Source organism: Diorhabda carinulata, chromosome 6 (assembly GCF_026250575.1).
Source record: "Diorhabda carinulata isolate Delta chromosome 6, icDioCari1.1, whole genome shotgun sequence".
NCBI classification, from domain to species: domain Eukaryota; kingdom Metazoa; phylum Arthropoda; class Insecta; order Coleoptera; family Chrysomelidae; genus Diorhabda; species Diorhabda carinulata.
The window spans coordinates 27343855-27920570 of NC_079465.1; the positions used below are offsets into that span (position 1 = coordinate 27343855).

Below are 576716 nucleotides of genomic sequence, written 5' to 3' on the forward strand. Positions count from 1 at the left end.
CACCACGAGGTGTCTGTCCGCGAGTGACCATTAACGATATGCCGATCTCAGTGGAAACTGAAGTCAAATACCTCGAACTACACTTGGACCAAAAATTAACTTGGTAGAAACACATACAAGCTAAAAAACACACAACTAAAGCTAAAACTTCAAAATATGAACTGGTTAATCCGCAAACGATCGTAATTAACAATGAAAAATAAGATACTTATGTACAAAATAATCCTAAAACCAATATGGTCATATGGCATAGAGCAATGGGGTTGCAGTAAACCATCAAACACCAAGATACTGTAAACTTTTCAATATAAAATAATTCGCATAATAGCTAATGCTCCGTGGTTTATAAGGAATCACACATTAGACACAGACCTCGGTATTCCAACCATCAATGAAGTTATTCAGACACCAGCGATGAGAAGCAAAAACCGCAACGAAAACCAACAAAATCTACTAATATCCAAGTTTCACAATAATGCAATGGAACAGAGAAGATTGAAAAGACGCTGGCCAGAAGACCTCATAGATTGATCTACGGAGACCCATCAGTGGATGGTGCCCGCTTTAAGTCTTTTAGCAAGAAACCATATCATTCACTTATTACTCTGTATGTTTTGAGTAGGTTGTAAATTTGCAATCGAATTAAAAAAAATTGTTTTAATTATCTATTTTTAATTGAAACTAAGTCATTCAAGCGTCATTTTTCATCTTAAAGTCGCTGGAGCTCTGCGGAAACTGGCGCTTTGTTAAATATTACTGCTCATGGTTCTATAGCTTCCACGTTACTTTATCGTAGTATATTTTATTGATATTGGAACATATTTGTGATACAAAACAAATTAATGAAAGAAAACTTTACTGAGACTTTGATGCGTTTTTTTCTGTTGGTCAGAATGCTTCTTCTCTGTTGTTTGGTTTCCGTCATCATCACCAGTAATAATATATTTAGTTTTGAACAAATATACCTTTTGATTCTTACTGTAACAAAATGCAACGAATTAGAAAGGTACTACTATAAACAAAAATTTATTGATGAAGACTTACTGGTGATGCCGTACTTTAAAGGGATTGCTTGAAAACTATGTGGAGATATGAAGGTAGGTTCCATACTTTTGGGACGAACCAGTTATTTTACAAATAAATACACAATGATGAGAATTGATATTTCCTTCAAAATAAATAATTTTAAAGGATTTCAACTATTCATCGTTTTTAAAGTCGGGACACACATTATCATACATCTTTCCGATCCGACTACGATCATTTTTTTACTAAATTGGCAATAATATCCGGTATAAAACCGGAAGACGTTATTGAAGAAGTGAGAAAGTAACCAGTACTGTATGACAAAGACATGATCGGGAAAAAAGTTGCGAAGGAATTCAATATCAAAGGTACACTACAGATTAGAATATTATCCCTATTTATTACATACAAAGTAAAGACATAAACATAATTTATTGAAAAAAGGGATAAATAATTTTATTGAGTAGAAAGTACATTGTATATCTGTAATAAATCAGGACGATAATAAGAAAATAAGAATGTAACTATAATCGGCATTTGTCCTCTGTTCTCCAAGAAATGTCTCTGTCTCTGTCATTTTGCGCACCGAAACATTCGCGATTTTAATTGAAACCAGAATGGCGGATACATCGACCTCGAGCTGGAAATCGGAAGTAACTCGGAAGCGTATAGTGCTTACTGAGTGTGCTTACCCGTTCCGATTCTGCACCGATCCGTTCTTTACAGCAAAATCGGATCGGAGTAGTGTGTCCCGGCAAAAATAGTAGTACTCTGTTTTAATTATTTTCATTCTATATGACGATTTGATCTTCCTCAAACCTATATTGACATACTTTTTTCATTTCAATCCATATCATTATTTTGGCTTCGTTGGATAATCACAGATTATTCAAAGATCTATTAAGGGCCGATATCTTCAGAATACTCTGTAACTGACTACCACGTAGAGATCAACTGTCAATAGGAACAGCTGTACTCTTTTTTCATTCTAAACCAACGCAGTAAGTTCGAGGTGAGTTTTCTAAACAGAAAAGTTATTCTTATCTGGTATTTCTTTTTCAATTCAAATTCTAATGAATTCAATATTATTGAATAAACATATTCTTATCATTGTAGATTTATTGCGAAAAACATGTCATGATGATGAAATTTTTCCTATTGGATTGTGAGATTGAAATTTGAGCCCCATCCAAATATTTAAAGAAGAATTACGAAGCTACTGGATATTTTAAATAACAAAATCGTCTATTTGTACCATGAAAGCAGTCATATCCAATGTTAACATTCGCTCAATCAGCAAACTTGAGGCTAGTTTTCATTTTTACTAGAGTTCAATTATTAGTATTAGGGTGATTCCGTTCTAACTGTGATATTCAATGTCCTGTATTGTTTTTTTGTACTAGTCATTAATTAATAATCAATTAATAAAAATTTTGTGTTAATTGAATAATTCTTAAGATATTTAAACATTATTTTTATACAATATAACTTGCCACTTAAAAAAAACTTATACTACATCACTTGAATGTCAGTACCGTGTCATGTCCATTCCTAGAATTTACCGATAAATTATTAATTTTTTTTGTCGTAACAAATGATTTAAACTAATTACCTTATAAATTCTAATGTTTATGATCAAACTGAGGAAAATTGATGCACTTGTTGTTTAATATCTTAAGTTACCATGTCAGTACCGTGGATAAATGAGTCAGTACCGTGGAACTCAAAATCCGACATTTGTGTCTTGCTCGTGATACTTTGAAGTTGTAGTAAATTCCTCTTAGAGTTTTATTTTTACAGTAAAATAGATGAATAATATGCATAAAAAAGTTAGAAAAGTTAAATTTTAAAATCTTGAAATTTTGAATACAAAAAATCACAGTTAGAACGGAATCACCCATTAGCATATGACTTCATTTTGAATGACCTAAGGTTTCTGCAATATCGTCTCAAACTCCAAGTTATCATATTTGAATTAAACTGAAATTTCAATAATTTTGAGGTCGAATCAGCTTCAGTAGATTCATTATTTACCGAGATTTTGAATTTTCAGAATTTCATATATCTTCCTACTCGATATGAGAAAAAATATTCAATTTTAACGTAAAATTGCTATAAAATATACTGTACTAAATCTAATGAGGTTTAATTTAAACATAAAACGATATTCGTGAGCTGTGTAATCTACTCAGAAATGTTTGAAATCTGGAAATGAATATAAACTTTTGAGCAAAAAAATCAACGATATCCCAGTAATCGCAAGTCGCTGACAAAAAAACACGAAATTGTATTTGTCTTGATAAAATATTTAATGTAATAACATTGGAAAAACGATATACAATATTGTGATGTTTCTTGTACTCAACTCCATCAATTGTTAACCACTCTTTTTATAATAGTTTACAATAGTGCTAATTAGGGTTGACTGACCCTTTTGAGAGGCCTACCACTATCAACTAGCCATCAAGCGTCAACCAACAATCATCTACCTGAAAATTAATACAAGTGATAAAGCAGCAGCTCAAGCAGTCACTTTATTCTGAGGCAAGAGTCAGTGACAAGTAGCCAGCGCGCTGGACATGAGTCAGTCTGCTGATTCAAGAGTTCACCGTCGTTACCAAGAGATTGATAGTTTTCACCGAAAACGGAGTTCCCAAAAGAAAAGATACACATCCAAAAGAAATGACCGATTCATTGTTAGCACATCGCTAGATCAAGCATTCACTGGTGTTCAAGTCCAACAAGAACTCAGAGAATGCGAGAAGTAGCCTGTCTACGCTTTACCAGAGAACACGTCAATTGGACTGACCATTAATAGGACTTCTTTTCAGACAAAAGTAGGGTGTGCCTGCATGGTAGCGACAGAAAAGGACGAGTCTACAGAAGACTTGGACAAAGATTTGCGCAGTGTTGTATAAGAGAAAACGCTTTTGAAAGAGGTTCCTGGATAATTTAGATGTGCATTTTAATAGAAGCAAAAATCGAGTTGGTTTTCATAGAAAATAGCAGTGGGGCTAGGGGAAAACGGCGGACTGATACATAAAAGAAATTTTAAGAGATCACATCGTTCCTTACACCAGTTTCATCGGTGAAAACTTCATCCCAATACAGGTCAATCCAGATTCCAATGGATTGGCTACCATTCGCGTAACCAGGACTTAAGTTCATCAAGAATGAGCTTAAGACAAAAGTTCTGTCTAAAAACCCTTCGCCAGCGATGAAAATAGATCTCAAAATGGCGCTCACTGAAGAATGGTATAGCATCTAGTGAAGAAACTCATTCGATCCATGTAAATTATTATTTTGTGGAATTTAAGTTTGTATTAATGTTTGTATTTTTCATTCTTTAAGATTCTTTTTCAATTGAATTTTTTTCTTTATGAAAAAAATAACTCCAAAATAACATAGATCATTTATTATAAAGCTGAGACTGGTGGCTTGAAGATGCCATAATTAGAAAAAAAAAAATAAAAGCTATAGATTTTTCTCTAGAGATTTTTATACGAGAGCGTGGAGCTTGAGTCCATTTTTCTGCTCACTAGTATATTTGGACGCTCACTGTTTTATTTCTAATATTATTAATAAAAAAAATTATTACTATCTAAAAATTATAAGGGATACTACTAATTGTGATAAGATATCATTAGGAATATTTTTTATCGATAGAAATCATGTTATTTCGATTACAAAGTCTGAAAATTGATAAAAAAAATTAGTTTTAGGTATTACGACAAATGGTTATGATATTCCTGACCCAAGGTGACCGAATCAAAATCCTAGAAATGAGATTTTGATTGCACTATATACTTAAATTTTAATGAATGAAACTTACTTAAAAACATCATTTTATCATACTTAGAATAATGTTATGTATTCTCTAAAATCTTTTTCCATCAGATCATATAATATGTATAGATAGATTCATAACAAATTCGAAATACACTAATTATTGTTTCACCACATTCAACATCAAGAGAATTTCTTATAATAAATACACTGAGACCCAAAATTTCTTCAAATAAAACAATTCAAAATAATTGGAATAGAGAGTTTTGATTCGCTAGACATTTTTTAAAAGTACGTTTATTTCACGTTCATCATATTTTTGTGAAATATGGCTCTCAGAGTTTTAATGATTTATATATGTGTGAAATTCTAAAAGTGATTCAAATAGATTATTTCACTCACACTCACAAATGAAATTATCGCTTGTCTATGCCTTACATAGAGATATATCACTGTTCTAACCGAAATGAAAGAACTACATAAATATATTCTAGATAATCAAATAATCAAAATTATAAATATAAAGTGATTGTTCAGCAGTGCCACAAAACCGATACTCCTGATATTCATATGAAGGATAAATCATATACATTGTCACATGTCCTCTGCTAAGAGTATTTCAAACTTTGATTAAGTACAAATGTTTGTCTTTGATACGTTCCATTGTTAAAAATAATATAATGGATATACTGTTAAAGTTGGAAACCTTAGATATCAGTTACAGTAAATGAAATTATAAAATTAAAAGTTCACTTATTAAAATTGTGGGCTCTATAAACACTATACGATCTCATATTAGACTCTAGAACATTCTTTTATACTTTTAACATGCTATTTTGCAGTGTAGGCCACTTATTCTCGACATTCAGAAGCAGCTTCACAAACCTATGTGCAGATACATTCCTATAAATGATTTGGGGTTTCTGATTTATATTTATCACCCAATTTTTCTTTCAATCCTTGTTAGATGTATAAGATCTATGATAAAGTTTCTCTTTTTTTTTCAGGTCTTTTCACCTCGTGTAGTTTCTTCCCTCTATTTCTCTCAATCTATTTTTTTTTAATAAGTAACATAAATTTTGGAAAAAATTCGTTCCCTTCAATTTTATTCTAAATAACAAGTTGTCATAAAAAACATACATGTTTCAATTTACTTTTCAATTTTTGTCAAATTTCACTTTAGCTATGGCGTACAAGTTGAATATCCGAAAAAGTACAGTACAGTTTAGTGGGGCGGTTATCAAAAATTGATATTGTGAATATATTTATAGAGCAGAATATTGTACTTTCGACCATTTATAAAACAAGTGAAAACAAGGAATAACATGTTTAAACCTTCCAAAAAGTGGGCGGTCTAAAGCTTTCACTTCGGCCAATCCAAATAGATTGGTAAAATATGCGAAAAACAGTCTAGAACTAAAGAGAAAGGAAGAAATATTCAAAATATACTGAAGATCAGTTACGAAGAATTTCGATATGCTGTCATGCATTAAGAAGACGTCATTTTACAGAGAATGTGAATTTAAAGGAAATAATGACTTTTACACAGATGACATGAAAAATTGTCCCAATGAGGTGGAATACAAATCCAAAATTTGAAAAGTTTTGGTCTGGTGTACCATGTCGGAAACAGGTATTTAACATCATTATTTCGATGCATTGGGTGAGACGTTGGATGCACAGCACATATTTATATAGGAAGATGTCTCTCAAAATTGGTTGATTTCACTTTATTAATACATATGAGAGAATAACCCCCCAAATCTTTCCAAGGCTTGCTCTATTAAAGAGATTTGGGCGATATTGAGTAGAAAAAAGTATGATAAACGTTGAGAAGCTGGAAGTAAGCAACAGCTTCGATGTGGAATACTTCCAAAAATTCACGAAATTTAAAATCCCATTTTCAGCACATGATGCAGCGCAATGAAAAAAATTCCGCGCAATTGAAGAAAAAAGCCAGGAATAAGTAAATTGTTTCGCAATTGCAATCGAAATTTTTTCCAAAATCTTCTGTTATTTCTGGTTCTTATTGTTGGGACTCCTCCACTTATTGTTTTCACATTTCCGAACCATCTTTCACTACAATTCATTCAAATCTGTTATAAATAATTTGTATGATCTTAAACTGATGTGTGAACAGTCCAAGACTGAAATGAAATTTCAAAAATGTTTGAAACTTCAGATAGAGCAGTTGGATTTCTTACATTTTTTTTTTTAGTTTATTATTGTGTCCATAGATTAGTGGAAGTTTTATATCATTTGCTGGATACGTGGAAGATGCTATGAGATGGTCACTTGTTTATTTTTGTATCCAGCATCAAATATAAAACTCCATTGTTAAAATTTAATTGGAACATTATTAATAAGGCACATTTATACAGTTTGTTAAATTTCACACCAGGTTTTTTGACTTCTATCTAAAAGAGGACATGATATACATAACTTGTGTACTGGTTTGGAACGTATCAATAAATATCTTGTGCTGAAAAGGCGCATTAACACCCAAACCGTTTAATGAGTTATGGATTCCAACCCTAAAGAACTGATGGAAAATCTTATATCTCATATATCCACATATTTTTCCTTAACAGTGGTCAAGTTATGTTGTTATATTTTTCTCAATAAATAGAAGTTGTGGCCTACTAAAAACGATTGATGAGTTTGTTGTAACTATAATTTTTTTCTCTAGTTTCTAATAAAAAAATTGTATATTAGAAATTACTTATAATAAATATTACTCTCGTTATGCATCAGGAATATTTCTTTCATTTCGGCTCGTACATTGAGACATTTTTTTTTTCGAATTAATTTACATTCCAAAAAACTTGCACAAAGTTTTTTGAACAATATACGACGAGTTCGATGTGGACATTATAAAATATGATTCCAAAATTAATACTTTTTCCAAATAATGTGCGCCTTATATCCAATTAACTTTATTGATATGTATAGAGTGATATGTTTAGATAATTCAGACTAACAAGATTAATTGAAAATTTGAAAACAATTCCATTCAAGTTACTTCATTAAATATAGTCACCAAAAGTTTATTCTACCCTGCAACATTTTTTTTGTTCATAAATTTCCGGTTGTAGAAAATTTCTATCCATTTTTCACTCACCTTTTGGGGCCATCCATAAATGACAACACACGTAAACGAAGGGGGTGGAGTATCCTTAATTTCGTGACGCTACATTTCAAAATCTATTATAATCTAAATGTTAAAACACTAACTTTAAACTATTACTTTTCAAAAACTTCAAAAACATATACAACTGTGTGAATCGTTAGCTTCAATTTTTAGTCCAGATCAGGTTTTTTATTATTTCATAGTCGCAGAAAAATATTCCCTTTGTCTATGCAGGTATTGTAATAGAGAAATATGGTGAAGGAAAACCTGAAACCATGACACACTCTGGGTGTAAATACATAACAATTCGTAGTGAAAAACATTCTTCATTTAATACAAATACTCATGCAATAGACACTCATAGACTTTCTAAAATGCCTGCTTTTGAAAACTTTATGAGAACTCGAGAAGTTTTTGTAAAACCCGTATTTATTTTCAATTGCAATGGCGGTCTAGACGAAAATCCACGATGCGATAATTATAGTTTCTGCTATACAACATTTTAAAGATTTTGATTTGGATGCTATATACATTGCTTTAAATAATCCGGAAAGAAATGCTTTCAACAGAGTGGAACGACGGATGGCGCCTCTAAGTCGCGAACTGAAAGGAGTTGTATTCAAACATGACAATTTGGGTTCACACCTAGATTCCAGTAAGTTAGGAAAACGAAACTTTAAAAAAGCAAGCATTGTACTAGCTGATATTTGAAGCTAATAGATCGTGTGCCATCAGATACTAGACTAAATGTTGAATAGGCTAAAGAATTAAAAAGTGATGACTTAGTACGCAAATCATGTGCGGGAGTCTCAATATTTATTCTTCTTCTTCTCAAGCAGTCTTCTCATTGAGGGTTAACAACCACGTTTTTAAATACGCCAAGATTTCTTCTTCTTGACGATGCCTTTCTTTCCCTCTACTCTGCCCTGCATTATGTTCTGTAGCAATAGGTATTTGTATGTAAAATGTTTTTCTTATCTTAATAATCATTGTCAACAGCTTTTTTGCAACCAATACGTCTTAATACTTCGTCGTTGGTGATTCTGCCACTCCAGAGGATCTTCAGGATACGTCTATAGGGCCACACCTCAAATGTCTCAAGTTTTTTAATCATTTGAGCTTTCAATGTCCAAGTTTCCACTCCGTACAGCAGTTTTGACCATACATAACATTCCATGAATCCTATTCTGGTATGGAGGTTTGGATTTCTGTTTGCAAACATTGAGTACAAATGCCTTCCAATTCTAATCTTGATTTCTTCGTCTGGATCTTTCTGAGAAGCTGAACTCCAGCTCTCGTACAACCTCTTTGCTGGTCTGCCTACAGGTCTGCGTGTGTTCGGTTTCTGAGTTTTAGCCCATTTTGCCCGCCTCTCTTCTGACATTCTTTCTACGTGATCCCTCCAGAATCTTTTTCGTACCCTGGCCCATCTCACCACATCCTGTACGCCCAATTCTTCTCTTATGTCTTCACTCCTTATTCTGTCCCTGAGGGTGACTCCCTTGATGGTTCGTAGTATTTTCATCTCTGTGTTTCTCATTATTCTTTTTGTTGTTGATGTCTCGGCTCTGGTTTCTGAGGCATATGTGAGAATAGATATATTCACTCCCAGGTAATTGAATTTTGATACCTGCTGTACTATTCCGCTATCGACTCCCAATTTGCATCAAACTGATCATCCGGTATTCGTCACAGGATAATATTTATTACAAATAGTATAAGATTCTCCCATGTTGTGGTGTACGACGATCAAATCTTTGGCGACCATTACGAGAGGGGTTCTTACTACCCCCTGTTTTAAGTAGTCAGACGTAACTACATTTGAATCAAGTTCCGTATGATAGCTACTGTCCTAATGTCGAAGCATACTTGCTTAAGCCATAATCTAGTATCTATGGTATATATTTTGCATCATACAAAGTTATGAATCAACACAATCAATTACATAAGAGCAACAAGAAGTTTTACCTATCGCGAAGTTTTGTCCTCAAAGAATTGCTACAAGACGTGCCAGAGAACTTCTTTGTGTGAATGATGAAGATGATGCTGAATGATCGAATGAAGCAGATGTTGACACAACTAATTTTTCTATCATTAATTTATAGGAAAGGATTCGAAGATCATGGACTCGAGATTATTTATATTTAGAAGATTAATTGTTATATTTCTCTCAATACTTTGTATTTTTTTTATTTCTTCAATTAATATAAATGTTTTGTTAATTAAAAAACTAATTTTAAAACTGCTGTTTTCATTAAATAATTTCTAAATTTAAATTTGCAAAATATATGACGTCACAATAGGGAGGGAGGTGTCTCACAAATAATGTGACCAGCTGTGAAAGGACGGGGGGTGAAAAAATCATAAAATTCGTATGACGTAATTTATGGATGACCCCTTTCCCTAAAACATTCTATATGTCAACTATATAATATGATGTCCTAAAAATATAAATATATTATTAAAAAAATATTCATCGATACCTCAGGGAAGTTTCAAATGAAATTCACCACCATATTTAGTTGACTCCTGATATTTACAATAGAATTGGTAAATATCAACAATGTTCACATTACAAAAAGGATCGGAATTATAAAAGTTTCATAATGCAGGATACGTTCATCCTACAAAGTAAGTTTTAAGAATAGAATAAACATCTCAATTTTCTGCGAAACTACATTATTTCAACAAATATTCCTTTTTATGGAAAGATTTTGTTGTAGTCGCCTTTAATCTACGAGATGTGCCTATTAAATAAATAGACTGTTATATATAAAACATTACCATTATCACCTTCAATATACAGAGCGTTTTTTCTAAATTTATGCGACAAAATTCAGGACGTGATTGCTCGTATTAAATTAAGACTATAATGAAATTTCCTTATCCTTTTCCTTTCCGAGATATCACCCTTGAAAGATGGTCAATAAAATTTAGGTTCATTTTTTTTCTAAAATTTCAGTGATGTTAAAAACTAGAAATTCTGTTATTTTCGTGAACTTGCAGAAAGCTAACACGTGTATTTCAATATTCCTATTCAAGAGTATCTATCATGAATCCCCATGAGATTATAGACCACCTTTTTCAAAATATTTTTCCAGTGATCGTTTGGATTGGTGTTGTAGAGGACAATTTTATTGGGCATGATTTCCTGCCTCGGCCGTTAAATGGAATTTCTCACAGCAGCTTTCTCGAAAATGATTTCCCTGCACTACTTGAAGACATCGCATTCAATATCAGGCAAAACAAGTGATTCATGCACGATGGTGGTCCAGTGTACTTCAGGTCGAGGAAGGATCCAACATTGGCCTCATCCTCGTAGTCACGACACGTAGGCTATTTTATATATTTTGGCCAGAGGTAGTTATTTCCAGCATTCTTTTTGAATCGTATTACATTTTACATCTTTACTGTTGCCGTTTAATTTATTAAAAAAATTTTAAATGAAAAATATTTTTAAATAAAACAAAGATTTTGTTGTAATTTTCTTTCATAAATCTTCATTTCGAAAGAAAGTTTGATATAAAATGAAGTAAGGTATACCCATGTTTAGTGGGTGCACGAAAATCACTGAATTTCAAGTTCCTAGCTTGACTGAAATTTTGGGAAAAAAATAAAAACTCATTTTTAGTCTCCACAAGATAAGGGTCATGTCCCGAAGACAGTTTTTCGTCTTTAGTACATTTAAACAGTCCGTAGAACTATCGAAATTCAACTATTCTATTTTCTCTCAGTTAATGTATAATTTTAACTTCAGAATCGAAAAACTTGTCGATCCGATTGAAAAAAAGTTCATTATATTACCAGAAAGACGGGATATCTAAAAATAACGTAGATATAGTCTAAAAATTGTTTTTTATATGATTGAAATATTCTATATTCTATAGACAGAGGGCAGATCTGGATATCTAGTACCCCGTCATAATTAATTTCGTTTTTCTAGAAATATTTATTTGTATACCTTTTACGGATAATGGTAATAATATAAATTGATTTTGTTATATAATCCTGCATTATATCACCTTTAAAAACGAATAATCACAGATGCTTTGACTGTGTAGTAAAAATACAATCTTATTAATCTGAAAGATGATATGTTGATAGATTTTTAAAGTATAGTTACTAAAATTTCTACAGATAATGTCACATATTTTGTTAAAATCGATAGTTAAATGTTTGAGAATACCATTTTTATGAGTAATGGTAGTATGAAACTGAGAATTCAATCAATTAGTACCTGAGCGGTGAAGCAAATCATGTTAAATAGTCCATAAAATTTGATTTTGTAGATTTGAGAGTGAATAGAGAAGGACGACTACCCTAGTCGTGTTCTTTGAAAACAAACAAACTAAAATTAAGAAATTAGAAAACGAGAAAAACAATTTTTGTATTGTATAATATTATAGTGGAAAATAGCCGATTTCTTCTAAATATAATTTCAAGTTTTCCAATTTTGTCTAGATTGTACCTATTAAAGCCAAATTCTGATAATTTGAACTTGAAACAACCAAAATAACAACATACTTTTTTCTAAAAGAACTCAATATGTATTTGTATCAAAATAAAATCTATCGAAAACCAGTTTGAACGAATAGCATATTACAAAAAACCATGTTTGATTCTCTTATTTCCTATTCAAACAATTTCTGTTCTACATGATGTTATGATTCTTATTTTCACTTAAGTATAAATAACAAAATATGTGACTCTATAATATACGATAGGTCTATGTGTAGATATATTAATATTTTTTAACAATTATATAAACTTCTGAACTTAAAAACAAGCCTTAACTGCACAGCAGTATTTCATCAAGATATTAACAGCATCTACACATTATACTAAATCTGGGGAAGGTTGGCAGGGATCTAATCGTTGTCTAAAAAATAGAGATAGATTTGTTAAGAACATTATAATATGCTTATCATTATATGAATTCGATACAGTAGTTAATTTTTAAAAATCATTTCCCATGGAATATATGTTTTACTAAAAAAGAATAATTTGTTAGTTCGATAGCTTTTTATATACTCATAATACTACAGACTTTTTGTACAAAAAAGCTGATGAGGTTATTGAAAAAAATATCATTTTATCATAATTTTTGAAATACCTGCATGCCACAACATAATTAGATTCTTAGTTAATTTGAAACCGTAGTTTCTTTCTGCCCTTCTTAACAACTTTTTTCTCTAGAGATATATATTTTCGTGATACAATCTCAATAGAAGATTTGAATCTCAGAAAATAGAAATTTCAATGGCTTTTTTTTCGTAATTGACATGTTCATACTAACTTCATAAAAAAATAATTCCTCTGTATTTTTTTCATTATTGTCCATCTCTTCCTTTGTGCATTGGCTGAATTCCAATTATTTTCCTTTCTCCATTTATTTCTTATCAATTATATTATAGTCGTTCAAGATGCACATTTCTTTCATTTTCTTTCATACTTAATTAACTCCATATTTCAAGGGAAACTCACATTCTCAATATTTCTACTGATTCCTTCAACTTTTCTTTTTTGGTTTCTTATATACATATCCGCAATTCCTCTTTAATCTTCACGTTGTATCAATGTTAATATGAAATTATTTAGTTTATCTTTTCCTTCATTTCTGAATTTGTCAACAATTTCTTTTTGTTTTTTTACCTTTTCGTTTTTTCTCTATTTTTAAATCCTGTTGGTATTTTTCATTATAACACTCTTTTGTTGATTTTCTTACTCCCTTCCCTAATTGTTTTCACGTTGCCTTCAGTAGACCTTACTCAATTTTTTTTTCTATTTTTTTTTCTCATTTCAATTTTCTTTTCATATATCCTCTGCCCTTGTTGTTTGCCCTCCCATAAACTTATTTTTTGTTTTATATTTATTATTATCAAGTTGTAATACTTGCTAAAGTAAAATCGTTGCTTCTATTCTATATCTAGTTAAAATATCCGGAACCTTCGGTGATATTCATGATGAACACACTATCTACCAAAATCATCACATGAAGAGCGTTTCTAGTGTGTTCACAATGACGCATATATTTAAATTATACAGTGCAAACTCGATAATCCGAACATTCGATAATACGATTTCTTCAGTAGTCCGAACAAGCATTTTCAATAAATTGGATACTCTCTAATCCGAATTTCATAGTACTCGATAATAAAAACTTGTACTTTTACGCCTATTTCCTATAGAAATATAGTTCAGGGATTCCCCATTTTGTTTATATCTGGGACTCACATTAAACAGGTGTGCAGCATTTTCACTGATTTTGTACGCTTTTGAGCAGTGATATTTACATACTTTTCTGAGATGTTTGTAATGAAATTATTGAAAGATTTAACAAGGGAGAAAGTGTTGACCGCTGAGTATGGGATTGGAAGATCTACAATCTGTGACATAAAACAGAAAATGTCTAAAATCGACAGGTAGGATTAATTTTAAAACAATTTTAGAGCTTTTCTTTGTACAGCTGGTTCCTAAAAATTCGCATACAGTCTATATTTATGAATATGAATTTTATTTTTCACATCATAAATTTGACGTGAAGACTTTTGCCATATATTTTGCAAATTTAAATAATTTTTATGTCAGATTGACAAGAATAATGATTGTTATAACACTCTATGGCCACTAAATCAACATCTGACCAATATTTTAATATAAAATATAATACTAAAATATTAGTGGCCCTAAAATACACTGCTCAAAGATGTGTAAATCAAGCGAAAATTACAAATTACTACAAAGAAATTAATACATACCATATTCTTACTTTTTCATACATATATTTTTTAGTGTTATTTCGTTCGTAATTACTGTTTTATTTTGCGTTTCATAATAAAGATTGATAAAAAACAACTGCTTCGGAAATCCGAATTATTTGTTAATCCGAATCGACTTGGTTTTTATTAGTTCGGATTATCGAGTCTGCACAGTACCTAGTTTCATTTTTTGAACTAATTCAGAAGTGAGTAACTGTTTGTCAAATGTACAACAGTCTTGCAAGTACTCATATTCTCATTCTAACCTAACATCTGGTGTACTTCCGATCCAGAACGTTTTCTATTTGCTCTAATTCTATTTCTTGAATTTTCGTTATTTATACCACGCTTATATTATTTGAAACAAGCCATTTAGAAAGTGAAAATATTCAGTCAGTTGACACAACGGTAGTTTTTTTATATGCCAGTACAGTTCGAAATTCAGTTGTAATGTTCACAATGAAGAGATGAATTGACACGCATTCTGACCAACGAACTGGTCGTTCCATACAATGTGCGGTTTCGCAGGAATGGAGCTTTTGCTTTCCACAAGTCTTTGTTGTTGGAAGCAAGGAATCGCAAGCTACAGAGACCAATAAAGGTACAAAAAAAATTATCATTTTAATTTCAAGTTATATCACTTTGTCATGCTAAAATAGTGGATCTATTGTTCATAGAATCGTTTGTGTCACTTTTTACATGGTGATAGTCTAAGAAATAACGTTCCCATATGATTTTATGGAATAAACGTTGAAAAGATGCGCTTTTTCTATCAATTATCTATCAACAATTGAAAAAACATCATTATATAAGCTTATGTATTGGTTTCAGAGTATTTTTTATTATAATAAGGTTCCTTCCTGCTAAAATTCTTCCATAATCATTTCTTAGGTCAGCTAGCCAATTATTATTCAGTTTTCTTGTGTTTTGGAGCTCTAGGAACGCATAAAGTAATGCATTCACTCAATTTTTAAGTCTTTTGTTGTGTTATACGTGGGTATATATACGAAACTAGATCAGTGTTTCAGAAAATATGTGATCATAAAAATGGGTATACTAAAGTTAGAGTAATAATATTTATAATTATTTACATGTTTATCACCATAAGTTATCAAAACGTTAGTAAATTTAGTAACTAAAATTAATTTTCAAAAATAATTTGAAGATCAAACGACTTGTTTGAGATAATGGAAATCGATAACTACCCAAAGAATCTTCTTTTGGGATATTTTGTGAGTCTTGGCTTGAGCTTTTCTTTTTATTTAACTTCATATTTTCATTCGAATCCAGGGAAATTAATAGTTATACTAAAATAAGGGATTATTTTCAATTTCATTGAATATATTACAATTTCTACAGGGTGTTACTCTTAAACTTGTACTATATACATATTTACACTTAGAATATTATATATGAGTCTTCGAATAAAGTTACAAAGTCTGGAAAAAGCAACTTTCTCTAAAGGCTTTGATATAATATTTATATCACCCTGTAACATTTTATTTTTATATCTTTTAATTCGAAAAATCAACTTATTACCACTAATCTTCTGTTAGATATTATTCAAAATCTGATCTGAAGCATTACTTTTCGTTTACAGTACGAAATATGCGCTACTGAAGCCTTAAATTGGTTTTTTTTCTATTAAAAGCATTATAAAGTTCCTGTTACTTTCCATAAAATCTGAATAATAATAGATTTGTTTTTTAAAATGAAAAAAAATCCTCACAGAATGCTCATCAAAAAATTTAGTAAGGTCTAAAACAGCAAAACACCAAAATTACTAATTTTGACTTAACTAATGTAAATATGTTGAATGTATTTCTTAATTTCAATGTTAATGTTCATTAGATAATTATGTATAATGAAGAAACAAAATTTCATATAATGATATATTTCGGATAAATGCTGTTGCGACGAGCCCAAGCCTGCGAAAGATTTCAAGGCGATGTACCAGCAGTCTTTCCTAATTAAAAAATTCATAACTAAAATTGTGCATAATTCTAATGAGTCACCGGGTTCTACCAGCAGTCTTTCCAAATTCAAGGATTCATAATTGAAATTTTGCATAATTCTGTAATACAGATTTCAAAACAGAGATTAAAGCTGCCCTAAAGCACCTGCTGTACAGGATGAAGACAATATAATATTAGGTATTCAACTAAAAATTATTCACTATAGCTAACAAAGAACGACAAACAACAAAAATAGTAACGAGGACGACTGGAATTAGAACACTTAAGCAATCAGAAGCAGAATTAGAGCTTTGAAAAGAAACATTTTTCCTAACGAATAGCCAACCCTAATATATGGATTGGAAAACGTGAACGAGACCATATCAAAAGGAGGTTAGGAAAAAATGATAACAGTGGGCAAACAAAGAAGCTCAGCGTCTGAAGAAGGTTTAACACAGGTTCCTATTGAAAGAAAAAGATATTCCAAAACAAAACGCATTAATACTATAATTCCCGCATCTTGAGGAATTTCCCAGCATTTTAACCGTGGTTTATATTTCGTTTTAGATTTCACGCTAAATTTAATATTTTCCAACAACCTCTGACGCTCCCGAACGTGGTTTTCTTTTTATAGTATTATTTTCATCATCATATTTATTATCTATTAATATTCTCTATAATGCGAAAATTCTCTCATTATCCTATTATTTGAAGGTGCTGCTTATTCTTCAAAAGTTGTCCTTACAAATCTTTTGTACATCTGAGTTATTTTTGAAGTAAATTTTTCATTATATTGTTAGTACTCGTATTCGTAATATTGATAATCGAGATAAAACTTCAAGATTATGATAAATTGATATAATTTTACATCATCTTTATTCCACAATATATTACATCTGGAAAAGCAAACTATGTCTTTAATAATTTCCGTTATTTCTAAATAGTTTCGAGAAGTCAAATAATATCTATTTCAAATTGTTGCAAAGGTTTGCTAAAAATCTAGTATGACCCATATTGAGGAAATGTACATAATAATTCAAACGAAACTAGTTTTTAAGCAATTACATCTACACTATAGTAAATATTCCTCAACCTAGTGCTATTAGTTTCCTTCTTTCACAAAATACACTCACATCGGATCATCTTATAACTTTATTCAAGATCGAAGTTCAATTTGCCGAGTTTTATTAACATTACCTGACAATCTTTTTCTCTCAACAATCCCAAACTATCTATATTTTTTAAATTGACGTGTCATATTTTGTCTTTGTTTATATACATCATTATAAAATCATCTATCTCTATTTAATGACTGATTACACCTAATATATTCTAGGAATTACCTTCTTTATTTCATAGCGTTGTTTGGGAGTTATCTATGGGGTTGATGGATATAGCTCTTGCACCTCCCCCACTGCTTATTGAGCCCTTTAGTTTGTTCAATTCAGATGACGGGATATCGTCGTCATCTGTTTCTAACGCGGGGTTGATTCTGCCGTTTCTTTCGTCTTTACCCACCATAGTTGCTGCTCCATAAAGTTTTCCCATTGCACCTTCAACAATAAAAAAGCAATAGACAATAATTTGCTCAAGAATCATCGTATGAGAAAATAACAAGAAGAAATTATTGATGATGAAGCATAAATTTCACACAATTTCATAAACAATTTAAAGTTTTTCGACTTTGAAGGGCACTCAAATGGGGTGGTAGCAGTTCAGCAATTTTGGAATCGTAATTATATCTATTAAAATATGCTCTCTATTACTGTTTTTACGCACTTTTGGTATAGATCTAATCCCTAAGTATTCCCAAATCATAAAAATCTACTTACCTGAAGCCATCATCGACATCTGTTCACCTTCTTCACTTGGCTCTCCAACCCTCTGGATATCTTCTGGTATATTAACCACACAATGGAAGAAATCGTATCCGGGTGCTAGTCTACCAGTTTCGAATACCCATTTGGTCCACCAGGATACGCCTATCAACGTCACTAAGGACATTAACATAGCTAACGTTCGAAATGGAAATAACTGTCTCCGATTTTCTTCATCCCACCCTTGAAAATGTAAAAGAAAATATGTCACATTATTTTGCACATATATGATAAGTATAATCAATCATCCATTTTGAAATAACACTTGCAGGGTCTGTACCGGGTGGGTAACTATATATCAGAAACGGATTATATCACAGCTTTAAGGATAAAAAATTATAAGAAAAGTGCGCCCAGGTGACAAGGCTAAGCAGAACTGTTAGAGTTAGATGCATTTTTTCATAACAAGTTTCCCACTCCTTCCTCTTTTTATTTGAATTGATGGACCAAAATTTGCAAATTGAAAAATACACACAATTTATTCAAGAATTCGATTATTGTTATTGTTTTAGTTTTTTGGGTCTATATTTTCAAATACGACCTTTAGTGGCAGACCAAAAATATTTTCGTGTTTATCGGAGTCACTTTTGTTATAATTATAATCACAGATAAACATCGTAGTTACGCACAGTTGTAACTGTATTTGAGAAAAGTAAGGAATGTTTTTTTTTAATTTAATTTCGCCATTTTCAAGCATTGCGGCACTACCAGTTGATCTTTGCCCTTCGTCGGATATTTAATCTCAAGGATTTTTATCACAAAACAATCTTCAGTAATAACGCTATCAAGACTGTCACAATTACCATAGCAATTTTTATTGGAATGGAAAAAAATCTTTTTGATATTTATAAAGATAATCATATAAAAATGGATTGTTTTGTGATAAAAATCCTTGAAATTAAATATCCGACGAAGTGCAAAGATCAACTGGTAGTGCTGCAATGCTTGAAAATGGCGAAATTAAATTAAAAAAAAAAGTAATAATCACTTTTTTAACCCAAAAAACATGAACAGTTTTTTGTAATGCATATAACTTTTAAATTATTCATTTAATGTCATCTACCATCAGCTTTAAGGTACCATTATACTAGGATGCTAGCATCCGGGATGCTGGCATCTGGGATGCAGCCATCTGGGATGCTAGTCAAAGACCAGTCCATTTGCAGGCAAGATCATGGCGTTGGTTTGCTGAGAAGCGCGTGAGATGATTTTCATTGACTATCTTGGAAAAGGAAAAAATATCAACGGCAAGTATAATGCGAGCTTATTGCAACGTTTATCAAGACAATGCACATTGCACCAGTTCACACATCTGCTATTGCAATGGCTAAAATCAATGAATTAAAGTTTGAATTGCTACCTCATGCACTCTATGCACTAATTTAGCTCTCTAGGATTATTTTTTGTTGCCAGACTTGAATAAATGGCAATAAGTGGCTATTTGGAGGATCTTGACGATTCTTATTATAACTAAGCTGAAATTTCTATAACCATTGGTGATATTCATACTGAACACACTATTTACTCTACCACTACACCAACACTCACAATTAAACTGTCTGACGCGGGTTTCGATAACCAAGTTATCGTCTTCAAAGAATGAAGGTAAACTAAAGTCTCAGTCTCAGAAAACGATAACTTGGTTATCGAAACCCGCGTCAGACAGTTTAATTGTGAGTGTTGGTGTAGTGGTAGTAGTAAACAGTGTGTTCAGTAAAATTCTCATTATAAAAAGCATATTGAATTTATTGAACATCGCTGGGAAAATTACGATGAAAAATAAATATATTTTTTCCCAGGATTCTACTGTTTTTTCTGTTAGGCCAGGAACTTCTGGGACCATCCTCGTGTATTTGATTTTTACTTTTTACTTCGTTTCAGATCTTTCCTTGTTATTTTGGTGGTTTACCTATTCCCTGTTTTAGTTTCAGCGTAAGTTCTCAATCATTAGTTTAAGGAAAGTTTCTATAAGATGAAATTACAAATTTGTTTACAATATAGAAATGAATTCTTAAGGTTTTAAAGCTGCTTGTCTTGTTCAGTGTCTTCTTCATTGAAAAATATGTCTTCGCCAAACAAGTTTTGAAGTTTCTCCAATAATACAATTTAGTAGGCTTTAAAAATAATATATATAAACTTCTAGTATATCACACCGGATATTTCAGAGAAACTATCTGCTTATTCTTCGAAGAAAGCCTTCTCTACCTATAATTTGAACAGCATGGAGGATAGGATACATCTTCAGCGAACTCGTTCATCAGAATTTTTGCTCTTCAAACTATAATCTTCCGCATCTAATATCAAATATCTGAGATATATTATGAAAATATGAAATGGATAAAATTTATTTATATTTGATTTCCTATAGAATTCAATCTATTAAAAATTTTACCTGGGTATTTTATAAGGGGATCTAAATGCATAAGCTCTTCTCCACCTGACACCCTCACCAAAAATGCTACAATATAAGCTGCTAGGCTACCGTATGTGTTGCAATATTCCTTGAAATGAACCACCATGAGAAGCTGAGGAAAAAGGATAACATACACCAGATCTGAACACATAGACCTGAAAAATATTAGATACAAAACTTTTTTACAAATAATTTCACATTTAATTCTAGCTCCGTCTCGTTTCAATTGGCACAAATTGCAAATTTCACTCATAATATGTTAAATTCATACTCAAAATAAGTTATTTAAGGACTTCAATTCAGAAAAAAATGGGTATATGACCTCAGAAATCAGGACTTTGGACAAAATGTGTATATTAGTAAAAAGATAAATTTCCCTCAAATTTCATATTTTGGGCTCTACTAAACTCTTCTGCTCTATGTCTGTCGCTTCTAATGCAAAACTTGTGTATAATAATAATTGAAAAATTTTTTTTTAGAATGTTGTAAGCTAGTTTGTACTTGTTCTGCAGAATTCTTGATGAAAAATGAAAAGAAAAAACTTTTGGAGTCTTACTCTCAAAAAATTCTGAAAATGTACCAATTGAAATAAGGCAGGACTCATATTTGAATGTTCAATTTGAGTGATCAATTAATAGAGCACCTCTTCACAATAAAGATATATTTGTATTTGATAATCATATACTTACCATAAACCATATATTGATGGGATCGTCAAAGCCATTACTGTCGCCAAGAACCCAACGATCAGTATCGATACCCTCATCACCCAAATGATTTCCATTTCCGACGCCTTTTGTCTGAAGATAAGCTTATACACATTTCTAGCAAACATCGAGCTGGCGGATAGAACACTTGAATCCGCCGAAGACATAACAGCTGCCGATACAGCACCCAAACCGAAAAAAGATACGAAACTTGGGGTGAGATATTGTAGTACCATCGGAAGAATCATGCTGGTTTCATCTACTGTTAGCGGGTATGGGCCTTTGTAACCAGTTTCGTTCCAAGCTGTAAAAAGTATACATACGTTTTTTACTGGTGTTACAATAAAACTTGAATTGACTGAATAATTGGGCTATGGAAGATTATCAGTAATACCAGATAAAAAGATGAACAGGAAACATATGCTAATATCAAAAACGTAGCAGTAAAATAACGTCGGAAAACCTGTAATTTTCTAGAATTATCTTATCTCGTGGGACACTTCCTTAACACCCTAGTAGAAATAACTCCGGTAGCACTAAAAGTTGTGAAGACCTGGTGCCAGCAGATTGGGCTATCATTAGTTTCGAAGATTCCTGAGAAAATAGTAGAAGATTCTACAAGTAGGATAAAAATTATGGAAAAAAAGCTACTGTATTGCAACAAATCGAAATTTCTGGGAGTCATCTTGAAGGGCGAAGACTCCTGAAACTCCCACTTGAAAAAGAGGTACAGGGCCCTCGCGGCAATTATTTAACTACTAATCTCGGTCCTTCTATTATCATGTGAATACTCAAAGTCATTCTCAACCTAGACTAATTAACGTTTCTTTGGTCAAAGATAAAAGAATTGATAAAAAAGGTGATAGCGGAGTTAAAAGAACATAGAAGACTGTTTCTAGGAAAACAACTCAACTCCGATGGCTGCCGTAGGAACTCTCGTGGGACCTTACGGATTACCATAAGCGTACAGGCTCTTTCTTTTCAATTTTTTCTTTATAACTGCATCAAAAAATGTCATAAAATCATCATTTTAGGGATTAATAGTCCTACGCTCACAAAATCTGAGCTCTTGGTTGGTTAAAAATCCTTAAATAGGACGAATGAGTCCTAGTATTTTATTCTCGTGAGTTCTCCTCGGTTTCTTGAATCTTTTTTTCAAAGATTGAATATATAATCAATACTTCATATTCTTTTTACTCTATTTTGCCAGATTCATTCAGAAGCATGGTGAAAACTAACAAAAATTCTATGATCCTATGAAGAGACGAAACAGGCGTTGAAGAAAATACTATCAATTTTCCTACTAGATAATTAATTTAAAATGAGTCAACAAGTTTTTTATTAGAGTTCCCACAAATTATTTGATTAGTAGGACTTCAAGCTTCTCTTACCTGTAGCTTTGGCAATTGCACCAATCAGAACAGGTGGTATCGCCATCAGGACACACCCAAATGCAGCGACAAACGATAAAACCTGCGCTCTACCTGCTGATTTACTACTCAGTACCCGCTGGAAATACACTTGCCAAGGTATTCCTCCGAATATCAACAATAATCCGTAATCCATATAGTAAAATAATTCCTCTCTTTTCACTTCTCCTATCCAGTCAACTTCCATCGAGGAAAGAGGAGCGACGTGTTCATTTTTCCAAGCGAATGGTATGCACATCCACAACCCAATGAAGATACAGAATAGTTGTATAACATCTGTGTAAGCTACTGCGTAAAGTCCTCCGAATAGAGTATAGAAAACAGCTACACAGGCGCTGAAAATGACACTCGTCCGATGATCCATGTCTATTATAACGCTAAGAGTTGCTCCGAGGGCTGCTAGAATACCAGCTGCCCAAAATACCTACCAATAGAAAGACTTTTTAATAACAATAGTTGTTCATGGATTAAACCATTAGATGCCTTCGATACTATACAAAAGGAATGAAATTATACCTTACCTCTCCGCAGAGCGCTGGTAAGAAAAGGAGTCCTCCCATTCTCTCTCCAAATGAATCTTGTAATGGATCCAGCATAGTGATGTAGCCTTGTTGACGCATTTTATTTGCAAAAAATATGCCTCCAAATACTAGACTTAGAGAATATCCGAAAGGAGCTTGGCACCAAACTAATCCTGACGTATAGATGGCTTCTGCTGTCCCGTTGATGTAACCACCACCGACCCATGTTGCTGAAAAGTAGCAAATGACTTTAATAAAGAATTTTATTTCATATAATTACACGTTTGAAAGAATGAAAAAATGGACAAATAAACCTAACTCCAGAGCCGCTATTCTTATAATAGTTTAGGCTGGATGTAAAACAAGTTTCTTACCTTGGTCACAATCAATCAACGAAAGATTACTTAAAGTTTAACTAACTGAGTTACATTAAGAGAAATCAACAACCTTAACAACGCACCAGAAAAAGTACGTGGCAAAAAAATGACCTTAAGATATTAACAAAACTATAATTCATCTATAATAATGATGATACTCTATTGGAGGAATTTTTTCCTGGTAATAAATATTCTCTATTACCTGATGCATTTTTTAATATTCTCAATTCTTGGTATTTTATTTCTAATCCACTTTGTACATAGCTATAATTTCAAAAGGAAATATATATTCTGTCAATTGAAGTGAAATAATTTTTAAAATAACATTTGAACTATCAAATGAATTTGGCTTGTTTTCAAAGCAACTATTTTCGCGGGCTTTGGACGACATCAATTGCCATGTGCAGTATTGGTTTACTTCATTCACTTTATACAAATTTTAGGTTATAATATCGATAAAAGTCATGGTAAAAAAAAGTCTCCTCGAGTTTGCTAATAATAGTGATCTCTAAGAACTGAGTAAAACCCACAAACAAGTAATAATCCGGTATCCTGGTGAAAATTCGGTTAATCATTTCCTTTTGAAAGTTAATCGGTGAGATACATCAGAGAGTTATGTAATAAAACCTAGTGAACGTCAGCTGCGACTCGATAAGTAGGATAAGCGGCAGTAGCCTCCCACACTCGACAAAAACTTCCTTCCAGATGAAAATTTTAAAGCTGATTGTTAATATACTGCTGTGATATATAAAAAAATCTCAGCTAGCAGTGAGTCGAGGAAAACCACGTAAGCTGATGCAATAGATGCTTCCGCTTAACTCCTATGTAATACCTAACCAAAGTATCAGCTAACGATTTTTTCACAGAGAAATAGCCAGCTGACTTATATGTTTATTCACATCTATATATAAGCTGTCATCGAGAGGAAATCACTGAAAATATATTTCTTTTTCTATTTTCGAGGCGCCAACTGATGTATAATACACAGTATAGTCAGCTGATTATTCTGTTTCCTTTGTATACAGTTTCTCAAATGTTTAGTTGGGAGGAAATGACTAAATTCCTTTTTTTTTCATCCCACCTACCGAGCCGCAGCTGACGTTCACTAAGCTTTATTATACAACTATTATTACAAGTGCAGTACTTCTAACGTTGTTATTTGTAATGATTACAAAATGGACACCAGCTCTTCACAAATTGAAACCTTTGGTATTGAAGATAAAATAAACTTTGACGAAGCTGTACAAATGATTATAGCAGCATGTTGTTTGATGAATTTGCAGGATTTTTTAATAAAAAATTAATTTAATTAATGATGTATACCTAGAACAAATTTTCATACATTTGTTTGTCTTAAATCACCTCTATTATAGTAACTTCTTTATTTGTTTCACAATATCTATTAGCAACACAAAAGAAAATCTTTTCATCTGTCGTTGCACCTTTGCTATATATTTGCTAGCAACTATATTTTGCATTCTATTGATGTATTGATTCATGGCTTTGTGTGTTGCAGGACATTCTATTTCAATAGAATCTACGGTGTTTTCACCATCTGAGAAATCACCCTTGATAATATAAGCAGAATTTAACTTCAATCCAGATTGATCTGTATTTATTTTCTATACTTTCTTCAGTACTTGTAATCTTATAATGTGCAGCCTCATATACTTTCGACGCTGTGATTCTTCCATCAGCTTTTACCACAATGGACGGTCATTTTGTTTTAATGTCTTCATCACATGCATCTGTGATCATTGCAAGTTAACCATATTCAATAGAAACATAAGGATTACTGGCTTTCCTTGGAAGCGTTGAATGATGTATTGACAATTTTACTTTACTAGATGCACTGTAAAATTTCATCGTTATTATATGTGTTGCCAATCTCCTTATTATAATTTTTTATCACCGATAGGAGACTATGAGTATTCAAAGTTTTTGGAATAAGATTTCGCTTAGGTACACTACAAATATCCTTCGCTTTTATTAATTTCAAGATAGTACCAATCGATGATAACTTGGATTTTTTTCAATAACATTTAACGCTTGTTGCCTTGCAGCTTTTACTCCTTTGACTTTAGCCAATGTAAAATATTTCGCTGCTTTCATAAAACCTCTTTCAGATGTCAGTTATTAGGATATAAAAGCACTTCAAGAACACAAAAATAAACAGGATTTTTCGTTCAATCAACACTCGATAATGATTATTTTAAACAATTTAAAACAAATGAAATAGGAAAATAATGATTTTATTATAATATTGCGACTATAATGTTTCTGAGAAAAACTAATCATGCGAATTTAAACTACGTGCATATTACCTATTGACCTGAACTGAAGCAAAAAGATTCATTTCATATTACCTGTCATTGTAAATATTCCAACGAATAATCCGATATTTCGACCAGCGAGCATAACCTCTTCTTCAGAATCATTTCCTTCTTCTTTTTTTCTTCCGGCCCATATTCCCACGCCCAAAATTAAAACGTAAAATATTATTATTGATATTATCCCAGCTATGTTAATCATTTTCTATATCTGTAACAAAAAATTTGTCTGTATCGATTCTGCCAACAAAAATTCTTGAAACGATATTATAATCACCAAATTACCAAACAAATATGGGTGAATAAATTTACTGTACAGGACAATTTTTACGTGAGAAGTGACATCATGTGAATATTTTAGTTGTAAGATATGATTTAGTAGGAAAATTATTTCTAATATACGACAAATGAAATTTCCACCAATTCTCGGTTATTTGTTATCAATGATAGAGCAAAACATGTCCCGTTTCTCTATTTTTTTTTTTTTTTCAATTTTATATTTAATTGGTACTACTGACAATGAAGTTAGAGATTAATAAATGGAGATTAAAAATTCATTCGTGTTTTATGGACCTGAGGAAAATCTTAGAACAAATAAAAAAAGAAAATATATTTAGAATAGTTATAATTTATTACTACACTTCTATTTTGTTCCGTTTTCTATCTTATTTTTTTCTTTCTGTAACTTGTTGAAACGATTCATCGGCCAAATGACCGAGGATAGGAAATAAACAACCGCAGCTATACCGTCCAACCAATCAACCCGCACACTAAATAAACAAAACAAGCAAAAAAACTATCACCAATATCTGCAAGAGCCAGTTTTTTGTTCTATCGAACGTTTATTTCTATTTCTCTTCTGTTTTTTCATCATATACTTTTTTTCAGTCTATTGAACTACTCAACACTCTACCATCCACGACGACTTTAGCCGTGCAGAGGAGTATTTCTTATATCAAGACCACATCCAATAAATATCTACCAAACATGAATAGTTTCTTCAACCTATCCAACCAAAAAATCCAACAAACTTCTCTCACGAGTTACAGGTCAGTTTTAGTTGAGTCGGTGTACCCAATTTTGTTTATCTGTACTAAATTTTCGTATAAGATTTCCACGCGCATTTTCCGACAATAAATTTATATAGAAGTCTGCATAGATTTTCAACTGGACTCATCATTGGTTATCTACGGGAAACAGAAAGTTTTATTTATTTATATATTACAAAGGCTATGTTTGGAGATGATTTTGCCCATCAATTACAACCGACACCTCTTTCAAATGACACTGTTTTATTTTTATAGCGCAAGAAGCATAATTCGAAAAGTCCTGGAGTGGTCAAAAATAAAACAGTGGTATTTTCACTTATTTTGAGCCACTGAATTCAAATATGCTCGGTGTTTTTGCAAATTTTTAAATCGCAAAACAAATTATGAACAAATTGTTTTTTCGAATCGGACAATTTTTTCATGCAAATATGACTCTTCTTAAGAAGATTAGGTCTTCATTTTTCCGTATAATGCATATTTGAAAATTTATAAATCTTTGAAAGCCGAAAAATCGACGATTTTTACTAATTTTCGATGTTAATAAAATTTGACCAACTTAACATTTTTCTAAATTGAAAAATCGGACTTTTTATTTGAATTTTACTTTACAAATTGGTATACTTGCGTCATGCATTATGAGGAAAAATTACAAGAGATCTTATCTTCTTAAAATGGGCCATATTATCATGAAAAAACCGAACCGAGAAATCAATTTGGTCATAATTTGTTTAAACAATTGCAATTTAAACAAAACGTATCAGTTTTTGGCCAAAACGCCGAGCATGTTTGGATTCAGCGGCTCAAAATAAGTGAAAATATCACTGTTGGACTCCTGGACTCTATGATTACACACAACAAGATAAGATCTCTTATCATTTTTCCTTTTAACGCCTAAACCACACGCTGCAACGATCCAATATTACCTCTTGAAATTGGATTTTCTAAACTATATATTAATAAAGGTAACTCATATTCCTGGAAGATTTGATTGAAAGGTCTCTTAACGTCACTTGAGTTGAACTGGGAAAACCAAAAGCAGAACATAAAATTGAAACAAAATGCAATGGTCAAAGCACGATTCTATGAAATTGGATAATTTCGCGACAATTTATATACAGAACTGTTTTGTATCGATAAAAAACTATTAGTCCTTAGAATAGATATCTCAATATGTTTATAAAAGGTATAATGTTCAATGTATTTTTTAATATAATGAATAAAATGCACTCAGTACCGTTCAAATAGAAACATCGGATATTTAAGGATTTGTTTACAAATATATCTTTGCTTTTTGCGTTTCTATAATGATGTTATGAAACCAGGTTATTAGAATATTACATTGAGATGCCTTAATTTGTATGTCTACCAAATATCTGATATCAGGCATCAAAATCAATTCACTAGTTAGTTCGAACGTTTTTGTAAGATTATGATATAAGATAAATTTTTTCAATGGTACTCAAAGCTTCGGATTAAGAAGTGGAAGGGATGAAGCTTAAATCGACCCGAAGCCCACTTAACGAAATCAAAATCAGCTCGAACTCTTTAAAATGTAATATATTAGTTTCAAATTAAATATAAATTAAAACTAAAAAGAAATTCTAATCTTATTTCTCAAACTATATAAAATTTTTGTATAATAAACTTCTTTCTCGATTTAGTTGAGGTGAAATTTTCAATTATCTCAGGAAAATTCATATTCTGTAACAACTCATTTTCAATGCTTAGCCTTGTTAATGACGCTCATCTAATGTACATTTTTCCATCAATTTAGAAACCTGAAAACGAATTTTCTGCTTCACAATTTGTTATAGGTATCGTCATAGTCCTGGGGCTAGGTGAAAATTTGATTATTTCTTTCCAAGAGATAATTGGTGAGACGCATCATAAAACCTTATGACTCTCAGTTGCCGTTCAGTGGTTTCCTCTCAGCTAAAAATTTGTCAAATTGTAGCTAATATCTCAAGGAAATAAAAAAATCCTCTCACATAAAAATTGAACTGATGATAGCTTATATGCAACTATGGACAAATATATATGTCAGCTGGCTGTATCTTGGTGGAAAAACCGTCAGCTGATACTTTGAAAGTTATTACGTACGACTTAGGCAGAAGCATCAGCTGACTAGGTTTCCTTCGAGTTACTGCTAGCTGATTTTTTTTATTTACCACAGTATATTAACAATTAGCTCACAAATTTTCGTCTGGGAGGAAATAACGCATCTTTAATTATCCTTGTTATTTCTAAATATTCAAGAAACAAACGCTAGTATAGCATAGACAGGAATAAGGTACGCTTGGAGGGGATCAGTTGTAGAGAGTTAGAAAAGAAAGGGACTAAAGTGCTATTAGAACAGACAAGCAACCATAGTCATAGGGGCGTATCAATGATACGGGGCCCCCGGTTTACAGAGCTCCCTAAAGTATTACAACCGGAGAAACTCCTATCTCCTCTAAACGAAGTGATAAAATATGCTTTCGAAAAACTGTCGGCTAAATATAGTAAAGACATCTCAGTTGTTCTTTATGAACAATTTATTAATTGCTCTGAACGCATGCTTAAAATCTGAAATTCAAAAAATTCATTCCATTAAGGAACTCATGGAATTATTGCTGATAAAATTCAATAGCCTTGCATCAAGTTTTCCAGAGGTAATAACAGTATGCTTTCTAGGCTTTCATAGGCCATGCGAAGTAATCCAATGGATATGCTTCATAATGCCCCTCTAGAGGACATTTCTAGCTTATTTTAGATGTTGTGAGGAGTTACGCATTATGATAATTAGTCCGACGATAATCATTGTACTTAATTGCATTAATTTAAGAACTGAACTGAACAGTTATATGGTATAATAAACAATGGCTATAACGATTTTGATAACCATTGATACAATAAGATTATCTGGTAGCTCTAAACATCTTTCAAGCAGCTAATTAATTCCTGAGGGGATGAGTGATTACAATATAATAAACCCCGGTTCGTATAACCCCATAGGAGAGAATTGACGCGAGAGGTGCACGAGTTAAATAAGAATTCTATTGATTCAAACATGTGCGCAGGTAACGGCTGCCACTGACATTTCGATTAAGCGAACTGACCTTTTCTTTTAACGGGAATAACGTGAATAGATGAATGAATTTCTGTAGGCTAGAGTCACGGCGTTTCTGGCATGAACAGGAGACTAGACGGTGGAAAATGTCTACTTCTCTAAATTACATAAACTGTTGTTTAAAAAAAGTTCAACAATATCGTAGCTATGATTCCGAGGCGACTGTACAATAAACTTTTAGAAATATGAAGCCTTGGAGTTTAAAATTTTCTTCGCTAGATAACAGTAGCTATGAACTACCAACTCAGTAATTACGACTGTTCATCAAAAATCATTCTGTGTTATATACTTTGCTAGGTGCTAGTCTGTGAATTAGATGCAACGTAAATTTCATATCAAATAAGGGGGGATTCTTCTGCAGACCAGAGCATAAGGAAGTTGTATTAGCAATTTAAGAATCTCCGTAAAATACTAAATACACTGTTTTCACTACCACTACCACCAACAGTCATAATTACACTGTCTGACGCGCGTTTCGATAACCAAGCTATCGTCTTCAGAGATTGAAGGTAAACCAGTTCAAGTATAAAGAACCATCTAAAAAATGGTTCTATATACTTGAAAGCCGATGCAAATGATTTGAAAAATTGTACAAAACATAGTGTAAACTCCTGAATCTTTCGGATCTATTTGGTGAATTTTTTCGTTGATATCTCCGGTTGCTGCTGATATTGAAGTAGAAAACTTATCGGACAACTATCGTAATTTGGTGAAACTGCATGTTTTCAGTCATAAGAGAAACGTAAACAATGCAGGTTAATTTGTATAATAACAAACTTTTGATTCTTTTTCCGTGGTGGCTTTGTATATTCTCGATTTGGTTTCTATTCCAATATGTTTATTTCGCCATATGGTTTCGTTCAAACATTCTGCTATTCTTGAGGTTTTAGTTGTTTGTTATCTTACTTTGTACTCAACGTCTCCAAATCCTGAAATATCATTTCATAGGTATTTGAATTTCATTACTTGGTGAATTATCTGGTCGTCTACGACTAGCTTACATCTTATCGGAGTTTTAGATGTCGTACACTTTGTTGTGGACGCAGATATTAACATATTGAAAGATTTAGCTGTGCAGTTAAACACATGAAGATCATCCTCATTTTTTGCGACTAGAACAGCATCATCAGCGTAACATAATATTGTAATATTTCGGTCCCCCATCTGGTAGCCCCTTGGCTTTCTTACTTTCTTGATTATTTCATCCATAATGATATTGAAAAGCAAGGGACTTAAGGAGTGTCCCTGGCGAATCCCTTTGTGTACTGCTATTTGCTCCGTTAGCACTCCAATCATTTCGGCTTGGATTTTGTTGTACATGTATATGTTTTCAATGGTTTTTATCAAGTCATAAGGAATTTGTTTGTCGTATAGTATAACTTTTGATTGAAGATCTTTATTCTACGAAAGTGATTAAATTACATTTTTGCGTGTGTCGAAGGTAGATAGAGTTAGATAAAAAATAATTTATTGGGTCAAACCCATTGATGTATATATATAGTGTATAAATATGTATATTGGACTTTGTTGTCAATCGCAATTTGATTGATCATGAATTGGTAATACCGTAACAAATGACAGACCCCATTATATTAAGTTTTTTCTTGTTTATCCTTTTCTGCAATCAATAATTCATGGTATCACAAGGTTATAAGTAGAATACAAGTTTACACGAACATTTTAAAAATGGATTTGTGTACTGTTGAACTCGGCACAATAGGTAATACAAAATTTTCTGAAATATTATGGAACGAAAACTAGTAAATGAATTCATCACTGTATCATAGATACAAAGTCCAGCTGGAAAATTTAAGAATTAATAAAAAAGAATACGTAGTGTGATAAAAAATATACTATGTCTCAATCCCTATGATTTAGCATACTGTACTGGATTTTAAGAGCATGTCTGCCTGCTTTTTAAAGTTTTTACGTGATGTTAAAGTCGAGAATTTATTTAAGCAGGCTGAAATTATAGTGCTCATATAAATAAAATATTGGGAGCAAACATTTCTCTATTTTAAGCAAGTTTTTCAAAATTGTGTCGAAAGATTGCGAAACACACAAATAAACAAACTGAAGAAAAGAATGTGAAAAGTTGATTCGCCCATATTTGCAACAGTGGCGGTTATCTGAAAACATCGTTTAAATCAGGAAATCTCATTTCCTTTTCATGACAACAAACATTGAATACCATGTTTTAATTGTCTGTAAAACATGCATCGACATAGGAAAGAGAGAGATAATATGTTTACGCCCCCGATTTTAAGAGATATCGCCTCTTTTGTAACTGATTCAAGTCTTATCAAGCACTAAATATGATAAATATGAGAGTACAAATTCTTGATTGCTCACTAACAAGCTTCTGAACGAAATACCAAAAAGTTCTTGGAATCTATCGATCAGGCGACACCACTGAAATCGGCACTGGAAGTCATTGACAAAAAAACTGAACACGAAATCAGAAAAATATTATAATGTATCTTGCTCTCATAGCTCAACTCCAAAATATGTACCTCTCTTTGACCTTATCACATTATTTGCCTTTTTCTCGTTCTTGAATCGGATGTATTCCCATAATGGTCCTTGTTGAGAAAGCATTCTTGGAGATTCTGCATAAAAATCTACTTAATCCACCACTATCAGCTAGTCAGAAAACATCAACCGCTATACATCTCTGTTAACAACAAACAAGAACCTGAAAATGTGGACAAAACAAGTAAAAAGCTGCTAGAGCGGTCACCCTATTGAGACAAGACCAGGGTCAATGAGAAGTGACCAGTGCGCTGAACATGAGTCAGTCCGCTGCTTCCAGAGTTTACCATCGTTATCAAGAAACTGGTAACTTTCATCGAAGATGCAGTTTCGGAAGAAGAAGGTGCACATCTGCTCGAGATTACCGATTCATTGTTAGCAATGACTGTTGTTCAAGTCCAATCACGAGGAGTGGCTGTGAGTGGAACGTCAGAAAAAGACATATAATAGTTGGTCTTGAGCCAAAAAGTCTAGCTACTAGCCCTAAATTCACCCCAGTCCACCGAGCAGTCCGTCTACGATATGCCAGAGAAAACTATATTGTACTGACGAATAAATAGGCTCCGACAAAAGACCTAGAGAAGGATTAGCGACGTGTCGCATAAAAGGAAACGTGACCTTTGGAGATTCCTGGATGATGGAAGCAAAAACCGAGCTAGATTTTCTTGAAAGGGAGCAGTGGAGCGGGTAGATTAATGGCTAGCTACATAAAATAAATTTTATGGAATCACGTCGTTCTCTACTATAGTTTCATCAGTGAAAACTGCATCCTCATCCGTATAGCAGTAAGATGTTGTAAGATTGGACATCAAAACGGAGCTCACTGAATAATTAGATAGCATCGAACAAGATCGAAACTTATTCGATCTATAAAAATGCGATTGGAAGCTGTTATTAGGGCCAGAGAAGATGGAACACTAAATATTAATAGGGTAATTTTAAATAAATTCGTATTTTGACGAATTTAAGCTTGTATTTTCAATACTGTTAATTATAATCTTTTTTAATTGTTCAGGATTCCTTTTCGTTTGATATTTTTTCTTTACAATATTTGATAGTCAAATTGGATTATCAATCTATATTTTTTTCGGTTACTTTCAAAAATAAATAACGTAGCATTGTTATCATGATAACTTCCTAAATGTACCAACAGGAAGAACAGCAACCGTAGAAGCTCTCGAGATCATTGGAGATTTGCAGGAGCTTCAATAACATTTAACAGACATTGATAGGCAGTAGCATTACAGGTGAGTATTTTTTGGAATCTGTAATGGACATTGAACCACTCTGTAGAAAGAATACAAAATTGTTGTTTTCATTACAAAGTCTTAAATGTATCAAAAGAAAATAAGGACAGCAACTTTGGTAAAGTTTAGTTAGCATTTTCCTGGCATTAAGAGACAATACAGATTTATTCGAGTTTCTTGAGGAAAGTCTAGTGACTACTAAAAAATACAAAAAAAAATCGACCGAGAAACCGAATGAAATAAATATTCATCATCATTTTCCATAATCTCGTCAATCAAGTTTGCTATCATGGAAGCTGATTACGTAGGAGAGTGATTTAGATAATTTAAAAATTGACCCACGATTTCACACACATTGTTTGATAAATTACTTAACTTCATTTGCTTTAAGAAGTGATGTACATCAATGTTTGAATGAGAATTGATATTAAAAAATATTTTTCAATAATATAATAATAGGTCAATCTAAATTTGATTTGAAAAAAAATTACCTGTACAAGTGTCTGGTAGAAGCACTAAAAATTTATTGCAACCGTTATTTTATCTTAAAGATTATTTAACAAAATAATAATGTTTTTTATACAAAAATGACTAGAACGTTCGAAAATAAACAACAATCACCCCAACGAAGGGAAGTTTTTTGAGAGGGACTATTCCTGGTTCTAAAAGCTAGCCCACACATGGGCGATGGTAAAATTCATCAACACGTCACGCTCAGACCTCCTTCGGACATACAATTTTGACGACAGTAACGAAAGGACTGCTCCAGGTTTCATCCAGATATTGATCCTGAGTGACGTCAAACGACGGAATGGGCAGGGCTTGCAACGATGGAACGGAGGCGGCGCAAATTTTGGCCCATTGGAGGATGGGAGATGGGCGAAATGTGTGCTTGTTCCTCTTTACGCCCACGCTAGGTTTTCGGTGGAGGTCGATCAATATTTTTGTCTACAAAGATGGTCCTTAAGAATATCGATATTCATTTTTTTTTGGGATTACAATGAGGGCGGTAGGCGATTCACAAAATATTTCCAGATACGTGTGTGTAGCACTTGTTAATGAGAAAATTCATTATTCACGAGGATATATATAGAAAAAGATTGTTTTGTTTTTTACATATTGATTCCCTACTGATATACGTTTCGAATATTGTTTTTTTTTTAAAAGACACGATTGAATTTAAAAAACAATATTTATTGATGAGGAACTATTGAAATATATTATATTGAAGCCTCTTTGCGATTTCTTTTTGTTTTGTGAATTATTGATAGAAAAAACGAGATCAAAATGTTACTTTTTAATTTTATTCACTTAGACCTGGGGATAGAGGAAAGTTATATGCAGTTACAGTCAATTTTAACACTGGAAATACAATTTTTCCATCAAGATAAGAGATAACATCGTCTCATTCATTAATTGACATTGAAACTTCTCATCTCGATCTCGATACATGTTCTATTTTGTTCTTTGATCCTTCAATTCCATAATATACCAAAAAGATAATTATTTTAACCATCCACATACTTCGAAACACATCTCTGAATCTAGTAGCTCTTTCAATTCTGATTCTTCAGTAATGCCTTCTTCAGCCATGTTATGCCTTTCACGGTGACTATGGAGGAACGTGGTATTATTATGCAAGATAATGCGAGACCACATACATCCAAAATTGTCAGGGAATATCTGGATGAGGTAGAAATTAGGCGGTTTGACTGACCAGCCCGCAGCCCAGACATGAATCCCATAGAACATTGACCAAAATGTTGCTTTTTCAGAATAAATCATTAAATCCAAGAAAAAAATGCATTTTTCTTACATTTACAGTTTACGAATACTATCTGAAAACATAAAATTTTAAAAAAACATGAAAATTTTAAGTTGACCTGAGTTTTTTCCTTGCCATTTAGTTTGAATTCACATGTTTTTGACTTGAAAAATGGTTCATAACGGATGTGGCAGCTTTATTGAACACGTAAGTACTATTGGTAAAATACTAAAGATTTATTTGACTATTTTTAGAAGAAATGTCTAAAAATTTACAATTAAATAACAGTGTTCTGTCGTGTGACATTCTTTATCTCTCAACGTTTCTTTATAATGATTTATTCGTATGCAATTTTTATGATATTATTCTACGATACAGGAAGCGGTGTTATTAAATTCACGGTCAAGTAAACTTTAAGATTTGCATTGAAGAATAGGTCAAATAGTGTTCCAGAACAAGATCAATACTCAACTTGAGGTTAGCTAGCATTCAAAATTAAATATTGATACATATAAGTAAATTAATACAATGATAATTTGTGCATAATTCTATTCAATATTATTTTTCAGCAAATAGAATCATAGAAGAAGAAAATGCTGTACATTATATGCATAGAGATAACAACTATGACGAGGCGGCATTATTAAAATATTTATACTTTGGTTTCCTAGATTACTCCCAATTACCCAAAAATACTCCATGAGCTGACATAGCTAGAATGAAGGGGACTCTGTTCAGTCTTAAATCGAAAAACTAAGGAAAAGTTTAAAATCTCGACCTAAATATAGCGGCAACCACTTTAAAAATACCACTATACTAGAAAGTGTCGATTTGGGCTCTGGTTTCTTCAGTGCAGAAATTTCTGCTCTGGGCATATCTTGAAATGCTTGGCTATTGACAAAATTTTTTAGCCGGCTCTTTTTTTATTGTTCCGATATAGCTATCTGCAGCGGTAGAAGATTTCCATCTTCCATGTCGTTCAACTGCTAATATATCTAGGTAGTACACAATCTATACAACATATGTTTCAAGCTTGAAGACGCTACGTTATTCAGTATTTGTTGGGCAGCCATCAATAGTGAACGTTTTCAGTGAATTTGTAAACATAGAAAAAATTGGTCATCGTTGTGTGAAAGGCGTTAGCCCAATCAATATGAGAGGCGAACTAGATTCTACTCTGGGTGAGACTGGTCCTCCAGAAATGTTGCAGAAAACCCATGAAGCGGTACTGGATGATCGAGGACTTAAAGTGCACGAGCTAATAGACATAAAAGGCGAAGGAATCAAGCAAAAATGTCCGCATTTGATTAAGAAAAAAAATTATAATGAAAATTACAATTCCACATTTTCAATAATGGTACCTGCTTATTATAATTCATTTTGTCCTCATTTATTCAAGATTAAGATTTGTTTTAATTATAGTACTTTATGATACACGATATTTTTTGTTTTTTGACGCGTAAACAAACAGAGCAGATGGTTTTATAACACGGCGAGCAACATACAATTGACCATGCGAGAAACATGGGTTTTCTAGATTAATACCACCAACACTTAACGACTACCCCTGGGATTTGTTTATAGTCATAGCGACAGCAAGCCGTAGTGGAAACTGAAGTCGTTTAAACTCAAATGGTAGGTCAGTTAGAATCATTGAGAAGGTATCAAAATTTCTCCTTTGAACTTTCTTTCCAATATAAAACTTCTATCGAATCCACGCCACCTGTTTAGTTTATATTATTATCAAAATGAAAACATCATATTTTGGAAAATCATTTGTTAAAATATTTGTCTTTGGTTGAACAACAAAATCCTGCTTTTAAAATAACTTGGATAATGATTTTGATATTTGATACAATAACCAAACGAAAGAGCTTAACGTAGACTTTAATTTCAGAATAAATGTTTATTAAACCATTGTTTGTTTTTTATTTGCAAAATTGCCTTTTTTATCCTTGTATAGGCATAGATATTTTGAAATTGGTTTGTGGGTTGTTCAAACAAATTATGAATATGTTTCTAGTAAGAAAATTTTTTTACAAAGGGCTATTATACATCGATGGAATCGGTATCGGGAACCGAGAATCGATTTTTTAAGTATCGGTATCGAGAATCGAAAAATTCTTCACATCTCTACTCATTATGGTTTCCTTCTATATAAGGTAATTTTACCTTTATTTAGTTATTCTTATGTTTGTTTTTTGTTGTTCAACAAATTGTAATGATTTCTGTAAAGAAACATTTATGTGGTCGACGTTTTACGATCGAGGATGAGATACAAAAGTTCAATGATGTTAGGTGATGATTACTTTGAACATAAATAAAATCATTTTTTTAGAAAGTCTTTGTACTTAGTACTCTCATTCATTAATTAGAAGAAAATGATAAGCAACGAAAACTATTGATGGTAATTATTTTTTATAAACCAAACCAAACGTATTCTCAAATATTTTTGTCAACAATGTATTTATAAAAAGTATACTATAGATCATTCTAGTGTCATCTATAGTATAATATAAAAACTATTCTGTGGTAAACGGCAGCAAACTGTAATAATTGGAACAAAGATGTATTAGCAGCGACATCTTCACTCCAACATTATTCTATTGCTATGTAGAGAGCTTCAGTTTTTAAACGTTAATATTTTCAATATTCAATAGAGGGCTCTTGATAAATATAATCAGCAACGACAAACATTTCAGAATATCGAATGTGGAAAATATATTAGTCGTTTTATCAATACTTAAAATAGACGTTTTTCCTGATATTTTGATTAGAAAAGAACAAAAATCAATAACTATTACTTCCACGTGAAAAAAAATTGTTTTTTGCAAAAATACGAAATTTTGAGGCTTCATATTGATCCTTTTACTTTGAACACTTGATACGATTCGTTTTCAGTGAATTTAATTGATTTTCCCTTGACTTGAAAAAATATTTTATGATAAAGAAAAATATCATTAAATGAAAGTTTTTCGTGTTTGATTGTCAAAAATGATGTCATTTTACGTTGTCAAAATCATTGATGGTACTGATGTTTTCGAAGTACTTTTGATAGATGCTTCAGCAGGCGTCAATAACTAAGTAGTCTGATATTTTTCATATATAATTCGCTATTAAATCGTATGTTCTTGCATACTTACTACTTGATATTTTAGCTAGGATAGGAAATTTATCCCTCGAGCAGTATTTCTCTTTACTAACAGAGAATTAATCAATAAATTCTTGTAACAACAAAAAACGCGGATTCAATTCATTTATCGGACGTATTGAAAGACGCGAATTTAAGACATTGCAACATATACCCAGAATTCTGTTTTTTATTTTTCATATTGATTCAGATTTTGGTCAAGTCCATTAGGGACACTACAAGAACTTAGAACTTCTATTTTATTTGTTTTTCGTGTGACCAAATTAGTTAAACGATACAGTATGGGACACGGGAATCAAAGACCTAAAATTGAGACTAATATTAAAGTTGCTGAAGGAGAATATTGTTTTTAAAGGAAGTTAGAAAGGAATATTGATAAAGTTGATGCTTTGTTAGCTCATGAAGGCTAAAGATAATTATGCATTCGGTACGATACCCAGAATTTTCATTGTATTTTAAGCAATTCCATGACATATCATACTAGAGTCATCTATGATATAGTATTCAAACTATATAGAGGTGAAAGAAGAATTTTTACAGCGATCTGTAAAAGTTAGAAAAGTGTTTTAGTCCTGTTTATATACGTATAAGTACAGATCACCTACATTTAGGTGGATCACGACTAGACTTGTCGTTGGAAAATCCGGAATTTTGCGTTTTGTCCCTTGTCCAGTAAAATTAGACCTTCTTGTCCGAATTCTGAAAACTTACTAGTTTTGTAACAAAATTAGTGTTCCCAACTCTCAAAAGTTTATCTCCCTAATCAAACACCCCTAAAATCTTCACAATTACTGGAGATTCCCCCTAAACAACTTTATAATTCATAAAATAACCGATAATTTTGCAAGAATATGTTTTGCTAGGTACAACTTTTTATTTCTTTACAGCTGCTTGCAGACTCAAAATGGATACTAAAAATATCCTTGCGTTTCACAACGTACAAGACCTATAGTAAGCCTGGCGTTGTCTGTGGGTTATCAGGACGAAGAGACTGACTCTGAAATAGATTCATATGATTCGTGTGTTCCTAAAAATATGGATATCATTTCTCCAAGAATGGAGCATAGAGCATTAGAGGATGAAGTTCATTCAGAGCTGGAAGATGATGGAATTCTTTTGGAAAAAAAGCTCAGATCGATGTTCATGAACACACTTCAAATCTGTCAACTTCTTTTCAAGATGTGAATTATTCATCAAACGATGAAGAGACCCTTTTCGGCGGAGAGGACGTCGTATTCCACATCGAATCACAGGAAATGACGATGAAAATGGAGAACATGGTTATGAAGCAGATAGTGAAGAACCTCAACTTACTTTGGGAAAAAAATTGTTTCTCCTGGTTAACCTTGCTTGTGAGTCAAGGCTCACAAACTGCAAAACATAATGTGATAAATGTACGGCTGAAAAAAATGATTGGTCCTGCGCTGGCTTAAGATACAAGACCTACTCCTCATCAAGTATGGCGCTTACCCATTACACAAGAAATGGTCAACAAAAACGTGGCTAAACCAATGCAAAATTGGGACTAAAATACAGAACTCCGGCGATGTCTTTTATAAAGACACAACCCTAGACAAAATAGATGCTTTTTTTGGAGTAATAGTTTTTTGTTCTATTTTCAAATCATCACGTCAACCACAGGCTTCCTTATTTTTAGTCACTATTGCTGGATGCTCAATATTTTGTACCATAATGACTGAAAAGCGATAGCCATAATCCAAAGGATTGAAAGGCTTGATAATGATAACGACAGATTGAAAATTATATTTCTCATTGCCTTGCCAAATGAAGGTATAGAATTATAACGTCGCGGTCTCAACCATTCAATCAATAGTTCTTATTTGCATTTTTTTTCAATTTTTGAATCATTCAAAGAAAGTTTTCGTGGATAACTGGTCTTTAGAACACTTCGTCGACGTACTCAAGAAAATAGGGTTACTATCTTCATCGCCTATTGATCTCTCGTACATTTCAAATCGATCAATATTCATTTGTGGGTTACCGTTAGCATCGCTCATTGATATCTGTACAAACTAAATAGAAAAGTCTTTTTCTCCATACTTTGGCCTTTCTCTATAGATTTTTCCATCAGTTCTTCTAAATACATGTTGCAATATATAGGCCAAGAGCCGGGTTTTTTGTAAAAAACGTAAGGGATCGGTTTTTTTTAATATATTCAGGGATGTCCCCTGAATATATGTCAATTTTCAAATTGACATATCAAAGGACAAAAGAGGCACTTTATCACACTAATCAATCACCGCATATACATATTCTGTGTATTTTTTGTTTTTTTCATGAAGCTTTTTCTTAAACAAAACCAAGGGGGGTCCAAGACTTTTGCCTAGGCTAAAAAATACTTTCTAAAAGTCTATTTTCTATCAAACTTATTCCCAAAATGGTAAAAATAACATCAGAATATCCTGTTCAATCGATCCAAACATAACAAAATTGATATCTTGGTTTAATCTATCGCTTATTATGCTCTCGTTTCCTCAATATTTACGTATGGTATGTACAGGGTCCTTCACGACGAGCTGAATCGATATGCATATAGAAAAGTACTGAGACTAGTGCTCGGAAAATTTCATGTTTCTACAAGAACCGTTTGTTTGAGATATATTAATTTACCAACGAAGTACCCTCAATTTGAAGCGTAAAGTGAAAAATGGAGGTTGCTGTTTGAAAAAATCTTCGAAGTTTTTAGATAGCGAAATTCGGCACCATTTTCCGAACACCGTATATAAATTTGTGTCAAGGTTTTCACAAATTTTGAAAGCTGTAAGTGTTATTTGTTCAAGTCTCAAAAATATTAGACCTGACTCACTTAAACTTAGAAATATAATTTGTTTAGTGGAGGGCTGAATGTGTTTGGAAATTTCGAAAATGTGAAATAATTAAAAAATGGTGGACTTTAAGTTAACGATACCTCATATAAAGTTGTATTGAAATTTCGCGTAGATTCTAAAAATTTAATATAAACCATAGCATTATGTTTAAAATAACGAAGTTTGTGTATAACCGGAAGTTTCAGAAAACTGAAATTATTTTAGCTGAAACGAATATTTTGGAAAATCCATGCACGCATATTTTCAGAACACTAGTCGCAGTACTTTCCCATATACATATCGATTCAGCACATCGTCAAGGACCCTGTATATTAAATTTATCCTAGCATGACCCGATAAAGAGGAAACGTATCCTCGTCACAGCAGGAAAGGATACTAAGCTCCTAAACTGTCCACATCCGACGCACTGTATAATTCAAATATCATGTGTAGCAGAAATGGCGATTGAGAAAACCACTGTTGCCAGATGACAATATATTTACTCATAAATATACTACATAATATCCAGACTGACAACGAGATTCTGTACTAGGTTATTATTTGGTCATAAAAAATAAAAAAATAATATTTTTCACATAAGGTTAGGCTAGGATTTCCTTTCTTCATGCTTCATGTTTTTTTTGTAATGTTGCTTGAGTTTCACAATGATTTGATAAGTGTAGAAAAACTCATATCTTGTTAAAAAAAAGTAATAATGCGATTAATTCTTTGAAATTGGAGTTATATTGCCAAAGAACTAAACTTCTCTCTTCGATATGCTCTTCCTTTTTGGGGTACGTGTAGTACGACTCAATTTGAGCGAATCTTCAAACTACAAAAGAGAGCTGTTAGATATTTACTCGAAGTAGACAGCAGGGCTCACTGTCAAGACTTTGAAAAATTCGAAATATTAACTCTTATTAATCTTTGAATCCGTTTGCCTAATTCGTAAGCACGTTTCTTCAATTTTAGAAAGACATTGTACAGCTATTTACTTAGAAACGCTTAGCGCGACCTTTACCTACCTACTCCACGTTCAGAATTAGTTACGGGCTCAAAATTTTACAATGCAAAAAAATGCACAATCAGTTGCCAATTTAAATCAAATCGATATCATCTTTTTCCGGATTCCGCCATAGTTTGAGGGCGTATTTACTGGAAAGTGGCTTCTACTTTGTAATAATATTCAATTCGGAGAATTCCACGCACTGGTTTAATGTTCCTTGTAAATTAATAAACACTATCTCTTACGTTCTTAATTTATTTACACACTATACAATATACTTAACTTGTAATAAGTTTTTTACGTATCAACCACGCAGGGTTATTAGCAGTAATTGAGGTTTGATACATTCAATCGTTAAATCTAGATTTAACTACTTAGTTTGCAGTCTTTCAGGTTGCTCGTAAGTGTCTTTGGGTCTTCTTGCAGTAGCTTCTCCAGTGAATATGGTAGTTGATTCATTTTTTTTTCGTTGTCATATTTTAAACAGTCGATTAAGAGGTGTTTGATTGTTAATTCACTATTGCACATCTGGCACGTTGGTTTGTGTTGGTTTCCCGCTATTAGGTAGTCACGTTGTGATACGATTCTTATACAGGAGAGGTTCACTTGATCCCTACTACTTATGTTGTTGGAGTTTCGTAAGGTTGGTGTTGGTTCTGATTTGCTTTTCCTTGCCATTTTTCTTGGATCTTCTTAAAAATTGCTTTGAAATCGGTATGTGGGTTATTCCGTTCTAACTGTGATATTCAATGTCCTGTATTGTTTTTTTGTACTAGTCATTAATTAATAATCAATTAATAAAAATTTTATGTTAATTGAATAATTCTTAAGATATTTAAACATTATTTTTATACAATATAACTTGCCACTTAAAGAAAACTTATACTACATCACTTGAATGTCAGTACCGTGTCATGTCCATTCCTAGAATTTACCGATAAATTATTAATTTTTTTTGTCGTAACAAATGATTTAAACTAATTACCTTATAAATTCTAATGTTTATGATCAAACTGAGGAAAATTGATGCACTTGTTGTTTAATATCTTAAGTTACCATGTCAGTACCGTGGATAAATGAGTCAGTACCGTGGAACTCAAAATCCGACATTTGTGTCTTGCTCGTGATACTTTGAAGTTGTAGTAAATTCCTCTTAGAGTTTTATTTTTACAGTAAAATAGATGAATAATATGCATAAAAAAGTTAGAAAAGTTAAATTTTAAAATCTTGAAATTTTGAATACAAAAAATCACAGTTAGAACGGAATCACCCATGTACTCTTTACTGATTGCTCGTTGTTGTATGCATTTTTGGTTAGTCCATGTACTCTTTTATTCTCTTTCATTTCTTAATATGATTGGCAAGGGGATGGTTGGAATATTGTTGGCAGATTACGGTTAATGAACTTTGAGAATTTGGATATTCTTGGATCCAAATTTCTGAAATTCCTTAAGAGCTTCTAGAATAGCAAAAAGTTGAGCAGAGTGTATAGATGAAATAGAAGGGCGTACAAAGTATTTCGATAGATTTTCTGACTAGAAAGCGGCTCCAGTTTCATTTTGGATTTTCGAAGCATCTGTGTATATACCTTATAAAAGTTGTCGAATTTACTTAAGGTTATTAGAAATCCTTATATTATTACATTTGTTGGTGTTTCTGATTTTATGAAATGGGCAAATTCTAGCTCTGTAGCAGGGAGGGGAATTGTCCATGGGAGGGATAGCATCTATTGAAGATAGAAAGGAGGAGTAGTTGAGTTGGTTGAGAATTTCTTTTTAAAGCGTTCAGATACGACGTTACGGATCACAGGATTTCTTGTAATTGATAATACAGAAACCACTTACGAGATGCTCAGATATTGTCTTCGGTAAGAAAGTGGTAGCTCCCCAATTTCTTTAAATAAGCATTGTATGGGAGTTGTACGATGGCACCCAAACAAATGCGGAGTGCTGTGTTCCTAATAACTTCCAGTGACTGTAGAATAGTTTTTCTAGCAGAGATGTAAAATCATTTACTTATAAAGATCACTTAAACAATTTCTGCGATTACTCACTGCGCTACATAAACTTATTTATATACTACAAATTGAATTTTACAAAGTTTTAGAACAAAAAAAAAGAAATGAATTAATATATTTTCCTAGAAATTATTTAGAAACAATACTGTAAATAATTCGCTCACCATGATAAAAGTTCTAAAAGAAGAAGACATCAAAGGCGCTTCCGAAATTTATTAAAAATGTTAAGACGCGTGCGAATTCGCCGAATTTTTAAAATTCTATTGTAGCTAGACAGGTCCAGCATAAGGACCCATTTCGCGAGCTTGTTTGTAACAATATGTTTGTGTCTTTTTTTCCAAGCTTTTGTCTACAAATTTTGAAAAAAATTTTTGACCCTGACGCATTTCTCTCTCTCTATATATATAATATGATCCTTAATGTTTTTAACAACTAAAAAAGTTTTGAAATGTTGGTTTTTAAACGCAGGACACATTGTGTTTGAATGTATCAAAAAAAAAATATACAAAATGGGAGAAGAGTTATTGAAAATGTGAGTTTTTCAATTTTCTGTTAATTAAAAGAGAATGAGAAAAATTCTTCGAAAAAAAATTTCTAAGTACAATGTTTAGAGACTAATCGGGTTTTCGGATTTTTTATTTGGGAAAAAACGTGTTGAAATTTTGATTTTCAAACCAAGGTCTTATTTTTATGCGTGGAGAAAATAATCAAAATAGAAGAATGATTATTGAAAATATTAATTTTGTGACATTTTATAACCAAAAATGTAGTGAATATCACTTTCAAACATTTATCTTAAAAACGTGCTAAAACAAATTTCTTATTCAATATAAGAATTCAAAAGGAATAAAATTTCAAGAAGATCCACGCGATTTTGCTGAAATTTTCGCCAAAGCTTGTCAATGGTTAGGAAAGATAATTCATGAAAGAATTTCCATCGACAAAAATTCGTTTGCTCCCAGCCCCTCTTCAAATTTATAAAAATTTTAGTAAATATCCCCGAAAATACTGATTCCAGAAAAAAATTTCAAATGAAGTTCATAAAAAGCTCTACAAAAAAGTTTATTGACATTTTTTACGTAAACCTCTTTTTTTGTGTATAAGCGAGCGGGGGCGATGTAAAGAATGTATTTAGCATTTTCTGTAGAGCTTTTTATGAGCTTCACATTTTGTTTTTTCTATGAAATCTATATTTCTATTTGTGTGTGAAAAGTCATGATGATTGAAGCATGCGCAGAAGAGTACAGTAGCCTAACCCAATCTAACCTAACCTAACCTAACCTAACCTAACCCAATCTAACTTAACCTAACCTAACCTCACCCAACTTAACCTATTTCTAGATTCCTACTAAAACTCTTTAATTGACACTTGTGATTGCCTAATAAATTATTTGGCAAATAACTCGATTTATTCGGAAGTTTAATTTATTATAAAGTGAAGAAACCGAATTTTTAAGTTATTCGGTAAATAGTAGTTAGCAGGGACATTAGGAAGTAGAGAAACCCGGCCTAATGGTACTGAAAGAATCGTTTTTAATGACTCGAATCATAATTTGAATTTACTGTAGTGTATTTATGATCATCTTCTAAAAATAATCATTATTCAGTAAAGAAAATGCCAAAGGAAAATATCTTCTTCCTTGTAGCTAAGAAAATTCCGGTGATCCGGCACATCCGCTAATATGAACCAGCAGCGCAAGGACAAACAATCGCTAAACCTCGTGCACCTCCGCTAGTTTGGCACGCTATCCGTCTAATGCCGAAGAGAAACGTGAACAGTGTGTGTCGATGTACGTAGGTAGAAAGAAAAAGAATTTTTTTACGTAGTAATCGGTCCCGCGTGTAACTCGCAATACCAAAAACATCAGACAATAATAAAATGATACAATTAGCTGCCAAAGAAATTAGCTGTGATTATTTGTGTTTTTGTGATAGAAAGTTACAATGTTTATAAAAGTATTATGTAGTGTTATCGTGACTAGTTTCATTGGAAATTTGTTAAATGCATCGCCAATAGATCCTGTTCCTCACCCAAAAGGTAACAATTTATTATATCTAGTTACTAATATATATATCAGCAGATTGATACAATAATAATTATCAGTTCTCTTTAGGAGGTTGAGTATTTTATTACGTAAACATAAAAAAAATTGTATTTAGTAACAGTTTTGCTCCGTCTAAATAGTAAGGAGTGTTGTTTACAGGTGTTGCCAGGTTTATTTAATATTCTTGTTATTTTCATAGTTTCAATTGCATTATTCATGTTGAAGTGGATACAGTTATAATAACCAAAGCTAATCTTTGACTTTTATGCTTTCAAAAATGATTGTAGACTTAAAATTATTTGTATAAATTTTTTTAAATGATGGTATCCAAGACAGTGACTGATCTAAGTTTGGCACCAGTACGATTTCCGTGGCACCTGGATTTGACTATGTTATTTTGTAAATCGAATAATAAAAAATAAGTCGTAAATAAAGAATAAAATTAAAAATGTTTTTAATTTCTTTTGTGGGAAGGATCCAACCCCATATTGAAGTTTTCTTTTCTAATATCTTACTAAAATGACGCATCAAACTTCTGACGAGATATATAACGATACTGATGACGAGGATGATGCATTTCATTGTGCGGCAGGAGCAGCCGAGTTTGATAATTCTCAGTAAGATGTAGATGATGAGAGAAATTTTGAGCTAGGTAAAGATTTGGAAATAATATGGACCAACAAACCCATCCATTCAAAATTTTATAGGACATCAGCGTCGAATATTATTACTCTTCTCTCTGGTCCACGTGGGGAAGCAAGGAGGTCAATAGTGAATTGGAAATATTTTTATCGAGGAATATTGGCAAAAGTACAATACGGTCCAGTGGTTTCTTTCACCAACAAAGAGCCGTGAAATCAAAGAGTTGATGGGCCTTCTCTTCATGAGTGGGGTCAGTTTAGAGATGAGATGTTCTCAGCAACCTATTTTATACAATTAGAAACAAATTTCTAAAGGACTCAAGTTCCTGGTTGAAGACTGAATCTATTGATTTTTACTATGTTTTAAATAATTTCATAGAGAATATGTCTATTAAGGTATTTTTCGTAATTGAGTGTCAATTTTTTCGCAAAGTACTTTATATTCTTTCTTATTACTTTTTCCCATTATTATTTTTTTATTTTACCCCGAAAAATCGATATTTGGAGGGTGGGATCTGATCCAACCCCTCCTTACCATTTATGTCAAGAAAATTCACCTTAATGTTAGAGGGTTAAAGTAAGCTAATGGCGATTCAAGAGTTTACTAAAGAACTTTAACATTCATTATATTTTAAATTGCACGGATATAAAAAATTCATGTATTCATGTGAATACTGACTTCATTGTCATAATTGTTACGTTAGAGTGTAGATAAAAGTTGTTTCTATGGCTTTTTTCATGAGATGAAATGTATATTGAGATCATTGTTTTGTTTCATTTTGAGGAGATTGTTTATTTAAATGTTATGTTACCTTTTTACTTTGTTTTTACGAAAATTCACCTTATTTTGTGACCTTACCTCGTATAAATAAACTATTTCAACCGAAAATAAAGAGAGCTATTAATTAATTCCGCTTCGTGAGTATAAATAATTTTTTTTATTTACGTACAATAAACTGATTGACATTATTACGTTGAAATACATTTTTTGTTATCTGGTAACGTGCAAATAAAAACATGAAATTAACTGTAAACAGTTTTTTATTATAAATCTGTTCAGAAACCTGTTATATTCCAGGAGCCGTCGACTAAGAAAGCCCCTCGATACGCGTGCATGTAATTTTTAACACACTTTTATTACTTTAGCCTGTACGATCTATCGATATATGTATAGTTACTTCAATATAAATTGCAGATTATAAAAACCCTTCCCGACAATTTTGTTTGATCTCCTATAGGCGTAGATACCTCCTTTTATACGTTTATTATTTTTATAAATTGAATGATTTTGAAGTGGAAGTATCCGTTACAAAGCAATAAAACGTAAATAGACGAGTAAAATGGACCTGCCTGTAAGGGAGTTAGGTTAAAACAGGATACCAGACGTGAACTGAGCCCTTTTTGTACCCCATTCGATTTTTTTTCTGAGAAACGAAATATCAAAGCAAAAAACACGAAGGAAAATAAATTCTTAGCAAATAAACAAAAAAAAACATTTCAATCCCAAAGTATCTTTGTAAATAATAATGGTATTCAGAATCGTCTGAACTAGAGTCATAATTTGATTGAATTATGAAGGGTTGTAAAGAGGGTGGTACCACATACTCATCTTCTTCTTTGATAACATGTTCAACACAGTTTTCTTTATTATTAAATTCATACCTGTCTTTAATCCCACTACACTGTGTAATTTCATAGTCTTCATTGTCTAAAGAACGCCATATTTTCATTTATGTAAAGAACTTTATGAATAAAATTAATCTCACCAAGTGACGCCAACGCTTATCGCAGACTGTCTGGTAGGAATGTTTTGAAGAAATTGTGTACACACGCCTTCCACGCATTTATGTTTACGATTCGATGTTTTCATTAGTAAACATTGGAGATGATGAGTCCACGTGGACTGACGGTTTGTTTACCGAATTTTATACGGGGAGTAAACATTATTTTTCATTCCTTAATTTGGTATGAGTGCTGTGCGTATTTCTGAAATATTGATTGTTCCTCGCATAACTGTCTTCTGCAATTGATATTGGAAGAACTATAAATATTTGAACTCGATATCACGCCAGTTATACAATGTACAACTAATTTAAAATTTCGTGTACTCATCAAGGACCACTGGCAATACAATAATTTCATAAATTCGCAGCATTATGATTATCCGGTTCATCAGGTACGGTTCTTAGAAAGTATACGAATAAAAGATTGAATTGAATCGATTCCCATATAACGGTGAAGCTTTGGATGAAATGAATGTCTGTAAAGTGAAAATTCCGGGATCACAGAAAAATAGTAACCATCAATGTGCTGTAGTTTCAGTACAAATTTATCTTTCTCCATAAACTCCTTCAAACTTTTCCTCTTTAAAGCAGGTTGTTGAAAATGATTTTTAAAGCTTTTTCCCCAAACTCCGGTCAATTAGTATGTATCCCAGGGGCAGATGAGGCGGGACACGGGACAAGAGAATGGAAATCGGCATTGTCTCGGGAAATCTGGGACGGTTGGCAACCGTGGTTATCAATTACCTTTAGTGATAATTGATTCCAAACATAAAACAAAAGGCACATTACACATAAATGTTGGGGGATTAGCAGCATTCTACTTGAAAAATACAGAGCACTTCTTTCTAAAGTCGGAGGTCGCTTTGGTGATGAAGTTTTTGGAGATTATGTAGGATAATTGGCTAGAATTTCAATAAAAATGATTTGCTAACAACTTTTGTAGGAAATAAAGAATTCAAATTATTAGTTATTTTTATGTTTTTTTTTATAATTTTTACAATTTTTTGTCTACAAAATGTAACAATTTTTTGACAATAAACTCTTTCTATATTCGTCCTCACATTCTATTTGACACAAGCGTTAAAACAAAATTTATTTTTCACGATATTCACTCAACATTCTTTGAATGTTGCCAATTTTGTAAATTCTTTTCCAACCACTTGGTTGCTTGCGTATTTTCTAAAAATCTCGAGTGATAACATGCATTATTACTATGTCAAAGTTCTGAGGAAGAATATGAACCATTTGTTCTAACCATTCTTTAAAAACATCAGCATTCATGTCCTCTTGGTAGTCACCGGAACGAGTCACAAGTCGATAAACCACCTTTAACAAAACCATTTGAACTACTGATGTGTACTATTATCAGTCTGTACACCCCTTTCCTGTTAGTGGATTTAAATCAGTAGATTAATTAAATGAAGAAGTCTGTCTTCGACTTTTCAGTTTCATCTAACCAAAATTCATTACGTGTATGTCCATATTTCATCTAAATAAAATATACTTCTTGTTTGGTTTCTTATTTCTTTTAGATTTCTTAGGTAATTTGTTCTCCATACTACAATATTTTCGTTTAACAAAGACTTTTTGGAATGCTTTTGCCAGCGAAAATAAAAACTTTGCATACTGTCTGAAATTTTCTTCTAAAAAATAGCGCATGTACTTTCCTTCGAATTCTTCCTTTTAAATGAATTTCGATTCAAAATTCTGGTTTTCCTGGAGCTTTACGTGTTGTTTGATACTTGCCACATCTCATCAATACATCTGTAAATCGTAGATTTGGCGACAACAAACGTACTACTCACTGATTTTATCGTGTCATCAACACTTTAACATAAATGGTTGATTGTAAATGACAATTAAATATTGATGTTTTTTCAATGACTGTTAAAGGAACGACTTTTCGGCGTTTACGCGGCCCAAATTTCAAATAATCTGACTGACTGAAATCTTGCAAGTTGCAACTAAACTGTTGAGAATACACAACTTGTACTTACTTACTGCATGGAAAAACCTAAAATTGTATTTTCCGCGAAACTTGTGAAGAAAAGATTCTTGGAACTAAAATGAAATAAAATTTCAAACTTTTATTGTTAAATAGTTCTCATATATCTTATGATACGACTATGAAATCTTTAATACACAGGGTTTTTCACCACTCCAAACCTTTTATTATTAAGAGACCAATAGAAGTTTGAAAACTTGTATTAGCTCTGGTACATTCATAAAAATTTGACGAAACATTTAGTGTAATATTTCAAATGAACGTACTAAGTTTTGGATTAGTTTGTGCATGAGTCCATGCAAAAACTATCCTTAATATACCTGTTTTCCAAATTATAACTGTTTATAATTTAAAGTAACGTCTTTTTTTTGTAGGTATCTTTGTAGCGATATTCATATAGGTACTTAATTTTTTCACAATTGATGTTTCAAATAAAACCGCCATTGACGTCGTCGAATCTGTAAAACTCTTAGAGCTTGTTGTGGAAAATTCCTTGAAATGCGAGTTAAATATTGTCGCCTTATCTAATAAATTAAGTTCCTCCTGTTTTGTGCTAAAATCAGTTTCCAAAAAACTGAACTTATTCAACTCTTCAACAGTTTATTATACCATTATTGAGTCGCATCTCCTATATGCCCTTCCCTTCTGGTGCGACTTAATTTGAGCGAATCTTCAAACTTCAAAAGAGAGCTGTTAGATATTTACTCGGACTAAACAGCAGACTGACTCTTACTTACAATCCTTCAAGAAAGAATAGATTAGAACAATTACTATTTTGCACCTCACGCTTTTCTTGTCAGTCATTTTATTCTTATATTTAGAAGTATTCAATTTGACTAATTGTTTCCTGTTTTTTTAAATGAAGTGCTAACCTTGTAAGATCATCTTGCCACTTCGTATAGAGTGGGATGAGATTATTCGGTTTCATTTGATCGGACGAATCTTTACCTTACTTCTTAAAGAAACTCTCGATATAACTCCCATTCCAATCCTTCTAAACAACCTCTTTGATTCGCACCAACAAACTATTTCGAAAAAATCTACTTTGCTTTCCTCCACCCTCTTAGTTTTAGTTGAATCTTCACATACTCCATACCATTCCTCGACGTTGCAAGTTTTCTGCGATGTGCCTCCAACCTAGTAAAATCATTCATCAGTTAAACGGTTAAATGGTCAATTCATATACCTTCGAAATGATTGCATTTACGAATCGAGGGGCCTTTTGAATCAACTCCTCGATTATTGGTTGTTTAAAAGGAAAATATTATCTGTATTCTATATCTTTGAAATTTTATGACGTTTTCTAGTGTTGCTGACAATTTTTTTCTTTATAAAAAAATTCAGTGGGCGCTTAGTCATGAAACCTTGGTTTTAAAACGCTTGAATACGAAATAATAGATTGTTCTTCTTCATTTACATTAGTACTAATCGTGAATCTTTCAAGGTTAAAACTTAATTTCCTCATTGATTATTATGATCAAAAAACTATTGCAAAAAATTAACTATATACGGGTTGCAATCAGCCTTCAATTTAATTGAAGGATGAATAAATGATAGTGAAATATAATAATAGAAATAACGAGCCCAGTCTAACCAGAACTTCACAGAATGGATGAGGAGTTGGAAACTTTTGCGTAGAATAGAGTTTCGAATAATTAACATTTAGCAACTAATATCATGCTAACTATATTTTTTGAAACTGTGTAATTTTTCCAAGTTAGCTGGCCAACTAATCAAAAATATCGAAATAGAAAATTGTATATTTTGATGGTAAACTACAAATATTTTATCAGTTCAAAAGTTGCTCTTTTTATGCCACTCTTTTGCTGTCATAGCCTCTAACTTGAGTATTGATATTAATCAATTTCTGGAATATGGCTTTCCTTTGTACGAAAATTCAAATTAATTCCGCTTCAATTGCCGTCTAAGAAAATACCAACTCCGATATCGAGACATGTTAATGTTTAAGAAGAAAAACAGGAAAAAAGATTGCGAAGGTATTAAACATGATTATCAACTTGGTGCGTGATTTCCTGCCATGCTGATGTTTTTTACACGGATCTAGATTTCCAATATCATAATAATTGCTGATGGTTTTAACAATAAATATGTATTTAATCAAAACAATGTCCCAGTATGAAACTACTCGAATCAAACTATCTGCCTGCTAATTATAATCTTATTTGGGGAAGATCACTCGGGTTCAAAGAATTAAGAAACACCTGTGGGTAATGGAAGGCATCTTCTTGATCCAATATATTACCAATAGATATAGTTGGTAACTATATATCGCCTGGACGTTTAGTTAAAATCCTCGGTAATCTCATCCATGATTTTATCACAACTTCTAATATCTCTAAGAGTTCTATCTAGAGCTTCTGCATGACCTCTATGGATAATGGTACATTCGTCCCAGATTTTTAAAAGATGTCTTGCAAAGCTTTTCCCAAAGGGCCATTTTTACGAATGAAGCACGCGCTATCTTTCTGTAAAGAAACAGTTAGAGATAGTTTGGAAGTATTACGATGTATGCGTCTATCTGTGAGAGCTGCAACGATTCCTGACAACGTTATTGCCAAAGCTAGTTTTACTTTTTCTTTTGTTGATATCAGATTTGTAATGGAAATTTTGCCAGCTCTATCTGGAGCACCATTGTGGATGACTCGAACATGACAGCATCTGACATTTTACTAATGTTCAGTTCCCTACAGTAAACCAAATTCATTACAGCTGCCTTACTAAGTTTGGTAAATAAAACAATTACCAATCATTTGCCAATTAAAATCAAATCGATATCATATTTTATATATTTGTTATCATATTTTTATTTAAGAATTGATGATCGGGGATAGCTTTAGAAGGGCTGTTTCCTAAAGTTCACGTCCTTGTGTTGTTGATTTGCATCTGTTAACAATTGTAAATAGTATTTTTGGAATTTATCATTTTTTTTTTTTGCTGGTCGATCCAAAAAGCTCATAGATAACCAGATCACCAGATTTCAGGGCACTTGGTGTTTGTTATTTGAATACTTATCCGTCGCGCAATAAATCCGCAAGTACAGGGTATGTGGACCCGAGCACCTCACATTTTCCAGGCCAGCCAATGATATTTTTGTGAACAGCAAGAAAGGCGGCAATTATTTGGATATTGAAGATGTATGACCGCACGAAAAATTGCAGCTAGGCAGAAAGTAGTCCGCCTAATGCTTTCAAAATAACCCCAATATATTCCAGCGTGCCCCGACATCGGGGTATTTTCTTGAATGGTAAATGAAACGGTAATTATCTATGATTTCAGTTTGAATACACATCAAAGGGAAGCTAACCTAATTATCAATGTAGCGAACCATCCCCTGGAATATTAGTTCCCTTTAAACAATAAGTTAACAAAGCACATGGATAATTGCCGCTTGATTGCCGTTCACGAAAATATCATTGCCGACTTCGGTGTTCGTTGGCATCTGGGGTAAAACGTGAAAAAGCCATTCCTTACCATTAAATCATTCCGGGCTTCTTAATTGACGGTAAATTCTGGGAATTTCACGGTAAAAAACGGCCATTTTTTGAGCCTGACAGAATTTATTTTTTTATAAGTTGGCCCGTTAACTTGACAGACTCTCGAACTATTATCATCAGGTCATGTAAAAATAATGATTATAATCTAATACACAAATAACCTGGTTTTTTTTCCTCTCCCTTTTTTTATAAATAACGGAACTCGGTACTAAAAACTAACGGTAAAATATTATTTTATGTTTGTAATATAATACAAAATTTCGGGCCTCTTATTCATCGATTGTTTTTGTTTTTATTATGATACCTTTTGTCTGGTGTGTGGGAAGATGGTGGGTTTAAATATTACAGATCAATGTCCGGATTACCACAGTAAACTTTGGTTTTTATGGTTCTTATTTTCTACTGAGATTCTCACTATAATTTGTTTGACCCCCTCTAATTTTTTGACTAATACAATTTCAAAAAAAAACTGATTACAATGAATCAATGATGAATATTTTGATAAATGAAATTTCACAACAATGAATATACAGGGTAGACAAACTTAATAGATATAAATTCATTTTTCCAAAATAAACAATCCTATAATATTACGTAGCTCCGTGACTCATGTGACAAAATTCAATATTATGATGGGTTTTTCCTATAACAATTTTTTTTCAAACTACCCTCGAAGAATATACCTCCCTACAAGATAATTAGTGAAGTTTTTTTGACTTAGATTTAAACAGAAATTGAAACTATAATAATTTTCTCTCAGCCCACCCTACTCGTATATATCTTTGACGAAATTCGGGGTAGGATTTTCATATATATTTATATACAGGGTGATTGATTAGTGTGATAAAGTTCCTTCGCTCTTCAACTTGAAAATTTGACGGATTTGACTATCATTATTCTTGAAATTTTGAAATTATTTACATTCTTGTCTACAGTATCATACCAAAGTTACATTCTTCTGAACGAAACAACCTCTATTTTATAGCATATTTGGAATCAGCTTGACTTCCCTATTATATTAATGGAGGATTGTAATGTTTTGTACAGAGTATATGAAAATTTATAACCAATTTATCATAAAAATCGTAACAAGTTAAATACCCTGTACAATGTAAGGGAAATTAAAAAATGAAGATCCGTTTCGGGCAAAGCGTTCGAATAGTAATAAATATTCTGGAAAATTATTAATTTCGTTAATATTCATTGAATCTGATACAGGGTGAATCAAAATACTAATACATTTTTTGCTCGGTTTTTTTCAACCGAATCACCCTGTATTTTATGCTAGTATATTTTAATATAAAGCTTTTTTTATACCTAAAAGTATTAGTTATTGAGATATTTTGATTTTTCTGTTATTTGATGTTTCTTCATTTAGCGGTTTAAATAGTACATTTTTTGGAGTTTTGACAAATTTGAACTAGGGAAAAGATTAATTTTTCTAGTGATGAAATGATTGATATGATCCGGATTTTGGAAGAATCCAATAAACCCGCCTTACTATCAGCCAGAGTAACCATGAAAGTTTTCTTGAGATTGATGTAGCAGCTCATTGAACGGTTAAAAACTTCTGTGAAGAAGAAGAAACTGAAATTAATGTTTTACTGGTAGTTACTAAAAACCCACATACATATGTAAGAAGTATTTCCAGCGAGCAAGAACTAAGCTACTTCGGTGTGCAAAAAACAAAATGCACTCTTATTATATTTACTTTCAAGAGGAATCAATTGAAGTTAATTTTGAAAAAAAAGGCTAGCATGTAAAAAATTATCTTTCTTTTCCTAATAGGTGGATTGGTCGGTGAGGTCCATTTGCATGGCCACCACGTTCCCCTGAATTAAATACAATGGATTCATTTTTCGGGGATATCTTAAAAACTTAGTATATTCTTCAACCGTAAACACAAGCAACGAAATGATCGATAGAATAAACTTCCATTGTGACGCTTTAAGGCAGAATTTTTGAATGCTCTTCCAAGTTTAAAGAAATATCCTCGGTAGACTCCAGAAGTTTGTAGAAATGAACTTGTGTATGTGTTTTCTTAATGTAACAACAAATTTCACGTGTTACAGTGATTTTCTGGCTATTATCGTATTTATATAGGTTTTTTTTCTACTATAATATTCCATTCAGCTTTATATTACAGCTAGAATTGTTTTTGTTCCCAGATATTATTCTTATCGCGTTAATTTAAACGTGGCGGACGGACGAAATTTTTTGCTTATTGTGTCAACTGTCTAACGGCCTAATTACCCAAAAGGGATTATTCTGTCAAAACTAAATCATAACACAAAAAATTTCAATATTAAACTTCCGTTCTGTCGTTTTTTTCCACTTTCTGTAATAATGGTAAATGTGGAAATCCGGGAGATTCCTATTATATATAACATAATGATACATCCCCCGTTGATACAAAGGGCTATTCTACTTTGTATCAGTTACATCCAACAATCCCTTTATTCTATTCTCACTGTTTTATTAAAACTTCCATCTTGTCCAAAAAAATTCGTACAAATTCTAATAATGCACCATTCTCTCGTATTGTTTGATATTTCGAGAAGCGATTTTTTTCATCATTTAAATTAAAATATTTGACTACTTATATCAACAAAAAATACAAAGTGTAAGTGCCTGTATCTCAGAAATTATCGTAGAGTTAGTAGACTTAATGATGGTCCTCAAATTACTTAAAAGCAAATAAAACACAACAAAAATTTCAATATAATAACACTGAAATTAGGAAAAAAGATAAAACGATTATTGAAATCACTGTGATAATGTAAACAAATAAAAAAAAAACAGGGAAAATAGCAAATAATAGCAAGAATAGGTTAGAATATAAAGGGATGGAAGGTGAAACCTGGAACTTGGCAACGCTAAATATGCGAGGAAGAAAGCAAATTACATGTCCTCGCGATAACCGAAACGAAAAAGAAACTGGAAGGATAACTGGAAAGAGATCATCTGATGATATATAGTGGGGTTGATAATATGTAAAGGGCAAATGCAGGAGTGGCGTGCGTTATCAATAACCATAACAAAAATAAAATTATAAACTGGAGAGGAGTTTCAGAAAGACTAATTGAAAGAGAGAATCAAATATAGTATACTATAATTCTGGGAAGTTGTATAAAGAGAAACGGAACATAGTGTTGGGACTTAATAATAATAGGGGATATGAACTGCAACTTTCGCGCAATAAAAATTTCACCAAACCGATAACGTTGCAAGTTTTCTGGTTTTCTCGAGAATGTCATTTCACGTTAAGAAATGTTTGTTTCTCTGTAAGGAACCACGCGATTAGGAAACCTCATCCGATATTCACTCAGGCTTATTCTACAGTTTCCTTCACAAAAAATTAACACCAATAACTCCACTAGATTGCTAAATTAGACTTTTCCATATTTAAAAAACCATTAACTCAATTTATTCACTAGAAAAACAGAATTTCAATTTGTTAATTTTGATGTATCAATTCCTAGCCAATTGTTAACATTTTTGTAATTTTTTATATAACATTATTCAAAATATGTTTCTAGTTATTCGACTGTTTCTTGAAAATAACCAAATTTCATGGAAAATCACAAGAAGTTTTAAAATTAAATGATCCATGGTATGATTTTTGGCCAAACTTTGATGCCCTGTAACCTTTCAGGAGTGCGTCTTGGTATATAGGTCATATTTTGGCCTCTGCTCTGTGTCGGTTTTTATAAAAAAACACCCAGTATTCCATAATAATAGTATCCATTACCATAATAACATGCAAAATGTGAATAATTTACAAACTACGTTGAATGAAATGGTGTATGGAGATAGATCCTTGCAAAACCTTCGGTTGAGTTTGTGTATACTTTCTTTTAAATGTGGCAACGCAGCTCTTCAACCGAGGTGAACGGCAATATAAAACGAACAGCAAAGTCATCCAACTGATGACTAATAAGAAGTTTACATCAAAATTTTAATTAAGTAATGCATTTAATGACGTTAAGAACTGGAGATCCATATCTGGTTTTTGTTTTGTGTATAGCGTTTTGTTTGGAATAGAATAGAAGATAATTTAATCGACTACAGCGGTTCAATCATAATGTTTCGATAGGTTGAAACTCCTCTTTTCTGGTAAACGATATGACGTTAATACTCAGAAGTTTATTTTTCTTGAGTGTAATTTAAACTTTTGAGAATTGAGCATGTTCATCTGTCTAAACTTTTTACTTTTCTCATTGTTTTTGAAATATGTTTCCATTCGAGATTCATTGTTTGTTCTATAGTTCAGATAATTGCGAAGTCATTAGGTACCTAATTGAATTAATAATAGGAACAGTTAGGGAATTGTTTTCAATCTCGATCATATTCTCAATTGTTTTGCTGTGATTTGATAACGGACGATCGTTAATTGATGGACATTCAACCTGATTGGAACGGTTCATCAACACATAATTAGTGTATTTTGCAAAACAGTATCATCTCGTTTTTTAACAAAAGTATTATTTTACTAGTTACAAGAAAATATACGAGGTCTGGCTGTTAAATAACGAGACTGGTTGCGAAAAGGGGTTTTATTTTAAAAATTAATCTACATTCGAACGTTTCCCTTCATTATACTTTCTTCCCCTCGCCACACATCTTTCCATTGATCAAAGCAATGCTGGAAGTTTTCTTTGGTGAGTGCCTTCAGGAGCTCTGCCGTTTTTTGCTTTACCGCTTCCATCGACTCAAATCGGGTCAGTTTCAAAGCAGATCTTTTTCTAACCTTTCTAAACTTCCTACGAAATATGAGCAGAACCGTCAACGCAAGAGCTTTTGGTCAAGAGTCAGATTTTTTGGCACCAACCTAACCAAAGTTTTTCTAACCGCTTCTTTACCGACGTATAGCCTCGGCAATCATCCAGATGCTCATTCGACGAAGTGCACGCATCATTTGGTTGATTTTGGTCACTGTTTCCGAAGTTGAAACAGTCAGAAGGCGACCTGGACGCTGGTCATCTTCAATGCTCTCTCGGCCTTCACTAAAGCGCTTACGCCACTCAAAAACACGCGCGCGAGATAGAGAATTGTCCCCATAGGTCAATTGAAACAATTAATAGCACTCTTGTTATTTAACAACCTATGGTAGATCAAACAAAATTGTTTTCAAGGGTTTTTATAATCTGCAATTATTGATATTGGAAGAATTATAAACGCAATCGTTATACAGTCGCCTAAATTAAGTTATTCAAACAAAACCATGTAAATGAGGAAAGAAAACAATATGTAGGTGTCATTGGAACAAAATAATATTTTTTTTCAGTGTTTTTTGTAAACATTCTGAATTCGGTGGCGTGTATATTCTTTATTTACAATTTGTTTATAATTATCGAATAAAAAAATGTTTCAGTCCTATTTTATCAGATGCCGTCATCAATTTTTCAATATTTCTATTTCTTTCATAAAGCATATTAATAAAAAAATTATCTGGTACCTCTGCTTCTACTTTATATAATGGCAAACAAACCCACTTCTAACTGCTACTTATTTATGCAATAAATAGAACCGGTTTTATTTCAAGTAGATCGAATGATGAAATATACAGGGTCATTATTGGTAAGCTTCGAATATCGTTATTGAGTTACAGTGATCTTACGAGGTAGTCACAAGCTGGTAGATATCACTAGATACGAGGATTGCTTATTAACATTTAATCCGAAAAAGAAACACTACATCTTTTTTCCACAATAATTTTAAACCTTCTTCAAACAGTGGTTGCCGTCTTTCTCTTCAAAATACGTGTTTACGTATGCTATATCATCCTCGTCTGATGAAAATCCCTCCCTTGCAAGTGAAACTATAAGGTAACTGAAACAAGAAAAAGTTACTAGGACTAATACGGATGGTAGTCAACCAATTTGAATTTCAATTCATGAATTTTCACGTGCACGAAATATGAGAAGGTGCGTTGTTCTGATGGATGGATTTTTGCAATTTATTTCTTGATCTTATGAACAGGATCACAATCCAAAATACGGTCGCTATAACTTTTCCCGCTTCTAAAGTTTTCCTTTTTTCGCAGTAGGTCCTACTTCTGCAATCCACTGTCTTGACTATTTTTCCGTTTCAAGTAGTGGTTGATCCAAACTTCATCTATAACTATGAATCTACACGAAAAATTCAATTCATTTTGCTCAAACTGCGTTAATAATACTTGGTAAATATTCATAGCAATGCGTTTTTGGTTCAAACTGAGCAAACGCAACACCCAACTCGCAGATAGCATCAGTGTTTAGTCAGTATAAGGCAAACGCTTCTTCTATTTCTTAAATCTTGATCCGAAGGTCGTCTAACACCATTTGGTGACCTTTTCTGATTATGTAGCTGATTTACGCAATTTGTGAGTATCCCGAACGCTCATTATCAGAGAGGGCGGTTAGGTTACGTTTAAATTCAGTTGCCCCAAATTTTAAGGTTTAAAATGATGCTCAGTACACAGTAGGGTGGCAGTTAAAAATGAAATTTTTTGCGTCGCCCTCTGAAAAACTTGATGCCATCAAGGTTTTCTAATCGTACATCCTATTGGATAAGCTTTTCTGGAAGTAGACAACCGAAACCCTAGATATACAACCCCTAACGTTTAATTAACTTGGATCGTGTACAGACACGTCTAGTTTTGAATTAAAAAAAGAATAAAAACAAATTATGTACCAGTATTTTTTTAACAAACAGAAGCTTTTTAGAGGGTGTCGCAAAAAAATTAATTTTTCACAACGACGTTAGTACACTGTGTCTAACTTCTTTTTTTCTTTCATCTTCAGGTCTATTGAGAATCTTTCAGTAAATTCTAAAATAGACATCCCAGTTTATTTAGACTGCTGACTCTAAGTTTGAGATTGAAAACTTTTAAGATAATCATCGTATATGTAAATTTTGTTTTAACAAAAATCAGATTGGGAAGCATTACCCTGTTTTGATTATTGCGTTTAAATATGTATGTAAAGTAGAAATATGTGAATATTTCTACTACTATATACTTACATGGTTTCTATATGAAGGACGTTCCAGTGAACGCTTTTCATTTGTCGTTATTCGCTTCTCATTTAAAAAATTATTTACTTATTATGTGAAAATTACAAACAGACGTCTCAATAATATAATAATTAAAAATATAAAACTATAAAATAGTATTTAATCTAATCAACCCGTTAAGTTTGAATTCGTTTTGTAATATTGTAAAATCAAGAAAAATTACATATTTCTCCCGAATGTAGAAGTTATTTTATTTTCCCACGTGTCGTGTAGTATACTTTTTCTACAAATGCTCTGTTTTTGTGTGTCCAAAAGAATGTTTCCAATGTATAAAACGTATATTTCACTCACAATTTTAATTAACAGTTATATATGAAGAATTTTGGAAAGTAATTCCCGGTAGATCGTTTCGCTTCAATACATTTTCGGTAACTAAAATATTAGGTTGATGGGAAATTTAGCTACCAGAGCATTATTGTATTCAGGGATGCTTGAGGCTAAATCAATCATATTACACTTTTTGATATTCTCATTTTAGCTTTAGAGTTATCGATATAGGATTCAGCAATATTTCCAATTTCCAAGAGTTTCGAAAGGGGTTTTAAAGCTCAAAGATCTGCTACTGCATCACCGAAATAGTCGCAAATAACTTTCGGAAAAAGTATGTAATTCCGGGTTCGGTAATTGCAAAAATTTCGCTCTCAATGAAGTAAAATTTGTTCATTTCTACGGGATTGGCTTGATTACCATACAGCTTTTATTAATTATGGTACTCTTCAGCATCAAGTAGGAACTATAATGTTGATAGTTTGAATTTTCATTATAACTCTTCAAAATAACTTGACAAATTATTTTCAGAAAAAAATTCCACCGTGTCCACCGCATTCTCTACTTTACATAATTACATAATTTCATATTTACTTTGTAGGAAATAACTACAAATATCTCTTGATTTTTTAACAAAATCTGGAAGCGTATCTTTAATTATAATCAAGATTTTACAAATCTGATTTGTTTTAGCTTAAAAAGCAAAAATAAAACTATTTCCATATATATATTTCGATAGTTGACAGCAACAATAATTGTACAATGTTTTGGAAACGAATGCATAAGGTTTTTTGGCATAAGTAGCTATAGTCCAATAATCATGGGTATTGCTTCATCAACATGAAAATCGTGTAGTTTTCAACAACTAACAATTCATGGTTGACTTGGATTATCATAATAACAGTGAGACATTATTTCTAACTATTATACCTCCTGACAAATCCTCGTTTTTGAACTGCATAAACGAGAAGTCACCAGTTAGTGCAGGCATTCAAGCTCAAAATGGTGTCAAACTTCCGAATTATTCAATGCAGCTCCGATTTTCTTGAAAATTTAGAATCAAGCTCATCTTACCCTCCATATCAAGTTCTACATGGTCGTAAGGTGTGCAAATTGTGGCGAAAACCACCCCTTATCGAAAAATACCAATATTATAGTTTTCCCTACTTTATTTCAATTCAAAAGTTTTTCTATTTAAAACATTGCAATTTCATTTTGACTGTAAAAAATTCATAGCATTTTAATAAAATTCAATTGGTCATCAATTTTTATTATTTAACCCTTAAAAACTACCCCTATGCAGAGAATGAAATAAAAATAAATCTAATAACTGCCAACTTTTAGATTTAGCATTCTTTTTGGTTAGGTTTCTTATTCCTACTTGAAGTAATTTTTGATTGTCTATACCCTGTCAACCCTTAAGAATCATCCCTTTACCAAGAATACAATAAAAAAGTAGTGTCCAATGACATTTCAATGATTTGATTATACATTTTTCATGAATGAAAATTCATTAATTAATTAACTCCATTAATTTTGAAACTTTCATATTCTACAAAAATACATTTTAAAGGTAATTCTCAGAGCTACAAGCCTATGTATGTTAGAAGGGCTTGAGACCCTCCACATTTTATTAATAAAGGGTCAAAGGACTGTTGGTAAGCAATCCTCCCAATATAGTGGCAGATTAATTTGGTTATAACTCCATAAATTTTTATGCTACAAAAAAAGAATAAAAAAAACTCAATAATCCTTATAAAAAATGCTTTAATTTGACTGTTTATTTGGTTTTGTATCTCTTATAGTTATGGAGAAAAAATGAGCAAAAACATTTTTTTCAAAAATAAAAAAAGTATTATTTAATGCTAATTTTTTTTCAAAATTATGCATTTTTATCAGCCAAACTTCCAGATGTCGTAGATCCAAATGAAGTATTTGGTACAAGAAATAAGTTTAATTTTTATTTTCAATGAAATGGCATTAGTTTTAGTGCATTTTTTATAGCTATCACTGTTCTACATCATAACTCACTGAAATTTCAGTCGAAACGACTTTTATCAGTGTTCATTTGAAAGGTCTTTTTAAGCTCTTTAAAAAGTATGCCATGACTTTTTGTTGAAAAATGTACCCTTTTCCCGTTATTTAAGGTTAAATGCTCAATTACGTAAAATAAGAGCTATTCAAGTATCTATAACTTGCTTTAGGGAGAACATTAAGATCTTAAAATATAGCTTAATTTCTTTGTTTTTTAATAAGCTTAATTTTTGTTTATTCCACTTTTTTCGATAAAATGCATCATTACAGAGTTATCCGTAAAAAACTATTGAAAAATGCAGTTTTTTTTGACAAAAAATCGTATTTTTCAATTGCCAATAACTCAAAAACTATTGATGTGGCGAAAAAAGTTTAAATGACATTTTCTTAAATTTGCGTATCTTTCGATTTCTGGGGTTATTTTGAGTGAAAAATTTTCCTGAAAATGGGTGGGGGTTGCAAACTTCGGCACTATGTAGATCTCGCTTTTTGGATACACACCTATCATCTGTCAAAATTTCAAATAAATCGGCGCTGCATTAAAGAAATCAGACGGGAAACGCTTGAATACCTGGCCTAAGTTTGATAGTAAGTAGAATGGCCAGCTAGATCTCCCGAATCAATCCATAGACATTTTTGCTGTGCTTCTTCTTCAAATTGCATACTAGACCACGTTGACAAAGAATTGAAAAGGAATGCCGTTCAGCTCGAGAAGTAATGGAAAATTGAAAAAACATCTCACAACAGAGTTTACGATTGCTTGGAAACAATGGTGGATGTGGACCTTTTGCACATTGTGATTAAATATCTATTATACATAATGACTGGTTATTCCAAATTATAACAAAATTGTTTAGACAATGAGATAAAATAATCATTTTTTTCTGGACATTCTTCATAATAGCTGACTAAAGTTGGTCAAGGCAATGCACCAGCTCACACATCCTTTATTGCAACGGACAAAGTTTGAACTGCATTCTATCCGCCAGATTCAGTGTACTCGGATTATTTTCTGTCTTCAGACTCGGTGGTCAAAGATTTTCAAACAATAAAGAGGTGATGTCGGCAGCAGTTAACTACTATTTCGAGGATTTTAACGATTCATATTATAAAAAGTGTATCGAACTTATTAAATATCGCCGGGAAAAGTCTATGGAGCTAAAAGGAGATTACATTGACAAATAAATAGATTTTTTTCCAAATTTTTTGTATTTTCTTTGTTGGGCAAGGCACTTGTTGGGCCATCATCGTGTGAGTGATATCCAGTAATGTGTGAGTTGACATTTAAAGTTTCAGATACTATAGAGATAAAACAATTTGAAAAATGTAAACATCAACCTGTTTTGGTATTTTGCCCAAATATATGTGGTTGCAAACTCTACTTGGAATACTCTAAATTATCATTCATTACAGTTTCCCTTTAATTACTTTAATGTTATCAATTTAGTGAACTTGGGAATTTACACGTTATGGGAAATCTGAAATTTGTATGGAATGCTAAATGGTATCTCAAATATTCGAACATCTGCCGGTCAATAATTCCTAATGAAGAGCATTATTGACCCGCTTTGCAAGGAAACTAATCCATTTGTACAATCCGTTGATTCGTCATACATACAGTACATATATGAAAAGTTTTCTGATATAAAGTTGAGGTGGCAGTTCCATAATTAACAGTGTTATGATAATAGTCTTTATATAGAAATTGTTCCGTAAGTTCACTTTATTGCTATGTCCTTCCTTATACCACACTTTATACGTGGGAACGCGAGTACGAGAGTGGGGTTAATGAGCTCATCTTCACTTGACTTGAACTAGAACTCGACTAGAACTCCTTTTGATTCCGCTCGCCAACACTCGTTTCGAGATTCTCTAGGAGGTGCCTTGCGAGAGTCTGGTTCGGACGTTAGAAGTATAACTTGGATCCTCGCTTCTTTTTCCTCTTCTAAAAATTAACTCTCTTTGGGACACACGGAATAATTTGATCTGCAATAACACAGGCCGACAAGATTTTCGTAATACAGGCGAGACGTTTTTAAAATGGAAATACCCTTCCAATAATAGAAAAAATATTTATTAAGCCCTAACACGTACCACTTTTCAATAGTTTAATTATCTCTATTTACATTAGCAGGTAGAAAATTTATTAAAGGGGTGGTTAATATCTGTATTATTCACAATAATAAACATAAAAATAACATTAAAAATTGGTATTCTGTTGAGTTTCATAGTAACTGGTTCTCTATTCATAGCGCAAAAGGTGATTTAGAGTTAAAAATGTCGAGTCAAACGCGCCACAGTTGCAAAACTTCTCCTGACTCCTGATTCCTGACCCCATCAGAAAACTCCTTCGAAATCCTCCCAAAAAATCCTATTAGATGCAAATTGGCAGTCGATAGCGGAATCATACAGCAGGTATCAAGATTCAATTACCTGGGAGTGAATATATCTGGTCTCACATATGCCTTAGAAACCAGAGCCGAGACATCAACAACAAAAAGAATAATGAGAACCACAGAGATGAAAATACGGGGGAAGTCACCCTCAGTGACCGAATAAGGAGTGATGACATAAGAGAAGAATTGGGCGTACAGGATGTGGTGAGATGGGCCAGGGCACGAAAAAATTTCTGGAGGGATTACGTAGAAAGAATACCAGAAGACAGACGGGCAAAATGGACTAAAACTCAGAGACCGAACACACGTAGACCTGTAGGCAACGAAGAGGTGGTACGAGAGCTGGAGTTCAGCTTCTCAGGAAGATCTAGGAAGAGAGGCAAACAGGATTGAACAGGACCTGGTCCTATTGAAAGAGGAAGGAGAAGAAGACATATATATTAATTAGAAAAAAATAAAAATACAAGATAGATCTGAGGAACAACAGATCCCCCTACTGAAGAGAATATTGGGGAGCGTAGATGATAGGAAGAAGAAACCCCAAACGATTTTACACACATTAAGACGGCGGATATTCATGGTGTCACTTGTGGAGAGCACTATGGAGTGGGCGAGACAATGAGGAAAGTAAGGGAAAGATTCTATTGGTTTCGATACACTACAACGTAGTAGATTGATGTTGTAGATAAAATCGTAGAATTATAGCAAGAACTCCCTGCAGAGAAGTTGAATAATGAAAATACGCCGCAAACAATATATATAGTAAATCCGGATGGGAAAGAAATTATATGTATCTTAATGCTGCAGCGTTAGTTATTTCAATGTTTGCAGTGTTGTTAATTAGTGGAATAAATCGTGTAATAAATTTTAAAGTGTGAAATTATCTTGCACTTCTTTATCACCGAATCCTTGAATATGTTTCTTGATACTTTAAAAGGTCCTGTTTCGAGTGAACTATGGAAATCTGATAAGTAGGATTTCAAGCAATGAAATAATTTTATGAAAAGTTATTTTCAATTCTCGATTCTAGAAAATTGAAAAAAGCCAATTAGTGCCACATTACAAACATTTCTAGCCTAAAGATGCCGCTTGGTAGGAATCCAATACGGCGTTTCAACCCTCTGGGTACGTTGTCATGGTGACGATGCATGTTCGCGTTTTCGGTTGTGTGGCCGTGGGAAATCAGAAGCAATCAGCAGTTCGATAGATGAAAGAAAATGACAAAATTCGGATTCAAAATAAAATATACGAGGTGTTAAGAAAATCATGATATAAATTATTTTCTTTTGGTATTATTTATTCATTATCTCTTTCAATATATACTCCTCTTCTATCTCTACATCGCTCCATGCGAATCTTATATTGTTCGAAACAGAGCAGGAATTATTTTTTGTGTCAGTTTCTTCAGGACGCGCGGCCCTTTTTTCCAACTTCAAAACACTCAAATCTTGTTCTTCTTGATGCAGATTTGACATTATGGAAAAGGTCAAAGTCACAAGGTGCAAGATCCAGTGGCTAGAAACATCTTTAAGGACTGTGCGAAGTGAGGCATAAGTTTTTTACACATTTTTCGGATTTTGTAATTTTTCATGTAAAATTTTCTGTGCACATTATTCGTTAACTTCTATAGCCGACGGTCAGATCGAACAAAATCGAACCGAAATCTTCGATGTTTTCATACTTTTTGACGTAGACGGGTGACCCGAACGTGAATTTTCTTCAACATCTTCTCGACTATCTTAAAAACGTTTATACCACTCAAAAGCACGTGGATGCGACAAACATTACTTGCCATGACATGTTTTACAAAGTAGGTATTTTCAATAAATAATTAAAATTTATATTAATTTTCTTAAGAATGTCTCTTTATGGCAAACGGTTTCCTTGGTTTGTACAAAATCTAAAAATCTACACATCTAAACTATAAATTTTATCCAGTATATTAGAAAATTTATTTCTGCAGTCTTTGGATTGTACAAGTTGTCCCTGTAAAAGTTACCATTGGCCTTGAGATAGTAATGAGAATTATTCTATCCGTCAAACATACTACATGAACTTACGTAATCATCCATTGAAAATTCATAATGTTATTTTCAAATATTATTTAGGAAATATACTTAAATATAAATTCTGATTTCGCAACTTTCAATGCCTATAACTCAGAAATGAAGGGTCGTAGGAGAAAATTACTTTTATATCATAGCATTACTTTCACGTCATCTTCTCTCTCCCAAATTTTTTGCATCAAGTTCCGGAGCACAGTATTTTTAAATCATTCGCTTCAAAGATTGGTTATTGAATTTTAGCAACTTTTATGGACTTATTTTTATATACTTCGACATAAAATATTTCAAAAAATCATAATAACGTCCATTGAAAGTGATTCCAGATGAAAATGGCGCTCCCTCTTCGTTCCTTCACACTCCATTCTCCCGTTTGGATCCCTTCCTCGTAGAAAAACGACTCGTAAAAAGTTTTCGGGTTTTAAAAAAGTTTGTTATCAGTTGAATTGAGTTAGCTATTGTTCATGTTGTTCGCTTTAAAAGTGTACTACGCGATTATAATGGAGATTTATTGACGAAATTTTGGCCTTGGTTAATTGATGTAGCTTGTAAATATTCGTTTTAAAGTTTTTTATCAGGAGATATGGATCGGAACGTGGCAACATGATGGAATGAGAAAAATTACGTTCGTTGGTGTACACTGAACGAAGCTATATGATAAGATCTTTTTTTATTCGATCATTCCAATCAACAAAGTTGTTTAAAATTAAATTTTCTACAACTTTGATTGTATCAATTTTTTGTAGGATCCATATTTTTCCAACAAATTCAAATTTGCGACGTTTCAACCTAGCTCGGCAGCAATGGAACAACATATCTATAGGACGTACCTGCAGGAACAAATGTGGATGGAGTATGAGTAAGTCAACGCTGCGGAATGGGGGGGAAATAAAACTAATCCTGGACTGGAACCTATCGCTACAATCGCCGATCTAGCACCAGAATTTTTACTGAAAACTTTATCATGTAAATGTAAAACGACCTTGGTAGTGACGAAAACAGCTCAGAAAAAATCACCCCCGACCCTCCTGATCTACCGGACGAATTTTTCCACAATTACGAGGAAGAATCGAACGATAAAATTTGCCATCGGCGATACGTTCCAAGCAGACGTAATTGAAATTTCGAAAGACTTTTAAAAGTGTACTGAAAAGAAAATAAAATTCAATTGTAAAAATTATATTGTGCGATGAACTAATTATTTAAACCCCTCTTTTCCTTTACCCCGAACGTGTGTCCCAAAAATATAAAAATCGGAATCATAATTGTAGCAAAAAACATTTTTTAAATTACACAGGTCTGCAAGTGAAAAACTGCATAGGCTTTTTATTCATATTCTTATGGATTTTGATGTCCTAAAATGCACCTTCTTCGTTAGATTTAGCTCCCTTGGATTATTTTTTGTGCCCAGACTTGAAAAATTGGCTCGGTGGTCAAAGAGTTTCCAACAATGAAGAGGTAATGTCGACAGTTTATGGTTATTTCAAGGAGCTTGGCGATTGATCGCTGGGAAAAGTTTATGGAGCTAAAAAGAGATCACTTTTAAAAATGAGTATATTTTTTCCCAAAATTTTCGTGTTTTCTCTGTTGGGTCAGTTACTGGACCATTCTCATTTGTGTTATGACTCTGTAATTTCTCCGGACAGCTCCTGATACATCTGTAGTGACTATTCAGTGAAAAGCCAACAAGAAATATGAGTGACTTTGTCAAGAAGACTTATTTTGCTCACTTCAAGTTTTTACTTAGTTGTCATGACAAAGCATGGGTTCCTCATAAGGTTTACAGAAAATGCCAGGGGATCTGCGCTTGTGCTTCGTTTTGGCATTCCTATGTTATGTCTTGAATAGAAAAATCACACATCACACTGTTATTTCTGTTTGGTAGGCGTAAAAGGATTTAATACGAAAAAAATAACTTATCCCATCCATGATTTCGCTATTCATCTAGTGTCTCATAACTCTGATATATCAGCTCCGCAAACACATCTCAAGATGACATTCTAAAAGATGCAGAGGACTCAGAAACATTTATACCCCAGAATCAATCTAGCTAAGATTCTTCGGTTGACAAGAAACATCAACTTTTTTTTCAGATTAAGCTCAATGACCTAGTGTCCTAGTCAGAGACTTAGTCTTTCAAAAGATTCATCCGAATTGCTAGGTTCAAGGATGAAAAAGAAAAAGGAAAAGAAAGCAGTCGAGTTTATTCTAATTATTTTTTTTCGGGCTTACGAAATACTTTTGGAATAGAATATGATTCATCAGAATTCATTAATTTATTCAAAACTAGCCTCAAAGTAGTCTTGTTACATAATGTAAATGTATTTGCATCTCTTCCAATGGGACACTCGATTCATATGGACATTGACATTGACACAGCTACAATTCTTGAGAAAATCAAATATTAAGAACATCAAAGGATAGTTTATGGTGGGTCAGCCAATTTTATAGGGGTTACTACACGTTAAAATTTCCGCTATTGATCTAATCCTCACCGGATGATAGAAGAACATACGCAGTATCTTGAAAAAGTTTATTTTTGGGTAAGAATTATTGGAAATCTGGAAATCATATCTAATATCCTTTTTCTATTGATGACAACTTGAATAATGATTGATTGTTCCATAATAATGTCTTGCCAACTTTCACAAACTTGGAACTAACGTTTTTTGTTCATCGCGTTGATTCACCTGGTATATTGAATTTACAATACTTGTGGAGCAAAGATGTGAAGAATTAATTGCCCAGCTTTGACATTGGAATATTCAATGTCATCATTGCGTGACATAGGTCTCGGTTGAATATGTCTTGTTCGTTTACCTTTTTGGGACATTGACTGGAAACATTGCGTTAATGTGGGTTGTGACACGTCTCCAGATTTTATCTCACCCAACTTAGCAATATGAAGTTTTCACGTGTTGGTCTATCAGATATTAACACATAGCGACCGATTTCGTACCATCCTTTTGCTATATTTGTATAGATAGGTTGGCAGTAGACAGAAAACGCTCTCGAAAAATCAGCAAAAGTCCAGCAAAGCTCATAGGTCTGTCGAAAATATTAAAACGAAGCATCTTCATGCTTCAGACAGTTGTGCCTGTGTTATAGTAACACGTGCTCGTCGAGTAGACGTGTTTTCAGAATGAATAACCGATACATCATCGTATCTGCGTAGCAACGCGGATTATGAAACTATGTTTAACGAATTTCCGAATTCGCCGCTACCAAATCGTTCAATAGAATGGAAAACGTACCCGAAATTCTTATAAACGGGCTCTGTTGCCGACGCGCCACGTTATGCGCGGCTTATTTCTGTAACAATTAAAGAAAATAGGGAAATAGCTTGACATGCTTCGCCGGACCTGCCTCTGTTTGTTACCCTTAAGACTTTGAACTTAGGGGAAGATTCTATAATCCAGCAAGACGTGGCTGCGTGTTATATATCAAAACCATATCCCATCCACCAGGGGCTTAGAAAAATTACCATTCTTTTGAAATAAGTTTGACTTGAATTTCAAACATTGAATTATTCATTATTCTATTTTGAAAAATAACTCCGGATAAAGTTTTTACTATACACAAATATTTCGATCAGACACCTAAAGTAAAACTTTGAAACAAAAAAGTTCTGAAAGTATGTTTGAATGAATTCTAGTTGTAAATCCAAATCATGTTCTCGATAAAATAAAAAACTCCTTTACAAGTTTTTTCACCAAGTTTATATTGAACGAAATTCAAATAACTTTTAATAACATTTTATATTCAATTCTACTCTCCTTTGAAACTTATTTTCCAACTCGTTTTGGAACGATATTATTGTGAATAAAACTAAGTTTTACAACATTAGAATCTTTGGAGTTGATGAAATTGACATTTACCAGTTTTTTAATCAAAACTCCACTTAATTTAGATTAAATGGTGACCTATCTGTCTCAAAGTATACCTACGCGAATACGTAAAGAGAGAAATGGGTTAATTATACTCATGAGATGAACTGGAGTTGAAGCAGTATCTCATCTGATTACATCTCATTCAGTTTGAAGTCTTAGTATTCACTGTAACGTGAAATTTGTTTTACTTTGTTAACAATTATTGAAATATAGTTCGTTGGTATATACTAATTAACAAATATAGTTGAGGAAACACTCAAATTAATTAATATATGTCACTCAAGACAAAACAAATGATCGTACTTTGGATGAAAAAACTACTTTTCTGGTTATATACCAATGTGGTAATTGGAGGGTCGCCATGTGTGGTAGAAGGGCGAGGGCCTCCAATCAGTGGGAACTTGATAAAACCATTTCTTCATATCACTAGTAGCTATATTTTCAACTTACACATTTAATAATTGACGATACGTCGATGAACTCACATCTCAAACGCTTTCTAACAGATTTTCTGTGAAGGGGTCTATATTTCTATATCGTTCAATCTAGAGAGGAATTATCGTTAACACCAGATCATGATCCCTTCTGATAGTCAAGCAATCATTAGAGTTCTAAGCTCCAATGTAATAGAATCTAAACTCGTTTAGGAATAGCCTTAAAAGCTAATCCAGCTAGTCAAAAATAAATAAATTTACCCTGCAAAGCATTCTCGGACACACTGGTTAGGAGGGAAAAGAAATATCAGATAGACGTGCAGACAAACTCTCTTTAGAACCAGAATAGTAGAAAAAGCACTGACAAAGAAGATCGGCAAAGACACTACTAGGAAGCTATAACCAGAGACGAGCTGTTTTTCTGTATCGAACTAGGCAAGAGCAACGTATATTAGCAGGAGTCCTATCGGGTGATTGTCGCCTCTACACCTGAAGGCGCTAGAGTTGCTAAAGAATGCAGCGTACAGATTCTGTTGCTAGAAGATGAAAACTCTTTCAACCTTATCTTGAAAAGTGAGATACTACGGAATTTCAAAACACTACACTTGGGAGCGTAGGAAATAGAAGACGAAGATATCTGACAGCTTGAACTATCCCACATTCGGATATTTTTAAGGGGAGTAATATCAAAATAAGAAATAGATCCTTTGGGTCGTGGGGTACATGGTACCCTAATGATTATAGCTTCAAAGGATTCTTTGAAGTTTTATAAAATTTGTTCTCGGTTTGGCTCCACTCTAGGGTTCCATTTATTGTTAGAGATGGTTCTCTCGTACGTTCATTTTTCTACTTGACCTATTTGTACGTTATTAACCGTGATTTCTTTTCCTAGTACGTGTTGTTGTTCTACGAGCATCTGTAGTTCTTCAAACGAGTTGGTTATTGTCATTAATCAAGACACCTCCATCAGCTTTCTCGTAAATTTCATTTATATCTTTTGAGAGTACAAATTGAAGAAAAATGGAGGTAGAGTGGACCCTTCTCCTCAGGGAAACTTTACTGCTCTTCGCCATAAGTTCCCAAACTTTTTTCCTCTTAAACTGCTTTCAAAATACTTATCACTAGTTTTAGTTGATACATTCACACTATATTATGAAAAAATCAGATATAACTATGAAGTATATTCCAGCTTACCGTGGATCCCTGGGGGTGCACCTGGACCACATTGGAAATCACTGATCTACGCGACCGACAGCGGTTTTATGCTAGATTAGCAAAAATGTTTATATGTTTATTTTATATGACTTTTTTAGAATTTCTTCATCCTATCACGTTGTAGAAGGCGTATCTATTGGTGTTTTAATTCGTAATAATAATAAAATTCTAAAAATGGGCAATACATTTAAAATATTTAAAAAACAATGAGTAATGCGATAATTTTTGTGGGGTGTATATTATGAATTTTTTTGACGTTGTAAAGAATACTTACATCACAATTTGTGATTATTTGCTTTCTAATTAGGTGAACTTGTAATAGTTGAAAAATTTTTTTTCATTTTTTGGTTCCTTGGTGCAGAATCGTGAAATATGTACAAGACCACGTGTTCAATTTTTAGTGGTGAAATTATCTAGCCCATTATAACGTCAATAATTATCTCCCCTATCAACATTTTCTAGCCAAAGTTCAGTTTTTTTTGTAAAAAAATATCTAGAAATCCGGGGATAACTTAGATAACACGGGACTTCTCTGTGTTCGAAGGTCTAAAATAAAATTTTGTTGAAATACGTGACGCTTGGAATATTTCGTTACCATTTCATAAATATACGATTGTTCTGAAGAGTACCAGTAGGTCTAAATCGGTTATAACATTATACATCTTTTCTTGTAGTATTTATATAAAAAATACGTTAAATAATTAATTTTTAATTGAAAATTCTTGAAGTCTTTCCCCGTAATTCCCGTATTCTTATTGAATACAAATTTTTAAAAATCCTTTATTATGAGTAACGAAATGGAGGAAAAAATAAGCTATTTGTCTTCTGATACATCATTTTTGGTTTTAAAAATATTCTTATAAAACCAGAAGAAAAAGCCCAGCAGAATTAAAACATATTTTAATCCTCGAGTTAAAAACTCGTTACACAGATTTATTACTTCTCCGTCGTTAAAGGATAATTGTGGAAACTTTGAGGATAAAACAGTGGTGTGGAATTTTTAAGTATTCAATTAAACCTAATCATTTATGGAAATTGGAATTTCAGGTAAATTCCTTATTACTTTTCTCAGCCATAATGACTTACTTAATTTATACCATATTCTTTTTTAAATTCTGTTTCTAAGATACTGTTTAGGAATAATCAGATCTGAGTATCCGAGGAAACTATTCTACAGAGCGCGGCTAGATAATCTTTATTTTGCCAACAATAATTTCGAATGCTGATTTTTCCAATAGTCTCCGATAATAATTTTACAAGAAACCGTCTGAAATATTGAATAGTACGATTCTTTATATTTTTCATTTCGTTAAAATAATTCACTAACACATTTAGTGAGCATTACAAATGATCAAACATTTTGGAAAAGGAATATAATATAACAAATATGAAAGGAAACATAATTTAAGGACGATCTAAGGTCGGAAAGTGGAAGAGAATGACTTTTGTATACACACTTTTCAGATAACTTTAAAATTAGAATATTAAATTACACCTCTGAAGAGCGTGATGTCAATAAACCTTTTTGAAGATATTAACATTCCCAATGGCTCGCAATTTTCAATTTCCAATTTTTCTATTTCTTCAAATTTCTATCCAAAATGTCCCTTTTTTTAATTGCTTTGCATTGCTTGTAAAGTATGAATATTTTTCAATTTTTAAAAGAAATTTTTAGAGAAGAGGAAATCTACTAAAAATGATTCTAATTCCCATAATTTCATTTGTTTTTGCTATGACATTTTCAAAAAGTTACACGTATTTATTTGTTACTAAACATGACGATGTTATTTTTTTTCCACAATCGTGAATCTGTTGACCCGTACTTTTTGATTCCGTCCACATACGTTTTACATGAGAAAATTTCTATACTAAAGGTATGACATTGTCCGTCATAGCATGCTTCACTTCAATTATTCGAATATTTGACCTGAAATTGTAGTCCGGTCAATAGTGATGGGAAAATAGAGTGGAGCAATATGCAATACCTACTAAACAAATCTATAAATGGAAGCAAACACCATCGTAGTAAGTTGGAATTTCTGAAATCGTTGGTAATATTCATACTGAACACATTGTTTTACACACTCACAATTCCACTGATTGAAGTGCGTTTCGTCAACCAAGGTATCGTCTTCAGAGATTAGAGGTAAATAGTTTAGTGTAAACAAAGTGAGTTCATGAGAATTGAAGAAAACTGATGATCAAAGAAAATATTCCACCTTACCGACAGAAAAGGGGCGAAACGATCACGCCATGATCATTATTTGACACATTTTTGGTGTAATTCAAAAGAAAACAATCCGAGAGGCGCTGGTTTGGATACACACTCCACCTCAATGGATTCTTTAGAAACTGTGGAAATTTAAACCAATTAGAATTCATGAATGATATTTGAAAATCCGATGTATCCGCAAAAAGTAGCGTTTAGTTCGGGCATGGGCCATCAACATCATCTGGTCGTACTTCTTCAAAAATGTATTTACCGTTTTACTCCAACGGTGTATCTCTGTTAAGAGTTATAATGTATTTAGTTGGCGTTTGAATGAATCTCAAAGATAGTAAATGGGCTTTAACGATTAATGACATACCTACATGACATACAAACTAATTGAGGAAGATGTTTTTGATAGAGGTTTTGCGAGGGTACATGGAAAGTCGGCGACAGCTGTAGTTTGTTAATATATTTCCAGATAATTGAAATTAATGTTCATCCATGATATTTGAGTCTGATGGTATTGAGGGTTTTAGCAATGTTTCTAAAAAAATATAATATGAGAATTATGGGATTCTTGGATAAAAATAAGAAGGCTTGAATTCCCAATTGTACTTGTAAATAATGTAATGGAACATTTAAGATTATAGAAAAGTGCTGAAAGTGAGACACCGACTATTTGGCGAAAACCACTAAATAATCTCAAAGTCTGCTATGTTTGTGACGTGAAGGTGAATAGTTTAAAAAATAAGAGTTGATGGCAATATCCATCAACTTGACTCTTCAGTGCTTAAACATATATCTGAATCCTTAGACTTTGAAGGACCAAGCTAATCACAAGATGACGTTCATTTTGAAAGTACGTCAAATGAGACAAAATTCTTTCACCAATATGAATAAGATGAAAAAAAAAATAAAAAATTTGCTTTCCTCAGACATTACACTAAATTTTTTTATCGTGGAAGGTAGAGAACTACGTCGTTTTTTTGTGTCTTTTGTTCAGGTATCAAAAACCATTTGATAAAAATGGGCTTGAAGCAATAAAAACTAAACAACTGGAGTTTAGTCATTGACAGCTCACAACATGGTCTTGATAATATTCTATTACATAATGGAAGTACATACGCTGAGGTACCTTTTGCCCATAGTTTAAAATTGAAGATATCATATTGTCTTGAACAACAATAAATTAAATATAGTGACCATAATTAGCGAATTTGTGTTGATATAAAAATGTTAAACATTCTTCTCGGTCAATAAAGGGGTCACACTGAGCTTCCCTGTTTTATATGTCTGTGGGACACAAGATCTAAACAAGAGCATAGGGTAAGAAGAACCTGGAGAAAAAAGTAGTTCAGAATTTATTAGTAGCTCTTGACAAAATTGTCCTCCTAACATTACAAATAAAACTGGACATCATGGAATTGTTTGTTAAACCTCTAGATAAAGAAGGGAACATTCGACAGAAATTTCCTCGGCTGAAATAGAACTAAAGGTTTCGACTCCGTGATGCAGAATTTTCATGGAAATAAAAATCTGAAAATATTATTCTTCTTCCTCCGTAGTCACTTGGAAAGGTATCCGGAAAATTTAGAAGATATGACCGGAGATCCGGGAGAGCATATGAATATCTGGACTCACGCATCAAGGAAGAGCACTAAAAGGGTTTCTGGGATACGAATATGATGTATGACTCTTGTTGGTATCTGAGACGTCATTTTCCAAAGTCTACACGTCAGAGAGAAGCATAAAAACGGAGTTTACTTCAACTAAGTAACTAGTAAAGTTTTCTTAGTAAATACATGGTTTTTTGTTGTATACCTACATCAAAACTCAAAAACTAGAGCTGATAAAAAATAAAAAATTATATTTATGTAAATAGCATACCATATATAGTCAGCAATAAAACTAAAATGTACTGTAAACTAGCGTGATTCATGTTCTTTGCTTAAAAGTAGTCGAATAACTAATTTATGAATTGATAGAAGTAAATGAAACAACCATTTTTATTATTAATTAATTAAAGTTTAACTGAAGATATTCCTTTCGATTATTTCCTAAAGTTTGATCTAATTTTATTTCTTTCTTTTTCGGGTACAATTTTTCTACCCAAAATCAATTGACTGGCCTATACTGGTAAACTACACTTCGTGTGTAGGATGTAATATGTTATGCATTGGCAGTTACTCACTGAGCTAAGTTGACCTTCAAACAAGTCACTGACCAAGTAAAGTGCGTATGTTCACCGGGACTAAGATATTTTTTTTTTGTAATTTTGTACGCTAAATTATTTTGATCAAATTAAATTTTTTCATTCGATTATAAACTAATCCGTGTAATCGATTTATAGATTGATAGATCGAATGTGCTGACGTTAAATTTAATAAGTGGATAAGTGGATTTCTATTATTTCTTAGCTCTGTCCCATGTTTTTTTCCATTCACGTGGAGTCTGGCATTCGAATACGTCGACGACATAGATATACACTCTGCGACATAGTTTTAAGAGAAATCGACTATACAAAGGGTAGTAGATCAATGGGTCTTAATGCCAACGCAAACAAAATCCACCTAGAAATAAAAGATACTACTCTCTGGGACATCCAATATTCTACTTCAGATCGGTGTAAATTCGTAACATTATCTGCGAAAAGTCAATCATCCCATCAAAAATCTCAAAAGTTATAAATAATTAAGCACCTTAAAACAACAATGTATGCTTTCACGTTTTTAGTTCGTAGAGTATGAATATTTTAGAATTTTTAATAGAAATTCTTAGATAAGAGGAAATTTACTAAAAATTATTCTGATTCCCATAAATTCCCACAAAAAAATATGGTTGTAAACACTTTAGAGAATTTATTCTCTATTCTATTATTTCTTCATTTAAGTTAATTTTTGAATCAACTAGACAATTGTGTCAGAGGCTGAGGGTAAACTTACCTTCAGTTTTTGGCAATGACACAGCTTGCGAAACACGTGGTATGCTTTGAATCAGATTTTGGATCACATTCTACGAATGACTGCCCCATTTCTGCACCAGTATGTCGCGAAGCTCTCAAAGATATCTGAGAGCAAGCAAATGTCTCCGTAAACGTCTCCTTATCTCACCTATGCGCAGTCAACGTCCTATTCTCGACTAACTTCGTGCGAGCGTCGAAATATATGCCTCCCCATACCATAACTGATCCTCCACCAAGCCGTTCGCCATTACACGCTTGAGCATATCTCTCGTCTTGTCTTGCAACACTCTTACATGTCTATCTGAGCCCGCTTTTGTCCAAGCAAATTCAACCTGTTAACGGGTAACGGCGGTCCAGTATCTCTAGTTCGTGAAGATAATTCAGTAGCATGAAGTCGCCTCCCAACTGTCCCCTCACTCATGTTCTTGCAGGTGACTTCGACGGAAAACTGCCTTCGGATTTCTCAAAGCACTAGAAACGAGAAAGCGGTCATCATTACAGTTTTCTTGAATTCTTTTGGAGAATTTATAACTCGAATTAATTTAATAAGAAAATTATAGTATTACTAACGATTTCATGTCAGTTTTCAAACGAAACGGATCTCTATTTGTCTTCGGTTCAAATTTTATTCCAGTGAAGTTTAAAAATAGACAGACAAGCACGCAAAAACTCGAAAAGCTCGAATGGCTCAAGTCTCCTATATGCGACGTCCCGTTGTGCTATAAAGTGTTCTCCGTTTTTTTCTGTTCTGTGAACAGATATCTGTTTCCCAAGGAAAAAGATTTATGTATTACCTGTCTGAGAAAACTTTTTTTTCTAAATTAAATATTTTACTGCAATGCAGCAGCTCGAATTGGAGATAAAAGAAACCATCATCCATAGTTTGAATAAAAATATATGGTAGCACGTTTTATTGTGGTACATTTCTATATACAGGATTGTTAAAAAGAGGAAAGTGGACATTGATAGCTTCGTATCAAAATACACACAATACACACACAGACACACCAAATTAAGAAATGAAAAATAATGTTTATTCCCCGTATAAAATTCGGTTAACATCTAACAAACTGTCAGTCCACGTGGACTCATCATCTCCATTGTTTACCAATGAAAACATCGAATCGTAAACATAAATGTATTCAAAAATCATTCAAAATCTAAGATTTTATGCATTATTTGGGTAAAATGGAGTTTAAATGTATTATTCGTAGATCCATGACATTCTCAAACACATTTATGATCAATCAGATTCCTGCAACCCCTCCTAAGTTGGTTTTTCGACAATAACTCGCTCAATTTTCAAGCTAGAAACTTTTTCAAAGAAGCAGTTCGTAAGGGATCTCAAGTACTTCATCACCATATCAGTTGAAATTTTTTTTACCCCTGGTTTCTAAAAGGATGCGGCTAAAAGGGGTAAGGGCATAAGCCACATTTGGTACGCGAATGCCATTGAATTTTTGTGATATATAAATTAAAAAAGCTTAAAATTGTTGGTGATAAGTAGAACCCTACAAATAATATTTGAAAAATTTTTTCATAACATGAATAGTTTTTAGTTTATTTAAAAAAAAATAAGCATATAAAACCGGTTAAATCACATGGGTCATATCAATAATACATGAATAAAGTTAATGGGAAGTGAATGACGATTAATTTCAATTAGGGTGGTAATGGCGAGGGTATAATTATTACATTTTTCTAAAAAAGAAAAGAGAAGCGACCTTATTTTTGTTATAAATCAGTCAACTCTTATGCAAAAGACTTTTGACATTGATTTGGGCACCTTTAGGACAATTTTCTAAATAATTTAACAATACAAACGTTGTTCTTGTTGTTTTATATTAAAAAATAGCTTTCAGTATACAATCTTTAACCACCCCGTCAAGTCTTGCTGAATACAGGATTATATTTAACTCGATATGTTACAGAACCAATATAAAAATAGTCAATCAAGAAAGCAGTAGCTTCCCCACGTTGCCAATCGAATTCTACCGTGGCTATGTGATAGAATTTCAGTTGCAACTCTTCAGGGGTATTTTCATTCCATCAATTTATCGTTTCGTTATTTCTACGGAACTTGATGCTGTCAATCTTTGTTTCCTTTTACAGGGATCTGATTGCAGTTTTTGTAGTATAAAATTTCGGAAAGTTCGCCCTTGTTGGAATACAACATTTTGAATGGGTCGATAATAACTGTTTCTTCATAATATTTTTTTTGTAACAGCTTACTTGTTAGGGTTTAAATGGCTTTGACCATCTTTTCTTCTCATATTCAAAGCTCAATCTTTGAAAAACAACGCCAATTCTTCCACCAATTTATTGATACTGTCTATCATTACAAATGCTTTCCATATCAATGTTTTACTGTGAACGGTATTTTTTGGTTTGATTTTTTAAGTTATTATGTACCATGTGAAAAAACCTGAAACAGGTCGATTTTTATTCTTAAATTGACAATTTACCGTATGAAAATATACTCCTCAAGCACTCCCTTTGAATTATAAGCATCCCCTCGAAAGTTTTAAATAAGAAATGTCGTGTGGCACCTTGTTGGAAAAGGATTTTAGTCCTCTATTCAGCAATACAAAATTTTCTTAAAGTTTGGTGCAAACGTAATTGAGAAAATTCATTATTAAGATGTAAAATTTTGATAATGTCTCCATCACAAAACTTTACGTAGAATGAGGATAATAATATTTAGAATGTATTTTTCTATGTACTTGAATTTTCAAAATGACCACCATTCACTTCTTAACAATAACCGAGTTCTCGTACAATATTTTGTTTGACCTCAGGGGATATTTTGTTAATTTCTTACTTTATTCCAACTTTAAAATCAGAAATATCGTCTGATCTCTAAAATTTACTTCAGATTTTTAATAACCCCGTAAGAAGTAATCGAGAAGAGTCAAATCAGGGGATATAGCATGGCATTCGATCGTTCCACGTCTTCAAATCCACCTATTGGGAAAAACCTAGTTTAAATAATTTCTAAATGTATGTGCGGAATGCGGTAAAGCTCCTTCTTGTTAGTAGTGAATAGATCTCATTTGGATGATTAACATCAGGAAAAACTTTTTGTAATGTAGGCACAAACAAAAAATCTAGACAAACCTCACCTTAACTGTGCCCTCAAAAAAATAAAGGTCAATAATTTCATTGTTAATGATACCAGTTTTATGATAGAAACTTCCTCAACATTTCAATTCTTGAACATCAATTTTCTGAGTTGGATTGCACCAAATTTAAAAACCTTTATATTGCTGAACAAAGGACTAAAATCCCTTTCCGACGCGAGCCCCTTTCTTATTAACGATTTTCAAGGAGGTGCTTATAATTCAGAGGGTACTTTAGGGAGATTATATTTTCATACTGTAATTTGTCAATTTATGATTAAAAACCGATCTATCTTTACCACATTGTATGTAAATCTGCAATTGTTCGGTATAACGTCAAATATTATAAACTTCTAGAATAAGAGGACGAGTTCCTTATCAAGTTTCTCTCCTCCAAACTCAAAAAGTCCATCGATCATATTATCAATATTAGGTGCTTTCTACTTTTCCAATTTTGCTCTCATTGCTTCAGATTTTTTTAATATTTTTTCTGGTTTTACTGATATCTCTATCGGTGTATTGTCATCATCATTAATTGTACTTTAATATTATTATCAAAATACCTATTCCATTTTTTTAACCTAATAATTTGTTGTGGTGACCATTTCTAATTTATTTACATCACGTCTCACAGTGAATTTAAGGATTGTTTTTGCTAGTCTCAAACTGATTTCAATTCCCATCAAAATCGCATTGCACACAATTTACTTTATTCGCAAACCAGCTTATATTTAAAAAAAAATTAATCCTGAGTTTTAAAAGTCTGCTACGCATTCTGTTAAAACTAAATGTTCCGTGTATCTCCACATCCTCGGTACGGTAACGATTTTCTGTCACACTAATTTGAATAAATACTTTTTTATCTCTTCCATACAACCAGCCACTCATCAATTTCGAAAAGACACACAAACACGCGAGAAAAAGTTAAAGCTTCCTGTTGTATATGGAACGCGGTGGTTATCTTGGAAAAAACGGGATTAAATGGATATAAATGGAATGAAAAATAAATTAGCCACAAAAAACCTTATAGACTTTTTTAAAGAAGATTACGATTTTATCTGATTTACGTATTTATGATGATTTTACAATACCTTGATGGAATTAATCCATCAATTTGTTTAAAGGATGATAGTATATTATTCAGTTAGCTAGTAATGATGACTATTACTCATGAAGATAAGTTTCCATTCGATTAAGTAATAGCCATTACTCGCGAATGGAATACTATTCTTTATATACAACTACCAGGAGAAAAACACACAATATACGAGTGTGGTTGAAATATACATGAGAACTTTGTTATCAAAAAGTTTTACGGATTTTCTCCAGTCTCCATCACACTCTGCACACTTTTCTCGACTCTGCGGAAGCTTTCGAATGCCTTATTCGTAAAAATATCTCGCTTTGTAAAGTAACCATTCGCGCATGAAGGATTCTACCACCAAGTGCTTTTCTATAGACCAAATGGTTGAAAGCTGTCTACGAGCAGACGTCTGAAGTTGTGGTTTTCCCCGCTTCGAAAGATGGCAGTCCTGTGAGAGGACCAATGCTATAGAATAAGGCGATGGAATTTAACAAAAACTTTAAGAATGGAAGAAGAGGTATGGACTAAGGCAGCTAAATATTAGTGGTGAGAAGCTATCAAGAGACTCATATGAAATCACGGAATTTCAAAAGAAAATGGAAGGAATTGTGTTCAAGGAAAGATTAACTTCTGATAAAATTTTTAATTCAGACGAAACCGGCTTTAATTTTCGAATGCTATCTTCTAAAACCTTGGTAACAAAATCCGAGAGGACTGCTCCCACAGCTAATGCTTCATTAAATGGCGCTGCTTATTGGAAAGGCGAAAAATCCTAGAGCCTTTAAAAATATAAAAGTCGACTCTCTGCTAACAAGGTACCACAACAAAAAGAGTGCGTGGATAATCACTAAACCACCAACTAAATATCTACCGGCGAAGTCTTCTACAGATGTTAATTTTGAAGTTAGACGAAGGAATGTCTGTTAAGGATGCCTTAAAACAAGTCACATTAAAAGATATGTCGTAGTGAATTGCGTCAGCGTGGGATGAGGTAAAAACAACCACCGTTCGAAAGTCGTGGAAAAATTTATTTGGCATAGGCGAACCATGCAGAAAATCGCCAGAATCCAAGAACGTTTGTGAACTAGTCGAACTAGCCAATGAGTTACCCGTTGAAGATCAAATCAACAGCGAAGACATTCGTGGTTGGTGCAATCGAGATGTTCAGATGGAGATTACCGACGAGGAAATCATCGATATGGTAACCGGTGCTAAGGACAGTGAAGACAATATGGACGAGATAACTCCCCTAAATATCATACATCGACGGGCTGAAGGCAATCAACGCTGTTCTTGCTTTCATAGAGCAACAAGAAGAATGTAGACCACACGGCCGGCATCCTGTCTCTACAGCGTTGATGTAACATTGCATCTTCCAAGCGAGGGGAAAGGTTATCTCAGAAGACAATCAAAGACTTTTTTAAGAAATAATCTATATTTCCACTTTCTTACAGGTCTGTAATTGTGATTATTGTATGTTTTTGGGTCCAATAAACCAGTTTTGTAACCTGTCACGGGGTTTTTTTCCGTATCCGAGGTGGTTCCAGTCCCAATCGTTTTGATCTGTAATCAGGTTTCATCTTGTTTTTAGGATGTTACTATAATAATGAACATTCAAAGTTCGTTGTTCAGTGAGAAAATTAACCTTAAGGTGTCGTGTCACACAACACCTTTCCTGTTGACACTATAAACTCGCTTTAACTGGCGCACCTTCATCATTCTTCTTATACTCCAGACACGTGATTACTCTCCTTCTTCGTCATACCGCTGCAAGAAGATGTGGGGAAACTTCTCAGGCTATGAGTTTCTGGTCGAAAGTCGGAAGTCTTGGCATCCATTCCGGTAACCGAGCCATTCATGGAGTATTTGCACAATACTACTTAAGCTAGTGCCCAATTCGTCAGGCACTGCATCGAGTTGCCTTAATGGGAATGTCGCAAGTTTGACAAAACTTCTCGGCCTTTTTGGAAAGCGCAACACAATTCATACATCTTGGAGACTTGGAGTAGCACTCATCATCGAATTGCTTCTGTAGTTTCCGATAAAATCCCGCGGATTTTAAATGAATAATGATGCGCTGCGCAAGTAAGTTAGGTTACACGGTCCCAGCTGTTCTCTAAGCTTTGTAACAAACCAGTCTAACATTCAGTGCAGCCACTTTCTCGACACTAAACTTTTCTCGCGTTTATTTAAAAATTCCGTATATAGTCACGATACGGGCTAATTATTCTTAATAAATTCCTTTACAATTTTTATTTTCCGTTGTAACTTTCGTTGTTTCCCATAAATTGTCACTGATAATCGACGAAATGAATTAACTGTGTAAGGTCAGGATCTTACAGTTTTAGAAACATAGCAGCCAACTTATTATGCGACGATGTATTGATATCTAATTAGCCTAGGCAGTTCCATGCATAAACAAAATATTGCGTATTACCTCCAAGAGAAATGAATCTATTTATATTCTATCTATAGCTTAAACAATAATCAAGGAAACGAAACAAAAATCTAAAACTAAAGTCCATCATTACAAAACAATCAATGGAATTAGAACTATAATCTTTTTAATTATTTGAAATGGGAGTCGAATTTCAATTGTGACATGTCGTAAAGGCCTCGTATTTTTTTATATAAAAATGTAGCTTCTTTACATCGAAGTTTTTTTTACTTTGTCTCGTAAAAAGGCAGCTTGAACAAAGAAATTGAGCATAAAAACACCATCGCACCATCACCCGGTTAAATTTTATTATTCACCTCAAGAAGGCGCAAAATTTAAATCCACGAGAAATGACAGATTGTCGACATGAAAATCTCCAATATGTGATAAAATATCTCCCTTTATTGTCTCCAAATTTGCAACTTTGTCTTTTCGATAAAGTGTTTCAAGTAAATTTCGGATAATTTGCGTCTTTCAGGTGACATAATTACAAAAAAAAACTTCTTAGAACTGAAGAATAAAAGAGAATTTTGAGGTATTTTATTACAAACTTAAACACTTACAATGGACACATAGAAAGAAAAGTTATAAATAAAAAACATTGTGCTTTTTAATATATTCTCCCTTCGTTTCCCCATTTTTTATATATTCTCGTTTCGTTTCCCTATTTTTTAAAACGTCTCCTATGCCTTTATAACAAAAGGTGCATCTTCAGAGTCAAAATGTTCCGATATGAATAATCCAGAGCAATCGCACTGGATATATCGAAGACTTTTGACAGAGTTTGGCATGACAACCTTCTACATAAATGAAGATCGTACGGTATATCGTTTTTACTTATAGAGTGACTTTTAGTAGCTTTCTCAAAACCTATCCACACAGGTCACCACAGGACACATCTCAGAAAGGTTTGAGGTCAATGGGGATGCTCCCCATGGATGCATCTTGTCACCTACCTTTCTCATTTACATCAGTGATCTACTCGACAAAACTGTAAACCCGATCCATCTTCGCCGACGATAGCACACTGTTGTCATTTAAATTGGTTAACAACCAAATCCATAGGCAGTAACAGATCAAATACTGTGGAATGGGATGAAAGATATCTGATTGAGTTTAATCCAGCAAAGGCCCTGGCTGCTTTTTTCACCAGGCGAACACTGCAGCTCAGGATTTGGTCCTGTTGGGTGTTGATGTTGGAAGCAATAGTTACGTGGCCGATTTAGCCAAGGCTTCTTCACAAAAACAACTTGGAGTACTGTTTAAGATCAAAAAGCTATATACTCTGCAACAGCTTCTAATCCTCTACAAGGCCCTAACTCGTAATATTTGGAATATAGCTCGCACATTTGGAGCTCGACTCCCTGAACATGCTCAACTCAATACAGAAGGGAGTAGTTGGTCTAATAGGCGATCCAGAAATTTGGACAGCTTAGAGCATAGAAGAAAGGTCGCTGATCTGACTCTGTTTTACCGATACTACCACGACAAATGCCCTCCCGAGCTTTCTAACATAATACCGCCTAGAGCAATTTTTGAAAGACCTACTCGACAGGTAGACTTGGCCCATGAACACATATTTCGCCTACAAACGCCAATAACTAACCCAAGCACGTTTTTCTCGAGCACTACAACCTACAGAAGTTCAAGATCAATATCCACAGGCATCTCCACACGGTAGGAATTACTCGAGTGTAAGAGTGTATCCTCTTGTGCTTGCCTGTATAAAGAGCATATTTTCTTTATTGATTCATAATTTGAAAAACAATTTTGCGAAATTTCAGAAAACTTTTACTTTTAATCTTTTAATAGTGAGTTGAAGTGAAGACAAATAATTTTCTCCATTGAATGCTCAACACTCGTAATAATTGCAGCCTTTTTTTATTATTCTCAATCTCGCTCAACTTCCAGTTATACTAATAGCCACTGTAAAACTCCCGTTACAAACTTTTGAAATTGTTGTCGATTCTAATTAATTCCCAACACATTTTCGTTATTCGATTTATGCAGGAAATCTTTTTAGATGAGCTGATTCTAATTAATACTCCCCTAACAGGAATTATAATGAAATATTTAATCTCTCGTTATAATCGATTGATTTCTGTAGGGACGGACTCGTCAACACTTGAAAACAAATATTTCTCTGAATTCGAGAGTAAACAATAAGTTTTCTCATTTCACACTCACACAATCCTCTAAGGAAAATTTTGTTCTGGAATACTATAAAGGTTTCTCATGTTTGTTTAAGTCGAAAAAAATATCACGGGTTGACAAGGTTGTTGTTACAAATAAGTACCATTAATTTTCCGTTGTGGTTCTATATACTATCAGTCCCTCTTTTCTTAAACCCTCTATGCTCTTATGAGCGTTGAGGTTTTAGTTTCAACTCGTCTTTTAACTGATGCTACTGTACTCATTCATCGCATTGATTTTCTTCCTTTCTGTGCTACTCGTTCTATCTAAGTTTCCCGAATTTTTCTATTTTCTCTTTTTGCTTCTGATATTCTTCTTATTAGGCTCTGTCATGTTCTTCTTGTATCATCATTTAGAAAACTTTTTTTTAATCATGAGTTCCTGTTTGAGCTTTTTTCACTTACTTTTCTTTTTTTTTTCGTTGATTACTCAGGTACCATTTCCATATACAGAGGTCGACATAAGTCCGACAACGCTCATAAGACTGGTAACGCTGTCGAAAAAGATTAAAACGAAAAGCATGTTCACTGTCCGCGTCTCCTCCACGAGGATGATTTCGATCACAGATTGGAATTTTGCGAGTGGTTCCTCGGATGCATGAGTACTGTGATTTTTGCCTCCTCTGTGTGAGGTCCACACCTCGTAGGGTATGTGCTCCAGACACCGAGAGCAAGGGCCCACACATCTTTCGGTATTAGGCCAAGAACTACCACGCCATCTCGTCGGAACCACTGTCGAGAGAACCCATCCCAAAAATTAGCTAAGGAAAATTTTCTTTATTGTATTTACATCATTTACAGGTTAATGTCAAGTCGATTTTACTTTTATTTATGTCATTATGTCGATGTCTAGTCGTCGTTGTCGTCCATTATCATAGTTTCCCCCCATTCATTTATCCAGCTGATCATTTGTGTGTCTGTAATGTCAATGTCTGAGGGTGTGTATGTTTTTGTCTTAGTCTGTCTGTTAAAGTTCTTCTAGCGTCCTTATTATATTTTGTTGGTCTTCTTTTGTAAGAGATCCACGTACCCTCCCGGACCTCCGAACTGCAATTGAAGAGTTTAAAACTCTTCGCGGATAGCTTGACATACTTCACTGCAGAGCTGCTTCTTCGTTGAGAAACGTTGCCGTGAATGCATTGATCAAATTGAACAATTACAGTGACCCTCTGTATTAAAAGTACTGCAAAGGATTTGTATACCTTAATTTCTTTGTTTTCGTCTATATCTTTTTCCCAGATCATTATCTCATTTAGAGCATAGTATATTCGTCCTAAACACACTACACCAGTACTCACACTATCTGCCGTGCGTTTCTAAAACTGAGTTATCGTCTTCAGAGACTGAAGGTGAACCGTTTGCTTATTCTCAAATAACTACCCTAGTACTGGATTTAGATTACATCATTTCCTCTTAGGGAAATATAATTATTGTTGTTATTTCTCCAACGTTCAAACACAATTTCACTAAAAGGTACTAATATTGAAATCTAATGAACTAATTTCAGGTTAAGCTTATTTAACTATGACTCTAAACAGTAATTAGTGGAAATTTAATAGTCAGTATGCACTCGTGTTTTGAGAGTTTGAAATTATGTAATCAAACTTTTAATAACACATAGTTTTATTTACTAACGGATATATCTATATTCCATTTTCCCTGTCTGTCTTCGAATGTATAAATTGGGAAGTATGAAAAGGAAAACTTCACAATACATCAGCTTTTCTACATAACATAACAAAAGAAAATAGGAAATTGTTAGTTTTCTTCTACGTCGGTTCGTATTGATCTATTTCCTCTCGTTGCTTTCATAATTTAGTGCGGATCGGAACAAAACCGATTGGAACTATTGCGTTAAACAGGAAGTAAGGGAACAGGGACGTAGAAAATGTCGTAGATAACATCCCCCTATGATAATCAATTGTATTTCAAATATATCGTTTGTTAAATGATGTGTAAATCAGATTTTATCGGACGTCTGATAAAAGTTTATAAATATGCTCTACAGTCTTTTCATTTATCAATCAAATAAGTGACTTATGTTTATAGTCTTGTTGATCTAACTTTAAAAAAGAATCAAACTCGAAATGTGACTTAGTAAACTATAAATTTCAATCAGTAGCTTTAAAAATGTTCGCACAATCTCCAATCTATAATAATTGAAATATCGATTGTTGTAGTTGATGTCGAAAACTCTCATTTATAGTTTAATTATTGAATTCTATTCCTTAAGTGAGATTATGGAATATGTTTCCACGGCAGCTTATAGTCCCTCATTCGTTGAAAATCGTTTTCCACAACTCAATTTTCAAATGTGAGAACAGCTACAAGTCAAAGGGAGCGTAGTCTAACCAATAGTGCGGAAACACATCATGGTAGAAGGACTGAGGTCTTAGATTTTTTTAATAGCCGGTCGTAACAGCCATATTTATCGTTAGACCCCTGCATATTTTCCCAGATGGTACTTTTGAGAGAGTTTGCTGTCCAAGATGACTCCTAGATATTTCACTCCTTACTATACTGCAGGTTTACTCCGTTTAGAGTCTCGTTGCAGTTGTATTCCTTTTGTATCGTGTTGTATATTTTTTACTCGTTTGGTATCGTTAATGATATGTAGTTGTTCGTGTCGATCTGGATCAATGGGATACGAGTACATATTAGTGCAACTGGAAACTAACTAGACGTTGATTCAAATTTTAAATTGAATCCTGAAAAACTATGGAACCGGAAGCTTAACCACCATATACGAAATTCCATTGTGCATCATGTACCAAAAGACTGTTATAGTTTCAATATGGTCGGTTTTGAATCAACTTTATTGTGAAATAGTCGATAATCGAATTAATTTGGAAATTCAGTCTGGACTGAATGAACACGTCAAACATTTTCCAGTTTGAAATAAATTAAAAAACGCAACCAATATTGATATATAATTCCATGTTTCCAAACGCAGTGTAAAGAAATGTAAACATATATGAAAAAGCAATTCTGAAACAAGGAAATGAATGCTTTTTTTATAGAAATAATGTATTTATCAATTTTCGATCCATAAAATTGGCCTACACGATGTTTAAAACACAGTTCAAACAATTATTTTTATAATGCTAATACTTTCCAAATAATAGGAAAAATACTCATAAACCCTATCACCCCAACACTATTCAATATCTTCTTTAGATTCTATTTTGTAAGCAAATAAGAGAGAGAGACATGCTTTCTTGTCAAACAATTATTTACAGTCCAATAAAATTTTCTAGTAAATATTATCTCAAATTATTGTCAAACGCGATAAAAGACGCTAGATTTCATTTCAATTGACAAATGATTGTGCATTTTTTGCATTGTAAAATATCGAGCCCTCTCAACTTGGGGTCGTGAAGATTCATTGCGCAGAAAGTTTTTATAGTGTGGGCTATTACCTTATTTAGTTTGAACTTGAAATGTAGAGTAAATGATTCTGTTTAGTAGGACAAGTTTTTGATTGACAAAAATGTCAGATCATACGCTTTGCAGTGAAATTTATGGTCAATATTCAGACCATTTTCTGAAAATATGAGAGTATCTTGACAATCCGAGATTTATACAAACAGTGGGCTTCTAATGTGTGCTTTGTCAGCTGCAGCGATTCGTTGATTCAGTAGATGAAAGAGAAGAGTAGAAGCATGCCTTTTGCAATGGTATGAGGAGAATCCATCATCTATTTTGATGATTGTTATTTATGTGTGACAGGAAAGTGTAAAATCGAATATCCAATGCAAATTTACCGGACATTGGACGTTTTTGAATTGGCAAGATATTATTCTCTTCGAAGAACACTGTACCAACCCCCCAAATCAAGCTTTGTGTCAGTTTTGGCCTCCTACTTATGAATGTTCAATTATTTAGAACGTGATTTATGATGATAACGTGATAACATCAGTCAGAACTTCTTGGTTCTCGACTTAAGTAGTAGAACTTACTTGTCAAGGAAATAAGATTACAACTTTTTACAAATTTGAGATAAAAGAAGCCGCAACCTGTGGCAGACTTGTGGTGTCGCAATTTTGGTACTATTTTACAGGTTTACGGAATATAGTTTTTCTATTTATACATATGTGAAACAGTCGTTCGGTGAATGAACATTATGGTAGCTAAATTTCATCAGAAAGGTTCTAATTTTAACCAAGATATCAAACTATTGAGTATGCAACTGCAATAAATGAAAATATTCGTGAAGGAATTGAATAGCCTAGACAAATATTTTTCATTGTTTATTAGCTATTAATTAAGATCCATCTACTTCTTGCACCTTGAATCATCAGTATTTTCATTCCATCTCATATATATCTTTTCTTGAACTCGGCAGAAGTTTTCTCATTTAGCAACGTAGACTGCATATCAGCAACAAAGATGTGGTTAAATATAGTCCTGATGCAGTTTGACGACTTCTCACTAAAGGAAATTACTGACCAAAACCACAATACAAACAAAAGGAAAGCACCGGCAGTTGATAATATTCAAAACTTTTGCGAAACAATTTACCAACCCCTACACTATCCAGAAGACATCTCAACGTTTCTTACTTCTACTTACATCTTGTATAACTGAAAGCATTTATGGACACGTGGAGGAAAGATTACAGATCACTATAAGTGACTGAACGTAAACTAAAATCTAATGACTTGATTTACCTGTTTTATACTAAATTTTCCCACCAATAAACCTTCTCCCACGAAAATTAATTCCAGCGGGTTCTTCACATTCATTTCTTGACTACTAAACTATTAATTGGGCTGTAAGGAATTGGCCCTTTGTCCCTATTTAAGCTACTCTTACATCTAGCAATGTGAAAGTTTCCGCCAAGGAGTTTTGTTTTTTCTCGCTGGAGAAGGTTTATTGGTGGGAATTTAATATAAAACAGGAAAGTCAAGTCATTAGATTTCAGTTTACCTTCAGTCTCTGAAGATGATAACTTCAGTATAGACTTGTAATTGATTTAAACGACAGTGATTCTGAGAAAGATGAATGTGATGCTAGTGATTTGAAATAGTTACAAATAAAACTTTGAAACAACACATTCAACTTTGTATTTAATTTTACTGTAATTTCACTTCGCTTGTTATATTAAGTACAACTCTGTACAATACTTAATGATGGTTTTCTTATCTACATGTGTAGCTGAAGATGGTTTTACAAAATTCGAACATCTTCGCTACTTGATGATCGGAATTTTTTTATGTAGACTACAGTTTTTGAATGCGACTAATTCAATTAAAGCAAGAGCAGGTCTTTTGACTTGAAAACGCCGTAAGGCTTGGAAATCCTATAATATTGCTGAATTATATATCGAAAACTGTATGACTAACAGAGTGAAAATATCAAAGTGTAGTGGAATCGAAAATGTATTGAAATTAAACAACGTACCCAAAAGTTACGTTCCAAAATTATTCATATATAATTAAAATATGAAAATTAATTAATGTAATATGCTTTACGCATTTTAATTCTGAACAAATAAAAACAACATTCGTAGAAAAAGTACAGAGTTCACGTGATCAAATAACCTTTTTGTACCATATACAATTTTTTTTCTAGCCTTCAACTTAATCTGGTCCCTGAATTACATAATTTAATATCCTACTTCAACCTATATTTCAGTAATGAATATTTTTATTATAATTGTCATAAAAACTACTATTCCACAAAGAAACGAAAGTTATTACACTTTTGGAGCTCCCTTAGCGGATTTTGTTTTCATAGCTGTTTGTTCCGTTTCGTTCGCGAACTAGGTCACATATTTCTTCCGGATTCGGGTAAAATATTTTTTGCGGTAATTACAAGAGCTTTTCTGCTTTTTCCCAGGTTGATAAAATACGTTCTGATTCAGAGTTTGCTTAAACAAGTACAATAAACTCTACTGGAAAATAAATTCTTATTTGGTTAACAAACTTTGATTCGAGTTAATACCAAATTCGGATCCTCATGTTTGATTTGATTCTCTCGAATAGTATATTGTCGAACGTTGACAGAAAATATTCCGTTATTAGTACCACTTAACACTTGGAATTGATTTAAAAACTTGAGCTGCTTTTTAACCCCCAGTTAGTGCTGATTTGAAATCTGCTTTTTGCCTTGTTGTATCTGAAACAAAAAAATACCCAAAATATAGGAAAATCTAGATGATGATCACGTTATAAATATTAGAAATCTCCAAAAAATTTCTCTTAACAATAATTTAAACGTAAATACTTCATGGCCTTTCTCAAAGTATGGGGATAATATCAATTATATAGATTCATTTCTTATGATTTCTGTCACATGGGTTCGATTCCCGGTTTTAAATCATCTTTAAATGCAGTTTTTTATTGTACACTTTGTATTTATGTAGATTAATAATAGAATCTTCAGCAGAACCATAGAAAGTTTTCATTTTTAGGCAACGACTACCTGTAAACCTACAGAAAAAACACAAATTATACAGCCAGCTCCAAATATTGGAAAACAAGAAGCAGATAAAATCAAGCCCGGTAAAGAATCACAACAGCAATGCGAAAATAATGAGAATGCAGATAAACAGAGAGCAAAACCTTCTCAAGAATGGAAAAATAAGATTGCTCTACTCGAAAAAAATTTGAATGCTTTGTATTCTGCCAAAGATACTATGCCAAGCCGTGCTGAAGTTGATGAACGGATCATTAAGTTTCGTGTGGAAATAAAAACAGAAAAACAGGAAGTTGCAAAACGCAGTTGCCCAGAAGAAACACATGGATGATATGAAAAGAAATCTAAAAGATATTTGTCATGACAATCTCCAGAAATAAAAAAAATTTGCAGGAATTTGCAGCAACATGATGTTGAATGGTTCGATGAGAACGACGTAGACATTCCAAAATCGAATGAAAATTAGCAAACTCACAACACTGAGCAGCAAACATCCAATATCATCGAATCGAATATCATGGATTCGTCTTTCATGGACCCAAGACTGTTAATTTGTTTACTTTTGCTGATAGGGAGAATGGGGGTAAATAATAGTAATATATCTGCTTACGTAAAACTTGAACAGTCCCAAAACCACCATTTATATCTTTTATAAACTAATTTTATGTTATATAAAGGAAAATATTCGAAATTTCCATACACAAAACTATTCATTAATTCTTTACACTGGATGTTGCTTTATATATTGTTAATTTTTTTGTCTCTTTGGTCAATTGCGGTAAAAAGGCAAAATATTACTTTGAAAGGATAATAGCACAGTTCAAAAAACGGTAAATATTTTTAATTTAGAAGTAATACATTTTTATTATCCCATTCAGAAAGATGCCTGGAATTGTGGAGTGTATAAAGTATATTACGCTGAAATTATTATCAAAAATATTACTGTAAATACGGATTTTAGCCCGCCAATAATGGAAATACATCATTTAATCGAGCACAAATGTTATATTAAAAAAATGTTTATACTGTGGTGAACAAAACAAAGAAATGAAATGTATTTCATGTAACAGATATAATCAATATGTGCAAATATTAACGATGTGACATTGCGTACATGTGAATTATGTAATAATTAAACTGAAATAAAAATACTTATATCACAATTTTTTATTAATAAGTTCCTTATTAAGCGTCCTTTGCAATAGTTGAAAAACTTCAATATCAAAACGTACGATATATCAGCGCTTTAACGTAAACCTCAAAAATACAAGGTTGGCAAAATTAGGATTTAAAATCTATATAACAAAAAAAATTACAGAACATATGCATTTTTATTTTCAATCAATATAAGGTAGACAACTTCGGGTTTAATTTTCTAAAAATTACTTTGTCCAAATGTTGGCCGTTACGTCGGACGTAATACCCTATCAGAAAAAGTCCATGGGGGTAAGATCAGAGGACCTGGGTGGCCAACGGCTTATCAATTTGCTAGGGTAGAAACCATAAAGCAGCGCCATGGTCTCCCTAGAAGTGTGAAACCATGTCTTTGAAGTGAAGACATGATGTTCTTTCAATGTCGGAAATGAACAATCGTTAAGCATTCGCCTATAAGCAACAACGTCTACGTCTATTCCCCTACTATACAACGCGCACCAAACTTGCACTTGGGGACTTTGAAGTAGCTGTAGATTTTTCAAGAGCGGGGGTTTTTTCTTTTAGCGGACCAATGACGACAATTTTGCTTGATTACATTCAAATCAAATGAAAATGAGGTCCATCACTCCAAAAGATAGTGTGCACTGTGCGAAATCGCAATTTTTACGCATATTGTGGCTCAAGCACTTCCACAATTTAAATTTTAAATGGATGAAATTTAAGAACCTTCTTCAATATTTCGTGCACTATAGTTTTTGAAAGCCAGAAGGCATCTGCTCGCTTGAGAACGGACGTTCTGCTGGGTCCCGGTCGTGGGTTATTTTCTGCTGAACTTGTTGCTCGGAACCTTCGCAACCATAATCGAATCAAATTTTTAACCGTAACCGTCGAATATTTTAATGTGAACAAAATCTTCGACGAGCAATTACACACGAATCTTTGATTAGGTAAGGTTTGAAATACGCTTCGATTGCAGAGAAAATTCAAATCCTAATTCTGCCGCCGGACACCCGTTACTCACATCACAATTTTTTGTTTATTAGACTTCTTATTAAGCGTTCTTTGCAATAGTTAAAGTAAGTTTGAAAAAAATTTATGGCTTCGATATCAAAATAAACGTTACTCAGCAGCGCTCAAACATAGACTCATAAATTTTCATTTAGTGCTAGAACTGAGAAAAATTGATATAATTTCCAGAAAAATCTTAATGAGAGAAAGCGTTACTTTCCAATATATATTGGATTGACATTTTCCAAAAAAATAAATCACAGTTTGATAGTTGTGTCCATCTTATATATCAAATTATTTAGAAATGAATTTATTTCACCATGACTCGATAATATCTTGAATAATCCCCAATCTAATCGTAAAACATGAAAATACGTGATACATAGATATAAGTTTAAAAGCTGTCTTGTGTGTACGTCTTGTATATCTTACTAATTCTGATCGCTATTCAAAGCGAACCGTAATGTAATAAATAACATCGGAATTAGATTAAGAGATAGTAAATTTAAACATGCAACCTTTTACACGCCATCAACTTTTTATTTGGAATAGTCACTTTTATAAGCGAGACATTTTTCATATTAAAATCAAAATGTATATCAAGATACAATTGTAATTGAGAAACATTCTTCAATATACAGGGTGTCAATTTGAAAATTACCACCGGCCTATCGTTAAAAGTCTAAAATCCAGAAACCAGAAACATCCGACAAGTCAAAATTCTCTTTTGAGTGACATTGAAGGTACTGAGTGACCGTCATTTATCTCAAATAAAATCAGCTTAGGCTAATCATTGAGTTGATCACTGGTCACTGGTATATATGAAAAAGATGATGCGGATCACGCAACTTGCTCGATATCCAAGATGCAAACTCATTTTCACATATTGTTCAACCTCACCGGGGAGTTCAAAATTAAATTCTGTAGATGAGAACACATCGAAATCAAGAAGACATATACAATGCGGTCCATATGTACGTAATAAATTCAACAAAACCTGAAACAGGTCGATTTTTATTCTTAATATCATCTTAATGATATCTTTCATTCTGATAACCCCGTGAGAAGTAATCGAGAGGAGTCAATTCGGGAGATCTAACGGGCCATTCGATCGTTCCACTTCTTCATATCCACCTATTGGGGAAAAGCTCGTTCAAATAATTTCTAATTGTACGTGAAAAATGCGGTGGAGCTCCGTCTTGTTGGTAGTAAATAAATCGAGAAAAAAGTCTTTGTAATGTAGGCTCTAAGAAGGGAACCAAAAAATCTAGATGAACCTTATCATTAACTGTGCCTTCAAAAAAATAAGACCAATAATTTTATTGTTAATGTCACATATCCAGTGAGGATTTTCTCTGTTCCAATATCTATAGTTCTGTTTGTTAACTGTTCCGTTTGATTCAAAAATCGATGTAGATTGCGAAACGTGTTGACCAGGATATTAATTATTAAAAATTTCACAAACCCTCTTTGGAGTTGTGATAAAAACATTATGATATTTTTATAACTAATTTTCTCAGTTATGCTTGCACCAAATTCAAAAAATTTATTTAATGTGTGGAATAGAAGACTAAAATCCCTTCCGATAGGTTGCCTTATTTAAAATTTTCGAGGGGCTGCTAATAATTCAGAGGAGGAGCTGGAGGGGGATAATCTTTGGATAGTGTAAATTTTTTTCACATAGTACATAATAACGCTAAAACTGAATTTATTCCATACATATGGACTGCATTGTATGTAGATTTGTTCGCTCAGTAGACGAAGTGGGTCTCCATAATCTGTATTTCAACTTTATAGCACCAAAAAAGTGGGAGGACATTATCTGTAGTCTATAATCTGCTTGTAACCATAAGGAATCCAATGTTGCCTGATTTAGGCGGGTTTCTCTGCTATATTTTTAGCAGCTTTGGATTCAAAAAGGTACAAACTTGGAAATTTCTGTCGCTGTCAAATTCCTTCTTTATCTAATTTATTTTCTAATAAAAGAACTACAAGTGTTTTGAAACTCATGGTTCAAGCCAACATATTTTATTGAATCAAGGGTTTTTCAGAGGAAGGCGTTGAAATACTTTTTTTAAAAATAGCGAATACTTGATATTTATGTGGTTTTCTAGAAATCTAAGGAAACGGCGAATGTATTTCACGTACCTTATATCATCCAATCAAACGTGAAAAATTCATGAATCGTAGCTTATTCTATCAAATTTTCTAGGCTTATACTTTTTCTAATACCTCTCCAATATTTCGAAAAACTTGTGCTTGAAGCTCTATTATCGTGACAGTTATATAATTTACTCATTGTCTAAATCAATAAAAGAATAGTGAAGCTTCATCTTCCTGCAGAATCAAGTTACTAATCGGAGTATTATGATTTTCCAAACTTGTTATTAAACGGTTCATTAAGTGTGGAACAAATCTAATAAAATCTCAACATAATTTTCTCAACGAATAGAAATCTTTGGTTATAGTTTCCCAAAAGTATCTTTTGTCTCTGTATATTGTTCCGGCTTGTGTTTTTTGCTATCTATTCCCTTTTTTGTATTTTCTTCATAGTGTTGTAGCCGATTCAACAAAAAGTTTTAGGTCTTGTGAAGAATTTATCTTGATAATGATAATTTCTTTCTAAGTTGGTACATTCTGCAATTCCATATATTGCTGCTCTGGTGTATTCTCCAAGTTTCCAGAGTGTTTGTCAGTGAGCAAACACGACACCCATCACGCGCAAAGCTTTCTCATGTTCAAATTTGTAGTGAATATGAAATGTACCGCACTTTTGAAATGTCTACTATGTCTGCTAGCTCGCACATCGACTATCATCCAGTACCGCTTTTTTAGACGTTTCTGGAGTCGTCACTACAATTGGTCGACCACTGCGATGCTGGTCTTCGCAAGTCGTCGTATGGCCTCGTTTCAACTTTGCTACAAAATATTTTACTGTTGATAACGAAGGAGTGGAATCTAGTTCAGCTTTTATATTGGTTGGACTAATTCCTTTTAAGTAAAAGTATTATATCATATAACGGTATCATTATTGACGTGGTGTCTAAAAATTTGAAAGTTATGATGTATAGATTGTGTATTTTCTAATACAGTGGAATTTTTCAAGCAACTACCGCCTACTCTTGGTCGGGCCAGGTATTTCTAGGACGATCGTCTGTTTCTCTACTCGCCGATTTCGGAGTAGATATATTAGCAGTTAAATGACATGGTGGGTGGACATCTTCTACTGTTGCAGAAGGCTACACCGGAAATTTTCTCAACCATATAAAAGAGACGACTTTTAATGTCGAAAGCATGAGCAAAAATCTCTGGATTGTTGGAGCCAGTGCCCAAATCCACACTTCTCGATTTTCTTGATCCTGGGCCTTGAAAGAAAGAAATTACCAAATGTTCTAATCAATAATATAAAAAATCATCCTAATTTCTCTGTAAATATTAATTTGAGTAATTAAAATTAGTTTTCGTGTTGGATTATCAGATTATGTAACTTAAGTTGTTAAATTTTGTCATAAATATATGTTTATAATTTTGTTTTCAATAAATTACTTCGTACTTTTACCGTTCAACTGTTGAATTAACATAAGTCCTATTCAGAATCATTTTTTAGCTCTTCTGTAAAATTTTGTGGGTTGCGAAATGCTAGAATTAAGCCTACGATATGTAATATGTGAGTAAAGAAAAGTATTTTTTCTCATTTGATCGTAGAAAAAATTTGTATCACACTCGTCGCGAAAAAATATCACTTCACGCTCTTGTTTCATAAATAACTATTATCGCAGTAAATTATCCTTTATTCATACGAATCTAGACGACGCCTGTGGTATATTCTCCTCTCAACTCATTTTATTTACTGCTACTTTCGTTCTTGCGACCTTAAAACACGTTAAAAAAATTCTGAGTATGCTTTTGAATTATTAAAGAACACATCAGTCACAAGCAGAGACATCGTATAAAATTGGGATAGGCAGAAAATGGCTAATATGTCAGGTAAATTTCGCTTCAACGTTTTTCTTTTGCGGAAAAATTGGTATAGACAGTTGAGGTCGACCACTGTTAGTTGATTAGCCTTATATACTTTGAAACGTTTGGTGAAGCAGAAGGAATTATTAATCTATTTATACCATCCAACATCCCAAGAACCTATTAATAGACAGGAATAACATTAATAAAAGTTAACAATTGAACGAAATTGGTTAGAACAAATACAGTCAGATGATGTATTATTAATGATGTAATGTACAAAAAAATGAAAATAATTGATGAGTTTGTGTAGCTCTTTCGCAACAATACATCCTCTGTAGTCAGCTCGATGATTGTTTCATAGTTAGCAAATTCTGACGTCTCATCTTTGGCCTTCCTATCTGCCTGTTTTTTCTTAAGGTAGATATGAAAATCTGTACTTTATTATTCATCTTTTATTAATCAACTTTGGTTTTACAGACTTTGATGATGATTTATCAATTGACAGTTTATTAATTAACTTTTTTTATACTAATTAAGTGGCCATCTTATCCAACCTATCCGTGTCTGATGGCCATATTATTTCTTGGACCGTTTCTCTTTTATTCTCCACTTGTTTTGATTTTCTTTGTCTTCAGTCTTTTCTTTAACACAAGCATTTGTCGTCTTAATCTTTTTCTTTGAAAATCTTCAATAATATCATCTTTCTCACACGTATGATGGAGTTTGTCAACAACAGCTACTGTTGGATCATTTTCAAATGAATCATCCTAATGCAGGACACTGCTCGTTCACATACTGCAGCTTCCGTACGGGAATATTTACAGAACATCGAAATCGCTGGTATGGATTTGCTTATGGATTTAAATTCTATCGAGGATTCATGAGATAAACTTGAGAGAACAGTTCGGGATAAAAATCCTGCGCCAGTATCGAATTCTGACCTCACAACGGCGCTGACTGAAGAATGGGATAGCATCGAATAAGATAAAGTAGAAGAACTCATTCGATCCATGAAAAAGCGATCAGGAACTGTTATTGGGGTTAGTGAAGGAGATACTGAATATTGATAGGCTAGTTTCAAATAAACTATCTCGCTTCACTGTTAATTATAACCCTTTTTCATTGTTTAAGATTTAAGATTAATTTTATATGAGCCACTGCATTTTTTAGTTGACTGTAAATAAAACTGAAATTACAAAATGTTTGAGATGTTCAATAATGCAAAGCTCACGCCAGATATGTCAGTATAACTAAGTCCAAAAGTAAATAATAGCAACCCTCGTATTATTTACCTATTTCACCGTAAAGTTGCTAGTATCTTGCGTTAGTCATTTACTTTATCTAGTTGCCCTTCTGCAAAGTTTTCCAATGTCTGGTGTTTTCGTGAATGAAATTCGAGACCCCACGTTTTAGAATATTCAGGAAGTAACTTGATTTATGGATTTCAGAATATCTCCTCGACTTAAAGGGGGATGAAATGTTTTGGTTGGTAAGTTTACTGCAGTGGTGTTCAGAAACAAAGGAAATTGGTTTGGGAAAAGTTTACAGGTGAATGAATATTTAATCAGTACTGAATAATCAGTGATAGTTGGGTAAAGTTGTGAGAATTAGAAGATTTATGGATATCATACTTGGCGATACATCAATTCATTTGAAGATTTATAATAAAAGTTTTGTTTTTTATTATATTTTGTCATATATCTTGGAAGCCGTTGTATATACTGAACAATTTGGTTCCGAAAATAATGATTCTAAATAACGGTATGACGGTTTGTCCTTTGGAGGAGAAAACAAATAATTTCCTGGCTATATCCCGCGACGAATATTAAATTAAATCTCATACGAAAACTGTAACGCTCATAAACTCTTTTGTAGCTATCGACTTTCCTGATGGCTCGTAATTACAATGAGAAAAGTATAATTCTTGACCGGTTTCGATTTATTTATATCTCATCAGGATAATGTAATGCTCTTATTTTGGAATTAAAAGAACCACGGTGCTAGAGTGAATATTAAGTGATGACTATTGAATATGAAGCGTTGGTACATTTAAACTTAAATTTCGCAGATCGCACTCACTTCTAGTGTATGAAAAGATACTCAGATACTCAGAATCCGCAATAAAAAAAACGTTTTAAATTAGAAGAGGTATCAGATAACTTTATTATAAATAATAAACTCATAAAAAGACTTGAAGAAAAGTCGAAACGTCAAAATAGACTAAGAACTCATGTATGAATATAAAAAAGGTCTATAGCATACGAGTCTGAAGTATTGTATAATGAAGTAGGCAAATAAACAGTAGAAATATACCCCACGATACTTTTAAATTGTCTTTATACGAATATATTGTCAATCTTTAACAAGAAAATTTTTTTTTCAATACTTAATATAAAATATTTATTATTTACGACTTGGATCCTTGAAAGTAAGGCTTTAGAATAGTGAAGATACACCCAAAAGATGCCGGACTATATGTGATCAAAGTGATAGTTTAAGTTACAATAAAAACATGCATAGAAGAAAACCCAAGAATAATAGAGAGATTTTAGTTAATACCATAATCAAGTTTCTAGCATATACATAACGACTAAAACTGTGTGCTCTAGGATTTTGCTTGAGTTCAAGAAAGTCCTACAAGAACTGACGAGTAATGACTGCAAGGTTGAGTTTGATTGGGTATCCGGTCGCTAGAGAAATAAGGGTTGATTTGCTCCTTAGACTCTGATCAGCAGAACCACCTGTAGTTAAAATAGTCTATCTATCCCGCAAACTGCGGGATAGATAGAAACTCGCGAAATTAGACCAGCTACTCGCTTTCTAACCAGGCAAGGTTATGTTAGACGCCATCTCCATGCTATAGGAATCCCGGACGATTAGAAATGCCACCGGTACCTGGAGGAGTATCTAATACCTAGTACTCACAACGAATAATTCCAAGCATTTTCTATTTCTACTACGATTCTCGTATTTTTCGAAACTGGCATTTCAAAGCACAATTTAATATTTTTACGTTTACACCAAATGGAGAAAGTAGAAGCGATTATTCAAATACGTCAAGGGTATGTAGGGAAAATAGTGTTATAGCTTCTGGCACTTTATAATGTGAGATGTTATTCGAGCTCACAAATAATACAACTAAATTTTCAGGGGTAACTTGAACATTTTCAGTAATTTGGGAACAATCAGTAAAGTACAAAAACAAAAAAAAACAGAGAGAATAAAGAAAAAACTCAAGTAACCAACCCACTTTCCCGCAGCAAAGTCTTTTAAAGTCGAATCGTAATGTTCCCCTGAAAAGTATCAGTTAGAAAAGTTTTGGAAGAAGAACTCAAATACGTTGAACAATTGTTCTGGCAGTAGATAAAGTACGTGAACTGAATGAATAAAATCGAAACTTATACCGGGGAGATACGTTCAAATTCTTTGTGAAATAATACTTCCGTTGATGCTTGGAATGTTTTTTGAGTAACGCATTTGAAAACATTAAATATTTGTTTATTTACAATACAGGAGCAATTTGAGGTATAAGTAACTCTGCAAAAGTTGACAGATAGATTGCTTTTTGAGCCACTAAGGTTATTTAGAAAAAAGAGAAATAATGGCTAACCAATATTATGCCATTTACTAACAATATTGGATGCTTAACTTAAATAACAACAATTGCATTATCACCAAGATCAAATGATCCATAGAAGTCATTGTCGAATAAGGTGTGAAGTTCAAGAAACACGTCGACTATCTAGTGGACAAGACGAGAAAGGCGAAATGACGACTAGTAGGATTCATCGTAAGGAAATCCATGCTGGAAAAAAATCCATTTCTAGGGTCATCATACACTACTAGGAATCATCGCAAGAAGCTCCAAGGCCAGCAGACAATCAGCAGGAGAAAATCGAGGAAGAAGATTGTAGGAAATTAAACAAAATATAGGATAGGAAAGAATAGAACTGCCGTAGAAAAGGGCGTCCACGTCATGATTTAACTCCAGAAAGGAGAGTTACAAAAATAACAAGCTCACAAACCCACATACAGATGAAGCTATACGGGTGTTGAAAAAAGAGATAAAGTGACCAGTTAGAAGGGTCAATCGAACATTCTACGCTCTAAATAAGACAATATTCGAGAAACTACAATTACGCAAAGACATAAAAAAGAAGGTATACAACTACATTAATATATGGAAGTGAAACCAAGGTGATGAACATGAAGACACTGAGTAGAAGTGGAGATGATATTGGTCAGATCATTATAAAATAGTTTTTTTGATCTATTTTAACTTTTTTCCTTTTAATTCGTTAAATTTCCTACTTATATACAAGAAATCCAAGTAACCATATTGGATCACCGTATAAATATTTGCTAACGTTATAAACTACAACGAATCGAGCGAAAGCAAAAAGAAAAAAAACCAACCGTAGATTATACTAGTTCGAGTGTAATTTTGTAAAAACGTCTCACGACCGAACGTCGCCATAATTTCACATCGAGAAGCTTAGTGCCATTAGTTTTGTCATTTTAAAATCGAGTTTGACGTAGCAGATAATCTGTATCGTAAGAAAGAAACAGACGTGAAAGGACTCAACGATTTTAAAGTCGAACATTTCCAAAGATTGATGTATGTTGTTTTGTTCTACAACAATCCAACTTCAATAAGAGATTTCTTGATCAACTGAGCACTATTTCATTTTAAAAATATGCTGGATTAAATTTTCATACCAGCCAGTGGAACAGAAGGTTTATTTATGATATGAACTAAATTTGGTGTGATTTATTGCTATGTTACGAACTTATTGACATGGAACTGGTCTCTTACTAATACCTAAAACAAACCGATTAAGAGATGAGAAAACAAAACGAAGGATAGGGAAGCAAACACAAAAGAAAACGTCAATAAAACAATCAAAATGTATATATAACTTTTGATGATGTAATATGTCGATTTGTAGCATGTAATGTTAGTTTTTATTTTCGTTATTTCAGAGAATTGAGATTCAATTTTTGACATAGGGGTTAGGGTGATAAGTCTCATTTTTAAAAATAAAATGAAGAGTCGGCAAATAAGACAAAGTACAAAGTACATTTATTAGAAACTTTGGCTAAAAAACGGCATTTTTTTCTATTTTCTAGTGGAAAATTCTCAATTTCGTCATCTAATTACACCACTAGAACCACAACAAAAATATATTGAAAATTTAAGAAAATTTTCAATTGAAATTTTTGTAAAAATTCACATTTTAACAAGGATCGAAACGCCAAAACGATAAAAGTCAATTTACAAATTTTTACGCTAATGTGTCTTCGGGTTCAATATAAATTATAACAGATTACGGAGTGTGATTTATGAATACGAAATGCCCGCGCTCCCGGTAAAAACTTTTCGAAGCTTGCCTTCCAGCGTCTAGCCAATGAAAACAGATATCCAGGTCATATGGTTACGCTTGCGCAGCAGCAATAACTGAATTCAACCATTTTCTTTTTATTTCCTGGTGTTATTTGCGTTATTTCGTTAATCAAAACCGAAAAGATATTGGTATGTAGGGATGGTCTGTGTTGGAAAGTATATGGTGTGAGAAGAGCCCTGAAGACTATGTTGGTTTGCTCGTGGAAATCATCCAAGATGTGATATGATATTGGTCCAAATAGGGCCAAAAAAGTTAAAAATTTTATGATTTCCAACTCTAACGGAACGCGAGCGAGAGCGTCAGTGCGAGCGTTTGTAGTCTATCAAAATCGTCATCTGAAAACTCTTGAAACAACGTTACTTTGTATGGATGGAATTTATTATCACGCAAAATTTTCATTACGGATGTTTGCGAAATATCAAGTTTCCTGGATATTTCTCTAGTACTCAAGTGTGGATCGTCCTCTAACAGGACAAAAACATTTAAAGATTTGTTTTCAGTTGATGCAGTTTTTCTGTACCCTGATTTGGATAAAATTACTACTAAACTAGTTTCGTTAAACTTTTTTTACTAATTTACTGACTTTTTATGGGATTTCGGTTAGGATATAAATCATTAAATATATTACACTTTTCTTGTTGACTTCTACGCCTATCACCATATCCTAATATTAATAAAATATCACTTCGTTCTTTTTGAAGACACTTGGGCATAGGTAACATTAGATTTCCGAAAAGCGAAAAATATACAGTGCGATTCCTTTGAAATAACGAAGTATAATTACCACCATAATACCTGCCGTATCACAAGATCCTTGTACACAAAAATTTATAAAAATCGTACTGTTTCTGAGATAATTAAGGCGTTCCATACATAAAACTCACTCTGTATAATCAAGAATAATATAAAAGCTTCGCAAATTGAGTCGTTCTAATCAATAATATTCGATCTTTAGAACAGTATTATATAATTAATATGATAAATTTCTGCACTTAACAGAGAGCCGAAAACTTCCTCTAAACGCATTTCTGTGTATTTAGAGGCATTATATATCAAATTGCTTCGAATATTCGTAAACTTGAAGCTATTTTGAAGCAATTCATTGCGGCTGATAGGAAACTTGAGTGGTTACTATCTCAACGCACATTAGATCCACCAAAACACCGAAGAGATCAATCCACGTAGCAAAGCGTTTGATTGCTTATCTATATGCCGTAACTATGATCAACTCCTAATTTTTATTTACTCATTTTATCATTTATTATATAAAAATTATCGATATTTAATGGCCTAAGAGAGTTACTACTTGTGTTTTGAAATAGGCAAATAAAAACAAATGTTTCAAATTGGATATGGCTTTATTGTTTTTAAGATTAATCTCTATTAAGATCTATATTCTTTTGCATGCGTTTGTACCAATTGTCGGAGCATTTTTCCAAAACTTATGATCTGAACGCATCAACCGTTTTTTCATATGTACGTTCAGAGAAACGTTGATATCTTAATTTATTTTCTATCTGCGGGATTAAGTGAAAAACCATGTTGAACAATTACTTTACAACGGATGACTCATCAATTCGATGTTTTGACTATTCAAAAACGTTTTTACCTCGCATTGTCGTTGTGGAGAATGATTCGTCTCTTGCGATTGGTTTCCTGGATTTTTTCAAACACGATTTACAGTTCTACGTTGCTCTAATGAAACGGTGGAGACATGTCCAGTTATTCCCAAAATTATGCGACCATTTGTTTCGTGCGCAAACCACTGTTGTTGATTTGGGGTCTTGAAAGACCCAAAAAGTCGATTGGTGATGATTTTTTCTAGCTTTTTTCGCACACGAGCTTTTTTTAAGCTATTATCAAATGATGCGGTATCTAACTCGAACAAATATTCTTGACAGCCAAATGTTAATGCGATTTTGAATGTATCTGAATGAAACTAAGTATGTCTAAATCTCACAGTATATCACATGACGATCTTGTAATCCATATTTTTTAGCACATCATCTGCCTAGCGAAACCGGTGGCTCAAGATGGTGCTTCATCACCAAAAGTATCTTTCAACAACTCAAATTGCACTCGTATGACAACATGTCCACCATTAAAAATGTCAAACATTATGATGACAGTGTCAGATTTGACATAATCACATCAGTGTTGCCATATCTCAAAATCAATTCAATTACTAGTTGAAATTTTGCAGTCTTGAAATTTGAATTTCATTTTAGTCATTTTCATGACGTTTTTATTGAATTAAATTACGCAGCCGATGACGCATCTCATCACAAACACCTATTGGAATTTGATCCAAATATATCACAAAACAATTTTTTTCCGTTACCATTGAAATTTATAAAAGAAAAATATAAATGTGGCTCCATTTACTTATGTCTTTGGATTGACATATTTCTCATTTTTATATGCGTAAATGATTTGCAAAAATTCCCTTTTTTTATATTTCTTTCTGTAATCATTCCTCAAAATGAGGGTTGACAACAAATCAATATTATAACTTTAGAAATTTAAATTATTTCCCATCCCCATTTATTTTGCTATTCCGGCAAAATACTACGAAGTTTCACATCAATGAATGCTTTTTGTCGATTTCCCCAAGTGTCGACGCTACCCTACAACTAATTAGTTCTTGAGCAAAACGTGTTGTTGACACTTTTCCGAGGGTAACCGAAAAGAATTTCGACATTGCATCGGTTTAGTCCAGGAGCCAAGCAATTTAATTCGTGTATCCAATCAAATTTGTTATTAAAATGATTAATTCACCGCTGTATCAGTAACCGTTACAGATCAGAAGCTATCCCGTGTTTGCTTAAATCAATATTCTGTGAAGCATGTAGTAAAAGAAAAAAAACAATGACTTGTGACGGTTGTTAAACCAGAAGGTTGTTAAAAAATAATAAAGTTAATTGTGGGCCACGATAAATCAATAAACCTGTATTTCTTAAGGGACGGCCCTACTCGTATGATTTTTTTATACAGCATCATTTTGATGAGGATATACATGATTCAAAATAAAGGCATACAATTATTAAAATATTTATCGCTAGATGGAGTTGTTGAACCTCTCAAAAAATAACGCTGGAGTTAGATACAAGTAAATACATCGGAGCCTATAAAATCTCTTCTCTCTTTAATGTGTATTGTGGTGTATGATTACGTTGAGGTATGAAGCTTACGTCTCATGCCCATTCCGATGATTGATATAAATGAAGACTTACCCCAATCGGGAGTACAGGGTGAAAATTGAACGGCATTTTCTAGATCACATAATCACACACTACATAACAATTTACCATCAAGTTCAATACTTGTAATACAATTATTCTACATGCAATGATATACCTTACCTTTATTTTTGATTATCTATAACTAGTAGAAAACAATTCACGGTTTGTTTAAATGTACAGATTGTTTGCTTACATAAATTCCTAGACGTGCAATAACTAACTTTTAAATGTTTGACAATATTAAGAACATCTTTTTGATTTCTATCAACCTTGTCCTTGCGTGGGTTCAACTTAGTTCATATTGGCTTTTTTTGACCTAACCTAACCACATACTAGTATTTGCTATCTTGCAAGCTTTCAAACATGTGCAACAGCAAACAAATACATGCATACCAATCCGCACAGATTATTCTTCATTAATAAATTGCGTCAACTATGCATTTATTGGATATTCGAGATATACACACCACAAGTATAAACTTCCGAGAAATCAAAATACTCCGGTCTCCATTGTATGGGTTCCTTCTCACGTCGAAATTGATGAAGTAAAAGTCATTGGAATCACGTTACTTCGGGTCTACGTGACATTCAACAAATTACATTGACCAGGTTTGGTATATCCAGGCGGAGTATAAATGGTTTATCTATGGTCAGCTCTACGACATAAAACGTATAAAACCAGATATTTTAAATTTTGTACGTCAAGTAAATATAATGAGCCACAAGCACGTTAACTATAATATAAAAAAGTAATTGGAGAAACCATCAAATAATCACTGTTTTCTTTTCAGTTTCAGATTTTAACTTGAACTCTTGGATTCGATACTATGAGCCTGCGCATTACGATCCAAGTTCATTAGTGTCGCAACATAAACGCGTTCGGAGAAGTTCGGGTAGTGATTCTCGTTATTTTTTACGTTTTGACGTAAGAGGACACCACAGGTAAGATTTCAAAATTTGTTTCAATTATCCGATGATTTGATAGAATGCAGGAAATATGGATAAACCAACCATTCACGTTCATTGTTTTATTAAGAAGGTTTTTCCTTTTATTATACATATTACTTGAAACAAGTGCAGTTACAACTATGGTTCAATTGAAAAATGTTGATGGTTACTTTCAATGTCTTGAGCGTTACTAAATTATTGATGGCTTGGAATTCAGAAACCTCTGGAGAAGTTCGTTCAGTGATATTTTTTGATTATACCTCGTAATTTGAATGAAACTGGAAGATCTTATTGTGTCAGAATCATAGTGACAAGTATTTTTTATTGTGTCAAACACCGAACGGCACCTCTTCATTTGGCAGGATTGGGTTGTGGTTCAATTGAAAAATGTTGATGGTTACATTCAATGTCTTGAGTGTCACAATTTTTGAAGGCATGGAATTCAGAAACCTCTGGAGAAGTTCGTTAAGTGTATTTTTTGAGTATACCTCGTAATTTGAATGAAGCTGGAAGATCTTATTGTGTCAGAATCATAGTGACAAGTATTTTTTATTGTGTCAAACACCGAACGGCACCTCTTCATTTGGCAGGATTGGGTCGTGGTTCAATTGAAAAATTTTGATAGCTACATTCAATATCTTGAGCGCCACTCAATTTTTGATGGCGTGGAATTCAGAAACCTGAATTATTTGAGACAGAGTGTTATGAAATAATAGTCAAAAATCCCCAATCATATTGTTCATAAGTTCATTTTCTGGAATGGTATCCAGATTGATTAACAAAAAAGTAAATAAAATCAGTTTAGAAAAAAAATTGCTAGATAATGTCACTTATAGGTACTGAGACTTATTGTTGGATGAATATTGTATCGAATAAATAATCATACTGATCACCATGCGAATCAAAAAAATATTGTGCCATTGTTATAAGTTCTATTTTCCCTAGCAACGCCTATGGCGAGTATCCTTTTTTTTCACAGTATATTTCCCTTGTCTTTGTCATAACTTTTCATGTCTTCATTTTCTTTATAATGAAGTTTTAACCAAACATTTTTTCAACCAGAATTCAAAAAGTCCATTTTGTGAACTCATATTTTCTAATATGCACCACAGGACTATTATTCATTATTTAAGCTGTAATGGAAAAGAGAACTTTCTTGAAAACTGACTTTCTAAAGCTTATTTCGGAAAGAAAAAAGGCTTGTGTTTGTTTAGAACAGCTGAAATTATACTGCTTTAAAATTATGTGCCTTTTCTTCGGAAAGATCCAGAGTAGGATGATTGTTTTTTCGGTATTCAACAAATTTCTAATATTTAACCAACAACATTCATTGTTATGGCGTTTTGGGGCTCCAATTTCAAAACGATCGCTCAGCGTTCAGCGCTCAAACGTAAATTTCATGACTTTTTTTGCCGTTTGTATAAAAAAAAAATCTTTTCGGTTCAGAATTGTGATGAATATGCACGCGCGTATCGATAACCAATTTACTGTCTTCAGAGACTAAAGGTAAACTAAATGTGTGAGTGTTGGTAAAGTGGTAGTGTTAATAGTTTGTTGGCAATGTTTTTCTCAACTATTCTTATATCTTAAAAAGATATACTACGTCAACTGTTTAAGGTATATGTTACTTTCTTTGTATAAAAATGTGACTCTTGCTAATAACCATGTCGAATAAGGTATGTAGAGAGTTTATTCTTATTTTTCTTCTCCGCAATATTCTTTTATGAATTCGCCGTTCTGTTCTCGACAGTTCCCTTTCATTCTAGTCCCCTACTCTCAGATCTCTATTTATAATCTTCAAATGTAAATTTCTTATTTTGGAATTGATCTTTTTTTACGTGTTCTTCCTGGATGCTTCCATTTCAGAATGAGTTTTGACCACTTCTGGAATACTTTGGACGTGATCTCTAAAACTCTGATTTTCCTAGCGAATTGCATGGAAGGACTTTGCATTCACCTGAAGTCAAAGTGGGCTGGGCAATTTTCTCGGCTGTAATTATTAGTCGGAGTCTCAGTGGATTCCAGCCGGTACTTGAACATGAATTTTTAACGGTTAAATTATTTGTATATTTGCTTCCCGATTGAGTTGAGACAGCAATTCTCAGAACGCCTCATCTCAATCGGAAGCAATTTGTTGTGGGCGTGCCAATCTCCCGATTTGTGCTGTTTCAATTTTTATATATGAGTTTTTTTTAAAGACCCTTCAAAATTTGAGGAAATTGCCGATATATCGCCCGGAAACCGGTATACTCAATGTCACATACATCATTTGTTTTTTAGAACTGTGTGAAACATAACTTTACGTAGATGTTAACAAACTAGTTTGATTTAATATGGACTAGCTCGCTTTTCTTTGACCTGCTGAATTTCTCTACTAATGTATGTAAAATGAAAGTGATACATAGCATGGCATGGACGCAGGTTGTTTCGCCATTAAGTACGAAGGTTACTTTTGAGTTTTTATATATGGCAACACATGATGTGAATTTGTCAAATCTGACATTGTCATCATTTTCAATGGTGAACGTACTCAGAACGTGTGCTATTAGAGTTGTTTATAGATACTTGAAACATTCATTTTGGTCAAAAAATGGAATCAAATCGCGGACATTTTCATACGATGATTTTCCATGACTTTCAACGTGGATTCAACCAACAGCAGTGTCGATCAAATCGCTTCGACTTTTGGTGATCTCTATCCACCGTATTTCGCTAGTTTTCCATATTCAATCGTGATCGCACTTTGCTACAGGATGAAGTTTGAGAAGGTCATCCAAAATCAGGAAAACCAATCGCAGAGGAAGACTGATTCTTTATTACCACAATGCGAGCTTTCACACATCAATTCGAACAAAAACGTTTTTTCTTAATCACCAAGATGGAAAATAGTTGCGAGGTCAACGTTTTTCCACACGGGACGAAGCGTTTAATGCGTTCAAATCACATATTTTGAAATGGAGAATTGGCTTCAAGCTATATTCAGCTATAAATATTTGTTTTTATTTGTCCAACTTAAGTAGCAACCCTCTTCTAAATTTTCATTACCCTCATGACCCAGATGACTTGAGTACGGTCACTCAACGTGCAAACTTGAATCAAAACCTTCTGATTCATACAATGCGTTTTAGAAAAATAAAGTGATGCTACCGCAGTCTTATCAAACAAAAAATAAAATATTACAATCAATAAATGCAAATATATTTTGATGATAAATAAATACGTTATGGATAACCTGCGTGTATCAAAAACGTTTAGTCTTTATAAAATAGATACAACATCGTTTATTTTTATAGCAAATTCAGCAAAATATTTCAACTTTACTGTTTTATCTCACAAAACAAGACAGTAATAATCTCACTTCCTTCATCTGGAAATTGAGCTTATCAAAAATAGACCAGGAATTTCACGGAATACTTATACAATTTTCTCTTTCTCTCATTCAATTTTACTCTAATAATTTTAAGATATGAAGCTTGATCACAAACAACAAATGATTTAAAAATGAGACACTTGAACGAGTGGAAAATCATGTTTCGAATTGCAGAAAATGGAAGATCGTATTATTACAGATCCTGATTTCATTGTGGGATAACTCTGAGACAAAAAATGAGAAATATAAAAAGACGTATAGAGGTCATGGTTAGGGTTTTCTTCAATTGCGATTAACTCCGAATACTGAATATACGTAGAAAGATACCGAAAAGGTAGGATCTAGAAACTTTTTTATAACATTTCTGTAAGAAACAGAAATGCTTCTAGAACGGAGATCAATGTTAGCATAAGTACATTGTCTATAATGAGGAAGGACCAAAAATGTGCATTTATCTGATGGATTATATTTACTCTACTTCTACATATTTGAGTCACTCAGAATTATTTCTTCTCCGCTACTTTCGCGTTTTTTATTCAGAATGAGTCCTTAATTTATATTTCATTAGTCGATACCGCTAGTTCTTGTTATGTACCGTTCTCACGTTTTATTCAAGATTGAAAATTTTGTTTCTCAACTGGTCTAACATATCCGTTATCCTATACGGATATACTATGGATTCGGCTCCAAATCCTTTTCGGAAAATGTGCTTACTCGCCTCAAATTTTGATCCGCAAAATAAAATCAAATAAATTGACCGATCCCAAATAGGTTTTCTTTAGATAACTCTAGATCGATAGTTTATATAAAGAACACTGCTACGAAATTTTAGGTCGTGACCGAAATAAACTTCTCTGTTTATTAGCGGCACACGCTGGAATAAAGATCATATACAATAACTTTTCGTGAAAAGAAAATAAAAGTATGCAGACCTTCTGGAAAGTTCAGGATATGAGTAATAAACTTAATTATAATGTAAAATTATCGCTTGTTGAGTTCGGAATTGAGCAGAAAAAAACCATAAATTATATATAATTTATTATACAAACGAAGTATTCGAAAATTGTAGTGGAGGCGATAAAAAATATGTTGTATCTTTATAAAAACCCTTTGTTTAAATGACTTATGCGACTTTTTGAGTACACATGTAAAACTAGATTGCTTAGAGTGTCATACAATATCCAAATTATTTATTTTTACGTTATATTATACAGTGTAACTTGGAACAAATTCACATCATATCTTCTTTCTAAATTTCTTTAATTCCTTATTTCTTAGACCTTAGATTAATCTTAGATTAATATAAATACGAGTCAGTGTCAATATCATATTTTGATAAAGACTAATTTTAGAACAGAAGAGACCTAAAACCAAGAACATTTAGGTACATTAATATCTTTATATATAATCACAAATCCACAAATCAGTTGGCGCTGCAGTCGGTATCTAGGATATTCATCTATACTGCAACCAAACGGGTGGATCGACTTGATTGAATTTTTCTGAATGCATTCAAGCAGGGGCCTAGATAATTTAAATTAAAAGATTGATGAGAAGTGAGAAGATAATGAAAAATCTTGAACATATGGGGTTTTTAATGGTTTGCTCCGCCATGTTCAAACGGCGACAATATGAAAGTATCGGGCACTTTTTCTGAATATGGCCAGGCAACAAGTTGTATCACCTTTGTCACCAATAAAATTAAATGAAAAATTAATTATGGTGCATCTTTAGTGCATCCAACGGTAGAAGCTCATCTTCTTCTTTTCTTCTTTTATCAGCCATCTTCCATCCACTGCTGGATATAGGCCTCCTCTAGTTTAAACCATCTATCTCTATCTTGAGCTGTATGTATCCAATTTCCTACAATTTTCTTCACATCGTCACTCCATCTTGTTGGCGGCCTGCCTCTACTTCTCTTATTCATTCTTGGCCTCCACTCCAATAGTAAAAGCTCATAATTGTATTCAATTAAGACTATGGTTAAAATGTCATGGACGTCCTCAAGGTGGAAATAAGGCAGAATTAGTTGAGAGGTTAGAATCACAATTTAATGACAAGGAAAACTGCATTTTCTGTTAATATTTGAAAAAAATTTTGACCACTAAAATTAATTGCAAATTTTTTAGGGTAAAGAACGTAATTCGCAACCGTGACTATCTGATTTCATCTTTCATAGTAGAAAAAAAAATTATAATTCTTGTGATGACGATGAAGAAAATGAGTCAAACATTTTAGAGTACAGTACAGCAAAACTTATAAAAAGAGGGAAGGTATAAATTGACAGTAATCATGTTACAGATATTTTTGATTCCATCGCGTCTCTTATTGTTTGAAAAGTCAAATAAAAGCATCATATCACACAAAAACTAGCTACTCTGTCCAGGTTATGATAAATTCTGAAAGTGGTAAAATTTTACGTGGGACTTGTGAATGTAAAGGATCAAGTTGTGCACATGTTGCTGTTCTTTTGCATATTTTATTGGTGCAATGTAAAGAAACTGCTAAACAAAATGTACCATGTACAAGTAAACTTTGTATTTGGAATCAAGGATCCAAGAAAAAAAGGCCAATCAATATAATCAAGACAACGATCATAATAATATCGATATAAATAACTCCAAGAAAAATAATATTGATGACACACGAAATGTAAAACAGGAAAAACAAAAAACATTATACTTTGAACGCTTAAAACACAAATCACAATCACTACACTTGGAACAAGTGTTTAAATGATTTTTCACTGTTGTTTTAATACATTTTTGACGGTATTCCAAACAAGGTTAACTTAACCTAACCAGAGAAAGATTAGCAAAGATCGCACGAGACGGTAAACCAGGGACACGACGACCTTCAGAAAAACCTCCAAAAAGATGGATAGATTCATGGGCATCAACATCTCAAGGATGACAAGTTGGAAACTACAGGCCTAACGTCTACAATACGTTGAAGAAGGAGAAGAAGAACGGGATTGGAATCAAGAGATCTCGAAGGTCAGGAAATAGGGCGTGCAATTCTTTCTCGAGCTGCTGCCATGATAATCAATCAATATTGAATCACTGCCAAAAAAAAATGAATACAAGTAGAACTATCCTTTTTAAGAACTATCAAAAATTGAGTAATTAGTCATTTGTAATACTAATCCACACGTGGTTTACCTTTCCATTCTATGAAAATATGCAATTTCTCATTTAGACTGCAAACTATGCACTGACTATCAACTTCACGTTTTTGTGACATTATATCAAAATCGTAATAATGTGTCGAGTTCCAGACACAACAATTATGGATATCGTAGGGCCCGATACATAAAAATAGCTTCAAAATCACGGGACTTCTCGAATATTACTTCGCAGTACAACTTTCCGATCGTACCGCTTCGACTACTCGACTCAACTGATTCACGTCGTGTAGACGATAATCTGCTTGTTGCTAAGGAATAGAAGTACTGTCTATCTTTCTCGTTTGTCTAGGCATGCACTGCACTTAAAATTACTCATAAATGTAATGTGCGGATTTCAAAATATAATAGCTCTGAAAAATGTGAGTATTTTTTCTTTTACACAGTGCGATCACGGGCCGTATCTTTGACATAACTATTTTACATTTTTTTTTCTATTAATACAAGTTGAAATAGACTGTGAGACATTGTACCCTATTTCGTTTTGCAGCAAAATAATGATGATCGCATACTTTCCAGGCATGTATAGAAAAACTAATCGTATCTTTCCATTTTTCATTGTTGAATTTGAACAATTAATTATTGTTTTCTATCTAACAAGCGTCCCATTCAAAATTAATCCTTTTCACTTTTATCGCCATTATTCAAAAAGAATATCATTTTGAAATAGTATTTTACTGATGTCATGAAAAACTGGACTAAAGCGCAACTAGTAACAATGGAAATTTAATGAAATACGAAGATAATAAAAAAGTTGAAACTCTTTTAGATGCACCAAAAAACAAAGCGTGGAAATATTATATCCGATTGTATTCATTATGGCGCCTCCACTTGTAGCCTGTTGAAATATATCAGCACATTTTACGAGTTATAAACAGAAAAATTTACAAGGTATTTTCAATATTCATTTTCTCAAACCCAAATAAATTATTCAACAAACGGATAAAAACATATCATTAGAAAGAAAAGTATATTTAACTTCTGTATTGAAACTTTCAATTACTAAACGTGAAAGCCTACTACCTAAATTTAACTCTGGCAGGGAAAAAATCTAATTGGCAATGAAAAGTTGTTGAATGGACACCAATGCAAACGATCAAGAATACAAATAAAACTTAACATCCAGTCAAAACAAAAATATTAAGATGTTGGAAATTCAAAGCAACACCTTGATAAACTCCAAAAACTTATTAACTGGTTTTAGAGATATCAAGTCATGGACCTCCTGGGTTTATAGTGCTAGACTATGCATAGTGTCAATAAACGTTTCACCCTCTATTTTCAGCTCTTCATGGAATTTGGGTAACCCATACGCAAAGTCCAATTTTGGCACACTCTCTCCAACATTTCGGTCGCTATTTCACGAATAAATGCTTCAATATTGGCTTCCAGTATGTAAATCAATGCTGGTTTATCCCTGTAGACATTAGCCTTCACATGGCCCCACAAGAAATAGTCCAAAAGCGTTAAATCACACGATCTAGCCGGCCAATTGATGAGCCCCAAACGTAAAAGTACACCGAAGGCGGCTTTCAATTTGGCCATTGTTTCGTATGCCGTGTGGCATGTGGCACCGCCTTGTTGAAACTATATGACAGACATATCCAAGTCTTCCATTTTGGGCAAAAAAAATCGTCAATCATCAGACTCTCGCCATTCACAGTAATGTTCCGGCCATCGTCGCATTCGAAGAAGTACGGCCGGATGATGCCACCGGCCCATAATCCACACCAAACAGTGATTTTTTCGGGAAGCATTGCATGCTTCTGGCTGATCTTCACGCCAGATGCGGCAATTTTGCTTTTTGACGTATCCATTTGACCAGAAATGAGCTTCACCAAATAATAGATGTTGTGGGAGATCGTGTGGCTTCAATTCTTGCACCAAAGGTATTTTATAAGGTTTTAGAGCCAAATCCTCTCGCAAAATTTTCCACGTAGTGCAGTAACAGAGGCGAATGGCGGCGAATCGGACATTTCGCAGTCATCAGTAACACAGCCGCAATATTTTCTTCGGACCTCACTGTACGTTTACCTGTTAGTGGTTTAATGTCCAATAGTGCAAACTGAGTTCAAAAGTTATTCACAAGAACGAATAGTTTCCTCAGTAGGCCGACCAAACGGCCCATATATTGGAAGAAGAGAGCGATGCACTCTCTTAACCTAGCATAAATTTTGATAGTAAAATTCAATAATTTGCAAGCGTTGTTCGTTCGTAAGTCAATTCATGATTAAATTATAAACCAAACTGAAAAAGTTTGACAATGATACAAGACACGAATCACGCGTTATCTGTCAAAAATAGTGTTGCCAAAAAGATACCAGCAAAAAATCACTCGTTATAAGATAAAAGAAGCGATTACTGCACATATTTCTTAAAATGTGTTTGAAAAAACATATGATTTGTATATATCTGATTGCTACCAACACGTAACAGAATATTTTGGTTTTTGTGTATGTAATCCACATTAAGAATGAAGAAGATATATAACACACAATATTCGTGGGTATATTGCAAGCAATGAAACGGATTTCTATCGTAATAATAGCCAATAAATTTTGAAATGGGGCAATTTACGAAATATCTCTTGAAATAAAACATTTGTGCCATATGGGTCTATGATACCTTTATATTCCGAAACCAAACGATTCAAAGAGAACGTTTGATATAGTCAAAGCATTATTTTTCTTTGAACAACTCTTATCTACCTGCATTTTGAGTATGAATTTAATACTAAATACAATCCGTATGCTGGCTAATCGTTAGAATACAGTATAAAGCCTCTATGTTTAAAAATGTTACAGTTCATTATAACAGTTATCATAACATACATGATTATCATCTTATTTTTCAAAAATATAATTCTTTCTTCGTTCTGTATACGACATTTTAACTCTATTCACCTCCTTTTAACTATGTAATGTGTATTTCCGTTGGGGCACAATGCTATTAAATGTATTTAATCACCACGCGTTACTCGATTTGAACAAATTTGATATTGAGACTCTTGAGTTTCTAGCGTAATCTATACAAAATGTTACATTTTGACTTGATAAGTATTTTGATTTAAGAATGGGTTAGAGGCGAAATTTATTTTCAAATATTACAATTGCTAAATTGTTTTCTTCTATCTCTCTTCATCAGCTTTGTCTATGAGCAATTACTTCTTCGCGAACGTCTGTTTAAAATGATCTCTCAGTCTACATAAGTTTTTGTATGTTTTCCACATTTCTACAAAAAATATTCCGTAATACAAATTTTTTTATTTGTTTTTTATCTCTTGATAACTTTTTCATCGTTGTTTCGACATCAGTTAAACTGAGATATTGGGATGATGTGAACTTCTTCATCAGCCGTTATGCATCCCCTTTGGGATATTGGCTTTCATAATATTTTCCAAATTATTCCATCAAGCCAGCGTTTTTAGGGGTTTCCTGCTTTTCTTCTAGTTTTTCTTGGTGATCTTTCATGAATTATAATTATATTGGCTGCTTGTTAACAAAACAAATTCCTATACTTAAAGAAATTGGCCTAGACCTACAAGAGGTTACAAAATATTGTTTTTCTTGATTTAGGTTTTATCTTAGGTAACGCAAATGGTCTCGTATGGTGAACTGGTTGGAAATCGCTTCATAGTCAATAGACTGAGCCAAAGCATCGCTTTAGTGAAGAACCCATGAATTGTATTTTCACTGTTCGCATGCTTTCTTTTACATAGTTTCGGAAGAACGTAGGTAATAATATATATTTTGACCCTCAGAACCCCAGAGATTTTTTGGCTCTCGATGAAGATTGGATTTTTGAAGATATATATGACAAGTTACAGATAAACACACAATTCATGATAAAATCAATAACAATGACGTTTATGCAAATTTGAAGCAAAAATTAACGTGATCATATGTAGTAGAGTTCACAAAACAACCTTGACCTCACTGTTTCAAAAAAATACTATTCTAATCCTGATAAACTAGCGAAAACAATCACTGATAAGAGAAGTAAGAATATTACGAGTAGTCAAAGCTGATTCCGATCACTATATGATAATAGCAACGATTAAACAAAAAATATTGTATTCGAATACAAAATGGAACACGGAAAATTGATTGAATAGAAAAAAGAGATAAGAATACATGGAAAAAATAGAGAATTTTTCAAATCAAAACGAAAAAGATGAAAACGTGGATAAAGGATGTAAAAATATTTGAAAATATCTACTGAAATCAGTGAAAAAATAAGGAAAAGAAGAGAGAGGACCAAAAAAAGAGTAATATAATGAGGAAGGCCAATAAAATGTGAAGATAAAGGATGTAGCGGCGGCGACAGGACAGCTGGAAACACCTTATGAATTAAATTAAAATAAAAATTAAACAATCTAAAACTATTCCTGGACACGATTATCCAAATTAATATTTATTGCTAAGAACAATGAAAAAAGTTTCAGCAACAAATAAATTTATTGATAAAATAATAAATGCACGTAAAATGCGTATCCAAAAGAGTACAACGAACAAAAGTATAAATTAAAAACAACTCAGATGTGTCTACAAATTAAAGATAAGGATGGAGCTTATCTATGGAAATCCGGGATGGTTGCAGCTCTCAACCGGATTCCCAGATGTTGTTGAGGTTGGGTTTGTAGTCTGGTGGTTCTTATGGAAACTCCCAAACCACAATAAATTTACTAATATTAATCGATTCGAAGTGTAGATAGGTAGAGGGAGAATTCGAATCAATTTCGAGGCTTTATTGAATTCCTCGGATGGAGTGGGAGGTCGATAATAAATTAATTTCTTCAAAAACTCAAAAAGTTGGAATAATTAAATCCGAAGTGACTACTGTGACTAAGTGAACAAAGAAATATTCAAAATGTTTGAAGAAAAACGTAGTCGAATGGCATGTTTTTTTGGTTATCTGAAATATTGGAATTTTACGTTAATTTTATTAGATTATTCGAGACAAATCTAAGTAAAAAATGAAAACTGCTGTTGTCTCTCGATTATTTTCAAATACATGCATAAAATCAAAAAATGTGTCACGTCACATCAGGAGGGAGGATTATAAAAATGTGACAATCTGGGACAAGGACGGTGGGAGCGATTCAAAAGTCCTGAAATTCTTGTGACGTATATTACGGATAGCCCTAACAACCTTGAAACAAATATTGTTTTGGAAAATTGACCAATACATTTTTTTAAATTCGAAAATAACTATGCGAGAAATTGATTATTGAACCACAATAATTGCACATACATTTGCGTGTTTTTATTTGTTATTTTCTTCATTTCAATCAGATTCTTGGACTATTTTATTTTGTTTGTTATTTTGATTTATTTCTATCCCTTCCTACTCCCATCTCAATTCTCATTTTCAATCATTGATAGCAACTGAAATATTAGTTTCAGAGGTTTCCTTATAATTACTTCAATTAATTCTAATTAATTCTATATTTCGAGTTTCCTCCATGTATAGATCGAAACTAGAATATCTTTGGATATTTGAGTTCCCTATTTAATAGTAATTTGGATGATGGATGATGAAATTTACAAGTTTTATAGACGATTTATAGGATATTTCACACGCAATCGGTTCTCAATTCAATTTAATTCGATAGGCTAAAAACTTTTTGGAATTATAGTCGTAAACATAAAATTTCTTATTAAAAATGGCTTTGAATCAAGACTTTTTTCTCATTAAAAATAATCACAATCTCTACTGACAAAGGCTTGAATTTGATTGGACTATTCAGGGAATTTAATATTTTTTAATTGGACTCGCCACTTCTTTTTCAATTACCATAATTTCGTTTTTACTCAAATTTGTAAGGGTCGAGTTACTTTTTAAATGACGAATTATTTTTTATCTTTCAAATTACGAGGAAAAAAAGATTTAGTTTTTTGTAGATCAAAGAGGACGCTTATAAATTTGAAATTTCACTTTATCCACGTAAAAAAGTTTCTACATATGTGCTACATGCTAGAAGTGTCATTCTTCATTGGAAATTAAAGAAAAAGAATCATCATTCCGTACAGGTTTTCACAGCAAGACCCGAACAGAATTTGGAAATAATGTGATGAAAAGAAAAGACTAAGAACTGATCCACACGGAGAATAATTAGAGAAAGATGGAATAAAGAGACAATGAGGATTCGGGAGTCATCCCGTGTCTAGAATACCTTGCGCGGTCCAATCCCACAAGGGATATACAGTCATACGTATACATTCCACAACTTGAACATGGCATGTAAAATGACATTAAATTCTTTTCCAGTTAAGTAGTTAGAAGTGTCATTTTTAAACTAAAATTAAGAAAAAAAATCATCATTCCGTGCAGGATTTTACTGAAAAACTCTAAAAGAATAGGGGACCACGCGAGGAAAAGAAAAGACTAAAGTCTGGACCGCCTAGACAATAATTAGAGAAATGTGGAAAAAAGAGACAATGAGGAATGTATAGCCATGCAAAAACATGTAAAATTACATCAAATTTTTTATCAGTAAAGTAGATATTAGAAGTCTCATGCTCTAAGATTCTTGAGTGAGGATATTCGTCTTTTTCCTGGGCCTCTTCTTCCAATAGTTTGTCCTGCGGGATTGTTTGGACATAACTGCAATTTCGCATTCTCTCACAGCACTCTAGTTTGCGAGTTATTTTTTCATTCTGCTGGGGACTTCTTCATTTGTTACCTTTGTGTTACAGAGAAGATAATCTTAAGTATGCGTCTATATAGCCACATTTCGAATACTTCTAATTTGTTGCTCATATCTTGACAAACATGGATAAAAATCTTGACAAAATTGGTGTGAGAAAAACAGTGATTACCAGCTAAAAACTTCGAACAACTTATTAACATTAATATCCAATAAAAGGCTTTTCTTCGCATTGGGCTTATTTTAACTACTTTTTATGATAGATATATTTTGCAAACGTCCAAAAAAGTGTTTCGATAACCTACAACTCCATTATTATTTGTTAGTTGAATGTATTAAATGTATCCAAAATATTTTCTCATCGTCTCCAGTTAGTTTCGAAGTATACTTGGTCTCTTACAATGTATGAAACTTTAATATACATCTTCTTGCTTAAACCAACATGTAAACCACAGTAAATTATGTACTGCGGAGTGCATACAATTTAAATTATGTTGATACAGCTCTGGTGGAAAGTTACATATTAGTCACATATGGAGAACTGTGTATTAACATGTAGCATTGGATTTAAGTTGATAATGAGATACTGTATTCTGTGCAACATTTACAATAATTATTTACGGTAAAATACGATAATTATCTGCGGAATAACGTTGACAAACATTCTATAATTGATATTGATAATGACAAAGATAAATATCTAGGAACCAATAAACCAACTAGAAGGGATAAGAAATGTATTGTGGCTTTCTTAAATTAAGTTCAAACAATTAATTCAATATTCGACAAGTGCTTTTTTTCCCTTTAAACAACTTTTTCTATTTAGTATACAAGTTTTCAAGACAGGACTAATAAAAATCAAATTGTTTTAAGTGAAATATATCGAGATGGCATTTTTTCCATAATATCCTAGGGAATTAATGGAAATCCAAGGGTGCCTTATCGTCCAAGCATGATGTTCTTTAACTTATGAAGATGTACATCAAAGGTTTGTCCAGATTTCAGCACATCAAAATGAACAATTTCGCGTATATTCCACCAATCACACAGAAGCGCCTTTTTCAGGTTTAAACTCCGCACGGCATTCGATCATTTGAGTGCGACGGTCCCTTTTCATTTGGACAATTAACAAAATCGTAAAAAGTATCGTTGGGAGCTTTTTCAAGATTAGCGTGGCACGAAAATTACGAGGAAAAAATATACATCTAAATGTCTTATCAAAATTTGTAAACCACTGCACATTATTTAGAGGACATAGTTTATTTGTGCATTATAGAATTTATGTTGAGTTCTTGGAAAAAAGTTTGTAACAGACAAAGACTCTTCTGGAAAAGTAGAACCAGAGTAAATCTGCTGAATGTATCAACCTAAGTAAGAACAATCTACGAATACTAAAAGGGGTTCTATCGGCGCGCTGTCGGTTCAACAACCACCTGAAGATTATGGGACGTATAGATTTTGTTGCACAGAGGACGAAACCTCTATCCACATTCTCTCGAAGTGTGACAATGAATTAGAAGACGCAGATCTCTGGCAATTGAAGTCATCTCACATTCTAGATTTTTTAAAAAGAGTGGGATTGATGGATGAGCTGTAAGCACTGGGTTCAGTATCGTAGCAAAAAGGGAGACACAATAGATCCTTTGGGTCGCAGTTTATAGGAGACCCCAATCCATACATACATATAATAACTACAAGGTTTGTGAATATAGGAAAACATTGAGATTAACTGGTCTAGAAAAGGAACTTGCAGAGCTTCAATTTTTGTGGACAAATTAATGCAAAATCTGTTGTTTAATCGCTTGTTGAAGGGGAAGTAAGATTGACTTTGTGTTAGTTTTGACCGTATTGTCATTTTCTTTATTATAGTTAATTTAAAATAGATTAAATCTAAAGGCAACGGACGACCTATGACCATTATTAATTGCGGACTTGCCACAATCAAAACAAGAAGTGCATGCTGCTCTTAATGAATTCCAATATACGAGTACAACTACCAGAAAGAATTTATTTTTAATAGTCAACATTCAATATTATAATTTTTTTTTGTAAACAGTTTCTATTTACAAAACAACTAAACTCTTGATCAGAATATCTTCGAACAAATATTAGTTTTTGTCAAAACACTAAAACTGTGTAAGTATCTGTCACTAGAACAAACTCGACATAAAAATACTCGACAATATTCGAAAAAACCAAAATTTTTTGGGTTTCTCAATTCGTATCATACTTCTGTTGCCACTGGTGGCTTTTGATCAAACCTCTGGAATTTTTGAGTTCGTAACAATCGACTTTTCTTTTTAAAAATGAAAATCTTCCAAGAAATCTTCTGAGTATGTTACACATTGTTATTAAAGCTTATGGTTGTTATTTGGATCCATTATTATAACATAAATATTCAATATAAATCACGAAATTCATCATTCCAGCCAGAAATTTATAAATTTTCATAGAAAAATGTCATTTTTGAATTATGAGAGTTCTCACCCTGAGATCGTGGGGTATTAAATTAATCAAAAACATATATTAATTAACTACACAAACTGCCGAAAGAGTAAAATGTATCAACTTTTGTATCTAGTTGTTCAATCGCTACTCAGTCTTCCCCTCTCTAGGACTACCAAAACGGACAGGTCCGGCATGGCCCTAAATGATAAGTATGTTGTAAAATACTTTTTTAACTATGAAATGTACGAGATACTTTGTTAAACTTGTTTTGGATAAATCTCCTGTGCATATCTTCAATTTTTTATTCTAATGATTGTTATTTGCCTATGACAAACTTTTTTTAAAGATAACATAGACTGCAATAGTTTTATATTTTCAACTCATAAAACTCTATCAAACTAGATATTCTCATGCAAGTAACAAATAACTTTTTTTCACTGAATTGTTTTATAAATATCATATAACTTATGTTTGAGGAATATTATTGGTTTTTAAGGTTGATTTGGAGTACGTATTAGCTCATTATAAGTATCAGTGATCGATGTATGTTTCATAAACGTTTATTCTAATTAATTTCCAAGCTTAGCATTATTGTTTTTAAGAAGCTTAAAAAACGTTAAAGACATATAATAGGTCCACAAGTATCGTTGTTGGCATCGTTTTTGCATAGAAGCTGCTTTCTTTTTAAGAGATCTATGAGATGTTTTATATTGAATATCCAACTATTCTTATAACCTTCAAAAGATTCGATGGGAATAGATGAATTATAAAATTTTATCCTAACCATTATAGAGAAGTTTTTAAATACAATTTCCTTCATACTAAGAATGAATTTGCAGAAAATTCTTCCAGTTTCTCTAGGTACGATAAACTATAATTTATTATTCTACGGAACAAATAAAATTTAATTCAGTTGTACCTGTTATCTCGTAAAAGTAGGTTAATACTATTAAACTTGTATGGCTTCTTGTTATTTATTTATTAGGTTATTGTGGCTATTTAATTACGTATGTGAACCATATATTAATAGTATTAGATCGCTTGCTAGGATATATCAGCACAAATTATAATTTATACTTCATCTATTCTTATTGAAAAGAATGAAAAAAGTATCTACGAATTGTGTATTGAACACTTCTTGTTCAAGAAACGCTTAATTAATCTTTATGCTGGAAGTGAAGACGGCTTTGTACCAAACGTATTGAATTGCCCATTACTTTCCATTCATTAATGCTATTAATTGGATATGGTATACTTCTAGTAAAACTACCAAACATCATCTTTGAATCCTTTTGCCTAAGTCGTAAGCACGCCGAGCACGACCTTCACCTACCTACTCCACGTTCAGAATTAGTTAAGGGCTCAGTATTTTACAAAGCATAAAAAATGCACAATCATTTGACAATCGAAATCAAGACAAAATCTTTTTTCCCGCATTCTGCAATAATTTGAGGGCATATTTATTGGAAAGTGCTTTCTACTCTGTAAACGACTTCTATTCTAATAATATTTAATTATTTATACTTATACTAATTATCACCTATTACTATTACCTATAATTTTTTTTTCTTCTGTATATTGAAATTTTATTTTATTTGTATCCTTATTTAGTTATTTCTATGTTTGTTTTTCAGTTTTTACAAGCTTCTGTTTACAAATTATAACGATTTTTTGCCAATAAACCATTTTTCACTGTTTCATAACTTTCATAACGCGAAAACAAACACATGGTTAAAATTTTTCGGCTCACACTTTATGTGAAAGTTCTACTGTTTTCAACTAATTTCGTCTACATCGACCGATTAAAAACAAATCAGTTGATTGAGAGACTCACGTACTTTCGATGAAAACGTAATAAATTTCAAATGGTAATTTACTTTTTCCATTCCGGCAAAGTTTGAAAAGTTGTAGTAAACACCGGAAGTTCATTTGGAGAAAACGACAAAAACTATAGATACGAATGATTTATGTTCCCACAAAATGCATTTGGACCATTATGTTGACTGGTTCTAGAGAGACTGTATAGGCATGATATATTACAATAGTTGAAGTGAAGTTTCATGAGGTGCAGGTGTTTACAATAATATTGACATGTTTAAACAATGATGATAAGAAAATGAAATATGTACATATTTGTTAGCTTTGTCATAATATCTTTGTAACATCATCTATGCAAAACAAACATGATAATCTAGTTTTTCAATACTATTTTGCAGTGTGATATTTCTTATATAGTTTGGATGAACACAAAATTTACCATCTCTACTAAAAAAACCTCATCTATCTCTGGCGGTGGAACCAGAGTTCAGGCGTTCGCAGGATCTAACTAAACAGCTTTCGTTTCAATTTCTTCATCTCTTTCGATTCACCTCCAGCATTCGCGAACCTACGCTGTCGCTCAATCCATCCCAGATAAAAGCATATTTTCAGGAGTCAATTCTTAGGCTGCGGCTTTCCAGGTACGGCGAAGCATCCAGAAGTGATAGTATATATAGAAAATATTTGCTTTGCTTTATCGTTTACTTCTATGTAGGTTGTCAAGTCCGTGAAATTTGCTTGTTCAAAACTCTGAAGCAATTTATTGAAGTATCCATGTCCCAACAGTATCTGGATCACATAGTGGAGGAGACTCGTCTAGGTATCTACCCGCGGGATAAGAAAATGAGACTATATTCTAGCATCAGCTATACCTTGAATCCATGAACAAATTATGTGTCGAAAACTGATGTGGTACTTTGAACAAAAGTAACAAAAGCTCCACGAAAGCTAACATGGTACGTAATATGACACATAAATAACGATTGATAATGACAATGGCTAGTCTTGATTTTAAAACTTTTCATAGCTGCTCGTTATTCTTATTTAGTACAGTTGATACAATATATTATTATATGACATAAAATTGTCGATTCAATTAGTTATTTATATAGTTTCAAAATCAATTCAATAAGAGATTCATCTTATTTTTCTACACCCGGTCCTGGTAAAAAATCAAATGAGCTTTGTAAACAATATAGTAAATTAAAATTTATAGCAAATTTCACAATCTCGATGTATATTAATGTAGAAGATTTGCTTAGTGATATCCTTACTCAGGAACTCTACATATGTAGAGAAAAAGTATGTGAAGTTCCTCATGACTCAACCTGTATACAAAAAGAAATGTATTTTACATGAAGAAAGCGTACTTCATCTGTTGTCAGTAAAGATTCAATGCCTCTACTTAATCTTATGACAATTATAATTTTCATCAAACAAATAACAAATTCACGACTTGCCAAATAAAATTTTATCTAAAACTGCGCCAACGAAAGAAGTCTCTTGGTGGATTAACCCCATGGAAAAGAGACAACGTCGGTTTTACCCATTGCGTTTATTTATAAAATTTTCGCCACCATAAATCGTTTTCTGTATTTTTTCACATCAAATCAATCTGATATTTTAATATTTCCTCAGCTTAAATCTCATGAATTTTCTATGATTACTGGAAAGAAAGACATAACTTTTGAATGAATTATTTATCGCTTCATTATTTCCGTTATTTAATTTAAGACAGAAATAACGATTTTCTTTCTATGAATTTGCTTTTCGCACGTTTTTGTTACAATCAATTTCAATTTATTTAAAAAATCATCTCATTATTCGTCCGAGATGAATAATTTCGAATGTTTTATTCATACCTTTCCAAACGGCGTTCTATGTTTTATATGCAAATCTTTTGTTTTTTATGTCATCATCGCCAAGGAAAATATGGAGAAAAAAATGTTGATTGAACGAGTTTTTTTTACGTCGACTCAATTCGTTAAAAGCTCTTATTAGAACAGGGTCGATAATTGTTTAAACCAAACTAAATCTAAGGGCGGGAAGGGAAAGGGGGTGAGTTTTAAAGGGTAAAAATTGAAATTCCTATGGAAAAAAGTCGAATAGCAGAGTTGTAGGTGTTAAGAAGATCTATAACTTTTGTTTTCTGTGAACAATTAAAAAAAATCAAGCTTTTCGTGTTTTTCTTTTTTATTTTTTTCTTTTACAAAAAACACCGTTTTTTCAAGAAATTTTGTGGAAAGTTATTTTTTTATGTCCCATATCTACTGTGGTTTATTTGATTTGAAATATTCAATTTTTCACGTTATTTTAACATAATATCGAAAATGCATCTCCATTTTCAAACAAAAATCCTCTTTTTATATACAGTGACGATTTGTTAATATTGTTTCTATGGAATCAATTTCTTTTTATTTGTTCGTTTACTTTCTAGAATCGAACTGTCTAGAAATATTCTTTTTGTATAAATAGTCGCTTCTTTATGAGCGAGCAAGTTTGTAATCAATTGAATATCATAACGAACGGATCCAAATATTAAAAGTAACCGGTGATTTTGAATAAATTATATAAGTTAGTGAATAGTTAAGTATTAGTGGGTGATTATTATGAAGAAAGGTGTGTATAAACTTACCCCACCGTTAGAAACAGTCTAAATAAATTACAAGTAAACATTCTACTTTCGTAGGTCCCTGTTTTATTGAAGATAACTTGAATGGAGATAAATATTAAGAATTGCTCCAAAATAATATCGTGCCAACTTTGACAAACACATATCCTGATTCAGCAAACTCACAAGCTCCTGCGAATTCATATGATATCAGCGACATGTAGAATCGTGTCATTACCTTCTAAGGTTCGATGACATCGAATTACTAATCAACGCTAATCACTTAAAACTTTTGGGCTCGTGGCATACTCGTATTTGTAGAAGCTACTAATACTGATTGTATTAGTAGCTTCTGAGTATTTCCTGAGTAATTCCTTGGGAATCCTCCTAGTTCCCGTAACCACAGACCATGGGGGTTCTCCGAACTTCACTGTTTTTGAAGCAAAACTCTTCCAGGTTCAATTCCTAAGATTTTCCTTCGTATGTTAATGAAAGCTTGACATTTGCTGATTAAGTGTATCGTAAGCTTAATATGTTCCTTGAACCTGGAGAAAAGGTTTCTCATTGCAGGTTCAGTCAACTTGAAGCTTGGCTAGGCCGTGGGAAATTTCATTACCCATGAATATCCGATTACTAGAGATTCAGAACACTCCTGGAACACTCAGAGAAACACTATAGTAGGTCGATTTAGAGCAGATGAAGGTCCATCATAGTAATGTTGAATATTTCACATATATGAGGTTAAACACTTTTTCCTTTTTTGTTTTGAGCGGGTCCTGGATATAACACTCTTAGCCAGACAACGCAAAATTCATCAACAGTCATGAGAACGTACAGTGACTGTTGAGGCATCCACTTACTTGTGAAATATGTTTGATACTGTTTACCTGATGTTTTATCATGGTCTACAAGAAGGAGTTTGGATTAACCGCTTCTTTTACAAGCATAAGTTATGAATTCAACGTCTTGAAATCATAAGAATATAAAAGTACTACATACTTGTGACTGGTGGTTACATTGAACATGTTACTTTGAAAATAAATCAGCATAACTTCCCTTATTATCTGTCAAATTACGAATGAATTGAGTACAGAGTTGGGACAAGATATGAATGAATTCGTCCTGGCTGGAAACCCGCTTTTTCTACCTAATTAAAATGAAAGATGGCCTGGGAATGATTCATAACGCGAGGCTTTCAACAAACCGCATTTTTTGTCGGCATTAGGGTGGATTCGAAAATTAATTGGGTCGGATATTGGAGTTTTCGATATAAAAAATGATGAATGCTCAATAAGATTTTGAAATATTGACAGAAAACTGAAAGTTTTTTATGCAAACGAGAATGATCCAACAAAAAAATCCTTCCAGTAAATAATTTTATGTCTTAATATTGTTATAGTGTCTTTCTTTGAATCGAAACACCCATAAAATCTTATTGTAAACCTATAAAGGTTTTTCATTTCTGCCGTGAGCTACTACTGTATACTAATTATTTTGCTTGTGTCCCCTTTTTTGCTGTGGTACTGGGGTGCTCAGTAGTTATAAATGATCTATTATTATGATTGATTTCAGAAAATTCAAGATGTGGGATGGCTCCCGCTATCACAGATGCTTTGTAGATCCATAGGTTTTGTCTTCTACATAGCAGAATATGCATGCTGCATCCTCTGCTAAATCTGGCACATCTAAGTATCCATTGAGGCAGCAACGTCTCGACGAAACTCTTCTTCGTGATACTTTATTTCTACTAAGGTTAATACTGTCAAAAGATCCTCTTTGGTCAAAGGTCCTCAGGAATATCTTTTTCTGTCTAAACCCCTGTAACTAATTCCAGTAAATGATTTTTTACCTTTATACATCTTCTTCTAGTACCTTATAGCCGATTCTTCAGTTTTTCTACTAACTAAATAGTTTAAATAATTTATCTGAACCATTAACATATATCAATATTCATATAAAGAATCAAGAAGTAAGATTTAAAAAAAAATGGAAGAATGCTATAACTTTTATATCCTTTTTGGTTCATTCATCCTCATCATCATGTATTTATGTCAATAAAAATAGTAATAATGTAACAGTAATCAAAATAAGCATTAAGTTGCACTTACATTGGATCAGTGAGGGCCTCCCATCTAGTTGTCAAGATGGTTATTAGAAAAAAACTTCCTCCTGAAGAGACGTAGGCTTGGATGTATGATTTTAATTTGGTTATATCTGGCGGAGAGTTTTTCACAAGAAGCCAACCATTGCGGAATCACTATCATTAATTAGAACAATGTCACCGAATAAAGAATCTTTGAATTGGCAGACCAAGTCTCATTTCCTGTGTGGATTAGCTAGTTACGTAATAACTTAAGATACAAGGTCCCTTAAGTAGGGTCTGAATAAATCAATCCATTTGGTATTAGATGAATCTCACAACTCACAACTCAAAAGAAAGGAGTTGCGAGACTTGGTTTTATTTTTGATGGCATCTGTTTACAGACACACTCAGTTTGTTGAGAGAATAATATGTGATTTCCACCAAAAGGGTTCTTCAATCCAGTGGACAGGTCATTTGAAATGGCTTGTCTCGAAGAATTTATGGATTCATACTCTCGTTTACATAATACTAGTTCTGGTGTCTCGAGCTATAAATTATTGTTTCTTTAGTTTAAAACTGTTTTCAAAAAATTGCGGAATGTCGACTTTTTAAAATTTCGTAGGTCAGCATCATCATTCACATCTTTTAAAACTGAATATATTTGTGACTACCACTCCATGTACCTTCTTTAGGGAATTTTAGGTCATATTTCATTTATAACCTCCTTAATGTCCTAATAGCATACAATTAAGTCAATCTATTGGTTTGGTTTTAGAAATAACCAACATACTTACACGAACCCAGGCGAGACGTTTTGAATCGAAGCGTAGCCTACTTTGTCTCGGGACAGCGAAACGAGCAGATCTCTAACGCTCAGATTTCAGCGGAGCTACGCTGCTCTTAGAGATTCTGCACGCGCGACTTAGTTTAGTTTTTTGTTCTGCTTATATTGTTTTGTTTGGTATTTATGTATATCGCACTTCTCGATCCTAAGATCCTAAGGAAAATGACTTTCCTTCTAATAGCGTTTAAGACACAAACGTCTAGCAAGTCAATAGTATTTTTAGGGGTGTAGTTTCGGAGTAGAAAAAGAATTCCTTTGTTTAGATTCTCTAGTTACTGCATAAACACTTGAGGAGGCTACTCCAGCAATGTTTTCTACTTTTCACGTTCCATCGACAATAAAGGGCTTCAACTTCATTTTTGTGAATGTTCAAAATTACATTCTGTTGCATCAATGCAGTTTTTTTTTGGCCTTTTTTTAGGTGGATCGTGGTAACACCAATCAGCAGTTTCCTTAGCCGTATCAGTATCTGACATTTTAAAAATATTAAACTAAAATATTAAATATTAAAATCTAATTGACCAGCATGAGGAGGCATGTTTATTATAGCCAATAGATGCAGAGGCGCGTGGTGATCATGCTTAGATCACGCATCGACTGTTGTTTGGGTCGCTCTGTTTGTTAAGTGTATTTAGTATAAGTATCACTTTGAGGAAACTAAAACAATGATCCTAATAGAAATTGATCTCAATTCAGAAAAATAAATTAGTTTGAAATCCTAATTTATGTGATACCTTGATTCTTGATGTTGTTTTTACAGGTGGAATTAGTGTCATATGGTTTTGTTATTCAACCTTTTAAGTTAATTCCAAACAACCAATTGTTCAAAACATTTTATATGAAAGTTAGTTAAATGATTTCAGCTTAGTCGGCGAGTTATTCCATAAAATTTTAAAATTCTTCAAATGATATCAATCGAATGGAATACTGTTCAGCCAAAACAATTTTTTAATATGAAAATTAAATCCGAAATAATCAGATTGGTTAGTCGGATAAACTCTTATTGACAATGTGACGATTCGTTTTCATTAATTTCAAATTTTACACTGAGTTTTATACCAAATTCGATTATTGATTTATTTTAACGAGGGAACTCAATCCGGTTTTCCAATCTTTTGCTATTTTGTATGTAAATACACTGTTAAAAATACAATAGGAATAATATCTTGACAATATTACTCAAATAGTTTTAAAGTTTTGAAAATATTTAGTTAATATTGTTAATAATAATCATAATAAGAATTACAGAATCAATGAAAATTGATGATGAAGCTTTTGTGGATCGTAGTGAATATAGAGAAAAAAATAAACAAAAACTTGTCACCACATCGCAAGATTTTATACGTAGAGCTATTCATAATTCATATGAGAAGAATACACTTGATACGAAAAACTGAAAAAAGATCGAAAGCCAAAATAGCATCAGAATCAGAGTTTTTTTCTATCAATTCATTTAGCTTCAATTCAATTTGATTCAACAGGAAGAATAGCTACGAATATATCTGTAACGAGTTGAAACCTGCGAGCTCTAGTTGGGTTCTAGAATTTAAACAAACAAAAACGGCCAATATACTGTGAATAAGTTATAAAAACAATATAAAGAAGTTGCCGCCGTGTTTTTGCAACTCGTCTTTCAGGGTACTGCCCATCGCATTCGCCAAACTTTAGATTCTATATACATGATAAAACAGGATAGATTTCACAAGTTCAAACGAGGTGAAATGAGTACCGAGGATGATGCGAGCAGTGGTCGCCCCAAAGATGCTGCCACCGAAATCATCAGAAAAATCCAAAAAATAAATGTAAATAACTATAGAATGAAAGTAATTGAGGTAGTTAAGACCCTAAAGATATCAAAGAAACGTTCTGGACGTATGTGGGAATGCGGAAGCTCTGGGTACCGCGCGAGCTTAGAATTAACCAAAAACCATAACAAATTGCTGATACGAAAGCTCTGTTCAAAGTGGTTGATGCTCTCAATCGACTAAAAAGAACTTATTGATGATTCCGAGCGTTGCTTTGAGCTGTATAATCCGAATTATTGCTTCGAAGTGTGACAATGGCTCTATCATTTCACACCAGACAAAAGTCATACGAAATGACTGCACGTGATAAACCGATTTCAAAAAGTTGAAAACGCAAAAGTCGGCTGGCAGGGTTATGGCCTCAATATTTTAGAATACGCATGGTATAATATTGATCCACACTCTTAAAAACAGGAAAACCCTTAAAAAGCAACTATTATGTAGCTTTACTGAAGCGAAATCACAGAAAAACAGCTTCATTTAAAAGTAGAAAGCTGTTTCATCAAGCCAATGCACAAATCAATAAAAGCGATGTCTAAATTGTACGATTTGGGTTCTGAGTTGCTTACGTATCCACCGTATTTTCCAGATCCGCCCTTCGGTGAATTTTTTCTATTTTGAGACCTCGAGAGAAGGTCTGGATAACAATTTTGTCCCGATGCAGAAGTTATCGTCGAAACTGAAGCATATTCTGAGGCTAATGATAAATCCTTGTATAAAAATTATATTGAAAAATAATATGGTCGCTATAATCGTTGAATTAATTTGTTAAAAATTTTGTATAAATTAACTTTAATTATATATAATCATTTTGGTTTGTTTGATCATATATTTAATTTAGTTTAAAAAACAATTAATGTTTATGTAAAAGTTTGTAGCTGTAACAGGGGAAATGTCGATTCAAGACAACTAAAAGCATAAATATTTTATCAAGAAATTGGAAAATTTCATTCAGAATGGCTTTAGAACGATTCGTTTGATTTCGGAATTTTTCAATACTTGATATAACTTGTTTGAAAATGTCAGCGTTTACTCAAGTAATGAAATGAAATCAAATTTTGTTTCCAGGTTATTCAAACTGATGCTATATCCTGACAACGAAGTGTTTGCTGACGATATTTCGTTCGAATCAACGAACGGTATTATCGATTTCGACCCAAGGATTGTTTACACTGGAAATTTAGAAGGTAAGCTTTTACTATAGCTACTTTATAAAAGAGTCGGTCAAGATTTTTATTGTTGTTTCATACTGTAACGAGATAGGTTGTTAACTTGGGTCATTCTTCTTCATCCTTTATTTATATCATTATGTTTTTATCGAATATTCTAGGAGTGTCCTTAAAGATTTCAATAATGTTTGGACTAGATGTCGGCAACCTATGGCACGCGTGCTAGATCTGGCACGCCTGGAATTTTAAAACGACACGCATAACTTTATACAGTTTGTTGTATAATATTTCAAAATAAACCAATTAAACGGAGGTTTGATATTGAGGATACGTTTTGTAAATACAAAATAATGTACCATATGTTAGAAAGGGATTACGTACAGCGATTTTCAGAGAGAAATTTCCTAAAATATATCGAATTAGGTGGTAGAATCGAATTCTTCATCAAATTCTTCGCACAACATTTAGTGTACATTGTGGAATAAATTGAATTTCAACTTTATTATGTAATATGTGATAAAAACCATAAACAGGTGCGATTTTTTTTCTTAAATTCACAGTATGAACAACCCTTTTGGATTATAAGCACCCCTTGGCAAATTTTAAGTAAGAAAGAGGGTCGTATGGCACTTTGTTAGAAAGGGATTTTAGTCCTCTGCTCAGCAATTTTGAATTTGTTGGTATCATAACTCAGATTTAAGATGTAAAATTTTGATAAATGTTCAAAATGACCACCATTCACTTCTTGACAATAACCGAGGCGATTTTAGAATTCTTGTAAATGTTGTATGACCTCCAAATCAGCAATATTGTCTGGTCTATTAAAATATACTTTGGAAATAATCAGGTATTTTCATGTATGTACATCAGGAAAAACTCTTTGAAGATATTAAAATATGAATCAAAAAACCAAATAAACAATTGATAGGAATCTAGTCTGGTCTGCTTTCATTTAGATATTTAAAGTTTGATTGTAGTAATAAAACAAAAACACAAAAGGAAATTTTTAATAATAAATACCATGGTCAACAAGTTTCGCAGTCTACAGTTAGCAAAATTGAAAAACCAGGTAGAAATGTTCAATTTACTGATAAATAAAAGTTAGATGTAGTTCTAGAGATTGAGGAAAATCCGCATAAGACAACTTATTACATAACTTATTTTGAGAGTTTTGATAAAGAATCCTTCCCCTATCAATATTTTCTGTTATCCTAGACGTTTTTGAAAGACCTTTTGCTGGTGCTTTGAACGTGGAACTGGTCTCTTCAAAACACTAAAACCATATTTTAATTAAATTTGTATTCGGAGCTTTATTAATGTGTCTTAATACATATTCTGAACAATAAAGTCGCCTCGTCAAGACGTATGAACGACCGTTTTCGTAAAATGTGCGCATATAAAAAGCGCGATGCTTTCCGTCGAAGTTCCTAATAGCCATTAAAATTCCACGTGTGCAACCATCCAACCACGGGCTTCCCCCGCCCACGCACCGCTTACCTTGCGAAAAAAGATGATGCAATATGCACGTATCGCTAAACATATTATCAGTTGTCATCCGAATACAACGTGTTCCGTTACTTAATGCAAAAAATTCACGTGTAAGTAGATGACGTGAAAATAAAAAATATTTTTCCTACAAATCCTCGTTAGGAAATATGTAGATTCTCAGAAAACCGTCGCCATGGAGAAAATTATCATAATTATTTATTCAAAATACTCACAGGAGGTTTTGACACACAATCAAACATTGAACTGCATACGGAAAAAAATGAAATGTAGAAATGGACCTCCCTGACCAATCCATGTCTTTGCGAATGTTTAGTATATCACATAACATGGATGGAAAATCATTTTGGAAAAATTCTAAGTATCGCTGAGTATTACCTACTATTCCTGCTCACACATTAATACAAAATCGATGTTGATTCTTGGTTCAATTGTATCGTGAGGATTTTCATCTGCCCATAAATCTAATTTGTGTCAATTGATAAAACCGTTTCGTGTGGAACCAGCTAGATCAGTAAACAGTACTTTTCCAACAAATGTAATATCAACTCGTTGTTTATCTAAAAAACCAACGAGATAAGGCCAGTCTTGCTGGATAATCCTCTACATCCATGGCCTAGAGTATCCTATGAATAGTTGTCGTTGATACGTCAAATTGTGGTTAAATTTTACGTACGCTTGTTTTAAGATTAACATGAGATTGTGTTTTAATACCTTCCGTATTTCAATAAATAATTACAATTTATGGCAATATTTTCAGAATATCTCATTATTTTCACGTCATCAACTCAATCCCAAATTTTTGAAATTGAGTACAGCTTCTAAAACATATTTTGAGTAAAATGTGGGATGTAGTTCACTTTCTCATCAACTATTTTTTTCTTTTAAGGAATAGAGCTCCAAGTTAATCGCTTGTAATGAATAAAAATGAGACGCTCTGGCTTTTTTATGACGCGTACATCAAATTGTGATAATGCACTCTGACTATGAATAATAAAAAAAGATAATATCATAATGTGGCTTTGATTGTAACGATCTTCACGTTAATGAAAGGCCATTTGTCTTCATTATAATACACGACTGCTTTGATGCAGTCTTTACATTATACTCCCCTTTTTCATGGAAATACGCGCAACGGATGAGAACTCATCAACTTGAATATAAACCATGAAAGCCAATTAGCATGAGAGAAATTGCAGGAAAAATGAAAATGAGAATTTTTGAAAACACGATGCAACGCGGCTGTACTACAAGGTTTAATTGATAGAGAGTTAATTAATTTTTCAACACTGAATATTGCATTACGTACGAATGACGCTACGGGAATTGATTAGGTGCTTCAGATGTTCCTAGAAAAAAAGCATACGGACTGCACAGAATCTAAGATCACTTGAATATAATGGCTATGCAAATTTTAAAGTACGGGAACTTTTGAAATAAAATGAATGAATGTCTTGTTCAAAAAAAGTAACAATTTCAGAAATAAATCGAACGAAAAATTAATTTTCATTGAGAGGTCTTTTTTGGTCACCATTTGAAATGCTTACTACAGTGTCTAATAGTAAGCAAAGCACATTCTTATGAACAGTTTTTAGACCTTATAAACGTGGTTTAAGCAGAATGAGTCGAATTTTTTTATCTACTCATAACATTAGATGAAACTTCATCCATCATAACAATCCTGAAACGAAAAAACAGTAAAGGCAGTGGACTGTAAAAAGACTTTAATCCCTTAAAAGGTGAAAAATAACAGGTAGAGTATTAAACATCATTAGTTGATATGAAAAAAGGAGAAATCGCTAAAAAGCGACCTACTTTTTAAATAGGACAACCACACCTTCTCACACTCCGTTTTTCGCAATGGATAAAATTCAAGCACATCGAATTTGTTGATCTGGCCCACAGCAACTTTCACCTGTATACTAACCTTGAGATTTCACTTGCAGATAAGAAATTTTGTTTGGACGAGAATGCATGCTTAAACGACTGTTTTGAAAAGTTAAAATAGAATAGTAGAATTTTTTGGAGGGACCCGATAAGGACTTTTTCAGGTGATTTCGCAATCTGGTAAGGTATAGGTCATGATAAAGACCTGACAAAGACCTGATGAGGATGTAACGCAATCAGTAATGAAGTCCCGATCAGGTTACTGATCAGGATTGCCTTATAGATCCTTATTAGGATTAACTTATATGGTTCTGATTTCCTATACTCTCTTCTCTCATCTTTTTGCCAAAGTTTCTCCAGACCTAACCAAATTTTCTCAAAAATAAAACTTGCATTCTAAACAATAATGTTCCTTTTTGAAAACGCTAGTAGCGTGTATTTCTGTCTCTGGATGTAATTGCTGCTAACATTCTCCTGGGCATGCTTTCAATTAGGTGCTGTATCACTTCTTGGGATATATTCTCCCATTGCTCTAATGCCGCTCACTCAAGCTCAATTAAATTTTGATGAGATGGATTTCGACGATGAATGCGGCGTTTTAAAATGTCCCAGATATGCTCGATAGGATTCATATCTGGACTTCTTGGTGGTCAGTCAGAGTATGAATTCCTACTTCGTTTAGTTTATTCAGAACATTTTCCACAACGTGTGGTCTAGCATTATCACGCATTAAACGAAAATCATCACCAATAAATGGCCCAAACGGAACGACGTGATTTTCAAGAATGTCAGTTATGTATCTTGCTGCGTTAAGGGCGGGTCTAGGAAAAGACACTAATTCTGTGCCGACATCAAAACAAATTCGTCCCCAAAACATGATAGACCCTCCTTGGAACGGCTCCCTGGGAATGATACAAGACTGTGCAAATCTTTCTTCTCGCTGTCTTCGAATTTGATTACGTCCATCTGGACCTATTAGACTGATTCTTGTCTCGTCAGTAAACACCAATTTCCAAATTCCAATATAAATGTTGCCTTGCAAATCTTAGTTTAGCAACACGATGCTGCTCTTCAAAGGTTTCTGGAGAACTCTTCTGCTGTGTAGACCAGCATTCTGAAGATGTCGTATTATTGATTTATCAGAGATTTAAGACTTCTCGTAAAAGGCTGTTGAGCTCGATACTTGTCATTGACAGAGTTCTTAATGAATTTAATTGCAAAAAACGGTCATCTCGAGGAGTTAAAACTGAAGGACGTCTTTGTCCAGGCATCCTAGAATATGAACCAGTCTGCTGATAAGAAATTTTGCTACATTTTATCGCTAACATTTAAGATACTTCAACTTTTTGTGACATAAAAAAAAAGAAACCCGAAAGATTAACGTTTTAGGTTTTCATATTGAAATAAAGGGTGATGCGTTGTTTATGGTCACGAGTTTATTTTTTGATTATCGTATTCTTCAGTCTTTCAACATTGTTCCACCATCTTGTTATTGTTTTGTTGCCATTAGTTCTGGTAATGACACATACTTTCATTATTGTCTTTAGTATAATGTACTTAAATTAACTCTCCTCTACATCTCAATTGATTCAATTTGTATTTAATCTTGTCATATTTCCATTTCTTTTTTGATTGATTCTTTCGAATCTTCCGACTATCTTCTTCTTCATTAACTGATATAATTAAATTTTAAATTTTAAATTTTCTCTATTTTTGTTCCTTCTAACGTGGTATCTATCTGCCTTCCAATTTCTATTTTGATATTAAATGTCCCGCATGTGAAGATGATTAATGATGAATTTTCATTTTTTCTACTGATTTCTGATATTGATTGTTTTCAGTATCTTCTATTGTCTCACTACTCAATTATATTTCCAAATAAACATTACGAGGGTTGCTACTTTTGAGTTTTGAGATATGACAAATCTGACATGTCTGTCATCATAAAGTTATAATTAAGTAGCAACCCTCGTAATGGTATAGATACGTAAAACTCACCATTATTTTTGAATAAAATATTAATGTACATAATTATGTATTATCTTGTATGAGAAAGCAATATTTTAGAAACTGAATATTCCCTTTCATCCTCTAAAAAAAATATCGAGTTAGAAACCACGCTAGATTTTTTATCTTGTGATATTCGCACTAATTTCAAATTACGATGGGTCGAGTGTAGGTAATTGGCATAAGTTGGAATTCTCCAAGGGAATGAAATTGCATTTGTATGGCCTCCCTCACTCTTATCGATTTCATTTAAATTCATACGATCCAAATCGCCTCCTATAAATCCAAGGCATTGCTTGGAAAAATTGGAATAGGATTTTCATCTTGTTTTAGAAACTTCAAGTTGAATGGGTTTTCTCTCCATTTATTTTATTTGTGTATGAAGAGCATATTTCCATAAGGTTATTCAAAAATACACAGTTTATAAATCATTTAAATTAGTATACAGAAATTAATTTTAAATCAATTCATTTCGTTATCGAATAGTATTTCCAATCGAGATTTTCAATAGAAACATCAATAATGTAAATATGTTCAATTAAATTTTTCACTTCTTAGACCTTTTTTATATGTTTTTTTTTTGATAAATTTGGTTCATATTGGGTCTTTTTTAATTGAAATTTTGTTTTAAAACAAATAAAAATATTGACGATGTGACCTATCAGCTTTCAAAGAACCGTTTCACATGTCTCCTATATTCCAAGACCCAAGTCTAAGTGAAAATAATCTGATTCGAATTTTCCATGGAAGCGCTTTTCAATTGTGGTGGTATCTTGATGAAAGCAGTCTCCTTGTTTGTCTAGCGCCCAAAACTTATCATTCAGCATTTATTTGATGATATCAGAATATTGAGAAGATTTGTATTTACCCAACAAGTTTTCAGTAACTCTGACAAACGCCATCCAAGCTCCTCTTTTTTTTTCATTTAAGGTGGTAATGGATTTTTTGACTCCTTCTTTATTTTAGTGTCACTCAAAGAAGGAAATTTTTGTTATAAAAATTAAAGACCGGTTCCATCATCGTCCATGGCTTTTTCTCAATATTTTATTACCCTAATTTGATGAGCAAAGTTGGTAATATTATTTTTCGTTAAAAAAGTTACATTTCTCAAAGTTCTTAGCGGTCATATTGCTCTTACATAATGTTCCTTTCTCTTTCGGCTGTTCCACTCGCATAAAAAGCAGCAGTATACAATGTAGCCCGTTTGTAATCCTAAAACCAAAGCAACAACTTTTAAATCTTTAAATCTAATAAAGAGTGTTTGTGCAGTATTTCAATTTCTGAGAATCCTTACAAAAACATTCACTTTTCCTGAATGTTGATTTGGCTTTTACAAAAAAATTAATTGATTCTACATTAACCGGCTAATGATATAGTTGTTCATTTTTGAATATTTCTTGAGACACTGAAAAGATATCCGAGGAAGAATTTGTAAAACGAAAAATACTTTTTTCATTTATTCTGCATAGAATTAAGTTTTGTACTCCAACTTTAGGTTTGAAAGTGGAAATTTGATACATTTCTAAATTCATTGAAACGATGCAAAATATGAAACTTACAACTCATCCATTCTAGTACCTGGTTATTAGGAACAATAAAGTTTAAAACTAATTTGAATATTGGATAATAATCTTCTCGAAACATATGAAACAATAGAAAATTACGTAATTATTGGATTCGTAAAAATGACGAATGCGCTGCGGTTAAAAATATCAAAACCGTCATGAGAAACATGAAATTATATATAATTTTTAATCAAAAAATCAGAAGATACAATTAGTGATATGAACAACTGAAGGTTCTAATTGTGCTTGCGCGATTATTTATCAATATTTATAGAAGAAAAACCATTCTTGGGCGAACGTACTTTACTGATCATAATAAGCACGATTAAAGAAAATACAGCAGGTTTTAGAGCACAATTTCGATCAATGAAATCACAATACAGATAGGGATAATTATTTTTCCTCTGCACGTCTGCATAAGAGGTGATTTTTGAGATGATTTCTCTCGAAGTACTGTGATTATAATTTTGTGGATCTCACTCCAAATGCACCGAAAAATAATCAGTTCCTTCAGTTTTCATGTAATTAAAAAAGGAAATGGACAAAATATCTGTTCATGCAAATACCACTGTATCAGACAGTACACAATCTATATATCATATATTTCAAGTTTGAAGACTCCACGTTGTTTAGTATTTGTTTGACAGCCATCAATAGTGAACGTTTTCAGTGAATTTGTAAACATGGTAAAAATTGGTCATCGTTATGTGGTTCAATACTTTAATTTGTAAGGCTTTAGTCCAACCAATATAAAGGTGAACTAGATTGTACTCTGGGTGAGATTGGTCCTTCATTATCAACAGTGAAACATTGAGTAGCAAAGTTTAAACGAAGCCGTACGACCTGCGAAGAGCTGCATCGCAGTGGTCGATCAAATGAGGTGATGACTTCAGAAATGTTGAAGAATATCCACAATGCGGTACTAGATGATCGTCGACCGAAAATGCGTGAGCTAGCAAACATAGTAGGCATTTCAAAAAGTGCGTTACATTGCATATTATTTGAAAATTTCGACAAGTTGGTAACAATGGAACTAAAACAGCGTCGTGAAGATGTTACCGTCAAGTGTTTGACAATGTTTCATATAAATAAGACCGAATCTTGCACTGTTTCATAACCAACCATAACGGCAAAGACCGTTCCACCTGCAAGCAACGTCTAGGCGTCGGTTTTTCAAATAAAACCAGTATGCAGCATGTCCTGAATTAAATATCATTATGAGAATAGGAGTCGTTTACAGAGTAGAAAGCACTTTCCAGTAGATATACCCTCAAAAACTATTGCCGAATGCGGGAAAAGATATCGATTTGATTACAATTGGCAAATGATTGTGCATTTTTTTGCACTGTAAAATATTGAGCCCTTTACTAATTCTAAATGTGGAGTAGATAGGTGAAGGTCGTAGACCGCGTTTCTAAGTGGATAGTCATGCATCGATCTTCTGAAATTGTAGAAGCGTGCTTACGAATTAGGCAAACGGATTCAAAGATTGAAAAGAAAGGAAGAGTCAGAGTTTTTAGTCTTTTGAAGAAATCCGAGAAAATATCTAACTGCTCTCTTTTGTAGTTTGAAGATTCGCTCAAAATGAGTCGTACTCCAGAAGGGAATAGCATATCGGAGATGCGACATAAGGGCATAATAGACTGTTAAGGAGGTGGATAAGTTCATTTCTTTGAAAACTGATCTCAGCGCAAAGCAGGAGGAACTTCATTTTTTAGATAAGGCGGCAATATGTAACTCCCATTTCAAGGAATTTTCCATAACAAGCTCTAAGAATTTCACAGAGTCAATGACTTCATAGGTGGCTTATATGATAGTTTTAGAAATGTTAAAACAGACAATATTAGAATCGCACCATGATTTAAAGGTGATTAGATCACTAGATATGGTCCTATGATGTGCCGTGAGATCAGGGTTCCTCCAAGAGAAACTAGGAAATATGATGTCGGCAGTTAATGACTATTTTCAGGAACTTTTCTCTGTTACGCAAAGTACTTCTGGGACCATTATTTCTGTGAAGCATGTATAAATTTCCAGAATTTTATATTGAGCAGTTTTAGCATTTCTAAAATGCAGAAATTTCGTAATTTGATTAAGAATCGTTATATTCAAAATATACGACTACTTGAACAAGTATTGTTCTAAGGATATACGAGTGGTCAAAAATTCTCGTTTATTTTCTGTTTATGCTCTAAAAAGAACGTGTGCGATAATTTAGACTAATTTAGAGTAATAATAATAATTATATAACATAAAATTTTGTATTTGTAGCGTAGACCATTGTGAAAATTTACATTTGAGTGCTTATAATTTTGTTGTATGCCAGGCGAAATACGGTTTTTATAGTGAAATGCACATTTTTCTTCATGAAAATACTAATATACAATGTTAAATTCATATAACTGTATAAAAAAATAAAAATGTCATAAGCATTCACATCCTGTGTGCTACGAGGGTTGTCTGAAAATTTACAACCTAACAATGAAACAAGACAGTTTTTTTCGTAATCATTGTTATTTTTCAAAATAATCTCTTTTTGAGACCACACACTTTTTCCAGCGATGCAATAATCTTTCTAACCCTTCCAAATTATAGTTTCTCTTCTCTTCTTTTCAAAATAGTTGTTTACGTATGCTGCATATCAAAACAACGCATTTGCCATATACTAATCGTCCGTTATGACCCTTGTTTGCTCAATTGGGACCAAAAACTCATTTGAAGGAATATTCTTCAGTCCTCATTGACAGGTTCTACGCAAAATGAATCGAATTTTTTGCGACTATTTGTACGTACGAAAAATCTGCATTCACCGTTCACCGCTAAACTGTTGAAACGAATAAACAGTCATGATAGTGGATTGCAAACAGTGACCGTTAGGTTAATCCATAACAGCAAAATATTACGCATAATTGCTCGTACAATAAAGGAAGAAATTGCAAAAAAGCGACCCCATTTGAAGCAAAAAAAGTGCTTTTCCATCAGGACATGCACCTTCACATTTCGAATCAGTTGATCAACCACCGTATTCAACAGTTCTGGTTCTTAGCAACTTTTCCCTGTTTCTTAATCTGGAAGGGATGTATTCGAGTTGCGTCCCGCAGTCAAATTTTAATACGGGTTACTTTAAGGGTGGTAGTAATACTTCTGTAAGATAATTATACTCCTCAGGATCATGGATATCTAAACATTAAATTCTGATTAACCATTTTCTTATCTGGATCTTAAAAAAAATATATATTACCAACTTTTTAATCATAACACCCCCTCTCATTTTATGTTGTTGGGATAACTTCCTTGAATGGGGATAAATTTAAAGTAATTAATATCTAAATTTTCAATTTTCTTTTTTTGGATTTTGGATATTCTTCCTAATTTTTTTTTCGTGACGGTTCTTACTGCTTGTTCAGTTTTTTTCAACAGTTAGTGTGTGGCTTTCTTCTCGGCTGTTTAAATATTCTTCACTGTTTATAGTGACTTTCCAGGTCGTATAGAATCTGCTCAATACTTTATTTTTTTCCTCCATTTTTTTATCCATATTTTACACTACTTTCAAATGAACGTCGCATTTTGATTCTAAACAACGCATCTGTGGAAAAAGTACAATGTACAACACGTGAGAAAGTGATATATTATTCCAATCATTTGCAGAAAACTGCTATAATTCCTCTCACTTGTTGTACCATAAACTATTTGTACTTCTATACAAAAACTGGTCCTCTTTATTATATTTTAATAAAAATCTAATAGCACTTCGCAATCATTCTATTATTCGCACTGATGTTTGGGTTTTGCGAATAAAGATTTATAAAATACTGAACGGTTTCTATATTGTTGGATCTCTTCAGAGCATTTTCGATCGGAAGCTCTAATCCGACTTGAGGACAAATCCAGTCGGTTTAACCAACCAACCTAACATAACCAACCAATTCTAGTCTTGTACAATAGTTACAGTTAGAATTTATTTCAAAATGTCAAAAAATTTTAATTTGTTTAAAGAATATAAGAGTAATTTTAAAATCACTCAATTTTCAATAAAATGGTAGGCGAATATATAAAATGTCTCTCTTATGAAAAATAAAATATAATAAAAGATTCAATTATAACAAAAGAAACTAACAAAGTGAAATTGATATACCTGAATATAAAATAAAAGGGACAAAGATGTCGTAAAAGATGATATTCGTACTAAAACCAGAACGTGGCTTACTACGTTTTCCTGCTATCTCCTTTTATGGTTTATATTATTGGATTTCTGCCTTTATCAGTTCCTGTACGCTATAATGTTGTATGAGTTACAAAAAAGCAGAACGTGTGTTACAAATGTTTACGTGCCACTAAGACAGGGTCTCCCTGAATGCAGTCGTTGTTGCTTCAACAATATAACGTCGTAATGGGGCTTATATTGATAATAAAAATAAAACCTCGACCTGAATTTTACTGAAATTATGTTGTTACTTATATCAAATAACAATTTCTGAATGTAAAAATCACTCCCTATTAACATAACTAACAATGTTTATAATTGAAATCTTTTGGATCTTCCAGTCATTTTTTTTTTTTTCAAAAATAATTCGCTTCCTTATTGGGAATAAAATGATTGTCTCTGAGTGTCCACTTAAGGATCTAGACGTGAACTATTAAGTAATAAACTGGTGATTCTGAAAAGCAGAATAATCAATTCTAAAATAGAAGTACAAAAGATTAGGAAAAGGACTACTAGAGGAATAGTACCACACCTATATTATGACTAATAGCCTTCTTCTTCTTTCTTCCATGATAGATTTTACACCTTCTTCGATGTTTTTCCTCTTCCTGACTCTGAATTATTGTTTCTCAACATCTTTTTTGTGTTATGGTCCACCTTAGCCCTTCTGAAATTCATTTGCCTTCCTTATGTAACATACATAACTTTAAATATTGAAAAATTTAATAATGAATGATAAAAACTTAAATTATGGGTGGAAACAGTGGCAAAAATATTCTTACACATTTTGACTGATTTGGGTATGTGATTTCTAATTCTTTACAAAGCCGTGCCACCTCTCTTTTCATATTAAATACAATTCTAACTTCTTTGTACTGTATTATTGATATATCAAAGAAAATTCACTAACATTAGATATATCATTCATGTTGCGAAGTCATTTTGTTTTCAAATTAGTGAATTTTTGAATCAGCAGATAGAATATTCAGATGATGGATAATAGTGAGTGGTATCTGTGACTTGACATTTTTGGAACCAATGAAACTGCGTATTATAAAAATATAGAGTATACCTTAGCTCAATTTATCAAACCGAGATGCCCATCACTACTGTCTAACCTAATATTGAAAAGAAGTTCACATAGACTCGTTCTCCATCATTATAGATACGATTTTCAGTTCATATTACACTTGATACTTCAATGAAAATATTTTATTAATTATATGATGTAATTGTCACATTCATTTTACGAAATTACCAAGAGAATAACAAAGTTAGTTACTCTCCAACATATGCAGTTGTTGGGGTTCGAAATTTATTCAACAGAGCAGAATATCCTGAATAGCGCAACAATTGCGAAACTGATGCTCGAACCACAATTATAACTTAAGAGAAAGGGAGGTATAATAATTACAGCAGGAAGAACAGACGTCGTGAATTCTTGGAAACAAGAAAAATATATTAAGGATATTAAGTTTTATTAAAAATAAGATAATAAAAGAATGATATTAATAAAACGGTGACTGAGAAAGCAACTAAACAGATTCTGGTTGTTATAGAAAAAATTACCCTACAGAATATTATAATTACATCTAGAAAAAATTTGGAATATTAAGAATAATAAGTTGTTTTCTAAACTTTAATTATAAATATGAAAATATTAATCTAAATTGTAAGGGTATTAGGCTGGTTCAAATATAAACGGGCATTTTCCTTTAAAAGAATGTATTATTAAGTTACAGAGCTGAAAATTCTCGCCAGTCTCCGTTGCACTCTATCTACAACCTTTTTCCAGCTCTCCGGAAGCTTTCGGATACTCGCAGTCCGCCCAGTGCCTCTGTCAATGTACCAAATAAATAATAGTCGCATGGTGACAAATCGGAACTATAAGGAAGATGTTCAGTGTTTTCTAACCCAATTCAATCAACGTTTCTATCGTGAGCCGAGTTATATTCGGCCTTGGGGTTGTCTTGCAGCACTATAGATTAGGATATCACGTCGTTTTGATCTGTAGATAGGTATATACAATATACAACTTCCTTGAACCTTCGCTTCAACTGGCGCGCATTCGTCTGTCTTAGTCCACTTCGTAGACGCGCGTTTATTCTCCAGAATATAGTGGTGAAACCAAGTTTCGTCTTGTATTTTATATTTTTTCCCATACTTTACATGAAACATTTTCAGAAAATATTCCCTCCTTAACTATGATAATTTTGGCAAAATAGCTCCAAAATCGATATTCTCTTATAAGCATATTTATGAGGAAAAATTGAAAAGTAAATTCCCCGAAAATTTTTTCCCGAATTTCAAGTCGTCTTCCATGTCATACCTCTTTTTAGCAGTTGGGATATGAATCTGAATAAAACTGGTATTGAATTCTTTGTTGGTACAAAATCCTTGACATAATTTGTGTATTCTGATAAAACCAAGATGTCAACGCCGAGCCGCCTCGTTGATTTAGGTTGTTGTCGCACTTATGTTGACATAATCCGCAGTCTGGCCAACGGTATTCAATTATACCCATTATGTGCATGTCCAGTCTCTTCATTTCCTGAGCGAAATTATCGAGGTTCCCAGGTGAAAACAGGGCTCAAACGTTCTACAGATGCGCAACTTTAATTTCACTTTTTGGAACCAGGGATTCTTAGCACCTCTTTCAGATCATCTATTTCGATCTGTCGACATAGTTATTACTAGTTATGACTACTTTGATTGATGATTTTTTTCCATTTATTTTCTATGAATTATATCGGCTAAATACAATATTTATCAGTAACTAACATCATTTATACAGATTGAGTTTTATGTATGGAGGGCGAGTTTTTTTTAATTTAATTGCAAATACTTACTTGTATATGGAAATATCGGAGCCAACTCTGGTATAAACTATTTTCCAGCAAATCTAAATACGCTGAACCATTTAAGTTACTTTCAATGAAAAAGGGACCAATTAATTTGTCGCCTATTATTCCAGTCCATACATTCAGTTTTTTGGGTATATTGGGTGTGGGATTCACGCATCCAACAAGGATTATTACGTGAGCAGTATCTACAATCATGAAGATTTACGTTTATATTAATACAAAAAGTGGCCTCATCGCAAAACAACATTGCAAACGTTTATCAAAATCGTCATCTGACAACTCTTGAACTAACGTTATTTTGCATGGATGGAATTTATTATCATGTAAAATTTTCATTACGGATGATTGCGAGTTCCCTGGATATTTTCCTAGTACTCAAATGTGGATCGTCTTCTAAGAGGAAACAAACAACTAAAAATTTGTTTTCAGTTGATGCAGTTTTTCTACGCCCTGATTTGGATAAATTTTTCACTGGCCAGTTTCATTAAACTTTGTTCAGTAGATCTTGTTATTGGATTTCGGTTAAGATATAAATTATTAAGGATATTACACGTTTCTTCTTGACTTCTACGCCTATCACTATATCCTAATATCATTAAAATATCAATTCGTTCTTTTTCAGATAAACGATTCATTATGACTTTCAATAAACTTCAGCAATAATATTTTACTGAAACGTCAAATTTGTTATTGTAGCAGCTATAGCCACATAAATGTTTTTAATATTTCAACTTCAGCGGAGATAACGTTTATTTTTATTTTGTATGAAGAATTCCATTGCATCCAATATATAAACCCAAGTCACAATTTTTATACATAGTTGTTTATGATTCCCCTCAGGAAAAGTCCGAAATCTTGATTCTTTTAGATCCCCATATTCAATCCTTCTAATATTATCCTTGAGACGAATTTTTTCTTGAAAGTTATCAAGCGACGCCACTGTCTGGCAGGAATATTTCGAAGAAATTGTGTACATAAGCCTTCCGACAGTTTCGGCCAATAGAAATGCATTTATGTTTACGATTCGATGTTTTCATTGGTGAACAGTGGAGATGATGAGTCCACGTGGATTGACGGTTTGTTAGATGTTTACCGATTTTTATACGGGGTATAGACATTATTTTTCACTTATTAATAGAGTGCCATGCGTATTATGTTATTATTCCGTTTCTAATGTAAGGCAACCACATTACCTCAATAGAGGTTGATAAATTATTCTTCTAATGTCACTTAGTGTATTAAAATAGAATATATACTATCGATATCGAAGCTATTAAAGTCGGCACTTTATATATCTTTCAAAGTCAAACCTCTTTTGACTTGAACTAACTTCACTTAATTCTCAAAATGTTCTTCGATGAAAATTTCAGCCCTCTGAAAACAATTTTGTCGAACGCGGAAAGTAACTTGGTGCTTTTTTCAACGATTAATGATTTGAGACCGGCTTTTAGGAAATCTAGTATTTGTAGACAAACTTTCAGGTTTGTACTCAAGTTTTTATTCATAGATTATGTATAGTAGACAGTAAGAAAATTTTAAATTATTAGAAAAAATGTATTATTCTAAATATTATATATGTTATAATATGAAAAAAGTGACATTAAAATCCAATTGTGTCCATATCTGTCCATGTCTCAATACTATTTTGAAAAATCCACTGGGTGATCTTCTTTTTTACATTTTATTTTTCAATATTGTCATTGAGGAGAATGCAACGGTTCCAGCGGTCATACAATTCTTTGGTACCATTTTCATAATAACATTTTTCTTTGGCCTTAAAATATGCTTGAGTCTCTGCAATAACCTCTTCATCGGTGCAAAAATTCTGTCCAGCTGTCATTCTTTTGAGATCTGTGAACAGAAAATAGTCGCTAGTGGTCAGATCTGGTAAATATGGTAGATGCGGAATAAATTCGAAGCCCATTTCATTTTGTCATCGTTTTCATTGATCCATGACATTGTGTTGAATACCACTTCTTTCTTCTTCAAACGGAACCGTTCTATCGTGATTTTTTCCATTAAACTAGCCAATAACTATACATAATAGTCGCTGTTTATAGTCTTGCCCCTTTAAAGATAGTCGATGAATATTGACGAATGATGACTTTTGCGTCTTCAGTGTTGGTTTATCACGTACAGTCCATTAGGGTGATTATCGATTGCACCCCAGTTGGAATGATAGAGTCATCTTTCATCCATTGTCATTTATCAATGCAAAAAATGGGATGAACAGCTCCAAATACAACAAATATTCATCAATTCGTTGTTTTTATGATCGATACTAAACTAGCGCGGCCGTCACTTTCAACAAAGCCCAACATAATCCTTTGTTATCTTTAGGGTCATAGATATGTCGGTAAGATTTACATTACGGTGATCCAAAATTCTTTTGAGGACGATGTTCTCATCTCAATACTTTTGGAACATCCAGTGCGTGCATCGTCCTCGTCGCTCATTTTTCCTCGTTTAAACTTTACAAACCACTCCTCAATGGCTGATTCTTCTAAAGGAATAGAGGATGAAACCATATAATCATTTTCCTTGTAAATAATATTTTCTTTCTGTTTTATATTGTCATAACATTCTTACAATCTTTGTACTCAGCTTTTAAGTTTGATCACATTCTCCATTTGTCTCCTTGTCTCTTTGTGCAACAAATTTCAATGTATTTTCAAATGCTTGGATGTATTAGCAAGATGAAAAATGTACGATAATTCAAATTCCGATTCATATCACCCTTCATTCAAGTGATTTGTTAAAAATCTTCGTTTTTCATAAAAAAATTCTTTGCATTATATTAATATTTTATTATGTATCACACTGTATATGTTTCGTTCTTATATTATTTCAATCTCTCTCTCTCAATAATCAAATTCTTTATTATTGTGTTCACATTTCTGAACAAAAAGATGTAATTTTTCAGTTTTAATATGGTTTCTGTATCTACTTTTATTGTATACGACTGTTGAAATTATTAGACAAGCTATAACAGTTACAACTTGAAATGTTTCCTTTTTCATGCACAAAATTGCATGTAAATTCGAGTAAAATTCAATTACTGCAGTTTCACAAACATCGAATGAACAAGATATAAAATTGTTTAATTTCAACCGTAAATCCAAACTTATAGGTGTCTCATAAAAACAGACAACGATTTTTTTATTGAATTTTCATAAGTTTATTATTAAAACATGAAAAATCCATACTGATGGAACATCAACTCACGAGATATGGTAATTAACTTTCGGGAATTTGGTTAAAACTCGGGATTTGGCAACATTGCGTCAATCTGCTCAGTTAAGAAGCTGGCTCTGTCTTTCAGTTTCACTTAAAGCTATAAGTTAATAGCACGTTCGGTTTCTGTTTCAGCTCTAATGTTGTCGTGAAAATCCTTCGCAAAATAAAATTGGTTCATAAAAACAAGTATATTGAGCGTGTGTGAATGAACGAAGCAGTTCAAAAATAAGATTGAGTGAGAGAAGAAGTCGATTCACGTGAGTAAACTCCCGTTACCACTGGTACTAACGCGATTGCAAAAGCTAAATGTGATTAGATATGGTGATGACCTCAAAATAACTAAAAGAGTCACCAGTGGTGTGAATTCATGGAGAGAGTCCGATTAGCGACTGAAGACAAATTGATTTTGTTTTCAATATCTACGATATCTTTCGTCGAGAATGCTGTTAGCATTGTTAATGTTAATATGTCAACGTTCCGGTGCGGCTGAGGGCACTCAAATTTGACGAAACAGTTTTATCTTGTACCGCGACAACGCATCGTTCCATACCTCAATAAATACACAGGGTTTTTTGACGGATTCGGTCGGTTCCCAATAACTACCTTCCCATTGCCTTAGTCCCAGCGATTGTTATGGTTATGGAGAAAATCGTTACTAGCAAACCTTGAGTTTCTTGAATACACTAAAATCAGCAGAGACCATAATTAACATATGGACTAAAGCTATAGATAAATAAAGGAAATGCATTTTATAGGTTGTGTCATACCAACCTCCTAAATAAATAAAGATCATACGGTTTATCTTCTTAACTTATCGACTACCTTAGTACCTCCCTTAACTATGTTTCCCAGGGATACATCTTTGCAACTATCCTCTATGCTATGCCGACAATAGTTCACTTATGTCGTCGTTTAAATAGCCAATCCCATGGACAATGTAATGGAAGCAATCTGATTGAGTTTAATGCAGTAAAATTGGTGCTGCGGTTCCTGATTTGGACATGTTTGGACACAAAATACCACCATCACCGCAAATTAGCCTATTGGATGTTGAGGTTGAAAGCAATATGTACATGTGGCCGAAATTGCCGAAGCAACTGTACAAAAACTTTGAACTCCCTTAAAACCTAAAAGCTATGTAATCTGAAACGGATTTTAATCAGCTACAAAGACTGAATTCGTTAATTCTGGGAATTTTGTACACATATACTCGACTCAATACAGAAAAAAAAACAATTCAAATTATATCTAGAACTGAACATCTTAAAGCATAGAAGGGATCTACTCGATAAACGGACGTGGCCCATGATCCGCGAGCTTTATCATCTATCAAGGCACGTCTTTTTCGAGCTCTACAACCTAAAGAAGTTCAAGACCAATATCCATAGACATCTCCACATTGCAGGAACTCTTCATGCTGGTTTTATCCATAAATAAAGATCACCAAAGAGCTCCGCTGGGATCGTTGTTTGGATTTGAAGAAGACTTCCCAGAGAGTTTGATCGCCTTACATGGTTTAGTAGTTATATAATATCGAATTGGAGCGACTGGAAAACCGTAATAAAGTAGAAAATCATGTGTCGAGTTCTTCTAATAAAAATTTTGGAAAAACCTCTCTCAAACATCTACGAGTATTGTCCTTTACCTCATATTTTTCATTGGAGCATCTCCGTCTAAATGAACAAGCAAATTTATTTAGAATGATTATAATAATTACACCAATAAACATAGTTTAAAATAAATGATAACCAACACAATTATTTCTAGAGAATCTTATTTTATTTATAGTTATAGTAAACTTTCATATTGCACTTAGACGGTAATACTACCCCAATTACCGCAGGAAGTGTCTGTAAACACGGACAGTTAAAGGAAACTTCACAAGTTTTTAACGATATCTTCCCCAAAGGTTCGATTTTAAGATATTTATAATGACATCAAGTAATCGAAAAAGTTGTTTGCCAAGTTTCTTAAATAATATTAGAGATGTCCCTCGAGATAACATGACAGAAAATTGTCTACCGCAAGATGTGATTTAGAATTCTCATAAATTTAAGAAATGCAATACAATCCAATTTCGGATGGAATTTACTTATTCAACTAGAATGCTATTTTGAGTACGTACATGATTTAAAAAATAATCAGCGAACAATCCCATTTAGAATTTAACATTGACAAAATCTTTAAAATATGCGGTACACATCAAAAGTTTATCTTTAAATTTCTCTACAACTTTTGTCGAAGTGATTTGTTATAAAGTAGCACAAATATAAAACAATTGAATTACAAAAAGTGCATTGATAGCGATGCAAGTAATTCTCAAAATTTATGGATTTGTGTTGAAAAAATCACTGGTAAAAAGTATAGAACGCACCAAATTGCAGCCCTGGAAAACGAGAATAGAAATTAAGGATTAAGGAAGAATAAGCTCTCGGCATTTGCAAGGTAGTGAACCATATCTGCGTTGCATTAAAATCCTAGATGTTTGGTGTAGATTCCCAAAACTTAAAGCTCTCGCTACAAAAATGTGCTTAGAATAACGTTCATCCACTCATTTATCAACAGTTGCATCAATCTGTTAAAAAAAATTAGTTCCGACGATACTAGTTTTATTTACCATATCACACTATAATTTTAAGACTGTACATTGATCTGTTAGGTTTTTAACTGCCCAAAAAAATCGGCGATTCCAGCGCTTCATTTCTCATCACTAAAGATTTGTCATTTGCCACGTCGAATCAATTCTTCCAATTGTTTCAATTTAAATTACACCAGTAAAATCTAATCTCGTATCTACTTATTCATATAGAATAAAAGCAAAACAGAAAAGGAACTTGTCGTTGTAAAATAATATGACGTTGTTCGGACATCAAATGGCAATTTCACGATGCAAAATATTTCTTTATACTCTTAAACTTCATACCATTTAGGTTTAAGTGTCAATTATTGTTCAGTTGAAGTTATAGTGCATACTCGTTTCAAATATAGTTCATATAATTTCTGTACTTTGAGATATAATCGTGTATATTCCTTCGAACGATGTACACTTCTATTTATTGAAATAGCATACAAGTCTTGGGACAGATTTTTGCAATATTTTAGCTTTTTCTTGATATTTATGAATATCACTCTATCAGGTAAGTATTTAAAAAAATTCATTATACGTTAATTATTTAACTTTTCAGTTGCATCACTCACTAAATACTAAAAATATGGAAACCTGCTGAAAAACTATGTTCTTTGTGTTTTAGGAAAAATGATCATAGTGATCTACAATAGAACAAAGAAGTTGAAACGATGAGGTCTTCCGATGTTATTACCAACAGAGCTACAGAATTAAAACATTGAAACAAATCGTATTGGCTCATATTAGATCAGCGAAGTGGGTTCTTTCCGGTCTGGCAATACCTTAATCCGGTCAATTTAGACATTCGAAGTTACATAAATTCCCATCAAGCTGGAAATCAGTAAAAAAACGTATCAATACTTTTTTTCCTACAAGCCACTGTTTCTGAGATATAATTATTCAAAAAGTTGTAGAAGTTGTCGTATTTAATGGTTTCACCAATATATTTTCAGCAGTGAACTTTTCTTACAACATTGAAATGAACCGAGACTTGTGAGTATTTGACTGTTGACTGGTTGGAACTGTCATAAGTTCATCAAATAAATTATCAATTGACGAAGATGCTTCGGTATTTTTCGAGCAATCATTATAGCCATTAAATACGACAGTAAATCTGAAACATTATAACTTTTGCAACTTTTTTAATCGATATATCTCAGAAACGGTGGCTCGCAGGAAAAAGAGTATCAATACGTTTTTTGTAGATAATTTTATTTTGTCTGAGGTATTTTCATGGTAAAACTTAAGTTTCGCTGATAATCGAGAAAAATTCATTGTTTGACCTTTGACCTTGATGGGAATTTATGTAGCTTCACTCTTATTTTTTGGTCTAATTTGACCGGACTATATTCTACCCTCCTTCCTTCCCACGACCTGTTATTTTACAGTGTATGCATTAAGTACAGTTTTACTTCAACTGTGCTAAGATTGGAATATCTGTCACTGACAATGACAGTGAGTAAGTGTCTGCTTCTTCAATGTGTATATGCATTTCACATGTAGCATTTTTGTTGTAATGAAATAATAAAACATACCGAATTACAAAGCCGTAAACATTATTTCGAACAGATAATTTCTTACACCTTACAGTGTATAAAATTACGACAAAATGTTTGTTGATTCATCCAAATTAACCGTACTTAGAAAATAATTACAAAATCAATTCACAAAAAGTTTCCTTGCACATATTTCTAGTAATGGATCCGGTACACATTACGAATTAACTTCCATGTCTTCTGTAGATTAAAAGGGTTGATTTTAAGTGAGAATTTTGGTTTTAGGAAAGAAAAATATCTTGAATTTACTTCTAATTATAAAGTGCAAAGAATTACCAAACATAGTGAACACACAGTTTATACTTTCATTATACCAACAGTAACAATTACACTGTCTGATGCGCGTTTCGATAACCAAGTTATCGTCTTCAGAGACTGACAGTGTAATTGTGAGTGTTGGTGTAGTGGTAGTGTAAAAAGTGTGATCAGTATGAATACCACCAACGGTTCCAGAAATTCCAACTTAGTTACTCAACATAGTAAGAAGGAAATTCGATGTATTGTATAATCATGCTGGAACTAAACAGCACCAATGAAGAAAGATCGTAATCCAGTAAGGCAAAAAATGGGTTCAAATATAAACACAAAAAAATTATGATAAGATTATGATATGAGTAAGTAAATTTGAGTATTTGGTCATTTTACTTTTTGAAGACTGGATATCAAGCTAAGAAATAATTGTACTGGAACATCGAAAAGTATTCCGACTTTAATCTCAATCTACGATTAAGATAACTTGTAATTAACTTCCCTCAAAATATGTTTATTACATAATTCATCTGAGAAATAATTTTTGGTTATAAAATTAAAATTTTTAATGATACAATACGATTAAATAAAGTTGTGAACATTGCCTAGGCACTCAACGTGTTAAATACTACTTATGGTCGTGGGTGCTTATCTACGGTATGGAAAATTAAACATTGAGGAAGGATAGATTCAATGAATTGGAAACTTTCGAAGAAGAAAAATTTTATTTTGAGCAAATTTTTATTAGTTTCAATACATTTCACGAATATGATTAAAAAAACTTGTGATACATAACCAATGATTAAACAATAAGTGACTATAAATCGGAAATTCTAACATCATACGCCCTTTCGAGGAACAGGGAATTTATGGATTTTTTATGACTTTTCATACTCGTATACATGCTGGAAGAACGAATTGCTGGAGTGATAAAATCCGTCAATTTTTGAATTTATATCATTCGAAACAAGAATTTATTAAAATCGTCTGTGGTGTTCAGCTGTTGGATATTTGTTTTACGACAAACATAAGGTTTTGTTTATTTTGACGTCGAAAGTATTATTTCCAAAAAACGCTGTATCGCGAATATCGGGGAAAATGGATGAAAATAATGATTAAATCCTCGTGGCACCTCGTAACAATGTTTTGGTTAGGTTTATTGTATAAAAAAATAATTTCTTTTCATTCTACTTGATGATATGAAACAGAATGTTTCTTTTGAGGATTCATACCGGAATTATCTCATACTAACTCTTTCTAATCTTACGACAAACTTTGATATATAAGTTATTTCAAGAGATATCAAGAGAAAAACAATCTTTGAGGTCCATAATTTGAAATTGTCTCACTAATTGAGGTGCCAAGAATCGAAATCCGCCAAGTCCATCTCAAGAAATTTGCGGGAAAGTGGAAAAAATTGTCACAAACAGACCAATCATAAGAAATTACGTTTATACTTAGTGAAACAAATCTTTAGTAAAACACCTTGACTTTAATTATTACAAAAATTGCAAAGTATCATAAAATAAAATTTATTGTTTTGTAAAACGTAAACAAAGTCTTAATTGTTATATTAGATCAAACAATATCTGTAGCAATTTCCTCATCAACAATAATGTTTTCATCTTATCAATTGTTAAGACCTTCGGTTTCTTGGTTTTCCAAATCTCGATAAAATTCTACCGTCTCGTGGTTTCTCCCTTGTCCAAAGTGCTTTGTTAGCAATTTCGCAACATCATTTATTTTTGCAGCTTTAAGGCTAACTCCCTTGTTGATAGCTTTTGGGTTCATGTAAGACATATTAAACTTTGATTTTGTGACAGATTTTGCTTGACAAGTTTCAGTTCTATAAAAGACTTCACCCTGGACCAGAATGTTACTTTTGTTGATGTTTTTTTGGCACAATCATTTTGATGGATTGAATATTTTGCACTTTTTCACTTCCAGTCTTTAACCGAGACAGTAATTCCAACATGATGAACAGTTCCATGTTTCCCCAAAACTTCTTCATACTCTTTTGACTTAAGAATAGTGTCCTTCTTTATCAAATCTTTCGCAGTCAATCCAAACACCCTGTGGAAAGGGTAAACAACTCGCAGAGGATCATGGGTAATCACATGACGAAACCAGGTATTCCTATGCCGGATTTTGGAACTGAAAATGGTGTAACTGCCTTTGGACTTGGCGGATATTGCAACTAAATCTCAACTTTGACTTCAAAATACACTAGGATGTGACGGGACTTAATACAAAATAACAGTTGTACTGAATGCAGCATGGAAAAATCAATAAGAAACAATATCAAACTCAACTTCGAAACAATATGGACGATATTTGACAACAGCAAGACATTTATTAGTTATGGTACCGTTCAAAGACATACACTACCAAAAATGTTTCTTATCACACAATTAAATTTCGAAAAATACACTTTAATAAATCAAACAAATCGAAACGATGTATTACAAATTTTATTGTAGATCATTCTGATTTCAGTAATTGCATAAGAAAATCATAAATGTACTGTAGGACATGAAATTTTATTTAGGTATTTGACCCAATTAGAATAGGTTGAAATTTAATTTCGAAAACATTCATCATTAAACAAAATTTGATTTATTGAGAAAGCTGTCGGTACAATAGGTGCAGGATAACAATCACAACTATGATACTACTTTAGAACAGTTTTTAACGCTACGAGGGTAATCCGCATGAGTTTCTGCGTTATTTCATAAAAGTTGCTTCACTGTTACAAAGACCTAAGAACAATAGACTTCAATTTTCGAAATTTGTTAGTGTTTTAAAACAGATTCTTTCCAATTTTTGCGATTATGATGTATTAGTCCACTTTCCTAGTTAACTCTAATTCTTAGATTTATATTGGGAAATTTTGATACATCTGGTATGGCTGACCCCGAATTACATTTATTGTCGGTTTGTTTACAATGTTTACTTTCTAAAAATGAAAACATTTTTTCCGTAGAGCTCAATCATTTAAGCAATTTAAATTGATTGAATTTTTAATTACTATTAAGAAAGCAATTTTATTAGAGACGCTCCATTCAATATTACATCAGGTTGGTATTAATCACCTTTTTTTCGTGAAATATAAATAGAAAATCGATAGCCATTACATCAATGAAGGGAGTACTATACACCCAATTAAGTAATGAATTTTCCTTCCAACTAGGTTAATTTTAGCTCACTGCTTTTGTTAATATTAGTTTGAAATATTGCGATTGTCCCTGGAAAATACGAAGAAAATGCAAATTTACGCTGAAACTTAGTGAACTCAATTTCCAAAAGTGCTCTAGATGAGAATACATGAATCAATATTGATACTGGAAAATTTTAACGAAAATAGTATTTCAAAAATTGAATCCATTAGTGTTAATAACTTCCTCAAAATTATATACAACTACCGAAATGGAATGATATTAAAACATTCTATGATTTTGAAATCATTGAACCTTCATTAAAAAGAAGCAAAAGCTGCATTGAGATTTGTAGTTTCAATGGTCTTACAAGAATGGTCACAGAAGTATCTGATCTGGATAAGAGATAGCGGTGGTTGATTTAAAAATACTGTAGTAGAAAATACACAGTCTGTACAGCGTATGTTTCAAGTTTGAAGACGCCACGTTTTTTAGTATTTTTTTGGCTGCCATTAGTAGTGAACGTTTTCAGTGAATTTGTCAACATGGAAAAAATTGGTCATCGTTATATGAAACAATACTTGTATTTGAAAAACCTAATGGAAGCAGAACTAGATTCTACTGTGGGTGAGACTGCTCCTTCGTTATCAACAGTATAATATTGGGTAGCAAGATTCTTTTTGGAGCATTTTAAACGATTACAATCTTTCAATTTCATGGCTTTGCAGTTTCATTTCTCTATTGACATCTGTTAATCTTCAATGTTTAGATCGTTTTTCATAGAAGTTACCTGCATACTTCTATAATAACTTTTCATGGCTCCTTACAAGCCCCGTCTTAGTTTTTAACAAGCTTTTGTCTACAAATTGTTAACAAATTTTTGGCAATGAATCATTTTTTTCTATCGCTTTTTCTCTCTCAGTGCAATGATTACAATCCCTACAATGCTCGAACAGTTTATGGTATGGCAGTGTAATACAAGAAGATGAAATTTTCAGGGGAGTTTATATTGTGATAAGTATTTAACATACAGGGTTATGGCTTAGAGCAGTAGTTTCAGTACTTCTAAAACGTATACACCACCATTTTTAGGAAGGGAGAATTAATGTTTGTTCAAATTGAATTCAAACGCATGAATTTTCATGATGATAATCACCAAATACTTCTCGATTAATGATTGATTCACTCAATCCAATTGAGGCTAACTGGATATGGTTCATTGAGAAAAAACCACTTCCTTTTTGGAATATCATATAGAATACATTTTTCATATTTAGTTTAAAAAAACGATTTTGTATGGTGCCTTTGAAAGAACTTTGTCATCATTGGACGGATTATGAGGAACCCAAACACTTGCTAAGCTTACTTTTCCAATTTGATGCAGATGTTTCTCGATTGTGGGCCAATGTTGGTTAATTGTTTTAAGGTTATGCTTTCACTTCTGTCGTTATAACGTTGTCTAATGTGATGGTCTTACTGATCTATAGGATTCAGAAAGATCAAAATTACTGGATCTGAATTTGGAGAAACATTTTTGGCATTTACGAAGGTCTAATACACTAAGAAAAATATCGCAAATGTTTTTGGTTCTAACTATTACGTTAATACCTTCGCAAAACTCGATGTTCTATCTCTCTTTTCCGTTAATTGGCTGTCCATTCCATTCCAAATTACAAAAAAAAACGTTTATTCAGTTACGATAACCGCAAATATCTTTTTACGATGTTATATGATATTACAGAGACTCTAATGTATCCCCTTAATCTTCGTAAAGTTACATTGGGATCTACAAAAGTATTCACTTTCACTTTGATACTAACTTAAGAGTTGGGGGTTTCTACTGAAGGCACGCTTCGAGACGAAGTACTGGATTGATTGCAAAAAGATGTAGGAAGGAAGATATGTTTCTTTCTTTCATAATGTGTGACGAGTCGCTTCTGATTTGTATATTTTTCGTCGCTGAAAGTCCACATCCGTTTTATTCGCCAGATATAGCACCATGTAACTACTGACTCCCAACAAAATAGAACGTTTTGATACTATCAAAATTACCAGATGGAAGCTATTCCAAAAGGTACCTTCTCGAATTGCTTCCAGTTAAATTTCAACCGTTGAAATAAATATATGGCTAACCAAGAGCAGTAAATAAAACACTTATTTTGATAGCATATTATCTTTTTATCATACTTCGTAAGTTTAATGATAAATCAAGTTTGAATATAGTTTGTATACAACTGTTTCACTTATAAATGTATATGTATCCGTTCAAATAATACAAATTCATTTCAAGTCGTAGCATATTTCGCCGGTTTCGTCTATGAAATCGAGCAAGTTGTTACTAAAACACCGGAAACAAATAAGTGTATGGTCAGTGGACAGGCTGTGGCTAAACATTGTACACTGAAATGTATATCAAAGGATTCGAGATTCATATTAAGTCATTATTTATACTCTCCATGCAAATATTAAAACTTTACTTACCAGAGGCGAGAGATATATAAACAGAATTTTTTTTACGTTTTATAAAAAAAGTTTAAACACATTTTATAAATCACACATATACAACTACCTTAGTTGGAAAAAAAAATAATTTATACTTATTTTTATATGGATTTATTGGTATGAATTGAAAGATAAGAAACAAAATTTTGCTATTTAAACACGACATTGTTTAAATAACGATCATCTACGTTGACGGTACTCCTCAAACCGTTTGCTTACATTTTCAACAACTTTTTGAAGAAGTGGTCGAGGAATATTCGTGATGTTTTCCTCAATATTATTTCCTAAATCTAAATTTCGTGGATTATTATCGGAGACCACGCTCTTAAGATAACCCTACTATAAAAAATCAGGTGGGATCAACTCTGTGCTCCGAGGGGGTCATTCAATACCACCTCTTCGTGAAATCACCTTTTCTTGGGAACAGACTGATAAGTAAATAGTCTATATATAGCAATCCAACAATATGTTTTTTTCTTCTATGATTTCTCCTACATAGTAGTGAATTTTCGCGAGGAAAAAATAGCGAACTCAGTTATGTTTACTGTCTTAGCGCCACTACTCTTTCCAACGTCTTAAAACCGTCTATATACCAAGTTGCTTCCGTTTGTATGGCTTCTCCCTTCTAATTTTTCATTCGTTCTTTCAGCTGCGCGATTATCTCGAACGATAGGAATCACTCTTATTCTCCGCAATAAATTCTAGATGGTAGACATCCTTGATTTGAGTAGGGATAAGTGACACAAGTGGGATTAATATTAGACCCTATAGTTCCATACATATTCGAAAATTTCCGTATACATAGACAAGAGAATGGCAATAAAATAAATTAGGTAATTCATCACAGAGCTCTACCATAATACATGGAATGCCGCGTGACACGGGCTTATATTCAGATCAGCCATGCTCGGTTAACTTTATGAATCTACGGGAAATGTCATGAGATAATCTGAATAATGGTTTTGACAACCTACAAACTACGGTCTTTTCCATGTATTGGAATATACTTAGTTCTTGTCAATATAAATGAAATGAAGATAAATATTTTCTATGAATTGTCGTTGAATATTGGAATGGGGATATAGCTTGACGTTAATTCAAAATACGAAATTCAAAGGATGAGCTCCCACAAAAAAACTAGTTGCTCTGATCAAAATACAATTTAATATGATGTATAACATTTCCAGTATTATCATCGCGTTAAAAATTATGGGGAATTGGTTAACTCCAAATATAAAGTTGCGGGAAAGTTCGGAATTACATTGTTTTTGTATATCCCCCTGCTTTATACAACGCGGCGCTTCCTCACTTTTTGGTAATGTTGTCAGAGATTAGACACTGTAGGGACTATAGCAGTTTTATTCTTATTGCAGGGGCAAAAACACAGTAAAAATAAAAATTAACAAAAAAATCTTCTGCTTTTAGCAGAATCCTGTTGCTAAAATAATGCATTACTCAATAAGTCGTATGACTGACACACAGATGGTGCTGCCATTGTCATTTTATATGACGTTTATGAACTACCAACATTCAAAAGACTATGCGTGAAAATTTATGAAATTTCGATTAGTCAGAAAAAAGTGACGGCAATTTAAGTGAAGCTACTTTTGTTATTTTTGAAACAATGGATTAAAAATTCTTGATAAAATACTGTACAAACTCCGCAATGGTTTCAAAAGAGTTATCCGGACTCTGCTCCATCGAAGAGAACCATTGGTTATTGATTTGCAGAATTTAAACGTCACCGTACAGACACAGATGATGGTGAACGTTCTAATCGTCCAATTGAGGTGGTTACTCCACTGGTTATATCTAATCGTAAATTTAAATGGCTTCAGCTAGCTGAGGCAATAAAGATATCAGAAGGCAGTGTGTTTACAATATACAAATACATGAACATTTGACCATGAGGAAGCTTTTTTTAAAGTGGATGCAGACAAGCAATCAAAAACAACAACGTGTTGATGATTCAGATTAGTTTAGGGACATTTTGTTACGTAATAAATCAGATTTTTTGCATAGATATATGGCAATAGATGAAACACGGATTTATCAATTCACTCCGAAATCAAAACGATCATCTGAGTGAATTGCAGCTGGTGAACTACGTTCGAAACGTCCAAAGGCACAACAGTCAGCTGCTAAGGTTATGGCTACATTGATGAATAAAATCAGTTTTTGGCTTAAAAAATTGTTTTTCTTGGTTAGTCACACGACTTATTGACGTGATGTGATTGACTAAATTACCAAATAAACTATAATAAAAGCTAGGAATTTCTGAGCAGTAAGATGGATCAAGACGCAACAAAATACATTCGATTCATGAGAGCCTAAGGAATCATTGTCAATCTTAATTATGAATAAGAAATGAAAATTGCATTTATACAGGAGAAAAATGCCTCTTGAAAAGTGTATTTCAAATCGTTAAAGAAGAAAAATTCATAACTAGAAAAATATTTCCGGTAATGAGTTAAATTTTACTTCTCTAGGTGATCGGATAAAAAGAAAAATTATGGTAGAAAAAGTCTACCAAGAACTTGATCCCCGCAGTGGCTGGCTTATACGTCTTCTTTTGGAACTCCATGGAAATTCATTATGAAATTGATCGAATCCCAGGGGTTTTGAGGTCGCTGAACATGAATATAACGATGGCGATGACCTGCGAGGTACTGATATTGATTAAATAAGCTTTATCGAATATCTGGCTTTAATTAAGTTGGCAGCATTGATGAGATATCTTAAAAAATACTAACGCACATAGAAAGAATAATCTGCAAACGAATAAATAGGAGGCGACTAAAAAGAAGAAGCCATGAAAAAATAAACATCGAATTATTTTTCACTATTTTTTTGTAGGAAATAAAAAGATTTGTATAAAAAAATGAACATTATCTTGTTATACAGAGTTGTACCTACTATCCTTAATAATGAGATACTCGTACAATTTTTCTGTCATGATATTTTAGAAATTCGTAACAAATTTCCTTAAGACTCCAGTAGATGACGTAGAAGTCGGTCTCCCTAGGCACCAAGTAACTTGTAGACCTTTTCTGTCGTGATACTTCAGTTCAGCGTTCTCTAAAATATAATATTGATAAGTTATGAATTTTTTAGTTTCATCTGATCGAGTTCCTTTTTCGAAAATGCATTTCCCACTGCACAGATGCAATGTTCATTTCTATTCATATGTTTATTTGTTGTTTCCTGGGGCACTTCCGAATCGGATTCACTTCATTGCATCTTTATACGTCTTACTGCTCCGAAACTCCTAACGTTTGTACTCAATTTCCTCAAAAAAATATAATAGACAGTAATTTTCTAATAGAAGTTTCATATTTGAGTTCTATGTAGATTACTGAAGTTTCTCAAAAATTACTTTGCAAATTTGGAAAGACCATTAATTTTTGCGATGCATTCTTTTTACATTCTAAGAGACCGTCCATGTGTTTGACAGAATAAATCATCCTACAATCGTTTCTGAAGGCTAGGGGCGGCTCATTCCCAATTCCGAATGGTTAACAATTCGTAACTTTTACAGGGACAACCTGTGAAATCTAAAGATAGCAAAAATTAATTTTTCAATCGATTTTTCAACAAAAAGGTACTCTTTGTTTAACTCCATAAAATTTATGGTTTAGGAGATATGCAGATTTTTAGATCGCTGTACATGCCGAGGAAACCGTTCGCCATAAAGAGACATTCTGAAGAAAATTATCATAAAAGTTATTGCATTTATCAATTTTTGGTGAATTCTAAATCCATTTTGGATTTGGAAATATATTATTATTACTATCGGAAAATAACAATGGCAGACCATTATCGCGCGCTTAACATTGTGGCAGACAATTTTGAAGAAGCAAAAAAAAGTATTTGACCTATATACTTATTAGTTGCGTTACAAAAGCATTTGTCAAAAGTCCTTATCGGATTCGGGTCTACAGAAGAAGATTGTCGAATGTACTTTTACATCCCTAACCAGTTGAGGAAGTTTGGACGGAAGCGACAAAATTTTGAAACAAAAGCTTCATTGGAAAATTAACCTTTATCAAAATGCATTACAGTTTGGTAATAAGAACTATAAACAAAAAACGTTTTTTCAGAATCCGTTCAAATTGTTGGAGAATTTGAAGAAAATATTTCAAAAGTTTCAGGTAGAATTGATAATTCAGTAAATGAAAAATTTTTGGCAATAAATAGCGGCTTCAAGATCCTTGGAAATTTTCAAAATTTATGTAGATATTTTCAGGTTTAAATTACTTTAAATATGTTTCATTTACCTCGTTATAAGTTGAAAGAAACTTATTTAACAAAGAGTTCGTTTAGATTTTTCACAATGTAACTATAATATTCGATACGTTTCCAAAATTTATTTCCAATCCAACAAATATTATTTTTGAGATTTCTGTTACCGTTCATATACTCGTATATTTCAAATAGTTTTGGTATTTGAACGAAATACCTTAAGCGAAAGCATTTCAGTTGCCTGGACGACGAGTTGGCTCGTAGTTTAAGAGACGTGGGTCTGTTAATAGTTTGGTTGTAATGGAAGCTATTAGCAACATAAATCAGACTATATAGTTATTGCCTTCTAGCTTTCCTAAATTGGTGTTCCGATTGCTCCAAGAGATATAGCAGAACATGCTGCAACTCTTTTTCAAACTATATACAATGTGAGTTTAGGAATCAATCCAGTTACAAGTAAAGCCCATTTTCATTTACTTCTAGTTTTTACTAGTCAAAACTAGTGTTAAAAATATCACAATATCGTACATACCCAGATAGCACCATTCTTGGAGGGATGTAAGACAAACCCACATCATATGGTACAAAAAAATTATATAAATAACAGCTATTTTTGGAACCTCACTGTTATAATAATAAATGTGAATGTCGAACACACTGGGTTTTCAGACTCATCACAACAAAAGGGTGTGAAGTATGAAGAGCAATATCAGACATCACCCATGATTACTTTTCTAATGACGACCCTACTTACTAGCCGAGTGACCCCATGAAAATTTCCTGAATGTTTCCGTAGAATTGTCAGAATTAAGTACACTAGTGAATCCAACTTTAAAATTCAGTAATTTAGTTACTTTCTCAGGAACTAATAACCAAAAACATCAAACTGGAGCAATTTCTATTCGCACTATCCAACATGATCCTGCCTAAAATAGGTTTTGCAAGACCTACTCGATAGGCAGAAGTGGCACCGTACTCACTTGCAAACTTCAATTATCGGGACTCAAGTCTGTGGAATCAGCTACCAAGTCCCGGCTAGTCAATGAGAAACAGTATTTTTTAGTTTCGACTTAATTCTAGTTCTAGTAGAACTAACCTAACCTTACCTTCTTCTAGAAGTTTGAACAGCTCAAATTTTCGTAGCGCTACAGCGATCAGAAACACAAGGTTTGTTGCATGAGCATCCGGGTATTCATTTCAACAACAAAGCCACGTTACGGGAAGAAAATTTAGCACTTCTTTGAGTAGCAACTTTCGGAATAAAACTGAGAATAATGAGGTCTAAATATCAACAAATAACTTCACAATCAAATAAATCTGCACTCAGGAACTTACGGTAAAAGCATTTGTTCACCCCACAGCGAAAATTTTCAAATGGACATCATCTGATTTTGATATTTCAAAAGAGACAATTTCTAAGTATTGTTGGTTTGTTTCATGCAAACTAAAGACTTTTAGAAGTCGAAAAATCTGGTATTTCATTTTAATATATCCAGCGGGAGTTTAGCACTCATAGTCAGCTAAAGAGTTGATACCAATCAATCCCAAAATCTTGTAGCTATCACTTTTCTGGTGTTCTTCGTGACCTTTGCCATTTTCGGTACGGCATCTCTTCTACAATGCCACTCTTTTAGATAACGGATCATAGTTTCGGATTACACTTTATAGGTGATCGGAGTAAAGCTCTAAAAATCGCTCACAACATTCTACTCCACGCTGCTATTTTGGAAATACCGATCTGTTAAAGGACCTTTGTTGGAGTTGATCCTTCCTTAGTTAGCTTCCCAAATAGCCACTTTTATCGTTCCTCGTGATATATGTTTGTTATATTTTGATTTCATGAGTTTCTTATTCGTTCCATTGTTGTTTTATCGCTCTGAATTGTATTAATTATCCTTTGTGTTGAAAATATTCTTGTTGTTTTCAAATACCTTGAACTCATTGGTCTTCTACTTAACAATTTTGTTGTTTCTGAACTACTCGGTGTTAATTTTCTGTTATACCTTCTCATATAGTCACATTTTTCCTTTCCTTTGTTGTATTTGTATTCCTTTTATTCCTTCTCAGTTTCTCTGTATAGCCTTGTTCTTCTTTATTTTTCAACTTTTTCATTTTATCTTTGGTCCTAGTTCCGTCTAATTTGTTTTAGCTCCCTATATCACATTGTTTTTATATATTTTTAACGTATCTAAGTTTTTTGAAATTTTTAGCTTTCTTTTTCTATTCTACCTTTTCGTATTGCCATGTTTTCCCCTTTTCGAAGTCTTTTTGGTTCATTTGAACTACTCGGTCTTCGTTTTCTGTTTTAGCTTTCCATTTTACCATATTTCTACTTCTGTCGGAAGTCTTTTTGGTTCATTTGAACTACTCGGTTAGTTAGACATTATTGAAAACAATCTGACTGAGTGGTCGTTTCAGCTCTAATATAATAAAATCGATCGAAGAAGCTAGTTGAAACTTTTGAGACTGAGCATAAAGATTTTTACGAAGTTACTCTATTTACTATATGTGGCTAAGAACTCATGGATCGCGTAACGTACATGAAAATGTAAAAAATTCATTTGTCTACTTTATCTCTCTACATCATACAATCATTATAATAAAAATAAATAATGAAATAAAACTTGATTCATGCGAAAAACAGTCTCTATTCCTCATGAAAAACAGTCTCTATTAGAGTAACAGTGACGAGAATATTATATTAACAAATTTTCCAATAGTTTGGAAACACGTATCGAATTCAAGTCATTGCATTCATTTCAATTTATCTGATCTCCATGCAAAACGTAATGAATAAATTCGACTTATACAAATATCTCTGAAAATATTATTGAGATGCAGCATCTATACATTTGAATCAAATAGCAAACGGAAGCAATATTTTCATAGAAAGTTCTTTGGTTGCATTTTGAATTCCAAGTAAAGCGCTTTGTCAAAACGTAAATAGTATTGTTTATATTCAGTATAGCATTGCAGAAGGCGATTTTTATATTTGAATCGATATTGTATCGAAAGAAATATGATTTTACATAGTTTTCATGTTGTTGTCGATTTAAATGTTTGAAGGGTGTTTTTATAACGAAGGCAACTTTGAATTGGGATAAAATTCCATATTTTCCTTGTGTGTCAAAGATAATTTTTTTGTTATTAACATTGACTGGCGCGTGTATAGAGAAATAAGTTCCTAATAATTTTAAATCACATAAACGATGTGGCAAAGAAATCTTCAAAAGTAGATTTGATAAATGAATGAATGAGTTTGTAAATGAATACAATAGCGAGAGAGGTAATTAATTCTAGAGGTAGCTGATTAAATAATTTTTTCGCATTGAAGATGATGAAATTTTTCACCAGATCAGAGGTGGGTATTGTTAAATAAATATCCAAAAGTTTTCTTCTATTATGGTAAACATTAATGGGTCTCTCAGTTGAATTATGAAAGTGATTGCAAACCAAACACGCGGTTTTTCAAATGTATGTATTTGTCAAAATGGAACTCGAAGTGTTGATTTCATGCAGAAATAACAATCATTTTCATGATTCTGAGGCTCACTCCAAATCATTGGCATTGTAAACCGCATGAATTTGTGACTTCCTTCAAGTCAACCTCTAAAGTTCTCGAGCAGCATACTTTTGGCAACCAATTCTTATCGCTTATCGATAAAAAATCCAAAATATAGATTATAAGCTGTTTTAACAAGATCTCTCATGACATTTCGCTGTATTTTTAGTACGAATTCTCCACGAATGTAGCAAAAACAATCTGTAAAATTTTTACGTGGCAATTTATAACCTAAAATTACATAAAATTGAATTTAAAATAACTTTCAAACATCTATTTTATATTTAGTGGCTCTCCTTATAACAAAATGCATAAACTGCATATAAAAAACTCAAAACTAATATAGAAAACAGGGAATTTAAGCAAAACTTACCAAAATACTTACCACCTCCGGCACTTCTTTTCTTTCCCTTACAACTCGCTAAAAGTTATTTGGTTCGTATATACACTGTTTATAACATTGACGTACAAAAAAACTTGTTGATGTCATGCAGAAATAACAATCATTTTCATGATTCTGAGGCTTACTCCAAATCATTGTTATTGTGAACCGCATGAATTTGTGACTTCCTTCAAGTTAACCTCAAAAGTTCACCAGGAGCTTCTGCAACATCCTTTTGGCAACCAATTCTTATCGCTTGTCGATAGAAAATCTAGAATATAGATTATAAGCTATTTTAACAAGATCTGTCATGACATTTGGCTGTATTTTTAGTACGAATTCCCCACGAATGTATTTATCAGCATAAAAATCATCTCCAGCACTTCTCTTCTTTCTCTTATAACTCGCTAAAAGTTATTTTGTTCCTATATACACTGCTTATAACATTGACGCGCAAAAAAATTTCAAAAAAAACACAAATTTTTGAAATCTAAAAAAAACATATCGAAAAATCTAGAAGTGATGGAAAAAATCGGCCAACGGGAATTTGTTCAGAACAAAGAACCAAAATTTAATGACGCCAGTGGTACACTATATAAAATTGAGATATACGTAGAGACGTAAGGAAGAAATTTGCTTACAAATTTATAAGGAGGCTCGTGAAGAACCGATACAGAGCAGAAACGTGTAGAGGAGCCCCAAATATTACGATTTTGGGCAATTTATCCCTGTTGGATTCCTGAAGAAATAAAAGGCCTTGAAGTGGAGAAATAAACTAATTAAGTAGGAGGCGATCGAAATATACTAGGGGGCTTTTATTCTGTTAATGTGTATATCGTATATTTCTTTTTGTGTTAAAACTATTAAATTTCCAGTCAAGTTACTCTGTATACCTGTATACAGAAAGATAATAGTTTTGACGCAAAAAATAAATATCACTCATCCTCATACTGCGGCTGAAGTACAGCCGCATCCAATCTGTCTCAGATTGAAATTAATTCCATCATATTGCCGGCGGATGTCAATTTATTCAGAATACTTTGACGCGAGATAAACGAAAATTAGTGTCAAACTTCGTTTAGGTACCTAGCGATATTCGATGCCGACACAACAAAATCACTACCAATATACAGTGAGGTGCACAAGGGATTTGTTTTTTGTTGGAATATCTGATTTATTAATTGGATTATTAATGGGAGAACATATCTCAAGAAGTGGTACAGCACCTAATTGAAAGCATGCCCTGGAGAATGTTAGTAACAATTACATCCAGAGACGGAAATACGCGCTTCTAGCGTTTTCAAAAAGGAACATTATTGCTTAGAATGCAAGTTTTATTTTCAAGAAAATTTGGTTCTATTGCAATGTTTTTATTTTTATTTTTTTACTCATTGAAAATCACTCTAATAGATTTAAATTCAGAAATGTGTAGTAATTTTGAGTATAAAAAAATATTTTCTGAAATCGGGGTGGTGCGTTATTTTTGACCACGAGTGTAGTTTATTACTAATACAGTTGGCCAGCTCCTTCAGAATTTATGTTGACTTACTTTTTTATGATTTCATTTCTCTAAAAATTAATATTGTTTTTCAAATCCAATCAGAAGTTGATACAATAAAATGTTATAACAAGAAACTGGACTCAACAAAACCTATCAAGTCCTTAGTAATTCGACTAATATCATTCTTTGAAATTGCGTCATTACAAAACGTATTTTTCGGCTAGTTCGTCAAAATGCAGCAGTGTCTCTCGAGATGCCTTCCCTTGCAATGTGCTGCCCTGCACCTAATTGGTCCCGACAATTCCAGACAAAACAAACTGTACTACATATTACAATGAAAGATGTTGAGATTAAATATATATCTAGTGATGTGAATCTTCAAGAAAGTACTCCAAATTTACTTAATCAAGATGAATTAAATAATCTCATTAGAGATTTACAATTGCCAAGATCTGAAGTAGAACTTCCTGGATCTCGCTAACAACAGTCGAAACTGTTGTTAACATCAGATACGAGAATAATCTTGTCCAGAAACTGAGGTGTACTTAGAAAAGAAAAGAAGTAAAAAATCGAAACTATAATGGAACAGAATGGCGCTTATTTCATCGAAATTTAGTTATTTTATTCTATAACGAAAATAAGAAAGGATACAAACCCTTAACCAAACACTATTGGTTTTTCTATTTTCAGATTACTTTATAAGTTATTATAACCTTGTAAACAATTAATTGCACTCAATTATTCGCGGTGTCGAGAAGAAAAGCAATTTTCCCAAGTTATTAGTTGCTGGAGTCAGATCGTTTCGTCAGAATGATTTATTTCGACGTACGTGTAAAGATCGAGAAGTTCACCAACTTCTCATTTTGTTCCGGCAATTTGTACGCCTCCAAAAAGCGCACTCTTACTTCTCTCCGAATTCAGAATTTCGTTTGAAAATGAAACAAAAATTTTATCTGCAGGCTGTTTGAAAGTAATCTAGAAGATTGCCGTGGGCGATTCGTTATTTAATTTTAAGACGGGAACTTCTTATAAACATGTGTGATAAGTTTTCTCCTCAACCAGTTATAATGCGTTTCCAAGGAAAATATTTCTCATGGAAACTTTTAATGTACTTGCGGTGTTAAATTTCTTACAATTGTTTGTAACACGTTGATTCTACGCTGTCCGTCCTTATAACAATCGTTTTATTGAAAAAAAAACTCACCTTGTATTCCTTCAGCTCAACCCTCTCTACCATGAATAGAGCACTGGACATGGCATCTACAGCGGTTACAAAAACAATAACAGAAAAGCTTTGTCGACATTATTGAGAGAAAATGAAATTTATAAATAATGCAACCAATATCTTTGTCTGAAATTTTGTTCTTTTGCTTGTGGACGTGGAGCAGCAACTCAGCGGTAACAAAAACAATAAGAGAAGAGCTTTTCCAATCTTGTTGGTAGGAAAATAAATTAGCTCAACAAATATACTTCCAAAGGAAGCGGCTGATATCTTTGTCTGCAATTTTGTTCTTTTGATTGTGGACGTGGAGCAGCAACTCAGCAGTTACGAAAACAACGAGAGAAAAGCTTTTCCAATCTTGTTGGTAGAAAAAAAATTAGCTCATCAAATATATTTTCTAAGGATGATGTCAATATCTTTATTTCGTTATCTTTGTGCATGTGGCTCCTAGTAGCAACTCAGCGGTTAGGAAACTAGATCGTTGGTGATTGTTATGAAGATTGAGAAAGTGGATTTTTCATTGTTCAAATACTTCAAATTCTGGTTTTTAGTACCACTTCATATTAATTGTTCATATTTGATTTTATCGTTAATTTTCACTTGTCTTATTCAATTTTCTTTGTCTTTCTTGTTATTATAATTACTTTGATCCAATTTTGTACAAAAATGTTTGATTTTTAATGAATAAGTAGCTCTCAATTCAAAGAAAATGTTTCAAATGGGGTTCCTAATAAATATTGTCAAGATCTATAGTCAAGTTAATTTGCACTTTCCAATCTTTTTATTGGTTTTCTACAATTTAAATGAACAGAATTGTTCATTTGATCTGATTACAAACTTACTTTAAATATGCGACAGGCACATGTCTTTCAACATGACGGCAGTGCTCATTCTAAACAAAGACTTATTGATTGGCTAAATAATAAATTTAGTGAAAGATGGTTTGGGAGAATGTGTGATGTAGCCAGACCTCACAATAATCGATTTCGTTCCATGGAGAAGGGTTGAAAGCATAGTTTATCCAAAACACATTCCGAATTGTAATGAGCAAAACAATGAACTACTGACAGCTTTTGTACAATTCTGAAAAAGTTTTGAAAAATGCGAAGATATATTAAGAAGATTAGTGGATTGTATCATTCAAACTGCGGTTTTTAACTCACTATCATTAATTGTTTTATTGTAATAAAAATTGCAAAAAATTGTTGACAAAACCTTTTATCATAGTTGGCACCAAAAAAGATACACAAATTACCTTGTCACTATTGATGGGAATCATTTAAAATTTGTTAACCATATATTAAGTTATACAATATGTCTCTTATTTTATGCCCCATTAACGTATCGTCTCGGATTACCTAATTTTTGTCTTACATTAATGTGACTGTGAAGAATTATTAGTTAAGATTTATTGTAAACTGACCTTTCCCTCACGGGAACCAACGTCTTACCTAAGCGAAACCATATGTCCCTTAAACACTTGAAGTATAATTAACTCATGAAATTACTTACCTTTATTTTTATATTTATGTGACTCTAACGACCATAAATATATTTAATTTTAGCTTTTGTATACAATAAGATTAGTGTTGAGGATATCATATACACGCATAGTGTGTTCTTAATAGCTTTGAAATCCAACGAGTACAGTAGTCAAATTATTTAAACCACTATTTATTTATATTTTATGTTAGTAAATAGTTAATTCAGTTATTTAACTCACAGAAAATTTCCGAGGTATACTATTTTTTCAAAATTATGTTTAGTACATGAAGCAAGAGGGAAAATCGCCAAAAGTGTGAAAAATGTTTTGATCCACTGAAAATTCGCGCACACTTTCTAGCTAAGTTTTCTTTTTACTTGGAAAGAAACTGTTATCATAGAATTAAATGATAAAATTGATTACCTATCCTTTTTGCATACAATTAGTCCTTTTCTAACAAAACTTAATAAATTAAAAGCAAACGTAGAACTGTTTTTTTTTATTACTTTTCGATAAGAAAGAAGGTGGGCTGAAAAAGAAGTCTAAAAGAATCATATTGTGCCCCATTAATCTGTTGGGATAATCTCTGCATAGAAAAGAAAGATAAATTCATGTACTTTAGGGTAATGTCCTTGAAGAAACGCTACGGGGTAACAACATTCTGAATTTAGCCAAAAAAAAGTATTTTGAGAGATGCACAAGTTTTTCGAAATCCTAGTTGTTTCACAATTAATTTACTCACTTATATTGAAATTATGAAAGACCTTAGATCAAGAGCCCGAAATTTATTACTTTACTTTGTATATGAAACTCATATTAAAAATTATTTTAAACTTTCACCGGCAAATTTGTTCGAGTCAAAAAATAGGGATTCATAAACTAAAATAAATTTTTCATGTGTCCTGCAAGTAAGAAACGTGTACTTGGGCTTAATTTGTTAAGAACATCCCTTAGATTGATCTGGACGATATTAGAATTTGTGAATATAATTTAAGAATTTTATCAATTTTTTAAGAATGCACTTGGACAAGCACGGAAAGGTTAGTTGAAACTAAGGAGAACCCAGTTTCCGAAATTCTTTGATAGGAAAATAAACTGGAGGTATCAAGAAACATAACGTACTTTGAAGTTATTAAATTCTCTCCGCAGTGCTCGGAAATACGAAGGTCATTTTATATCTTCCAATTGTGAGAAAACGACCCAAAAAGATCAGTTTGTAGAAAATTTAATACTCATATTCTCTAAGAACTGTTTCTTTCTAAGTATTCTAGCATCTTTCATCTCATTTCAAACTAAAAATTGTTTCAACTAAGGTAATCTTCTGTCAAGCAGTTCTAAATCTCAAAAAATAAAAATTGTCTGAATATTTTTCTCTTACAAAAGTCGTTTCATCTATTCGGAGACACGGTATATTCCGAAATACACACAAAATATTTTGGAACACGATATTTGGTATATAGATTCGAAATATTTGGTATTCGATATGGTTCATCCATTTCTTTTTTATTATCGCTAGGGTTCTTTCGAAATTATTTGTTTAGCCTCTACTAAAATTCCAATAAACACCCTCTAAAGGGACGAACACAATAAACTTGAAGTGCTCAACACTGTACGTCGAAGGACGCTCTTTGATATCCTTTTTGTATATACACTTCAAAATTCATATTAAAGATATTGACACTTGAATGGAATTTTCTTCAGGGTTTGATATTTATAAACATAAAAATAGTGCAGATGAGATTATCCTTCTAAAAGAAATTGTTGAAAATTTCATCTTCGCCATTTTCTAATATAAAGCGTGTTTATCAGACTAGGTCTGCAAAAAATATTGAATAAATTAAATTATTCCATTGGCGGATGAACTCCTCTAAACGAATGCCAAAAACTGCATAGCATCCAAGTATGTTTCATCTTCAATTAAAATATTTATACAGCCAGTTTTCAGTTGATTTAAAAAGCTTCAAAATCTCCATATTGCAGCTTTGGTTTGTGATTTGGATACATATCCTTAAATATAATAAATAATCATTTCAGTTTCAATGAAAAATAATATCTATTATCGACTTTTATGCATTAAATTTTATAATTGTTCGATATAATTTAACAAAAAAAATGTGTGACCCAACGGAAGATTGTCGTGTTTCATATTGATCTGTTGTTGTCAAATAAACTAAGTTATTGTGTCGAAATGAGTATCAAGATATTACCAAAATAATAAATCGTAATTGAATATTTATTTGCGACAAATTTTGTTATTTAACTTGATCTTCAAAAGTATGCTCAGAAAAAGACAATAAAGTCTTGGCAACTACCACCAATTTTTTAAAAGGGTGAGAAAGATGGAATCTGAGTAGATTGACCAATTGGGCATCGCCTTGAGACCTGGAGATCAGCATCACGTCATAGATAGAGCTCTCATTACTCGGCCATTTCGTCCGTGACTTTGAGTAGTGTTGCTTGTGTTTATTGTGGTTTTATTGGATGACAGTTTTCTGGTGAATACGCATTTTATTTGCAAACATTTTGTTATTAATTTATTCGAAAAATGTCTAAAATAATATTGAAGTAGCACGGCATGCAAAGATTCAAATATTTTTCATTGAAAATTTAAATTCATTTTTCTCCTGGGTCACACTTCCAAGATAGATTCTGAGTAGCTTGACCAATTGGGCGTCGCCTTAAGACCAGGTGATCAGCATCACACACACTCACATTTTCTAAAGATATCTTTGCAAAATTGAAAAAAAAACTCCAACAACCATTAGGTTGTGGCATCTACTCTTTGGGTATCTATGTAACAGAATTTCTGCAAGTTTACTGTAACCTGTTGAACTGTTTCATTAACCAGATGGCGGACGATAGGAAATAATGCTCCCTCAACTCCCAAATGCTTTTTCTCATGAAAAAAGGGCCGTTTTCCCTGGACTGAAGAGGTGACTTGAGGAAAGTGCGTGCAAATTAACGAATAGCTCAAATTATATCCAAACAATCATTGATGGAAACATTTTCAATGTGATTCTGTAGACAAATGACCTATACTGTACACTACTTTTGGCCATTAAACCTTTTTTGTGGATTTACTGAAGATGTCTTCTCAATATATTGCCTTTCAAAGTATTTCCACATAAATTTTTTGAAGTGTACCCCATTTCGATGTTCTTTGTTAGATAGGGACAACATATAGAGGTTTAGAGCGCAATATATCCGTCGAGATTTCCTTCAGGAATGTTAGATATCTTTTCAATGTAACCGGAATGTCACAAGTCGCCAGGGGCATAGTTTAGACAACAGATTTTCCTGTCAATATTACGAAGTGATACTTGGATAATAAAAAAAAAATTGGAACGTTGGTTTCAGTGTGTTACTGAAACCAAATAAGTGAAACTTTGTTCGTTCCAGTGCTGTAAATAGCATTATCCATTTGGATCAATTTTCATTTTTTATTCAAGCTTGTCCTAAACAACATTGTAGAAGGATGGTCTTCTCTTCCTTTCTCTTATAAAAATTTAATTTAATAAATGATCTTTTTAATGGGAATGTTGTCTTTCTTCACCTATTATATATTATGATATTCGTACTGTCATTATCTAGTTTTTCTACGTATTATCAGCAAACTTGTTGTGTTGTACCATCATTTTTGATCTCACTAAAGATTAGAACAAAACTTCTAACAAAAGTTATAAATTTTCCGTCGAAATGCACCATAATATTCTATCATTTTTTTAAAATAAATTTCGGAAAATATCCACAAACTTCGATTGTGAGAGCATATTAAAAATAAATGATTATTTTGCTTGTTATAAATGGTGTACTGTATACAAAATTATATGACTTCAAAATTTAAAATCATAATAGCGTTAAATACGCCACCCACAAGTCCCAGTACAGTTAGACTTGCAAGAGAGCTAAAGCGCCTAATTACTTGTTAGTCGACTCGACAAAACTGGTCTGGTTTTTTTAATGACATGAAGTACCTCAACTTGGGCAAAATTCCACGGCAGCACGGAATTCTCAATCTATCTCCGACTAAAAATACATTGGAAGTCTACATTTTGCCGCTAACACATTTAGATTTCGATGCTGACTGGAAGGCGTACCACGACACCAAAGGGTAGCGAATCCAGCATCAAGAGATTGAGGAGGTTCTGCAAGGTATCATCTCAGACGGGACTGTCAAAGAGTCCTAGCATACATAACCATAACCATACAAAACCAACATTCCTTACATATGAGTCTACACAAAAAACAAGAGGAAAGAAAGATCCGGCCAAAAGAATAATAAATTATGAAGGGTGATATGAGGTGTTCAGTTCTTTTCCCCTACCATCGTATTTAGACAGCATGTATCCATACCCACCTCAGCAAACACTGAAAATACATTCTCTTCACTAAAGGTAAAGATATTTAGATCCTATCTAACTAGAGGGTCCCTGAGAATAGATGTGAACGTTGTGTTTATTCCGAAACTCGGAAGAAACGGCTACATGAATCCCAAATCATCCTGTCCTATCAGCCTTACCAGTTTTTCACTTGAAACAACCAGACTAGCAAAAAGACTACGTAAGGCAGTGGATTTGTTCGGGAATTGACGCTGTTGCCCAATTGTAACAATAGCAGACGTTATTCTTGCCTACTGTAGAATAATGGAATAACTAAGAGTCACTTTAGAAATCACACTGCACTATGGACAAATGGAGAAGTTTACTTGCTCGCTTTGTACATACAGAAAGGCTTTTTGTTGTATATGAAGATTTTATATCGGAATACACTTCCATTGATAGACCTACGCGTAGAATCCCTGTACAGAGAAAGTAAAAACTGCAGTGCAACTGAATAGAGTCAGCACAACGCGTGTGTTAATTCCACAGGATCTATAGGAACGGCTTTAACTGGAACCCTTGAAGTCCCACTTAATCTTCCACCTGTGAACCCAACGATACTTTTCTAAGCCATAATGTCAGCTGAATATCCTCGATGTTTGTAGGCTGTAGTAAATCCTACACATAGCTGTTACACTAAATCAACAGTGGCTAAATTCGACAGGTCACTGGGCTTCTAACCGGACAAGGTCATCTAAGATGCCATGTTCATGATATAGTTATCATGGAGGAAGAAGAAACTGCAAACTATATCATCGGTGTTCTTAGCACTTAGGCAAGCCAAACAGTCTAGTGACGTTAAAAGGTTCAATCCAAAAGCCTGCTTAGATTTTCAAAGAATATTTATTTGGTAGTTTTAAGCGGGATACGATAAGCTGGTTAAGAGCCATGCGTAACGTTTCATAACTATGATACATAAACTAAGAACCAATGGGACAGATGAGACTCTTTTTTGACACTAATTTCCTCTTTTTTACTTGTTCCTCAACATCATCTTTTGTTGAATCAATATATTCGCCTTCTTCGTTCAATGGATATTTATAGAAAATTCACTTAACTTTAAATTGAAGAATCGAGTTGCGAGATATACCAAATTGTTATGTTATTATCTGGATAGGTAATGAATCAATACTAGATGCACGGGTGTTGCTAATACATCACCATAATGCCGCTTGATTAATATGTTTGTCAATAAACTCCAGAGTGGACTACAAATAAACTGATTATCGAGAATTGGAAGTCCAAATTTCGTACCAAGGGCCATTTTATAGGGCACAAGCCGCAGCTGAATTTAATTTAATCTGGATTATTATAATATTTTATTTTACAAAAATGATAGTTATAACAATGATTAAAAAGAAACAAATTTATTTCGAACAGTCCACTCCCACTCATATCTATATTCAACTAAAAGCGGTTTTATTCCAACGTGTTAATGAACGAATCAAAAATAGAAACGTATCTGCCGGAGTTTTTTTGTATAATAGATTTTTCGGTTCGTTTTTCCTTTTATGAACTTCTTTTATTCATTCTCAAAATTCTATAATAGAAACAGGCTACAAAATGAACTTTAAAGGTGCCAAAGTTTTGAATATAGAGAACAAATACAACAAAAATTTATTTTAAACTATTTTTACATCAAAAGTAACCAGCCCAGCATGAATAAAGGATCTGATACAGACAATTTAGTTTTGTTGATTCTATATCGAACTACTAAAAATAAATAATATCAGATCATAATTTGATTATAAACAAACACCGTTTTTTTTAAGTACAACCAACACAAATCTTAATTTGAATTGGAGTGAAAGAGAGAAATGCCTTATTGTCAAAAAATTTTTCACAATTTGTAGATGAAAATTTGTAAAAAACTAATAAACAAACATAAATATAACTAAATGAAGACACAAATGAAATAAAATCTGAATATAAAGTGTACACAAAATGTAGGCAAATGTGAAATGTAATTTATATATATTTATATATATATATTGTCAAAATTGTCAATGCCAGATAATAAAATTAACTATACTGCAATCCTAAAATAGGTAATTATTTGTATTAAAACTCTATTAACGTTATTTATAGAGTAAAAAACAGTAAATATGCCTCAAATTATTACGAAATGTGGGAAAATATGTTATAGATTTGATTCCAATTGGCAAATGATTATTCATTTTTTTTGCATTCTCAACTATTGAGCTCTTAACTAATTCTGAACGTGGAGCATTCCTAAGTAGATAACTGGGCAACGATTTCTCCAAAAGCGTATGTACGAATTAGGCAAACGGATTCAAAGATGAATAATGGAGGAAGAGTTGATATTTTGAATATTTCCCGACAGTGAGCTTTTCTGTATAGTCCGAGTAAATATCTGACAGCTCTCTTTGTAGTTTGAATATTTTCTCAAATTCTCAAATCACATACCCCAGAAGGGAAGGGCATTTAATTTTTTAGATAAAGCCGTTATAATTTATTTATTTTTAATAAATGTCAATGGTGGTGTTATTTAGTAAAAATAGCTGCAATATATTTTCATATGTTAAAAGTGTAGTTTTAGAAATGTTGAAACAAAGAAGATTAGAATCGCATCATGTTTTAAGGGTGATTGGGTCACTAGATATGGTCCTATGAAGTACCGTGAGATCAGGGTTGCTCTAAGAGCTAACTAGTATCGTCTGCAGAAAGACATATTCTACCACTGAGGGCCGAGTACTGTAGAAAAAATATGGTTTTAAATAACTACATTGAAATCACAAAAAAATCGCTCACTCAAGGCCGTTTTTTGAGGAATTGGGAAGAGAACAATAATATTGGCAATTTTTTCTCTTCCACATATTCCAAAATTTCCAATAAGAAAATAACATCAGAACAGGGGTTGAGTAACCGGCAATTACTCAATGGCTTCACCAAAACAAACTCCAATTAAACAATAAAAATTCAGAGAAAATTGATCATTCCACCAAACACTGTAAAATTTGAAAATATCATTTTTTTCGCGCTGAAAACAACCGTTAGCAGCATTAGTAATATTGGCTAGAATGTTTCTAAACATTAAAAACCGAATCATAAAGTTATTTTAAAAAAACCATGCTGATAAAACAAATCAGTTGAACTTAAAACTAAAAAGAAAAATGAATTACACATAATATCTTTCATAATAAATTAAAAATCAAATGTTCTTAATTTATTATAATATTAATAAATATTAATAATGTTTCTAACACTAATTTTTATCATATAAAAATACGTTACAGCCTAAATAACAGCATCATTGAATCTTTAGAATCCTTATGGCTTTCTTTGAAATTGGCGTTACACATCGGCCCTTTATCTAAAAAATTGAGTTCTGCCTATTTTACGCTAGCAGTTTCCAGAGAATGAAACTTATCAAGCTCTACAACATCATTCTCTCTCTCAACATTTTATCATGCCCTTTTTGAGTCGTATCATCGCATGTCCCTTCAGTGCTGTAGGTCTCATTTTGAGCGAATTTTCAAACTGCAAAAGAGAGCTGATAGTTATTTACTCAGACTAAACAGTAGGAGTTTTCCAGAAGAATCAAAATATTGATTTTCGTTTTCCATATTTACGTTACTTTCGTCTTTTTCAGTATTTTTGACTATTTTCGCGATCCAGTAGGGTACTCACTCGCTAATTTTCATTTGATTATTGGCGCATAATTTTCAGAAAAACTATATATAGATTTAATAATTTCTGGCGGATTTTTTCCATTTTCCATATAAGAGTTACTCGATTTCCCTCTCATTCTGGTCAAATACAAATTTCTCATAGAAAGATGTAAAACATATAATAAGCTAGTAAGTTAAAATAAGTATTTTTAATCTATATCGAGCGACAATATTTACATTTCGTAGTTGAATTTGCTTTCGGAATTATTGCCTTTACTAATTGTCGTATGATATATAATTTTTATCTTCAATTCAAATAGAAAAATAGTTCCAATATCAATAGAGCTAAAAACCTGTTTTCAAAACCAAAATAATTAATTAAAGCAGTGCATCACATTAGTTTATAAATCCATTAGATTATTTCAGAAATCCTTCAAGCTGCGCCATGTTAGTCTCGTTATCTATAGATAACGATTATTAAATCCGTATGTACATCACAGTGAACTTCAATTGAGTACGTTAATGAATGAACTAATGAATTATTTTCGCTACATTCGTCTACGTCGAAGAGAATCGATCGTTTAACCTTGTGTAATAATTTTAGTTGTAGGTTGGACAAGCTGGTTTCAGGATTAGTTTGTCACCTGCCGTAAGCGGCTGTACAAGTTTATTGGCAGTTTGTCGATTAGGAGAATGTCGAAATTGACTAATTAGTTTTGGTTAATTGCTTCAGGAATACAGGTTTATAGTAAGATATTGTTTCATATTATACGGTATATATAAAAACTATGAGAATTGTTAGCCGTAAAATTTCAAGAACACAATATACAGGAGTCATAAGGAACTTCCACTTCTACTATATTTCCTTCAGGGAAGATGTCATGTGGCTACTAAAAAGTGTCAACATAATCTAATATGTATATATAAATTCAACTACATTTTTTCTGTTACTTTGTATTCTTTCTAAGAGCAGAATTAACTGTTTTTCAATTTGGATTTTTTAAACCAAAATTGCATTTGGGCATTATTTTCTCAACTTCATGTATATGTGTTGATATATTATATTACAAGGCTATATATTCAGAATTTTTGCCGCTCAGATTGAGCCCTTTTGACCTTGTATTTTAGTCGGTGGTCAGTTTTTCAAGCATCGACTATTATTCTCAAGTTTTTTTTGTCCTTTCCTTTCTGTTTGTTCCAATCACGTACTCCTAGAGTTTGCATATTATATTATAAAATTTGATCTTACCATCTATCCTAGAAATTTTAGAAATTTTGACACACATTCTGCTTTTTGTACGTTATACAAAAGTTGCTGTCCATTTATCATAGTTTTCAGTGGAAGTGTAAAATTACATCATTTTCTGTTTCATTTTCATTTCCTGTTGTGTCAACAAATTCCACTGGAACTTGACTCACATTATCCAAAATTTTATTTTGTGGTGACTTCTGTTAAAGTTATTTCAGTTATTAGAACTGAGGGATAAATATTTCAGACGTAGGAATTCAACACTTCTGTGAGACATACCAAAAAGTATTTAAGTATTTGTGTGATGTAATTAAGATTTTCGGTAGTTTTTGATAGTATTAGTGCTTGTATAAACTTTCAAACTCATAGAATTCAAAATTCAATATTCAATATTCAAATTGTCGTATTAAATATAATTTTTATCTTGAATTCAAATAGAAACATAATTTCAATATCGCTAGAGCTAAAAACCTGTTTTCAAAACCAAAATAATTAAAGAATCAATTAAAGCAATGCATTACAATAATTTATAAATAAAATTTGAATTTGAATTTCTTATTTCTTAGACCTTTTGATATATTAATGCTTCTAAATATTCTCTATTTTAGGCCTTTTCTGTTTTAAAATTATTTTTTTTATTGATTTTCTCGAAAATTGAACAAAAAAAAACAAAAATGAACAAAAGAACAATGTTCACGGGTTTAACCGCACTGGAATTTTAAAAATTTTCGACGTTTTGGTTCCCATTTTGGAGCTATTATCAAAAGAAAGGTGGGGATATGGTGGTTATTCGTTCATTGGTAAGAAATGATCCGATTCCGAGGTCTCAATCTGTCTACTCCACGCAACGATTAATCCCTTTTTTCTGGTTGATTCCAAGGCCTCAATCTGCCGAGGAAATGAAAATCTGAAACAAAAAAATATAGAATGATGGAAATAAAAAATGAAAATAATATGCTTGTCAGCAAGAATGACACTATTGACACTAACACACTCACTACTGGTATTGAGCTAACTGGGAAGCTAGTAGCCTGGATCTTGTAAGTATAGGGGAGGCTGATTTCTTTCTCTATTCAATACATGGATGATTGTTATATAGGCAAAATCAACCACTACATATGGATATTTTTTGTTTTGGTGATTCAAATACACAGCTGAAGTAGTACATAACTGAATTAAACAAACTGAAACGTCTATCAGAAAAGTAATAACATATATTTTATAATATGTAGATACTGAGGATACTTATAAACTGTATAATGCCGTGAACCATTGACCAAACTTAAACTTTGGTAAAAAAGTTCGTTATATTCTTTTGTTCGGCCTCTGTTTGTCGTTTTCTGGCCGACACATCTCGCAGTTCCTCTGAAATAGAAGTTTCGTAGAAGATGTTTCCTCCACCACCATATCCTCTTCATTCATCGTCTTTTTCTCTTCTTCCGTTTACCATATTTACTATTTCTTCATCTGTCACTTCATACCGTTCATCTTGGGCCAACCACTCATTCACATCCTCTTCTGTTGCGTCCGCGCCTTTGTTGTAACAATGGAAGTAGGCTGGTGTTGACGGATTAAGTCTCTTTCTGTAAATTTTCTCCACTTTCAGATTATTTAATTTCTTGGAGCAAAACTTTCCAAGACTTAGAAATGGTGCAACACTCTCCCAAGACAGAGCCAAATAGTTCACCATATCTTCTCCCTGGTCCATCGCGTCAATTAAAGAAGAAAGCGATAAATCCTCTTTATCATCTTTAATGTCCTCTGATCCTTAGGTTGTCATAAGGAAGTTACATTTGGAGGCAAAAACATTGCCTTTATATCCTCATGTCTGAAACGGCTGGTACGATTTTTATAAATTTTTGGAAACGAGGATCTTATGATACAGCCGGTATTATGGTTGTATTCACATTGTTGTCAGATCTTTTATTTTTCCGCAAAAATCATGAACTTTGTTATTTCAAATGGATCACCATATATATTTTGTATTTTTAGAAATCTTATTTGCCCATTGGTTTATTATTGCTACAACTACACTTTGATTATCGATAAGTAATGAAAAAATATTGAATAATTACAAGTTAAAATAAATTCACTCTAATAAACCCTTAAACAACCACCATTTTGTGAATGTAAATTAAAATCCTTTCGAATAGTTGCAGCTGTTACAATTTTCATATTTCATGTATATCAATGAAATCTCTAGTATCAATAATTCATATTTTTCAACATTTTCTACTATTTCACTAAATTCAAATCTGAATATGTAACATTATTAAATGAAACGACAGTAAATCTTGATTCGTTTCACTGGGAAAACAAAGAACTTTCCCTGATATTTCCGACAGTTTCATCTACCACAAACTCCGTCACAAAGCAGTTTTCGAAACATCCTATTCCACCTAGAATATAATAAAACGTTTGCGGAGTATAAGCGACAATTCAACTATGTGTGCTGGTGGGTATTATATACTGAGATAAACATACGTCTTTCGATGATATTCTGTGAAATAATCATTGTATACTGCTCCTACGACATATATAATAATACAGGATTCCCGTATTTATCTGGTCTTCAGCTGTTGAATCCTGAAAATAGATTTTCAATAGAATATGAACTTGTGGGCGCTTCAAAAGATGTTTAGTGATGTTTGAAGTGGCGTAAATAGGGACACGGATATCCCTCAATGTTACAATTATTATATTTGATATGCTCACTATCAAAAGGCTCCCTTCATTGTCCACTTTCTCTTATATAATTACCTTTATTTATAATAATGAAAAGGTTCATAGTCCGGCATTTAAAAGAAAATATGTCGATCTAAAAACCAATAGTGCTCAATAATGCGATAACCAGTTTGGAAATGCATTCGGTCCCAATAGTGGCCATTAAAATCCTATCGCCTATAAACCTTACAATATATTTCGAACCTATGATGAATAATAAGAGCTTGTACTTGGATACTTGGATACTTGGATAACTCGATTTTCTTCGTTAGTCAAGTAGCTATCTTAAAAGCCATAACAGCCGAATAAGTGTGATTAAGATTTTACTAAGCGTTCAAAAAAGTCCTAAATAATTTGGGGAGTGATGACTGGAATATTATAACCACCAGTGGCTCCAAATCCATTCTTGATATAGCTTAAAATGTAGCTACCACATCCCTGAGAAATCTTCTCGTAAGATAGTCTCTACAAATATAGATGAAAACACCTGACATGAGATATTAGACAAGCAAAGGCACACATAGATCCTGATCTGCTTAAACAGGCTCGAAATACGACTATTTAGGTTAGGTTAGCCTACGGCTGGTAATTGGTATTTTCAACGTACACGGTCTTCTATCATCAGCCAGAAATTAGGAGGATTAAGGTTAGAGGAATAGAAGAGGTTATAGGCATATCAAAACAACGCACTTGCCATGTGATGACTGGAAAATTATGCATGCATAAACTATTCACGTCTTGGATAGCGCGTTTGCTCATCTTGGATCAAAAGCGCATTCGAATGAACATTCCTCAGCCGGTTTCAGCAGGGTGAATGCTAGACCTACCACTGCACTCCTTAAGCTAGAATATAACCGAAACAGTGAATTGAAAAGGACGAAATAGTCCCGAAAGAAGCAAAAACGGTTTCATCTGCCGGAAAAGCGATGGCAATTGCATTCGAGGAACTATAAGTGCCTCAGATTGATTGACTACCCACCATAGATTTCACCCCAAGAGTCTTTTTCCCATTTGCTAACCTCAAAGTTTCACTTACAGAAGGAAGATGCTTATCAGGGGCGGAAGTAAACGTGCATTTTGGAGAAAAAAAGCCGACAATTATTTCAAAGGATATAAAATGTTAGAGCACCGCAGAAAAAAAGTATACAAACTGAAAGAGAGACCATGCTAAAAATATCTTGTTTGTTAGGTCGGAAACTTGTCAGACAACCCTCGTATATGATACCCTAGACTATACATACGAGGGTTGCACCTCAAGTTTTGAAATAGACAAATAAAAACAAAGGAGAAAATTGGATATGACTTTTTCAAAATATTCTGATTAAGATTAATACACGTTTGAACCAAGTGTCGAAGCATTATTTCCATTCCGATTGAGGTACTTCATCAACCCTTTCTACAAGTGTAGAAAAACCTTGACTCAATTTATTTTTGATCATCGGGGATAAGAAGAAATCAATGAGTGCCATACAAGGACTGGATGGCGAATGACCGATCAATTCGATGTTTTGACTGTTCAAAGACGTTTTTGTTTAGACTGATCTGTGATAGCTCGCGTTGTAGTGATAGATAATGAATTCTTCATCTGCGATTGGTTACCCTTTTCAAACACTTCAGACAAAAAAATGCTTATGTACTATTGAGAATTGACCGTTACCGTTCTACGTTGCTCTTATGGAACGGTGGCGACATTTTTTCGAAAATGAAGGCGTGATGAAAAAGTACGAAACCAGAGGCGATTGCTGGCTCTCCATTTTTGAAAGATTTTGCGAAATATTGCAAGAGGCCAGCATCACCTCTGCCACTTTTCTGGAAGAAAACGTTTCTTGCATCCGATCCCAAGCATTCAGCAGGACGAGGAGATCTACATCCTTTCCAACAATGATGACTGATTGAGAGGAGGTACTACAATTTAACTAGGGCCGTCAGCATCTTCGGGTGCATGTCTTGTCTCAATTCCTTGGATGTAAAAGGCAGAGCGAATAAAACCAATGTGTTTGTTGCTATCACTGGCCAACAGCTTGATATGGTGGTCGACTCTTCAAACATGAAAATCATCTACGAAGCAGGCAAAATGGTTCAGAAAAAATATTAACTCGATGTAAAGAATGAATTACAGATTTCATTGATCAATTATCAATCAATTATTTCATCATCTACTTTATTATATATTTGCTTCAGAATCTGAGAGTGCATAATTTTTTCACGTTTCTAAACTTTTTTGTTCATACAATATACCTTTCAGAATTGAATTACAGTCGTTTTTTAAGTACCTAGTATTTTTTGTGTGTAAATTACCCATTACCATCATTAGAACTCATAAGGTCAAATTTACGAAAAAAAACGATTTTTCCATTTTTGGTTATTTGAGGATTGTGAGAGAACTATAAGGCCTAAAGACGTACGGTTGAGCTTGAATGAAAGCTAATTAAATTTGCTATAACTTCTATTTGGAAAAAAATAGCAATTTTTAAATAGATCTGTCTCAGAAACTATTAGACCTAAAGAGCTCCACTTAGTCTCGTTTTGTAGCAAATTTTACCTCATTTAAATAATTATGGAATAGCCATTCACGACAAACGCATCATTTCAAAGTTATAGCGAGAAAACCAGCATAACGGTTTTTGGAATACTACGAAAAAGAGCACAAGGTTTTAATTCCTGCAAAAATTGGATTTAGACTTCCCTAATAGACCCAAACAACAACCAAAAAATCAGAACTAGCCGTTCACTTGCTATCTTAATGTACAATGTGACTGATGTACGGCGAAAGTCATAGGACAACAAACAGACCAAAATAAATGTTTCAAGTATTATGTCAGATTTAAAATATTCACTTATAATGTTGTTATATCTCAAAACCTAAGTAACATAGCAGATCTCATACATATCCGTTAATTGAAGCAAAATGTTAATTAGTTTTCTAATTTCTATATTGTTACTTGTCCAATATAAGTGCCAAATTTATACGCTACAAAGTCATCCATGATAGTCAAAATATTCAGATGTTTTCCAATAATCAAACAAAAAATGCATATTATAATAATTCACAATATTTTTACGTAGTTATATAATTTGCGGCATAAAGACCAACTGCGTAATAGTTAAGAGCTGTATCCCTGTAACGATTTAACGATAAAACCAAACAACCACTCCTGTTCTAATCCTCAAACATCCCGAAGTCGACACATACCTGAAACAAAGGAACATCATTAAATCGCTTTAACGGCAAAGAGGATTTTAGGCTTAAGTTTACGAGATCGATCAATCCAAATTAAGAGCGGGGCGGCGTATGGTCTGGTTGTAGCCGATAGGGCCAACCAACTAACTGATTGAACTCGCTGTGTACAACATCGAACGGGGCAAACAACACCTTTGAAAACATTTTCCGATAGTGGAAGCTTGATACGGGGTTTAATCAACATTCCGTTAGGATCGAGAGAGAGCGAAAGATAGGGAAAGAGGAAGAGAGACTTTGTATGTTACTGGTAGTCGGTAATTGAATTAGTTTGAGTGGTGTTTGGGGATTAAAACGAAAATGATGTAATGAATTGTCGATGTAAATAAGATTGGATTCAACATGTAGTCTAAATAATTCGGTAAAATAATTTTCCTATATGAAGTTGATAACTCTGTAAACACTACTCAATTTTATTATTTTCATTCGAATAGTTTGGATCATGAAGGGGTCCAAAAACGCCCCCTTGTTTTGTTCAGGTTTTTCAGCTATTTTACAAAGTAAGCAAATCTCACGATTACTCATCGGTTCCTTAAGGTTTGTATTCACTTGTACCTTGAAACTTTGTGGTTTTAATTCGACTTCGCTATTGGGACAAAGGAAATAAATTGATTTTTTCGCTTGTTCGGAGATTCTATCAGGTGTTATGTTTTTCTGGCACCAGATAAAATATTTGAATGTTTCCGTACTGTTTTCTGGTGATATCTAGATGTCAACAGATTTAATAATCGACTCTCACCACTATAATGAGAATTATTGAACACCAAGTTAGCAGTGCTCCAGGCGAATCGCCCTGATCAAGGAATAAAGAAAATGATGAACATTTCTATTAATGTTTTTTGGACTCTTGATTGTTACCAGAACAATGATATTTGCCTCAACCTTCATTCCTTACAATATTCAATTTTATATAAACCAATTTTTTGTTTCAGATGATGAAAATTCGGAAGTCCACGGTGTGATAACTAAAGAAGGTCTCTTCGAAGGCACAATATTCACTACTTTTGAAGAATTCCACATCGAACCTTTGAGTAGATATTTATCGATAGAAGATATGCAGAACTCTCCATTCCATTCTATAATTTATAGAACGTCCGACGTTCAGAATCTTACAAAAGGTAAGTGGATTGATACGTTGATAACAAGCCTAAGGTGCCAATAAATGAACATAGTATTACTTGCATACTGCTTTTAACTTTATATATAACTTTTTTTTATATAAAATGAAACTTGCTTGGTTTTTAATTTCCACCAAAAGGTTCACATACTTTATTAAAATGTACCACTATCTTGCAAAATAACAAATGCTCTCACAAAAAAAACTTGTTTCATACTAACCTAGAAATGGATTGCGGCATTTTTCATAGCGGGGTTGTATTAAACTCCTATCAAAAGGAATGTAATCAATTAGATTACAAATAAGTAAATTTTTCATCCCTAATCATACTGGTTGAAATTAATGATCATCTATGTCCATTTTGTTAACAAATTGGAATCTTTTAATTTGGCAGATAATTAGATGGAGTATTTTAAAACACTCCAGAAGTAAAATTGTTGTATTATTATAAAATAATTCTGGTCTAATCTCATTTTTTTCCCTTTATGTTATCGTATTATGAATTAATAAATATTCTAGTGCTGATATTTTGCCACCCTTCTTTCCACGTGTTCAGCCTATTATTGGAATAAAATCAATTTTTCTCGATATATAAAGGGGATCAGTGAAGACTCGACCTCGTTGTTAATCATAATATGTTCGACGTCGTCGTGGAAAAAAGCGTTTTTCTTGTTTGACAGAACGTAGTGCTTTAAGCGTTAAGATGTAACTTGAAGGGTTGGAAAGAGAAAAAGCTCGTCGGTATTTTTTGTATTTTAAAGGTTTCCGGTTGAATGATAACTTTCTTCGACTGAATAGTGGGGATTAATGCAGGGTTGTATCTAGGGAGAAGATAGATGTATAAAATTATTTGCGCTTTTCCATGTGTGGGAAATCATGATTACACTAAAAAAACTGTGTCACATAATTGGTCGATATTTTAATACATAATAAACAAATCCAAAAAAAAAACGTTAATGATAATTAGTATACGATTTTTATTCATATTGTTATTTTTTTATTACTTACTTTCATTTAGGTTATTTCTTATGTAAACACAAAGACATAGATTTCAACAATTTAAAAGTAATTTTTTTATTTATTATAATACTTTCTAATATATTATGATAAAGGAGAAAAAAATTTTCTCAAACTTTTTTGTATATAGATATTTTTATAATTCAATAAAATATAACTTTGGTCTATATTTGTCCATAACAAATTGTCAAACTTATAAACAATGAAAAAAGTGTAAATTAGGAATTTTAAAAGCAAAATTATTTCTCATCTAATTATTTTAACAATCTAAATATGAAAAAAAAATTCGATTTTAAACAATTAAAAATCAAAATTGGGATAAATGTATTCAAAAAATCATAATTTTCTCTGAACAACAAAATTGCAAAAAATGTTTTTCAAAATATCGAATGTGTTTGCTTAAAACAAGTTTATAAACATATATAAGGAACACATTACAACATAGATAATGTAGATTTCTATTTTCGATACTGAGAGACTTATTCATTCATTGAATATGCGGTGTATATAGAGTATATCTAATAGAGTAAACTGAATAACTTTCCAGATAAATCCAAAAATTTCTCGAACATTTTAAATCATTTATAATAAATTGAACTCATTTTGGAACGCTCCAGAACATTCAGAACATTTCTAGCACGTTCTCGAACATTCTAAATCGATTATAAGAAACTTCACTCATTTTGGAACTTTCTAGATCATTATAGAACTTTATAGATCATTCTAAAAGTTTCGAGAACTTTCTAGAACAATCTAGAACTTTCTAGATCATTCTTGATATTTTCAGAACATTTTCGAACATTTCTAATCGATCATAATAAATTTCACTTATTTTGGAAATTTTCAGATCATTCAGGAAATTTCTAAAACGATCTCGAACATTCTAAATCAATCATAATAAATTTCACCAATTTCGGAACTTTTCAGATCATTTCATAAATTTTTAGAACTTTTCAGATGGTAAATGAGGTGTGTAAAATGTATTCACCTCTGAAATAATTTCGAAATTTAATGTTTTAAAAATGTATTCTGCCGTTCCTCAACGGTGAAAACAACTGCTATCCTGGCTAATGCCTTGACGAATATTGAATTACAACTTTTTTGAAGAGAATGATGTCAATCGATCTTTTTGTCGACATTAACATCCCCAATGGCTCGCAATTACAAGCAGAGGCTGTAACTACTGACCAGTTTTGACGTCATTACGTCTCATCAGAGTAGTTTCAACAACCGTCATTCGAGTTCATAACCTATGTTACTGTCATTGTTTAATGTGAGAATAGGTCTAGCTAAAGATCAATTGAAAACTATTTTTTAGATATATCTAATTTTGCAATAAATGTTAAGAAAATATTAAAACTTCTCTTAAATTTTCAAAATGATATTTTATGTTATAAAAAATAATTTTTTTCAAGAAATGTCTTTAGCGGAGACGTGCGCATATCGCAACTGCCGCGCGGAGCCCTGTTTTTTCCCAATTTTAAAGAACGTTCAAAAAATGAATTAAGATATTTTGGAAATCATGCTTGGGATAAAATAAAAACGAATTCACTTGACAAAAACCGATTCTGGATTTCAATGGAAAAACTAACTTTGTCCTTTCATGATGAGACAAGCGTAAAAAGCGGACTGTTGGGAAAATAGATGACTAACAGATACTGCTGATACTCTGCTCCTCATCAATTGACCTATTCTGTAAATAAAGACGTTAAAAGATCTGTTTTTAGTCGTAAAGAATGTGTGAATGTAAGGTTTTTGCATATCAGCGTTCATTTTTATTTAACTAAATTATTTCTGTTGAGGATTCTCAAGCCGACGTTATACAATAATTACACGTGCCTTCCTGTTTTTTTGGTTGTATCTAATTTTTTCTCTAATAACTTTTTTGTACTCGACTTCTTCGTCGGTGCTACAGCCTCTTGTGGAGCCTTGGTATATTCATGGATACATTCGTTTCAATTACTATTATACATTATTTGATGAGAACAGTTGCTCCGGAAATAACCGGCCTCAGGAGAACCTTGTGTTGTCCGAGTTTCTTTGAGTTGGGTGGCCAAACTCCACAGTGTTAGCTCTTGATTTGAATTCTGCTTTCTTTCACCTTACAAATATCGAAACCGTTTATAGAAGTTTATCAACAGTTTACAAATATCATTACCAACATTTGAATAAATAGTAATACATTAATCTTGATTAATGTCTTTGATATTCTAGAATTATTCTCAGATACACCCTGACCCACAGCAACCATTGCTCCATTCAATTACCAAGCAATTAATTTTTCATTAATAAATGTCAAATTCAATATAACTACCTCTCGATTAATTACTTGCTGAAATAACAATACGTGATTAGGTTAAAGCCAAATGGCTTTTCACAAAAACTTTGTCCTCTAGATGGGATCGTATTAAATATATATTGGAGATGATTTATGACATGGAGACTTCTTACTTGCTCCGGAATTATTCATCCAACGTTGGATAACCCTAACTAGCATCGCACTTCCATTCTAAAAAAACAGATCAAAATGATTTTACAACAATTTTAGATAATATGAAATTTGAGTTAGGCGCATAAAACAAAAAAGAGGGTGGTTGATTAATGTAATGAAGCTCATTGCCTGCTTTGTTGTTTGATATATTAAATTAAAAATTTGAGGAATTAGTCTGCACATTTTTAAAATGATTCATAATTCGAGTGGTGCCTGCCGAGAGGAGATGCCTGTCGATATTGATCTTGAACTTCTGTAGGCTTTAGCGCTTGTGAAAGACGTGACTTGGTAGGTGGTTCCAAAGGCTTGAAATTCTCCAAAGAAATGAATCCCGATAAATTGATGTTCTGCAGGGCCACTCGCTATTCATAAGCATTCCAACAGGTTGGAAGAGCATTTGCCGTGGAAATATTGGTAAAACAGACTCAAGTCGGTAACCTTTCTTTTATGCTCTAAGCTGACCAAGTTTCTGGTCAACTTTGGACCACCTCTGCTCTCTTCTGTATTGATTCTAGCATCTTAAGGGTATGCTTTGGAGCCGACTAATCTGCACCTTGTAGAGGATTAGAAGCTGTTGCGGAGGATATAACCTTTTAGTCTTAAAGAGGACTCCAAGTTTTTGTCAAGCTGCCTTAGCTGAATCGGCCACGTGGCTATGTCAGGATATATTACTTCCAACCTTTCCTTCTCCTGATTTGAGGATGTATATGTGTGGATACGTTGATAGCACCATCAAAAAAACGAGAAGATCTACATCTTAATCGACAACTACCACAAAATCAAATGTCGATGAAACGATTATTGGGGTATTAATTATTAACGTGTCTGCATTTTCAGTGGCTTGTTTTATTCGTTTGATTCCTGAGTGGTTCCTTAAATTTAATTTGAACTTTTTCTTTTTATAGGACAACCTTGTGCCTCGCATCGTCTACATCTCAAAAACTCGAGCAGAAACCAAAACCACCGAAAAAAACGATGGTTACTAGAAGCCGAAGCTAAACTACCTCCAAATTACGATGATCCTCCATTATATTTCAATCCAAATAGAACTAGACGTCCTTTCACACCAATCTTCGATCTTAACCAGCCAATAGACGAAGAACTCGAAATGTTTTCTAATAGAACAGCGGTAGATGCATCTGGGCTGATTTTTCGAAATGTCAACAAACGAGCCACCGTGGATCCTAAAAAAACTACTTGTATGCTTTATTTACAAGCAGATCATCAATTCTTTTCCAAGTATGGTACTGAGGAGGCTTGTATTGAAGTGATGACCAGGCACGTTCAGAGAGTTAACGCCATCTACAGAAATACAGGTACTTAATTCAACAATTACACTTATGTCGCTTCTTAAATTCAAAAAAGTTAATAATGACTCAATGGCATGCTTAAATGAAATATTCAAAATATTAGTCTTTATTTAGATTCTATATCATTATGGAATGCTTTAGCCATCTTTATCAGAGTCCCACAATCACTATTCATTTAAATATCTGTTCACATTCTCTCTGTTTTCCTTTTCATTTTGATTCGTGTTTGATTATATTTTGTCAGTGAATGTGACAAGTTAAAACTTGCAAATACCGGCTGATTTGTTATTTGTTTTTTATGCTTTAACTGTGAATTATTTTGTCGGTGTCTATGGAACTATCGGTTGAAATTCGTGCATTAATCGAAAGTTTTCGTAGTCTAGGCAAAAGTAACCGTACCAATACCGCCGAATTAAAAATATCTCGAAAAATACCGTGAAAAATTATGCATTCATCAGGAATTGTGGCGATAGAAAACGTTCAGAGCGGCCTCTAAAAACCACAACCGCTGAAGATAAACGCATTGTATTGATCTGTAATAGACGACTCACTGACCCAGATATAGTAGCTCAGATCAATAAATCTAGTGATCTGCCTCTGAGTACTTCTACAGTAACGAGGAGATTGAGAGAAGCTGGGTTTTTTAGAAGAGTAGCAGGGAAGAAATCCCTTTTAAGAGACTGCAGTGGGCTAGAAAACATAAAAATTGTACACATGAAGAGATTTATGGAGTGAAGACTCAAAGTTTGAGGTTCTTGCGTCTAAGAGAACAGTTTTTGTGTGCAGAATATTTATCTTTCAGCTTAACAATGATCCCATGCAATTCTGACTGACTGTAGATTTATAATATCTATCAATATATGTTCTTTGAAATATTGATATCAATTAAAATCGATTATTTATTGTATAACTTGTATATCACGCAAAGTGTAGGGTGGGAAAAAATTTCAGACCAGTAGTGTATATCACATGTCAATATTAGTATTACTTAGTTACCTGTTTCCACAAAAATCAATCAATTTCTTTCTGAGTGTGCAAAAATATTCAACAATAAACAATACGATGAAACTTTTTCATGTCTGACTGTAAATAATTATTCAAATAATCTGGGGTTGTTTTTAGGTTCAAATTTAGCTTCTAGTGAACAACTAACAAAATATTATTTTCGTAAAGTATGGGACCTGATATTTTAGTTTTAATAGAAAATTAAATACTTCAACAGTAGATCAACTTAGTAAAAATATTATGTCTCCCCCAATTGTGCGAAAAAATATATACTTCCATGATTCAGCAAAACGATTTTCTGATTCTAATATCTGGTACACCACACAAAAAAGCGTTTTTTAGACAGTATCCTGTTTGCAGCGCCAGTTAAATTTGAAGAGAATCAATTAAACTTGTTCGTGACTGAACAGGGACAAACTTTCTGTTTAATTATGAACCAATGAAATGAAAAATAATGCTGAGTGAAGTGAAATAAAATATAATAGAAAAGATAATTGTTGTGTTAACAGGATGTCTTCGCATGTTTTCTGATAAAAATAATAGTAGAACACGTTAATATAAATTATGTGGGAACTATGTTATGTCATCACTCATCAAAATATTATATTAATTTACCTAATTGCCTCGTGTTTTCATGGCCGATATAAGTGTACAAGAGAATTGGATGAAATTGCTCAAGAATCAGCTTTCTGACGAATTTCATAATAAATTCCACAATTATGAGACATTTTCCAAAACAAATATGCTTATGTTTGAATTTGTTTTCCAGGAAAATACATTTCTCATATTTTTGACTTGTTGAATCATTATTTGACCAATTCCTATAGTAATATGTAGAAAATTTCGAATGATGTTGTAGATTGAGGACTCAGTCTAAGAGTTTTCTCGTCTAACATTGTTTATTTCTAGACCTGTACCATAACCTTACACACATTATGTAGATCTTCTTTATAATGATAAGTTCTTCTTCTTCGTTTCTATTTTAAAAATTTTTCCTTCAATTTTTACCATAATTTTTCTTCTAATCTCAGCCTGTGACAAAAACGAATAGAATAATGAGAAACAGTTTCTATAGCTGTACAAAATTTTTGAATCCTGTATGTCTTGGTTCTAATAATTTGAAAAATCTTATGATTTTCTGATTTTCCTTGTACCGGAGCATCTGATACTACTTCTTACTTGACAAACTCTGAATTATCTTACATTTTCTTCATTTTCGTTTTCAATTGTTTATGTTTGTGTCAGCTTGTAATATTAACGCGTGGAATAGTTAACTGAATTTACCAAAGCTGCATAATACTCTCGAATAAATCTTCCAGGTTATCTTTCCAATAATAACTAACATGTTCTTCTGATTTTTATTATACTAAAGCTTTTGTTGCCGAGTTTCTCACATTTTCTCATTTTCGTTCTTGAATGTTTTTGATATTTTCAGCTAGTGAAATAGTCGAAAAAACTTTCCACGACCGAACAGTATCGAATCTTCTTCTGTTTTTGATAATTTCAGATTGTAAAACAGTCAGAAAAATTTTCCAAAACTGAACAGTATCGAATCTTCTTCTGTTTTTGATAATTTCAGATTGTAAAACAGTCAGAAAAATTTTCCACAACTGAACAGTATCGAATCTCCTTTTGTTTCTGATAATTTCAAATTGTAAAACAGTCAGAAAAATTTTCCAAAACTCAACAGTATCGAATCTTCTTCTGTTTTTGATAATTTCAGATTGTAAAACAGTCAGAAAAATTTTCCAAAACTGAACAGTATCGAATCTTCTTCTGTTTTTGATAATTTCAGATTGTAAAACAGTCAGAAAAATTTTCCAAAACTGAACAGTATCGAATCTTCTTCTGTTTTTGATAATTTCAGATTGTAAAACAGTCAGAAAAATTTTCCACAACTGAACAGTATCGAATCTTCTTCTGTTTTTGATAATTTCAGATTGTAAAACAGTCAGAAAAATTTTCCAAAACTGAACAGTATCGAATCTTCTTCTGTTTTTGATAATTTCAGATTGTAAAACAGTCAGAACAATTTTCCACAACTGAACAGTATCGAATCTCCTTTTGTTTCTGATAATTTCAAATTGTAAAACAGTCAAAAAAATTTTCCAAAACTGAACAGTATCGAATCTTCTTCTGTTTTTGATAATTTCAGATTGTAAAACAGTCAGAAAAATTTTCCAAAACTGAACAGTATCGAATCTCCTTTTGTTTCTGATAATTTCAAATTGTAAAACAGTCAGAACAATTTTCCACAACTGAACAGTATCGAATCTCCTTTTGTTTCTGATAATTTCAAATTGTAAAACAGTCAAAAAAATTTTCCAAAACTGAACAGTATCGAATCTTCTTCTGTTTTTGATAATTTCAGATTGTAAAACAGTCAGAAAAATTTTCCAAAACTGAACAGTATCGAATCTCCTTTTGTTTCTGATAATTTCAAATTGTAAAACAGTCAGAAAAATTTTCCAAAACTCAACAGTATCGAATCTTCTTCTGTTTCTGATAATTTCAGCTCATGAAACTGTCGATAAAACTTTCCACAACTGGACGTTATCGAATCTTCTTTTGTTTCTGATAATTTCAGCTTGTCAGAGCAGAGAAAAACTCTCCAAAGCTGTGCAACAATTTTAACACACCTTATTCCCAATGACAATGCTTTTGATCTGACGTCTGTTTTTCCAAAGCTTTTGTTGATGTTTCTTGTAACAAGTCTTAAGTATCGAATTGTTTACATTATAATGTTCCTCTTTTTGTTTCAATTATTGAGTTTTACGATCTTCTGATTACTGTTAAACATAAGTGTCTATAACTTCTGCCAGGTCTTATTATTATCAGTAATTTTTATGATCTTTTAATTTGTGTTCTACCATAACTTTTGTTGATTTTTCAATTTCATTTTCCAGTTCTCATGCGAATGTGTTTGAACAAATTTAGTTCTAAGATTGAACCTGTTTCGTCACTTGAATCTTTTTCTTCTTCAACAATTTGATTGAAATTCTAGTCACCAAACGACCGATATAAATTACGAAAATAGAAGAGATAAACTCAAAAATTAAGTTGAGAAATTTCTAAAATCACGATCATGACGAACATTTAAAGTATGTAGAAGTTATATCATCATTTAAAAGATGATGGATGACTTGAGAGGTGTAATATCTCAGCTACCACACACAACTTAATCCCTCCGAACAATTTATAACAGCTTATAAAGGGGTTGAAGCATTGTAATTTCATGTACGGCTTTAATTTCCACAATATCGTAGTTCTACCACAACAGAATATACTCATTTAAATAATTCAGCTGTATACAATACGGTTTGGGAATAATAACTCTCGTTAGTGTGTTTCATTGGATTTAACGGAACTGTCATTTATTTTACGGTGGTATAATACGAATTATTACCATCTCGATGCTTCAATCGCCTAGTTATATGATTCAAACGTTAATATAGATTCTTTTTTTCAAGATTCTCGCGTCCATTAATTATAAACGAACCATTTCACCAGAAACAGTTACATTTTCACAAAATATTATTCTACAAGGTGTTTCAAAAAAATGATCCCGTCTCTAGGATAGATACAAAACTGAAAAATATTTGGGCTTTGCTCATTAAAAAATTTTACCGCAACTACTGACAACATCATATGTTATGCAGTTTCTGCTGTTAGTTACAGTACCTTGGACATCCTACATTAGACTTCCTGTATATTAAACTACACCCGGATGTTTACTTCGGTAAATTAGTTAAAGAAAGATCGACGAAACATTCGATGCCGTCATGTGAAGTAATCGAACCAAAATTGTACTAAAAATTAGACTCGACTTTCATTTAATTTTGTATGTATTAGCATTAGTATTTCTAATACTACCACGGCGACATGTAACAAACACACCAACAATTTGTTTTCTTTCAAGAATTTTTTATTTCTTCGGACGGTACCCCACATTTTGTCGCATCAGAAATGCAAGTAATTTGTGATATTTGCTGATGTCTACATTATTCTTAATCATCAAACTAACTTTTATCATTGAATTGTTGAACCAAATTGTTGATTTTTGCTTCGAAAAAAGCCATAAATACAGTTTTATTAAACTTTCCTTTCTTCTACTGTATGCAATATCATACCGTTGTTTCGATTTCTGAGGCAGCAGATCCAGTGACGCTCTGTACGCTGCCTGTTCGATTTCGAATGTCTGCTTCGGCGTCGAAATCGGCAAATACACGGTCAGTTTTAATTTTGATTTCTTTACTATTCATCTTTATTGTTGGAGTATACAACATTTTGCATTAAAGGTTACTTGTGAAAAAGCTACCTGAAAGGCGGGTGTTTTCGATTCATTAATTTTGATCAAAAGCTCGATCGCTTTAAAAATTCAAACGATACGTCGAAATATTATAGTTGATTAAACATAGGTATACCATTATAACATATAAATAAAAAGACAGTTGAAACAATGGATTCCAAGAAAGCAAAAATAGTTTTTCCTGTCCATAAGTTCAATAACATAGTATCTCAGTATTCATAAATTGTGATATTTATTAATTACGAATGTATGTATGTGACACAAAAGTTCTATTGTGTGCCTGTTGCATTGGGGTGCGCAGTGTTTATACAAATTATTAATAAAAAGTTAGAATGTTGTCCTGACAAGATATTATGACATAATTTTCATCAAAAATTATGTATGATATACGTGTTAAAAGTGATTTTATTTTGTTCGTAAAATTAAAAATCATTTTTATTCACAAAATAAAACATTTGTATCATAAATAACTATCAAATTCCAATCTACATTTCTAGTTGCGCAGACATCATAGTCGAAAATGAATGTCTGCTCAAACTGAAATAACAGTTGAGGTCCCATACTACAAACGCGACAAAATTAAATGATGAATTATAAACTTCTGAAGCTCATTACCTAGAGCAATAGCTTATCATCTGACTACAATAGTATCATTGAGAATGAATACTTACATATATTGTCTTTCGTTGTGCAAAGCGTACACGTCAATAAAGACACTTTGTAACTCTAATAATGTCAACTATTTGATATAATAAACACATTTAGAATCCCAATTAACTCCTATCTCCCATCTCACCTACGTATTCTGTAATCATTAGAAAGTTATTTAATTAAGGGGTGTAGGTAATTGTGCGCACAATAAACCACTACAGTTTTCATCAGCACCCCAGTGGTGTAGAGTACCTCCAATTAAACAAGTCAACAGTAAAATTATTTTGAGTAGACTTTTATTAAATTTTTGTTGGCCATCAAGTGTTTATATTTTATATATAAACGTTCATATTCGCAAAATACTCATGGATTTGAAAACAATGGAAGAAACAGTATTAGGTTGTATGCCATTTTTTCATCAAAAATCGATGCAAATACGTTAATAACATCATTTGAACATCAAATACAAACAAACAACGCACCTAAATACTTCCAATAAGATCGTTGGAATTTCTTTGTTGGTGGTTGATAATATAATAAAATTATTCCAAAGGTTTTTTTCTGATTTGAAGAAATAGCGAAAGCTTTTAACACGCAAATATCCTCGAAGAAAACCAAAATATTATTGCCGAATAAAATAGAATGATAGAAAGATGGAAGGAATACTTCGCAGAAACATATAAAACATATAAAAGCAGAAAGAACAGTCACAAAAAGAAGTCGTTAATATAATAAGAACAAACGCAGACCGAGAAAAGATAGAAGCAGAAATAAAAAAAGGCGACAGGAAGCTGAAAATGGATGAGATGAAGACGGTCATGATAAAGTAGTTAAGAGATGAGGGTATAAAAAACAGAATGTGGTAGGATAATAATAGCGGGTAAATTATGAGTTATATTGTAACAAACAGAGGAGAAAGACAAAAAGGCGTTTTAAGCCCAATAGGGTGTCTGTTAATCATGGACAAAGTGTCTAAAGAATTAAGCAAAGAAGGATTCAATAAACTGAGACCAATTTATATAAAAAAATTATTTACGCGGACAACGTATTAATATAATAGAGAAGTGGGATGACTTCACAGCAAAACATACAAAAGATATAAGAAATGAAAATATCAAACATACCAGAAGAAACAACTGTGCAAATACAAAAACAGGAGAAGAAGATTGTTAACAAGCTGGAGTATCAGGGAACAATTGTAAACACAATAATAAAAATTCCAAGACTGTACTCCTATCAATACTGATCTATGGTTACGATTCCTGCTATCTAACCGACAGATTAAAGAAGAACAACGATAGTTATTGGATGAAATAAGTAACGACAAAATTACGTGAATTGAACGTAGTGCGGCGCAAAAAATCGAACAACAGCTAATACAGGGAACAGAAATAAATAAAAGAAGAGAAAAGACAGATCAAAAAGGAAATGGAATACAGAAATAGTAAACAACCTGAATAGAAGAGAACTGAACTGGAGTCGGGCCACAAAGGACGCAAACGGTAAAACCAAAGGGAGATTATGATAAGCTGCATCCAAATCTGGACTCATTATACATATAAAGATATTTTTTGTAATGTTATTTTTTTTTGTACAAATTTTTAAACGATTTCGATTTTTTCATTGCTTTATCAATTTTCACAGGGTCTCCCGATTTAGAGCTGTGACGTTATAGTTTATTTCTTACCAATTATAAGGAAAAAACTTTAACAGTTATAAAAACAAGTGATAATTGAGTTCCGGGAGTTTATCAATAAAAAACAAGGAGACCAAATTCTACACACAACTCTACAGGACAATTCCAAATTTGCACTGATGATATGAAGCATCCTTGGTAATCGTCTGAGGTTAATCCATTTACAACTACAGTTACAATTTCATGATCTCCTTTACGATACTATGATGAGTTCCTTTGGGTTATATCATCATCTTGTGAATAGTATTATTGGGACTATCGATTTGGGGTGGTGTCGTTGGAATGCCTCTTTGTCAAATACTCTTTTATATTCAATGAGGAATGGGAATTGGCATCTTGTAATACTCAATTTATCTTGACAGAGAACGGGAACGTGTGCTCTAGAACTGTTGAATATAAAAAAATAGAAACAATGTCTTCAGTTAAGATTTATACACCTTTTTTTCTTCTGGGGCTACTTAAAGTCCAAATTTTGTGCTACAATACCGGATTCAAGACCTTCGTCAAAAAAATGTAACAGAATTTAATCTAATTAAACCAGAAGTTTAAAAACTGAATACCGTAGAAGTTGAAGGTAGATTTTCTTTTAGAATAACCAAAGTAATTTTCTTAAAAAGAAGTCGTTCAAAAGAAAAAAATAAATGTTTAGATAATGAAAGCAGTGTTAAGATTCTTCAATGAATGGTTCGGAACGCTAAATGTATGAATAAGTCGTTTCATAGTCCAGTCAATAAAGGTTTTTGTCCTTTTTTAATTCGAGCGCTTACGAAATTGTGCACATTTATATATTTTTAGGTGAGGAATTCGGTTTTGAGCTATGTGCTTCGATATTTTGTTTTTTTCTGTCCAAATCAGGACTTTTCCTGTAATTACCCCAATTGAATTGAATTTTATCCAAAATGGCAAAATTATTCCATATTTTGCTTGTACTATTCGAAAGCTTATTTTCGCTCAATCTCCCATTCTTATGATATCGGCTGTTGAAAATATTTTTTCATGTGCATTCCTAGAAAACTGGATTCACTTTTTTGTCATAACCCGCGGAAAAAAGAGATAATTAATAACCAAAAACACCCTGTTGGATTTGCAATTTCAATCTTTTATATATTGTTTCGCTCGTCCATAGGGAGAAAAATTTTCAAGTTTCATCGTTTCCACTGGATAACATTAATTATTGATATGTTATATATCATCTCTCCAAATTATAACATAATTCAGCTTACACAACGAAAGTTATTCTTGATTGAAATTTCCATTGCGCCATTGCAAAATTTTTAGTTTGCGAAGTGAGATTTCAAATCACTCTCACTATTTTTCATAAAAAAAAATGCCCGTGATTTTTTATCTTTGTAGAACCTATACAAATCGCGAAAAATTTCATTTTTTCGATCCTTCGATCATTGAAAATATTGATTGATTCGATTTTCAAGAAAAATGATCTGGCAACTATAATTTTTCGTTACGTGTAAATTCATAATATTGTTAATACCACCCTAAAATAGGGTAAAATCCTCAACGTAAAGTCAGTTGTTTGTTGTGCTGGCAGCAGATACGTAACCTTTGAGGTGGTAGATTACATACAGAGTGAGTTTTATGTATATAGGTTGATCCATTTAAAATAACAGAGTTCATTATTTTTCCGGAAAAATTTATAAAAATCGTACAAGCCGTTTCCAAAATAATTCAGACGTTCCATACATAAAAACTCACTCTGTATTTATCTATCAGTCTTAGTCGAGGAATTTTTTTATTTCGGTTCTGCTTCTGTGAATATCTTTTAACTTGACTAACTTCTTTGGAACCACAGCTCACTCCATATTCTTGCTTGTGTGCATGAGTATACGGTGAATTTGAAGCATGGGAACATATTACCATGTCATTTTTTGGTGCGTGTGTTTATCTATGTTATATTAAACATGTTTCTAACATTAAAAAATCAAAATAAAATGTAGGGCTTGTGAAAGACGTGCCTTTGAAGCTGATTCTACAAACTTGCACTTTTCCAAAAAAGTCCCGATAAATCGAAGTTCTGGGCGTCTGCAGGCGAACTCGGTGTTGTTCATCAGCCACGTCTTGCTAAAACTGCTCTAGGCCGGATTATACTTGTTGAGCTTTTGCCGTGGTATTATTGGTAAAACAGAGTCTTCTATCTTCTAAACTGTTTAAAGTTTATGGTCAACTCTGGATCGCCTATAAGTCGAACTGCTCTCTTCTGTATTGAGTCGAGCATCTTTAGGGTATGCTTTAAAAGTGTGAGCAATATTCCAAAGATGGATGAACCTGGGCCTTGTAGAGGATCAGAAGCTGTTGCGGAGTATATATAACGTTTTAGTTTCAAAGAGGGCTTCAAGTTTTTGTGGAGCTGCCTTGGATAAATCGGCCTAGTAACTATTGTTCATCAACACCCAACAAGCGAATTTGCGGTAATGGTGAAATTCTTTCATTAAAAATTCTATTGAATCAGAAAAATTTGTGTGAGTGTAAAATATTCAATAAAAATAATCAGTTATTTATGAGTTATATATGCACGCCTATTTCTATTGTATTACGTAGCCGGCGTGTTTGGAAAGAGATTAAAGTGTACATTGTTAACAAGCATTCGTTCATTATTCAAAGTTTCTTTGAAGTAATATTTTATTGAGATTCATTGAAATACAAATATTTGTTGTGATTCATTCGCATATATAATTGTATTCTGTTTGATTTTTTCCTATGTGCATTCAGTTGTTCCAAGATTCTTATTGAATAATTGTTGGAAATATTTCAAATAAAATGTTGTTGAATAAAAAATTTTTCAAATTATTTAAAATACGAAATATATTTTTGATAGAAAAAAATTATATTACAAGAACAGTTTTTTAAATATTTCACTCTTATATTATCACTAGGAATATTAAATAGATATTTAAAAACCAGAAGAGAATATGGACTCAAAGATTGAAAATTACTTGAGCGCCTCTGATGGCAAATTTTTTAGTGTTATTAATAGCAATATATACATTTTTTAGCAAAATATCCCTCTCTCTTCATTGACACGCTTAATTTCATCATCAGAGTATTTTTTTTCCAGTTATTTTGCGTTTTTTTTTTTTTTAAGAAAATGATCATTTCTCCCTTATTTGTGCAATTTATTGACTTTGCTCCCTGATTTTTATTCCATTGGAAAGAGCACCTCAAAATATATAGAAAACTTGGTCATAACTTGAAAAAACATTTAAATTGACTGGACTATCATATGATATTCATGGATTTGTTTTCCGTAGTTTCATTCGTTCACATAAAAAACTCAATTAAATCTAATCTTTTTCACCATTGCCTTCATCCGATTTTCTCTATTAAAGAGAAACTACTTCAACTTGAATTGAATTCAAAACTAACACGTATTTTTCGTGAAAAGACAATTTTTCTCAAAACGTTAGACAAAGAGAAATGAAATGCTTTTTACTGGATCATTCGAACGAAACTAAAAGCAAATCCGTGTAGTTGAAAATCTTCGCACTTGTCTAATTTGATGTAAGTGAATACTCACTTTCACAATTACATTCTCGAAAAAATTACAAAAATTATAACGTAATCGAATTTATTGTATAAATTGTGAATATACATATTTTTGTTGCTCATTATTTGAATGAAGAAACGTAATTTTTAAAATTGAGTTCACAATAACTAAAACAAAGGTGGTGGCTAAAACAAAATCAATTGTTTTTCAAGTTGATTACAATAATCTGTAAATAGAGGAGGCACGTTCCTATCTATATAGATTTACAATATTTATTCACGTGATTCTTATTAATGCGTCATATGGAAGCATGTTGCAATTCAGTCAATTTTATCTTCAACAAAACCAAAAAGAAACATTCCGAATGCTGAGATGAATAAACCCACTTGATAGTGCGAGTTTCTATGGAAATAATAACGAATGACATTGCTTAACACAATTTTTTTGAGTTCCCAGTATAAAATATCTAGTAATCTGCAAATTCCCAGATGTTTTAATTTTTCTTCATTTTGATAAACCTTCCAAAGGCAAACCCTGCGTAACATTTTTTTCTTTGAAAGTCTCACTCAAACATATTGTAATAGCTTGTCCTTCAGCTCTGGATGTATGATTTCTTGGTGAATCACTACAAACAGTAGTTAAATGAGATTCTCGCTCTCTACGATTCGAAATTTGTTGCATTAATATACGGAGGTGACGCTTAAATTTTAAGAAGTTGATCACCATCGAAGTACTCACAACTTTAAAGCTTGAAGCTTCATCTTCTCAACATACGTCGTGAAACGTCCATCATATAAATTTTTCTTCCGATTAAAGAATAGTCATAAATAACACATTACCAAATCAGGGGTATATGGTGGATATTTAATGAGTATTGGATTATTTTCATGTAGATATGTAATTGCCCGTGTTACGAGGCACTATCGTAATACAATATTGACCTGTGAATATTGACTGATGCAAAAATTGCAGTGAAACATTTTCTGGTGCACTGGTTTGCTATAACTCAGAACAATGAGAGACTGCTGGTCATACTACGACACCAAACCTTCCAACGAAAAACCTTACCTCATCTACTCAGTAGGAGTCAGTTCAAGATGGTATCTATTCCTAGCCTCGTCTAGGCTTTTCTCTTTCCTTGATTCTATTCATGCCTTGACAGGCTTCTCTGTTGTGTTCTATTTCGTCCCCTTCTTTTGAGAGCTCTATAATCTACTTCCCAATCTCTGTCTTTGGGCATCTTAAAAGTGATTTCTTCGTCCCATATTTCATTTCTTTCTAATTTTGTGCTACGGAAGAAAACTTTGCTTCTTCGTCATTGTTAGTGTTGGTGAATCTTCACGAATCAACAGACGGCTCTTCTGGTGGTCCCAATTATTATAAAACGGCATGTGTATATTATACCTTGTTACTATTTTGAAAATCATATGATGTCCATCATTATTTAATATTTCTAACGTTGCCAACGCGATTCTAACCGCGCTACTTTTTGGAAATCGTCTAGTTTATGTGTCACTCTCTAGACTATAGGCGAATGAAGACAATGAAAAAACATACAGAGCAAGTTATTCTAAATATATTCGAGTATTTAAAAAAAGGGAATCTCAAGAAATCTGATAATGCAATCATAATAACAATTGCTGAATTAACTAGAGTTTTCCATTTATCGAGTAGTCACAACAGAGGTTGTCAAAGAACCGAAAAACATGTAAAGAAAACCTGAAATCAGTTGACAAAGCTACACAAGACGGTAAACGATCATTCAAAGTGTCAGGAGACTGAGATATTTCTGGTTTGCATAACAGCAGACGATTCATATCTCCCTCCATTATTTCTGTGTGCTGTGTAGGCCCGTTGGGTATCGGAGAATGCCTTTCCAGGCACATTGTATTGACCATATCCGAAACTACTTGCGTTTTGGGTAAACGTAAACGTTTTATGCACCACACAAATTTTCAGCTGCACCTCAGAAATAATTTTCGAAATCATTTTTTTAGAAATTACCATCACTCCAAATAACTCCAATTAAAGATATTCTTCAGCATGTTCTTGATTTAATGTTTAATAAAGTTGAGTTTCACTTCTTCATTTCATTTGGTTTCACTACAAATATGTCTTTACAAATTGTCAAATTGAAATGGAAAATATCGCATATCGAATATTAATGTAAAAAAAGTGTTAACCACCTTAGATTTCTAATCCGAATTCAAAATATTTAAACAATAAAATATTTTTTTTTTTCGCTATCAAATATCTTTGGTTAGTATCTATATTACGGTTGTTCCGGGTATAATCAAAGTCGAGACGATTGAGCACTCTTGAGGAGCTCAGAAAGTCTCTAGAGACCGACTGAGAACAAAAATAAACGTCAAGGATTAATGGGATTTACAAGTGTGTGAATTTACTCCGTTTGTCTTCAACATTCTTTGAAACAGTTCAACCGACCTTAAGGAGGTACATGATTAAGTTTGGTTGATAAAATGATATATTTGATTTCTTTGAATGGAGTTTATATATAAAAAAAAATAGGAGATACATACAAAGAAACTTTGAAGTTTCATATAATTTATTATAAATAACTGTGATGGACGGCGAAGACATGAAAAAGTTAATATAAACTAGCAGAATTGTCTAAAAAGATCTCAGTAGAAAAATAATTTGCGCTTACGTTGAGAAATTTTGACTAAAATTTCAGCCATTTTGGGCATCAAGTTTTTGTTTGATATTCGTTGGGTAGGTCGTTGTGGAATTGCTTTGAGAATAGAAAAAATGAGTATCAAGCTGTCAATATAATTATTTGTTTTTGCAATTAAAGAGGGGATAGACACTGTAAACTGAGAGACTATTATTTACAAATGTAAAATTCTGTGCAGTTGAATGTAAACGTGTCCATATTAGCTTGACCGACGACAGGGATTCGGTGGGACCGAAAACTGAGAAGACCAGTGATATCATCGAATAAGTTCACCAAATGTTACTGTATGACCGGAGAGGCTATCGTCATACGAAAAGAACGCATTTACCATATAGTGACTTAAGTATTATGCATTCGTAAGCTATTCGAACGTTGTCAACTTTTCAAGCTTTATGGATTGGGTTCAAGCAAAATGTGGAAGAGATCTGGGAATATAAATACACTCCTGAAACGGAAAAAACAGTCATTATAATGGGTTGCAATGAGCGAATGTGCTCCAAAAAGGCAAATACGCCCATAAATGTGATGTTGACTGTTTTGTGGGATAGAATAAATTGCTTTTCCATCAAGAAAACACGTTCTCACACGAATTACACTTCTAATTGGTTAACTATTCACTTTATGCACCACAGTTAGTCTCTAGCGAATTTCTCTTGTTACCTAAAATCAAAGTTTCACTTGCTGTGGAGAACGTAATGACACACGTTAAAGTCTATATTTAGAAGAAACTTGGTTACTATTATTTGGAAGGATTAGAAACTTCAAAGCATCATTGGATCGCTGGACCAAGTGTAAAGACTCAAAAAGAGTTTTCAGACAACCCTCGTATAAATATACATATATTTGTGGTTAATAGAAAAACAAGATATTGACATGGTTATAATTATTTATAAGTATGGTCGTTCAAATCAGATAGATATTAATAAAGTACATAATTTGATACCTCAATGAAACTCAAGTGTCCAAGGGACGCCCGGAATCAATCAATCATCTATGATGTGGGTCCCCGTTAAGATCGTGTACCGTAAAACTTAATGAATACAATATACCTTGGATTTAAGTAGCTGAATTTATGATTCTTCACAGTCACATTAATATAAGACAGAAATTAAGTAATCCGAGAGGATACGTTGATTGAAGGTAAAAATAAGGACTAACAGATACTAATGGTTCGGACTGGGGGTGAGTTAGATTATACACAAGAGATGTCTGGGTTACATTGTGCAATGTTTTTAAATTTAAATATTTCTAAATGGGTAATTATTAGGTCAAAACAACATATACTGACCAGTTTTGACTTGTGAGTTTATGTGAATCCTAAAAAAAAAATAAATAAGCTGGAAATGGTCTAACCATAAAAATATTAGAAGTGAATAGAAAAAAAATCGGGAATACAAATATAAGACATGGATTGTTGTTACTATCAATATTCAACATTATACAAAGATAAATGTCTGGTATTGGGCATATGCAAATAATAAACCCACTACACCAACACTTACAATTACACTATTAGACTGACAGACCCTCTATAACCAAGTTATAACCTTCAAAGGCAGAAGGTAACTTAGATGGGCATACCTATCTATGTATACTGAAATCTCCCGCAAGGAATAAATCCAACGAGACAACGACGACGGGAAATTTCATATTCACTTCAAATCTAATAAACTTTAAAGTGGACTATGAGTTATAAGAACTTCGTCCCTATTGAAACTTTTTTATGATTATTTTCTTTCTACTTATTTCATAATTCTACTCGGAAATACCCAACTACGAGAGTTACTACTTGAGTTTTGAGACATGGCAACACTGATGTAAATTTGTCAAATATACCATCATAAAGTTTGATATTTTTAATGACTTACTCAGAACGTGTTGTCATACGAGTGCTATTTGAGTTGTTTACCGATTCATCTTGGTCAAAACATGGAAACAGATCGCGATGATTTTTTTACTTTGAATGTAGGTTAAACCAACAGCAGTGTGACGATCTTTGTCGACTTTTGGTGATGGAGCATCATCTCGAACCATCGTGGTTTTCCGAATTCAATCTTGGTCGTCCTTCGCTACAGGATGAATTTCGTCAAGGTCGTCCATAATCGTCGGGTGTTACGCCAGACAACATCGATACTGTGCGTAAACTGATATTACAAGATCGTCATATGACATACCCAGAGATTGAGACATACTTGGGCATAAGTAGCACTTGCATACTGTCAAAAAGATTTCTTCGCGTTGGATACCACATGAATCGCTGAAAAAAATTTCGTGTCGTTTAGCGCAAAGAAATGCTGAAAAAATTCAATCGCGATGCTTCAAAAGCGGGTTGTAAACATAGTTTTACGTTCTGTTATTTTGTTTGTTCGCCCGTGTTTTTTTGAAAGTTTTCTACCGCAATATTAAATGTTTCTTTCCAGTGTAACTTTAATTACAATCCTTATCTTGTCAAAAAATATCTTCCACTTCAACGAAAATATGACTGATTTAGTCAGTCAGGGTTATCGTCGTATTGTCGGCGTCTCGTTCCGCCCCTAACAAAGTGAAATAATTAATAAAATTCCTTTATTAAGCTGAAAACTCTGTATAACGTCGTACTTTAAAAACGGATCAAATACAAAATTTTAACTCGAGAAATTTAATTTTGAAGATGTCACTTAATTTGACACGACGAAGGACGACTGTTTCCATTATTACAGAAATGATACAGTCGTGAATATTTGTAAGTTTAATGAAGAAATAGATTGATGTTGTACTGATTTATAGATCAAGTAGAATAAATACATTTTAATTCATTTGAGTAGACATTTTTTATTCGTACAGAAACTTCACAATTGAAATCATCATAATAAGACCACACTTGTATGGCGGGCCTGTTATCATTTTTTCGTTTCGTAGTCCTATTTATCTTAGCTGAACATTTTTCGAGAATATGTTATAAGTTCTCAATTGTAGTAGATTTGGTCAATTACCGGGCCAAGCAAACAATTTTCTATTTTCCTTGTTAAAAGGTTGCGCGGGTTTAGAATTGTGACAAGGGGTTGAGTACAGTTGAAATATTGTATCAAATTATCTATATTTTATCAAAGGGGTGAAACAATTCTACGGCATAATATTTGATAGAAGAGGAACGACGCTTCTTGAGCCATTTGGCCATTTGTTGTAGATAAACTCATCTGTTTAGACACCTACTCATATTTGTTGTTTTCTTCATTTTCTTTTTCTACTTCGAGGGGACAGTTTGAAGGATTTAAATTTTCTTGTAGTATAAAGTCAGCTTTAGAAAATACCGTATAACCCAATGGCCAAATCCCAGTAACTAGAAAACCATTAGCGGCATTGTTCAAAGTTGCAGCTTACTCATAAGCTTCAGCGTCTAGCGACCTCAAACTGTGTAACTGGTCATTCCGAATTAGAACGCATCCATTTCATAATTGCCGGGTCATAATATATTTCTAAGGGTTCAAATATGCCGATATTCAAAGTTTGAAATCTATAAGTGTTGCAACTTTAGTACTCAATTTTCAAGTGCGAAATTGATAGCCTCTAAGTTTTTTGAGTGGGTGTTGTGACCTTCAAATACTAACAAAACTTTAATATCTCCACTGGGATTCATGTATGATAAAAAGTGTTTAAACGACATGAAAAAACATCGGAGTTGATGTATACTGAATCCGATACTTCGATCAAACTTCCAGGTGGAGCAACGGTAGAAAGTGATGAATGACCAGTAATGTTAAATATAAAAATTAGACAAATCGTGAGTAACAGCTACAAAACGTTTTATTATTCTAATGGCATCATTTCTAGCCCAACATGACTCCTAGGTCTCTCCTTCGCCGGAGTTCTGCTATTGTAGTGGGGACGGTTATATATCTTAAAGGACTCGCAATATACGAATACCTGGTTATTATAAGAGTCTTAGAAAATTGAATTCTGCATTGAATGACACTGGTCCCACTAGGGTAAGAAGAAAAAGGTGAAGCTATTGGAGAGAAATGAAGGAATCACACCTTTCTTCGAGCATGACACTTAACATGAAGATATTGCCGAAGCTGGCCTTCGATTTTTAACAATACTCTGTAGCGATGGAAAGGTGATAATTTGGATGAATTACGATTCTAAATTGAACCTGATATTCCTACTACCTAGTCACTATGATGATTAGGGCCCTAACGGTCTAGGGACTTAAACGAAACAAGGTCAAATGAAACCCTTATACTTAAAATCAACATCAAAAGGCAGGCCAGGCCTTATATTTATGATAAGTAATGAAATGAATTACTAATTAACTATCTTTAAGACGACTTACATATGGTCTTAGAGTTTGACTGGCACAGCACGTATTTCCGCAGCAAAGTCGGTAACCGCACTAATAACAAAATGGCTGCTGTGGCTTGGTGTTGTTTGTAATTAACTTCAAACCGATGCTGTCGTATTGAGTGTTTGAGCAAATTATTCTCATAGAAATATGATTACAGTAAAATTAATACTAGATTCGAGAGATCTTACATGGCTAGGGCTTGTTAGGAGTAAGAAATGTCAAGATATATATCAAAATGAGTGACCGATCTAAATGGACTTCATAACATCGCTTAGTAGTTCCAAATATTGGATAAATATTCTGATATTAATACTAACACCAAGTAGTCCTTGAAGAGTGAGTGAAAGAAAATAGTTTTTGTAAATTTGTAAGGAATTGAACAGTTTTTGTTATTATCCACTCACTTATTTGTATTATCTAATACCGAATCTCCTTTTTTTGAATGTTATTCAAAAATTCAACATCTATTAAAAACAAATTTTTGGTACATGATAAACGACTACAATCTGTATCACCCTTTACAATTGTGGGATTCACCCATATCTCTAATATACTCACCCGTATCTGCTATTTCGTACAACAATTTTGAGGATATTTAGACATTGTGTCGATCCATTAGCACCCTTGGTTCACTTCATTTGTTAACAGCAATATAAGCAGAATCGAGAAATTTTAAACTCTAATGGCGAATGCATTCAATGATAAATGTGGCAACGTTTTTTCTCTTTCAGATTTCAATCAGGATGGCAGAAACGACAATATCACTTTCATGGTGAAAAGGATCAAAGTTCATACGCTTGACGCACTCAAGGACCCTCTTTACAGGTTTCCTAACAATTATGGAGTGGAAAAGTTTCTAGAACTTTTTTCAGGTAAGTGTTTTTTTGTTTCTATCGGTGATCGAAGTAAATGATTTCTCGTTCTATTTCATGCGCATTTTATTAGTTTTCAGTTTTCTATAATCAATAAACAAGTAAAGATTTTGATTACTGTATAATTTTATCATTGTATTGTAAATGGTTGAGGAAAATGATTTTAACGAATTTGGAACAAAACGCTGGCCAGGAATTGAAAAAAATTCCTGCTAGTTGGTACCACTAGATAAACATAAATTTAATTATATCTTGCTCTTAGGAATTTAGTCGTTAGTTTCTCGGAAGCGGACCGTGCGTCGTGCGTGTGTGTGCTTTACAAAATGGTAATTCGGAGACAGAAGCGCGTAGAAAATTATGCAATGTTCTTAATGTCAATTAAAAGATGCGCATCTCGTTTCCGGATGAGGCTCATTTTCCTTTTAATGGACATTTCAACAAGCAAAATTGCCGCTATTGGAGTTCAACCAATCCAGAACACAAACATCAGATACCTAAAGTGACTTTAAGGGCTGCGGTGTCAGCGTGAGGAATTATAATCCATTAATTTATTGAAAACGGAAGGGGACGTTTAGTTACAGTGAATTTAGAGCGTTATGTGCAGATGTTAGATAACTTTTTCCAAAAAGATAGAGCAACTTCACATAGGTCTGATAGATCTCTGCCAGGATCATGGATTTTTCTTACTGTGGATTCTTTCTTGGTGAAACCATGAGTATTATATTCTACTAGTCTCAAGATTTGCTGTTCGGTACTGTGGTTTTTCCTAAATCCGAACTGTTCTGCTGGTATTGTATTCAGAGTTCTCGTTACTTCATTCAGAATCCTCTGCGTTTTTACTCATGGCACAATTGGTCGTATCGTATTCCCTTGTTTGACGTACTGAATGCGTGCCATTTTGTGATACAAAAATGACTTTAAATACATTATCAATTCAAGAAGAAGATGATTGTTTCTGCTTGAAAGATTCTACTATAAGTTCTCTTATAATTTGATTCGATTGGTATATTAGATACTAACTATGTTATAGCATCCCATGTAGGAGCTTGGGACCCCAAACTTGATTGACGGGGCTTAGCTTGGAACAACGCTGGGAAACCCGGCCTTCGCAAACCAATAATGGCCCAAGCCTGGTTGAAGTTTGGGTAACTTAGCCCCGGCCATTCTATAGTCCACTATGCCTGGCTGAGCTCTATGTAACCTTACATCGGCCATCACATGGAAATTTGTCATGAAACCATAATTTTATTAATAATATATTAAAAGTCTATTTTCACAAGCAACCGGCCTGGTTCAGGGTTGCAGACCAGTCTTGGATGTATCTAGATAATCAGGCCTGGTCCAGGCTTGTCACCCACCAAGTCTGGGCCAAAAATGGCTTCCAATCTAGGGCCAGAGTTGTACATACTTGACCCAATTCTGGGCCTATACTGGGATCATCGTAAATTCCTATATGGGATAAATATTTACTAGTAAATTAATGGTTAATTTTTTTTCAAAATTAATGAGAAAATGCGAATTGGAACAATATTTATCAAATTTCTCGGATAATAACAGAAGACACAACATTATATCATGTACGTGTTAGTGGTGTGTGAGTGTGTAATGGTCTCCTGTGACATTTTCTCTTCCATTTCTAAAGATTGCCGACCTTCTGCTTATGAGTACACATTCATAAATCATATAAAACAATCTGAATGTATATTATGTGTTCTGTAAATGTATATTATGTTGTGGCGAGAGGAGGCTTTAATATTCTGAACGTGTGCTGAGGTAAACCATGTACATTTTCGTTGGATATCGTAGGGATACAGGGCGATACTCATGGATGCTTATAATCATCCAATGCTTTGGTTTTCTCAACTTTGATTCACAGTTCCGGGACTTGATGTAAAAAATTCGAAAGTGAGTAGATGACGTGAAAATAATGTACTGGCATAAAAAAATTTTCTCTTACAACCCCTCGAGTTATAGTTAAAGTTGCGAAATACGAACTTATATTTTCTAAATTATACATTCGAACATTATGAATTTTTAATATACAATATGATTTTTCAACTATAAGGTACCCTTTGTTTAATTCGATAAAATTTACGGTTTAGGAAATATGTAGATTTTTAGATCCTTATAAAAGCCAAGAAAAACGTTCGCCATAAAGAGACATTCTCACAAAAATTATCATAAATTGTAATTGTTCATTGAAAATACTTACAGGTATTAAAACACATTTATTTCTTGGAGAACTAATGGATAAATAAATAAATATTTGTACTATATTCTATCGAAGATCTATTACTGGCATAAGGAAAAACTTGGAAGAGATCAATAAATATTTTTTATCTAGTTGGCTACTGCAGATAGTTAATATCAGTTCGCTGTCAATCTTTTCAAAACCTGTCATTAATAATTATCTCTATCTTATTTAAAGTTTCAATATGCTTGAATTTATCTTTAGCGAATATATTGACATTAATTTAATGTATGGTTTGGCTTCTGGTAACTCGTCAGAAGCCAGAATGTTGTATAATAAACGCTTTACTGGGAGAACTTAAGTGAAATTAAAAATTAAGTGAACTAGTTTCAATTATTTTTTATAAAATATTTCAGTAAGTGTCCTACCAAAAAAAATCGGCGAAGAGCAACATCGAACTATACGAACACCAGCATTAGATGCAATTGATGCTGATTTCACAACTAGAATACGCAAAATGTCACTACAATTTAACGTATCAACAACAACTATTCATAGGATTCTCCAGGAGCAATTTTTTTACCCTCTCACATCCAGAAAGTGCATGCCATGGAAGTAGAGGTTTATCCAACAAGACTGGCCTACGCTCGTTGGTTCCTAGATAGATGAAGAGAGAGAAAAACTAAAAAACAAACTTAAAAATAAATAAATGAAGATACAAATATGATAAAATTTTGATATACAGATTAAAACCACAATGATAAACAACAAGTTAACAATACATTTGTTGGAGAAGTACTGATGAAGCTGGTTTCATACGAGATGGTTTTATGTATTTGTATTGAAGTGTGGGCAGGAAAAGTTTGTAATATTTTAGTAGGTCCATATTTTTCTGGTAATAACCTATATGGTCGGTGATGCTTAGAATTTATCCCACCCATGTTATGTGATATTGCTCTAAAAATTCGCAGAAATATGTGGTTCACTTCCTAAATTATGTAAAAGATCATCTTAATAACATTTCTCCTAATAATTGGATTAGTCGGGAAGGTCCATTTGCACGAGGACCACGGTCCCCTGAATAACTTGAAAGGTTGGTGTATGCAACACCGGTAGACACAAGGAAAGAAATGTTGGAAAGAATGAATATAAAATGTAAAACGTTATGGCCAGCGCGTGATGGGCAAAAAATCTATCTTCCAGCATAACAACGATCCCAAGCATTCATCGAAGCTGTACAAAGAGTATCGAAAGAATTTGAAATGAAGAATATACTGACAGTCATTATTTAACCGTCAGAGTTGCCCTACCTCAACACAACACAAAGAGAAATTAGAAAGCAGTGTTTCATTTCCATTTCACACCTTTAGATTATTCTGAAAAACGAATAGAACCAAGTAAACGGCGAATATTTGAAATTTGTTACAAAAAATTGTGCTCAAAAATAATGAAAGCAAAAAGGTGTTACATCGATGTATTAAAAAGTTAAATATGTATTGTTTTTACTATAACTATACTCAAACTATAGAAAAGGGCAAAAACATTTGACCTATAGTGTACATCTCTTGTACGTACTGAGTCGCAGCAACACGTGGATGGATCGGCTAGTAACTCGTAATGTCTTTTTCTATTCTATCTATGAATGTGTCGAAGTGAATCATTCAAACCCGACATTTTCCAAAATTGTTTAAAAACAGTGTTAAATTTAAACTTGCACAAAAATAGTCGAGGCAACAGAGCGAATCGCTTCGAAGCAAATATTTTATCAAATACAACAGTCCAATAAGAAACTTATTAGTTCTAAAATGTTTATTATCTTGTGAACCATGCCTAAATTTTCCCATCACACCCCATAGTTAAAAATCCTCTTATCTACCCTTAGATGTGATTCATTTTCTCTATTACATTCTGAAGCACTGTTGAATTATCGGGCAGATACGTAGTTGAGTCATATACAATGAGAACATACGGTTTTAGACATGTGCCATCCTATAGATAAAAGGAAATGGAGGTTATCTTGAATGAGAAAAACATTACTCACAGCATAAACTAACTTTTCGCTTAGAATAACTAATCGGGGAATTTTGGGTTTTCCTTCCTTATTGTATTTAAGTTAAGGAAAAAACTTTGTTCATATTATATAGTTCGTTAACTTCTGCGGAAGAAGTGTCCGATGTTTTTATAGAAAAACTATACTAACCATAGTTTTTATTTATATTCATAAAAAGCATACAAACGTTCTCGGTTCCTCCTTGTTCGCTTTGCGCGTGCGCTGCGTCTCGGCGGGTACTTTTGAAATAGTATTTGTTCATTGGTAGAATATTATTATTATTGATGGATTAATTTCATGTCAATAAAATGTTCATTCAAACTGTAAAACATTTTCATGAAATTGAAATTTACTCGAAAAAAGTTCAAATTGAGCTTTGCTCTAATCTATTTTTTGCATATTATTTAGTTTGATTTTGATATTAATTAACCATAACATCCTCCGATAACAAGAAACTTCTGAAAATTCGATTTGAATTAGTTGGTGATTAGTTTTGTTTCATTAAAATGTTGATACCAAAAATTGATATTTGTTCAGAAAATTTTCGATAAAATATGGATGGACTTTTGTTCTATTCACTATTTTTTTCTAAAATTTATTCAAATTGTTCGCTTTTGGTATCACTAACACATATAAATTGGATTTATATTCATTTGTTAGATTTGGGATTATAATGGAAAGTATTAAATAAAGAGATTTGAGTATATTCTCTCAGGTTGTATAAATTGTTACAACAAATAACTTTTCCTGAACGTAACTATTTTTCATTAAAGTAGTATAATCATTGAATGAAAATTTACATACAAAAATATTCGAATACTGAATATTTGTATGTACATAGAAATCTGTAATAAATAGAAAAGTACGTGTAACATTTTACTCAGGACAATTAAATAATCCAGTCTTCAATTCCCCTCTTCAGTTTTACTTTCCATAATAAATAATTCAGATTTCAGTTCTTCTTTATTATTACTCTCCATAATCTACTTTGAGGTTATGAAAAATGATATTTTAGTTAAGTAAAATGATACGTATATGTAAATATTACAAACTTTACTTACTCAATGATTTACCTATCAACACAAAATATATTTACACGTGAATATTAACGCAAATTGTTTGATGGTTGAGAAAGAAATAGAGTACAATGTTTCTACTTGGGGCGTTTGAGACCGCGCAGACGACGTTACGTTCCAGAGCATGCGCAAAGCTAACAAGGAGGAACGGACCCGTTTGACTTTTATCCACTCGTCTATCATGATCGCAGTAAACAAATTTTGGACCTTTTTGTAAATATTGCCCCTTTAGGAGACAACGTTGAAAAGGCAAATGTAAACTGTACGAAATACTTGACCACATTTGTGTCCTATCGTCCTATATTTTATTGAGTTTTAATTTAAGAATCTCTTTAAAACGAATTAGTCGTCTTTTCTTTGTACTTGTGCGAATTTTGTCTCTGTAATTTTACGTACTCTACCTCGTCGTCTCCTTCTATTTAGTTCATTATTTCGTAGTTCATAAGTGTTTGATATTTTTAGATTTTTTCGTCTTTCTGAATTCAGCTGGATAAGTTCGTTTGTCTGTTTTCTCGATCTCGTTGGAACATAATTGATTTATTTGAAGTTTCATTTCCTCTCATCCCAACCATTACCTGAATAATGAATAATATTCTTGAAACTTAAATAGATAAGAATACAATAAGATTGATATAAAAACTGTATACAATGATTCAAAGTAAACCACACCTCATTGACTTTGGAATTATTTACCTGAACAATGTAAATAATGAGGGTTTATGATGAAGTTCTGAATTGAGAAGAATGTATATCGTGGTATGAAGAAGTATTGGATAATTACGTGAATCGAATAGATATATGAAAGGTATGCCTCTTCAACTTAGTGGCAAAATATCTCAATGCTTAGGTCAACAATTTGTTGCTAAAGCAATATTAACATAAGGTAAGATCTCTGTTTGGAACAAAGCAATATTTCTTGCTGAAAAGTCGTATTTTTTGCTCATAGAAAATGAATAAACTCTCGATTAGAAATACCTCGTAGACAAGTTTAGTATTTAGGGCAGATTATACGAAAAATATAGTGTGTGATGCGGGGTTTTAGATGCCTTATTCTATCCCCAGCAATGTACTGTTTTTTTGTAACGACTTCCATCTAATATTACGACCAGATAGCTACTCTCTCCACTCTATATATTATATTTTTTTTCAAATAATCTTATAGGAATCTTGCAATATTTATAATCCAGACCAAAACCAAGACCAAGACCAAGACCAAAACCAAGACCATGACCAAGACCAAGACCAAGACCAAGATCAAGATCAAGACCAAGACCAAGACCGAGTTGTGCAAGCTTTTTTTTCATCTATTCAATAATGCTCCGAATTAATTCTTACAAAACTTGTACTTTCTTTCAAAATATCTTGAAACCAATTTGAATTTTGAATAAATATTTAATTTAAATAAAAATATGTTAGTTGAATGAATTACCTGTGACATCACATCCTAATATCAATAAGTGTGTCGTTGTACTTGTAAACTCAATTAAAATAAAGAGTTGCCGGTTGATTCATAGACGCCTTCTGAAAATAATTGGATTCATTTTGATCAGCTTTCCGCGAGTATCTTGATTCTTTCACTTGCTTTTCAGTTTATTCTTTTTCTCTGTAGGTTTCTCGATAACTTCTTTATTCCCCTGATGAATTGATAACTTTTAGATACGCAGTCTGCTTTATACCATCAGATGTTATTATGTAAATTTCCACCTGTATTGATAATTCGGTAAAATGAAGCTTCATTTTTTTTTACTTGATAACTGGCCTAAAGTTAATCCTTACACCAAGACACGGAATGCGGTTGAAAGAGGAGAGTAAAATGAAATTATCAAAGCATGCTTACACAAAAAGACGCTTTATCAAGTTTCTAGCTACTTGGTTTTCGGTACAAGGCAAAGCGTAATGCCGAAAATTAGAGGCTTCTTGTTTAAAAGACGAACTGCATGGAAATGGAAACATTGTATGAGATGATCGATGGTCCGGAGCTGTCTTGCGGGAAATTTTCAAATTATTCTACTCTACAAGATGACATGCAATAAAATATTTTTATAGACGTCATCAAGACCCACTTAGAATATTGCGCCGAGAAATAAGCTCAGTAATCAGGAAAATCACAATAACAACATTATGTTGGAGGAGGTAGTTTTAAAATTGAATAAAAAAAAATAGTTAATATTCAGAGCCACTTTAGCTTCATGAAAACTTCAATTTCATACGTAATGGAACAAGTGGAGTGGAACATTTCTTGAAAAAGGGTCAGTACTAAGAATTTTTGGTAATGTAATGTAACTTGCCCATCGGCCTGAAACGTTCTTCGTCATTTATTACCTAGAGACAGTGAAAATTGTATATATATAATAATTACGTAAATACGTAAATTTATAAATATTTATGATACTTCTAAGTTTAAATTTGTTCTTCGACATTGCATTTATTGCATCAGGATTCCAGTCAGTAGTTGATTGCTTCGGGTTTCCCTAGAGCTAATTAGACCCATTATCCGCCTTTCCCAATTCCTTTCTTAAGCAGCCTGTGACCTATTATGTTTATCTACGACATTTTAAAGTTGTGGGAAGGAATAAAAGAAATTCTTGGGTTTAATGGAAATGCAAAACGGCCATACATACATATCCGTGAAAGAGTCTGAGTATTGGAGCTCGAAATGTTTTCAACAATAAGTGGATTCGACCCTTTCCAGATTTATAAACCCGATGAGAGCACTTGAATAAAAAGATAAATATTAGACAACAATTTCGAAAATTGAAAATACACGACAGATGTTCATTGCTGATACATAGTGAATTCATTAATAGATATTCTGTTTGAAAATTTGTCAACGAAACCGTAAAAGAATTGAGCCGACCGCCCACGATGCAACTACTATTTTAAAACAAAGCTGGCAAACGAGTTGATCTTGCAACAGTTTTGCAATCAGAATAAAACTTTTGAAACGTAATTTTACAATGTCTTTAGACTCGGATGAAGAAGACATCATTGATTATTATCAATACCACAGGGTACAGAGAGAATATTGGATCCATCGATACCTAAATCAAAATGTGAACTCTAGACTTTTTGGTATGTTTCTTCCTAAAATTTTTAAGATCTTTATTTCTTGATTCTTGAGCTTGTTCAGAGAACTGGCCTATATGGAGAATGGCATTTAGCGACATACAGTTTTGCTGTTTCCAAAGCGTACTTCTCAAATGCTTGCACATTGATGGTATAATCGCAAGATAATGTGAGTAAGCTCATAGAAAATCGCTTAATGAGTTCTTTTTCTACGCTCGTAATCTCACTGAAAAGTGATGAGTTAGCAGAAAATCGTCGAGCTGTATCGCCGTCATTAGAGGCTTCGCTCCCACAACTCTTAAGTACATCAACGAGCAATCCCATTCATTCTCTGAATTTATGCTGTTTGGTACGATTTCTGTTTCTAAAAACTGTTTTATTTTCGGTTCCTCGACTTTACCACACTTCAAGGTCAAGTCTGTGAAAAATGTGCAGCAAGCATTCAAAGAACCTTATTACTGATTCCTCGAATAATTTTTCGATGTCGTTCCTATCTTTATGACTGGCTTTACATATAGAGCATTTTTGCAAGGAAGACGTTTCCGTAATAGCATTACAAACTTTGCCATTTATCATTGTCATTACACAAACATGGGTAATTACAATAAGTTTCGGAATTTGATCTTCTATGTATGTGGTTTCCTGTATCGTCAACTCTTTTGTCTGTTTTTTGAATTGAAAGCGGATAGGTATACAAAAACGAGTTGGACGGGGATTTCGCCAAACAATAATTTTATCTTTCCCAGGTTAATCCACATAGAGTTGTAATGGAACTGAGAACGTTAAACACAAACATCACCAAGATCAGTCTCGACGAACATTTGTTTTTATTGTGATTGATCTGGGTATCCATCACCAAATTCATCAGAAGATCAGTTGATAATGAAAAAAAAACCGATTTTTGCATTTCAACAATCCTTTTTACTGTATAGTCTTGCAATACAATTTCGGCAGACTATTTTATTACAATTTGACCTTTTCTTCGTGGGTAGCAATATGAATTTGCTTCGCGGAGCTCATGATAAGAGGGATTGTTATTGGCAAAATATTTTTTCGCTTTCCATCTATGAATAAGATAGGAATATTTGGTATCTTTCCCTTCAATCATCACTGAGAGAGCTTCATCTGGGGTAAGTGGTAAGATTTCTCTTGCTATTTGAGTCTTTAGCCAAGCGTCTCGTATTTTACCAGCTCTAGTAGTGGTGGTTAACTCATCTTCAGAGACATTGTAGTCCACGGTACGTCAAGGTATTTTCAATTTGGCCGCTGGTACGGTTAGTTTTTCCTAAAATATGAAGACTTGCAATTAATACACAAGTTTTAATCGGGTTTTACTTATTTTAAAACTTATAAAACTGAATCAGCGAGAAAGAAAACAAATCGTATACGAAATTCACAAAAAAATGTCTTGATTCAAAACGTTTAAAACACAGGAAATTTTTGTGTCTCACGGGGCTAACTGAGACTAAAATAAAATCATTAAAATCGCAGAAGTAACTTAAAACAGAAGAATAATAAACAAATCAGTAATTGCAAGTTTTAAAACACTCACAAAATATAAAAATGCGCTCATATAAAGTAAACAAATAAAGGATACTATTATTTTTGGTTTGTAAGACACCTTTTCGACCTTAGCTTCACAAAATGAAAGAGAAATGTATTATTTGGAAATTAAATGAATGTATCATGAGGTGGGCGAAAACTTTTGTCCGGTAGTGTATGTTGTGAAAAGATTGAACGTGGTTTCATTTCAACTACAGAATCATTCAGATTTTTTTCAAGTATCCGAAAACTTTCTCTTTGCTCCAGCGTGTTTTCAAGTAAATTCAAATGAATAACTCTGTTAAAACAACTCAAGTTTTCGAAATTTAAGATAAACAACTCCCCTGAATAATATTGTTAGAGGTGAGATATAACCACCGCAGTATGTAAGGGCGAACTTATTAAAGTAGGTTAATGAGAAACTCTGAAGAAAAGGTAAAACACAACCCTAATTAAATTTGTTAAATATTAGTTGTGTCACAACTAAATTGTTGAGAGAACAATTTTTTTACTGAAAATATAGTAAGACAAATGAATTAACTGCAAAAGTATTTCGTTGTATATGAGTTTAAAGAGTAATTTGACGACATTAACACTTTCAGTGCGGATCGATAGAAAATATAAATAAGCCCTGAGCGATATAATAGAGTTACTTTATTTTATATTTATTTTCAGTTGAATAAAGCATTATAACAATAGCTATAGAGTTTTTTATTGAATTTTTGCAGCGCAAATGCGTCATCTGTACATTTTATTAATATTCTGGTGGTGTTTAGAAGACGTCTGAGTGCGTACGTTCTTACTTTTGTACCTATTTTATTGTTATTAATTAATTACACATACACATACAGCAAAACGCATAAATATTTATGTTTAAACTAACAGTCACATAATAAGCCTATATAATAATACTTCATTTAGAAAAAATAGGTGATTCACGCAGGCCTTTTAGGCCCAGAGCATGGAAGTGATTTCCTTCCACTCTTTCCTAGTTTTTATTTTCATTTTCCTATCCTGAATTACTCTCTCTTTTAGATCTTCCATCACATTTGCGTACCATCTTTTCCTTGGTCTTCCTTTTTTTTCTTGTTCCTCCTTGTTCTATGTCCATCATTTTTTTTTGTTGCTCCAAAATCTGACATTCTCTGCAAGTGACCCAGCCACTCTACTCTTTTGGATTTGATTATTTTGGTTAGCTCTGCTTCTCCAAATAGACTCCTTATTTCATTATCTCGCTCCTTTTTACCGCCTAGTATTCTTCTAAGTTTTTTCTTTCCCATATATCTAAGTTCTTTTCCTCTGCTTTATTAAGAATCCACTCTAGCAACACCTAAAATCTCGAACGACGATAAGAGTTGGGTAATGCCTTATTGTAAAGATCGTTCAACCACCCATTCCGAAATAAATTTGATCGTTTGATTTGTTTGTAAAAAACTTATACAAATCAAATTCTCTTCATATTTTTGCCCTAGCATCTCGACGGGCAGATGTTTTTTCCTTTATTTCCTCAAAATTACGGAGCTGTAATTTATCAACGAACATCGCAAAGTCGAACGATCGTGGTGGTCATTCTATTACTCCTCTTCGTCCATTAAAACCACCAGGAAATCTATTTATTTATTGCCTAATTAAGGGAAAGCAATGTGGTGAAGATCAGGAGCATAAATTTCATTTTCTAAATTAATTTTCATTCACCCTTCCATTATTTCTCACAGAAAGCTTAAGCAAAACTCCTCTTTAGATACTATCTATGAACTTCAAAAAAAGTCGAGAATTTTCATCACATCAACCCTCCGTGGACCTAATCTCTCTCTACACTTCCTTTTTTATCATAAAACAACCAATTTTATGAACATTTAACACAACATTACACTCGAAATACGTTGATTATGTCAAGAAACTTTATTCTATTTTCGTTATTGTTAACATCAACTTCAACCGCAACTTTGTAGATTCGATCTTTTCTGTATGTATGTGGGATGTTTTTAATGACAATACCAATTTTTTTAACTTTTGCTGAATATGCCCTAAATTGTACCGACCTAAATATACCGATATATTCCATTATACACATACACTTACTACTCTATATTGATTGTGTTCAATAGGTTCAGTTCTCTGAGGACAAAATTCAATTTGTAGGTACAGTTTCCTACGCCATATTGAATTAATTCTCATTTTCGATAACATTTAATCAACATTCGCCATTTAATAGAAAGGTTGCGATCGTAGCTTGTATTGGGGTTATCGTTAGGTGTTACAGATCTCCATCAATAATTGATATAAGGACGCCTTCGACGGATGCTAAACGGCTTTCGATGTATCCTCTTATTTAATGAAATATGGAAAAAAAAACGTTCAAGTGGATTGAGAGTATATATGTGATGGGTCTACTTTGAATTTGTTTATACTCATAGCATTTTTTATATATTGAAATCCCTAAATAATTTCAAAGTGAAGAAATAATAATTTAATATCAGAATATGAAAAAACTGTTAAGTGTAGCATCCATAATACTCTGGACTTAGCGTCATCGATTTCTCTACCAAACAAATATTGTGAAAACTCCAATACTGATCATACAATCACACAATAATTAAGTGTTGTCCCGTCTTGAATGAATCACACATCACTTCTTTCATTGCAGGCCAGTAAAAAGCGATATTTTTTTTTAAATTGTAGGTTGTAACGTGCACATGACATATGAAGAATTTTATCACCTCCTAAGGGGGGTGTGACCTCCCCAAAATACGCGTCAAACTTGTCTTTTGTGGTAATTTCAGAATATCTCAGATTGTCTTATCAAAAAGAACTGTAGATTCAGAAAGGGAACAAAATTCACATAAAAAGATTCTTACAATAATTTCGACAAATTGTACAGTATTCCTGAAAAAAATTGTTGTAGGTAAGCGTTTTTGCGAGCTGCATGGCGCGCGGCAAACTGCATTTTTTCAACCAGCGCGGGGAATAAAAATCCATAACTCCAGATAGAAATGGGCGATTTTGACGACTCTTACGTCATTTTGAAGATAAATATTTCTGCTTTCTAATGACATATTATTATCTCTCATACGCAAAGTGCGCAGCAGCAAAATTGCAGCTTAAACTTTCATTACATTACTATTTCTAACTGCGTGAAATAATGCTCGAGATCACTAAAATCTTGTCTCTATCTTTGTAGCGAGTAAAATTAAGAGTGGAGGAGTACTTAATTGTTAAATTCCATAGCATTTAGTCGGTACCAGTAATGCTGGTTTCAAATACAATTACATTATTAAGTTCACTTTTTTTGGGTTATAAAATCTTGACAGAGTTGATAACTTCGAATATTATTATCTCAGAAATAAGCGCACGTTTTAATATGAATCAAAGTGGAATCTAGAGAGGAATATCTACTCTTTTTGAGAGGCTTTATAAAAATGCGCTTACTTGCTGCATGGATTTTAAATAAAACTCAGTCAATCTTGTAGTAGCTGAAGACATAACTCTGTCGACGTTTACTCGCATTGCATCTTATCCAGGTGGAAATAAAATCAGTCCTTGGAGGAATAACGGCATTCAAGAACGGGGAATTCAATACACTCAAAAGAACTATTCAAAAATGTAACTGGGAGGAACGCATTCAAATTCTTATACCTCTATATTGTCGGCCGGGGACCTAGTCCGAGCGGTAATAGTCTCAGACTGTGAAAACGAAGACGCAGATAGTGATGAGAGGGATGATGAGTTCGATGATTGAATAAATATATTGTTCTACCTATTTCTTGATGGTGATTTCTCGAGAATTTATTTCTTTGTACCCTTTGTACCTTATCCGTTAGGTCCGGTCTCTGCGTTTGATTTGTACAAGTTTATTTGAATTTATTAATGAAAACGATTCGTATTTTTATCTGAAAGCAGTGATTCCACATATTTTTTCACATATCCCCCTCAAACACGTTTCTGGGACAACATGAGGGTTCCGTGGTCCGGGGAAGGGAGAATCAGTGCTAATAAGTTTTACTTACGATTTTTATCAATTTTGATTATATTCATTACGCAAGAGCGATAATCTCAGATATCTTTAGGAAACATTCCCAAGTAAGACATTTTATCGATTTGGGGAGGGAGGATGTGTAACACCAAGGGGTTAACTACGTTGCAAGGAATTTCGTTCTATTTTTCACGTTCATTTTCATTCATATTTATAGCCCAAATACTGATAAATTGCACGTTTTTTAGAGAATACCCCCAAAAATACGTTTTTTCCATTTTCCATTTTCCATTTAGATAAGATTGTTGGTAATGATTCAGCACACTGTGACAACCACAAAGCAAAAAAATCGTAGGAGCAATTTAAGTTCAAAATTTTGGGAGAAAAATTGCTCTATTTACTGGCCTATTGGTTGGAAATAATTTTATGTTATAAGAAAGTTTTTTTCATAAAAATCGCTCTTCAATGATGCGGCCAGAGAAGCAAACAACCTCTGCAAAACTGAGCAATAGCAAGCTGAGCCTGTTTTCTTATCAATATTTAGTCCCTAAGACACAAAACAGATGAATTATATCTTTTACTAGAGCAACTTAATTTGCCAGAAATCATTGCCATCACTGGATGTTGGTTGAATAAGTATCCAGATTTAATAAAACTAATTGATCTCATGATAATGTCCAATCACCACGACAACCTATATTGTTTGTATTTACAGAACACCTAACGCTGCACACTTTCTGTAATAAATTACTGACCTCACTGAAGTCCTTACCTCTAAAAAGTAAACTAATTCTATGCGGTGAAATTATTACGATGATTTTTACAGTGCGTGTGCTGGTCAAGAATGTCTTCAGTCAATTTTTGATTCTTTTGGTGTGGCCATGCATATTACCTTACCAACCATAATTACTAAAACTATTCTAGTACTATAGACATTTTTTTGGTTACAGAGTCATTTGGATATTTTATTATTAAAACATTTTTTCAAACCCCCCAAAATAGTTTGTTACAAAACTATTGGGACATACGTTATTCTAGGGAATATACATATACAATGCGATCCATATGTATGGACTAAATTGAATTTTAGCTCCATTATGTACTATCTGAAAAAAACCTGGAACAGGTGGATTTGTATTATTAAATTGACAATTTATATAATGAAAATATTATCCTCCTCTAGTACCCCCTGTGAATTATAAGCACCCCTTCGAAAATTTTGAATGAGAAAGGGGCGATTTATGGAGAATGGATTTTAGTTATCTGTTTAGCAATATGAAGTTTTTTTTAAATTTGGTGCAATCATAATTGATGAAATTAATTTATAAGATGTAAAATTCAAATCGAGCCAATGCTGTTAATACAATTAGTTTTTTTTTTGTGAAATTATACATCTCGTTAGTTTCTTGTTGTGTGAAGTGAAACTTCAAAGTTTAATTTAAAATATTCATAACAATTTGCTTAATAGAAAACGTAAGTTAATTGATTCACTCGATATTATTAAATATTTCATCATTGTATCGTGTATTGTCATAAAAAGTTTACGAAATTAGGTTGAAAGCAAGTGAAAATTTGATCAAAAAAATTCATCAAAATAAACAAAACATTTTTTTAATTTCCTATTTCTATTGATTGATATAATCATGCAAATTGTCAGTGTCGAATCATATTTTGATAAAGACTGAAAGTAGTTGAAACGTCAAATTTTCACCTGCTTTCCAAAAATTATAAAAAATCCAGTTTTAAAACCGAAGAAAACTAATATGAAGACGATTTAGAAACATAAACAAAGTATTTTATTTTCTTAAGATGGTATTATAGTCATATGATATATAAATAAATAAATTGTAATGAAAAACGTTTTTATCATTTTTTTATTGTAATTTTGACGTGAACAAAAAAATTTGTTCTTCATTGTATTCGTGAACGGTTTGTATCGTCTTCGAAAATTATTTTACTCCACCGTTTCAGTTTCTTTTTCCAAATTATATTTGCTAGTTCAGAATTTCAAATCTTTTTGATATTTATTTCATCATTTGTTACTATTTTCTCCATCAATGTCTACTCAAATGTGAAAAAGGCGTATTGGTTTCATCGTAAACGAGTCAATGATAAAAATCTCCTAATGGAAATGGAGCACCGTTTGAGATTCACCAAAGGGTCTGGAAATATTTACAGAAGGTTTATTTTTTCAGACCAAACTTGAATATTTCATTCGGAAAAGTGGTGTTATCGATTTTTATTCTTTTTTCCTTGATGTTTACTAGGAAAGCGAAAAAACGATAGATATGAACTATTAAGTTATTGTCACTCAGTAGAAGTGAAAGTGAGAAAAAATTGTTCGCAAACCTTTTTTACATCATTTATATTCAATTATATAAAACTTGAAAAATAATCACAAAATATATGGGGTTATCCATTTGAAATAACAAAGTTCATTATTTTTGTGGAAAAAGGGAAGATCTGACAACAATGTAGATACCACCATATCACAAGACCCTTGCGTTCAAAAATTTATAAAAATCGTACGAGCCGTTTCCGAGATAATTGAGGCGTTCCATACACAAAACTCACTCTGTATTAATCTAGTAGAGAAATTTTTATATTTCGGTTTTGCTTCTGTGAATATCTCTTAAGTTGAATAACTTTGGAACCACAGCTCGATAACATCATTGTTACTGCATTCTCCATTTATCTGACATATAAATGTGTAATTAATGACTTACTAGCTAGTGAAATTTGGTGTGGAATTCGATTTTCTCGACCTGTTCCGACATCTGAATATCCGTGAAAACTCAAAACAGAAAGTAGTGCTGCACTAGAAAATGAATTGTCCATGAAAATTTGATACCGTAGTTCCCTTTTCTGGTGGGATTTTTTCCAACTTCTGTAGTAATGGGCTTGAAGCTGTGCCAAATAAGGTTTCATAGTAGGAATTGGCTTCTGGACCCTTTCCCTGGTTTCAACATTTACCAGATAGTCATCCTTTGTAATCACGCTTCATACTTAGACCCATACTACATTAACATGCTTACCTCGCCAGATCATCGATGTATCCGCAGATTCCATTTCCTGCATTGGTAAGATTTATAAGCAGATGATCGACTACTAATGACCATAGTAGTCAGCCTTCTTGTGGAAATCCCTCTTACGGTTTTACCGTTATTGCTCTATTCCCTAGATCAAAATCGATAATGTGACTATTAAGGGTGCCCATAATCCAAGCCACCATGCTAGATTCGTCTCCTCGTCTTACCAGTGCTTGATGGATAAAATGGCGAACTCATAAAGACACCTTCAAAATCTATAAAGGTACTATACAAGGCAGAGACAGTGGACTTACCATTTTGGTATGCAAAATGATTTGTATGTAGAGGGACCTTTGTTAACAGAGCCGTTCTGATTTTGGAATCAATGATTTATATCATCGTTTCTCAAAGGAGGGAATAAAGACTGATAGGTCTGATCTATACTTTTAATTGATCATTGCATAAAAAATATTCTAGTATCTTTTCATTGAAATTAGTGTGTCAATTGAACTTTTCCAATATTGTGTGTTTCAGTGATATAAACATTTCCATTAATTTCACCTTATGATGTAAATGAATTTTTACGATAAATTCCGAACTGTCAGAATCGTGAGCTTATCCGCATGTTGACCATACTAATAGCAGTAATAAATCATCTTAGCATATCTGCTAGTAGCACCTGTCAACTACCAGATTATAAGTTTTGTCTTGTTTCACTGTCCGTCTGAAAATACGTACGTCTGCCTGTTCTCGATATCTGACATTTGGCCTCAGTGTAAAAGATAATCCCTCGGGAAAATAATTTGAACGCACTATTTCATTTTCATATACTCCCATTTCAAACAAACCGTATCAAATCGTATGATGTTTTTCACTTTTTTTGATACGCGTTTAGCTGGCTCTCATTTTAGGAGATTTGTTGATAAACGTTGGGGTTGTTTATTCCAAAATATTTCATAATATGAACACAATTATCATTTGTTAGACGACATACAGTTTTCAAAAAAGTTTTTTGTTTATTTAATTCGTTATTGAGGTATACCAGTGAGCAAATTTATAATTTCTCTACAAAATAGGAGAAATAGTGACTAGTGAAATTACTTATAACCAAGATTATTAAGAAGATCTGACCCAAATAGTTGAAGAAAAAATTAAAAAGTCGAATTCGTGGCATCAAGCAGAAATGAAAAGTCAATTTTTTCTTTGTTTTATGGAGAGATCTTAACGTGGCCTTACTTGAATGTTTATATTTCTAGCTTTGAATTGTACTATCTTATATATAAAGCTGTTATCAGGTCCATACAAATAAATAATTGAGAAACAAGAGAAAGGACACATTTATAGACCATGTATGAAAACATTAACGATATATTTTGTCGAGCTGAAACAACAGAAATGGTCTTAAAACCTACAAAAATTATCATTTAAAAAAAAACAGATATTTATAATTGGATATAGCTTAATTGTTTTTCAAAACATTCTCCATTGAGATCAAGACATTTTTACATGAATTTGAACCAATTGTCAAAGCATTTTGTCCATTCCGATTGAGCTACCTCCAAAACATATAATTTGAACACATCAATCGCTTTTTCAGGTGTAGAAAAACGTTAACCCAGCAATTTATTTTTGGTCTACGGCAATAAAAAGACCAAATAAGAAGTGCACGGCGGATAACCCATCAATTCGATGTTTTGATTTTTCAAAAACGTTTTTGTTCGAACTGATGTGTGATAGCTCGCACTGTCGTGATTTCCAGTTATTCCGAAAAAACAGGCTTCCATTTGCTTCGAAGTGCGCGAATAACTTTTGTTGGATTTGGCTCGTCGTGAAGGACCCATACAACAAGTTTCGGGCTTATATGTATAAATTCATGATACATCGCCTTTCACGATCTTTTAGATGTCTTTTGAAGCATCGCACTTATCGACACGAGCTTTTTTTGAGCATTGTCTAAACATGTGGTATCTAACGCGAACAAATCTTTTTGACAGCATAATGTTCATGCAAGATTGAATAAATGCGAGTGAAACTAATGCCCAAATATGCCTCATCTCACGGTATGTCACATGAGTATCTTGCAATATCAGTTACCATACAGCATTGATGTTTTATGACACAACAACCGTTTTTGGACGACATTCACGAAATTCATCCTGTGGCGAAATATGACCACGATTAAATTCGAAAAACCAGCCAAACACGGCGGCTCGAGATGGTGCTTTGATCGACACACTGCTGTTGGTTTAATCCACGTCGAAAGTCATATAAAATCATTGTACGAAAATATTTTCAATTTAATTCTATTTTTTGACCAAGATGAATGTTACAAGTATCTGTAAATAACTCAAATAGCACTTTAATGACAATACGTTTCGAATACGTCACCATTAAAAATGTCAAACTTTATGATGGCAATGTCAAAATTGACATATTTACATCAGTGTTGCCATATCTCAAAACTTAAGTAGCAACCCTCGTATTAGCAAACAATGCGAAGTAGTAAGATTAGGGATATTGTGCGATAGAAAGACAAAGATTGAACTGTTTGTTAATATTTCCTCTACTCACTTTCCATTATCCATATTGATATAAGCAATTAATTTGTGACTTCACACCATGAGAAATTGGTTTACTGGTTTCCAAATTAACCTCAACTTTGCTTAATTAATACTAGAATGATTTCTCTCCATTTTCACGGGTGAGTCATTAATTATGGCACTGTTAGAATAACAAGAAAACACAACAAGAAATAATGTTAAGCTAGTGGGAATAAATTGAATTAGTGTGCTCAATACATAAGGAAAATTTTCGCATCTTGATGTTACTTCGGGTTGTCATTGTTTTGTTCACGCCACAATTTCACTATATTTTTAATAGTTTCTTTCTTTTTTCGTATATTTTTTGTTCTTCACAAGAATTTTCAAGATTGTAACATACGCATACGTTTTGAACAATCCTTGTTAGGTTATTTTCATGTATTTATCGATTTAGAGCCACCACGTAACTTTTTAGTTACCATATAAATGATTTTTTACCGTCTGCCGACTGCTTTATTTAACGATCTCCTCCGAGGTTGATGCTAAATTATCCTGTGCAGGAAATATAAATTTTGCTCTACAAAAGTGACTTTACCTTCGTATTTAAATCCCCCTTGAAATAAAAAAGCAGGTAAGAGCGCCGCCAGTAAAAAGGAATTGGACCGTGACGATCCCTTGTTCCCATTTGTCACCCAAACAACTCCATTCGAGAATGAAGCACTCATTGGATCAAAGATAGTTCCAATTAAAATGGGAGTTGTTGATTTAAATTTTCGATTTGACCTCAAGATGAAGAGGATATCAATCAGGTTCTAAAATTTTTTAACGATATATTAGAGATATATTAGAAGAATTATACGAGGATAGTTTTATAGAAGACTCTATGAGAATTGAAAACTCTTCAGTGTTTTTATTTTTAGATTTCGTCATGTTTCTAATTTCATCTGCCAAAAGTTCACGAAAACGTGATGGGTAAAAGAAAGAATATATCCGTTATGCTCTTTCGACCTTCTGAGAGTTTATGACATTTATATTCGTTTTAACTAAAAAAGTGCAAGAATGCGTAAAGCAACGGACAAGCAGAATTTATTCACCTGCCATTCTCTAGTACTATTTCATTCTCTCAAATCGATTCAGTCCAGCGCAAGTCTTCGAGTTGAAAACATCTCCAAATTGGATCGATTGTGTCCTCATTCAGTCAATTCCGATATAAGCTCACAGATGATGAAGTGAGTTTCGATATTGAAGATTGCTGTTCGAGTTTCTAGTTTGGAGAACATAACTATGACGTGTGTGCTGCTATTCCTTGTTCTAGCAAAGGTCTTTCATAATTCCCTTGTCCCTACTTAAGCAATTTCGATGTAAAGTTGAAGATAATGAAGTAAATCCAATACTGACAATTGCACCGACTCTTAAGAATATAACAATATCATGTGTGCGGATGTTTCTTGGATATCCTCACTCAGAAAATTCCGAAGTGATGTGATGTGAGTCCCGAGTGTCCGCTCAGAAGATAACAGTGACACAGTGACATTTGTGCTGAGGTGTCTTGTGTTAGCAAAGGATTTTTACGACCACCGTAACCTCACTTAGACAATTTCTATTTAAAATTAGATATGATGAATTGAGTCCCGATGTTGACAGATGCAGTACGAGGCAGGAGATAGAAAAGCCACGTGTGCCTATATTCCTTAGAGTAGCAAAGGACTTTTATGATCACCTTGACCTTTCTCAAGCAATTCCAATGTGAAGTTGAATCAATTTGAATAAGATAACAATTAGTTTTGTGCCGATGTTTCTTGTGTTAGCATAGTACTTTCCCGACCACTTTGTTCTTACTTAAGCAATTTCGATGAAAGGTTGATGATAATGAATTAAATCTCATGTTGACAGTTGCAGTACGAGTGTCGAGACTAAAGAAGATAACAATAACGTGTGAGTTGATGTTAATTGATTTAGCAGGATTTCAATGATCTCCTTTTTCAGATGATTTTGCTGTAAACTTAGAGATGAGATGATGATACCTGGAAATCTTTTAAAACATTCAAAAAAATTTTTGACTGCTGTTTTTAAAAATATTATAATAACATAAGTGAATTACTACTTAAAGAAGTTTTTACGTATATTTAGTTTATTTTGCTTTTTTTGTTCATTGTCTAGGTTTTATATGCGTAGAAATTGTTTTTCAAATTCTTATTTTAGTTGTTCATGATATATACATCTTTTAATTTTAACTATTTTAATACCATTCCTGGTAATTTACTGCCTCTTGCTATTCTTTTTTCTATTTCCTTTTCTTTGTGTGCTTTATTTGTGATAGTTACTCCCAAATATTGGATTTTTCTGTCACTTTTTCTCTCATGTCACTAATATTTCTGTTATAATTTATATTAATATTGAATTTTCCATTGTCTCTCATTACCTTCTATTTCGTTTTTTCTCTCGTTGATCACTAAGCCCTATTCTGTTGCATTTTCTTTCAATACGGTTGAAAGTTCTTTCATAGATCTTACCATGCATCTATAAATTAAACTTTTATACCACTTTCTATTAGTATGATTTCTTCAACTAAGTTTAAGGGGAATGTGGATAATGGATACCTCTGTCTCAGTCGTTGGAAGTACTGCCCACCAAAATTAATTTGCTCTCGGCTTTTCGTATCGTCATTTCCATCTAGTATATTTTCCATTGCCTCACCCATTTTTTCTCTTGATGGTATTATAAGTCTATCTGTAATCGATGAATAGCTCATGTAGACTTCGTAAACATTCTCCTGTAGTTGTTTCATAATGAAAATTGGGTCTAAAACCTCCTTGGTACAGCTCCTTTTTTGTGGATTATGATTCTACCAGTTAAATTGTCGCCTCCATATTATAAAATCTCTAATAGAATATTTTTGTCTCGTCCATTCTTCAAACTATTTAAGCATTCTAATGCTTTCTCTTTTTTTTTTGGAATCGTTATGACTCGATGTTTCTCTTAATTAATTCCTTTTTCCGACTCTATTCCATTTTCGCTTAGTTTCGTACAATGATTATTTTTTGTTTGAAGATGCCGTTCATGTGGGGTGGCAAATCCAAACCTTTTTGCGCTCAGCAACACGGTCGTATAATACAATCAGTGATTGAAATCAATAATTTAGAGAGAAATCCGATCAGGAGACTTATTCGGTTTCCCAACTTCAAACAGCTATTTATTATTCAGCTAGTCGTGAATTTATAAAACGAAAGGTTCAGTGGAGCTTGATTTATATCACTAGACAGTAAATAATGGAATCTTGATATAAGTTGTTTTCAAAAGAAAACTCGCAATTGATAATAGAAGGAATTTAAATAATTTTGAGCTTTATAAATTTCTTATTAAACTTCTAGTTATTATTTCTACAATGCCATTACATATCCAACAATCTTTCATTAGTATTTTTGAGGCAAATAATATATAGAGAATAATTTAAAAGAATCGTAATTAGAAATAAACAAAATATGTATATAACTACAAAAAAAAGAAAAAGTATGAGATTTGGCAACTAGAAATTCTAAAGATATAGACACAGATAGAAAAAACGAAACAATAAATATAAAACACAAAATAAAGCAAGAGCATAAGTACAAAATATAGATCCATATATAGAGAAACAATTCGGATTGAGAAAGAAAACGACTAATGTATGTAATGAAATTTTCTCTTTTTTCAGTCTGAAACAGCGCAATCATTAACGTATCGCCATAACCCCAGCCCTGCAGATGAGCAACTACTAAATCAGGGCCAATTCCAATGAACCTTCCTCTCTATAAAAAATTCCTCACCCCACCCAAATATACCAACAAATCTCTCTTTCTTCCTCTCTTCTCTCTCATAATGTACCACCTTGTTATAAACGATGTTGTATTTATGAAAGATAGCTGCTACAAGTATTGGGATTCGTGGAAATGCGCATTCTAAGTCCAAAGATGAAATAAAATTTGGACAATATGTTATATCCAATAAACTACGTAGATTATGGTATTTTTCTTCTTAATTCAATGTTTGTTTAAGAACACGATTACCCTAAAACATCCTGACATGTAAACTACCGTCTTTTCATTTCATCCGTTACTGTTCTCTTTTCATAGTCCTTTCATCCTGTTAACCCGTACTCATTCAGCAATACAACACGTTTCTGATATCAATTTAACTTAGAAATAGTCGCCTAATTTTGCTCGTTATTGATTTACCTCAACACGATAGAGCAATTTTGAAACAAACAATGAATAATAATTATATGTAAATAGACCAATCGTTCTATTGAAAAGATTTAGGAGCAAGGATAACATAGTAATATGTTCAGTAACTCGAGCTTTAACAAATTTTATGTCAACATCATATACTGAAATTCATTGGTCGGTAAACATTCTATGTATATTGAACTAAACTACATATATGTTTGATCAACAATATTGGATAAGTTTCGAAACAAAATTCCAAATTGATTTATAAGTAAGTGTTTACCAAGACAGAATATATTCAATTTCATCCCTTCTTCAGTTAGAAACAATTTCTGTTTGTACTAGAAGGAAAACTTCACAAAAAGACAATAATAAACTTTAATTTGTATGTAGTGAACGTATTTTTTTGTATTCAAATCATTTACAAATATTTTTTAGTAATATAGGAATGGGCTATCTGTATAAATTACCAACCTTCAATCAAAATTAACACTAAGGATCTGAGAATAATTGGAACACACGGAAAAAGTGAAAATAATGAGGTTGTATATCATCTCCACTCATTTTCAACTTGTACTCATATTAATGTCCAAAAGACAAAACAGATGATTATAAATAAAAATAAGATCACAAGAAGCCATCTTTATATCAATCAAGTTCCAATAGAAAAAGCCAAACAATATAAATGCCTTGGTATTATTATAACTGAGGAGAGGACCCACTGCAAATAAATGAGGGATGAGTGTCTTCTTCAAGGGTCACAGTCACTCTCTTGAAATAAAAAGAAGAATGCTGAGATGCTACGTTATATCTGTCCTGTTTTATGGAGGTGAGTCCTAGACCTTCAACGAAGATATGAGCAAAAAGCTAGAAGCATTCGAAATATTGCTTTATAGGAGAATATTCGAAATCCCTTGGACCACCCAGGTAACAAATGAAGATGTTTTCAGAAGAAATAACGAGAAGTATTGTTAACCATAAAATCTCGCAAACTACAGCCGCAAAGTACGAAAGGAATCTAGATATACTTTTCTCTAAGCTATCCTGCAAGACAAAATATTTGGAAAAGATGGTCCTGGAATAAGATGACTTGAGAAGCTTTGAACCTGGTTTTTCAAAACGGTTTTTCCCGCTGATATTTGAATCGTTGGAAATTAAATATTGTTGTAGAATAATTCTTTCCTTCCGATTAATAAACCATAATGTCAGATTCCCAGTTAAATTATGTACTTTTTGATATAATTGGAATAATTTGTTATCGACTAAAAGAGGATGTGGAATTATTTGTATCGGAAACTTTTCCACAATCCGCCCATCGTATACTTTTTCTCCCTAGGAATAAGAGGGATAACATTATCCTTTAAGTGAAATTGATTTAGCTGGTTTGATGAGATATAAGAAGAAAATTGATATTGTTACAAATTACATCTCAATGGAAGAGCAAACAATTATAGACCGCTAGAGAGCATTGGTTATTCGCTTAAGAAGTTGTTTCAGCATACATAGTTATGTTTATTACTTTTTGGAAGCAATCATTGTTCCTGTCTCAGGCCATAATAAAATAATGTCAGTAATTTACAGAAGGGGAATGTATCCTAAAATGATTACTTTTTTGGAAACGAACAAATTTTTCAAGTATAACATTATTGTCTAAACTTTCTCACATAACTGTAACTAAACCTTCGTAAAGCATAAATTCTTTTAAGAAAATTTTATTAAATGAAAATAATTTGAGAAAACCAACCTAAAATATAATTGTTTTGAAATTTAATGAATGGATTATAGGGTGGGCGAAAACTTTTGACCGGTAGTGTGTATAAAAACAAAAATGATGATTTTCTCCTTTTCCCTACTAAGAGAGCTGTTAAAACAGAACTTACGTGGTTCAAGCCTATTATTGTTTCTTCTAATCATGGATGAAATGGCTAAAGAATGAACAAAGAAGGTAAAAAAACACAAATAGAATAAAACAATCCGAGACCAATCTACTAATGTATGCGTAGGATCTATTGCCATCAATATTGAACGTTTCCAGTGCATTTGTAAACATGGAATACATTGGTCATCGTAATACTTTTACTTAAAAGGCATTAGTCGAACCAATAAAAAAGATGAACTAGATTCCCTGGGTGAGATTGCTCTTTCGTTATCAACAGTAAAATATTGACTAGTGTCGATTTGGGCGTTGGCTCCTTCAGTGCAGAAGTTTTTGCTCTGGGCATATCTTCAAAAGCTTGGCTATCGACAAAATTTTTTAAGCCGACTCTTTTTTATTGTTGGGAGAATTTCCGATGTAGCCGACTGCAGCAGTGAAAGATTTCCACTTGCCGTGTCGTTTAACAGCTTAAATATCTAGGTAATTGTTTGAAAAATACCACTGTACACAATCTATACAATATATGTTTCAAGTTTAAAGACGCTACGTTGTTTAGTATTTGTTTGGCAGCCATCAATAGTGAACGTGAATTTATAAACATGGACAAAATGGGTCATCGTTATGTCAAAGGCATTAGCCCAACCAATATGGAAGCCGAACTGTATTCTACACTGGGTGAGGCTGCTTTTTCGTGGTCAACAATAAAATATTGGGTAGCAGAGTTTAAAAGAGGCCGTAACACCTGCGAAGACCAGCATCGCACTGGTCGACGAAATGAGTTGACGACTCCAGATATGTTGAAGAAGAAAGTGCATGAGCTTGCAGACATAGTAGGCAATTCAAAAAGTGCGATGCGGTGCATATTAACTGAAAATTTGGACATGAGAAAGCTGTGCGCAATTGCTCGCAATGGATTAAAAACAGCGACGTTCCATCGTAATTGGAAATGTTTCACAGAAATAAAGCCGATGAAACGTAGGTCCATCATTTCACACTCAAGACAAAAGAACAATCAAGACAATGGACTGAAAAGGAAGAACCAGCACCAAAGAAGGCAAAGACCGTTCCATATACAAACAAGGTCATGTCGTCGGTTTATAGGGGTGCGCGTGGAATAATTTTCATTGACTATCTTGAAAAAGGAAAAACCATCAACGGCAAGTAATATGAGAATTTATTGCAAAGTTTGAGCAAAGCAAAAACGGTCGCATTTGGCTGAAAAGAAAGTGTTGTTGAACCAGCTCACAAATCCGTTATTGCAATGGCCAAAATCAATGAATCAAAGTTCAAATTGCTACTTAATGCACCTTATTGGCCAGATTCGGCCCCCTCGGATTATTTTCTGTTCCCAGACTTAAAAAAATACCTCGGTGTTCAAAGATTTCCAGACAATGAAGAGGTGATGTCGGCAGTTAATTGATATATTTTGAGAAGATTGACGATTCTTATTATAAAAAAGGTATCGAACTTATGAAACATCGTTGGGAAAAGTGTTGAACTAAAAAGATATTATTGAGAAATATTTTTTTTCCAAAATTTTCTTTGATACGCCGTGTACTTCTGGTACAATCTTTGTATATGGTGATCTATCAAGATGTGAAATATTTTTATGATCAAGAAAAAGTATTTAACCGGTAACGGAGATGAATGCCACAAATTCGGTTTGCCACTAATTTAACCTGACGCTGAATATGCTGAAATCAGTGAAGTGATTTTTTGATTACTCCCTATAAAAACAGCTCTTGCAATTTTAAATACTAATTAATTTTGTTCTGCGGAATTGTTGATTTAAGAAGAAGGATGAAAAAACGCTTCACTACCCAGCTGTGTCGCTTTCAAAGGTTTGTCGAATTTTGAAAAACAACAAATATACGGAATATCAACGGTGAGTTAATAACATTCTCTATCAACCGTTATCCCACGGGGTATTATGATATCTGCAGAGATAACAAATATTTTCATCTAAATGAAGTTCAAACACAATCAAGGAATCTTCTATTTTTGATGTTCATCACATTCAGCAAAACCAACAGAAAAATTCGTAATATTCACCATCCGAATCTAAAGTTTTCCTTTCTGAGAAAAATAATTTGATAAATGCCTGTCAAAATATAAAGCCGTCCAATCGTAGGGCTTTATTTTATGGATGTTCTGGATACTTTTACTTTTGTAGTTTTCTCTAGAGCCGGATGAATTGCTCTCGGAATAATAAGTAGTCGGCATAAATCCACGAAATTACTTTGTGGTGAATAACGTACGCCAATTGGCAGTCGGAGCCGTCTTTATTGCAGGTCCGGTCGTATAAAAAGGGCGCTTTGAGATTTGTCACTTCATTTCCAAAAAACTAGATTTGAATTGTATTTGTTTCAACGTTTATTTGGACATAAATTATAGATATTTTCTTTTTCAGAAGTTATTTATTGGAAAACACGACATTATTACAAAGATATATACAAAGTGAAACTAAAAATTAGGCTTCTAATTAACACCCACACATTCTAGGGAATAATTGAATTGTATTATTATCGATTGCTTTTAACACGCTTTTCTAAGAATCATCTGTATGTTTGTTTTGACCTATTTCCCATGCAGGAGTCCCCAGACTTGAACGACGGGGCTTAGCTTGGACCAGCGCTGGGAAATCTGGCCTTGGCAAACCAATAATGGCCCAAGCCTGGTTGTGGGTTGATTTTAAAAGTAAAAAGATAGAAATCATTGTCCTAGCTATTTTATTGAATTAAATTAAAACCAAAAATTCATTGTTCTAAATCTATCTGCATAATCAATAAATAATTTAATGTTTATATCACAAAATATTAAGAAAATTTGTTGAGGTTTTCTAAATGATATTCTTTGGTGTTAACGACTTTACAGTTGGCTATTTTTTTATAATAACAATAAATGCAGTCTAAAAAAATCTTTTATTTTGTTTCAGAGGAAGACTACGATGCTTTCTGTTTAGCTTATATGTTCACGTATCGCGATTTCGAAATGGGAACATTGGGATTGGCTTGGACTGGAGATTTGAAGAATGCTGGAGGAGTATGTGAAAAGAATGGAGTGAGTAATATGAAAATTAATTTTTTTTAATTAGTATCATTATATCGTATAAATGGTTGGAATATCGTGTGACTAATACGTCAGTAATAATATCAATATGGATCAAATCAAAATTTGTGTCGACTCAGTAGAAATAATCGTTATGACTAATATTCCATAGATCGGCCTTTTACGAATTGGTAATTGATTAATAAATAAATAACTTTTTCTTTTTGACATATTTGGCAGATTTTTTTCGCTAAAAATATCGAAATACTGGATGAATTAGGTAAGAATAAGGAGAGCTAATTTTTGCAGGATGACTTTTCTTCCTTTTTTAACAAAACATACCGTTTTTACAGATATTTTCAGCGCAGTTGAATATACAGAACCGTATGGAAAACTTTTTCATTAGTGGTTGTATGAGAAAAAGTTATTCCTGATAAAAAGTTAAAATGCAACTATCGGATATCAATTTTTTAAAGCAGTATACGAGGTTTGTCAAAAAATTTGAATTTTGTGCAAGAGTAAAGTTTCTTTATTTTTCACAATTCAGAAAAATATTATGAAATAAAGTTGTTTTGAATTGAAAATTATATACAAATATGCATTTACAGCCATTTATTATGAAAATTCAGGTTTTGTGATTATTTATTGATCATTCCGTATTAATTATTCAGGCTGGATACAATTTACCTCTCTTACCTGTTAATAATATGATAACCTTGCTATTTATTACTGTTTTAGTACAACCTTGCAATTTACATACGTAATGAAAGCATAATCATTATTTATTGTAGAAATTGTAGAAACAGAAACAAACATACAATAAATTTTGATTCAATGTCTTACAACTTCGATATATCCACCGTCTCTGATGATTCTCGCTGATAAACCTGCTGTTTTAAGTAAGCTTATAAAAAAATTCAAGGGGAGTCAAATCAGCAGACCTAGGAGGCCAAAAAATATCTGAATACCTGTGAATCACCTTCCCATTAGACATATTTTCTAACGTTTAATGTTCTATGGATGGAAGTACCGTCTTGTTAGAACCAAATTGTCATACTTTCTTGTAACGGAAGGTCGTGCAAAAAGTCACTTACCTGATTTTCTAATAATTTTAAGTTTTGTGGGGCACTTAAGGAATGTCGAAAAAAGGTCCAATTTATTTTTGTACATACCACACCATACGTTCTTTGTAAAGGAATATTGGTTCCGATTTTTTATTACAAAGTTATTATAGTTCTTGTGAAAAACGGGTCTATATCCAACTTTCCTTAGATCAGAGCGCAGAACTCAAAACGAATATCGTAATTCCTTGGTAGTAATGTGTGTACAAATTGCGGTTTGTGTGCATGATATTAATTACCTTTCAAAATATTTGCCACTGTATCTTTACTTACTGAAGTAGTTTGGATTACAGAGGCCCTTTTTCTTAATGACATTTTTGGGTCTTCTACGACAGAAAGCATCACTTCAGTGTCTTCATTCGCAACCCGTTTTCGGAGTTTATTCTCAAATTTATTTTCTACAACTCCACTAGCTTTAAATTTATTTAAGATTTTTGTAACTGTTGAATGCCTAATGTTTCTAATCCGATGTCTGTTATTAAAAATATTTGCTGCCTCTCTATGTGTTTTGTAATTGTCTCCAACAATTAACACAAGTTCTTTATTTAGTAAATTTGCCATTTTTATTGTAATGTTATAAACAACAACTCACTGTGATATTCACTGTCACATACTTCATGTCAGGTCATCCTAGATTGCATTAAATTTTATCCCGCCAGGGAATGATTAGTAAATAATCACAAAACCGGAATTTTCATAATAAATGGCTGTTATTGCATATTTGAATATAACTTTTAATTCAAAACAACTTTATTTCCAGTTAAAAGGAGATTAAGTTGAAAAAAATCTATTTTCTCCAAAATTTCTGTATTTTTTTTGTTGGGCCAGTTACTTCTGGGAAAATCCTCGTGGGCTACATTGTTCAATAATTAAGATATATTTGGCAATGTGATGTATGAATTAATAAACATGCAATAATGAATTAATGTTCGGTGGAATACATTTTCTTTTTCTTTAACATCTCAGTGTAACTTCGTGAAAATAGTTTTTATTAGGAAGCTGCTTATTCAGAAAACAGAATTCGTAAGTGCTGATTTGAATTCTGTTAAAATTATTATCCTAACAACACAACCCTCACTTTCAACTAGCTCCAACTTCAACATTTTGCACCAATAAAATTGATTTTATATTCCTCCTCTGTTATGCAATCAGCACTCTATGACTACGAGAATCACTATAAAATAAAATACGAAATCGTATTAAGCAAATAAGAATCCCGGCACCCCAAGAAGTTAATTTACAAAGCAAATTTAACATAATCCATAAGACGGCATAACGTCTGGGGGCTGTGAAACTTAGTGGAACGCTTGGAGAAGTGATTTCAAAATCATATCGACAAAATAATTCATTCAAATATAAGTGTGGCCTTTGCAATATTCGCATAAATTATACTGATATACTAAGAAATGAGGGGTTTGTATTGCATCACGGTATACTCACTTACTTATCAGCAAACTCTTCTACCATAGGTCTAATGGTGATATTTCTCCTCCATTTAATTCTATCTTTTGCTTTCTGTTTAGCCTGTATTCAGTTGAGTCCTTTGTTATCCAGTTGTTTTTATATTTCCCCATTCCAATTTCTTCTAGGCCCACCTCTTCTCTTCTTTTTTTGTTTCGGTTTCCCATATCACTTTAACTGTTCTACTTCATTCTCACCATGTGTCCAAACCATCTGAACTACTGTTGTTCCATTTACTACGTTTAATTCGCGCCTTATTATGTCCCCCGCTATTTTTCTCAGTATCTTCATTATATGTTGTTATTTTTTGCTTCAATTTGTTGATTAATAGCACCCAGGATTCGCAAACGTAGATCAGCATTGGTAGTAGTACTGAATCGTAAATTCTCGTTTTTGTACGTTTTGTTATCTATTCTTCGTCGTCAATTCTTCCATCTGCCCCTAGATACTTCAGCCTGTTGACGCTCTTCTTTTCTAATTCTTGTAATCGCACAGTTATTTATTTTGGTATTTGTTATATTTTCATTATTTCTATCTCTTTATATTCATTTGTTACATTTCATTAATCCACTTCTGAATATTAGTAGATCGTCTGCATACAATAGTTCGTAGATTGGATTGGATCCTATGTGTGTTTTGTTTCCCTCTTTGTTCACTTCTTCAGTTATTTCGTCTACGACATTGTTTCACTCCTCTGTAAGTTACAAAACTACTTGTCATCTTTCCGCTAGCTCGTACCACTTATAGAATTAACTATTACTTAAATAAATAATAATAAATAACTTTTCGCTTTCAACTGTGTAAACTAGTGCTTCAATAAGAATTCTAAGTAGATACGCCCTCGGATTGTCTTTATTCACGTTCTCAGAAAGTTTTGCACAAATTCAATGAACCATTAAGAGAATATGAAACAGGAAACAACTTCCAAACTTCAGTTTAAGAGAAGTGATTTCCTGAATGTTTTTGTATTTAAAAAGTAAATCGTTTATCAAGATTTTGGTGAAAAGTTGAATTAGAAACAATAGAATTTCGTTTCAAGTTTTACATTTTCATTCATTGTTCGATTTTCCCTAGATAATTCGACGTCACATTTGGCTAACCGGCTCTCTCGTTAATCATTCCCTGCTTCCTGTACCAGGATAATTGTGTATAATTATCCCGATTAGAATTCGAATTCTGCCAAATATGAAATCGATGAGTGTCATGGCATACCGCCAATTAACGATTCACAGGAATATGAAGTCACTAACTTAGTAAATTGAAGATAATTTGCACATATAATCCTAAAACTTTTCGAAGTAGTTTATCATTTCATTATATTTAGATATATAATTATTCACGCACATTTACGTACGAGTATATTAACATAAACAAAATATAGGTAATCTCAAAAATTATGTTTTAAATAAAACTACCCATTAAAAAAAGCCTTCAACTGAAAAAATTAATTTCAAATCATACAATATTCTTGCAAAGGATACACTAGCTAAAAGAGTGCTAGAAATACAACAGAAAAACGTGAATCGGCTCCAGGTGTGAAACCAATATAATCAACAGCCATGTTTGGACATGGACATGAACAATTTACAGGCATTTACTTTGAGGACCTATCAAGTTTTGTTGAGTCAAGATTATGTTCGAGATACAATGCATAAAAATCTGAACATCGAGTTTAATTTTCAGGTCCATAGGTCTAAGGGCTAAGATTTGATACTCAAAACAATTATTGTATATTTTCATATAGTTTATATAGCTATTTATGGTATCTGGGCTACGCTAGGCGCTGAGACAATATAATGTATCCAAACCTTCTTAGGATAACTTACAATACAATCACGATACACATACACCGGTATGTCTATGCGCAAACTCGCGCGATCTCTCGTACAATGTGGCGTCACGTTGGAATCAAAATGTAAAGTATGCTGTATACCTATTATACAATTTGTTTTATTTTGATTCCAAAAGTAATATTTGATGCAAAGACATGTCTATATACAAGGTCTGGATATTAAATAACGAGACTGCGCGCCTAGAGGGCGCCTTGTCTCGTATCAATCTCAAATTTCTCATTAAATTGAAAAAAACTCCGACTGAATGCTATAAATTATTGCAAGAGGCCTATGGGGACAATTCTCTATCACGTACGCGTGTTTATGATTGGTGTTAGCGCTTCAGTGATGGCAGAGAGAGCACTGAAGATGATCAGCGCCCAGGTCACCCTGTAACTGTTTTAACTCCGAAAAAGGTGACCAAAAACATCCAAATTGTGCGTGCAGATCGTCGAATGAGCATCCAGATGATTGCCGAGGCTGTAAACGCCGATAAACAAACTGTTAGAAAAATTTTACCCGAGGAAGTCTGTGCGAAGTTGGTGCCAAAAAATCTGACCCCTGACCAAAAGCTCCTGTGTCAACGAGTCCACTAAGATTTCCTTGAAGGGGAGCATTCGAATGTAGATTAATTTTTATAATAAAACCCTTTTTCGTAACCAGTCTCGTTATTTATCCGATCTTATCCGTGTGCTGGTAGTTTTATTGTTATAAATATTTCATGTAATGGATGAACAGCCGACGATTAGTTGAAAATAACCTTAAAAACTATTATACGCTTCGCAAAATACATTTTTTAGTTAATGTAATAATTTTCTATTTTCACATTTCAGCACTACCGCGGCAGTATGAAATCGCTGAATACAGGCATAGTGACGTTATTGAATTATGGAAAACACGTTCCTCCTGCAGTGTCTCATGTTACACTCGCTCACGAAATTGGACATAATTTCGGATCTCCGGTAAGTTCTTAAACTACCATTATGTATTGCACCAACCATATTTTATGCAACTGTAAGAAGGTATATTTACCTGAGAACTTTATGTGAATATAAAATATTCACTATCTTCGTTTATGTCATTATCATTGAAACGAAAGTTTTTACTCACAAAACTTTGATCTGATAGATGGAAAACATCAACGTTATTAGCGTTTTGAGACTGCTTTTTGAAAGTTTTTATCGACCACTGAAGCATTTTAAAATGTTAAAAAATGGAAGAAAATAGTAGTACGAGGATGTATTGATATCTAGTTAGCCTAGACCAGTTCCATGCGTAAACAAAATATTGCGTTTCCATAGCAACGAACAATAACTTATTAGAAGTGTAAGTGTAAAGTTTGAAGTCAAAAAAGTAAACCAGAGTTACACATAATAAATTAAAAGTAAAAATTCCACCGAAATTGTGAAAATTGGAGTATCGAGCCATCATCAAGTACCTGTATTTAAAAGGGTTAAGAGGTAAGCAGAGTTACGAAGATATGCTTAATACCCTGTCCTTCGTCTGCGACCGTGAAAAATTGGACTGCAAGCTTCAAAAGATGGAAATTCTCCATTAAAGATAATGACCGATCGGGAAGGCCAGTTTCTGTGTCAGTCCCCGAAAATATCGATGCAGTTCATGACATGATTTCATCAGAATGTCGAATTCGGCTAAAACGGACATCTGAAGTACTGAATATTTCATACGAAAGTGTTCATCATATAGTTCAAGTCAATTTGGATATGAGCAAAATTGCTGCAAAATGGATCCCCAAATGTTTGAATGTTGACCAAAAGCGTTCGATCTGTGCTCGATTTGAAAACGATGTATTGTTACTATGGATGGGACTTGGGTACAATTCTACGATACAGAAACAAAGCAACAATTTATGGAATGGCGACATTTTGGTTCTCCAAGACCTAAGTTTCGTGTCCAAAAATCTGTTGGAAACGTTCTTGCTTCAGTTTTTTTGGGATTGCCATGGAGTAATCATAATTGATTTTTTGGATAAGGGTAAAAAACTAACTGTATATTACGATTCGACATTACTGACCACTCTACGGGAAAAAATTAAAGAGAAAAGACGCGGGAAACTATCCAAAGGTGTTTTGTTTTTACAGTACAACGCCCCTGCACACAAATCTCATGTTGCCATGCAAAAACTTCGTTATTTAGGGTTTGAATTACCAGAACACCCCCCTTATTCACCAGATTTGGCTCCGTCCCACTATTATCTCTTTTCTCAACTGAAAAAAAGTTTAAAAGGTCGAGGTAACACATTTACAGACATTCCATCAACATCTAGTAGAGAAGATATACATATTCCATCTGCATTCATTCCAATAAATATTTATAATTGTCCAGGAGGTACAATCAACATTACTTTTTGAAGGATAATTAATAAATTAATATTGACATTACAAACATCATTAAGTACATTATATTGCCCAATAAATAAAATTTTGGATTTTATGCGTCGTCTAAAAAATGTTGTGTACGCCGCGGCTGAAAAAGTATTTTGTTGGATTCGTCTGTCGCTCGCCTCGCTTCGATCGTCTCGGAATTTTCAGACTCGTCCAACAAAGTAGCACTTTCAGTCCTTGTCATACAAATAACTATTTCAAATTATATTGCTTACTAAACTAATAGAACAGATTAAAGGTTTTTGTTTTTATAAAGTACTTATTGTATTTATTTTCTCCAGAACAATTACCGTAAATTATCGAGCACATTTGAATTTTCTAGGATAACAATTTATCGAATCTTTTCTCATTCTAAAGATAAAGTATCATTGAATTCTTGCCGATACCAAATATTGAGCTCTCGAATGAAAATTGAACGATTAAAGTGCGTTTGAGAATTTCAATTACGATGAAATGAATAGATTTTTCCCTGATAACGAATAAAAATGTATGAAGCGTATAATTTCGTTTTATTTTCATCAGAATTCGAACACGGTAAGAAAAAGAAAACATAAGCTATTTATTTTTTCGTTGTTTCACATTTAAATTGATAGAAGACAAAGGACATAAAACAGGAAACAAATATTTTCATGGAACAACATACTTATTTTCCAGTAAGTTATTTTAGGAAACTCTCTTTTTATTTATACAGTTTTCGCAATTGGATAATGGATATTTTTGTCAGGTAATATTTTACGAACCATTTCAGATATTGAGCTTTGAAAAGATCGTTGTTTTGAAACTGAATTGGAACGTTTTTATATATTTTCTTCAGTTTGATTCGTTGTTTGTTTGTGTGCGAATCCGCAATCTCGCGACACAACTTTGCTTTGAATTCTGAGGTACCTCAAATCCTTTTCAAAATTGAAACATTTACTTAAATTGAATGTATTCATGTATTTCCTCACTTTATCCAAAATAATTAATTTCATTAAGCACTATAACTACCATGTGGAAAGGAATATTGTTTGCAAAAATCATACTTTTGAGGCTTGATATTAAGCATTTCACATTTCACATTTCACTGGTGGGCCCACTAACCCGAACAAGATTCCTGACCTTATAGACTTTGTTGTAGTAGTCAAATTACGTTCATGTTGATAAAGCATGGGATATGAGATCTGATCACTCCCCTATACTTCTTACGTTTAGTGACATTGTAATTCAGAAAGAAAATTCTCTAGAAAATTACAGATTATCAAAGTTTTAAAATCAAACTTGCAAAATGCATTGATTTTGCAGTTCCTTCAAGAGAAATTGAAGTTTTCATAAAAATCTCCAACAAGAAGCATGGGAAAATACCCCTGATATTTCATTTCTTGAAAACGAAAATTAGGAAAAAAATGGCATCAGACCAAAGCACCTTCTGATAACACAGTCTTAAATAACGCAACACAGCAACAAAAACGAGAAATCCAGTATGTTAAAATGTATCTATTGGTAACTACTTAAGTGAACTAACTAATGATCACAGGGCAGATTACACACTTTGAAAAGCTACCAAACGACAAAAAAACTTACCTTACATAATCCACCAATCAGAAATTCAGATAGAACATCTACAGACGACGTTCCAATCGAATAATGGAGAAGGTCCTGAATAATGGAATGAAACAAAACCAGAACGAACATCGATACGAAAAAATTTCCTAGCTTTGATCTGACTACTAGCGAAGTTCTAAAACAACTACCAAAAAGGACATAGTGAATCTTATCAACGCTTTAGATTCCTAGATTTGGAAAGTTGCAGAGGTCTTTACGATCACAAACCAGAAAAGCCTCCACATGAAGTTTCATTCTACAAGCCGATTTCATTGCTGCCTGTCGTCTCGAAGTTCTATAAGGAACTACTTCTCCAGAGATTGAAGCTACTAATAGAATCAATACATTAACCACAATGGTTGAAATCAATTGAACGACTAAAAAGGTCGAGTTATTTCTTTTCTGGTAGTGATAAGATTATCGTACGCGGCAAAAAAATTAGGATCAGATGTTGTCTAACATTTTACAGAATTAGTTTTGACTAGTACGTTGCGAGGCTTTCTAGGATTCATCACCCAACGCATATTTACAAATATTCGATTCTTGTCAGATGAAACGGCAAAAACAATAATCCGATCAATGTATATCAATGCTAAATACAACCAAAATATTTGATGATATCAACATATGTTAGGTTCCTGTGTATTAATCTATTTTAATAATTCAAAACATGAATCTCGTGTAATGCTGGTGTTTTACTTTATAATCTTTGTCACAGCATGATCCAGAACAGTGCTCCCCTGGCGGAGAAGACGGGAACTTTATAATGTTCGCGAGGGCGACATCAGGCGACAAGAAGAACAATAATCGCTTCTCCCCGTGTAGTCTTAAGAGCATCAATCCGGTGCTGAATTTCAAAGCAAGATCCCCCAAAGGATGCTTTACAGGTATTTAGAAGTTGATTTTCTTAACGTCTTCGACCTTGGAAATACCGGCGCGTCGGTCGTGTCCGAAATTACACTAATTTACAAAATCTTTTATTTCTACGCCAAAATAATACTTTCCCTTAATCTAAAAGTGTTAGCAGAAATATTTTAGCATGTCATAAGTTCTGCAGTCAAACGTTTTTCTAAGCTACTTAATGTGGTGATGATAGTTTATTGTTCAAACGAAAATTATCTTGTTTCGGATTGATTTAAAATATCGATTAGAAAATGTAAATAAAGTTCTGATCGTTTTTGTTATGTTTGTGAGTTTATATTTTCCAAAAAAGATACATCGTTAAGAAGTGGATATATCTTCATTATTTTGGATATCTTGTTGCAAATCAAGTTAAAAAGTGGGTGCCTCGGGTGTTTTGTGAAAGCTATGGAATCGTTTTACTCTCGCGGTCATCAGGAGAAAATGTTCACCTTCTATTTGGTTCACAAATGCTATTGAGAGAATCTAATAAGGCAATTATTCTGTACACCGAAGTTCCGTCTATTACAAACCACATTACATCGAAAAATCTACCACATCCAGTGTGTCCCGGTAATTCCAATACAAATATACTAGATGATAATGAAAGTGATGCTGGATTCATATCGATTTCTAGTGATTCTGACAAATTTTCTCATAAGATATTTACGATAATCAAGAACTAAAGCAGAGCTTCTTGGTTCCCGCTTAGAACTGTGGAACTTATTACTACTAGACACAAAAGTAACATTTTTTAGAAACAGGAACAAAATTTACCCAGAATTTTTCAAAAGAGAAGGTGAGTAGTTGTTATTGTACTGATATCCCGGAACTTTTAGACGCAATTTATGAAATATAGTCCAAAAGCTATTTCATTAAAAAATGGAATTAAAAAAACAGTCCATACCAATAAAACCGTGTAAACTTGTGTTATTAAAATGTGAATCGAAAATATAGGCTATTATTGATACATCTTCAATAGTTCAGTTAAATTCGCAGTAAAAAGAATCACAGGTCTACTCTCTAGAAGTGTCGAGTGTATATTAGCAATTGCATTCTTTCATGATTCCTTTAAACACTCTCTTTTTCTTTCACATGTTGTTCTAGCTTGCTGATGTTGTCCAGTCAACATATTTGTTCAAACCTCCTCATTGTTTGCTCGATGTTTCTTTGATGTTTCGATTAGTGCCATCACTCACAAGACACAAGAACCAATAAATACGTACAACTCCAACCTAATCTTAATGCCTAGAAAATATTCTGATTCCAGCTTGACGTCATGCGTATTGTTTATGTTCCTGTGTTTTTTATCACTTCATTTCGCAGTCAACAATTCCAAGTAAAGTTTTTTCTTTATTCTTTAATCAGTTTGTTGTTGCATCAAATTTTTAAATCGCCTTTTTCATTTGCTTTCCATTTCCTGGTATTTTTGCATATAAATAAATAAAACTCTTCATTTGTTTCAACTCTTTTTGGTCTATATTAATTCAAAGGTTTTCTTCTTCGTACCCCAATACCATTATTTTTGTCTTTTCCTCTTCTCTAGAACCCTTTGTACCCTTTCAAGGATCAGAGTATTAGAATTTTAGTATAAATTATCCTTTTATCCATTTTTCCACTATTTTTGATCCTTTGCTACTTCATTCTTTCGCTTCATTGTTTTCCCCTCTCTTTCTCTCTTTCTGCTTATGTCACTTTTTATCAGGCTTCGTGCTGTTTTTCTCTGAACGTATCAATTAAAACATAATTTAAATATTTTGTTTTCTATTGATTCCTGTTTGAGCTTTCCATAATCTCATTTATTAGCCCATTCTCGTTTTCCCCGCTATTTTCCTTAGTTGTTTCTACTCTGTGTCTTTTTGTTCATTTTCCAATTCGACTTCAATATAGTAACGTAAGTACTATTATATTTTTATTAACTCGCTTATTTTTTTTCCAAAAATTAGAGCATAGGATAATTCATGGTTTTTTAACTCTATTTGCGATCTCCATATCTATTTTTCGTCTTCTTTAAAAATGATTATCAGGTATTCGAATGTGGTCTCTGCATCTATTCTTTCTCCTTTCATTATTAAATTTTCAATTCTCCCTTTTTTACTCACTATCATCCTTTTGTATATTCTTATTAATAAAATACATCTGGTGCAACAGCCAACAAGCTCTGGAGTCTGAGGTAGCGAGAACTAACACCTCTAGAATTGTACAAAACTATATTAAGTGGCTTCAGAAGTTGTCGACGTATAACTATGTGAAGCTTATGAGGCTCCCTGGACATTCTGGTATCCAAAAAAATGAAATAGTCAAGGGTTAGCAAAAGTGCTGAAACGAATACGTTACCAGTCTCATCAATTACCGCAATTTCAAATCACGTGATTAAATTCCGCAGACCCAACCCTAGACGCGCCAACTCAACACATCATCATTTTTTATAAGTTTTATAATGAAATCAATGGTAAAGTTTGGAAAAACATCAACGTACCGTATGTTTCTTCTTGTGATATGATACCTTTATTAAATGAAAGCTATTTCTAGTTAAGAAATCACATTATACGTTTCACTGACTTGACATTCGGTTAGAATTTCACAAAACTATTTACAATTTTCTCCTTTTTAGAGCCGAAAGCAGCTATTTGTGGTAATGGAGTGGTGGAAGAAGGCGAAGAATGCGATTGTGGCTGGGAGGAAGATTGTAGAGATCAATGTTGTTTCCCTATGAGAAGATATGCCAGTATAGATGAGATGCCTTGTAAGTTAACACCGAGAAGCGCTTGCAGTCCATCGCAGGTAAATTTTCATTCCTCATTCTATTATCTATAATATTTTTATTTTTTTCGTGTCGTTACCTTTTTGGGCGTCTAAATTCTGAATAATGGGCTAAATTTAGATCAAACACAAGGTTAATAGTAAATTCAAGTATTCAAGTATCGACTTCTTTAAAGAAGAATTACACCTGCCTTGGGTGCGTATGTGTCTCGTGGGTCCGTACTTTTTTGAGGGTCTTGTGACCGGCCAAAGTTATATGGAAACGCTCGAAGAGAGAACGGTCCAACACTCGCGAACATCATTTCATGCAGGATGGATCTTCGCCCCACTACACGTTATGTGTGCAGGACAACCTTAATGTTCATTTTGGAGAATGGATAGGCAGATAAGGATTAGTTGAATTGAGATTCGCAAAAAAGGCACGCACTCTGCCCGACCTTCGGATTGTAATTGAAGAAGAATTTGAAAACTCTTCGCGGACCTGTCTTTCTGTTGAGAAACGTTGCCGTAAATGCATTGATCAAGATGGGCATCAATTTGAACCCTTTTTCGAATTCCTTTTGTACTTTCTTAATGCAAATTTGTTGCCAACCTCTATATAATCAATAATTCAATGACTGATGTGGGAATGTATTATTCGATTTGAACCAACATTACTAGCAAACATACACTGTCAAAACTATTTAATGCTACACTGATTTATTTTGTTTATGTTCAGGGACCGTGCTGTACGTCTAATTGTCAAGTCAAATTTGGAGACAAATGCAGAGATGACAATGGATGTAGAGATGAAAGCTTTTGTAACGGCAGAGACCCACAATGCCCTCCTTCAATCAATAAACCAAACAAGACTATTTGTAACAAGGAGTTCGTTTGTTTCATGGGGGTAAGATACTATGAAGTAGTTGTCTTTGTTAATACATTTTAAGTTTATCTAGGTTAAACGTCTACGAAATGTTACTTTCTCTTGTTCGGTACGTCGAGATTTCCTATAGGAATTGACTAAAACCCAGAAGTTACACAATACGTTTGTTGGACTTTAGATATGATTTATGCAAGGGTGAACTTGTTTTCTATATTATTACAAAAGAAAATTGAATATTCATATAATATTTGACGAGTGACGTGTGGAAAATATATCAAGATACAGAATATTATGAGCGTGCTTAAATCGAATATGTGGATATAAGGAATTGAAAATCCATAGTTCGAATGAAAATGAATGCAGCACAATTTATATGACCCAAGTAGACAATTTCAACATTATAAACCAGTAATAGTGAATTTCTAAAATATGCATGTTTTTTTCCAAATAAAATATGTGGTTCCTTCCTAAAATTTCAATTCTTGTCCCAATTATTTATAGTAATTTTAATCAATAAAAATAGTTATGTGAAATTATTCTCTACTCACTTGAAAAGCAAAAATGTCATACTAGAATTTGTATATTGTAATTCTGTAGGGTGCGGATATTGAGTCTTACCCCCCTAGGAATTTCCCTTATTTAATTTTTATTTTAATCACATTGTTTGATAACATACATAAAATTGTCATTCTTGCCAACCCCAACCCTTGACAGCTACCTCCTTAGATTTTTTAAATAATAAGGGAGGTCATGCAATTCTTCGTTGGAAAGGGTTTGAAAAGGGTTCTGTCAACAGGAGAAACTAAACTAGATATTTTATTTAATGAAATAATCAGCCGGCTTTTTATCTGACTGTTTTTAGGAGCATAGTTGAAGAAAGGAAAAGTTTATGTGCCAAGTATTTCGATGATATACCAATTATTGTTAAAAATGAAACTTGAAAGCGTGTACTTTAAAATAAAACAAAGTTTTCAGAGACATCGTTTATGGTAATGGCAAATAAATAGGGCAAAAACAATTTTTTTCCAGTTTATTTCAATTTGAACTATAAAAATGTTTCCCATATTGATTTATCGATAAATACGAGGATAACAATTGATTGAAAATTTAAAAACTAAACTACATAAAACGAAAGTAAACATTCACTTGACTTCTTTCCGTACAGGATTCTAGAAAAATACTTTTCTGCTTGTATCTAATATAACGTTTTTTTAAGGAATGCACTGGTTCTATTTGTTTGGCATACGGTTTGGAGTCGTGTCAATGTATTCCTTCTAATAACGATCCAAAAACAAAAGCCTGTGAATTGTGCTGCAAATTACCTGGAGATAACCAACCTTGTTTATCGTCTTTCGAATGGAATGACATGCCTTACGACATACCGGATATGTATTCAAAACCAGGAACACCGTGCAATAATTATATAGGTAGAAAATTTGTCTATACCGGATTTTTCACAAAAATTTGCCCTTACCTCTTTTTACAAAAGTAGAAATGTTTTTTCAAAACGATTTCACATCATATACTTGACAGAGATAACTAATTACGTTTGATAAAATCAAAGTGTAAGAAATGATGGAAATGTCCGTGGATTTTATTAAGGCTTTCCAATGAATAAAGGACAAAATATACTCGATGGAGTATTATCAGAATTGTCTAGTATCATGAATGAAGATTTGAAATCCGCTTGTTGTAGGGTGTACTTAGATATGGAAAATAAGCAATTAGCTAAATTTTTTATTTGGAAACTTCCAAATACAGAAGTTCTCAAAATAAAGTTTTTTTTCTCATCTAATTGATTTCGTACAACATTTGTATGAAGCATATTTAGGTCAAGTTAAAAGGTAGGGTTAAATTCCAGTGAAAAATCCAGTACTTTGATTGATTAAAAATTTTTGTTGATATCAGCGCTAATATAAATATTGTAGGTTATTGTGATGTATTTCAAATGTGTCGAGAAGTTGATCCCTCTGGACCTTTGGCAACGTTGAGGAAATTATTACTTTCGGATGAAAGCATTGCCAGTTTCAAGAAATGGATTACCGATTACTGGTATGCAGTAGCACTCATTATTGCTACAGTAATCGCACTTTTGGTAAGTTAAATGATTGAAAACATTTTCTTTAGGTGGTTTTGATGTAACAATGAGTATTTCCACATCGTTGACTTTTATGCAAAAATTCGTATCTAAAAACTTGTACTATTCAGGAGTCAAAATGAAACTTCGCAAAAAAGTTGATAAATGCTTTATAAAAAAACCTCATATTCCTTAGAAGATGCTTGTTAGGCCAACAAACCGATAAATGTTATGTTATCTTAACATAAGACTTTACATAACCTCCTTGAAATTGATTATACGAGGATATATTGAAAAATTCTTAGCCTACTATAGAACCAAACAAAATTTCAATGTCAAACTATTTTATTACTCAACATATTCTCCTCTTAATTGGATACGTTTATTACAGCGAATCTGCAACGTTTCCAGACGTTAAAAAAAAAATGTTTCTTCTTGCTCTGCAAACCAGAACTCCATAGCTTTTATTACCTCCTCGTTGGAAGACAATTTGCGACATTTTAAACTTTTTCTCAGTTGAGGAAAGAGATGATAGTCGGAGGGAGCCAAATCTGGTGAATAAGAGGGGTGTACTAGTAATTCAAACCCTAAATCACGAATTTTTTGCATGGCAACATGATATTTGTGTGCAGGGGCGTTGTCCTGCAAAAAACAAAACACCTTTGGATAGCTTTCCGCGACTTTTCTCTTTAATTTTTTCCCGTAGAGTGGTCAGTAATATCGAATAGTAATATCCAGTTATTTTTCTACCCTTATCCAAAAAATAAATCATGATTACTCCATGGCAATCCCAAAAACCTGAAGCAAGAACTTTTCCAGCAGATTTTTGGACACGAAACTTCTTAGGTCTTAGAGAGCTTCTACCCTTGCACGCTTTTGGTCAACATTCAAACATTTGGGGATCCATTTTGCAGCAATTTTTCTCATGTTCAAATTGATGTGAACTATATGATGAACGCGTTCGTATGAAATATTGAGTGCTTCAGATATCCGTTTTAGCCCAATTCGACGGTCTGATAAAATCATGTCATGAGCTGCATCGATATTTTCGGGGACTGACCCAGAAAATGGCCTTCCCGATCGGTCATCATCTTCAATGGAAAATTTACCTCTTTTGAAGCTTGCAGTCCAATTTTTCACGGTCGCATACGAAGGACATTTCGCTAAAGAACAATAAATCTTTATCAATATCAAACTTTATATCTATTGGTCAGAGACATACGACATTTTGACACGAGCTATGGATAGTGAAACCAAAATATACGATACAATAAAAAAATAAAAATTTGAATATGTGACATTTTGCACGAATGGCAACTACATGATAGCTTCTAACTTTATATTCCTAAGATTTTATCCAATTTATTTGGAAAAATAAGTTGAGGAATCATATTTTTGTGACGATCTACGTACAAAGAGGAATAGTGTATCATCTAAGGATTCCTGCAATCCTTTGCTTCTATTCGTCTATCTCAAAACGTAGGTACAACCCTCGTATTTATGAGAGAATTACAGGGAAAAAGAAGTGGAGGTCGATCGCCTATGAGATGGTCTGACCAAGTCAAACCTATCCCTTCATGTATCGCTACAAAAGACTGAAGATTAAATAATAAAAAGAGAATAGAGACGTTCCAAAGAGGTCATGATCGTTATGAGTGAGGAACGGACAGAAATAAAAAGAGAGAGGGGGAGACAAAAATTAATTAACAGTGCATAGTGTTGACAATATCCAAAAAGTCACCAATTAAACTGTCCTTGAATATTCAGAAAATCGGTTTCCATTACAAGATTAGTTGTGTGAAAACAAATATTTGACTCCATTCAATTGAATCAGCAAAGTTAAGATTTTCCACATTTTTGCAACTAGGATAAATTAAGAAAACAAATTTATTCGAATTTATTTTATAGATTACGTAATATATTGTTTTGATTTATTTTCCTTCAATAGAACTAGTATCATTAAGTTTTATTTTCACTAATTGCATTTTTTCATTAGATGAAAACATTGATTTCGATTTGTGATTTAAAAAAACGACAAAAGTAAGTTCCAATATAATTTTAAGTAACTGCTAGAAGTTATTCGTAGATTGAAATATAAAAAACTAAAAGATTGTTCGCTATTTGATTTAGAGTAATATGTAGTTCAGGGACACTGATGATCCTCAGTGTATACAACTGATCTGTTATTTCCACACCTTCCCTTTAGAAAACCTAGAATGTAAGATGTCTCTAGCTACCAGAGATATTCATTTACTATTTAATTCGCCCTCAGATATCATTCTCAGGAGTTCCGTAGTCTCACACTTGCACCACAATATGTACTTTACACTCTTCATTAAACCTAGTATCTTTACGTGTCCGTTGGGGTGGTAGTACTCCGACAGGACTCCTGTATCTACTTACGTAGTTCAAAACTTATGGTAAAACGGTCGTATCCAGAGGATTATCAATTAGGAAAACGATTCTTTATGCCTTATCTTTTTTATACTTTTATTTACATTAAACTTTCCTATTAAGTAACAGGTTACTTGAAATCACATTCACATTGTTTGCCTTCAAAAAATACTGTGAATAATTAGATACAAAATAAAAAAGACGAAATAAAATTTGAATTAATTACTTTAGGAGTACTGTACTTATCCCAAAGTTCAATCCTACACTTTTCTAGAATTCTTCATTCGCTTTGTCGTTATCTTTTCAATATAAGACAATGTCTCAATAAGTTGATTTTCATTAAGAATCAGAAGGTGCTCAATCTGGTGAATAAATTGGTTTTGGAAAGAAATTTCTGTTTCACAATTTCTTAATGTTTCTCTTTCACCAGCTTCTAATAAAATCACCATCAATTTGAGGGCTCTCCATATTTTCTTTTGCCAATTTGTTTCATCTAGACTGTGACTCCAACACCTCAATATTCCAACATTCATCATCCAAACATCCACAAATATTGGACCTCTAAACTATTCGCGTTTATGTCTATTCCTGGAAGCAAACCCCGTTTCCAATCCTCTGATAGATAGATAGAATTTTATTGGTAATTTCAAGCCTTTCATGTACGACATTTAACTAAATTATGTCAAAAGCTACTATCAAATTCATAAATATTGACAGATATTTCTTCTAATTCATTCCGTTTTGTTATATTTAGGTAAAAATATATTTATGTCGTTACTAAATTCAGTAAGTAATATTCACAATGTTTCTGCTTCTGCTTTTTTCCATTAACTATTTTCGATAATATCTTAAACAATTGATTCTAAGCTCATCATTATCACAGTACCACCACCCTGAATTTGATAAATGAAAACTAAAACTTCTCTCCCGAAGAACGTGAGGCCAATCGATTCCTTAGTCGATATCGATTTCTTTAACAGGATGTAATCGCAAAAAAAATTATATAATCCTTGACCGGTTTCGACCTTTTTGGAACTCTCCAGTACGGTGTAATACCCGCTCGTTCAGAAGCTTTACCGAACTGAAGATAGCACTAGCCATCGCCATCTGACTATTGGTTGGCCTTTAAAAATAAAGATGGCGCGGGTTGGTATTTTCTACAGTTAGATATACTATTAAATCATCAAAGTTTAAAATCTAATTATATATTATTATCGTTTTCAGGTCCTGAGCACGAAATATTTGGGAAAACGACCCAATCTTAAACTAAAATCAATCACAATAATTCATAAGTCACCAACAGAAGCTGTACGTCTACCTCCGGACGGAGAAGGTGTGACGGTTCATCCGGGAGTCCGCTCTAAACTACCCTTGAAACGTAAAGTCAGAGATGTTAAAATGAAGAGGAAAAGAAAGAGCAAAGTAGAATCAATAAACAACAATCTTAACAGTCCAAATAAACATCCTAAAGTTTCACCTAAAAAGAAAAAGAGGGTATCGGCAGCAGTAGTAGCCGAGGAAGTGAAAACAAAACCAGTAGATACTAAAGTATTCGAAGTGCCAAGTAATAAAGTAAAAAAACCAACACAAGCCAAACCGGTCAAAAAGAAGAGGAAGAAGAACGAAATTATAGATTACAGTAATATCCAGGCCGATCAAGAGGGTAAGAAGGGACTAATTGGATCGGAAGCTATACATACTCCCTTAACTCCAGAATCGGATCCAGTTGGAAAAGTTCAAAATTGGTTGCTCAAGTCACAATATGCATTGCCAAAATCAAAATCCACTCCAGTAGGTTTGACAGACAAGACCAGGAGGAGTCCCCACAAACGTCCAACCATACGCCCTCGTACTGACAAAAGTAAATCACATAGCGTGGGCAATTTGCCGAACGAAAAAGAAAAAGTTCGTCTACAAGTAGTGTACAAACCACCATTTAAGTTTAGTGTTAAGTTGCGTAAACCAGAGAAAACTAGTGTTATAATCGAACGTATTCCCGACGCGCACAAAGCTCCGAGAACAGGCGTGCTAGTGCGTACGGTTAAAGAAGCGGAAAGCAAACCGCTTCCTCCGCCTCCTAAAATACCTCTTCCGCCTATACCGGTGGAAGCGGCTAGGGAACAGAGTGCCGCTGCTAGTGTGGATGTCGTGGATAGCGTTAATTCCATTACCAACATTGATTCCAATATTCATACCGTCCAATCTGATCTAGAAGTACTGTTATCCGAAAGTGAATTTCTTTTTTCAGATGACTGATACAATTTTACTTATTATTATTATAAGATGTTGATAATATCATTTTGTGAAGGCTGTGGAAAATCATTCCGCACTATCAGAGATGCTGTTTTAATTTATATTATTATTATTATTTAATATTTTATTAATTAATCTTTGTTCACTCAGAATTGCTCCTTAAATTATCTCTTAAACAAAAAAATTTTAGATAAATTGTGTACTTAAGTGATAATAATCAACAGACGCCGATAACAAAATGAACTTAAAATACATTGAGCGCCAGTGAAGAAAATCTTAAACTTTCTCATCAGTCTTATATTTGTATTTCAAGCTTTTGCTCCCAATATCAGGTGGCTTGTTACCTGATTACTGATTTCACAAATTCTACGATCTCCTGCAGTCCTAAATATCGCAGTTTTCTTGGAATTGTAACACGGTTTCGTAAATTTTCTGCGATTCAGTTGGCAATAATTTCTGTGACACTACTTTGGCTACTTCCACTTAATCCAGTGGAGTTACAGAAAACACTGAAGACATTTTTTACTTTAGAGTTTTGAGAATAACTTCTAAACAACCACTAATTTCACGTTTTAAAAATCAAATTGACAGGTATTTCTCAGCTAGCATGCTAACGTCTGAAAGACGTCACATTTGAAGTTATTTTGTTGATATTTTGACGAACTTTTGACATATGAATGACGTTCTTTTAACTTTATATTGTTAGGTTAAATGAGGCATATTTAGACGTTTAATAGACGTCAGTTATATCTTAGAATGACTTCTTTATGACGTTTAATAAAAACAATTATTAAGTTGAAAAATGTATTACGAAAAACTTATATATTTAAAAAATATATATAAAAAAATTGACAATTATTAATAATTCGTTTGATTAATAAAATATTTGAGAAATATAAAATATTAACAAAACAAAATACTTACAAACATAGCAAAAATTCTGCCTTATACAGAACTAAATAGGATAATAATATGTACATAAGTATTAAAAAATAAACTAAAAAAATTTACAATTCTTATAATCAGTGATATTTTAAGAGGTATAGTATTTTATTTTGAAAAATAAACCACAGGAAATTTAAAAAAATTGATGAAATCTTCATTGGAATCGATAGAACGATCAGTATAATTTAATGTTTGAAGATGATTTCATGCAAATGTTGGCCGCGGCTCCGCTTTAGATAGCCCATGCGCAAGGTCCAATTTTGGCACATTCTTTCCAACATATCGGTCAGTATTTCACGAATAAATTCTTCGATATTGACTTACAAAGCGTAGACTGTAGACAATAGTCTTACATGGCCCCACAAGAAATAATCCAAAAGCGTTAAATCACACGATTTAGGCGACCAACTGTTCACGTTGTGGCATGTGGCACCTTCTTGTTGAAACCGAATGTCAGGCATATCCAATTCTTCCATTTTGGGCAAAAAAATCGTTAATCATCACACGGTAGCGCTCGCCATTCACAGTAACGTCGCTTTTGAAGAAATACGGTCCGATGATGCCACCAACCCATAATCCTTATATGGGTGATTCCGTTCTAACTGTGATTTTTTGTATTCAAAATTTCAAGATTTTAAAATTTAACTTTTCTAACTTTTTTATGCATATTATTCATCTATTTTACTGTAAAAATAAAACTCTAAGAGGAATTTACTACAACTTCAAAGTATCACGAGCAAGACACAAATGTCGGATTTTGAGTTCCACGGTACTGACTCATTTATCCACTTTCAACTTTTCAATTGATAAAGCATTCAAAATACTGTGTAAATGTCAATTTTTCTTATTGCAAAATTTCACTGTCCTGAAATAATATATATTTTGCAAGAAGCAATTATTATTTTTTTTTTCAATATAATACGAAGATATTGTTTTCTGGGATTGACGTGTTGACGTCGTATGAAACTGACTTCAAAAAAAGTCTTTTTGATGTCAGTTGACCAAAAAGACATCTAATAGACGACAGCTTGCTACCTGGATTTAAATGTCTTAGCAACGCTGGCCTAATTGTCGCTATTAAGTACCTACATACTAATAACAAGATTCAAATTTCACATAGATAATTGTAGAATATTGTATTAATATAATTTTTCAATATCAAATCATCAAATCATCGTTTTTCCCGCCTCAGAAAAAAAAATTGTGTATTATACACGGAAAAATACTAGATTTTAAGGTTTTTCTCTTGTGTAATAAATAACAATTGAATATTATCAAACTTTTTTTGATATTCATGTTCTAGGTACTCTATTAATTAATATAATTATGCAATTGTTTCATAAAGCCGGAAATATCTCGAAACGTCAAGATTTTTAGTCGTTAAAAAATATCAGTGCAAGTTCAAAATAATCCTTCAAAGATCCAAGACAGTCCAACTTAACTATAAAAAAACATTTAAATACGTACTTTTAACTTTCCATCCCACAGGCGGTGTGATTTCCCTCGAGTCGGCGCTTGTCGTAACTTTTACCTGATCAATTTTTCTTCATGCGAGTAGAGTTTCCTTTATATAAATGCTAGGAAATTGCTGTGAGGTTATGAAAAATGATACGTTCATAGCAGCACCTCCTATGGGACTCAAATCAGATATGATTATGTCATAACACAAAGCTTTAATATCATCTATTATACCCCAATTTTTTGTCAAAAGATTATGAATGCTCAACCTTGTTTATCATCTAGTTTTCTTTATGCATATAGTGTTCTGTTTATATAAATGAAAAATTAAATTCAAGTAACTGTGATTTTATTAAACAAAAAATAAGCAGCACATTCAATATCTCAATCATTTTTAGACCTGGAAATGGTTCCTGCATGTAAAGGATTGGCATTGGGAACACATCATCTATACTTAAGATTACACATGACCAAAAAACATCGCGTTTTGAAGGGTCTCCTTTTTTTCTTAGCACTTATAATCTATTGTAAACGTTTAATGTTAAATTAAATGATGTTTCATGAGAGTCACATTTTTGAGTAAAAGTTTTGAAACTTACCTTGGACAAGCAAATCGATATAAAATTTATGTATTAATGCCGCCGTTCAATTCAGTGTAAAAAATTACTAAGCTACACACAATTTGTCGACTTTATCCCCGCCTCTGATTTCATTGTATTCCTGAGGTTTTCTGGCGTCAGGATCCATTTCATTGTCGTCAAGTAATTTTTACAGATTTATTTTTCTGAGGGACATAAGAAATCGTAATTTTGTCTTTTTGTAAACCAAAAAACAGGTTTGTTTTTATCTGATAAAAAATCTTTTGGGAATTCTGCTTTGTTCATTTCATTGTGCCCAAAACTTCCGCTTTGAGTTTTCTATCAAAGTTACTAGATGCTCTATAATATCTGTTGGAGTATTAAAAGCAGGAAATGATGCAGCCTACCATTGATTATAGTATAATCGGTCAAAATGAATGGAAGTTTCAAAATATTTACTGTCGGTGAACTTTCTTCCCAAGAGCCCACGACCCTCGTTATTTTATGGAAGCTGAAAATTTCTCTGTTTATGTCTCCAATACAGGTAAGGATGACCCCCGACTATGAAGTTCCGATTGTGGCAAGTAAAAGGTAGTTAAGGTGTATAAAATAGTACCTTAAATTCTTTAAAATATACACTTCAATTTGTATTTTCTCCAGGATATATGTAGAAATAGCGTTATCTATTTCCAGACACTTTTTACAGTCGCCAGACATCCCCAAACTGTTTTTCCATCTTGCCAGGCACATATTCTTGTCATTAAATCTCAGGTAACTTTTGATGAAATTGTTGTAATTTTTGTTATTCAATTCCCAGTAACTACACTGGTAAAAATCATTCATATTCTTGGTATTGATATATCTATATACCTCAAAATATGGACAAAGACATGTCGACGAATTCAATTCATTTTCAAGACGGTAGTGGGTACTAATAAGTTTATCTCGTTGGTTTTCTGAGAAATACCGTATTGCGTCATTGCATAAATTTATTTCTTTCACTAGAAAGCTCCTTCAATGTTTGTACCTCTCCTTCAGATTCGTGTAAAGTGTTTTCTCGTTCGTTAGCACTTTTTTGGGAGGGTTACTTGATTTTTTGTTCCAAAAACTCACCATTAATCAATGGCAAGTAAGTCTCAATATCTGGTAGTACTGTTTCTTTAAATAAATCTTTAGCAATTTTTTCTAATTATGTGTTAGCGACCTACTTCCAGAATGGAACACGTTTAAAACAAAAAAAATATTTACACTCAAGCAAATTTATAAATATAAATAAATGACTTCTCAGCACTTCCAATATTCTGTGGGTAGGAATAGCTCAGAGTTTGATGGTTAAAATCAAGTTGTAAAAGTGGAGGGAGGCAACTCTGTACTATTAGGAATGTTCAATTGAATATGGACCCCGCTGGGGCTCAATGTATTTGTTCAATTTTGTATTTGGGAAATTTTTTTTTTAATTTGCTAAACCTTTTTTTAACATCAGCATTCAAACGCTGTGTAATAAAAATTATTGAACACGAAAGTGAAGATACATTTGGGACTTTTTCAATGTTTTTGTTCTGTGCAAGTTTATTTCAAATATAGGATTTTTCCAAACTGGAATTAGATTAAAACTCCCAAAGTTTACTGTTGCACCTCCATGCGCCCCATATTAGATATTATGTCATAATACAGAGCTAATAAAATATATTATGACTCAATTTCTCCTCAAAAGCTCATAAATGCTCGACCTTGTTTATCATCAAGATTATGATTGATGAAGAATAGCAAATTCTCTGAGAGATAATACACTGAAAAGAACATTCACAGTTATCTCTGCACTGTCATTTTGTTTGCTATTTATGTAAAATAGAGGTGAGGAAAAGTGTTTCGTCAATTGGAATATATTAAATAAAAGTTAAATTAGCACCAGTGTCAATTTTTTTAGGTTATTTATTAAAAAATTTGGAACTTTGTTAAAAGTCATTTTTCAATTCGTCTACAACATCTACATTCATATTAAACATTATATCTGCACTAACTCCATTTTGTTGAGTTTTGAACTGTAATTTACAGGGTACAATTAAGACACTTTTTCCGCGTAATAAGAAGCATTTCTTTTATTTTGTCTTTTGTGGAAATATTTTGGCAGAAAAAAAATCATTTTGTTTTGGTTGGCAGTGTAGAAATTTTGAATTTTTTATTCTGTTTGTTCATATGAAATTTGTCAGTTTCCAATTACCAAACCCAAACGAAACCATTGAAAAGTTGCAAAATCAAAATTGGAAATTAGAAACAAAAAGGTATTTGTTGCAGAATTGGTAGATGATTAATTATGTGTGATCACAATATTCAATAAATTTCAATTGAAAATGTATTTTCATTCTACTTCGACGCACTTCATAAGATTTTGTAAAATATTTGAGGGGTTTATATAAAAGAAATATGAGCATACATGTGCCAAAAGTACGCAACTATGTATTGTATGAAGAAAAATGAATCAGAATGTGACATGTCAATATCTAATCATTCATATTTAAAAATTCAAATACTGGTTTCTTTGACTAATATTTTTATAAAATTGCAGAGACGTATTTTTCTATTAATCATTTTAAACTTTTCATGAAAATTCTTCAAAATTACAGTCTTATATGTCTCTACAATTATTCCAAACATATTAATTTAGTCAAGTAAAAAAAAACAACTATTTTGTGTACCCAATTTCTATTTAATATGTAAAAAATTGAAAATGTGACTAGAATTCTGAAAAAAATTCATTGTGAAATTTGTAGTCCATGATAAAGTTGAAATAGATGATAATAATACAAATTTTAAGTATAGTCCAGTCATCCTAGGCCAAATTAGGTCAAAAAATAGTATATTACCACGTATAATCTCATATTTTGGCATCCTACAACTATTCTCAAAATTCACATTTTTGCAAATATCTCGTTTTCTATGGGTTTTACGCTATTTGTATTTATTATCAATATTTTAGAGAATTCAATTCTCTACAACTTTTGTATTTAATATTTTTTTATATCTTGAACTGTTTTCGAGATAAAGAGCGTAGAGCGCGCGGTCAGAGAATTATCTGAGTTCAACGGGTAGTCCCGATCAAAAACTCCTAATATTGAGGTTATAATGTATAATTATACGTTTTTGTTAACTTTTAGATGAAAATAATATTTTTTTGGTTACTTATCTATTTTCAATTGAATACCAATTTATTTGATAACACTTACCTGGTCATGTAATTAGGAAATTGTTGAGGAAAATACTTAAATTTCAATTCTAATCTAATTTATACTTTTATATAAATAAAGTGGAAAAGAAATAGATTTTTGATTAATGTTTATTATTAAACGTGTCATTTTATAGATTTATTATTGTCAAAATTAATAAATATTTCGAGAACAAGTTCTAATTTCAATTCTCTTCTTCTTCATCGTCGTCATCGTCCCCCTGCAACAGAGTTTCAAATTCCTCTTCATTACCGTCTTCTTCAACGATATTTGTCTCCATGTCATTCATGATTTTTGAGTCTAAAACATGCCGTAACCAAGTTTCAATTTGATAATAAACGCGATTGAAATGTTGGTGGAATATTTGATAACTGCACAGGTTTATTCGACTTTGTTGACTTGGCGATGAACCGAACAGTTTTCTTCTTCAAATTCGGCAGCAAGTTTACGGATTTTAAATAAGATGCACCCAAATATTTTCTGCTACAAATGCTATTAGTGTAAATGAGAATATAATAAAAATGTAATTTAAGTATGTCCATTAGTAATTTTTCAATTACCGAAAGAGATTATGAGTGTTATTGAATTGGTAAATTTTAGAATTATTAGAAAGAAAGATTGAATTTAATCTAAAAATTAATAAAAAAATAATTATATATTTAGCAATAAACTATTACCTTGATATTACGAGTTTTTATCCGGACCACCATTTAACCTTAGGTAATTCTCTGATCGCACGTTCTACGCCCTATATCTCGAAAACAGTTCAAGGTATCAAACAATGTTAAATCAAAAGTTGTGGAGAATTGAATTCTCTACAATATCAATAGAAAACGAGTGTTTTATCGTAAAGTGGTTTGTAATATGATACACACTGGAGAACAAGTTTATTTATGTATCCATATTAAATAAAAAAAACGACCCAATTAAAGTTAACCTCAAAATACAAAAAATTAGTGCGAAGGTGCATGCGCAAGCACAGTTCGCAGAGTCGTTGTTAAAGTTCATTAGAAATTGCATTTATTTCGGAAATCGAAAAGGTTAGTTTCAGAAAATTGCTACAATCAAATAATCAATCTGATAGTGAAATCTTAAAGCTTCCTTTTGTTTTAAAATCAAGTACAAAAGCCTTATTTAACATATTATAAGGCAGATACTATTTTACTGTGGCTGTCACTAAATGAAACAAATCCAAGTTTTATAACCTCAAATTTTATTAGATTTATTCAATTAGACCCTCCAAACCACCTAGTTAATTCAATGGCATTGATATTCACTTCTTCTACAAGTACATTTGAAAGTATGTAAGCTTGTATAGAATTCTTGTATAATTAAGAAAGTAGATCGAGCAACCTCTTGTTGACTTCGTTACCTGTTTTCCCAACTTGTTTTTTAAGCAAAGTTTCACCTATGAAGTCAGCAAGTGCCTGATGAGAATTAGAAATATACCTCAAAAGTCTCTGTAAACATAAAAAAGGCAAGTAGGTGAGTAGCAAAAATTAGAATGCTAGGTGACATCAAAAACATAATCTCGATAATCGAAACGTTTCCCTATGAATTTGTAACTTTCATTTTCATTATATTTATTTCCGAAATCGAAAAGTGCTACAATCAATTAATCAGTCTGAATGATATTTAGTTTGTTGTTAAACCAAAAGTGATGATAAAAATTTTGATTGTCCATTGGTACATTTTGTAAAATATATGGAAAACATAATAAATTCAGTCAAATTTTAGGGCTTCTTATTGTTGTTTAGTATCAAGTACGAAAGCGTGGAAGGAATTGCTAGGTCAAAATATTTCATACGATGAATTTCGTCATATTATTCGACATATAAGGCTGTTACTATTGCACTGTGACTGTCACTAAATAAAACAAATCCTTTGCTCTTCTGTGTGGATGTCAAATTTCTAAAAGTACAAATAAACATTTTTTCTAACCTCAAATGTTATATAATGCACGATTGAATATTAGGTGGAGTTTTCAGAATTCTAGTAACACTTTCAAAATGAATACAATCATTTTTAATAAAGCGAAAACTTGTATAATATCCCAACAACAATTGTCGATTTGAAATGTTATGTATCTACAAAGTAATTTCAAAATAATTTCTTAACATAACAATAAACTTTTGTACAGAAAACTTGTGTTTTATTATTTTGATAAACTTGTATAATAAATACAAGGCGTAGTCAGTGACTCTGGAGTCACTGAATGGAATAAACTACCATTCAGAATCAGTGGCGGGGATTGGACGTTAGAAGTGGAGGGTAAGGTAAAATCTAAAACTAAAAATGGCATTGTAAGAAATTGTTTCATGTTACCATTTGATTTTTTCACAAACAGGCATTTACTAGAAAAGTCATCAAGACAAATAGAACTATTACATACAAAGAAATAATTCTAAAAACAAACAAAAAAGTACAAACGAACAAAGTATAAATAAAAATAATAGACAGTAATTCTAATTTTACATAACACACGTCTTCTTAAAGTTTTATTGCTCTAAATGAACGCTAGATGTCTTGATTTTCTTCCTAAAATAAATTTTCACCTTTTCTCTAAGTTAATGTATTTAAAGGAGTCATTTTTAGTGGATAGTTTAGCTAAATGTGATAAACGTTGTTGGAACATGTAATACCTCAAATAGTTTTGATGAGTTTCAAAACTCTGATTGTTTTGTCGTTGTAGTGGACAAAAAGAGAGTCAAAAATAGATCCAGAAGCTTAAACCAATTGAGGAATACATTCTGGTTGTGAACATTTTCAGACTTGAATTGAAGAACCAAATTTGGCACAAAATGTCGATCAATTTGCTCTGATCATGCTTCATTTTTGAAAATAATTAATGTCTTGGCAGAACCAATACTAATTTGTGAAGTAACCCTTTGTGCCATAATTTCTCAAAGACGTGTGCCGTATAAGAAGACAGTAAAACAGACTTTTTTTCTTTCAAGGATTTCTCAATACTGTCAGTGATTCTATGAAGTTGATCTAGGGTCGACTGGTTTTCCCTAAAACCCAATTCTTGGGCACAAATTAGTTTTTTATCTTTTTTATTGGTTTCAGTCTTTAAAGAAGATAGAGCTTCGAGGTGACAGGCTGCAATCAAATCGGCCTATAGGATGTAATTTCATGATGAGGCTCTCCTGGTTTGGGGATCGTAATGACCTCTCCAACTTTCCACATCTTAGGAACTTGCTTCAATTTGAATGATGCGTTGATAAGATTGGTAAATTGCACTATGGCCTTTTTTGGTAGTTGTTTTAAACTTTGCCAGTAATCAGATCAAAGCCAAGGAATTTTTTCGGATCAATGTTTGTTCTGATCACCACATAGACTAGGTCTGATTTCAACAACTTCTGGTTCATTCCAATCTTCAGTATCCTTTTAGTCGTTTGGATAATTATTTCCTTTTGTTTGCGAATAATTTCAGGAGTCTTTTCCCATGCTGCTTATTGGAGATTTTACACAAATATTTTATTTTCTCTGTCTATTTGTTCTTCTGTGGGAACTACAAAATAAATGCATTTTTCAAGTTTAATTTTAAAAAACTTTGCCAATCTGTCATTTTATGAACAAGGCTTAGGGAATTTTGTTTCTGTGTTTTACAGCAACAAGAAATTGTTTTGCAGACTTTCATTCATGAAATTATTAATAAAATTATATTATATTGATTTTAATTTTTTATTATTAAAAAAACACTTGCTATAATAGTAAGTACCTCACATAAATGACGCCCTTTATAGCATATTGTTTGTCTCAAGTAATTTTTAAAAGTCTTTCAAGTTTTTTTTTAGATTTTTATTATACATATGTTAGATAAATCACCTTGTAAGACGCTAAATAACAAAATCATAATTATAAAAATCAAAAAATAGATTAATTTTCTGCGTAAAAGGGTTAACAACAGATGAACAACTAACTAAAGAAATTAAAGTTTTCGTAAAAAATCTCTAACAAGAAGCATGGGAAAATTCCCGTAGGATAAATGGAAATAATTGTCCAAAAAAAATCAGAAACCTTATTTTTGAAAAACGAAAAATCCATCGTTTTAAAACTTTGGAACGCTAAAAAACGACTGAAAAGACCTACATTACAAAATCCACCAATCAGAAATGCAGATACAATCTAAGCTCGGAACAATATTCAAAAAAATGCAAATTCGCAGAACACCTACAGACGACCTTCCAATCGAATGATGGAGAAGATCCTGAAGATTGGAATGAACCAGAACCAGAAGATGTTGAAATCTGATCTAATTTATGAGGTGATCAGAACAAACATACTGAAATTTACCAATCTTATCAACGCATCAATCAGATTGAAGCAAGTTACTATGATGTGGAAAGTTGCAGATGTCATTACGACCCCCAAACCAGGAGAGCCTCCTAGTTAGGTTACATCTTGCAGGTCGTTTCCATTGCTACTCGAAGTTCTATAAAAAACTACTTCTCCAGAGACTGAAGCCTGAAACTTCGCTGATGACACGGTAGTTATGGCCTTGAGAGATACCCACGAAGAGGCTGCTGAAAAGGTACAAAAATCCATTGACCAAATTAGCAACTGGACCAAGAGATGGCGTATCAAGTTGAAATCCATTCACAACAACTTTTCGAATAAAAAAAGATAGGTAATTATGCTAATATAGCAAAATATCTGAGTATGACTCTCATCATAAGACTTCGCTAGAAATTCCATATAAAAATGAAATGTACGTACGAAAATATGTATTGGATACTAGGACGAAGTTCCAAGTAATCTACGTTCAACGAACTGCTTCTATACAAGCAAATATTGAGACCTATTTGGAGTTGGGGTTGTGCAAATAAGACTAACATCTAAATTTTTCAACGATTTCAGAATAAGATACTAACGAACATTATAGTTGCACCCTGGACTGTCGAAATAGTGACATCTATCGCGATCTTCAGATGGAGACTGTTAACCAAGTCACAACCAAATTTGCCAGTAGCCTTGAACATCGGCTGCTTCATCATGTGAACATCTGGGCAAACCAGCTCCTAAACAACACAAACATAACCAGAAGACATAAGAGGATTCGACCTTTCAAGTTGGCGAAATAATTATTTATAGTGCAGATAGTTTTTGAAAGTTCATCGATCTCTTCCTGATCAGCTTGTAATATCACAAAACATTGCTCCCTGGAAGTATTTATAAATAATAAAGTGTTAATAGGTTTCAGTCTCCGGAGACGATAACTTGGTCATCGAAACGCGAGTCCAGAAAGTGTGTTATGAGTGGTGGTGTAAGCAGTGTGTTCATTAGGAATTAGTTAATAGAAAAATAAAAGAATTTTGACTCGATAATAATTTAATACATGAATCAACAAATCAACACTTCCATAGAGTAATTTTATAATATAAATATTATGAAAAATTTATAAATATATCGACATTAACAATTACAAATGGAGAAAACTACGAAACGGGATTTTTATCATTAACTCCAGCATCTTCGACGGATTCGGCGAAAAATATATCCGGAGAAAATTTGGTATGTGACAATTTTTCCGGTTCGTTTTTCGTTTTCGTCGGTTGCTGTATGAAACTAGTACCATCGAAAGGTTTTTGCGGTATTTTTGGTTTAATTTCAGATGGTATTCCGATTTCGGGTTTCATCAATGCAGCGTGTACTGTTTGTAAACATTCCAAGTCGTTGTTTCTTTGAAAGAGGATACCTTTCGAAGACGAAAGTACGTCCATGTTACATAAACTATCTATTTCAATTTTATCGGTTCGTTCGGATTGATCTTTATTAAGGAGTCTAAGTTCCTGCATCTCACCTATTTTACCATCTTCGTCTATTACTTGGTATTGTAATCCTGTTGAAAATGTGTATTAGTCAAAAACAAATTATTTCCGTGGTGACAGGGAAAACAAAAGATTTTTAGAAATGATTGGGAAATTAACTTGAAGTTTCGATATAAGATACAAATAATGCTTAACATTTATGATAATAAATTTTCACAATCAGATGCAAATACTCGTCTTTCTATATTTGAGTAAAAAAGTTTTTGAAAAAAGGGACATATCCATTTGTACCATTCATGTACCAAAGAATAGACTTTTCTCATTTTCCACATTTCAAATGATAGTCCTAACAATAAATATCAACATTTCCGAAACAAAAATTTGATTATTTTCGAAAAATTCAATAAAAAAGACAAAACAAATGAAAATGGAGAACTGAACCAGCGTACTGTAGTTCAGGAACCTCACTTTTGTAATCTTCACTAATGTTTGTTAAGAACATAATTCTCATGTTATTATTTTCTATTTTTATTTCATGAACATTGCATCAAAGAAATGTTTTTCCAGATTTATCCTTTTTGTTCAATGCGGTTCGTTTTTTAACGCTTATTATCAGCTTCACCTGTATGTCGGTTTTTTGTTTGTAACTCTCCTTTGGACTAAGAGCACGTGGTTTATTTAAACACGTTGAGCGCCGGTTTTTCTTATTCACGCAGATCAAAAATAAATTACTGAAGTAGCAGTCGATACGTTTAAATCGCAGTTTTTGAAGGTACCTCAAACGGAATGGAAAAAATACTTCGACAATTTGATTAAACGCATGCGAATGTGATCTTAACCTAGAATATTTTGATAAACTATAAAACCATATCGAATTATAAATATTTGTTTTTATTTTTCTATGCCAAAACTTAAATAGCAATTGTATTAATGAATATAGTTGAAAATAACCAAAAAACACGCTTTTATAACACATAAAAATAAAAAGCTTTTGAAATAATGAAAGAAAAATATTAGTATTATTGTGAAAAAAGCGTGGGACTCTTTGTTCCATATTTCTCGTACATCGAGCGTCTCACACTTTTTTCACTCGTTGTTGTTTTAAGCTTATTTTAAAAATTATTTTTCTTTCTTTCTTTCTAAACTTTCCAGTTTTATGAGCTTTAAAAGCACATCAAGCTTTAAAATGTCAGATTTGTTGTAGTATTTTTTTTAAACTATATTTCTCAGTTTTTACATTTTTCATTGATACCACCATCGTATAATAGTTATCAACATCTCGTCGAAACTTGTATCGAGCAAAACAAAATTTTATTTTTGTTTTTACATACTGCAAGTAGGGTGTACGAGTATATATTGAAAAATTCCTAGCCTACTATAGAACCAAACAAAATTTCAATGTCAAAATATTTTATTACTCAACATATTCTCCTCTAAATTGGATACATTTATTACAGCGAACCTGCAACGTCTCTAGATCTTTTAAAAAAAATGTTTCTTCTTGCTCTGCAAACCAGACCTCCACAGGTTTTATTACCTCCTCGTTGAAAGAAAATTTACGACCTTTTAAACTTTTTCTCAGTTGAGGAAAGAGATGATAGTCGGACGGAGCCAAATCTGGTGAATAAGGGGGGTGTTCTGGTAATTCAAACCGTAAATCACGAATTTTTTGCGTGGCAACATGAGATTTGTGTGCAGGGGCGCTGTCCTGCAAAAACAAATCACTTTTGGATAGCTTTGAGTGGTCAGTAATGTCGAAAAAAACTGAAGCAAGAACTTTTCCAACAGATTTTTGGACACGAAACTTCTTAGTCTTGGAGAACATCTACATCGTTTTAAAATTGAGCACAGATCGAACGCGATGCTTCTACCCTTGCACGCTTTTGGTCAACATAAAAATTGATAAAAGTTTTTTCGAGGTTTTTTAAATATACGGACGTAGAAAAATTTTTGTATGATCTCGTGAGTAAAGTAACCGTCCCACTCGTGAAAAAAAGTATTACTTCACTCACTCGTTAGATAAATAACTATTATCTGTAAAAAAATAAATAATATTGAATTTCAACAATTTCAAAAGATATGCATTTGAAGAAATAATATGCAATACTATTGAAATCAAACCCTCAAAAAAAGTTATATCTGAAAGTACTGGGTCGGATCCGATCTCACATTACCATGTACGAATCTGAAATTGACCTTTCCCACGGAAGATTGAGCAATTATATGCAAAATGCAAAAAAAAACTCCCCTAGGTTCCTCCACACTCAAATAAATCCATTTATTTTGTTATGACTGCCTCTAATTTATCCAAACTCGTAGGTAAATGCGCAAAAGAACTTTTAGACGCTCGCAGAGCTTCTTCTAATTCCTCTTGAAGTGATGCTGATGATGTATTAGCTTGTGCGGCAGTAGCTGTCGTATTAATCACTGCTTGGTCGGGTTATTTACAATACAATCGTGTGATTATATATTTAATTTCTTGACTTATGAGATATTTGCTTGGGAATTGGGAAAATTCGTTGTCTTTCCATTGTTCCAAATTAATGGGATTTTTTAAATATAACAGCGCCGCAGTCTTCTGAAAGAGGAGTTTTTAGATCTTCTAGCTTTCGAATCATGAAACGTAATGTACGTTCTGCAGTTACTAAATCAGTATACCGACGGCGTATTCTTCACAGGTTAGGATTTATAAGACTTGTATGACATGACATATGAAATAGAAACCAGAGAGGAAATCAACAAAACGAAAAGCATGCTTCGGGTAGCCGAAATGAAAACGCTCAGGACTATAGTGGGAAAAACAAGAGTGGATCGAATCAGGAACACTCACATCAGGGAACAATGTGGGGTGCAAGACATTGTAACATGGGAGAGACACAAAGAAAAAGATACTGGTACGCCCACGTAAGAAGAATGGAAAAGAGTAGACTGTCACGCATTGTACTTGAAGGGAAACCAATGGGGAAAAAGAGAACCCGGACGACCACCTAGGAGATGGATGGACAGCTGGCACTCCACCTCCCAGGAACTGATACAGAGGAACCTGAAAAACTAACAGATCTTGAGATCTTAAGAATGTATAAGAGGAATTAATGTTCAAAGAACAATTTGGCCTAAGTATGAAGGTGATACATTTAATAACATATTGTTTTTTTAACAGAGGTAGCCTCTAATACCTCATTTATCGATAAGTTGATATTCTAAATTCAATTTTCTGTAATTGTCTAATTTTCTCTCGTATTTAACTATATTTTTACAAAATTCTTAACGACTCTGAAATCATTGATGTACATAAAAAATTTTTATTCCAATATCAATAAAATCAATAACTCTTCAGATATTTTACAAAAAGAACATATTTAGTGTCAGTTCGTTCGCGGGTCGGATTAACCTTCTCGGCGGGCCGAATACGGCCCGAGGGACGTACGATGGGCTCCGCTGATTTAACAGAAATAAACATTCTACATATAATGGGTTATGTAGTAACATACAGATATAAATGGAAGTCGAATTATTTCAGGAAAAAAATTCAATTTTACCGCTTATACCCCAATATCAAAATTACTATTTTTTTGTTCTCCCCTGTATACCGTTCGAAACACGAGTTTTCGGCAATACCTCGATTTGTATCAAAAATAAAAATATTTGACAAATAAATAATAAAAAATTTTTTAATGCTTATAAATTTTCTTGATTTTAGGTCTCCTTCTGTTTTAAAATTAGTTTTTTTTCAATAATTTTTGAAAGATTGATAAAAAATTATTGAAAAAAAAACTAATTTTAAAACAGAAGGAGACCTAAAATCAAGAACATTTAGAAACATTAATACATCAAAAGGTGTAAGAAATAAGAAATTAAAGAAAAATTTTTTTTATATAGTACAGGTATATGAAACCAGACCATTTGAGAATTTCAGATATTAGTTAAAAAGAAGTACGTTTAAAATAATAGTACCTGAAATGGACATTTGCATTAATCATTTAAAAACTCACCATCTTTTTGAAAATTTTGTAACATTTCGTCGGTAACTGTTACAAAAGTGCCATCGTTTGTCCTAAACATAACCTCAACATTCGAATTATCCTGATTTTCTATAATTGTCTTAATCTTATCGGACGTCCAATTCTGTTCGCCGTTTTGCAACATCAACTGAATTACATTCGATTTAGTTGCAGGTTCGACTGCGAAATTTCTATTTTCCGGTAAAACGATTTGTCCGTTCATATTCAGTTCGATGTATTCTTGAGTATCGGCAGTCGGTATAAAATTTTCTACGGTAGTTTCGGTGCAACTGTCTTCGATGATAAAAGTTGGCGGTTGCGGTGCGGCTCCTATTTCTTTTTTGAGGTTAGCTATTGCCAACCTACTGGCGAGGGCTTCCTTCAGGCACGCTTGTTGCTCGACTTCGATTCGTTTAGATTTCACTTTTTGTGGTTTGAGAATGTTGAAGGTTCCCGGTTTTAAGGTTGAATTATTAGGAGGGCTATTGGTATTGAAGGGATATGTGGAATATTTTGGTTTCTTTGAAATGAACTCTGGTTTCGGTAGGACGATGAAGTTATCTACAAAATGATGTACATCAAAATATGTCGAAGGTTATACTAATATGATGTCAAACTAAATATTGAAATTCATCCTAGATACTACATAAAACTTGTATGTATGGATTTTGGGTATATACTGCGACTCAAAGGATCTTATGTCCCTCCCTCTTGCCGCGACACTGAAGAACCCGGTGTTTCCTGATGATCCGTTAATCCCACTTTTTTTAAAAAGTCTAGAATGTGAGATGGCTGTAATTGCCAGAGATCCTCGTCTTCTATTTATCATATGATGATCTCCTGTTTTCAATGGGCCCTCTCTAGATTGAACTGAACACTGAAACTGAAAAATGCTTGGTGCGCTGCCTAGGCTCTCAGGGTATTCCAGTTCTGTATGCTGTTTTAGATCTGTTCGTATATCATTTAATAGCATTTCTGTTTCAAAACACTAAAAAGGAACTTTTTAGAGTGATACAGTCTAGAAAAGCCTCTTCTGCAGTTCTCTTCATTGAAAATCTCTGCCTTTCAATACCCATAATGGCTTCAAGGAGGTTAGACCCTCACCTCTACAAGTTAGTTGCTTTATAATAAAGCCAATGGCGAGCTGTAGCTAGTTTTTGCTTAGATCCGAATACTTTTCAAATCTAGTAGTATCAAAACACTAAGAAGGAACGTTTTAGAGTGATACAATCTAGAAAAGCCTCTTCTGCAATCCTTTTCATCAAAAATCTCTCTCTTTTAATATCCGTAATGGCTTCAAGGAGGCTAGACCCTCGCCTCTACAAGTTAGTTGCCTTGTAATTAAGCCAATGAAACGTCATACCTTGATACACTGTAATCTAAGTAATTTTGTACACAGCAGTATCAAAATTCCAGAGGACACGTATAATAGAATGACATGATTCTTGAGTTGAGTTTTATATGTTAAAATGTAAACCATATTGTTTGTTAAGGATCAATTGAAATTTGATGCATTTAAATGAATTTAAATAAATTAACTTACAAATTCCATTCAAATTTGAAATTATTTATTAAAAGGAAAAATTGTTTTATGTTTTTCATGTCAATATTAAACCCTCATATTTATTCTGATTTATGTATCATTTTAGAACAAAAATTTACGGCTTGTTGTGTCACAGACGTATTTAAATTTTATACTTGTTTCAATAAACGATCATTTATATAACAAAAGTATTTTTCTTTCGATATATGACCCTAAAGACTGTGAATAGAGTGAACTCATGCAATTGCACTTTTTCTTGAGTATTCTGACTGGTAACACCAAATGGGCTTAAAATAAATCAAAACAGACGATTTAATCACTGAGAAACTGTGATTTTTAGAAAATTACTATTTAAATCATCCTGACACAAAATTTTTTAGAAAAATCTAAAAACTAAGTGGAATATAATATATAATAGAAATTTAAAATTTTGGAATAAAAATGTTTCCTTCAATGTTTATTTAAGTACAAAACAATTAGTTTTTCCTATTATGATTATATAAAATAAAGATTTATTGCATATGATGTACTTTACCTGAGAATTGATAATTCATAGACAAGTTTTCGAAAAGTGGCATTTGAAACAATTTAGCAGCAGCAACAAAATATTTGAATAGTTCTTCATTCACAAAAGTTTCTCCACAGTAAATAAATTCAATAAGTGATCTTATGACTGTGAATTCACAACCAGATATCATTACTTGTTCTATAAACGGGTTCAGCTCTAATTCTGTCTATATTAAAAAAAAAATTGTAACTTCATCGTAAATGGTATGTTCAATACTTACCCTAAAAAGAGGGCTCCCGGCAGCTAAAACCACTTTATGAGCGTGTAAAACGTGATTACCACAACATATAGTTATATCTACCAAACTTTGATGTTCCATTAGGGTGCATAACCCGTAGGAAGTATCATTTGAATGTTTTTCAGATTGAACGAAGTATTTTACTTTCAACTTATCGTTTTTATTCATTTTCTATAAACGAATTCTGTCAAATACTATCTTATTTTAACCTAAAAAATATTTTAAAATGAAACAAGAAGGCAAGGTAAGATATTTTTGAATTAATTTGATAATATATAATTAGAGATACCTTGTTAATAAAACAATGTAGCACAAAATAATCCCAGAAACTAGATTCTCAAAACTCTGACAAACTTTAACGTCGCGTCGAGTTAAGATGACAACGAACGTACAAAAAATTACTTTTGAACAAAAGGATTCAATTGGATACAGATCTTTATTTTTATTGGTCAGCTGATTGATCATATCGATTTAGAGGTGGGCAGGGATTTTATGAAATTTACAGATATATTTTATATTTTTATCCCTAACGTTTGTAAATAATAAAATTATAAATACTTATAAAATACAGAAATATAAGAACAGAAACACAAGATCTTTTGGGCAAAAATACATGCGTTTCATATAAATATAATATTTCAAATGATGAAAAGCTTCTAATTTTATCTAAAAGCTGTACTATGCATGGTCGACAAATGCCATAGATAAAATTTATATACACTAAACAAACCCCGCGCTTCGCTTGTAAGTCTTCGACAATACGATAATGAAAAACATAGAAACCACCCAGTATGAAGAAAACTAAAGCAGTGTTTTATCAAACAAAAAACAATTATATTAACCACTTATAACAAAAATAGTCTTAATAGGTAGCCAGTGATGTTTCTTAATGATCTCAATTTTCGTATAAACATCATTTTTTTCACTATACAGGAAACACTTTCAGTTTATGGGAAACTTGAATCGACAGGTGCGTACCCCTAGGGGGGGTACGGCACCGGACCCCCTAGAATCAAAATATATAATACATATAAAAAAATCAAATAATTTATATCTTGCAAGATATTATTAAAATATTTTGTAATGTCAGATACTATCATATAAAAAGTGGTATAATCATTACATTTTTTTAAATTTCAATAGATATTAGTATTGTAGTGGAGAGTATTACAAACCCTCCTCAGACCCCTTGGAGTTTGATTGGACTTATGTCTTGATCCCAGTGCAAAATTCTGGGCACGCCACTGCAATGCAAAATGTTTTTGTTGGATATTCACTCAAAATATTTCGATGACAACCATATTCATAGATTATGCGAAATTATATACATAGGATACACATAAAGAATTTTCTTATATTTTTTAAAATAACAATGTAATTTGACTTATCCCAAAAAAGTACAAGGAGTCGTTATTACGTACTCCCACCTCTATGAAGTTATATGTATTAGAAATGATCTACGCTGTAGCGACATCTAGACATTGGGGGTTTAAGTTATTGAAAATATACGAGCATTAGTGAAGGGGTCGGTACATAGATGGCAGAAATGGACATATTCCGAAATAAATATGGTTAAATTATTTAATAAATCGCTTTGGGGTGGTTGAGTAAAAGAAAGTCTTTGATGTAATATTATTTATTTAAAAGATAAGTAACACGTCTCTTAAAGTATTATGTATAGGTACATAAACAAATTATCACATTTAACATTATTTAACAACAAAGTCGTAACTGACATTTATGTACATCTAACTTTTTTATGGTTTTCTTTAAATTCGCTGCATTTCGGTGTAGTAAAGGTTACAAAAGTGTTGTGTTTAGATTTAGCTTCATCTGGCGATACAATTTTGACGCTCACTTTGTACCGACAATTGAATTGAAGATCGATGAGATCAAAATAAGTATCCTGAAAAAAAATAAATTGTCAAAATTGAATTTTAACAGAAAACTTCGATATTTCTTTATGAAAATTCAATGGCATGTTCATCAACTATTTTGTAAAGTCGTAAAGGATGTCCGAAATGTCCGAAACATTTTCCGGCCGAGTGGAAAATTGTGGAATTTTTTTTTATGGTAGGTATTATGACTTCGACAAATGAAGGTGATTATTTAGAATTGGGGCTCTAGGCAAAAATCGTTCCAAAAAATTTTTCACGCTTTGGGGTTGTTTCTGAGGGTACAAATAGTAAATTTAAGGCGGGGAAGACATATTATTTCCATTATTTTAGACATTACATGGAACGACTAACATATAATAAATCAATGAAACCTAACCTAACCTAACCAATTCTAAATAATTACCACCTTGGTTAGGTTAGGTTTCATTGATTTATCATATGTAAGTTGTACCATGTAATGTCTAAAATAATCTCTTCCCCGCCTTAAATTCACTATTTGTACCCTTACTCTAAATAATTACCGAAATAAAAAATTTTAGTGACAAAGTTTTTAATCATCCATCACTACATATACAAAATGAAAGTACTGTAACGTTTTTCGTATACACTCTTTTTATTCGTGGGATGAATTAATAAACATTGACTCTTACGTTCTTAATTTATTAACATACTATACACTATTTATAATAATTCACTTATAGATATCACATAAATAATTTCTGCGATTACTTTATACTAATTCAACTTTTTTATTACGAGTATTTATTTAAAACTAAACTTCTACTCTACATTATGTACTTAAATGCCTATATAAATAAATTTCTAGATTTAGAACAAAAAGAAACAAAACAAATGAATAACTAGCCATTCCTTGAAAATATACCGCTTGCTATAAAAAATTGTTTACACTCAAATATCAAAAGAATCCCGCAATATGCGCGTTCACCAAATTTTAAAATTCCATTGTAGCTGGACAGGGCCGGCCTACGGGCCCATTTCGCGAACTTGTTCGTAATAGTACATGGTTTAAGGAAGTTTTTCGAAAAATTTCAGTTCTTTATCTTTGTGTATTCGAACTTGCCAAATACTAATATGAATATTTTTGTCGTGAAAAAAATTTCTTTCAACTATTATAAACAATTTAAGTATTTAAATCATTATAAAGATATACCCTAGTACGGACAGAAATACTAGGTTTATGAATGAATTATTAAATAATAAATAGTATTTGGAGGGCAATACATAACTGTGAGAGAGTCGTGGAACCATAGGAAAAAAGTTATGATTACAGTTCTAATTTAAAAGCTGCTGCCAATATTTCTGATTGCAAAAGAAGGATTTTACCATAGACAACTTTTTCCATCCATTTCAATGTGTATTTATTTGATACTTAGATTAACTAAAGAAAATCAAGATTCTGTACTTGCCTTTGTCATTGCGGCTACTTTTAAATGTTTGAAGGCATTCATTCGTCCATCACATGGTGTAGCCCACCATGTCACACTATATTTAGCATATTCTCTGGAGGGATTCCAGATGATTTTTGCCTTTAATTTACCCTTATTCCAGGTGAGTTTTTGCAATCGAAGACCCTCGATTTTGTACGCGTTCGATTTTCCTAGATCCAATGTGTTATCTTTTTCTAAAATTAATACAATAATGTCATTATAGTGTAATAATACGCAAAGAGTTTGGAGTAATGTAAACGGCGTATAGGCGAAAAGCTGTTAAAAGGCTATAAGTGTCCACCAATTTTGATGAGCGCTCCAACTATTAATAATAAGTAAGTATACATTACTAATGGATGGGGACTTGAGGCTCGCAATACTGAATAAAGGAGCCACCAGGTACACGAATGATTCCGAGATAATTGGCTACCACCATCTTCCAATCTGAAGTATTTGCTGTATAGTACAGCCATGCTTTTTATTTTTAAGGAGTGAAAATAACCCCTTACTCCAATATATTGAAAAGTAATGGATTAAAGTTATGTTCAAATATAATAAATTTTGATTGTTTTGTATCATGACTTTAATATTTTGATATTTTACACGTCACCTACCCTTAAAAACAACCCCTCATACAAAGATTATTTAAAAAATGTGGTAAAAACATGAAATTTTTTTTATTTTGGATCGTAATAGGAGAATTTTTTTTCTTCAAGTATAAGAAATCTGACTCTCAATATTTTTAATAATGCAACCACCAAAAACCACTCCTCAGAATGGAAAAATTGCAAATTACTAAATGGAAGTAGTTATAGGGCTCAACATGTAAAATGATTGTTGTTTTTTTACAATGTGAGTAATATTTTTTATGTGTAACTACCCTTAAAAACTACCCTAATACAGTTACTTAAAAAACGGCTGAAGGTATGAAATTATTTTATTTTCGATTTTGAGAAGAAAAAAATATATAATTTAAATATAACAAACCTGATGCATAAGTTTTTAATTCAATTCAACCCTTAAAAACTACCCCTTATCACATGTGGGAATCCAGATATATAAATACAAAGGGGACACAGCATGTATAAAAGAATAAATACTCCAAAAAGATCAAAATTTAGACGTTTCGTGATTTTCCAGTATTATCTCTAGGAAAATGTGTTCGGTTTTTTAATAATAACTCGGCTGCACTTTTGCTTTTTGCATTCATCCATACATCATTTTGTAGGGAATTTCATAAGCTACAAAACCATGAGAGTTGCAATCCTTCTATGCCCTTTTCTTCAGAGAATTTTGATGTTAAAGTGTAAAAAAGACTTTCCCTCAGCATTGAAATCAATACTTTAAACGCTTATATCTCGTTTAATTTTCAAGCTACGTGAGTTTAAAAAAAAGCAAAATGTTCAGTAAAATGAAAGCTAAATTTTAGTTACAAAAAAAAAATTTCACATTAAACAACTTTTTTCAAAATATACGTGTTCCAAGCCATTCAAACTTTTGGAACGTGCTGTTAGGGCTTGAACAAAGATAAATTCACATGGTCGACGATTAATTTTAATTTTGCAGCACATGGTGTCAAATTTACCGACATTTTTTTTTCCAAATTCGAGTTACTTAACTTATTTTCATCATAACTCACTTAATTTTCATGCTAGACGGTTTTATAAAAGCTCATTTTGAAGGACTGTAAAAGTACTTCGAAAATGGTTATTACAATTTTTCATGAAAAATTGATCATTTTTCCGTTATTTGAGTTCAAACCTCTGTATAAATTTACAAAAAAGAAAAAATTTGCTTTCAGTGACTCATAAATTGCCAAATATTATTTAAAAAATTCGATTTGAACTCACTAATTTCTTTGTTTTCTTGATATGCTTCAATTTTGAAATAATTTTTTCCAGAAAATACGTAATTTCCGAGTTTTTCATGAAAAAATGTTGAAAAACGTGTTTTTTTTAATTTTCAATCGCGAATAACTCAGAAATTATTTAGTTAAATAAAAAAATTCATTCCTCATTTTCTTCATAAAATTCATTCAATTCTCTATCGTTATTTTGAAATTTTAAATCTCCATCCCCGAGTAAGGGTGGCATTCACCGCTAGGGTAGAAACATACATTGGCACCAAATCAGGTTTGTTATTTGCATCATTTTTGAGCTTCTGTCAGAATTTTAAACTAATACATGAAGGTCTTTAAAATTTTGTGGTGATTTGCTTGGTTCACTGTACTAGTGACAGGATTATACTTAGTCAACGCCATAGAAACACATTTATTTGGAACAGCTGAGAATTTGGTTTAAATTTGCTGAAAGTGATTGCCAAAAAAATTTGAAAATGTTCATCGGTGTGAGAACATCGAAATTTATTTTCCGTGGAGTTCATTTTGGACAATGCTCTTTCTCAAATATATTTTGCATAAAATATTTATCAAGCAGTTTCTAATGGTTTAGAAGAATATTTTCCTGGAAGTTCAATCGTATACTTTCGAAGAGAATTACTTCTAAAGTCTGCGAATCTGTGTTTGAATTCCTATTTAATATCAACACTGAGAGTTTTATATTAATCGACCTCAATCTCTATTTTTAAATCAGGAAAGTGGTAGAAATCATTCCTTCCGAAAAACGTGACCAAGCTTACCTTTCAAGGTTAAGTTAGAGGGTCAGGTCTTTGGTATGTTTAAATATGTCTGAAAATTGAATATGTCATATTATCTTCTTCTCTAAGAAAACTTATCTGTTTTGATCAATTTTGAAAAGGAATGTATATAAATTTTCGAAATTGGCGAATAATATTTGTTAGAGATGCAGTCTTGGTTCAACCACCTAACATTGTTGTGCAGTAGTAAATCATCCCATTATCCATTTCGACAATGCGAGCTTTCACAAATAAGTTCATACAAAAATGTTTTTGTACAGTCAAAACATCGAATTGATATCAGTCCTGTTTTGACAACCAATGATTCCTCCTAAATTGAGAGGTTAAAGTTTTTCTATACCTGAAGAAGCGTTTTGGAGGTATTTCATTAAGAATGGAAAAAATGCTTCGACAATTGGTTCAAACGCATGTAAAAATGAATTGATCTTAATGGAGGATATTTTGAAAAGCAATAAAGCTGTATCCAATTATAAATATTTGTTTTTATTTGTCTATTGAAAATTTAAGTATATTTCATATATGAGGATACTTGCCGTTCACAAAATCCGTAGTATTGAGTACCAATCCAGATTTTTCTCCATTAAGTCGTTCTTTCCCATATTGTAAAATACCTTGCACTTGAAGAAAATATTGTGAATGAGGCTGAAGATCACGAAGCGTGAAGTGGGTAGTATTCTAAAAGAAGAATGAAAGTATGATGAATCATTTGTTTGATAATAAGTTCCAATTTATTTAATTATTGATAAACTTTTATTTATTTTCTTATGGACGGTTAAATCTGCAGAAATTAGAATAATTACATACGTCGAAGAGAAATTGGTGGAATGTGGAACGTGAAAAGTGACATTTAACACACGACTGAAAAAGTTAACGCAGCAGTTTTATGAACAATATTATTCTCATGAACCCAATAAGTCAATAAACTTAATGACATATTTTAAAATTAACAATTTATTTTATATTATTTTTCTTTTCGCCAATTCTGAAGTTATTATAGCAAATCTCTTGGTAAAAGATTCCAAGAAGTATTTGCAACTCCTTCTGCGATATTTGGTGGAGTACATTTCATCCTCATTTGAAAAATTAGGGTTGATATCCACGCCGCCACTTCTCCAAATTTTAGAATTCCATTGTAACCGGATAGAACGGCTTCACAATCTATGTTGTGGACGAGTTCGTAACGTTACTAAAGACCAAAATTGTTTAGAGTTTTCACAGAGGCATCTCCTCACAGGTTTATGAATTCTACAACTTGCTCAGCCACAGAAAAGAGATAACTGAACTGTGGCCAGAATTATTCGTTTCATAATATACAAGGCGACTTTAACTCATTTATCTGACGTTTAAAAGGAATTAATGTTAAAAAAATAATTTTTTTATAGGGTTATTTAATAAGATATATATAGGTAACTTATTTCTTCCTTCGGTCTTCTCTTACACCAACGAGAAGAGAGCTCGCTCTGTATATGGTCACGCTAACTTATTCCATAAAATGTAATTTAGTAGTTAATGTCGTATCAGTTTTGTCTCACGTCGTATTTCAATTTTATTGGGGACATAAGTGTCTTGTCGTCATATTATGTTTGAATTTAATTAAGTTTTATTTCTTGTTTTATCTTTTCATTCACGTCGATTCTTCGGAAGTGTAATTGTTGGAGTGGAATGAAGTGTTTTATAACTGGGTTTTTTTGTTCATTATTGTTGTACACGGATTATACACAGTGAAACTAAAATGTGTTTAGGAGGTGATCACGTCAATCGAATTTTAGGTCTGTATGGTTGGGTTAGAAAAGACTGCAGATTAAAAGTGTCCATACGTCTCGAATTTTTGTCTACTCTCGCTGAAGAAAATATCCCGGAAAACAATAATGTTCTGGAAAACGTACCAGGAAACGTCACGGAAAACTCCTTATCTATCTCCATGATTTTAATATACGGACGCGGCGGTATAACAATGTTCAAGGCCCGTGGCAAATTAATCGGATTGGGCCCTTTTTTTCGCAATATAAAGTAGCTCAATCAACGATAAAGTTTTTTTTTTCATTTTATAATAAATAGGATAAAGGAGGTATATAAAACGCTATTAAAATTATTGATTTTCTAGGAACTTTTAGTTTAATTGAATTTAAATTATAATTTTTGTACAAAATATTTTTTATTAATACTCCTTTTTTTCAGGCTTTCTGTTAATGACATCATGGAAGCTAAAATTTCGGGCTATGGAATGGTCAATGGATAGAATATCTAAGTTGCGTAACTTTCCTTGTCCCATAGAATTTCTTAAATAAGTTTTTATCAATTTTAGTTTTGAAAATGATCGTTCGATTTTAGCCGTGGTCATAGGAATGGTTAAAAATAACAAAAATGCAGTGCAGACTGTTTAAAAATATTCCATTGAATGTGAACATAGTGTTCATAGATTCATAGGTATTCGAGAGCTCAATAATGACTTCTTTCATTCATCGGGGAAGCCCCTATTTTAGTTTTACCGGGATTTAGTTCCAGTTTAAATTTTTTGCAGTAGGATTCTAAAATTTTATAACCCTGTCATCGCCCCACATAGATAGCAATTTTTATGGACAGACCTAATCTTCCCTTTATTCGAGATTTGGAAATTAGTAGTAACGTAGCTGCAGGGGGGTCCACCGGTATCAGCAAAATTTTTATAGTTGTCGATGGAACAAAAACAAAAATGTTTAAGAACCAATTGTTTGAAACGACAGCAGTTGCTGGCAGTAGACTAAGTAGATATTTCAGAATCCCAATAAATCGAACCGATTCGAAATATGACAATGGAGAAGCGAAAGCTGTAAATGAATTTAGTTGGTTGTCATCTTTGCATGTTTGATAATTATTAGTAAATTCTACATACATTCTACATACATACTCATTTCTTAGACTCAAAAACCTCAAACTTTCCCTCTTTACTTTATAAAACTCTTTACTACTATTCATGCGTTCAATTTTTATGTTCTTTAGCAGCCTCTGCATTTCATTTACATCTTCACGGCTACCCTTCTAAGAGGTCAGCTTCTCTCAATATCCTTTCCACTAACCTCATCACTGTAGAAGTACTCAAATGCAGATCTCTGGATTCATTGATTTGAACTGCTGTTTCTGTGCCAAGTCGTCAATCACTTTCATTGATAAAATCATAATTCATAATTTGGAAAATATACTTGAATATATGCTCTGATTTCGCATCTTTAGAGACCTATAATTCGAATAATGTTCAAGCAGCCAGCTAAGGTATAATTCACCATGTTATGGTCAGCTTTGTTTTTTCTTCAAAACACTAGGTAAACTATAATCTCAGAAATGTTCGAGTAGGAGGCAATTACTAAAAAACTTTTTATTTTCTAATCGCTCCACCACGAAGTCGCAGCTGACAGTTGCGGGTATTCGGGAAACAGGAATTTTCGAATGAGACAGACTTAGCCATGAAAACCTGTCACTGCTTCCTGGACTATTAGAAAAACTATTTTCTGCTTTGACAGTAGTTTCTTCAACTTCATATCGGCAAATTTGGAAGTAGATTACGAACGGTAGACGTGTACAAATACAAAATCTGAATTAAAACATTAAATTTACTTTTCTCGCTACTCTTTTCCAAGGAAGTTACAGACCAAGTTAGTTATGGACTAGATTATATGACTACCTCTACAATCAAATATTTTTTTCATATTATGGGCCATACCTCCATTTCACGTGTAATTTTAAATTCTATTCATTTCAATAAATGGATACATTATGAAAAATTACAATTTCCATATAGATAAAAACATCTACTCGTCCAAGACCGACAGTATAATAATAAAACCCGTAGATATAAAGATAAATAATATTGTAGATACAAACTTATCAGATTTTAGTTATATAAAAATGCCTTCAATTTTTTATTAAGTTTCTGAATGTTAGGACATGTGAAATACGACTTTTTTGATGTACAAAAGATATCTCTTCCCACGCCAAAACCGTCACGTGCTTATTGATTTAAAAACTACCTTTACGTATGCATTTCATGGTCTATTTGGTAACTTTAACCACACAATGCCAATCTTAGACGAAAATATCACTTCCATACATCCATTATTTATCTATTCAGAAGTAAAAGACTGTAACTTTATAGCTTTAATAACTGTTGCTATAGCATTTTCTTGAGTAGGTACACTATTGTTGCGGCTTCTTATATAAAGTAATGTACCGTACGTGAACCAACTTCATTTCATAATTCGATATGGTGCAATCATCTACAAAGGTAAGTCTTTTTTTATTTAAATTTCAAGTAGTAGTTCTTTTCTTTTGTATATATGTATGTGGTACGGAGGAACATGAATAATTGGAAGGTTTTTATAACAATAAGTAATAAATTCGATCATTATAACAGCATTATCTTCTTTATTGTAGTTGAATTTTTTTAAAAAGTTTATTTAGAAGCTAATCAGTGATTTTATTTTGAAAAAATTGAATAGATAGAACGATCAGTATAATTTAATGTTTGAAGATGATTTAATCCAAATGTTGGCAGCGGCTCCGCTTTAGATAGCCCATGCGCAAGGTCCAATTTTGGCACACTCTCTCCAACATATCGGTCAGTATTTCACTTCCAGTGCGTCAATCGTTGCTGTTTTATCCCTGTAGACATTAGCCTTAACATGTCCCCTCAAGAAATAGTCCAAAGGCGTTAAATCACAAGGTTTAGGCGGCCAACTGTTCACTGAAGGTGGCTCTCAATTTGGCCATTGTTTCGCGTGCCGTGTGGCATGTGGCACTGTCTTGTTGAAACCACATGTCAGGAATATCCAATTCTTTCATTTTGAGCAAAAAAATCGTCAATCATCACACGGTAGCGCTCGCCATTCACAGTAACGTTCCGACCATCGCTGCTTTTGAAGAAGTACGGCCCTATGATGCCACCGGCCCATAATCCACACCAAACAATTTCGGGACGCATTGGTAGCTCTTCCAATGCTTCTGGTTGGTCTTCACTCCAGATGCGGCAATTTTGCTTGTTGACGTATCCATTCAACCAAAAGTGAGCTTCGTCACTGAATACATTTTTCACATAAAAAAGAGGATCTTCCTTCAACTTTACCAGCGCCCATTCACCAAATGTTAGACGTTGTGGGTGATCGTGTGGCCTCAATTCTTGCACCAGTTGTATTTTATAAGGTTTTACGCCCAAATCTTTTTGCAAAATTTTCCAAGTAGTGAAGTAACAGACCCAATTGGTGCGAATGGCGGCGAATCGACATTTCGCAGTCATCAGTAACACAGCCATAATATTTTCTTCGGTCTTCACTGTACGTTTGCGTGTTAGTGATTGAATGTCCAATAGTGTGAACTGCTTTCGAAAGTTAGTTAAAAGCTTCCGAAGAGTTCCTTCAGTAGGCCGACCAAACTTTCCATAAATAGAAAGATGTGCGCGATGCACTCTCTTAACCGAGCATGAATTTTGATAGTAAAATTCAATAATTTGCAAACGTTGTTCATTCATAAGTCAATTTATGATTAAATTATAGACCAAACTGAACAAATTTGACAATAACACAAGACAGGATTCACGCGCGATCTGTCAAAAACAGTGTTGCCGAAAAAAAACTCCTTATATCTCGATTACCCTAGCTTGGTACTTTGCGCCAATAAAAAATAATGTTTATGAAAATACAATTTCTCACACTAGTGTCGTGTGAGTATAAAAAGTTTGTATTGAAGTTTTGGTTGTATCTCTTTTGTATCGAAAAATCGAAATTATAGTTTATTCTAGAATATAAAAACAAATTGTGATATGAAGGATGCCTTTTAAGTTTTTACAAAAAGTGAAATAGAAACGAACAAATTCAAAAAATATTCGCTCTTAAGGTCGTATTGTATAAAATGAAAAATTTTTCAATAGAGACTCAAATACATCTGACCTTGCTAAAAGCAACCGAATAGAAACAATTTTTATATCTTTAAGGGTATCCACGTAAAAAAATAATTTATAAAGATCTGCAACGGTCAAATTTTTTCACACAAAAAACTCAAAAAGTGTGCATTTTTCGAAAAAAGTTTTTTACCAAAACTATACTGAAATTTTACGTATATTTAAAAAATGTATCAATATATGGGGTGTTCTATTTAAAATAACAAAATTACAGTCGACTTCCGGTAGAACCGAAAATATTTTAGTTAGAAAGATCGTAACCGAAATATCAAAAGAAATTTTCAGATCTTACTATGAGTATTTTGCCATATACAGATAGTGTTAAATCGTCGTGAGACACCCTGTATAGAATCTACAAGTAAGAAAACTACTTTTGTAAATCATTTTGTGGTTGTTGAGAAAACTCATAAAATGCAAAAAACACTCAAAATTTTGACTTTTGACCTTGAGTAACCTTCTTAGACCAAATGGGATCAACGAGGACTAATGATAAACCCAGATTTTCACCAAAATCAAGCTCTCTGGAAATTTTTGTTGTTCAACCCTTACTTTTTAGTCTAATTTTACCACACTATACTATAGTGTCTTAGGCTCAAAAATTAAGTAAACTTCATTTATCTATTGATCCTGGTAGACACTAAATTAATTTTTTCATCACATTCTTTATCCAAAAGAAGTTCAGTCCTTTCCGCAGGAATTGTCTAATTTTTGCTACGAATAGGTTACAATATTGAAATATATAAAAGAGCACCCAGTACATTGAGCAAATTTTTTAATTAATCTACATATTAATAGCTTACGTTTTCATAAATTCATGTTTTTATTGCAGGTATTTTTAAATTTCTTACTGTTACTAGTTCTTCAAGTGATTCATGGCCACGAATACGCCTTCATGGAAGATAAACCTGTTAATCCAATTTACGAAGAAAACGATAATAAAGTGGAAGAACCTAAATTTAATAGAAGGATAAGTATATTTTCTTCACCGGCAGACATTTTTAAGAGGAGCTTTCGTTCAGCGGTAATTTCAATATAAAGATAGTTAGTTGAAAATATAATCTATTATAAACAGGTGAAAATCGTTATTTCGATTAAAATGACACTTTTCACTATAACTTGATTTAAATACTCTAAAAGATTTCAGATTTGATTGTAACAGTTGAAATGTTCCAAAGATTTTATTAAGATTCGTTTTTACATCATTTCTTTCCTATTATCAGTCCCTTGAGAATTTCCATGATGCTGACAATATACTTAACGCTAAAATATTTATTTTCTTTATCGAGAAATGTTTAACCTTCTCCACTTCCTAGTGTAATCAACTTCATTCCTTTTTTAACCGACTTTAAAGGAGGAGAATGTTCTTAATTCGATTGAATTTTTTTGTATCAATATTATACAAGACTTTCGCCGATTAGACCATGATCAAGAGATGGTTTCCAATAATATTACCAAATTGCTTCCTTCTTTGACAAAATCAACTAGAAACAAAATAAATTCCCTTATGCGAGTCGCCTCTATTAAGGACGATAACATAAAAAAAGTAAAGAAAATTGTCTTGCAAACCGTCGCGTTCTGTCGCCATTCAAAAGACAGCAGAGGCTCTCAACAACTCTTATTGATAAACTCATTTTGGTTAATGTCTTAGGTATCAATCAATACTAACTTCCTACTAGGAGACTTGTGTGTAAAACAATATAGAGATGCTAGCTATATAACTAAGAACCCTGCATTACTATAATAAGAGAAAAACCACTCAAAAATGAGCTGAAATTGGAGAATTCACTTCAAACTTGGTCAAAAATCAAGATGATCTTCAATTACTGTTCTGTGTTTCACCTTGAAGTCATTCCAGAGGCTTAAATTTGTTTTGTTCTTTATAGTTTCTTTCATATTAAACCCAGTTTATTATTTTTACAAGCTCATCACTCGATGACGAAGTTCGTTTTCAATATAAATAATAATAGAAAGTAGATTAATAAAGTATTAAGTATGAGAGAAGCATGGCTTTTCTGAATGCACTCCCGCTACCTGTAATGTCTGTCCTTGTGCTTTGTTTGTAGTAACAGCAAAGTTAAACTTTGCCGGAAACTGAACCCTTTTGAATTGGAATGGAAGTTGAAATAATTGGAAATAATTAGAATGATAACACCGTTTCTGCCATTCAATGGAGTACATATGGCAGTGGATGTCTCGATGTCTCCAAATACTTTTCCTATTGTTACAACGTTCATTAACTTTTGAACCTCTATTCGAAATATGCGGGCGACTATGTCATGTCGATCAATGGCTTTTTGCCCAGACATAAGCTTTTGAGTTACATCCAACCACGAAGGATTACAGGTAAAAGTTACGAAGAGATCAGGCCTTCCGTAACTTTGTATATAAGTAAATGCGTCTTGAGTGTATTCATGCAGATAACGGGGACTGTTCACAAAAGAGGACGGCAAAATAATCATTTTGCCAATGTCATTAGGTCTAATATTCCCATCATCACTAATAGCATCTTGTAGATGTATGTAGTTTTCAGCCCGTAACTTTTTTTGGTTTAGAGAAATGTATCGAAGACGCTCGTTTTCGTCTTTAATATACATATTTACCAAGAATTGATGAAAAAGTTGATTTGTACGCTGAAGGAGAAGTCATCCTCTCGAAGCATCGTGTAATACGCTTAAAAGTCCATACAGGAATTTTTTTATTTGGAATTGGCTGTCCCGTTGTTGGATTAATGACTGGAATATTAAAATGATAACCTGATTCACCTCTACTGAAAATTAATGGGTACTACAAAGCATCATAAAATGTTTGAGTATCGGATACACGTTTTAGCGTATTATCATGTACCCGTAACACTAAATCTCGTGGTGAGTACGGGTCACCAGTAACCAAAACAACTTCATTGACCACCGGTACATTATAACGCCTCTCATGTTCGCCACGTGGAGTCCGATCACTTTGTAATTATTTGAAGGCAAGTTTTCTATTGCACTTTTAAATATCTTCACCAACAAATTCTGGCTGTGTAACATTCGTTGAATTTTCAATACAGTATCTATCTCTTTGTACTTCTTCAATAAACTGACAACGACGGTTTACTCCATTTTGTTCGTCACCTATAAAATAAACATGTAAAAATTCATGCTGTTCATTATCACCTGGAGTGATCCAATTTGATGATATATTTGTCCTTGAACTGTGAAAGTAGGTGAAAACCCGGTCATTCTTATAACTTTATCCACTCCAAAGCAAGAGTTGTATCTTCTAATTTTACTCAAAGATCGCTTTGACTCATCGGTAGCATTCAATAACAGAGCTTCCAATGGTTCTTCTGGTTCACCAAGCAATGGAAGTGAAATTTTACCACTGGAACAGCACGTTCCAGGAGTTTCATCTTTCCATTTGAGTGCATTGCAATATTAACATTTTTATTCATTGAACCAATAACACTTAGAGGATGATTGTGATATTCCATTGTAGGGTCGTATTGAAATCCAGGACCACTCCTTACACATGAAATTTCTATCGCTCTTCGCTGAGCATGTCTTTCTAAACGACGTTGGATCTGAAGAGGTGTTCCAGCAGCTCTCAAATCACTCTGTCGCCTTGATTGCTGTTGTCTTCTCAGCTCTGCATGAACCGAAGATTCTTGATTCCGTGCAACTTTTTCTGCACGGTCCCGTGGCGAATTTTTAGATAATGTAGATTTACGCTTCCGAAGCTTTTTATAGACATACGCTTTCAGTGACAATTGAAAATAACTGAAACTATAGTCAATTGTATTGGATGTATAGATTAAATAGATTTAGGGTTTGAACTTCATTACTGTATGTTATATGGCGCTGAATTAGCAGAATTTTGATATGTGTTGACAACTTTGTTACTTCTAGTACCTCCCTGAATATGTGTACAAAGTTTCATTATGATTTGTCAAGTAGTTTTAGCGTGAAATCCTAACAAACGTCCATGCTTTCACATTTGTAATTTATAGGGAGGATCTATGAGTTTAGATTTCACCATAGTAAAAATTATACCAATGGTATATTGAATTTGGGGAATTCGAGCATTCGGGAAAAATATAATACAGTAAACAGTAGAATTTAATCTATTCCGTCTGTTTTCTCACTCTTTATACATAAAGATTATTTAGATGATGCTTCAATATCTCAATAACTTCCAGGTAAGCACTGGAATGGTTCCACTTTACAAAACTTCGAACGAAGGCCAATGTTTCTGTAATATGAGATTTCAACCAATTGATTTGGGAAGAGAATATTATCCTAGGTATGTATCTACCAAAACGTTAATAGAAAAACCATTACATCGGGCTTAATTGTTGCGTCACTAATTTTTCATTTTTTTATTTGAGTGGCTCATTCATTATTGCTAAAATTTTTTGGTAATATTGATACGATTAACTGATGAATAAATCTTTCAATTAAGGTTGGATTCTTCATCTTCTTTTTGCGTTCTAAACATTCTTTATATGGTTGTGACCTTGATTCACTCTTTTCTATAGTCACATAGTAATTCATTCAATATTTTTTCTGTTTTATATATAAACTAATTCCTCTATACTTGGATTTCTTTCCTTCATTATTGGTATAATCAATCCAGTAGACCACATCTTCGAACTGATTAGGTACATCCAATCTAAAAATGACCAAATATCCTCAAACTTTTAGTGTGTCCTAGTGTTGTATATGAAGTTATCTTAGTACCATTGAACGCGTATACTCTAATAGGTTTTAATAATTTCCAGGTATCTTCAAACGGGTATTTGTCAACCAAATTCCTGTAACAAGTTTCAACAATGCGTCGAAAAAAAGTACAAAATTAAGGTATTAAGAAAAAGAGAAATCAAAGATGGCGAGGAATCGATGTATTCCAGCCTTCCTAAACCACTACGGGACTTTTGGGTAGCGGAAACTATCCCCGTAGGAGTAGCTTGCGACTGCGTCGTCGATGTGCCATATACTAATAATATGTAAATTTAATAGAAAATATTTAATCGTATTCAAAATAAATTATTGATCTCACGCTATTGACAGTTTCTTACCTTGGGTAACACTTGTTGATGAACTAAAACCGAATCCAACGCTTTGGTTCCTTGTAGTCTTCTACTCCAGAATACTTTGTATCTTTCGATTGGTAAGTCTGATATTGGTGGGGACCATCTCATGATAGCTGTCAAACTTCCATTTGTTTGGACTAAAGGGCTCACTGTGACATTTTGTGGAGCCTTCGGAGGCTTGGGAGCTTTAATATGAAAAAGGAAATTAATTATTAATTCTATATTCGTTTTAACGACATTGACTTGAGAATTTTTCAATAGTTTATAAATATATTATTATTAACATATTTGAATCGTAAATAACGTCACTGTAAACATTTAAAATTACAATTCAGATAACAAGTTGAGGTTAGATAAATTAATTTTTTTCATATGTACTGCATACAATCTTAACGTGAAGTTTAGTACGGTCATTTCAAATTGATTCAGTATAACTAATTTATAGTCCAGAGAAAGTTATTTGCGTATTCTTAGGCCTTCTTACTCTAATATGTCTTAATGATCAACACCCTGAAAGTTTTATTTTTTTCCTCTCAATATTTATAATGTTCGTTCCGAATTAGTTAGTAGTTGAATATTAGAATTTATGCAAATCGATCAAATAGCACCATTATTGAAATAATTATTGGTCAAATGATGGTTTTAAGATATAAATGAATATGCATGTTACTTGTTGATACCCTGAAGGGTAAAGAACCATCTGAATATCCCCTAGTTCCATTTTCATTAACAGCCGCTACTCTGAACTGATACCATTTTCCAGGTTTCACAAAATGCCTCAACAACCGATTATTTTTGATCGATTTTGAACAGGGTGACCACTGGCTGAAATTATTCGAGTTGAAGAAATCTCCGGTATGGTGTCGTTCTTCAATGAGATAGAGTATATTTCCAAGTTCCATATTTGGTTCTAAGCTGGACCATTCGATATGTACTGTCCGTTTCCGGCGACCTTCGATTACTTTCGGTCCTTCGGGTTTACTAGGCAAACCTGAAAGTGATAAAAAATAATATTTTGAATTAGTTTGAAGGTATTCGAAAGCAATTTATTTATTGCACTTATGTTTTTTGGAGGATTTGGTAGCTCAGAATAGAATAATTTTGATGTATTGAGTAAATATTTATTTTGTTTAGAATACTTTCAACTTTTTTTTATTACGAGAAAAGGTTTTTGGCCATGGACTACAAGTTGCACAAAAGCAGACCTCAATTAAGGATTATTTTAAAACTATTTAATTATGTACATGTTAATTTAATACTTTACATACATTTATTCCCTCTACAAAACGTTTTAATTTATTCATTACCTACGACTTTTTCACTATAATCCAGAAATCTGAACATTCCCATAAATCCGACACCCTCCGGTTTTTAATAGTGCCGGATTTGTGAGATTATACTGTATATCTTTTGTGCGGTATATTCAGCTTTTTACAATATATTATGTACTGAGTGATAGTTTAACTTTTAATTCGCTGTAGAATCCTGAAAAATGCAAGAAATTGAGGAAATGAAAGATTAAATTTATTCGCCAAAAAATTTGTCTGAACATTTGGTTCCAAAAAAATTGATAAATAAAAAGTTACAGCGACTCAAAGAATGCTGTTTTTTGTTAACAACTTTTATTATATTAAATTTTACGAAAAAAAGCCAAGGTAGCAAATTTGTGAAGATTTAAAATTCTCACAAAAACCAACATAACAACATTTTTACGCGATGGATAGTTTCATAGTTATTTTGCAAGAGCTCTTTTTCAATATGGTGGACTTTAACCAATGATTGTAACCCCACTAACTCTATTTTAAGCTTACTTTAGATCAAAAATTTCTGTCTTTGATAAATGCAAGGTTAACGCTTATTTTTGTTACTTCATTGGACGAAGCTCACAAAATATTTTTCCGCCTGCCTCTATTCAAAGTATCCATTTCTTGGGTTAATTGTACTTCCTTTGTGTCATGTGCTGCGATATTTTCCTCACTATTTCATTTTTATATTATACATAGTTGATAGACAGCGTTTTTTCTACCATTTACTTACAAATTAATTCAAGCTTACGATGTAATATTCCATATAAATGATACAAAGTAATTTTCATCTGCAAGAATGTAGATTAATCCAATCATGGTGTTGGTTGGGTATTACGTAAGAAAACTGACAAATCTGCACATATGGTTCACCATTACCTATAAATTTCATATTTTATAACCATTTCCTGTTTCCAATTCCACTTAATTAACACGGAGTTCAACCTACTTGAAATAATGAAATATTTTCTATGGTAAATTCAGGGTCGCCTTAAGCAGTTTTACCTTTTGCAGAAAAATAACCGATAGAAATCAAAAGAATATAGTTCTTCATTTTATAATTGAAATTTATCAATATCTAAACCCATTATTTATGATTTATTGATAAAATATCATATCATGATAATGGAACAGAATAGAATCATTCTTCTTCTCTAATAATGTCTAAGAAATCAAACTAAAATATTACCATATAAAATGAAATATAGTGAATAGTGAATTTTTTAACATTATTAACCCTTAACTGGTATCTTCCGGTTATATCTAGCCCGGCGCGTCTAATTGTCAATACACAGTTCGTATGTTTACGTTTACCCGGAGGTGGTTTCGTGACATCTCAACGGGTTTGCTTATAGTCTAAGATCCCACCGCTTGATCTTGCAGCTATCTGTTTTTTCAGTCAATCTTCAGCATTTGAAAGAAAATTAGGTTGCCAGGTGTAAATAGGTATATTATTGTTAATTAACTGCAAAAACGCAGATACCTGCAAGATCAAGCGATGGGATCCTGAACTATTATCTTTCAACACACCACGTGTCACTTCAAAACAATAACTGTATCTGCCTTGTTGTACTTCATCGGGTCAACGCGGACCCGATGAAACCAGTTAAGTAAGATTTTAGTTCAAAATAGAGTTCTGCGAGATTTTAGTGCAAAATGGATTACGTTGTTATTAATGAGAAGTATAAAACTTGTTTCTGAATGATGATGATGATGGTGATATTAGTAATGCGTTTACAGTCAATACTAAACTTGACTCGAATGCTGAATATGGCATTGATAATGAGGATTATGAGAATGAAGATATTGTAATCGGTGTGTTATGAAGTGAGCAGAGGGATTGCTAAGTCTAGTTCAACGAAAATGATTATTCTGTACTTTCTAGTCCAAAAGGGCGCAGTAAAAAGTGTAGTGGATAAGAAACCAATATGCTATTTTTAAAACTGAAAGAGATGAGGGAAATATTTCCCCGGAGCGTTCATAAATTAGAAGCTAAGGTGGCAGTTGATTTGTAAAAATTCCTGTTACCTATGAAGGATGCCTTAAATTGGTCGCTGCTAATTTCTGCGACAAAACTTAACGCTTTGTTAACTTGCTTCAAGTTAAGCTATTTATTTACAAGTTTCAAAAAAAAATAGTTTGATTTTCCTAACATTTCTTTACACGTATATTTTCAAGAATTTTTATATTCTTACATATTTGTTATTTAAAAGTTTTACTCAAAAGATAATGTATTTCACACCAACCCTATTATATTTGAAAAATTTTTTAAAGATGTATACATATATTCATACTTCAATATATTTATATTAAGATAAACATTTTTTAGAATGTCCAAGGTTTTTATTTTCCGAATTCGAGCAATTCTAGTTCTTACCAGACTGCTTGAATTGCATTCAAGATTCAAAAATTAGAATAAAAATTTAGTTATTGATGTTAATTGATTTTTTATTTCTAATAATTTCAAACGGGATTGGGAGAATTTAAGAGTACTGTGAAGTACAAGGATACCGTAAAGTGCAATTTTTCGAACTCAAATTAGTGCTATAAAGTCGACTTTAAATCATTAAGTCTACCGTATTTCGAAAAGTAAACAGAATGCTCAACAGGACGTTTCGTCATTTTCCAATGTGTCTGTGGACAAGATGTCCCGCTACTTCGCTGAATAGAAAAAATATTTGGTACGCATGGAAACAACAATAGTTGCCTGTTGGTTACTAAAAAATAGAAAATCTTCTGTAATATCAATTCCCTCCAACATATTCATAATTTTTAAGCACTTTTTGATAAAAATGGTTGAAGTTTACGTCTTTTGTGCAAATTATTTTGAACATATCACATGATAATTTAGATTTTCAGCTGTTAAAACCTTGGTCTTACAAGTGCTTACGGCATCACCATAACTATAAATTCAATTTACTCAACAGGAGAAGGATAAATTGACCCCTTCAACGCCTCCCAAAGAAAGTAATGACTTCTGATGAAGTCTGGTAAGTATAGAGGCCAATTTTTTTAGATATTGGCAGTTTTAAAAATTGAATGTAATGGCAAGATGTCGAATAAATTGGAGAGAAAATTTTTAGGAAACTCACAATGATAGATCGATCAAACATTAAAGTCTTAAGCTCACTTTGGAAATGTCTAGGAGGGTTTTCATCTGAATTCTCAAGATAGTTATGCATATTTTTAATGTTCTCACGAGTGAAGTAAACCTCATTAGGAAAAAATGTTTATGTTTGAAGTGAAAGTTCACTCGCTGAACCAAGTCTTGAGATAACAACTCTTGCACTTTTTGGGCATGATATGGAGTAAATTACGTGTAATAGTTCTTTGTACAGATGATATTGATATGCCATTCTGTCTAGATAAAGATAAAGTTTTCTTCTTCTTCCCTCATTAGAAATTTTTTTTTGTGACGAACCACGCGATTAGGCAACCTCCCTCGATATTCTTCCACGCTTCTACAGTTTCCTTTACAAGAATCTAAGTCCGATAACTCCACCAGTTAGCTAAATGAGAATTTTCTATTCATTTAAAAAAATTATAACTTCCTCACAAGCAGAACTGAATTGCAATCTGTCAATTTTAATACATAAAATCGTAACTAACTCATTATTTTTTGTAACCTTTGGAATAAAATATTTGAAAATATTTTTTTTTGTTCTTGAGATTGGAAAAGTTTTATGCGAAATCACAAGAGTAACAAAAGTTTTAGAATTGAATTATTGAAGGTATAAGAATATTTACCTTCAATACTCTCATATATTGTACTGACGGACCCTCGTTTACGATTGTCGACATCGAGTCTCCCATGGACCCCTGGTGGTCCACCTGGATAACTTTGAGAATCACGGTAATAGATCAATAGGGGAAAATGTTAGCGATTCACGGCCTTTATGCCCTGACTCATTTAATCTTCTCTAAGCTCTTGTTGTACACTCCATTCAATGAACCTTTGTAAAAAGGATATTTTTATAACAGAAAATAGATTATGAGTATTAATTAAAGAAAAGTGTATTCTCATATTCCATCTTGTGTTAATAATAGTCTACAATGATCTTTGTACGTGTTCAAATCTTAAATCATTCCACACATTGTTTGTTTATTAGAAAATTAAAGACTGTATTTGTAAAACTATATGTGATAATAATTTGTACCTAAAATTAGTTTATTAATCTTCCATTTCAATTTTGTTTGGGTTATTCAAGCTTTGGTAATTTAACAAAACAAAAAATATTAATGGAAGTTTATAACTTAAAGATATAAACTTGGTATCAAAATATCCAAAAAAACAAAAGAAATATTATATATCAAGTGTCTTGTACCAACGTGACGCTGTGACATAGGACAGACATCTCAGTATTTAGAAAATAGACTAACAGGTCATCAATAAACAAAATCATTAATAATTATTTAGTTCTTGTTAGGTATCTAATATAGTTACAAAAAACTTATTGTTCTATTGGTTCTTTCTCTGTTCTGCAGTTAGTTATAAATTATTCCATAATCATTCTTTTCATTTTTATTATTTTTAATATTAAAAAATAAAAAATATTTTGTAGAGTTTATATATTTTTAAACACATGTCTGATATTGTTCAATTGAGTATCTTGTTTATAAAATACGTTTCTTTAAAGAATTTTTACGTGGTCGTAGGAAAAATAGTGTACACAACACGTTGGAAAGTGTATTTCGCACTAGTTACGTTCGGCTCGTGCGAAATAGTAACTTGTACGAAATGTATCACTTTCCAAACTAGTTATGTAATATATTATTTTTTCATACTGTACTGTAAAATGGACTTTACAGTACTATTTTGAGTCCGGAAAATGGCACTTTATGGTATCCTTATATTTCAAATCTTTGTTTACAATCTTGCCTTAGTGAAGTAGTTATTTTTCAGTAAAATTGTCAATTATGAATTTCAAATTTTAATATAATTTTGTTCTAAAACCGAAAACAGTATGAACAAAAAAACATATTATAATATACGTCCGTGAAGATTAAATATTCTTGTACCGTACTAAAACACTTCCCGTACTTAAAACGTAATTTAGTTCATAACTCATTATTACTTACGTGCTGTAACAAGTGATAACAAACAAGGAAAATAATAGGTAAATAAGAAAATTAGATATCCAATTTATCGATGTTTATATTAACATATTTATTGTTTTGCCAGATACTTAAGTATTTGAACTCAATAATGAATTTGGAAATTCATGAAAAGATACCAAAATCATTAGGTAATTGACATTCACGTTATTAACTTCAAATTGAGATTACTTTGCCTTAAATGACAGAAAATTCGGTTTCAAGTTTCGTGCCATTTCACGCAATCATGAATTGTGTTTCGAGAAATTTTTTGGATGAAATGTTTTCTATTTTAGTGTTCGTGATTTTCTCATTTATATGCTATTTTCTATTGTCTAATATAACCCTATACACATATTCACGTTTTTTAAAATGTTCCTTTCGGCCATGGAAACTGCAGATTATTCTATGTTACAGACCCCGCATGTATATGGCCTAGGTCGTATACATAAGGTCTAAATTGGGCAAACCGTATGTGAAAAATATGGTATTTCATAGACCGTGAGATTCAGGCCGTATACTCGATGGCAGTGCTTCCAATTTATCGCTTTTTTGCTGTTGTTTACAAAGTATTTTATCTGAAACCAAAGGCAAACCAAAAATAGGATTAAAAGCTTCATATATTCCAATAGAAGCTATAGATAGTGTAACAACTGAAGAAGACTTGGAAAATGTGATTAATTCCATTCATGTTGACATTGCTGGTAATGCAGAAATCGAGCAATCGCATCAATCGGAGATAGAAATTGTTACAGAAACAGAAGAGGTCATAGAAGAGCAGCTGGAAGGAGTATTAGCGGAAAATCATGATAATGGTCAATAAATTTAATGTCCGATATGAAGTACTTGTTTCAGTCCCGTGAATGAAGAATGTTTCGATGTTGGAAACCCATGTTCGGAAAATATTTGCAGTTTTTGCACGAGAAGTAGAAACATAGTAACGGCAAAAAAGCTTCTCATGATGGATTACAGCTACAGGTAAAACGAATGAAAGTAATATCACAACCGAAAATCGAATCAACTGTAAGAATTCCCGTTCCAGACGTCGATCGAGGCGGAGGAGATGCTAGGTCAGTTTTAAGTGTAGTACTGGAAGCCACAGAAGATGGCTTTTACCGCTTGGGAACAAAACAAGGAGTGATTTCAAAATACTATAGCCGTTCAGAATTTAGTACGTGCCCTGCTAACATTTTAAAAATTGAAGAAGTTTCCAAAGACAGGGAAATCCCTCTTAGATCGGTGGCTACTGCTCAATCGACAGGACATGGGCAAGGTTTTAAAAAAATGTAATTGTAAGGGTAAATGTCAATCAAAAAAACGTGCTTGTCGAAAAGGTAATGTAATATGTAATTCTAAATGCCTTAATAGCTTAAGTTGTACGAACAAATAAAAAAAATGAAATGTCCTGATTTGTATTCTTTGCGTACGGATTTTTATGTATAACTCATTTCTATAATAATTAAATAAAAAAATTGTGTTTAAATATCTTATAACTATACATATGGCGTAGGTGCAGCTGGGCCGTATATAAATAGACTAGACCTTTTACAAACGGACGAGACAGCTCATTAAAGGACAAGCTTTTCATACATATAGACTAATATCCTCAGTCCTTTGCTATACGGACTAGTCCTTTCATATATGGTCTATTTTTCATAAACAGTCTGTAACATATACACTCATTAGTTTGAGTTACATCCAATATATGTCATTTTTTGAAAAGATATTACATTACAAAATAGGTCGAAAGTATCGAAAGACAATTTATATTTAAGATGCATGTTTGAAATTACGTAATCCAAGGCTAGTCCGCTTCTGTAATATGAACATTAAAATGTTAATAAATAATTTTTGTTGATTGTTGGTGGTCCTATTAAGATTCAGCAGAGAAGCGCGTCTGAAAAACTGGGCCATACTCAATCGATCTAAACCTGTTTCATTAGCTTGTTAAGAATCAATCAGATATAGGGATCCAGGGCATTGCAATTTTTTTGGTCATTACGTCTACATTAATCACTATTATTATTACAGGGTGTAAAATCAAACTTCATAAATGCGGATATTAAAACCAGATTTTTGAAATCTTGTTATTCGTAAAATTAGACATTGTTAATTAAGATGTGGAAAGCATCGATTGTAACCTTAGTTGAGGAAAATGTAGTGCGTAAAAGAAACTTTCCGGTGATTGGAACCAGTAAACCAGTTTGATGGGAAAAAAGAATCATTAAAAAAGTAGTAGTAAGCTTAAGGAGCTTGGCAACATAACAAATATATCTTCTTCAAGTACTCGAAGATAGTTAAAGAGCAGCAACTACACTACTGGTCAAAATTTTTTGCCTGCTTAATACTTGACTTGAAACAATACGATCGATTTTGATGATTGTATTTTGAAGAACTTCAATGTCCGATTTGTCTCATAACAATTCAATCGGGTGGAACTCGGGGACTGTGACGGCCAAATCATTATTTTCAGTACATTCAGTACAACTGTTTCAAATACTCTTTGCTCAGCTTCGAAGAATGCTTGGGATTTTTGTTATGCAGGAAGATAAATTTGTTGCTTAGTTCGAACGCAATACATTTTTTCTAATACTTCTTCGTAGCATTCTTTCTTCAAAATTCCTCCAGTTTCATTACTTCTACAAAATTCCCAAAACCATCACCAAGCCTCCGCCGTGTTTTCCTCGAACTTCGACTCTCTCTCACTTTTCATGCGTTCAATTTTGATTTTCTCCAGCCCACTTCAACCTCTTAATTTTATTCTGACACCCCCCCAAAAAAGGCAGCTTCTACTCAATCTCTTTTTCACTGTAGATGTACTCAAAGGCAGATCCGTAGATTCATTGATCTGAGCTGCTACTTCTGGGCACATGGGTCGTCGATCAGGTTTATTGATCAATACAATACTATCTATCGCCTAAGCTCCTGGAGGATGCATATTTTTGCACGTTGTAGTCCATGGTAAGCCCAGGTATTTTTAATGCAATAATTTACCTATTTTGAATCTTCAAGTCTGAATTGGTATGAACAAGAACAACTCGTATACGAACTTCACACACAAAGATACTTTGATCCAAAAAGTATAAATCGTAGAACGTTCTAGCGTCTCACATGCTAACTGGGATCGATCTACAATCATAAACACCAAAGAAATAATTCATGCTTTAACTTGTCGCACTCACCGAAAAAATAAAGTAAACAAATAACGGAAGCTATTATTTCTGGTTTTTAAGAAACCGTTACGATCTTAGCTAGCTTGACAATATGAAAAAGAAATTTGTTAGAGTTTATTAATTTTGATATTAAATTGATGGATTATGGGGTGGGCAAAAATTGTTGACGCCACAAGGTGTGTTTAACTCCCGTAATGCACGCCACTGGTGTAATAAAAATCCACAAGTCAAAAGGTATCACATTACCAACACTTATTTAAAGTTAATGTTGATTTTTTAAACAATCACTTATTCGAGATACTAGAATATTCAAGTCCAATCGAGTGAAGATTTTTTGATGCATGATGGAGTTCCATCTAGGGTTGCAAGGCCCAAAAGTTACAAAGCCAAAACACAGATTATGATTCAGCAGGAAATCTTGCCCTAAAGCCTGACACATTATCAGGAATGGATGAAAACAATCGGTTCTTTTATTAGTGTAATTATTACTTATGTTTTTATGAATAAAAGAGTTATTTCAACCATCGAACGAATAGGAAAGGTGTGTCACTTTATAGAGTGTACTCGTAGTAACAATGATTTTCATTGTAAACTAAAACTTGATAAACTGTAAATGACTACTTAGTACTAGGTAAAGGTAACAAACCTAATGTATACCTATCAAATTTAAAAAATATCGCAATCACAATCACTGAGATCTTCATTGATATATTTACATAAATCACTTAATTCTCAACAATATTTTTCATTTTAACTGATGTTGACCAGTGTTTGATATTGCGTGGAATATAAAACTCCTGGCAGTTTTAATTCAAATTACAAAATAAAAACATCATTTTCGTAACTGTTTCCGTCTGTAATTTATTCCGATCTTTTGTGGATTGTGCATTTTTCAATGAGGACACCTTCTTCACACTGGCGTTGTAGCCAGGTATCGCAAAGTTCTGCAAGTTTTAACAACTCGATATAGGATTCATTCTTCATTGTGAAGAGATTTGAACCATGCTGTCTTTTTTTTGGTATGCCAGAAGCTTTTTGAATTTAGGTTCATCTTAATTGTTGTGTACAAATTTTCTGTTCTGAGACTGGTCAAGGAGTTTGCTGTCATCAAGCTGCACGTTTTTTGCGACAAAATATCGATTGATTGCACAATCTGTTCCCATATGGGAAACTTCAGGCAACATCATCCACTGAAAATGATTTAATTCACCGGTGAAATCTTTGTCCTCGCGTTTAAATATTCCTTATGAATAGTATAGATTATATTAACGTTTTGACTAGACTCGACTCATCTTTTTTAATCTCTGATAGTCTTCGCAGAGCTCCGAGGATTTCAATAGAGCAAAATTTTTGGTCTAGTAAATAGCATTCAGAAAATTCGTTTCCAAAAAAATCTTTGAGTAGGTAAGGCAATAATAAAAAGTACGCTTTCAATGATTCAAACGTTTGTAAAATTCTCTCTACAACGGAATGCCTAGTCTTTATGTAATAAAGCATCTCCGTGAGATACACTTCCAAGTGAGAACACACAGTTTTTAAGGTTTCTTTGCGCACAGTGAAGCTACCAAAATGGTTGTGCATTTGCATCACTATCTACGCATAGTGGCAAAGAATATTTTGAGCACTTTTTCTAATTTGTTTCATTTTATCTTCTTAGTTTCTATCTCAATTTCATTTTTATGATTTCTTTATCAATAACTTTATCACTATAGTTCTTCCAATATCAATTGCAGAAGACAGTTATGCGAGGAATAATAAATATTTCACAACAAATTGAGAAATGAAAAATAATGTTCACTACCCATATGAAATTCGGTAACAAACTGTCAGTCCAACTGGAATCATCATCTCCACTGACATAAATGCGTATGAACACAATTTCTTCGAAATATTCCTGCTGGGTAGCCTGTGATAAGCAGTGGCGTCGCTAGGTGAGATTCATTTATTGATAAATTTCTGAGTAAATGGGTTTTACAACTCGCGAAGAAAGTTCTAGGAGCAGACCGCCAAGAGCTTTGGAAAAACTGTGTTGAACATGTTATCAAAGAAGAAGATAATTATGTGATATCGCCCCCTTTCAACTCAACATAATTCAATCAAATGATGACTCTAGTTCAGACGAGTGTGACCACCATTATTATTTATAAAGATACTATGGAATTGGAATGTTTTTTTTTTTCGTTTGTTTTATTTGAAAAGAATTTATTTACCTGTAAGGTTTTTGCTTTGAAATTTCATTTTCCAGACGAATGGGATACCCTGTTTAAGCCCAACTGCCTTACAGCTAGGTACATTTTACTCGTCTATTTACCTTTTATAATTTAATATTCAGTTGTAGCAACTTAACAAGGTATAATAATAATTTTTCCTATCTCAAGTAGGACTATAATTAAGCGCGTCTGTTTTAATTTATGAAATAAGGTATTTACACCTATGGTAGATCAAACAAAATTGTCTTATTTGAAAAGAATTTATTCACCTGTAAGGTTAGTGCTCGTTCATTTCAATGGAACTAACAAATAAAGTATTAAAACGTTAATAGATATCATTCAAATGAAGAAGTAGTAGTGGAATTAGATAAGTCTTGCTAATGAATATATTTTACGAGCTTCTGGAACTTCAGCCCGAAAACTCTCCCTATAGATCCGCCACTCAAGGATTGCGTTACTTTTTAATAGACAATCATATCATAAACACTCGGTATAATTCCAATATGGAAAGTCAATTATAACATTATTCTGTTACTTTAACTATTATTCCAACAATAGGACGCCGTTGAGGTGGCAACATCGTTTAATATTTTTTACCATAATTTTGCTACTGCCACAATAGTAGTGGACACTGGGTTTTGTAGGTTTGGATATCACCAACGGTTTCGGAAATTTGAATAATAATAAAAAAGCAGAGAAATTTCCTAAAATGATCAAATATTACTAATCATTTGTTTGTAAGACTATAAAGTTTGAATCACCAAAAAACTGAATGGAACTGAATTATGCGAGTTTATTATTATTTGTGTGTTTGCTGAATATTACCTGGTTGGGGGTTAGAAAAGTCTAAATTATATTTCTAGTACCTCTGTAATTCTTTTTGGAATCGTCAACATATCCATCAGCTCATAGGACGATTTGTATTTATTTTATTGGTACTGATATCCATTGAATGCCGATGGCGGGTTCTCAAAGGTCCACAGTACAATATTTTTAGAACAAAATACAACTGGCAACTGCGCTTCCAGCTAACCTAACCTAACCTAAAGTAAACGTTGACACACCGGAACCATGAGGAGGTATTTGAAAATCCGGATACAGATAGCTCGGAATCAGAAATTTACTATGAATAGGATAAGGATATGAGGACGATATTAATGAATTTCCTTCGGAAGAAGAGGACAATATAAACATATAATGTAAAGAAGATTCAGAACAAGAGCCCACCGTCGTGTCCACCCACACCTCAAACCGTCTTTCCAGATTTGAAATTGGTTGCATATACTACAAAATCTGGTCTAAAATGGCAAAATGTATATATTATCAACACTCTTTATAATTGTAGTATCAATATTCATATCACAAAATTAACAACCCGTCGTCGTACTTTTTTGGTATAAAATGCTTTGTTCATAATATAGGGAGGAGAAAAAATGTCAACACAATACCCCGTATAAGTCGATTCTAAATATAATTATTATGCGTACATGTCGGTGGATTATAATCCTCAAAGGACATGAAGATTAAATCAAATTAGGTCTTTTACATTATCAATGTTGATGGTCGATTTTACTGCAGTATTGTGTTTATCGAGTATAATCATATTATTAGTATAGTTTTATTAATTTTATATTTTTATTAATTGCTTGATGATTATCGAAAGACTATATTTCGAAGCATCTTACCTGTTCGGGAGGCTTCATTATAGCAAATAAAATATTATTGGCCTCATTATAATATTGATCACTTTAGTCAAATCTACCGATAATTGAACGAGTTTTTTTATGCTATATAATTAATTGTCTGCTTGTACAGTCGATCAGTCGAATTAAAATACTCAGTTATCTCGAAATTTAAATTTATGCTCGAAAATGAAGCCTATTACTTTTCAAAATGAAACCTCATCTCATTATATATCATATACGGGGCGAATGTTTGGTGAAACAACGGTCGATAGCTTATGTATTATGTAAATTCTTCAAAATTTGTAGGCAACTACATGCTACTTATCTGGAGGATATGTTGTCCTAGCGGTATGCATTTTATTCATATACATAGTGAGTTTTATGTCTGGAACGCCACAATTAACAAATTTTTGTCTACAAGGGTCTTGTGATATGGCCGGTATTATGGTAGTTTTTACGTTGTTGTCAAATCTGTTTGTTATTTCAAATGGATCACCTTGTATATTTTTCGCTTTTCGAAATCCTCAAGATATGGTCAACAAGTCAACAAGAAACGTGTAATATCTTTAATAATTTATATCCTAATCGAAATCCCATAACAGGATCTACTGTCAGTAAATTAGTAAGAAAGTTTAAGTAAAATATTTATCCAAATCAAAAGGTGCAAGAAAACTGCATTTTTAGAAATTTTCATACAATAACAATATCCGGAATGATAATATTTGAGTACAACAAGATGGAGTCTCACCTCACTATGCGTGTGTGGTGAGGCAATACCTAAATAATGTGTTTCCAAGAAGATGGATTGGAAGGCCCGACATGAATCCTTTAGACTAGTTCCTGTGGGGTCCCTTAAAAACATCGTTTAGAAAACAAAACCTGCCAATATTCAGGAATTAAAAAAAACGATTACCACAGAGATAAGAAGTAATGGATGTCAGGGATGTTGCAAAATGTAATGCAAACTGCGCGAGATTTGCTTATTTTCAGCCAAAATAAAGCTGTTCAACATCTCACCAGATTCACCATATCACCCGAAGTTACTCTATATTCCAACGTAAACAGTAGTAGTAGCAGAGAAAAATGAGACGAGTAATTGACTAGCTTGACAGCAAAAACTGAAAACATATTATTACTATATGTTGGACCTTTGGACTAAGATGATGGATGGACTTCACCAAAGACGTCTTCTCGTAGTTATGTGTTCATACTTGTAAAAGTCTTACATTCAGATTAATCTATATAAACACTGACTGGCTAGCAAATAATGATGATCCAGCTTCTCACGCATAACTAGAAACGATCATTTTCTGTAAAATGTGGTTCATACTATTTTATGAGTAAATTTCTAGACCGTAATTTATTTCGCTACTTGCTATGCCACTTCCCAATTCAGCTGCTCCAAGTAACTTTCATTAAATATATAAACACTTGAAATTAAATACTTACCTTCAACAACATCCAAATTGGTCGGTGTTTGGCAGCAGAAATGACAGCATTTCGTAATTCCGCCACATTGTGAATCCTTTTGGCAAATTTGAGGGAACGGTGTAAAGTGAGCATCTTTATCTGGACAATTCCCCGGTTTGGGCAATCCTCTGTTGAGACAGTTCTTCACACACTGAAAATAAATAATACATTACATAACGATAAAAAAACGACAAATTTCACAGTAGTCTGAATGTTGAGAAAAAGTCGCTAGCCGAATAAAACAACATACTAATTTAAAAAACATACTGTATATAAATTTGCAAAACGCCAATGAGATAGATAAGTACTTTCTGAGCGTATTCAACAAATCCCAAGTACATAGTCCGTTGTCAGATGTTTTATTTTGTTATGGAGTCTTCTGAAACCATCTACGATTAAATCAAGAACATCTGAAATTCATGTTTAGAAACTGGCTACTTTCCTAACTACTGGAAGAGGTCGTTAGTCTGTCCAATACCTAGGGTGGATAATCAGACTGAGATGCAAGGTTTACATCCTATAAGCTCAACGCTAGTAGTTTCAGAAGTCACCGAGCTAGCAGTATACACCAAGATGAATTATTTTTTATGAGGAAATAATCCGCTTTCTATGGACTGGTCGAGAGTCATTATGGGACGTAGTACAGCATAGATATCATACAACATAATAACGCTGTATAAGAAGATGGCTGTTATATCCGTCCACTTGGATCACTTCAAGGCATTTGATGTGATGGATCATGATCTGCTTTGTATAAGGCTGTAATATCTAGTATTTAATAGAATATCTTTTATCTCATCTGATACTGGCGAAATAGTAGCTGGGTGATTCCGTTCTAACTGTGATATTCAATGTCCTGTATTGTTTTTTTGTACTAGTCATTAATTAATAATCAATTAATAAAAATTTTGTGTTAATTGAATAATTCTTAAGATATTTAAACATTATTTTTATACAATATAACTTGCCACTTAAAGAAAACTTATACTACATCACTTGAATGTCAGTACCGTGTCATGTCCATTCCTAGAATTTACCGATAAATTATTAATTTTTTTTGTCGTAACAAATGATTTAAACTAATTACCTTATAAATTCTAATGTTTATGATCAAACTGAGGAAAATTGATGCACTTGTTGTTTAATATCTTAAGTTACCATGTCAGTACCGTGTCATGTCCATTCCTAGAATTTACCGATAAATTATTAATTTTTTTTGTCGTAACAAATGATTTAAACTAATTACCTTATAAATTCTAATGTTTATGATCAAACTGAGGAAAATTGATGCACTTGTTGTTTAATATCTTAAGTTACCATGTCAGTACCGTGGATAAATGAGTCAGTACCGTGGAACTCAAAATCCGACATTTGTGTCTTGCTCGTGATACTTTGAAGTTGTAGTAAATTCCTCTTAGAGTTTTATTTTTACAGTAAAATAGATGAATAATATGCATAAAAAAGTTAGAAAAGTTAAATTTTAAAATCTTGAAATTTTGAATACAAAAAATCACAGTTAGAACGGAATCACCCAGCTACACATCTGCATAGAGATCTATTGAGTTTTTTTCAATATTCCACAGAGCATAATCTAAATTTGATTACAAATAAAGTGGAATTGGAACAATTTGTTATTACTCAGGACTAATTATAGATGTGGACTTGAGGTTTAAACAATAATCAAAGGAAAGTTGTGCAAAGATGAAACCTTTGTATATAAACGAGTATATTCTCAATTTTAAGATGAGAAAAATACTTTATGAATCTCTAGTACTACCTAGTGTTGTTTAATACATTTGTCTTGAAAATAAGAAAGTATGGCCGGCAAAACATTACGCTTTAAGTTGGTGTAAAATATTGAATGTTGCATGCGTCTTTTAAGAAATTGTTGAATACACACCTGTTCATTTGAAGAATAAATTTGTATTTTGTAAAATAATACGTAAAGTACATGTTAGGAATGAGAATTTGTTAACTATTCCTGAGCATAAATCTCCGCTTTTCCAAAGAAGTTTCACGTATGCAACTGCTAGTTTATAATGCTCTCAAAAGGACTCTAAATGTCTAATGACAGTTCTTTTAAATCTAAGAATACAGCAATTTTATTTAGTGAGCAGATCTGTAACTAACTTTATCTTTTTCTTTTTGGTTTTTATACTCCATTTCATGAATCTCTAGTTGACATTCTAGTGCTTTTGATTTTTTAACCAAAGGAAGAAATGATATTCATGTTCAAACTCGCCACTCCTGTTTTTTGTTGTGTAAATGTTGTCTACTTTGATAATAGTATCTACTGCACATATAAGGTGTTTCAAAAAAAGGTGATCCAGTCACTAGGATATATAGGAAACTGATAAATAATTGGGATTCGCTCAGCAACAAATTTTTTACGATTTTGCTACAACTACTTGCAACATTGTATTGAAATCTAATACGAATATGTTTTGAAAGCTGATACGTCCAATGAATTTGTTTGGGCAGCAACTTTTGGTAACAAATTAATAGTTTACCACATTCTACCTTGAAATTTAAATGGTGATACGCATCAGGATTCTTGAGCAAAACTTATTCGATCCGATATTAGAAGATTTAACATTAAAGGAACGAGGGAAGATCTCTATATTTATGCACGATGGAGCTTCACCGGTCTTTCATAGGTGTCGTAATTGGTTGAGTAACCATTTCCCGAATCGATGGATTGATAGAGATGCAGAAGCTCCGATTCATTGGCCTCCTCTTAATCCCTTGTATTACAAAGTTTGGTTATATCTTAAAGAAAAAAAATCCGCTCAAGAATTGAAAGACAAAATTCGACGTTACTTTAATAACCTCATAGCTGACTCCCAATTGTTTAGACGATTAGTGCATTCTTTATAATAAAGGAGAGGCTTGTGAATTTGTGAAAATGGAGGACATTTTGAATACCTACTCTAATTGAATTCTATACTGTGTTATTGGTGTTTTCTCAAATTTTCATTTTGTGATTTTTTATTTAATTACTACATTTAATATGGAGAAAAGTATTTCAGCCCTTATTCATTTGTTCGTGCTTCAGAGAAAAATTTATTTTAGGTAATTGTTTAGCTATATAGCTGGAATTTTCGATATATGGTGTGTTCATAAAATAACGTAAATGATATTTCGATTAAGATAAATGTAGTTGGTGACTATTTTAGTTTGGTTCAAGCATAATAGTGCATCACCACATATTAGTATTGATGTTTTTTTTAAAGTTTTCCAAGAATAATGGATTGAAAGGAAAACGCTTGTCTTTCCTTTGAGGAACTAAAGGAAACCTGCTTTTTGAGTGCGATACAATCCATAAACAAAGACTACAGTAGCTACAATTGTGCTTTTTAAAGCCAGAAGAGTTGAGTTGCATAACCTGTAGACAAGTAGCTAACTTTGCAAAGTCGTTGCTGCCTGACTGGTGAATATTCCGGGGTGCACGATGGGTCAGTTAGCGAGGTAGATTTACAACCTTACACCCAACCAATTCTCTCTGAGTATATGAAAACATTGAGATGAACTGAGGAATAGAATACTGTCCACAGCTTTTCCAACAAAAAATCAGTGAGTGTAGGAATCCAAATAGACTTCAATTCTCTGAAGTACCAAGAATTTTCTTTATGAACACACTCTATGTCCAAAACGTATTTTTGCCCATTGGAGTTTTATAATGGTACAAATCGTGTGAAATACATCTTATATATAAGCGATCGTAATTCGGGATCTTCGAATAGGCTTATGCGACAGCAAGAAAAATTTTTGTGCTAATGAGGCGATTTATTTATCACTACGTCTTTGTATTAATCAATATATTGTTCCCGAATCTACCGTGAAAGTTTTTTCACTCGGGAATTCATATTCAAAATGAGTACAATATTAACAGTCATCTATTGATATGCATCGAAATAATTGGAAAATTTTAGTTACATAACAATGATCTATGGCATATGCGAGTTGTGTTCAATAGATTCAAACATAACGTAATTTGTAGATAAATTATGAGACATAGATGAAACGTGAATGAGTAATTATTGTTTTCAAATATAAGTACAACTGTTTATCCATGAATCAACTGAATTTTTAAAATAGCTAGAAGTAATAAACACAGATAAAACTAGTAAAATGAATATTGATAAGGGATGAACTCATCTACATTTATTTCAGATATATTTCTCATTAGGCTTCCTTCTAAAAATGATGTTTACTTATTTTGAGAAGATGAATTAACCTTTTGCTCTTTTACTTTTTTTTGTTTACAGTGTCTATCTATGAGACGATACAAGTTGGAACTGTTGGAATTTGATGTTGAAGTGCACGTGGAATAATGATTTGGAAAGTTATTATTTATGATAACGGATCAACTCAACGGAGATTTTTGAGAAGCTGTTGAATATGTGCAGGACATGATGGAGAGCGGACTCTTAATTTTGCACTATCCTTAATAAACTCTAACGTAGTTAATACACGGAGTTGAAAGTAACTTATAATGAGGTGACACCTTTTTTTTTGGTAAGGCAAGTAAATAATTCTGCTGCTAAGAGTTATCGCAAGACGCTTCAAGCTTATCAGGACATCATCCAGAGACAACTAGGGAACGTTGCTTGGAATATAAAGACCCAGCAGATCTGCCAAGAGTTTAACCTAAAGAAGATAAGTAAAGCAATTCAGGAAACCGGTAAAAGATATCAAAAGTTGAAAGCCTACTCCGACATCCACCAAAAAAGATCACGCCAAGTATCCACGAATAAAACAACAACTTCACATCAGTACTGAGAGAAGAAAGAACCGAACCAAGAAAGAAGGACCAGTCTCTTACGGTCCTATTGGAGAAGGTTGTTAAGATCTCAAGTAAAGATAGCTTGGGCAGCTAGATCCACTCTTCGAATTCTATAATTGATGAGTCAGTTAAGAATTCCCTCCTTTTAGAGGCCACCTAAAACAGATAAACAACGAGAATGGTATATCAGAAGAAAAGAGATATAAAGAAGATGGTCGTTCACTTCCACTGATTATATCGAGTAGTATGGGAAGTGAGCAGCGAAGAGATAAGGGTGGTAGAAAGCTCGTTTTTGAATGTATCGTTCTTTAATCGTATTTTAGAAGAGGAAGGTTTGGACATTAAGCGGTCTTGTATGTCACAGTGAATAACGTGTGCTGTCCAACGAAACTTACAGTTCATATCGGTAGTCCCACAACGTGAGTGCTAATAATTCTTACTTTCAGTATCCAGATTTCGCATTCAAATAAAACAGATATTTGATCTTTTAACATTTTAAATGCAAAACCAAACTTTAGTTAATGAATATAAAATCTATAACCCATATTCTACTTTGAATCATCAGCAGCTCGCGCTCTAATTACATAGTTTCCATAGTTCCATTATTAGCATTCTCACTATTTATTGGGATACTGTTTACCAAGACTATACACCATTGTTTTGGACCATAAAATTTTGAGCAGCTGAATCCAAACGCGGTTGCATGGTGCATCAAAATGAACAAGAATTTATCGCACATTTGAACGTCTATTTTGATGAGAAAGATAGCAACTATTATTTGGACAACCCTCGTAGTTGTAGATGAAAAGTGTAATATGTCAACATGGCTACTTTTGAAGTGAATTTGTTCTAGGACATGGTCTTAATGTAAATTCGACAAAAATCAACATATATGATGATAAAAAGTTATGTAACAAAAGGAAACATTAACAAAGGAAGTATTGGAGATTAGGGCGCAGTCTTCGCTAAATCTATTGCTAATTTCTTTGATTCTCTCTGTAATTGAACGCGGTACTTACACGATAATAAATAATATAGCGATAAGTACCACTGGTTTTTTAACAAGACGATACAATCTCGGCCATCTGTCTCAAATTACTAACACAGACATTTTATAAACTTTCCTATGGTCAATATGAGTTCGTTGTTTATTTACCAACTGGTCAAGATATAAATGGAAAGACAGGATCCAAGTTCCGCAATGTATATCCTTCTTAAGTAATTTTATGCCGTCACTGCTCGATAAATCTTTATAAATTATTTTATTTGTCTAATCCTTATTCCCAGCCGTCGGCTCACTATTCGTTTTTTTTACTGCAAATTGACCGAACACACCCGGTATATATAACGGGATCATGTTTCATACCAACAAAATTTACGGGGTTTTCAAGAGATTGTATATTTTGGATCGGAATATTGGTCACGGATTCAAGAGAAAATTTAAACAACAAAAATTCTTATCCAGTAAAATTCACTACAAATTGATAGTTTAGTCACTAAGCTATCGATAACGTACACTAGGTTAGGTTAGAGATAAACTGTAAAAACACCCAAAAAACTTTCTTTGATAAGAAGAATTTATTGAAACTTTTTAGAGTTTTGAAAGAATTTAGGGGAATGTTATTGAAAAGTTACCAAATACTGATAGGGATTCAGATTATTTGGTCGACCACTGCGATGCTGGTCTTTGAAGGTCGTACAGCTTCGTTTAAACTCTGCTTCTCAATCTTTTACTATCGATAACGAAGTAGCAATCTTAGATTGAGGAGAATCTAGTAAAGCTTTTATATTGGTTGGGCTAAAGCCATTCAAATGAAAATCTTGTACGACATAGCGATGACCAATTTTTTCCATGTTTACAAATCCACGTTCACCATTGATGGATAGAAACCAAGTACTAAACAACGTGGCCTCTTCAAATTGCGAATATATGATGTATATATTATGTACTTTCTAATAACGTAGTATTTTTTTAAGCAGGTACTTCTGGGACCCTCTTCGTAAAGCCGAAAGAGCAACAGGGACATAACTCACATAATCTTGTGCGACAACTATAAAGCTTTGTTCGCGGGTGTAATTTCGAATCATATTAAGGACAGATAACTAAGCACTTGCCAAATTATTGATCGCGCTTAGCTTACGTCTAAATCTGTAGTAACCGTATGTGTGGGTCACATAAATTCCTTTAATAATTATTGATTATGTCCATCCGCATCCTGAATATATTCGTAAAGAAGCATGAACATTACATCAATCCTAAATTTGTTACCAAACGATTCGTAATTGATCCTAAAGTGACCCGCGAACAAATATTTCGGGGAGTTCTCTTGAAATATTCGTTTGTAGAGTTCGTTGAAACTCTTATTTTCTGCCGATTTGATTTATCGTTATAAATTATATAAAGTGTATGAAGAATTCATTCAACAGTAGTTCGTTGGATGTCGAATTTTATTGATGCTCCTCGTATCCAAATAACAACAATCATCTAAATTATGATTTATGAATGAGATGTATACGTAATTATAACATGAGTAGTATCAATATGATTCATACAGGATAATAAACGATCTAAACGGCATTAATCTTAAATTATTCAAAGTTATTCAGTCACTTTTAAAGCACAATAAATGTCTACTCATTCACGCATTTCCATTTGAATAGGCCTTACACTAATATTGTTGAATATTATGTGTTCGACATCAACCAAGTGTGTCACGTATAACAAAAACTAAAGTTTTTGTTTTGTCTAGGATGTCTAATCCTATTTATAGACGGACGTCAATACCTCACTTCGGAACGAAGAAATACATTACCCATAACATCATATCGGTCAATGGAAACGGTTAAAAAAAAATTAGGTTCTAAGCAGAAATTTTGTATAGTGATATTAAACAAATGAAAAATAAAATTGGTTTAACCTCACCCTATTAAACTTTACATGAATCGGACTTCGTTTGGAAGAAAAATAATTGAAAAATCCAGCGCTTATACAAAAACATTGAATTGTGTTTAGGAAAATTCAATATTTAGAGAAGAATAAAGACTTTTTATAAATCCCAATAGAAACTGTTTACAAAGGGAGAATACCCTGATGTAGGAAAAATTTTCCTCTACAGGACTAGGGTTGGGGTGATTTTTTGGTGTCGATTCTTCTTTGGAGCAGCGTTTGCTCAGTATTTGTGTCTGCCATCTACCACGGGTGTAGTGAAACTGATTAATTTGAGAAAAATAAAACAAAATAAAAGTTCAGGTTCAGCTAGGTTTGAATTATTTTCTGTTGTCGGTCATTTGGATTAGAGATAAAAGGTCGTTCTAAGTAACCAAAAAGTTGCACGAGTTATGTATGTATGTATGGATTTGGGGTCTAGTATACACTGCGACCCAAAGGATCTATTATGTCCCCCTTTCTTGCTGCGATACTGGAGAATCCAGAGCTTACAGCTGATCCATCAATCCCACTCCTTTTAAAAAAATTAGGATGCGGGATGGCTTCAATTGCAAGAGATCTTCGTCTTCTATTTCATACACACCTTGTTGTAGTGCTCTTTCTTGTGCACTTCGAGAGAATGTGAATAGACGTTTCGTCCTCCGTGCACCAAAATTTGCTAGCGTCTTCAGGTGTTTGTTGAGGGACAATGCCCCGATAGAACTCCTGTTAGTATTCGTAAATTGATCTTACTCAGATGAAAACTGCGATGAGCAATGATATTAATTTTTAAAATGTAAACATGTTAAAATTTTTATAATTATATAAGTATATACATTACATGTATACAATGTCAAAAATAAACCAGATAAATAATATGATTACTCGGCAATCCTGAAATATATAATGATTTGTATTACAAATTAATATTAGAAGTAAATATTAGTATTAGAATAAAAATCGTTTATAAAGTAGAAGGCACTTTCCCGCACATGTGCCTTCAAATTATTACGAAACGTGGGAAAAATGTTATAGATTTGATTTCAATTGGCAAATGATTGTGGATTTTTTTGCATTGTGAAGTATAGAGCCCTCAACTTATTCTGAACGTGGAGTAGGTACATAAAGATCTTGTTCCGTGGATAGATGTACATTTCTAAAGTAGGAGAAGCGAGCTTACGCATTAGGCATAGGATTCAAAGATGAATAAGGAATACTTTGAATCTTCTAGAAAAGTCTCAGTAGTGAATCTTACTGATTAGTCTGGGTACATATCTAACAGCTTTTGTAGTGTGAAATTCGCTCAAATTCAGTCGTACAAGACGTGCTCCAGAAGAGAAAGGCATACTACTCAAAAAGGGCATAATAAACTGTGATAGAACTTGATAAGTTCAGTTCCCTGGAAATTGAACTTAGCGCAAAACTGACAGAGCTTAATGTTCCATATAAAGTGGCGATAAACTTTCAAAGAGTTGTCTACAACAAGCTCTGAGAATTTTGCAGATTAAACAACGTCAAAAGATGTATTATAATATGATAAAACTTTAGTTTTAGACAAATATTAAAATTGCACCATTAATTAATGGTGGTTAGGGCGTTAGATATGGTGCTATGAAGTGCTTTGACATAAGGGTTGCACCTAGAGAAACTAGCATCATCCGCAAGGAGACGTCAATTTACTGAACATTTCGTTTCAACTTTTTATGAGTTTTCCATAGCTTTCAATTGTGTAAATCATAACATTTTAATTAACAAATTGGAGAACTACAATTCAGCTTGTAAGGGTTGATACAACTATGTCTTCTTGCAAGCCAATAAAATGTGGGATGCCTCAAGGCACAGTACTAGCTTTACTTTGTTTCTTTTGTTTGGAATAATCATAGAAAATTGGTGCAGTGGCTTGAAGCTGGTATAGGCTGGACGAAACGCTATTTAGGAGGGATGATATGGCATCATTAATGTATTTGTTATTTAAAATTCTAAACTGTATTAGTAAGTATTGGGTGCGATTGGGCGATAGTTCGATGTTTAATCTTTATTATCGCCTTTATACAGAGGTACAATTATTGTCGTTTTAAGACAATTTGAAAAAGTGCCATTTTGAAATGAAATGTTCATTAAGTTGATAATTTGCAATCCAGCAGACTCAACAACACTTTTAATGTAAGTCCATCGGTACCGATTGATGAATTACTTCAGCTGAGAACCTGAGAGGATAGGAAAGTTTTCTCTTGGGTTGTGAAGAAACTCTAGCAGCCCAAATGAATCAATGGGAAGTCTGTCATAGTCTTCCATTTAATCTTATTCATGTGTAGTCTAATATTTTGGTTAACGTTCGGTTAAATATGGTAAAACAAAATGAAACCAGTGGTCATTTGGACAAATATACAACAATGAACCGGTCCCCTCAGAAGTTCCGATCTCCGTATGGGAATGCCTTGAAAATAAGGTTTATAAGACAAATCCGACGCACTTAATGCAATTGAAAGTGAACATCAGGTCAAAAATAGTATCACTATCGAAGGTAACGGACTCAACGAGTTATTACTAATCTTCATTCCAAATTAGAATAATACCAGGTCACCAAATAATTGTCCATTTCGTATTCTAATCATCCACAATAATTAGTTATTTGAACTACAAGGAGTATGAGTAATATACACTGGCCAATAACGAAGAATAAAAATATTCTTGTTTGTCTTCGTCTTCAATTATAAAGCCGCCAGTCATTATCGATATGTCTCTCTTTACATCATTTTTATTTGAAAATAGTTATTTGCAACAATTTGAAATTTACATATTATGTTGAGCTCCAGAACAGCAATATGTAATCAAACAACAATGAAAGCGTCACGTTAACAGTGGCGCCCTCATCAGCGTAAATTATAATTTTCTACAAAGTATGTGGAAGTTTCACAAAATAAATACTCTCAAGATTCTTGAGTTCAGCTTTTGAATTATAATCTAATGTATACTTATTCGCCTATACTCTTGAAAAGTTGTTTAACTTTTTTCAGCAGCTAAACGTTGATGAGGAGGATACCTTCTATTTAAAGTAAAATTACCGCGAAAATTATGGCTGAAATATTCGCTACCACACCAAAATTTTATTTTAATAGTAATTTTGTTCTTACACTATATAAGGTATAGTTTATTTAAAGATGTATCTCGATAAAATGAAAAATCAAATTGCTATCCAAACGGCAAATCTTTAAGCCTTTAAATAATATAATAAAAGCATATATTTTAGTGATAAATAGTGAGAAAATATTGAATTTAATTTGCAAGGTAGAAAATAAATGAAAGCTACCATGAAAATATTTTTTTTCAAAATATCTCAAAAAAAGGGGAGGGGACTTAGCTTCGGTTAAGTAATACAGTAAGTAATTTTTTGGGTTTTATATCGCGGTTTGATTGGCAAACCACGTAACTTCGTTTTTCCCTATATTGACGTTTTTTTATTATTATTATTTTTTTATTATTAGATTTGCTCAAAACGATAGTTATGAACGTGTCACACTTGAGTGTGTTTACACTTTATCACTAACATCTGAAGTGTATGCTTTCATCTAAAACTATAGTTTACCGGCAATCAATACTATTGAAATACAGTTATAGTTTTGCGCGAAAGACTGTCGTTGAGGCAACATGCACGCGAGGAGATTGGTGGTCTAGTTATTAACATGCAAATTGATAAGAGTGAGTTTGTTAAGCACAAATATAACCGCGGCTGCTAAGTTGAAGGGCACTGATATCTGAGCATTAATTCAGAAAAAACGCAGAACTTTCGTACGATTTTAAGACCTGAAAACTACTGGGGTAGTTTCTTAGTTGAAGGGCACTGAGATCTGGGCATTAATTCAGAAAAAAACCAGGACTTTCGTACGATTTTAAGACCTGAAAACTACTGGGGTAGTTGCTAAGTTGAAGGGCACTGAGATCTGGGCATTAATTCAGAAAAAACCCAGGACTTTCGTACGATTTTAAGACCTGAAAACTACTGGGGTAGTTGCTAAGTTGAAGGGCACTGAGATCTGGGCATTAATTCAGAAAAAACGCAGAACTTTCGTACGATTTTAAGACCTGAAAACTACTGGGGTAGTTTCTTAGTTGAAGGGCACTGAAATATGGGCATTAATTCAGAAAAAAACCAGGACTTTCGTACGATTTTAAGACCTGAAAACTACTGGGGTAGTTGCTAAGTTGAAGGGCACTGAGATCTGGGCATTAATTCAGAAAAAACGCAGAACTTTCGTACGATTTTAAGACCTGAAAACTACTGGGGTAGTTTCTTAGTTGAAGGGCACTGAAATATGGGCATTAATTCAGAAAAAAACCAGGACTTTCGTACGATTTTAAGACCTGAAAACTACTGGGGTAGTTGCTAAGTTGAAGGGCACTGAGATCTGGGCATTAATTCAGAAAAAACGCAGAACTTTCGTACGATTTTAAGACCTGAAAACTACTGGGGTAGTTTCTTAGTTGAAGGGCACTGAAATATGGGCATTAATTCAGAAAAAAACCAGGACTTTCGTACGATTTTAAGACCTGAAAACTACTGGGGTAGTTGCTAAGTTGAAGGGCACTGAGATCTGGGCATTAATTCAGAAAAAACGCAGAACTTTCGTACGATTTTAAGACCTGAAAACTACTGGGGTAGTTTCTTAGTTGAAGGGCACTGAAATATGGGCATTAATTCAGAAAAAAACCAGGACTTTCGTACGATTTTAAGACCTGAAAACTACTGGGGTAGTTGCTAAGTTGAAGGGCACTGAGATCTGGGCATTAATTCAGAAAAAACGCAGAACTTTCGTACGATTTTAAGACCTGAAAACTACTGGGGTAGTTGCTAAGTTGAAGGGCACTGAGATCTGGGCATTAATTCAGAAAAAAACCAGGACTTTCGTACAATTTTAAGACCTGAAAACTACTGTGGTAGTTGCTTAGTTGAAGGGCACTGAGATCTGGGCATTAATTCAGAAAAAACCCAGGACTTTCGTACGATTTTAAGACCTGAAAACTACTGGGGTAGTTGCTTAGTTGAAGGGCACTGAGATCTGGGCATTAATTCTGAAAAAACCCAGGACTTTTTGTACGATTATAAGACCTGAAAACTATTGGGGTAGTTTTGAATTTGAAGGGTACCTTTTTTCTTGGCGTTCGTTCTCTTACATTCTATAACATTCTATGGTACGGTTCGAGTTTCTCGTGTGGAAATTTCTACCACCGTTTTTCATTTTCTTTTCCCTTTTCACTACCTCTTATTGATTTCATTTCCTTTATTTGATCAATGTATTCGTATTTAGCTCTCTCCATTATTAATACTATTTTCTGCATCTTCATATTATTCTTGTTATTCTTTTTGATTTCATTCCTGTAATACAACATTATCCGTTAACTGCGAATGAAATTTTTCATATTTTTAACAGAACTAATGATTAGAAGTTATAAAAGAGACTTCGATTTGTATATACTTTAATAGAATGGTATTGTGATGTATGATTTATTTTCTAATTTGTGTAAATATTATTGCCATTTTCTTGCTATTTTTTTATTTCAAACGTACCGCACGATGAAGAGAGCGATATTTCCATCCTTCATAGTATTTTGCTCACTAGAAAATTAATCAGCAAACGGAATTCTTCATAAAAATATTCCATGAGCGCACAATGGAATGAAATAAATGCCAAAAAAAGTAAAACTGATGATCTTCATATTCTTTCTAATGTTCCATGTTACAATCTCCAGTAACCAATAGTGGAAACAGGGGAATAACACAATTTTTTCAGCCGCCTTCGACTGGTATGAAAATTTGTATTTAATCGTTGAATATGCCCGACTTATGCTTTCTTCAAACTATCTCTTCTAAAAAAAATTGAGAACTGCATCCTACATATATAAAAAGCATATTTTTTCATGTGTGAATAATGACGATTAAAACTAAACAGAAAATGGATATTTGGGAGAGAGAAATATCAAGAATAATATTGTAGGAAAGCAGACAGACTTGGGATGGAAGAGAAGATCAAACCACGACATCTATACACTTTTCAATAAGGCACCGACCAGCGCGTTTATAAAGACAAAAAGATTACAATGGGTAAGTCATTTAGAACGAATGGACGAGGACAGGCTCTTGAAACGAGTTGTATGGAAGATACCAGAGGGCACGAGAAAAAGAGGAACACCATGAAAACGGTGGAAAAAGAACCTAGAGAGAGAAAAATTCAGAGTTGGAGAGAAAAAGCAGGGGAACGAAAGAAGTGGAGAGAAATAGTAAGGCTATGGACCTAAGTGATCTGCATATATTTCGCAATTTCAAATGACTATAACTCAAAAACGAGGGGTCGTATGAATGAAAAAAATTTTTATGTCACAGTATTATTTTCACGCCATCTACTCACTCCCGAATGTTTTGCATCAAATCCGGGAACATCTGTATTATTGTTTAATTCAAATCAGATTCTACCATACAAGAGAATTACGTAAAAATTAGATCTGATACTTTTTTTGTAATACATTATACTTCGTTTTTTTGAGCCTGCAGCTTAATTTTATTTTTCTATAAAGTATGATATATACTCTGTATTTTTTTGATATTTGAAGTTAAAAAAGTTGTATAAAATTTTAGATAATCTAAAATTGAAGAAAAACATTTTACGAGGAATATATTTTAGGGAAAAAATGAAACTTGTTTGTTTGAAATTCGAATGAAAAACAATAATTCTATATAAGGTTTTGACATAATTTGACTTAAATAATTATAAAAAACAATATTTAGTAAAATGTATCCCACTTCTTGTAGTATTTTTTTCTTTTAATTAATATTTCCCCTCGTTTTACAGAATTTTACAGAATTACAACCGGATGATATTTAATTTTCATTATCACACACAACATTTTTCATAAATTTCAAGTATCAAATATCAAATAATTATTTATCATTTCAATGCCACTGCACCTACCTATCAAAAGTTTAAAAAAATATGGTCGATATGAATTCGATTTAAAAATAATTTTTAATCTTCGTTAAGCCATTTAATTTACTTTCCAGAAATTTGTCAATAATATTAATAATAAAAATGATCTTACAGCATTTCTGTTGTCTTCATTCCAACAACTAATTTCGCACCTAGCGACGACTAGTGGTTCCTGATGCCCATACCAGGATCTCATCCTACCGAAAGCTCCTTGTAGGACGCTCGTCGCGACGATAAAAGCGCCTAAGCTCACTGCTATTAGTCTTTGCACTCCGACTCTCCGAAAAATTGCCGTTCTCAATATCATCTCGGCACGCGGCGCCTACTAAGACCGATCACATCTGTAAAGATACTGAGTGGCAAATGCCAGCTGGGCGATCACCTGTGAGGATTACGAGGCCTACTATGATTAGGGAGTCGGAATATAAAAATGATGGGGTTCGATTCAATAATTTATCGATGAAACGAGGAGTTCGACATAACATTTCTTTTAATTACCTTAATTTCTATTTTGTTTTCGTCTTAAGAAAGATCCTACTAATCTAACTTGAGATTTACCGTTATTATACATTATCAACTGATAAAGATACTTCATTTTTCATTGACAATATATACGAGGAATGATTAAAAAATTGATCACAAAAGAAACAATCTCGGAAGTTTTCTTTATTCAGGAAAAACTCCATACAGGCATATGAAATTATAAACAAGAATTGAAAATCATTGTTCTAGAAGAAAATCTGTAATTTTGTAAAATAATTGATTGTTTTTGAGCTAAATCAATAAAGTTTTATGATAAACAAAACTTCATAATGCATTCCTATTCCAAAATTAATATAAAAACAAGAATAGATTACCTAATAAGTAAATTGTTTGAAAAAAGATATTTCATTTGAATCTAAGTGATGATAAATATTTGTAAAGTATTTTTAATTGAAATGAATTACTCCACAGAGATTAATACGTAACCTAACTTTCGGTAATTGTAATGAGTGGTATAAATTCTTTGGATGAGGAAAAAGAAATCTTAGAAATAGAGATGCATCCAATGTTTCGTCTTCAAGTTGTCTCCTTAGCTTATTGCATAAATATGCTGATGCTGAAAAAGTGCGCTCTGCCTCAAAGGAAGAAGAATCTGCTCCGAATTATAACCTCTCGTGGAAGTTGCTCGAAATAGATTCATTTGTTGTTATTTCAATGTGTTGGTGCTGGTTACCATCTTTTCATACTGTTCTGTACTTCAAGCTGGAGCTTTCTTTAATGTTAAATTAGTTATGTTACTTTCACTCTTAGTTAATACGAAATCATTTTGCATTTCAGCATCTTTTTCGTCCTTTTTTTCATTTAGAAAATTGTTCTGTATTTTTTCAGTCGAGTTTTCATGAAAGGTTGAATTTGAAGAAAACAATTATTCGAAACTGCTGGTTTTATTTTTACTCTCAATACCTATAGGGATTTTGTTGAGAGCTTGATAGAACTCTAGATTCTTTAACCCGATCTAACAAGTGAGTCTCACTCAGCATGAGAGCAACAACGCGCTTCTACAGATAATTTAAGTAAAACTAATATATCAATCAACTCAATCATGAATGAGATTAGAGAATGAGATTCTCATATTTTACGTCATTATTCAAGTTTACAAGCGCTTTTTGAATAACTATTTTAAGAGCATGAAGCAGTGTAAGTTCAAAATAAGATCCTGGAAATTTAAGTCTTTATTCAAGTCTGCAAGCGCTTTTTGAATGAACTATTTTAGGACCATAAAGCAATGTTAGGTCCAAATGATATTTGGATAAACTATTTCAGGACCATTAAGCATTGTATTGTATGATTATGTTCTCATTATTCTCGTCATTATTCAAGCCTACAAGCGCTTTTTGAATGAATGCTTCCAGGGACATAAAGCACTGTAAGCTCAAAATGAGATCCTCACAATTTACTTCATTATTAAAGCCTACAAGGGCTTTTTGTATGAACTATTTCAGGACCATTAAGCATTGTATTGTATGATAATATTCTCATTATTCACGTCATTATTTAAGCCTACAAGCGCTTTTTGCATTAACTTTTTTAAGAGCTTGAAGCACTGTAAGTTCAAAGTGAGATTCTAAAAATTTACCTTTACGTCATTATTCAAGCCTACAAGCGCTTTTTGAATGAACGCTTTTAGGGACATAAAGCACTGTGAGTTCAAAATGAGGTCCTAACAATTTACGTCACTATTCAAGTCTACAAGGGCTTTTTGGATTAACGTTTTTTAGAGCTTGAAGCACTGTAAGTTCAAAGTGAGATTCTAAAAATTTACCTCATTATTCAAGCCTATAAGTACTTTTCGGATCGACTCTCTTAAGAGCATAAAGCACTGTCACCATCTAGCCTAGTATTCAACCAACAGAGCAAGCTCTTTGAAGAATGATTTTTCAATGCCACTCGTTTGAAAAGAGCTCTTTTTGCGACATGATCTGACTCTATATCTTCTTCATCAGTTGAATCATCAAAATAGTCATTTCACTAGATAATTTTTATATAGTAAATCGCAAACGGTTAAATGTATACCATGTGAAAAGCAATATTAGTTTCTAGTGAGATAGTTCAGAAAAACGCTGTCGATACAAGTACAGATTTCTGCGCTCAAATATTCACCAATAGAAATAAAAACTAATTTTTTTTTATTACAGATAATTCATGTTTATCGTGTGCAGTCCATAAGCCCGCTCTGGGCCAAGGGGAAAGTTGTTTGGGTAAAATGGCCCTCGGGCCCAGATCGATCCTATGGCCCGTACACAAAAAATATGATTTTTTCGCACTTCTCATTTCGTTTCAACTTTTTCGTTATTTTTCCTTGAAATTACATCTCATATAAAGATAGAAATAGGGAAAAATTGTTGGATCCCGGGGAAACTTGATCGATTTTCTTAGGAGCTCAACGTATCGAATGATGGTAACTTGTAGTAATACTTCTTCTACACGCGCCTTGACTGTTATTGATCGTTAACTTTCATATTGACTATCATTACTTAAATTTACTTTGATTTACCAAATGAAGAAGATTATACTTAGCAAGGTTATTATTCTACTTTATCTCGCTTTATATTATTGACTTAGTTTTTATTTATGCATAAAGGTTATGAATTTTATAGAGCTTGGTGTCACTTTGGCTATTCCTGCTCGTATCTCTACGCTAGAATCCCATTTAGTTTTTATTACGGTTTTCAGGTACGTTAATTGTTCTATTTGTACGCTATTAATCATTATTCATCCTTCTGTTGAACTTTGTTGCTTAGCTATGACCATATATTTTGTCTCCTTATGTTGCATCTCAGACCTTCTGTAAATCTGGCAGACGGTCTGTGAGCCTCTGTAGCTCTTCAGCTAATAGTATATTGTTGACAAGTTTTCCACTAACCGAGACACTTTCATCAGCGTTCCTCAAGACTTCATTAAATATCTCTTCAGAGTACAAATTAAAGAGCAAAGTAGAAAGAATGAATTATTGTTTCACTCCTCTTCTTATTTCAGCCCTACAGGAACTTATTTAGTGAACCGTAGCGGTCTGATGCCACTAGAGATTATCAATAATGCGCATATCTTTTCGATTTGATTAGACTTTCTAGCATGATGTTTTATTCTATTGAGTATTCTTGATTTCTTCTCCAATTTTTCTATATACTCTGTTGTAGGTTATTCCTAAAAAAGTTAATAACACCTGGCTCATAAGACTTAAATTTATAACGTCACTGTATTTTGTTGCCTTATGCTTTTTTCGAATAACCACGAAATTGGACTTCCACCACTCTGGTGAAATATCATGTTTATCTAATCCTACAGCTTTTCCATTTTTTGCTCAGTTTATCGCTCTGGACAGTTTATCTTCGTTGATACTAGAACCAGTTCGTGCCCTTATATTTTTGTAATATTTTTTATTATCATTAAACAGTCTCAGTATATATTCTTGCCAACTTTCAAGCTGCTTTTCGTTGTCGAGTATTTTGCGTCCGTTTTTATCTTCAATAATTTTGGTTAATGGTTAATTTAGACCTGTAAGAAACTAAAGCTTCTTATATTGTTGAAAGTTGAAAGAATCGTAAATGCTTTTATATCGCTCTACTTCTATGCTCTACATTTGCATGCCAAAATACCCTGACTTCTCTGATTTTCATTCTTTCAGTCTTTCATCTATTAGTTTATTTCGTCCATCATTTACCTTCATTTCTTCTGTCTGTTAGTTTCAGTACTTGAACATTATCAAAGAGCATTCGTACCAAACAGCTTTCAGTTCATTCTGATCTTTAATAGTTACAATACGATTTTTTAGTTTTCTTTTGTCAATTTTTGTCATCCGGACTTGTCTTATTTTGTCTCGTTTAGGAAGTTAATCACTTTTAGCGATCATAAAATTAGAATTAAAGCAAGAAATACAGGAAGAAGATAACGATAAAAACGTAGAAAATGTTATAAAAATTATTAATTATAAAGAAAACTACACTAGAACTTCTAATAGCGAAGAAGAAAACTGTAGAAGGTACATTTATACAAAAAATAATGGACCAAAGCCTTTTTGTATTTTCTGGTACTCGAGAGAATGAGTTGATGAGTCACGTATCTGGTATTATTGGAGAAATGCGAGTTATTACGTATAAAAAAGTCAATTGAAACTTGTGACTCGAATTTAGTAATGATATGCTGCAAATAGAAACTCTAGAAAACAAACAAAAAACACTACTATACCGGCTGAGAATACTTTTCTTATCAATACGAAAATCATTTGAATATCATGGAATATAAAGCATTGCTAGTCTTATTTAACTTAGCAACGTTTTGAAATACAATAAGATTTGAGATCATTGTTTGTAAACAATGGTATCGGCCGGGATATATTTCTCCTTTCTACTCTTCAACCCAAGTTTTTACTTTTGACTATTTGTTTCCAATATCCAACTCCACAACCAAAAGATTCAACAAAACATCTGTATCCAGTATTTTTGAAATGTCTTCCACCAATCGTAAATAAAACTACAGCATCCAAGATGAAATGCCAATAGCTTTTAGAGGGTGTTACTTATTTATCATCTACTATTTGTGACTGTACAAAACATAGCGTCTTTATATAATCTTCATAAAATCGGAAAAGAAAACTATCTTCATAGATTTAAATACGTTCAGTCCCATAAAGCCCTTTTCCTTTTATTTTTCATCTACTGTTGAGGTGTCGGACGATGATTTCGATTCAGATTCCAGCATTGTATCCAATATTACAATTCTTGTCTGCCCCTTGCTAATTTTTTAACTCCATCTTTATCCTATTCTGACCGACAATCACGGGTCAATAAAGATCTTCCGCAAGCTCGAAATATATCTAAATATTTTCAGATACAATTGCATAGACACATTTATATTCTTTTCGATAGCCAAACGACTTTAAAGTAACCCTAATATTGCTACAATACCACCAGGATGTAACAGGCAATGAAGTAGTCTTACGAAAAAAGTGGCAACGACTCCATATTGTGGACCGGAACCAGAGCCTCATTATATCAATAACGAACTCAAAGGATGGTTAAAGAATCAGATAGAGTTTCACTGGAGAAGCACTCTAAACTTAAGACAATTCATTAGGATCATGACCATATCAGAGCATCTACCTTACAACTGTTATACCCATGTTAGCAAGAGGCAAAAGTACCTCGAAGGAGTAATTCTAACACATTGGGAAGGACGACAAAAACTGTCAGATAGGAGTTTTTCGAGGGAAGTTTTTAACGTTTTCAAATAATAGTTGCCGTCTTTCTTCTCAAAATAGGCGGCTACATAAGCGATAACTATCTTGTTTGATGAAAGTCTCTCTCTGGAAAGTGGATCTTTGAGGTTAGGTAACGAGGTTAAATTTGGCTGTCCAAAATTGCACGGTCGTAAATGATGGTGCAGAGTACAAAGTGTCCATCTGCCGTTTTATCTGCGTAAGTTCATTGAATTTTCAAAACAAATATTTAATCAAAGCTCTATACTCAACTTTTTCAATTTTCTGGAAAATATCCACGATAATTCACTCATAATATTTGTCAAACAGAAACTAAGCGTTCAAAATGCTTGAAATGTAAGTGATAATCTCTCAATGCATACGCAAATATTTTCCCAAAGTGATATTGATTCGAGTTGAGACCGGAAACTTTTCTGATAATCCCGGTATTTTATTGAAAATAATCAAGATAATTTATTCTTCTAAATGTTGTGGATTTTAGGTCTCTTCTGTTTTAAAATTGACGTTTCGACTTACTTCAGTCTTTTTCAAAATAATTGATATTAATATGGATTCTCCGTCACTGCTTTGCCACTCGACACATTCTGGTTTTTATCCTATATTTTAACGCATATATGTACTTGTTTTTTACGTTAAGATGCGTGTAATTAAATAACCTTGTATCTAATGTATTGGAGAAGCCGCGAACACAAGAAAACGTGAAAATGTTTAATTGAACTTGCATGTGCTGTTATACGATTCTACTGGTAATATTTGAACACCTAAAAAACATTGAGAGAAATAAAAGTGAGCTAGAATATGCATTATATATTTTTACAATTCAGAATATGATAATTATGCAGTCTATAAATTCCTACGTTAAAAGGCGGCGCCACATTGTATCATAGAACATTCGAAATGCAAATCATCCGTATAATTATGAATCTGTTCCAAGAAATGAATGAAACTAAAAAACTTTGACAATATTTATGGGACGCATTCATCAAACGCAAATATTTTTATTGACTTTAGGAAAAAGTCGTGTTTATCATTTGAACAAAATCATATTTTAAAACACATTTATGTCACGCCATCAAAAAAAAAACGACCAACAAACGGAAAAAATTGAAAAAAGCTAATAATAATACCTATTGGAGGCATTTTTTCATGTACATGTTAATTTTAAGTGTCTTGAAAATGTTTAAACTACATGGAAAATTGGACAACAAACAATTAGGATCCCTACTTGATAACGGTACTGCCGATCCAGACTATCCACGAAATTATACAGGGTGTTCCAGGACTTGATGCAAAAGATTCGGGAGTAAGTATAGGCCTTTAAATATATGATTTTCAATGGATGATTACGTATGTCCAGGTAATGTGTTTAAAGGATTAAATTTACAGTACAATCTGAAGATAGCAAAAATAAATTTTTCAATCGATTTGTTAACAAATCTGTACTTCAAAAACTTCTAATTGAACTGCATACTGTCAAAGATCGTGTTATTTACATAAAGAAAAAAAAATATAACAAATGTTCGAAAGAGACACCTTGCACTTCTTCACACTTCCAGAGTCTACGGAGGATATTTATGGGTAGATGAAATTCCTCATAGTACAATTAAAACAAAGAATCAACATTGTTTTTGTATTAATAAAATAAGTGTGCAGTAATAGTGAGTAATAATTTAGTAGGTCCATATTTTTTCATAATAACCTAAATGGAATTTCTCCAAAATGATTTTCCACCCATGTTATTTGATATTCCTTTAAACATTCGCAGAAACATTTGGTTCATGTACGATAGAGTCCTTCTTCAATTTCTAAATGATGTAAAAAATCATCTCAATAAGATTTTTCCTAATAGTCGTAGAGGTCAATTGCATGGCCACCACGTTCTCCTGAATAAAATGGATTCATTTTTCTGGGGATATCTTAAAAGCTTGGTATATGAAACAATATTAAAAACAAGGAACGGAATGATCTATAGAATGAATTTCCATTGTGACGCTATGAGGCAGAATCTTGGAATGCTTTTTCAAATAATATTCTCCGTAGGCTTCGCAAATGTGTAGAACTGCAAGTTGTTTAATTCAAACACTTTTTTGTGTTTTTATTTGATAAGTTGTAGGCTAACCATCTAAATTTTTCTGCACTTCATTTTTTCCTTATGTTCGTGAGTAGATGTTTAATTGTGATTCAATACCTTCTATAAATATTCTCAATAAATAATTACAATTTCTGATAATTTTTTCCGAATGTCTCTTTATATCGAACAGTGGCATGTACAACGATCTAAAAATCTACATATATCCTAATTTTTCTCAAAAAATCGATTGAAAAATCCATTTCTGCTATCTTTAGATTGTACAGGTTGTCCCTGTAAAAGTTAAGGATTGTTAACCATTGGGAACGAGCCGCCCATGGCCTTCAGATAGTAGTGTAGAATCATCATCCAATAAAAATTCAAGATGTTCGATTGTATAATTTGGAAATATACTTAAATATAAGTTCTGATTTCGCAACTTCAAATACCTCCCGACATATCACAGCATCATTTTCATCTACCCACTTCCGAATTTTTTGTATCAAGTCCCTCAACACCCTGTATATGCTATGACAACGCAAATGCGAAAGTGTGGATGGTGCGTTCGTATCTCCTCGCTTTTTATCCTCTCGTATCCTTGGACACGACGGGGCGAGGCGAGGAAAATATCCAGACTCTAGAGCTCGCTCAAATTACTGTTCCATGTTGTATAGTAACAACGCATGCAATGGAACCAATCATTTGGAATTAAACAAATTCTTATCACAACGATGAAAATAAACTAAATAATACGTGGGATTGGATAGCGAACACTGTGAACCACATTTTTTCATTTTCTCTAAATCTGAATCTACTTTTGAGCAACATTATTTTGTAGTTACGAGAATTGTAAGATAAGTTCTTGTCCTTACACAAAAACAAGTCACTTCCACTTATTAAATCTTCCAAACAAATGTTGTTGTCTTTCTCATAAAAAATTTCTTCCCTGCGACTGGAATTTTACGGTAAGGAAACAGGAAAAACTTGCTGTAAACTAGATCTGGTAGATACAGTGGGGGAACAATCAATTCATTCTTCTTTCATATTATTAAACAATGATGCGTGATTATCTCCTATTATTATTTTATCTTTCGGAACGTAATCGATGAACACAATCCCATGATTACCCTATCATTTTTTGGGCCGATAAAAACGTATCTGCCTTTTTCTTAGCACCTATGCGATCCTCTGGCTTGATTGCTTTTCCATTACAGGAGTGTAGTTGTGGATTCAGGTTTCATATTCAGTCATGGCTCATTTGTTTAGCTTAATAAAGCCTGGAAAATGTTCATTTGAAAAGACTTCTGGTCCAAAAGGAGCAGATGTGGCATTCAAATAGCGGATAGCTGCCTTGTGGAATCCGTGGCTAGTGAATTATAACTGCGACGACGTAATTAGTTAGATTTTTTTTTGTAGTATGAAACTTTCTATTTTTATAAACGGAAAACAATTTGAATAGTTTTCCCATTTATTATCACCCAATTTTCATAATAAGTTTGTTCTCTCACCCCAGTACAATCAGCCGTTAGTATGATAAAATCATAGGAAAATGGAATATTTTTTTCGAATACACGTCCATAATTTATTTACGGAATTATAAAAATAGAGTGATTTGAAAATATCAACACTTAGCATAATGCTTAAACTAATCAGCTTTTGACTAAGATGAATTTACTTAAATCGGTTCATTTCTATATTAAATATGTGGTAGACGTATTTGATATGAATTTATTGTATTAAATTACAAACAAATGAATAAATGTTATAAATATTATATACATGTCTGATTCTGTTCAGTTTTAATGACTGAAAAATGCCCTTCACAAGAGCTTTTCCAGTACCAACTTCTTTATAGTGAAACTCAATCATTGACATGTGTCTGTTAGTTATTTAGAAAGTGTTATTAAGTGTTGTTAAAGAGTAGTTAACTTATGAACTTGGCATCGGAGCTGTCGGCATATCATTGCCAGATGATACAGCAGTATTATTAGCAGGTGGCATACCGCCAGTTCCTGGAATAAACTGTACCATAACTGGGATATTAAATACAGGTAATGTGCTACCAGTGTTTCCATTCGGTAATTTCTGTATAACTTGCTCAATTTCTGGTCGGGAGGAATTTATGTAGATATAAATTTTTTTAACTTCTTCCTCTTCCTCTGATGAATCGTATCCATAGTCACCAAACTATAATAAAAAATACATAATAATCTTTAGTCTGCAATGATTCAATATATCTCTTAGAATGAGATCAGGAATCATTAAAAACTTAGTTAGAAATTATCATTGAATGCTCGAGAAAGCATTTGGTATATTTATATATTTACACAACAGCAGAAAGCTTTTTTTGTTTGCTGATTCATCGACGTGTTGGTTTTTCCTGCAACGTGCACCATATATCAGAGAGGATTAAGTTAATTTGCATGCCGTGAGGACATTAAGAAGGTTCTAAAAGAAACTTGGAATTCCCAAAAGAAGGCAACCTGGAATTCTTGGGTCAAGCATTGGATGGACAGGGGTCAGAGACTTTTTGTTTTCGGGTAAAAGGTCAAAGGATGAAAAATGTGTAACTGTATTATGTATTTAAGATCCAACAGCACATTTTGTGGTCGCCACAGATGCATTATAGGCTAGTTTTCTTTATGAAAGAGTAATAAAACTCAGTCATTAATTCAAAATAACTATGTTTAAGGTAGGTTTTGAGAAATAACAATCTAAAGTAGATGTGAAGAAAAAGCCAATAAGTGACTGTTATATTTAATATCATCAGTAAGTAATGCTTTAAATTAAATCTTTTATATGAAACTGAGTGTTCCCTTCAAATTTGACGACTTCAATCAATATTTCATGAAACATTTAGGATTTGATTTGGATTAATAACGTTCAAAAATTATGGAAAAAGCAAATACCTAGACAAAGATGTTCAATACTTATCATCAAAACAGCTATTTAGTCTCCCAAAAAAGTTCAACACCTGCTGCAGGCTTGCAATGCCAAATCTCACACCAACTAGTGCAGAACTTTTGAATTATTGTGCTCTTATATTGCTGAGTGGAATTGCCAGGTGAGCACAGGAAAAAGGTTTTGTAAAAACCTTAGTTTTTGACAGGATAAGTTGCCATGATGGTATTCGGTCTCTAGTGGGTAAACGATGATATCTTCCACAACCATATGAACATCAATTACGGCAACAACCCAAACAGGATGTCTCAAAAGTATTTGAATGACCTCTGATTTTTCAAATGGAACGGCATATGATTGTTAACAATTTTCAATCCTACATGTAAAATTAGGCCACCTTTGAATTTAATAAGGTTGCATGTACATTAAAACAATTACCATTATTTCAACCAGTGGTATGAAAACTGTTGGCAACAAGGATGTGTAAACAAAAATATCCTGATGGAGACCGTTCACAAAAGATGAGTTTGGAAACGGTGCTGGGCAGATCTCGTCCCACAGTCACTTCAGGTACTTATAAAAAGCAAAAAGAGAACATGGCAGTTACCAATCACAAAGACATTGAATTCTTGGTATTGGGGACAGTAGCTCAGAATTTGAACATAAGCTGCATAAAAATGCCAGGCATACACGTTTAAGCACAAACATCAACCATATCAAATCATTATTTTTACTGCGATGACTACCATATTTGCTTATGAGCGAGTCGCAAAGACTTTGAAAACACAAGACGACATAGATCCATGATGGATTATATACTAACTAATAGAGTAATACACCCGTCCAAAATCTTAGATGTAAGAGCAGTAACTTCGGCAGAAGTAGGGAGTGACCACAAATTGATCATGGGAAAAATAAGAATGGTAAAATCAATATACAATAAAAACACACCATCACAAAAATACGAGTTGAAAGCCTACAAGATAATTCAACAAAGTACCTATATGAAAGCAGACTTAAGGAAGCAATCGAGAGCAATCGAATCACGGATGAAGATGGAATAGAGAAAAACTGGCTAAAAATAAAAACAAACATTCTAAAAACCGCAAAGGAATCTCTCGGCGAGAAAACAGTGGACAAAAATAAACAACTCAAAAATAAAACGCCATGGTTCTGTAAGGAAATTAAAGAAAAAAGCGTACCTGGAATATATGACAAACAAAACACACAATTATCAAAATAGATAAAAATTTTTCGGTTTACTACTTGTTTAATTACTTGTAATTGATATTAACACTTACAATTGGATTTTGAATCGTGATATATAAGTCAGAGATCCAACAAAATGCAGTGAATAGAAAATATATAAAGTGAATTACATAATATACGAAATATACACAAAATAATTCATAACTCATAATTACGTCACAAATTTGGTCTTTTGGAACAAGAACTATAATTTGGGGGATACAAATTCCATATTACTAAATGAGTTCACTCATATTGTCAATTTATCCAACCATAATTCTCATTGTAATTGAGAAAAATATGTAAATGTCCTTTTCAAATGATTATTAATTGAACATGTAATAAGTTTCATTTCTAATGAGATATATATAGAATAAATAATGATCAGAGTCTTGATAAAACATCGAAATAAAATCTTGAATCCCCTGGTATAAATAAAATGAAATTCTAATAATTCTTTAAATGGTTGTGTGCATTAATATGTGAAACTAATAAATTAAGAATAAAAATATGTGAAAAAATACCAACCCAAAAAAAGGGCACAGGAGAAGGAGCAGCACCAATAAGCAGTCTTGTGGCCACCACGAAGAAGCCGACCACCAGCAGAGTACCGTTCACCATTTTCACAAACAAAAATCCTTTCTATAAAGCTGTCTCTCGAACTTCGTCCAAATGAGATCGGCCCCACAAATAATCTATATACCTAACCGAAATCAGGGCCAACAACATGTTAGGCCAGGCTATTGGAGCTAAAACATTTTTAATCCGTCAACATGTAGTCAAAATATTTTTTGAAATAGTATTACAGATATATGATATGAATAAGGCTTAGCTTCTCGAATGGCCTACATATCACGGGATCAAGAATAAAATATGAATTAATATACAAGGTGCTCCAAAACTATCTTTATAACTTCAAAAATTCATAACTTCATAACGAAAATAAACAAGATATTTATATTCTGTCGTTTGCAACTAATAAAGTTTGTGTAATGCGTTGTTTCAAGTCATCAATGTCATTAACCGGTGTCCGCTAAACTATGTCCTCTAAATAACCTCACAAGAAGAAGTCAAGAGGTGTTTCTTTGAGGTGTTCCCGAACTGCTGTCAATCAGTGTAGTGGTGCACCATCTTGTTGGAAGTAAACAATCGGCTGTAATTCTTCCAACTGAGGAAGATAAGCTTTGAAGCATATCCAGGTGCACGCAGCCAGTAACTGTGGCTTCTATTAAGAAGAAAGGACCAATGATTTTGTTGTGCATAAGCCCACACCATATATTCACCTTTGGGCTGTCTCGTCTAAGCTCGACTACTGCTTGTGAGGTTTTAGAACCCCAAATTCGTACGTTGTGGCAGTTTATTGTACCCGACACATGCAACGTGGACTCACACCTTTTTCAAGAAATCATGCTCAATACGTTGTAACATATCTACGGCAAATTCCACACGTTTTGGTCGATCTGTTTGTAACAGTGCCTGCAGCAACTGTACCTAATACAGACTCCACTGTTTATGAAAGGCCTTGTGGATTGTGGTTGAGTTGCCTTGAAGCCTGACGTATTGAAATTTGCCGTATTCGCTCCACATTTTCTGGATTTGTGCTGTGTCGTCCGGCTCCATTTTTATGCAATACTGATCCGGTGCTCATGAAGCTTGTGTGCCATGCACGGATGGAGGTTCTGGATGGTGGGTCTCTTTGGAATTTTGTCCCGAAGTTCCGTTGCACCTGTGTATCTGATTTCGTCTCTATGAACCATGACACGCATTGAGCTTTCTGTTGTGGTGTCCACATCTTCACTTATAACTGTTCAGTCTATTGAAACAAAAACTATATTAGTTACAGTAATACATACGAAAGAATTGGATTGACAATAATATGTTAACATAAAAGTTATTTCGTACAGTTCGTCCTTAAGGGTTCCAAACGTACAAAAAATCTTCACAAAACCTCAAAATTGGTGGCTGCAAAGGTCTTGAAAATATTAAGAATATTAAGGATTCTTATGGATTAAAGCACGAATTATTTGTTAAAGCAGATAGACGTTGCTGACGTTCAAAATGAATTCTTGGTTAATTTCGCGAATCGACATTTTCGTGTTATTTCCATCCATCAACGATACTATCTGGCTCATTTAAGTATCATAAACTTTCATACTTCTAAGATTATCAGTAAAAATTGCTTTTCTATATTTATAAATGCGATAGTATAGAAAATATTCAAAACTAATAGAGGACAAGTTATTCCAAAATATCAATGTGAACCACGTATCAGGACGAATCTTTTTTATTGTCAAAAGTTACTAAATCGAATTATTATGTAAAAAGTGAGCTCACAGTAAAATATTTTGTATGATTTGAGTTATCTAATTATAAAGTAATAATTTCTATTCATAATAATTTATAAAAGAGACACGAGATCTAAACTGAAGACCGAGACGAGAAACTTCAAAAAATGTTTTGGTCTGAACTGTGCGCTGAGCCCGGAACCCAAATTTCAGTCATTACGAGTCGGTTGTAAGAGTAAGTTATCATTAAAAATTCACATTATAATGAAAATTCAAATACTGTTTAAGAAAGGGGAAGGTGATGATTTGTTGTTAAATTATAGTTAAGTAATCCAAAACAACCCTTATCACAGCGGCGCATCATTATCAATTACTTATTTATTACTATGCACTCTAACCTCATTAAGTTTATCATTACTATAAATTGTCTGTATTTCAAGTTCCTGTCAGTTTTATAGACTGTCAACTTTAACCCCATTAAGGTATCTTCAATTATTTATTATTCAAAAATATATTTATCTAATTTTATAATTATCATTGTATAAGATGAGAACTAATATATAAAGAAGCTCACTTCGTTCATTCAATTTGATTCTAGTAGTACTAGATTCGTCTAGTACGCCAGTCAGATTAGTGTAACCAATTGTAACTTTAAATTATTAAGCAAGTTGGTGAATTGAGTTTAATTTTATTATTATAGAAGGCAACGCAAATTGCCTATCGATTGATAAAAAACTATTTTTAGTTTGATAATATGTTCAGAACGTAGCGCCCACTGTATAAATCATAATTTGAATATGTATCAAATTCATCTCATGATGTATGAAAAATGAAGATATCTCGTCAGTTGATTTTTGTGTACTTGTCAAAGCTTGTAGCTGAATTTGTCTGCTTTAATGTTTTTCTTTCAGAAATTTTAGAAAATCAACATTTTTTTCACTTGGCAATCCTCTTTACTCGTTTGTCTTGAGTAGATTTTCTCTAATTTCTATTGTGGTCAAAGCTCTCTTGATGCTAGCACAACCTCTCCTGAAAGAGTATTCTCAGGATCAGGAGCTCCAGTATATACACGTAATTCCAAAGGTCTTTGCGAACTGTAATTATCATTTCGAATTTTCCAATAATTTATAACTAGATTGGAGACTAGCTGGGAGTGTCCTGCCTTGTGACTCTGTCATCTGGATAAATCTTGCAGGCTAAAGGACTCATACATAAAGTCTAAGGAGAAATAAAAGTTTTGGTCTTCCGTGTTCGGTAGAAGCTGCAAAAGAGAACGTAGAGGTCCCTACATTCATCAAATGCATTATTAATGGTGACAAAACGTGGGCTTATGCATATGACCTCAAAATTGTCTAACAATAGCACTTTAAAAATGATCTGGAGCCAAAATACCACCACCATCAAAGCTGATCTAAACTAAATGTTTTACTCATCGTTTTCTTCGATTACCTTGGTGTGGCATACCATGAATTCTATCATCAAGATTGTTTTGAGGCGTCTATTTGAAGAAATTGGTTGTAGGCGACTGGATTTATTGGCAGGCATTTATTGGATTTTAATGACGCATTCCATCATTATTGCTACTGTAATAGTCAGATTTAGCTCACTGTGAGGTCTTCCTTTTTTTTGAATCAAAAATACGCTTCAGGGAATGCCCCATGAGTCCAGTGAAGGTACAAAAAGTTATTTTCTTGAGGTACTCAAGACCATTGCAGCCAAGGTTTACAATTGTGCGGAAAATTGAATATCTTGAAGGCGATGATTTGTATGAACGAGTGAGTGAAAATGGTCTTTTATTAATCCTAGTCAAATTTGATGCGATGTACACTGAATATCTACTAATCTCGGTTTTTCAAAAGGATTCTTTTGTCTTTAGTTGGATTCTGCATTGCTAATAATATCAAAATGACTAAAAGTCATTTAGGACATTGTGAAATTTCTATTTATAGGTTTCCTATTATTTAATTCTATTTTACTTTCATAAGAAACCTCAATATCGTCCTCAAATTGGTTGAACCTATCAGACCTATTCAACATTTAAAAAAAACATTTTTGAAAATAGTGGAAACACAAAATTGGATCACGAATATTGAGTTGTGACGTATTCATATCAATGTTAAGGATTTCCTAAGAACACAAATTGGACAAGAGTCAATAATAAATCTCCACAATCTATAGTACTAGATATTCTTTACAGTTGTGCGAACAAATTTCGCAAAAAGTCGGTTACAGACATCGAAAGTTTACTTATACGACATTCCTCACCAACTTTCTTTCATATTGCAGTTGAAACTTGACTTTAATTTAGATACGATTCCACGTAGGATTTCGTAAAAGTTGGAAGTTGCAAAAATGCTATCTGGGTTGAAACTAAGTAAAGTTTAGAAACTATTGTGTTCTTAATCAATTAGTATTGACAATGAGTAACAGAAAAAACTAACAAATATGGATGTTTAGAACTCATTCTGTTTAATGTGGAATTTGGAAAATATCTAAATGTGCCACCCTTCACATATTTTAAAGACTAAGTGTTGATAAGTATATTGGAGTATGTGGTTTATTCTTCCTCTGAATATTTTAATTATAGCAGCTTTTTTATAAACAGCAAGAGCGTGCTATTATTTTATGTCAAGGATTCTAATTAACGACCATACGTTATCACCAATAAGTTCATTTACCACATTCCTTGCTGTAGTTGGTAGCATTTCTATCAATTTTATTATATCACCACCATATCACATCATATTTCTATTTTGCCTACCAAGTGTGTAATTTATACTTCTCTGGTAATTGAAAAAATGCTTTTATGGGATAGAAAACAGTGATCTTTGAAATAGTTACAGTCAAGTAACAAAAACATCGATTTCTCAAGTAGAAAATTAAACAAAATTCCACTAAATGAAAACAAAGGCGAACGATATGCTTTTGACTAACTTATATAAAATTTTTGAGCTTCTAAACATTTGTTTGTATTTTCACATTTCTCTGTTTTATATTGAGCAATTTCTTTCACGAACAAAATCAAAAACCCGATGTCTGTTGAACTGTCATTAATGGATTGATATTTTGTACCGGTTATTAAATTTTTTGTTCTTTTAGAAAATTTTCGATTTCTTCTTCCCAGTAACTGTTAGAATGGATAATGCAATCGCAACCGTCATTTGAATGTTCTGTTAGTAATACCACATTTCTACTAAAAATAAGGGAGTTTTGTCGGTGCTAATAATTTTGGTTGCTCTTGCCCTGTATGCTCTTCAGATTCGGAGAAACATTCGGGCTACTTTGATCTGGAAGCAAGGCTCTTCTATGAGGGGGTTTTTCCATCTATTTGTGTTTTAGTTTATCTGCAGTTATATGACTGAAGCCCTACCTCCCCCCTAACACAGGTGTTTCTCAATCCTCCAATAAAATATGCTAGCTCCTAATTAAAGTCATTCAAGTCAGCGATTGAATGATTCCAAGCTTGACCAGGTTGTCGGCAATTCCATTCCCACTGAGTCTCCTATAACCTGGTATCCAGAGTAACTCTACAACCATTTTGGCATAGTACTCTATTGTCCTATGGTCGTTGGTTCATTTGTCAACCTATTTTCAAAATTCTCTAGATTTTTCAAGATAAACAGAGCACTGAAAATTTGACGATTCGACAACAACGAAGCTATGGCTAAATAGACTTTAACACAAATAAACAAATCAATACATGCATAAATATTTAAAAACAAAATCCATGATTACATTAGACAACACTGTAAAGAACTGAATGTTTGGTTAGTGGCGTTTCTTGAGTTTTCTATAAACGAATGCAGAGTCGGATTAAAAAGTAGTAGGGCTTGGGGCTAAAATCGACCTGGGGCCTACTTAAGGAAATCGAAAACTATTATATAGAGTAAAAAATTAACTCTGATGCTGCACGAATATTTCAAGTTTAAAAACAAAATCTCGTTCCTAATTCTTTTTAGATTTGCTACTTCATTCTTAATTTTTAATTAAACATTTTTTATTTATTTTGCACAAAAAACAATGAATTCAACTTGGTTTCAATAATCCGCCAAGAGTACTCGACAAACGTCAAACTATTAAGAACACAGTATCTGTGTACAAGCTGTCCTAAATACTAAATCTTATCGTATACAAAAGCGATAATTAATTATCAATATAAAATAAAAAGTAAGTAATTCGATTACGAATTTGAAGTTTGTACCTCAGGTCTGAGATGCTCTTAAGCTAATTACATATTTTATAAGTCGAAGTAGGTTGATTAATTTGATGTTTCTGAAACTTGAAAATGTATTTTATTCACAAATCAAACACCTTTGAACCATTGAGATCTGATATCACCTCATTTTTTGATATTATTGCTATTTATAAATGTTTTCCATCGAGTTATTGAAATGTGAATGTTTTGCGTTGAAATTGAGGCGATTTTTCTACAAAAAACTACAGCTACTAAATAAGAAATTTTCGGGAGAATCACGTATCAGTATGTAAATATAAATATCTGATATGAATGGCATATTACTGCAAGCTGAAAACGTAAATTTGGAAAGTTAATTTTAAATTTGTGGATGTAAAAACGATCTCACGACTGGGCTAAAATCCAATGTCGTAAATAATTCGGCCTTGTTAAAACTCACGTTTTTCTCAACAATAAAATATACACTCAATAATTGTGGCTTTGTTCGACATCTATTTTGCATCTTTCATGGGGTTATTTTATGAGATTTCGTGCCAGAGAATTTTTAACTCATTTATATGCACTAACTACCGACGAACGATTAGCAAACTTTTAATTTTTAAGGCCACTGTTTAAAAAAAACGGTGTTCAATAAAGTTACTCGTTCGAATAAAGAATGATTTGCTATTGATTACAATGTAACGCTATACGAGGCACTGTCCATATATTAATTATCGAATTCAATGAGATGAAAAGAATCTTCAACAATATTATCAAGAATAACACTAGCCCACACAATTTTTGTAACACAGTTCATAAAATTATTTCTATATGTTAATAATAGACGAAAACTTCATACATCCACAGTACTTACTACTTTCCAATATGTTCGTTGAATCCTTTTTTGTTCACAAGTAGCAGATTTTATGAGAAATATTCTTCGGAATGAATAATTTTTGCCTTATTTAGTTTTCATTTGAATTTTTCAGTGAATGGTTCCGTGTAGTCAAGTCACACAAGCTACAATTGCAAATTGGCTCTTGAACAGTTTTCTGAAAATGTGGTAAAGACTTCTAAATTCTATTTAGAATGGTACCCGTTCAAATTGAGCTCTTTTGACTCTGTATTTTAACACATGCGTGGGACATTGTTATCATCTCAGATTCCCACCAAGTCTGGGCCAATAATGGCTTCCAAGCTAAGGCCAGAGTTGTACATACTTGGCCCAACTCTGGGCCTATACTGGGCCCATCGTAAAATCCCATATGGGACTGTCTGCATTATTTATCTTTAATATTTGTTGTAGATCTTTACCTATTTTGTTTCTTTGTATGTTGATATACTTTCACATTATTTTTATTATCATTTTCCAAGTTATCCATATTGTCACTTAGCCATTTTATTCTTTATATGATCTATATGATCTATATGATCTGTATCATTTTTGATTATTTTTTTATATTACGACGTGATCTATTTGGTTGCCCGTGGTGGTTCCTGCAGCCGTTTTCCAAATCTGATGAGTGTTCATTTGACACATTGAGGTTTGAAATAAGACTGTAACAAGTGATTTATAAGAAATGTATTAGCCAAACATATCATATTGCAGCTCTAAGCTCATTTCAACATCTAATCTTTGATAAAATGACCCAGCACTCACGGCGAGAACGTTGCTGCAAGGTCCCACCTCTACCCTACCCAACCAACCGACCAATCAACCAACCAGAGTGAATTTATTTACTCTTATACTTATACTAATACTTACTAACTATTTACTTGTACAATGCATGTTAGTTGTAGGCAAAGTTATTTATATAGAAGCCCTTTTGAATTCTGACTATGAATTTAATGTGGGCATTAGCTGTCTTGAGTTTAAAGTAGCTCCAATATGATTTTCATACCCTCACACTTTTCTGCTGCTTCTGTACCCAGATTTACACACCTGTCATTGTCTGGGTGTGACATGGGGATTTGGTTAGCTAAACTCTGGTAGCGCTGGCTTCTTGAACAATAGTGGCAGTGTTAACTTGCAAATTGACCAATCAATTAGTTCGGTATAGTCGTTTACACTAAAATTTATTGAAGGTATTTTTAAGTCTCTTACATAACCTTCAGCTGATGAATCTAGATCAATAATTTGCTTGATATTGTCCGATGGTTGTTTTAAATACCTTCAAAATATGTTTCCGTCCATCTTTCACAGAGTAGTTTTTCTTTATATTAAACTAAACAGGTGCATAAGACTTCACGAAGTGATTTGCAAGAGTCTGTAACTAACTCAATTGTTGGACTAGTTTGGGATAGAGACAAATCTAAAACCCGGTTAGCAGAGGTTAGCCAACGAGAGTGCCTGATGCGTCCAGGATCCCTAGGAACCAATTCTGGATTACAGATTCGTTGTTCTTTTGCCGGAATACACTTGAGGAATAAGGGATATAAGTAGAGGTATTTCTTATGGATGAGTAAAACTATATTACATAGTTTTCACATTATTAGAAATAAAAATTGGTATGAGCACATGTTTAAAAATCATGAAATATCATTTTTTACGATACAACCTGCAACTTTGGGGCTTTTGTGCGCATTTAGTTAAACAAAAATGGAACTCATTGTTTTTTATAAGCATTGACAGTCTTAAAAACACTTTTTTCACTATTAAAACAAAAAAGTTTTTTTGTAATTTTCATTCATAATGGCGCTTATATGAAGTTTTCCGCGCTATGAGAATTGTATTGCAGAAAAAACATAACACAAGCTAATTCAAAATTCTATTCATCAACGGAGTTGTACAAATACTACAATGAAAGTAATGACACCAGTAAAAAGATACATTAATAAAGCATAGTTAATTTCAAATAGTTCTGCTGCTGAAAAATAAGGTTTTTGAAGGACAAATTCCTTAAGTAAAATGATTATATTTTCTTTGTAAATATTCAATTTGTAATCTTTGATTCCATGAGGTAGTTCAATCAATATTTTACTATACCAAGTATACAATTTACTGAGCTCCTTAGATCCTGTGTAACTTGGGTGGATCATTATTATCAACCATATCTATAAAAAATTAAAAAAAGTTTCAATAGCCGTATCATACAAATCATTTTCGACATTGGTCAGAGGTTAAATACCCATCGCAACTTTTAAAGTTAAAATTTAAAAAAATAGTTTTGTTAACTTAAAAAACGAAGAGTATATTATGAAACTAATAGAGAAAGCTCAACTATTATCACGAGTTCGAACAAACGGACGAGTCAGTAAAGTACTTTCCCTCTTGTTGTACACTATACTTTTTCTATAAATCAATATTTATTGTTATGGTTATTAAAACTAAAATAACATCAAAGTATCCTAGCTCCGTATTATTAAATATTTTTAGTTGCACGCGTCAAGTAATTTTTTAAACCATCGTTAGTTGCGCTTTAGAACTATTTATGATTGGAGGTAGTGGTCGATAAAAGATTTTGATTAACAGGTGGTTCCCCGGCGATTGATTTATTACGTTGCTTGCTAACGAAAATCTAGTGGTTCCCCGATCTTCATTTGAAAGAATTCTGTGATTTTATTGATCCAAACAAGGTTCCAAGTGGAAGTGGAACTACTACCAGTTCGAATATTCTAGATTGGATAAACTGGAGTCAAAGTAAATAAAATGTAAGATTTATTGTAATAGTTTGTATAATACTCACTTTTGTGCATATCACAAAGCCCAAAATAACGAGAGAAACTCCACCAAAGCTCTTACAAAATATATTCTATTATCTCCACATCGCAGTAGAAAAAAGTGGAGGAATTGTAATTTTCAAATAACATCATTTCAGCAATAAAGAATTGTGTTTGTACATGTGTGTTGGTGAATGTTAACTCGATAACTTTCGAATGGTTTTAGATATCGCTCTCAAATTTAGTACACTTAGGAGCTCACATATAAGGGATTTAAGTGATTAGTGACAGGCTAAAAATTAATATACAGCTCCGTTTTGACGAGACACCAATCGTTGGTCAAATTGATTAATAACAACTTATGAAAATCAGTACTTGTAATTAATCAAAATCTTTTGGAAACAAGAAAAGATCAAGACAAGATCTTGAAATTTTCTAGAACTTCGCGACCCCTAGCCTAAGTATTAAGCGGAGTTTCGGGTTCTTACCGTAAGTTGACAGCTGTTCCAAAATTTGAAAATACATATTGACACGTCGCTAATGAAATCTTGTTCGTTGTCATCTTCTAAATCATAAGCGACCAAGAATACGACGATTTTCATGCTGTCGCTAACAAATAACAGAACAGTACCGCATATTCCTAGTACTTGAGCTCCGTAAATTTTTCCGAAAGCTTTAATTCCTCTCAGAAGTATTATTACTTGATGCATGTGTTGTTTCAATGGATACATTTTGGAATACATCACCAGTATCATATGAGGATTAGTCTCAGTAAGTTTAAGTTGATTTAAAATCTCGCACTCTTTTTCCAATATCCTCTTCACTTTTCTAATTTCTTGTTGGAAGCACCTGATTAGTCCGCTTATCGTCAATAAGGTAATCAAGAAAAAATATAACTGTATCATAACTGGTAGTATAAAATTCACGGAAGAAGAAAAAGACGTACTGTACGTAACCAATTCAGCAACACAATGACATATAAATAAAACAGTTATCACTATAAAAATTTTACGTTGTCTGTTTATTTCAAAGTCGAAAGAAACGTTATCGAATACTATATAAAGACGTTCCCAGTCGCACCTATGCCGGTAATTTTGTATTATGAATGACAGACAAATGCAGTAAAGGAAAATATACATTATGAAATCCGCGAATAATGAGGAATCGAAATCAAATTGACTGTAGAATATCTTGATGCGATAGAATATGTTCCAAATTGCCAATAGCGAAATGAAAAGAAATCCGCGGATTAAACTGAAACGTCTATATAACTTGTTGTGTTTTTTATCAGGCAGCAAACCAAACAATTTAGATACAATCAGAACTGGACGATAAAGGGGAAGATCGAAGTTAGTCTGCATCGTATTCTTGAATAGTTTTTCAAGATAATTATTTCTTCTTATATATTGGAACATTAGTAACATTATTTTTAGAACATCAAGTTATACGGGGTGTTCCAACATACAAGTATATATTTTCTCAGAAAACGCCTTAACGAAATATTCGATTGAACTTATTATTTCTGAGTGTGAGTGGTATGTTTTGGAATATTCTGACATAACACGTATTTTGTGTTTTTATGATCTCACATATCAAATATTTATACGACCGCATATAATTTGCATCTTCACAATTCACAAATCATTCGCAAATTAAACTGAGAAACGTACTTGTACATTCTACACATGTTTTCTTGCCTCTGCATTTGAGAAAATGGAGTTTCAATTCATTTCGAGGAAGATATTAATAGAAATAATTGTTCGTGATAAAAACAGCGTAATCAACTCGATATAAAGTGACCTCATTTTATAGTTGCCTTTTGGACATATACATCACTAACATGTATGCATCAGTAATTTGATTATTTATTCCTAATAAGACTCTTCCAAAGTCTAGACTTTCTCTTCTTTTGACACATATTAAAAAAATAAGTTTTCCTAGTAACTCGAAATCAAATTTGGGCAGCAGTCATATAAGAAGGCATCACAGATAACATTCTGGTGTTTATTTCGAACTTTGGTTCACTTTAGTAACTTCATTTCAAATTGATGAGCTATCTTATATCTCTATTTCCCTACTATATGACTTAAATCAACTGTTTCATAGCCTCAAAAAGAATAATGTATATACACCATCAATTAAACACTTAATCACATAATATATAACTATGTTGAATGTGGCATCATTGACTTCTTTTGCCATACTTAACTTTGAATCAACTTTATACGATAATAAAAACTTAGATCGCAATTCAAACGCACACATAATCATTCAAGTATAGAAAGCTAAGATGACAATAGGCAAACTATACCTCTCATCTATAAAAATAGAATTTATTAAAAGGGGATGAAGAAATCAAAAACTTTTACTGATCTACACTTTCAACAACATAATGATTATATGAAAAAGTCGATATAACTACCATAAAAAATTTGAAAAGAATTTATATAAAAATGTTATCAGCCAAAATATCTTCTAGATAAATTCAGAGTCGTAAACAGCGCGGTGTTTACCACGATAATAGATAATCTTCTATATAGATCAACGATGTTTAAACTGGTGGTTAATTTAGCTCCGTTCTACTGAATATAAATGTCAAAAAAACTAACTTTGCCAATTCCCTTATTGATATCATATTTTCCACCTACTTTTTTGAGCCAATCCAACCTAGAGTTTCCAGGAGTCAAGTCACGGTTATCAACAAGTATTATTCGTAGTCAAAAATCATCGAAATATCGATCTATACATTATTTATTCTTATTCATTCCTTTTTCTTCTTTTCTTAGATATTTTTTACAAATTGAAAACACTGTTCATTGTTATTGATTTATACATCTTTAACAAGCTTACACTGTTGTCAATTTTCTAACATAGTCTCCATACTTTAAAACACAATTTTAAAGACGGGGCTCTAGCTTAAGTTCTCTTAAGTCGAGGTAATCTCCCAATGACGAAGTGTGTGACCTCTGTTCTTGAGCGTTTGCCACCTAAGTTCTCATTTGACTTAGGAAAAAGTTAATAATTGCTTGAGACTAAGGTCGGGCTGTAATGGAAATAGGGAGGAGCCAAGAATTCTGCCCAAATACCTTCAAAAGCTCCAGTGTTGTACAAGAGACGTGGGGTCGAGCATTGTCATGAAGAAGCACTACTGCATCCCTCAGTTGCCCTCTCCGGTGGTTCTGGATATTCCACAATATCAGCTGGAGATTATTTTCGTCCCAACTTGCATAAAACAGATGTGATATGGAGTACCACCTTCCAGTCCCAACACATAGTCGCCGTAACCTTTTCTACTGACTGCGTTTGCTTGAATCAAGGCTTTGATCCATGTGGACACATGGAGACAGCATCCGGGGGACCTAACGAGCTCTTACCTTTCAAGTTCTGCAAATTCTGACATTAGAAGCTTCAGAAATGCGTTCACAGATAGTGACCCTCCGATCTTTGACCTTCTGGACAATCACACTCAAAACTGTACGTTTTCTGTAGACGTGCTGAATGGATATGTGAACTTCACCATAAACGTTAGTCCACGGGCGGTAACTCTCTTAAGTAGAGAAAACAGATTATTGCTCGAAGCTCACACTTGGTGGGAACGGCGATTATCACCCATTTCTCTGACGGCTGCTTCCACTGAACTACGTCGTGAATCGCAGAAGAACGGGCTCTAAAGTGAGGTCATATTTAGGCTAACATATTTTCTCGGGGCTGTAGCTCATTGGGAACTTCTGACAAAACACTCGTAGGTAATCAAAATAACAATCATAGACAGGTCCATTCTAACTAAGTAGGAATTTTTGGAACTGGAAATAAACTTCAGTCTCTGAAGACGATGATTGATTATCGAAACGCGCGCCAGACAGTGTAATTGTGCGTGTTGGTGTAGTGTAAAGAGTACGTTCAGTAGGCCCATTCTTGTTTTGATGGAGCTCTAAGAAGTAATAGATAATGGAAAGATCAACATATTTCCGTATATCCGTCAAAAGTATAAGCGTAAAACATCTCAAGTTCTATACACATATATCATTTTAAACATAGCATTGTTAGCTCCACTATATATGATGTTCGCGAGCTAAAAAACAATAATAAATAAATTGTGCTTGTCGGGATTACTGAGACAGAATATGTTAAAATTTTTGGACTCGATTTCCGAGTACTTCAAAACGTCGGAATCATTTGAAATTTTGGATATTCCTCGACAACCCATGACAATTATTATTATCCAATAATCTTGTCCCACTAATCAGGTTCATCATGAGTTATAATTTTCTGCTTTTCAGTTTGAATCTCGATTGGTGATTATTAAGAATGAATGGATTCGAAAATATAAATTGGAAGTTGCAATACTCACCTTGTAACAATTTGAAAATATAAATCTGCCATTTTCACTTGTCAAGTTTTCGTGCAATCAAAAATATTATTTGACATAATAAAAAGAGAAACAAAACAAATTTCATAAAAAGGTTTCGATTTGCTTGAATGACTTTGAACAACACGACGTTCCAATCTAGACTCCTTATAAGTTTTTGAATTATTAATAGGTGAGTTTTAATTTCCATTTCGTTTTGAAAAAATACCGTCGATGGCATGTGTATATATAATTTGTAGCTTTGTTTCTCTATGTTATTGATTTTGATTGTAATTTCGTTACTTTCAGAAATAATTACGTGGAAACATACCTAAAACATAAAATATTTGATATGAAAATGAGTGCCAATTTAAAAAATTGTCTTCCATTACATAATACTAGATATAAGGAAACTTTATTTCCATTATGGACACTTGAATTTCATTTCTTAATTCAACTCAAGTGTTTTGATTCATCCATCTCGAGGATTAGATATTACCCTTAGAATCGGTGGTATATGAGTTGCGTTCCGCGCTCAACAACAACGGTAAGCTGCAAAATGGCCCAGGAGCTTCTCCGATAAGAGTTTGCTGGGCACTAAAATCTTTGAGCGTATACAAATCTTCAAGTCCTGATACAGAAAGGTAGAAGGCCGGTTAATGGATCTTGATGGATCCCTGGTTATATACCTGATCATATACCTGAGGCCTGAGGCCTGGGAGGAAACAGCATTGCTGTATCTTTGTTAAGTGCTGAAGGCTTTGCAGTTGCAGTTTATAGATACACAGAAAGCTTTTGACAATACCTCAAAAGCCACCTTTGAGAGAGAGGAAAAGATCCCTCAATAAAAAAGTGTACCAACCCTGTGAATCAAATCATCGCGATAAACTGGAGAAAAACCACCATTGGAAGTAGTGTACTATGTGTCTGGCCGTAGCACAGTATTATATCTTGTTTACAATGTAATTGAATAGTAGAAGAGCTACTGAAGGAGTTCTGAAGGAGTTAAAAGTGAACAATGGGTGCGCTACGTCAATGATATTTTCACCCATGGATACAGTACCTTATTACAAATTACAGGATATCTGAAGTGATAGAGAAGCAGAGAATATTTGCAGTACAACAAGGTGTGTGAGGAATCACACTTCTTTCATCTGGAAGTCATTAGCATTAGCGTCCAGAAAACTATGATATACATCTTTGGCAGGAGGGAGCCTTACTCCAAAACGAACGACGTAAAGATGTATCTTCAATTCGGGAGGAACAGCCAATTCACTATACATAAAAAAATGTCCTCAGGCATTTTTACTGAATTTAAACATTAAATTTGATAAACACCTTTCAGCATTCGTGCTTCTTATTATGTAAATCATAATTTCTTATTGTGGAAAAACAGATGTTTTCAGTACACAATCATAAATAGACAAAATACTTACTTTCAACATCTACTTACAAGAAAAAATGTTACTTCAAAGGCTTCCGTAAAGAACTCGCGATCATAAGAATCCTCTCTACCCACAGCAATTTTGGAATATATTGAAATGAATTTGGAAATTGTTATCATTAACCATGCAGATATAGAGTGGGCAAAAGTTTTATTGAATAGATCCAAGATTTGTTGTAATTTGAAAAGTTCCACAGATATGTTTTCAAATTTATCTTCAAAGTTCTGTTCACTTTTATAGTGGAGAGCGGTCGTTATCCATCCTGTCAAGATGAAATCATCCTTTCCAATTTGTTCAAATTCAGCAGGTGGTACGCTATAAAACTCATTAAATAGATTTTCTTGAGTATTTTTTATTATTTGTACAGTACTTTGAATAATTTTAATTGTCAAAAATACTGTGAGAAATTCGATAAATAATAGATTTGCTAACACAAGATCAGGAATACTATGAAGAAGTGTAAGCAAGCTTAAACAATATATGTGGTAAGTCGGAAATAACAATAATAATATCATAACTAATACCATAGTCGCAAATTTCAAATAGTGGTGTATTATGATTTTCTTTTCTTGAATTTTTCCATACTTCTCTAAAACATCTTCAATCTGCAATAATGTGTTGAAAAACATACCCAATTCGTTGAACTTATAATATCTTACTCCAACTATGATACAGCAAGAACAGCCTATCACAAATGATGTTAGAATGTCCAAATAACTTCTTGAACATCGAAAGTTTGGTACAACTGTTCCTTTTATAAATAATAAACTGAGACAGAATACTATAAAAAGAAGAATTCCAATAACTTTTCTTTTTTCTTCGTCTGTTCCTTTCTTGAAATCTATTGGTAAATATAAACCGAATAGTAGAAGAATTTTATTTAGATAGTGAATTATGACCCATTTAGGATTACTGCCAATCATTTTGGTATACTAACAACCACTAGGAGTTTATGTAATTTATGTAATGGATATTTTAATCTTTCAGTTTTGAATTTCTCTGGAGAATAACGTTATTTAAGGTGTTTCATTAACAGGCTAACAAAACTTATAAATTATTTAAAGGTGCTGCTATAATGAGAAACATAGGAAAGGAATATGTAGCATTGAAATACGTAGAAATTTTCTTATTTCTTGAGAAAGATTTTTGCAGTTTTTTAGGTGTGTTAATTTAATTTTTTGATATTTGTTGTCATGTTTACCAAAATTAAGTTATGAGGTCAGTATTTACAAAAAAAAATTCCATCAATACCATAGGTATTAACCCTTACAGCGGATCGGCAAAACCTATTTAGTCGTTACAGCGGAATATATCTAAAGACTACTGAAACACAATAAATCCATCACTCACCAATACACAAAAATCTTTTTTGCCGTTTTTATCTATAACAATAAATACTCTTTTTACTCCATCTTTCTAAATCAACCTAGAAGAACTAGAAGATAATATGGACACCTGGTTAAAAACTTGAGTTTCTTGTGCATTAGGAAAAATGCTCATAGTGATATACAATGATAAAGAAGGTAAAATGATGAGGCCTCACGATGTTATTAACAAATAGAGCTACAAAATGAAAACATTTAAATGAATCGTATTGATTCATACTAGACCAGCGAATTCGGTTGCTTCTGCACTTGAACGATTTCCAAGGTTTCCAAGAACTGTTGCGTTATAAGTGAGTCACTTTTAGAAGAATCCACGATAAAACTTGAAAATTCTAAATAGAAATAATACTTATAATAATAATGAAACACTAGATTACAGAACAAATGATTCAAATATTTGTCAATAAATAATTGAATAACAAATTCGTTGCATGGATTGAATGAAATTCCGATTGATATTTCCATTTAAATTAAAGCTTCTCCATGCTATTTCAATGGCTCAATACCTCTTCTTGACTTCTGGGAGGAAAATTTCCTTTGTAAATATTTTTCACCAACCAACCCCCATACATTTTAAATTGGGACTATTTGTCGGCCACGGTAAAATCTCAATATTTTGTCGACACCATTGTTGAATTATACGGGTTGTGTGGACAGGAAAATTATTATCTTAGTGAATAAAATCTTTTCCATCATGAGTTTGATTTATATTACTCTTAAAATCTGGAATTTGAAGGTGGGTTAACGCAAATATGTCCGTCATTGCACGAATTGAATGTTTTTTTATCTGTGAGGACAATACGTTCCTAAAAGCTCAAATCACGATACACATAATTAAATGAATACTGCTTTGGATTGCTTGCACTCTTTTGAAAGCGACGATCTTCTAGCACTTGCTCTTTTTTCGAATTCGAAGCTGTTATTCTTCTACATGCCATAGAACGGGATCCTGGAAAGTTTGTTGCATATGCTTCGACTGACAGCGGATTTGAAACGGTGTCTCAAAAATTTGTCAATACAACATCCTGTGGGTCATTTGAAATTTTCCTACAGATACATCGCTAGATCCTGTCTTTATTGAGTTATTTCTGTGTTTGTTTCTTAGTTTTTCACAAGTTTTCGTCTACATTTTTTTTACATAGAAGCATTTCTCTCTCTTGTTTTTATCGCTTTTTCACTCTGGTCACGGTACTCGCATTAAGTTCTAGATCAGCTGCTAATCCTCTGATAGACCAGCCATCTTCCAATTTGGCAATAATGGCAACAATCTGAATTTCGGTTTACTGATAATGACTGTGACATTCTGTGAGAAATCTGATTTACGTAGGCACAATATACGTGTATACTTTTTAGTGAACAGAAGTGTACTTTTTTTGTTACATATCTTAGCTCAATTCATAGTTCCTTGAATACTTAATTTCTGTGCTCTCCTCACAATCTACATCATTACAGAGTGAAAATGTTTTACAACTTTTGGGCGTGAAAGAGAAACATGCATCGATATTCACCTCATTTTACATTGGTTCAGTTTTAAAGTCTTGAGGCCAAATTCTAGCAAATCTTCTTGTGGCGCTATCATTGTTGTATAGCTCCTCTATTAGGTTGTTTTCGTGTAGAATTATGCGTTCATTATGTAAGTTTATGGCTCGTTGGTTTTCATCTTTGATGAAAGGAACGTTTAAAACATGGCGAGGTGTCCGATTACCCACATACCATAGTGCATCCATCTACTACCGATCGTATAACTCCTTAAAACGAAATCTGAGTCCGCAGCTTTTAGAGCGGTTCTTCTGCCGGTTCTTTAAGTTGATCTTTTAGCGTTCCATGTAAGACGTGGAACAAGATCTAGGCCAAGATATCTTGTGTCTGATACTCTTGGAAGTCGTATGTTCATCAATGTGACGTTACATATTTGGGAAGATTCTAAAGGATCTTCGTTTATAGCAAGTACCGCTACGTCGTCAGTAAATGAGGCAATTGTTGTGTTATTAATCTCTGATAAATCAGCTGTATAGAGTAGGAAAAGCAGAGGCCCAAGAGCACTACCTCGTGAAGCAACATAGTTAAAGGGACGGAGATTTGACTGTTGGTAGTTGAATTTAATACAAACGTGTGTATCAAATAGAATAAAATACTTCGTGATCTGTATAAATCTTCTATAGCAGTAACTTTCCAAAAATTTTGCTTACTCTTTGGAAGTAAGCTGATGGGTCGGGAAGATTTACTTCTTCAGATTTCGGTAAATTTTCATATTATTGGTAAGTAGGACAAGCTTAGCATGGAGTTGAATATGATTGTCAGCAGAGTGAAAATCTTGCAAGAAAGTTATTTCGTACCTTTAAATTTTTTTTATTTTTTGCTGGACTTCTTTTGGTATGAACCTTTCAACCAGGAGATACATTGGGTATGCTGCATCGTTGAATGCCTCTAGTTCTTCATCAGGGGCTGCTCGTTCAGTTTTAAAAAATATTTTTTGAATGCACAACAAAGATGTGCGTTTTTTCATCGTTGGAGTGTGTTTACTAGCCAAAAAATTAACATTATCATTATTATTTTGCTTATAACTTATTACTTTTAGAATTTAATAACTTAAAAGTTGATACGTAATAGTATAGCTTATCAAATTATATCAGTATTAGAAAATTTTGTTTGTAATTTACTACTTCAATAAAATATACAAGATTCAAGCAATAACTGAGATTTGTAGCTACGAATGCTTAAAGATATGAAGAGTAATTAAGACTTCTCACCAAGTCAATTTACTTCCATCGAGAATGAAAAAAAAACTATTTAAAATGGTAGCCTCGATAAGATCAGTTGTTTAATAAGGCAGTCAAAGTTACACCAATGGCTGAAATGTTGCGTTTATAATTACACATTTAGTTGTAAATTTGTGAACAATATACAGCTGGAAATTAGTTGCGCGTCTTATTTCCATCATATGATGTATGATACCGCTTGATCCGTTGCCGTATCAGAAAACTTGCAAGCATTTTCTCAAACATCTGACCTTTTATTATGGTCCAGGAAATGAAGCTCAAAAAGGCAAGAACACGAAATTTTTTCGTCTGTCTCGATTTGTACAAAAATTTGGGATTAAGCTCATTACATACTCTAGTTCATTTTCAATATTGTATTGTTGTACGCTTTTTGCATTAAAAGGGCGAAAACTACCCTAATTGTACTAAATTGTTAGATAACATTTTGAACCTTAACATGGGAAAATTTTGGCCTGGATTTTAAAACTCTGCTCATATTTTTCTCTTCCCACGTCGCCGGCTGAGATTTTTGTTCATTAAAGTATTGACGCAATTTGAAATGAAGTTTCAAAGTATAACAGATTCCATCTTCAACCTAAAGATATCAGCACAATATTAGTTGGAAAATATATTTGTGAATACATTGAGGGAAACCCACTAAAACTTTAACCTTTTAGGACGCTTTGTCTCTATTTGACTATCGTCTTTTTTTATAAATGAAAAAGAGTATTGAGCTGTTATTGAATAGTTTTGTTTTGGAAGTGAATACGTTTACGCAACTGAAAGAGAAGTTAGACGCTGTGTACGGAAACTCTGCACATCTTTCACGATTGTAATATGTTGGGCTAAATTCATATGTGGCTGTATAAGCTTGACAGTCGACGAGCATTCGGGACTACCAGAAACGACGAAAACCAGCAATACCATTGAAAGTTTCAGCAAGTGGTAGTGGATGAATGTCGGCTTAAGATGAAGAGATAAAAGAGACTATTAACATTTCAAAAGAACACATTTGTTACAGGTAAACTGACTGAAGAGTTATGCAAGCTATACGCGCGTTGAATACTAACCAAAAGCGCATTCGAATGAACATTTTTCGTGCCTCATTGATGCGGTTTCAGCAAAATGAGTCGTATCTTCTGCATCGAATTATAACTGTTAATTGAACCTGGTTACACGACAACACTCTTTAAACGAAGACAGTGGATTTCATAAGGCGAAGGAGTTTCAAAATAGGAACAGCCAGTTTGATTATGGTATTATGTTCAGCGACAGTGACCGCAAGAAAAAAGTGCGTTATCGCATACTCAAATGCCTATTTTGAGGAGATAGACGACGAAAAAATGTCTTGTGTCAAATATTTATAATTGGATATGGATTTATTGTTTCACAAAATATTCCAAGAACAAATCATTGGGTGCCAAGCAAGGACAGTGCGGCGGATGACATATCAATTCGATATTTTTACTGTTCAAAAACTGTTTGAACTGAGAGCTCGCATTGTTGTGGTGGAGAATGATTCATCTTTTGTGATTGTTTTTCCTGATTTTTTCGAATATTTCTGGCAAACAAATGCTGATATACCATTCAGAATTGACTGTTGTACGTTGCTGTAATGGAATGATGCCGATATGTCCAGTTATTCTGAAAAAACAGGCGACCATTTGCTTCGAAGTGCTTCGTGCACAGCAGCTTTGCACCTCTGTACCTCTGCACCTTTGTATTAAACGCTAAGTGACAGCTAAGTGTTCATTCAATATTTAATGTATGTGAGTGGGATTAATGCCCAAGTATACTTCAATCTCAAGCTATGTTATATGACGATCTTGCGATATCAGTTTACGCACAGCATCGATGTTTTCTAACACAACAGCCGATTTTGAACAGCCTTCACTAAATCATCCTGTATCGAATTGCCACCTCAATTCAATTCAGAAAACCAGCGAAACACGGTAGCTTGAGATGGAACTTCATCACCGAAAGTCTAAGTGGGTCACTGCTGTTGGTTCATCACCCGGAAATATTCGTGATTTAATTCCAATTTTTGACCAAGATGAATGTAATTATCTGTTAACAACTCTAATATTAATCGTTTGACAACACATTCCAAGTACCTTCACCAAATGTCAAACTTCATTGTGTCGTTTTGATATATTCACCTCAGTGTTGCCTTATCTGAAAACTTAAGTAGCAAACCTTGTATTTTCTCTTGGAGAAAATTGTTAAATAAAATAATAAAATATCAGTTAGAATGTAAATGTGAGCGAATATAGAAATGCTTGAGAATATACTGTTAAACAAAAATTAATGAAAATCTTTCACTCCTAATCTAATGACTTATTATAGACGAGCTAGCTTAGCTTTAAATTCTTAGGCCGAGATTAGCAGCGTCCAAAACATTTTGCGGATTAACTTTAACGTCAGCGTCGGACTTATGAAAGCCCCTATTATTATGGTTTATAAACACTAACCTAATTTTTATTGCTTTCACACTAATATAAATGCTAAGCTAAATGAAGACTGTAAACTGGCCGTATAAATTGACACAAACCAGTGCTCCTACATAGAAACTTATTTTGTTATTTCTTTTAGATTGTTTTTAAACAGAATTAGTGAGTACGTCGTGAAAAGCACTCTTCAATAAATTACAAAAACATAAATCTGCCGTAACGTTTCTAAAAAAATATCAACTTGTAAAACTCTAATATCGACATTGAAAAATAAACATTGAAGAACAACAATTGGTTCAAAATAGGTTCCCAAGAAATCTACCGATCGTAAACTTTTCAAAATAACCGTTTTGTTATGGTTCAAGATTTATCAGCCATAAAAGATGTAAAAAACCATAGGAGAGGTATTTACTGGGAAATACGATATTGTTAAATGAATGGTCAAACAGAAGTAGTCATAATATTATAAAAGCGACTACTTGAAATTGAATAATATTACTTTTGTCAACTGTAGAATATTTCTAGACATGAATTTTGAATTTCAACACGTTCCTTAATTTGAAATGTTGATTAAGCTTACACGCATTAAAAATGGCGCCAATTCGATAATGTTGCAAATGCAAGATCTTGCTAAAACAATCAGCTAAATTTGATCTGCGCATGCTTTTGACAAAGAAATATGGCATCTTTCATTGCATTGCACTTTTTTCCAAAAGTCAACTAAAAAACTGTTCTACAGAAATAATTTCTGAAAATCATTAAAAAAAGTATGTATCAGACAGAATAACTTTATAAAGAAACTTTACCTTGAACAATCTTACTCACAATCCAGTTTACAGCTCACTGAATATGAAATTGAGAAACCTACTATCATATTTGAACTCAAAGAAACTATTGAGAATTATATATCAAAAGTATAAATAGACAAAGTATACAAGAAATAATTGGAACGTAATTCAATTAATAGCAGGCCCATAGCAATTCCACTGTTTCCTATTTTTGACTTTCATTTTCCAGTCCTGAATTCCTCTCTCTCTTATGCCTTCCGTCACCTCTACATATCATCTTTTATTTGTTTTTCTTTTTTCTTGTTCCTCTTTGTTCTATGTCCAACATTTTTTTTGCTCTCAAATCTGGCATTCTCTGTATGTAACCCATCCACTCTATTCTTTTGAATCTTATTTCTGATTTTCCAAATAAATTCCTTATTTGATTATTTGTTCTTCTCAATCAAAATTCTCCCTTCTTTTTACCTCTTGACACCTTCTGACTATTTTTCTTTCTCATGTATATAACTTCTTTTCCTCTGCTTTATTAAGGATCCACATTTCGCCTCCGTAGCATACATACTGTTGATCTTCGCTTCCAAATTCCTTCCTTATCACCATCGTTCTTGATAACCATCCCAAGATATACATAAATTGTTCTAGTTTGCTTTTTTTCGTTCAGTTGTATGGACAAAATTTTCATTTCTCTTTTCCTTTGTGGTGTTGTCATTATCATTAACTTCGATTAACCTTCGTTGATTCGAAGATTCTCTATCGTTCCTATGAAGGGCCTGCAAATTCCTTAATCTCGTTTTTCGATGTTGAAAGGATTACTACATCATCTGCGTATGCCAGTAGTTGCGTTGTCCTTGTTTTTAATGTCTATGTTCTGTTCAAACTGATTTTATGTATTTCAGTCCTGTGTCTGGAGAAATTTTTATATTTTTTGATTAGCCTTCCTACCTGTGGTAGGTAGAACCTGTGGTCTCCTTTTTCGTCCGATCTGTTGATTTTTTTTCATTTCTTTACTCTCACACATGACTGACATAAAATGGAATAGATACTATCACAAGTACCCTGATATTATTTTTTTTTGTATTTTTTTATCCTACCTTGTGAAATGACTTTTGGTATATTGCAATCAAAATCTGAACCATTGAATTGGCAACCATATGCAAACATTTTTGTTTCTGTAGGATTCCAAGTTAATTCGTCCCTGACTTAATATTATATTGCTTATTCATAATGTCATTTACCACACCCTACAGTTGTGTTGAAAATGAAGAAATTGGAAAAAGAAAAGAGCTAAGATTATCTTGTGTAAGCAAGAAAAAAATAAGATGGAAACTGGTACTACCAGGTAACAATATCAGAAAAAAATTAGATGGATATACATTGAGGCAAAGCATCCTAGAATGTCAAAAGCTGCGTGAAGTACAAAGACGTACGATGTTCCACTCTTTTTGAAAAAACTTGGCTAGAAAAATTCATGATAATCGAATGTATCATTTAGAAAATATACTTGACTATAAATTCTGATTTCGCATCTTTAAAGGTATATAACTCAGAAACGAGGGGTCGCATAAGGAATTTTGTTCCATATCACTGCTTTATTCTCACGTAATCTACTCACTCCCGAATTCTCTGCATCGAGTCCCGGAACATCCTATATCTAGAACTAATTTCTCAGACCAAATAAGAGTTGTAGCCATGTTAGGAAAATATATTTTGTAAATATCAAATTTTGGAACTTCACAGGAAGAATCTTTCATAAATATCAAATTTTGGAACTTCACAGAAAGAATCTTTCATTAATTCGCCCTAAAAAAGAGCCCTAAAAAAAGTTTGATGAAGTGTGCTATCAGCACCATTAAAAAAATGGAGGAAGAGCAGATTAAATGTTTACCGTAGATATGCAGTCAGTTCTGTTCATAATAACGTGGTATCTGCTATGTATCACAGAACAAAAATTGTAATACATAAGTTTAAGATAACATTAAATCAAATGAAAGATTTTTTCATATGGAATAAGTCTGAGAATAAGGCTAACCTATTTTTTGGCAAACCGTCTTTTATACCATCGAAATTGAAGTCTCCCTTTAACCTTTCATTGTAAGCGTCTAAAAATAAGCGTTGTTGTTTCTTACAATCCCAATTTTGGAGTGTTTACAAAACGTTTTCAATATCTGCTCCATTCGAGGATACTCGTTTATTGTGCATGGGATATGGAATGATATGGAATAGTTTTTCCACTGTGCTCTCGCTAATAGCAACAGCTTTTGCAGCCCTTTTCTATATCTTTGCCAAAAGGCTCACAACGTTATGCTTTCAACGTGATAAATTTAAGTCGTTTTCTACTTATATTGTACATTTGAAATCTTATGCAATTTCATTTTCATATTGAAATTATTTCACAAATTAAACCAGCGCTTTTTATAATATAATAAATTTTTTTTGTTTCTTGTATTCATAATTTAGTCCCTTGCGGTATATGAGTGAAACTACCTGAATTTCGCCACTTTTCTATTGATGACTACTCATTTTTCAAATCCGCTTCACTCATACGAGTACACAATGATTTCAAGACCCCATCTGTGTGTCTTTATAACAAAATTATGGCAATCATCATAATAATATAGTATTCTTATATTCTACAGATTTCTTTTATATTGATATGTAGTTAGTTCAAGCTACGACTAAGAGATGGAGGCACAAACGTAGAATCTAAAATAGTAGAGAAACACATCTACTTTTCCGAATAAAATTGTCAGAAACCGTTCAAATATAGATGATATGTATAGTCCGGGATGGCCAAGGATAAAACAGTGGTATCCTTATGTATTTTGAGCCACTAAATCCAAATATGCTCGGTGTTTTTTCGAAAAACTGGTACATTTTGTTTTAGCCTCATTTTTTAAACAAATTATCAACAAATATTGTTTTCTGTTGTCATTTTTCCGTATAATGCAGATTTAAAAATTTACATGTATATAATATCAACGATTTTTACTAAATTTTGATGTTAATAACTTTTGACCAAATGAACATTTTTTAAAATTGAAAAATCGTAGTTCCTCTTTGAACGCTACTCTACAAATTGGTATACTTCGATATTAGTGCAGGTGTGGCACTTGGAACTTATCGCGATTGATAATCAAGCGCTTTCTCAACGTTGCAGCGTGTGGCGACAAGCCTCGGCCATCGCGCGCCGAAAGCAGGGACGGTTCTGTTCTGACGCATTTTATGCCTCAAAAAGAGATCCATTGATATATTTTTTGAATAATTTATCTTATTTTATAAATATTAACACGTTGAGCCCCGGTGCGTTTCATAGGCCCGCAACTGAACTCTCCCCACAGCCCAGAGCGGCGGTCCTCTGGACCGCACGACGTATTTTATTCCAAACCTACTCCACGGCTCAAGGGACCGTATTTAAATGTTTTTTACAGTTTGATTAGACCGTCCTGGGTCCTTAAAACATTATCCTGTACTTGGTCCATTCGATTTTTTTCCATGATCTTCAACTCCATTGTAAAATAGAAAACCTTACTTATCATATTTTGTTTTGGTTTCCTCAACATAATTCAAATAATATTTGATTACAATTTTTGATTTGCGCTACCTTTACAGTACCTTTCTTGATCACATATAATATTTTTCAGAACACATCGTACAGTTTTGTACTCTTCACATAAAAGTATAAATCATCGTCAAAGGATAAAAAAGCAAAGAAAATTTTCTTTTCCCATTCTGCAAGTAGGGTATACCTTCAAAACAATATACTGAAATAATTTATTTTGAATAAAAAGTGCAAAAATGTTGTTTTCTGTTGACCTCCCTGGACTCCCTGGACGAAGCTTTAGTGCTAAAATCTACCTCTTGTTCAGAGAGAGCTTATGGACCGTTAGTTACACAATGGACCGTACACAAGAACATCATTTTCTTTCAATTGATTTTTGTGTAAAAACACAAACACATTTTTGGGTACAGGGGAAAGTTTATCATTTTTGGTTGGGGCCCAACGTGTTAATGTACATCATAATTTTATATCACACTCAATATTATATGTCTACGCATATGCTGTTGTCCAATGCTTCAGTATTGCTTAATTTATTTTCAGACGTTATTTTGCAAGCTCTTCATCGACAACTTATCATCAATCATCTATATATTTGGATTGTTTCTAAACATTTTATTCTTTTTTAGTAAGTTTACAACATCTAGAGAACTAAACCCCAAATGATAATTTAAAGATAGTTAAAAATACTGAAAAATTAAAATTTCATTCATATCGAGAAACTGGAAAGTTATTTTACGGTAATTCAAATCAGATAATTCGAAAAGTAAGTAGAGTAATAAACATAATCGTATGAATTAGGACAATTTTCAATCACTACGATACTCCATAAACCTAGTATTCGATAATTATGAATGTAGTTGAATTTATATACAAAAATAATACTTTTCTAACATTTTCCACAACAATACATCGAATTTCATCATTTCGATTGAGCAGGTAAAAAGGATTACGAGGTTTGGCTATTAAATAACGAGACTGGTTACGAAAAAGGGTTTTATTATAAAAATTATTCTACATTCGAATGATCCCTTTCAATATACTTCCCTTCCCATCGCCACACACCTTTCCACACGTTTTTTCCATTGATCGAAGCAGTGCTGGAAGTCTTCTTTGGTGAGTGGCTTTGGAGCTCTGCCGTTTTTTGGTTTACCGCTTCCATCGACTCAAATCGGGTCCCTTTCAAAACAAATTTTATATTCGGAAATAAAGAAAGTCGCATGGTGCCAAATTTGGTAAGTACGGCGGGTGTTCGAGCACTAGAATGCGCTTAATGGCCAAATACTGCTTCACAGATAGCGCGTTATGGGCAGGTGCTTTATCCTGGTTATCCTGGTGCTAAATCCGTTTTTCACGAACTCATTCTCGCAGTGTTGCCAAAACTGACAAATAGTAAGCCTGGTTGACATTCTGGAACCCATTCAGTCATCACGATACCGTTAATGTCGAGAAAAACGATCAACATTGCCTTGAATTTTGATTTGCTCTCACTAAAGCGCTTACACCACTCAAAAACACGCGCACGAGATAGAGAATTGTCCCCATAGGCCTCTTACAACAATTTATAGCACTCAGTCGGAGTTTTTTTCAATTTAGCGATAAATTCCAGATTGATACGAGACAAGAAATCCAAATACCTAATGAACTCCTCGTTTTTCACCCCTCTAGGTTCGCAGTCTCGTTATTTAGTAGCTAGACCTCTTAAGTATGCAGTGAGCAAATCAGTAGGATTCTAAATCTTATTTGGTTATTTAAAGGAAGTAAAACAAGTTAAGATTTAGTTTAAACAACATTTATTTGTATCTTACAATTCGCTGGCAATTGAATCTTCTTGATTATTAATCATCAAGCGTTCCATTTCGTCCACGATCGCACTAATTATTTTCAAACGATTTTCCTTTTTTTCTATATGCTCTATTGCTGGTATCGATTCTCCTTCATAACACACAATTAAAAAAAAACAACATTTTCAGAGTAAGGAGATAAACGTACAATTTTCCAACCATTTAATCTACAACGTGTTTATCTATTTAAGATGCTTTGAATCTATGGTATACTTGATTGGAAGGTTCTGCATCCAAATGTGAATGAATTCAAAGCGACGTTATGATCAGTTATTAGAAGTGGAATTCAAATTAGAATTATTACGCTGCGGTACATCTTTATCGAATCCCAAACAAATGATGATATACGATGCTACTGTGCCCATTATTTTGAATATAAGTGTGGAGTCTATTATGAAAAAACCTCCGGCTGATAAGTGAACTGGTTCATGAATATATCGTTCGAAAACTATCATGTCTTCGTAAAGTACGTCATGTTCTGGATAATGTGAATTTAGAGGAAGGTGAAGAAATAATTCCAAACTTTCCAAAGCAGCGTTTTTCAATTCTTTGGTTACACTAGTACAAGCAGATATGGTTGACAATATGCAAACCTAAAAACATTCAGTTTAATTTATAAAATTGACAATTCTCATTAAAATAAAAAGATAATTAGTAGAAATTAGGTAAGAGCCTTTCTCTAAGAAGACACTTATCATAATATTATGTTCATAATAGTTTTATTTATTTATTTTTAAACATTTTGAAGTAACCAATCGAAAACCCTATCTTATTATTATTAAAAATGTTTTTATTTTCAGTTTTAATTCTCTAGTTACATTTCATCTAATAGATTAACAAATATATATGTTGGCCGATGTTCAGGCGATCCGTAGATGACATGTATACGTCTGGATGAATGTTGTGGTTCCTTGCAACGGAGCATTATCCACAAGTTTGACGTAGATATAATTACTTTGTCCCTGGTATATAGTTGTGACTCCCAGAATCTTTCGGCTGAAATATCTCTGAAAAGCAGCTAAAAACAAGAGTTCTAAATATCGATTGGGGTATTATTCGTATTAATATGTAGTTAAGTTTTAATTTACGATGATTTTGGTATTAATTAAAGAATTTTTCAACCAAACTATGTGATTAGTGAATCATGCAGATGTCGCGGATATCTCCTGCGCGATTTGCGGCTTTGAGTTTTTCTCAAAGTTATTTTGGCAGATAATAATTGTTGCAAAATCTTTGACGGCTATGTCATGTAACCATGAGGTTCCAGGAAGTTTTGAGTAGCATGAATATTTAATAGCCATACGTAGAAATTTGTTTTGTACCACCTGCAAGGTGGCGGAAATTTTGTTCATTTCCTGTGTAGTAGACTGGGACTGCGTATGTTAAAATGGGTCTTTGATGATTTGTTTATATAACAAAAGTTTGTTTTCTGTTGTGAGTTCACTGGGTTCACAAATAAGAGGGTAAAGTCTGCTCTTTGCAATCTTAGTTTTTTGTACTTGCTTAGCATTTGTGTTTCTTTGCACACTGTACACTAGGTATTTTAGAATACAGCTTGACAGGATGTTTAACTGCGATTGCAATGAGCTACTTTTCCTAGGTATACGTCTGAGTAACGAGTACTCTGTTTTCGAGGCATTTATAGATATTTTTAATTTTCTATCTATCCTAGAGCAAGATCAACTTTTTATGAAACACCTTGTATAATAAGAAATTGAAAGCATTTTAATTCAATTGGCAAGTTTGTAAAAATGATTGGACTGAGCGGTATCAAAATATTTTTAACTCGACATCTCGAAATTTTCTAATAATCAATGGAGAACCATCACAATTGGATGGCGTTACAAAAATTTTTTACTGAGCAAACTCCAAATATTTCTCACATTTTTTAGAAACTAATATAATTACTAAATTGTAGTTGCAAAAGTAACAGAAGAAACTTACCAAAAATATCAATGCCAGGCATGTATTTACCAAAATAAAATATCCCCTTTTCGAAATATTCTCAGAGTGCATAATAATTCCAATTATAATTTCACTCGAAACATATTTGATCAAGGTCCCAGTGCAATATACAAGAATCATCATCAAACTGAATCCATACACTTTATTAACCTGCTTCAAACATTCCGTAATGGAGTCATGATATTTAATAACATCCCAAATATTGATGGGGATACATTCGGAATTATTTTTGGAGTTGTACTCTATAATTTCGTGTTTCACTCTCTTGATATCATCTTTTAATTTAGCACAGTTCAGGTAAATGCAATGCATCATTAGCTGATGTATGAGCAAGTTTATGGTGATAAGTTCGAATCGGACAGAATCGGAGAAATGAGAAAAAAAAATTTTGTAATTTTGAATGTTTTTATAAATTGAAAGTATGTGAGTCATTCGAATACATATTTGCTTTATCAGAATAGATTTGTGGTCGATATGAATGTTCTTATATAGAATTTTGACCATAGCGTGCAGTCGAATCGCATTTTTTTTATTTCCGAATGAAGCAGCTACAATTAGAGATATTATAGAAGCGCTCAAAGCAGTATCATTGAAACACTTCAAGAATAATAATATACCAATATCTAACTCTCTACCAGGTGATAAATAAATTGTTAGGTTCACCACACTAGACATCACCAGAATTATTATTAATATGATAGACCAGATATCATTGGTTGCTTTATCTCTATCACAATATGTTTTAAATAACTTTGCAATCAACAATAAAGTTTTTGGTAACATTCTACTTAGCAAGACGAGGAATTATAAGGTAAAACATTCATTTCACACTAAAGTTGAAGATTTTATGTTATTTTTCAAAACAACGCACAACAATATAAATATTTAGTGGAAACAAAGAATGTTATTTTAGGGAACAACTAAATATAGAAGGTATGGTATGTGAAATGACTCAATAATAGGCTGTAACGAGTAGATAATTATTGTTATAAGTTATCAGTTGATACGAGGTTCGTAGAATATCCATAATAGACTGTTCTTTATAAATATATTGATAACAATATCTAAATTTATATGCAATTAAACAGAGATCACACAACATTATTTAAACTTTTTTCGTCACATCAAATTTTGAATATACTATGGCCACCAAACAATAATATATCAAACGACGAATTGACCGATTTTCATGAAATTTTGTGTGCATATCGGGTAGGTCTTAGAATCGAACAACATCTATTTTTCATCCCCCTTAAATGTTTTCATTTTTTTATGATACACCATTAAAAAATACATACAACCATAAATTTTCAATCCTCTACGATCAATTTTTTATTTGTTAATTATAAACTTTATATTTTTTTGGCAAAATTTTCATTTGTTATATGTCTTGACTTAGAATAAAAAAAATCATATTACTCTCACTTTTTCACCTTTCTACGATGAATTCCTATTTTTCCATAGCGATTTTCACTTTTTTTATTTTATCCACAGATCCACAATAGGATTGCAAGATGGCAATCGAATATGATAATTATAGTACCATCAATTCTTATTTACAATTTCAATTTTCTTTTTGTATCGATCGTAGCAGTGACTGTTATACGTATCATTATGATTTTTCTAAAAAACTCTCTTGTTAATTTACTCTCATCGTAAATTTATCATTAAGTTCAAGTGCAATAATTATTTATTAATAATTGAAAAGTCAGTTTTTACTCTCATGTAAATAAACATGTGTTGTGAGTTCCCGCTAACAACGGCCATTATCGTATCTGTACATATCGTACTTAACATTTTTTGAAAATAGTTTCAAATCAAAACAGAAACGTGTACGTGTTTAATAAATATACGTGTTCTATGGTTGTGGAATGTAAGTAATCAGTTCTCTCTCAACACCCGCTCTCCTCAGTACTGCTTCATTCGTCATGTGCTCGGTCCATGGGATCGGTAGAAGTCCACGCAATAACCACATTTCCATTGCTTCTATTCTGTTCAAGGATCTCACTTTCAGGGAACAGAAAAAAGAATTGGCCAAATATAAAATTTTATGACCCTCAATCTAAGGCTTAAGGGCACTTCTCGGCGGAATTAGGAACTTATTAAACTTTGTAAAAGCTTTTTTTGCAATTGCTATCCGAGTCTTAACTTCCTCGTCGTAATATCACAGTATCATCGGCATATTAGCTCAAATATTATCATCCAAATAACTAAGATCAGGTATTTTTTGTTTAAATTAATTTTGAAAATAGTGGCGAAATGAATATTCCAATTCTACCGAATCGATAAATAATATGATATCTATAACTATTTGCAGAGCTCGAATTTATTCGGAAGTGCTTTGGTAACCTTAGAAAAGGTAACTTTGGGAATTATTTTTCATTTCATATCTTATCTAATACAAAAGATTACAATAATTGTAGAAACAACGTAGTACGGTTGCGATAATAAAAATTATCTTCATTACGGAAGGTAAGATAAATCTTTGTTTATATTTCATTGGAATGTTGTTGGAGATTATCATTAAATAAACAATTGAGGTATGAACATTCATGTTCTATTAGTTATATATAAACACATAAATAAATAAAATTTCAGTAACAATTAAGTGTTTCTAATTGTAGTCCATCCTGACACATAACTTGCATGTCTAGATAATAGACCCAGAACAAGGAAATATATAAAACTGAATTTAAGCGTGTAGAGTTTTATGCAAGGTGTTTCGAAATAGGACTCCAATCTCTCGGGAATTGATTCCATAGGTAAATATAAGTTGGTATAACAAAAACGCTTCGTAAGCGAGTTGTAGTTATTCCTGATCCACCAATAATAGGAAACCATATTGAATGTCTCGGGTCTGAAATTGTCATGCTAATTTGTTTGGTCTATACGCATTTTGATCTGAAAAATTGAATAAAATAGGTATCAAATCTGTAACTGTAATAGTTAATACGTTAACTGTCGTAAAATACAAAAAAATCAACTCCAAAATACACTTTTTTCAGGTTTGGAGTAAGATAACTTCGTCAAATGCCCTATAAATACATTGAACTTTCAAGTAAAACTTACAGAAAATTTGATTCTGAAGAGAATGATGTGTCCAACCTCAATAAAAAGTAATGCAAGTTCAAAATATTTTACTGAATGATAATCAAAACAAAAATGATGTACACAAGTGTTAAGTTTTGGATAATATTAAGAAAATTATTTGATCCTGTAATTTTCTGTAAGTTTTAATTGAAAGTTTAATTCAATTGGGTATTTAACGAAGTTATTTTAATACAAACGTTAAAAAGGGTATTTTGGAGTTGAGTCTTTTGCATTTTACGTCAGTTAACGTAAAAACTATTACAGTTACAGATCTGAGATCAATTTTTCAGGTCAAAATACATATAGATCAAACAAACAATTCAGATACGATGGCTTCCTATTATTGGTGGATCAGGAATAACTACAACTCGCTTACGAAGCGTTTTTGTTTTTTGTGTTTTGTTTTTCCAACTTATATTTACCTATAAAATTATTTCCCCAGAGATTGGAGTGCTACTCCAGAACACTCAATACAACGCATCTCATCATTCCCGAGTATTAAACAAAATTCTCAATAGCAGTTTTAGAAAATACGCAATATCATTATTCATGAGAATTGAGGAGAATGCATGAATTATATTATATTATTTTTTTCTCACTTTTTCACTTAAAAACGCTTGAAAATTATACACCAATGTGGATCATTTGTGAAAACAAACTATGTACGAATGGCTTACTCAAAAAAAAACATTTTTATTATAATAAATACACTTTATTTTGCAATAAATCACAAAATATGTGGTCGCTATATATATATAACAAATTAATTCTAAAGCTGGAAAATAACTCAAATTAACAACTTAAACATAGTAATATTGTATAGACATATCCATGAATATTTGTTCATATATATTTTTCTTCTGCCATATTATCTAATTCTTCCATATCTTCTCTATCAATATCTGTATCGCCATATCCCCAGATTTCAGGATGACTGCCATCTCCTGTTTTTATTGTTCTTCTGATAACCATATTTCTTGAGACACTTTTGAGATCATACGCCCAACCAAGTTTCGCAAAAAAGTGTATGAATGCTGTAGATGGATTATAGGTATTACCCAACTCCCCTGCTTTGTAGTCCCATGGGAAAACATGATGATAGTTGTGCCAACCTTCACCTAGCGTTGCTAAAGATACTCCTAGATTCTCTACTGAACTGATGTTCCTGAAACAAAATCAACATTTGTAATAACATAACACAATATATTATATAATACTATTTATTAGGACAAGACAAGATAAATTTTGTGTGATATAGTGATGAATATTTGTCAATAGGCTATTGATAGTTGAATAACTTAGATCACAAAAAGAAAATTTCAAGATTGATGGAATAGTGCGACAAATCAATCAAAACATTTCGATAACCTCATCAAATGTAAGGATCAGTTTTTCTGTATTTGGAAATTTAGTTTTCTATATATTAGTACCATACAGTGTTTTTGTTATTCAGTATTTTTATAAGATGGACAACTGGTTATTATGAAAAATGCTCCTTATCTAGAAAATATACCGTGACTTGTAGTTGCTTCCCTCGTTTCACCATTCTATCTTCTGTTTTATCACATATATGTTCCAACCATCTCAATCGGAATAGGAAAATGCTTCGACAATTGATTAAATTGCATATACCTCGTAGTTCTCTGTTTGCTCTCCTTCTGTACACTCCATTTTTTAAATTCCATAACTCTTTCTGATAATTCCATGCTATCCCTAGCCTATTCTGCTCTTTTCTGTTCATTCTGTATCATATTTATTGATGTTTATGTATTAGTAAGTCCTTAATTTGATCATACGAATGAATTTGTAAAAAATGGATATTCGAATAAAGCGTCTAATTATTTTATGTTTGTAAATGTTCTGAATTAATATTGATCTTAATCTCAATCATGAAGTTTTGATTGCTGTAACTCCACCTTACACAATTTTGAGAATTCACCATCCAACATTTTTTTTCTTAATAAAAAAAGATGGTGTTCAGTTTTTTTCTTGAATAAGAAACCAAAATTCTGGTGTCTTATCGTAATCTAAAGGTTGAAATGTATGAATAAATTTCGATTAATATGGGTGAAAATTATTCTTCTATAAAATATTTTAGCAACAATGTAGTTTTCCGTAGAAAATCGTAAAGAACGTGTTTTTCACGATTGTTATCGAATCCTCTTTTAAAATTTCCAAATACCATGAATTTTTCCATAATTCTTTGTACTATTTTATTGCGTATATTTTTTCCTGTGTATGTCTGTTATTAAATATTAAAATGATCATTCACAACAAGCACAATTTCTATTTGTTACACATACAATGCACGAAAAGCTTGATCATGTCAAATGAATCCATTAATATATAACAAATATGTTGATGTTACAGACCCAACTAAATAACTACACGTTAGAGTTGAATTTCTTCCATTTTCTTGAAATTTCTTATAGAGTTTCAATAAATATTTAACTGATAAACTGTTTTAAGACTATCAGAGTAAATATCTAAATTCAACTATCCAAATTTTCGATGTTTCGGATGATATTACAGAATAAGCACAACATTTGATATTAACTGACAGTTTGGTATTAATTTTTGTGAAAATTTTCACAACGTAAACGAATATCATACACTCAACGAGGTTTTTTTCGTTCCACCTAAATTACTTCCAAACAATGATTGATCAAGTAAAGTATTTTGCAAACAGTTTGTAAAATTGACATCTCGACGATTGGATACCTTAAGCACGTGAATTGGCTTATTTTATATAACAAATTTGTGGATGCTCCAAACCGAACGATATAACTTAAATTAACTGACACGTCAGAGTTGAATTTCTCCTATTTTCGTGAAAGTCTTATAAAGTTTCATGTAAACAACTATAAAACATTCATTTATTATGCAAGTTGGCTCGAATATCAATGAGAATTTTGCATCCCACACGCCGATACATTTCACAACCAGTTGAGTAATGTTTTTGATATAAATTGACATCTCAACACACGAATAGCTTAAGCATGTCAAATGGTTTAGTTAATATATAAGAAATACTTGTTGTAGATGTGGTTTTCTCGAAGTATATCCACGATTATCATCGTAAGTAAATATCTATTCAGCTACACAAATTTTCGATGTTTCAGATGATGTTACAAAATACAACATTTGATATTAAGTGACAGTTTGGTACTGAAATTTCCTAATTTCCCAATGAAACGGTTTGCAATCTTCTTGTCTAAGTTTTTCTAAAGAGTTAATCAAATATATTATTGATATATAAATTAAAGATTTAATCTCATTTTGTTAAAAGGTTTTATTCTTCTTAAAATATTATGGATGATATACCAACTATAAATCATCATCTTTATTATTATATCTAATGAACTTTTTTATGTTTTTATACTCACTTGTCATATGGTTTCTGTCCCCACATATGTGCAACGCTATTCACGAAAAATGCGATGTTTAAAGTGATGGTGAATCTAAAATTGAAGTTGATCCAGAATGAGTTCCATATGGTTTCGTTCCAAAAATATACTGGAATGGATACTGGTAAAAGCACGTTGAATATCACAAATAATGGAAGATAATACCTACAACATTATAAAAACATTTTGTCGAACTGCCTACAATTATCTAGTCATAGCGCAAGAAAGCTCTAAGGATCACGTTTGACCCGTTTTAGTAAAAGGCTTCTTATCAAATGCATGAATTTGCATTGTGCCTACGACATATAAAATATATAACTTACTTTTTCTGCCACATGACTATTGCATCTGCTTCCAAATCACTCATATCTACTGCTTTTCTTTTCTCTACAACATCAGGATGAGGTGTGAGTACCAACCAACCGACGTGCGAGAAGAAGAAACCTCTTTTAGCATTGTGCGGATCAGCATTTGTTTCACTGTATTTGTGATGGACCCTGTGATCTAAAGCCCAGATATACACATGTCTCTGGAATTAACAAATAGAAATATTTCGATATTATGTTGGATAACAATAAATTATACTACCAAGAGGGGAGGGCGTTTATTATATTTGTTTACCATCCGACTCTAAAGACGATAATTGTTAAGTTTATTAGTGAGGAGTTAACCGAAGTTAACCGAAGATTTGACTTGAGCGAATATATAATGGAGCCTTCTACTACAAGTAATAAATACTATACATCATTCAAACGTCAACAAATTTCAAATTATACATGGTAAGAAATTTGAAGCGTTAATTATATACTAACTGGTTCTAACAACATTTCTGGAAAATCATAGTTTAGTCTATAATTTAATCATGAATCGACTTATGAACCAACAACGCTTGCAAATTATTGAACTTTACTATCAAAATTCATGCCCGGTAAAGATAGTGCGTCGCGCACTTCTTCCAATTTATGGGGAGTTTGATCGGCCTACTGAGGGAACTATTCGAAAGCTTGTGACTAAATTTCGAACCCAGTTTACACTATTGGATATTAAACCACTAACACGCAAACGTAAAGTGAGGACCGAAGAAAATATTGCGGCTGTATCAGCCAGTGTTACTGATAACTACATGGGAAATTTTGCGAAAGAATTTGGGTGTAAAACCTTATAAGATACTCTGGTGCAAGAATTGAAGCCACACAACCTCCTACAACGACTAACATTTGGTGAATGGGAGCTGGCAAAGTTGGAAGGATATCCACATTTTTATTGAAAAATTGTGTTCAGAGACGAAGCTTAGTTCTGATTGAATGGATACGTCAACAAGGAAAATTGCCGCATCTGGTGTGAAGACCAGCATTGCAACATCTACCAATGCATCCGGAAAAAGTCACTGTTTAGTGTGGATTATGAGCCGGTGACATCATGGGGCCGTACTTCTTCAAAAACGGCGATGTGAATGGCGAGCTCTACCGTGTGATGATTGACGTTTTTTACCAAAATGGAAGAATTGATTATGCCTGACATGTGGTTTCAACAACACGGTGCCACATGCCACACAGTACACGAAACAATGGCCAAATCGAGAGCCGCCTTCGGTGAACAGTTCATTTGACGTTTGGGGCCCGTCAATTGGCCGCCTAGATCGTGTGATTTAACGCATTTGGACTATTTCTCGTGAGTCCATGTTAAGGCTATCTAAAGCGGAGCCACGGCCAACATTTGCATGAAATCATCTTCAAACATTAAATTATACTGATCGTTACACTGATTCCAATGAAGTTTTCATCAATTTTTTCAAATTTTTTGTGGTTTTTTTCAAAATCAAATCTTATACATCTTAAAAAATCACTGATTATAATCTCTTCTAAATTTGAAACATTTATTAAGTAGTGTTGTAAGCATGTTTGAAACCATGCTATTTTGCTGCAACAGTAGGTTTGAATTCGTTTAGAAACTGTGTTAATGAAGTTATCTCTCCTGTTGTTCCAGTGGTGTTTTGTGAGTTAATGTCAGCTTCTTCTGCAGATTTGTTCGGATAGATTCGTTTTCTGCGGAGGTATATATTTGATTGGCATTCGGAGGTATGTTCTCATTGTATCTTGGATTGCTTTTGTAGCTACTGTTGATCAATTTGTGGTAATTTTCGCATCCTCTATAATTGGCAAGGTGTTAATCATCGCATGGAATGGTCGTTAAATTTACTAACTGAGTTATGGATTTAGCGATCAATAGTAGGTTGACAAATTAGTGCTAGTTCCAGAGAAAACGAGTAAAGCAACTTGCATGTGTGACTGAGTTTACATAAGGTAGAATTTTGTAAAAGTTACTGTACGTTATTAAAAACACGTTTCCAATTCCAACAAAGAGTAATAAAAGCGTCGCTTGTATTTATCATAACGCGTGTTGATTTTGATATATTAGTCATAAATCTACACGCTACTGACCCTGTCAGTGTTCGTAGAAAGCTGTTTGAGTGAGTGTTAATACAATACAATTCTATAAATAGTAAATATAGCTTATATGTAAACCTATTATTTTTTACACTGACATATTCTGAAAAATAGTCGTAAAATATCAGAATTTAATGAAAACATAACCTTGAGCTCTTTTATTTTAGAGCTTCTCTAATTGAGGTGTATTTTTATACTCGTTGATAGAAACCCTATAGAAAACATGAAAAAAAAAGATTCACAATTATCGATGAAGAGGTTTTTAAACATGTAAATCAATTGAATAATCTCTTGAGCATCAAGAAACTAAACAAACTTATAGTTTTGAAAGGAGCTGTTATGAAAGTAGTTTAAATTGAAGAAACTATGAATTAGCTGTATTATAAATATTCTTAAACATTAAAATGATAATTATACAAGTGTTTACCTGTTTTCCATGTATTATTTAAAGATAACTTGAGACATTTTAAGAATATTTGATAGGTAATTGAGTAATTTTACTTTCTTGACGAAGATAGAGTGTTTTTTTCTAATAAAGAATTAAAAACTTTCAAATTAACCTCAAATTAAACCGAACAGAAAATATTAATCTTGTCCTATCATGAGGAACAGTATATATAACAGGTATATATACGAACCCAAGAAATTAGAAAGAAAGAAAAATAAATTTATATTATATGTAGCGCTTCTATAATACCACATTATAAAATTGGGATAGTTACTTATATTTCGAGGGTACTAATTGGATAATTGCGTCTTGAGGGCGACACTCTTACAAAGCCGAAAGCATCTAAACCGAGAGTATATATTTATTAGTACTCGTGATGCAGACAAACTTTCATGTTATACCAGTTCATTTTGAATAATAAATTTAACATTTTTACCTGCGATATTACTCTGGTATTATTATTTTTTGCGTCTTTGTTGCTAGAGAATAACACCAGTGACAATCGTCCGGTTGCATTATCACCAATCTTATCGAAAAAATTGAAAAACCGTCTATTACCTTTTTTTTTAGAACTTGAAAGGTCAACAATTTGGTTTCTTACCTAATTAATGTACTAATGACGCTGTTCTTCTGTTCTAAGTCAAATATATACCTCAACAATAAATTTTATACGGCTTCGGTTTTTTGTGATTTCGCTAAAGCCTTTGATTGTGTTGATCATGGAATTCTGATTGACAAACTAGAGTATTTTGGTATCCAAGGTGTTCCTTCAAATGGATTATATCTTACCTTGAATACAAAAAACGACTGGAACGAGCTAATAGTAAAGTTTCGAGTAATCTACAAGTTAGCAGAGGTGTATCACAGGATTCAGTTTTATGTCCAATTCATTGTTTGGTATTCATTAATAATGTCACAGATTTACGAATTAATGATAATTTCACTTTATTTTCGGATAATACCAGTGTAACCTGGAGTGGTCCAGATATACAAGTTTTACATTCTACCATGGGCAAAGATCTCGTTACTATTAAGTCCTGGTCTGACGTGGATGGTCTCTATTTAAACATTGAGAAAACTTTTATCCTACAATGGATTTCTACAGCCTCTCAAACTCAACAACGACTTAATATGATCTTCAAATTCGATCAAGTTTTTTGATCTTTATATTTACTGTGTCCTTCAGCGATCTGTACATGTAGGGACTAGAGACTAGGTAAAAAAAATTATCCTTTGCTTATTTTGCTTATTAAATCCATGTTTAGGGAGCTCGATTCTAGTATTTTTTCAACAACTTACTACTTGTTGTTTGAATCGTATCTACTCTATGGTTTGCAATTCAACTAAGAAAAGATTTGTAAGTTCTTGTTTGAGATGTTGGCTACCAAACTTAGTTCATTATGGACTCCATCGTGTCCTGTTTTCATTTCTTGAGGTCATCAGGGATTGGTCGATTTCTTAAATGGTGACTTCTATGTTATTCCCTGTGGGCAGTATATTCTGTTAGGTAATCTATTCATTTGTTTTCTGATATTTGACCTGATTCGCAAAATCCAGTAATTTGTTTCCGTTGTTGTCTCATAACTTTCCTTCTCAATTTCTTGAGAATTCTTTCCAATGTTCGGTTTTTATCCGAACTAACTAGTAAGTTAAGTCTCGTTACTAATCAATTTGTATCTGTTGTAAGCTTCTGATGTTTGTAATGTTGTATGTAGCAACCTAACCTCCAGAAAACAGATAAATAACTCAAAGAATAGGAAATGTTTTGTATACCTTGAATAAAAAATTTCAAAGATATCTGAGCCTCATTGTGAGGTTTGATCAATAATATAAATAAACAGTTTCTTGGAATTGTCGAAGTACATTTATTTTTCAACACAATAAAATCTCAAGCACAGTAGAAAATAACTTACCTGGCCTGTGATTGTGAATAATAAAACTAGAAGTAATCTAAGTGGCCACTTAGCTTTGTAAGATTTGTGTGACCATAGCCTATGAGCTCCGGCTGTTATACCAAAACCTGATATATAAACTGTTAAAAGAGCTGAAACCAAAAAAATAGGGGGGATTAATGAAATTGAGAAAATGGTCGAATTTGGATAGTTGAATCAAACAACAAACTTCTCCAGATGAAAATACTGGGGACTGGAAAGTTATATTATTCTTTCGCATATCGACATTTGATTATCATTTAACAGTTCGTTATATACATAGAAGTCATACCAAGGACGATTCAAGCTCAATTAGATTTGTTGACCTATAAATAAGTATTAGACTTTTTTACAATTTTGAACCGAGTGGTAATGCAACAGTTGCGATAAAAATCATTTACGATAATTATTGTAGTGCATGAGACCAACAGCATTAGACATCTGCATGCTATGGCATAAGTGGAATCTAAACCATATCAAACAAGTGACAAACTTCCAAACGTCCTTAACCAATCTTGGTTATCCATTTGGACCAGAAGTTGAAAATAAATAGAGCTGGTGTTCTGGTCCCCATAATCCCTCCAAAGATTACAAAGCTAACCAATTCATCACATGCAAAGTACTTGTTCAACGTTACCATTGAAAACCGTTTTATAATCGATTGATCACTGAAGACGAACAATATCATAATCCAAAACACAAAAGGCGGAGAATGTCTCCAAATGATTCACTACAAGGAACTGTTAAGCCAGGTTCACGTCCCTAGTCCCTATAGAATTCTTTTGGGTGTTTGGTAGATAAACCTAGAATTGCTCAATTTAAAGTGCTGAAACCTAGCGTTTCTTTTTTATGTATATTCCATTTAAATATTTACAATGGTATCATGTATATTCTAACCACAAGAGATCTGTTTAACTGAAGCTGAAACTGTGGGATGGCTGTACCATCTTTTCAAACTTTTCCACAGAACGGTCTGTTGAGTAGACCTTTGCGAGGGCACACAGGATAAAAACCATTCAAATGTGAAGTTTGTGGACAACGTTTTTGCAGAAATAAAATTTCAGCATAATTTGTGGCTTGTGCGGGACGAACTATCAAAGATGACAATTGATCATATATACGACAAGGAAGACGTGCTGCTCATAAAAATACCAGATTCGAAAACACACATGATAAATATTGTTGCAAGTGGGTAAGAAAATTTGATATTTTCTATAGAGTTATTATACAGGCAATATTTTTCATTACGGCCATCCCTATTCGACATGATTTTTGTGAAAGACTCTCGCTCCAGGTAATGTTATCAAAAAAACAGATACCTGCAGGATCAAGCGATGAGATCCTGCTGATTACTATGTATAAAAACAAAGAAGAGATAATTCTTCATAATTTTTATAGTATCTGCCAAATATATCAACTTGTGTGCATATGTATTCCAAAAAAATATTAATTTCTATTTATGGAATTGTGCATTCTAGTCTTTCTTGCCCAATTAAAAGTTAGAACCTTCACAATGATATTTCTCAATCTGTTTGTATATTGCCTTTCTACTTGGTTAGAAATTTAATCGTGTCTCGCCGCCTTTGTCACAAAGCCCTAATGGCGAGCTTGAGACACGAATAACTAGGGCGTCGGCCCCCTAGTCGACGTCGGGCGTCGCATACAGAAATATAATGGTCGTCTATTTAAATTGATTAATCAAGAAGGGCTCTGGGCTTTTATATGCCGCCAATTCGCTATCAAATAGCGAATCACTTCATGGCGCCACGAAAAATCCAACAGGACTGGCCTTATCTGATTATATGATTTTGATTGAAAAACTCAATTATAAATATATATATGAATTTACTGTAATCCATAAATCACAGTTGAAATTTTTGAAGACGATGATAGTTTGTTTCATATAAACAATTCACTTGTTTTTGAATCTACTCTAGAATAACTAGAAACATGGTTAACGGTGGTTAGCTTATTGTTAATACTTGAAAGATTTGACAAAATCAAATGTACAAAGGAGAGTAGGTAAGTCTTCTTAAGCGCAAGGCCAACACTGCTCCTATCAATATGTTAACTTTATTTCCTTTTAAACTTTTAGATGCCGTATAGTTTAAAATGTATTCAATACTATTGGATTTGTGCACCGTCAATTTAAATAGTAAAATAGTTTTGTATCGAATTACGTTGTGCTACAAGTATAGATGGTGTCCAGTTATGTATTTTACAGCTGAAATTATTGAAAAAATCTCGATACGGTGTTAACCGGTAGGAAATTAGAGATGCTTAATAATTTCAAGCTATGTAACGACACAGCAGTCAAATAGCAGTGGAAGCATTAGAACTAAAGAAGGTCAAAGTGGTTTTTTTCTCAAATAGATATCGAAACCCAATTCACATTAATAAAAAATAGCAGCAAATAAGCAACCGCATTTGGCCCAGGAAAATTGACTTACGTAGTTTATACTAAATTTTTTCTTCAATGAACCTTTTTCCGCAAAAAATAATTCCAGCGAGAGAGCCTCCTTGGCGGTAATCTTCACACAGTTCATCAGGCCTTAGAGGTACAAGGCTTGGAGTGGCTTCACTTCCTCCATCTATTTTTGGTTATGGCTTCACGACAGTTCTCTATTCCTATTCTTGCTAAATCTTCTACATTTCTATCCATTTTTTCCGTGGATATCCTCTTTTCCTTTTCTCCTCCTTTTAACAAGCATCTTTTCACCCAACTGTCTTCGTCCATTCTGGCAATATGCCCCATACAACGGAGTCTGACCACATATCCCATCTCAGCTTGGCCATACAGTACTTTGATCTCTGCGTTCGTTTTTCTTCTCCACTCGTTTTGATCTCGTACTCCTACGAAAATCCTCCTCAGTACCTTTCTCTCCCATATTTTTACTTTCTTTTCTTCTTTTCATCAGTATCTGTTTCTTCATTACCCAGATCCATACTCATATCCGATGGAAAAGTTCATTACATTATCAAATTGAAAAATAACTGCTGGTGATGAAATAAAGACCTTTCTCAAGATTAGTACAAATGAATTGTTCAATCTAGTTAAGTCAAACATCTCAAAGCCAACTCTGGTTCCACATTTCAACAACTTTCTTAATCCCGTAGCCTGTTGAACTTTATTGATTGGAATTTAAATTTTGGCACGTCATCATCTGATCATCACATTGCCATTTGTTGATTCAATAAACGAGGATATATGTCGTGAAGATTGATACAATCAATACGGTTTCATTGTAAATTATAAAAATCATACATTTTTTTTTTCATTTGAAGAATTCCTATAAAATCTCAGCAAATCATTCTAATTTTTACGTACGAGTATTATGCATGAGCTAAATCAGAATCATTTACCATTTTTTTTTCAACTCTCAGACTAAAATGCAATCTGCCTTGTAAGCAAGACCATTTGGATATCATTGAATGGAGATTCGTGAAGAGCTACTTCAGCGAGTAACCTCTTTTTAATCTTAATTTGTTAATCATTCAGATCGGGGGCAGCAGGCGTTTCAACCTTCGCTCTTCACTATTGTCGCGCACATTTAACTGATTTGGTAGCACATTGCATTGGGATGAGCTGACACTCTCTCTTGGCAGTAAAAACTTTAATGGCTTCTTTAATAAATTCCAGGGAGATGTCATGGTGAATAACCTCGTTAGAGACATAATAGGATGCGTAGTACTTTGTTGTGGAATTTATTAATGAAGCTACTAAGAAGTCTCATGAATTCGTTACACTCTGTTCGGTACCACGATTATATGAAGAGGAAAGATACTCCAAAGCAGATAGGTTTACTAAGAGTGAGACGAGGTTCGAGAAGACAGTTATAATACTACTATCTCCAGAAATTGGGAATGACAACTATTGTAAAGTATTACGTAGCAGAAGATAAGATAGAGCATCTGCTCTACCGGAAACACACATGCAGACAACACAAAACGAGTGGTCCCAGAAGTACTGGACTGACCTAGAGTACACAATTTATGGGTAAGACTCCTTCATTATCAATAAAATATTTGGTAGCAGAGTTTGAACGAGATCATACGACCTGCGAAGACCAGTATCACAGTGGTCGACCAAATGAGGTGGCAACTTCCACAAATGTTGAGAAAATCAACAAAACGGTACTGGATGACAGTCAACTGAATGTGCGCGTGCTAGCACACATAATAGGTATTCCAAAAAGTGCGCTACATCGCAAATTAACTGGAAATTTGGACATTAGAAGGCTGTTTGCAAGATGGGTGCCGCGTTTGCTATTAATGGTACAAAAACAGCGTCGTGAAGAGATTTCCATCGAGTGGTTGGTGATGTTCCACAGACATAAACCCAAATATTTGCGCCGTTTCATAACCATAGATGAAACATGGCTCCATCACTTCACACCCGACACGAATGTACAATAAAAACAATGGATCAAAAAGGGAGAATGAGCTCCAAAGAAGGCAAATACCGTTCCATTTGCAGGCAAGGTCATGGAGTCGGTTTTTTGGTATGCGCGTGGAATAATTTCCATTGTCTATCTTGAAAAAGGAGAATCTATTAACGGCTGGATTTATGCGAACTTATTGCAAAGTTTGAGCGAAAAAATCAATCAAGCAATAACGACCGCATTTGGATAAGAAGAAAGTGTTGTTTCATCAAGGCAATGCAGCAGCTCACACATCCTTTATTGCAATGACCAAAATTAATGAATTAAAGATTGCTTCTTCATGCACCCTATTCGCCAGATACAGTCCCCTCGGATTATTTTCTGTTTCCAGGCTTAAAAAAATACCTCGGTGGTCGAAGATTCCAGCAATGAAGGGATGATGTCGGAAGCTATTTTAAGGACCTTGACGTATCTCATTATAAAAAGGGCATCGATCTTATTGAACATCGTTGGGAAAAGTCTATGGAGCTAAAAGGAGACCAACTGTTGGAAAAGTGATATATTTTTTCCAAAATTTTTGTGTTTCCTTTGTTGGGCAAGGTGCTTCTGGGATCATCCTCGTAGATAAAGTGGAAGAAATAGCAGAAATGGATTGGAAATTCTTGAAAATGGATTATAAAAGGGAAGATTATCGGAGGGTCGTGAAGTAGGTATGAAGTTTTCAAATATAGGATCACACAAAGGGGCTTCCAGTAATTCACAATCAATTCAGGTCAAGATTGCCCGTACTAACCTAATCTGACCTAGCCTATGATGTTTATCAATTTCTCAGCAAACTCCACAAACGAATAGAGATATTTTTCTAAATTGTCCATTGTTAACATTGGATGTGATTGTTGTTCCAGTAATTATCATAAAAATGATAATTTTATCATCTTACAATTAGAGACACAGCGTTTCATCGGAAACTATAAATGAATGTTTCGGTTTATAAATTGGTTAGGGGTGGAAGTAAGTGAAAAGCCATCTTAGTTAGGCTGAACATGGAAATGGTATCGACTGAAAGATATTTACGTAGCATCAAGTGTATCGATGTCATAATATTTAAGTTGGATGAAAATGTCTGGAAAAATTAGATGAACTGGTTAAAAATAATAAAATCACCTTCCAATGGATTCTGGGACGTTATGAATCGTAGGAAAATGAAATCACAGATAAACTTCTGATGTAAGGGTGGATAAAACGTTCTTAAGAGTGGCACCCTTCTGAAAAATGGTTCAGGATAATGATTACAACGAACAACAAATATGCGACGATACCATGAATTTACAAGCAAAGAAAAACTAATAAATGTGTCAATCCACTTTAAGTACTTTTAAATTTCTTTAATTTACGTACTCGACGTTATCAAGCAATAGCGGGCAATTGACTTCAACATTAAATTAAAATTATAAATAATGAAGATACACTTTCGATAATTTAATTTTTATTTAGTAAATTTCCTCTTCGTTGAGGATTTGTTTTTAAAAATTAGATTAGATTAGACTATAGAAAGTAACTACGTAAAAGTTGTTATTGTTACAAAAATAATTGGTGAGCGATAACGATAACAAGGTAGGTATTGGTTAGGTTAGGTTAGGTAGATATTGGAAATCTGAATAGCAGAAAAGTATTACCATTCTTAAGATACGGCTACTCATAAAGTTATAGTACATAATAATGGAAATAACTTACCAAATATAACTGTAACGAATTTCGCTGAAACTACACATAAATACAGTCCATATAAACAACCTAAATGTAGGTATAATTGTACTAAAGTGTCGGGCCACCGAATTTTTGGTACAAATACGTCTTCTTTTTTTCCCTCTTTGTCTCTAATGTTACTGATTTCAACTTTTCTTTTGTGCGGTTTGTTTTCTGCATTTTGATCGTTGTTGAATGGCAATTCGTTTTCTATAATATTAGCATGGTTTCCTTCTGTCATTACTGTGAAACAATATAATAGATTAATGAACAATGACCAAAAAGTTTTTGATAATATTTATTTATTAATTTTTTTCCAAAAAGTAACAATTCGTTTCAATTCTGCCTTCACAATTTTTTATTTTTATTTCAATATATAAATTAGGTACAGGTACAGAATATTCACAATTCAAAATCATTTTTCTAAATAATTCCGTGTTCTTCTTCACAAAGGAATAAAAATTATTGAACAACCTCACTGTTTACTAATTTACATTTTAAGAAGTGTTGTATTCGATGTTGAACTGTTTGATCAAATGGAAATCTAGTAAAAATTTAGATAAGATAGTATCAATATTGACTTTGTTACTACTTCTGTATATAGACCTTGCTGATGTAATTTTTAGGAACAAAATAAGTTTAGGAAAAATTTGATTTCATTGGTTCGAAGATAGGAATGATTCTACTATCATACGTCAAATTTTCATCATTTATATCCACACAATTAGGAGTGATTTTTCGTGAGAAAAATTGACGAAAAAAATTATTTTCTATTCCGGAAAGCTTCGGTGTGGAGAAGGAGTCTATTGTGTTAAGTACGGAAATGGCATAAAAAATTTGAAATTGGTTAATTCCTTCCGGTACTTAAAGCACTCCATAATTTGAGGATTCTTTTGAATTAGTAAAAACTTTTTTTTATGCTTGAAAAATCTAAACAAAATAATTTTTTTTTTCGTTCGAATAACATTATTAGAAAAAAATAATTTACCAATATTTCGCAATTTTCATTGTGCAAATATTATTTGGTTTAGCTAGAACAAAGGGAACAAGAACTTATCGAAACACATTGAACTGATTTTCACTGGTTTAAACTAGAATCAACCGTGGCTCGATTTATTCTAGTCCACTTCCACGAACTTTTTTGTGCCACAACGGTTGTCACTTAAGTCCTTCGGTTTGCTGATGTTTGTTGTGTTCTTGCTATGCAATGCGCCGTACTGTGCTTTGTTTTGTACGATGTTTACTCAATGTTTGTACTAACCGAGAGAAAGACAATTTGTCACTCATGACAGAGAACAAAAGTTTAAGTTTCTCTAAGCTCACCTCTAAATTGGAGAAACAAATCGAATATTTGTACGATAAAGCAAAGTATATGGACCTGATGCTATATCCAAGCAGTAACGAAGTCTAGCTCTGTTATGATTCGTTTCTCTAAATTAGAATTTAAATATGTAGTAGATAAGGCAAAACAAGAAATAAAAAAACGAAGAGTGTAGGATAAATTATTCTATTCAAGTTCAACAACCCCCACGAAGTGAGTTCTATGGTCATTTTGTTATAGCAAATCCAGTGCACAGTGAGCAAGGTACAAAAATAGTGAATTTCTGTTGAGCGATCGAAAAAAATTAGATAATTGATCAGACTTTCATAGAATAGATTATTTGAAACTATAAAACAAGCATAAATAACTAAAGCGAGTTACTTTTAGAAAATTAACGAACTTAAAATAATTACAAAAAATGCGAAAAAAGGACGATGCGCAATTGGAAAATGTTAACCGATATCAATTTTTCCTTTCCGCATTCAAGCTTTCCGAAAAAAATAATAATTTATCATTTTCGACTTATCTCAATGCATTCAAAAATTATTATGAATATTGCAGACAGAGTCTTGATTTGCGAGAGAGAAAGGGAAATACCATTAACAAATGGAACGAATTGATAGATACAGTGGACATAGGAGTGAATAAATGGAATAGCCACGACTTTTACGAATTTTACAAAATACTAAAGGGAAAAAAAGAATTATCCACCTCAATAAATGAATCCAAACACACTGAATTAGCATCTCACTTACTTATAATTTACAAGAAAGGACCCTCTTAGTACAGAAACAATTATTGAATACTTTTAATTCGGAACTCACCCTCGTAGTATTTTTTTCTATAAACACCCAGAAGTTTTAAGGTCGCCTTCTGAATTTCTGTGATATTGGTGTTTTCACGCAACGAAAGACATTGAGGTTGGGAGAATATTAATAAAATTCCGTATCTTCCCCTTCTATAGAGTTACATAAACCGCTCCTCGACATGAAAGAATATTTCCTTGACTTTTAACGATATTAGTAGCAAAGAAATTTGTATGAAATTCAAATTACAAGAGTTTAAAAGTCTAGTTGAATCATTTCTCATGTATATAATTATCATAGTATCTTGACATAAAATGCACAACATATACAGTGTCCCAATAAGAAGTATTCACCACAAATAGCTGTGGAAGTAAGAACATTTTAGAAAAGTGGGGTGAAATAAGTGAATATTAATTCCAAGAAATACAAAATATAATCTTTTCATCCGCAATGCCCCCTCTATGCTACGTAGTCATTTTTATTTTATTTGTTGCCTATTTTCAAACCCTTTATTTGAATATTCACAATTGTATACAAGTGTAAAGTTTGACGTCGAAAAAGTAAACCAGAGTTATGCAATAAATTTAGAGAAAAAAAATGTCACAAATTGAATTTTGCACTGTTATAAAATTCTTCACCAAAGAAGAATTAACATCAACATAAAGCAAAAACAGAATGGAGCACTTTACGGTGACTTCTGTCCAGCAATTCCAACAATTTGAAATTGGTTTTTTTTCGCTTGGACCCATATTACAGCACAGACCAGAAGTTCCAAAACTATTGTTTCAAGGATCCTAAATGAGTATTTACAAGTGACAAAAATTAGTGTACGGTTGCTGCCTTGATTTACCGCCTCAGAGCAAATCAGTGTCGAGTAGAAGGTTAAAAAGTGTAATAAGATCATTTATAAGGGGTGAGCCTGTGCGAAAAAAGCAAAAATTACAAAAGACACCAAAAAAGCGATGACTACAATATTTTGAGACTGCCAGTTGCGTCAAATAATTATCGCAAATTAAGCTGCAGAATAAACAAAGGTTCATCAATACTCCAGCCCACAAAGCTTCAATTTCCAAGGCTACTCTACACGAATGTGGCTTCACAAAGATTGAGCACCCAATATACAGCCCTGATCTGGCTTGGTCCGACTATTTTTTGTTCACAAAGACGAAGACCAAGTTAAGGGGCGAAATATTTACACAGCGACCATAAAATTAAATAGGCATTGTATGAACATTTTGACTCTAAAGATAGATCAAATTTTTAAAGTGGCATAGAAACTTAAGTCAAACGTTCTGGAGATTGTGTAGAAACTAGAGGAAAATATATTAGAATATATTCACAGTTTTTTCATACATAGTACGTAAGTTATTCCAAAAACAACCTTTCTAATGCTTATGAACTCCATAGAGATACAGTATAAGAGCAAAATAATTTTAAACCCATGTGTATCAAATATTTAAAAACACAGATCCTTCTTTGTTAGAATTGATCCTACAAGTTCGAGTCCTTTTTCATATTTTCGCAAGTACTAAAAGGTTGGAAAGGTAGTGAAATGATTTTAATGCCCTAGAGCGTTGATGTAATTTGAAATATAATTCAAACCGGTCTACAAACTTTCACTTTCAAAAATATATATGACTAACAAAATAAATTGAATAACAGATATGTTGAATTTCGGATAATATGAAGAACATTGATGAAAGCTTAACTACGTAAACTACTTACAGTTTGATGGAGTTGAGGTCATTACTTCCCGATAAGTTTTATGATATGGTATGGTATGGTAATGAAATTGATTCCGCTTAAATAAAATTTAAATTCATGGTATAACAGTTGAAAAGTTATTGATAAGAATAAATACGACATTACTGGACAATTAAAAATGAATATGACTGTTATTATATACTTTTTATGACTATGAATTATGACGCATTGTTAACAGGTGCAAATTGAATGACATAATAGATACTCCTACTAACAATTAATACACCTGACTAATATTAACTCATTTCTTTTCGCTCATACGTTTTTCTTGTTATCATATTTAAAATAGTTTAGTTTGAATATTAAAATATTTCGCTATAGACAGACATCTTCCAGTGTAGATGTTGAATAATTTTATTCGTATCCGTTTTTAGTAACTAGAGGTATTAATTACTTCACACACCCGTATTTTTCTACTCAAAAATTCTAATTTCTTGTCGATTTATTAGAAAAATAACCTTTTAAACCGGAAACCTTTTCAATAGAAAGAACAGTGTTTGTTCAAATTTAGATTTGAATAAAAAATCGTTTGTCATGAAATGCTTTCACATTCAAATGATGTAGAATGTAGAATGTAGAATATTCAACTGAACCAATAATTAATTTTATCATAGATTTCTCAAGAACTTTTTATAAAACAAGAGTCAGTGAGAAGACTCATAAATTGAAGTATCAAAAAATTATAAATCAACAGTTATTTAACTGTATGAATAAACTATCTCACTTCTTACATGCACTATTCATAAGCATTCACTTTTAAAAAACAGACTACAAATCTTAAAATTCTTTACTTGCCCATAGCGAACTACATAATAGAGGCTGAACCAAGCCTGATCATTATAAAATAACTGTCCTTTTGATTCACAAAATCTGGAAGAATCTAGGAAAATCTGGGCCAAACAAATTATTGAAACGTATATTTTGTAAACATGTTTTCAGCAAAAATTTTAATATAAATAGGAATGTTACGAAATAACAAATTGAATATAGATAATCCAATCTTTATAATTTTTTGAAAATGTATTAAATGAAGTTTTTTTAAAAACAGTTTACGTATCTATATTTTATTTTCACACACAAAGTCATAAATAATACAATATTTTATTTTCACACACAAAGTCATAAATAATACACCGTAAGGTGTACATTCAGTACAAGGTATTTTATATACAATCTTATTCCTTTTTTTTAGTGAAATATTTAGATAGTGTGTTATGACTTATACTGATATCACAATTATTGAAATAATTCGATAGTTGTTCCGAAAGTACTTGTACATATAGTAAGGAAGAATGTTTTGATGTCCAGTTTCTGTTTTGTTACTTAATGGATTATAGTATCTATTTATCTGTTTTTGTTGTTAAAATGAATTTCTATTTTGTTTTTATTTTTATTTTTATGTTCAAGATGTAGGCAATCTATTATTATAATAAGATAAATTGTCAGTGTCCAGTCATAATTTGATAAAGATCGAAGTACATATTATATTAAACTGATTTTTATATCGAATATCCCAACGTAAAAAAAATGGGTAGAAATTCATTCGCTGGACCAAGTCTTGAGTTAACAACTCTTTGGGCATTATATGCGTGGATAGATAAAGTTCTGTTGAAAATAAGTATGTAATATTATCAAAATAAGTTTTTCATCTCGCACATTCAACAATTTAATTACTAGAAAAACTTTTTGAAAAATTACAAGATTAAGAAAAAGTTTTAGAACAAGATGATCCATGGTTTGGAAGTAATTTTTAAATCAACTAACAGATAAAAACAGATATGACGTTCTGTGAAATTGTAAGGCTGCGTCACCCTTAATCAACCCCCTAGAATAGTTCTACTCAGCATTATACTACTGATAATTTGACAAAACTGATTTTTTTCTAAGTTTTGGGCTTTAGTTTAAGGCCCTATGTGATTTAACTTGGTAGAGGAAATTACCTCATACCGTAATATTGTGGACTCTCTTATACGTCTCTGATCACTGCTGGATATTATGCGAGTCATCCTGTAAATTTAATACGAAAAGTTGTATTGACTAGTTTTAAGTAATTGCAAAAATTACTGGACATTCCATTGTAGTTACTTTTCCTATGGGTTTTTTGCCACGCAAATCTAATTCTATTTGTACTGTTTATCTCATGAATAGTGATGTTGAGTGCAAATTTTCCGTAAACAAACAGTAAACACACTGTCAACATATGGCGTCACCAAAGCTCTAAATGAAAACAGGCAAAAATTTTGTTATAAATCATTATTAGTTTGTTTGGATAAAAACATTATATTTGCCAAGTTTTATACGATTTATGATTCCCTTCAATTTTCTAATTTCTGTCTACCGTGTTCTCTTGAAATTCATATTATGAACATTATTCTTTTGAAGTAAATTGCTGTCCTTCAATTTGTCCTTGTTAGAGAAGAAGGACGATCAGATGAGATTCAAAGTAGTCTAAATATATTCTATTTTGTCTAACTGTTATTATTATTTTTGGAGAATTTTCTGCCCTTCTATTTGATCAACAAATTTATAGACCGGTCAATATAGACATTTAAAATACCAAAAATTCCCGGAAAGCCAAATATACGTGGAGAGCTGAAGTTTATCATTACAAATAAAGTTTTAGAAATTCCCATCGATCCTATGTGATTTAAAAAAGTTATTCGGAGTCAAAGGTCAAAATTTTAGAATTTTTGAGTTTTTCTCAAAACTTTAGAAGAACAATACCCGTCAATTTCTAGATATTACCTCATTATTGGTATTGATTATTAATAAAGATTGTTGGGTTAACTATTGTTTTGATTTATTTCGATTTCTTATTCAGATTCATACTGTTGAAAGTCTACTTCAACAGTCATGTATTCTTTGACTTATTCTTCTTTTTTTTCCTCTATTGTACTCAATTGGACATTTGAGCAATACCGACCTCGGCAATTCGTACACGCTGGACAACACAGCAACCTAATTTTTTACAACCTTTTTTGTAATTGCAAAAAATAGTGTTGAGGAGTAGGTGGAGCAGGTGGAAGTGAAGTTTTAATCGGCTCCAGAGTATTATCTATCAATTTCCATCCTCAATCTTCTGGGTTCAGTTAATTACCTAGCCATCTGTGAACTTGATAGTATTCTCGATACAAGTGCTGAATAGCAGATGTCGATGTTGGAGGAAGACATGATAGTTGTACTAATTCATCGTATCGCGTAATTTTAACAAAACTTATGTATCGGTATTTATCAATGCAAGTTAGGAACTGACTATCTTTTGAATAATTGTCTTCAGAATATTATAATATATATAAAAGAGACACAAATAGATATTTATACTTGTCTTAAGTGCCTGATATGTATAAACGTGGCTTCTAAATGTATATCATGTATAATGTGACTCTTGGAGTAAAATCAAAAAACCATTTTTGTAGAGAATTTTTAGATCTACAGCTTTGGTCTGAGATTTTTTTGGCCAAAACTCACCGTTTTAGAGAAAAATTCAAAAAACCTCAAGCTCTCCACCAATATTTGGCTTCCCGGAAATTTTTGTTATTTGACCACTACTTTTATGTCTAATTTGACCAAACAATCAATAATCTCTGTGAGCTAACAAATTAGCTAATTTAAACTTTGATTTTATTGTTCTTCATTGAGTAATATTCGTGCATAACAAGATGGTTAAAATTATAGTTTAATGTTTTGGTCCGTAACGTATAAAGAGATTCATTAGAAACATTTTTGATTCTTTACTTATAAATATCTGGGTGATTCCGTTCTAACTGTGATTTTTTGTATTCAAAATTTCAAGATTTTAAAATTTAACTTTTCTAACTTTTTTATGCATATTATTCATCTATTTTACTGTAAAAATAAAACTCTAAGAGGAATTTACTACAACTTCAAAGTATCACGAGCAAGACACAAATGTCGGATTTTGAGTTCCACGGTACTGACTCATTTATCCACGGTACTGACATGGTAACTTAAGATATTAAACAACAAGTGCATCAATTTTCCTCAGTTTGATCATAAACATTAGAATTTATAAGGTAATTAGTTTAAATCATTTGTTACGACAAAAAAAATTAATAATTTATCGGTAAATTCTAGGAATGGACATGACACGGTACTGACATTCAAGTGATGTAGTATAAGTTTTTTTTAAGTGGCAAGTTATATTGTATAAAAATAATGTTTAAATATCTTAAGAATTATTCAATTAACACAAAATTTTTATTAATTGATTATTAATTAATGACTAGTACAAAAAAACAATACAGGACATTGAATATCACAGTTATAATGGAATCACCCATCTATTAATCTATTTTTTCATTTTGACCAACATTTTTATTCATAATGTTGATATGTACAGTTTTCATTTTAAAAACAAAGTGTTCTAATATTTGTAATACATACAGAGTGAGTTTAATGTATGGAACACCTTAATTATCTCGGAAACGGCTTCTACGATTTTTATAAATTTTTGTTGCGCAAGGGCCTTGCGATACGACCATTATTATGTTATTTATGTTATTGTCAGATCTTCCCTTTTTTTGAAAAAATAATGAACTTTGTTATTTCAAATGAATCACCCTATACATTTTGTATTATTAGAAATCCTTAAGGAATACTGATAATTCTTCATGTAATTTTCTTTATACCTTGATGTGATAGTTTCGGAGCTACATTTACAGATCTCCACGAAAGTTATAATAAATATTGTACATTGAGGGGGCTACGATTGAATAAACTCGTTCAATTTGAATATTCTTTAATAATTTATGTGCTAATACAAATCTCGTAACAAGGCCTAGTGTCAGTAAGTTCTGTGCCCTGATTTGGATGAATCTTTTCCTGAACCAGTTTCGTTATACTCTTTTACTAATTCACTGACAGTGGATATTTTTATGGGATTTCGGTTAAGATATAAATTATTGATAAAATTTGTAAAAATCATACAAGCCGTTTTCGAGATAATTTAGCCGTTCCATACATAAAACTCACTCTGTATATTTAGACCAATTTCCTAAGTACCGTTTAAGTAAATAGTATTAATTTTTCAAAAACATCAATTAAGCAATTGGTTTACGAATTGATGATAATCAAATTGACATGTGACCTGAATTTTTAGTACTTAATCATTGTTAGGAATACCACAAAAATTATCATAATAACACGTACTTTCCCAAAATAGAACAGTAGTGCAGTTTTATTGTAATTATATGGAAACTATGAAACAAAAATTATGCAAAACATTTGGAATTAAGTTGTTGTTTCCATTATACAATTGTGACATGTAAAATTTAATATAAATTTTGAAACATGATATAATCAATGGCTGGTCTATCATCAAGGTGGCATTTTTAACCCTCTATATACCGACTCCTACAGAAAATTGAAAGATTCCTTTCAAAAAGGACAACTGGTAGTCTATCGAATTTATCAACCCTATATATGGAAATAATCTTGACTAGAAAGTTTGACAATTCTGGTGAAAACTGTAAGCAATGATCAGATATTTCAATTGGAATAAGTTCTTTTCTTTGCAATATGCAACAAAATCTAGAGGGTGTTCACAAAAAAAGATAGGAAATCATGATGATGTGGGTATAATAACTTTAATGAAATGTAAGGCATTAGGACAACTATCACGGGCTGAAGGATTCCTATAACGATAAATAGAAAGATTAGGTGTCGATAATAGAAGGTATAAAGGTATAAAATAGCACTCGAAGAAAGATGGACCCAACACAAATTCGCTTTCTGGGTGTGTAGATTGGAAGCATTAGGTCCTAGTTTAGTCACGTGTCCGAATTAGCTAAGGAAGCTTCACAAAAACTTAGAGTCCTCTTTAAGACAACAAAGCTGTATATAACAGCTTCTAATCCTTTACAAGGTCCAAATTCGTCCTTCTTTGGAGTATTGTTTTCACATTTGGAGCTCGGCTTCCAAGTATAAATACTTAATACAAAGCAATTCGACTTATAGGCGACCTATAGATGACCAAAAACTTGGACAGCTGTTTTACCGATACTACCACAGCAGATGCTTTTCTGAGCTGTCCAACATAAAGCCACCTAGAAATGTATTTGGAAGACCTACTCGACAAGCAAACGTGGCTTATAATCACCGAGTTCGCCTGCAGACACTCAGAATGTCAATTTATCGGGACTCCTTTCTTCGGAGATGTGAAAGCCTGTGGAAACAGCTACAAGGCACTTTTTTCCCAAATACTACAATTTAACCTTGAAGATCAGAAAGACTAATATGAACTGAGTTGAACTCAGCGTGAGGACAAGGTTGATATGTACCAAAATTCTGGTCGTAATAGTTTTAAACAATCAATAATTAGTAATTGTATAATTAGGAATGTATGTGAATAAAACAAAGTGTATAATCAAGCAAAGCTTGAGTTTTTTACGATTATATTAACATAAATTGAATTTTTATTTTTAACTTTCACAAAGAACATTTTTTTTTCACGAAAGTTGGTGAGAGCTCGCCTTTTTATGTCCCAAACACACACTATGATTTATTTGATTTGAATTATTAATCTTTTTTATCTTTTTTTTGACTCAATATCTAAAAAATACTCTAATTTTTAATTGAAAATTCTTCCGTCAATATATGAGCTTTTTTCAAAATATAGATGAGTTTTGGGTCAACTACGATAGGGCTCTTCGATCAAATTTATCTTGATATTCACCAATTAAAACTTTTCTTAATATTTTTGTTGAAAAACAAATCTATACTGTTATACATGTCAGTGCAAGCAATGACTTATAGTGCTACTTTGGAGAATCTAATTACCAAAGAATAATAAATTTTTCTCTTTCCCTGTAAAGATTCTAGTTGAAGCACAAATGTTATTAGTAATAATTCAAATTAGTTTTTTCGATACGTTATATATAGGAAAATTGTAAGGCGAAAGGGAAGTTTTTACATTGTCGCTCTGTATGCGGTTATTTTTTAAATAAGTCAACTAACCTGATACTTTTCAACTGTTTATCATAAAATATTCGAACGCTTTGTTGTGAATTTCACCCATATTCAGGAAATAAAAATAAAAAAATGTTAATACGAACTACTTAAAATTTATCTTTTCCATAAAATTTATTACGAAATGTGGCCGCACGCAACAGAAGTATGAAAAACAAATCGATAACAAGGTGTAGCCACAAATATGTTAACTTTTTTATCACAAGGAAGAAATAATATTGATTTGTTGTAATTATTAGTTTTAAGGAACTATTCACGCTTAGGTTGAGAGGTATAAAAAAAATAAGATAAGTAGAAAAATAATTGTGATAAAGTCATTTCGATTCATTCAATACGAAGCGTCGATTATAGTGGATAGTTGAGAAATCCTTGATAGTCAAGGCATCTTACAAATTTTCTTTTCAATTGGGATATAATTTCCTAAAAACTTCAAGTTCGATTCTTTCAAATCCTAATTTATTTCTTCTTTTATATACTTTTAATATCTATGTAAATAATTGGAATTCTATGGCAGATATTTTCACATAATGAACTTTTGATCGGTTTTACAAATATAACGATATATGTCTTATGTGAACATCACAATTCCTGTAAGGAATATATATATATATAATACAATTTTGTTTTCGACTGTGCTGGATTTTTTTTAATTTTATATATACGGTCACTCAGTATATTTTCAGGTGCTTCTATCCTAGGGAAGCTGAAACAACTGTATAGAAGTTAAATGAACCTTTTAAAAACATGATAACAATTTTTTTATAGTTACAGACCTAATGCAAACCGAGTTTTGATTTATTAAACTTAGTGAATCGAAGATTTTGAAAAATTGAATATTGAATGAGTGGGAGCGGTCAGTTTTACGAAAAAAATGTTTTGAAAATTTGCAAAACCATTCTGATAAGACTTTGTAAAACATAAAATAAGGGAGCTTTGACAAAAATGTGATATTACCACCCTAATTAAAATAAAATGTTATAAATTCGCGAATCACTTCAATTGAATACATTTAATAGGATTAGGAGGTTTGAACGAAAATAATTTTAAAAAATTTTCCTTTTATTAAAAATAACTTCAAAATATGGAAGATACGTTGAATCTCGTAAATAACAAAAAGTTAGGTTTTTTCAATATTTTTCTTATTTTTGTCCTAGCTTAAGAATTAACCTCTCCAAATTAAAAGTAGCGTGTGACTGGTATCGTTTTGGAACGTTTTCCTTTTAAAAAAGGCTTTTCCTACAAAATCGATTTTTCATCGACCACCCAGCACAAATATGAAGAGAGTAATGCGACAAAACATTAAGATATGTCTTTTGTGTTTTTTATTAAGGCAACTACTTGAAACATTGCTGTTACATGTCATCCCTTGTTCTAACAGTTGATGCACTGAGCATTTTAATAGATGCTACTATGAAGGTCAACTTTGGTTTGGCAATCAAGGTATTAATCCTACTGATAGGGGGTGGACAAAAGTTGAAGGTTCATTGCAACATACACAAAATGCAAAAAAGTCCTGCGCCATAAGCACTCTTGCAATTGCAAAAAAGGATGCGGTGCATCATGTGGCTGCCGAAAAATTAAACTTGCAACGAAAATTATTGTTTGAACAGTGCTTCTATATCTAATGAAGAAGAGAACAAAGACGAAAATGCAGATAGTAATAATTATGATTGTTAACTTTTATTTATTTTGTACAATGATTTGTTGCTTTTTTAAATTGATTTGTAACATAAAATGCAATATAATACATTAAATACATGAAAAAATGATATTGCAATATTCTTTTCAAACCACAATTTTCATAATTTTTGAAGTTTTTTTTTTCTACATAAGGGGTAGTTTTTAAGGGACAACCACTTACAAATCAAGCACTTCAAAAATATCGATTTAACATAAGTAACATTTTTAGTTCAGTAAATAAGATCATAAATGTTTTTTTTCCAATTTTTTTGCAATTAGTGTGAGAAATTAAGTCAGATAGAGTACTATAATCATTATTATGGGGATGGTTTTTAAGGGTTGAAATGCATTGACTAAGTTTTGAAAAACATAAATGGTATTCTAAAATATCATGCGATCTTTATTTAAATCCTACGAATATTTTTTAAGTTTCTAAATGCTTTAACTTTTAATTCATTGAATTATGACAATAAGGGATAGTTTTCATCCCTTAAAATAATTTGCACATATTACCCTAGAATAGATTTTGAAGTGAAGAGTGAATAGAACTTAATTCCAGAAGTTCACGCAAATATATACGTCTTAATGGATTATAACTAATTTAATAGAGGACGGATATGGCTTGGTGACTATGATGAAGGCGTGTACTTAAGTTACTGATTGACAAAGTGAAACGTGTGATAAGATCCAAGATACGCCTTCAAATGATTGAGAAAACTCTTCGTCTTGGATCCGCAACAATACATATTTACTTGATCATCTGCATGTGAAAATATCATATCGTTTTCTCACCAATATATTATCTGGTGATGCAGCTTACAAACTTTTTTACGATACTCCAAACCGTCAGAAGAACCGTGTGTAGATTTAAGATTCACAACAATGGCAAAAAAGCATAGGTGATGTCCTGGATCACGAGGAAATTTTGGTGGTAATTGAATTTTCAACATAAATAAAAACATTTTCCCAAAAACACTTGTAATTTTCTTGTATCTCAAAATATTACCTACGTATTTGATAATTATTGAGTCTTGTACATATTATAAAACTATGTAATCGATAATAGTCCTTCGTTCTTCCTTTCAACAATTAAGATTTTTTCAGTACAACTATTTTTTTTAATGAAGCCTTTGTGTACCTTAATTCAGAATCAGATATCTCCATCATAATTATTATCTGTTTACTCTCTAGAGACCTCATTAACTACTTCGACGGCTTGTTAACTCTAACTTTCATTGGGTTAATAAAATGCTAGTAAAATTGATTAGGAACGTTATTGTTGGTAATAAATTCTGAATTAAAAGAGCCAGACGTTTATATTTAAAAATTGCAATAAAACACAACTGCATTGATTTGAAATTAAATTTGATGATCACGTTTATTTTATAGGTTTGTTAAATTCCAAATGATTTGATATATTTTGCACTAACCTACCTCTACTTGTTTAGTTAAAATATAACCTGAACTTTTACGCAATTATATGTGATTTATTCTGTAAGAAAATCCAGATTCTTTTGATTGTTGAATAGAAATTAAATTTTAATTAAATATCGACAGGAGAATATTTAAATTGATAACGAAACCTGAAAGAGTTCTTGATAGTTAGAATGATGAAAAGGTCATTAAATCCTATTATATTTAATCTGGAATATATGTGCGAGAGCTAATATCTTCATGGTGACAAATAAGTTGAAGTAGAAAATTATCCAGAAGTTGTTTCTGCACCTCAGATCGATAATGATGGAGAAGACAAAGCAGAAATGTTTTTAGGAATATCCCCACCACCTGAAGCAATAGCCCATTTTCACTATTTTAAAATGTTTTCAAAAACTGAGAAACAGAAACTAAGAACAAGTAAATAAAAAAGAATAAACTGTTGGTGGGTTATTTACACCCCAACGTGTAAAATAACATGGTGCAACCAACATTTCAGGTTCGTTCTTGTAAATTCTTATTTAATGGAATTTTTTCAATAGAGTTTGTGCTTTATGAAGGTTCTATTAATATCATGTGAAAAAATTTCGAAAATAAAGTTATACTTGAAAATATCGATTGTTTTAAACAGGTAAGTATATCATTTTGGGACACTTTTCCCTATGTATTTGTGCAAAAAATATTTATTTTCACGTGAAAACTATGAGTTACTTCACTTATAAACTATCGGTGAAGTAGGCAGCTTTTTTGATCAAATTATTAGGAAAAAATAGATCCATTTCACTCCTTTCAATTTGAACAAGATTTGAAGTGTGGAAGTAACTGAATGGTATCTCGAAATTACGGAATCACTCACATACTAATAACGGAATGGGTCAAAAGAATCTGATAATGAGAAAACTTTAAAAGAATACAAACAAATATTTTGTAATATACTATCTACAATTTACTATCACTATTATTATTACTTCCAAATTGAACGACTTCAATATAATAATCTACTATGCAATTCCACTCAATCAATCATTCAAAATATATAATCCATTATCTGATAATCAGACTAATGAAAAATGGAATGCTTTCAATTAACCAAAAAACATTATTTTAATGGGTCCCTTCACCTATAGACATATTAGCAAATCGAATAGCTAATAAATTAGTAGATCAAAATATTAATAATTTTTAAAAATCTTCGAATATTGAAAAATAATTAACAGTTTAGTATAATTACTGTCCAAGTAAGATTTAATCGTATGTTAAAAGATCATAAAATTATATCTCTTTCTTAGTAGATGTAGATGTAGAAAAATATTGAGGTGTCATATACACTGCGCCCCAAAGAATCTATTGTGTTCCTCTTTTTTGCTGGGGAACCCTGTATTTACAGCTGATTTGTTAATTCCACTCTTTATAGAAAATACTACTTTGGAGGCGATAAAGCCCCCATAGGAGTCCTGTTAGTATACGTAGATTGTTCTTAGGTTGATATATTCGACGGATCTTCTCTGGTTATAGTTTCTCGGAAGGCTCTTTGCCCCTGAAAGTTATCCAAAAAATTGGTTTTGCTCGTATCTATCTTCTTTTCCAATTTCTTTTTCTATTATTCTGTAGCTGATACCATAAAAGGGTTCAGGTCCCATGAAGGGCTTGTCTGCTCCTATTTTAGAGAGCTTATCAGCTATTTCATTTCCCTGCACTCCGGTGTGTCCCGGACTCTATTTTAAGGTAACTTTATTTTTCTTGCCTAGCTCGATTTTATGATATTGGGGCTTAAATCTGGAATGGCTGCTTGGCTATCGGATAGGATGATGATCTCCGGTTTGCGAAAGATCCTATCAAGATTGAACTGGACACATTTTTGAAAAATGCTTGGTGTGTCTCCTAGGTTTCAGAGGGTTTAGTTCTAGGCCCGTATACTCCTATTCCAGTTCTGGCTGCTGTTTTAGATCCGTCCGTATCATTTAAAGGCATTTCTGTTTCCCAGCTTTGCTCATTATTTTGGGATAGTTTTTCTTTAGTGATTCCGTCTCCTAACATGCTAAGTGATATTTTTTCTGCCACGTTTTTCAGTACTATGTGGAGAGGTGGAAGATTTAGAATCACTTCTAGTGTAACTGTTGACATTTGTACCTTCGAGAGATTATTTCTCGTTCTATTCAAACTAGTTCTAGTACACCATATGTGATGATTGGTCTCGTAATTGCCGTGTACATCCTAGTAGGATCTTTGGATGACAACCGCAATTCCTTCCTACGAAGTTTCTGGACACCATCAAGTTTTTTGTGGTTTTAGTGATTATTATGACTTGCCCGTTTAGCTGGATTGGCTTCAAGTTGAGCTTCCTCTTCCTAGTGAAGGAAATTACGTAAGTTTTGCGATAAAATCCACATTATAAGCGTTGGGAGTGAAATACATAACCTATGTCATGATTGGATATGTCAAGCCGACCCCCGTTGTGGAGCCATATTTTCCGAACATGGCATTTTGGTTAACTGCCGTCTGGCAAAAATGGACGTCAGGTGTTCCTGGAAATTATATCCAAATTTCGCGCAAATAAGGGTGGGGTTTTTGAGGAATCGATTTGTGCAGAAAAGTCATTTTTTAATTTTTCCAGATTTACCGGAAAAATTTCAAATCAATGTTAATTATGAGAGCACCAGCTGAAAGTAGAGTGGATAATGCACATTTAAAAAAAATTTGGGGCATATAGGCGGTTGTTTGAAATGAGTGTGCCACTTGAATATGCTTAAATAGCGTTGTCCTTATTTCGTGCTTTTGGTATGGTACCCCAACTCTAGACTGCTTCTACTGAGGTGGAAGTGTTGCAGGAGATCCTCCATAGTAAATTTTCTCAATTGTCAAAGAAAATTATAATTTGAATTCGTACACACTGATTAGTGATTTTAGCCATCATATGTTTAGCAAAATAATAATAATTTTACAATGTACGACGTGCTTTTGTACTTGTCGGATATCAATCGTTATGTCCACATCGCTTTTAATCGATTTTTTTGTCATTTTTCTAGATATTACCTCAAACCTTTCATTTGTATTTGTTATTAATCTATTTACCTTGTTTTCGTGTTTTACTTTCTCAGACTAGTAGTATTGAAAGAGTCAACATTTTAGAGTTTGGTCATTCTGTACCTATATCAACCTACTCAAACCGGTGACTAACATCACAAATTTAATTTGAGTCACGTAAATAATAATATTCTATAAGAGTAGATGATGAAATGAATAATATCAAATTACTAACATAAAATTTAATTGTACTTAAGCCATGAGATATCAACAAGGATGTTTATACCCATTACTTAATATACCAACCAAGTAAACAACAGCTCTCTCTTTACAATGTCAACAGTTAAATCACAAAACAGTGGAATGGAATGTTAAAGTTATTCTAATCAAAACTAGATTAACAATGAATAAATAAGATTATACAGAGCGCGCTTCAATTTTCGAACAAATTAATTACCTTCAAAAACTTTTCACGCAAATCCTCAAATAGATTGATTTTTAATTTTAAGTACCGATTTTTTAATAATATGCGAACGTTGTGATAAAACCAATTTTGACCTGGGGATGTAATTATTAGTTAGTAATATCAACAGTAGGCATTGGTATAGTTGGTGGATTTCTATGGAGTAAACAAATATTTATTATACGAGGTCTGCTACTTGAGTTTTGAGACAGACAAATAAATTCAAATTGGAAATGGCTTTATTAATTTTGAAAATATTCTCCATCAATATCAATACACTTTTGCATGAGTTTGAACCAATTTTCGAAGCGTTTTTTCGATTCAGATTGAGGTATCTCCAAAAAATGTGACTGGAATACATCAACCTCCTCTTCAGGTATAGAAGAACGTTGACCCCGCTATTTATTTTTGCTCTACGGTGATAAGAAGAAATCATTGGGTGCCAAACAAGGACTGTACGGCGGATGAACCATCAATTCGATGTTTTGACTGTTTAAAAACGTTTCTGTTTGAACTGATGTGTGAGAACTCGCATTGTTGTGATGGAGAAGGATTTGTCAATTCAAATAGCACTCGTATTAGGTTCTGAGGAAGTTCACCATTAAAAATATCAAACTTAATGATGGCAATGTCGAATCTCATATTCACATCAGTGTTGCCATGTCTTAAAACTTAGGCCATGGTATTCCTGAGTTTGTGACCTTGTTAATACTTCTCAAAATTGTTCACAATAAGCTATTGTAGTTTAATATCTTAGGTGACTAACCCGGTATATAAGAAGGGATATAAGAAGAGAATTAAAAAAATCGATTTCCATAAATTGTTGATGAATTGTAAATATAAATAAAGTCATTACGCTGAAAGATGGGATACCACCCAATTGTATAATTCTTATTGTAATAAAACTGTAAAACAATTATTGGGTCCATAATAACATAAATACATTTGGCTATACCATATCTTACCTTACCAAATTAGTGTGATATCATTGAAGGTAAATGTTTTATATTGAATTTATGATTATTTTAGTGATTTTTTTTAATTAATCCATGATTGTTCGTTTCAAGCATCATATTTGGGTTATCAATTATGGAAAAAAGGCAAGAAAAACTAATGAAATGATAGGATTATTAAGAGGTTCCTGAAGAGCCTCTCATTGGTTCTGATTATGAAAATTAAGACGTTGATCTTTGTCACTCATGAATCCTGTAAGTAAATGTCATGTGGTTAGAAAAACAAGTGATCCTGCTTTTGGTACGGGTAGACAAAATATTATTGTTCATATGTCAGGTATTAAACTGGTCTCTTTTTATAACCAAGCTTATAATGTAGTTTTTTATGAAACAAAATATATTTTCAGATGGGACTATAAAGTTCAATCGTCAAAATTACACTCAGTCCTTAATGGATAACTGAAGGTCACTATCAGAAACTTGTTGCATAATTTTGTCATGCTCTGTATATGTTTTTTGTGGAATATGCGTGCTTCAAAGTTATCGATTTAGTACATATTTGTTTAAGCGAATTACAATGTTTACATGTGTTCTTTTACTCCGAATACTCGGTTCTTAACATAAATATTATTTAATAAAACCTAGTTTGTTTGATAATTATTTGATAACATGGTTAATTTGTGAGAAAAAGTTGATGCGAGAAAAAATATTACCCCATTTCAAAAATAATTTCTACTAGATGGTTTTCAAGAAACAAACCTACATGGAACAATTAAAATTTTTACACCAACTAAATTCACTTTCTAATAAAAATACTAATGTGATTATATTATTAACATATTTTAGAGATTAAGATGTTGTTGACCTTTACTTTCAAGAATTTTTGGTAAAAAAACATCTAAAGGTATTTTAGAAGAAACATAATTACAGAAAGCTAATATCTCACTAAGTTATCTTTTGAATAGATTGAACGAAATAAGAAATAAAAATTCATTTCATATTGTACTTGATGAGTCAGGAAATTTATTAAATGTTTGTGAAAATCAAAGAAAGACGGTAAAGATTGTTTTTTATCAAATGAAACAGGAAAATGAAAAGATTTGATACCCATAATAGTATTTCCAATTCAATGTGTAGTTATTATTGCCTTTTATATGCAGGGTGTATCGGGACTTGATGCAAAAAATTCGTAAGTGAGTTATAGGCCTTTAAAGATGCCAAATCAAAACTTATATTCAACTATATTTTCATAAATATACATTTACATTCATAAATTTTAGGAATCTTTGATATATGATTACGTATGTCCATGTAGTGTGTTTGACGGAATAAATAATTCTACACTACCACCGAAATGCCAGGGGCGGTTCATGCCCAATGGTTAACAATCCGTAACTTTCACAGGGACACCTTGTACAATCTAAGTATAGCAAAAGCGAAGATATTTTTTGAAAAAAAGGATTCTATGTTTAACTCGAAAAAAAAGAAAAAATTAAAATGTGGAAAAATTAAGATAGCTAGAATCAAAATCGATTTAGTGTTTATGTGGGGGCAGGAATAGTGGGTAATAATCTAGTATGTCGATATTTTCTTGATAATAACCTGAATGTTTATTTATATCACTTAAAAGTTATCCAAAATGATTTCCCTCCCATATTATGTGATATTTCTCTAAACATTCGCAGAGACATGTGGTTCATGCACGATAAAATAAACTTCCCTTGGGACGCTACACACTTCCGGAATTTACGCAGGATATTTCTTTGAACTTGGAAGAGAATTTAATCCTATAAAATTGAAACTTTGCGTTGAATTTTACATAATTTACTATATTAAATTTTTTTCGTTGAAATTCAATGTATCAATAAATAAAAAGAAATTTTTATTAATAGGAACTGGTTTTTTACCTTTTTTACTTCTATTTCTATTTGAGATGAAACGAGGTGAAGATATACTTTTATTTCTGTCTCCTATATGATAATTCTGCGTCACAATGGAGGTTTATTCTATCGATCATTTCGTTTCTTGTGTTTACAAGTGGTAGCGAAAAAATGAATCCATTGTTTTTAATTAAGGAGAACGTGCTGGCCATGCAAATGGACCTCTCCGACTAATCCACCTATTTTGTGAAATTAAGATTATTTTCTACCTCGTTTAGGAAGTGGAGATGGGCTCCATTGTGACGCTATAAGGCAGAATCTTAGAATGACCTTCTAAGTTCAAAGTAATATCTTCCGTAGACTCCAGAAGTGTGTAGAAGTGCATGGTGCCCACTTCGAACATTCAGTTATTTTTTTTTGTGTTTTTATTTGTTAAGTTTTAGGCCAATTTTTCCTTATGTAAGTAGCACGATATTCGACAGTGTGCAGCTCAATTAGAAATGTTTTATTGTGTTTCAATACCTCCTTTAAGAATTTTCAATAATAATTTTCTCTTCAACGGTTAACTGTACACATTTTTTTCTCCAACGACCTTTATCTTGAGAACGAATGACGTTACGAAATTATTTTTCAGTTTCTTATCTATCCTAGAGACGGTATCACCTTTTTTTTATTTTAATCACCTTATAGATTCCACAATCTATACAATCATTAATCGTAAATAAACAAGTTGTTATTAATAGATAGAAATCGAATTTTCCCTCTGTTCATCAGATACATCAAATTTCAAGTAAAATAACTGTATTATGTAGAATCCAAAGTAAAAAAGTTTCAATTTTATAGAATAAAAAGATAAAAATAGCTAACTCAGCAACAGGTATCAGGTGTGCTTTGAGCAAAGTACTGAGATAGACCTATAAGCCAATCAACAGTTAGTACAATTGAGAAATAATTCAGAGGAACTGTTCAAGTTGAAAATATTCATAATTCTGGATGTCCTAAGGTATCAGGAAACATGAAAATTGTTGTTATATTGAGTATAGAATGTAGAAGTTATTACCTTACGCCAAATGTAAAGTACATGTAAAGTACAAAAGTACAAAATTGAGTTCCTGGATTCAAATTTCCATACTCGCTTTGAATATCGTATTTTTAATAATAACTAATGATTTATTTGATTCTATATTTCAAAAATTTGATCAAACTATTTGGAATATGTGCAATGATGGATAATTTTGAAATATTTGAAATATTTGTGATATAACACTCTAGATCTAGGCTTTCGATTATATCGTATTTTCTGATAAATTCTCTCTAATTACTATTTGGAAAATTCTCAATTAAATAACCCTTGTATTTCAAGCTCGTTATTTTTCACACCCAACACTCGATATAGTACTTTTGTTTCCCTTTTAGATTAGTGAAAAAATTGATTAAATTTAGGATTTTAAGTTATACAAAACTTTTTAGAAAAATTATTTTATAATTTTTTATATGGTAATGCCATTGGTAACATAGTTTTCTGTATTATTTCAAATTAAACAGATACATTATAAAAATGAATCGAGGGATTTACAGAAGATCCTGGATTAAAATTTCAATATTCGCTTTTACTATAGTATTTTTTTACAACTAATGTTTGATTCATTTGATTCTAAATTCCAAAAATGATACAATAATTAATTGTAAATAATTTCAGTTTGTTTCATAGTTCATGTTTGGATTAATTGATTTCAGATTCTAAAAATTTGATCAAACTGTTTGAAACATGCGAAACAATGAGATGTTATCTAAGATTTATGTTAAACAATCTAAATTAAATTCAATTAAATTAAACTACTCACCTTGTCGATTTAAAGCCAATATACAATAGACGAAAAACAAACACAACAAACAGTTTTCGATGTAACCTAACGTACAAATATTGATTGTTTTATTTTATAACGCGATGAGCGAAACTTTTCCGAGACTATTACCAAAAATCCACGAGACGGCGAACGACACTACTCGACGATTTTCCACTATCAACTGTTTTTACTGCAAGTAGTGTTCGGGATTCTAAAACTTCCAACGCTCAACTAGCTCAGAATAGACAGTTCGGAACTGTTCGTAACAGTCAAACAATAAGACGTTATTTTATGGGAGGGTTACGAAACGTATAGTGCTTTCAGTATCTTCTAATTCTCCCTCTACTCACATTGTTATATAGCTTTTCTTAGAATTATTTACTTATCCTTGAATAAACTATTACCAACATAAGATTGTCTCCTTCTCCTTCTGGTAAGGAAATACGAAAATAGTAACTACCTAGGAACGATAGGAGTGTAAGATACACACAATGTGTTCATAAAGTTGGTAATTTTTCGATTTGTATCAAGCACAATACGCCTCTTAAGAAGTATACTCCAAAATACCCTATTCAAATATTTTTTCAAATTGTTTACCAAGTATGAATTTTCAATTCTTCAAAACCTAAATTTGAATATCTGGCTGGCCACTTTATCATGTTCCTTCCAATCAATATGTCTTGAAACCCTTCATACAAGTAATTTCAGCAGTACAAAATAGTGGCGATGCATTTTTAGTATGAGAAGATTTTTCATTTAATCTGAATGTTTTGACTAATTCAAATTGTCTTTAACAAAAAGTAGTTTTATAATAGTGGTGCTGTATATTTGTATATTTCAATTCAACGGCATAACTGTTAACAATAAAGGTTTGGAAGCACACATCAATGAGCGGGAGCTGTGGATCGGTGACTCCAAGCCCGCAATACTGAATAATACAACTACCTGGTACACCAACGGCTCCAGGAGGAATAGCTTGGCCGGAGCAGACAAAATAAGCGAATCTTGATCACTTGGGGAACACGCTATCGTCTTCCAAGCTTGACAATTAGCAGAGCTGCCATAGGTCGAAAAGGTGTGCACTAGGCTAGTGCTGGTGTGTAAGGAAGTCCTATAGAATCTGGTGAGAGACGTCTGCAAGATTCAGTTCGTTTGGTTTCCCGGTCACTCGGGCAACAAAACCAACGGTCACTCGCTAGACTGGGATCGGTGGGTCCAGATCCCATCCTTAGTGTAGCTAAAAAAGTTGCCGAGCAGGATCATCTAAGACACCATCCTCACACCATGGGTATTACGGACGATCCGGAGTAACGCTGGCGCATAAAGGATGATAAACTACAGACCACGTCATCTGTGAGTGCTGGGACGAGTGGGGTCTGAATACTTGGGTGAATCTCACAGCTTGCTTATTGACATCAAAGAGTTCAAGTCAAAGCACCTTTGGAAACGTCAAGTGGGGCACTATGGGCCTACCTGAAGGTCTATGTACTCAACGGCCCTTTGGTTGCCCATAATACTACTATGGTCTATGAACGCCACTACATGGAATGGAATCATTACTATCAAAGATCTGAAACTTTTTCATTTAAGCAAACAGGCAGGAAATCAAAAATAATCCAAGAAATATAGAAATTTCTCGAATAACTGTAAAATAGGGGATGATCATAATTTTATGCAGTATAGTTTAATTTATTTTTTCTCCATCATGAGCCCCATGATTTATAATTTCACTTTATGAAATACTAATGGTCAAATGTAGTTGCTTGAAATCTCTGAAAATTTGGAAATTACAAGAATAAATTTAGTCCAGTGAACAACGGTTTTTAGCTCAGATTTCCATTGAGACACATCGATTTGCTTGAAATTTAAAAAGTAGATTGAAAATACCTCAATAAGCAAAGTCTACCCTATGGAAATATGTGGTTTTACTCGGGGCGAGAATACCACCACAACTAGGGGTAGTAATTTTTATGTTGAACACCGTAGAAATAGAGAGAAAAAAGCATTTTAAGTACAAATTAATATTTTGAATTTTTTCTAAAAATATTTTCTGTCTTATTTGTGATAAAAATTTTGAGTTTTTGTTACAAAAAAATCTATTCCTATCGATTTTTCATAAATAACTTAGGGAATTATGACAAAAATAAGACAAAATCCCGACAAAATCTCTCCATTTCATGTCATGGAAAAAAATGTCTTTTGTACCCTTGATACTACCGCCCTAATTGAAATGGGATGTTATAACTCTGCAAATAACTTTTATTGAATTTAAATAATAGGATCGAGAAGTTTGAACGATTTAGAGAAATTGATTCTGAAAAAAGTTATTGCTACAATGGAGAAATCATTTTTAAATTTCTTTTAAAAAGATGTCATTAAAAATAACTTGGAAAATATAAAAGATATGTTTAAACTGCCATAAAATTACGAAAAATTGAGTTTTTTAATGATTTTTTTTTCCTTTCCTTAACTTAACCTAACCTAACCAAGATATAAGCTTTCAAAGTTCACATTAGCGTGTGACTGGTACCGTTTTAAAGCCATTTGAACGTTTCCTTTTTAAAAATAAATATATTCCAAACCTTTTAAGCCTAATAGATCATAAATTCTCCTACAAAATGATTTTATAATTGACTAATTAGCTCAAATCAAGCACTACAAAAAATGTTTATTCAATATAAGTAATATGTTTAATTCTATAAATGAGAACATAAATTTATTTTTTTTAACTTTTTTGCAATAATGAATGATTTTTAAGAGTGAAAACTTTGTGATAAAAAAACATTTGATTCGAATACAATAAAAAGAACACTTTTACTGTAAATTTAGTAAGATAAAGTACTATAATACTTTTTTCTCAATTTTATTAAAAGGGGGGTTTGCTTTTTAAGGATTGAAATACATTAACTTAGGGTTGAAAAACATGAAAATAGTATCCTAAAACATCATGCGATCTTTATTTCAATCCCAAAAATGTTTTTTAACATAACGTAATTCCAAAGTTTCACGCAAATCCATGCGTCTTTATGGAATTCTGAGGTGATATAATATTTTTACCATTGTTCACTGGACTAATCGTATGCGTAGAGTATCCCAGTGACGTATAAAATATAAAACATGAAATTGGCTCATTATTTTCTTAATAAAAATGTAGGTCACCATTAAATATACGATATACACATAAAATATATTGAATAATGACGATTAATTTGTGACTAATTTATATTTGATGGAAACGGAATTTTAGGCGGCAATAAAGTTGAAAAAACTCAAATTTTAATTCAAATAATTTGATTATGAATATTTCAAATTATGATTTCAAACTAACTACTTTAATGATATACATATTGGAAAATGTGTTTACGTTAATTTTAAACGTGTGAGAAGTTACTAAACAGTGGTGTAACAGACTTTATTTTAGGAACAGTGCTGGCGTGGTAAATTTTTGTTGCACCTGAGAATTAAGGTATGATTTCCTCAAAAATTATTCAGAAATATGAGGCCAAAGAGATCAAACACTGTATCTACTGTATACCAAATTAAATTAAAATATAACAAATCACAAATATTTATTTGTAAAACAATTCATTTGTTTAGTATACTGGGGGTGGTATTTTCCCTCTTCAGAATCCATTATGATTGTATATTATCGCTCGTAGTACTGAATATGTGGAGAAAAATGATAATTTTTCATAATATTTGGCAGCCAAGCGTGGGTATCTAAAAGTTTATCTAATAACTGATCGTACAACATTTACAAATGAGTACCAAACAAGTTTTTGCGTGGTAACCTTTGTCATAAAATGAAATCGGCCAGTAGAGCTCCAATAAAAATAGCCTTCCTTAACTTGCCGTCACCTTACTCAGGAAAGACTTGTCTAAGGCTGTTGAATATTCAACTTTCTTCAGTCATAGCCTTTAAAGCTTTGAATCAGTCCAAATCCACTTCATGTAAAATGAAGTAAAGAGTGCCAAGGGACATATATTCAACATTTTCAGAGCTCGGTAGAAATTCGTGGGTTTTTCCGGTCGGATTTGCTACATATAGTATTTATTCAGTGCAAGACTATCCAACAAACAAAAGGAACATCCTTACCTTACCTCATTGAAACTAGCGGTAGAGTGGGGGATTATCGGCTAACCGATAAATAGAAGAAATTTTAGAGCATCATGCCAGTTCCATCAACGAAAACTTCATCCTAATACAGGACTTTGCCCGTCCACATACTGTAGGTTGTATACCGCAGTACTTACTAGATTTCGAAATTGCCGCTATGGATTGGCCAGAGCGTACCCGTAGAGAAAATCTCAAGCTATAAATCCTGCACTAGTCAGGAAATCAGACCTCAAAACGGCGTTCACTGAAGAATGGGATAGCTTCGAGCACAGAAACGTAGGCGATCCATGAAAAAGCGACCTCAAGATTATAGGATGGGAATATTGATGGATAAGGTTCAAATAAATATTTATTTTGACCAATTTAAGCTTTCATTTCCGTTACTGTTAGTAGTTAGTGTTAGATAATAATGTTTAAGATTTTTTTTTGGTTTGATATTTTTTATTCAACAAAAAACTCTTTCGAAGACGCACTTCTATTCCGTTATTTTCCGCCCACATGGTCACCTGTTTTAATACCTTTTCCATGTTGTCACCAACTGTTTGTGAGTCTCTACACCCGAAATCAATACAGCTATATCGTCAGCATACGCTATTATTTTGATTCTTTTGACTTACTATTAAAGACAATTGAGGTGATATCGCACCTCCAACTAGACTAATTCGTCGAATATTCTGATTCTTCTTTATCATTACTGGTAGTATTATTCTGTTATCTTCTACAAGACTCCTGATTGTCTATTTTATAGCTTCATCATTGTTTCATTGTTTTTTTTATTGTAAATTTCACTTTAGGAAATATATAAAAATTGTACGACTCAAGATCCGACGATTTAGGTGCATGGTCTAACAGTTTGACGCTGAATGTAGCTGGAAACCTTCCAACAATGAATGCTAAATAAGCCAGTGTATTATCCTGTTGGGTAACCTATGAGTTGATCTTCCATTTATTTTCCAAAATGTTTGTTTTTTGTGTAGATTAACCAAAAAAATATATGAACTGCGTTTGATGCCTTGTAAAAAAGTTATGCTAAGGAGTGAGATATTTCCCATATTTTTTTTCATAAATTCGTCGTAAAAATAAAGATTTTAAAAAAAATTTATCGAAATTGGATGATTTTTCGATTTTCTAAAGCCAAAAAACTAGGTGGCCGTATATATATATTAATAAAGATAAATTTTGACTTTTCTACAAATCTTTATCAAAATATGATATTGAAATTGACAATTTGCGTATTTATTTTAATCAATACATCACCTACATCATGAAATTCAAAATAAGAATAAAGAAGTAAATGTTCTAATAAGAAAAATCAATTTTTCCTTAGTCGTTTCATCTCAAATATATAGCAGTATTTAACCCATCAAATTATTTGTATTTTTATTGGATTTTACAAAATAGAGCTAGAAATTTTAGTTAAATTATTTAGATCTTTTTTATCATTTATAGTTTTCTCATTTTTATAAATATGAACCATTTATAAAAATTCTTTTTTTTCGTGTATTAGATTCCGTTCCAAGAATTTTTGAATTCTTATCGTTCCTTAACGCAGTTTTATTTTTGTTTTATCGTATTGATGACCTTTTAGTGTATTTTCTAAATATCAAAAAACATAAATTTAATTATAAAGATTCTTGGAAGGGAATCTAATACACGAAAAAGAAAATTTTTAGAAATGTTTCACATTTATTAAAATGAAAAAGCTATAAATGATAAAAAATGTAAAATCTAATAAAAATGCAAATAATTTGATTGATTGAGTACTGCTACATATTTGAGATGTAAGGACCAAGGAAAAATTAATTTTCTTTTTTATTCTTATTTTGATGTTCACGATGTAGATGATCTATTGATTAATATAAATACCCAAATTGTCAGTGTCAATATGATATTTTGATAAAGACTTAAAGAAAAGTGAAAGCGTCAAATTTCATCTTGCATCCATAAATTATTAAAAAAATTCATTTCAAAACAGAAGAGACCTAAAATCAAGAACATTTAGATGTATTAATATATCGAAAGGTCTAAGAAATAAGAAATTAAACAAATTGACAATTATTTATTCAAATTTTCATAAAATGTTTTTTGCTCTGAGTGGATTTCTCATACACCTACTGTTGAAAGTAAACAAAATAAATGAATGCTTCCTTGTGAATGTCACAACATATTTAACCTACTTATACATGATGTAATTCCATATTACGTCATCATTTAACGTGATCTTTCATGAATGAAATGGTGTGATTACAGTATACCTGGGCAGGTGCGGCTTCAAAGAATAATGAATCTTCTTCTGGCTTGGTGAAGGGCACATAACATTTTTATTTATTATGCTGTTACGAGAATAGTGAAGTTGACGTTAGATTGGTTAAGGTGAATAACCTCAATTTTGTAGTAAGTTTCACTGTTAAAAACATAAGAATAGAATTATTATTGTACGGGGCCGACCAGAGAGATATATAGAGTTTGTGGTTTAAATATAATTGTTAAGAAAAATTGTCTTAAACAGAATTTATTGTTTACTTCTCATGTCACTTTTTCATAAATAAGACTAGATGATTCTACATCAGAAATTAGAATCAGGACGATAAATAATTCCGGAGATTTCGCGATTTGTCAGCCAATTTATTCTTTTTGCGTCTTCATTGAGGAAGCTTCATTCTGCTTGTTTGCGAAGAGATTTGCGTTTCACAGAATAACTTTCATAGTTAACTTGTTGCAGAATTTTGGTAGAAATCACAGATCACATAATTCTGTAGAAATGAGCAAAATATTTCTTTCTATTCTTTCCAAAAAAAGTTCTTATATGAATCAAAAGACATCTTCAATTGATACTTTATTCTTAACTAAAGAAAAAATTATCAAGTACATAATTCAAGCTTTTCAAATGAAGATGCAAGATCCAAAAAGAAAGAAGAATTTTGGAACAGATTAAGATTAAGAATGGATTGAGGTAATGAGCTTTTGTATATTAAACCACCTAACAGATTCTACAAATACGAGCCTTTGTGACCTGAGTAATATGTTCGAAGTATTACATCCGGAGAAACTTCTATCTTCTTCAAACGAAGTGATATAAATGCTTCCGGAAAACTGTTAATCTTTATGAACAATTAATTGCTCTGAAAACATGCTTAAAATCTGAAATTCAAAAAATTCAATCCATTAAGGAACTCATGGAATTATTGCTGATGAAATTCAATAGCCTTGAATCAAGTTTTCCAGAGGTAATAACAGCATGCTTTCTATTCTGGCACTTCCAGTTATGACCGCAACAGCTGAAAGAAGTTTATCAAAATTAAAACTGATAAAAAATTACCTAAGGACTTCGATGGGGTAGGAACGGCTATCAGACTTGTCACTATTGTCTATAGAGGCAGAAATATTAGAAAAACTGAAATCGCCTTCAGCTCTGGATGATCCAATAAATTCAATTTGAATTGCTTGGCTGACTCAATTTATAGGAGGAAGCGATAACTTACAATCAATAAATATGTATGAATTTTAATTTCACCCCTCATTTGAGCCCTCCAACTAATTTTGATACAGGGCTCCTCCAAAGTACGCTACGCCACTGATGTAGAACCTGCGATTAAAACAATTGGAAACTCACTGCTTAGACGGTTTAGACACCTTTATAGAATGGAAAACAATAAACCGACAAAAAGGATTTTGCAAGCTAGAGAAATGGAAAAGAGAAAAAGAGGACGCAATTACTGCAATAGATGGGTTTCCATACAGCGCTTTTGTAAGGTCAATATATTTTAGAAATTTATTTTCATCCAAAATTGATACTAATGTACACAAATTTGCTTTCATATCAGTCACTAAATTAGAAAACAAATAGAAGCTGAGATATTTGCATTTAAAATCCTAACCCAAATGGTCTCAGTCCGGGCATTATATTGGTTATTGCAAATGAGTCTTTTAACTGATAGTTTTAGCATTGTTATTTGATCAAAAATTACTAGTAAGAAATACACGCAAGAGGTGCGGTTTATGAATCAGATAATCAACTAATTGGAACTTTTTCACTCTGACGTTTATTATAACAGATAATGAATGGAAAAAAGCACAAAATTCAACATATTAACAGCTAACTAATTGAAGGCAGTTATTTAGTCGGGGTCATTAACTAAATGTTAATGAATGAGTAATTATAAATAACAATTTGTAGCAAGTTACAAATTTATATTCATCAACGAAATTATTTTCCCGAAATTATTAAATATAGATATTTAGTACTAGGATGGTCACAGAAGTATCTGGCCTGACAGAGTTGGCGGTAGTCTTTCTCTGTAGTCTGATTGTGCTTTGATTGTTAGGTATTTCTTTCATATTCATTTTTTCTTTTTAATTGCGTCTTTTACGGTCTCCCACGTCAATTTTTTCTCACAATCGCAATAACCGATGTGTGATCTGGTGCATTCTCTTGATGAGACAACACTTCTTCTTCTTCTTCTTAGCCAAATGAAGTCGTTTTTTCTCGATTTTTTCGCTCAAACGTTACGAATAATACTCGCCGTTGATAGTTTTTCCTTTTCAAAATAGTCAATGAAAATTATCTAACGCGCATTCCTAGAAACTGATGCCATGACCTTGTCTGAGGATGGAATGGTCTTGCCTTCTTTGGAGTCGGTTATCTTTTTTCAGTCCATTGTTTTGATTTTTTTTTGTTTCGGATATGAAGTGATCGACCCATGTTTCATCAATGACACTCGATGGAAACATCTTCACGGCGCTGTTTTTGTTCCATTATGAGCAAACGTGGCACTCGACTCAAGCATATTAAAATTCTCAGTTAATATGCGATGTACCGCGCTTTTTGAAATGCCTCAGCTTCTAACATATTTTACTTCTTTCCAAATACTTTTTTTGTCTACTTTTGACATTTCTTGTTATTTCTTTGTTATCTCTTTGAGTTGAAAGTGTGTGATTATAATTATAAATTTATTATTTCTGTATAAGTTTATTATAATAACAAGGTGATTATGTCTTGTCTCTTCTCTTCCTCATTCACATTCCACTTTGGTTTCCATGTATCGTCAAAGCTTCTATAAGCTTGCGCTTAGACAACCTTACATCGTCCTGGACAGACTTTTTAACTTGCGCCACGTTATCTTCGCTTCTCCTGCTCTAGAGAAGCACCGTTTGTCTCTTTTATTTATAAACCTGCTAGTGGATTCGAAGTTTTTAACTCATAATTTGATTGTGCATTATTCATAATACTTTATATCCCACCCTCTACATTTGAAATTACTTCAATAGCGGTAAAATCTGTCCAAAAAAAAATATCAGTAGCTTTTAGTTAAATCTAAACGAAGCAATTAATGCAATTGACAAGTATATAGAATGTTCATAGAATATTCATGTCATTCTCGCGCCCTCTTCTAGAGAAAAGTGGTTTTAGAATAATTAACTATATAGGAAACTGTTATAGACAAACCTAGATATATGTTGGAATAAATTTTATTGCAAACGTCAATAGAGGTGAATAACCAAGCCAGAATACGAAATAGTTTTGTTGTTTTATAAACAATAGAAAGTTTTATTGAAAATTTCAGTCTAAATAATAAAATAATATACCTGTTTAAAAAGCTTTTCTGAGATAAAAACAGCCACACATCCAACAGGTGCACTTCGAAAACAATAAAAATGTGGTAAAAGTTATAGTGTTACAAATGTTATAGTTGTTAACATCCCATTCTAGTGGCCAATAAAACTCTTGTGCATCTTTTTGTGGTTTCGTGTAGATATTCAAGTCTCTTCCTCCTGTACATATCTAGCTACATCACTTTGAATAATTGTTATCTCATGAGGCTGGGAAGTTAGACCTGACGTCTGCAGACACAAACTTTCAATGGTTTTTCTCTTCTCTTTTAATCAGCTCCCACCAGATATGAGTTCATATCGAGGCTATTACCCTGTCAATCCAACATAGTGATATTTTCTTCTGCCGAACAGACCAAGCAATGTAGCAGGGAACTCCAACTTGCATGAAAGTGGATGGTTCTGCATTTGGGAACTATTCCCGAGCTGCAAAATCAATATATTATAATACTTTTTTGTATTGATCGTACATACAGAGCTTTACTTTGTCAAATTTCGGATGTGCTTCCGTCACTGAAGTCACATCCGTCACTAAATATAGAAAAATATATAAACTTCCATGTTTTTTTGCTTCATTAAACTCTAAATGATAATAATGTATTAATTTTTCATTCAATTACAATATTTCATCGATCTCCAGAAGTTCACATCTTTGTAATTCTCATGGTTTGGCCCACTTCAGACGCTTTGCTTTCATTGGAGATGTTAACTTGGGCAAATCTAGTTTCTAGACAAATTTTCTTTAAACATATTTCTGAGTGTGGGGTGAAAACTGGTAACCGCATCTTTTCTTTCTTTTTCGGGCTTAATTCTTCTCCTGACCCTATTTTCTTTTTTATAATTCATTTTCAATTGCAATTAATTGAGCTCAAGTTAGCCGCGAAGTAAAAGGTTGAGAAGCGCTGGAACATATGACATGTGGAACTGTTTTTGTTTCTGCATGACTTCATCATAAGCCGGTTCCATTTGTGAAGCTGAATTGTTAACAATGAAAAAAGGAGCCTATTACGAAGACAATTTTTGCTTAATTTCATTATTGAAAACATTTGTCCACACAAATAGCTTGTACCAAACATAGCCATTATTTTCTGGGCGTGGGCAACTATATTTGGGTATTGTGTCCTAGATATAGACTTATAAAATTTCAATTTGCTGGTGTTCAGAAATAGTTGCTTCAAATGGGTAGCGCGTTCGACGACAGACGCACCTACTCGAGCTTCATTTTCGGTTTTCTCTCATATCCCCGTCCGCGCTCGCACATGTTGTTTTATGTGCAACGTGCACTGCCATTGTTGCCAATTGGTAATAATGTAATTTCTGATAATAAGAAAGCTGTACTTGATTTTTGTTTGATCGGTCGCGGGCCGGATTTCAACGCTGTGCGGGCCGAAGACGGCCCGCAGGCCGTAGTTTCCCCATCCCTGATCTAAGAGATAAGGCTTCTTCATCGAGCATGATCTCTACCTCAATAATTACTTTTATCAAATTCTATAACTTCTTCTCATGATCCGCTTTCGTATCTCTCTTTGTTGCTAATGCTAACTTACACAGTTTCTTTTTTATGCCCGTAAATGTTTTCGAGTCTGCCCGATTGCACTTTAAATCACCTTACAACTTTCATTAACGTTTCATTGTAACTGTATATTAAAATTTTATAATTTTATTGTATTTGTATATTTACTTACTTATTTTTATGTTTGTTTTTCAGTTTTTACAAGCTTTTGTTCACAAATTGTAATAATTTTTTGTCAATAAACCATACTATCAACTTATCGGTTTTTTTCCTTCAGCTTCAGAGCATTTATGCTTCAAGGAAAATAGAAAATTTTGAATTATTGATAAAATAATTAATAGATAGTTATAAGTTATACGTGATAGCAAAAAATAGGAAGCAGATCTAGATTTGGCATGTTAAGCTCTTAATATTTATCTTCCATATGTCTTCAAAAACGATGATGGTCAGAATGTTATTGTGGATAATGGAAAGTGTTGAGAAATGGGAAGAAATATTTTCGTACCGCAATTACCCGACCTTAATCATATGATTGTAACAAAACTATTTATCTTATATTTTTTCTATCCAATAAGTTCGTTAGATTGATAATTAGCGATACATACTGTAAAAAACAATCTATATATAGAATAAATATACCTATATCAAAAATGAGAGACATATATGGGCGTGAGGTCCCTCTTGATAAAAATAATCCCAAAGGAATTTGATAAGAGTAAAAACAACTGACAACATTCCAGGTAAACCCTACATATTTAAAGAGTTCCCCTTGGATTAGCAGAACAATACAGGAAAATCGATGCTGGCACGTTTTCTTTGAAGCTGCGCACATTTCTCTTGTTTTGCCGCGTTGCCGAATTGTAAGAAACGAATTTAGATATTATGAAACTTTTTTTACAATTAAATAAACTCAAAAATTGAGTTCTATCTTCATATAAAGAGGAGCAAATAAACAAGATTATAAATTGACGAAATAGTATATATGAAGTGAGACAAATCATGTTTAGTATATAATAAATATCATAAAAGGAAACAATAGACTAGTTTCAAATGTTAAAAGTTATAACAATTAATATTTTTCATGATCTTAAATAATTTCATGTGTTGAATCAAGATAATGATTTTCCTAAAGCAAGTTGCTGGCGATAAGAAACTCAACTGATAATTATCGGCAACAGTGTAAAATATATTTCTGTTGTTACTTCCATATCACATAATCAGTAGCCTGTTTTTTGTTGTAGCGTCTGCGAAATTAAATATTTTGTGTCGAAAACAAGTTAGTAGACAAAAAAATAACAAAGTTAAATTGAAATGTTTGGATAGATTATGTAGAAAAAAGTTTGTAGTTTTGGAAGAGACCAAATGGTTCAGGTACGTGTTTTTTGTCAGTAAATAGTTATGTTAAACGTTTTTTATAACGAATAAAATTTAATTAGACTATCACTATATTATGTGGTGCTTTCAAATAGCATCTGTTCATTTGTATTGATTCAATAAATATTTTAGTAGTGCAATGTTTTCAATTATTTCTAATAATATATAAAAATTGTGTTTTCATAGGTATTAATTTCGATTACTTGTCATAAATTTATTGTTTGATCAATGCTGACTAGAAATGTAATTTTTTTTGGTTAAACTTTTAGTGTCTCTTAAGAGTAGGAAATAGGACACATTGTAACGTATATTTCAAATCTCTTTGATCTCTCTAAGCGATGTTTGAAATGTTTGTAAACCTAGCGAGCGTGCAGCCTTATCTTCACCTTTATGTTATATATTCTCAAAGCATGATAAGAATAAGAATATTTCTGATAAATTGGAGCTTGGTCAACAATTTCTGCTAGGTTCTTTCTTTGCTTAGGTAGTAGACGTAGTTTTGATCCAGTATGACTTCTATGTATTCGGATTCGATGTTCCGGGTGATTTCTCCACGGTGTTATCTGCTGTCTTTTTTACTGTTTGGGTATTCTCCGCGTTGATATTGTTCTTTCACGTTATACACAGATGCGATTCGTTTCATAGCTCTCTTATTCCGTTCCCATACCGGTTGAGTGTTGCGTTGCGGTCCCTCTAGATGTTGGATAGCATCAGGGAGAGAATTGCTCCTTATTGTACTTTGACCGTCATACAACATAGTTTGGATCTGTACTTGATGATTACATCCCTTAATCTCGTGTTCTCGTGTTTTGAATTCATGACCTAGTAAATATAGAATTGAAAAAAAATGATGAAAAAGTTCCATCATTGTTTCCATTGAAATTTGTATATACAATTTGGACATAAAATAAAATTTAGAATTTGTTCGTCAACTTGTATAAGGATGGATTTGGAAAATTCATAACTAAATTGTTGAAATGACGGAAACATTACTCATTACTTTATATCGATGTATATTGTATATATCTTTATATCTATTGTATATATCTTAATGATTATCTCATAGTGTGATAAGAGCTGATAACGTGTATCGATAAATTTTGAAATTATAAGGTTCCAAATGTTATTAAAAGAATGATCTTTTCTTATATGTAATAATGTATTCAATCGTCAAGATAATACAAGTAAGTTATTTTCAATTTTACTTATAATTGTGTTTCCATTGGGACAATACTGCCATGATGTTTTTGACGAAAATTCTCCTGGAAGATTAAGAAAAATCAAAATGAATGCATCACTATAAATGCCTCATCGTTTAGATTTCTTACACTCACTGATCTTATTCCATGCATATATGATAATCTTGGTTTAACTCTCTTTCTGTTCTCCTGTAGGATCCACTTCATTATTTTTTTGACAATCTTTCCTCCGTCGTTTCTGACTCGATCCAACCTTGACGTTCTATTTGCTCTACTTAGTGCGTCCACTTGTGTGGCTTGTATTTTTTTCTTTAGTTATTCTTTCACCACGTTTCCGATTCATATATAAACGTACTCCTAATTATTACTATGTAGATCTTCAGCTTTCATTATTTCAGTCAGGGCCGGATTAAGATTTATAAGGCCCGGGGCTAAAATAATGACGGGGCCCCCTTAAGGAATTCGAAAACCCGGAAAAATTTACAAAATAATATCAATACGTTAGATTTGTGTTATCAACACATCAAAAATACAGAAAGATTTCCAAATGATGGGGCCCTCTTGGACCTGGGGCCCGGGGCTATAGCCCCCCCAAGCCCCCAGCTTAATCCGGCCCTGATTTCAGCAATTTCACAATATTCCACATAGATTTAGTTATTGTTATGCTCTGTTCTCTCTCTATGCTCTGTTCATTCTACATTTCATTTACATATCATCTGTCCCATTTTTGTCGAAAATAACTCCTCGATATTTATGGTTCTCACATCTCGTTATAATTTTTTCATTTTTTCGGTCGTTTTGGACCCCTCTTTCTTTGCATTTCTTCTTTCAGGTTATAACAGCTTCTAAAATATGTTTTTTGAAAAGTATTTGTGAGATGCAGTATCCTTATCTCAGGCCTTTGTTGACTGTGAATGATTCCGATACTTTATTCCTGATTTTTACTGCAGACTTCGTATTTTTATATGAGCTCTTGTTGACTTTTGTAAGAGTATGTTATGTGGTCTAATATTTTCTGTTTTTTTTTCTATTAACTGCTTTAAAGAGACCACGTTGTATGTAATTAGTGTATTTCTACTGAATCACATTTCTTAATATTTTTGTGAATGTATAATGATTCTACGAGTTTTTTGTTCATTTTATATTAGCATTTATCCCTCCTGGAACCGCGGCTCTTCTATTTTTTAGTTGCTTGGCTGTTTTTATTACTATTGTTGAATCTACGGCTATCTTTGTATGTTTTGGTTGACTAAATTCAGGTCTACCCTCGGTCGGAAGTGTACTATAATGCTGAACCCTACCATGCTCGGGTATTACTCTTGATTTTAATGAGGAATGTTTCACTGCATTTACACTTTCCAATGTATGCTATAATTTCTTGACATTTTCTGTTCCATTTTTTTTTCTTTCGATAATCTTGCTTCTTGTTTCTCTCTTCTTGTCTTCATATTTTTGATGATCTTCATTCTTTGTGTTCAACAATCTCTCAATATAATTGTTTCTTCTCTTCCACCAGTTTTTCCATTTCAGTATTTCACAAATGTAATATAGCTAATGTAATATTAGTAAAATAATAAATTCCTTAATTTTTTTGTTCCTTGGACTTTTTGATATGATTCTGAATGTTCTTAATTTTAGATTTCTTCTGTTTCTCCTAAAACTCTGGATTAACTACGCATAAAAAAACGATTCAAAATTGTTTTTATGTTTAATTTGACTTGATGATATTTTTTCGAACGGATGGATGATGGCGTGTTTAATTGACTGTTGCTTTGATTCTGTATCATACCCATAGGTTTGATTTGGAGTTGTTCTATTAGAATAAAATGTTTTAGTTCGATCTTATTTCTAATTGTCAATCAAAGCTCGAAGATAAAACTTTGCATCAACTTTCTTCATACCCAAATTAAAAATTTTCTGAAACTGAAGTAAGGAAGATCCCAATTTTTTTTGTATTTTTAGTATTCTGATTTTTTCGACTATAAAAATATAAGGAAGAATAGAAATGAATGTATTTTATATGTACATTATACATAAAAAGTGATTTGTAAGTAGATTTTGTTTATGGACTGTATTTTATGTTTGTTGCTTTTATTGATATCATGGATGATTGAGTTATTGAGTGTTAATTTCAAAATTTTATGTTACTTCTTCACAACTGGTTCCTTTTTTTTCGGTATCACTATCAAAACATAAACTTGTAAAGTACAAAAATATTCCGTAGTTGGGTACACAGCTGGTTGTGCTCAAAATTATATATCAGATGAAACTTATATGAAATAAACTTAACAAATAGAAATGAATACAATTCATCTGTAGATTTTATATTGATAAATAGTAATTGATATTCGTTCATTCTAGGGAAGATGTCGTCCTTGGAACATAAGCATAGCTGCTTTGATTTGCTTAACAGTCTACAACGTTATGCTGACAGTGAAACTTATGTACACCCAAGAATGTCCAAAGCAACAACGTATTACTATACAAAAAATTCCACATTTAGTCTATCAGAAATGCAACAAAAATACTCAATACAACCAGGATGATCCTTTTTCAACGTTGGACCTAGAGTTAGGCCGTTGGGACGACCAGCATAAATACAAACTGTTTGACAACATTGTAGTAGGTGATAAGTAAGTTAATTATTTTTTTTATATGAAGTCTACCGGGAATTGGTAACCATTAATTCACGTCTGGCTATCAAAGAAGCTTTTTTTACAATTTAATTTCAACTATTAAGTCTATAATACATTTGGTTCTTGTTTTGTGTGTGAAAATGTATGAGTTATATTACAAGCAACTATTCTAAGTGAAATCTCATGAAAAACCCTCTGGAGTACTTCGTAAATTATTGTTGCTGTGTGAAGACAAGTGTATGTTTAAAATCATCGTTATTGAATGGGCGGAGCGGTTCAAGCAATAGCGTGAAGCAGAAGCAGATCAACCAACGTGAAGTAGCTGGATGTTAATCGTTTCCGCACTCTGTTTTATGTAATATTGTCTTTTTCCAAAGCTAACATCTACATCCTTAGCAACGATATATACTAGAGGATAGCTTGTAGAATAGTTTATTGCCGAACAAACTAATTCTGCGTCTACGTCGCAATCAGATTCGGTCGATCGCGGTGAGATTACTGATTTTTTTTTAATGCAGCCAGTGACACAACGTTCTTTCAAATCTGTATTTAATCAGTACAAAGGTGTAACAAACTAGTGCAATAATCACAATTTAAAAATTTTCGATAGTACGGACACAGTATGAAGCGAACTTTGAGCTTTTATATCTCGGCTTCTAATTATCGTATTTAAAAAAATTTTTTTTCAACTTTTTCAAATTTAAGTAAAATATTTAACTTTATTTTTTGATATCGTTTATGTTTCCAAAAAGACGCATGATTTTTGCGACCGCCATTTTGAATTTTCTGAATCTGGAAAAACGTAAATTTTCTATAGCAGACATTCTATGTTTCCCTATGTTTTGATCTCGATACGCCTATTTTCAGTACGGGCCCCAGTTGAAAAATGACCTTTCGAAAACATTTTCATTTCTTGGAAAATTTGAAGTCGAAAATTTTTCATTTCACAAATCGACTCCCGTCATCGTGTAGGGCATAAAATTTCATATGAATTTGATCCCTACGATTTTTTTTTGTGCGAGTACGTCAGAAAAAGTTATTAGCAAAAATACCATCGAGTTTTAGTGCTTTCAAATGTGCTTGCAAGCTGTGTTTCGAGCTTTCACGTGATTTGGTCAGAAATTTAGGAAGGCGGTGCACCTACGTAAAAAAATTTGTGACCCCTCCTTTTTTTATTTTTCTCATTGATAGATTTTTTGATCTTACTTCCCCGGACTATTTCCAATTTGTAACTGTGCATTCTGATCTTGCATTAAATTTAAATTTAAATTCATGTGTACTCGCTGCTCGCTGACTCTTTTTACCTTTTCTGTAATTCTTTGAAGGTCTTCTATATTCTACGCTATAAAGACAGTGTTGTCAGCAAATCTTATGTTATTGACTCCATTTTCTCCAATCCCCGCTTCCTCTTCTGTTGGTGCTTCCTGGATAATTATTTCCGAATATATATTAAAAAGTATAGATGATAATATGCAACCCTGTCTTACTCCCCGTTTTATATGCATTCAATGGTTAACAGTTTTATACTCCCTATTGTGGAAACAATCAGATCCACATATTTAACAAATTTATTATCAATTTGACGCTTTTTCCTGTTTCCCCATTCAAAATTTTACCAGTTTGTTTATTTTTACAGATATGTTGTCTTGAATGAACTATTCAAAACTTGCTTAGCTACACAAGGCTCACTAGATAAACTCCCGTCTCTAATAGAAGTCGCCAACAATTGGAACGGTCCTATATCTTTGGCGACTTTCGCAGCTAGCGAAGAAGAATTAAACGCTCTACTATTCTACATCTTATACTTGAAAAAATGTAACGAAAAAATCAACGATAAAGTCAGTTTCCATTTAGCTCTAACGAAGGAAAGGCGGCCGAAGAAGTATACAATAGACGAAGATAGATTAAGAGAAGTTAAATGTGATAGTCCAGTAGAAGTACTACAACACCTAACCAAGAACTTGAAGAAGGGTTCTAATCAGTGGAGAGCGAAGTTACCTTATCCTCAAAACCACTTGAGGAATTTAGCTAGAAAAAACTGTCAAGCTGGTTTTGTTTTTTTAACTGACGTGGATATTATTCCTAGTAGCAATATGGCGGAGAGTTTGGACGTTTTTCTAGGGGAAGCTGAATGCAAAGAGGGAGAGAAGAAATGTGCTTATGTTGTGCCAACATATGAAATTGATGAGAGAGTGGCGTTTCCTCACAACAAGACTGATTTAGTAAGGATGGCGAATAAGGGATTGGCTAGACCATTTCATCATAAAGTTTTTATTTATAATCAATATGCAACAAATTTTACAAGGTTAGTAGAGAATGTATATGAGTGTCTGACATAATTGTTTTGTTTACTCTATAAATCAACGGTTAGAGTTGACCATCCCGTGTATATTAATAGTTCTAGATCTAAGGTCAGATTAATCGCCTTCATTGGAACTTACCTAAGATATATAATATTTTAGGTCTTTAATGAGTGTTGTTAAAGAAAATTCTTCATAACTAATAGGTAGCTAAAACTTGAACCTCTACACAGAAGTCTTTTCACTTATCTAAGTTAGTGTAATTTTCCATAACTGACGAATTTACAGTTTGTTAGTTTTTTCAATGTTAAAACATTCATTATATTTACAAGTGACCCGATGTTCGAAATTATGCACTAACTCCAGTGATAAAATAGACCTAACATCATTTCTTAATTCTGTAGAATCCCTTTTCTAATTTATCTATTTTCCAAAGAGTTACTTTAATTTCTTAGGTGAGAACTGATTTGATAAATCTACTTATTTGATAAAGATGAAAATGTTGTTATTTAAAAAAAAACTCTTGGACAGTTTCATTTTGAGTCCTCAATTCGCAACACAACAACAGGTTGTGCGCATAAGGCTGTCCGAGTTGTCCAAGGAAAACTTCCGGAGAAATGGCAAAAAATATTTAGAAAAACTGTAAATTTCTGTAAATATATTTGATAATAAATAAATATGTCAGAACGTTTGTTTCGTTTATATTTGAACCTTTCTTGTACACACGATACTTTATATATTTAATTTAGGAAAATAATTTTACAAAAATCTCTTGGCATTAATTTGTATAATGAAGTGAAAAACGTCATACGTTTAACTATTGACTGACACTATGATTTTTGAAGATTCTAACAAACCTAATAGACTTATTTGTAGGTTTTTATTGAGTTGATTATTTTTTGTTTTCGTTACAGGTGGCAAAGTACTAAAGACGAAACTAATGATGTACATATTAGTCATCCAGTTACAAATTTCGAATTCCTTTATGAACCTTTTTATATCGCACCCGATATAGTCCCACCACATGACGAGAGATTCATAGGTTACGGATATACAAGAAATAGTCAGGTAATGATGCTAATAGTGTTTCATCTTCTACTCAAAAAGTTGTGGAGGAATTTTTATAAATTTTTCTTCGAAAGTTATACTAGTTTCTTTTAAAGAACATGAATTTTGTAATAAAGTAGGCTGAATCAGAGCTCTGTAGGTCAATAAATTTTCGGAACACACGCTACATTGAAAACAGATAAAGTATTAAAAATCTTAGTTTTTGACCATCTTTGGACCTAAAATACGTCAAAATGTAAAAAAATTTGAGAAGAACTATAATGAGTACCAACAAAAGAATCAATGAAAAATTAAAAAATACAAAATAAATGAAAATACAAACTAAGAAAGAATTGAAGTAAACTTACAGAGAATATTGGAATAGCTTCTTATACAATTAAAAAAATAGTGCAAATGTAGCCAAACATTATTTGAGGAAATGTCAAAAAATCCACAAAATTGACCAGTACGATTATTTTATTCACTTACAAATACAACTCACAAAATGCGAGAAATTTAAAGTATTCTGTTTGAAAAAATTAATCCCTTTTATTTTTAATATAACTAGTAACTTAGTAACGTCTATGTCAACAGAGACATCCGTCGAAAAAGGAAAAGAAAATCACTCAGCTATTAAAATCCTCATGAATTTTTGGGCACCTTTCCCTTATGGCAGGTTTTTTGAATTCAGTTTTCTTTCGTGTGACGTCTGTATGACGCAAAAGTTTTTTTTGTATTTTGTTGGATTATGGTGGTGATTAGGCCAATATTTTTTTAGCAAAAGTGCTGTAGGTCCAAAGTCCCTTATGTCCTTCCACCACAGCCAGTGGAATGGAAAACTCATCCTACCACTCTCGGCAACTCCTCCTAAGATACCAAGTTAATAGTCAGCGATCGTAAAAAAAGGCCAACAAACAAAGAATTGCTTTCTGTTTTTGAGGGTCTAAAGAAAATTTATTATACTGACAAGGTTTATAAAGAACAGGGTCATACTCTACTCAGACTACCTCCTTACTATTGCATGTTTAACCATATAGAGTTAATATGAGTGAAAGTAAAATCAGAATTACGAAGATGTAATCAGTCACCAGAACTGAGTAAAGAGGTTTGTAGAAATCGTAAAGAAAGTTCTAGCAGTAGACCGGCAAGTGCGTATCAGAGTGGTATCATCCTCTTTACCTAACCCCTTATAATTCCATCAAATGATGACTTCAGTTCACACGATTCTGACTACCATGATTATTTATAAAGATACTTTGGAATTGAAATTTGTTTTTTGTTGATTTATTTACAAATCATTCATGTTCCTTTATGGTTTTTGCTTAGAAATTTCGTTTCTCAGAAAAAAAAAAAAACAAATGGGGTTTGTGTGCTCAGTTCACGTCTGGTACCCTGTTTAAACCAAACGCTCTTATAGGCAGGTACATTTTATTCGTCTATTTACGTTTTATAATTTAATATTCAGTTGTAGTAAGTTAACGAGGTATAATAATGATTTCCAAGTAGGACTACGATTAAGTGGATCTGTCTAAATAACGGCGTATAATGACGTCCATTTTATAATTATTCAATTGCCTTTGTCGGCAAGGGTTTTTATATAAGTTTTTATAATCTGCAATTGACATTGAAAGAACTATACATGATTCGTACCAAGTAGTGTTTAACATAATTTTTTTAAGGTTAGATTTGTTGATCAAAGTTGCAAATAAATAAAATCAGTCAATTTTACATCAAAAATATACTCTTGGTAAAACATATACAGTTATCGAAATATTTTGATTTGAAAAATATGAAGTAGGTAATACCGATGCTCGAATAAAGTAATGATAAAGTTATTAATTATTAATATATAAAATTATAAAGTACGCATGTTATAAAAACAAATTAATGGGATATATAACCTTTCAAAACATTAAAATGTCGGCAGTAGTTTCGATAAAATCTCAAACAATGTTTATACCGTTCTTCCCTTCAACGCCGTTTATCGTGAATAGGGATGCAATTACGAAAATTTCTTAATTAGCAAACCCCAATTATTCTCCAGTTTTCTTCTTATCCTAGAAACAACATCACCTTTTTTTGAAGTACACTGTATATTTTATTTTATTTTCGAATGTGATTCAAATATATTAATACTGCTCGTTCGATTATAATTAATTGAAATTCGATATATTTTTTCAATATTTTGCAGGTTTATGAAATGTACGTCGCCGGCTATGAATTTCTGGTTCTATCTCCAATTTTTACTTGTCATTGGGGTTTACAAGTGAAACGATCCAGGCCAACGTGGCGGGAACACCAAAACAATTTGAATAGAAAACATTTTGAAGCATTCAAAAAAGAAGTTTTTGCTAGATATAATAGAGATCCTTTAAATTTTATGAATACAAGAAAAAATTGAAAACGTTGTATTCATTACTAAGGGACCAAAATCACTGCTCAAGAAGCAAAAAAATCCTTAGAAATAACGGACATTGTAAGGCATTAGTTATGTGTAGAAATAGTACTGGAAAGTGTTATGGAGATGTCACGAATTTATTAGTTTTTTTTTTCATTTGTATGAAATAGAAATGTATTATTAGAAAATAAATGAAAAAATATCGTTATCAAAAAAAGAAAATTGTTTTTCTGGCTACAATACTTTGGGAATCCAAAAATGTGATATTTGATTATTATTCAATAAAAGGGAAAATAATTGATCAGTTTGATGCAGATAGTCTCATTTTTTTTCAAACAATTGTTGTTTACACATTTATATAAGGAAATGCACAAAGAACTAGGTTCGCGGACTGAAAATCGTTGAATTTTTGAAGCTATTATCAAGAAAGGGGTGGGAATAACGTGGTTGTTCGTTCATTGGTAAGAAGTGATCCGATTCCATGGTCGCAATCTGCCTACTCCACGCAATGAATCACCCATTGTTTAGGTTGATTCCAAGGCTTAAATCTGCCTACTCCATGGAATTTCACCGAGGAAATGGAAAGTTGAACCGAAAAAATATAAAATGATTTCTTCAATTCAATAAATCGTCTTGATTTTAGGTCTCTTCTGTGTTAAAATTAGTTTTTTTTATAATTATTGAAAGACAGATGAAAATTTGACGTTTCGACTACTTTATCAAAATGTATAATATATATACAAACGGTCCATAGGTTTAGAATAAATTTAATTTCAGCTCTATTATGTACTATGTTCAAAAACCTAAAACAGATCGATGTTCATTCTTGTATTGACAGTTTATAGAATGAAATTATTATCCCCCTCTATCACCCCCTTTGAAATATAAGCTCCCCTCGAAAATTTTAAATGAGAAAGGGGATCGTGTGGCACCTTGTTGGAGAGAGATTTTAGTCCCCACTTCAGCAATATATAGTTTTTGGAATTTGGCGCAACCATAACTGAGAAAATTTTGATAATGTGTCTAAACTTCACTTAGAATGAAGATAATAATTCCAATGTACTTCTCAATTAAATTGAATGTTCAAAAAAAACCTCCATTCACTTCTTGATAATAACCCAGGCGATTTTGGAATTCTCGTACAATCTTTTGCATGACCTCAGGGGTTATTTCGTTAATTTCTTCCGTTAACTTTTAAATCAGCAATATTGTCTGGTGAAAAATACCACCCTTGCAAAGTTCAGGTTCAGGAGTTAAATGAGGATAATCCTGAGAGAAGACAAGAGTTCTGTAAATTGATAGGCAAAATAAACGCAGATTTCCAGTTCATAAACAAAATAGTTTCTTCTGATGAAGCGACGTTTCATGTAAACGAAACTGTTAACAAACAGAACTTTAGATATTGGAGCAATGGAGAAAATCCTCACTGGAGGTGTGAGGCGTACACTCAATATCATAAAAAAGTGAACATTTGGGCTGGTATCGTTAAAAATAAAATTATTGGACCTTACTTTCTTGGAGTCACAGTTAATGGTGAGGTGTATCTACATTTTATTATTAACTTCTTAGTGCCAACATTACAAAGACTTTTACCTGATGTTAATTATCCAAATGAAATCTATTTACTACCAACAAGTTGGAGCTTCACTGCATTTTGCACGTACTGTTTGAAATTATATAAAGGAGGTTTTTCCCAATAGGATTGGAAGATGTGGAACGATCGAATAACCGGCTGGATCCCACGATTTGACATCTTATAGTTTTATTCAAAATTCAAATTTTAATAGAACAGACAATAGTGCTGATTTCAAAGTTAGACTAATGGAAGAAATTAACAAAAGAACCCCTGAAGTCATACAATGTCATAAACTTCTATGCGCAGATTTATTTGCTTTGTGAAGTTATTTGTTGGTTTTTAGACCTCTTTATTCTCAGTTTTACTGCAACCAATCATATTTGAAACACTTAATCTCCAAATTTGAATGCAACATTTCAAAAAACTATCGTAATTTAAGCATTAACCAGAACCTAGTGTTATAAATTTTGTATCTTGCTTAAAAGCTTACTTGCAAACTGACTAAAAAAACTACTCAGTTTCACTGAAATAGATGTTAAAAATATCTATGAAGTCCTCTTAACACCATTAAACAAAAAACTATACAAAACAAATCTCACTAGCGAAAAAAATAAAGAAAAGCTAACACGAGTACATAAGAGAAGATCAATTGGTAACTCAACGGACGGTATTTTGACGTAGATCAGCTGTTTCCTTAGATCGCTTCATAACTTTCTTCTTCTTTGATTATGGAATCTTCAGCTTCCACATCTTATTTGTAGTGAGTTTTTTGAAGGCCTGTATTTATAATTCATGTTTGGTTCTACATTCTAATAGTGACAAAGTTCTAGAATTATAATTCAACTTTTGAAGCACTTAAAAATTTAATAAGTTTGATTTGTTTACTGGTTCGAAGTTTAAACACTATTTCTTGCACTGAGCAACAGAGTTCAGTTGTAAATGTCTTGCTTTTCGCTATAGGGACATAAATCTTCATATTGAGCATATTCTAATTCAAAATCCGTTTGAATGGTATACACATTTTTCAAACTTCTCTTCATCTAGCGTCTCTTCTTATAAATATGTGAATTGAGGATTGAAAATAGTTTACTTTTTTGTCAGCGACATCTACAAGCTGGAGGATGAAACGCAAAATCAGAAGATTACTACAAATGTGAAACTTACATTTCCACATTCTTCAAAATAGATGCTGCAATGAATTCAAATATGTACACGGAAAATACCAGTTGTGTCAATTATTTGAAACTAATTTTCATCATAAATATTATTATTAGGTCTACCCTATAGATATAGTAGTTTTTAATAATTGACATACTCTTGATAAATATTCGCCACGACCAACAACTGAATAAATAATAGTTGAATTGATTTTAGATACAATAACTGATCCAAATTTGGTCATGCATGGTCTTTATCGTAACGAAATCATTAATAGCTCACATATAAAGGTACATATTTTTCCAAGTCATCCTGAAAAATAACTACAAACATTGAGGAATTGAAAAATGTAATTTTCCTCAGAAAAAAAAAATAAACAAATCAAATAGAACGTGTATTTATAGTAACTGTGTTCTATTCTACATCCAATTAATCCATCTACTCTTCTATGTATCCTAATAGCTTTATTAATAACTTTTCAGAAAATTTCCTTCATCATATAATCATCAACTTCTTCATTAGAATTCACAGGGCCCCTGAGACCATATGTGCAAATTGTGCATGCATACTGCCGATTCTTAAGTTGTAAGAGCCTATCGGCTTCAAAAACTCATTCTTGATGCAAATCCGAGAGCCCTTTTTGTACCTTGTGCGGCTCATACTGTAAACTTAACAGTAAATGTCGCTACAATACATTTTTTCATCCTGTGCATGATATATATAATTTTCTTTCTTTATCCACAAAAAGATGAAATGTTATGAGAAAAAATATCAAAGTTTACTTTGAACCTTCTAAGTGAGACAAGATGGTCCAGAAGAATTTAAGCCACTATTCAATTAAGGTTTGCGAAAGTCTTCTAGAAGTAACTGAAGACAATTCCTTTTAGATTGATTTAAGACATAAAGCGAGTTGCCTCTTAATGTCTGTACAAAATTTTCAATTTAGTTGTGGAATTATTACTTGACAAGACGTTTAATCCCATTTAAATATTGTCAAAATATGCCAAACCTAATTAAAAACTTTAGTTGAATACTTCCAGCAATATAGATCTGACCACTCATTTCCAAAAATTCTTGTACAAGCGAAAGAAGTAGCATCCTCGAAATTGAAGACTTTCCACCGTTACGAACTATTAGGAGGAAATTTAAACCAAAGCTGTTTGACTATGAAAACCGAGATGAGAACCTTCACGACCGGAAAACCGCCTTTAAAATTAGTTTCTTCTTCAAAATTATATATCGAACTTTAAGCTGTCTAAAAACCGATTTGACTTATTAAATAAGTATGATAATATGTTCGGAAGTGATAGCGATCTTTTAAAACGTTGTTCTGCTCTCCAAGAACGACTGACAGATCAGGGCAGTGAGAATATACAGTCTGTACCCTTCCCAACGTAAGCATTTCTCTAAAAATACTACTTACAATGCCTTTATCTGTAGCTACTGGCGAGCGATCTTTTTCAAAGTTAAAAATTACTAAATATTACTTAAGATCGACAATGCTTCAAGGAAGATTGTCCGGGCTAGCAATATTTTGTTTTTGTAAAAGTTTTTGATGGTATAAATTGTAGAGATACAATTAATGAGTTTGCAACAACGAAGTCTCAAAAAATATTGCTACTATATATAATACCTCTTTCTATTTCTCTTTTGTACCTAGGTATCATTCCTGATTTTATAACTAAGTTACCTATGTAATTGTCACCAGAAATATCTGTATATTTTCCAAAATATCTAAATAGAAAGTAGTACTTTTATTTATGTAGACATTAGGAAATATTTCTGTTATTTGTTCCAAAAGAATGTGACTTTTATTTTTGGGTTATTTTCTAGTATATATAGAGAAAGTGTCTGTGCTCCATTTGTTAAATAACTGCTTTAAAATTGGTGTGACGAGAATTTATTTCAAAAGTTCAGTTTTTTAATTTATTTCAAGAGGACTTGACACTTGTTGGTAGCTATATAATATCCTCTCTGAGAGTGATGGAAGTTTGTTGAGTTCCTCATGACTCATCCTGTATAATAAATAGATTAGGGTGCCTTCAAATTGAACCGCGATTTGGGCCGATCTTCACGGAAGGTCCTCTTTAACAAAATCTCATAAAAAATAAGTTCTTAATAAAGCATAACTAAAAAATATCACTGGCTCTCCTATTACTAAAAGTTAACCCTCAAAGTGGTTAGCAGAAAGATGTATGAAAGTTTGTCAATTTTGAACTCTGTGTTAAGGCAAATCAGTATCATAAATTTGTGGGAAGCACTCAATTTACTATTCTCTCATAATTTAGTTATAATATAAAATAACAGTATCATGTTATTTTTATTTTGTCTTTGTATAAAATTAACTTTTGTATCGCTACATCAATTCCCAATCATTTCAACAAATATTATAGACGACAGTCTTATTCATATTTTCAAATTCCTGATATCGACCTAATATATTTCCTCAGTACAGGAATAGATGCATAAACGCCAGGAATTAGCAGTCGTCCGCATCCAATACCCCACGAAATAATACCAATTTGAACACCGTTAATTATAAATGGTCCACCAGAATCACCTCGACATGCATCTCTCCTTCCAATTAGATACCCTGCGCAAAACATCCGGCTTGTTAACATTGTTCCCATAATATTCTCACACTTTTTGTGAGCTATTACAGGAACTTCGGTTACTATGAGTTCTTTCGACATCGGGCCATTTTCAACAGTTGCTCCCCAACCGACAACAGTACCCATGTCTCCCTCATTCATAGTATCACCTTCGTTGGCTATTGGTATTATTTCACCATAATCTGGATCCACATCCTCGTTGAGTTCGAGAAGAGCTATATCGTAGTCTAGAGTATCATTGTTGAACAAAGGGTGAATATATTTTTTAACAACATCTATTACTTCCCCGCCGCGTTGTTTGGCCACGGCACCCGCTCTGATCGATAGGAAGTTGGTGAATATATCGTATACGCAATGGGCGGCTGTCAGGACCCATTTTCGTCCTATCAAAGAAGCCCCGCACACATGGATACCTAAATATTGTAGAGATAATTGGTATGGATATATAGTAGTATCTGTTATTGCACCTCCTACAATTTTCCCTTCGTATTGATTCTCAGTTGGTTCTCGATCAGCTGAAAAAAACAACCAAATTTCGTATAAAAAATGATTACCGATTTCAAGATAAATAGAATTGAATCGTGAATATACATTTAGTTAAATAACTTAAAACTATGTATCAAAATGATTCAAGATACTTTGTGACATTCATATCTAACCTGCAGATATAGAAGGTGCTTCATTAATAATTCAACTGATGGATCTTGAGAGGAGACTATATCAATAGGGATTACAATCCGGCATCATGTTTAGACCGGCCTTATCCTAACAGATTTCCATCGCTTCAGCCAGAATGATTTTCGCTTTTAGGTTTAAAATGAATTGTTGTGTCATTGTACGTAGAGCGATTCATAGTTCTTAGCCTAACATAGGAGGAAAGGTCATAAATAAAAAATAGCCGTGATTTGTCAACAGACATATTTCCAAAAACTTTTCAGAACGTCTGAGTAAAGCTTCTGTACCTCTATAAAAATATGATGAATCTTCGCTGTTACCTAAACAGGAATTTCAGGTTTTCGAACAAAAAATATTCGAACGGGATCATATCAGGACTATATTGTGAGTGGTAAATCTCTGTGAAGCCGCATTAGTGTATAGTAGCGCTAAAATGCGAAGATGGGCACCCTGTATTTAAGTGAACTCCTGAACTCACCGAAATCTGTAAGCAACATATTATGAAAATGGCTAACAAACTGCACCTCTATTCTATTATTCAATTAATGAATTGTTTAATACAGTTAATTAAATTCCTCGTTAAAATTGGTGAAAGAAAATTCAGTGGACAATCTGAAAGTTTACTCGACATTTCACAAAAGTAACAGTAAATTATACCCTGATAGATGTACTCTGGCTGAGCATGTACACTTGACTTAACCTAACCTTAAATTCTTTTTTAAGTCATATGGATTGGACATATTTTTTCAAAATTGCATTACCACAATTCTTATTCATATTTTTACAGTGTGCTTTAACCTTATTAAGAATATATACTATAAGCTCGAAATATATATTGAAAAGAGTACACTTTGCCACAATCCCACAACAATTAAATATATTGAGGTAATTTATATTTTCGATGTATTGGAAATTTTTAATTTCGATAAGTGTGAAATGGTTTTTATCAGAAGAAAAATTGTTTTGCATCTAATCTAGAAATTTCAAAATAATAATTTCCTGGAGAAATAAAATTTGCGGGTTATTGAGAAACAATTTTTTGACACAATCTAGTAAAATTCACAGTATAAAGGGTTATTAACAAGATGAGAATAATACTTTCAAAGCATTGGGCATAAAAATTTCATTCCATACGTCAGTTCTTAATAATTTTTGTGTGATTCAACAGTAGAAATATTTTAAATTATTAATGAAGCACCCTGTATTTAGTATCGTTTTGAAAATTTTCGCATCACTCTCTTAATTTAGGCATTATGAAATTTGTTAGTCATTTCTTTTATAATAACGATTAACCTACCTAAGATATGAACAACACTAAGAATCACAAGAAATAATTTCAACATTTTTCAAAATTCACCTTCTACTGATAACGGATTGATCTAGATATAAATATATATAAAAATTTTGTTAATTACCTATAATACATTCAAAAACTATTAAATATGACCTTAATTACATAAAAAATAGGTTAAGGATACGAATATATCCATTTGAAAATATCGACAAATCTTTTTTTCGAAATATCAGTTCTATCTCATATTTGGCTTGGTAGATTTCTCGGTCTCCAAAATATTTTTTTCCTCTTTCCTTCATTGTTTCCTACTTTTCGATGTGTTCTTACCTCGTTCAATAGTTTGACGTTTGGACTATTGCAGAAGCTGCTGACATATTTCTCAATATTTCAAATTTGCAAGTTTTAGCAAGAATAATTGATTATAAATAAACAATTTTTAAATAATGTGCAGGAATTATAAGAATTAAAAATATCTTTACAACTAAAAAGGAGGAAAGCATTTTCAGTATATCTATCACCACCTCACTAACTGTGGATTTTCTCGACTTTAACACGTTGATGTTCAAGAAAATATAAACTTTTCCATGGGTCCAAAAAATTTTTTTTGGTTTTACACTCCATATGAGCAATGGATCCAAAGAAAAAGGAAGGAAAAATTTATTTGAACTGAAAAGTGTGAAAAAATTATGCTTTTTTGTGGGCCCGAGGAAAAGTTGAAGCTAAAGCTTTCCTCAGTGCCCAAAGCGGTCCTTTCTATTCGAAAATGTTTGCTTCTTTATCTTTTCAAAGATGATTCATGTTGTTATGTAAAGGGTACAAAAATATGCGATGTATTTTGGGAAATATTAGATGAGATCAAAGTAACATGAAGGTAGCACAAATTAAAAAATTCAAATATTATGTTGAAAAGAGCGAAAAAAATATGAAAAGTTTTTTGTATCACAATGGAGCTGATCATGCAAAAAAATCGATGGACCAAGTGTGGGGTAATGTTTCTAGGACCCACGACGGTCCAACCAAACTATGAAACATATTTAAATACGGTCCCTTGAGCCGAGGAGAAGGTTCGAAATAAAATACGTCGTGCAGGCCGCTCCGGGCTGTAGGAAAAGTTCATTTGAGGCCTTATGGACCGCACCGGGGTTCAACGTGTTACATAAACAAGAAAGCAAATACGCTGAAATAATAATTTGAAATTATTCATGTTTGAAATCACATTTGATCAGTATAAAAATTCGTTTAAATAACATAGTGATACTAGTCTTAACCGGAAATACCAAGGAGTAATCTATCTCTGAACCAGATTTTTATGTGGATTACTGATATTTTATAGTCGCAGATGTACCATGAAATAAAAATTTTGTTAAGAAAAACTACAATTCATAATCGAAATTTATTGAAACAAAATATAGAAAAAAATAAGAAGTAAACAGAAAAGACATTTTTTATCATATTTATAAGAGCACGGTTAATAGTCAACAGTATCCTCCAATAAATAAAATTACAGAAACAGGTTTAAATTGAAAATATGTTAGAAGTTGTTATAGCGTAATTATTAATTTTGTTAATTCACAGTATCATTCACAAAAAACAAATATTGAAGTTAGTAGAGGGCCACTCTGTTTATTCTAAGATTTCCCGCAACTAGAGTAGTTAGAGGTAGAAACATTACATTTTCAAGTACCATCGTTCTCAATTTCTAAATTGTAACTACAAGTCACACAAAGTCTTGAACGTTTGTGATAAAAATTCCTCACTAATAACTATCCTTCGCTAGTATAACGAGAACGGATATCACTTGTGATTAGGAACGTGATGCTAGTCACTGATCTTCCGTTACTCCTGGGAGAATTGAGATAGTGAGACATAACCAGCGAAAAACTAAAGGTTTGTCAGTTATAGGTGTAGCCAACTCACATCAATCCATCAAAAGGTTGTTAGAAGAACGGGAAATAGAAATCCCCACTCTAAAATGGACCGAGGCGATGCTACAACAGCGACTAGTAACAGCAGAAATGAACAGAAATACTTCCCCAGCTGCTAAAGTAAAAGGCTGTGTGGAAGACGGATTCCTATCATCCCCAATGTGGTCAATGGTAGTGAACAGAATCCTCAACAGATTTAGCAGCGCTGGATATACAGTTCTACTTAGATGATAGTGGTATTAAGGGGCAAGAATGGAAGTATAACCTCTTTCCCGATGTATAGGACCCTAAACAAAATCAAATATTGGGGTGATGAAGAGCAGCTCTTGATCAACCTCAGTAAAACCTCACTAATTCCATTTACAAGGAGAAGGAAGGCAAATATAAGCACACTTATTCTTATCTGAACCAAAATAATACTTACTATAAAGCAAAATATCTAGTAGTCATCCTGGATAGAACACTTACTTGAAACAATCATCTAGACAAGGTAATCTAAACAGCTACTACGGCTGTATGGAATTATTGCGAGCTTGTTCACACAACATGGAGATTAAAGCCGAAAATAGTATTCTGGATATACCAAACAGTCATCAAACCCATGTTTACTTATACAGCGTTTGTTTGGTGTTTAAAAACTGAATAAACAGCTCAGAAAAAATTCAAATGCTAATCTGCCGAGGTAGGGCAATGTAACCTATTCTACTACAGCCTTAGAGACGTTGTTAAATTTGCCTCCTCCTCACTAAATAGTGAAGAAATAGGCATTTAACGACGCCCACATGCTAATAAAGATCATAAAACTACAAAACCATGAAAAACTAATGAACCAAATGTATAGAATGCTGGACAAAGATACCCTATTCGAAGTGGTAATTAGCGACGTTAATCATGGATCAATAAAAGTCTTCCACAAGCTCTCTGGTCCACAGAAGGTTCAAAGCTAGAAGAGCAAGAAGCTGGACTGGGCATACCCGAACCAAAATGCAAGCTCTTCATACATCTAGGAACATCACTCACCAGAGTTGTTAGGAGTAAACAAATTTGCTCAGGAGACGATGGGCATGGTAGAGGATGACAACTGCAGATTCTGCGAGCAAACCATGGAAAGAGTAGAGCTCTTAATCTGCGAATGTCGTGCCAATTTCGCTAAAAGATTCAAGTAATTTAAAGGAGCAGTACTAACCTAGGGACATGGGACCCAGGAACTACAAAAAAGGCTCCATTGGAAGGATTTTATGTATTTTGGAAGCAGAACAATGAGATGTAGAGTCTGGTTCAAAAGATATTCTAGGTATAGGTGCAAAGTGGCTGTAAAGTCAAAATCACTCCCAAAATCAATCCACAATAGGTTTTCCACCAGTATTTCATAACGTTGAAAATTTAAGTTCTGATTTCGAAGCTATGAAGGCTTATAACTCAGAAACGAGAGATCGTATGAGAACAATTCTCTTATGTCACTACATTATTTTCACATTGCCCACTCGCTCCCAAATTTTTTACAAGTCACGAAACAATATGTATAGCTTCGTTTATGTATTTAATTTGTCAGTCCTAATCTCACAAAACTTGAGTCGTCTGTCAAAATTATCTTTTACAAAGCCCTAAGAAGGGTAGCTCTTCTGCAAATTTTCTTGTAATTTACATAAGACATGAATTAATATAAGATTAAATTAATAAAAATAAAATTAAATCAGTCCTAATACTATTTTCATATGTTTATTTTTTAATTAGCTAATGACACTGTTTGACGAAATTTTTCCCTGCTTCTAATACGTATGTGTGACGTAGTTTCTCATCTTCTTAAAGCTGATTGAATGAATTTGATGTCAATCTCAAACACTTACCCATTTCAAACCAAATATGGAAATATTTTCATTTTATCCTACATTAAAATCTACTATCGCTCCGAGAACTCGTCAAAATCCTTCGCACTTCTATTTTTCACTATGTATACTGCTGGTTTGTTTGCCGTCTTAGGAGCACTCGAGGAAATTCAAAAAATTTACATTAAAAATGATAAGCGATTTCCAAAGATCACTAACAACACCCTGCCAACAATATTCCAACTACCTTATAGACATTCTTATCAAGAATAAGCTACTAGCAGAAATAGCAACGTACCTAAATGGTAATTTCATCTAATTCTCATCCCGATCCGGTATAGAAAAAAATGAGGGAGTAGACCGAACAGCAAACATTTATTTCACGAACCTACAATTGGAAAAGAAGACTTTTTTTTATATACCGATTGCGAAGCATTTTAGACAAACAGAATTCAAGTAAAACGACAAAAAGCAGTTAGGCACAACCAGCATCCCAACTCACTAATAACCCTGCGAAGAACCAAAAAAATAATATACAGGGTTTTCCAGGACTATAGGCATTTAAAGTTGTGAAATCAGAACTTATAACTAAGTATATTTTCTAAATTATACATTCCGACATTATGAATTTTCAATGGATAATTACGCATGTCAATGTAGTATGTTTGACTGCAAAAATAATTCTAAACTACTATCTGAAGGCCAGGGGCGGCTCGTGCTCAATAATTAGCAATCCGTAACTCTTATAGGGACAACCTGTATAATCTAAAGATAGCAAAAATGAATTTGTTTACCAACAGGTTTTACCTGTTTAACTGGATAAAATTTATGGCTTCGTAGATTTTTAAGTCGTTGTATATGCCAAGATTTTGTAATTTATTTTTAAGAGATGCTGCACTTAAAATTTATTAACTGTTTTTGCAAAAACGGTGAAAATATCTACCTTGATTAATATTGCTGAAATACAAGGTAGACTGTTTTCTGTGGCTTACTCTGTATGTCGAGAATTTTCTACCAAATAATAACATGACAACACATATTTACATAATTACTCTTAGATAGAAATTTGAAATTTTCCAATCAATTACCGCTTTGATCGATATCTCGACTGCCATACGTAATTAATTCTGAAACTTGAATCCTACATGCGGAACCTTAATGATTTTTGAATTAAACAGCAACAAGCGCAGGTTTTTGCGACATATAAAGTGATTAGTAGGATCTGAGGAATTAGATTGGAGAGAAACTTTTCCTGCATACGCTGAACATATAGATCAAAAGGGGATCCAATGAAAATGGTACAAAGAATATGCAACATACATTAAAAAATTAATTCCTAATGGAACTAGTCTCTGATTCTTTCTATAAATCCGCATACTTTTTATTAAATTTTCCATGATGTGTTGATTTTGATGAATGGAAGATGAAAGCAGCTTCTGACTATATATTTTTAATTAATTTAAACTACATATCCCATCAATTAGTAAGAGTATCCGGATTTAAAAGTACCGACGATGCTCGACGGGTATAATGCCCAAAAACATGAAAAAATCGTGATAAGAATCTAGATAATAGATTAAAAGAGATAGTAATCCAAACGAAGATTTCATATGAAAGTGCTTATATCATTTTCCTTGAGCATTTCAACTTCTTTCCAAATGGAAGTCGCGTTTCTCACAATGGGACAAAACCAATGACAATTTTTGGCATCTAAGTGTGACAATAAAAGAAATTTGGACTCATCACTCCTACCAGAATCAAAAAGGCAGTCACATGAGTTACCTGAACATTGCTAAAGCTTGGTGACTCAGGCTCAAGTTGTTTCTGCTATCTTCTTTATATCATGGTCTCATCTTGAGTTAGGTCTTCTGCTGGGTCTTTTGATGTCTCGTATTCTTCTTATCAAGTTGATTTGTTTTTAATTTATGGCTACTTTTATTCGTTGTGCTCTTTTGGATATGTAGTTAATGCAAATTTATATTTTTTCAATAAATTTATTTGTTGCCGAAACCTTTTTTATTTTTCTTAGTAATAAATATTAATTTGGATAATCGTATCCGGGGATAGTTTTGGTTTGTTTAGTTTGAATTATCAATTTAAAGTCGTTCGTTAAAAAGCTGAGTACCAGTTATTCATATACTTTAATTGAGGCCGAATGCCAATTTCCGAGGAAGAGTTTCCTGCCGTTGAATTAAGTTTATAACGGAAAATACTGAATGAAAACCGAAGAAAAAAGATAGATATGTATTTGTGGCGGAAGAGAGAAATTCGAATAATATGGAAATTCTATACAGGGTGTTAAAGTAGTTATTTGAAAGATTTCTGCTCAAGACACAAAGTTCTTATAAACATATATAAAAACCCTTATCGTGAGTGAGTTACAGAGTTGAATTTCTCTTGATAAACAAGCTTTCACTGAAGAATAATTTTTTTTTAATAATACTTTTATTTATAGTTACTACCTAACCTAACCTAATCATTGGTTTCCAACAGAAATAATGAGGTTCCTTAGCGGCTTAGGAATATTGATGAATTAGATAATTGAAGAGTGTATTCAGTAAGATAATACTGATACAATATGTATGCGTATATGGTTTTTGCATGATGGTGCTTCTACATTCTGGAACGTTTTTCCACAATAATGAATTGTGTCTTTGTACCTTCAAAATTCACCTGGACACACTATTTTTTGTGAGGGGATATCAAAAATCAATTATTCACAAACACCATTTTCAAAAACACCTGGAAATCTGTTGAACGTCGGATACTTATAATTTAGCAGAAAGTACATATTTTAAATATCCTCTTTAAAATTGACTATTTCTCCGTTTTGTTTATGTTTATCAAGATGTGATTTCAATTAAAATAGATTCAACTTACAATCAAGGTCCTTTCAATAAAACAATTCAACGCCCTGTAACTCATTAACGACAAGACTTATGACACAGGTTTACACAACACGTTCTACAATTACATATCGAATTATTAATAGCAATCTTATGCAGACACCCTAAATAGTATCTAGATAGATAATCTAGAACATGGAAGAATCAAATACAAAGAAAACATTGTAGAACAAAAACTAAAAAGACGAAGAAGTAAACTCTAGGTTTAGTACGTTTCAGCAAATATAATTCGTTTGTTAATGTATTAAGAAAATATAGGTAATAATGGAAGTCAGAATAATGGAAAAAACTAATTTATTATTGAGTTTATATAGTCAACTAGTTCAGGAATTTTACTATACGCTCCTGGTTCATCGGGCGCTGCACATATTATTCCCCAAGATACTATTCCGATTTGTATTCCAGCTACTACAATTGGTCCTCCTGAATCACCCTAGAAACAAAAATAAAATGAAAATATTATTTAGAACTTGAATAATCTCATAGAAAAAGAATTTGGTTTTCTCATTCTCATTGAATCCATTAACTCGTAACGTTACCATTTGGACACGAGTGTAGATCCCCCTAAATCATGTCGCTGCACTCTTATTTGACGGTATATGGACGGGATAGCCCTCGTTTTTGTTTACCTGATTATTTTTGTTAGTTCTAAGAAATCTGGTACGCAACATGAGTTTATTAGAAGTATGTAGTGTTCAAGTGCTTTCATACACGTTTTTCACTTTCTTATGTCAAAGTTAAGTTATATCGAAAATTTTATTGAAATGAGTTCAGCCAAAAGTAAATTATTAATATTTTTAGGTTTGGGCTACCTTAATTATGCCTTTAAATCACTAGTTTAAGTTCAATAAAAGGTTATATTTGCGCCGTTATCTAGAACCGTGGAGCTGGTGTATCTTTAGTTTGATCTCTCCACGCTCCACGCTCCAATAGACTTAATTATTGTCGATAATTCAGTTTTAATTCGAGATGGAATGAAATCCAAGAATCCGCAACTTCTCCAAGAGTACGCGTGCGTTCTCTTGGATGTTTACTTCTTACGTTTTACTATTTTTGGATTTTGTTCTTTCTATAAGAGAAAAACTGACCGAAAATTGATATTTACACAGAAAATTTTTTGATGAAATGAAAGAAAAAATTAACAAAGGAGAGTCCAAAAGATTGTAGGCGGTATAATGGAGTAACACTTAGGAAACTGTTGAAATCAGGACATATTCCCACATCTTTAGGTCGTTTTAAGCCCGTCGTTGATTTAAAGCAAGAACTTGATTTAGTAAACAAAATAAAACAGTTGGATCAACTTTTTTGTTTAATCATTTTAATAACACAACCAAAGTTGTTGGAAAGAAATGGATAACAACGTTTTGCCGGAAATATAACTTCTATCAGACCACCGGAAAAAGTAAGCTTAGCGCACACCATTGGATTTAATCAAGTTAACTTATCAAGATTTTTTGAGAATTTTATTTATAGTGATAATGAGGTTTCTTAGCAGCTTAGGAATATTGATAATTATTCCAATAATATACACTAGAATCAAATAAAATGGTCTCGATGTATGAAATAAAATTTTTTCATAGAAGTTCAAGTATCAAGATTTTTTGAGAATCTTCAATAACTGAGATTTATTTGAATCTATGTGGAAAAATTTAACTTAATAAATATCAAATTTCTTCATTTTTTTTAATGGAACCACCCGGTTTTTTCTATTTTAATGCATTCATGGGTAAAAAATAATGCAAATTCATGTATACTTTCGTATACCTAAACCTTACCCTTATCAAAATGTTAAATATTTTCTGGAAATTTGTAGAGATGAAGGTGTGGTCTAAATTTTATTTTTTCGTTAGTAAATTGAAAATAAGCCATTTTAACGATTTTGGATGTTGGATGACAGTTAAATGAGTGTAATTTATCACAAAACCTACTAAAAGTATACATAAAAAATTAAAACTTGTTAAAAAATACAATAAATAATTTAAAACCTCAAATATCTCTGAAACGACTAAAAGTTGAAATAGAATTGACAAATACAATTTGATTTGATTTTTTTTACAGACGTTGACAAGATAAAAAAATACTTTTTTATTTCTTAGTACTTGTATCAACGGGTCAAAGTAAAATTTAGACCACACCCGCATCTCTACAAATTCACAGGAAATATTAATATCTGGATAACGGTAATGTTTAGGTATAAGAAAATATATAAGGATTTGCTTTAGTTTTCACCCCTAAATGTATTAAAATAGAGAAAACTGGGTGGTTCTATTTTAAAAAATGGAGAAATTTGATATTTATGAAGTTAAACTTTGAGAACTTCTTATACACATCCTGTATAAAATGGAAAATTTTGCTAAAAGCAATCGAATAGAAACCATGTTCGTATCTTTAAGGGTGTCCTCTTGAAAAATAATTTATAAAGGTCTGCAAGGATCAAATTTTTTACAAAAAAATGAATAGATTTCAAAAATGTATTAATATATAGGGTGTTTCATTGAAAATAACATTGTTACACTCGACTTCCGGTAGAATCGGCCATCTTTGAAAATATTTTAGTTGAAAACAGTATCCGAAAACCCAAACGTAGAAATTTTCTTGATTTTACTATAAGTATTTTGCCATAAACAAATAGGCTTAACTCGTCATGGGACACCCTGTATTTAAATGTATTCAATTATATGAGAGTATATTTAATAATTTAATATATTACTTCATTTATTCACGTGATCTGGAAACAATGATTTACTCAGTAATTACAAATAAACATCGTTCAACCAGTTCCATTATATCAAAAAATTAATTACTAATTAGACTATAACCATTAAATTGTCAGTTCCAACAAACCTCTTATTTATTTGTACGGATCATTAAACATAGAAACAGTGGAAACTTTTGGGAGAGACAAACAATTATAGTAACAATTTCATAGCATAAATCAAAAGAAGTTATTACTGTCACGGAAAGAAGTTGGCACGGAATTTTGATTATGTTAATTTATTTGTGAAGTAATTACTGAAACGGGAAAAGAGAATTAACTTCAGGTAATCAGGAACGAATTGAATTTCGTGATGATATAATTATTGGGGTAGCAAGCAGGTTAGTTTGTGATCAGATTCTTTTTGAATGATGATGTAATTATTGAGGTAGCCATTTCTGAGAAGATTACGTTCATTTGGGGTGATAATCGAAAACATCTGATAAACTCCATGGGAATATCAAAGCATATTGACATTAGAGACGTTATACCAAGAAGGAATAATATGTCGTTCAACGATAATGAAATATAATTTATAACTATCCCAAATTCCTCCCCAAACAACTGTTATTTAACTATTTTACGTACTATTTTAGGAACAGTTAGAACAGAACATTTTTCATTAATCAATTGTCATATTGATAGCATGGAGCTTAATGAAATACTTACGAAGTGCATGACCATATCAGGATACGGTGATATAGAAGCGGAGGTGAGAAATCAAGCAGCAAAAGCAACGCGAACCGCAGCTTACCTGAATGATACAATCTTCCGAAACAAATATATGGGAATCGAGACCAAATTCCGAATCTGCAAGGCTGTTATCCGGTATATATTAACATATACAGCGGAAACCAGACCAGACACATCGAACACAAAGAGAATATTGGAAACCACCTCAAGATCGCTGGTAAAACACTTTTTGACAGGGAGAGAAGCGAGGACATTAGAAGCACATGTAAGATTGACAACGTAAACGAATGGATATTGGGATATTGGTACCATATATAAAAGTGCTCCTACTAATTACCAATATAAAACGTATCTTATTATGTCATCACTAGAATATTATTTGAAATAAGCATGCTTACATCACATGTGTCCTTTCCTCCTCCAATATATCCTGCACAAAACATTCTCTCTGTTATGAATCCCGTTGGATAATAGCGACTGCAAGTCTGTGTTGAAATAACGGGTAATTCGACAACTTGTAATTGATTGGACATCGGCTCCTGTTCTCCAAGTTTTCCCCAACCAGTAACATAGCCATCCAAATTATCATCGATTTGGGTACCTGCCGTAGCTAATGTGATTGGTTGTACTCTCTTACCGAAATCAAGTGACGTTGTCAGTCTAAGGATACTTATATCGTAGTCGAAAGTTAGATCATCAAAATCGGGATGGACTTCGATTTTTTCTACATCATAAACTGCTCCTCCTTCGTTTCTCCAAGATGATCCCACTCTAACGCTGAGGATTGTTTCTTCAACACTAAAACAGAACGTTTTTTCATTTATTCTTGATATTTTCAATTATCATTCATAGTTGATAAATGAAATGTATCAGGTTTTTCATACAACGTATGACAATTAAGTGAAAAGTTTTTGCTAGGAATTGCAGCGATTTTAAGTTTTTGATTGGAGCATCCGACAGCACCGTTCCATTTACGACTTTTCGACTACGGAGACAGGAAGGAAGGCGCAGAGTGATAGATTTTGCGAATAAGGTGACTGTGGTAACAACGGACTGTTTTTGAAAAACTAAAAACTGCGCTGTGGCACGTGTGTACGGTCTGGTCTGTCTTTCTCATACAAAAAACCGTGGATATCAAAGAAGAAGGTATCGGTTTCAGTATCAACTTGCTCACGAAACATTTTTCTGAACATAAATCATTTGATAATAGCACTATTGAATCAATATGTCTGTTGTAGATCGTTATAATAAAATCAACCTTCATCACACGTGAAAATGCAACTAAGCTTACTACCTACCCGATCAAAACCATTAATTCACATTATAAGTTTATTTTTGTTCTTGTTAGTGCACACCCAGTCCGGTCTCCTTCATTGCGATTGGTTTTCTTCACTTTCAGCGTCTCCCTTGAATAGTTTATGCAAAAACAAACACTTTCGAGGGGCTTATAATCATCACCAAACACTTTTAATAATTTACCGATAATTTCGGTTCCTAATTTCACACATAACTTAAACAAGATGCGTTGCTCGCAGGACATTCAAATAAAACTAGAGGAGATAGAGCTGCCAATATGACATTTTTAAATAAGATTATCTTTAAATAGTAAGCTCTGATTTATTTGAGTTGAGACAGAACATACTGTTTACATTACCACAATTATACTGTCTGACGCGCGTTTCGAAAACCAGTTACCTTCTTCAGAGACTGAAAGTAAACTTTCAGAGAGTTTTTAGTGGTAGCTTCATACGATTTGCCATTGGAAGATGTCTTTGTTAACATAACAAGAGGAAATTCAATGCCTCTTCCAAGGTCTGGATTAACAAAAGGCAAAAAATAGGAAAAATTGATATTTTTCAATTTAAAATTTCTGTGGATTACCATTAAATTACAGTCGCCCAAGAATAAGTCAATCCATTCATTCATGTCGATACTTAATATTCTTCTGGATGCTGGATTTCAAACGATGAGTAAGACTTACTACCTCACACGTTCACATACCATTAGTTATATATTTTTTTCATTCGAAAATACATAATGAGTTCAAAATATTCTTAATTTAGATCAATACACTTTTGCATGTGTTTGAACCATTATTTTATCATCATCAGCCACGAGTCTGAAGAAAAAAAATTCACACCAAATTCAAATGAGCACAGTTATAAGCGAACAATCATGAATTAAAACTCATCTTTTCATCAAATTAAAAAAATGCCAAAATGGATTCAGACGACCATGTAAAAATTTTTCAAATACATAATGTATATAAACGTATATTTGAATATCCTCATCAGAATAATGTTTATTAAATGTACAAGCGATGAAAACACTTGGAATTTCTGAAAAGCACCTGTACAAACGTGCCTTGCATATTTTCATAGCCACCAACCAAAAAAACTTTACCATCATTGGGATTTCACATAGAACAAATCCCATTTCTAAATTATTTTAGAAAATAAACAAATCACATTATAAAAGAACTGGTTTGCCTCATTAATAAGTGTAGTGGCATATATTCATTGAGAATATAGGGTGGAAAGGGGATTATACGCCTTGCTAATTTGTAATATGACAGATAAGTCTATTAAATTCAAATCCCAAACATTCAGTTAGAATAAGAAATTCTAGCTTGTATGTATATATAGATTTGAATTCTCGTATACACTGCGACCCAAAGGATCTATTATGTCCCCCTTTCTTGCTGCGATACTAGAGAACCCACTGTTTACAGCTAATCCATTGATCCCACTGTTTTTAAAAGTCTAAAATGTGGAATGGTTTCAATTGCCAGAGATCTTCGTCTTCTATTTCAAGCGCTCCCAAGTGTAGTGCTTTAGAGTTGCGTAGCGTTTCACACTCGAGAAAATGTGAATTGGGGCTTCGTCCTCCGTGCAACAAAATGTGCACGCCGTGTTATCTGCTAGGTCTAGAGTCTTCAGGTGTTTATTGAGGCGACATTACCCCGATAGAACTCCTTTAAGTATTCGTAGATTGTTCTTACTTAGGTTAATACATTTAGCAGATCTGCTCTTGTTATAGTTTCCCAGAAGAGTCTGTACCTCTCTCAGATCCTGTAGGTTGTCCCAATAATTGGTTTTGCTCCTATCTACCTTCTTTTCCAGTGCTTTTGCCATTGATTTGTAGCTGATACCACAAAAGGCTTTGGGTCCCATGAGGGGCTTGTATGCCCATGCTGAGTCTTCTATTCAGGGTACATACTCTTTACAAGAGAGTACTCATCTTCTATTTAAGATCGAAATCTACCAGTTACACCTAGTCAAGCTCTCTTTTATTACTACTTTAAAAGAATTTTCAATGTAATTAGAATCAATGTTTATGAAAGAATTGCTTCCTCATTTGTTTCTAGGAGTCATGAATTCTTTTTGAAACAAACCAGATGATCAATAATTAGAAAGGGTTAAAAATTAAATACAAAAGTCGAATGTGTCTGTAGGAAAAAGATATTATGCCTAATCCAAATTAAAAAGCTTCCTTACTTATATGTACAGTGTGCAGCAGTTAAAATGTGATTTTCATCAATTATAGATCCCCCACAACCATGAGAACCTTGATAAAGAATTGATACTTGATAGGGGTAATCTTCTATCCAAGCATTTTGACCTCCAACAACTCCTAGGTGATATTCACTGAAGTTCAAAGGTGTCGAAGAGCCTAAAAAATATTTCGACAGCTGTAAAAATATTTTCTTCCCATGAAAACTAAACTAAAAAGAATGGTGATTGATACTATTATAGGTTTAACATTTGAAATTATGAGATTCATTTTTTTTTGTAACAATGTGAAGAATTTTGCTTCGAAATGCATACCCCGGTGCTCATTATTACATTATCTGTCATCTCGCCAAATAAACCTGCAATATCACAGGTAGATTATATCTCCTTTAATAAAAATGGTTGTTTGGGTATAAAGGCTCGATGTTTCATAAAATGAAAGTCTATTAAATACAAAAAGAACTCAGACAGAGAATGCATTATTTTACAATTAATTTAGGAGAAATTAACTCGATCGAGAAGTGGATAAAAAATTTAGTGAACTATAAACAATATCATCTGAAGATTGCGAATTAGATGACGAAAATGAAAGGAATTAGAAGAAGTTCCAACATAGATCTCGGAATATTGGAGAAAAATGAGAATAAATTTTTTTGAATCCGAAGTGACATTTCACCATGAAAATCTACTACAGTATATAAAAAGGAACTAATTATGCTGATTCATACATGTTTAAGGAGTGTGGTTGATTGATAACAAGATGATGATTTGAAACAGAATGATGGGAAAACTTTAAAAAGCGGAAAACGTAGCTAAAACTTATACTTTCAAAGAAATGTTAAATTGAGTTCAATTATTTTTTTCCATCAATTTATTTGATATCCATTCCGTATGCTGATTTTGGCAATTTTTTAGAGCTGTTGCTTTTTTCTGAAATAGATCAAAATTAGATCAAATTTTGAATGAACAGTTTTTTAAATCAATTCTTATTCGTTAGATATCTTCAAGTTTTCACGTAATCATGACCAAATTTAAACTTCTAGGTGATCCACGGTCAGTGACACCTACGACATATGACAGATATGAGCACAGAACATATGACAAATGACATACAAGATAGCTAGTTGCCCTCGTAAAATATGTCAGGCGTGAGCATAGTACATAGAGTGATATATTAGAGTTGGTAGCTGGTGTCATATGGCACAGGAGACAGATTATACTCGAGATAGCAGACATTGTCACTTTACACAGTTGACATTCAAGATGATGAATGCCCCTACCACTCATGATGTCTCTTATGTTTTTATGATCCAATAAAATGAGTTGTGATTGAAAAACCATCATTTTGTAATCTCTAAATGTATTACGCTACTGAACTTTTAATAGCATATCTACATAATTCAGTCTAAGCTTCAAAACTTTTATTTTTAGTGAGTCATTTGTAAGCAATAAATTTGTATATTCTTTTTTCTTTCTGGAGACTACTGAGGCACAATAATTCTATCATTCACTGATACAAAAAAATCTCTTTTAGCCGTTGTATCTATAACAACTAATTTTCTTTTTGATCCATCTTTCTAAATCGATATAGAAGAGCTTGAGTTGATACAGACACCTGGTCGAAAGTGTCGAAAAAAAAATATATAAATTGTCAAACAGAGCTACAGAATGGAAGCATTGAAAAAGCGAGTCCGGTTACTTTCCGGTATGATTTCAGTAAAGTAAAGACTTCTCACGACATGATACAAGCGCATTATTAGTCACTAACTTTTTGAAGAGATCATAATAAAACTTGAAAATACAGAATAGAAGTAATACTTATAATGACGATAAACCACTAGCTAATAGAGCAAATGTTTAAAATGTTTGACAACAAATAATTGAATCAGAGAACAAATTTGTTAGTGATTAATTTGAGCTTCATTATTTTCAATAATTTTTTCTAGTCTTCTTGGCATGAATTGAAATGAATTCCGACATTTATTTTCGTTTAAATCAAGTCGTTTCCTGCTGTTTCAATGGCTTCTCATATATCTTCTCGATTTTTGGGACGAAAATTCCTTTTGTGAATTTTTTCACCAATCAACCCAGTAAATTTTCAACGGTATTCACATCAGAACTATCCACCGGCTCTGGTAAAGTCTCAATATTGTTTTGTCGCAACCATTGTTGAATAACGTGGGTAGTGTGGATAGGAAAATTATCATGTTGGTATTCGTAATAAATGATAATAAATAAACTACCTATAGTGTGTAACTTACAAAGCTAGTCATAACTTGTAAAATTACAACAAACTTCATTTGTGTTAGTTGTGACCTACATGACACTAATTAAATATAGGTATACTATTGTCTTCACCTTTTTATTTCGTATAAATAGTAATTGATATGATAATTTTAATACAATACTCACATTTGATGAAATATATGGTATACAAAAGATTTGTGGTCAAAAAAAATCTCATTATATCGATACACCTTTAGAATATGAAGTAATACTGTAAAATACACAGCTACCGGTTTGTTGATTTATCTTATAAATATTTTATCTTTTTATCATAGACTGATAAAAATATAAAAATAAATATATTGAATAATTTGTACCAAATTCCACAAAATGATTTATAAAATGGAAAACGTTTGACAAAAATTATATGAAAAAACGATTATATGATTTAAGGTGTGTACAGAATACGACATGAAAAGTATCAGTTGTAGATATTTTTATTACCTACAACTTTTTGTCATTTTACTTTTTTCCATAGGACTTGTAATTTTGCTGGAAATTGAGATAAACCATTAAACTATTAAAAGCTCATAAATTCAAGGAAGCCGAAATTATTAAAGACTTTAGTATACTTCTAGAAACAAATAAAAGAACTTATAATGAAAATACAATTACAAAACCTAAAACTAGATCTAAAAAACAATTAAATTGGCAACGCTGATAATATTTCTCATGATTTATCAGAAGATGTAGAAATCACACAAATAAATAATTTTTTGTTACCAGCAAATGTAGGACCATGTAGACTTATCTATTCTAAGCATAGTTTTATATATTACTTGGCTGAACAAATGATGAGCAGAATACAAAATTCAATTATCACTTTAGGTAGAAAATATTTATCCCAATATTAGATTTGGAAGAAGTTTAATAAATACTGTGGGAAAAATAGACAAATTACTTTTTGGAACTCTCGATTCGGATGATGGAGAACGATACGAAAACGCGATGAATCAACAAATCAAAAACAAATAATTCATGAAGGAGATCTACAAATATCATTACATAAAAAATTAATTGATCATTATAATCTCAACAAAAATTTCAGAATAAAAATGAAATAATAACTTTAAATAATTTCATTACATTTTATGATACAATTTCACAAATTAATCTGGATTGTCAAAACTCAATTACATTAATTATAATATTGAAAACGCAATAACATTTTCTAAATTGAATACAATCTATAGCTCAGTAATATCTAGTCAAGAAATTGTGGAAATGATAAAATATTTCAATACTGAATTTTTCAATTTATATCCCGTCACCCAAAATCATAAAAAATTTATTCCTTCTTAACCTTATTTGGCCGAGAATCTAGAAGTTATTTTGATTAAGGAAAAGTGTGTCGTTTTGGAAAACAAATATTGCAAAGAAAAATTTAAGCTGAAAGACAATTGTACTAGAGAACTTTCAAATTTGGATAACACTAAAATGTTATCCAAATGTACTTCAGGTCGTTATTTAGAAATTAAACATTTATCAATTATCATTAGAATCCGAAGAAATTGCAGTAATTAAATAGAAAATGAAATTTTTTCAACAAACATACAAATTAAAAAAGATAATTTTACCATAATTAGATTTTAAGTTTTTAGACAATCAAATATATAAATGAACAAATTTAAGTAAAATATACTTTGAATAATTTTATGAAATATATAAAATTGCAAAAAACCTAAAACCGATTCATGAAATACAAAATCCACAAAGCCATGTGTCAGTTGGACTATTTTCAATAATGGTAATAATTTGTGTACTTCTTTCAATATTTTGGTTAATTCGAAAAATTAAGAGAAAACTTTTAAGAAAACCAAAAGTTGAAGAAAACAAGAAAATAAACTTGAAGAAAGAAAAGAAACCACGAGACAGTATCTGAAAAATACCTCTGTTATTTTTCATTCTTGGGGATTGAGGTATGAAGAAAAATCTTGATTATTCTAAAAACTGAGACGTGAAAAGATCATAATTTGTAAACATGTGTTTATTTTACTATAAGATTGTTGAAAATACCTTTTAATGAATGTTAGTTAATTCAATCGGGAAATTAATTCAGTACATTCGGTTATAAATTTGTAAACTGTGTTTTTTTGTATTAATAAAATTTTTGAAAATGAATTTTGGGAAGTTATCACACTAAACTTATCTAATTATAGTTTTACTTTCAAGTTTTACAATTTTATTGCTTGTTTATCTTCCACAACATTGAAATTATAATGTACCATATTTTTAGCCTAGAGAAAGATCAAATACAGGATCAAAACGTTGGCATTGTAAAAAAGCTCTTTTACAATATTATTTTGTGTCTTCAATCCACAGCACCATCAAAACTTCAAGGTAAAAATAATCCTCATGTATGTTTATCAATGAAACATCCATCTAAAGTAGTGTTATTATGAATTCCAATCCTTTTTAGAGTTTTCCGATTTTCCACTTCAGCATATTCTGTCTGACTGATTAGTTTGATTCAAGAAAAATTCTCCATGAACCATTTTGCATATGGGAATTTTCGCTGTCATATATTGTGTTAAATAGATTTGTTAGTGTCTGTATTCTGTCAGTTTGTAAAATCTTAATCAACTTGACAGGAATGTTGTCTCGAACCTTAACGAATATTAATAAGGGAAGTAATTCCTCGACATCAGTGCAATAAAACATAGTTAAGCTTCACTCTAACAAAGTACGGATTTGTTGGAAGAGTAACTTAATAATATTCCAAGAATATATAACTTCAACTACTGTTACCAATAAAATCCAACCGTGATTTGAGCGGATTAGTGGAACTTTGATAATCTTTAAACTTTGTTTAGAAACTTCATAGAAATGTCCGTTACGTGACTCTCACTGTTTTGTTTTAATCTTTTCTTCGAAGCAGAAGTCTGATGCAATCAAATCCGGTATTCTGATTGAAATTTTTAATAGTTATAAAGTTACTCGTAGTATGTTCAACTTGGAATTTTGTCCATATTTCTTCTAATAATGTAGTGTAGTGTAAATGTAGTGTAAAGTTAAAAACCTTCCAAAAATAGTATTTAGTTTCTCGCGATAAGCTGGTAGGAAAAGGAAATTTACTTCAATAATTGAAATGAATTCAGTCGAATTCAAAGTGTACTTGAGGCCTTTTCATGAGTATATAACTTAATTCGTGCGGTTTTATAAGAGATGGCGTAACTTGTTTACATCGTTCCAATATTCTGAACTTGCGTTGAACGTGTTTTTGCGGGGAGTTATTTTTCATTAGTTTGCTGCCGAAAGTCATCGTATTTTGGTGGAAGTGAACATTTCTAGCTGAGCGAACGTCCCAAAAGTGGTTTGCGCGATTTAAAAGTGGTGATTTTTTCTTGGAAGACGATGAACGTCCTAAGCAGCAAAAATTTTGAAGATGAAGAACTGGAAGTATTACTCGATGAAGATTGTTGCCAAACACAAGAATCTTTGGGTGTCACTCAAGCAGCCATTTCAAAATATTTAATAGCTGCTGGATATATTCATAAGCAAGGAACGCATGAACTCAAGCCGAGAGCTGCTGGAATGCCACAGAAGAAAGTCATTTTTACATCGGATTGTTACTGGTAATAAAAAATGGATCCAGTACGACAACTCCAAGCGCAAAAAATCATATGTGAAATCTGGCCAACCAGCCAATTCAACGGCAAAGCCAATATCCAAGGGGCGAAGGCAAGGCTCTCTATTTGGTGGGATCAGAAAAGTGTGTTGTATTATGACCTACTAAATCCTGGTAAAACCATCAATGGAGAACGCTGCTAAACACAATTAATCAGTTTGAAGAGAGCAGTAGCCGAAGAATGCCCGAAATATGCGACCAGACACGAGGCAATAATTTTACATCATGAAAACGCTCGGCCCCACATTATTATTTCGGTTAAGAGCTATATGGAAAACAGTGGATGAGGAGTTTTATCTCATCCACCTTATAGCCCAGAACTTGCCCATTCTGACTACCATTTGTTCCGGTCGATGCAAAATGCCCTCACTGGAAAACGGTTTACATCAGAAGAAGATAAAAAATTGGCTTGATTCATTCTTGGCTGCCAAGCCGGCGCAGTTCTTTTGGGATGAGATCTACAAATTGCCAGAAAGATAGAGGTATAGAGGATTCAGTATAGAAAGTTTCGTGATCATTGAAATGACCACCTGAAATTGGTCACTGACTCTTCTTCTATTACTGGTACTTTTTCAGCGAACTTTTCAGTTTTTTTTAGAAGTAACCGATAAGCATCGTGTGTGTTTATCTAGGTACACTCGCCTTTGTCCATATCCCTTACCAAAATGAAATCTTTCCAGCATTCCAGTATTTAAAACCACGTTTCCCATCAATTTGATTATAGTTTCTAACTCAACACATCCTCTGTTTTATCAAGGATTCAATAATTGATGTAATACAGGCCAAGCTTTCGTCGTGTGAATAATTTGTCGAAGTTGGTCTGTCTACTTCTATTATTTATAGTGGGAATGGAGATCAGTTGAAAGCATATTGCGGATGTGGATGTTAACTTAGCGTTAACTCGGTAACTAATTCATTTCAAATAGAATAGAAATTTCATTAACGTATTGGGATGGGATCTTTGGGTTGTTTGTGGATGTCTAACTAGATGTATTGAGAGGAATTGAACAGGTAATTGCATTTTTAAACAAACAGGTTTGTTGATAGGAATTTTAAAAACCGTGGTTTGAGAATTTATTAGAAATTATTGTTGATTGAGAGAACGTCAAGCTCCGTTTCTGTTTCTCTCTTCAACTTTCTTCATACACGCAATACAAGTAGTCTAGTGAACAATGATTTTAACATTTCAAATGCAAATTTCATAAATTTCAACAGTAGAGAGTAAATACATTCAGTCTACCCTATCCGATACCCGTTTTTTCTTTGGAGGTGAATACCAATCCAATTTTTGTGCTTAAACTAACCCTAGAAATCGAAAAATCATCATTCTAAGCACAAATTACTCAATGGAGTTTTTTGAAAAACCGGTATGACTTATTCGTGATTGAAATTTTGAATTTTTGTTACGAAAAATGCATATTTTTGATCAATTTTCCACAAATAACTCAAATGAAGAAATCAATCTACCCTCCATCTTTTGTTACTTGTAAATAAGTAAAAAATTTACAAAATAAAACGTAAAATGCATTTCAACTTTAGGTGAAATTTTGGTTACTTGTACTTAGGAGCCGAGTTCCTTGAATAAATTTGAATGAAAGACTTGGTTAATGTAGCAAAATACGTATAAGGGGCATCCCTAGCTCATTTCGATTTAAACTTTTTCCTGTGTGGAAATTCTCTATTGTGGTGAATAACAGGGGTAGCAGAGATAAAATATGCTACTCGATAATTCTCAAAAATATTATTAACTGTATATTTTTTGACAAATCTGATAATAATTATAGGAATTACTCGAAAAAATTTGTGTCCAACAAAATGTATGGTTTGATCAACTAATTTTTTTCACTTAGTTAATATTTATATAATTTAACAATTACATTCTCCTACAAATTGCATGGTACGATCTCGATCCTACGCTCAGAAATGTTTAATACCACAATCGAAAATTTTCTGGAAATTTTTCCGTGGGGCATCGCATGTGTGCATTACACCATCGATTGCGGATGAATGCAGTTCTTTCAATTCTTGTTTTGTTAGTGGCAAACTCGAAGGATCATATCCTAAGATTTTTTGTTTCAAAATTTCTTCATTTCCTTCTTCTGATTTATATTCTCTTTCAAATAACTCAAACCGTCCTTTATTGATATCAATTTTCTTATAGCTGAGACAACAATTACTTCTCACGATATACTGTGGAACGATTTTAGCTCAAGTCGACAATCCAGTTTATCATTTGATGAATCGTTCATCTGACACTAGTAATTTCAGCTCTAGACTCCAATCCTATCTCCCTATCCCTGACTAAAATTTAATACATGCAAAATACAGTCCTTAAGCGTGTAACATTATAACGATATAATAAAATAACAATTTGAAAATATTAATAATTTCTACCCACTATAATAAAATTCTGTATTTTCATGACTCTAAATACCATAAAATCATCTAACAGCATCGTCTACCATCTTTAGCTAGCTTTACCCAAGAGAATCATATGCAATCCCTTAAGCTCTAAATGCTCTATTCCCTAACGATAAACAATCACCTATATGTACAGACTCTCTAACATCAATATAGTCCATTAGACAAATTGATCCCTTTCTGTTCCTTTATCGTGAAACCTATTGGTGAATGAAATAAAATCTTGTGATAAAATGTATAAATCATCTATTCAAATTTATTTATACAATGACAAATTAGTAATTTGTTTTAGATCTGATCCAGTTACGATATTTAGCCACATTCGTATAGACTCCTGGAAACCACGGTCTTGCACATCCATATCCCCAAGACACAATTCCATATAATTGTCCATTGGCCCTTAACGGTCCTCCAGAATCACCCTGTAAAAAGTAGATGTTTATTAAGTTGTTTATTATTTAAAAGGAGTTTTACCTGGCAAGCATCTTTACCTCCTGTTCCAATATATCCGGCACAAATCATGTCATCCGTTACTTTTTCATCCGGATAGAGTGCTTGACAACGACTATTTGTGATTATAGGTACTGATACTTTTTTTAATGAACTAGTTATTGAACCGTCTTCCTGAAAACAAAACAATGATACATTTGATTTTTAACTTGTTATATACCAAATAGCCCATAGAAAATTATTTGGCGAGAAATTCAGCAAAGTAGTGTCTAAAAGAAGACAATTGTACAAAAAAATTTCATTTCAAATAATACTTGGAAAATTAAATTGACGAAGATTTCTAGACCGATGGATCTTGGAAAGTCTGAAACCGAAACATCTGGGAAAAAATGCATTATCCAAGCGTTGAAACACTATCAAGACAAATATGAATAAAAGTTAGAAGATAGAAAAGAGAAACATGAAACTAGAATTTGAAACTTTAACACTTGAAGCTAATGGAAGAACTTCCAAAAAATCATATATCAGTTCATATCAAAATATGTCTTCAATAAATAAATGAATAATTTTGACAATATTGTATTATTGTATCAATCATGGTAAAGGAAAAACTGCTAAAAATATAATAATGAAAAGGCGAATTTTTCATGTAATGATAATCGTACCAAATTATAACTTCATACGAGGAATATAATACAGTAATGCTTTTAATATAAGCCTTGAAAATATTGTGTTATTATATTAAATCTAACGATATTGTGCTTATTAGCTAAGCTTCTTCGATAATTCTTGTATCTCAATAAAATCTTTCTCAATGGTGAATTCCAGTTCTTGAAAATCTCCCCTATTTATATCTAGTTTGAGAACTATTAGTATTCATTCTTTTTAATTGAGATTCCAATATACAGTTACACCCATAAAAACATATAAATACGAAACGTTGATATCGGGAGTAATAATTCATGCATTCATATCCACTTTAAGATCCGTTTTTAAGTTTTTTGATCAAAGAAAAATAGTAAATCAAAACAATGATCAGTGCGTGATCATTACGGGAAGATCCCGGGCGAAACGTGACGCGGTATCGTTATTAGTCCGAATCAGTGGTACCGTAAATACCATAAATGAAAAGCCTCGACGGCATCGGATTATTGTATTGCAGTGAAATTAGGTATATACCTAAGAAGAGAACTAAAAAGCTTCATTTTAACGTTGGCGAAAAACAAATTATTGTGAATATTTAGAAACATGAAATGCAAGAAAATGAAGACGACTGTGGATGACGTTATTTCCAAAACGGCAAATATTTCGGAAGTATCTTATTTCTTTCTCCCTTAATCTGAATGATCCAATTTCTTTATTTTCTGTTTATTTTACGTGGCATCCTTCTGTTTCAAAATTACTAATACAAATTTTGCTCTTAAGAAGTCGTTTGAAAAGTAATGTTCGTGTTTCCTGCAACTGTTTCATTTAAATACTACCTCATTGTTATAATTTCGTCTTCAGCATCCCCTCTTTCAATATTCCATGCAGTAACAGGAAAATACTGAGAAGAAGAAGTTTAGAAGACTGGAGACGAAATGGGAACACTTTATAAGGAACCAGAGATAAGTTTTTTCATACCATATTCTCGTCATTCAAGTTTACTACTACCGAAATGTTAACGCGTTAATCAATTATCTATTAAATTTAGTTGCGTACGTCTCTGGAGCTGCCCATAGACAAATATGCCTGCAATCCTCGTATAGCATTTGATAGTGTTAAAATAGAAATAACTTTTGAGTGAGTTCGTATAGATTTGAGAATAGGAGTTGGAAATATCATGGAATATTTCATATTGAAATCCGATTACGTGATATATCTCTGTAGATGATCTTTATTGATTGATGTTTAGTACTTACATTATACAACTGATTGATTGCAATTTATTGTCGTTCTGAAAATGACAGTCGATAGTGAACGAGCTGAAATTTGTATCTATTTGCTTTATTGAACTTTTGAAGTGTTAAACTCTGCAATATATTCAATTTGGATGCGAATATTTTCTAAATAAATGATCAAAAAGATATACAATTTACCTCAGTAAAGCCCCATCCTGTTACCAAACCTCTTTTTCCTATTACTGGCGTTGCTGTAACACTTGCTAATGTTACTGGTAAAATGGAGTCACTAAAAGTGATAGGACTGCACAGCTAAAAATAAATATTCATAATCAATCATAGTTTTAATGGATATATAGAGTGAGTTTTCCGTTTCGGAGATAATTGAGGCGTTCCATACATAAAATTTCTCTGTATAATAGTCGCATTGCCAAACGATTATAAAACACTTTCTAGGCAAAATAAGTATTGGAAATATACGAAAATAACTGTTAACTTCAAGATAAACTCGATATGATTTCCATATAATTGAGAAATATAAACTACAAAAAGAAAAAATTTGTGTAGCTCTAGTTTCAAAAGAATCTGAAGATGCTAACTTGACTCATCATGAATCTCTCTTTTCTCCCATTGTATTGTCAACTTCAAAATTATTATGAGTAAAATTTTGATAAAAATATATGTGTACTCTGAACATTCAACTAGATTAGTATCTAGTCCACTTTTAACCATATTCACACTGAACAATAAAACGGATTTATTGTTAGAGTGTGAGTATTCATCAAACCTTCAATATTCACCATTGAATTTCAATCACCTCTTTTGCGTTCCATTTACACCATTTCAAACTTATTTAACTTTGATCAAAGTGTATATTTAGGGAAAAAAAATTTACATGAGATTCGTATTAACGTAAACGAAACTATGTATGAAGGAATAATTCGACAAGAACTCCCAGACAATCCATTATGAAGGACTTTCCATTAGACTAAAACACGCTTTTGCTAAAGGTAGACATTTTATGATCTACATAGAATCACAATACCATGTGAATAACGGTATACTTTTTGAACCAAAATAGGTGGAAATTAGCATGACTACATAAAGATTTTGAGGATTGGTATGCAAAACTATTCAGCAGATTGAATGGAAAGGTTCACGATGTAATGTACAATGCATCTCACCACAGTAGATGATTAAATAAATGGCCAACGATGGCTTGTTATGAATGATAGAGAATTTGATTCGAGAATGTTAGAAATATATCTGTAGATTTTAGTTAATTCTAATAGAGGAACATGTTGTGGATGAAATCAAAACACACAGTATTAAATTTCTTTCTGGGGTGCACCAGCCTAATAGACGTTTAAAAAAAAGTCTTCCCCTTTACAAATTTATTGAAATATCTCGTAACCGAAAAAAACATCGACATGCATTTTTCGCTATTTAAATGATGATTAAATTAACTTCAAGAATACCTACTTAAACTTATGCTTATATTCAAATTTGTCGAGAGAAATCATAATATATATATATAAAACAGCGCCCTCTAGCATTTACGTTCCTAATTAAATTGTTCACAATTTATACAGTTTCTATTGCTGGACAAGAGTTCTTTCAACCAACAACAAGTTTATAAAAATCAGCTAAGCAGAACCGGACTTATAAGTATTTTTTTCATAACAAGGAATTCACTTTTCCTCCTTTTAATTGATGGGAAAGATTAAGCCTTGTGTAATGAGAACTGCGCGGAATTTATTGAAGAATTCGATTATTGTATATAAAGTGCCACTTTATTTGGTAAATCTTGAAAAATTACGCTTTTTCAATTTTATTTTTTTAATTACGCCCTCAAGTAGTGGACCTATAATTCTGAAAATATTTTTTTCTTAAAAATTGTAATATATATCCGGTTTTGCAATGTGGTCACCGGCCATAATTAGTTGCCCACCCTGTACAATCTTTCACATCTATTTAAAAGGTTTGGATATAATTCAGATTTATCACAAAAATTGAAATTGTAAAAAATATTTCTTATCACAAAATCAGAACATTGCACTAAAAACCTTATGAATGATACTGATTACTTCTTGATAATGCAAAAGAAAAACAAAATAATTTTCAGGAGGCTTGCGGCGAACATCTTGACAACATCTAGTAAAGAAATGTCGTCTACACGTCACTCAACATAGGCGTGACTTAACTAATCACAAGTATGTTTCATTTTATATCATTGAAAAGTTCGATTTGTACCCTATACTTTCAACATATCCTCACAAAAAAGTCTAATAGCATCAGATCAGGAGGTAGTCCTGGCCATTATATCGATCCACGTATTCCCATCTACCGATTTGGGACATTGATTTGGTAATAGGACGATGTTCCATCTGGATGAAACCATATTAACAGGACCTTGTGGGTTTTCTACATCAGGATATAAGTTGGTACGAAAATTATTTCAGAGCACTTCTAAATATTGTTCTTGATTCAAGTTGTCATTGATTTAAAAGGGAGCTACGATATGATTTCCAAGTATTCCTTCCCAAGCATCAAATTTTAAGGATATTGCGTACGTTCTTCTTTCAAGATTGTGAAGTATAAATATGCTTTCATTAGGAAACAAAACATCTAATTGAACCGATCAGATTTTGATGTAATGGCTCAATAAATGCAGTAATGCAGTAATAATTAAGAATACTTAGATGTTATGAAAAATTTTCTATTATATCTCTGTACATCAATTTAAAAAACTGCATTTCAAGAAAATACTGTGGAATCGTAACAATCCAAAAACAAATGTGCATTGGGAACGTTTTAATAGACGACAGCACTGTGAAAATCTTTTATTCTAAACAGATGTTTAATATTAATTCTGATTTGTCTCAAATGTTATTGTTGTAGTGACAGAACTTTGTTTTCAATTAGGATGTTCAAAAAATTTCTTGGAGTTGAAAAAAATGATTTTTATTAATTTTTCAGTCATTTTTTTGTGAAATAGAAAATATCAGCAACTTACATTACTTTATGAAACTCTGTATAAGTGAATAGAGAGTCAATATACTTTGAACATTGCTCACCGTGAGTACAGCGATGTCGTTAACCATAGTTTCTGCAGTGTAGTTCTCGTGAATTTCCACCTTACAGACATTAATCACTGTTCCCCCTTTGGACACGAAATTACTTCCAGCTCGGATTGAATAACTTATGGCTAATCCCCTGAAAATATTTGATTAGTTTATTTCATTATCTCTCATTAACTTAGGAATCATATGAAAACTTGAATTGAGTAAGGATAATATACAAATATAAATTTCTTCATAGAATTCAAAAGCGCCTTTGACTCAATAATTAGACAAAAGATATAGAAACATTAAAGGAACCCAGAAAATTGAAGATATTCACATGAATTGTATTAAAAAATACGAAAGCCAAATTGATTGGCTAGCAGGGGAAATCAATATAAACAAAGGATTCAAACAAGACGGTCTCTCCAACTCTGGTTAGTATTATTTTGGAAAACGGAATGATATAATGAAAGTTAAATGATAATAATAGACAAGAATAATGAAAATATTATAATGAATCAAATGAAAGCTCTAACAATCAACAAACTGGACACAGAATCAGGAAAACTCGGTGTAGAAATAAACTAAGGAAAAACCAAAAACATGAAGATAGTAGCACAAGACGAAAGAGGAATAGACTTTCTGAGGTCAAAGTTTTTGAAACTGTATCCTCGCTCAAATTTTTGGGAGTACCTACAGAGCAAATTTTCACGTTTCGTCATCCCTGGGTCATACTCGCTTGCCATGAATGTTGATTTGACGTAAACAATGAATAATTTGTAATCATTAAGTATCGCATTATTGTTTCAAAAGAATATTATATAAAAAAGAAAAACATATTATACGTACATACTTTTCTACACAGTGAGCAGCCGTCAGAACATAAGAAGGATGAAAAATAGATGCACCACATTTATGAGCGCCTAAGCATCTTAACGAAACTTGATATGGAAAATCAGTGATGTTTGCTTCTTCTCCACCGATTATTCTTCCATCTAGATGCGGAATTGTACCTGTGAATAGTTTGATTTGAATTAACTCTACATTATGAGAAGAACTTGAGATATTTGATCTTTAATCATTTTTTCATATTATTACATAAATTCTCGAACAGTATTGAGACTTTTTCCTGTGTATCCATCTTTTAGCAATTCATACAACTTTTGTTCTTTTGTTGTTATGGATGTTTTGTAGAGTTGTAAAATCAATTATGTTTCGTTCATACGCTACGTTTTGAAATATGGCAACAATGATGTGAATATGTCAAAAATGAAATTTTCATCATAAAGTTTGACATTTTTTATGTTGAATTCTAGAAAAATTTGCTCACGAAGCACTTCGAAGCAAATGGTCGCCTTTTCTTTCGGAATAACTGGACATGTCATCACTGTTTCAGTACAGCAATGTAGAACGGTAAATACTATTCAATCATATAAAACCTGGTGAAAAATGGTACAAATTTTCTTAAAAACGACACAAGATCTTTTTTCAGGAACCAGAAGCTTTAACATCTGCTAGAATAACCAAACAACATATTCGAAAATGGTTCAAAGATTTAAAAGTCTTCTTAATTAACATTTTCGATAATTCTGCAAGAATTATAAATTGCGATGAAACATCCTTTTCAATGTACCCAAAGAGCTGGAAGGCTGGGGAATGGAAAAGGGACCATAACAGTACTGCAGGCGGAAAAATAGGATTATATCCTATGGTGGTTTTCCCTTATACACAATCACCTGAAGCGGTTATTGATAGTATGCCAAGTGGATGGTTTCTAGATAAATCGAAGAGTGGATGGATACGAGGTATATAGTTCAAATTAATGGATAAATGAACAAAAAATTTCCCGGTCCGTATTGCTACTTATAGATAGCTAAAAATCGCATTTAACCTTCGAAATAAGCGAATTCTGCAGTGAAAATAAAATAATACTTTATGACTTTTCACCTGATACTACTCATATCCTGCAGCCTGCAAATGTAACGGTGCTAAGAGCAAATAAACTAATGAACCCAGTGATTTTGATATTACACTTTAATATTTCTTCAGGCATTCCGAAATTACACAACATACTAATAATAAATATTCTGAACTAACTTAAATTCGTTGTTTCATTACTCCACGTACTTCATGGAGAGAATAAAAATTTTCTTGAGTATGGTACAAACACATAACATAAATTTTCACTTACTAATAGATAAATTCAAAAGATTCAAAACTACACAGGTATAAGTTAAATAATTCATAGCTACACCGATTACTAAGTAATACTGAACATTGTTTGTATTGTTTTACTGATTTATAATTCCAGCATCTCCTGTTATCTTAAATAAACATCAAGTTACTATGAAAAATATGAGTGAGTAACATGAATATTGTTTAATATAGTCAACATTGTAATCTTGATGTTTTAACTTGGACACACAGAAAAGTGATACATGTTTTTACGATTTTTAAATGTTTATTTTGAAATTATACAAGTTTTGTAGCATGCAGTCAATTATACACAACTGAATTTGGTTTTTTTTAACATTTTATATCTATTGAAATGTACAACATTTATATTTTCAATCTTAACTATTTTTTTATCGGATATTATACAATCACATAAGGAAAGAGAGATATTTAATTTTACAATATTTTATTATACAATGAAGTCTCTTTTTCTTTATATCAAAATACAATTGAATGTGCATAGTATGAATAACACATCAATTGAATTTGCTTGTATTAAAATTATATTCCTGCCATCACACTAGGTCGCTAATCCGCTGTTATTTCAGTACTACCACACGTTCTAGTCACTGTATTAGCAATTTCTTTCCTGTGTGTTTATTAAGGGTCATCAAGTTTCAACTAAAAGTGTAATAGATGATCTTTAAAATGAATGACCTGTATATAAGATAATATTTTCAAGGCACTGTTTCGGAAACCTCATAAAACTGGTTTTCACCCACAACTCGATTGATACAATTTCTATTATGAAATGCATAATATAGGCGGCGATTCTCTGCTGCTGGTGGACGGAGGTAGAATTTAATATGTTTTCAGTAACTATAAATCTCCTGATCACATCATTCTTCTCAATTTCACAATTAATAACGTTCTTGAATCTTCAGAATCATCAATCTCCTACAATCTCCAATATAACAACAACCATGACCATTAAATAAATTTCATCCGAAGTATTAATGAAAAAATCAATAATTTATGTACTCCCAAAAATTACCAATTTCGTGGGCTTGTGACCTTTATTATTATGCACATTTTTCATGATTTTGCCGCAATTAATAGCAACATTGTATTCAACGCCTTTTTTCTTGAATTCGGATGACGTTACGAAAATTTTTCACTGACCAAGGACGCTGATGAGTTAAAAGAATAATGAAACTATAAGTATAATTTCAGTCTCTTTTCTGAGAGAAATTTTAGAGTACTGCAAAGTTGATTTCCAGAATTTTGATTACTTTTTCTATCTGAAAATAAATAAACATTACTTCAAAATATTCTCATCCCCTTTTGAGAGGTTTTCAAACGAATTGCAATAAAAGTTAGTTCTAAAACTAGATATCTGAGATAAATTATGTTTCCACAAATACATTATAGCCTCGATAAAACACATTAAGTAGAAACATCTTTTATACTGGGTTGCTTAAAAAAAAACATGCTATATATAAAGAATGCAATAACAATATTTTCAGTTATCTAGCTATAGTATCGAACTCACGATATAATTTTATGATAGCTGTTATTATCAATATTTTTGTTTCGGAATTTTAAAATATACATGCAATAACCGCAATTTATATAGTGTCGTATCCCGATAAAAATAAATTTTGGCTTAAGCTCTCGAAACGGAAATTAGTTCGAGCATCACCTGTGGTTGTTATTGAGGGCTGCAAACCCCCATCCTTCCTTCCGGTCTACGGAATATTTAGTGGTGGATGCAAGATAGCAGGGATTGCTGTTACTGTTCGTTGTAGTCGACGTATAGGACCACAAATCTGCTTATTCCGCAGGGCTGGTTTCCATGTACACTGGATGCTACAATTATTAGGTTTTGTACCGAAGAAATTTTTGTTCATAAACTACTTTCCTCTTATTCTCAAAATCAAATTTAGGAAAGAGTTCATTTGAAGTAAGTATTTATTGCTAAGTACACGTATCACGAAATTTTAATTAAACCGATAGAACCACCTGTGTAAAAAACTTGACGTGGCGGAGAGTCTTTTTTAAATGATATTCATTTGCACTGTGTTTGGAATACATTCCTTATACCTTGAATTTGATCAAACATGTATATTCACACGCTATCATAATGATAAGAGACATTAAACATTCTATGAAACAGTCCTTTCCAAAGGTTATTGTTGATCTGTTTCCACACAGTTTAATAGCAACATATTTCGTGTGGGAATAGAGAAACTATGAACAAACAGATGGTGTGACAATGAAAAGCCCAGTTATTGTCTACTTTCTCATGGAGGTATTTGAAAAACAAGCCTTGAACAAGAGTTTCTTCAATGACGATACATCTGTATGAACCAGAGAAACGCTGATAATTTGCAAGATATATCAACGTTTGTAACAAAAACATACAGTTTATATTGGAAACTGAAGGAAACCAACATTATTTTTAAATGTTCTCATCACTAGAAAATAAAAAAAAAACGTTTCCTTAATCATGAGTAGAATTACAGTAAGCAAGAATATGTAAAGAATATGTGATAAGGATTGAGTCTCACTAAATCCGAATGGAGTGGAGATATCTCGTCTCTGGAGTTTATCTAATAATAATTAAGTGTAATTGGACATCAACTTATCACACTTAATTTATTATGAGATAAAATATTGGAACGTTCGAAACAAAAATAAGATGAACTAAAATAAAATTTATGAAGTATGAGGATTACTTTCCTCAAACGTTTCACTTGTTGGACCTTTTTATAATTTTTATGATGATTTATCTTAATTTTAGATTAGAACTTTGACGTTTCGACCTAATTCGGTTTTTATTATAATATGACTTGACATGACAATTTTCTGAACTGAATTAATCAATAGAATTGAGGAAAATACAAATGAAATTGAAAAACAGAAGAGATTTCGTGCAGGATGATCAAGTATTGATAATACTAGTTTCCAAAAACCCTTTACATTTATTCAGAGTTTTTGTAGTAGGTACATATTTCTCCAGCGAGACGTAAGATACCCCAACTCCTTATGAATTACGTGCCGTATGTGATATCGACGTTGTTTTGTCTGCTTGTCAGTAATTACATGATTTAATATAAATACTACATTTTTGTTCCATTTCTCATGACGCAAGTGTTGAGCGAAAAAATACAGCTGTGAAAGTTTTGCTGAAACTTTTCCGGTTCTTACCAAGATAACAATAAAGTTGTAACCTTATGTCTCCGGCTGGAGTCTCTTTCTCAGGAAATGGTATTCGACCTTAGTTAAAGTATATAAAAACAAGCACTCAGATGGAATGAACAATTAATATTAAATTGGACGCCGCCAGCTTTCTAACCAACGACGTTAAAAGTGAAGAAAAAATGTGGAAGAGATTTTTCCGGAGTGCCATTTAGACAGTTTCACCCACTATCTAATCAGCAAGCGCTACCACCAGCTTTATTTTGAATAGAGAATGCAGAAGATTAGTTATTCATTATTAGTTTCAATTATTTGTGAATATTAAATTTCACAAATTTTAATATTGTAATTTGACCTATTGCATTTTTCCCTTCGTAACCTCACTTCTCCGGCTGGAGACTCTTCCTCAGGAAGTAGTATTTGGCCTCAGTTTAAGAAAATATACAATTGGTACTTAAATAGGGTGAACAATTGATATTAAATTGGGCGCAACCAAACGAACGTCGTCAAAAGTAAATAAACAAGGTGGGAAAGCCTTGAATTGAATTGATAGAAACTAAACAAACTATTCCCGAAAACGATTCTCCAAAATAATATTTATTGCTGTGAACTGAGTCAGTGATTTTCTAGAAATACTTACTGCAACATGAAATATTGAAACTGCTGGAAAATTATTGAATAATAGGACAGAATATCAGTTTACCGAAAGCCTTCATGTCTTATTAATAACGTGAATTAGTTGAAACAAGATATGATAATCTACGTGTTCGCCAATAGAGTGTATCCTAGCACCTCTAAGCCAAAAGTCACGCAAGTGTTAAATGACACCAAAGAGACATACACATTCATTCCTAAATAAAATGTTTTCGAGTCCATCTCTGTGAAAAGTCTTCACAGGTAATTTAACCAAGATTTAATATAACCATATACAACGCTATATATTACATAATGCAGTTTAAAGCCTAAAATGTAGTGAGTTTAATAAAGCGAGATTTCGCTGTTAATCCACCTATATTACAATAAATAAAAGTAGAGATGTATGTGATATTTTCCGCGGTCTGCACACAAACCAACCTTTAGAATAAGTGCCGTGCTTTGCTTGCTTTTGAACGAACCTGATAAAATATCAACGGTAACTTGGATAAAAGGACATTGTGGCGTATCGTGCACGCCATTAAAGTTTATGTATTCAATGGGGAGATAGAAAAAATAATAAATCAGATTTTCCTAAAAAGAACTCAGAACATTCTCATAAGATATTGATATCGTCTGAAAGAAATTTGAAATATTCAGGTTCATTGATAGTAAAAATGAAAATATTAATTTATGGAAGAAGATTGTATATAAATCCAGTTACACAACGTGAAGTACTGTTTCTAGGTAAAGCTGAAGGAAACGAAACCGATACAATACTAGTTAACATCAACATTGCTTCTTTCAAATTTAACAACCACTATAATTACTACAATTTCTCAAAATAATAACTTTTCGAAATCCTCAAGAAATATTTATTATTTTCCATCTCATGTTTTCTATACCTAAATGCCATAATTTCGGAGTTATACATTGGCGTTATCTCCGCCGAAGTTAAAATAAAATATTGAGGTGGCTATTACTGCTAGGATAACAAATTTGGCTTTTCAATAAATTATTATGGTTGAAGTTTATTGAAAGTCATGATGGATCGTTTATCTTAAAGAAACGAGTAATATCTTCAATAATTTATATCCTAACCGAAACAAAATAACACGATCTACTGTCTGTAAATTAGTAAAAATGTTTAACGAAACTGGTTGAAGATTAATCTAAATCGGGGCGCAGAAAAACTGCATCAACTGAAAACATATCTTTGGATGTTTGTGTCCTGCTAGAAGACGATCCACACTTGAGTACTAGACAAATATCCAGGGAGCTTAATATTTCGCAAACATCCATAATGAAAATTTTTAGTGATAATAAATTCCATCCATACAAAGTGAAGTTGATTCAAGAGTTGTCAGTTGACGATTTTGATAGACGTGAAGAGTTTGCAGACTTAATGATGGAAAAATGCTACAATCAAAACGATCCAAACTTTTCACGTAATGTTATATTTTGCGATGAGGTCACTTTTTGTATTAACGAAAACGTAAATCGGTATAATTGTGGATACTGGTCACGTAACAATCCTCGTTGGATGCGTGAATCCCACCCCAATATATCGAAAAACTGAATATATGGGCTCGAATAACAGACAACAAATTAATTGGTTTCTTTTTCATTGAGGATGAATCAAATGATCCGGAAAATTTATATTTATTGGAAAATATACATTAAATATATCTGAGTTAACTCGGATACTTCCAAATCCAATAGGTATTTCAATTGAATTAAAAAAACTTCATTATTAGAATTTTTTAGACAATAACAACATGTCAAACGACAATATTTGGCTAGAGGTTTCCCAGAAGGTGGTTTGGAAGGCGTGGTTTCATCGAATGGCCCCTACGATCACCCGAAACGAATTCTTTCGACTATTTCCTGTGGGATCTTTTAAAAACCATCGTTTATGAATCAAAACTCAAAACCTGCCAACATTCAGGAATTAAAAGAGATAAGAAAACTTGAGTAGTGAAGGATGTTGCAAAATGTATATGTATATGAAAATCGCATGGCTTGTTGTATTGAAGTAAATTGACAACATTTTGAGCATCTGCTGTGATCGTCTTCACACTATGTTTTTTGGAACTCGTAATTTCTCAACATCACAATTGCGAATTTACTTCTAACATGACACAAACATTCAAAGCTTCGTCTTCAGTTGTTGTAGGTTGTATGAACTAGACCTTGTTACGATATTTTTATTAGCACATACATTATTAGAAAAGTGATTGTGATAGCTCCGAGGAATTTAATATGTGATATAATAGATATTTGTGGAACCACCAGATCCTAATGTCCTCACAGATGAGGATTCTGCTGACGAAGACGAAAAAGACGTGATTCATATCCTCATTGTTACTTATTTTGCTATATATTTATTGATACATCATATCGATTTTTGATATTCTAGGTATTGATGAACAAATGCAAGACCAAGACGGCCTTAGTCTTGGTCTTGGTCTTGCAGCCTCATATGTGGTCTTTGTCTTGGTCTTGCATAGTCCGGTTTTGGTCTAGTCATCTCATAAAAATAGTTTGGAACATCTCAAAATTTAAGAACGAGAATATATTAACTGCACCAATGGCGCCTGTACGGGATGTGGAATGTCTTTGGAATGTTACGGACATAACATTTTGGTGATATGATTTTATGTGATTTTCGATGTTCATTGAATCAACAGCAGTGTGCCAATCAACTCGCTTTGACTTCTGGAGATGTAGAACCACCGCTAGTTTTCGGCTGTTGTGCCAGAAAACATCGACGCTATGCGTGAACAGATATTGCAACATCGTCATGTGACATACAGTGAGATTGTGGCATATTTGGAGATTATTCCACTCGTATACATTCAATATTGCATGAACTTTTGGTTATCGAAAAGATTTTGATACTGCATAATTTCACTATGGCCAAAACAAAAGCTCAGGTTAAGGAAAGTCTGAAAAAATTAAATTGCAATACCTGAAAAGACGTCTATACGATCCTTACAGGTGACGAATCATGGATCTGCATATAAACCCGAAACTAAACAAAAATCGACTGTATAGGTCTTTCAAGACAAGCCAATTCCAACGATGGAGAATACTTTGAAAAACATTCAAGGCACATCCAATAATAATTATTTGTTTTTATTTATATATCTTAAAAGTGAAAACTGAATTCATAGTTGTAAGTAAAAACCAAAGTATTAATATTAACCTTATTCTCACACTGAATGGAAAACAAATCCTGAAGTTACTGTGGACTGACAGAATCACCAACGACGAAGTACTAAGACGCATTGGTCGCATAAGAAAGCTGTTGACAATTATTAAGATATGAAAAACATAGGCATCGGCAGGAAAAAGAAATCCTGGCCCCTTAACATAATAGAATGGACAAATCTCAGCGTCGGAAAATTGTTGTGAAGGACAGAGACGTATTTAAAAACACGGTCGTCAACCTTAAGTAGCAAACCTCGTATACATAGAAGTAACTGAATATATAATAGAAGTAACTGAAAAAATTAAATATAATAATTTTTGTAGATATTTGGAAAGTATTTCATTCACTAACTCATGGAAGTACAGCTAACTCGTAAATTTGAAAAATTTCCATGAATTTTTTCAAAACATAGTTTCACCATTGTCCACTCGAAAAGTATGTGCAGTAATGAATCATAAACTTGCAGATTACCACCAACATTTTCCAGCCAGGTTAAATCCACTGTAATATTTTTAAAACTTAGCATTCGACAAATAAATCGCAGCTTAGGAATGAAATTGGTGCTACAAAATGAATTTGTATTATTTCAATTCGAGAATGAGAAATATTACCAAGTGCGATTCCATATTATTTACTCAACTGATGATTAAAAAAGCTGATGATTTATTTTCAGAAAAATGTATCTATAAATGTTGTCGATTGAGTCGCAACTGATTCTCTTTTATTTTCCTTTTTCGGTATTGCTAAATGTTGTATCGTGCCACTATTCTTTTTAGAATCTGAAATTAATCCTATTGGGTTCAATTCTTAAAAGCAAAGCCGCACATTTTCCCATTTTTAGACGCCGTTGCTCGATATTCACTCGACGCCTTTTATGGTAGGATTCATCATCTATTACAATGTGAACCTTTTCACCCGAACTGCTGAAAAATCCTCAAAAAAATGTCGAATCCATTTCATGATGTTGTCACCATTTAGGTTCAAATATCAGCAAGTTGTCATGATAAAAACCCTTTCTTCATCTTATGGGTGAGGTCTACCCATGAATTTCATTTGTTCTTTTAGATCTCCCAGCTGCGATATAATTTTGTCTTTTTAAGTACCGTTCCGTTTGCTGCATATGACCGCTTTTTAAAGCAGAGTAATTTTTCATTAAAAATTTAATTTCTTCTCTTACTAGTACAAGGAGGTTAATTTGATATTGGTCATATTTTTTTGGTGGGTAATTTAGTACAGAAGTTTGTTCAATATTGATATTTCATCCATGGGAAGAAACTTTGTATGCCCCTGCTTACAGAAGTTTTTACTTAAAGGCCGCTTGACATAATGCAAGATAACGTGTAAGGAATTGCATGCAAGTCTCTGTAAACACTAAAAGTAAATAAATTCTTAATCCCAAATTTTCACTAATATTACATAGCTTAACAATGAAATCAACGAAGCTACTTTTTACGAAATTCCGCTGATCTGCATGCTTTTGATCAAGAAATGTTGCGTCTTGCATTGCATTGCACGTTGTATTGCATCATGTCAAGCGGACTTAGCTGATTGATCGCAGTGATGTGTAATTTCTACGTACCAATGTTTTTTGTCTCACTGAACATGGATGCCCAGCCTAGACCTTCTGGACAGCAAAAAAACTGTTAAGCACATCCTCACCGACTGCAGAGAATACTCTACCGCATACCAGTAGTTTGATATGGAAACCAACCTCAAGGAGACACTAAACTGCCTGACGGAAATGAAGAAAATCATAGAGTTTCTCAAAGCCACCAAACTGTATGAGAAAATATAAATACGTATTGTGATAGATTTTATAACAGTCCTTCATCTAACTCATGTATCAAATGATTGTTATTATGTGCCAATGACCAGCGCTGTCGAGGCACGTTAAACTGAAATAAAAAAAATCTCTTTCGTTGTGACCAGCTTGTACAAAAAATGTGCGCTTATCAAAGCCAAATCTAGAAGGTTATAAACACATGAAGAGTCCATCGGTTAGTTCCGGTATGCACACTGTGGTATGTAGCCATTTCAACAATAGCTTCGACTCCAACCTTAGTCTTACAGTACTACTCGACAGCTTCGAGCTGTTTTTTTTCCTTCTTAGGAAATAGCCACACCGGTGTGTATCTCTCAAGTCATTCTACTTTTCCTTGACAGAATGCAATAACAGCATCATCTTGTTTGTAAAGAACAGTCGAATATAGGATATATTTTGCCTTCTCACATCGTTCGTACTCTTATATAAATTGTCACATTGATTTGAACGAGGTCTCTTTGGGTTGCCAAGTAAGCGAAACATACATTTAAATGAAGTTAACGCCATAATCTGACTCAAATATGGTTTAGAAAGAAAATAATCCTTGGCATTTCCATATACTTTGACTTCCGGCAGCAGTTATGGATAAGTTCGGGATTATGACACAAAATAATATTCTTTTTCAAAGTTAAATTTTTCTTACCACAAATTATTGAAATGTAAAAAATTTCAGCTGCAAACTACAAATCGATTACTGCGCACAACGAGTCAAAAACGGGAAAGGGTCAATTGACCCTCATCCGGAGTTATATTATTAAGCATTAGGTTGAATAACTAAAATACAATGTTTAATTATTCAGGATATGGTGCATCGACTCTTAGTATGTTTTCAATCTCCAGATACTGAATAATTTAGAAGCAACGATTTAATAGTAGTAATAAAAAATATTTATTATCGAAATTATTCCCACTGTATCCTAACTTCTTGAATAGTTCATGTCATATTTACTAAATAACAAAGTTTGGATTGAATGTTGGCAATATAAACCATAAAAATCAGCTTTAGATATAAAAATCGGATCGAAAGGTCCCAGAAGTAATCGCTTTCTGATAAGATCATTAATTTTTTATTGCTACATTCCTTTCAACAATCAAGATAAAAAAATGAGTTCACGTAATGGCTCGTTGGGGAAATAAGATCCAGTGTAGTATCGTCCAAAGTAATTTACACTAGCACGTTTACGCAAAGAACAGGTTCGGTGTGAGATTTATATAAAAATATAACTTGCAAAACATTGATTCACTTCTATGTTGAAGTTTTCAAGAATTGACAAAAAAATCTCAAATTATAAGCATGTTTGAGATCTGTTCTCTCGTCAATTAAACTAGAAAAGAGTGTATATCTATTTCAACAGATTTTAAAGGGAAGCTTCTGAATATAAAGCAGAAGAACTTCATCTCTATCTTTTTTCTTCATGATTAGGAATTGATAGGAATCATATAAATAAAAAAAACAATAAAAAATGTGATAGCTATAGCTATTTCGACAAAAAGGAAAAATGAGAATGTATGATCCCATGATCAAAAAAAAACCTCTCCAATAATCAGTCCCAGGTGTTTTCACAAAAAAAGCTGGCACTGCGACTCCTGTCTGGACATAAAATATCACCATCTCAGCAAATTCCCGGTGTTGAGGTTTGGTACAAAATGTACTGGCATTGTCACCTGACCTAATTAGCTAAACCAGCTTCACAAAAACTTGACATATCTTTAAGACAAAACAATTATTTATTCTACAACCGCTTCTAATTCTCTAAGACGCCCAGATTCGTCCATCTTTGTAGTATTATTCACACATTCGGATCTTGGCTCTACCACGACAGTTACTCATCCGAGCTGTCCAGTATAACCCCACATAGAGCAGTATCTTTAAGATCTACTCAACAGACAAACGTCCAGAACGTCAATTCATCGGGAATCCTTTCTTTGGAGAAGTGGAATCAGCTACCAAGATACGTCATACCCAAACACTACAGCCTACAGAAGTTCAAGATCAATATCCTCCGCAGGACAGGCATCATCGAACTACTCGAGTGTAATAGGGTTGACCCTCTTGTACTTGCTTTTCACATAAAAAAGTCATGTGCAGACTCATAAGTGGTATAAATATTAAGAAGTAGTTCAAAAACCGTATAGTTTTCATTAATTCTACACAGAGATTTTGGTAATCGATTAGTATTGACTTGAAAGAGATGTTAAATTTTCAGTAATTGAAAGTATTTCTATGTTATAGACCAAGTTTCGCTACTATTTCATTCATATTCAGTATGGTTCTCCATGTAATCCCATTTTTTTGCTTTATTCATAAGATTAAGCTGAAGAGACTGTCTTCTAATATAATTATTACAATTCTAATATTGTTTTTTCTCCTTTTCGCTTCTTTAACCGAATAAGATTTCTCCAAATATTCTCGTATGCTGCTCGAACATTTTCAAAATACTAGAAAGCTTCGAAAATATTCGATTATGGCGTAATAATATAGATAAGAAACCAAAAAAAAAAACGTATGACTGATGGTTCTGACTAAACAGTTACCTAAATAATTATTACAATATACTTTTTATAGGAAGCCGGTTCTGATATGAAGTATATTAAAGTTAGGAATGGCAATTACTTAAGAACTTTGTTTGAAGTCGAATATTGTTCTTTACTAATTATCTTGCAGACTTAGTAATGGGAGTGTAAAAGTGCAAAAAGATGAAGTTTCTCATGAATTTAAGCACCATTAACAATTTTTTTTTTTAATTTATACGGACAATTAAAAGTATTCTCTCATAATTTCGCTTGGAAGTTCGAAAAAAACGAGATTTATTAATCACGCTTGAGAAGTTTGAAGTTATTAAAAAGCAAGAAAAATGTGTCGTCGAAATGAATTTTCACATCAGAAATATCAAGTGAAACATATTTTTCATTGTCCTTCTGTAAATCGTAATCATATTTTCGATTTAAAATTGTTTTACGAATAATCTACTCAAGCTAGTTGCACTTATATACAGGGTGACTCATGAGGAACTTCACATACTTCTACCATACGTAAAGTACCCCAGGGAGGGTATAATATGGCTACTAAAAAGTGTCTATTCTTCATCTTTATTAATTTACAGGATTATTTGTGAAAATTTCAATTGACTGCAGTTTTTTTACAGCTGGCTTCAAAAGAAATTGCTGGTGACACGAAGTACATAAGTTTTTTCAAGCTTTAAGTTGTAGGCTATATACCAAAAAACTCCGGGATACTAACGCCAGAACAAGTAACCACATTTTTATGCGAAGTTTCAGATGAACAATATCATCTACTGGCAAAAGTGATTTTAGTGTTTGGGATCTTTATGTCGTAGAAATGATTTTAAACGTTTCAGTTTATACGATGTGGAAGATAATGGTCGGTTTGTTGTTTGTGTTTATGCGGGATGGAAAGAATCATATGTCAGGAAAGTTTTACCATTACCAATGAGGTATGTACCTTTTAGCCCTGTGCACTTTACTGTTAAGATGCAGATCAGCGCTGTCTTTAAACTTGTTTGGAAATACTTGAAATTGAGAAATCCCTAAAAATATACCGGACATGGGGTTTCTTCGGCAACCATATGAGAACGGAATAAAATCGGAGATCGGGAAAAATTTTTCGTGTTGAAAAATGATGATAAAAAAACAAGACGTTTTTAGATAAATAGAAATTTATGTTTGTCCCGACCAATTTCTATAAATTAAAAAGTGCGAATTTATTTTTCATTTCCTTGCCTCAATATATATTAGCATAATCACGGCCATTTAGAACGTGAATCTATTGAATACTTGCCATTCCGAATATAAGTATAAAAAGTATGAAATCGATTGCTTGTGCGTGTACCTAGAGAGAAATCTGAATTCAATTAGGGGCAACAGCTGCGGCCTTAAGACCGAAACGAAAATTTACATGTATCCAATAATGTTAGATCACATGTCAGTCACACTCTACGTTGTATGTACGGCTGGTTATGGTTGAAGGGAAACTTCTTATTTTCCATTCCGCCGTCAATTTCAATTTTTCAGTGGCAATGCATAATATATATAGATTTATATATTATAACGAATAATAATTTGAGATGTTTTTCACATTTAACATTGATAACAATGTAAAAAGATCAAGGAATTGTAAATTCTCATTTCCCTCTCATGATTTTGGATGTTAATAAAAATATAGAAGAATATTCAAAAAGTGCTGCGAACATAACATAGAATTACGTATATATTGGAGAAATAAAGGAAGTGCTGAAAAAAAGTCTTAAGAAACTCGTGCAGCTAGTGGCATATGCAGAGGACATAGCACAAACGCCAATAGGAGCAACAAGAAAAGGGGATTAAGATAAACGAAAGAAAATACCAAAAATATGATAAGCGCAAGAAAGAATAACAATAGAAATGGAAGACTACAGTTTTTAGCTAGAACTAAGACATTAGAGGGTGTTTGATGCAAAAATTCTGTAGTGAGTAGATGACGTGAAAATAATGCTGTGACATTAAGAATAACCCCTCGTTTCTGAGAAATAGGCGCTTAAATTTGCAAAATCAGTGTCAATATTTAAGTACATTTTCTAAATTATACATTTGAACATTATAAATTTTCATTGGATAGTCACGTAAGTCCATTTAGTGTGTTTGACGATATAATTAATTCTACACTACTATCTGAAGCACAGGGGTGGCTCACGCCCAATGGTTAACAATCCGTAACTTTCACAAGGTAACCTGTACAATCTAAAGATATCAAAAATGAATTTTTCAATGATTTCTCAACAAAAAAGTACTCTTTGCATTACTCGATAAAATTTATGGTTTAGGAGATAGAAAAAAAATTAAATACATGTTCAAAGTGGGCACCTTGCCCTTCTACACACTTCCAAAGTCTACGGAGGATATTTCTTTCTCCAGTTTATTCTATCGAGCATTTATTTCTCTGTGTTCACAAGTGCTGCATGTCATTAGTTCTCTAAAAAATATCTGATTATGTTTTAATACCTTCTCCTTTTTGGGGATATCCTAAGAGTTTGGTATATGCAACACCAATAAACACATGGAACAAAATTTTGGATAGAAAAAACTATACAACGCTATAGGGCAGAATCTGGAAATGCTCTTCGAAGTTGGCTCCGAAAGTGTGTAGATGCCCACTTAGAACATTTATCATAGTTTTTTTTTGTTTGAATTTGATAAGCTGTAGGCGCTAACCACCTAAATATCTCTACTTTTCAATTTTTTCGTTATGTAAGTAACACTAAGTTCGACAGTATGCAGTTAAATTAGAAATGTGAATATTTTAAGTAAATATTTACAATTTATGATAATTCTCTTCAGGATTTCTTACATATGTCCTAAGCAATACATTTTATCGAGTTAAACAAATAGTAACTTCTTGTTGAAAACCCCATTGAAAAATACATTTTTAATATCATTTGATGGCACAGGTTGTTAATGTAGAAGTTACGAATTGTTAACCATTGGGCATCAACCGCCCCTAGCCTTCAGATAGTAGTGTAGAGTTATTTATTCCGTCAAACACACTACATGGATATACTTAATCATCCATTAGAAATTCAGGTTGTTCGAATGTATAATTTAGAAATTATACTTATACAGATTTATTTGTAGATTTGATATAAAATTAAAGTGTGGTTATGTCTTCAAGCGAAACAAAATTTTTGACTGAACTTCTTTATTGGTTACATATCTAGTATCTGTAGGATTGATTTCAAATATTCAAAGTTATCTTCCTTTCCACTATTTATTTTCGGACTTCTATTATTATTCTACTATTTCTTTTAGATATTTGAATCTCCCTGTTATGAATTATTTTACATTGCATTAGTATTATTATGTATGAAATTTTCTTATTTTTGCACAATAATCCATTTCCTAACATCATATTTATTATTACTCCACTCTTATAAAGTGTTTTCAGACATTATCCTGAAGTCTTTTTAGAATAACATACCAGTTCAAACTTTTATGCCTTATTCACCGGCTTCTTGTTGTACGAGATATTTTGATGACCTTAGCATGCCAGGATGGAACAAAAAATTTTGCAAATATGTTGTTTTTGTTAAATTGGGATAGTATGAGTTTTATCATATAAAAATACATTGCAGCCTTTTTTATTAAATAGCACCACCATTGACGTTGTTGAATCTGTGAAATTCATAGGGCTTGTTGTGGACAATTCCTTGAAATTGCGACTCATTTTGAGCGAATCTTCAAACTACAAAACGAGCTGTTAGATACTTACTCGGACTAAATAACAGTGCTTACTGCAGGAACTTCTTTGAAAGATTGAAAATTCTAACTTTTTCTTATTCATCTTTGAATCCGTTTGCTTAATTCGTAAGCACGCTTCTCCAATTTTAGAAAGATCTATCCACTTACGAACGCGGAGCACGACCTATACCTACTCCTACCTACTCCACGTTCAGAATCAGTTGAGTGCTCAATATTGAACAATGAAAAAAAAATGCACAATCACTTGCCAATTGAAATCAAATCTATACCATCTTTAATGCAATTCTGTAATAATTTGAGGGCATATTCACTGGAAAATGCCTTTCACTATTCAATAATCAATTCCGAACATGCTGTATACTGGTTAAATGTTTGCTATGGACTTATATACGACTTATTTAATAATTATTACCTGTCACCTATTATTTATAATTATGTTACTCATTATAGTTTTCTCCTGTTTATTGCAATTTTGTTTTAGTTGTTTAGCTTTATTCAGCTAATTTTGATTTTGTGAACGGCGAATATTCGCAATTATTCCATGAAACTGACAAGTTTCCAGAGGCTGATGCCAAGAAATTTTGATAGAAAGGAATACCTTTTGTCATTTCCAGGAGCCATAATCCATGACTACATTAGAACTGTACATATTGAATCATTTAATTATCCGGAATTGATATTTTTTCTGGAAAACAGTGATAGTGAATTAATATGAAGAGTAAGATAGAGAAGCAGTGCTTGGTAATTCGTTTCTCTCTACTGTAGCGACTATTCTAAGAATATATTAGTTCAACACAAGAGTCGATAAAATCATTGGAAAAATCACAAATTTTTTTTGGCAAAATTATAGCTCCAGTAAAATTTTCCACTTCGAACCGCCACTGCTTGTTCCATACTTTCGTTTATAAATATTAATTTAATAAAACCATCAAATGGATCGTTAATCATTCTCAGCTGGAATTATACGGAATAACGCAAAGTAAAACTGTATAACGTACAATTGCATAATAAACAATGAAAAAAATTTTAGTAAAATAACTCCAAGCTCACATCAAACGTTTTCTCATGAAAGTTCCATACATCTAAAGCGAATTGTTATCGAATAATTTCACAGTGAGTGCAAACTTTCCACCTCAGATTAACAACCGCAACCACTAATGACCTAAGGGTACATTACGAAAGGAAAATAGCAGCAACCAGTCGACTTTTTCAACCTCTCTCTCGCCCCAGGAAACGCAGGCTGAATATCAAACGGATTACTTGGAGTGCTTCACCTGCCGCAATGCATCAAAAGGGCGTCAGAGTTTGTTGTTCTTTTATTTGTATATCCTTTGTCAGGTTATCATTAATTACATACTATTGTAATCAAAGCTTTTAAGGATTCAGTGGATATTTTCCCGGGAATCATTCATAGCGTAGACGAGATGAATGTTTGAGTTATATAAATAAGAGTTTAAAAAGCTCGTGAAATAATGAATCATCATTAATTCGTGTCTTCGTCTTATTAATTGCGGAAAATATACGAGAAGTTGAATGAAAAGAGAATTGTGAATATAGAAATAAATGGTTTTCATATTATACAGCACCTCGATTACAGATAGTGAGTTACTTTTATTTATATGTTTTTTAATGGGCAAAAGGTGACATACTTTTTGAAAGTTATATAAACATCAATTACGGTTACAATATAAAATTATTACCATCCATAGGGTATGACCCTAGCTCCGTACTACGATTTTTTGGAACATGAAGAGTTGTCGTGAAAGTTTAATCCTAATGAATCCATTCGATTTATACAAGTTAATTTTACAACAACGATTGTGGATACCTTGATTTATCAATCGTTATATTTGTTGTTTCACTATTACATAATGTTATGAATTTATGAAATTTCAGTTTGGCGGATCCGCTGTGTACAATTTCCAAAGAGTTTCAAGTTCAAGTTCCAAGTCTTTGTGTCGTTTTTATAAGCTGTTTACATCTCTTGTAATATGTTTTTTCAAGAAATAAGATTCTAAGAGGGCCTGTTCATTTGGTTAAGATAAATAAGATAATTCTGGAAAATAAGATACTGGAATATAAGGACAATATATAGATAACGAGTTCCTCTAACAGCTGTAGATTCAGTAAATAATGACGTTGTGAGCAAATCGGTAAATAGTGAAAAGTAAACGATATATTTTCATAAATTAAAATGTTGAGAAAGGCATATGGAAAATCCTAGGATGCAGAAGTATAGAAGAAAAAATAATAAACCGAGTAAAAGCTTTATATAAACACACTAAAAACTATATCAGAGGCCAAGTCGATGAGAATATGCCGAAAAGAGTAGACACATCAGATAAAATTAGAAGAATCGAATACATTGCAAGTCAGAAGCTTTAAATACCTTGGCATGACACTAACACAAGATGAAAGATTCGAACAAGATATTAACGAGAGAACTGGAGCAGCTGGAAGATTATTTAAGCAATTAAGTGTGTAGCCAAAAAGGAAGTGCCGCCAAAACAAATAACATCCAAAGACATGGACACTCAAATAGAAAAGGAGGAGACTAAATCCTTTCATAGGCGACTTGGAACAGGTAGAAATCGATTTACAACCGCTTTTGATGACCTCTTTATTGACAACATTAAGACAACGACACCTCAATGCCGTTCACGTATAAAGACAGCTCCGTAAGGTGCGAGGAGTGACTATTAGAGATGAAGACCACAGGAAAATAACCTGGCCCCTAAAACTCCTACGATTGGTCTAAAACTTACACCAGATCATCGGCAAGCATGCCTGCGTTTTGCACAATCTCAACTGAACGTTGGAATAATGGAGATCTGTTTTGTTCTCAGATGAGACCGGAATATGCCTCCATGGTAGCGACCAAAGGAGATATGTGTAACGAAAACCAAAATATTTGCAGATAGCTGTTTTAAAGAGCAGGGTGCTTATGGAGGTGGTTCCAGTATGATGTGGGGTGCAATTGTGGTGTACCTTTATGTACAACAATTCAAGGCTTCACACTGTCAGATTCGTTTCAGATTAGATTGAGTCGGGTTATAGAGTGGACAGTATACGGTCCTGAACTAAACTCGATAGAACTTTTATGGGATGAGCATAAAAGAAGAAGTAGAGCGAGACTTCTTACTCCAAACTCGATTCCACAGCGTGTTGTTGCCGTAGAAGAGAAGTGGGTTAACATTCCACAGAAACCAATAACTAACTTGATTAGATCTTCGCCTCATCGTGTGAAAGATGTAATTAGGGGAGGAGAAGGTCAAAATATAGTGAAAGTCAAAAGTTTACAGTGGCCCGTTTTTTATGCACGCAAGTATATAATTAACGGAACCATTGTATTCACTATTTCGTATTAGATAGAAATTTCGAATAATTTCCTGATATAACTGATTGTTTTGCGATCTTGTGTAAAGAATTCAATTTAATTCTGTATTTACATATTTACTCTCCTCAAAGCTCTCATTTTGTAATATTTATCAAGTTTTAATTAATTTAAATTAAATGTGGGTATTATATGTACTTTTCATTATAAATGTACGAGACCTCTGCACCCGTTGTTTGGCATGGGCTCATCTGTTTTGATAGAGATAATAGTAATTAGGTGAGAAAATTATAATTTATCATCAAGTTTCAAAAGTGATGAATTTCATGAATATATACGAAAAAAACCTTTTTGCTAGAATATCCAATTCATGTTACAAGCGGACTACTTTTCATCTTGAATGATGTATTGTCTGCATTAGGCCAGGTATCGAACAAAGAATATTTTCACAAGGGATCACGTAATTTTTCTTCCATTGATTCGAAATTTTGAATCTATTCATACTTATTTCAGTATACCATCTCGAAAAATGAGACGATATCCCAGCCAATCAACACTGTTGAGATTTAAAAAAATGATATGTAACAGAATATTATTACTGTACAGTATGTTATAGAGAAGTGTGTCATGAATTAAATCATATTATGTAGCATGATATTACGTACCTTGATGTACAAAAAACTTACACGACTTCAAATGTACTAAATGTACTAAAACAAAAGATTTAGCAATATTTCATCAACCTTTAAATGCTTTCGCTTAATGCGCCAAAAAAAAATTCATGAGATTTTGGACAATTAAATTAATGGTTAAACCCATTAGTGCTCGAATCGATTATTTCATTAACTAATATAAAACGAACTCAAGAAAGGAAAAAAATATGAAAATGTTACTGGACTTTCTTGCCGTAATCTGCTATAATTATATGGTAACGCTAAACCCTTATTTGGGAATATCCTCATAATAGTTATAAGGGCCGTTCACATCTGGGCAAAGATATTGCCTTTATGCTTGCCTCTCACTACAACTACCAGATAATCCGCGTTGACTAGAATTCTAGACCCAGCGCTTATAAGTCTAGTGAGAATTTCATCCACTACCAATAGTCACAGTAGGGATGATAGGACTCCGCTCAAGTTTGCTTAAGGATGCTGTGTTATTAATTGTTTGACATTCGTAAAGTACGCAAATCGGATTATTGGAATCAAGTTTAATTGATTATGTTTTTTGCTTAGTAAACAGTTTTCAAAAAGTTGTGAATTTTTTCATTTATCTTGCTAAATATTATCCTTCAGCTTTGTTCCTGATCAAAAGTTCTAGGTACCATGAATAATGAAACAAAATGAATACTACATGAACTACATAAAAGTAGAGGAATTCGCTGTGTGGAATAAGTCACAAATCTGAATTTCTAATAACCAACTCACTGCTTATGTGTTGAAATTGTCATTTCTCAAATGAATACGAAAATCTCGTAATGTACAGCAATTTATTCTTTTCTAAATTTGTGGGAACTAATTTCTGTATATATTTGTCTTCTGATTATTTCTTATCGTTCAGTGATTGTATTGCATTCAAACAAAAAGTGTCCGTGAGGAAAGCAGAAAATGTATTCACTCTTCCCGACAATTGTTGTTTGGAACTGATTAGAGGTTCATCTATTCTTCCTTAACAAAATGCAATCCAAATATAATATTCACAGCTAGATTCACCAGGATATTCATTATTTATACGTGTTCAAAGCAGTGGTAAATGAATACTTGAATACTGAATATTGAAATTCATTGGGAGAACTGTACAAATAAAATTCGAAGCACTCAACAGAAATAAGTTCTTTTAGTAACAAAACCGAATCAACTATTATATATGTGTGTTATCTTAAATTCTGTATAATTTATTGAATCTATTAAAAATTTATGTCGAATGTTATTTTGAATATAATACTTTAAGTCACAAGAATTCGATAATTTATACAAGACTATACAATTTTCGATTAATCAATTTTATTGGAAAGTTCGAAATATAAACTGATAAGAGTACACTTTGATGTTTGATTGCCACAGTCCCACAACAATCGTGTACTGATACTAATATTTACTATACTTTACTAAAATAGCCAATGTTAAGAAACAGTAAAGGCCGCTTGGAGCCAAATCTAGTGAATAAGTTGGGTGAATAAACCAATAAATCATCATCAATCCTTTCAATCTCATGTGGATTATGGCTATCGCTTTTGGTGCTTTAAATCCTTTTTTTTGAGGTGGATCACTCCTTGTTTTCTAATTTTTATTTTCTTTATCCTTTGTCGTTTGTTTTGGCTGCTTTCTTTATTATTTTCCATTCTTTTTGGTTCCGTCATTTTGCTCTCCAGTTTTCTATATTGACTGCTCTTATGTCCTCCTATATTTCGTTTCTCCAAGTTTTTCTCGGCCTGCCCCTTCTCCTTGGCCACAATGGGATCTATTGTGTTATTCTTTTGATCATTTCAATTGGTTTTCTTCACATTATGGGCCCGAACCAGTTGTGCTTTTATGTATCTCACTATATTTTCCTTCCCCAGTTCTCTCTCTATTTCTTCGTTATGCTTTGCTCTTCTTTCTGGGTTATATTTGGGCCTGTTATAGTTCTCATTATCTTACTTTTGGTTCTTTTGAGTTCTTCTCCTTCTCTTCTGTTTATTAATGTTGTACTCCATCGCATATATGATTACTGGTCTTATTAGGGTTTTGTACATTTTTATTTTGTTTTGTTTGGTTATGTTTTTGTTTTTTAGTAGGTTTTTGTTTCTTCCATAGGCTTGATAGTCCTTTTGTATCATATCCTTTATCCTTGCATAAATACTACTCTTAATAATTATTTCTGCTATAGTATCAAATAAAAAATTTGAATGTTCACTGGTTTTGCTAACATCAGAATTTATAATTGTAATTCTGAATAATCTAAAATGGAATCATATTTTCTCAAAAAATATCTGATTATTATTCCGTTAGTTGATCTCAAAGAATTTTCATCAACTGCGCGAAAAATTACACCATTTATGTACCTAAAGAAGAATATTTATTGCTCCTGAAGTTTCAGTAATCCCTTGAGTTATAACTTTGAAGTTTATTATTTTCTGTGAGTTAAAAAGATGATTTGAAGAATTTCCTGGTAGCTCAAACGATGGAATATCTGCACACATAAAAAGTATGGAATTATCAACTTTTTCTGAAACATTTTTGTCAATTTTTCAAAATTCGTTAGATATGGGTCAAAATTGTAAATATAACCGACATATTTCCTATTGGATTCATCGTTTGTTTCTGATTCATTCTATCCGATGACACCAATACCTCCTGTGTTGTAGAAAAACCGGCTGTTATAATCGTCCTGATGGTTTTCGACGCTGCGTTGACAGTTATCACTTTTGCCTCCGTTGTATATTCAATCCCTTAATGAGTTTTCTCTATGTTAGCTGCTTGTAGTTTTTCAGTATGAGAATCCTCTCTTTACCGGATACTCTCGTTTTTACAAACAGCACCGCGTTGTTCTCCTGTCCAATTGGATTGCTCTGTAATAACCCTAACGCATCGAAAAATTATTTCAACTTGACCTTTCTAGCTTTACAGACGTTTTGAATTCAGTCGCCAAAATTTTACGGTCGTGTATGATAATAAAGTCTCTTTACATAGTATTCCACTCCTTTTCCATTTTCATAGGCAGCTCTATAGTCAATTTTTTCTATTCCTAGGAAAAGTTTCACAACGACTTATTTTTACGATCCTCAAACATAAACTGAGCATCCATCAGACATCGCAATATTAGTAAGTTAAGTTACTTCATAACTATATGGTATATATCTATTATTTTATTCATATATCATTTATTATATCACAGTATTTGTTCCATGATAGGGAAATAATTTATTAGGCCCCACAATGTGTGTTGGTATCACACCATGTAAAAAATAACAGAGAATTTATTTTCGTTGTACAATTTCAGTTGAAAATGCAAAGTTTATACGATATCCCTCATTTGTATATTCATGAGGTTCATTGAAATCATCAAATTAACCACGTTTCAATGGAATTAATATAACTATGAAAATATTCCAAAATAAACAAGAATTTAATAGCCAAACATAACAATTTACGCTTGTAACAGATCTCAAAAACCAGCATTATCACCATAAAACGTTCGCATACTTTAATAAGAGAGATCAAAGACTCAATTTCCCTCTATATAAACAAACACAAGTGCTGTGAGCAATGAATACATTTTCAATGAACTGCATTTAATAGCCTGACAATTACTGATGGAGTTGTGGTAGATTATTTACGAAATAGACAACAGGGAACGTGTCTTTTAAACGGTTTTATCTGCTGTACTAACTATATACATACATAATTTATGGATTATTCAGAGAATATTGACAAGTATTGATAGTTTTTACACTTCTCAATTGAATTATATTAACAATCGATGATATATTTTTTTCCAATCAGAACACTGGTCAACAGTGTTTTTGATGCCTCAATTTTCATTTCAATTAGATATTAATTTTATTATTATAAGTAAAGATGATAATATTAATTACTCAGTGACCACGGAAGCTCCCTTTTCTCGACATTCTCGGATGCATTTTGGAGCAATTTCTTTAAAATCCAGTCTGTGCATATCTCATCTGCCTTAATAGCTAATTTTCATATCTTGTCGAATTTACGAAGATGATATTTACGTCAAATATTCCTGCTTTTATTTTTTTCCATCCTAAATTGATATACTTTTTACCTACAGCAAAACTATTTAGTTTAGCCACTTTGTTGTCCAGAGAGAGTGTTCAAAGTATCAAAGCTATAGTGGTCCATGAAAATTTCTAATTTTCACCCTATATTTGTCCACTTGTCAATAAATGTTTCATTCCTAATATAACGTCAATTTTCATTGATTCTTCAAATGATCCCCTGTAGTATATTGATCTTTTTCTTCTTTGTACTATACTGGGCGATTTTATAGGCAAGAGAAATTTCAATGAATAACATGCAAAATCGTTTGTGAGGTTATTTGGAAAGCAAAACTCGTGAAACTGGTACCACTGGGATAACTAAGATGACGGTTAGTACATGAATGCATTCACTGAAATACTTCGAATCGAGAGTGAGTGGATACCATTTTAAACATCAAATTCGATAAGAGTAGTGTTTATAACGTATCAGGATATTTTAAAATATATAAGTTTAATCAACGATCAAGTTTTTCGAGCAATCAGTCTATTTTCCAATACAAAATGTCACACCATGAACGTCTTAAGACGTACTACTAACAGTCGCGGGTTAATAAGACGACTACTCCAGAAAGTTCAGTTGCCAATCAGGTCACGGTCACAATAAAAAGCAGGAAAAGAAAATAAATCGGCTTCCATTAACGTGTCAGTAGCACTTTAGATTAGAGAGATATTTTTCTCGAAAACTAGTACAAACATTGAACAGACTCGAATTCACTACAACAGCGGTAATTATTTTTCATTTGCGCTGAGAAAATCGCTCAAGTATTCTGAATTGCATCTTTCTATTTCATGTGATCATAGAAAAATATATAATTGGGAGAAATATATGAATTGGGTAAAAAATAATAATTGTAAGCTGATACATTGAATTTCTGTATATGTTGAGCTATGGAAACTACAGATAAGAAGAGAAATATTAAAAAATATCAAGCTATATGTCCCGAAAAAGCAGTTCAGGGAAAAAGTTAAGAATCTTAACTGAATGGAGAATTAGTTATTTTTAATTGTTTGTTTGAAATTTGAAACCATTTTGTTTCTTGTGAAAAAATAGGCAGATTTTCAAAGGTCATCAAAAGCTCGATGTTTTCTCCTAATTTCTATCCACTTAAAAATACACTAAAACAATTATCAGTTAACTTTGCCTGTACTCCTCAACTCAATCTTCTCATATATGTGCATCTGGTATCTCAAATATTCTAGGGTGATCGATATGAATCAAATCACGCCGCGGGGCTCATTTGGACAGGACTGCTGCTTATATTTTAATGATAGTGAGAGCTTTGAGAATACACTCTCTGAAATGGTTCAAAGAACTAGGTAGGCTTGATCAGTGGGACTAAATGTAAACCAGAATATGACGTTCCTAATTATCATCAGTAAGATGTTCTAGCCATTGAGTTGAAAACAGAAATGAAATATCAGCTCCGCACATTGATAAGTTAACTATAAATAGGAAAAGGAGGTAAGCATTAAAGCCTAAATTGTATGCAGGAATTTTGCAGGAAAGAATTGGAACCCAGAGATCTTACTCTGAATGTAGCAATCGAGAGATCAATCATAACTCCTAACTTATGCGGTTTTTTACGAAATTATACTCAAAAAACGTGGTAGTTGACTTTATACTCACAAATATTAAAAATAAATTTACGCACAGATAATTATAGATATTTTTTTTCCTACTTAAATCTTTTGTGAATGAATGTATGTTCAGAACATATTCTGAACAAAGTTCGGATTTGACACTTCCAACAGATATTCAGAATACATTTGGAATTATCTACCCAAAGAAAATTGATTATAAATACTGGAAAAATCTTTATATCTCCCTATCTGATTGGAAATGATTTTCTACGTCATTGGCTAGATTGAGTTCTTTACATTATCCCTATTTAATCACAGCACATCAAATATTTTGGAAGCATCGACTATTCCAGTCATCTACACTCAGATTTTGCGTATCTTGCACAATCGGATCTCCCCATATATTTTTTGGTCTACCAGGAAATATTTTCTCGCTCGGTCTCCATTCTGTGATTTTCCTCGTGCCCTGCCTTTTTTCCATTCTTTCAATGTGTCCGTAGAATTGTATTCTTTTGCTGTTATTGTATTTACTATATATTCATTTTCTAATATATTCTTAATTTCGTATTTCATAAGTCCTCTATACTCATTATCTCCAACTTTTACTGGTCCATGAATTTTCCTAATTATTCTCCTCTCATATATCCTACAATATACTACCTCTATATGTCCTTATTCCAAAGCTACAGCATTTTTTATGTATTTCAATAGTTTTATTAGCTATGTTTGTTGTTTTATTAATTTCTTTATTTCCATAGACAACAACGTACGATGAAATGAATATTGTTTCGACATATTTATGTACATCTCAAATGATTTAATAACTCAAGTCGTTTTTCGGTAATGTAATACAACTCATCTTCCTAGAAAAGAGTGGAAATGATGCGTGAGTGAAGATTTGTCAAGAAGAGCGTGTTTAACTAGAGATATATAGAGATTCTGAAACTGTTGTCATTAAAAGAACATTTATACTTCAATCGTTTCTAGAAATATTTGTGTATTCGAACCGTTTAACAATTCACTAGAATATTATCTTCCATCTTATCATAGAGACGCGAATTTACCATATGACGTTTCGGCCCTGTATGTTAATTTGAATTACCATAAATCCCGTCATTATCTGGCCTAAAACTAGAGTAGGAAGATAAATGCAAGGGTGTGTTTTGATAAGCAGATTTACCTGCTAAAAGGGAATCAAGAAATAATGTGAAGCATTAATAACTGCTGAAATTCCGGATTCCACTCCATGAATCACCTAGAGAATGTTGAGAGAATAAGAGAATGGGAAGTGTTCGCCTGGCAACACGTTTTTCGGGCATAGGATGGAAATTGAGCTTTGTTTGCTTTAGAATGCGGTGAATGGTTGACTCTAAAGGAGCGTTCATACCAATTAACTCTGACTATAGCAGCCCCGGAACCAACTTCTGCGTGAACTTTTTAATTCGCTATTATGTAAAGTAGACATTTCGTATGAATGTTTGATTATTATCAGTTTTCCATTATTTGAAAATGTCATGAATTAAAAAAAGTATATTTTCCGCATTTATAATGAACAATAAGATTTATTACGATTTTCGTCCTTTTAAAAAACCATTTTCCAACTGTTGAATCAATTGCATCATATAGAAAAACTGACTTGCTGTAGATGTCACTTCAATTTTGAGATATTCAAAAACTAATAATTGGATATGACTATTTTTTCAAAGCATTTTCCATTGAGATCAATATCATCGTTTGAACCGATTGTCGAAGCATTTTTTCCATTCCTATTTGGGTACCTCTAGAACATGTGATTTGAACGCATCGACCACTTCTTCAGGTGTAGAAAAACTTGATTTATTTTTAAGAAGGAATCATTGGATAAGCTCTTGTTTGTACTGATGTTTGAAAGGTCGCTTTGTCATCTTTTGTGATTGGTTTCACTAATTTTTTGGAATACTTCTGGAAAAAAATTACTTTAATGGAACAACGGCGATGTCCAGTTATTCAAAAACAGACGACCATTTGCATAGAACTGATTCCTGCACGAATAACTTTTGTTGCATAGATCCATGATTCGTCGTCTGTCATGAGGACATCTTTTGAAGCATAGAGATCTAATTTTCCAGCATTCCGTTGCAAAAACAATAGCTTTCTTAACGATTGTAAAAATTTGGCGTTATCCAACGCGAACAAATCTTTTTGACAGCCCAATGTTCATGCAATATTCAATGTATGCAACTGGTAGTAATGCCCAAGTATAGTTCATTCTCAGCATCGATATTTTCTGGCAGAACAGCCGATTCTGGACGACCTTCACGAAATTAAACCTGTAGCTTAGTGCGACCACGATTGAATTCGGGAAACCAGCGAAGCACGGTGGTTCGAGATGGTTCTTAATCACCAGAAGTCGCAGCGAGATGCCACGCACGCTGCTGTTGGTTCAACGAAAATGTTCGCGATGCGATTTTATTTTTTTTATCAGATAAATGCTTACAAAACGTTCTAAGTATGTTTACCATTAATGTCAAACTCTGTGATGGCAATGAAAGATTCAATATATTTACATCTCAAAACTTGAGTAGCAGCCCTTGTAATCAAGTTCTTCTTTCTACTTACTCCCTGCTCCATTAAAATCTTATCTAGGGTAGGTATTTCTTTTTCAAAACAGAAAGAGTGAACTTTTCTTCGAATTACACTTTTGGTGTCTTCATCAAGGACTTTTACTGGTCTGCCTGGACTTTTCTTGGGAGGTTCCATTTGGCCTGCTATCTTTCTACCCGCAATAATTTAAAAACGGTGGACTTGCCAACTCCAATCATTCGGGAACATCGGTCGACAGTTTCTTGTACAGTAAATTTCGGGTAATCGTATTTTATCCAATCGTGTACAACATCTTTTCGTTGGTATAAATATCACCATACTATGACTAATCTTACAATACTGTGAACACTATTTACGGCTTAAAAGCAAATACTGATGCGTTAAATTAAAGAAATATACTTATAAAGGTCTAAACATTTTGGGTAAGGCACCATTACCCTAACGGAGCATGGTTAAGTCGAATTGAAATAGGGTTGGAATTAGGCAGAGGCACTAATAGAAGGTTAAACGGTACCTTTTAAATTTCCCATTTTATTACTCTTCACATTTCTTAAATAGACTATAACTCTCTTTTTGTAATCTATAGAAACAGCTCTACCAGTAGCACCACAGAACCCATAAACATGAATTACGTCGATATATTCTGAGGTCGAAATCTGAAGTAATATTTTGAACGAAACTAACAAAAGCTCCACCAAAGTTAACACAATAATACATAACTTAGATACACACAGAAAAAATATCTGTTTGTGTACCTCTAAATAACGGTTGATAATCATCAACACATAAATGAAGTTTGACTTTACCAATTAATTTCATTTATTATTTATCGAAAATAATACCCCAATACGATTTTTTTCTCGAAATACAATTGAAAAACAATTAATTTTGACCTTAGGGATAATACTTGATGTCAGTAAAGATGTGGTTCAATTCATATATATACAAATTAATTTATGTTGTAGGTACCTACTCATTTGAGATAAAATAATCGAAATTCATGAAATTTTTTGAAATTAATATCTTAGGTGTCATCAAGACATCACGTCACATGTTAATGGGGTGGGAGTGTATCACCGAAATGTGACAATGTGTGACGAGGGACAAGGGGTTGTATATAGTATACAACCGCAACTGTACTCCTCACTCTCTACATTAAATTTGCACGTCTCCACTAAACAAGATATCATATATAATGGTAACTTACATGCACAAATGAGCGAAACAACTCCTATTTTGAGCAGCAGAAACGAATCAAGGCTATTGAAATCGACAGGTCTGTTTATTGATAAATCTTTTTTCACGGACATCTTGAATATAAATATCACGCCGTAATATCTAATGCAATTATTGATGCTCAAAAACTAATTATTATTACAGAATGCAAAGATATTCTTCAAAAAATATTTGAGAAGGTGTGAGAAGTTTCCTTGTCAAGGCTTCAAGCAACATTGGGTTCCATTTGATAGGTTTTCCCGATATTTATTGTAAGAAGTATCGCTTGGCAATACTGTAAGGTCTACAAAATATTTCTATCACCATATTGTAACGTTATTTTTATTTATTTGAACAGTTCCCAGATGGTTGGGTAAATTTATGTACGCGTTGTATATTTCTTAATTCATTTATACACTGACACTAAATACACTTAACTATTCACTTATCTTATAACACTTATCACTAAACACTTATTTGATTCATTTAAATAGATTGTTTCTTATACTTCTTACTATCCCGATGTGTTCAATATATAAAATTATTTATTGATCACAATTAAAAAAGCCGTTTTCGAAATTGCCTCTATAAAAACAATCATACCATAATTTAAACAGGTTATAAATACTATACAAAGAAATGGTCGTTATATAAAAAAATATAATGTGAATAGGCAGACATTTTATGATCGAAGAAAGTACTTGGCGCATCCTCCAAAGTCTAGCTGCAATTTACATAATAGACCAGGATCGGTTTCACGGTCTTTAATAGTGGACGAGTTCGAAACAATATATGAAATTTTCTGGCAGGATTTATTTCTGTTATTTTTAGTCAAAGGGCGACTGTACAAAGAGCTCTGTAAATTTAGCGGATATTTCAGTCCATCAACATTCGAAATTGATATACACCTGATCATGAAGCTAATTCATTTGATTTATTCAGTGGAACATTTTTCATATCCGACGAAGCTGTAACTGGCCTATTTTCCAATTTCTCACAACCATAATGGAAAAATGTTCTTTCTGTGTTGTACAACTTTACGGTAACTATTACTAACATTTTCGCAAGAGTGCAGATGGCAGATAACCTGAATAAACATTCAGATCTCAGTGCAAAGGATTTTTATGTTTTACAAAAAAACTTCTGTATTAAATTGGTGAAAATGGAAGAAGTTTGGTAAGATAAATTATTTGTTCAGTAAATTAAACTCCATATTTTATACAGTACAGTAAATTTTGGTGAGTTGAAAGATTTGAGAGATACTGTACTCACAAAGATTTCACTGTCGTTAGTACTTTTAATGATTTTGTTAATTTTCATATACCAGATATTGAAGTCTACGGGACGAGACGAGATTTTGAAAAATATTGTCTTGTAGTAGTAGAAAGACTCGTCTCGCAATAATAGTCTCATCTCGAAAATTTTTTATGTTTCCTATCTAAATAAAATGCACAAATGAAATCAATTCAAATTTTGATTTCAATTTCAATTCAAAAGAAAAACATAAATAGTAATCTAACACGATAAATATAAAAAAAAACAAATATCGATCATAAATACGAGGGTGATTCAGAGAGAAACCGAAATTTTTGTACAAATTCATAAAACTAGCTGCGCTGGATGCTAGATTGGTCTGTTATGTATTTTTACCATAAGCAAGAAGGAAGTACCAGTCACATAATTATGTTTTTATGTCAAAGAAAATGTAAAATCCACGGAAATTTATTGAAAATTACTCCAGAAATTTGAGGATGAGTGTTTCTCCAGAACTGAAATTTGTGAATGATGTTTCGCTTTCCAAAAAGTCCCAGAACATGTGTTATCTATGAGAACTTCAGGGCTGTAGAAAAACTAATTTCAAAGTTCCGAGGTAGTACTTCATGCGAGATAGCTGAAAAATTGGGCATCAGCGTAAATATTATTGAGTAAATAGGTCATGAACGGTATCGAAAAATTTCAGCCAGATGAGTGCCAAGACCAGTTTTGACCAGAAAATCACACGCTCAGAAGTTATCACTCGTCTCCTGTAGTAGTACAAAGAGAAAGCAGAGGTGTTGTGTACCACATATTTTGGGACATGATAGGAGTGATCGCATTTGTTTTTCTTACTGAACAACGAACTGTGAATACGCAGCTTCATAGTTACCTTCTAAAAACACGCTAAAATCTGTCCACAGATCATAACAACGCGATATTTCACTCCGTAGTGAGATATTTCTGCAACACGATGTTGCTTACGATGGAAATCTTATACGAATTAAGTTGAAAAACACTGGAACAGCCTCCTAATAGTCCCTATTCGTCTTCATGCAACTACTATTTATTTGGCCCATTGAAAGAGGCACTTGGGGAACTGCGTTTCGAAAGCAATGCAGAGGTGAATGGTTATTTAATAAGCTGAGAGATTTTCACGAATTCGGCATCCGAAAGCTTTCAAAGAAGTCACAAAAGTTAAGACTATGTTGAAAAACTGTGAACATTTCAGATCTGTACTCAATAATAAAATTTCTCATAAAAAAATTCCGGTTTATATTTGAATGACCCTCAAATACAAAAAATATTAAAATCATTTCTGACCTCGAATTTAATGAACAAAAATGAAATATGGATAATTATTGCATGCTGAGGAATAGGAAAGAAAGGAAAATTGACATCGTAGAAAAATTTTTCTATCATTGGCGTACGGTACTATGAGGTAAAAATGGAATAGATTCTTTTTTAACATAGATAACTAACTGGAATGTCTGAAATGAAATGAAAAGTATAATCATCCAACTTGAAAAATATTCGTATTATTAACTCATTTCAACATAAAAAGCATCTAGCTGAAATATCATTCAGCAGGTTCTGATGTTTGATAATCAAATTAAAAAAGGAAACATTGCATAACAGTTATTGTTAATACAGGCTATTAGTTATTAGGCGGCTCAAAAAAAATGTTTCAATAACATTAGCGATAATCAGAATAATTAATTATTATTCGCCATTTTTCTCTACGATACTTCGAGACTCTTATGCGATATAAAAGACGAATTTCTGAAAGCGCGACGAAACGTTACTCTCGCAGAGAGAATGTCTTGGGCATCACTAATACCAGCCAATAATACAAATTCAGAAGAAACTGTTCAATACTAATTTGTGTTGAAAATATATCAAAAAATAATCCTATCCAATTCAAAATTCATTTAAAAGTCATGGAAGTGACTGACGTTCAACTCATAATATTTGTTGTTCAGTTCTTAGCACTCAGTTAATGGGATAACCTTGAAATAATTGGTTAGAGCCCTTTTAATATACTCTAATATCACAAAATAACGTTCTTTTAGACGAAACTACAAAATAAAGCAGAAGACACGTTTATTGGAACTGCACAGATCTTTCTCGTTATCACTTCATTCGTCAAAATCTAATGAAAATATGATTCAAATTCAACTGCTCCTTGAACATGTCGTTCGTCAACTGACGATCTGAAAAGACAAAAATTTCATGTTCCTGACAGAAGACTCTTTCCACAAGCTCTTTCCAGGTCTAAAGTGAAATCTGATTAACGCATCGTTGCTTCAAATTAATGTAGGAGAAATAGGATTAATTAAAACGAAATTATTTTGTTTCAAGTGTTGTCGTATAGAACAATATGTTGCAATATCATCTCTCAATTTAAACACCTCTTGATATTGGTATCAACATCTTCCACTCATAGGTTACACTCAGTATTATCTTCTATTTCATTTACTGCTATTCACTCGAGGTCATTTCCAGGTCTCTCATAAAGATATTATTGATTCGATTTTTTATTGAATGATATTTGGTCGTAGTCGCAAATATATCGGAGCTTGCACTGCGAGACATAAATCGCAATATTAATGTATTTATAGAATAAATTTTGTATAATATTTTTGCTATTTCGTGAAAATGCCAGAGAAAACGTAAAAATGTGATGATTGCATTCTATTATTAGTAAAAAAATAACGTTTATTAATACATTTTGATTCCGCTATCAGAAAGTGGAGCTCTCAGAATAACTGGAACTGGAATAGCTGCTGATTGAATTAAAAAATTGAGGTTAAGCTGCCGAAAAGCGAACAATAGGTTTGTAACAACTGACTAGTTTCGACGTTATTACGTCTTATCAGAGTGGTATAACAACTCTCGCTTGCGCTTGAGGCTCGAACTGAAGACAACGTCAAAGAGCGTCGCTATTTGGTTTATGTAGTTAAATATTTTCCAGCGAACGCTAGCTGGCAACATCCTAACTCCCAACTATTAGAAATCTGGCGTTGTCACCAATGATATAGATTCTGATGGTGAATATATGTCAAAATGTATCAAAATGAATGATTTCTGCTATTCACCCCAAAAATAATTTCGAAATTTGATATTTCGATAATGTATTCTGCCGTTCGTCATACATCAAATCAAAAAGGTCGATTGATATCACGCTCTTCAGAGGAGATGTTATTCAATATTCGTCGAGGCATCAGCCAGGAAAGTAGTTGTTTTCTCCTTTGAATAACGATAGAATACATTTTCCGAATATCAAATTTCGAAAATATTTCAGAGGTGAATTCTAGAAATAATCCATTTTGATATATTCCACTCACCTCATTTACCATGGGAATCTATATTATCGGGACAACGCTAGATTTCTACGTGTCCAGTAGTGGTTCGCAGTTGGAAGTGAGGATGGCGTTCGCTGGGGCTGCTTAACTACATGGAACAAATAGCGATTGTCTATATATAGAAATTATCTCAAATAATTCTGATTATAATGAGAACAAAATAAATTCCCTGATCTCTTAGCGGATGTTTTGATGTGAACAGTTGACTGGTCTCAATAAAATTGTTGTTAACATTTTACCTATACCAATAACCAGAAAATGCCATGTTATTTTCCCATTGTTATGATATACGAAATAAATCACGATTTTCCTCTGGCGTAGTTACTGACTGTATATTGATTTAGGGAGTATAAAACAGAAAGCAAAATCGAACAAATATTATTCTATCAAATTAAGAGTAAACATCTCCAAAGCTATTTATTACGGTAGCAATGAAAGTGGGATTACCTCTTATATAGTAAATTCTTAACATGATAAATTTTGAAGAAAATAACAGTTTTCCTACTAAATTTATATTGGTGTTTTATCAAAGAGAGTGCTTTAATATTTAGAAATTCTCGTAGGGGTAAATATAATTTTGAAAGCGTGGATATAAACATTTATTGATGTTTATTTTCGAAATCTTTAGTAAGATTGTTAAATGTTTCTGTAAATAGTCGGCAAAATTGAAAGCAACATTTTCCATGATTTAATGTTTGTGTGAGAATTTTTAACAGAAACACGTTTCTTTGAAGCTTTTTATTCAAGAAGATTGGATTCAATCAGCGTGATAAAGATAAACAGCTTCATCACTTTGCATTGAAGCTAGAAAGAAAATTTCCCCAATAGCCAAAGCCGCCGTTTTTCGTTGAGTTAGGTTATAAATTTTGTCAGCAAGTCAGTATCATATTGTTAAGTCATTCTGTTTCTAACCATTTAGTGAAGATTCGGAAACACTAGAACCATGATCATATTTGTCGAAAAGCCATTGCTATGACTGTGTATTTTAGTTTCTGGAGCATAGTTGTGGTCCAAGTTTCATCTATTGCCGTGTTTTCCAACGTGTGGCTCACGCCCCACAGAGGGCAATTTGCTTATACAAAATGCAATGCTAGATTCAGGTGCCAAAATTAGAGGAAAAAAAATCAATGAATGCTTCTCTCTCATGGTATGAAATTGTTTGCCTGAAATGTATTCGATAGAAAATTTCATTTCACGCAAATTATTTTTTTTCGCCGGGAAAGTCAAGCAAGCGTTTTTTCAAAGTGTGTGAGGCGGGAAGAAGTTTCTCCCTTATTACGTAACATGATTCTTTTTTATTTTGATCGTTTTAATGTCTACTTTATCTTGGATTACGGGATTAGAAAGGCCGGAAATATCCAGCGAATCAGCTTAAAATCCATTGACTTCGACCTTATGTTCGATAAATAGAATTATGAATATAATCGAGAATGAATGTTTCTTTGTGGAAATACTTTAATTCCAGAGTGATTCTAATTTTATATATTCTTTCAAAACTGATACATTTTTTTGTAAAATTTTTATTTTATTTATACATATAATGAAATTGCTGTAGGGGTAAGCTTCTAGAACTACGATAGTTTCTATACTTTCTATAGTTTTTATACATATTTATATTCGACTTTCACAAATTATTACGGATACAGAATGAAGGTTTTTATGTGTAATGCAACCACTAAGGTGAAGATTAATCAGTTTCCATTAAAAAAAGGAACTTTCAAGAACTGTCAAAAAAATGGTTTGCGGAGATTTTTTCTGAAAGAGAATGAATTTTTCTATCAAATACACGTAAGACAAACCACTTCATACCATGAGAAAAAAGCATAAATTATAAACAAATTGTAGAAACGAAATTTCAAAAAACTATGATATTTACTACAAACGTACACGTCGTGATTATCACAATAAGTGTTCGGAATGACGTCCAAAGTTACTTACAATACGAAGCATTTCTATAGATAGATAATGTCAAAATAGTGGGAATAGAATGCAATGAACTATTTCGAACTCACATCATAACCATAGAAGAAATAATATTTCAGAATCACAATACATCGTCCGCCCACTACCCAGATCAAAGCGTATATCTAATCTTACCTCCTTTAAAGTTTTGGAAGAAACTACTTCTTAATGAAGGAGTGTTTATTTATTAGATCAATCTTCACTACTTGATTCCATTGAAAAATATATGTTCCAAAGTGTTTACTTTACTAGGTAAATTTTTGTTATGTTACGTTCAATAATGCTTAAATTTAACATTATTTTGTCGGAGAGTTTAACTAACAATTGGATTAGTATCTAGGCCGTTTTAAGTACAATTCAATTTAAAATTACCGTGCGATAGCAAGACGATGAAAGTTTATGCAACGAAATTAAACTACGTCTTATAAAAGTTAGACCCAACTGGGGCAATTCAATTAGGATTTCCTGCGTCATTATGTTTTATGAACATTGGAAAATGTTCTTGATAAAATTTGTACTAAGAACTTTGAGGTCGTTGAATATTTCAGTTGTAATCCTAGGTGATATTCTGAGGGAATAACATCACATTGAATGAGTATCAAAAGTCGAATTCCGACATAGTTGTAATGAAGTATCACTATAAATTTTGACAAACTAAGACGAGAGAGCCGGTGCTATAGAAACAGTGATAGATCTTACCTCGCATCACAATGATTTCTGTAGGAGTTGTACTTCTAAGTCACAAGATCTGTTGACTGGTGAGTGATAGCTGCAAGATCCAACTGGTTCAGGTACACAGACACTTGAGCAACAAGGACAACGATAAGGTAATTAACTCTCCATGACCCATTCTTGGTGTGGCCAAAAGTGAAGTTATCATATCTCTCAGTTGTTCGCTTACCTGCGAATCAAGCACAGTAGATTGAATTCCATGACACTTTAGTAGTGCCTGTAGTAGCGAGATGCACGTGGATTTATCACAACATTTGTAGGTTGTTGTAATGGACAAAGCCGTGTCTTGGTAGCTGATTCCACAGGTTTGCACGTTCTCAAGAAGAACAGTCCCGATGAATCGACGTTCTGGGCGTTTGCAGAAGAACTGGTCTGCTTATCGAGTAAATCTTGCAATTACTGCTCCAAAGGGATTATGTTAGACCGTTCGGATAATAATCTGAGGTGGTAGTATCGCTTGAGCAGAGACATTTTTTCTATGTTTCTGGTTAACACTGGATTACCTATGAGTCGGATTGCACTTTTCTGTATTGAGTTGAGGACTCAAGAAGACTTTCTCTCGTTGGTGACCTGGATGGATCGGTGTGTGAGAAAGCTACTAAGCTAGTGTATAAGTGAAGGTAACAATGTGTATGATTCACACAAAAAGCTAACAAACATTTTGGATGCAATTGATAATGACCTGGATAATTATACGAAACAAATCTTCATCTTTCATTTAAGGCCTTAAGCAAATCAAAGTGCAAAGGAGTAAAAATTGATAAAATTGTTCACGTTAGCTGAGGATGTGTCGTAGAATAATAAGAAAATAAAGACCAATTTTATAAGAGGACAGAATCCTAGGTACTCTGATTGATAGCTAGGAGCAATATTCTATCCCCTTTATATCCGGTTTAATGTGATAAATATGATAAATAAATATGATATTTGGATTCTTTGTAGCTGTGGAAGAGAACCAACAAGCATTTTGAAGAAACTGACAAAATTTCAGTAATAATAACTGTAAATGTGTGATTTAGAAAATATTTTACAAAATCAGTCCAGGTCGATTTATACAATAACAATATTGAAACATTCATGTAAAGACTGTTTCTTTCGTCTAGCACTACAATGATATTTAATGTTCAAAAATATTTGCATTCATATCTCTGGAGTAATTTCTATTGATGTAAAAAATTTAACGTAAAAATAATAAGCTATTTGTGATGTTACGCTCATGTGCCTTTTGTTTAAAAGTTATTCTTCTTTTCTTGAACTATATATGTCCCTTCAAGTTTTGAAGTACTGAGGCCTTAGTTTTCTCTCTTCTTTTACCAATGTTTTCCATTTACTCGGTCCTTCGGTACTACTTTGTTTTTCCTTTTCTTCTTCCTTCCGGTGCTACTTGTTCTTGTTAAGCTTTCATGGGTTTTCCTAAAAGAGATTCATATTTGTCCTTTGACATATTTCCGCCCCTTTCCACGATAGGTAAAAAGGGATCCTGATTCCATTAATTCCTTTTCTTCTTAAATCAATTTTCTCCAATTTATCGGTCCTTTGCTACTCCATAATTTGTCGTGCTATTTTTCCTATTCTTATTCTTTCCTGAGGTACTTATTCTAATTAAGCTTTCCTGGGACTTCCTCTCATTATTTTGCAATGTCTTTTTGATTCTTTTATTTTTTCACATTTCACGCATGAAATACGTTTCTTTATTGAAACAGTTTCCGTCTTCAAAACTGACAAGCAAAATAAATGTTCTTCCACTAGTAAGTTGAATAAGGCAATGACCGAAATTAATAGCACCTCAGGTAGTATTTTGACATTATTTTCACCGCATAACAGCTTTGATCTTTTATAAAGTTTCATGAAATTGATTGAAAATTCGATCAAATCAATAATTAATTAAATTCTCGTTCTATTTGACCACATGTGGAGCTCAAACGATTTATGGAGGAAATTTTTCAAAGATCAAAGCAAATGAAAAGGCATCTATGTTCGTGTTACACCTTTCAAATTAATTTGGTTTGGTGTGAATATGGAACACGCTGTCGTTAAAACTCGTTATTTATCGTATTACGTACAACTGGTACACGTCGATGGGCGGTGATTGAATCATTCTCGAAAACCTCAAATTTTGAAACAATGGCACAATATTTATTTACGTCGACACTCATCCATCCAAATATATCATCAGAAAATGGAGTATTTAGTAGACTACAAATATAACTATAAATGGGATATATAAGTAATGGTAGAACAAAGAAAAAGTACGACAGATATTAGAAAGATTTAGTTTATAGCTAGAATGACTCAAATAACTCTTATATCGACTTTATACGTTTTGAATTAGTATATATTAACTTTTCATAGTCTCAAGAATATGATTACAACGCACTATGATTTTGTATCTCATCAAAACAAACGTAAGCATCGAAAACCTCAATTTGCATTTGAACCAGCTCTGGTAGTCCAGAAGCTTGGTGAAAATTTCTTCTCGAGAGATAATTGGTGTTACGCATCAGAGAATAGTAGCATAAAGCCATCAGCCTTCGTACAGTGCAGGAATGAGTGGTTTTAGCCACCCACGCATGAAGAAAAAAAATACATTCACTCATTTCCTCTCATCTAAAAATTTGTCAAATTGTAGCTAATATTCCATTCTTTTTCCGATATGTAGATGATTGCATTACTGTTGTACCAAAGAATTAAATAAAAAACTTCAATTCACAATCGAGGTTGAGCAAAATAATAGAATCAATTTTCTTGATGTCACATTATATAAAATTAACAATATCATAAGAACAGAATGGTATAGGAAACAAACTTGGTCCTCAAGATATTTAAACTTCAATCCGTATCATCCTATGTCACAAAAAAGATCAGTGATAATGAGTTTGGCTGATAGATCTATCCAACTATCAGATCCTCAATTTAGATGCTTAGCTATTCAAAAAGCAAAAACTGCATTGGAAGAAAATAATTATCCGGAAAAAATGATAAATAACATATTTAAGAGAAGGATAAACAGATACTACAATAATTTAAAAACAAAACTGAAACGAATTATCAAAACAAAAAACATTTTTCCTTACCATATTTACAAGGTCAATGAGACTACGGGTTGGTCGAAGTGTCGAAAATATCGTTGAAACGTCCGTAGCAAATGATCCAAATCAGTTATTTCCACGGCGTTTTCAAGAGCTGGGCATCGGCAAGACCACTTTATGACGAATTTTACGTAAGGATCTTACTTTACACCCATACAAGATCAGGCTCACTTAAGAATTGCAACCGTTGGACCATTCGGAGAGACGTACGTTCTCCGATTAGGCTCTGAAAAGATGAGCCAAGTTGATCAATTTCATCGCAAAATCATCTTCAGTGACGGAGCTCATTTCTGGCTCAATGAGTTTGTAGAAAAACAAAATATACGGTATTGGACGGGTGAAAATTCACATGTGCTTAAAGAAAAATCACTTCATCCACAATAGGTAATTCTTTGGTGCGTTTTGCATGCCGGCGGCGTCATAGAGCCATACTTTTTCGTCGACGATAGTGGTCGCCACGTTACTGTGAATGCTGAACGTTATCACGCCATGATTATCGATTATTTTTGTTGTCTTATTATAGAATTTTCAGAATATCATGAACTCGAATGCTTTCAATGTTTTTTCATTATTAATATGATTGAAACTTGGGTTGCTCCATTTTTATCCAAATCTAGCCAACTGCAACACTTAAAACAGTCAAGTTCTAAAGAACAAAAGAAAGGAAGATGTAGTGACGCAATCTTACCCTTGGTGTCTTGATATATCCATCCAAGATTATGAAAATGGAGACATAATTGAAATTTGTAACTTGAGGATTTCCGTCAGACTATACATTGATGATGTTTTTAAAGTGTTTGTAAAGTGTGATTTGAATCTAGACTAGATAATAACATCTACATAGAATTGCTGGAAAAAAATCACACACATATATATATTAGAAAAAATATAACGTTATCATTTTGGTCCTGATAGACCTTCGTCGCATAGTTATGTTTCCTTAAAGACGTGGTATCGCAGATTGTGATCTCTATAATTCTCAGTACTAGGCATAGGGAAGCGAGTGACAGTGAACGACATCTTCACAATTAATATTCATTAGTCATTGAGGTGATAGACATTGAAGAAAAATTGAGAGTGCAGATTTAGAATACAAAAATAAATCTGAAAAGGTTGTAGTGGTATAGGTCACAAACTATCTTAGGGACATTCATTTATCTTGTTGTCTCTCCATTCATCACAAGTCAAAATATAACATCATATTATTAAGTGAATTTCAGTAATTTATATCTGCTCGTATCTATTTTTCTGTATATCAGTATCATTCAATATTTTGGAAGGGGAAATTAACTTATTATTGAAAGCTGCACACAATTCAAAATAAATATACTCCTCATATCTACTGATATGTAAGGCTTCGTTCTCATGTTTTTTGCTTAATCAAACTTTATTTGAAAATACACACCTTCGAAAAAGTTGAGAAAAGTTTTCCTCAACTTTTATTCCAGATTAATCAACTGATTGTTCTGTTATTTGTTAGAAGTCCGAAAGACGAATCCATCAATTATAATCGTGAAATCCCAACAGCACCTTATTGATGAATTGGTTATATTTCTTGAGAACTATTATATAAACTCTAGTTTATAACTCGTTAGGTATTTAATCTTCAGACTTTATATTGTTTTGCTCACTCAATAACTAACTCATATCTATTTCAAGTCTTTGTTCCTTTGTTTGTAATAAATCAAATGGCAAAGTTTGGATTTCTGCTGATTTTATTGGTATGTGTTCTTCTTGCTGAGTTCGATGTATAAACAGAAGTTTCCGTAAAATTTTGATAGACTTACAAACAATATCCTTTCATCAAAAAATCCTACATCGTCGTTTCATAATTCTATGAAACGACGATGTAGGATTCTATGGAAAATTCGAAATTACCGATAATTCAAAGGATATCAATGATTTGATTACTTTATTCAATGAACGAAAAGTGTAACGTTTACTGCGTACCGAGTGGAAAAAACAATTTTATATATCCTCAATTTCAATATATTCCGAGAAGAAGCCGCGAATATAGACATTACGATGCTCAAGATCAAGACCGATTTTTTTTCTGGGTGTAACAATAATATTGTCATAGTATATGATATCATTTTCATGAAAAAATATAAATGGAGTCATAATATAATTATCCACATTCGATTGAATAGTTATGAGGAAAACTAGAGAAACGACATTATTTGAAACTTCTAATGAAGCACATTCAATTAATAATTTAAATTGAAGCTACTTCATCACGTTATACTCATTTTTATTGTTCACGCAACTTTATATTTCGAAAAAACTGTATTACTAGCGCTACAAGAATTAGGAGGAGAAGGAATTCTCTAGACTTAACAAGTCTTTATGTGAAAATTCTAAAAATAGGGCTCATTTCCTTATTTCCTCCAATCCCTCGGGAGAAATTTTTTCTATAAAATACAAGACCTATGTAAACTGAGTATTTTTATTGTTTGTTCCTTTGTATAAATGTAAAACTGAACTGAAAAATTGATTAATAATGTAATTGGAAGAGATAATGATAATGTTTGAAGCGATACTTAATTGTTTTCTATTATACCGACGAGTATGATGTAATGAAGAGCAAACAATGCTCAAACGTTTTTTTGATTGAGCTACTACTTTAACCAAAGAAGAGAATATAAAAATATCTCATTTCAAACGATTGAAATAGTCATTTGAGGTCATCTGGTCAATAAAATCCATGGGGTCAAATTTTGGTTAATTTAATTTAGTTTTTTCTATACGGGAACTGAATGCAAAAAGCCCCACATGCTTCCTCTAAGGATATATCCCTGCTACAGACAAACGAACGACGGACAAAACGCTAATAATGCTAAATATCACTGGGCGACTATATTTTCGTAGCACAGGCGAGACCTTTATTTTTAAAATGGAAACACCCGTCCAATAATAGAAAACATATTTATTTAACCCTAACACGTACCACTTTTCAATAGCTTATTTATAACTGTTGACATTAACAGTTAGGTAATTTTATAAAGGGGCGGTTAATATCGGTAAATTTTATGGCCGAAAAAATACCTGAACTGTATTATTCAGAATAGTAAACATAAAAATAATATTAAAAGTTAGTTTCACAGTAAGTGGTTGTCTTTTCATATTATAAACACGAAAAAGTCGATTCAAACATGTCATCTCCTTTTTTTCAAGCGACTTTTCACTTCAAAAGTTGTTTCATGAAATAAAGTTCAAAAACTGACGATGACACTTTTGCAAAAAAGCTCACCAGAGAGGAACTTCGTGCATGGAAGGCATTTTTTAGTGTTGTAAGAAGATTTTTGGGCAACGATATCTATCCAAACCAACAACAGTTAGTTGATGACGCCTACAAATCTCTTGATACTCTAATGTCATTGAAAATCGATTTCCTCCACTCCCATCTGACATTTCTTCCCGAAAATTTGGGAGCTGTCAGAAATGAGCAGGGTGAAAGGTTCCACCAAGATATTAGAACAATGGAAATTTGGTATCAAAGACGATGGGATTCGGCCATTACTGTTGGTTTTTATACAGAGAAAGTGCAACTTCTCATAATAGAAAAAAGGAGAGCTAATTGATATTTAGTAGTTTTTTTTTTAAAAGTTTGTGTTTTTAATGGATGTGAAGCATGTTGATAAAATGTAAACTCTAAATAATGTCAATAAATATGGTTCTATAAATGTAACATAAAAACCTTACGTGTTACAATTATTTTTTTCATATTTCCGTATTTGTATAGGTCTATTTTATCACGATATACTATTCATTCTTGTGTTACTACAAAAAATTCTTTTGTCGACCAGTTTAATTATAATTAAATATTTTCATCAGCTTCCAGTTTCGAAGAAATAAAGATTCCAAAATAATCCTTATTGTCCTCTAATTTTAAAACTAGACGGCATTCTATAACACTTTTAGTATTACTATTGATGAAAAATAGTCAAACTAAGTCAAATGTTATTGGTCTTTGCAATACACAGCGCTTTGGTTATAGCTCTACTGATAATTTTTTATTTTGACTTTATGTTAAGACTTGTCATGCTATATCATCAAATACATTGCGTCCCTAGAATATCCCTATAGATTTTTCCTTAATGTTAATTTGAAACTTATTACTTTTATAACGTATTACAAACGTAGTTTACTTCGTCACGATTATACCAGGTGAGATGGTTTTGTTCTCCACAATTATATGCATACTTTTTTATTCCTTCTGTCACATTAGGAACTTTCAGATCTCCATGAATGTTACTGCTTCGAATACACCATTGTTCGTCTACCATATTTTGAAGAACTTCATTTAGAAATTTTTAGATTATTGTAACATTGTTTTTTTTTTGTGTATAAAACCTATAAATGAACTCCGTAGACTCCTATAGTTATAGTAATTTATTGTGTACAAATGATAGTGATTCTCTATGAATAAGCTAATAAATCTATTTGTTCTGAATATCTTTTTTTTATTCATCTACCAAATTTATCAACCATTTTTTTCTATATAATAATGGTAGGTGATTAGAGAAAAATGTATCACAAAACTTGTATGAAAAATATGTTTAAATAGGTATCAAAATTTGTGATATCAGTTAAGGGATAACAGTTTACATAAAGGGCTTTCATAATTAAATGGAAGTTACCGTTGGATAATAGCTTCTAGCACAAAGTTTTAGGCTAGATGATTTTGGCGAGACTGAAGTCTTTCATTGTACTTTTCACTGGTCCTTTCAAAGATGCGGAAAGCTATCCAAAGGTGTATTGTTTTTGAGGACAACGCCCCTGCACACGAATCTCCTGTTGCCATACAAAAAACTCGTGATTTGGGGTTTGGATCACTAGAACACCCCCCTTATTTACCAGATTTGGCTTCGTCCGACTATCATCTCTTTCCTCAACTGAGAAAAAGTTTACAGGATCGTAAATTTTCTTCCAACGGGGAGGTAATAATAGCTATGGGGATCTGGTTTGCAGATAAAGATGAAACATTTTTTTTGAAAGGTCTAGAGACGTTGCAGGTTCGATGTAATAAACGTATCCAATTAAGAAGAGAATATGTTGAGTAATGGAATATTTTGACATTGAAATTTTGTTTGGTTCTTCAGTAGGATAAGAATTTTTCAATATATCCTCGTATAGTGTTTTATAGAATTGTATACATGATTGTGTATAATTGAGAGATGACATGATTGACTCTATCATTACTATGAACCCTATACTAAGCACTATACACTTAAGTCGAGAACATAATGTGACTCAATCAAAAGTTATAAAAGTCTTACGAAAATATCATTTATACCCATATCATATTTAAATGAAGATGCAATCCGAATTTTTTAGATGGATTGAAGATAATCAACGCTGTAAACGACACTTTTCACATATGAAGCCCAATTTATTAGAAACGGGATGAACAGTTCCTGTACTTCACATGTATAGGCAGAAGAAAATCCCCATGCTATCCGAGAATATAGTTCCAAGGGTTTTCGGTTAACGTGTGGATTTGTATGATAAATAACCAATCAGTAGGACTTCACGTTTCTGATGGTCTTTTAAGGGCATATGTCTATTTGAACTTTCTACAAAATAATTTGCCGAAACTGCTTCTCGACGCGAATATTTATATCCAAGGGATGTATTGCCAGCATGATGGGGCATCCCTTCACTTTTTACTGAGAGTGAGACAACATCTAAATAATGTTTACTGCAACAGGTGGATAGGACGTGAAGGTCCTATTTCATGACCTTCATAATCCTCCGATTTCAATTTCGTTCATTACCATATTTGGAGAGGTTTTAAGCAACTAGTTTACACAGAGAATATTAATGAGATATACTTTCTTGTATTGTAGATGCTGCTGGGTTCAATTTCGAGAAACTATTATTAATTATTTTTATTGTGTTGTAATTATTGTAATATATTTAGCTATTTTTGCTCGTTACTATTTTCCGTTTTTTGATGTTTCGAAAGATTTGATCGTACACTAAAAATTTGATAAAAATGTAATAACTTTGTAACGTATATCGTTTCAATTAATTATTTATGTTGTTTGAAAATCTATTATTCCATTAGAAGAATATTATACAGGTGACGGTATTCAATACGAATCCGTAAATTGACTTTTGCAAAGCCAGTCCTGGAATTTTTAGTTTACCTAATCCTAGTCGAATGCTTTACATTAGTGTACTGCATCATGGGAGAATTTTTAAATAACAAATAAGCTGATTAACACAATAGACAACCACTCTTCACATGGTACATGATTCACACTGTATAATATTAATTAAACATAGATCAGACGTCTAGTTACAGTGGTAGAAAAACCTCTCGAACTATGGGAATTCAAATAATTTGTTAGCGGTAGGCTAGTTAAATATTTAATTTTCAAATTGAATCCAATGTTTATTTTCTGGAATTACTTTTAAGATATATGAAACCGAATGTTTCGGGTATAAATGAGTTTTCTGTGTGCTTCGAGGAAGTTACCTCTGTTAAATAATGAGTTATCTGATGTATAGGTAGATAAAGGAAGTCGAATCGAATTACATTGTCTAGGCTCCAATGATGGAGAAGCTATTCGTGTCTGTTATGTGGAATTTTTAGTTTTGATGAAGAATATGATGAATATACAGAAAATTCGAAAAGAAGAAATTTCAAATCCCTCAAATGATTTTAAAGCTCCAATATAGGCATAAAAGTTTTCTGTAACTATAAAAAAACATCGAAAAGTATACAGTGAAGCGCAGTAAGATTTGTACCTCGGAACCCAGGGCTGATTGATGGAATCTTCATGAAAAATTATTTTAATGTGTCATAGAAAAAAGAATCATGTTTGTTAGAGCTTTTAGACTTTAGACCAGTTTTTTAAAGATTTTTTGCGTTAGGTAACCCTATTCAAGCTTTCATGTTAGAAAAATGCAAATCAATTGATTATGACAATGATTGGTGACTTGATTGCTCCTTTTTGGTTGATATTTCCCAACTCGCTTCTAAAAACAATTTATTTAGCAAATTGAGGATTTAATAATTCAAAGTTACAATTAGTTACACTATCTCACTAACTTACTAGACGAATATCAAATTGAATGAGCTAAGAATTTAAAGTTACAAATGGTTACACCAATCTGACTGACGTATATTTATGGTTCATTATTGTCACATTAATAATAATTAACTGAAGACGATACTTTATTGGGGTTGATGTGGAATCTATAAAACTCACAGGCAGACTGAACATATTCAAAATTAATAGCAAGATAACTTAATGATGCGCCGCTGTGATAAGGGTTGTTTTGGATAACTTAACTCTAGTACTCGAAATAAAAAATCAACAATGATTCGCTGAATAAGAATTTAACAAATACGCACGACATTATCAGTGAATAATCTGTTTTCAATTTTAAAAACATAGAATTTCAAACATTGTAAAAACAAGGAAATAGAGAAGTAGATTATGAACATCTAAAGAAAAACAAATTACCCAATGTAAATGGAAATATCTATTAAAATATATAAATGAAGTGATTATAAAGGTATTTTTCATTATTATTTCTGTACACGATTCATTTTATTTTCATTCTTTCAGGATATATCACTACTGCTAACAATTGAATACAAAAGTTATAGGCAGTATTCATTTATATGATGAATGCCCTTTTCGGTTTATTGTTGAAGTTGATGTGAATGGAAAGTAGGAATCACTAAATATTTAATGAATATTATGTATTATTTATCATTATAAAGTAGCACCAGTTGCGGTGATAATCAATGAAACACACGTGGAATATAACAATGAATTGAGTAATAAGGGTTCCTCAAATTAGACTATGAAGATAAATCAATGAGGAAAATTTAAATGAAAATATTACAAGGCATGGACCAAAATTATATGAGAAGAAGAAAAACCCAAAAGATAACGGAGAAGGTACATGAACGCACTGAAGAATAAAATAATTGAAATTAAGACAATGATAGAAATATATTGTCTATGTCAACAAATTTTTGAGAATTATTCCAAATATTTAGACCAAGATGAACTCATATTTACAAAATAATTCGATAATATGTGTATTATAATATGCTCCTACCTCCCTACCTCTTTTAGAGATAATAATGATAATATACATTTTTTAGTAGTTATTATTTTTATAGTTGACAATAAAAAGTTCGAATAAGTTTTCAAAATATGATACATAAGGTAAAAAAACGTATTTTCAGATATTTAGCTTACTATATCATAAACAGACTAAAGAAATATTTTATTATACTTTGTTTTTATAGGATTGTTGAATATATTGAAAGAAACTGTAGATAAAAAGATGTGGAAGATTATTGATATTGAAAAACCAAATATCAAAAATCACCACACAAAAGTTACTATGGAAATTCAGAACAAAGCAGATGATATGTATTAAAGGGTACACATTTCATAAAATAGTGTTTTAACTTCGATTTTCCAAGTTTGACGTTTTACCTCTGTTGACAGGTAACAAAATGTGTATTTTTTCCAGATATTGTATACACATAGATGCAAAGGTGGATATTCAATTTCAGACTATTCTATATATAGTATACAATGAAGTAAGTTTCTTTCATATCAAAAGTGAAATTATTAAATATGTTATTTTAACTCCCTTCGAAGTAATCGCAAATCTTGTGTTATTTCAGCAGTAGCACATGTTCTAAACACTTTATTAGCTACTTCTATCCTGCGTGTTACAGATTTTTCAACATAACCTTGAACGACCTTTGATGACTTCCAACTACCAAGTTGCTTTAGTGTCTTCAATTCTTCAACTAAAAGTGTAACAGATGAATTACCTCTATATGAGTTCAGTTGAAAAAAATTAGTCTCTGCTTCGAGAACCTTATAAAACTTGTTTTTACTCGCAACCTGATTGATACATTTTCCATGGTGATAATCATTTGTAACAGCAAATCTCCTGTTTACATCATTTTTTTTTAGATTCACAATTAATAGTGTTCCCGAATCTTCAATATCATCCCATATCACCTGGCCGATTTTACAAATTCGCCAAATTTCTGCAATCCCATATACAATAACTTTAACTGTGAAATTTAGAAAATAATTTCTAATCAAAATCGCAGCTTTCTTAGGCTTACAACCTTCTACATTTTATTTCAGTAACACAATTAGTTTGAAACATTTTGAAATGTTCGTTACATAGTTTTGATCATTAAATAATTCACCCACACTGTTGATGGTATTTGTTATGCCAATTTTCAAAAATAAGCCAATAACACCATCTTAGAGAATGTTCTTTTCATCTTCCATTCCATGATTCTTGAATACAAAGCTCCATAAATTTTCCGCGATTTAGATAGCAATAATTTTCATTACGAAAATTCAGACAATCGGACATTTTTTAATTTAAATATTGAAAATAACTTCTAAACAACCACTTAACTCACCACTTTTAAATCAAATCACAAGAATAAATTCACAGCTATTTGATGACTTTGAAAGTTTTCTTAGCTTCCTTCTCAGAGAAAAGACGCGACAGACCTTGCACAAAATGGTTAAAAGAGATAGAAGATGACCTAAGCCAAGTAGGAGTTAAAAAGTGACAGAAAAATACAGGAAATAGCAAGTTGTGCCAAAACATAAGCAAGAAGATGTGGACATAAACTATAGGGACTGATCCGCAACAAGAGGATCTAGAAAGTATAAAAGCGGCGCAACCCCATTAAGGTCTTAAGCCATTATCATTATGATTATACATGTAATGACTTAAGATATTGTAATAACTTTCTTGAAATCACGATATTTGTACTGAACAACGTCAGAATGGTAGAATTTTCCCTTATAAATTTAAAAACTCATCTTAATTGTTTGGGGTATTGATTCGATCAGTTTAGAGTTTATTAATATGGACTCAATGTTTATTCCTTTCCTCATTACAACAAAAGAACAACAAGATTGCAAAGAAGGAGGAAATTGCTTAAAAATACTACAGAAAAATTAAGCCCAAAACTTCAATTAAACCCACTAACTATTCTAGTAGGATATTACTTCCTGATTGAAAACAGTATTGAAACAAATTAACAAGATTCGTATGAGACTCGCTTCCTTCATACTATTCCGTTGCAGTCACGTACAAGCGGTAATTTAAACAAAACTTAATTACAGAAACATACTGAAACCACAAGAAACGTGAGGGGACGTGAGTGGGAATTGCTCGAGATCGTATCGTCGATTACAAAATGAAATAAACGTTTTTTTGCTCGATTAACTGGGTCTATACGAACAAAACTACTAAAGTTCATTTGTACTAAGTTTCAGAACCAAAATGGACAAATGGGGATCATATGGACATAGAGAAACTTAATAATATTTGTGAAATATCGGATAATGAATTCCAGATACTTGGAAAAAGTAGGAAGGAAAGAGAAAGAGCTCAATCACGTTACAGGAACTGAACAATTCAACAATGTTTATAATTCTTATCATAGCTCGAAAGCTGTCATAATCATGGAACTAACACCCATGAGTAGTGAAGTCATGATAATAATTGTGAATATGAAATATTTCATCCATTATTATCATTTTCAAACTATAAGAAATCGTTGTATCAACCATTACAAATTGACTTTTGTTGGTAAGGTATGAACCATGCGAGAGGGGTTCCCCTGAAACCGTAGTACTGCAATTTGTTGATTAAAATATTATGATTCAACACAATAGAAAGCCTTAGAAAAATCACAGAAAGTTATTGTGTAATGATGGCTGTTTAGGCTAGAATAGACATTATTTAGGAGGGAGAATATAGCATCATTTTGGGCATTTGTTTCTTAAAAATCCAAAATGATGGATAGTAAGTATTTTATATTGAAACAGAAATCATAAAAACCTCTTTTTGGACAATCTTTCTATGATCTTAGATAACGTGGGAAGGAGTGCAAATAAAACAACACAGTAAATAAAATTCTAATAACACAAAAGCTTATCTTTTCCTCTTTTTACTATTACCACTGTCAATTTCAAGAAATTATTATGTCTTGTAGTTGGTCTTGTGAAGAAGACAAACGACTTTATGTTGTTTTGTTTGATTTCTATTGATAGATTGAATCACGTAGCGGAAGACCATCGTTTCTACTATAGGTAGGTAAGGCTATAAAATAGAGTCAAACAAAAAAACACGAAAATATGAATAAATAACAAACTAGCCAAACACCGAAATAATTTATTCGCATCTCGAGTTCTAGAAGTAGATTCATAGTTCCACTATATATTTTTAAGAGTGAATTTCATCAGTAAAAATATATGACCTCTTTTTATGAGATGAATTCCTTCTTGTGAAATAATTTTATTCAGCAGTTTTGCTATAAAAACTGGCGTGGAATAATCGCTAAACCCAAGGAGGAGAAACTCGAGTGTTTTTTTCTTTGGTAAAATAAATTAACCACTTTAGAAATGTCCATATATATCATGTATATTGACGCCGTACTTTTTTGAGGATTATGGAAACCTATCACTATATTTTTTGTGATTATTTGAATCGTAACTCCAGCAAAAGTTTCAGTATCAAGAATGAACAATATTTATGATCATAACTGACAGTGTAGACATTAAAGTGATACGTATAAGCATACTAGATTTATTCTGGTTACAAGGAACAGTCGTTTCCGTCGATGATCGTAAAAACGACATTGTTTTCATCATTTTATTACATTTTTTATCATTGTGTAAAGTACTAGTAACTTGCTATTACTTCGAATTTTATTCATACAAATGTTGAATAAAAGTTCTTCCAAATAATTGAAATCTAATAAGAGAGTCAATTATTAGAAGTATTATACAAAAATAACTGTTTCGTCTGAAAAAGAAATAATAAATATTATACTTATCAGTATCAGTATAATATGGTGTAAATTTCACTTAATGAGTTGGCGAGAACTCATGGATACATCGATTTGTATCTTTATACACGCATTTAAAAAATTATACGGGGTGCATCTGATATCCCAAGGGCAGCTTAAATATGTAAGACAGATAAAAAACTAGCTGCCTACTATGTTTGAGCTTGGAGTATACCCACATAAATCAGGTCGAATAGTATAGTAGCATTCCTATAAAATGGTAGTAATTCAAGAACCCATGGAAGATGATTTCGACAGGAAAACGTAGTTTTCTAAAAATTATGGCAATATCAGGTAATAATGTGATCTAATTACGAGATATTTTGTTTTCTGATGAGAACACATTTATACTTCACGGTCGGTTAGTCGTCAAAATTACCGCTAATGGTCTAATGAGATTCCTCACTAAATTATTAGATCAGTGATTCACAAAGTGGTCCAGGTGCACCCCCAGGGTTCCACGGGAAGCTCTACAACAGGAGTATACTTGAATTTCTACGTCCAGATCTGATTTTTTGACGAGTTGGTAATATGGTGTAATGTAGCAACTTACTATTAATAAGTCTTTCGAAAGCGGTCATGAGGAAAAAAGTTTAGGAACTTCTGGATTAGATGATTCGATAATTATAAATTATTAAGATATAATCAGTATTACTTGTAATAGTTTCAGTGTAATGTAGCGATTTTCTGAAATAGATTATTTTTCTTTATGTTAATGTTAATTTTTGTAATAAATCTGGAATTACTAAATAATACCGAAACAGATGAAGATAGGTATAGGACAAGATTTTTCTGGATAATTCGGAAATAAATAATTTGCAGGGAGTTCTATTTAAAATAAAGAAGTTGGTATTGGTCAGTGTCACTTTCATATTCTGTTTTAACTATTGGTACATCCCGATGATTAAGCCAGCGATTCTACGGAATGTTTGTTATAAATACTCAAATATAATTCAGTAAATGCGGAAAATAGCTGACAAGTTTATTATTCTTCTTTTTCCAGTTCATACGCTTAGGAAAACTTATTTAAAATAATTTCAAACAGCGAAACTATAGTGTCGTGATGAAAAATCCTACTAAATGTTTACCAAAATAAGTATTATAAACTGAATATCCCATTGATTTCTTAAGAAATATGATATATACCTAATTGAGCTATTTTCGACTAAAAATCTACGAAAAATTGTCCAATAACAATGAAGTTTCTGTGGTTTGATTACCCAAGCTAAAAATTATTGATTATTATTCATTTATGTGCTAGTTATCCAAAAAGGATAATAAAAATAGTTAGTCACATCTGGTTTGGAAAATAATATATCACAAACAAAATGGAGGAAACTGAGAAAATTTGGACTTTTTTGACATTTTTATCTTTTCACGGATCAACGGTAAACTCCTAACACATTTTCCTGATAAATTCCTTGATGACATTCTCAAAATTCTTCAAATCTTGATAATGATAAAAAAGCCCCCTTTCTTGTTTATCACATAATGCATCTTTAACCAGACATATTTAGTTCTTTTTGTTGAAAACTTCTCAATAAGTCATCATCATTCTGTTTTTTATTTCCTTAAATTTCTTCTTGGAATCAGTCGCAAGTAGCTGGTTTTGAATTGACAGAAAAAAGACTTGAACTGAGGATCGTTCAAACTTCACGAATCTAAGGGCTAATGAATACCAGATTAGTTCACTATTCTTGTATAGCGCTTCCATGATGCTCTCCATAAGTCCCAGTTTAATGTGTAAATAGGGCAGGAGAATGCTTTGCAGATCTATCTATCAACGTTTCGAATAGGTTATTCTTTTCTCGTAAAATGATAAGTTTTGGCCCAATAGCAAACGGATTTCATGATGAGATCACTTTTGTACGAATCGGTGTGATAGATCTTCAATAAAGATACCTCCTAAGAGAAGAGTAAAGCTTTGGGACTGTATAATCTACTCCAAAAAATGTTCAATATTGGGTTTTATTGATAAAATGCCAAATAGTTTTGATATAAAAAAGACTCATAAGAAATGCAGCTTTACTCATCTCCAATCTTATCTGGTTGTTCTAGATTTCAGAGAGTTCTCTTCAACACAGCTTCGTTAACCTCCAGCAGACTTTCCCTCTTATAACTCGGAACTTAGAAAACCGATGAAAATCAACAATTGCTCGTTTTAATTAAGGTATAAAATCAATCAACTGATTTTTGTATAAAAATGCTCTTGCTCAAAGGTAAAGTTATATTATTATATAAATATAATATATAATCAATAATATTATTAAAAAGACTGATTGTGGACTTATTTTGGCTATCTATATGAGAGTAAAATACCAAATAGATATCCAGCAACTTTCCACTTTCTATCGATTAATAATTCTATTTACAATAAAGCGGATTACGATTAGATAAACCCTACAAACTGTCACTAAAGTGCATACGCCAATCGAAGTTATCATTGTTGAGTTTTTGATGTAAATGTGAAGATTGTACTTTCATCTTTTAGAATACGTAATCGCGATCATTTGGACATACCTCTGATCCTAGTGATTCGCTGTGAATTATTATGAGGATTATCTTCAAGTTTCACGTTCAGTATTTGGCATATTTGTTTCTCTAAATATTTCCCCAACTTCCGAGTATATATTTGTAAATAAATAAGTTATTTTTCACCCCGTAGTAATAATATTTGATTGAAAGCAAATCATCTTTCGAATAGAGTAATACAAGACCCACAATTCAAATTATAAAAAATGCCATTCTAAATCGACATATACAATTTGAACTCAACCAATTCGAGAGTTTTTGTAGAGAGTTTAATGCATGATTACTTATAATTATATAATTATTTATGATTATTATAATCATTCATCAAGATGAGGAACTATTTTATAATTGAGGGAAATCAATACTATCATTTCCTTCCTCGGTAAAAATGAACCAAAAATATTAATTTGATTACATACATGGGAAAATGCACCCCAATTCGTATGAGGGTTTTTGAACTCTAATTTAGTTATCCTAGTAAGCCAGTAAGTATTGCTAAGGTGTTTGCGAGCTTCCGGAACCCTTATTTAAGCATATATCTTCCTTTATACGATGTACTTTGTTACTAACATTGACTTAAATTAAAATCCCTGCTCCCTCGAGGATTTTCTTTTGTCGGCTATTGAAATTTCTGTCGACACCAGCGACGGAAGTAATAGAAGGAACATTTTATGTGGATTGAAATAAGAGATATGAGTCCACCTTATTCTTTTTCTTAAAAATTGAATTTTTCATACTGATTACTAGCTCATTTTTCTCATTTCTCTAGAAGTGAGTAGAGCTCCATAATAATTTATATTTCAATATTTTATTTCTTGGACCATTTTATTTGTTTATGTTTCTAAATGTTTTTAATTTTAGGTCTCTTCTAATTCAGACTCTCAAGCAATTATTTAAAAAATCATGATTCTCTTCAACTTGACTTCAAAGTGTTATTGCTAATCATCTAGTCTAGTCTAGTTAAATATCAATTATATTTAAATTTTTGGATGATATCATCTTATTACTTCAATGGAAAATTTTCTAGGAAATAAATGTGATAATGGAAATTTTTTTTATGTATTTCACTCATTGGAAACTCAATTTTTTGAATAAAGAAGTTCTTTTAGTGACACATTAGGCGAATATGGTGATATAGTGCGATGGACCTTTTTTTAATTAATATAATTCATAATTTAGTCATTGGATGTAATTAATCATCAATTTAGTTACAAAGTGTTGAATAATCACTTTGATTAATTTTGTGTATTTTACAATAGAGGAATTATTGTGTCAACAAATTAATAGCACAAGCTGAAAGATAACAACAATTCATTTTCTGTTTGACACACATTAATACGGAAATGAATATAGAGTGGTTAATAATTGGAGACATGTTTAATAACCTCTACCACAAACACAGAATATTGAGAAGCGGTTTCTTTTAAGTCGACTACTTTTTACTTGACTCAGAATACTCTGAAGATAGCTGCGTGTTAAATTGGAAATCGTTGAGTAGAATTACAATCCAGAAGCAGGATTGTAAGGAAACAATCATGTGATAGATATTCATTTTTGTTGAATTCTGTGTATAGAAGAAAGAAGAGAAGAAGAGGGGACCTCCTGTAAGCAGAGATAGCTGATAAATAAGCAGTAACAATGTCTCATTCGACAAGGTCTGACACGACGAACTGCTATATAAAATGAGGAAATACCTAGCGGACAACCTTTTCCAAATCCTAATATCCTACCTGCAAGACAAAAACTTTCACTACACTACACTACACACTAACAGGTCAAACACTGAAGAAATTTGCTACCTGTTTTCAAGGGACTAAGATAACACGAGATCTTTCTATGATTAGCCAGCCTCGGAGAAGCCATTTTGCTTAGAATATCACTGTTATTGCCAAAGATGTTAAACATCGACAAAGGAAACTTGTCACGCAATTGGGCATTAGCTGGCGATCCCTAGACGGAAGTTTGACGAATGACTCGAATATATTCTGTTTCAAAGTGCATGAACTGATAGATGATGACCGTCATTTGCGAAAAACCTATGCACGAGCCATTCTGAATCGGAACGAAGAGGTGGCAATTTCTCATTTCCATCTTAACGGTGAGGTTAATAAACAAAATTTCCAAGGCAAATTCGTGTATCAACCACGAAGAACCATTACACCCGATCAAAGTTACTGCATGGTGCGCTGTTCACGCTGTTCAATTTGGGATAAAAGCATATCTGGCTTACTTGATCTCTATTTCCATTTATTTGCGCTTGCCAGCCCAATTACCCGATTTAACCGTTCCAAAGTTCTCTTTTAATGAAGTCTTTTCAAAGTCTTGCGATCTACGACATCAAGCCTCAAACAACAAAAAAAAAACCAATTTCATAAGCAGTTTTACAATAAAAAAATTACAGTAAAATAAGTTTTGCCCCACGTTTAATGATTCATAAATCAATATAGAAATATTACAATTTAAAATGTTTATAGTCCTCCAATATTTTATTGAACGATACCACTGACATGTATTTTCCATTTTGATGATTTATATCAAATATTGTGAATCTAGGGGTTGATGTTCTAAAGTCTGCGGTGGTACGGGATGATACGGCACTTTAGCAACATGGTATGATATGCAAACTTGGGTATTTAGTCGATATATTTGTTATTTACTTTTTTCTCGCTTTATAAATACAGAAAATCGTTCAAAGAAAAAGATTTGGTCTTTATTTTGGTATCTTGAATAAATATGTAGCACGAAACTGTATTTATTTTGCATGTTACGGTGTAGATATAAGAGAATATTGCAAATATTTTATTTCATCAATATTCTATACTTTCCGATAGGAAGTGAAAACTCATGGTTCAATGAATTAGAAAAATTTTCAAACAAAATATTATCTATACTCGCGGAAAATGATACAAGAACAAAACGAATACCTTTGCGCCCAAACTTCTGTTTATCCCGTTCCTCCACAAGTAACCAATTAAATTATAGTTATATAATCAAAATAACTTGGTCATAATTCCCTACATTATTATCACTAAATTTTAAGCACTACGCAGCAATAATTCTGTACTCAGAAAGTAAAAGAAAAAAGGAGAAGAAACATATTCAACTACCTACCAAAAGAAAATGACAATCAAATACAGGAATACAGTACAGAGGTGGTAATTCAATACATTAACGGCACTACTGAATTTATTGTCATTAAACAATACCAACGGAAGGCACTCGGAAGAGAGCAGGTTAGAATACAACCAAAAACAGGAGAATATTGTCTAGGCTTTAGTCCAGGAAAACACAATTTTACACTTCAAAACCGAAAATATAGTAGTGATTTGGAGTAATATAATGTCGGTCATCAAATAGCGAGATGCCCCACTGCGAATTCAATAGTAAATAACTTGTCCAGATCCGCATTACAATTTTCAATTTCCATAATGAGTAAAACATTTAAAAGACGGGCAAGAATACTCCACCCAAAAATTTCTCCTCCGTGGTGGAACTGGTAATGGAGTAATGTTCGAAGATTAGCACTTAGAATTAGAAAAATTCCTTAAATCACGTAGAAACATTTGAAAAACAAGATATTCAATTAGTACCAGTTTTAAATAGACTTGTAATTGATTTAAACGAAAGTGATTCTGATGTGATGTTACTGATTAAGAATAATTATATTTCAGTATATGTATTAAAAATGAAGACTACTGGATAAAAACTTGATAATTCACAATTATAGAGTATTCCAGGAGAAGTTTTTCTCAGTATGATTTTACTGTCATAGAATATTACATCACTCAATAAGTCCTGTGACAGACACACAAATGGCACTGCCATTGTCAAAGGCATATGATATTCATGAAGTACCAGCTTTCAAAAGACTATGTGTGAAATCTCATGACATTCCGATAAACCACAGTGACAGCCATTTAAATGACAGTCACTATGGTCAATTTCATACTGCTTATACCCAATACACATATAGGCGACCCAGAGTTGACAAGAAACTTGGACAGCTTAGGTCAAAGAAAAAAAGTCGCCGACCTAACTCAGTTCTAGCTAAACTATCACGACAGATTCTCTTTCTATTTGTCCAGTATAATCCTACCTAGAGGAGCATTTGCAAGACATACACCACATCATTTGAATAAAGACGAATACCTATATTTGATCACATCCATGACCCCCAAATGCAAATAGTCCTGCACTCCAAGCTTGCAGATAAATAATAACCTTTGAAGAAGTTGCTAGTAGCAGTGACTAGAAGGTAAAATACAAAGAAAACAGCTGTTGGCATAGTTAGATCACGAAAAATTGAAGTTAAGTAGCTTATATATCACTATGAGTAAATTTAAAACAATGAACCGTCTTTTAAAGTTGGCCATTTGTAAACAATACTCTGCCAGTATGCTATTCTATGGCTTCTCCCTCATTACATTTAGTTTGCTCTTAAAAAAAAGTCTTCCAAAAGTCAACGATCAAGATTTGAAAATGTAGAAAACTTTATTTTCCACAGAAAGTCTTTTTGCTATCCGAGCACAAAATTATAGCGCTATAAATCTGCAAACAATCCTATTTCTAACAAAAAACCACAGAATGTCAGTCCTATATTGATAACCTTATGTATTTTACACAGATCAGATGTAGGATGTGACTGTACTGTGACAGTATCTGGAATCTGGAATACTATGAACCTGTGTAGACACACTTTCGTAAATCGAAACATTTACTAGACCGTTTCTTAGTTCCCTATCGTCGGATAAGGGAAGATGGATTGGTTACCTGTATTGGCAATTTCGGTTGAAAAAATCAAAATAGTATGTATCAGAATCAATTGTGAGGGAATTGTAGATTTGCTTAAATTATAATAAGATAATTTGAATCAAAGTTTTCATTAATACATTGATTATCTTGAACAACATATGTTATTTCTAGAAATAGACTCATATTTCTAAGAATAGCCTCCTTAGAATTCGTGTTCAAAGAATATCTGTCAGGGTATAACTTGGTGTCGAGTGCGGTCCTGCGTCTAATGTGGGAAGTACACAGTCCAATCGTGGTGAATCGAAGTGATAAAATAAAATTGTGAATAAAGTAATCATCTATAATTACCAGAAAGTTCAGAAATATTTTGTGTAAGTGCAAGTTATCTTATATTATTGGTGAGTAATTCCGCAACATTAATATAAGAGGAAAACAAATCAGGATTATTGATACCGATAATCCAAATAGTGATAAATGTCAACAAAATAAAGCGATAAACAAATATCGTTTGAAAACCAATGAAAATAGAAATCCAAACTGATAAAAATACAGACCCGGACTGAATTCAAATAGAATAGCAAAATTAAACCACAATAACATAGCTAAACTGAACGGGACGCGTAACTCGTTAACGTGCGTTAAGCAAAATAAAAGAAAATTAATGATAAAAATGAAAAGGACGATATGGAAACAATAAAAGGAATGTTCTTAGAGATAAAAGATGGTGAAAGTTGGAAATAATGAGTATAGAGGACTTATGAAATTGAGAATATCACAGAATTAAGACCGAGCGAGAATAGATAACCTGGTAGAACAAAAAATAGATGGAAAGATCAGATTGTACAAGATATGAAAAATCTGGGAGTACGTGACTGGAGCATACAGATGCAGGACAGAGAAAAATGGAGAACAATAACTGCAAAAATATGTGATAAGCTGTAATTGAATAGGGATAGAATGATGACCACCTACAAAAAATACAGGGTCAAAAGAGCTCACTTTGAGCGGTTACAATTCTGATCAGAATGTATATAAAGGGTGGCCTACTCCACGCAACGAATCACCTCCTTATTTTGTTGATTCCAAGGCATCTATCTGCCTACTCCTTGGAATTCCACCTATGAAATGAAAAGCATCAAGAACAATATTGACACTAACACTCCAACTGTCGGTCTTGATCTAACTGAGGAGCTAGTCACCTGGACTTTGTAATTATAGGGGACCTATTGGCGGGTTTAGAGGTTTTGGCGCGCTTGGTAAGTACATTATTGGCGGAAGGGGTAATTAATTTGTTTCCGGCAATCTCTGGGTGTCGTTCCTTGTGTTCAGACAGTTCAGACAGTTTGGACGTTTCTCTATTTCGATAGTATCTCGAGTAATCCTGGATTTTAAGTAGCGTAGTGGGGCGATAGTTTTGCTTTTATAGAAACAAAGAACGATTTGCTGTCACTGTTAAAAGAAGAAAGAATTGATGAGTCAAGTTTTAAACCAACCAATGATGATTACTACTCATTATTTTGTTGTTTTCCAGATATCGCCAAGAAAAAAAAAGCTACACATCTAGTTCAGAAAAATAAAATCTTTCAAGTGACCATCTTCTTGCTGTTGGTATTTCTAAAACCTTGATAGATTTTTAAGAAAAAAGAAATCAGCTTGGCCCTGAAATATATTCTGATAGAAATCAATTTTTTTAAATATAGAAACTCCCGTAGAATGGAAGACGAAACGTTGCACCATCTCCCTGCATCTATTTTCTAAGTTAGTTGAAGAAATTTTGTAGTAAATTCACATATTCTGCAGAGTTAACAGTTGCGGAATCGCCGCGTGCATTTCTAGAAACGTACGAATGACTTATGCCCTTTGAATTGCCGTTAGAACTGTTATTTCTAGAGAATATAGTGGTGCTTGATATTTTCACTCTCCTCTACAAACTCTGCAAATTTTCAGATTTATCCAAGAAGATAATGTTGTTATTATTATAGTTGCAAAACACTAGAACATCATATTAAGAAATATTCCTCTTGAAATTAGATAATTTTTTTCGAATTATTGCAATAACTGTGATTTGAAGGGATGCAGTTTCAAGTTCGAGTTCATTATACGATGCAAAGTTCTTAGTTATCTTCGCTCCTTCTGCTCCGTAGCAGCCCATGGTAAGTTATGAGGAACTTTACATACTTTTAACAGGGTGAATTTGTCCATATCTTTTTACTAACTTTATATTTACACAGCTAGCTCATTTGATTTTTCTATTTTTTCATAATGCAGTATACTAGTATCATGCATTCGATTGGTATAATTTAACTTAGAAATTCCAGAGCCGGCTTTGGTAAAATCAATTTAGGGATTCATATTGAATATTGCACCATGTAAAGTTATTCTGTATATTATGATGTATTTTGTGAAGAATCGCACCTGAAATACAAATAATGTGTCTAAATGGAAATTAGTATTTGAAATATCGAATTCATATCAAATTACTTACTTTCTTTGTCTGAATTCACCGGTTGTGGAAATATAATATAATACTGCGGTACATAATCATGCCTCCAAGAAATATTAACACTATTGCGAATTCCTCCGGAATGTTTGGCTCTATTCCAAAGAAACTCATCAATTTAACTGACGGACAGAGAAGTGAAATAATTAAATTCATGTCTTAAGTTAATATACAAGCTCGCCAATTAATGTTTTTGTTAGCAAAATTCTGCAAACAACCGAACAGAAATTTCAATTAGGAAAATATTGATCAATTTATCGTTCAAGTAGACTTCGAAGAGAAAGGTATTACAGACACTTTCAATGGCCGATGATAAATGACTGTTGGTTAATCCCAGTGAAAATTGAAGCTATACAACAGTGTGGATATTATTCAAACATAAATAACACGGAATGAATTTTACGGGATACCGACGGTATTTGGAGCGGTGGAGAATTATACGCATGAATGCGGTGTTTAGTTTTTTCGAAAATCGGAAACAATATCAGTCTGATATTGAGTGGAAACTCGATTATACAGCCCAGAATTATTCGGATTACAACTTCAACCAAATATTCTAACTACTTGGAATAAAAACCAAAGCTTCTATCCTGACGGAATTATAAATTTAAATTTAAAAAAAACTTATTAAAGCGTACCTACAGTAGAAGCACTTATTTGTATCTGTATCAAAATTGATCGTATTTAGCAACGCCTGGTGATTAAATACTTGTTTTCAAATAAGTCGTCTCTGATGTAAGCTAACGAATATTTCATCCATAAATTGAAGTGATTCTAGTATTATATGGAATAATGGAAAATTGTGTCGTTTATTTGCTAATCCTGATACCGAAAAACAAGATCAGTTCAGAATTATTGAGCGTCAGTCAAGTTGAAAGTGAATATATGGAATAAATTCAATTTTAGCTTTATTTTGTACTATGTGGAAAAAACCTGAAACAGGTCGACAAGTTTTCTAAATTTAGTGCGGTCATAACTAAAAAAATTAATTTTGAACATGTGAAATTTTGATAATGAATTTATCACAAAACTTCACGTAGAATGAAGATAATAATATTTAGAATGCATTTTTCCATATACTTCACAATTAAATTGATCACTTCTTGATAATAACCGAGGCGATTTAGAATTCTCGTACATTTTTTATTACCTCAGGGGCTATTTTGTTGATTTTTTCCGTTATTCTAGCTTCTAAATCAGCGATATTTCCGGTCTATTGAAATATACTTTAGAAATAATCAGGTATTTTCCTATCTGTTCTGCTACATATCAGAAAAAAAAAGATACTAAAATATGAGTTATAATTAGAAGTGATTAACTTATCTTTCTACATCTAATTTTCTTCGAGTTTGACATAAATTTCAAAAAAGTTCGGTCCTCAATATTCTAGACGATAATTTAGTTTCTCTTGAAGAAAAAATATGAAGAAAAATTAATTCCGATGTCTCATATCAAATCTAAATTGATAATAATCTCTTCCTCATTCAATATAATTATAATCCACTTTCTCCGCCCTAATCTGAACTGGTCATAATTTCTTTCATTCAAAAATGGAGTTTGCGAAAAAATTTAGGACAAAGTTGCAATTTTAGCAAGATTAGCAGTATTAATAAAAATTAAATCAACTTGAACGTTCGATGAAAATATATAAATCTTGATGAATTACATCTCTACGTTGAAAAGTAACGGAGATATAAATTTACACTAAAAATCGCTAATATCATTGCTTTTATGTTCATAAAAATAGTGACTCAATTACAATAAATTCTTTGGTCAGTCATTCATATTTCACTAAATGTCATCAGTGTAGTGTTGCTTATGCTCTATAGTTCCTGTTTCCTGGACACTCTTATAAGGGATAGACCAGTGATATTGAAAAGAAACTCAGGTGCTAGAGCCAGCAGATCGACAATAGATGCAATGCATATTATGTCAGAAATAGTAGAAAGTTCGATGAACACAGAATGGCCCAAAGTGTATTTTTAAAAGACTTTTGATAGTTGCAACAGAATACCGAATAAAGCAGGTGATAAGCAAGCTAACAAAGGTGATTCCACTACAAAGAGATGCTAGAAAGAGAGACGCTCTCTCAACGTCTCTGTTCAACATCGCAATAAAAAAAGCTTGGAAAAACTCATAGTGCAGTTGATGGTGAAGGCCGCTGAAACGGAGCTGAAGGCTGAAGTAAATCAATCTGGGAGAATATCTATTCCAAAGTGTAAAAGATTTGGATTTGACAATAAGAATTAGACCAGTCATTACACAAGGAGCCAAAACCATGTGTTTATTAGGGAAGGACGAAGAGAATCTTCGAATAATGGAGATCTAAAGGAAGTTACTGGTATCTGTTGAGACCGATGAAGGATACCTAAGAATGTAAATAAATCATAAGATCAGAAACGACGTGGAAGAGGGTGACATTGATAAATATTTAAATGCTTAAGCATAAACAAAGACGAGATCTCAAAGCCCTGATACGGAAGGTACTAGATTGAAAGCCAACCATAGGACGGCCAAAAGGTGGATCCAAAGGACGCTGGGAGATAGGATAAAAGGAGGATAGGTCGTGGAGGATAGAAGGGAGTATAACAAGGTAGCGAAGGAAACGAGCAAAAAGTTGATTTTGAAATTTGGATTCAAATGTAGATTCTCCTAATGTTAGATATTAGGATATCTTTAGAAAAGGCTGAACTGCAATCATTAGAATGATTCCTTATTGTAATTTCCGAAAGAAATTCCAAGAAAAGAATGGTTCTTTTTGGTGGACTTGAAAGAGTGCCTATCTATCCTCAATATCTACATTTAATTGAGAGCGATTCATCAATATCTTCGGTTCCAACAAGGGAAACTAACAGATTGGTAAGACAGTTGGCAGATATTCTCACGGAACCCAAAATATTCATAACTAGAAAAATTTCAACTTAAACGTGATATTTATTACAAACAGTTTGAAACATCTACTTCGAAACATCCGTGTCTACCTTTAAGAAAACGAATCCATTCCATCCACAATATTCTAAAAGTAAAACTTGATATCTTCCATTTTCATAAGCTCTCCTTCTAATTACTGTGAATCCATTAGATTTAAAAAGCTCTGCTTATTAATTAAATACAATCACATTTAGAACGCGAAGAAACGTACCCAGCCAACCGTTTACTTGTAACAAGCATCTGTTTAATTGAGTGATTGTAATCTATGAACTTTGAAAATGTTTTAATTGAACTTTATGGATAATCTGCTATCTACATCGTGAATTTTAATCTATGTTTTGAATTATCACATAATTCCGTAGCGGCAGCAAAAGTTGTAATAAAAACAATTTATTGGTAAACGGAAAGAGTTGGAAATATGTTTGTGAGATAATTTTCTTAGAATTAGTGTAAACAGATGAAAGAGACTTATTTAAGATATACGATATACGAGTAGAGTCGATCTTTATACAGGATGTTTAGTTGAGAATTGTTCATATAACTTCTCACTCGGAAAAAAGTTTTATTAGAATTTATTAATTCAAGAGGGTTACAAGTAATCAGATTCAAAGTAAATTCTACTACCAATATAAACTGAACAACTTCGGAAGTTATAAATACAATGTAATCAATAACAAGTTTTAACGGAAATAACAATGTCTAGTGATTATAAAATATGATGATCAAGCAACATTTAGGTATTGGAAAACAGTATTATAGCTGAGTTGCCTCGGATATTTCTAAGCCAAAGTATTTTCAATTACATTTAAAAAAAATTCAGCATGATAAATTTTAGGACAATAACAATATACCAAACTACAATATTTGGCTACAACAATATGGTGCCCCAAATAATGTGTTTCCCAGAAGATAGATTGGCATGGCCCCTTGATCACCGGACATGAATCCTTTAGACTATTTCCTATGGAGAGACTTAAAAAAGATCGTTTATAAAACAAAACCTGTCAATATTCAGGTATTAGAAGATTGCCATAGAGATAAGAAGTCAGGGATGTCAGGGACGTTGCAAAATCTATTGCAAAGTTTTAAAAATCGCATGACTTGTTGTATTGAGGTGAATGGACAAAAAACTGGAGGGTCGTCGTATGGAGAACTATATAGAGAAGATGCGAAAAAAAATTTGATATCGATCGGATCATTTGTCTCCGAGTAATCACTCCAGCAAATTCGAAATATGCTGTTTCGAGAAAAACGCATTTAAAGATAAAATGATGGTATGTCCCGTAGCCAATGCAACTATCTAACTGCCTAGTGGCTACTCTTTTAAATGAGGCCTCTCCTCTCATGGTACCCTTCGACTCTTCAGGGATAGTGTTAGGTTTTGGGATTCCGTGCCTATTGACTTTCTAGTCTTCCTATTTTTCCAAAGGTACCTTCGGATACTTCAGGAGTAGTTGTGACGTATATTTAAGTATTTTGTGGCTTCGAGTCAGGGGAAACTTCTTAACAGCTTGCTTCAAACTATCATTGGGCACAACCCAATTTTCATAAGGATCGAACCAGGCCTTCTGAATTGAACCAAACTTATTACTTCTCAATGGAAAACTGCAGAACAATTTTTTCTCATTTTTTGACAAATGAAAACGATTTTGCCCACTCCTCTGAGAAGTGGCACATATTCAAGTTACATTGGATATGAATCCATCAATCCCTGCTGTCAAATGCTTTCTTCATTTGGCTATATTATATTGTTTTGCTGCAAAATAACGGTTTTTATAATTTTATCATGTAAAACACTACTAAATATTTTCATGTTAGTTCTGTACACATAAAACAATTGAAAATGTAGATTTTTTTAGACCAGATTCGAACCCTTGACCAGCAGTTTGAAGACACGGAGCATTAACGCAAAGCTATTGAGAACATTGAATGAGTTTGTAATATATCTGGTTTTTTAATGTTCTAGGGTTTTTGAAACAATTTATAAATTGAATATTCATATATTGTATAAATTTGACTCAAACCAGCAAACTTCGCCGCGTGTATAATAACCTTTATCCACTAGTGATTGATTTATAATATAATTGCCAAAAAAAAAATCTGTATAAATTTAGCACTGCCCGGTCTTGATGCTGGTGTTGTTGGACTAAAGCTTTTCTTAGTCTTGCAAGACCAAGATTAAGACATGAAATAAACGTGAAATGAAAATAGAAATTATGAAAAACAGAAAGTTATTGAAAAACTACAAAGTCACGGATTTTTAATCACCATTTTGATGCCTAGAACAAAGTATATGAATCAGACTTTCTCATTCAACCACCTTTTATATAACTATATTTGAATATTTACGAAGTTTCCCGTGTTTGTGAAGAAATCCAATAAATAACAAAAGAGATAATGTAATACCTACTCTCGAACTATGTGATCATAAATCATTTTTTTTTCTCCCTCTTTAACTAAAATCTCTTTTGTCACTGATCTTAAAACCACTTGGAAAACTTGTTAGCTCTTGTAGCTTATTCTTTAAAAGTTTTCCGGACTGTTTGTCAAACGTAAACAATAAGCGAATTGAGGAAAACTACGAAAATCTCGGTAATAATCTTTATGAAGTTTGATATTAGATCTTTAGAACTTTAAAGCGTAATCCGCAAGAATTTTTCATCAAATAAGAAATTTCCTCAAGTCTTTTCAACCTTTATATCAATATCTAATTCAGTTATATGTATGTAATAAATTATTGGACTGAGAATGTTCACAACCATCTAAATGTTGGAGATTATAACAAGATACTATCGATTTTCTAAATAATTCAATTCAATTATTTCGAAAACAAACCGTATGGTATGGTGATGTATCTATCAATATTTATTTATTATGATTTTTCTGATACGAGGGATGGTTTGCTATGCCTATGTTTCATAAGTTGAGATTAAGAAAATAGATGATTCATGAATCCATTGCTATGACACAACAAAACAAAATGCAGAGTATAGAATAGAAACTTCTAAGTTAACCACCTCCGAAAAAATACATGAATTAACATAAGAGGAAAGGTCATACCAACCTTAGGAGACGGAAGCGTAATTTTATTAATCGACCTACAAAAAGTGAATTTAGTTCGAAAATTTATTGGGGCGATGAGAGATAAATGCCGGGGCAGTTGTACGATCCTGTGTATCAGGATGCACTCATTCATTGGTTGAAACTATCTCAAAAACTAAGGCAAGTTTCAAATTAGTAAAACATCTGCCATTTTTTCCAGAGTAGCCCCCAGCTCCAAAGCACTCTCTTGGTGAAAAGTTCCTTCAGATAAAGTCACATGTATGGTAAACATATTTTTTTGCAGAGGTCTAAAACTTTTTCTTCCAATATACGTTTGAAATGCGATACTATTTAGAAAAATGTGTTAATATATTAAAGAAAGGAAATGATTCCTTCGCCTTTATGTTTAATAAGTGGGTCAGGAGCAAGGCAAAGCTGCAATACGAAAGTTTATTGTCGGATTTACATTGTTGATATTTCCCTCAAGTTTCTAAATATGGCTCTGTTAATTCAAGACGATCATTATCATTATCAAGTGATGTTCCGTTCCGAGATAATCTAGTATCGATATATTCAATCGATACGTTTCATCTGATAAACCAAATATCTTATAAAATTAAGAACATACTTTAAATGGCAACTTGTAACAATAATGTATATTCTTCTCAATAGCCTAAGAACGACTCTTGAGTCTCTCGAGTAAATTCCTTGTTTTATTTTTTGATATATGTATCTGTGGTCAATCGCTTCGGTCTCAGTATAAAATAACATACAAAAATGATTTCATTCACGATATGTCGAATATATAGTTATATTTCTATGACATATCGTGTTGTATCGATATAACACTATGAATCGAAACGACTTTTGTATAGAATCGGCCAGAGTACAATAGACGAAACACTAGAAAACGTAGATAAAATAAATAAGATACTGTGAAAATATACGGGAGTTGGCACAGGCAAAGATACACTCAGAAATTCATAACCAAAGGAGTTCTACTGAATGTTTTTATCTGGATGGAAACGAACTACGATCGACCAAAATGTAATAGGAAGTTTTTTGCCATGTTTAACAAAGAATACAATGCGTAGATTCTGCTATATTTTTCTTTAAACTGAGAGACTACGAAAATCTGAGCAAATAAATAGTTTTTGCAGTTGGAGTCATCCCATAATTATACATATAACTGTGATTTTTAAGACTCCTCCTTCAGAGGAATCTCTCCAAAAATGTATTGCTTAGGATAAACACAAAAACCAACAGAAGTACATGAACTTTTTTAAAGGTAAACAAAAAACTTATTCGCCTTCAAATAGTTATAGATGGAAACCTTTATGGTGAGAAGACTGTTCACGAAATATCACTTCCAGGCATCGTACTCAAGTTAATGCCCAAGCACAAATTGGAAATCTCAAAATTACTGAAACCCATGGAAAAATACGACCAAAGGAAGAAACAGAAGTTCTAACTCTGATCTCGACCGGCTTCAACATCACTGCATTCTCATTAATAATTTCCGTTCAAGAAATTGTATTAACTATTCTTATGAAGAAGAAAATAATTTTCAGAATGCTTTTTGGAGCAGAAGTACAACCTGTTTGAGTAAGAATTTTACAAGCTTTTCTTAAAAAAGCAATCAATACTTCGAGGACGAAGAATGATGCGAAAATGTGACATCAGCATATTTGAATTATAAATTCTCGTGCAAATTGTCATTGTTGCTTTTTTTCCCTCATTAACGCAAAATCGTAATTATCATTATCAGAAAATTGTAGGAAACTCCCATTGGTTAAGTTTTTGCGTAGAAAATAAAGTTCTGTAACGTGAATTAATACAGACTTAAACTCTCACGTTCTTGATTTATTCACACACTGCGATTACTTTCATTAATTTGTTCTTTTCACCACAACTACTTATTTAAACTGACTTCCTACGCTATATAAACTCATTCATATATTACAAATGGAATTCTACAAAGTTCTAAAACAAGAAATAAATAAATAAACTTTCCTAGGAACAATTTAGAAATAATACTGCCTTCTATAATAAACAGTTCATCAGAAGCGCGTCCGACATTTATAAAAAACGGATTGAAGGCGCCGCGTGAATTCGCCGAATTGAAAAATTCTCTTGTAGTTGAATAGGGTTGGCCTAGGACCCATTTCGTAAGCTTATTCGTAACAGTGTTTAAAAAAGTTATTCTTAAGTGTGTGAAACCTTGATATATGTTATTGTCAATATTTTTTATTTGTAAAATGTACTGTAATGTAATGTAAGTCTTCTGTCGCGAATAAACGTAGTAGTTGAAGGGACCAGTGAAAAAACAACAATCCAATTGGTTCAAAATATTATTTACCAATAAATCTGAATGCGCCAGATCACCCCAATTTTTTTTTAACTAGAAAAGCCAATTATTTCATCTTTCATCGAGCCATACCCTCCCATTCATTTTTCAAGAAAATCTTGTATTTAAGTATCTTATTCAACTAGGAGATGACCTATACATAGTCTACAACTATGCCAAATCACTATAAAAAGTTAATGGATATAATTTTACGTAGCGCCGTTAATTTTTTCTATTTTCTAGAATGGAAAAAAAGCACTCTGAAATTAATATCCTTCATAAATGATCTCCATTGTATAAGAAATGAAAACTAAAACAAGCGTCGATGCAACTTGTTAAAATAGCTTATCACTCATTTTTATAGCCTAGAATGTCCTTACATTCACAAATAAATTCATCTACGCCATTTTGGGACACTACAAATCCCAAATAAAAATTAATACTGGTATATTGCCAATTTTTTCTACCAATCAATCACTATGAAATATTGGTAGAAAAAGCTAGGAAACAGATTTCTACTGTGGATAGAATTTCGGAATAATTCACAAAAAACACGGTAGCAGTGAGACATGAGTTATCGCCCTCTGTTTCACTCCGGTCTTAACCGAAAATATGTCAACTTTTATTGGTTCCTGAAGTTTACACCTGTTTATCAATGTACACGGTATTTATTGATATTTTCTTCATATTCGAAGACTTTTCACTTGGAATAATGTAGAGAATTTTCTTGTTATCCAATTAAAAAATATCTAGTTGTGTGATATTAGTTCACAAGTGAACCCGAAGGACTATAATGACTTAGGATTAAACTTCAAATCGGAAATAATTGCTACAAAAGGTTTTATAGTTTTAATGGCATCATTCCTACTCCAATATACTATCCTAGATTGAGCTCCCCGCTAGAGTTGTGGTAATGTGGTGAGAAAGGGGGTTGAAATGTACTTCCAAAAGAGTATTTTGCGGTCTTACAAAAAACTGTTTATTTCAATAAATTCTACATTGAATGAGACTAGTCGCAATTTTTTCAAAAATACCGCTTATGGGTGTACATTTTGCGCGCCCCTATTTTAGCACAATTACTGCGAGGGGGACAGGATAGTCATATTGGGCTAGGAATGAATCTAATTTATATATTCAACCCTGCTGGCCTATTTTTAGTTAATTTTTATTTCATAAACTTCCCAATATTTTGGTATAGTAGATATCAAGTTCAAGAAAGTGAAAATAGGCTGTCTTCTCACAGCCAAGCTGTTGCAGGATCATCAAAGGCGAGTAAAATCAATAATGTTAGAACACAAATTAGGACATCTACTGACCCGACCTTTTAATTGATCTTACTTAAGGAATGGGAGCAGGCGTTTCAAATAATTGATGAACGCTCAATTCATTTAGAACATAGAGCCAAAGAAGCTGTTCTAATGCAAATAAATTGCTAATTTCAAAATAATAGAATGGAACGCTAATAGTTTTCGCAGTATCAACAGGAATTGCAAGCACAAAGTATTCCACAAACATCTCACAGATTGTCTGTTTGCTATCTATTGACCATTAACATGTTCTTCGAAACAAAACCAATATATAGATTTCCTGTATAATCAGGTGAACAAAATGATTATTGACGGCGTAAAATACTTATTAGGATCTATAATAAGAACCACTAAAGGTAAGCTTCATCCACTAGTTGCCAACCAATCCCAACAAGAATCCAGACTTTGATTTTCAAAAACATATCTGCCAACTTCTTATAAATTAAAAAAGAATAAAACTTGAGCTCTTAACATTTCTCTATCATAATATAATTATTAACAGATTAGGCAAAATTATCCTTGAAGATAAAAATAATCTCCACAATGCTAACTAAAGACTCAAAAGAGAAGCAACAAATTAAAAAAAAATTGACAGACTACAACAGTTCTAACTTTCCACACTGAAAACACCCATAATAAGAAGACCACCTCTCAGATTAGAAGATAGTGAATGGGCTAGAAACAATGAGTAAAAAGCAACAAGATTTCAAAATCATCTAGAAGAAGTATTTGAATCACATGAAGATCAAGATGAAGAACCCATTCTGGAATAGCATCCACAGATTTATCAAGAAATAGAGCTCACCTCTCCCAAAGAACTAATCACCTACATACAAGAAAATATAGCTCTAGGTTTTGATCTAATTACTGGATAAATTTTAGAACAATTATCCAATGAGCAAAACAAGCTTACCTTATGCTTTCAGACCAAAGTATGGGTCGATACTATGGAAAATTGTGTAAGATGTAATGATACCCAATCCAGAAAGGTCACCACATGAAGCATCGTCATATAGACCAACCTCCATACTGCCTGTTATGTGAAACTATTTGAAAAACTTATACTCAAAAGACTAAAACCTTTTTTCGCAGAATGAGAATTATCAGTCATCACAGATTTAAAAATAAGCACTCTACGATCGACCATATCCATACAGTAACCACCATTATCGGAAAGATATTTTAGAATCAAGGAAGAAGAACCCTATTCCATTCTTGAAGGAATCATGATTGAAGTACCGCAAGGAAATGCCGACTTTACATATATAATATTACAGACTAAGAAAATTATACCATCACCATCTTCGCCGACAACACTGCCATTCCATTGTAGCCGTATGAAGTAGTAACAAACAGCCAACAAGCTAGAAACAGTTTATGGAAAATTGAACATAATAAAATTAAATTAGTTCATGTTAACTACACATACAAAAAGATAGACCATAACCAAGGAGAATACAGTTTATGATTAGAAAACCGTAGGATGAATTTATACACAGTGTATCTTATTCACTTCATTTATGTAAACACTCACACTGAACTATTTACATCTCACTAAACTCTTCACTAACCCTTATTACAAAGCCCTTATTCACTAACACATCGCAATATCTCGATGTGTTCACTATGACATCAAGCTAATTACTGTCTTCTCTTCGGCTGCTACAGACTCGTTTTATTTTTCCATTTCCCTAAAGTTATGATTTCCTTGAAATCTCTAATTTGCCTTAAATAAACAAAAAAGTCTCCTTAGAGATTCATTCTAGAAAAAAAAAAGACATAATGTGAGCTCATCACTAAAAAATATAAAGAAATAGCGGCTACATAATGTAAACAGGCAGTAAATAGTAAATACCTGGTGCGTCCACGAAAATTTAGCTTTAATAACTGGGACGTAGACACAGCGATTTCATGAGAGCCTCTTGAGAAGTGTTTCATTACCTCTACTTGAATCATGTGGACCCAAGTAGCTTTAGTGAACTCTCTCCTTTTCATTTAACCATAACAATTGTTTGTCAACGGAACAAATATATTAAATACTTTAAATGATAAAGACATTAAGGTGAAAATTGGAAAATATAACAAGAATTTCGGCATAACAGTACAGATGATTCTTTGAGTATTTATATACATCTATTTCAAGAGAATTCAAGATTCTAAGACAATCTAATTTTTAATGAAAATTTAGTCCCAAGCTATAACCGATAGTACTTCTGGAAGGAACAATCAATTCATGAAATTAATCTAGAATCATTTAGAATCGAAAGACATTTTCCATAAACCGAATCGTTTCAAGGGTCTCGTTTCCTTGAAATGAACTTAATGAAGGCGTCCGGGACCATTTGTCATTCAAAATTACATCGTTAGTAGTGGTATTTATTACAAAAGGACCTTCTGTAGGAAATGAATCATATTTACTGTTTTTAGAGGTAATAAAATGTATACGACTTGTTTATATCTGCCGATGGAATTTATGAGACGTAGGATTATGTAAGTCTTTAATGTCGCATATTTCAGAATTTATTACCATATCTTATCCAATTGAAATACAATCTGAAATACTCAAATCTGATAATTCACTATATATTTAACAGGAAAAGTATCTTATTGAAAATAGTTCAACTTTCTCGATAAAATGTACTTGAGGCTAGGGTCAGAAAAAGTCGGAAATAAATTTTAAAAAGCCGATAATTATTGGTACTGAATAAGCTAGTTGTTCAAGTGCAAACTATACATTAGAAAAATTCATTTACAGATACTAGCACTGACGCTTAATTTAAAACGACTGGTTTATAAAACGTAGATTTTAAGAACGTATTTTCGGCAATAAAAAACGTTGAATACAATAGTTTATTTCGTTGCGATATATGTAATGTATGTTTAGTAAATGAAAAGCGATTTGGAGTAAAAAGTACAATTACTTTTAAATGTAACATACGCCGTATTACAACTAATGGTAAGAAAGAGCTTGACATAAATAAAGCTTCGGTGTTCGGTACGATCATCGACTTATTAAAGGTTATGGACCAGCCAAAACGATTTTACATCGACGCCAACGCAGTATAAGAGAGACAACATAAAAGGGATGGAGCTAAAGGGGATAAAATAAAAGGAATTTATACCCGGAGCCTAAAGTTTATCTCTTTTGCTTATGGTTAATTTCGATATTTCATCTTAGAGTTCCTAGAGGATCTTTGTCAACTAGCGCAATTCATTCTATTATGGAATATTGATGATTTTAGTGAAGTTTCTGATTTAAGGAAGCTTCAATCTTGTTGTGTCATAAATGGATGGAGAGAAAAAAGATTCTAAATGATTTTTATATTAATGCTTCTAAATGTTCTTGATTTTAGGTCTCTACTGTTTAAAAATTCTTTTTTTGGAGAAAAGATAAAATTTGACGCTTTGACTTTTCTTTAAGTCTTTATTAAAATATGATATCGACACTGACAATTTGCCTATATATATATTGATCAATAAATCACCCCCATCATGAATATCAAAATAAGAATAAAATCAAACTAGAACTAATAAGAAAAATTAATTTTTCCCCTGTCTTAACATCTCAATATGTAGCAATCTCAATCAATCAAATTAATTGTAGTTTTATTAGAATTTACAAAAACGAGCGATAAATTTTACTCAAATTATTTAGGTCTTTTTTATCATTGATAGCAAATTGTTAGTGTTAATATCATATTTTGATAAAAACTTAATGAAAAGTCGAAACGTCAAATTCTATATTTCTCCCAAAAATTCTAGAAAAACTAATTTTAAAATAGAAGAGACCTAAAATCAAAAAAATTTAGATGCATTAATATATCAAAAGTGAATGAGAAATTGAAGAAATTATTTTATCACATATATTTTTCAAAGAAGAATGTTAACATCGGTAATAATTATGTTTCTCCTGGTAGAAATTAAACTTTTCTATATATATTAATTGGGTTAAAACGTTCTTCGCCGTCTTTCGATTCCCAGTTTCCATTTTTCTCTATCTTCCCAAAGATCTTCTTCCAATCCTCTCTCTCGAATATCCTTCTCGATACCTTCTCTCCAGCTTAATCTTGGTCTTCCTCTTTTTCTTCTTCCTTGTGGTGCCCAATTTAAAATTTGTTTGGGTATGCGGTCTTTAGGCATTCTTTGGACATGTCCGTACTATCTTAACTGATTCACCCTAATGTCTTCCGTAATCGTATGTTGCACTTTCATGATCTCTCTGATTCTGTCGTTTCTTATTTTTTCCAGTCTTGATATTCCTGCCGCGCGTCTCCAATAATCCATTTCTGTGGCTTCAAGCATTTTGACTGTTTTTTCTTTTAGAGGCCAGATTTCGCTACTATATGTTGTTATACTTTTTATTATGCTATTGTATATTCGATGTTTGTTTTCCTTGGATATTTGGTTGTCCCACAATACACTATTTAGTTGTCTTATTGCTTGTCTTCCTTGGTTATTTCTTTGTGTTATTGCTTCATCTAATCTTCCATCATTAGTGATGATCATGCCTAGGTATTTGTATTTTGTACAATGACTTATTTTTTGTTGTGTTTCTTCAAGTATTAAATTTTGTTGTTCTCCTCCAATACACATATATTCCGTTTTACTAAAATTTACTTCTAGACCCCATTTCCTGTATTCCTCTACTAACTTTCTTGTCATATATTCTAAGTCTTCGTAGTCCTATGCCAAGATTATTTGGTCATCTGCAAAACACAGGGTATATAGTGTGGAATCGATTAGTGGGATGCCCATGTTCTTACATTTCCTTTTCCAGTGTGCTAGTGCGTGTTCCAGGTATATTGATGGAGAATCCTTTTGAGACCTTGTTTCCTATTTTTACTTGTGATTTACTGTTTTCATAGCTTTTGTACTGCTTTTATTTGGGCCGCATTTATATTTGTTCTTTCCAAGGCATCCCATAGTTTTGTTTGCGGTACGCTGTCATATGCTTTTTTAAGGTCAACATACAAAAGGTGGAGTTCTTGATTTTTTGGCGGTTTTCTTATCAATGATTTGCGAAATCGTAAATAAATGATCAATAGTCGACCTCCCCGCTCTGAAGCCTGCCTGTTCTTCTGCCTCCATGTTGCAATAAACTTTTCTAATCCATGCAATCAAAAATGATTACGTACCTATATTTCAAATTACCGAAAGACTCTTACTTCAGGAAAAGATGACTAATAACTATAAGAAGAAACAATTTTAAACCAAGGGTGATTTGTAAGTGATTTGTAAAAAACTTTGTACTACTAGTTGATGTACTTGGGGTTAGGGTTTGAAAAGCAGGATAAGTCCTTTGTGATTTTAATTTGAGTTCAATTATCATATACAGGGTGTTTCAAAAAAAGTGATCCCGTCTCTAGCCGGAAAGTTAACTTTTATTTCAAAACATTTCAATTAATCAAGCGAAAGCCAGCTGCCCAAATATTTCAAATTTGAAATCAGTTCAATGTTATGTACGTTAATTTCAATCAGACTAATCCATTTTGTTTTCTTGATGTTTATATTAATAGCCCATCTTCGACCAGCCTCATGCACTCTTTCCAGCAACATTTGCAGTACTTCCATATTTTCTACGTGGATAATTTCGCCACTTAACTTCACTTCCTCTGATTGAAGATTGAACCACAGGGGTGACAAAACACATTCCTGTCTTACTTCGCTTTTTATTTCATATGTGATGTCATCTAGCCCGAACACTGCTGTTTGAAAATGATACAGATTTAACAAAAGGCGCATATTATGGTAATCTACGTTATATGATTTTAGATAAAGCAAAAGTTTTGTGAAAAAATGAAAAAACGCTGATACCTTAATAGGTATGAAACGTCTACGATGATAGGAATACTATATGTTTCCTCTAAATTGTCGTACGGAAATGTGAATATAGAATATATTTTGGAATTGTCATGTAGGTGTTTGAAATTTGATGAAAAGTGTTATTTAGGGCTGACGACCCCATTACTGCAAAAAATCAACGAGGACCGAAATCCACTACTACGCAAAAATACGAAAGACTCGGAAACAATCGGAAAATTATATATTGTCTCTGTACAAACGATGCGATATATTTTTCAACATCCCCCATGAGTTTCACTACGGTGAAATGTATTCTATCCAAATGAAAAGATCGCGAATTTGCATCTCAAACAGTTCGTTAAACTTTCAAAACAATATCCTGTCCCGTGTATTTTGTAGCTGTGAAAGTCCTTTAAGTTACAAAAAACATCAAATAGTGGTTTCAAAAGGGTTCTCTTTGAAATTGCACGTCATTTCGAATGTAATTTGGATATTTTTATGAGGATGCCGCTAATGGGATTACTCACTTTGAGCAAATTGACGCCGTTTGAGCTCGACTGTCTCGTTCGTACTACATTAATTATTACACGACGATTATTCAGAAAGAATGGAATGTTTGATGTCTACTTGCGCGGAATCTTATAAGAAACATAAAAATTTATCGAGAATTCGAGATTTTTCCCTATGTCATGCTTGGCCTGATACAAGTCTTATAGATCCTATCCTTGCTATCCTTTCGCATGTATTCATTAACCCATATTGTCTACCTTAAGCATCAATATTTTCCAATTGAAAGAATGGAGAACTCTTATCACTGTGTACAAGTTGTTGATCAAACTATTATTTCTATATGTTTCAAACTTCCGTTATATTGCTGTTAAATTCATCCTGTTATTTGTTTCGATTAACCATGTAATAAAATAATCAGTTTTTCATTTCGGGAATTTATCGGGTTTCTCCTATCAAACTAATGTTTATCAACAGTTGGGCCACGTTATTCCTTGCATCCTATATTCGCTCCGCATTCCTAATTTTTTATGAACTTTCAGAGATGTTTGATCCAGTGAAATTTTGTGGAAAACTTCAAATTTGATACTATTCTTACGGTGTCTTTTTAAACCTGTAATTTTCCACAAAAACGTGACTGAAATAAAACTTCAACAATTTCAGACTATTCAGGAGAAACCTTATGAAGAGATGTTCGCATACAAGGTGGTCAAGTCGACAAATAGAAGAACATGAACAAACAGTATGTATGGCAAACAAGGTCAAAGTGAAAGATTTTTCTTAAAATGTCAATAAAACATTTTTCAGCTTGTTCGACAATTGTAAAAATTGATTCTTATCTGGGAGTCTCATTCCTATTGATAGCTTAGTGGAAGACCACCGACAGTGTGAGAATGATAATTACTATGCTTCAATCTATTGTTATTGTAATAAAATGGACTTTGTTATTTGGTTTATTTATCATTATATTCAGAAGTATATTATGCCATAATTTTTCTTAGTGTAAACTAAATCTTACATCCAAATATCTATAATTTCGACCATCTCAAAGTGACCTATTTCGCCCTGTTCCACTGTAGACAACATAAACGATGTTAGGAGGTTAACGGGAACTGGAAATTGACCCCACTCAGTCCTATTAGAATCTTCTAAGATACTGTAATGCTTTTGGCTTTCTTACTTATTTCATTTTCACACTTACGGTAAGTACACTAATCTATTTAATGTTTGTTAAACTATATACTATAAATTATTACTAAATACTTATCTAATTCTCAACATATTACTCTTCATTAAACCACACTCTTGATTAATTGTCTATGTCGATGCGTTCGGGATAGACAATCAGATTATTTACTGACTACTCGCTGATAAACAAGCGTCTATCTATACACAACCAATTTCTTAATAATTCGGATTTTAAAATGAAAACATAGAAAAAAGTTTACTCAGGAATTGATTCTTGAAAAATTGCCACAAATTGCCGTGTATATATCAAAAAAAATATCAATATTCGTTCTGGGAATTGCCCTGATGCGTCCGCCAAACTTTATATTCCATTAACATACTAGAACAGAATCGGCTTCATGATGTACGTCAGTGGACGGTTTCGTAAGAATACTGTATAATTTGTGTTAGGTGTCTTAACTGAAAACTGATGTTTCATTTTGAAAAGCTCAACGATAAGCTTGCATTAGGTTGTACAAAATCCTTCAAGTCAAGCGTAGACAAGTTATTGCAAGATAATGAATACTGGTGTACAAATTTTCCAAATACGTTTTGACTTGATGCTTATACGCTATTCAAAATTAACGAAATAATGATTTGACGAATTTGACTCCGAAATTCCACTTCAGGTGTATAACATTTTCAAAAGTACTTGAATAAAGTTACGGATGTTATGATTATCAATATTTTCGAGCTATTACCACCGTATAAAAATTTTATACACGTCAGTGACTACGAGATATCCAATTACATCAATTAGTAAGTTCACAAGCATATCTAAAGAAGATTCAGTATCTCGATGCAATAAAGATAATTAAACATATTTATTATAGTTTTTGAGTAATTATACGACTAATTCCATTCATTTACAGGTCAATTACTACTGTTGCGACTACCTAATTGAAGTTGGTTTATTTCATTCCTATCAAATCGATATTTGTCACTAATCTAAAATACATACAGCTAAAAACGTGAACCTCTATTGTTTTCTATATTCAAAGGAAAACTAGAAACAAAGCAGACGAAGTTACGGGCGCGGAAACCACTACTTAATTAGATGACTCAAGGACCCAATTTGATCATTTGTATATCGTATTGCTTTTGTTCATTATAATATCCTCTACCCAAAAAAATGATATTTTGTTCTTTGATGTCATTTTAAATAACGGTTTTCATTATAAAAAAACATACTTGGCGCAGTCAGTACCATTTGCCCAAGTTGTGAAAAAATCGCACTGTGAATACACACAACTCACGGTTTTTGCTTGAAATGGCAGTATTGATTATCTCTATTCCACCGATTCAACGTGTTAAGTGCTAATTATATCTACCCTTCCGAGGGTCAAAAACTAGAGCAACTCTCCAGTGAATTCCAGAATATATCAAGCGTCAATTCTGCAACTTAAGTAACCAATTGTCTGCTACTCACATTTCCTATATCTTTCCTAGGAATTAGGAAAGATTCAAAATTTAAATAAATACTGAAGAAATGGATCTACTCACAATTAATTCGAATATTTTCAAATCTAAATTAATAGGTAACAAATTTATTCGCAAATCTTTTGTGTTCAAGGTACATCTAGAAAAAGATAATTTTTTATAGGTTTGCCACAAACACAAAAACATTTTTAATTAATTTTAATCAACATTTATTTATTTATTATTCATCGAAGTAATATTTTTTATTGATCAACGAACGTAAAGTTTAAATTTTTAAAGAAGGTATTTACTGCGAAATATAAGCCTGTTTAATCGAGCGTAGACGGTCTAAATTTGGAGTAATAGTTGACAAAGCTGCTCTAATCTCTTCGTCGATAATTCTGAGACGTTCTCTTTTTTTGGTTTTTATTGTGGTAAGAGTCGAAAATCTCAATTCATATAAATGGATCGTTGCGAATGGTAAAAGGGGGATATCCATTTTTCATACATAGCCAAAAATGTTATAAATCTGTTTCTGAAAATTCTAAGTTCAAAATGCGATACATTTTAATTTCCACCAGTTCTTCCTACTAATTTATTGATGAGTGCTTAAAAAGTAATGCCCTCGGAAAATGGATTTCAAACCCAGTTCATAGGTTGAAGATCGATCTTAACGAAATAGAAATTCATTTTCTCTGCAAGAATTTTCAAGTGTGTGATAATCAAAGCCTGAACTCTTTTTTCCGGATCAGCTGCCATGACATTCGGAAACATTTCATTATTACCATTGGTAGCGAGACTGATCCATAGTTCCAAATTAGCGAGAAAGCTCTCAATTTGAACCAACGCTGTTAAAATATTGTAATTTTGCCTTGCATTTTTTTATTATATTGCAATGACATGCTTAGGAAGCAGAGTATATCCATTTTCCATACTTAGCCATTGAGTTCATTTAAGTGAGCAAATATCCAAGTTTTGTAAGTCATGCTTCTTTTTATAACAGATACGTATACTCTGAATCCTGGGAATGCAAAAACGTCTCATTTTTTAACTCATAAATTCGGGAAAGCACATCGTATTTCTGTATAAAACAGTGACTGATGATCTGTCCCTATTTCTGGACATACTGTATTAAAAAGACGAGAGTTCAGTGGTCGCAACCTAATGTAACTTCCGATTTTGATAATTTCTTGAAGAACCCACAATAGTTCCTGTGGTAAAGAGTTCGTCATAAAAGCTTCACTGTGTGAAGAACAATGCTGTTTTCCAATATTAGGATTATTTTCAGCAACTTCTGCTATAAAGCTTCCAACCTTTCCTGTCATAGCTTCTGCCTGTTACTGCATTCCAAATACATTTATACAGTTACCCCATTCCTAATTATGTTCAATAAATATTCATCCGTTACTTCAAATATTCTTTCATCAGTTGTATGGTTAGGCAGTGGAAAAGAAAATGAAAAGTCCTCTTTCAATTCACATCCATCAATGAATCTAACATTTGAGGTGAGACTCACGTGAACACTGATAACAGTGGAGTCATCAACTTGTAGCGCAAAAAATCCACTTACTCAAAATCAACGTCAAAAATAGTTAAATATGTCACCAATTTGACGTGAAATAATTTCTGCTGATGCAGGTACTTTCTCAATTTCTTTAGCAGCTTCTTGGCTGATCATTATCTTGATAATTACTTTGCGGACTGGTAACACTAAAGTTCTGCCAGAAAGTGCGGTTTTTTTGCTTCAACTAACATGTTATCGATGACATAGCTTGCTTTTTGTACTTTTTCTGACGAGCTTATGAGATTTTCCTGCTTCTTAGATTAGTCCTTAACCTTAACTTATGTAGCTTTCGTAATACCTTCGATGAACAATTTTGGGCTTTTTTGTTGACTCTTTTTGTTCTTCATTACTTTCGTTTGAGAAACTTACACCACGTTTGAAGAATTTATCCCTCTGTTATGATATTTATCTTGCGCTGACAGCAATAACGATAATAATAATGAACGTTTGCGTCAAATGAAACCAAAATAAAGGAATTGAAATTAATAACGAAGAACGCCCACAATGTGATGTTTGCTTGAAGGATGTTTCGTTTAAGGGTTTCAAGGGAACACATTATTTCAAACAACAAGATATGAACACAATCCACATCTGATTCCAGTACATTTGACATCATCCATGTGTTGAATAATGGGAAATTTATGACTTCCATTCTATCTATATAAATTATCACATTAAAATTCAATTATTTACTTTTGGAAAATAGGAAAAAAATCGTTCTACTTATAATAAACTAGAATAATTTGATATTGAATGTAATCACTGTCAATGCCAGATATGCAATATTGAAAAATTAAGAAGGAAATACCAAAGGTATTTGCAAGATATTAGAAAGCTGATAACTCAAGTCAAAAAGTTCCATTATTTACAAGTCTAATACATATTTTCAACAAAAAGTAACGGTTTTCTTTGATTGAATAAAACGGAAAATTACGCCTCTAATAATCTTTTAATCTGAAATGAAGATTCGTATTTGAACCCTGACACGTCACTATCGTTGTTTCTGACTTAATTTTTCATTTGAAATGCGTTGGTTTATTTTCAAAAACCTAACTATAAAGTATTTTCATAGGAACTAGTCAAGTGGGATAAGGTCGGGTCTTTTAAGAGGCCAGTTGATGTTACCTCTATATGAAAACAGATATTTATAATTGGATATGACTTTATTGTATTCGAGAATTTTCTCCATTGAGATCAATATACTTTTGCATGCATTTCAATTGAGGTACCTCCAAAACATGTGATTTGAACGCATTGACCACTTCTTAAGATGTAGAGAAACGATGACGGCGTAATTTATTTTTGATCTGAAGGAATACGATACCAAACAAGGACTTTACGGGGATAATGACACAAAAGTTTGATGCTTCGACTGTTCTTCTACGATTGGTTTCCCTAATTTTTTCGAATTTTTCTGGCAAACAAATGCTGGTATACTGGTGGTCAGAATTGACCAATCTATGTTGGTCCAATGGAAAGGTGACGAGTTATTTCGAAGAAACAGGCAACCATTTGCTTCGAAGTGCTTCGTGTGCGAACAAGTTTTGTTGGATTTGGCTCGTTTTGAAACACCGATACAGTCAAATGTTGCTTTGTTTTTTTCAGCATTTCTTTGCAACAATTTTGCAATATCCAACGAGAACAAATATTTTTGACCGTCAAATGTTCATGCAATATTGGATGTATGTAAGTGAAACTAATCTCCACGTATGCCTCAATCTCACGATACGTCGCATGACGATTTTGCGACATTTTGGACCAGCTTCACGAAATTCAGCCTGTAGCGAAGTGCAACCATGATTGATCGGCACACAGCTGTTGGTTTAATCCACGTCAAAAATCAAAGAAAATCATCACAAGAAAAAGTTCGCGAATCAATTCCATTTTTGGATCACGATGAATGTTTCAAGTATTTGTAATCAATTCAAATAGCACTTGTATGAAAGCACGTTCTGAGTATGTTCACCATTAAAAATGTCCTGACATTGCCATCATAAATTTCGACAAATTTATATCAGTGTTGCCACATCTCAAGACATCTTGCATGAATTTTTTTTTATATAAAATATATATTTCCCATTAATTCAGAAAAGACTGGAAAGATATAATGCTATCATAATAGAAAAATGTATTTGAAATTTTCCCAGGCAATATCCATATTTTTCGATCACAAGTTCAAAGTGTATTCAAATTCAAAAACGAAAACTTATCGACAGTTTCAATTGGGAAGAGTGTTGTTATCCACACCTTTCACATATTTCTCTATGCCGGTGTTGAAACGAAAAATCCGTCCAACAAATTCAAAAGCGCATCTGGAAAATTCGCTGTAATAACTAAGTTGGTTTGATGTAGCTGCCAAGTCAAATGAAAAAGGACTGCAAAGGTACATTTTGAAATAACATATTTTTGTATTAAGCTTTTGTCTAAATAGAATTGTACGTCGAGTTCAGATACATGATGAAACAAAAAGATTTGCTTTCCTTTGATGTTGGAAACGAAATAGCGAAAAGCAACTTCATAAATACGGGTATAAAGTGTGTTTATTAGTGGAGATTATTGAAGCTATGCTAATTAGTGAGCAAAAGTTTAATAATGATGTAACAGATGCGGAACTAACTTGTTATTATACAAAATTTTTTCCATTTAAGTACATTTTTGTTGCATTTCTTAATTACAAAGTCGGACAATGGATAATGATAGAGCCATTCAATATTATGTTCATTATTAATTGATGAAATTATGAATTCAAATAAATCATACCTTGAAGAATTGTATTTTCTGCTGCACTGTAAAAAACACGTGCATCTGGAACACACTACCTGTGTCGAACCTGGAAGATCGTTCGATGAGCGCACAATAAAATTTGATCTGCCGAAGCGAGTCCTAGAGATGGGCAAACAAACAAACTGATATTTTCAAGATCTCCCACCTGCAACTTGCGATTCTAGAGATGACTGGTTACTTTTGACGTAACAACCCAGCGGTCCATTAGGCTCCAAAAGCGAGACAGCAGCAGATATCATTATTGCCAGTTATTCACTGACCCTTTTTTCTAGTTCATTTCACAATCATTATCCAGTTTACTCATTAATCTTTACAGGTAGTTTTTGTATTTCGGATTGCAGGAGCTTATCAAATTTGTGTAATGAGCCGGGAATCTCATTAATTGTAAGACTTGAATAAACAAAGAATTATGGACATTGGACATGCATGAACATTGCATGCAATTCTTGCACGTTGTCTTTCATCGTGTGAATCGGACTTTAGAACGTGTAGTGTTGAAATAACATCAGATTTGCAAGACCAAGTACATCAACGGGAGTAGTAATGGCAATAATTTGAGGAACGTGCCATTCATACAATGGACATTTGATAATTGTTTTTTTTAAGACAGAGGTAATGTTATTCCATTGTATTCTATTCTACATTCTAAAAATAATTATCAACCTTTGCTTATATGTTTATACAATATCCGGGAAGTACTCATGAAGTAATTTCATTTGAAGAGACATTTTGTTACTTGTCAACAAAATGTCAAACTTTTTTCACGTTACGGAAAAGATAATATATCAAACACAACATCCACTTACGGTAAATTAAACTTAATTCAAGTGGCTTAAGTATCATTACATAACAGCCATTCCATGTTTTATCCATATTTCGTACGCTCATTGTACTACCACTGAAGATTTTCATAAAGCTATCAAGTGATAAGAGAAGTAATCTGCTAGATTACTCGCCATTAAATGGTAATTCATAAACATAACTTCCGAGAATTTAGAAGTACATCAATCAAAAATGAAATATGGAAATACGTTAACCGTTCTTCATTATTATTATGTCTCTACTTATATTTTTATTAGATTTTTATATTTTATCTTGTCTAGGAGAAATTTATCACCGACTCATAAATTTTTTTATTGGATGTAGTAAAAACTGTGTTTTTGCCAAATATCCAAAGTCAACTGTTCCCATGATTCTTTATAAATTAAGTTTTGGAAATCTTTTTTTTCCAATGGGCTTCGTTTTAAAAGGGTCTCTAATGTATTATTTGGTTGGGTATTTTTTTTCAGAATCCAAGCTTCACTATTCAAAAACACAGAAATCGATAATATCATTAATTACCCCTAAAAAATGAAGAAATTATTTTTTCCCATTTACTTGAAGAAAGATATTTAGAGGGTTGATATATATATATATATATATATATATATATATATATATATATATATATATATATATATATTTTGTTTGATAGGACTCAATATTATTCAACGGATATGAAATAATTGAATACGTGGGATTGAAATTCGAATTTTGAAAGAACATTTTTTGTCTTGCAATGAGTCCAGAAGCATGACCAGTACTAATATAGCCACTTGGCGACAAACAACGTGTTTTACGCTTTTTCCAATGTGATTGTGCGTTCTTCTGCATAGTATACAAATGTGATTCTATTAATCCTAGCAAAATATGTTTTTACCCTATGAGGACTGTGTGAGAATGAATTACTAGGTATGGCTCCAGTAAACCTACAATAGCTATTAAAACCTGTATGTTTTTCTCATCATTTCTTGAAGAGGCGCAACGTTAGCGATATGATATGTTCATATACCCTCATACCATTCAGCCCTCGACTCGTGCTCCCCTTGACATCAGACATAATCCACATTCATAACAAACGACATTCACGCCAACCAGCACTCTGTTAAGATGAATCAAATGAGACCAAACTCTAATTACGATGTTTCTATGGCCATTATCAGGCTCTAGCTTCCATTTAGTGACAAAGTACTCGGCCACGACGAATCAAATGAGCCCAAACCCGTTGGGACGCGACGTTCATTTATTTATGGAGTTCCTAAGGCCATCTCCCCCATCATCAGACCCCGGATACCATCTATTAACAAAGTAGTCGCCAAGACGAATCGAACTCAATGGGGTTGCGTCTTTAATTTAATTCTGGAGCTCCCATGACTATCTTTTCTATCATTAGTCTTTTCCATTATCAGACCCTGGTTACCATCTAGTGATAAATCACTCGCCGAGACGAATTAAACGAGCCCAAACTCGATGCTCCATTATCATATTAGCTATATATCTTATATTGCATTTTCATCCGATTTGTACAAGCATGCAAAATTGCAGCTCAATCAGAAACCAAGAAGTGGATCAAATTTAACTTGCAATATTTAATTACAGACAACAAGTGAAACTAAATAAAAGCTCGAGTGAATTTTTTCTCCTAAAAAAGCAGGCTGTTTTGTAAAAAGATTTGTCTATAGATATTTAAAGAGTTTTTAAATAGTTGGAGGGAAACTTGATCTCTTTCGTATATTCTTGAGAGGCTTTAAGTAGTGATTCATTATAATTTCAATGCAAAATTTATCCGATCCACAGAAAGGCATATCGTCAAGTAATATTCATTCCATTGCTAAAATAAGCTCTTGGCAAATATTGATACCTGCTAACAAAAAATCCATTAGAGGACGTCAATTTTGATATACTGGATAGTGACGAAATTGAGAAATCAATTATTAATTCTCCTTCATCAAATTTTCATCAATTCTCTCTCAATAAATTAATCCCATTGGTGCACTAAGTTATAAAGAAAAGGAAAAACTCATTCATATAATTCTTTCATTTGGTTTTTCCATCAAATAATTTTTCTAAAACCTTATTAATTCATAAGTTAATCTATTCAGGTCACGTAGTAAATAATTTTAATGTGGAAAGAATATGCTTTAGACCTCATTACGTGAACAGACTCTCGATAGGCTTGGCAACTCTAAGGATTGGGAGAAGGTCATTCCATCTCGTCATAAAAACCTCCATCAATAACCCGACCCAACTCATAAAAAGCATTTTTTAATTATTAATGTAATAGACATTGATGGAATAGTTGAGGGGATTTTATTAGGTAATATATATAAAATGTGTAAAAAAATAAAATCTAGTTCATTATAAAAATAATTGAAGAGTAAATACATTATATTGTGGTGAATTTTATTCTACTATTTCAAAACTTACTATTTAAACAAGACAAATACACGCCGTTTTCGGTATTACTATGTTCATTCATTATTTTTGACACATTACAATCTTTCTTTCTTTACCATATTGTACGTTTATATCCATAATAGTTTTAACTTTACTGAATAGCAGACTTTTAAGCTAATTATTAGAAGTAATAGTTCCCGTTAAAGCCAACTTCTCTTACCTTCACACTAACACTACACCAACACTCAAAATATCTGACTAGCGTTTCAAAAGCTAACAAATCATCTTCAGAGACTGGAGGTAAAGTCTCTAAAGACGATAATTTTGTTATCGAATCTCGCATCAGACAGTGTTATTGAGTTGGTGTAGTGGCAGTATGAAAAGTAAGACTACTGCAAAGTCATAAGATTTTTTTCTAGAACTTTTTACTCAAGTTCCTAATGTCATTTTGAATTGAGACTAATGTAAATGATTTACTCTACAATAAGAATTTAATTTAGTTGAAAATACTGTTTGAGGATGAGAAAATTGCACATCAAGTGACAACATAACCACGTGTCCATCAACACATTTTTGTTATAAATCGTTGAGTGCCAATAATTCAGATATGAAATCATAATTACTCAAAATTGTGATATTCACCAGTTAATAAAAATGAAAATCGAGCTAATTTTTTATTAAATTCTTCAATGCACCTCCATGTAGGCCAATATCAACACTACCAATGGTATCGAAGCCATTTCAGAAAATACTTCTTATAAAATTGAGCTTTATATTTTCAAATCAAAAATATCGATAATATCTTCACATCAATTTGGTCCAGGAAATGCTACTCCACCATATATCACGTACACAGTATAACTGATGTCATAGAAAAATCTCTAGAAGAAAAGAAAATCTGCTCTTTTGTTTTTCTATATTTAGGCACCAGTATTTGATTATAGGAATACAAGCTGAACAAACTCAGGATATGGTCCTGTCTAGACATGGAATATAATCACAAATTACCTTGTTGGTTAATGAAATTGACAACAATCAGAATATTGGAAACATCCTGGAGTGCGGTACAAGCAATCTGATTCAGTTTGATGTAGCAAACACCCAAGCTGGTGTCTTTACAAACAAGGCTAGCTCTGCACCTCAGGATATGGTCCTGCCTAAACATGGAATATCATAATTACCACTAATTCGCTTGTTGGGTGTTGAGGATGAAAGCCATATGTCCTGGCATTGTCACGTTGCCGAATTAGCTGAGGCAGCGACACAAAAACTTGGAGCCCTGAACCAAAAAGCTATAAACTCTTCAACAGCGTCTAACCCTCTACAAGACTTCAAACAGAAGAGAGCAATACCGTTTTACCGATACTACCATGACAAATGCTTTTCTGAGCTGTCCAACATAATACCACCTACAGCAATATTTGCAAGACCTACTCGACAGGCAGACATGGCTCATGAACACCGAGTTTGTCTGAAGACACCCGGAACGTCAATTTATCGGGAGTCATTTCTTTGGAAAAGTGCGAGCCTGTGGAATCAGCTACCATTCGAACTTCTTTTGCAGTTTTTATCAATCTTCAGAGGTAGACCATCTCCTTTTGTAGTGACAGACGTGAACTGAATTATTATTTTTTTGTCCAGGTTAAAAAAATGTCTGTCTTGCAAATGTTTATAATTCCATTTTTGAATCCAAATCGATAGAGTATTCCTTATGGATGTAACACCCCTAATGTCACAGATTACATAAAAAAACTACCTATATTTCCTCTACATATAAATATTTCGTCGATCACATGAAAATTGAAAATTTCTTTTCCAAGTTGTTAACAGGAACGTTTCAACGACATATTGATCGAAAGAAGTCTTAAATGAATGTAAATTGGCACGAAAACTGAGGAAAACTTTTCCTAAACACTAAACCAGCAATAACTTCCAAAGTAATATGTAATTTTATGCTAAAAGGCTACTGACGTTGGAAATTCACAAATGCAGCTCGTCGTTACTGAAATGACTAATATAGTCATATCACAAGGAAGTTTCGGAATTTAAAGAACTCATTCTTTTGAGTTTATTTTATATGGATAAACACAATATCTACGATTGAATCTAATATGCAGTTTTCTTGGAAACTTTTGATTATGAATGGCATGAAAAGCTCACTTTTCAATTCGTACCACGAACAATATTATTCTCAATTATTGAACTCATGTGTAATAATGAATATTAACATGATTGTGAATGAATTATTGAATGATTGGTGACAAAATAATAGTTATTGTATAGTATGGCAGTCGATGAAAAACAAACCCAATATGAAGACTTGTCTAACTACTTAGTTCCTACTCATATGAAGAAGTTTGTTTGATTTCTTTGGTACTTTATCCCATTCCTACCTACATGGATTGAGTGAAAGGGTCTCACTATCATCTGTTTTTGCTTCAAAGGACATAGTCAATTATACACATTTGTTCACATTAAGTCCTAAATGTAGTATAACTAACTTTCAAATGCTTAAAAATAGTATGAACATAATTTTGGTTACTATCAACCTTGTTCTCACGTAAGTTCAGCTCAGTTCATATTGTTCTTGACCTTCGGGGGTTAATAATAATTACATTTTCACTTCTTTATTGTTCTGTTCCCTTGTTATCGTTGAATCTTAGCCAATAAACTAATAAACTAACAATAACTTATGGTGTATTCACTTACCTAAACTGTTTCTACTATAGATCCTGTAAATAAATGGATGGGCGCACTTAATGCTTTGTTTTGCTTTATGTTCGCTCCAAGGAATCATCCTGCTCTTCGTGAAAAGCACTTCTTGTTTTATCTACTTGTTACCATCACCAATAAATTATTTTTATAGCTCATCCTCATAGTACTTTCTGAATTGAGTATGCCTCCGCCGTATGATAACAAGATAACTAATCCCTGTGCTAACACATATCCTAGTTCGGATCTGGTTTTTTGATATCAGTTCTTCGGGAATTGTGACTATGCAAATGTGGACTTCTTTCATCTTGAATTATGACTTGGAAGGGTTCTCTAACATTCAATGTGTGGTTCTTTTGATTCGATTCCCAAGAACTTGGTTTTATTTAATCCGTTCAAAATGACGAAGTGTTTTTCCTATATTTATAGCTCTGCAATCAATTGTACGCTTCTTATAGCCTTATAATAGTAAACTGTTGGAGTTTATTGCTTCTCTTTAAATCCAAAAAGTGCCTTGACGTTCTTCCGCTTAAGTATTCTATCGATGTAGAATGCTTTTTAATTAAAGGAATATCGACGACACGATCAGATAGGTAGGAAAGAGAGAAAAATATAGGTGAATTCAACGTTTTCATGAATAAATTTTTTCTACGATTAGCACTTATTTTGAGTGAGCATCTTAGACATTCCAAACATCCAGAATATTGGATCAACGTGAACTATATAAACAAATTGTGAATTCAAGAGAATCAACAATAAAAATCCACGTTTTCCAGCTAGATGATTTGAATTTTTGATGAAGGATAACTATGAAAACCTCTTCTATAATGTTAACGCAATATACAGATAATGAAGTAATTTTGGCTATGCTTACATGACTTTTGATGATTAAGTATTATTTGAATGAGCTTGATTTCAGTTACGTGAAAATATTTGTAATGTATTTTCAACTAATATTCACTTGATAGACATTTTTATTGTAGTACAAAGCCCAAGAAACATCCTATAGTAGAAGAAGTGAAAAAATGGAAAGACAGATGTATTAAAGTAGGTACTAAAAAAAGTATTAAAAAATAGCATAAAATTGATACAAAACAGATCCGCTATTGGCATAAGCTGTAAAGAAAAGGAAAATATCTTGATTATTTTTTACTGATTTGTTAGAAAAATGAATACTACATCTGTATCTGTCCGACTATCAAGAGATGATAGTCGGACGGAGCCAAATGGAATTATTTGCATGGCAACATAAAATTTGTATGCAGGGGCGTTGTACTTCAAGAACAAAACACCGTTGGATAGCTTTCCGCATCTTTTCTCTTTAATTTTCTCCCGTAAAGTGGTCAGTAATGTCGAATAGTTAACTCAAGTTATTATTCTACCATTATCCAAATAATCAGTCATGATTACTCCATGGAAATCCGAAAAAACTGAAGCAAGAGCTTTTCCAGCAGATTTTTGGACACGAAACTACTTAGGTCTTGGAGAACCAAAGTGTTCCTAACCTAACCGTGGTAAATTCAAAAACATCTTTGGCTATTTTTGAAAATATTTCGAATAAAAAGATCGTATCCGAAAACCTGAACGTAGAAATTTTCATGATTTACTATGAATATTTTCCCATCTATATATAGTTTCAACTCGTCGTGTGACATCCCCTATATTATTGTTAATTTTTTATATGTGTTTTCTGCAGATAATAACCCTAGCATTTGAAACAGAAATTGTAGAAAATTAACTAACTAAATATTTTCCCAAACATACAGGCAAGGGATTTAAGAATTTTCTTTCACGGTGTTTCTAAACTTTATCAGTTGTCCATAAATGTAACAAACATAAAATTATAGTAATAAATTGAAGTTTATTTCTCAAAATATTTGAAAAAAGTTGTGAACCGGGATATTGAAGCTTTGGAAGCTCACCAGAGAAAATATGTAGGCCGTTTGTGTTTGCTGCGGATTTGTAGCACGGTGACATGAATGCTTAATTTCTAAACGTCCAATATTTTACACATTTAAATCTATTAACGAGACTTTTTAATGTTGCCCTGACATTATCGATATGTTTATCCCATATTCTGTTATTCCACAATGACGATATTGTCTTTGTTCTTATATTATTTATTTATAGGGTACACAATGTGCAAGTAACAGCTGAAGTCAATGAAAGATATTCTTTTATAGTTTATAATGAATTGAATATATTTGATTAAAAAGTCAATCGCTTCCTTCATATCTTCCTCTGATTTTGTTCTTGAAGAACTACATTACACTGTATTAGTGATCATACGTAAAACTGCTAAGAATCATCTAACTTCCTCGAATTTTGTGTATAAAATACTCACTTTTTTTGGAAAATATGACACAAAATCAACAAAAAACCCGATATGATGATAATGATTCTATCTAATAGAAAATAAAAATGTAACTAAATAGACTCTATAATGTTTTACATTTGTAATAGGGCTTTTCCTTAGTAAGAAGGAAGAGAAACAGGATTAAATCGCGCCAGTAACATCGGTGCGTCCTTACAATACTTCCCCTTCAGGATTATGGCGGAGAATCCTCTGAGGAAGTTAATAGCGAACGATATATTCGGTTTTAGTGTTTTGTGAAAATAAAAAAATATATTGCTTTCGGATATTCTCGAAATTCTCTTTTGTACAAATTTCGCTTTCCCAATCACGTTCGGTATATATAATCAAATCAATTATTAACGTCTGTAGAATTCACTTCTGGAGCTGCAGTTTAAGAGAGTCAATTTATATTGGCATATATTCAGGGTGTCAAGAAACTTCAGATACAGTTTTTATGGATACAAAATTAACAAAATAACCCCTTAGGTCATAAAAAATATGAGAAATCTTAAATCGCTTCGGTTATTGTCTAGAATTGAATGGTGGTCATCTTGAACATTGGAAAATTCATTCTAAATATTATTATCTTCATTCTACGTAAAGTTTTGTGATAGAGACTTTATCAAAATTTTACATCTTAAGAATTAATTTTATCAATGATTATGATTGCACCAAATATAAATTGCTTCCTATTCTTCCTATTCTTCCTATTCTTCCTATTCTTCCTATTCTTCCTATTCTTCCTATTCTTCCTATTCTTCCTATTCTTCCTATTCTTCCTATTCTTCCTATTCTTCCTATTCTTCCTATTCTTCCTATTCTTCCTATTCTTCCTATTCTTCCTATTCTTCCTATTCTTCCTATTCTTCCTATTCTTCCTATTCTTCCTATTCTTCCTATTCTTCCTATTCTTCCTATTCTTCCTATTCTTCCTATTCTTCCTATTCTTCCTATTCTTCCTATTCTTCCTATTCTTCCTATTCTTCCTATTCTTCCTATTCTTCCTATTCTTCCTATTCTTCCTATTCTTCCTATTCTTCCTATTCTTCCTATTCTTCCTATTCTTCCTATTCTTCCTATTCTTCCTATTCTTCCTATTCTTCCTATTCTTCCTATTCTTCCTATTCTTCCTATTCTTCCTATTCTTCCTATTCTTCCTATTCTTCCTATTCTTCCTATTCTTCCTATTCTTCCTATTCTTTCTATTCTTCCTATTCTTCCTATACTTCCTATTCTTCCTATTCTTACATAAAATATCAGACGTAATAGAAAGATTATTTGAGAGGAAAACGATATGTTTAACAGTATTTTTAGTTCTAATCTGTACGTTTGACAAATTGTCGAACCTAATAGAATCGTATTAGTTTGGAAAGGACTATTGTATATAAAAATTTTCGCTCTATTCATATATTTCATTAACTCATCAATCAAGTTTATAATTAGACATTGTCCACTTGAACTCAATCTAATATACTGCGTGGATTTATTTCATAAAAGGATGTAATCAATATTTCCTACAAATTATAAGAAAATTAGGGACGGATTCTCCGGTCTGCTATGTCGGCACAAGTAGCAGATTCCTCATGGCTTTACTCATCGATTCGACGTAAGAAAATAAATGAAAGATTTATGAAAAATGGCCCACTCCACTAAATAACGTGATAAGAAAAGAAGAAAAATTTATTGCCAACTCAATAAAGGCGCACACGCCAATAATCTTCTTAACTTTTGATAAATTGAAGTATTATAAAGACGTTTTCATTTTAGAGATTTATTTTGCGTAATGAGGCATTATCGAAACGAATTTGTCTCTACCAGATGCTCTTACCTGATTAAAATTGACGGTTTTCAATAAAGTGATTTATTGAAACAGAATTTGTTTTAAATTGGAATGAGTCGTCCTAATCTCCAAATAAATAATTTTGTTTAAAACTAAGCTTTATATAACTGAACATTGTTTGATATACTCAAAAGCAAGAAGTTTTTGTTACTTTCACATGAGTTACTCATCATCTAACAATGAAATTAGTTACTGAAAATAAGTGACATACTCATATCATGGTTTTCCATGAAAAATGTGTACTATTCTGAAATAAAAACATATACTTTATGAATTATACCATGATTTTTAATTTCAATAACAGAGTTTTTAATTTAATTTGTTGATGAATAAAGTTTTTTTTAGTGTAATGTACAAATATCTGGACAGACTCAGATATAGAAAATGGTTCTGAAAGATATAAAAACTTCAACGAGATTTCTCAATATATAAAAGCTATTATGAACACAAAATGAGTCAAGTGTTCTGTAAATTGGTAAAGTTTTCAAATCAACTTTTGATTAGATGGTTAATTCAAACTTTTTTCTCAACATAGAATCTCAAAATGTAATGAAAATTTAGACTTTCAACAGATTCTCGATTGCATCGAAAATAAAAAGTTTCATCTTAACTTCTACAGGGTCTATTCGAATTTCACTCACAGGAATGCACTTAATCGCTCTGGTTCTCAATTGCACGTTATCTTGAGGATATAACTGGCATCTCACGCAAAAACTTCTGTTTTCATCAAGTGGTTTTTTTTGCTTGCCTCAGTGTTTTCTCTCATATCCAACAATTTTTTGCACAACTACGACTAAAACCTCTCTATAAGCCGTATAAGCCTCTACTTGTAACAACCGTCGGGCAGTACTCCAAGCAAAGAGGCCATCTATATTTCCTTCTTATCTGGGTGCCTCATGTCTTCTCATTTGTTCTGTTTACTAAAATATCTGTGCTAATTCAACCTAATTTTTCATATTTCTTCTCTCTTGAGAAGAGAGTCAAGCTTTTAATGCTTTCTGTTCCTCCTAGTCTGGTATTTCTTGGATATCCATTCTCTTTTTCTTTCCTCCACTATTCACCTTTTCTTCCATGAAACCAAGATTGATCTGCAGGCTTTTTTCAATTCTTGCTTGTACTATGAGTATTCTCCTTTCTTAATAATAGGTATATCAGCGGTAGTGTATCTATGACCAGCAAGACGCTTTTCAATGAACACTTATGACTCCGTTTTCTATTCTTTTTTGAATTATAATCAGTACATTTCAATGGTGTGGTTTTCTCAGTTCTCAGAGGAAACTATAGTATAGAATAATATTCTTCTCTTCGATGCCTTGGGTCCTCCAACATCTGGAATTGACCACGTAGGGCTCCCAATAGCCTTGTTGCCTTTATTAGTATTCCTAGATATGTATTGCTTCTTGGCTGGTGATACGTATGTTTTCTACATCAATTGTAGTTTCCTTCATCTTCCCTTTAGCGATAACTTTGGTTTTCTGGAGATCATCGAAGTGTGAGAAGATACGTTTTCAGGATGGGAAAGCACTTTCTCTTTCCTCAAATTCTTCACTTTCGTCAAATAAACTTCTCATCTTCTGTGTTATTTTCTTCTATATATGGCAAAAAACGATTTCTTGATAATTTGTCTTGATTTTAGGTCACTTTTCTCAAATTGATTCTCATCAGAGACCTAAATGAACATGAACAATAACATAAAAAAACAAAAAAAAAGATTTCATAGATTTGTAGCCACAATATAGCCATAATAGTTGCGAAACAATTCTGATAATTAAATCCAATGAATTGAAGCTTCCTCGTATCTCTCGTGTTCATTTTCCACGAAATTTCCGATCTTTTTGATTTTTAGGCAAATGAAACCATCAGGAAAGTTTTGCGTTGTCACATTTAAGGGTAACAGTTTGAATTTAATTAGAAGTTAGGTGGAATTAAATAATTGAAGGTTTAGAAGTTAATGGACTTGGCCCTTCTAAATGTGGCATAAAGTAAAATGATTACTTTATTTATACTATAGCAGCCAAAGTTGGTTTTCGGTCTGATGAGTAAATATTTTAGAAGGATTTGGTTCATCTGTACATAAAGTTTGATGGAAGGTGTTTTGGAGAACTGTACAATAAACATTAAATATGACCTGGTTGAAATATTTATAGGTATGCAAAGAGACTATTGAAGCACAATTTTGCCTTTTTATTTTAATTTTATTTTCAGAAACATTCGCTAGAATTATTTTGCTCAGAATTCAAATATTTAGAGCTACAGTTAATAATATGAAACTCCCAGTATATCTATTTTCTTATTTGAATAAAGTCATATAACAGTTCAGAGATTAGTAATCTGGACATCATTATGGATGAAAAAATTGTACCTGATTCAAATTTCATATTTTCTAGTCAATTTCGCTGATGCCGTGAAGTACCGATTTGTATGTATATTCGCTATATCATTAGATATGAAATCCTCTTTGAAGAAATTATTTCATTCAAAGTTAAGATTTCAAATAGTTGAGGAGTTTGGAAATGAGAATTTTCCAGTACGCGCGTGAAAAATTACGGGAAGTCATGTAAGCATAGAAAAAACCATTTCTGAGCGTGTTATGAACGATAATTTCTATTATTTAGATTTGAAAATAATGCAAAAAGGATAAGAACCAAATTTAGAACATTTTCTTTTCGACAGTAATAATTCGAGGACATTGAGGATTGTTCGAACAAATTTTTAACAGATTTGGAACCTTGTTGCTTGGAAACAACGCCGAGGACTCCTTGGGACTGCCTACTGCCATTAAAATCAAAATCATCTACCAGGTACTGTCCATGAACGTGTAAAATTATTGAAAACTGTATATAACTCATTTTTTCACAGTAAAATGACATACAGTAGTTATACTTTGGCGTAACTGCTCATAAAATATTTGTATTAGAGAAAACCGTGATAAGGATCATTTACAATGTGCACAAAAATGCAAATTGCAGAGAAATCTTCAAAAAACTTGAAATATTGCTACTTCCGTGCTCGAACATTCTAGAAATATTGATAAAAACAAACATTTGAACGTGGGTGCACTGTCGAATTTCAAATTTAAAAACTTTGCCACTTCTCTTCTTCTGAAATACTGCTTTTAAAAAATAGATTTTTTAGGGGAACTGAGACGGTAATCTTGATATATGTGAACATTCTATTAGTTATAACTTCGTTTCATAAACAATATTACAATAAGGTCATAAAATATCAATACGTATAAGCTACTAATAACTCTTTGCAATTATTCATGAATTACTGATAATAATTAGGACATATCATTATATTAGTAATATTTTTGCAACTATTCAAATTTATGTATCATAATCAAAGCTTATCAAAATATTTAAATGTACGAGTATTAGTTATATATTACAATTATTAATGGACTATGTTATAATTAGGAAAATCATAATGTTTATGAATGTATATGAATGGGGTCCATAAACTATATTTCTAGCTATCTTAGTTAGGAAAAATACAATAAAACTCAATTTTCAAAATTCTCACCCCGAATATTTTTAGGTTTTAACTTTTTGGCTTTGAGGGATTTTCTCATTTCAAATCTTAATAATAATGATAGTCTAGCTCTGAACAGTCTTAAAACCGTTTTTAGTATTTCTGTTGATAGAAAATCTCATCCTTCATATTACCGACCGCACTTAGAGGAACGGAAAAAAATTTGGAATGATAAGCGTGAAGTTTCAACTACATTCTATAAGAAAACTTATCAAATGCTTTCAAAATATCGTTAACTTGTTCTCAACTTCTTCAAGAATGAAATTTTCCACTCCATCTATACAAAAAAATGAACGGTGCTTAAACTAAAACCAGCCAATGAATTTCTAATAGCGTGTGTTGCCGCCCCTCGCTCTAATTACAGCTTCCATTCGTCTTGGAAGGCTTCTAAACAGGTTCTGGACGTATCCTTGCGGCATGTTTTCCCAGAAGTTAAAAAGAACATTTTGAAGATCATCTAGTGTTCTTATTGGTACCGGATGTTGCGGAATTTGCCATCCTATATGGTCCCAGACATGCTCTATTGAGTTAAGGTCCAGGCTAGGTGCAGGCCAATTCAGGGTGGATATCTCGACCTCTTCTAAGTACTGCCACTCTAGCAGCGTGTGGACGAGCATTATCGTGCATTAGCACAGAGTTGTCACCGATATGAGGCATATAGGGCACTACATGGGGTTCTAGGATATTGGTTATGTACTTGTCAATATTTAGTCTTTCATCATTCATTGGTACTAACTCCGCGCGACCCTCGAAAGGAATTACTCCCTAAACCATGATAGAGCCATCCGTGAATAAACTATTGGACCAATCTTGAATATTCCAATTTGCGTGTTCTCGAGCAAATTACAATATTGCTACTCGATGTTCTCTGGTAAGACGTGGACCTCTAGCTTGCACTCTCGCTCGTATACCTGCTTCTCTCAGCCTATTTCGAACTGTTTGTAGGCTTATTCGGATATTACGAGCAGTCAATAGATCTGTTTGTAGCCTTAGAGCGGTGGTATGCCTAATTCTTAACACCGTTAACCTCAAATAACGATCATTTACTACCGAAGTTACCCTTCCGCGGCCTTGTCCGGGTCTTCTGGTTAGCTGCCCTGTTTCTTGGTAGCGAATAACAACTCTGGATATGGTGCTTTGTTGAACTTCAATTACCCCGGCAACGTATCTTTGCTGCGGTCATCTTGTATGAGCGCGATGATTCTAGCGGCTTCTTCATTCGTCACATGTCTTGTTAAACGTTGAGGCACATCCATTACTAACAGAATAAATTTGAATTTTTTACTATACAATAACACAAGTTGCTTGGAAAGTTCTCGATCTCGATGCATTAATTCTCCAAGACTGAAATGATTTACTCGAGCATTTTTGCTTCCAAAAAAATTTGCTAGAAATTGTGATATTTTTTGCCCATGGTAAGAAATCTATTAAGTTGATACATATACAGACTGTCAAAAAAACTAAAATTAAGTATTAAAGGTGTGGGTGTATATTTCTTCAAATATATTCAAAATCAAAATACCCAATACTGTAATTTTTCAATTAATAACTATTTGGGCTGGACTACCAAACATTATAGAGAGTAAAATTTTATTATATACGTACGAGTGCATCAATTCTGTTCTAAAACCATAATAGCATTTCACTCTATAGTTGGAGAGCTAATAATAAAAATAATCTATTTATAAGCGAACTAAATCTGGTTATATCGAAATTTCGGAACGTTCCGCTGAACAAACACAATTTAATATATTCAATACGAATCAATTCATAAACCTGTTATTTCATGTAATAGGATTGGATATCACTAGCACGTGAAATAACGAGGGCATATTTTTTTAAACGTTAGTTGCTAAAAATTTAATAAATCTCCACATCAATAAGTAGTAATTTTGGCTTTTGAAAGAAAATAATGGAAATATTTCAGTGACTAGTAATAATTTATTATGAATGTTCATTCCTTCTGTTTTTTCTTTATCCAGATAGATAGACTTGTATGGGAATGTATCAAATCTTTGAATTCACTGGAAGCAAATGGCAATGAAAAAGATAATCAGCCAAGGAAGACGCGAAAACTCCTCGCACAAAACCACAACCATTACAAAATCTATCAAGTCATGATCATAAAAAAGTGAGAAAACGAGAAAAAATCAAAAACATGGAGTGAGAGCTCTGGTCTATCTATATTTGCAGCAATGGAATAAACTTCTTTTCGGTTCTACCAACTAGTCCTAAAAGACCCTTTCATCAAGCAGAGATGATCTAAAAACATTTACTGGTTGGCTCACCGGATACTGTCAAATGAATGTCGCATTAATTTCCATTTCTTGTCGTTACTTCCAGGAACCAAAAGAAACATTTCCTCTGTGAGTACGACCCCCCTCATATTCCATGTCCCTATTTTAGATATCTTTTCATTGGCATCTCCATTGCCTTCCTTATTAGTTTTATTGCTCATCATTTTCTTAGTGATTCTGTTTTTATTAGCCTATTCCTATTTCATAGCTTGGTTTCTTGCTAATGTATGCAAAAAACAAGGCACGATATTGTATCATTGAAATTAAGGAATGCTTTTTGCTGGTGTAGCTTGTCTATGTCAATGCACGTCCAAGCAAGACAGCTGTCTTGAGTGAGTTTGGGTATTTGATCACCCATCTCACGAAACCCCTGTCTTCCAGTGAGCATCTCAGCAACGACGGAATGCTAAAGACGGTTCCATTGACAAGCGGTTAAATTTAGAAGTTAAAAGTTAATCCCATGATAGGGCAAGTTTTTCAATTCAGTTGGTGACTTTGTTGAAGAAAACATTAATAATGATTTTTCCAATGAATGTATTCCTGAAAATGTGAGTTATTGTTTGAAAAAACTCGAGATATGCCTGTTATTTACACACAGTACAAATACTTAATTCTATAATTTTTAAATACTCGCTAATTTTGACAAACTTCCATAACTTGGTGACTTCAGAAAATGAGGGAAAAAAGCTTATGTCTGATTAATAGTACAAAGGATATTATGAATTGAGTTGGAAGAGCCTGTCCATTCATAATTTCGTTACCTAAATCAGTCTTGGTTTTATTGTTAATTCGAAATAGTGAAGCTAATAGAATTATCGACCCCTTTCAGACCAAATCATAAATTCAAAATGTAATTACAAACACATCCTTTCATAAAGTGGCTAACCAGAAAATTGTGTTACTGAAGGACTTGTTGGACATTTTAGGTTTTAGATTTGTGAATGTTGTTACTTTCAAGGTTGAATTTCTCGTAAGTATCTCTGATAAAATCTTGAATTAAAAGATTGTTGATACCCGAGTAACTTGATAAGTACTTGAAAAATTTCACTGTGCTGTATGTCATAATTACCTTTTTATGTGCGTTTGGGAACAGAGTTAAATAATAGTTATGTGTGGTACACAATTATTCTGATTTTGAGAAATAACAGTAAAGTATTGACATTTATTTATATAAACAATCGATTTTGTATTTATGAGATTACTTGGAGTTTGTTTTTAACGGTCTTATATTGGTAGTTTGAGCTAATTACCTGTTTCCTGGAGGGTACGCTGCTGATCCTTCAACCCTCCCCTATTTTGTTGGTTTGGGACTGGCAATAGTACACCCAGAAGGCAGAGGCTAGACCATACATTATACACAAAATATGTCGTCTATTTATAGTGTTGACTATTTCTAAAGTTTTGTTCTTGCACTCATAAACCTTCATATTACAGCGATAAACTCACATCTCAAACTCATCCAAACGTTTGAGCAGATTTTTTGGGAGCATCTATACTTTTGCGCCGTAGAAGACCACAGAAAAACATTTAATCGTGGCATCCTCATACAGATCAAGGGTGGTCGATTTGTTTTGTTTTTTCTCCATCTGGTACAACATGGTATTTTATGCATTAAACTTTAATGCGTAAGGGCGCAAACATAAACAAAGCAGGTTGCTTGCTAACCGACAACTGATGCAGATAAGCGCCAATAATTTAGTAGCTCGTCAATGGTTATGAACAAAGACAAAACTTGAGGGAATTTGCAACAAGCGTAATTTACCGGAATGAATTTTCAATTCTTGGTCGCTAGTTGTCGGCGCTGGACGTGTTGACATGATTGCTAAATAATGATGAATAGTGAAATTTTGATCACCATAATTTTTAGAAGACCTACTTTGTGGGGCAAAATCTTATAGCAATCGAAATGTTACACACAATTTGTGGAATGAGATAGCAACCGAAATGAGAAGGTTGCGTCATGGATGACAGAGAAATCGAAATCCAGTGCTATGCCTATGTCATGTGCCGAGAAGAACATGATCTTCAGAGAATATGAAATATCTCTCAAGAAAACCGTATATCACTATCTCGACTGACAAAACTATCCATCCACACGGAAACGTTGAAAGAACCAATCAGATGCAAACTAGAAATAGAAGGTCAAATAATATAATAGCGAATGAAGTAGACGTATCTTGGATTTGACATAACCTGTTATGGTCGTGAGATGTCTTCAGGATGTAGTATGGCGGAACAAACACATAAGACAAGAAACAAAGGCATGAATAATCATAGCGACAATCAGACCTATTATAAACTGTATATCAGAAACAAGACCAGTAATATCAAAACGAAGCAACTCTTGGAGGCTACAAAAATGTTGATTCTCTCGCGAAAAATACCATTGGAACAAGAAAAAAGAGACTTAGATAAGATTTACTAATGTAAAAAATAAAGAAACCAACATATAAGTCGAATGCAAGACTGGTGAAATTAACAAGAGATGAATCTCCAATTGGAACACGGAGTAGAATTCGACCACGAAAGAAATGGAGTTATAATCTAGAGCCAGGGTGAGGAAAATTATCAAAAAGGAACTGGTGTTAGACCTATTATGGAATAGAGAAGGAAAAGAAGTTTTAATGGGCATTAGAAAAAATATAAAGAAAGTTGGTATGTCAAAAGACGTGGCGACGGTAGATCTTATTTTCTATCCACTTTTCCAACATAACTGTACCTAAAACAGTACGAATATTATTTTTTTTCAGGTGACAAACGCCCTTTAAATGATTACAGAAAGAATCATGAGGCTAAATATGGCATTTGAATGGGCATTTCTAAATTCATGTTTGCAGGTTGGGATAATGATAATCGTGCCACGTTGCAAATTTCACAAATGACCGATGAAAACCCTCCAATTCAATTCAACCGAAAAAAATTTTTAAAAATTTCTATTAAACCAATAATGTAATCACCTTCATTATCATCGATATTTCGCCATCTAATGTTGAAACTTCTAATGCAGTATCTTCCAAATTGAATTGGTATTTGAGTGAAATATCTCAAAATGTTCAAAATTTTCACCCCAAAGACAATGTAGTGACTGGAAATAACGGGTGTGTTATCGGGGGAGTATTGAAGATTAAGCAATATCTCTAACTACTATACACTGATTTTTCCAGGGTTCGTCCTGCACAATGCGATATTGCATAGTTGTGATAACGAATAATATATTTCCTATTGATAATTACTCAATATTAATCGATTGAATGATGGTTCACTGGATCCGATTGTTCAAAATTATGGTCTGCATTAACAGTTTAGCGAAATGAACAATTTCGCGTATACTCCACAGAGGAATCATTCTTTGAGATTTATACTCGACTTCGCAGTGGCTCCAGATTCCATTGCCTTTTGAAATAATATAAAAACCCGTGTTTTGTTTCAATGATAGAGCTATTAATTTCAGTTTTCCTAGAAATGAGGGTTGCTACTTAAGTTCTGAGTAGACAAATAAAAACAAATATTTATAATAGGATAAAGCTTCAGTGTTTTCCTAAATATTCCAATAAGATCAATACACTTTTGCAAGCGTTTTCCATTTCGTTTTTTCAGGTGTTGACATCGCAATTCATTTTTGATTTGCGAGAATCAACTATTCTACGTTGCTCTAATATAACGGTGGCGTCATTTCCAGTTATTCCGAAAAAACCATTTGCTTCGAAGTGCTTCGTGTGCAAACTACTTTTTTTCAAATTTCTGTTGTCCGGAAAGAATCATACAATCGATTGTTGTTTCGTTTTAAGTTCATATGCATAGAATCACGATTCGTCGCCGGTCACTGTCTTAAAGACGACTTCTGAAGCGCACGACCATTTTATGAGCGATTGACAGCCAATTGTTCAAATGCCTCAATCTCATCAGTAGCATTGAGTAGCAGCTCTCGTATATTGAGAATAACGTTGATTATATATTTTTTTGAAGATTGATAAAAGTATATTTAACTGTATTGCCATTTCTTAAAGCAATTCTTTTAGAAGTACTTGAGAAGTGGGAAGTTCGATAGTTCATTACTTAGAGTTTTCTGTGTGTCGAATTCACTCGTTAACCTCTTTGTTAGTATCCATAATAAGTAGAAGAAAGTTTGGAAGAGTCAAAACTCACTAATTTATTTTTCAAACGTGAGCTTTCATACTTCTATATTGACGGAAAAACATTGTTTCTGCCTCTGTCAAATAACAAAACATAATATTGCACTCGACTGAAAATATTCAAAGTTTTCTACTGGATATATAATGAACCTGTTGTTGTAGAGTAAAATTTCATGGAAAACGTGAGAAGAATATGAAAATGCGATTGTTTTATGGACAATGAAACAATCCCTTCCAGTGACCGACAAAATGTAAATTTTGTGTTATAAAATTTAGCGTGAATTTATTAAGTATAGAGGAAATTACACATGTAGACAAAAAAAATTCTTTTCGTAACATACGCCTGAAAGATATATGATAAGGGCAAAAAAAGTCGTCGTACTTTTTTTTGTTATATTTAAAAAACCACATACAAAACAGTTAGGTTGCATATTCATTTAAAAAATGTTTTTTAACAGTTCATCGACCCTATTTGCATGATTAATTTTGAAATAACATGACACAAATCAAAACTATTTACTCGTTATCCATTTTATTCATTCTTTATTTAGGGGTCATATTTTCCTTTTCCAAAACCAGCAGTAATCACCCATCATAATTGGATTCCTTAGATCTTTGTATTGAATTTCCATTGTTTTTATATATTTGTAGGACCTTTTTTCCAAACTCTACTTTCAGACATGCTCATTAATGCTGAAGTCTCTGCAAATGAAAAATATTTTTCATGTCCTCGCTCTACTTTCAACTATCAAATCTGTCTCAACGGACAAACATTTGCGCTGTTTGGTAGACATTTTGAAAGACATCGATCTTAATAACACACACTTTTTCTGGCTCGAACTGAACTGACACAGACAAAAGACGTATTGGGGTCGGGTATAAATATAACGTTAGAGTCTATTCTATTGCATCTCATATTTAACTGAAGGCTACTCCCTTTCTTAGATCATGAAAAATTTTACAATAAACCTCTATGATTTTTTTCTTAGTATTTTTCTGGATTATGTTAGAAAATACTGTACCCCAGCGGTTCTAGGAAATTTTTAAGTCCTCTAAAGCATCCTTTCTACTAAGCTTTATTACCATTTGTAATAAATACAGCAAGTAACAATGAAAATTTCAAATTGTACCAATGAAAATCTTTTTTAGAAAGAAAAGTTGAAATTGTGGACATTTATAAAATTTTTATATAATTGGAAATGAATGCAATTGAAATGTTTTTCATACTCTATGTTGGAGAACTTTTCTCGAATGAGAAATCATTCCCTTAATATACGAGGACAGAATGTCGGGAGAAAGATTTTTCAGAGGCTGAAACATTTTTGGTACATTATTCGAAGCATATTGATACTTTTATAAAGAAAAATAATTGTTCTCAATTTCCTTTCTATGACATTAAGAAATGGAAAAGTATGTTTTCTAATGGGAAATACCAATCCAATTTCTTTAATATGGGCTGGTGCATTCCTAACAAGAAAATAATTGCACATTATCTTATCTAAGAATATGGAGATGAATCAATAACGCTCGATAGGAGATTAAAAACTGAAGCAACTTTGTTTGAACATTTTCCATGCAGTTGTAGATGCATAAACGTATACTTTTTAAAGTTGGTGTTTCCTTCAGCCAAGTTGAAAGGCTTTCTTTCTCTGAGCTTCAAAGTAATGCTTTGCATTTTAGGACATGGATCATTCTTCAATTTGAAACTGACTGCTTTCATTATCCTTTTCTTGTTTTATTGTTCCAGTCAGGCAACGGCAACGTGAAGGAATATCAGAAACAAGCAAACCAAAATCGATGTTGTATTCTAAGCAAAATATGTTTCGCGAAAAAGTTTTCTTCACTTTCATATCGGTACTTGTTCATAAAACATGCAGCTTCCTCACAGATAAATGTACAATAGAATATTTGGATTTGGTATAAGAGTATGAGAATAAACAATATAAATATGACGTATTTTGATATTTGAGAAGAATACAACAAACTGGATGACTGAAAATAGTCTGAATTGAAAGATCTAACATCACACGTGACGTTTTATAAATTTCTTCGTACCTATTATCACACATTCGAACAACTTCAGATGCTTATTTCCAATATCCAATTGTAGG

At 32.6% G+C, this 576716-nt stretch overlaps 11 protein-coding genes across 13 annotated transcripts; 3 read left to right on the forward strand and 8 right to left on the reverse strand.

Moving 5' to 3' along the window:
• Nucleotides 1–9206: 9206 nt before the first annotated feature.
• LOC130895191 (high-affinity choline transporter 1) lies at nt 9207–35009 on the reverse strand. The gene is made up of 8 exons (XM_057802372.1): nt 34739–35009; nt 26347–26521; nt 23604–23833; nt 23044–23506; nt 21635–21956; nt 20925–21100; nt 18488–18715; nt 9207–18208 (listed from the first exon to the last, which is right to left on the reverse strand). Exons 2-8 carry the CDS (start codon nt 26510–26512, stop codon nt 18009–18011), a joined length of 1785 nt encoding a protein of 594 aa, XP_057658355.1. The 5' UTR covers nt 26513–26521; nt 34739–35009; the 3' UTR covers nt 9207–18008.
• Nucleotides 35010–46769: 11760 nt separating this feature from the next.
• On the forward strand, nt 46770–273042 carry LOC130895269 (disintegrin and metalloproteinase domain-containing protein 10-like). The gene is made up of 14 exons (XM_057802492.1): nt 46770–47052; nt 110350–110500; nt 136387–136505; nt 192392–192577; nt 196990–197400; nt 216305–216445; nt 244929–245053; nt 250289–250417; nt 254160–254328; nt 256956–257125; nt 257823–257990; nt 259186–259396; nt 259898–260064; nt 263665–273042. Exons 1-14 carry the CDS (start codon nt 46959–46961, stop codon nt 264694–264696), a joined length of 3273 nt encoding a protein of 1090 aa, XP_057658475.1. The 5' UTR covers nt 46770–46958; the 3' UTR covers nt 264697–273042.
• Nucleotides 273043–276214: 3172 nt separating this feature from the next.
• LOC130895133 (uncharacterized) lies at nt 276215–283437 on the reverse strand. Its single transcript, XM_057802294.1, has 5 exons — nt 283312–283437; nt 283005–283231; nt 282752–282950; nt 280665–281234; nt 276215–276743 (listed from the first exon to the last, which is right to left on the reverse strand). The coding sequence occupies exons 2-5, from the start codon at nt 283188–283190 to the stop codon at nt 276340–276342; spliced, it is 1359 nt and encodes a 452-aa protein (XP_057658277.1). The 5' UTR covers nt 283191–283231; nt 283312–283437; the 3' UTR covers nt 276215–276339.
• Nucleotides 283438–284650: 1213 nt separating this feature from the next.
• LOC130895059 (anosmin-1) lies at nt 284651–329979 on the reverse strand. The gene is made up of 7 exons (XM_057802171.1): nt 329761–329979; nt 314936–315107; nt 300691–301011; nt 300006–300205; nt 289557–289698; nt 286348–286562; nt 284651–284928 (listed from the first exon to the last, which is right to left on the reverse strand). Exons 1-7 carry the CDS (start codon nt 329953–329955, stop codon nt 284761–284763), a joined length of 1413 nt encoding a protein of 470 aa, XP_057658154.1. The 5' UTR covers nt 329956–329979; the 3' UTR covers nt 284651–284760.
• Nucleotides 290969–299984, forward strand: LOC130895060 (prothoracicotropic hormone). Its single transcript, XM_057802172.1, has 5 exons — nt 290969–291091; nt 291202–293281; nt 295779–295970; nt 299127–299230; nt 299709–299984. The coding sequence occupies exons 2-5, from the start codon at nt 293261–293263 to the stop codon at nt 299935–299937; spliced, it is 546 nt and encodes a 181-aa protein (XP_057658155.1). The 5' UTR covers nt 290969–291091; nt 291202–293260; the 3' UTR covers nt 299938–299984.
• Nucleotides 329980–339182: 9203 nt separating the features above from the next.
• On the reverse strand, nt 339183–342308 carry LOC130894997 (uncharacterized). Its single transcript, XM_057802085.1, has 2 exons — nt 342152–342308; nt 339183–339661 (listed from the first exon to the last, which is right to left on the reverse strand). The coding sequence occupies exons 1-2, from the start codon at nt 342242–342244 to the stop codon at nt 339404–339406; spliced, it is 351 nt and encodes a 116-aa protein (XP_057658068.1). The 5' UTR covers nt 342245–342308; the 3' UTR covers nt 339183–339403.
• Nucleotides 342309–350853: 8545 nt separating this feature from the next.
• LOC130895805 (uncharacterized) lies at nt 350854–372594 on the reverse strand. Its single transcript, XM_057803355.1, has 5 exons — nt 372433–372594; nt 370622–370910; nt 370282–370408; nt 352231–352591; nt 350854–351136 (listed from the first exon to the last, which is right to left on the reverse strand). The coding sequence occupies exons 1-5, from the start codon at nt 372592–372594 to the stop codon at nt 350858–350860; spliced, it is 1218 nt and encodes a 405-aa protein (XP_057659338.1). The 3' UTR covers nt 350854–350857.
• Nucleotides 372595–376062: 3468 nt separating this feature from the next.
• On the reverse strand, nt 376063–412165 carry LOC130895173 (acyl-CoA Delta-9 desaturase-like). Of its 2 annotated transcripts, none has more exons than XM_057802352.1 (6): nt 411890–412165; nt 389722–389976; nt 383588–383718; nt 379103–379308; nt 378759–378944; nt 376063–376537 (listed from the first exon to the last, which is right to left on the reverse strand). In XM_057802352.1, exons 2-6 carry the CDS (start codon nt 389972–389974, stop codon nt 376216–376218), a joined length of 1098 nt encoding a protein of 365 aa, XP_057658335.1. In that variant the 5' UTR covers nt 389975–389976; nt 411890–412165; the 3' UTR covers nt 376063–376215. The 2 variants fall into 2 exon arrangements, with proteins under 2 accessions (XP_057658335.1, XP_057658334.1); XM_057802351.1 differs by lacking the exon at nt 411890–412165 and adding an exon at nt 393586–393724.
• A 12140-nt stretch (nt 412166–424305) lies between these two features.
• On the forward strand, nt 424306–434308 carry LOC130895174 (beta-1,4-glucuronyltransferase 1). 2 transcript variants are annotated; one of them, XM_057802354.1, is made up of 5 exons: nt 424306–424503; nt 428067–428338; nt 429978–430646; nt 431556–431709; nt 433880–434308. In XM_057802354.1, exons 1-5 carry the CDS (start codon nt 424495–424497, stop codon nt 434087–434089), a joined length of 1314 nt encoding a protein of 437 aa, XP_057658337.1. In that variant the 5' UTR covers nt 424306–424494; the 3' UTR covers nt 434090–434308. The 2 variants fall into 2 exon arrangements, with proteins under 2 accessions (XP_057658337.1, XP_057658336.1); XM_057802353.1 differs by lacking the exon at nt 424306–424503 and adding an exon at nt 425591–425690.
• Nucleotides 434309–439234: 4926 nt separating this feature from the next.
• On the reverse strand, nt 439235–445177 carry LOC130895807 (trypsin-3-like). Its single transcript, XM_057803356.1, has 2 exons — nt 445174–445177; nt 439235–439947 (listed from the first exon to the last, which is right to left on the reverse strand). Exons 1-2 carry the CDS (start codon nt 445175–445177, stop codon nt 439235–439237), a joined length of 717 nt encoding a protein of 238 aa, XP_057659339.1.
• Nucleotides 445178–448335: 3158 nt separating this feature from the next.
• Nucleotides 448336–471001, reverse strand: LOC130895808 (transmembrane protease serine 9-like). The gene is made up of 10 exons (XM_057803357.1): nt 470940–471001; nt 469602–469761; nt 468761–468899; nt 465882–465995; nt 463828–463977; nt 463645–463775; nt 462867–463093; nt 455004–455178; nt 451905–452304; nt 448336–448491 (listed from the first exon to the last, which is right to left on the reverse strand). The coding sequence occupies exons 1-10, from the start codon at nt 470992–470994 to the stop codon at nt 448348–448350; spliced, it is 1695 nt and encodes a 564-aa protein (XP_057659340.1). The 5' UTR covers nt 470995–471001; the 3' UTR covers nt 448336–448347.
• Between the last annotated feature and the right edge of the window lie 105715 nt (nt 471002–576716).

Bases quoted from the DNA above. Each gene is read 5' to 3' on its own strand.
- LOC130895174 (XM_057802353.1), top strand. From the start codon at position 425,664: ATGTATTCAATCGTCAAGATAATACAA. The intron at 425,691-428,066 runs GTAAGTTATTTT...CGTTCATTCTAG, and splicing joins CAATCGTCAAGATAATACAA to GGAAGATGTCGTCCTTGGAA. The intron at 430,647-431,555 runs GTTAGTAGAGAA...TTTTCGTTACAG, and splicing joins TATGCAACAAATTTTACAAG to GTGGCAAAGTACTAAAGACG.
- LOC130895191 (XM_057802372.1), bottom strand. From the start codon at position 26,512: ATGATTAACATAGCTGGGATAATATCAATAATAATATTTTACGTTTTA. The intron at 23,834-26,346 runs GTAATATGAAAT...GCTACTTTTCAG, and splicing joins TGGAATATTTACAATGACAG to CAACATGGGTCGGTGGTGGT. The intron at 23,507-23,603 runs GTAAGGTATAAT...TTCTATTGGTAG, and splicing joins TACCAGCGCTCTGCGGAGAG to GTATTTTGGGCAGCTGGTAT.
- LOC130895173 (XM_057802351.1), bottom strand. From the start codon at position 393,607: ATGACCTCAACTCCATCAAACT. The intron at 383,719-389,721 runs GTAAGTTATTTC...TTTTGGTTTCAG, and splicing joins ATTCGTTACAGTTATATTTG to CTCTTTTAACAGTTTATATA. The intron at 379,309-383,587 runs GTAAGTTATTTT...TGTTAATTCCAG, and splicing joins TATTCACAATCACAGGCCAG to AGACATGTGTATATCTGGGC.
- LOC130895805 (XM_057803355.1), bottom strand. From the start codon at position 372,594: ATGCATTGCATTTACCTGAACTGTGCTAAATTAAAAGATGATATCAAG. The intron at 370,911-372,432 runs GTTAATAAAGTG...GAATGTTTTTAG, and splicing joins TTACGGAATGTTTGAAGCAG to GTTTGCATATTGTCAACCAT. The intron at 352,592-370,281 runs GTAAGATACAAA...CGGACTAATCAG, and splicing joins GATTCAATTGCCAGCGAATT to GTGCTTCCAACAAGAAATTA.
- LOC130895269 (XM_057802492.1), top strand. From the start codon at position 46,959: ATGTTTATAAAAGTATTATGTAGTGTTATCGTGACTAGTTTCATTGGA. The intron at 245,054-250,288 runs GTGAGTAATATG...TTCACATTTCAG, and splicing joins GAGTATGTGAAAAGAATGGA to CACTACCGCGGCAGTATGAA. The intron at 254,329-256,955 runs GTATTTAGAAGT...TCTCCTTTTTAG, and splicing joins CCCCAAAGGATGCTTTACAG to AGCCGAAAGCAGCTATTTGT.
- LOC130895059 (XM_057802171.1), bottom strand. From the start codon at position 329,955: ATGATATTGAGAACGGCAATTTTTCGGAGAGTCGGAGTGCAAAGACTA. The intron at 301,012-314,935 runs GTAAGTATTTAA...TATCACTTTCAG, and splicing joins CAATTTGGATGTTGTTGAAG to GTTTGCCTAGTAAACCCGAA. The intron at 286,563-289,556 runs GCAAGTATCCTC...TATTAATTTTAG, and splicing joins TACTACGGATTTTGTGAACG to AAAAAGATAACACATTGGAT.
- LOC130894997 (XM_057802085.1), bottom strand. From the start codon at position 342,244: ATGGTGAACGGTACTCTGCTGGTGGTCGGCTTCTTCGTGGTGGCCACA. The intron at 339,662-342,151 runs GTTGGTATTTTT...TTTTTATTATAG, and splicing joins CTCCTGTGCCCTTTTTTTGG to TTTGGTGACTATGGATACGA.
- LOC130895133 (XM_057802294.1), bottom strand. From the start codon at position 283,190: ATGAATAAAAACGATAAGTTGAAAGTAAAATACTTCGTTCAATCTGAA. The intron at 281,235-282,751 runs GTAAAGTACATC...ATCATTTTGTAG, and splicing joins TATGAATTATCAATTCTCAG to ATAACTTCATCGTCCTACCG. The intron at 276,744-280,664 runs GTGAGTTTTTAA...CATTTTCAACAG, and splicing joins ACAAAATTTTCAAAAAGATG to GATTACAATACCAAGTAATA.
- LOC130895808 (XM_057803357.1), bottom strand. From the start codon at position 470,994: ATGAATTATTTAACTTATACCTGTGTAGTTTTGAATCTTTTGAATTTA. The intron at 463,978-465,881 runs GTAAATTGTATA...TTTTGTTTTCAG, and splicing joins CAGGATGGGGCTTTACTGAG to GAAGACGGTTCAATAACTAG. The intron at 463,094-463,644 runs TAAAACAAATTA...TTGTTGTCTCAG, and splicing joins TATCGTAACTGGATCAGATC to CTATAAGAAAATTGATATCA.
- LOC130895060 (XM_057802172.1), top strand. From the start codon at position 293,261: ATGGTGCAATCATCTACAAAG. The intron at 295,971-299,126 runs GTAATTTCAATA...AATAACTTCCAG, and splicing joins AGAGGAGCTTTCGTTCAGCG to GTAAGCACTGGAATGGTTCC. The intron at 299,231-299,708 runs GTATGTATCTAC...AATAATTTCCAG, and splicing joins GGAAGAGAATATTATCCTAG to GTATCTTCAAACGGGTATTT.